Source organism: Gouania willdenowi, chromosome 5, assembly GCF_900634775.1.
Source record: "Gouania willdenowi chromosome 5, fGouWil2.1, whole genome shotgun sequence".
In the NCBI taxonomy this organism is placed as follows: Eukaryota; Metazoa; Chordata; class Actinopteri; order Blenniiformes; family Gobiesocidae; genus Gouania; species Gouania willdenowi.
Genome location: NC_041048.1, coordinates 37742433 through 38319148, shown reverse-complemented (window position 1 = coordinate 38319148; position 576716 = coordinate 37742433). Strand labels below are relative to the sequence as shown.

The 576716-nt window shown below is 37.4% G+C and overlaps 4 protein-coding genes and 1 pseudogene across 7 annotated transcripts; 3 read left to right on the top strand and 2 right to left on the bottom strand.

Annotated features, from left to right (window-relative positions):
- The first annotated feature begins 102299 nt into the window (after positions 1 to 102299).
- On the top strand, positions 102300 to 485831 carry cdh4 (cadherin 4, type 1, R-cadherin (retinal)). Of its 3 annotated transcripts, none has more exons than XM_028447500.1 (17): positions 102300 to 102452; positions 106354 to 106465; positions 256414 to 256437; positions 348820 to 349046; positions 365079 to 365261; positions 413344 to 413499; positions 421795 to 421939; positions 440260 to 440432; positions 456723 to 456860; positions 465738 to 465923; positions 466628 to 466881; positions 474027 to 474169; positions 477635 to 477871; positions 479818 to 480051; positions 480128 to 480267; positions 483414 to 483578; positions 485625 to 485831. In XM_028447500.1, the coding sequence occupies exons 1-17, from the start codon at positions 102399 to 102401 to the stop codon at positions 485829 to 485831; spliced, it is 2778 nt and encodes a 925-aa protein (XP_028303301.1). In that variant the 5' UTR covers positions 102300 to 102398. The 3 variants fall into 3 exon arrangements, with proteins under 3 accessions (XP_028303301.1, XP_028303300.1, XP_028303302.1); XM_028447499.1 differs by having other exon boundaries at positions 474027 to 474178; XM_028447501.1 differs by lacking the exons at positions 102300 to 102452; positions 106354 to 106465; positions 256414 to 256437; positions 348820 to 349046 and adding an exon at positions 364241 to 364279 and having other exon boundaries at positions 474027 to 474178.
- LOC114464156 (uncharacterized) lies at positions 425847 to 425963 on the top strand (annotated as a pseudogene).
- Positions 485832 to 521928: 36097 nt separating the features above from the next.
- On the bottom strand, positions 521929 to 544471 carry taf4a (TAF4A RNA polymerase II, TATA box binding protein (TBP)-associated factor). Its single transcript, XM_028446774.1, has 15 exons — positions 543324 to 544471; positions 541302 to 541435; positions 540537 to 540647; positions 539824 to 539904; positions 539525 to 539647; positions 537097 to 537186; positions 534669 to 534875; positions 531705 to 531846; positions 531523 to 531613; positions 528683 to 528852; positions 528473 to 528603; positions 527384 to 527509; positions 526452 to 526508; positions 526229 to 526351; positions 521929 to 522136 (listed from the first exon to the last, which is right to left on the bottom strand). The coding sequence occupies exons 1-15, from the start codon at positions 543991 to 543993 to the stop codon at positions 521972 to 521974; spliced, it is 2421 nt and encodes an 806-aa protein (XP_028302575.1). The 5' UTR covers positions 543994 to 544471; the 3' UTR covers positions 521929 to 521971.
- A 3904-nt stretch (positions 544472 to 548375) lies between these two features.
- lsm14b (LSM family member 14B) lies at positions 548376 to 552576 on the top strand. The gene is made up of 8 exons (XM_028446775.1): positions 548376 to 548549; positions 549360 to 549523; positions 549601 to 549730; positions 550701 to 550889; positions 550957 to 551034; positions 551199 to 551339; positions 551925 to 552051; positions 552138 to 552576. Exons 1-8 carry the CDS (start codon positions 548423 to 548425, stop codon positions 552283 to 552285), a joined length of 1104 nt encoding a protein of 367 aa, XP_028302576.1. The 5' UTR covers positions 548376 to 548422; the 3' UTR covers positions 552286 to 552576.
- A 139-nt stretch (positions 552577 to 552715) lies between these two features.
- On the bottom strand, positions 552716 to 575647 carry cdh27 (cadherin 27). 2 transcript variants are annotated; one of them, XM_028446771.1, is made up of 19 exons: positions 575433 to 575647; positions 566155 to 566277; positions 565850 to 565999; positions 563982 to 564123; positions 563724 to 563887; positions 562479 to 562610; positions 561369 to 561551; positions 558701 to 558999; positions 557790 to 557932; positions 557488 to 557712; positions 557190 to 557411; positions 556292 to 556413; positions 555147 to 555224; positions 554849 to 554905; positions 554689 to 554763; positions 553540 to 553572; positions 553427 to 553468; positions 553274 to 553348; positions 552716 to 553183 (listed from the first exon to the last, which is right to left on the bottom strand). In XM_028446771.1, the coding sequence occupies exons 1-19, from the start codon at positions 575538 to 575540 to the stop codon at positions 553067 to 553069; spliced, it is 2490 nt and encodes an 829-aa protein (XP_028302572.1). In that variant the 5' UTR covers positions 575541 to 575647; the 3' UTR covers positions 552716 to 553066. The 2 variants fall into 2 exon arrangements, with proteins under 2 accessions (XP_028302572.1, XP_028302574.1); XM_028446773.1 differs by lacking the exon at positions 575433 to 575647 and adding an exon at positions 571982 to 572018.
- Between the last annotated feature and the right edge of the window lie 1069 nt (positions 575648 to 576716).

Below are 576716 nucleotides of genomic sequence, written 5' to 3'. Positions count from 1 at the left end.
GATGCTAACAACAGGGGATGTAATTATTACAATTACTCTGATCTATTCATCAAGGGAGGGCACGGAGCCCCAGAACAGGCAGTAAAAGCTCTCATTTCACCACATCTCCCATAATCAGAGCTCCACACTCAGTTCTCTGATCACTACTGTGTCAGGATGACCCCCCTCCTCAAAGTGAGGTGGGGGTGGGGGGGGGGTCTGCTTTGTTCTCTTTCCTCCAGAGGTGTAAAGAGTACTGATATATTCTACTTAAAAGCTCACTTTAATAGTACTCAAAGTAAAAGATACTAGATAGTTCCACCCCCACCAGGGTTATAATTGTTATTGAGTAATTGATAATTGATTACAACTATGACACAATTGTAATCGTAATTGTAATTGAAAAAATCTGTTGCTGTTGGAATTGTAATTGAATTGTAAATGAGTTCAGATAGTGACTTTGTAATTGTAATTGTAAAAAATGTAAATTTAGAAATTACCGGGCGTACACATCCATAGATTATGCCTACCAAATTTCAGCGCGATCCGTTCACGAATAACAGAGGAGTAGTGATTTTAACTAGTGTACACAACAAGAAGAAGAGCAAGAATAAAGTGAGTGGCGTTTTGAGTCTGGTAACCCTCACAGAAGCTAACAAGCTAACGTTAGTCCGACAGCAACATCACAGTAATATAACATGCTCTGTTAAAAGCACATTACTGCAGCGCTTCTCTCTCTCTATGTGCTCAAACCTCAGCAGCAGCAACAACACAGTGTCACTTACAGCAGCTCACATGAAGGCTGCTACGCGCACATGAACAACACATGCACTACAGAGTTCTAGTGTAACAATTACAAATCAAACCTTTCAAGCAGAAAAATCACTAATTCCATCTTTAACTCCTCCAGACCCTACACTGTAAAAAAGACGGTGCTCTAGCTCTGGGAAAGGGGTGGGGCCTGTTAGCAACAGCTGTCAGACAGTCCATCAAACACAATCCTGGCTCTGATTGGTTCTTTTTGCTCGGTCATGGTGCATTCTGGCAATCTGCCAAAGGCTGCAGGAGCAGCAGGGGGCGGGGCTCAATGAGCCTGTTTTTTTTTTTCTTTTTTCACACAAACTACTAGTTTGATGTAAACCTGTCCTTACATAGTGACAACTTTAGCAAATATGACAAAAAGTTACTTTTATAAGAGTTGCAGACTGTACCTTTTAATGATAGATCATATTCTTTAGTGTAGTTTACAGCTGATTTAAGACATTGGGTCAAACTGACGTGCTATCTTTAGAGATGCTAACAGAAAGCTAACACAAGAGGAAAGATGGATTGATTTATCAAAGGGGTTTTGCGGGTTATTTTTAGAACGTAACCCCCGCGATAAACAAGGGACTACTGTATTGCCTGTATTTTGCAAAAAATGTAATGAAAACACAGCTACTGATCATGTAGAGAGTTCCTCATGTATCACATATCATATATTTGGCATCATAGTGTTTTATGTACAAGTAAAATGACTGATTGAGAAATATATATAAAGTACCCATAAAAGCAACTTAATTATAGTAACGTGAGTACTTGTAATCAATTACTTTCACCTCGGCTTTCCTCAGTGCGTCTCTGTGCCGTGAAGATAAACTTGTATCTCATTAACAGAAGCACAGTCGGCTTCGCTGCTCATCCACTCAGTGCTAAAAATCCAAGGGGAGTTACTTTATTTATTTGTTTTTGCAAATGCTCAAATACACATTAAAGCCTAATGTAGAATTAGCTTTTTCTAATGAGTTTGGGTGACCTTCAGCTTTTACATTCTTCAAACAAACTTTGCAGCTCAGGCAGATCTTGAGTTTCAGATGTTATTGCTGCACTTAGAATGTCTACTTTTAAGCACCAATTATCTAAGTTTAGAGGAAATGGTTGGCGCAGACGTGTTTTCAAAGCCGCAGTTAATTCTATTGTCACTACGGCGATGCAATCTGATTTAAAATAATCTGTCCACTTGGCTCCCCTGATGGAGTCTTATCCCTTCATAGAAGCAATTTGCTCAGTGTCTGGGCTTCCCATTTCCCCAACATTAACTGCATGATTAAAAACTCATTTCAGTCGTAATTCTACAGTTAAGCACCTTTTTCCCGTTCCCAAGTTGGGTTCTCATAATCCTTCACGTGACGTATGGCAGTGCTTTTCATCAGCTTTTACAACCTGCCACTGTGCCAAATGTTTCAATTAAAGCAAAATAAAGAAGGTGAGTGAGCAATAAGACATCTTGCGCTGATGTGGAGAGATGGATATTTTCATAATCACAGACAGTTTCATGAAGTGAATTCAGTAAGACCTAAGATTGAAGCTTGCGTTACATCAGCAGCGGAGGAGTTAACAGCGTTATAAGGACATTAAATTATGTGCTGTTCTTCTGCACTCCAGCACTGACTCATCAATTATTCATAGGAATCCGTCTGCCACTCGTGGACTTTTAAAACACTTTCTTCAAGGATATCTTTTCACCTCTTTTCTCAGTTCATAATTTAGTTTGAGTGTTGGGTGATGCTCTTCTTCGCGGCCTCTGTAGCTGTTGACATGAAAAAATACTGGCGTTTACTTTGGGTTTAAAAGCACATGGTGTGCTGAGTGGAATATAAAGTGGGTCGGCCCCATAGGATACCTACCATCAGATACACCACAAAAGTCCACCATCAACCATTTAATACTGGTATTGATATTTCCTACTCAATTAGAAGTACTGTTACTTGATTGAAATTTTACTCAAGTACATCATACATAAAATACTCAAATACAAGTAAAAAGTAGCTTAATTAAATAGTACTCAAAGTAAAGTTACTAGTTACTTTCACCTCTCACGTTTATTGTTGGTAATACATTTTGCCACGGTTCCCTTGCATACAGTAAACATCTCATGTATAAACTTAAAAAGGAAGAGACCAATTGTTGCACAATTGTAGCTGGATTTATTTTCCACAACGGCATCTGTATAAAATAAAATGAAAGGTTTCTCAAAATGTAAAGTTATTATTCCCAAACTTGCATGTTTTCCAGAGTTTTAGCGTCTGAAAAGTGACTTTCCGAGCAGGTCTAAAAACGGGCTGTTTTGGAGCCTACTGTACTTATGCATATTCATGAGTAGGCGTGCCTGTAGACGCTGACTTCATGCCTCGCTCTAGTGAGGGAGATCAGTGATAACTAGGGATGTAACGATTCACTCAACTCCCGATACGATTCGATTCACGGTACTGGGTTCACGATATGATTCTCTCACGATTTATTTTACAAAATGGGACTGTAGACAAATAATGATTGAAAAATATTTCTTTATTTTTTTGGGGGAAAAAAAAACTAGAAAATACTGTAATATTTTATTTTTATTTTTCATTGTCAAAAGAATCCCTTGATAAACTCTTCAGAACAATGCAATTTAACTAAAAATAAATCTTGAATGAAATAAATAAAGGAATAATACCAAATGTAAATAAATATAGTAAACAATGCAAAACAGCATAATAGTTCTTTTTCTTTTTAAAAGTGCAACTGAAAATGTATTTTGTGCCTTAACAATTGGACTTACCCAGTCCGCATTGTATTTACGTCAGATATTTGTTTGTACCAGCAGAGGGTGTTGGTAACCCAGTGGTTGGTTGGCATGCAGGTAATCTGTGCAGTGAAGAAGAGATGCTATGCTAGCAGACAGAGCTAATAGAAAAACGTGACTTTTACAGATATTCACGTAATATTAGATATTCTCTTGGTGCTAAAGGGGTAAGGAATTATTTATGAACATGTTTAAGAGTATAAGGCGGCCAGAAAAAAAGTAGTAGCAGATTCCGCCTTCCGCCTACACTCTGCTGTTTAAAAAAAGTACTGCGATTCAATTTTCAGAAAATTTATATCAACTGTGATACCTATGAATCGATTTTTAGCTGCTTTACGATTAATCGTTACATCCCTAGTGATCACCAAAGAGATTTTTTTTTCTATCCACACACTTGTTATTGTTTTCATCCCAAAAACTGCAATTACAGTAAAACACATGGTTATTTAAGCGGCTATTGTGATTGTGAGTCTGTATCAGCGCTTCAGGCTTCAGGTTTATCACAGTAGCTGCAACAGCAGCAGCGGAGAATAAATCAGCTGCTTCAAACACCGGAGTGTTAAGCTGCTAAGTCACTTTCTTCACCTCCTTATCTCTATTAGCTACAGGAATAGAGCATATAAGGTGATAATCATTTGTTTTGTCCAACCGCTGCATCACATTGTGTCACAAACACGTCAGATCAAGTCAAAGGCGATACGAGGCGATATAACGGATACTAAAAATAGAACTGCTCGCTTGGTTCTACACCGTTGCTGTCCACTGTCTCGTTTTCTTATCCACACGTAAAAACTTTCCATTGGGTTTTTGCAATAAATTTCAATATCAAAACTTCTGAAAAACCTCCTCATGAAAGCGTAAAAACATTTTAGCGATATCTGATATCTGTTTTTTTACAATTTTTATTGCCCTACTTGGATTTAGCACATTTCCAAAGGCAAAGGAAACACAGCCATTGTTTAATTTGGCACCAAATCAATAAAGTTGAATTGAGCTTCTTCCACAGCCTGAGATGTTGTTCATTGTCAGGTCTGAAGCATTGCTGCAGCGTCTGCACTTTACACTTTGTTTGCTCTCAGAGTGTGAAGTGTATCTCATCATCACAGCAGCCTGAGGAACCGCAGCGGTGACCTTGGGTATGCACTGGATCTTATTTCTCTGAATGTGTCAAAGTAAGTGGGTGTGATGGGAGGAGGGGGGGTCGTGTGTGGGGGGGTGATCATGGTGGTGTCGGGTTGGTGGGACTGAGCTTCCTCTGCTGCTACGAGACGTCTCAGAGATTTATTCTTTAAATCCAAGCTCCATGAGCTGCGATATTGATTCCTCGGAAACACGTGGCCACGCGACGCGGCCATCATACATCATGGCTTTGAAAAGAAGAACGATGACCATCTCTCACGTCACAGCGGCCGGGTCAGAGTAGAGAACGAACTGCACAATGAGTGATGGGTGTCACACAATGCACAGCGAGGTCAGAGGGAGCCACGGGGAAAATGTGTCACAGATCTTCAGCTCCGTGTGTCCTCGTTCAAAAGTCAATGGCTACGTTGACATCAGAGCTTTAATTTCCCTTTAAAAAGATTAAAATTGCTTTCAAAGATTGCTTTGATATATATTGATGTATCCCTATGAGTTCTTTCACAAGAAAAGCATCTTCTGATCAGAACAGGGTCGCCAGATGCCTTCAAGAAACTAACAATATTTTTCTGTACAATTGGAGCCATCTTTTTTATATTTTTATTTTTACCCTTTTTCCAAACTTGCCATATTTTAACCTATTTTCATCACTTTTTCTTGCCATATTTTTGCTTCTTTTAATGTATTTTTGCTACATTACTCCCATTTCTGCCACTTCATTCAATTTCGAGATCTTGTCTGCACATTTTTTCCACTTTCAAAACATTTTTGGCACTTATAAACCCTTTCCACCATTTTTCCCCCTTTTTTTTGTTTTACTTTGTCTGCACATGCTGTCGAAGGTCAACATTAGTGCAATCTTTTTTAAGACAGCAATGCATGTTTTGTTATTGCAATTAAATGAATGAATTTATTTTATTGCATAATTGTGACCATCACCAGCCCTCCCTAAGGAAGGGTAAAAAACATTTTACATATAAAGGGAGGATATCGGAGGATATAAAAACAGAGGGCAGTGTTACACTTAGGTGAGGGGGAGGGGAACAGGGAAGAGGGAGTCAGGGTAGGAAATGAAAGGGGTGGGGAAGAGTAGACTGTTTTAAAGTGAAAGTGAGATGTGATGTTATAGTTGTGCATATTGTGTTGTGTAATCAGTTCAGCCAGTCTGGTGACAAGTGTGAAGAAACTGAAGTGGGTGACACAGCATCCAGCTTAAGTATAATGGTGGTGGCTGTGGACAGAGGGAAGGAGTGAGTGGTTATACCTCAAACTGGTATTTGGGATCATCGTGTCTAAGGTTAAGCCCAGTACGAGTTTATTCCACAGCCCAAGGCCAGTGCATCCACGACCAATGTTTGTGCAAGAACAGCTTCTGCTAACCCAAGCGCCACCCCGGGCCCGAAGATGCTGCCAGGCTAGCAGAAACAACGGGAGCCAAGTAGCCCCAGGCCACCCCCCCATGACCGAGCAGCTACTATTTGGCTACTCTAATTGGCTACTTTTAACCAATTTATGTGGTTTTTAAAATCCCATTTCACCACCTTTTCCAACATTTTTGGTCACTTTTGGCCAGTTTATTTTCGAGTAAAACAAGGATTTACATCTTTAAGATGACTATATGTGCAAATAATACTAAACTTCCTATATAACAGTAGATATTATTCAGATGAATTAATAAATGTGGTTATCACAGATTCATAGAACAATGGACCATCATTGTGCTGACTTTATGGATGGACCCCAAAAATCTTCAATGTTCATTAACCACCTTCAGGTCCAGTGGGGGTCCCCGGTCTCTGGAACCTTTATTTTGGGGGTCACAGACTGAAAAGGTTGAGAACCACTGCTTTTTGTTACTTTTAAGCCAATATTGACACTTTGAACACTTTTTTTTTTTTTTTTTTTACCACTTTGTCAGTCCGTTTTTGGTCACTCTAATTTGCAAGTTTTAACCAATTTCTGTGGTTTTTAAAATCCCATTTCACCACCTTTTCCACAAATTGTTGTCACTTTTAACCAATTTGATTTCCGATTAAAACAAGGAATTACATCTTTAAAATGACTATGATATAGTAGGATTATATTATAATATAATTATAAATAATTCCAAATATCTTAATCCCTTTCATCTGTAAAACTGAAAGGCAATTTTTTTTTGTCTAAAGATAAATGGGGATGAAATTGAATAATTGCTGATCGTGAAGCTCCGTCTGCGATGACGGAGTCAGCAGCATCAGCATCATCAGTGTGACTGTATCAATTTAACTGGTCATGCAGACATATTGATCTCCAGCAAGAGTTCAGCGACAGTGACCTTCACCATCAGAGGAATTCAATTAAATATGCATTATTACAGACCTTTCCCATGGTGCTTATGGATGCAGAAACATTTGGGAAATGTCAGGTACTCTCTGCTCTATATCACAAATAAAGACATCGGCACATGTAATAGACCTGAATAACTCCACTAAATGCATTTTTGGTTATTATTCCGATTCATGCTGATGCCTGAAATAATGTCATCATCTTTTCTTTTTTTCTAGGAGATAGAGGTTTGTTTTTGATTAGAGCGCAGTGTGAGCTGTTTGGTTTGATGACTGGGAAATCCAATTTGACTTTATTAGAAATCCTAAGAGCATTTTAATCATCCCGACACCTTTACAAAACATCTTCATGTGAAGAAAGAAAAGAGAAAAGGTTGTTATTGCATGCAGCTGTTATTGCATGCAGCTGTCATAGCGGAGCGACTGCAGGGGGAACAACACAACAGCTATAAAGAAATGTGAAAGATCAAGTGGTCACTGCAGGGGAAGGGAGAGAGGTTTTGAAAGAGCAGACAGCTTCTCACACTATCTCTCATTGGATTGGAACCGCTTTTCTCTCTCCAGCTTCAAACATTCCAACATCTCAGTGCAGCTAACGGAAACAGCTTTGCTTTTCGCTGTTTTGAAAAAATAAAATAAAAAAAAAAATTCCACCAAAAAAGTAAACATTTCTTCTCTCCCACGGTGCACAACCTTTTATCAGCCAGGATGTGCTCGAGTCTGAGGAACCACACTGAAGAAGCAAACGCACAACATACCAAACACCCAACCTAATTTCAACATGTTTTTTTGTCCATCTTAGCCTCAATAAAGCCCAAAAATAGTCGTTGAAAAAGGGGTTTTGTTTGGACTGTCAAAAGTGATCCAACTTTACTACCAATGCACCAATTTGACCATCCAACGTGGTCCAATTTTAGCTCTTATTTAGTAGATGAAATGGGGTTTTTGTTAACCGTCAAGAAACTAAGAATATTTTCTGCACAATTTGAGCCCATTTTTCCTTTTTTTTACCCTTTTTCTCCAACTATACCAAACCTATTTTCATCACTTTGTCTTACCATATTTTTCCTTTTTTAATGCATTTTTGCTACATTACCCCCATTTCTGCCAGTTCTCCATTACATTTCAAGGCCTTTTCTGCACATTTTTTCCACTTTCAAGACACTTTCGGCTCTTATAAACCCTTTCTACCACTTTTCCACCTAATGTCACATATGTTGACCCATTAATGTCACTTTTAACCTCTTTTAACCATATTTCATGCTTATTTTTTTTTTTTGCCAATTAAAGCACATTCACGATTTGTCATGCCTTTTATTTGTCAGTTTAAACTTATTGTTTCTACTGCATTTCTGCCACTTTTAAGCCAATATTGACACTTTGAACCCTTTTACCACTTTTTCTGTCAGTTTTTGGCCATGCACTCTAATTTCCAACTTTTAACCATTTTCTGTGGTTTTCAAAATACAATTTCACCACCTTTTCCACCATAAGGTTATTATTGGACCATCCAATGTAGTCCAATTTTAGCCTTTATTTAGTGAATGAAAATGGGGGTTTTTAACCGTCAAGAAACTAAGAATATTTTCTGAACAATTTGAGCCCATTTTTTTTCTTATTTAAACCCTTTTTCTGCAACTACACCAAACTTGCCATATTTTTGCTACATTACTCCCATGTCTGGCACTTCTCCATAAAATTTCAAGGCCTTTTCTGCACATTTTTTCAACTTTCAAGACATTTGGGTTTTTTTAACTATCAAAATTGGTCCAAATTTAGCCCCAATACAGTCATTGAAATTTAGTTGTTCTTTGATCTTCCAACTTCTTCCAGAATTAGCACATTTGGTCCAAGTGTGGCCCAGAAACATTGGAAATAGGACTTTTTTGGGGTAAGTAGCTGAACAGTTTGAACCATTTTATTTGGGCTAATTTGGACCAAATTAGCAAAAGGAAAATCAATAAGAAAAGGTATTGTAAGAATTTCAAACATAACAGCTCACAAACATAAACCAAAAATACAAATCTGATCCTGATACAAGTTGACTATAAAGGTTCCCACAATTGGGTATCACATTTTGAGAAGGTGAGATGTAATACTTTCAATTAATTAATTCTCAAAAGTCTAACAAAATTCATCGAGTGCATAGGACTATGACTGGAAAAAGACGGCTTTTCACCTTTCACTTTTCTACCAAATTTTCATGTTGTTTAGATGTATTGCAAAGACATCTTTTCAATAACTTTTCAACCATATTTTGCTGGGTGGGAAACAAGATCAGAATCTCCATCTGATTCCTGCTTCTCTTAATTTCCTGTGTTGTTAGATTGAAAAATGTCATCACTAATCGCAGAAATCCAATCAAACAGGGCACAAACATTATAAAGTATTGATGAATGTCAGCCACTGTGACACGGCAATGTCGTGTGTTGCTCCGACGTTGTATTGATGAACCAGGCTGAGTGCAAATTGCTCCATTTATTCATAAAAGGCCCTGCATGGTTTGATTAATAATTGATTAGATGTGACACGTGCATGACTGAAGCCTCAACGACAGGTTTGTAGATTTTACAGATTATCTATAATTATATGCATGTATTATGGAGAAACACATGCAGCAGACAACATGTACACATGTCTATTGATTTTGCTGTGTGAGCAGATGGATTCATTCAAGCCAAATGGCCACAGGATTAATATAGTCTAAAAAATTGAGCTAATCTAATTACACATTAAACATTTTTTCAACTTTAAGACACTTTCAGAATTGTGGCCTCATCTTTTTCTTTGCATTATTGTTCTCAGTTTTACAGGAAATCTTTATCATTTCTGAATTCTCATTGCAAATATTGACAATAAAAGGTCACGAGCCACTTAGTTGGTTGAATAAAGTTCATCTCGTCAGCTGCCCTTTACCTTTCCAGGGTAAGCTGCTGATTTTTGGCCGATAGCTAATCCTCCGTTGTTCAAATGCTGCTGTGCAAACTCAATAATCACAGCATCACAAAAACAATAACTTTAACTTTATCAGCAGCCACATCACCAATAACCAGAGGATCCTATTCCTACCCGGCTTTGGTCTTTCCTCTGAGGGACAAACAGAATAGGATAGAAGGATAGTCCATCCAAGTGTCCCAGACTAGTTGTGCCGTGAGCCATTGATCAGGAACCGCTTACTCCAGCATCAAGACACCTGAAACAGAAAAGAGAGTGGAGGGCGAGGAGAAGGCACAGACTGCAGGCAAAAAAAAAAAAAAAAAAAAAAATAGATATATATAGACACATACAAGTGCCGCTCAACAAATAAACTGCAAAAAAACAAGCATAACAGTTTTTTAAAACATCAAACTAGAATAGTCTACACAGCCAACATTTGCGATATGCAACAATATTTGTGTGTTTACATTTTATAGCAACAACTGAGACCATCAATCGTGAACTTTGACATCTTTGGACATTGACTTTAAAACCTTTGGACATTGACTTTGAGATCATTAGAAATGAACTGTAAGACCTTTTGACATGGACTGTGAGACCTTTGGGTATCACAATACTACTCATACCATCGATAAAAACTCTTGTGACATTTTAGTATTGGGATATATTGTCCCATCTTTTGTAGTTACCTCTGTTTTGGACAAATCCAAGTCGTCACTGTCACACCGTGGAGCCTGTAGGCAAGCTAAACTCTTTGGTAACTTCTGGGTTTCTTCTAACATAAACTCTGCAGTTACCGGCCTATCTTTGCCACGTTTTAAGCAACACAGACACTAAGTCTCTTGTTGTTGACTTGCTTTCTGTTTTCCATCATTAAGAAAACATGGCAAAAGTCCCCTAAAAGGCAGAATCATCTCTTTTTGAAGCCACAAACCCACCCGTGCCTTATTGAATTGACAAGAGAGACACTGTTCCATATTTGGCAAAAAAAATCAATATGGACTAAAAGTTTGTTTAATAATAAAAATGTTTTTTTTAATTCTAAGGACATGTCCAGGTTTCCCACCAGACAAATTGCTGCACATTTTAAATTAACATAGCTCCATCAATATTTTTCCTAGCGTAGAAAATGTAATGTACAGCATCAGAGACAGAGCAGAGAAAAACACAGCAGGGGGAATTGATTAACAATTGTCAGCAGACAAAACTTAGTTTTCCAACCTTACAGAGGATAGCAGCGCACCTTTGGATAAGAGATCACCTGTGATGAGCAGAGCTCAGAGGGAGAGGAAAGGAGTTTACTAGACATAAAATGCCGCTACGAGAGTTGATGCTGAAGTTCCCACCAGCTCACAGCAGCGCATATGCGACCAGAGCATGTGTGGAACCTAAGTGGACTGTTGAGAGTGTGGCGATGGTGAGAGAAAATGATCAAAAAACAAGGCAAGTGGTGAAGGAGGAAGTTACGTGTGTGGAGAATGACGGGGGAGAGACTTGGAGGACGGCCAAATTACAGAAAGAAATCCATTCAACTCTGACAAAAATAGCAAAATAATAATTCTGCCATCAAAAGCCCGGTCTTAGTGTTGTTTTTGTAGTTTTATAGAAGGAAACTAATGCTGAGGTGTCACGAAAGCAAAAAAATGCTTCAAAGTCACTCAGTTTTTTTTCAGAAAAAGCCGTTTTTCTCAGCTTTTTGTCACAAACTGGCCATTTGTGTGAAACTTGCCTCTATTCAACTGCTGATTATGGTCATTTCTGATGAAATTAGAGATTTGAATCTTTCAGAATCTGGTTTCAGAATTCAGATTGTCATTGTACTAAATATTATGTGGGTCTTTAGAAATCAGTCAAAATGCTCTAAAACGGCTGGCACTGAGGGGGTAGAAATTCTGAAAATGGCTGGCACTGAATGAGTTTCATTTTGAATTTGGAGATAAAAGCTGCAGTTTTTCTTTAGTTTAATTTGTTATTTTTATGAATTGTTTAATGGTTGTTTAATAGTGTAACTATTTTGTTTCTGCTGCCCTGCTGTGATATTCTGCATCTGTATCTCATCTAAAAACTAGGGATGTAACGATTAATCGTAAGGCAGTTAAAAATCGATTCAGAGGTATCACGATTGACATCAATACTTTGAAAATTGAATGGCGGTTCTTTTTTTTAAACAGCAAAGGGCACTATATATTTATCCCTTCTCTTGTCCAGCAGCGTACGCGGCGGGCGGAGTCTGCTAATACTTTCTTTCTGGCCGCCTTCTACTCTTAGACATGTGAATAAATGATTCCTTACCCCTTTAGCACCGAAAGAATATCTGTAATATTACGTGAATATCTGTGAAAGTCACGTTTTTCTATTAGCTCTGTCTGCTAGCATAGCATCTCTTCTTCACTTCCAGAATTTCTGCATGCCAATCGACCTCTGGGCTACCAGCGCCCTCTGCTGGTCCAAACAAATATCTGCCGTAAATCAGTGAAATTACTTTTTTTTTTTTTTTTTAAGTCCAATCGTTGCACTTTTAAAAAGAAAAATAACTATTATGCAGTTTTGCATTGTTTACTATAGAACCAGAATTTAAATTAATAGGCTTCTTCTTCATTTGTATTATTCCTTTATTTATTTCATTCAAGATTTATTTTTAGTTAAATTGCATTGTTTTGAATAGTTTATCAAGAGATTCTTTTGACAATGAAAAATAAAACAAAAAGAGTACAGTATTTTCCCGAAAAAATAAAGTAATATTTTTCAGTCATTATTTGCCTACAGTCCCATTTTGTAAAATAAATCGTGAGAGAATCGTATCGTGAACCCAGTATTGTATCGGGAGTTGAGTGAATCGTTACATCCCTACTAAAAACTGCTCTATTTTTTGGAATAATTGGTATTGAGGTTGAGATTAGTTATGTGTGTCATTACTTGAGGCTGATGTTAGTTGAGAATCACTGTATTGTGAGGTATATTTAAGTAAATGTCAAATACTTTTTAAGTCGACAGAGGTCTGTATCTTACAATTGTTATTGTGCTAAATGTGCATTAGTACAGGAGTTTTCAATATTTTTTTATGATTTTTGTTTTGCCAATTCAATAATGCACTTTGCAAATTACTGGCTGTGGTACGTCTGAGCATTTTTAATGCACCTAAAACAGATACACCAGATCTGTAAAAAAGTTAGTTAAGGCTACCTTGTTATCCCTGTTCATTTATAGATTCACAAAAACCAATTACAGCGGAGGCGTCTTGTGTTGAGAACAAACTGTCTGCAGTGTAAAAGAAAAACTAACTTGTGAAAAGTTCAGCCTTAGGTTCCTGAATTAGGTCAAGCAAGGAAAAAAGGAAGTTCACTACTTTGATTTCAATCGTGCTCTGAGGTTTCTATCCTCTCTAGAGGTTTCTAAATTCACAGTTTACTGAGAAAACGATGAAAATGCTATGCTTGTACATTGCATTTTTGATATTTAGAAAACAATATTTGATAATGTGCCAGGGAGAGTCTTTTATCTTTTGATAATATGCATGTATATATCACCACTTTTGTAGAAAGCAGACATTAATTATGAAAGCTTAAGTCTTCGGATGTGGGTAGAAGTCGTGATGCTGCAGAAATGCTGAGCCACAGTGATGGATCCTGGTAATTACTTCTTGTGATCTCATTTAACCCAACGCATGCGCACGTCTGGAATTGACTTTGAAGAACACAAACCCAGTAATTCTGGGGAGAGAGAGCACAGAACGAAATATGTGTGGTGGGATGCAGGACTCCTATCACTGCAAACATTAGGCTACATAAATGTGTTATTAAACACCACAACTATGATGCCTTTATGTCTGGAAAAAGCTTTAAATTAGAAGAGTTCCATGTAAAGAATGGATGAAAGAGGCTGTTATGGCGGGTTGGATGAATGAGTGGAGATGGAGTCGAGCTTTAGGGTCGTTTGGTCAGATGTGGACACATGGTTTATTCGTCAAAGGTTGCAATAGACAGACCGGTCTGAGACTCTGAGGTTAATTAGATGGACTGGTGAAGTGGTTTTAAAATTCCACTTTACCTCCCACTCATTGTTTTGAAATTGTAGATTAAGCCTTAGGGAACCAATGTTTGAGACACATTTAGGGGTTTAGGAGATCCCACTGTGCTTAGTTATGATATGACAAGGGGGTACACTGGACAAAGAAGATTAGGAACCACTGGACTAATGTGTCCCTGTGAATCTGCTGCTTTTTGGTGCTCTCTCTGTTTATGAGTTGGTGATAGCGTTAGTCAAAACACGGAAGAGACTTTGTGCAAAAACCTTGGTGTACATTATTATCAGTGTGCTGTAGCTGACCTGCTTAAGGCAGTCTGACCAGAACTGACCATGAGAAAGAGTTCTGTAATTTACCAGATAGATTGATTATTAAACTTGCAATAAGCCACACCCACTTTCTTAAGTTTTGTAAGAAAGTGGCTTTAAAACCGTAAGTTTGCATCGTACTACACGTCATTTTCCTCTGCCGGCTCCGTTTAGGGAAAAAAATATACGCTTGTCGCGCTATTGAAGGCACGTCTGCACGTGTTTGTCCCGCCCCCCAGAACTCTAACTCCTGGTGAGCGCTTCCACACTAATCGCCTGTATTAAACATTGAATAATACAAGGATATTAGGATGGATTCAAGTCTGCCCCCCTGTGTGTGCTGTGAACAACTTCACAGCAGAGATCCTGGAGCGACACACGGATATGACGTTTATATCGGCCTCAGTCTACTACTTTAGGCAATAAATATTACATTAAAAGAAATTAACAAGCGCAGCTCTGAACGTCTTCTCCGAGGCGGGCGCCATGTTTGTTTTGACACTGCTTGGCGCAGGAGATATGACATTATTTATGTATGGCTCTGATTGGCTCGGTTTCTTAGGAGCCGAGGAAGTGAGCAGAAACACCACTTTCTTACAAAAAGTAAGAGCTTTTTTTCTTTTTTGAACTCAGTGGGCAGGGCTTCTGAAACAGGCGGGCGGGGTCTATTAATGACGATTGAACTCAGCCGCCGCATTTATCAACACGTTTATGGTTTTGTTTCTTCTGTATCTTTTTTTTGTTCCAGAAATATCTGACCTTCTCTTTTAATCTTCAGCATGAACAAATGTTGGCATTTTAAACTCTTTGTTGAGTAAATGAATGGCTTGAATAATGATCAGGTTATTTTCTAGTGAGTTAAATGAGGATAGTTTTTTTTTTTTTAACATTGTGCCTCTGCGGCTGCAGCTCAGCCTAAAATGATCATACATGTGCATGGTGTAGAGCCATTCATTAGTCATTATATCAACCTGACAGATTGTAAGCAGTTCAGTCGATTTAAATCGTGAGTGAAAGCTTTGACACCACATTAGCAGAACGAGTAAATATGTGAGACATGATGTTTGCTCTGGGAGGTGGATTTGCAGATTCTAGATTCAGAGGATGAGCAGAGAAACTAGTTAGATTTAATCAGGGGCTTCACTAATGTTATAATAGATAGGTGCCATTTATCTTTCTATCCATTCACGTTTACTTTAATTAATGTTCATAAATAAAAATAATCAAATAATGCAATTTAATTTCCAAGGCACTTTACATTAAAACAAATACTCAAACACGAGCAAGCAGCAAAAGTACTGAAAAGACAGCAAAATACACGAAATGCCAGACAAATCCACAAAAAGGACAACAAAAATACACACAAGATGGCTATAAATAATTAAAAAAAAGAATACAAATCAACAACAAAAATATAAAAATGACTTACGAAACAACAGAAATATACATACGACAGAAAAATAAACACTACAAAAAAAAAAAAAAAAATACACAAAATGACCAAAAACACACAAAACAACCAAATGAGAGACACACCCGTTGTTTCTTCTATCAATGCTCAGATTGATCATTATTCTAAATGCTGACGTTCATTTTGATAATGTGGCCCTTGGATCAGATACTATAATTTCTGTGGCCCCCACGGTGATAAAAGTCACACATCTCTGCTCTTAGACTATATTGTTCAATTTTATCCACATATTTACTCTTCCTGATGTATTTTTACTACGACTACTATTTAATTTCATTCATTTGTTTGTTTCGAGCAGAGACACAAAAATGACTATGACAAATGTAGTATAATTGCTATAAGTGCTTCTGTAGATATAATTAATGGTACATTTTTCTTTTGTCTGATATCAAACATAGCAGAGGCTAATTAATAACCATATTAAAGGTTGTCAACTTATCTACGAAGTAGTGGCTAAAGATACACAGCGTACAATTTAAACTGTTGTAATATTTACTGTTTTGAAGCTTCACATTATCTTCTGTTCGTGAGTCAATGACAGGTAAGAATTTTCACTGCATGATATTTAACACAATGGGAACCATTGGAAAGGTTAGCATGAATATTATGATGGAAGGAAATAGAAATACTTTAGAATTATATACAAGACTATAAAGCACTTGGGAAAACATGACAAATAGTTTTGACACGACAGAATAAATTACAGATAAGTATTTTATTGTGAAAATTCAAAGTGAGTGCATATATAGGAGAACGACTACATGAAAGAAATGCAGTTTGACAGAAATTTTAATTGTCCAATTTTGACCCACCTGCTTATATTATTCACAGTTAAAACGTGCAGGGCCTGTATTCACAATCACTCAGCATCCTAAGGCTAAAACAAGCTCTTAGTGACATCATTCTTAGAAAAGTCATAGAATTCTTTGAATTTTAAGATTTTTCTTAGAATTTTCCCTTAGTAGTGCACTTTTTTCGCAGTTCTGACTCTTCCCGGGAGATTTACACATATTCGGACTCGGGCGGAGCAGACCTTTCCGCTGACACCTCGTTCGGCCTGATCTAAGCACTTTTGGAAAACCAATGAGAGAAGTACTATCGACGCTGGAGCCGCTTTCACACTGCTCTCTCCCATAGATACAGTACACAGAGGCGGCGCCCTTCCCGTCCCAGCATTTCAGAGCAGAGAGTGTTTGTTTTTTCATGATTGTGAGTAGAGTTTAGATTCTTGGCCCAAGCCCGAGCCCCACCTGGGTTCGGGCCGGGCTCGGGCCTCATTTTCCCGCTCAGCTGTCGGGTCGGGCTGGGCTCGGGCTACATTTTTAACTTTTTTTTTCTCTATTACATTAATGTTATTTTTAAATAAACACAAAAACACTTCTATATTGTTGTGGTATCATTTCTAAAGTGATTTCTGCTAGTAGTTGGACAGGATATTGACAGCATTGTGTTGCGTTTTGTTGTTCATTTTGCTCATTCCTCACTTGCTGCTGGAGCGCAGGGAACAAATATGAATGCTTGCTTCAGTCAGGTCTGTGTTCCACGCATGGGCCGCCCGGTCTGGTCTGCATTTTGTAACGGACTGGGTTTATTGTTCTGGTTATGTTCCACTTGTGTGTATTTAGTGGTTAACTGACACTGAGATTACCCATGGCCGAGAAGGAATTATGGTTACGTATAGCTTTCTCTGCCAATGTTTGTCTTTGTTTACATGTGTTCTGAATGTTGATTGGCTGGGAGGCTGGGGAAAGGACGGACGTAAGCGGGGAAAAGAGGGAACAAATCTGTTCCCAAGGTAATGTGAGTGTATGACGGTGTAAGACGGTTCTTTGTGTGTTTGTTTATTTTTGGCGTTACTACAACCTCCAATAAAGCCTGTAAAACTGTGATAACGGCTCGAGTCACGCAATTACAATACCTTTTGGGCTGCGGTGCGTGTGTGTGCACGCCCCCCCTCTCTCCCCGAGGCACCGCAATACTAATCTACCGGCTGTCACGTTTGCTTCTGGCTCGGGCCTACAATTTAAGTTAATGGGTCGGGCTCGGGTCGGGTCAGGTTTTATGACCACGGGCTCGGGTCGGGCTGGATTTTTTGGGCCCGATCCAAACTCTAATTGTGAGACATAATTTTTAAGGATGCACCAATCGATCGGTGACGATTACACTGATTTTGGGGGATCGGCCGATACTTGCATATGAAACCGATCTTTTCTACCTCCGCAAAGGTCTTAAAGTCCGTCATAAAGTCAGCCACTGTCCCCTTCTGCTGTGAGTTGACTGTCAGACTCGCTTACTGGCTCATATGTGCATGTGTGTGCTGAGCATGCCTCTGCTACACAGGATAACAACAACAACACCTGGAGCACGGTTAGCTTAGCATGTCCGCAGTTCGGCAGTAGTACACAAAGAAAGAGAGCAAAGGATCGCAATTTGTAATTCCTGTAACGCAGCAATAAGCCTTGGTGGAGCTGCAAACAAAGCGCTACCTCATTCACCAATTAAAAAAAATCACCACGCCGCTCAGTATGCAGAATTTGAAGCTAGTAATCAAGCTAATGCTAAAGCTACAGCTAGCGATAAACAGAACCAGGGGTCTGCTGAGAGCGCTTATCAGTGAAAAGAGCAAAACTACTACGAGGAAAATGATGAGTTCATAGCTTTAGATATGAATAAAAACCTTCCACTAATGTATAAGTGACTGTAATAAGTGTGAGAACAACTAACCTGTTTCATGTTCATTCTGTTATTACTCTTTGACCTTTCAAAATGTTCCACGTGATGCACTTTATTATTTCTGTAAAATTTTTGACTTTTAGCTTTTGTTCTGTCAGCTGTTGCAAGTTGTTTTTAGAATAATCTTTTTACATTTAAATATCCACAAAGCTGCTCCATTTGGATATTTTTTATGTTTGCTCTACAAGGAAACTCAAAACTCAGGACACTTAATTGGTGGTTTAAGATGTTTTGATAGTTTGTCCTGTAGATTTTTATTTTATCACCTACGCCAACCCTGTGATTACTGAAATACTGCTGTGCACTTTATTTTAGTCAAAAAGCTTCAAACAGCTCTGCAGTGGAACCTGTTGGACATGTTTATTTAGTTTTTAAAATGTGAATAATTAAAGACTAAAGGAACTAATATAATTTTGTATTTTGGACAGCAACGTTCTAAACTTTAAATTTATATTTGAAATAACTACATCATGTACAGTTAAAACAACACATTTGTATTGTTTCACAGGTATTGTTCAATGTTTTACAATAAAATGAGATTGGAACATTCAAAATGTATGATGTCAGTTATGAAAAAAAATTGGTATCTGCCGGTCAGGCTTTTTAAAAAATCAGTGATTGGTGATTGACCAGAAAATAGCAATCTGTGCACCCCTACTCATTTTATATACTTAGCGATTTTTTAAATCTTTCCAATTTGGCTCAGCGGTCAATGACACGTGTTTCTGTGGTGTGACAAACTCATAACACACGTGTTTCTGCTCTACACTGACTTTAAAGCAGCTCATGGGCTCACCCTGTTGGTAGAAAGATCTCTGATTGGGTCATTTACAGAGCCAGGAGAAGGAGAAGAGATTCACTGTTCACTCAGAGCACTTTGGATTACAATATGCAAGACAATGTAATAAGATGATTATGGATTTTTGATGAAATAAAACCCCCAAAAAAACTTACATATTGCAGCTTTAATGCAGTCCAAGTATGATCCATTGATTTGACTCTCCATTCATTACTAGGAGCACTTCTTTTTTTTCTAACAACCAATCTCAGCTCTTAGCAGATGGCATCATAATTAGCAACGGGGTCAACTTGCTCAGAGTTGCTCTCAGAAACTTCCTGAATCACTTTTAAGCTAAGATTCCTTGCTAGGAATGTTTAGGCTAAGTTAGAGCTCTGTGACTCTGAGAAGCTTCATCATTAAAGGCACTGGAGTTTATTCATCCTCACTCATGGTGGAAGATGTTAAACCCTGGACCTGCTTCCAAAGATGATCACTTTATTATCATATCACTGCTGCCCTGCCTGGATAAAGTCTGACTGATTTCTAACAGTGATTATCTCTCCACTACGCTCTACGTCTCATATCTGTTTGTGCATCTGTTAAAACCCAACCAATGCAATAGGCTGATAATGTCCTTGGTTTCTAATGATGACTGAGAAACAGAGAAACAAAGTTAGAACACAATTATTTCGGACTTGATGACTGATACCATGCAGTGAAATTGGACCACTGCAACAAACGCACATTGGTGAGTTGGCTTGTGGTTAAAGAACCTCCTTTTTTTCCGAGGTAAAAATATCCCCTCGGTGGGCCTTGCTGTTGGTTTCAGCACATTTCCACTTACTGGACAACAGAGAGCTCTTTTATGTAACACAATCCACTAAGCTTTACGATAGCCGCTCAAACAGAAAATGTAATAGCACAACGGGGATTCCATTGTGCATGACTACCTAACTCACTTCTATTTTCACACCAGAAAGGCCACGCAGGAAAGAAAAATCCCTGAAAGAATGAAAGAAGGAATAACAAATGGCCTGAGGACAAACAAGTTACTGTTAGATATGAAAATGATGTGTGTGTGACCCCCCACCCCACCCCCCTTATAATAGTGCTGTGTAGTTTTCACTGGAGCTCTGAGGTTTGGTATGTTAAATCACAACTGCTGAGGTCAAACCATTGATATGCAGTACTTAGTATGCACAGTAACCACTGATAATATCTATCAGGTAATTGACATTCAAATATCAAGTTTGTGGTGGGAAAGGATGAACCTGAACACATCTGCATACTCAGAGTAGCACAGGCATTAGGTTAGCTACCATAGGGATATTTTATGGTTTATCCTCCCTAGTTTGGTCCCAAGAATTACCATTTAATTACTAATTTATTGTCATTTCACCACATTTCCAAGACATCCCACATACTTTGGAATGAAAACATTATGAAACCAATTGTTCCATAATAATTCAATAGGCACACTGTAATTTTTTTGTTTGATCGGATTAATACTTTTTGAGATATGGCCAATTTAGTGAGGTGGGTATGTGTCGATTTTCTTGCGTCCTTATTTTTCTTCCATTTCTAGCTTCCAATATCTCAGGAACTGCATCACATGAGAAACTGACATTTGCTATAGTAATACAGCTCCACCTACACCCTCAGAATATACAAAAAGATGTGCTATACATCCTATCTGGTAGACATACCAGCCCCTCAAAATTAGACCGAAGTGCGTGGGCCATTTGTGAAATGACATGGAATGACCCAGTATGCTTGTTTAGTTGGTAAGTTGTTAAAGGCTTGAGGGTGTTTTCCTGCATATTAATATATGTAGCTTAGGCCTATGCTAAAGAGTATTATTATTTATCAATTCACTGATGGTCATTACATCCCCCTCACAGCCATTAGAGTCCACAGTGGCTTTACAATGTTGTTCTACTTCACGTTGTAACGGGATGTCATAAAGAAAAGGGTGCCAGTCAGCGTCAGGTCTGACAAATAATAATAAATTCAACTCAAAACAAAATGGTAAATGGACTTGATTTTATATAGCGCTTTATCACCACACTGAAGCAGTCTCAAAGCGCTTTATATATCAGCTCATTCATCCAATCACTCTCACATTCACACACCAATGGGACAGGACTGCCATGCAAGGCACTCGTCGACCACTGGGAGCAACTTAGGGTTCAGTGTCTTGCCCAAGGACACTTTGACACATAGTCAGGTACTGGGATCGAACCCCCAACCTCTCGATCAGAAGACGACCCACTACCACCTCAGCCACGGTCGCCCAATGACTATAACCCATACAAAACAGAAATAGTATAATGAACATCAATACACATTTCCACAAAATACACCAGAAATCAAGTTCAATTCAGTTTGTGTATTTCACAGGTAGTTTACATGATCAGTCCATTCCATGAAAATCCAGTTCGTATTTTACGCTATCATCGGTTTCGTGAATCCGTTCCCTTATTGCTCACACTCGAATGAAAAGGAAACTCCACTCCGGGTTTTACCACGGATCCCACCCTATAAACAACCCGGAAGACACAATAAGAAAAAAAAAACACAAGACAACTCTTCACTAACTAAAGTTTCAGTCACTGTACCTCCCGTCAGTAGAGTCTGGGTTCAGTTGGGGAATGCCACGGTAGTCACGGCTTGGTACTCTGCGGAATTATAAAATCATAAGTTCGTCGCAGGGCAACAGAGAACGCTGGCATGCTACCGGTGCTAACATTGTTGGCTCTTACCAAGGCGACGATCGAAGGATAACTAGCAGTTCAGCAGCAGGTAAAAGATCCACGCTGTTGCTGGCATGTCTGTCTCTCAGCAGTTATCCAACGTGGATGCTTGTGGGTGTTTTTAATAGCGCTCCACGGGTTGGCAGTGTGTGATCATTGGATGAACGGTGACAAGTGGGCGTGAACGGCTGGACCCGTGAAATGGAAAATAACCTCAAACAGCTGGAACGCTACACTCTTCCCCCCCGTCGCAAAAGCCAACCAAAGGGAACAAACAAACAATCAACAAACACAAGGAGATAAACATTTTGGTTGGAGCTTTTGGTAAAGGGTCCCATCAAATCCACTCCCAGCATTTCCCAGGGATGGTGAGTTTGGGTTTGTTGTAGTTTTCTGTTCTCTGGCTTGTAACGTTGACATGTGTAACAGTTTTTTACATGTTCTCTGACATCCCAGCTCATTTTTGGCCAGTAGACAAGGTGTTGTAGCCTTCAATAGGTTTTGTGCCTTCCAAAATGTCCAGAGAGGGGATCTTGGTGGAAGTAGTCCAGTAACTGTGAGCGGAAGCCGGGAGGTATGTAGAGTTGGTAGATGGTTTTGTATGGGAGAGTGACGAGATGGTAGAGGAGATCATCCATGATTGTATATGAAGGGTCGGATTTAATGACTTGTCCAGTTTTTACTACTTTTTGATACAGAACCTGACATTCTGGATCTTCCTGTTGTGCCTTCCACAGGGCCTCAATTGAGACAGGAAGATCTGTTGCTGGTTTTGGATGAGCAGATGTGATGGTAGCACACACAGGTATGGTTGTATGGATGATTTCTGTAGGAGCTCGGGAAAGGGCATCCGGTACGGTGTTGTACTTTCCCTTTCTGTATTGGACAGTGAATGTGAATTCTTGAAGCCGGAGAGCCCACCTGATAAGTCGTGTGCTGGGTTTGGTGGTTTTGAAGACCCAAAGAAGAGAAGCATGATCTGTAACGACTGTGAACAGTCTACCTTCCAGGTAAGTTCTCCACTGCCCACACTACTGCCAAACATGGCAGCATAGTTTTTCTCTGCAGGGATTAGACTGCGGCTGGCAAAAGCAAGTACTTCTTCTGTTCCATAGTTAGATATCTGGACAAGCACAGCCCCAAGTCCAATCTCACTGGCGTCGGTGTATACCACAAAGGGATCGTTGAAATTTGGATGGCCAAGGACAGGTGGTTTAACCAAGTGATGTTTTAGGGTATTAAATGCTGTTTGGTGACCAGCTGAATCGTGCACCTTTTTTCTTTAGCTGATTGAGTGGTTCAGCAATATGTTAAAAGTTGGGGACAAATCGGTGATACCACCCAGCCATGCCCAGGAACCTTTGTAGGGCTTTGAGATTGGTGGGTGCAGGGAAATTCTGCACAGCCTCAATCTTTTCTGGGTCAACATGGACTCCTGTAGCAGAGACAATATGGCCCAGGAATTTCAAAGAGTTTCTGAACAGTTTACTTTTTTTCATGTTCACAGAGAGGCCTGCAATTCGGAGTTTGTCTAGGACAGTTTGGACATCATAGTAATGCTGTTCCCAGGACGACGAGAAGATGATATTATCATCTAAGTAGACGAAACAGATCATTCCCTTCAGCTCTCCCAGGGCTCTCTCCATGAGTCTCTGGAAGGTGGCAGGGGCGTTCTTTAGTCCAAATGGCATAACCTTAAATTGGAACAGTCCATGAGGGCATATAAAGGCTGTGATTTCCCTCACCTCTGGATCCATCTCCACTTGCTAGTAGCCACTATTTACTGTAGGTCTAGTGAAGAGAAAACAGCAGCACCCGAGAGGCTATCCAATATCTCCTGGATTGTGGGAATGGGATAAGCATCCGTGACTGTGTTGTCATTCATTTTTCTGTAATCGACACAAAACCTGGGTTTCCCTACTTTTTTGGGAATCAGGACCACAGGCGAGGCCCATGCGGAGCAAGAAGGTTCAATGACATCATCTTTCAGCATGTCCTCGATGAGTTCCTTCATCACCTTTTGTTTTGGGGGGAGACTCGATAGGGTTTCTGTCGAATTGGTACAGGACTGGTGAGAAAGAGCTGATGCTTCAGTATCCCAGTACGTCCTACTTTGGTTGTACACATCTTTATTGTTACGTAACAGGTTGTGTAATTGAGGTTTTACATGCTCCTCCAGGTGAGACTCCTCAACTGCCTTTAGCATCAAGTCTGAGTCTTCCAAAGGCCTGTGTGTAGGCAACAGTACAGTGGCTGATGGAGCTACCACAGAAAAGAAGGAAATGGAGGCGCCAGTCTCCCACTCCCCAGAAAAAGACCCTACACAAAAGTAGAATTTCTTTTCCACATTATCTCGGAACCAGTACATACCACCTGCAACGTCAATTTGCATACCAGTAAAAAACAAGAAATCCAAACCAAGCAGGGCAGGAAAAGCCAGAGTTCTGGTGTCTAGGACCACCACAGCTATAAACCAGGTCTTATCCTGCAGGCTCACCTCCAGCTCTACCCACCCCAGGGGTTTCCTGGGTTGACCATCAGCAATGTAAAGAGGGTCACCAATCCATGGGGCAAGCTTATCATCTGTAGTTTTGACATTGTTCCAGACATGTTCATTTAGTAGTGTATATGTGGAACCTGTATCAACAACCGCTTTTCCTGTCCAGTTCTTTACAGTCAAGGGCACTTTCAGCTGTCGTGGAAGGGCTGTATCCATGCTTCCTCCGGAGATGTTGAGTTTTTTTGGGCCCTGCACAAAGAGAGGTGAGGTGACGCATGACGGTGATTGTTCTGAATGGGTCACAGTGTTCACTGAAGAATGGTTCTCGTGATCTGAGGAGTGAAATGGCTGTGGGTAGGTTTGATTACAGTGGTTTTGACGATGGTGGGGTCGCTGAGACTGGGGTGGCTGAGGGTGCTGTTGCTGCGAATGAAATTGTTGAGGATTGGATGGTTGCGGTTGGGGTTGTTGAGCGTGGGCTTGTTGATGGTGGGCTTGTTGATGGTATGATTGTCAGGGGGGCTTTGATTTCTTGTACTGATTATAATTTGGGCATGAATATGGAGCATTACCGACTTTATATCTCCAACAGTAAACCAAAGGGGGAATGTTGTCTTTCTGCAAGGGTTGGTCATTAGCAGTATCCACTTTTTCTTTCTCTTTTTGTCTTACAATTAGTTTCTTCCATTGTTCATAGTGAGTCTGACTCGCCCTGTCCTTTTCCAGTTGTTGTCCGAGCCTCACCAGTTCATCCACTGTAGTTACTCTGCCTCGGAGCTGGCTTGCCATATGGGGGCTGATGTTCCGGAAAATCAGCTTTAAGACGGCATCTTCCTGCATTTCAGGCTTCCACCTCTGACACAAAGAGCGGTACCTGAACGCAAAATCTCTTATGCTTTCACCTTCGCCTTGAACTCTTGTCCTCACTCTCTCTGCCAGTTCATCTTCATAATCTTCTGACAAAAAGGCAGCACGGAACTTGTTTTGAAAATCTGACCATGTATGTGTGTTTAAACGTACCACATCCCACCAGTCTCTCGCTGTTCCTTGGAGAACATTTCTCAAAGTCGCCATCAACTCTTCATCCGTCAGCGGATTTAAAGCAAGAAAATCATTACATTTTTCCAAGTACAAAAGTGGATCTGATTCATCTTCCATCTTCCCAAATGACGGAAACTGCAATTTCACAGGACACTTTCCTGTTATCCGTGCCCTGGCCTCAGACAACACAGGAGAACCCCGAGGAGACTGAAGCACACCTGTGTTCTCAGTCAGTACGGTGGATTGGAGGCGCTGGGGTTGAGCCTCCTCCAGCCGAACCTTTTTCGGTTCTGCTTGAACAGGGACTGTTGTAAGTGCAGATACACTCAGTGTTTCTTTCATAGACCCCAATTCTTGGGTCACGTAATCCATAGTTTGGGACAATTTCCCCATATCATCCTGCAAGTGAACAACTGAATGTGCGACTGGGGTCATGAACTCTTTGATGTCCTTTAACGTCTCTGTATGATGGTGTGTTAAGCGCCAGTTAAGGTTTGCTGCAAACACAAGAAAACTCTTCACTAACTAAAGTTTCAGTCACTGTACCTCCCGTCAGTAGAGTCTGGGTTCAGTTGGGGAATGCCACGGTAGTCACGGCTTGGTACTCTGCGGAATTATAAAATCATAAGTTCGTCGCAGGGCAACAGAGAACGCTGGCATGCTACCGGTGCTAACATTGTTGGCTCTTACCAAGGCGACGATCGAAGGATAACTAGCAGTTCAGCAGCAGGTAAGAGATCCACGCTGTTGCTGGCATGTCTGTCTCTCAGCAGTTATCCAACGTGGATGCTTGTGGGTGTTTTTAATAGCGCTCCACGGGTTGGCAGCGTGTGATCATTGGATGAACGGTGACAAGTGGGCGTGAACGGCTGGACCCGTGAAATGGAAAATAACCTCAAACAGCTGGAACGCTACAACGTACATCAGACAAGCAGGCTAGCATGTGTTTATTAGATATTATAATTTGTATTACAAAAATATATTGAAATACTCTATTAACAAGAGTGGTCAGAGAGGGTAAACCTCCATCAAGCGCCAAATATCCTTTTTTCCAGATATTGTCAGTTCTCTGGATCAATGATCCTGATCATGGTACAATTATCATTCACACATGACCAAATGTAGGGGCACGTTCATTTTTACAAATTTTACGATGAAATGCACAATCTGGATCTGGTCTGGATGAAACTCGGTGGAAAAATTGAGTAACCAACCTGACATAACCAAGATTCCGTCACGTGTGTGTAAAATTATCGTAATGACATGACACTGGCTTTAAATAGCAACTCCTTAGCTTTTAGAAACTGGTGGAATTTCTGTTATAATGCTAATTTTGGGGCGTCTTTCTGTGAGAAACTAGTTTAAACACCAAATCCTACAACTGAGCTGAGTCTTCTTCGTCTTCCTCATGGTTTTACTCCTTCTCTTCTCTTTTCTTAAGTGGATTGAATGGATTTAATCCCAATGAGCAGCTGTAACTGCATCTCATGCTAGCTGTGTGGTCTGCATTCAAAGATGCACACTGAAACTCATGTAAATCTCTGCATTTTCCACTTATTCAGACTGAGTCCTCTGGAGACTGTCATACTGGGATATGCACCAATATTTAACAAATCATATTTTCCCATAAAATAAATGCCAGTGCTTTTGAAAAACAATCCCCAAATGGTATTTGGTGGAGTTTTTTTTAACGTTTTAATAAATCTGTCTCCTGGCAAAGTGAATGATTAATGTTTCTCGCTGATGGCTTGGAAGGTTTCCGTCACGTAACGGGCTTTACAGCATCGCCACAAATGCTGAGCTATGAATTTGAGTCAACGCTATAGCTCCCAACATGCACACACGTATAGAGAGAATCCTGCATATGGCAGATAACCATCAGAAGCAATTAAGAAGAGGCAGGAAGTGGATTGCAGGCTTCTCTGGCAGCAAGTGAATGAATGTGTTTAAGCTGTGAAGAGTAATTCACTTCAGGGTCACCCTGGCCTCATGGAAGACAAATATGTGCTTAGCTCTGGTTAGCGTTAGCAGGAGGAGCACCTATGGGAAGGACCAACTCTATTTGTTTAATATAGTCAATGCAGAGGGAAGCTGCCAAGCTTAGAATAGCAGCACATTAATATTCATATTTGTTCTTTTTCACACTGTCAAAAAATATATTCAGTTTGCTTAAATGTGTTCTCGGCAAAGGTGTAAAGAGTACTGATATATCCTCAAGTAGAAGTACTGTTACTTGAGAGAAATTGTACTCAAATACAGTACAAGTAAAAAGTAGCTCAATTAAATAGTACTCAAAGTAAAAGTTACTAGTTACCATGGTTATTTTTGGTAATACATCTTGACACATGGTTCTCCTGCATACAGTGAACATCTCATCACACAACTTAAAATGTACTTTTTTTTTTTTTAAATAAAATAACTCCAATGAATTAAAATTCAAAATAAAAAAAATAAAAATTCTTAGACTGAGTATAACAACCGGTACATTTATGAACTCTAAAACTGAGAAAATAACCTCCATTCAATGCTGTTTTGGTGCGACTCTGATGTGATGCATTTGATTGTTGTCTGGACATTTCATTTTTTGATCATTTTAAAACAAAAAATAATAATTTACTCAGTAACGATTGGGTGTAGAAATGTAACTAATTACTTTACTTGTTTTTAAAACATACATAAGTACAAGTAAAATTCCTGATTTAGTAATATACTCAAAAAAGTGAAAAAACAAAAGAAGTACCCACAAAAGCAACTCAATTACAGTAAGGTGCAGGTGCGTCTCACCCATGGGGGATGTGAAACCCACACTTTCATAAAAACAAAAACTTATCCCCTTCACTTTACATTGTTGAAAACACACTGGTCCAGTTAGATTGATTGAATGGTGATCAAGCCAATCACAGCCAGCCATTTGACAAAGCCGCCGTTCTTAGAAGGTAAACAAAGTGTTAACAGCGATGATTAAAGTGTAAGTAAAGTGACAAAAAAAATAAAATGGTGAAAAGTGACTGAAATAAGCCAGAAGCAGTCCAGGGTGGTCAAAAAATTTACAAAAAAGAGGAAACAGGTGGTATGTAATGGCAAAATTTGGCAAACAATAGTGAAAAACTGTTTTTTATTGAGCAAAATGGAGCTTATTTGGATGAATAGTGGCAAAAAGAAGTTGCAAAAATGGACAAAAATTTGGAAAAATTTATATTTATTGGCAAAATCAAGCTAAAATCTGAAAAACAGGGCAAAAATGGCCAAAGTAAATAGTTAAAAAGGGGTTAAAAAGTTACCCTTTTAAGGTTTTCTGGGGAATAATAATTAAAATTAAGATATAAAGAGCCATATGTTGGGTATCACTGACTTAATAACATCATTATCATGGTTTTAGTAAATTAATTCAATAAACTACATTGGGAGTGGACGGTTGCCCTACCATTAGAACACCCTCGCTTTTCAGAATGCTGCTCCACCGCTGGTCACATGAGTACTTGTAATCTGTTACTTTCACTTCTTCTCAATGCAGAGAGAATCTCTCAAGCTTAGAATAGCAGCACATTATTATTCATATTTATTCTTTTTCAAACTGTCAACTAATGTATTCATTTTGCATGATTGTAATGTAGGCGATAATGATGAGATTCATCATTGCTTATACACACTGTCATACAGGACATTCAACAATCCCTCTGGTTTCTTTTTCACATTTTCACATTTTGGTTCATAAAGATTAAAAAAAAAAAAAAAAAACAATCTGAATTCCCAGTGAGACTTTAGATTAGTGCGCAGTGGAGCATTGTTATCAATTGAGTCCAGAGAGAAAGGCTAAAGCGAGCTAACAATGTTTTTAAGCAGCCGGTCACCACAACCCCAGTGCAGGTGAAGGTAGAGAAGTGGTGAGTAGTTGTCAGAAAGAACTGTAATTGGTGCCCATTGGACCATTAGTCCTGCCCATTAAGCCTGTTATGATCGCTGTCTGTCTCCGCTACACTCCTGCACTCACTGTTTGCGTTTGACCCAGAGCACTCTCCCCTTCATGGTGACAGAGCTGATACCTAATGACCTGTCACGTGTCCACCTGTGACTCTCCAGGCTCACCATTCGTTGTGACACATTTCTCCTGTATGCTGTCTGATCTGTAATTGTCTCCATCCATACAAGGAATTGGAGTGTTCACCTGAGGCAAAAAGGAGCGGAAAAAGAGAAAAATTGACCGATGTGGTCTTTTATTTCTACATGAGCCTTAGCAGGTGGAAGCTAAAGGAAAAGCGATTGTAGGACCTGTGCATGACATCCAGAGAAAGACTCAAGGGAGGTACACACCAGGGTCAATTAGAATTGAAATCACATAATTGAATTGTAATTGAGTTCAGATAATTGACTATTATTGAAATTATATTGATATTCTATGTCAATGACAATATTAAACGCGAAGTTGGGGAACCATTATTTTACAATTCTATGGTTTAAACATACCTAGTTACCAACCATTAAAATATTAAAACACTTTAATGGAAGTTTTGTACATATGGCTACCATTTCGCTGTCATTATCCATCATTAGCATGAATAAGCTGTCATTAAGCTGTCATTAAAGGCACTGCAGACTTTTTGACCTAAAGAGTGGACCCATATGAGTTATTTTGAATGATTCCTCAGGACAATATACAGTGCGAGACAGTTTCAATGTTCCGAGTGGGGCTTCCCTGTTGAAATACCAACCATGTAAGTTTGGAGAGATGGACCGTCTTTGGACAGGTCATGTGACCTGGAGAATGCCTGGAGAACGTATTACTTTACGGCAGTCACGTGACCACAGGCTCGGATATACTCATTGTGCTAAAAGGCTTTTGCTACTTTTTTATTCGCTGGCCGAGGCAAGCAAAAAGTTTAAAACTGCTTCTGAGGAGGCTAAAAAGACGCCGCCGAGACCCGGCCCCCTCCGCCGACCTGCCTTCCGCTCGGCACCGGACACCGGTGGGTTGCCCGTGACCCGTCTGCCCAAACCCCGGCCGCCGCGCTGACATCCAGCGAATGGGGCCGACGACGGCGACGAGGCCAGGAAGTAGCGGGGAGTGCCACCGACGCGGTGAGGAGGGCCGAGCGCCAGGCCTCCGGTGGTGGGGAGAGGAGGGAGGCGGCGCTTCACACCCCAGCCCTTAGAGCCAATCCTTATCCCGAAGTTACAGGTCAACTACTGTCTGCATACACAATCAAAAGACAAGGGAGGCTGGCCCGACAACAGTGCTGCGCTGCTTGTGGCCACTAGGGGCGCTTGACGTGAAAGTTTCTGGTCTAGCGCCCCTAGTGGCCAAAAGTTACACAGTGTAACTTTAAGTGTCGTTCACTAAATGATGACATCTTTTGCTAAATTATGACACCTTTGGAGCTATGTTGGCATTTTTTGGGTTAGGTGGAGGGATCTAGTGGGGTTTGGTAGGGTTAGGGCTATTTAGAGAGAGAGTTGCGACAATGGAAGTTCGAAATACTTGACCATCACGTGGTTCATGTAGACTCAAATAGTTCCCGGAAGTTATTGGCGGGCAATAACTTTGTCATCAATAACTGCATTGATTTACAACATGTATACAGTACACCTTCATATGTACTGTATGTGTATACAATATAATAATAACAATAATAATAATAATAATAATAATAATAATAATAATAATAATACCCCTGCGTAGGGTTAGTTATGGAGAAGTTTGATATCAAGTGAGCCACAGATTTTATGTGGGAATATGAGTAATCTAATCATTATTGTGTACTAGTTTGCACTTCTATGTATACTGTACATAATATACAAAATATGTAAGAAACTGACAATATCAAAGCAGTCAATGACAGATGTCAAGAGGATCTTCACTTTCAATTTGATAGATTTGTGACCAATTTCTACTTAATTAAGAAAAAAGTTATGTAATAATTTAAGGAAAATGAAAAGATTTTGTAAGAATTTAAATTACACGATGATTCAAGTTTTCTCTGTCATCTTTACCTTTCCCCTGCGGCTGAAATGGGTGCTCCAAGGGCCGGATTTGGCCCCCAGGCCTCAGGTTTAACAAGTGTTATAAGACATACAATAATCTGCAAGAGTTTGCCATTGTTGGTCAGGAAGAGGGAACATCTTGTTCAGTCCAAATAAATTACCATCACTCAAACACTGTCAACTGCTTTGTATTTCAAATAAAATAGAGGAAAATGATCCACTAGTTCAGATAGTGAAATAACAAGCTTCCCAACTTCACAGTTTTCCTGATTATCTTTCATTCTGTCAACATAATAACACAATCACAAGCCTGGCACCTGGAATCTGAATTAGTATTATGCTAAATTCTGTTTGTGCTTTTTATTCTTATCCTCACACAGCTGAAGTATGTTTGCTCTGACAAACATGTTTTTAAAAAGTCAGTGGTGCCTACATGACTTTTCCCATGTTTGTGTTAACTCCAGGGTTATTGTGGAATTGCAGGGCACATTGAGCAGAGAGAAATGTGAGATCACTATTGTGGAACATTTTAATGTAGGCTTTTAATACCTCTGGGAGGGAACGCACTGTTACTTTCTACATGAGCAAATGGAGTCAGACTGGTAGTTACAGTATGTTGGCAGAACTCACAGTCCCTGAAAACCATTTCATTTTGTGTGTGAAAAGAATACAGATTATTATAGGTTACTACCATGTTCTCTTTTGAAGAGGAAAAAACATCCTCAGACATCAAAGGAAAATCTCTGATGATAAAAGGACATGTTTATGTGCAATATTGCACAATATTCCAGGCAATTTACAGACTAACTCAATCATGTAAAGGGAGATGATTATTTTTTACCAGATGAAGGCAATGCTGGACTTTTAGATCAATTAATAAATTATTTGCTTGAAAAATAAGCTTTTTCACACTCTCAGAAATCTCGCTTTGGTGAGTTCAATGGAGATAAACTCCCCATGGCCGACAACGAGTTTGACAGAGATTTAGACTGTTTACCATTAGAGCACTGATTCCTTGAAAGATTTTTTGCGGACACATGGTATCGATCTCCATGGCAGAAATGCTGAATCAGCTGCTAAAGCTAATGCTGCACACAAGCTGAAAATTCAGGTTTTTCCAGGTTTTTAAACAGTGACCAATCAGCTGATCAGTGCAGTTTTACTTATCAGCCTGTTTCGTGTCCATCTTGTGCACTTCCTTCAAATTTACAGTAAAACACAGGGCTATTTAAGTGGCTATTGTGATTGTGAGTCAGACAAAAACACTGTTCCACAGTGTGTTTATCACATCAGCAGTGGGTCAGTCAGCTGAGTCAGCTGTTTTAAAGACTCACCGGAACTGCTAAGTCATTTTCTTGTCCTCCTCATCTCTTTTAACCACAGTAATAGTCCATTTCAGATGATAGTCTATTGTTTTGTCCAACCGCTGCATCACATTGGGTCACATACATGTCAGATCCTATGGTGATATAACGGCTACTAAAAGTGAAACTGATTGTGAGAGCTCGGTTTATCTATATACTTGAAAAAAGGGACTAGTGGTTAAGGGAACAGGCTCACTGGTTCTAATCTCCCTGGTCCATCAGTCTCTTATTTTAACCTCCCACTGCTCCTCAGGGAACGGTTGAATGCAGAGAACACATTTTGCGTATGTAGCTTTACATATATGACAACAAAGTATAATGTATATTCTAAATCGAAGATCAGTGAAGATGCCCTACCTTCGCCTTGTTTGTTTTACCTGTGAGGTAGCTTGAGAGGGAGGAGCTCACATTCTTATAGGGTAGGAGTAGCCAGGATTGTCAGGAGGAGGAGTTTCCGCCCCGTGAGTCATAACTCCCCCGTTTAGAGCTGAGTTTTTACAAAATGTGGAATAACAAGAGAGGGAGGAAACATAACTTTTTTCAACTTTGGCCATGTGAATGAGGTTAAAGGGATGTATAAATCACTGTAGCAAAACCATTATAAAGTGATTTTTTCACCTTCCAGAGTCAGAAGGAAAAGATGTCCACGGGAGAATAAAATGTGTAGGGCCAGATTTGACAGGTTTCTGAATATGAGAATCTGTGTCCATATGTGTAACAAAAACACACTTAACTGCAAACAGGAGAATGAAGCCCTGTGAGAATATTTTGGTAAAACAATTCAACACCCACACAGACTCTGTCTGTTAACGTACTTTCCACTTCTTAAAGTTGCTCCACCAAATTTAAAGTCTCAAACATCCTCCAACGCAGAAAGTGAGCACTTCTTTCAGTAAATTCTGTAATAAAAAAATCATTCACCAAAGTGGATTAATGACACGAGCATGAACTCTACAGCTGTTGATGTCATGTGTAGAGTGTGTGGTGACTTTAGAATCACTGGTTCTCAAACTCTTTAGGCTCAAGTACCCACGTTCTCTTCTTTTGAATGCAAGTACTCCCTCATGTCGGACAACTACATTTCGCTCAGAGTTCTGTGAAAAACAACCATACATTATAATGATGGAATGAATGAGTGATAATACACATTTTAACAAATCTATTTTTTTAAATAAATGGAATTAAACAGTTATTAGTTCCTCCTCAAGAGATTTAATTCTATAGTTTTTAGAATTACGGTCATCGTTCTCTTGATGTGGGACAAAGTCTGTTCCTCGTATTATCAGTTCATGTTCTCATCAAGATCATTTCTGTCATAATTTGTGTTTTTGGTGTCATTTTGTGTATTTTGTTTGTTTGTCTGTTCCTTATAGTATTCAGTATATTTTTTCTCTTATTGTTTTTTTTTTGTGACGTTTTTGTGTGTTGTTGGTATTATTTAAATTATTCTCTCTTTTGGTGTCGTTTGGTTTTTTCTTCTGTCGTTTTGTTTGTTTCTCTGTTTTGTGAGTTGCTGGCAATATTCAGTGTGATTATTTTTTTTAAATAAACATTAATTTTCTTCTTCTCTCTCTCTCTCTCTCTCTCTCTCTCTCTCTCTCTCTCTCTCTCTACCCCCTGTAGTGCCATTGTGTACCAGAATTTGAGCAACACTGGTTTAGATCATAGAGCGCCTCAAGGACGGATCTTCCAAATCCTAAACTCTGTAGTAATAGTTGTTTTTATGACAGGCAGAGAGGGAAAAGGAAAAGGGTCCTTGACATCCTCTCAGCCTGAGTGTTCCCGATGGCATGGGCAGCCGTCACATGTCCGACTGATGGCCTGGAATAGCTGCTGTCATGTCTGCTCCGGTGAGGATTCACAGCTCTGATGGTTTGTCTGGGTTATCACCTGAGGCCCTAATTAAGCACTCATTGCTTCAAACACACGCACACACACTGGGCTTAATGTTGTGTGCTCCCCATGAGAACAGACAAAAAAACCACAGACATTATTAATGGGATGATGGACATGGATTGGACAGGTACTGAGACCATTGTTACTTCTGGACCCAAACGATTCCTCTGTCCCATCATCAAGACGCTCATTAAGGGAATTATTAAAATATTGCTGCAAGGCTTTTTCACTCCAGATGAGATTGAATTTCCATCAATCCAAAACAATCCTTAAAGTTCCAGTGTTATGCTATTTTTCACCCATCTCTATTTGTTCTAAGACCCCCAACAACATAGTATTTGAGGATCATTTTCCCAAATTTGCCTGTTTTCTGGAGTTTTAGCCCATAAAAGTCACTTTCAGAGCGCTCCTAAAAACGGGCTGTTTTTTGGGCCTTCATGCATATGCATGAGTGGGCGCCATAGCAGCGTGTGTGTTTATCACAGCAGCAGCAGCAGTAAATCATTACCAGTCTTTCTTCTCCTCCTCACCTCGTCTGACCACATTTAACACGATAGTCCATTATTTTGTCCGATTGCTGAGCCCATAAAGGTGGTGTAACAGCTACTAAAAGTGAAAACTGATTGTGAGCGCTCTTTGGATTATTTATTGGGTCGTCTTCTGATCAAGAGGTTGAGGGTTTGATCCATGGCTGTTGAAGTGTCCTTGGGCAAAACACTGAACCCTAAGCTTCTCCCAGTGGTTGACTATCGCCTTGCATGGCAGCTCAGTCCCATTAGTGTGTGAATGTGTGAATGAGCTGATATTGTAAAGCACTTTGAGATGACTTACGTGTAGCGATAAAGCACTATATAAATCTAGTCCATTTACTATATCTATATACTGAAAGAAAATATATGAACTGTGATATTATCGATAATATCAACCTGTCCTTGTTATGTTTGTTTTATCTGTGAGGTAGTTTGAGAGGGAGGAGATCACATTCTTATGTTGAGTAGGAGGAGCCAGGATTGTCAGGAGGAGAAGTTTCCTTATTATATTATGTAATATAATGGCGTAATACTGGGGCAAAAAATAGAACTGGACCGTTTGGAGCTGAATTTTTACAATATGAGGAATAACAGGGGAGGGAGGAAACATAAGTTTTTCAACTTTTTTCCTCTAAATGAGGCTAAATGGATGTATATCACTGTAGAAAAATCATTATAAAGTGATTTTTTTCATAATACTGCCCCTTTATAAGGATCCTCCACTGTTTTTGTAAATGTGACCTAGAATACCTAAAATTCAGATGTGAAAGTAAGGGATTACAAATACTTGGGTTACTGTAATCGATTTGCTTATATGGGTACTTGTACTTTTTTGAGTGTATTTCAAAATCAGTCATTTTAATTGTACTTAAGTACTTTTTGAAAGAAGTTAAGTAATTTGTCACATACAGTATCTACACCCAACCGTTACTGAGTAATTTATGATTGACAACAATCAAATGCAACACATCATAGCAGACCAATCAGATTAAACGTAATGCATTGAATGCCTGTTATTTTATAAACTTAGCTATACTTGGAGCCTGAGAATTTTTGTTTATTTTGAAATTAATGCATTGGCGTTATTTTATAAAGAATTGTAAATTTTGACAAACCTTTTATTTTATACAGATGCCTTTGTGGACATGCCTTTGGATACATAAACATAAGATGTTTACTGTATGCAAGGGAACCATGACAAGATTTATTACCAAAAATAAATGTGGGGGGTGAAAGTAACTAGTAACTTTTACTTTGAGAACTGTTCAATTAGCTATTTTTTACTTGTACTTGAGTGTTTTATGTATGACTTACTTCTACTTGAGTACAATTTAAATCAAGTAACAGTACTTCTACTTGAGTAGAATATATCAGTACTCTTTACACCCCTGCTAAAACCTTTATTACTAACGAAACGCATTATTATGCACCATTTTAATTTAATTGCCTTTAAAAAGAGGACTACTTTACAGTTTAAAAGCCTCTGTTCCGCCATCTTGAAATCACGTGATTGATGATGTCACGCGGCCCCACTGCCTGTAAACACCCTGTTATTCTTTATTGGAGTGAAGCATTCAGCCTGTTTTTTTTTAGATAATTTAGCAGCGTTTTAAATAATTTTGCAGCTTTTTCAGTCAAAATGACAACTTGTGCTGTTTTTGTTTTGCTCTAAATAACCAGGAAACGTTAAAAACCTCTGTTTGTTTTTCTGAAAGAAGATTAAAAAAAAACACTTCTGACCGCAGGGGGGGCGACGGTTGCAACTCTGCGGTTTGGTGGTAGACAATGAAGCAGAGAAGAAGAGCTCTCCTACGGGACCTTTACTCGCCCTTAAACAGTACACGGCTGATGCTCTGATGGCTGAAGTTAGTGACAAAATCACGGACTGTTTAGGATGCACAAACCCTGAGAATAGAAGTATTTTTTGGTGGGAGTCCTTCGCCCCCTGCGGTCACAGATCTGTTCGAGTCACAACTGCTTTTATCGTCTTTCTGTAAACAAAGGTTTACATTGACAACTTTAACTTTTCCTGATTATCTAGAGCAACTAAAAGCTACACAAGTTGTCATTTTGACTGAAAAAGCTGTTAATTGATCTAAAAAGCTGCTAAATGATCAAAAAATCAGGCTGAATGTTTCACTCCAATAGAAAACAATGGGATGTTTACAGGCAGTGGGGTTGTGCGACATCATCAATCATGCGATTTCAAGATGGAGGAACACAGGCTCTAAAACTGTAAAGTATTCCCATATTTAAAAGTTGATAAAACAAATATGGTGCAAAATATTGTGTTTTGTTCAGCATAGATCTACTAATAAGTAAATTTCAAAGGTTTTATGCCACATTTTTAAAAACAGTGGAGGATCCTTTTAAGACCAGGACGCCTTTCAGTTTTTTAGAGGCACATAATAAACGCATTATTAGAATAATCGTACCAAGCAAAGAACAATGTGAATCCTTACTGCAGGTCATGGCAATACTGCAGTGCAGCGTTGCACAGCACTAGCAAAGCAGCTAGACCCAAAGAATGAATATAAATGTACGTTAACAGGAGGAAAAACACATTTAAAGTCAAATAAATAAATAAATAAAATATATTTTTGCTGTTGTGCAATGCTTAATTTTGACAGAGCAGCTTTGTCAAACAGTTTGAAGTAAAAGGCAGTGTCAGAAAGCATCATGGCTGCTGCTTTGATGAATAATTTAATATCAGCCTTGCCTCAGCTGCTCGGTGATGTGTTCATTCTCCAAATGCCACAAGGAATTAAGCCTCCGCTCTGCAGTTGTGCACTTTTACATTGATTTGGATTTTACACTTTGCGTTTTATCAGTGCACATCCTGAACTCTCTTAACAAATCATAACAAGTTGTGTTCAAATGCCAGGTTGAAGGAAAAAAATATTCTTATTGCCACTCCTTCAAAGTCAGACTAAGCTTAGTGTAACAAAAAGAAAAGCACATTTTTGGGAGAATTATTTGAAGCTGCTGGAGCCGCAAATGTATTCATCAGATTAAGATAAAGTGTAAACCTCATAGATCATTTACTCAAAAAAAACTGAAACTGAAATGCCACTCTACTGTAAATACTCCCGTATATTGACATTGTTTGAAAAAGTTTGGTGCATTGCATTGTGGGATGTAGAGTCCCGATAACGGATGCATAGAAGTGTAACTGAAATGTTTTGTGTTTGCTCACAAAACTAGTCATAGTGACTTGCAAGACATTTCTGGTGTTTTTACTGAATGTTGGCGCAAAACAATGTCGGATGTCTATTTTGGGGTTTACACGAAAAGATTCGAATGTGCCCGTAATTAAATGTCTCGTGGAGTGAAGAGATATAACGGGGAATACTGGGAACAAAGTAGAACAAAAATGGAGTCAAACAAATCACTGTTCTCCTTGTTTGGCAAAGAAACACAAAACATCAGAGAAGAATGAAGTAAAAATACTTCTTTGCATCCGTCTACGGGACTCCACATCCCACAATGCAATGTGCAAATTTGTAATGGGTCCTGAGAAAACCAGGAACTTGTCGGCCATAGGGCGTTTTGAGTTATACAGGTTTTATTCTAAGCTTTCCAATGGTGTACCACACCAAGAAATTAGAGAATATTTGAAGATGTTTTGGACATTTAAATGTTGAGAGTCTCAAGAGTAAAAGTCAGAGAAAATCCTTCTTAACAAAAGCTGTATATTTGCAATAAGCTAACCCTCCAGTAATGGTTGTTGAACCATTTTAATGAGATTTATCCACAATTAATATCGTTCCTTTGAGTAAATAGGAGAACACAGGCAGCAGTTTCACTTTTCTGAGAAATTATACAATAATTTTGTTAAACATCAAAAAGGTTTATAGCAAAACCTCATATGCTGATAAATTTTTGGTATTAAAAAAAAAAAAAAATAGACATATCAGAGGTAGAACTGAGGGTGACTCAGTCAGTGCGATTTGATTTTCAAAGGGATGCAGATATCAGCACTTTTAAATCGCTTGACCAAGCCTGGCCTTTCCACGCCGCTACCTTTCATGTGAAGAGCTCGCCCCGCAGGAAAGAAATGATGGAAGGCTGCTCCATATTCAAATACATCCAGGTCTGACAACTCCGCACTTTCATTCAGATTAGGTGTGAATATTGAAAACCTAGCTTTAAGTTCTGGTGTGAAGATGCCTGAGCGGGCAATTACTAAAGCTCCTGTTGTTATCTGTTGGCCATCTGATGAAGGGTGATGAGGCCTCTTCATCAAACATGAATAGATCAATAGACATGGATTCATCTCCATGAAAACCAGGCAGTTTTACACTTGTTTCTTTAATTAGGCTCATCTTTTTAATATTTTTTCTTTTTTCTTTGTAAAGTGATCAACATGACAAGTGCATGTTTGAAGGAACCGCTCATATATAAGCACTTTTTATCTTTTATCTGACCCTGATTCAGCTCAAGTGCATAATTAAGTATCAGTTCATAGACACGAATCCCTAATGGGGAGGTTTGTAAATATTTTGTTAAACACTGTAACAGACCTTATCTATCATCACTGTTCCTATTTTCAAAGAAACCTGCAATTTTTTGTAATATTCTTTTTAATTATATGTGTTTATGTATATTCTGTTTCTCAAAACCAGATCACTTAAATGGTACATTTACTTGATTTATAAAGCACATTATGAGTTACGAGGTAGCCCCAAAGTGCCTTACAATATCAGAACATTCACTCATTCACACTCACATTCAAGCACCAATGGGACAGAGCTGCCATGCAAGGTGCTGCTTAGGGTTCAGTGTTTTGACACATAGACAGGTATAGACTGGGATCAAATCCCCAACCTCTGGATCAGAAGACGACCCCTCTACCACCTGAGTCACAGTTGCCCCCTGGTTTAGACCTGGACTCGGTCTGAATGGGCAGAGGACAGTTGAAAATTCCATCACCTTGGTTGGGCTACGTTTGCGTTCAGATCACAACTTCTGATCTGCTCCAAACAGCTTCTGGTGGAGCTCCACGAGCTAACCAGTTAAAGGCAACGTTACTGGAGTAGAGACTTCTATCGGCAGAAAAAATGAGACCTGAAGAAGAGTTTCCGACTACCAAACCCCTTTGTTAAGGCACGGTCCATAAATGACTTGATAAACTCAATCACTTGTATATGTGACTACCACTGTGTTGGCAGTGGTGGGCGTGACCAAACAAGGCATTGCTGATTTCACAATAGGAGGATATAATATCATGCATTTTGAACATCTGACAGGCCACTCACACTGTTTTCGTCCAGTCTCGTCATGCCAACCAAAACTCATGCGTGAGTCGTAAAAGAGCCATGTTTAGCTTGTCATCGTCCCGTTACTGTCATAAAAAAAGGGGCGTCAACAAAATTATTATGTCTTCATCATCGTTCACAAAATCAACCCTGTTCTGACCACCCACAATTCCATGTGCTCCACGTTTTTACTCTAAGACGGGATCCGTTGCATTCACAGCGCACCTAATCGCTCTAGACTTTGATTGAAAAGGCTCCTAGACCGATGGAAACAATAGCGCTATTTCACCTGTTTGATCCGCTCTAGACTTTGTATGCATGGTCACTGATGATGTTACCTTCCTCCCACCCTCCTGATTAGGTCTAAATTAATGCTGAGTCTTGTTACCCAGCCTTGACTCATCAGATTAATTCTGGTTAATGTAGAATAACTTCATTGTGGACATGACCAGAAAAACTACAATTCCCTACGGACGGTCATTTCATCTCATATCTTTTCTTACAATTATTTGTCCTCTCACACAAACTGGTTATACTGACTTCAGTTTGTAACCAAGGACTTAGTCAAGTGTCTGCTATTCTCAGGGTACATCAGATGTACGAAGGAGGCTATGGTTGACGCAGTGGAAGGAAAGATGAACAAAGAAATTCATGTCACGCTTGTGTTTGTCAAAGGAAATCAAACATTCATTTGAATTTTTTGACGTGTATATTTGTCAGTGTTTGAGATTATGTGATGCCAAAATCCGTAAAAATAGATCAATCCGAATTGTCCTTAAAAAGCTGAACACCTAGAAGGTAATCATTTGATGATGACGTAACACAACATTTGAGTCACACACAACTCAAGTAGTCGTTGGATTTGTTTTACAACCTTTCAGTTTCAGATATAGAGGTACGACTCTCACTTTATTTCTCATGGTTTTTCTTTGACGCAGTAAAGAAGTAAAGGGCTGAATGACTTCAAACTGGATTGTATTTGTTGCACCTGATTTAGTCTGTCAAGTTGATTTAAAGTCAAGCAGTGCTTCTGTTTTCATTCTGTGAATTTGATCTGATTCTTTCAAGTTGGATATAGCTTGGTGTGTTGTACTCAATTACATTTTTGTAAAATTACTCCATCAACATGTTTATTTTGTTATACAAGACAGCTTACATCTAGTGATTTAACCTTGTAAACATGCAAACCTGCTGCTAATGATTTTTTGTCATGTCTTCATATTAATACTTGGTATTGAAAGTTCTCAAGTAATAGTGCTTAATGATGAATTAAAAAAGTTAATGTTTCATCCTTCATGTAAACGTCAATCAGTATGCGCTCGTACTGAGCACTAATCGGCCCTAAACACTTCGTAGGAGCAGTAATGTGTGCCAAATGTGAAAATTCAGTGTTGATTAATTTTATCTTTCAGCAGATTATTACCTCTGCTAAGGAGGTAATATTTTTAACAGCATTTTTTTTTTTTGTTTGGGTGCGTTTAAAACGCTCTAGGATTTGTTTGCTCTTATAGTCCTCCTCGTTTGGGCGGTGTTAGTGTAGAATGGATCAAACAGGCACATTGTTGAGCGGTTATTTTTGTGGGTCTTGGGAGCGTTTCAGATTAAAGTCGAGAGTGATTAGGCTTGCTGTGAACGCAATGCGCGCTCGGTGCGGGGTAAAACAGGAAGTCAAGGAGATTGCACGGTATAGGTTGATTGTCACATTGCTGCATCATGAGAGCGCGAGATTCAGATGGAGGGCAGGAAGCTTGAGAATCTGCCATCTGAAATAATCAAAATGCCCATGTTTTGTGTAGTTTACAGCTGCTCCAATCGTTCTAACCGAGAAAAGGAAAAGAGATTTTAAAGAGTATCGAAAATTGTTGTTTACAAAGGTGAGAAATGTGAAAAGCTCACAGAACAACAACGAAAAGTTGATTTTAAACCTACGTCTGCGGTCGGGAGGAGCAGAGTCTGCTGATGCCTGTGTCTGTAGCGACCACTTCGTCAGAAGTATGTTAGCGAGCTAACTTTGTTTTTGTGGTTGTGTTTATATAACATTAGGTTGTTGTTAAATGCTCATTTACTAAGTAATGATTATTATGTTACCGGTAATCTAATATGGACATCAATGGGACTTTTTAGGCTTCCCTGCCCCCTGCTCCTTCTTTCTTTCACCCCTGCTGCACATTGTGCACTGTAAAATCTGAACACCCAAATGCTATTTCACTACATGTTATAAAGTACTATTCAGTAGTCGTAGTATGTATGTGACAAACAAACCTTTTGTATCTTTGACCATCAGGCTAACATTGTCATTAAGATGTTTTGCAAGTTTGTTTACATTATAGCCTTTACTGCTAGCTGCTATCATCTTAACATATAAAATAATATAAGAACAAACACTCACCCTGGCGAAGACCAAACTAAAATCATAGTGGGGCCGTCTAGTACCGAGGTTGTGGACCCACCCGCTCACAAAAAAGTTATTTGCCTCCATACTTTTATAGGCTTTTATCTGCTGTTTGGTGTAGTAGGATGTTTGAAGGACCAGATATTTTGTGATATCAACAGCCTCAATGGAAGATAAATAGATGGATAGATGGATAGATAGATAGATAGATAGATAGATAGATAGATAGATAGATAGATACTGTAGATAGATTCTTTATTGTATATTTAGAGTGTTTAGAAGTACAGAAAAATTCAAATTAATCTCTGCAGGTGCTCCGTTGATATCTTTATATTCTGTTTTGGTCATATTTTTCAATCTGTTTCGATTTTTCGATTCTCTATTACGTTTTTTGAACAATAACGTCACAGTATTTGCAGCGGAACTGCCAAATTAGGACATCGACTCCAGGCCCAACACTCGAGCAATCCGCCATTTTTATTTCTTGCTTTTATTTTGTAGTCCAAGCTCAAGGATGCCGAAGTTACGAGAGGATAAGTCAAAATGTTTGGTTGTTGGATGTAGTAACCCACACGCTTCATTACACCGTCTCCCAGCATTAGAACCTTTTCGAAGTGCCTTGTTGAGTTTTATTTTACACAGAAATGTACCCACATCTGTAGGTAAGGTCATTTTTGTGTGCGCGAAGCACTTCAAGGATGACTGCTTCAGCAACTTCCGCCAGTATAAAGAAGGATTTACAAAAAGACTTTGTGTGATTGAGGGTTCAATTCCTTCTATCTTTGGAGACGACGAACAGAGCACTTACGCTATAAAGTGTGATAATAAGACGTCCCTGTCATTGTTTTGTTAGCATTAGCAGTTGCACCGTCTTCATATGTTAGCCCTGTGTGCTCGTTTTAGATCCTTGATGATATGGCCTACGTGATTTAATTTAAGTCTAAAGTTTTCATTAGTCATTTCATTTTGCCATTTTTGTCTCAGAAAAGACTATTAACATAGTTTGGCACCAGGTGTTTCCATGCGGGCAGACATGCTAATACTATCATGTTTTTCTGCAGTCTGTGCCTTCTCCTTCACGGCTCACTAGTCTGGGACCCTCTGATGTTCTGTCTCTCTATCCTGTTCTGTTTGTCCTTCTGTCCACTAACCCCAACCAGTCGAGGCAGATGGCTGCCACCTCTGACTCTGGTTCTGCTGGAAATGTCTTCCTGTTAGAAGGGGGTTTTCCTTCCCACTGTGACTGATGCCTGTTCATGTGGATTTGTTGGGTTTTTCCTTTTTATTACAAATTTCATGTTTTGATAATGCTTTGAGATGACTTTTTTTTGTATTTAGCGCTATATAAATAAAGATGAATTAAATTGAATTGAAAGCAGGGCATTAAAACTTGTTGCTGATCTATTGTTGAATGTTGTGAAAGAACAAATGGAGAAGGAAGAAGTTTCTGTGCACTCTTATAATACGTTCACACCGAACGAATGAGGTAACATCAAGTGATCTCCCTTTAAGCAGCGCAACTCGCACAATTCAAGTGACTCAATCGCACGATCTAAGTTGCTGGTTGTTGCTCAAAGTTGAAAATGTTTAACTTTTCAAGTGACTTCGAGTGACTCTGTCTTGCAACATCCAATCAGCAATGAGTGTCTCCCCTCATCAATCCCCACAGGCATCAAGTCACTTGGGTAGATGAAGCGAGAAAAAGCGCCACTATGTTAAGCCACTCATCATGGGCAATTTAAGCAACTACTGTATAGTTGCTGAAGTTGCATTTGTTGTGAACGCACCTTTAAAAGCTTGCATTGACCCATTGTTGAGAGCCTCTTCTTCAGGTTTCTGCTTCTCATTTTTCAAGAGAAAAAAGGTCAACACTACAAGAAGTGCAATCTTTTTTAGACAGCAATGCATTTTATTTATTTTTTTTGTTATTGCAATTAAATAAATTGCATTATTTTATTGCATAATTGTGACCATCACCAGCCCTCCCTAAGAAAGGGTAAGAAAAACTTTATTTAAGGGAGAATATAAAAAGAGAGGGCAGTGTTACACTTAGGTGAGGGGGTGGGGGGGGAGTTGGAGGGGGAAGAGAGCAGGAAGGAGCGATTCAAGGTAGAGAAATGGAAGGGTGGGGAGGAGTTGATTACTGTAAAGTGAGAGTGAGATGTGAAGTTGTAGGCGTGAGGCTTAACTATAATGGTGGTGGCTGTGGGCAGAGGGAAGGAGTGAGTGGTAATACCTGAAACAGGTATTTGGGATCAATGTGTCTAAAGTTAAGCCCACTACAAGTTTTATCCCACAGTCCAAGGCATGCTAGTGCATCGTAGACCGATGTATGTGCAAGATACTGCCACTGTAAACCCAAGCGCTGCCCCGGACTCGAGGACGCAGCCAGAATAGCAGAAAGAGCGGGGGCCAGGGAGCCCAGGCAACCCCCCCCGGCCGAGCAGCCCCCCAGATGCCCCCAAGACACCAAGCCGAGAGTTTGCCACTGCCCCCCACATACACACCGGAGACAGCACCTAGAAGCCGAGGAGCCGGCGCACTCCGCCATTGGAGGGATTGGTTGGGTGATTTGAGGTGGGAATGCAGCCCCCGCGGCACTACTCAGTAGCACAGGCGGCGGCACCCTCCACCCTCAGCCCCACCATCCAGCCCCCCAAGGGTTGGGTATGGGTGTGTGGTACACCAAGTGAGTGAGCCAGACCAGCTGGGAGTGAAGTGAGGTGTTCATTTTAGGAGGCCTGTCTGGTGCGAGCCCGGCCCGTCCACATGGCGGGCCACCAGAGAGGGTAGATGGCGCAGACGGGCACGCGGCACAGCGGACCCCAGGGATGCAGAGACCCACCCCGCGGCACCCCCCAGTACCCCGGGCCGACAGGCGCCCCCCAACGCCCAACCCAGCTGGAGAGCAGGCGCCAGAGCAAAGGAAAAGGAGGAGGGGAGAACAGGACAGGGGGACAGAGAGCAAGGAGAAAGAGCGGCAGAAAAACACGCAGGCCCCCAGCCCCACGGGCCTCCCAGACGTGTACGGAGGAGGCAGGAGAGCAAAATCAAACAGCCCAGGGTCCGTAGGACATCCAGAAGGAACGCACGCCCGCAAAGAGGCACCCAGATACCCAGGCAACCCACCCAAGCCACCCAGGCCACCCCACAAGCCCAGGGAGCTCCAGGTCTACAGTTTGATTAGTGTGTTAGTAAAGAGCGGTGCTGGCAGTTCGCTTGCAGGCTAGATCATTCGGCTAAGAAATCGAGATTAAATGCAGTTAAAAAAGGAGTCCAGCGCTCCTCAAAGCAGGTTATTTTATTTGTTCTGAGAGCTGACATCTTTTCCATGGAAATATTTTCTATGAGGAGATTTTGCCATTGGTTTATGTTTAAGAATTTTTTATCTTTCCAATTCACTAATATTATTTTTTTTGCTATGGTGAGTGTCGCAAGGATGGATTGTGATTGGTTTACTGGAAGATCAAGCTTCGTCAGGTCTCCTATTAGACATAGATCTGGAGAGAGTTTCTGTTTCTCTGCCTTGAGAAGTATCTGCTCCAGTAAAGGCACCCTCCAGTGGTTAGCTCACGTAACTGCACCAGAGGCTGTTTGAAGTTGCGCTCTGAACGCAAACAGAGCAAAACCAAGGTGATGAATTCATCAGCTGTCCTTCACTCATTTGGACCAAGTCCAGGACTAAACCGGTGTGAAAGCACCTTTAGACTGTTAACGCCATTACGTCAAAAGTGCTTCACATTTTAACCAAAGGTAGACCTAACGCAATGGATGAATCCACTTGAAAGGGATCTGGCGGTTGGTGGAGGTTTGCGCTCTCTGAATGCTCTTGCTTTCAATAATTTTCTCACTTAGTTCACATAAGACAAAAAATTATTTAAAACAACATGTTATGTTTTCATCAGCAATGTCTATGAATAAAAAATACATGTTAAATCCATAAGTTAAATCTAAATCTTGATGTTAAATCTAAATATTAGCTAGAAAATCCTTCCCAAAGGAATAGATCTGTAATGCTCATTTGAACGTTTGCACAATTTGCCTGAGTTTGTAGTTTGTACTAAGTTGAAGAACTTAAAGAAGAGGAGTACAACATGTTTTCAGAAATAGTTGAGAATGTGTAGAGCCATATCTATAAACGAATGAGTGAATAGTGAATGAGATGACACTGAAATATAGCGGATTCTTTGTTTTTACTATCTTATTGTGTTGCTGACTGCTCAATAGTTTTCAGCAGTGTTTTAGTAGAAAGGCCATCTGTGAGGAGGTGAACAGCACAAGGCTACAGCAGCTCTGTTTACCTGCATGAATTAGGGCTACCTCAGAGACAGAGCTAAGTAATCATTTGAATCCAGCACATGTTGTTAACAAACGACCTTACATTCCTTGTTGTTGCTTGGATTTCATTTAGACGTATAATGGCCAACATTAATATCACTACATACACTATTGATTTCTCCTCTCGGCCTGTTTTAAAGGAGCAGACTTTTCAGAGATCACAGGGGCCGATCGAATTTAATTTGTTGGGTTTTATGTCAGTCTAGATATTTCGAAATTCAGACTTGTCTGAAACCTGGTTCATTATCCTGGCTTGACCCCGTCCTTTAGTTCGTTTTTCTTTGGGTCGGCTATGTGACTGAGAGGGAACAAAAGAAGCTCTCACGTCTCTCTCTCTCACCATTTTCCCGCTTTTATCATAGTCACCTAATTTCCAGTTATTAGTATTAGATTAAAGGCTTTAAAGTGTAAATACCCCCAGGTTTTTGCTAACCTGCCATGTGGTGGGAAATTCACAAAAATGCTCCTAGAGTAGTTAAGACACGCCCACTCACAGCAGCCCCACCCCCCACAGCGCTGCGCAGTTCTGCATGGAGCTGTCAATCAATGCTCATGAGAAAACTCTTCTTCCTCTTCTTCATTTTCTTCTTCTTCTTCTTCTTCTTCTTCTTCTTCTTCTTTTTTTCTTTTTCTTCTTCTTCTTGGCAACCAAGGCAAGGAGCATTACTGCCTATTGGGGATCACAGTGTAAAACTACATACATGCACCAAAAAACAAACAAACATGGAGGACCAACAAAGGCGTTGAAATACTAATCCATTCGTTTCATTCTGATCCTAGTCAGATGACGTGTGACGACCTGGGTAGGTCTGGTTCAGAAAACAAACTTGCAGGTGGCGTAGGGGAAAGAGGAAGTGGGGAGGGATACGGAGCGTCATATCTACACAAACATCTTGGTGAGTCAGAGACAGCCTTGGGTGGCTGGCTGTGGGAGGTCAATGATGATAAGCAATTTGTTTTTGATTCAGGCTAGCACAATTTGGTAGCCTTGAGTAGTGGTCCCCAGCAGTATCCAATAAAGTGGCCTTAAATTGGAGCAAGCATTTAATGTCTCCAACTTCGTTTCAGAGCTGCCAATGTAATACAGAATTGTGATTGGTCAGAAAGCTGCCAGCTCCAATCAGCGCATGCCTGCTACTATAATTCCAGTCATGTAGATGTCTTCCACGTCCCTCAACAGGGAAAGAATGTACAGACACAGACCCTCCGCAGGAGTCAAGCGCGTATTAAAATGTTCCGTCCGGACCGGCGGGCTACCCTTGCCCGTTCATTTTGTCGAAAAAAAGTAATCAATTGCATTGAGAGACTAACTGATCAATTCATGATTTCGGTTTTTGGATAGAGCTGTCTCTGAGGAAGACTGACAGTCGACAGTCGAAACATGTCAGTAGATCAAATTTCATGAAAAGAAGTTGTCTGACTAAATTAAAGCTTAACAACACTGATACCCCGCCCCCAACCATATCTATCTATCTGTCTGTCTGTCTGTCTGTCTGTCTGTCTATCTATCGCTGTTCTCATACTTTACTGAAGCCAATGTGCCAAAGTAACAGATCTGGTGTTTTCACTGATTGAAAGTTATGCCAAAACAATGGTGGATGTTAATTCTGGGGCTTACATGGAATGATCTGGATCTGGCCCAAAATTGAATGTCTTGCAGAGCGAGGTGATATCACAGGGAATACCAGAAATAAACTAGAACAAAAATGGTCCTAAGCCAATCTCTGTCCTTCTTGACTGGCAAAGAAACACAAGAAATCACAGTAAGAATGAAGCAAAAAACACTTCTATGCATCCGTTCCACATGAACATTTTCCAAAAATGTCACTGAGTGTTCATAGTCAGTTTTCATCAAATGATCTTTGGATTATTGATCTGTCTTTATCTGATTAAAATCTAATGTATCTATCAACCTTAAGGAATAAATAACACACTACAGAAAATTATTTTTGCACGTGTCATATTCATCAAAGAACAAATGTGTATTTTGTAAATGGAGAACAATTACAATGATTGAATGCACTTTACAAATAATACTAAATAGATGTTAAAGCAACCCGAGTTAATAGTGAGGGAAACCTTTAATTATGAGCCACTGCAGGGAACAAAGATGCACGTCTAATCTGGACCAATTGACAGCAGATTGAATTGATTACCTGATTATAAGGATGCTGACTTATTATTGCCATAACTCACTGCTGATTAGCAATCTTTGACAGAGAATAAACATTATCAAGATCTAATCACATGACTGGCCTTTATTCATCTTGTATACGTGATTGGGTCAGATGTACGGAGAGGAAGGGAGTGGGTATCAGTTTCACAATAAGAAAACATTTCCATAGACACCCGTGGGTGACAACAGGCAGCAACCCAACAATCTGATTGGATTCCATTAATCATGAGGCAATAGTGGATCATTGCAGTGCAGCCACTGCTCAATATTTATGCACAAACAAACCCTGAAGCCCCGTAATCAACAGGAAGGGACTTCCTGCTTTGTTTCTTCAAAGCTTTTCTGTCCAAGAGTGAAAAAAATTTTTTCTTCATTGTTTCATTGTATGGGATCAGAAGTTACATGTAAGGAAATAATGGCTTGATTTAAACCAGGGATGGACAACTTTTATCACAGCGGGGCCACAAAATATTGATTGTCTGATCCGGGAGTCAAATTATCAACATTCAAGTCAGCATTTAAATAACAACCAATCTGATCATTAAAGCTGCGGTTTGTAGAATCCTCTCTCTGCTCCGTTTTGAAACTGAAATGGAAACTGAACCTCCCATACCGGTATTTTTTGTGAACGCTCTTAGCAACTTTTTTCTCAGTAGACAATAGTGACAAGTGTAAATATTTTATCTTATGTTATTGGAGATTGGAGATTTTTCTGGTGTTTTAGAGACATGAATGTAAGTATCACTCTGAAACTTCTCTTAAGGGTACTTTCACGCATATAGTCCGGTGGACTTGGTGCAATTCAGGCGGTAAATCTTCAACATTATTCCATTTTAATATGCGGTCCGCTTTCATACATTCTATTTGCCAAGCGCATCGAACTTTCTGAACTACATCACGCAGGCTAAATGGTCGGTCTACGATTGGACAGAATTCTTCCGCCTCCAATGCCGTGACGATGTGACGCTGCCCTGTCACTACTGTCAGTTGCGTAGTCACATCCTGTATTGGGTCTCTCGTCCTAATGTTTCCAAAGGAAATCCGAAAACAATCCCAGCAGAAAAGCCTTATGATCATTCAAAATAACCCATAATCACACAAGCCACAACCTGCGTTAATGCTCTACATAACACAGCTGATGCTGCTCAATCTCCGTCTGTCAGCGTTCAGAGCTGTCATAATCGCCGGTAACTTTATCGGTAAGGATGTGTAATATATGAAGATATGAAAATGTATACGCAGATAAAACAGAGGAATGGATGGATATGTGTGTATTACTGCTGGAGCACTGGGTTGTGAATGTGTGCTTGTGTCTGTTACTGTGAAGGGAGGCACGCAGCTCACTGATGGAGTTGCTCCGTTACAATTGTACTTCAATGTAAAGTCCTATGTTTGGTCCTGGTTGCTTTCTCACATGGGTAAAGACCGCGCCATGCTTCGCTTGAGCTGAACCGAGACCTTGCTTGTTTGCTCCGCACCAGAGTTTCAGTGACCTTTCATATATCAAAAAGACCAGAGTATCCGAGGAAGCGAAGCATGGTGCGGAGCAAAGAGACATGTGTGAAAGCATCATAAGTTTACACGTGATTTATCCCAACTGTTCTCACTCTCCCGCTGACACCAGTGTGTGTGTGTGGGGCAAACCCTCCGCAGTCACTGGGATCCATGAGGACACAAAGCGGTCGGTATGTTTGTCACTTTAAACTGCTGCGTCTCCACCTTGGTCTGCCTTTTTCCACTTGATTTGCCGTGTAACGCCGCAATGTGTACTTTTGCTGCTGGAACGTCCGTCATTACACTTTTATTACTTGTAGGAACTCTACCCCGAGATGACCCAGGCAGTAAAAACATTTCCTGCACAATTTGATTATAATTACACTTTTATGACTTCATCAGACACTGGAAAAAGGACCAGGAATTTCAAGTCATCATTCTGCAGCAGACTGCAGGACCCCTCCCCACAATCACACATTCCTGCAGAGACAAGAAGGGATGTAACCTCAAACCCCAGACCCAGAGAACCATCTTCAGCCAACATGAGAAAAATCCAGAATAAAACGCCATCTGACCTCCTGCAACAACCATGCCTATGACATTGGAGATGCCACAATATGGGACCCATGATTTGAATCATCTGTTTTTCCCTACCAGGAAGACGTTTTGAAACTATTCATATTCCTCGTAATTTAAGTGTTTCTGATTTTATGTCTTTTGGGTTAAAGTGCATAAGTTAGTAATGATTCAAAGTAACATTTAAAGCTGATATCCGGAGTTCTTTTGAAATGCGAAAAAATACCTAACTAGTCTTTTACTATGGTCTACTGCGGGTGGTCATTCATGTACATTAATGTATATAAGTCCCTCCTTTGTCCTATAGACCCCTATACAAATGGAAACAATCTCCGAGTGTGCCCAGCCAATAGGCTTTGGCTTTCTGTGTTTGAGACTGTCAATCAAAGTGAATGAGGAACTGTGCATGGAAACAAGACCAAGCATCACAACAGCAAACAGGTAAATATGATTTTGGTTCTTACCTGACCCATAGACCTATATCAATGCGATCCGAGTCTCTGGAACCGCCTTCCGCTGAACGTCAAATTGGCCCAGTCCATTCATGTTTTCAAGTCATTGTTGAAAACCCATCTTTTTGCTTTGGCCTTCAACACAAGCTGAGCAGATCCCATTCATTTTATTATTATTATTGTTTTATGTTGGATATTTTGTCAGTTTTTACATTGTACTTTATAATGTTTGGTTTGTACAGCACTTTGGGCAGTTGTAGCTGTTTTTAAATGTGCTAAATAATAAAGTTGACATTGACCCCTTGACACCCCCTATAAAATGCCTAGACCCACTCCCCTCTCTGTCTCTAGCCTTGTTTTTTCAACACTCAGCAGCAGCAGCTCCGGCTTCCTTCAGTTTGAATTATGCAGAATTTAAAAAAAATTATTTAACCTCTTTTTCCGGTCAAGAAGTGGCCAGGCCAGGCCAACTTTATTTTATCTCTATTTTTTTAGCACGTGAAAAGCCCTGAACCTGCGAAAAAGCCCCAGATGGTATCTCATATGGGTCGAGCCAACTCGGATGGAAAGAACTACTCCTCCTGGTGAAGTCGGACCTGCTTCCTCCTTTTTCACCAACCACATGACGTAGAACAGTTGGAATTCAAGGCTGGCACACAGGAGGGTAAAACACACACCCAACACTGATGACCGGTGGCTTAAAACCAAACAAAATCTTGAGATCAAATCCTAGATTCATAGTGCAAAATTGTACTTTTCATTGAAGTTTTTAGTAATTTCATTCCTTTAACTTTCTATTTTTCTCTCTCCCTCCTGCTTCGAGCTAGGAAACCCCTAAGGAACATCTTCACAAATACCAGATTAGATGCCATTTCCTAATGTGTACATACCAAAATCTTTGTACAAATGTACATATTGTGGATACCAATGAGTCAAAATAATCTGTAAATTATTGTGACATTGACAGTCTTTATCATCATGCTATGTTAATAGTAGGTAAAATAAAAATGTACATATTGTAAACGCTGCGTTTTTATTGACATTCAAACATTTATTAAGCCGCACCTCACCTCACAGCCACACCTCACAGGGAACTGTAACCATGAAATAAGTGATTTCAAGTGAAGTGATTTGAAACACTTTAACTCAATTCAAATGGCATCCCTGGCACATGAACATTAATAATTAATAATTTGGAATATGAATTACCCTTTATTCCCCTACATACTGATGGTACATGAACGCACCTGACTTCAGTCGAGCAGCCAATAGTAACGCCAAAAACAGCTCATGGAGCACACGTGTTTGTCGAAAGATCTCTGATTGGCTGACAACCAGATTCCAAGAGCGTGACGCACGATTTCTAAATTTCATTTACAGAGCCAGGAGAAGGAGAAGTGATTCACTGTCTACTCAGAACACTTTGGATTACAATACGCTCGAAGATGATGATGGATTTTTGACCAAATGATCCCAAAAAAAAGTTACAAACTGCAACTTTAACACAGGAAAGAACAAAGGGTTTGTGTGTATTTGGAGTCATTAAGTGAGTTTCTTTCAGTCACTTTTCTATTTCTTTGTTGTTTTATTCTTCTTTCTTTTTTTTGTCATTTTGTGTGTTTTTGGAGTAATTTTTGTATATTTCTGTTCTCGTTTGTGTGTGTGTGTGTTTTTTTAATTTTGTTTTTTTCTTGTCTTTTTGTGTGTTATTAGAGTTATTTTATGCAATTTCCTTGACATTTTGGGTTTGTGGAGTCTTTTTTGTATATATTTATATTAATTTAGGTTGCTGCACAAACTTTAACCGAGGGCCCCTGAGCTTCCAGACTTAAACGCCGCTCGCTAAAATACTTTAATTGAGACGTTCCTCCCTTTGTTCTCTGCTCATGGCTGAACGTCAGTGGCTGAGTGTTAGAGGCTTTTCCTCTGACAACTAGCTCCCTTTCCTTTGCATCTCCCCCAAGCCTTCCACCACATCACCTCCCTAACCACCTCGCCAACCTTCCATTTCACACCACAGAGGTCAGGGAGTGTGCGTGTGTGTGCGTGCGTGCGTGTGCGTGTGTGTGTAACACAGGAAAAGGGGAGATGAAGCGTGCATTGGGAGAAGCTGTCTCCTCTCTCTTCTCTTGTCAGCTCTTTGGTGTGAAAGTCCCACAGTTTGTCCCCTAAGTCACCTTGGTGCAAACACAAGTAAATATCAGTTTTTTAAAGCACAGATCCTGTTTATGGCCTAGTCAGGATTATTAAAGGACTATTGGTTGATGGATAAATGACTTTATTTCATAACTATTTCCACATAGACCTTTGTTTTTTACTGGGAAACAAAAAACTCTCATTCTTTTTTACTCTGTATCCAGCGTCGTCAAATTCTTTTTAATGAAAATCTTTGTTGTCAAAGTCAAACATTAGACGTCCACTAGAGGTCACCTTATGCATTCTCTGTGGTACAGAATAAAATATACAAATGTGACCTTATTTTTCAAGCAACAAAAACTTCAGTTATATGTTAAGGTTTCATTTATTCAGACAACTGTTTCCCAAAGAAGAAGACATTGTTTCAAAATGAATACAGAATTCATCTTGCAGGAACTATTTTGCAAAAAACTTCAGTTGACAAACATTTCATGGCAAAACATTTACTGGTTGGTGATTGTTGAGTTGATGCATCAATTTATAATAAACCTAATGTCATGTAATGTATTGACTGAGTTTGATTGTGGGCGTTTAAAGGGATCTTCCACTGTTTTTACAAATGTGTCCTAAAACCTTTGAAATGTACTTATTAGAGAATTTATGCCTAACAAAACACATTATTATGCACCATATTCATTTTATTAACTTTTAAAAATGCCACTACTTTATAGTTTTAGAGCCTGTGTTCCTCCATCTTGAAATCACGTGATTGATGATGTCACACGGCCCCACTGCCTGTAAAACATCCCTTGTTTTCTATTGGAATGAAGCTTTCCAGCCTGATTTTTAGATCATTTATCAGCTTTTTCAGTCAAAATGCAAACTTCAGCTGCTTTTGGTTGCTCTAAATAATCAGGAACAGTTAAATATGCCCATGTAACATTCTTTGTTTTACCAAAAGAGAATGAAAACAAATTTTGACTCAGTGCCCCATCCTTTCAGATTATTTCCAAGGCATGTGCAAGACTACAAATCCTTCCTTCACTCGCAATCTCTATGACAGAGCTATATATTTGAATGTAAACTGACCATACAATGTTTGTTAAAATATTTTTAATGGTACCTAGTAAGTAATTGGCTATTTTTGGTGTGTCAATTGATAATTAAGAAAAAAAAAGACAAAAAAGAAAAACCACCAAGACAATATATACAGAAACGGATCAAAACACAATACACAACAATGACAATCAAAAACCAACAAAAAATAAAACAAAAACCAAAATAATAACAAAATAATAATAATTTCCAATAATTTGTGAAATCTTGGCAGCAGGTTTAAAATTTACAAATCAATTCTTGTTAAATAGCAGGGTTTTAAACCATTTAAATAGTACGCGGACTGCCGTAAAATAGGCCGACCGTATGTAGACGTGTTTCATGCATGCGTTGAAAGGATCTGAAAGGATCAGGCACTGACAGTGACCCAAAAATAAATCTGTGACCGCAGTGGGCAACAGTTCCAACTCTGCAGTTTGGTAGTATACAATGAAGCAGAGAAGAAGAGCTCTCCTAAGGGACATTCACTTTCCCTTAAACAGTCCTTGGCTGACACTCTGATGGCTGAAGTTAGGCAAATACAGTAATCATGGACTATTGAAGACACTTTTGGGTAAATGGGGCCATGTGACATCATCAATCACGTGATTTCAAGATAGAGGAAAACACAGGCTCTAAAACTGTAAAATAGTTCCATTTTTAAAAGTTAATAAAATGATATGGTGCATAAAAAGGCATTTTGTTAAACATAGATCTTCTAATAAGTACATTTCAAAGGTTTTAGGCCACATTTGTAAAAACAATGGGGGATCCCGTTAATAAAAAAGCTGATTACAGTTGTCGTGGATGACACAAAAAAAAATGCAACAGAACGTCTCTGGTTGATTTCTTCTTTGTTGAGTTTTTCTATTATTCCTGTGCTTCATCTCTTGGGTTCATAATGTTAAGCTGCTGTTTCACCTACTCTGACACCAGTGATGACACAACTGCATTCCTAAGGAAGAAATAGCACAACCGTTCTTCACATACAATAAAGAATGGTGTGATTGTCAACTACTCAGAGTGGGTATATATGTTTTTTATCTATAGTGACAGTACAGACACAAACTACAGGTCTGTTTCTATTTTTCTGCTGCTCTCACATCTCAGGGAAAGTCTGGGACACCACCTACTGCTGTAGTCGTCAGAAAGTGAGAGCGTCCTCTGAAGTCCCAGTGATAGCTTCCTTAAAGGCAGATGAGTACAGCCCGGTTCACCTGTCCGCCCCCCCTCCCCCGTACACCCCAACCCCACCAGGCCTGTCCCAACACAGACTGGAACCTGACAGGCAGCAAACCGGCTCTGACAGGCGGCCGAGACCAGCCAGTGTCACAGGCTCACCACAGAGAGCTGCGCCTGTCTCCACTCATTTGCTCTTTTCTGCTTCCCTGAACTAAACCCCCTGTGCTCCAGAAACGTCTGACTGCTCTACCCACCTTACTGCTGGGAAATAAAAAACAAAAAACACATTTTAAACTGATCTACAGCTTTACTAAATGATTCAGCTTTTAGATGGAGGTTGGTTATTGTGGAAGTGCCTTAGAGAATAAGTCACAAAGGAAGGAAAGGTCTTCAGGTTCAAAGAAAAAAGGTTGAAAATGTATAAGCAGCGTTTTGTGCTGAGCACCACAGATCAGCCATGACATAATAACAAGGTGGACATATTCTGATTTCCAAAAAAAAGAGGACACTTGGGCCGACCTCTTCATACTCAAAGTTCTCGACGTTTTCTTGAATCTAGACGGACGCTCCAAACCTCCTTATAAAACTCTGCATTCCTTTGTTGTGTAGGGAACTAAACCCCCAAGTTGACCTGACTTAGAACACCGGCTTCACCAGTCCGTGGAGTCAGAGAGTCTACCTCTTGCTGTGAAATGCAAACGTGCCCCAAGGGGGGCCTTCCCCCCTTCCTGCCGAACAAAAAGATAGAAGGATCCCAGACCAGTTGTCTCCTGTTATCACCTCCCTGCTACATTACGATCAAAAGAAGAACATCCCTCTCCTTCCCCTGTTCACAACAGATACCTCTGGGATGCTGTAAGATCAAAGAACTGTCCCAATGCCCTCTGACCCCCTGTGGTGAGAGGTCACAGAAGAACACTGTCCAGGCACCTATCTGAGGTGTTTCCCAGTAAGGAAGGGAGAACAAAGAAATTGTACTATGTTTAAAAAGTTACAAATGAAAACATTTTTGGAATGATTTCTACAGAAATTGAAATTGCAAATATTGTCTGTTCGATCACACTCGTTTCATGTAATGCAATAACCAACAGAATGCTATTTTAAAGTGTTTATCATTTAAAAGTGCTTAAAAATACCAGAAAACATCACAAACGTTAGTTTGAGGTATCTACGGAAACCATATAGTTAAGAGGAGGCATAACATGATTTTTGACATTTATGTTATGAGTAATTACAGGTAAAATGCATTAATTAGTTCCTAAAGTGATTCGAGGCTATTTCCTAGTCGTGTTTGGTATCAAACTCTTTCGTAATACATGATATTTCAGGATATGATGTTGAAAAGATGTTTTGAAATATGTGGAATTAATTATTAGGCATTCTTTTATGTTTAGAATCATCCCTTGTTGTCTGTCTCTGTCTTACACTTACACACACCCAAGACACACCCACAAGCTGAAAGCAGAGACATTGACCAATCACCGACATGATCACAGAATAATCAACGAAGACGCCTCCTCCAAAAGGCGTCGCCAAACGCCCTTTAAAAAAAGACGCGCGACCAGAAACAACAGTTTTGGACGCGGGCGTTCATGCTCACCCGTCTTCCCTCATGTTTCCAGTCTTTCATTTCATTTTTATTTTTAGTTGAAACAATTAGATTTTGTAATCAACAGCTGCTTGGTTCGGACGAATTCCGCACCCAGTGACGTGCGTAACAGCCGTAAGGAAGCCCGGCCCGCGACCCTTGGGGTTAGCCAAGAGCCATTATCTAAGCCAGCTGCGAAGGCCTAACCGCCCGGATCGGCTGAAGGGGCTAAATTCTGTGGAACCGAAACAGAACCAACGGTGGCACGTCCTGCTACATTGCTTCAACAGCACCTCCAGGTCCAGCCTGACATCACCTCCAAGGTACAAGAATGAACTTTCATCAGCAACTTCATCCACAATAGATCACATACATATTTCCATAACTACAAACTTACACGCATTAACAACATGCTACACACACAGTACATCTCATTCATGTTTGTTCGTCTCCCCCTTGTCCGTCCTCCTCTCTTTGTTATGAGCTCTCTTTATTTTATTCTTTGATTTTATGATTTTATTATTGAATATGTATCCTGCATTTTTATTCAATATTTAGTAGATTAGCATCCTCCTAGATTAGTGATTTCACTTTATTACATATAATCCTCACTTTTATTAGCCTAGAAATGCATTTTATCATGATTTAATTATCCCATTTCAATTGATATTTTGACTGTGTTAATTGTTTACTTTTGAATAAAAGGTTAAACATAATATTTGATTCCTCTGATTCATTAAAGCTGTGATGATGGTGTAGATGTCTGGTAGAATTCACTTTTCCCTGGTTTCACATTGATGAGTTTAGTCTAAAAACTTAAGACATATTTCTCCTGTTAAAAGGAGTGGCACCCCGCAAATTTGAAGTAATATTAATAATCATAATTAATATTCTCAGTTATATAACCCATTAATAATAACTCATCTCATCTTCCTACAGTTGTTTCACGTCTAATGTGGCACTAATAATTTTTAAATATAATTCTAAGTAATGTTTCTGTCTCCTCTTCTGTCCACTCGTACAGTGCCATGTTTTCTCAGAGAGAAGTGGTCATGTGACCAGGTAAATCATGTCATTCTATTGCGCTTTTGTCTGTTATGATGTTTAAAACTTGAGAAGCTGGAAACACTGACATGCCTTGAGTCGGGTGAATCAAAAATTGTTAATAATTTGAATGTTAAAAACAATTTATCTACTATATTGTTTCTTCTTGTGGCCATACCAGCCTGTTATTGCCTGATCTGGTTAGATCTATGAAGCTACAGTAAGCAGTTCTGGGCCTGCTTAGTAGAAAACCACTGAGAATTCCAGGTGCCACAGCCTCACCTCTGATTGTCTGCCCCAGGGCTGTGGCTACAATAGTAGCTTACCACCACTACGTGTGGAGTGGAAGAATAATGCCTTCGTTCTATAAAGTGCTTTGAGTGTCTATGATAAAGCACTATATAAAATGTAAGCTCAGTCATTCGGGAGGGGCTCAAAGTAGAGTCGCTGCTCCTCCGCATGGAGAAGAGCCAGATGAGGTGGCTCGGGCACCTAATTAGGATGCCCCCTGAACGCCTCCCTAGTGAGGCGTTCAGGGGGCATCCCTCCGGAAGGAGGCCCCCGGGGAAGACCCAGGACACGCTGGAGAGACTATGTCTCTCGGCTGGCCTGGGAACGTCTCGGGGTCCCCCCGGAAGAGCTGGAGGAAGTGGCCGGGGAGAGGAAAGTCTGGGCCTCCCTACTGAGGATGCTGCCCCCGCGACCCGGAAACGGCTTAGCGGGAGAAGATGGATGGATGGATGGATAAAATGTAATGCATTATTATTATTATTATTATTATTATTATTATTATTATTATTATTATTATTATTGTTATTGTTATTGTTATTGTTATTATTATTATTAAGCCGAGATCTGTGAAAAGGCTTTACATTTTAGTATGAATAAATAATGAGTTAGTATGCAGATGATAGTAGGATGTTAAACTCAATTGCGAGTTTATTGAAAATAATAAATCATTTCTACTGCATGATTCTCATGATTGCATGAAAACCTTACTTTCTGAGGACAGTGGGCTCAATCATCATATTTTGCTTTCTGTAAATCACTAGAATCCAATTAATTTAAATTTGTTAAATATAGCAGTAGTAATGGTGTTTATAGCACAATCATTACTTTTGGTTGACACCATGTCCACCACACTGGACATTGTACAAGCTAAGCTAAGCTAACATTACGTTCACACACCCATCCATCTACAGCCAACAAGTGACACCATCTTTTCATATTGTCCATATTTTTGGAGTGAGGGAGGAAATATTGATCTTCTTTCTCTGAGGACTCAGGAACGTGACACAGAAACTGACTCATGTCCAAATGTTGAGTCCATAGTCAGTGTAAAAAACTAACGTGCATTATTTTGGATGGTCGGTCATGTGATTTGAACAAATTTCCAGGACATCTTACATTCCCATATACAGTTATTGGCCAATTCAAATAGTAAAAAAGTATTTTTTCAGAATATAAGAGACTGATGCCAAAGAACCAATGCATACAGTATATATGATTAATCATTAGTGATGTAAACAGTCTATGTTCATATCTCAAAGCTGATCAATTTACAGGGAGCTGACATATATGCTAAGTTGTTTACTGAAGACCCAAACATGTTCCAGACCCAAACCCTGACACACTTTTTGAGGAGCTGGCATGTCCACCAGATTGAATGTATATCAGATATGTTTATATATTCTGAGAGAGTATGTGGAGCTGTTTAACTATACATAACATCAGTTTCCTATGTGGTGTAGTTCCTGAGATATTGGAAGCTGAAAATGGAAGGAAAATAACAAAGCACGAAAATCAACAAATACCCCCTCATTGAATTGGCCATACCTCAAAAAGTATTAATCTGATCAAACTAAAAATTTACAGTGTGCCTATTGAATAGTCATGTAACAATTGGTAAAAAAAATTCTAATTTTTTTAGACCAAAGTGGGTGGGTCATTTGTTGAATGAGGTGGAATGACCCTGTCACTGTTTTTACACACAAACTGATTAAATCACACAGTTACACTGTAAACCCGAACAATCAAAGTAATTAAAAAGAATAAATAGTTTATACTCAAAGTTATAGAAAAAGTTACACTAACATAATGATGTCAAGTTGTTTGTTTATATGTAAGCACAACTTAAGTACAACTTAATTAGGTAATTGCATGTTAAGAATGATAAAGTCCTGTTTATTCTGTTGTTTCAAAAAGGGATTGTTTGAGGGAAAAAAAATAATTCATATAGCACTTTAATTCTGTTATCAAAATTATTATTATTTTTTAGTTCTGGTAACTTATTTGGGTTTACAGTGTACTGACAGTGGTGTTATTCAGCCAGTCAGAGGCAGTGTGAATGCTGCTGAAGACACTGGTGTGCCATCCACTCTTCATAATTTGACTTTTCCATCAACACTCCCAGAGTGAAAAAGTCCTGATATGTAGAAGCCTGTTTAGTGCTCTTCTTCTGCCCACGCCCTGAAAGGATGCACTTACGTGTCAGCTGTGATACATGCGCCCTGCATCACGTGCACAGTGAGACACTTCTTCACCCTCAGCTGTAATGGTTGCTCATGTAAATAGAGAATGGTACACACAACCCTGCCTTTGCACTGTAACACAGGGACGATCAGCCTGTTGCTATGGAAAAGTCTCTAATGAGAAGTGAAACGACATAATGCATTGCTGTCAAGGTGTCGGCAAATTGTTCTCATGCAGGTGAGGAATAAAAAAGAAAGACTGTCTGGTTCTTTTGGTGTCCATGGAGGCAGTTTAATGGCTTTAAATCAGCCTTAATTTGATGTTTGATATTCCTCGCCCATGAAGTGTAATGGCCTTCACTGTGTGATCCTGTCAGCTCGGAGCGGCTTGGAAGTATCTCGACGTTTTTTTGTCTGCACAAAGGTGTGCTGTTAGCAGGGACATTCATGTCAGCGCACAAGATGGATTTTATACCACGTGCAGCAGCTCGGAGCAGAAAAGAAAGAAAGGATTCATTCTGCTCTTCCCAAAGCTCTTTTCAGCTACATTTGTTTTCAAAGCATCTCGTCTCAATGTGGCAATATTTAAGAAACATGAAATAACACTCCCTAAAGCAGAGGTTCTCAACCTTCTCAGCCCGCAACCCGCCAAAATAAAGGTCCCACTGTAGCTGAAGGTGGTTGAACACAGACATGGACATTGAAGAACTGTCATGTGGAGACAGGACCATCTATAAGGGGGAATAAAGGGGAGAGATTTTTGGGGTCCATCCATAAAGTCAGTAAAATGATGGTCCATTGTTCTATTAATCTGTGATAACCACATTTATTTATTCATCTGAATAATATCCACTGTTATCCAGGACGTTTATTATTAATATTTGAGCCATAGTAAATAGTCATATTAAAGATGTTAATCTTTGTATTAATCAGAAATAAAATGGGTTAAAAGTGACCAAAAATTGTGTAAAAGGTGGTGGAATGGGATTTTAAAAACCACAAAAATTGGTTAAAAGTGGGAAATTTCACTGTAAACCCGAATAAGTTTTAAGTTGATTAACTTAAATGGCAAAATTTTCCAGAACCTAAAAGGATTGATAACAGTTAAATTTAAGTGATATATGAAATATTTTTTACCCCTGTTTGAAACAACAGAAATAACAGGACTTTATCATTCTTAACATGTAATTACTTAATTCTATTAAGTTGTACTTAAGTTGTGTTTTTAATTCATTCTTAATAAAAACAAATATAGTTCCATTTACAGTACTCAAAAAATATTAGTTTAAGTAACTGGAAAAAAAATAATGTTACACCAACTTGACATAATTAAGTGAGTAGAACTTTGAATATAAACTACTTATCCTACATAATTACTTTGAATGTTCGGTATTACAGGGAGAAGTGAGCAAAAACTAACAGAAAAAGTAGTAAAAATGGTTCAAACTGTCAATATTGGATTAAAAGTTCCAGGAACAAAGTAGGGACAATTAGTTTAAACTGACAAATAATCAGCATGAAAAATTGTGAACGTGGTTAAATTGGCAAAAAGAAGTATGAAATATAGTGAAAAGAGGTTAAAAGTGACAATAATGTGTCAACATATGCAACATTAGGTGGAACAAGTGGTGGAAAGGGTTTATAAGCAGAAAAGGTCTTGAAAGTGGAAAGAAAATTGCAGAAAAGGCATTGAATTTTGAGAAGTGGCAGAAATGGGAGTAATGTAACAAAAATGCATTAAAAGGAGCAAAAAATATGCCAAGAAAACGTGATGAAAATAGGTTAAAATATGGTAAGTTTGGTGTAGTTGCAGAAAAAGGGAAAAAATAACCAAAAATGGGCTCAAATTGTTGAAAAAATGTTTTTAGTTTCTTGAAGGCATCTGGGGACCCCATGGGGTCCAGACCCCATGATTGTGAACCCTCTCTTGCAGGCATTATGACAGAATAAAGACAAACGTCAGTTAGTTCTGGCTTTTTTCCTTTCCTGGACCTCAGAGGAAGTGTGTGACCCTGCTAATGGAAAGGCTCATCAATATGTAGAAGGTTAATTATCAGGATTAGCCATTGCTTTTATCTGTCAGGTGACCTTGTGTGCAGAGGTGAGTGTAATTACTGACATCCAGCAGGTCAGTACCTGCTGGCCCTGTTAGCATTAGCAACGTGTCAGAACCTTTAGCATCCTGGCTAGCGTCCTGACCTCCATGACCGCTTTGATGGATGAATTAACGGCTCCTTTAATGGATTCACTTATCTGTCTCAGTGATAAGCGTGACAACTAAACTAATGTGCATACGCACAACCACGCAAACACACAATCCTCCTTCAGTGGCATTTTCATTGTGTTCTTTTTTTTTATGCCTCAACAAGCACAAACAAGTGTGATGCTTTAAAAAAGAAATTAAAAAAATCAAATCTGCTTCATCTTTCAGTCAACTTCATTACTTATTTAAAACAAAACAATTGGCCCAATGGCCAAATGTTTCCCTCGCTCTAATTTAGTGCTGCTCCCAAAGAAAACACACAAAACAACAATAATAAAACACATTATACAAAATGACAACAAAACAAAAGCAAACAAAAAAACAACATGTTTATACCTTGCATCATAAAAACACACAAAATAATAAAAAAAAATACACGAAACCACAAAATACCACAAAGTGAGACTTAAAATTACAGAGGAATAAACAAAACAACAAAAATACACATAATTGACCCCATAAACACAAAATGACAACATATTTACACAGTGCAACATAAAAATGTACAAAATGAGAGAAAAAATACACAAAACAACCTCAACGTAATAAAAAAATTAGACAAAAATATAAAAAATGACAGAGAAAATTACAAAACGACAACAAAAATCACACAAAACAACCTCAAACATACACTAAATTACACCAAAAACACAAAATGAAGACATACACAGTACAACAGAAAATGCACAGAATGAGAGAAAAATAAACAAAACAACAGCAGAATAACACAAAATGAGACAAAAATATACAAAATGACAGAGAAATTTACAAAACGACAACAAAAACACAGAAAATGACCACAAACATACGCATAAATGTCTCCAAGAACACAAACATTACTCCAAAAACAAAAAAATGACAACATACTTACATCACAAAAACACACAAAAAAACCACAAAATGAGACAAAAATATACCAAACGACAGAGAAATTTACTACACGACAACAAAGACCATAAAAAATGACCGCAAACATAAACAATAATTAACATATCTACACAGTGCAACAGAAAATGCACAACATGAGAGAAAAAAATATACAAAATGACAGAGAAATAAAATTAAAAAAACATCAACAAAAACACGCAAAACAACATCATAACAGGCTATACACAAAAATCACAACAAATATACTCAGGACAACAACTAAAATACACAAAATTAGTGAAAAATACACAAAACAACCACAAATGAAAACAAAATGACACCTAAAACAGACAAAAAAACTGTGATCTGTTCTGTATTAATGCTCAGATGGGTCATTATTCCAAATGCTGACATAGATGTTGATAATGTGGCCCTCGAATCAGATAATGACATCTTTATGGCCCCCACCGTTGCCCCCCAGCAGTTTTCAACCGTTTTCATCCATTCTGACTTCCAGGCACCTTTTTCATAACTTCTCTCCAGGAGAGTGTTTAACCTTGGCCAGGGTTGGGGAGCAGATGGTGCGGCCACTGTGTGTGTCCAGCATCATCTGCAGCTAATGAAGTCATGTTTCTCTAAACACTTGACGGGGGGACAAACCTGCTTGGACCCCTGAGCAGGGAAACATTCCCACTTCCTTATTGCAGCCACGTTATTGTGCCAGTACATGAACCGATGGTTGGAAACCAGGGCAGCTCTGCAGTGCCCACGGCTGCACCTGCAGCCACACACACATAAGTACTAACAAGCAGCAACACGTGTGGGAGGGCGGGTGGGCGGGTAAGGGGTGCAGAGGATTCCTAATAAACTACTTAGACATGTCCAACAAATGAGCAGCGGACACGTCTAATTACTTCCACTAACGCGCATATATATATATATATATATATATATATATATATATATATATATACACATACATTCTGCTCTATATATGATTTTGTTACTGAAGCTGCAGAAGTGTCTATTGCCAACTGTTTAAGACTCATTTCTATATCAGACACAACTGCACAAACAGCAAAGGTGTCACCGTCGCCATGACAACAGTGACAATGAGTCATCAACTTTTCTTGTGATGATGAGTTTGGCAGAATTTACCTCACAAGTCGAGGCTTTACAATTTGGGTTTGATTCTAAGGCTGTCTGTGCTCGGACTAGAGCACACGTAATGAAACTCATGGCCCGGGGGCCAAATCCGGCCCTTTAGAGCAGTGGCTCAAGTACCCCCTTTCTCTTACTTTTCAATGCCTCCCGAATAGATTCTGAAACTTGTGTTTTCAGTTCATGTTCTAATCAAGATATATTCTATCATCATTTTTGTGTGTTTTCTGTGTCATTTTGTGTATTTTGTTGTTTGTTTTTTTTATTATTCAGTATATTTTTCTCTTATTTTGTGTGTTTTTGTTGTAGTTTTTCTGTGTTGTTGGTATCATTTAAATTATTCTGTGTGTGTGTGTGTTTTTGGTGTCGTTTGTTTGTTTCTCTGTTATTTTTGTGGGTTTTTTAGTGATCTTGTGTATTTTTTCTCTAATTTAGTGTCTTTGTTGTTGTTTTGTGTGTTGCTGGTAGTGGTAAGTATTTTACTCTCTTAGTGTGTGTGTTTTTGGTGTCATTTTGTGTAATTTGTTGTTGTTTGTCTGTTCTTTTTATCATAATTTTTCTCATGCTGGTAATAAGTGTGACTATCATTTTTAACTAAAAATATTTTTATTGCTTTCATTTGTTAATTTTCCTCTCTCTCTCTTTCTCTCTCTCTCTCTCTCTTTATCTCTCTCTCTCTCTCTCTCTCTCTCTCTCTCTCTCTCTCTCTCTCTCTCAAATACCCCCTGTAGTGCCATCATGTACCTTAGGGGTACATGATGGCCCCCATTTTAGAAACCCTGCTTTCGAGCATCCAATTTGGCCCACCGCAGAAAGCAACAAAGGTCAGAGAATCCATGAATCATTGTGCCATGATGGCAGTAAATTTTTATCTCAAATTATTAAAATAACTCTAAATTTTTCCCAAATCCGGCCCCTTTCTTCACATTATTCTACAGAATTTAACCAAATTACATAAAAATGGGTCACAAAATTAAATAAATTCAAAGTAAAGATCCTGCAGTGACCGATAAATGTCACTTAATGCTTTGACATTAACAGTGTCATATACATGTTTTATAATTTATGTATATATGGAAGCACAAACTACAGCAAAAATAATGATTAAATTACTAATTTTTCCACCTGAAATCTGCCGCCCACTCAAGATGAACCAGGTTCATATTTGGGTTAAGTTTAACTCCCGTGGGCTAGAGCCTGAACCACCAGGAGCTCCTTGTGCTCCTGGTGCTAGATTAGCTCTGTCCCATTGCTGTTTGAATATGCTGATATTATAAAGCGCTATGGGACTACTTTAGAAGTAATTAAAGTGCTATATTTTAGTGTTGTGTTCAAGACCACACTATCCGAGACCAAGACTTGCCCAAGACCAGAATGCACCGAGACCAAGACAAGACCAAGACCGAGACAAGCCGAGACCGAGACCAAGACCAAGACCATAAACATTTTTTTTTTTTCAATTTAAGAAAATCTATAAATAAATAAAATTATGACAAGGTTCAACAGTTAAATAACATCTCTCTTTAATTTTAGATTATTTTAAATATATATATTTGACGGACAAAAAAGGTGCCTGCAAAAAATGTACTAAAATATTAAAACTACTACTGCTACTGATAAATTCACAATTATTCTACATATTTGAAAACAATATTTTTATGTCAGCTGAATGTACAGCAAGTGTTTAAAAGCATTTCTGTCAAAAAATAATGATTCTTGATTCTGATTCTTTGAGTTGTGCAGGTCAACAGGTCACAGATTTCACAAGATCATTTTTTAGTTTGAAAAAGCTTTTACACAGGTTATTTTTATTAATTCACTTAGTTGATATAGTTTAATTTGGTTGCTGTAATATAACTAGGATATTCAATTAACAAAGGTTTCCAACTGTAACTGTAAAAGTTAAACTTTCTGAAATAAAACTACAAACAAGTTGTCATCAGTGTAAAAAACATAGAGCTACAGGTAGATGTGAAACTAAATAAAACAAACTCAAACCCTGGAACAGTCATGTGACAAATCAATCAATAGTTCTTGTTGAGAATTATTATTATTATGGATACATTGGAAACAGAAATTATAAAAAATAATTATATTGTGAACCTGTTTATATTGTGGGGAACATATTATATACATACATGTATTTGGAGATTTGACTCATTCTATCCTCGTGCAACTCTGCGGCGATGATGCGCTGGTGACGACATAAACCAAGATGGCGGCGGCCCGGACTACAGCTGACACTATGTAATAAAGCCTTAAAAGACATGGATATAATGAAAAGAGTGGATGGACAGATGCATAAACATGCAGACTTTCACACGGACACACACGGACTTATTAAACACACACATTGACTTATTAAACACACACATTGACTTATTAAACACGGTAAACGGAACAGGCTTCACCGCTCAGCTGGCACTAGGACCCAGAAGCAGAGTAAGTGCGTCCCCTATCCATCCTTCACAGGCTGTAATATCATCAGTTTATCATTTTACCAGTTGTTAGAGCTACTGTCTTTACCAGAGGTAATATTTATTACTGGTGATTGTTTTCTGGAGTTTTACCGGTGATTAGTTCATATCTCCCTTGAGCTCCGTGGTCCAAACTGACATCGTAGCCACACACACACACACACACACATACACACACACACACATCACTCAGTCACATTAAGGAAGGTTGTGGTCATTATAACAGGGTGGATTAAATAATGAATAAAATATTGTTTTATCCCGTTCTTCTCCGTGTTATTATGACATTATAAAAAAGTGTAAAAATAGCAGGAATTAGTGCTGGTCTCGAACGGTCTTGACGGAAAATCCCGAGTCCGAGACAAGACCGAGTCAAAATGCTTCAGAGTCCGAGACGAGACCAAGACCTTTAAAATTGACTCACTTATATTTTTTAGACCGGTCTTGACCACCACCACACTACTATATATATATATATATATATATATATATATATATATATATATATATATATATATATATATATATATATATATATATATCAAGTCCATTTATCATGAACAGTCCAATTTTCTCCCACAGTAAAAAAAGAAAATGCACTGAAGGTGAGTTTTAATAAAACTGTTTCACATAGTGATGATAGCTTTGTGCGTCTGATGATAGGAATTATGATGGACTAGTGAAAGACTCAAGTGTCCCATCACATAATATTAAAACTGGTGGATAAATAGGCCATTTATCTTCTGAATATGATAATATAGTTCATATAAAATACTAAATGTAGTTTATGGGTCAAAAGGGGAATGGGAATTTAATTGCTAAACTGATACAATCCAATGCAGCTGGTGGAAGAATCACTTTGTCACCACTTTTCCAGAAATTGGTCGTTATCTATATCATGGTCTCATGATCATTGACACTTTTATTCACATTTTTCAAACTATTCCAGAATTTCTAAAACAATACCAAAGAAATAAATGCCGTTGAAAATATAACCTATTTTGGGGCAGGTAAAAACTGAAAACAACACTAAAAATGCATAAAACAACACAAAAACAGCAAAAACACACAAGATGACTCCAAAAAGCAAACAAAATGATGGAAAAATACACAAAAGATCACCAAAAATGCAAAAAAAATGACTTCAAAAATCACAGTAAAATGCTCAAAATGACAACAAAAATACACAAAATGGCACAAACTACAACAAACACACATTCACTCCACAAACAAATGGTATCATACTGTATATAACTGTCAAGTTTTGGATTTAAAAATATGGGACTTTTTCCGGCGCCTTGTTCACCACTTACTAAATACAATTATGTGATTAGAATCTGGTAGGTCTACCTTTGATGACGCTGAAATGCTGTGAACGTTCCTACTAAGGCTAAAACTCATGTCTCAATATTTTTTCTTAAAATGGCGATATACTGTATAAATAACGATCAGACCAAAGATGCAAAATCCTCCATCTAACTGATTTTTACATGTTGTTCTGAGAAGTAAAAGCCATGTCTCCTAAAATAAGTATTTTGATACAAAATACAATATAAAAAAAATATATATTTTTATTGATATTTACTCCTAATTTCACTTTGCTTGTCTTAAAATTAGACATTTATATTTTCTTACTTTTTTTAGTTTCTCATGCTCACTCGTGTGGTTCTCTGGTATTCACTAATGACTTATTAGACACATTTATTACAGACTTTACATCTTTTAACACTTTTTGAAAGCAGTGTATATTTGTGGTGCTTGTGATTGGCTGATTTACATTGTTTCTTCCCCCGTGGTAAATGTTAAAATCTCAGTTATTAATCTAACAGAACGTATAACTGTGTCCCATCCTGCTGCTCTTTATGAAGGTAAACTCTCTGTCACATTTTACAACGTATTTATTTACACAAGTTCTTTGTATTTATTCACCTGAACGTCATCCAGCTGTTTCCGGGTTTGTTATCGCTGTCGGCAGAAGTTTAATCTAATCTAATCTAATCTAATCTTGCAAAAAGTGCCACCCAGGCCACGACAGATGACAGTTCTCGCGAGGCTCGTGACAGCGTTCAGTTTAGAGAGGAAGAGGAATGTTTTTATTTATTTATCTTTTAAATATTACTACATTTGAATACGGGATATTTACGGGAAAATACTAATACAGGAAGATGGCGGGAAACAGGGGTAAAATAAAGCAAACTAATCTAATCTAATCTGAAATGGGAGACTTGACAGATATGAATCTGTCAAACTGCCTGTGAGCTCCTCCCCCCTCCTACTAGGCAGGGGGAGTGGCCAGGTGGAAGCCCCTCCCACTAGTGAGTGTGCACACCTGATTCTTTTAATGACTCTAACCAGTCACTGTGGGTGAACTGGGAGCAATGGCAGTGTTTGTTTAGCAGCTACAGAGGAAAGATGAAAAAGACTTTTTTCATCTGGTGAGAAACTGAAAATATAAACTTCTGTTGCTTCCACAATTCATTTAAAAGTCAAACTTAAACATTGTTTAGTGTGGACACTTAAGTTGAATGCATGTCATGTGCATTTATTTGTAAAGTTTGTCAAATTGTTTAATAGGTAGGTTCAGGGATGTTTGAGTTTAATGTATGTGATGTTTGTTTTATTAAGTTTATTTTAGGTAACATGCTGTGTAATTAAATCTAGATTTGGTTAATAAGAAATGCAAATATGTTAAGATAAAAGTAGTTGTTTAAATAGATCTACATTGCTTAAAAATGCTGTGGTTTAAAACTGTAAAAAAACACAACTGGGTTAAAGACAAGTATTTTAAGTTAACTTGATTAAGTTAATATGATTTTGTTAAAAACTTGTGATTAAAAATAATGATTATAAATATTTGATTTGTTCTTTAAGACTTTACAAATAAGTAAATACTATACACACATGTGAAATACTGTTAAAATGTGGTTGTTAAAATGCAAGTGAAATACCAATAATTTAATATAATCCATTAAGATTTGAAGTGAAAAACGTTGTTTAGAAAAATGGTTTAATGCATCAACCAAACCCCTGTTTGGACAATTGTGTCAATGGTGAGCGATAAAGATTTTTTAAACTAAATTATTATTTTTTTTTTTGTCAAAATCTATTGATAACTTTATATGCAATCCTGCTAACAGACAAACAAACAAATAAACAAAAACAAGTAAATAAATGCTGTTGAAAATATAATCTTTTTGAAGTAGGTAAAAATGGAAAAATATGCAAAACTACACCACAAATACACAAAACGACACCACAAATACACAAAACGACACCAAAAACAAACAAAACGACACCACAAATACACAAATCTACACTAAAAATTCACAAAACGACACCAAAAACAAACAAAACGACACCAAAAACAAACAAAACGACACCACAAATACACAAATCTACACTAAAAATACACAAAACGACACCAAAAACAAACAAAATGACACCACAAATACACAAATCTACACTAAAAATACACAAAACGACACCAAAAACAAACAAATCTACACCACAAATACACAAATCTACACCACAAATGCACAAAATGACACCGCAAACACACAAACCGACTTCAAAAAGCAAACAAAATAAAGGAAAAATACACAAACATTACCAAAAATGCAAAATATGACTCAAAAAATGCCCAAATTGACAACAGATTACAGAAAATGACACATACCACACAAAAACAACAAGAAGCACACACACAACAGCAATAAAAGCCGACTAAACCATTTATTATTTCCTGTATTATTGCTCAGATTGGTGATTATTTTAAATTCCGACAAATGTTGATAATGTGAACTTTGGATCAGATGTAATCACATTTATTTGGCTCCTGCTGTAATACAAGTTGGCTATCTTTGCTTAATATATAATAAATATACATATATATGTATATATTGATAAGGTGTTCTATTTGAGTAGATCCATTGCTGACTTGTGCTCAGTCTATGATGATATTGATGTTTTTTTCTTAAATGTTAATTGACTGAATTATTTGTTTTAACCAAACTAGTTCTTGGATGTGATGAGTTGCATTGAGCTCCCAGTAACATATTAAAATATGGATTATATGAAAATACTACATGATACTACATTTATAAAGCTTTGAGTTTGAATCAGCTGTGGTTACATTTCTCCTCTCTGTGTACGACAGCCAACCTTCACCTGTAATTCTGCTCAAATGTAGTCGAACATTTATTAGAACGGTTTCATGAAAAAAGGCGGAGCACAAAACGCTGTTCTGAAAATAGTTACAGTGAATGTAGAGACTTACATTGTCTCTACAGGTTAAAGGACTGAAGTTGATGGAAAAGAGGAATGTGTCTGTCAGCCCTGAACATTTCAAAGTGTAATAAAAGCTGATATTTGTACTTAAAAGAGATAAACGCAGGAGTTCAAGTATTCTGTTGAACGCAAAGAATAAGAGACATTGAGGATGAATATTTTATTTCAGATATACATAAAAAAAACTGTGACCAGCTACAGTTTTAGAGAGTACTAAATACACATCAGCATCGTTTTTGGACTCTGTGCGTGAGATTTTCAGATTTTTTTCTTCTGTTCCTCCTAATGTACTATTCATTTGACGTCAAAATGAGCATGTAGTGCGTTCGCATTAGATAGTATGAAAAGATTGCAAGAAATACCCAGATGTGCATGATGGGCACACAAGTCATACTCAACTGTCCCGTGATGCATTGTGAGCAGAAACCAATCTGACATAACAGAGTAAAATTTCATAAAAAAAATAGGTCAAATGCAAACTAAGAAATTAGTTTTTGAAAAAAAGAAAACTGAAAACTTTACAAAACAACAGCAAAAACACACAAAACGACACAAAATATACGCAAAACAGAAAAACACGCGAAATGACTCCAAAAAAACACACAAAATGATGAAAAAAAATACACACAATGTAAGCAAAAATGCACAAAATGACAACAAAAATAAACAAAATGACTCCAAAAACACACAAAACCGTAACAAAACATGAATTCTACTACACCAATTTATTCTCTCCTGTGTTATTGCTCAGATTGGTCATTGTTTTAAATTTTTGTTTCAAAATAAAAGCATCTCTTCTCTTGTAATGCTTTTGTAAACAGGGCTCTTATTTTGAAGTTAACTGGAAGTTTCACCAGTAGCACAATGGAGGGGGCATGGAATGAGCACGTGTGATGTTCTACTTGCTCACTTTCTCACTTAAAATGTGTTCAGGACAGAGATATTTAGCCTCAGTGTGCTTCAGGTTTTTGTCGTTCTAGGTTCCAAATGCATCTTGGGAAACTTGGAAGTAAACTTCAGTGGGAACGCTCATCATCCTAATGCTTAATGTACGGTTTTATTGGTGAAAAGTGTCACTCAAGCTCGGACATCGGATTGCTGTTTTTTAACAGTTGTATTTCCATGCAACGCTAACTATTATTAGCATAGTAACCGTGTTGTTTGCCAGCCAGATAATCAACTGAAACGACATAAAACAAACACACCCACAACAATAACAACACAGACATAATATCGACTGTATAAACTGCACACATGAACATTTAAGGGAGTTATCACAGGTTTAACATCTACACATTAACTCACTGGCTCAGCTTCACCAGTCAAAACAGCGACATCCGTACAAATGAGATCCGGCAGGTAAACACATACGCGGGTAACACACATCACGCCCTATATTTTGATAGATTAAACCGCCGCAAATAAATTACAAAAAAATGCAGTAATTCCTCAACATAAATACAAGGGGTTTGGTTGGTGATAAATCAAAACCAATATAAAATATACACCAACATAAAACAAATAGAACTCCACACACTTATTATTGGTATATAGTTGACAGTATGTACTCATTGAGTTTGTAGAGTATAGTACTTTAGTGGGACATTTCCAACACAGCCTCTGTCTGCAGTTTTCTGGTTTTCTTAGTGTGTGTGTGTGCTGTGAGTGATTAGGCTGCCTCCTGTTTCCACCCAGGTGTGCCTCATTCCACTGAGCTGAGTGTTGGACACAGAATGGATGGTTGTCTCTGTGATGTGTCCCCTCTCCCCGTCGGTCACTGAAAAGGTTTGTTGTTTCTTTAATCATCTTTATTTTGTCCTTTGTTAATTTGGTGTTTTTGATCATGACACTGACTTTCATGGTGATGTCACCACTCCATTTTTAACTTGTGGGTTAAATTAGCATTGGTTCACAGAGGAGCATCTCTGTTAGTGTTGCTGATGATTCCCAATCATAAGAATCTTAGTGTAAACCAATATTTTAGGATTATTATTACTTTATGAGTAGAACAGCTATTTCATTGCTTTGGCAGCTTGATGACAACCCAGTCTGACACAAACCTTCTTTTTAGAGTAATTTGGGTGTGATTATGAACATATATTTAATGTTGGTATGATAATGATGATGATTATTGAAAAAGAGTGTGAGAACAGAGCACTCGCCCTAAAGTGACAACAACTAGAAAATGTCAAAGCTTGAGAACCATCCATCCATCCATTTTCTTCCGCTTTATCCGGGGCCAAGTCGCGGCGGCAGCAGTCTCAGCAGAGATGCCCAGACCTCCCGATCCACACACACCACCTCCAGACGTTCTGGGAGAACCCCGAGGCGACACCAGGCCAGCTCAGAGACATAGTCCCTCCAGCGTGTCCTGGGCCTTCCACAACGCCTCTTCCCAATAGGACATGCCTGAAACACCTCCCGAGGGAGGCGACCAGGAGGCATCTGAAACAGATGCCCGAGCCATCTCAGCTGGCTCCTTTCGACGTGAAGCAGCAGCGACTCTACTCAGAGCTCCTCGAAGGGTGCGCCCAGCCACCCTGCGAAGGAAACTGATTTCGACCGCCTGTATCCTCGATCTAGTCCTTTCGGGCATTACCCAAATCTCATGACCATACATGAGGGTAGGAACGCAGATCGATTGGTAATTGAGAGCTTTGCCCCCCAACTCAGCTCCCTCTTCACCACAACTGTCAGATACAGCAACCACATCACTGCTGACGCCGCACCGATCCGTCTATCGATCTCACGCTTCATCCATCCCTCACTCGCGAACAAGACCCCGAGATACTTGAACTCCGGAGAGGAGAAGCTAACTTTTCGCGGTGGAGAACCATGGCCTCAGATTTGGAGGTGCTGATCCTCATCCCGGCCGCTTCACACTTTGATGAAGCCAACAGAACAACATCATCTGCAAACAGCAGAGATGAGATCATGAGGTTCCCAAATCGGACTCACTCCGGTCCCTGGCTGCGCCTAGAAATTTTGTCCATAAAAGTAACGAACAGAACAGGTGACAAAGGGCAGCCCTGGCGGAGACCAACATGCACTGAACCGAAAGTCGTTCAAATGCTAGAACCAGACAAACAGTTTGTTGGTCTATGAAAGACGTGAGCTTGGTCTAATTGTGTGTGGCCTCCAAATTACACGCACAAAATGACAGAAAAAGGTATAAAAAAGTAACTAAACTCTAAACCGACTTTTTTCTGCTGAATATATGTGTATTTGGGTATTAAGTAGTGCTGTTTATTAATTCTAGTCCTACTCTTCACATCTTTGTAAAAATGTTTTAATTTTGCGTATATTGAGTTGTCAAATGTCAGTTACTGACTATTGGCTGAAACAGATTCTTTAGATTCCCCTGCATCATCAACTTTCACTGTTGACCCCGCCCCTCCTATAAAAGCAGGGAGGAGGGTTTCCTCCAATCACAGCCCTCAGTGAACATTGATTGACAGCCTCAATGAGGAAGTCCACTGTGTTCCGTGTGAAACAGCCACTGTATCGGTGATGTTTTCGTCTCTGTGCTTCTATAAAGAGTTGATTCTGGTCTAATCAGAGGGTTCATCAAGCTATGTGTGTATTTACAAACACATCTATGCTATGTGTGCATTCCCGTCTGTCTCTGTGTGTGCGCGGACGTGTGTACGTGTTATTGCTATGTGCGTGAGGTGGTGGGAGAGCAGGGCTGTGTGTAAGCTTAATGTTGTGATTGTGTGTGCCTGTGGTAGTAGTGACACATTTCAGCTGTGAACTCACTATGTGTGTGTGTGTGTGTGTATACAGACACATATTTTGTGTATTACCGCCTGTCTCTACTACGTCACAAAATCAATTAAAAATGTACAGAATAATTTCGTAAAAACACAATAAATGACAACAAAAACACACATGATGCCAAAAAAAATTACAAAATGACTTCATAATCACTGTAAAATTTTACAGAATGGTTCTGTAAATACAAAAAATGACTCTAAAAACACATACAGTGATAACAAAAATATAGTGCACACAAAGTGACAGAAAAAAGGTAAATCCACAAAAATGACTTCAAAATCACACAAGATGAGACAAAAATACACTTAAGGACAACAAAAATGACACCTAAAACACAAATAACAGAATTTACAAAATGACTCATGACAGAAATGTCAACACACACAATTCCAGAAACATTTACAAAATGACTCAAAAATCACACAAAATGAATTATTAATGTACACAATGATTCCATAAATACACAAAATGACTATCAAATCATAAAATGAATAAATTGTGGCAGAATTACATAAAATGACAGCAAAAACTGACAAAATGAAATTAAAAAACATAGAATGATTCCATAAATACAAAAATTTACTAAAAACACATAAAATTATAACAAAAAGCCAGAAATAAATTACAAAACGACTTCAGAATCACACAAAATGAAGTGGAAATGTACAGAATGATTCCATAAATACACAAAATGACTTTAACAACACATAAAATGCAGAAAATGTGGCTAACATGTACAAAATGACAAAAAAAAAATCCCAAAATGGCTCCCAAAACGACACAATAATAGCAAAAACCACACAATGTGAGAAAAATACACAAAACAACCCACAAAATGACTCTAAAAAGACATTAAAGCCCATTGGTCATTATTGTAAAGGCTGACATTAATGTTAAGGTGTCCCTTAGTCATCAGACAATCACATTGTTCGTGACCGTGTGGATGCTGGCTCAGCGTTTTCACTGCAGAGATCATCACATCCTAATGAATAAAGCTCAGACGTTCTCTCCCAGTAAATCCAGTTAGAGCCGCAGCGCCGCCATCACTGTTTCCCTCCTGTGCTTCAGACTTTCAGTAAATGTATCTACAGCAGGACGACTATTTGTCACTCAGTAGCACAGACTGGGACTGGGGTGTATAATTACCACTTACTGCACAATCACACCCTCTGTGCCACAACTCTTTAGATTTCCCGTCAAAGTGCTCCAGCATTTACATTTTCTGAAGACATCATTTAAGAACAAAAAAAATCCATTTCTCTACTTTTGTTCCATGTTTTTTTCTTTTCTAATAACGAACAACTTAATTAGTTTCCTATTTATCAGCTTTTTCTTTAATTGCTTCTTTTTCCTCATGCGTGTTCCCTCCTACATGCCCTCGCCTTCGCTGCCTCGCTCGCTCATACTCTGCTGTGCCAGCACTTTAATAGCTGAGTAGTTGCTGGGGTGTTAGTTAAATGGGGGGTGGGGGGCCCTCAGGCTTTGATGAGACCAGTCAATATTTCATATCTCTGCCCAGAAGGAGACACAGAGGGCAACGTAAATTCAAATAGGTAAGATGTATGAAGCTCTTCTACACATAGAACCATTGTAGAGATGGGATGTGATGCACACACGCAGCTGTCGGCTCGTGACACATGGAATCCATTAATTTCTGCATTTGCAAAAAAAGATGGCGACGTCTGCACTATGGAAACCTGGAAACTGAAAGCATGTTTGCATTAGCATGAGTAAAATGACGGGCTAACTTTAGCATCTGCTGATGAATTGTGCACATAAAGTAGAATCCAAATACCCACAAAATGACAACGGAAATACACAAAAATGACTCCAAAAACACAAAATGATATAAGAAATACACGTAGGGACATTGAAAATACACAAAAATTACTCTAATATATTACAACAAAGAAAATATACGAAATGACATAAAACACACAAATGACAGGAGAATAAACAAAAGTAAAAGAAAATAGATTAAATTACTCCAAAAACACACAAAATACAAAAATTGTTGCAAAAATGCACAAGATTATCCCAAAAACCATCAAAATGACTAAGAAATATGCACAAACTGACTCTAACAAGATACAAAATTATAGCAAAAATGCACAAATTGTGGCAGAAATAAATAAAATGACCCCAAAAACACACAAAATGCCAGAAAAATTTACAAAGTGATTCCAAAAATACACTAAGTGACCCTAAAAACATGTAAAATGACAACAAAAACACACAAAATATGTAAAAAATATATATACATGAAGACAATAATTTGCAAAACAACAAAAATACAATAACAAAAACCAACAAAATTACTAACATAAAATGCACAAATTGTTGCAGAAATGTACAAAATGACTCAAAAAAAAAAAAAAAGAAATAGACAAAATAAAATAAAAATTTACAAAATGATTTCATAAATACATAAAAGGACCCTAAAAACAACAATACACCGAATATGAGAAAACGTATAAAAATGACAGTATGGAAACCTGAAAAGTGAATGCAGTGAAAGCACGTTTGCATTAGCATGAATAAAATGACGGGCTAACTTTTGCGTCTGCGGATGAATTGTGCACATAAAGTAGACTCCCAAAATCAACAAAATAACTAAAAATATACCCGGTGACATAAAATGAAAACATTGTGGCAGAAATGCATAAAATGACTCCAAAAACACACAAAATGTCAGACAAATGTACAAAAAGATTACATAAATACACAAAATGACCCTAAAAACACAAAGTGAAAACAAAAATACAGCAAATATAAGAAAATATATACAAATGATGACGGAAATATGCAAAACAAAACAAAAAAATAACAAACAAACACACAAAATGCCAGAAAAATACACAAAATGACTCCAAAAACAGACAAAATTTTATAAAAATTTACAAAATGATTACATAAATACAAAAAAAAAGACCCAAAAAACACATAAAATGACAATTAAAAAACACTAGAAAATATATACAAATGAGACTATATGGAAACCTGGGAAGTGAATGCAGTGAAAGCACGTTTGCATTAGTATGAATAATATGATGGACTAACTTTTACATTGTGCACATAAAGTAACCACAGCGGAAAGTTTCACATTTCACCAGATGTGATTAGACCCCCTCCCCCTCCCCTTTAGGTGTGATGATGTTTTTAAAGGTTCCATTCTTCCACCTGAACTCAATCATCCATTCATAGCTTCCTGTTGGTGGTTTCTAGAGAATGAATCCACAATCAGGCCACATTCTTCCCCACGTCGTTCTTATGTTACAACGCAACTATTTCAGGTTCCTGCAGACGCGCACAAATGAACCTCAGCAGAGATGGACAACTTTTATCACAGCGAGGGCCATAAAAATGTGACAATCTAAGGCAGACATGGGCAACTGGCGGCCCACCTTTATCTAATTGTAAGAAGTTGGAAGGAATATGAAGCCCAATATAATACACAAAAAACTCCCAAAACACACACATTGACAGCAAAAGACACAAAAACATACAATAAATTCCACAGATACACTAAATGATGACAAAGACAACAACTGCTTAAACAAGCAAAATGACTATGAAACACAAACAATATTACAGAAAAGCTTCAAAGACACAAACTGTCTACAAAATTACACAAAATGACAGAAAAATACAGAAAGTGACCCCAAAAACGCACAAATCGACAACATAAATGCAGTAAATGACAGAAAAATATACAAAATGACAACAAAAACACATAACACCACCACAGACAAAGACATAATGTTGATAATGTGGCCCTCTGATCAGATACCATCACATGTTTGTGGTTCATGCTGTGATAGTTGACCATCACTGGTGTAAGGGCCACATTATCCACATTTATGTGATCATAGAATAATATAATAACTAATCTGAGCATGAACACAAGGAAGAACAAAGGGTTTGTGTGTTTTTATTGCTGTTTTGTGTGTTTTTAGAGACATTTTGTGAGTAAATTTTTTTTTGTGTATTTTCATTGTTGGTGTATGTTTTTGTTATCATTTTGTGTATTTTTGTTGCTATTTTGTGTGTTTTTGGAGACATTTTGTGATTTATTTATTACAGACCAATTTTTACGCCACAGTGCAGTTATTATTTATGCGCCTTTTGAAACATTTTCTCACAACAAATAAATAAAACTGCACAACTTTTTGTTCCTGCAGCAGAAAAACAAGCGTAGACTCCAGCGAGTCGTCATCCATCTAATGTGAACACTTTCACTGGAACCGAGCGGCACCTTGATAATAACTCAGAATTTTATGCTCAGTTTCAGAGCGAAATTGAATCTCTCACACGTTGAATTGATGAGAACAGGAGTAAACAATGCAGCGATCTAATCATGTGGGAAAATCACATGGAGTCTAATGTACCTGTGTTCTCCTTCTACTCCTGTAAACACTGCTTCTGTCTGTGTGTGTGTGTGTGTGCGCTCTGCACAAAATGCCACGTCTGGCTCCTTTTTGCGGCCTTGCCACTCGCTTCATTTTAAATGTGCCTGTGTTTGCTTAACGCAGAGTTCTGCTTTCACGCAGACATAATTAAATCAAGACTAATCCACTATTCATGCATTCTGAATTATTCACACAATGATTTTATTCTGTTATTGCACTTTTTTTTTGGAGCTGGTGTTAACTTGTTATTGAAAATCCCTGAAGATCACTTCTTTTATTAATTAAGCCCCCCCCCCCTCCGGCCCATGATTTAATACAAAATGTGGTCGTGTAGGTGCTGTGCTTGCTTTTTTTTTGCTCTAGTGAGTACAAGTTTGCTTAATGCATCTTTACAGTGTGTAATATGAGTAATTAGAGCCTTTGGGGAGGGGGTCATCTTTCTAAGAATCATCTATTACACAATAAAACAGGCATGGGCAACCGGTGGCCCACATGGGGCAATTTTACACTAACTTCTTAAAAAAACATAAAAAAAAGCACAGAAAAACAACAAAAATGAAAAAAATTACCAAAAAAACAGAGAAGGCGACTACAAATATACACAAATATAGCAGAAAAATGCACAAGGTGACACCAAAAATACAAACATGACCCGAAAAGCACAAATGATTCGTATAACAACCAAAAACAAATCCCAAAACACACAAAATTAGAAAAAAATATACAAAAATTACACCAAAAAAACATAAATTACTCCAATAGCTCAAAATGACCACAATACACAAAAGGAATAATATAACAAATAAAACGAAGCCCAAAACCAACAAAATTAGACAAACAGGTACAAAATGACACAAAGTAAATACAAAAATAACACCAAAAGCACCAAATAATAAGAAAAATACACAAAATCACTCATGACTAACAAAACAAACCCAAAAACACGCAAAATTAGGGACAATTATCCAAAATTACACCAAAAAATAAATAAAAAAACATACCAAAAGCACAAAATGACTTTTCTTGTTAATTAAGCCCACCCCCACCAGTCCATGATTTAATACACAATGTAGTCGTGTTAGGCGCTGTGATTGCTTTTTTGCTTTAGTGAGTAGAAGTTTTCTTAATGAAAATTTACAGTGTAATAAGAGTAATTATAGCCTTTGGGGAGGGGGGTCATCTTTCTAAGAATCATCTATTACATTAACAGACATGGGCAACCGGTGGCCGCATGCGGCCCTATGTCTAATTTTATGTGACCCTCAAAGAAAACATAGAAAGACGGAGAAATACACAAAACAAAGGTAAGAACACAAAAAATAGCACAAAACAACAAAATAAAGAAATGTACCCTAAAATCATGTAAGGCAGCTACAAATATACACAAAAATAGCAAAAATTGCACAAGACAACACAAAAAATGACTCTAAAAGCACAGAACAACAAAAAACACACACAAACCCCAAAAAGCACAAAATTAGAGAAAAATATACAAAATGAGATAATTCATAAAATGAATCGAAAAGCACAAAATGACAAAAAAAAAAAAACACACACACACAAACAAACCCAGAAACAGACCAAAAAACACAACACCACATAACATAATTCAAGAAAAAGATACCAAATGGTACCAAGAGCACAAAATGACACCATAAATACACAGCATGACACACAAGGAAACATCTCTTTAATAAATCAAAGAAGGTGTGCGTGCGTGTGTGTAATTAATATCTCCCTGACGGGGCGTCTGATGGAGCTGAAACTATTTTATTTTAACAGATTCCACATACCCCGAGTGTGTGCATCCACTATTTTGGACTTTTGAACGCCGATTAGCCGGAACCAGAAATGAGACCTACTAAAATACTAAAAACCACACAAACAAGTCAAACCCCAAAACACAGGAAATTTGAAAGATATAAAGTGAAAAAATTGAAAAAAATGATGCATGTAACAAACAAAACAAACCCCAAAACACATCACTTTGTTAAAAAATGTACAAAATGACATAAGAAAATACAAAAAGTGACACAAAAATACACATCAAACTGAAAAACACACTAAATGAGAGAAAAAATGTGCAAAACGACAACATTAACTGATTTAATTCAATCTCGTTCTCTGCATTAATGCTTAGATTGATCAATATTGTTTACAGGAACGTTGATAATATGACTACAGATCAGAAATCACATTTTTGTGATCCTCGCTGTGATAACAGTTGATCAACCAATCATTCTTTAACATATGGGTCAACCAAGACCAGATAAAACATCTACAATTATAGTATTTTATAGTCCTCACACATCAAAACACACTTACACACACTTACACACACTCAAAGAAAAACAAAGCTGTATTTGCCCTCTGAGGGCGCTAACCATAAGTTGAAGGCGTTGCTTTGGAAACACACTTATTTGTGCTGCAGATGCATGTATTTACACTTAGAGTGAATTTCAATCACTTAAAGGGCATCAAGCATCATTTAGGCAGCAACATTCACATAGGGGAATAAAATAAATGCATTCAAACAACACAAACACACAATTTTCCTTCTATTATAGCACAAAAAGTCTTCAAGTTCAATAAAAGTTGGTCACAAAATGAAGGAAATTTCAGTACATATCTTTTAGAGATGGATTTCTGTCACTTATTGCTTCGATATTGTGGGTGTCTTACATTCTTTAGATAACATTTGTATGTGAAAGTTGTCAATTTAACATTTCTCAACAGTAAAAATACAAAGAAATGACAAAATGACAAATGTAGCAAACAAAACAAACCCCAAAACGACTCCAAAAAGACATGAGAAAATGACACCAAAAGCACAAAAATACACAAAATAATTCATCAATTCATTCAACAAAACAAACTCCAAAACCCACACAATTAGAGAAAAATATCCCAAAAAGTTCAAAAAAGTCCTGAAATTGGATAAAAGTTGGTCACAAAATGAAGGAAATTGATTTCTGTCACGTTTTGCTTGGATATTGTGGGTTCTTTACATTCTCTATATAACATTTCTTTATGGAAGTAGTAACAACAATACACAAAATGACGCATATAACAAAGCAAACCCCAAAACACACAAAATTAGAGAAAAATATGCAAAATGAAACCAGAGAAATATGAGAACATGACACCAAAAACACAAAATGACACATACAACAAACAAAACAAACCCCAAAATACACAAAATTAGAGAGAAATGTATAAAATGAAAGCAAAAAATATTAAAAAATGACACCAAAAGCAAAATACACAATCACTCAACTGACGAACAAAACAAACCAAAAAACACAGAAATATACAAACTAAAAACTATAAGAAAATGACCACAAAATTACAACAAAAATTCACAATCACTCCATCTGACAAACAAAACCAACCCCAAAACACACATTTGTGAAAAATAATTTGTGACCAAAACGTTGGTCACAAAATAAAAGAAGTTAAAGTGAAGATCGTAGAGTAATGGATTTGTGTTGCTTAATGTTGAATGTTATGGTTGCCTTAAATTCTTTAGATAATATTTGTATGTAGAAGTTGTCAATTTGACATTTCTGAACAAGAAAAATACAAAAAACGACTCCAAAAGCTCAGAATGACACGCATAACAAACAAAACAAACCCCAAAACACACAAAATTGGAGAAACATTTGCAAAATGACACAAAAGAATATTTAAAAAGCACAAAAATTCACACAATCACTCATCTGACGAACAAAACAAAGTTAGAGAAAATTATACAGAATTACATAAAAAAAATAACAAAATTAGCACAAAAAAACACAAAAAAAGTTTATCTGACAAAAACAAAACCCATATTACAAAATTTGTGAAAAATATACTAAAACAAGTGCTGAAAAATCCTCAAATTCAATAAAAATTGGTCACAAGATAAAATAATGTAAGTGAAGATCCTCGAGTAATGGATTTGTGTCGCTTAATGTTTAGATACAATGGGTGCCTTAAATGTTTTAGATAATATTTGTATGTGGAAGTAGTCAATTTGACATTTCTGAACAAGAAAAATACAAAAAACGACTCCAAAAGCTCAAATTTACACACAAAACAAACAAAACAAACCCCAAAACACACAAAATTGGAGAAACATTTGCAAAATTACACTAAAATATTTAAAAAGCACAAAAATACACACAATCACAAGATAAAATAATGTAAGTGAAGATCCTAGAGTGATTGATTCCTGTCGCTTAATGTTTGAATATCGTGGTGTGCCTCACATTCTTTAGATATGGATCCAAACTGTACAGAGAAGAACTCGAAAGGCTAAAATATGGGATTAATACGTTAATAATTCATCATTGATAATACCTTTTTTTTTTTTTTTACAAAGCAATGCAACTTTGCATTCACCATCACAGTGTCCTGATGTTTTTAGAATGAAACAACAAATGATTTTCAGAAAATGGTCTCATGGTGTAACTCAATAGCCTTGATCTGAATTTTCTAAAAATCTAAAGTAAATACTATCAAACAGATGTCGACAAACAGAACACATTGTGAAGCTTTATTTTCCCCCTGACAAAAGGAAATCTGCCAAGTGGAAACAGACACAGAGGTTAATTCAGCAAAGTCGATTTTAATGCTCTGGTTGAAGTGAAAATCAAATGACATCCACTGTCATCCATCATCATCCAACCACTCCAGTCCACACGCACCTCTTCACTTCTCACGCTGCATCATTAAACAGCTGCAGCACAAACAAACATCTGCAGGCCCTCACATGGCTGGAAGAAATGATGAAATGCATAGTTGGGAAACATGCGGCCCGGGGGCCACATGTGGTCCTCGGTTTAATTTTGCGCAGTCTAACGCTAACCCCAAAGTAAAGACGCATAACGATATTTAAAGCGCACAAAATAACAGAAAAATGCACAGAAATAATGGCTCCATAAAGGCAAAACGACAACAAAAATAGACAAAATTGACTTCAAAAATGCACAGAATGACCAAAAAATACACAAAAATGAACACAAAAAGGCAAAACAACCAAAATGGACAAAACTGACTCCACGTAAAATGACAAGACAAAATTAAAACCAAAATTACAAAAGTAACTAAAAAAAACATGCAAGAATGACCAAAAAAATACACAAAAGGCCAACAGAAACACAAAAATTACTCCAAATAGCCAAAATGGCAACAACATTTACAACAAAATACACACATTTAAAGAAAAGACAGGAATACAACCAAAAATACAAAAGTTACTCAAAAAACATGCCAAATGACTCCAAAAACACACAGAATGACAGAAAAAATGATTTTAGAAAGCCAAAATCACAACAAAAATATACAAAATAACTCCAAAATACACAAAAGGACAATAGAAATACACAAAAATGACACCAAATAGCCAAAATGACACTAACACAATAACAAAAAAATACAAATTTGACTCCAAATACTCAAACCCTTTGTTTTTTTTTCTGTATTAATGCTCAGATCAGTCATTATTCTAAATGTTTACATGAATATTGTGTCCATCTACAGCCCAAACGTAAGTGATGGCGTTCAAAGGAACAATCGACATGATTGGCTGATGAGTAAAACGACTTTTTGTTGACCTTGCATGTATTTGTACATGATTTCTTTGATTGACTGATTGCTTGTTTCCAGCTATAATCATGTGCTTTTGTTCATTCATTCATGAAGCGAAAATAAAAACCAAGGTTTGTTTCCTCTGGGACGACGCGAGCTGAGCAGCATTCCTGTTCCACTTTAATGGAGCTTGTCCGTCTTTGCATTTTGCTGCGCTTCAATTTGATATCCATACTCTGCAAACTGCATCAGGCTGAGTCCAGAGGGAGAAAACACTCATGAATTATTGTTGAAGGATTCTGCTCACTGTATGATGGATGTTTGTGGATAACATCACACCGAGAAGGAGCTTAAAGTGACTAGCAATGCTTAACGCACTGTATGGGATACCGTACTATTCAGGTGTGTTGGATGCATGCAACTATTAACCCTCCTGTTATCCTTGGGGTCAATTTGACCCCATTCAATGTTTATCATTCAAAAAATAATAATTGACTTTCTTTTTTTTGTTTTATATTTCAAGACGTTTCCTGATTTGATGGGTGCAATTGATTAAGCATTAAATTATTATAATTATATTTTTTCAATGTACTGAACACATATTGCATGCATTGGTGTTCCAACTGTTTTAGCTGTGTAAAGCATGTCTATGTGTGACCCATGTTTGATCATACATCTCCACACCTGCAGGTGCAGAGTTGATACTTTTGAGTTGATGCATGAAATGGGGACAACAGAAACACACAAAAATGATTCCTAAAAGGCAAAACGACAGCAAATATGAGGGGAAAAAAAACACAGATAAAGGACAAAATTACAACAGAAAATACTAAAATGACTCAAACACACAAAATGACAAACAATTATGTAACTTTATGATGATATTATAGTGAATAACCCCAAATATGCAAAAAAAAAAAAAAAAAAAAGAGGAAAGGGTGCCAACAACATACATTCTGTGAGTCATGAACGTATGCCTCACATTAGAAAAGATTTGGATGAAAGATTTTCCAGATACACCAAATTTGCAGTAAAGCTCATATCACCACAACCAACAGGATTCATACTGTTGTCATTAAAGTTTTCAGTAAATCTGAGATTTGGTTTAAAACTATTCAAGATAAATTAATTCTTATTTAAAAGTTTGGCCTGATGGTGGCACTAGAGAAGGTCAATGGTCAACAATTTTCTGAAAATCATTTTCTGGAGGCAAATATAGTAATAATAATAATAATAATAACTAGAACTGCAAGCAGTTATGAAAGGGGGCCAAGCCTTCCCGCGCGACTCGGCCCCCGGGTTTTGCGGAGCCCGTGGAAGAACGTCATGAAGGATGAGGGGCTCGTGGCGAGCGTCAGGACACAGGCCAACGTGCCATTTGCTGTGAACAGGTGGATATGAAGTTTTGGAAGATGTGATTTAAAGTGTGAAAGTTACAGGCTAAAATGCATTTGCACCTATTATAGCACCACCTAGTGGTGCACTTTTTGGTATGGGTGATCTGTGTGCTCTTCTATGGTTACCCTGTAAATTTCACAGCCCTCATCATATTACTTCAGCTGAAATAAAGGTTTGTTTATTTATATGTTATGTAGTAATAAGCCACGCCCACTTTGACCAATCGCAATTAACTTCGAGATACCGTCCCAGGAGTGACCCAAGATTATACCCACCAAATTTGGTAAAAATCGGTTGTGCCATTTAGGAGATATAATTTTCTCATAATTGCAGTGCCCCCTAGAGGCCTAAGTTATTCAAATTTGGCTCTTACCCTCACAGTCTCATGGCAACCAAGGATCTCAGAATTGGTGGTGTTAGCAAATATTTTGACCAAGATATGCAACAGCTTGCGATTTAATAGCTAGCTAGAAAAGTTTACTCGTTAATATTTTGCGCATATTTTGCCCGAACAAAATTTTTTGCTGATCTGTAGAACAGGTCCAAGTGAAGACTCTACGTGCCAAGTTTCATGCTGATTAGACAAAACCCCAAGGAGTAATTTGAAAAAGTAGGTTTTTGATATGTAGTGACTTACAAAGAGCAATGTGCTGTGGGTGTGGGCGTGGCCTATGTCAGAAGATGCAACTTTATGTCGGGGACATGTGGATATGAAGTTTTTAAAGATGTGAATTAAATCGTGAAATTTAAAGGCCAAAATGTTTTTGCAATTATAGCGCTACCTAGTGGCGCAATTTTTGGTATGGTTGGTCTGTGTGGTCTTCTATATCTACCCTGTAAATTTCACTGCCCTCAACATAAAAATTCAGCAGAAATAAATGTTTGTTTATTTATGTGTTATGATGCAATAAGCCACGCCCACTTTGACCAATCGCGAATAACTTTGAGATATGGCCTCAGGAGGGACCCAAGATCATACCCTCCAAATTTGGTAAAAATTGGTCCTGCCATTGAAGAGATATAAATATTCATTATTTGTAGCGCCCCCTAGTGGTCTACATCATTCAAAATTGGCACATTTCCTCAGTCACATGCCAACTGTGGATCTAAGATTTGGTGTTGTTAGCATTTATTTTGACCGAGATATGCGCCAGTTTGCATTTTTATAGCTTGCTAGAAAACTTTACTCATTAATAATTTGCGCATAATTTACCCGAACAAACTCATATGGTTAACTGGAGATTACGTCCAACTGAAGACTCTACGTGCCAAGTTTCACGCTGATTGGACAAAACCCCAAGGAGGAGTTTGAAAAAGTAGGTTTTCAAGTTTTTGCAATTTTGCTCCAAGAAAAGTTTAGGCGGAAATGGGCGTGGCCTAGCCCAGGTGATTCAGTGCCATTCAAGGAATCTGTGGATATGAAGGTTTTAAATTTGCAACAAACGGTGTGGGAGATATTGGCCAAAACGTGTTGACCTTTGTTATAGCGCCACCTGCTGGTGGACATATGTGAATTTTTGCGTCCAAGGTACACGGGGTGGTCTGGACCCTACCCCCAAAGGGGCATCGCCCTACCTTGCACGGTTTAGCCTGCAGCACTACTTTTACTGGGGGAAACATAAATATAATAATAAAAAATATCCTTACAATTACAATAGGGTTCCTAGCACCGCTGGTCCTAGGAACCGTTCCCCTTGCCCCGCGGGCTTGGCCCCCTAATAATAATAATAATAATACATATCCCTGGGATATTCCATGCATATTTAATACATTCATACCAATGGTGTGGGAAAGTTATCATGAGAATATTGTCCCCTACACAAATGTATGCAATATGTGTTCAGCACATTTAATACAAGTTTGCAGCTGTCATTTTATTTGTGTAAATATCAATCTACACATATGGGAATATTTGTATGATTCAGATCATGCATGTATACAGAATTGCTTTGGGTTTAAATTTTAACTCTACAGGTTCAAATGTTTTGCCATCATTTGTGACACGACATTTATTTCACATGTACATTTTTTTATACACAAGCTCTCACATCACATTCTTTAAGCGCTCCCATTTTATAACATACTGTATGTACCTTCATAACTGTACCCTGTGTGCTCCTGAAGCACTAAAGAGAACAGCAGCAACTAAGCAGATAGTATCAGGTTAGAAATTAGCTGTATTTGACCTTTGGTTTATTAAAATTATTGAGTTGGAAAAAGTGAAAAAAGCTTCATTTTAAGTTGGACTGATGAAAAACATTGATTTGAGAACAATTAAAAATATTATGTCTGTCAAGTTAATAAGTTAGATTTACGCAATTGATTTAATTAGTTTAAAAGTAATTTAGGTGTTGCTATTAAATGAAGTTGGTTCAACTTTCTTTTTTCAGTGTAAAAACTGAGCTGAAAATAAACAGGTAGTCATGCAACTCATACGCCTTCAAAATAAAAGCACATTGAAGACTTTGTGATGTAAATGTATGAGTTTACGTCCCACATTTATGGTCCTAACATTAGACTGTGATGTCACAGCCTGAGGTGAGTCAGTACCAGCGCTACACAAACACACACACACACACACGCGCACACACACACACACACTCCTGCAGTGATCCCTGTTCCCTGAGGCTTGTTCTCAGACTCGTCTCCTCCAAACTCAAGTTTCAAGTAACTTTCCACGGTTGAAAGCCAACATCTTTTCAAAGTTGGAGCAATCTTCTTCAAACTAATATCACAACATTCTGAGATGAAGAACGACAGCTCAATTTAAGTCTGATAATAAACGGTAGAAAATATCACAACCTTTTGATAAAAGCTATAATTTTAAGATATTGATTCAGCAAATGTGTTTAATGCTCCACCATTTTGTCTTTAAAGTTTCGAAAAACTTTTTTCTTCTTTTTTTTTGGTCGGTGCGCCTGGGGGCCGGCGGGGCGGCTTGCAGCGTCCCCTTGGTGCCCTCAGCGGCTATGGGCATGTTTGTCATCCCTGGGGGGGCTGCTCCCGTTGCTGCTTCTGTTCCGGGTCCTTTCGGCCTGGGGTCCGGTCCCTGCTGGCTCTGGGCTACTGCCCGTTCGACGCGGCTCTGGCCGTCTGCTGGGAGTGGGCCTTGGCTCCTCTGCTGGGGTCTCGGGCGGGGGGCTCTCTGGGCCCTCCCCTCATGGGGGGTGGGTGCGGGGTGTAGGTGGGTGGGGGTTGCGGGATGCTGGTGGAGGGCCTTGGGGTTGGGGTCGGTGGTGGGATGCGCTGGGTGCTCGGCTCCTTGGGGCTTTCTCGGGTGTGTGTGTGGAGGGCGGTGGCTGCTTCTCGGCCTGGGGTCTCGTTAAACTTAAAGAGGAAGAGATGAAAACTTGCAAAATTGGAACTTAATTTATTTTCCACAAAGGCATTTGTATGAAATAAAAGGTTTGTCAAAATGTACAATTCTTTTTTAAAATAAATTAAAAACAATGAATTCAATTAAAACAAATAAAAAATAAAAACCGAGGGAAAAAAACCTGCATTTAATGCTGTTTTGGTGCCATGCATTACGTTTAATCTGATTGGTCAGATATGATGTGATGCATTTGATTGTTGTCTGGTTATTCCATAAAGAAAAAAATAATACTCGTAAAAATAGATTTATTTGTACGAAATTATTTGTCTTTTATCAGATTCGACCTTAACTGCAGCATTGATACAAACTTTATCAATTTATCATGAGCTTGTCCCAATGAAACCAGGGAAATCACACACGCTATTTTACTTTGCACCCACAAATAAACCCCTTTATAACACTACAGAGTACAGAGTATGTGCACATATACTTATTTGGCCATAACTGACAACTCTACTTAAGCTCCTCCCACTATATGAATACATACTTCCAACAGACACTGTACTAGTTGTGTTAAAACCATGAATGTGTCCTTAAAGTCTGCAGTATTCATCCCATCTAAACAAAATAAGTACACTTAGTGAGTCTTCATGCAGGTTTTCATTGCGTAAATATTTATCCGATTTCCTCCCCCCAGTAGACGACTGGCAGACAGTTACACAGTGCGACACAATCTTTGTGTTTTCTGCAGATCTGCACAGTGTTTTTCTGAAGCTTGTCAGCTCGAATCAAGCTTTTTTTTTCAAGCAGAAAACAAAGTTGATCAAACCCAGAGAACTCCATCGCACACACTGGAGGAGATAATTATCTAGTGTCATATATCTGCGTCACGTCGTCTCATGGATATACACGCAGAGACAGAATCCATACGTGCTTTAAAGCGTGAGGTGTGAGAAGCCACGCAGAGTTCAGCACCTCGGTGCTCACAGCAAAAACCAGTGATGATGCAACCGGTGCAATGTTGTCGTCTGTGTGAGGCAGCAGTCGAGGTGAAGTCGTGTCCCCGGTGACCAAAGAGAAAAGTTTGCAGCTATTCTCGCAAAAGTTAAAGAGACGAGCAGGAGAAATAAACACAAATCTTCCAGTAAATTAGATGTTTTGCAAAGTGGAGCGTCAACAATGGGTCTTAGAGTGAGACTTTCTCAGGGATAGTTAGGGACATTATTTGTGCACACTTAGCATCACAAAGTCTTTCTACACAACACATTGGTTACTGACAACAGGTTACGTCTGGCGGGCTGGGGTGGTTCGGACGAGGAGGAGCGAAGGACACAAAACCAAGGAGAAGTGAGGGCTCGCTCTCTTTGGCTTCCGGAACCCACAGGCCAGCGCTGTGTAGTCTCTACTCACTTATAAAACCTGTTTGTATTAAATGGTGTCAACTCTATTCTTTGACTTCAGCTTCATTATAAGTGTATGATTATACGTGTGTCCTCCTCTAGCATTAAAGAACTGGGCGGGTTTTCAGCTCCGGTCGGCAGTGGGAACCCTTCCGTACCAGAGACACGTGTAAGACAAAACCCAACACTCCTAATATCCTCAAATATTACTAACACGTTTTACCCTTGGAGTCAATCTGACCCCAGGGATATTTGCCTCCAGATAATGATTTTCTGAAAATTGTTGACCAAGTTTTCGTGTCAGACATATAAAGGCATTATCTTTAACTTTCCTATAATCACTGGAGTCAATATGACCCTATTCAATGTTTAATACGTGTAATGAAAAACACTTTTTATAGTGACATTAAAGCTGATATGCGGAGTTTCTGAGAAACGTCTCGATGTCCCGCCCTCAACAGCCTCACTTCCTCCCCCTGCCTCTGCCAATCTACCAGAAGCCACGCCTCCACTTTTCTGCATGCGCATCGCGGAATATAACAAGGTTGCATTGATATAGGTCTATGGGTCAGGTAAGAGCTAAAATCATATTTACCTGTTTGCTGTTGTGACACGCGGCCTTGTTTCCTTGCACAGTTCCGCCTTCACTTTGATTGACAGTCTCAAAAACAGGAAGTCGAAGCCTATTGGCTGGGCGATCGTTTCCATTTGTATAGGGGTCTATAGGACGAAGGAGGGACTTATATACATTAATGTATATGAATGACCACTGGCAGTAGACCATAGTAAAAGACTTTTCACATTTGAAAAGAATCATACATAAACATAGATTTCTCAGAAACTCTGGATATCAGTTTTAAAATGAAAGTATGGTTTGCTTCATGACTAAAATTACAATTTTAAGTTGGCAGAACATTTTAAAAAACCAAACTAAATCAAATTTGTTTTTTGTTTAGAGATTTTTCTCAGAGAAATTCTAGAAAAGGTTGAGATGTCGTGACGTCGGGCGGACAGAATGATGCAGGTTCACTCAGAATGAGAATATCTAACCCAGTCTCACTATGAAGCATAGAATGACTAAGTTTGTCCACTGCGCAATGTGTAGACATCCTACGCAAACGCCTCTCAAAGCGTACAAAGCCTACGCATTATTTGCCCAGTGTTTTCTATGGTCAGGTCACGTGACCACCTGTTAGCCCTGTTTGACAAAGATTGAGAAAAAAACTTTATTTACAGCTTTGCATCATTACAATGTTTCAAACAGTCTTAAATTATACTTTAGCCTTGAGGTGTGCAAATTTATTCAAATGTAAATTCATATAAATATTAACAATAATGATAAATCATAACCATGAAAAAGATGGTTTAAATACTAAACACGCTCTGTTCTGAGCATCCTTAGCAACATCATAGCAACAGGATAAAGCAGGAAGAATTTACGTTGAAACCAACAAACTATGGATCGTATACATAAACAAAATGGATACTATGAACAGTAAGGGTACATTTGACATGTAGCAAATGTCCGCCATGTTTTCCTTTTCTCAGACGAGATGAAAAAGTGGTCATGTGACCTGAGGTATGCCCCATAGAAAGCACTGGACAGATGATGTGTAGTCTTTCTACGCTTTCAGAGGCATTTGCGTAGGATTTCTAGACCAGGTATTCTCAGCCTTGGGGTCACGAGACACTGGGATAATATTTTCTGAACAATTTGAACCCATTTTTCTTTTTCAACTCCACCAAACTTGTCATATTTCAACATGTTTTCAACACTTTTTCTTCCCATATTTTTCTGCTTTTAATGCATTTTTGCTACATTACCCCCATTTCTGCCACTTTTCAATCAAATTTCAATCAAAATTCAAACCTTTTCTGCGCAAATTTTCCACTTTCAAGGCATTTTCGACACTTATAAACATTTTTGGCAATTTTAACCTCTTCATCATATTTCATGTTTATTTTTGCCAATTTAACCACATTCACGATTTGTCAAGCCCATTATTTGCTAATTTAAATGGATTTTTCATAATTTTTGTTCTGCCAATATTGACATTTTGAACCCCTTTTGCCACTTTTTCTGTCCTTTTTTGCAACTTTTAACCAATTTCTAAGGGTTTCCAGGTTTCTAGCACTTTTAATTTGGGAGTCGCGGACTGAAAATGTGCAGAATCACTGTTCTAACGCATTGCGCAGTGGAAATGCGTAGTCATCATTATACGCTTTGTAGAATGAAACTCACTTAGAACTCTGACTTAGTACAACAACTGCTTTAATGATATTTTTAGAGTGGTCCTGGCTGTATTTCTGTAATCCTGAACAATGTTTTTTTATTTTCTCGCAAAATTCTGACCAGTTTCTTAGACTCTAATAATCAGTATTGATCCTGATCCACTCATTAGTGTGTTAGTTTTCCTTTGCTTTGTAACAAAGCTCACTCAGTCTTGTTGCTCTGTTACAAAAATGCCTATTTATTTACAGCATTTTACTACTTTTGTCTCTTGAATGACAGTAAAATGGGGTGACCTGGACAACTGAGTTGTGTCCTGATCCACTCGTGCACTCCCTGTGCATCCAGCCTTAAGCTGGTGAAATAGCAATACTCAGACGGTCACAGATCGGGTAGATTCACTGAGGGCAGGTGGCACAGCAGATTCTCTCACATCAAGCCAATAATCCCTCCTTGAACATGACAAAGAACAAGGATTATTGATCCCACTTTGAGCAGCAGAAGGACTGAACTGGATGGAGCAAACCCTGAAAAACATCTATAAAACACCCATGAAATAACTTGCACAAAAGTTAAAATGATCAGGAACACTTCTCAAACTTATATTCAACTGCCAGATTTCCATTCTTAAACTCAAGATATAAAGTTAAAAAAAATTATATTATTTCTGTTCATAAGTGAGCTTTTTTTATACAATCACATTTATCTTGACTAGTGCAGCCAATGTTTTTTTTTTTTAACAAATACTTTGGTTAATAATTTATGGCCATTTTTTTTTTTTTTTTAAATTGATTAGGTGTTTCCTCAAAACTATACATTTTATACTGAGACTTCCAGAGCAGCACAGATAACTGGACCAATTTGTAATTGCCCCCCTAGTGGAGCAGATGACATTGAAATTCAGAGGAATGGCAGCCATATGCAGTATCAAAATTGTATGTTTTGCAATAAATATGCACAGACTTGGCCAATATGGATGATTCTGACATCAATACCTGACATGGAACCAAAGGCTGATGCAATCATAATTGATGGTTCAGCACTGGCGAACACCCTGCCACCACGAACCTCAATGACTTTTGAAGATTATGCATGTTAGATGTGCTCCCCAAAGTACAAGAGAAGAGACACCCCTTTTAAAAACGTTTTGTGAGATGTATTTTATGCTGCAATTTAACTAACAATATCCCAGTTCAGTCCCATTTCATTTGTACATTCAAACAAGGATCATATAAAATGTTTAGAAGCCTAGTTTTCATCATCTTTTGCTAGAAATGGTCAAAAGAAGATCCTTAGAGTGACAGCGGGAGTTACCCGTTAGACAGTGGGAGTCACCCCATAAGACAACAGCTGATATTACCCCGTATGACACCAATAGTTACCCCTTAAGACAGCGATAGTTACCTCGTAAGACAACAGCTGGTATTACCCCGTAAGACGGCGAGAGTTACCCCGTAAGACGGCGGGAGTTACCCCGTAAGACGGCGAGAGTTACCCCGTAAGACGGCGGGAGTTACCCCGTAAGACGGCGGGAGTTACCCCGTAAGACGGCGGGAGTTACCCCGTAAGACAGCGGGAGTTACCCCGTAAGACGGCAATAGATATCCCGTAAGAAAGCGAGAGTTACCACGTAAGACAGCGAGAGTTACTCCGTAAGACGGGGTAAGACAGTGGGAGTTTCCCCGTAAGTCGAGAGCGAGAGTCACCCCATAAAACAGCGAGAGTCAATGCGTAACATGGCGGGAGTTACCCCATAAGACAGCGGGAGTTACCCCATAAGACAGCGGGAGTTAGCCCGTAAGATGGCAATAGTTATCCCGTAAGAAAGCGAGAGTTACCATGTTAGACGGCGAGAGTTACCCCGTAAGATGGCAATAGTTATCCCGTAAGACAGCGAGAGTTACCCCGTAAGATGGCAATAGTTATCCCGTAAGACAGCGAGAGTTACCCCGTAAGATGGCAATAGTTATCCCGTAAGACAGCGAGAGTTACCCCGTAAGATGGCAATAGTTATCCCGTAAGACAGCGAGAGTTACCCCGTAAGACGGGGTAAGACAGCGGGAGTTACCACATAAGTCGACTGCGAAAGTTACCCCGTAAGTTGACAGCGGGAGCCATCCCGTAAGACAGCGGGAGCCATCCCGTAAGACAGCGAGAGTCACCCCGTAAGACAAGGGCTGTTTTATAAAGTGCTACTGATTATTTTCTTTCTTTCCGCTGGTTCATTAAATGCTTCGTACACAACTGTGTGACTTTGCAGGATAACTGTTAACTGAGCGTAAATACAATAAATGAAAATGCATTTGTTGTGTTAAACAATAGTGACAGTAGTGACTTTAAAAATGATGTATTGTTTTTAAAATAAGCACCAGTTTGCTATAGCTCTCCCTGCTTCCTAAAGGTGTAGATTTATCCCCAAACTGCTGGAAAAGTCTCTCCCCTCTGGAGAACGTGATGTTTTCAGCACACTCCGTTTCTTTCAGTAACCATTCTTCCTGACAGCAGCTGCTCCCATGCCAGCCAAAGACAGTGACTGATATCGAGATGCCATATTATTTATTAAGCCAGTTGTTTATTGTACGTAGGAGTTCAAAAATCTACATATCGTTGAACCTCAGCCAAGTTTCTTTTTGTGTTGAAAAGAAAGAAGCATCAGCACAGAATCTCCTCAGAGAGATGAGACGAGTGTAGTTCTCACATCTCTGACCTTAAGAAAATATTGCCCTGTGGACTAAAACTCCCACTGAACTGTAGTCAAAAAGATGAGGAGTACTTCATAATTACCTGCTGCAAGCACTTTATTTAGAGGACTTTTTACTTTTTAAGGCTTCCTCACACAGACTGTTTCTGTTTAATATTACAGTGATATTTAAATAAAGCAGTGTAATAACAATAAGTGACAGTGGCACTGCAATACTGTCTCATTACCAGGGTTAGGGTCAAATATAATTGTAATCGCAAAATTATGCCCTAACTATAATTGTAATTGTAATTTTGAAAATCTGTTGCTGTTTAAATAATAATTAAATTGTAATTGGCCTGAAAATTGGAAATGTATATATATATATATATATATATATATATATATATATATTTAAGAATAATAAAACGTATTTAATAATAATACTACCTTATTTAACAATTTAATGGCCATATTATATATTTTTGTCTTATTTATCAAAATGGTATTTATTTCAAAATGTTTTTATTTATTAATTATGACTCTTTTGGGCTTCCATAGAAAATTCTATAAAATCTGCCAATTATAATTTCATGATTCATGATAAGTGTATTTTTCATTTTTTTTAAATGACATGGTTCGTACTGACCTGTTTTTATAAGAGATGCTAACAGAAAGCTAACACAAAACTTTTATGGGGTAATTTATTTCCGACTCAGTAATTGTGATCAATTGTAATTGAACATTAGTACTTGAGAACGTGTTGTAATTGACTTTCAGGGGAAAAAATAGTAATCAGAATTGAATTGTAATTGGGAAATATGCCTGTCACTGTAATCGTAACTTAATTGTAATTGAACATGGATAATTGAAAATGCAATAGTAATGGAAAAATGTAATTGACCCCAACCCTGCTCATTACTGTATTGTAGACAGGAAATAGAGACGCAATGCACGGAAATGTCAACACAATCAAACAGTAGCGGCAGAAGCTGAAAGCATAGCAAATAAAAGTATAATTAACAATGATTTATAACTGTTTTACAGGGTCTAATCTACAGGGGAAACCCTGGACAGAAAGCCAGTTTGTTACAGAAGTGACACAAACAAAACAATCGAAATTAAACAAAACTTTCTTACAGTCGTTTTTAGAGATTTATTATGGAGTTAAAATAATGCCCAAACCTCAGAAAAAAAAGAAAAAAAACACTAATAAACTCAGTGTGGTTTGCAAATACAAAACATCATGAAAAAACTACTCAAGTCGACTGTATTTATTTATATAAAACTTTTCATACATAGGACATGTAGCCCAAAGTGCTTTACAAGAACACAGAAAAGATCAATAAAAAGACAAAATGAGGAAATAAAGACAATTCAGTGAAGAGTCAATAAAATATAGAACAATGGATAAAAAAATAATACTAAGTTAAGAACATAATCATAATAATAAAATAACTCATGCACTTTATTTCGTAAATAAGAAATGTACCAATCAAACAAATACAATATATTTTACACATACAAAAAAATAAACATGTCTTCAGTAATAAAAAAAAATCATTCAAATTTAAAACAGGACATTTATATGTGAATCTGAAAGGTAGAAATATAGTACCAAAAGGTCATGTGACAGTTTTTTGTTGTTGTTGTAAACTTTTTTTTTGTACTTAAAAACTGACTTTTTTCCCTTTTTTGTTTTAAAAGAATGGAGACATTTTTCTTTGTATGTGTTAAAACTACTGGGCCCAATAACATTTGTTTACAACACAGATAAAGACATAGTGTATTCCTGATAGATCAATAAATCAAAGTAGGGATGCACCAAAATGAAAATGTGCGGCCGAAGCTGAATAAAATATAAACGTTTGGCCGAATACCAATATCGAATGCGGTTGATAAGTTTTTCACTATTAGTGCATAAATAGCCTAGAATACATCTTTAGACATGTTTTTTTTTTAAGAAAGTAAAAGTTTATTGAATATTCTGACATTTTTTAAATATTCCAGTAGCCTTTGCTTTTCATAAAAAGCACAACAAAGTTTTTCATTTATATTAACCCTTCAAATAAAACAAAACATGTATTCCAAAAAAAGCTAAAGCGCATTAAAGGGGCGGTATGATGAAAGAAAAAGTTGAAAAAGTTCTGTTTCCTCCCTCTGTTATTATTCCACATTTTGTAAAAAGTCAGCTCCAAACGGCGAGTTGGATTTTGCCCACATTGGCAGGTGATGTCACCTAACACGCCTCCTAGAATGTGAGCTCCTCCCTCTCCAACTATCTTACAGCTAAAACAACACTGTGGTTTAATATAGAATATATATTATACTTTGTCATATATGTAAATGCAAACTGCACTACTTTTTCTGCTGCCGATCATGTTGGGAGTCACTGCTTGGAGCCACGGACTCATTGTTTACACACATCAGCTGTTAGCACTCCATGCTAATGCTACACCAGCCTGTGCAGCGAGACCCGGTGTAGTGTAAGGAGGAAACAATGGGGATGTTTATGGATTTGTGGCTCACAGCACTAACCACAAACTCGGTTGCGGAATTGGACGGTTTACGCTGTGACGGACGACGGAGAGCGTTAAGGAGAGAGTCTGGCTGTGTTTGCGTGTGGAAAGGAGGAGCTGCTGCTGCTGCTCTGGTTCTGCAGCTACGCACACACACTTTTCCGACTCAAAATCACTGCACGTTGTTTGATTGCATCATTGCGTCACACGCTGCTATTCGGCCTTGCTTTTAACTCACTAAACCGAAGGCCGAATGTTGCTTTTTTTTGCAATATTTGGCCGAATATATTCCGGTGGCCAAATATTCGGTGCATCCCTAAATCAAAGGTATAATACTTTTTCCGCAAAACGGGAGAATTAGATCATATAACATCAGCAACAGTGAGTATATGAACAAAACTGAGCCATTTATTATTAACTCATGGGTTACATATTCTTTAACTTTAAACATGAAAATATTCTAAATTTAAATAAAAATATCTCAATAATTTCAATAAAAATTATATGTATATTTTTGTTGTTGTTTATCGAACCAATTTCTGATATCAATATTGGATCGGGACACCCTATCCTAGCGCTTTTTGATTTTACAAATGTGTCATTTATGCCCACCATTCCCTACTATAGGTATTATTTATAAGTACCATAAATAAATAAAATAAAATATCTAATTAGCTCCTACTACTATATCATTCTGTACTAATTTCTATAGAGTGAAGTTATGTTGGACTGATTTTATCCACAGATAATCTCTCCCAGTCTTATCTCGCTGAGGTGTGCAATAGCAGACGTATTAAAAGTTAATAACCCAGTGGCTCTGGCTTTACTCACACCATGGCGTGCATGGGTTGGAGCAGAGCGGGTAACTGGACTGTGAAATAGACTCCAGTATAAGCTGATGGACACATGAACGGACTCGGATGGTTGAACGTCACTCACACAGACACACGAACGCTACACCCGGAGCCCAAAATATCAATTTAATGGAAGCCTGTTTCTGCCACAAAAAAATAAAAAATCAAGTCATTATGAGTTAGTGAATTCATAATTCTGAGAAATATATTCATAATTTTGAGATAGAAAGTTTTAATTATGAGAAAGAAAGTCAAAAAGTATGAAAAAGTCATCATTATGAGAATCATTTTTTAATATCAAGTTGCTATGAAACCAACAAAAATGTAACAATCATTTTACCACATTTATGTACTTACACTATTTTCTACATTATTAGCCACGTGTTGAATTCTAAAAACTGAATAAACAGCCAAAATATGTGTTTTGAATGAATAATTTAAAGTGTTGTTAAGAATGGTAACAGTCAATGTCGATAGACTGCAGCAAATGCTCAATTTGTATCTCATAATCATGACTTTACTATCTCATAATTATGACTTACTGTAGTGATTTTTTTAATTTTTTTAGTGGCGAAGATGGGCTTCACCTGCCAGTTAAACAAAACACAAAAAATTAGAAAAGTAAAATAATGAAAAATTATCAAATATTTTTTTGATTTTACATCTTAAAATAATTATTTTTTTGTTTTTTACAAGTAATTATTTTTAACTATTTCATGACTTTAATCTAAGTCATCATGAGATACTATCTCATAATTACGAGATACTAATAATTGTGAGACTTAGTGTCTCGTAGTTATGACTTACATTTTTATTTTATTTAATAACTTAAAATAATTATTCTTAAGTATTTTTATTATTTACAATGATTTATTTTTAACCATTATTTTATGACTTAAATCTAAGTCATATTTTTAAGTTACAATCTGATAATTATAAGATAACACTTCATATTTATGACATATTTTTATATTTTTTAAGGATTTTTATTATTTAGAAGTATTTTTCTTTAACTATTTCATGACTTAAACCTAAGTCATAATTACGAGATACTAATTGTGACTTAGTTTCTCATAATTATGACTTGGATTTTTATTTTATTGAACAACTTCCAATAATTATTCTTAAGCATTTTCTATTATTCACAATTATTTATTTTTTACCAATTTTATCACTTAAATCTAAGTCATAACTGAGATACTATCTCATAATTATGACTTAGATTATTTATTTATTTATTATTTTACTTTTTCTAGTTTTTTTTTTTTTTTTATCTACTGGCGGGAATGTGCCTCCACATCCATAGAAAAATAGAATCTAAATAAAGTGGGAAAAGCTTTGAAACCTCTGCTAGGTCATTGGTCATTGGTCATTGGTGGGGCGCACAGACTCACAGACTGACTGCGCTGCTCCGTTGATGCGCGGTGGGCGGGGCTATAGTGACGCTGCCAGCCAATGGGCTTCAGCCTCCTCCAGGACCAGCTCAGCATCTCCGTCTCAGCGGCACTTTTGCGCCAGACAAGTATACGGACGGTGTTTAGTGTGTCAGTGACTGAGCACCAGCACCAGGACCAGGACCCCGGGAATTACTCCTCCTCCTGTCGTTGGTTTTACACTTGTGTGAAGATGATCGCTTTCTGCGTCATTTTGGCGTGCACCTTACTTACGGGCGCATCCTCGGTAAGATGAGTTGATTTCTCCACATTGCGGTGATGCTGCTGCACTGCCGCGGATGGAAAGTGTCTGTGAGGCTCGTTTTATTTGGCATCGCACTGATGCGCTATAAAGGGACCAGAACAGGAACCGGGAACCGGTGCTTTAAAGGCTCCAGATGATGCTGGTCAGATGGTCTGGTCCTGCTGTGGTTGGAGCAGAAAGTGAAAGGAAAAACTCGTGGTTCAGATGAGGTGCAGCAGTGGATGATCAGAGGACGCTCAGGGTTCCTCAGGCTGTGGCTGCGTTCATTCAACTTCCTTTACGCACGTTTACGCGCTGACATTTCGGGCTTTAATCAGCTTCATCTATTAGTCAGTCATGTTGTGTTTCTCACAGAAAGCATCATTTAGGGGCAGGGAGGATTTTCTAATCGATTCTGAATCCGATTTAGAAAGTAACAGCCCTGAAATCTCGCTCTTTTCCTTTTGTGTAAACCCAAAAAATCAGGAGTTGTTCGTGAAGTCCAATAAGTATTTCCCAGTGGTTCCCAAGCAGGGGTACGTGTACCACTGGGGACACAGGAGCACATTGCAAGGGGTTCTCGGAAAGATTTAATCAATTAAAAAAAAATAAAAAAATGGGGGTGCACGGTGGCTTAGTGGCCAGCAGGAAGAAGGTCCTGGGTTCAACCCCTGGGGTGGACACTTTTTGCATGTTCTCCCCGTGCTGCGTGGGTTTCCTCCAGGTACTCCGGCTTCCTCCCACAATCCAGAAAAAAACCTGACTGTGTGGTTGATTGGAGTCTCTAGATTGCTCGTAGGAGTGAGTGTGAGTGATTTAGGGCTGGGCAATATATTAAGATTCAAGATGAGTTTTCTATTTTGGCGATGTAGAAAATTACAATATTGTCTATATATATATGTATATATATATGTATATATATATATATATATGTATGTGTATATATATATTATTCTATTCTAGGAGTCGGTGCATTAATTCCTTCTCAGAACAACACTAAAAAGCACAGTTTCACTCACACGTGCTGTCCTTTGTAGGAGCCAAAAGTGACACACATTGTGCAGCTGTTTGATAATAAATGTGTCTGTCATGTTTTTGCATCAGCAAATTTAACCCATAATTCTGGTCAGACTTCATTTAAATAAAAAATATTGAGATTTATATCGTATATCGCCATTTTGAGAAGCACTGTTGAGATATGAGTTTTGGTTCATATCGCCCAGCCCTGGAGTGGTTGTCTGTCTGTTGCCCTGTGATGGACTGGTGCCCTGTCCAGGGTGTAACCCCACCTAGGCACCAGCAGACCCCCACAACCCTGAAAAACAGGAACAAGCTGGTCAGAAAATAAATGGATGGATGTTCCTCGTTCCTTTTTAGGCTCTTTTTCTTTGGGGGCAAATTCACAACAAACTAACAGTACTGCTCAGTAAAATAGGTTATTTTTTGTCATTTATTGAAGCAGGATTATTTTATGCTTGTGACAATAGGAGACAATAATTAGCTATATGTTTTACAAAGGAGACTGTATTTACCTACTACTGAAGTAATGACTGAAATGTAACGTAAATTCCACTCATTTTTTTAAAATGTTCTTTAGGCCAGTTATTCTCAACTGGTGGGTCGGGACCCAAAAGTGGGTCGCAGACCTGTACTGGGTGGGTCGCAAACAGCTGGTCCAAAATAAACAAATGCTTAATGTCTCTCATGATGGACTTGTCTTGTATTTTGACAAGCATGCTGTAAAATGCAGGAAACGTATAGAGATTTATGTTTTAAATATATAGTATATATGTGTATGTTTTCAACAGATATTTTTGGAAAAACTACCGGTAAATTTAGTTGGTTGAATTCTAAAAAAAAAAAAAAGTCTTGATTTAATGACCATGAAAAAATGTGGGTCCCAGGGTGAGAACAGTTGGGAACCCCTGCTTTAGGGAACCAATGTTTGACACACATTTAGGGGGTTTAGGAGAGCCTGCTGTTCCACAAATGATAAAGCATATGAAGTTATGGAGAGGATATATGATATGAAAAGGGGGTACACGTGATTTGACAGAAATACAAAGAGGGTACAAGAGACAAAAAGTTTGGAAACCACTGCCTTAGAGAAATCCAGATGGATGTAATGCATGTGTCAAACTCAACTCAGGTCTGGCCCTTTACACCATGGTTCCATGTCACGGTCATTAAATCGCAACCTGGATGTAATGCATGTGTCAAACTCAACTCAGGTCTGGCCCTTTACACCATGGTTCCATGTCACGGTCATTAAATCGCAACCTTCTTTTTTTTAATTCAACCAACCAAATTTAGCTTTTCAAAAATAGCTGTTGAAAACACATGTAACCTTTTTAAAAACATAAGTCTATTTATGTTCCTGTGTGACATGCATTTCACAGCATGCCTGACAAAAGAAACATTTCTTTTAAAATAAAAACAAGTCCATCATGAGAGACATTAAGTATATATTTATTTTTGACCAGCTTTCCGCGACCCACCCAGTACATGTCTGCGAACCACTTTTGGGTCCTGACCCACCATTTGAAAATTGCTGCTTTAGACCATCTAATTCAGCCCAGAGGAGACATAAAAAAATGGAATTATTGTGTAAATTACCCAATAATTAAGTTGTAGATACATCTCAGCCCTTCTATATACACTAATTTAATGAAACTGCACAATATTTGGAGGATCGCAATTTCCCCCACACTTTTATCACATGACTGTATTCATTTTAAATCTGAAATTGTCCAAAGGACTCAATTTTCCTGAAATTGTTTCTCAGATTTTTGCAAAATTCAAAGTCAGTTTGCCCCAAAATCACAAAATCAATGGAATTTAAAAGAGAAAATCCTGCATGTACTGATATCTGTCACTTACTGCTTGGATATTGTCGGCGCTTCTACAAACTTTGTGTATCATTTATACGTCAAAGTGCAAACTTGGGGAAATTATTGTTGAAATTGCACTTTTTCCCGCCCAAAATCTGCAGCCAACTTAAGATCAAACTACTATACATTTGGCCCCTCAACTAAAATGAGCTTGACATAGGGCTGGGCGATATATCAATATTCAAGAAATATCGAGTTTTTTTCTTTTGGCAATAAAGAAAATTCCAATACTGCATATATCTATTTATATATTTATACTATAAAGCTTATTTTGCATCACAATACTTGTTTTTCAGCATGTAAAGCACAGTTAGGTGGATTTCTGTGTACTACTGCTAACACAAACCTTCCCCTAAACGAGCCACACTACAGAACTCACTCACACGTGCTGTCCCTTATTGGGGAAAAAGCCAAAAGTGGCACATATTGTGCAGCTGTTTGTTAATAAATGTGCGTGTGTCACATTTTGCATCAGCAAATTTAACCCAGAATTCTTCTTCTGGTCAGACTTTATTTGAAATAAAATGATCAAGATTTCTATGGTATATCCCCATTTTAAAATATTGACATGAGTTTTGGTCCATATCGCCCAGCCCTAGTTTGACAAAACTGAGACAGAATCCTGCAGTCATTGTCACAAGTATGTGTATTGTACAAGTCTTTTTAACATCATTGCATGAAATGTGAGTTTATTCACCATCATATTTGATTTCTTGTTTGATGGTTTGTGCAGTAATGATGCTCACATTATGGTAGTGATAACTGGGATGGGAATAGGTCCTTATGAAGCTGATTATTCCCATTAGGTTGTTCCTCAGGAGACCTCATGTTTCACACACACATTCTGAGCAGGTGTTTTTAGCTCCAGCTGTTGTTTTCCTCACTGCACTGCAACATGTATTTAAAGGGAAATCACTCACTGTGGCAAAGATGAGAGGGTGAAGAAGAAGAAGATAAGACCCCACAGTTTCCCCCAATTCTGAACAGGCCATGCGTGTTGTTGTGCTCCTCAGGGGAGTAAGGCGGGCCAGCCAATCAGAGCGCTGTGCAGACCAGGCTTCTCACACAACTTCTACACAGTGATTGTCTCCAGAGATCTTCTGCACGGGCAAAGCATCCTCAAAGGTAAGAGATTTACCCTCCGCTGGGTGTCATTTATCCACTCACGAGCTTTTGTTTCATGTGTGGACATCAATGGAAAGGTGCTCAGTTTGTTTTCTGGCTTTGTATATATGAGCGTTTGGATATTAAATATGGCAGAGATGGGCAACTCCATCACAGCGGGGGCCACAAACATGTGATTGTATCTGATCCAAGGGCCACATGATCAATATTCATGTCAGCATTTAGAATAATGACCAATCAGAGCATTAACACAGGAAATAAAGGGTTTTGTCTTTGTGGTTCTGATGTTTTGACAGTTTTTAGTCATTTTGTGTGTTTTTGGTGTCATTGTGTGTGTGTGCTTTTGTTATTTTTGGTGTTCTTGGTGTAATTATGTGTTTTTTGCTGTCATTTTGTGCATTTTTTGTCAATTTCTGGATCTTTGGGGTCACTTTATGTATTTTTGTTATTTTCTGTATTTTTCCTGTCATTTTGTTAACATTTTGTGTGTCTTTTGAGCTATTTTGTGTGTTTTTGTAGTCATTTTGTGTGTTTAAGTGGTTGTTGTGTCTTTGTTGTCATTTTATGTTTTGTTTTTTTTGTGTTTTTTGGAATTATTTTGTGTATTATGTTGGGCTTCATATCTTCCAACTTCTTGAATAACAAATTTTGAGGATTTGCTTTGGGGACCGCATTTTCTGCATTTTTGTCGTCGATTTGTGCGTCTTTGTGGTCACTTTTTGTCTTTTTGTTGTTTTCTGTATTTTCCAGTCATTTAGTGTCATCCTTTTTAACAGTTTGTGTGTTGGAGCTTTTCTGTAGCATTTTTTTTTGTGTTTTCGTAGTCATTTTATTTGTATAAGTGGTTGTTGTGTCCGTCATTGCTGTCATTTTATGTTTTATGAGTCATTTTCTTGGCCTTTTTGGGAATGTTTGTGTGTTTTTATGTACTTTTATGTATCACTCTCTGAATTGTTATTGGTTTCTATATTTTCCTGTCATTTTCTCATTTTTTAAACAGTTTGTGTGTCTTTGGAGCTATTTTGTAATGTGTTGTCATGTTATACTTTATGAATCATTTTGTGTAGTTTTGGACTTTTTTTGTGTGTTTGTGTTAAGTTCATGCATTTGTGTACTTTGTGCATCATGTTGGGTTTCATATTTCTCCCAACGTCTTGAAAAACAATTTTTGGGGAATTTGCTTTGGGGTCCACAAAAAAGTGTCACATGTGGTCCCTGCCTATGTCTGCTCTGTGGTGTGACAGCAGGAGCGCTGCCATCAGGTGTGAATGTGACGTTCATCAACAACTGAACAAAATCACACCGTCTGCTGTGAAGCCAATACATTCCTGTCTTTTTCTTCTTCAGTTTTTTTTTGAGTGACTACACACACGGTAATTTAAATTACTCATCCCCTGCTCGCTGTGTTGCAGCTGGGAGCCAACAAAAAAACCCCTTTATTTTATTACCACTGCTGCAATACATTTTCCGTCCCCTTTTATTTCTTTTAATGCTTTAGAGGAATTCAATTCAGTTTTCTGGTTCGCTCCATTTGTCCTCCGCGCGGGGCTGTCGTCGTCTGAGTTCATCTGCTGCCACGTGAGATTATGCTGCAGTTTGTTTTCTGACTCACTCTCTCTTTCCTCTGGAATCTTTGCCATAATAGAAATAAATCCTCCAGCCACATTCTTGTATACTGCACTTTGCATAATTGACAAATAAACAACACCTTTGACATTTCGTGAGTGTGCTGCTATAACAGACACAGACACGTTTTATTTAGAGTCTTAATAAACTTCTGGATGATAAAATGACCTCCTAAATTAGACAGAAGAGGATTTGCCAAACCAGCATTTGGGGGCTTAAGGGACTTTTCTTTTTCTGGTGAACACATAGCCAAGGTAACGTGACGTTCTCTATCATCTTGAGACTATCTCTCCAACCAGATACATATTTCATATTTCATATGTGTCCAACTGGAGAGATAGTCTCTTCACTCAGAGAACCACGGTTACACGTAACCATACGGTTTTTTTTTTAATCAGAATGAACTATTCCAAATTAAGTAGTTCTGAATTAAAGTGTTCTGCTGCGTGTACATATAAAACAGGTTTAATCGCCTTAATTCAATTCCACTTTTAATTCTGGGGGTTGGGAGGGGTTCTGATTGGACAGGGGGCGAATGTGTCGTATTCATGTTTATTTAGCAAAAAACACACAACAAACAGTAACACTTCACTTGAAGTTTTACAGTATATACATAAAGCTGACATTACGCTGTCATTAGCATGAATAAGGTGTCACGGAGGCTGTCATTAAGTGTCGTTCCCTAAATTATGACACCTTTGGAGCTATGTTGGCATTTTTTGGGTTAGGTGGAGGGAGTGGGGTTAGGGTAACAAAGGACAATTAATGACAGCCTCCAAGACACTTTATTCATGCTAATGACAGGTATCATGTCATAATAATTACAGCGTAATGTCAGCCTTATGTATAAAACTTTCTTTTCTTTTCAGCTACAACATAAAAGACCACATAATAAGAACTATTTTTACTTTTATTTTGATTGTAGTTTTGAAGCAGCTGCTGGACAATAACATACGGTTTCATTTTTTTTATCAGCTGAGGAGGAGATAGCGTAGCAGAGAAGGGAGGCAGAAGACCGTACTTTGGTCAATCAAGGCCAACACTTAATGCAGTGGATGCTCTACCTCTGTCTACAGGATTTTGAGTCAAAGAAGAACTTTATAATGACCCACGTGTCATTAGTGAAGCTCTGTGTTCTGGTGCAGGGCTTCATGTGCCCGATGACGCCCGTTTTTTTTGCTGATAGCCGCGTGTACGTGTCAATGTCAGCATGTTTATGTTTCCGTCCATCCACTCTTTTCATTGTATCTGTATCTTTTAATAGCCTGGAATCCATCTTTATCTCCTTGTGTTATTTGATACAAGTAATCAGTCTGGAAGTGCTCACTACGCGTTTGAGTCCTCAGGGGCTGAGGGGGCGGGACAAACATGCGCAGAGTAACCAATCAAACGATGAACAGATGTGATGGTAATAGTGCAACAAGCGTAGATCTTTTTCCCTAAATAGAGCCGGCAGTGGAGATCAGCGTGTGGTACGACACAGACTTGTTGTGGTTTTAACGATATATCCAGGTCCTTTAAAACAGAACAGGCGGGCGCCATGTTTGCTTTGATACTGCTTGGTGCAGGAGATATGACCTTCTTTCTGGCTCGTTTTTTTCTAACCTATGGACTGAGCAGAAACGGCCGCATCACCATACCTTCTGTCTTACAAAGAGTAAAGAAGTGGGTGTGGCTTATCTTTAGGCTAGTATTCTAAGGCTCTTAGTAAATAGTCTCGGCTCGAGTCCAACGCTTGCTTCAGGCGGCCATCTTGGATTATGTTGTCACCAGCGCGTCATCGGGACAGGATGAGCATGCGCAGGACGACCGGAATAAACTTAAAGCGGAATCAGACGTTTACAAGATCAAAGATTGATGCCATTCGTAATAAAAATTTGAATTAACTAGCCACTTACTTTGGATTTAAGCTTGATTCAGAATGGCCATTTTCATTAGGAATTAGGTGTTTACAAGGTGAGTTTAAAGAGGATGTAACTTTTGTTCTGAATTAAAGGGGAATTAAAGCTCTCATGTAAACGTGGTCATTGATTATTTGGTTGTTTTTAACCCTTATCCCTCCCACACACACCCTCCCCCCCACGCACACACTTTTCAACTTGTTTCATTTCCTTGGAAGCAGCTCAACACCAACGTGCAATAAGTTCTGCCCTCCCCTGATACTTAGCAGTTAGAGCAAAAAAAACATTTGTGTGTTACATGAAATGTAATTTGCCAATAGAAAATGGCACGCTCCTCGCTGCAGCTGTTTGAGAATTTTCCAACTGCAGGCAAAACAATTGAATTATTTTGGAGGTGATTGTGTTATTTAGGAAGCTGACAAGGACAGTGCGGGCGGTCAGCGGGGAGCTAGGGCTAGCCTCCAGGCTTTCTGCCTGTTTGGAGGTGGTGAGGCGTCTCTACTGACCCAAACAATGTTAACTGAGGGTGATGTATCCAGGCAGATGAGGTATGTCAGCTCCTGCTCCCTCCCTCAGGGGACCACACACACACACACGACCTCGCCCAGTGTTAGCATCAGCAGCTAACGCTTTAATTCCAAATATTGTCACAGCAAAGTTAAGCCCCATCAATTTGATTTAGTCCACGTATTACATGAGCTCCTGCTTTGATCCTGCATTACCGCTGCCTCCTCCCAGACTGTTTTTCATTTTGTCTGCGCTAGTGTTTGTTCTTTGTGAAAATCAATGGGAGAGCAATGTTGTCCTCCCAACTGGCTGTTCAGAAGGATACGAAGGATACGGTCTGCAGCGGACTTACAGCCTCATCCAATGATTAATGTTTAATGGCTATCCCTCCTGAGGACCTGCTTTCGATACAGTGGGACACAAATTGGGAGGAAGTTCTTTATACCCCGCGCTGCACTATGTATAACCTGAAACTGTCATTTTACAAGAAAATAGATGGCCTACGTATAGGCCCCCTCATAGAAAACGGACGTAAAGTGCAGAATTCACGCGATAAAAGCAATTAAACCAGTTTATTTTCTTAGGAATTTAAAGTTGGGCCCCAATGAGACAAGGGAATACCTCACATGCATGTTGTGTGTTCATATCATGCATATGCATGCTTTTTACCCCAGAAAACAGGTGACTGAAAGCCTAGTAAATGTAGCAAACAGACAAAAGTCACATTTTTGCTTGTAATCTCCAGACTGCGCGGGATTTCAGGTAAAACTTGAGATAGATTTACCAATCGGTGTTATTTCATTGAAAATGCAATGGAAAATGCTCTGATATGGACTAAATCCTCATTCACATGTTTTGGGACCATATCAAGAATTACAATGGTATTTTTAGTGTAAAATGGGTGGATAAGTGTAGTAAACAGACACAAACATTTTTCTAAAGACGTAATTGTGTGATTTAAAAATAACCCCCCTGGAAATCTGGCCCTTTAAAGCTCCCATTTCGGCCCAAATGGATGAAGTTAAAATGACAGTGAAAACTTATTGTGTAAATCACCAACTAATTCACTTGTGGACATCTTAGTGTCTCCAAATACACAAATTCAATGAAACTGCACATTTTTCCCCCAAGGCGCACAGTTTACTACATGCCTATAACACATGATGGCAGTCATTTTTCATCTCAAATTGTTGTAAGTACTCTCATTCCTTCCAAAGTCCTACAATTTCCCTCAAATTATTCCACAAAATGTCCCCAAATAAAAAAAAAAGTGGTTAAAAAAAATCAGATCCTGCAGGGATTGATATCTGTCACCTATTGTTATATTGTTGGTGCCTTACATACTTTAGATACTATTATACTTGGAAGTACAAACTAGGGCACAAGAATGATAAAATAGCGTGTTTGCCCACCTATAATCTGTGGCCCACTTGAGATTAAACTGGTCCATATTTGGCCCCTGAACTACAATGTGGTCATACCAGCCTGTCATTGGCCGATCCTGTTAGATCTCTGAAGCTAAGCAGGTCTGGGCCTGGTTAGTAGTTGGATGGAGACCACTGAGAATTCCAGGTGCCACAGTGGGGGACAGTCACCCCAGTGGTATCTGACATTGTGTCCCTGGGCAAAGCACTTCACCTACATTGCCTCGTATGAATGTAGTGTGTGAGTGGTGGTGCTACGGCAGCCCCAGGGCAGCTGTGGCTACAATAGTAGCTTACCACCACTAATTGTGGAGTGAAAGAATAAAGCCTTAATTCTGTAGAGCAAATTTCATAATTAAAATGAACACCCCGATATAAAGCATATAAATGAAAAACAATTAATAACAGTAGTTGATTTGTTTGATATGATTTCGGGAAGTTAAATTGCTAACAAATTCATCAACATCTCTTTCAAAGTATCTTCATGATGAGCCAACAGAAGGTTCGGGAGTTAGATTTCTGAGGCTGCTACTTCCTCTTTTGTGGGTTCAACTTCCTGGTGGTTATAAAAACAGGCTTGTAACCAGAGGGTTGCTGGTTCGAATCCACTGTGGGGCCTTGAACTAATCCCTTAAACCTAGAATGCTTATAGGACTCTCATGAAAAAGAGATTCCTAATCCTAATGAGACTTTTCTAGTTAAATAAATGTTGAAAAAACAAACAAAACTACACAAAAACACTGGCTATAAAAGACTACCAGTACTGCTGTCTATTGAATTTGTTATAGAAATATAAAGAACTTTAAACTATTAAAAAACAAACACTATAAACTTGATCATAAATCTAAATGATTATATTTTCAAAAAAAGATCACCACTATTGATTCTCCTCTGGGTCACGGTTCTCTCTCTCTGTTATACAGGAAGTGGTGCTCATAATTACATACATTACTCTACACTGTAAAGTACGCATTAACCAACATAGAAAAGGAATAATGCCTTCTTTTAAACACGCTATCTTGAAGAAATACCATAGGAACATAATACATTAGCTTGGTCTTTTATCCGTTTTCCCGATCCCTTTGTTCTCCTGATAGCTAAAGTGAAATGTCTGTTCAAGTGCTAAAAGGTCACTTTGTACTGTAATACATCATTCAGTGCCAGCGTTTGGCTTCGGAGGTTAAAAGGGCTATTATAGCTTGGTGATCTCCATAGAAGATCTTTGTTTAACTAAATCATTGATCGTCGCCTGAAAATGGCATAACAAGGTGTAGCGGAGAGTCAGAAATATTTCTATTTCACGCGAAATAGAAATCTCGATATATAGCTCAGGCCTATACTGCAAAGTCATGCTGAATAAATCATCTTATGAGACAGTGACAATGTTTGTGTGAGACTGGTGGTGAGTGAGGAGGACTGTCAGACTCCTGCTATGAGCAGATAAACCATTCAAAGCAATATTACAGTTAGTGCTCAAAACTGTGCAAACCATCAACATCTTCATTAAATTGAAGCCTTGATTAAGTTCATCCTTTGACCCTTCCTGGCCCCTCAACAACAATTCTACTTGCTTTGATTTGGGCGCCTGTCCGACCACATTTTGTGGGATCGCCTATTAAACGTGTGCTAGTGTGTGCACGAGCCCAGTTTTCCTCGTGCACAGCAGTGTTTAAAAGATGGTGTCGGCATCGCTCATACAAGCTTACCTTCCAAAAGAAGATTTGCACTTTTCCCACTATGTCAGACTCGCCACCAGTAAGTGAGAAGTGCGCAACCGCAGCAAGCCAGAACTAGCTAGGGGCGAGCACGTACGATGGCCTAGCGTAAACATATCACCAGAATGATTGACAATTAGGAGGACCAATAGTCTTGATGATCCACCTGAAATTTGAAGCCAAAATAACATCCTCCACTCTATCTTTAAGTATGATTAGGATGCTGAGTGTTTCCATTGAAGTAAACTACAAAGTTTCCCAAGATGCATTTGGAACCGACAAGGACAAAAACCTGAGTCACACTGAGGCTAAATATCTCTGTTGATTCTCCACCTTTGAAAGTTCTGAAAACATTTTAAGTGAGAAAGTGACCAAGTATAATATCAACATGTGCTCATTTGATCCATCAAACTCACGTACAGTATACACATTTGATTCCAACATTTTCGTGATTCCATATCGTCTACCATTTACTACGAGCCAAACTTCCAGCCCTATTTACAAAAGTGTTCAACTAATGGAAGACAAGAAGAGATGCTTTTAATTTGAATGGCCAATGTTTGATTTTTAGTTTGAAGCCAGTCCAAGGACCATTTTACGTTCCGCTCACAAATCATCATGGGATGGATGAATATGACGAGTGTGCCCACCGTGCATACTAAAGAAATTTCCACATATAGTATACATTTGGGTATTTTTTGCATACTCAATCTTTTCAGACTATCTAATGTGTCTCATGTGTTTTAATTGTATGTTAAGTTTGACTGACCACTGCCAGTCTTCATCAGAGGCGTCTGCCGATCGCTTGGATGTTTTTTTTTAGGTTTCCTTGATTGACGAAGACTAGAAGTTGTCAGTCAAAACATGTCATGACATCAAAATGGATTTGCAAAGGAACTGTTGTCTGAATAAATATTATTCATAAAGAAGACAAAAATATAATTTCTGGAATCATTTTCAGTTGATTGACCTCTTCTGCTACAGTCGTATTAATAATCTTTTAACTATAAGAGAATCCTGCACTATTCCAGAAGTCAACCTATTCACGCCTTGCCTTCCTTCCTAGAGTTTGTCATCTAGATTGAGGTTCTCCGGTGGATACAGGGATAACAATCCAACTCTTTAAGCCGCAGTGATGATTACTCGTCCATTCAAACTCTGTTCACATGCAACATGACATGCAACATGACCCCAATTAGAAGACAACATGAAAACCTGGCAAGGAAGCATATTTAAAAGTGGCAGTACTGTGGAGAACTGGTTACTCCTAACCTGCGTTTGGAAGTGACAGGCCTTACTTAAGTACGCCCACACCCAAGAACCAGGGAAAAGGGTAAGGGGTGAGATTATGTTACCAGGCGTTTGATAAGCGGCGTGCCGTTTCCCTTAAGACTCAGGAGCATCTCTCTTGTCCTCTAGAGAGACTTTCATCTCTACAGCCAGTTCCTGCAATCTGTCGCTAACCGATAGAATACAGACACGAGACGAGGCACGTAATTTCTATTTATCTCCCAATGCCTTTACAACCACAACAAGCTGTGCTTTTATATCCCTCAAACTTCTGACAACATAACACACACGCTGAGCCAATTCCATTAAGCGAGCCACCCAAGATGTAGTCCGTACATCCCACAGCACCATGCTTTTCATCCTACTTTCTAGTTGTTTCCTCGGTGGAGGAAACCTGCTGCTACCAGACTTGATGGATGGGTACTCTGCTGTCAGCAGAAATATTATCATCAGGGCCGCCATGTGGATTGTATTAGTTCTAGTGCACTGATTCACCCCTCAGCAATCATCTGATGGTCTGTAGCTGGGTGATGGCAAGCCTTCAACTGCAGTTTTATTTCTTTATTACACTTTAATTTCTTCATCTTTTGCTTTATCCGTAATACATAAAGTGTTTGCATGATTGCACATAAGGTCTTTGTGCGAGAATAGTGATGAGAACCCTGGTTAAAGACTCATTCAAAGTGCACCTTGGCCTTTTCTTTCTTTAGCACTTTACCCGCTAAGGTTAAACAGCAAATCTGCTTTTTCAGACCAAATAGATTTGAGCTAATTGTGTGCTGAGCCCTGACCTTCAAACAGAGACAACCACGATATAATCAGGCCTGAGATTACGTCTGCAAGAGCGGACAGCTGTGGCTCATATCAGAGAGCTGCTCTTAAGAAGGAAGGGGAAGTGCACGTTAGCCAGGAACAAGTCCCTGACAATGGATTAACGGATAGCTGGGAGAACAATGTTAAAAGGATCCTCCACTGTATTTACAAACATGGTTTTTACTTAATAGAAGATCTATGCTTCACAAAAAGCATTATTTTTCACCGTATTTGTTTTATTACCTTTTAAAAATGGGACTACTTTACAGTTTTAAAGTCTGTGTTCACCAACTTGAAATCATGTGATTGATGATGTCACACAGGCCCCACTGCCTGTAAACATCCCATTGTTTTCTTTTGGAATGAAACATTCAGCCTGATTTTTAGATCATTTATCAGCCTTTTTGGTCAATATGCAAACTTGTGCTGGTTGCTCTCAATCAGTGTTTCTCAAATTGGGGTACGTGTACCCCTAGGGGTACGTGGTGACACTACAGGAGGTACTTGAGAGAGAGTTTTGAATTTTCTTTTATCACTATGTTTTTTTTAAATTAAAACACACACAACTGTATTTCATCATTTCACTTGGTGAATATTGTTAAATTAAAATGCAGTTAAAAAAAAATAAATAACATAATCAAAAATGAATTCTAGAAAACAATGTCTTTGGAGGTGCGAGAAAATCTTGATATGAAAATGGGGTCAAGATCCGAAAAAAGGGTTGGTAACCACTGCACTAAATACTGTTTTTCCCACTTGTTTAAAATTTGAGATTCTTTAAAATGTTCATTCATTCCATTCTATAGTTGTTTTTAAATAGTTTTCTAAGCAAAATGGGGGTACTTGGATTCAGGAATAAGAGAAAGGGGGGACTCGGGCCAAAAAAGTTTGAGAACCACTTTCTAAAGAAATAGTAAATGTTAAAGATGCAATTTTGACCAGAGAAGATTTGTGACCAGAGGGGACGACAGTTCCAACTCTGTGGTTTTGTAGTAGACAATGAAGCAGAGAAGAAGAGCTCGCATAAGGGGCCTGTCAGTGCCTAATCTTTTTTAATCCTTTCAATGCATGCATCACTTCTTTCATTCACATTATTTACAACAGAGCTCCTGGGACGTGATATTTTAATGTAAACCGACCATACAAAGTTTGTTAAATGTTTTAATCGTACATATATTAGATTTGTGACAGTTTTTGTGATGTTTTTAATTGTTAATTAAAAAACAACAAAAAGGAAAAACCACTGCAAGTCGATATATATACATAAACAGATCAAAACACAATACACAAACAGAAAAATAATAAATAAATAAAAAATAAATAGTAATTCACTCAAAACATAAGCTTCCAAGAATTTGGGAAATCTTGGCAGCACATTTAGAATGTTATTTATAAATAGCGGGGTTTTAAACCTTTTAAATATTACACGAACTGCCGTAAAATAGACCGACTGATTGTAGACGCATTTTGTTCCTGCGTTGAGAAGATCAGACACTGACGGGGCCTTTATTCTCCCTTTAACAGTGTGCTGACGTGCTCTGGTGGCTGAAGTTAGCGAGTAATCAGACAGTTGAAGAGCTCCCACCCAAAAGGATTTCTATCCTAAGGGTTTGTGCTTTTTCAACAGTCCGTGATTACTCGCTAACTTCAGCCAAGTTGAAGGATTCTCACCCAAATGTCACAACTGTTTTCATCCTCTTTCAGTAAAGGTTACATCTGCATCTTTAACATCTACTGATTATTTGTATCAACCTAAAGCAGCACAAGTTGTAATTTTTCCTGAAAAAGCTGCTAATTGATCTAAAAAGCAGGCTGAATGTTTCACTCCAATATAAAACAATGGGATGATTACAGGCAGTGGGGCCGTGTGACATCATCAATCATGTGATTTCAAAATGGAGGAACACAGGCTCTGAAATTGTAAAGTAGTTTATAAAAGTTAATAAAACAAATATGGTGCAAATTGATGCATTTTGTTAGGTGTAGATCTTCTAATGAGTACATTTCAGAGGTTTTAGGCCAGTATTGTAAAAACTGTAGGATCCCTTTAAGACGTAAGGGGAAGTGCTTGTTAGCCAGAAAGAAGTCCCTGACAAGGGATTAACGGATAACTGGGAGAACAATGTTAAATGTGAAACTGGAGGTGAAACAATGAGAAAACAGTGTTAGTTTGCAGCACTACTGTCCATTGTGTCTTAGTCAAAGACAGAAAGACTTCCCAACAATCCCATCCCACTGGTGACCTTGTATTCTGTGAATACCATTTGCATGTGTTATTGAAATCCTGATTTAATTGACCACCTTCTCTCTCAATCAATGCGTATTAGCACTTTGCATCTCTGTGCACTTTAACGATCCGCAGCCTTGATTAAGACTCTATCGGCTCTTTTGGAGTTGCAGAGCAGAAAGGTTCCCTTTCCCCCACCCGGAGACCTCAGCCTCACCTTTGAGCTACTAGTGTAGCTCACAATGCAGCAGTTCATTACAAAGGTTCCCCCAGCGTTCACACGTCAGGATTTACATGCAACTGAATACAAATCAGGTGGTGTCAGTGCCGAGCATTAGAGAAGGCTTTCTTCAGCTCATTTCCTTTTCTTTAGCATGTTATCACGTCTGCTCGTGCAGTCATCATTACACATGCACGCTTCATTGGATTATAGGATTAGGGATGGGTACCAGATTTGCTACTTTTTTAGGTACCAGCCGAATTCCTTCGGTACCACCTGTTACCGATTCACGTAAAATCAAAAGTTACCATGTTTAGGCGGCTAAAAACATCAGCTGCTTTGCTTTAGCTGCATTATGAATAATTACAAATTAATTCTTGCTGCTCAGAAATACGTTTTCACCTTTGTGCACAAATGCAAGTGAAATACTCGCAATATAGAGCCCTGTCACATAGAGATGTTTTTCATGTTATTTGTGCATTATTAACAAAAAACAAAAAACTGCGTAGCTGTAGTTGAGGGTTTTCATGATGAAGAAATTTGTGAAACAAATATTGCCACCATACAAACAGTTGGATGCTGGTTTAATATATTTGTTAAAGTTTATTATTATTATTATTATTATTATGAAAAATAAATATGGTAAATTGGAACATTTCAAGATTTAATTATTTACTATTGTTATTGTTATTAGCACACAAAAGAACTTGAAATTAGTATCGTTGAGTACCGATACGGATTCACAGGTACCGAATATTGGTTTAAATGTGAAAAATACCCATCCCTATATAGCAGTGTTTCTCAAATGGGGGTACATGTGCCCCTAGGGGTACATGATGGCACTACAGTGGTACTTGAGAGTGAGTGGAAAATTAACAAATGAAATCATAGAAAATATGGGCTTTGTAATGTTTGTTTAGTTAGAAATTATAATCATAATAATGACATAACCGTTATCAAAACATGAACTAAAAACACAAGGGACAGTCGTGGCCCCGCCCCACACCAGGTGGGAGATCATTGTAAATTATGAAAACTGTAGAAATAAAAATCAGGAAGCACTAAATATTGTTTCTTTCCACTTATTTACAAAATAAGATTCTTTAAAATGTGTGTTATCACTCATTTATTCCCTCATTATGCTCAATAGTTGTTTTTTCACAGTATTCTGAGCAAAATGTTGTGGTTGGACAAAGAGGGAACTTGAATTCAGAAATAAAAAAGGGGGTAATTTAGCTAAAAACGTTTAAGAACCACCGCTATATAGGATAGATTACAATTGTGGAACCTATTAGTGAGAATGAAATCTTTTTCTAGAAAAAAAAATCAGGTTCAGTTTATTTATTTATCAAATTATCAAGCATAAATCACAATTTAAAAATACGTAACAAAATATATATATATATGATTTGTTATATATAACAAATCACAGAGTGACATATTAGTTTGAGCCTTAAGTCTGTGAATCACAGTTAGGACCAAATCTTTTGTTCGTCTGAAATAGTTCCTTTTCAAATGTTGCGAAATGGCTTCGTGACACGTCAAGCTTTTCACTTCCAAAGCAGTGAAATGCACTGGGAGCGAAACCACATCCCTTTTAGAGTGCTGCTATTTTGATGCTGACCTCCATCACACCGTGTCTGAATGTTTGGAGACTTTCTGCCACTGTGGTGCTTGTGCTGGTCTAATTATCCCAAAGTGGATCTCCCTCAGACTAGTGGTGCTTTTTTTTTATGTGCAAAACTTCACATCCATTCAGCCATTCATCTGGACTCTGAGATCGCAAATGGAAAAGTGGAATTAAAAAAAATTGCTAATTGAATCTCCTTGTTCCTCTATTTTTTCTGAGTGCCTCATCCTTTAAACCATCTTTTCCTGCGCTTTAAGAAGCTCTCGCAGCTTTTCAAACTCATTTCGTGGATGTTTGACGATGACGCAGGCTTTACCTCTCCATGTACACGTGCTGTGCGCTGAGGGTGTAAGAAACAAATAGTTTTCTTTATTAGGAGCCACTTAACATCTTAAAATGTTCCTTTTCTTTTCAAATCTATTTTTTAAATCATGTTTGTTTAACAAAAAAACCCAAACATTTAATTGCGCGAACATGTCCATAGCATGTAAACGCTGTGTGTCAGTGATTCATAAACTACCTCACTCCTCTGGAAGTTTATTGCACTTTATTTTCAAAAAACTTACTTGGCACTTTTAAATATTTGTGTTTTAAGAATTTAAGAACCTAAAGAGAAACGAATCCCCTGCTTTTTGCTATTTTTAAACGTTTTCTTTTTAATGTGATATTAAGGAGAATAATTGGATGACACGACAGATATTGTGCATTATTCATGCATTAAACCACACCGTGTAATGTCTACAGTCTTCCTAACGAGGAGGGAGGGAGAGAGAGATTTAACTGTTGAATCTTTTCATGTTTTTTATGATCTTGGTCTCGTTCTCGGCTTGTCTCAGCTTGTCTTGGTCTCGGTGCATTCTGGTCTCGGGCATGAAATTGTAATTGATATTGCGATGTATATTGTATTGTTTAGTATCAGGATATATGGTATTGTAACATGGAAATCGTGTATTGTATCGTCAGATCCATGACAATGTCACGTCGTTTCCACCTACTGTACTCTTCTCTTCTCCCTCCCTCTCGGTCAGTGTCTCACTAACGTGCAGCGTCTCACGTTATTGATGAATTACGGCCAAGCGCTTTGACCTTGTGCTGCCACTTGACCTCACATGTTCTCCAACGCTCACATCCTCAGCGCGAGGCTTCGCAGGAGATGGAAAAACACGAGTTAATCCAAATGATTTACGTGGGGCTCGACTCAACGCATAGATCCTTCTAAGCTGCCTCTAACTGCATCTCCTGAGCACTAAACCCATACTGGAGGTTTTCCTGCAGAAGCCACGGGGCTTTTCTTATTCTGAGCCCTTGATTAAAAGATTGCTCGTTCATATTCAACTCTAATATTGATAAGGTCCCTCTTCTGTGATTGGCTATTCCTTTAAAGTCAGCTGATACGTACTCTTGTTCATGAATGTGTTATATTATAATTTTTTTAATTCAACCTATTCAGTCATACTGTTGGAGGTTTGCTACATCAGGACATTTGATTTTACATTTCAAAATATCCTAAATTTTGTTTCAGGGTTTATCCATTTCTGCGTCACTTTAGGCCAGTGATGTTGAACTAATTTTCATTCAGGGGCCAAATATGGACTAGTTTGATCTCAAGTGAGCCGTAGATTAGAGCTGGGTGACATATCGAGATTCAAGATGTCTTTTTTGGGGATATAAAACATATATCATATTTTATGTTATTTTGTTTTAAAATACTCGTTTTAAGAGTCACTGCTTTTACTACTACTCAGAATAGCATGAAAAGTACAGTTAGATGGATTTCTGAGTGCGTTCTAACCCAGACCTTCCCCTCAACAAGCCACACTACAGAACTCACTCACACGTGCTGTCCCTTAGAGACGAAAAAGACTAAAGTGGTGCATATTGTGCAGTTGTTTAATAAATGTGCCTGTGTAGCAATTGGATCATCAAATTTGACCCAGAATTGTCTTTCTGGTCAGATATATAAATCAAGATTTATCTCGTATATCACTATTTTGAAAAAAAAAAAAAATAATTGAGTTATGAGTTTTGAACCATATCACCTCGCCCTACCGCATATTTTAGGTGGGAAAAAGAACAATTTCAACATCATTTGTAGCCAAGTTTTTAATATCAGTCAATGCTAGAAATTCCCTTAAAAAAATCTCGATTTTGTGACCAATAGTTTGTGTAATTTAGAAATTTTAAGAAATTGCAAGATTTGTGGAGTCATTTAGTTATATCCAGAATTTGCAATTAAAAATGACTGCATTCATGTGATATGAATAAAGAAAAACTGCCTCAACCCTAAAAATATTGCAGAAATTTGTTAAATTGGTAAATTTGAGATATCTACAATTTAATAGTAATAGCATATTAATCTGAACCACTTGTTAGGCCTGGGCTATGTATGGAGATTCAAGATATATTGACATTTCTATTTTGGCATAATGGAAAATTACAATATAGCCTATAACGCACAATGTGTTTTTTATTTTATAGCTTATTTTGTGTTAAAACACTTGTTTTAGGAATCACTATTTTCACTACTTCTCAGAATAGCATGATCAGCACATTTGGATGGATTACTGTGTGTCCTAACCCTGACCTTCCACTAAACAAGCCACACTACAGAACTCACTCACACGTGCTGTCCCTTAGAGGAGAAAAGGCCTAAAGTGGCACATATTGTGCAGCTGTTTGTTAATAAATGTGTCAAATTTAACCAAGAATTGTCTTTCTGGTCAGACACTATAGAGCTGAAATTATCTAGATTTATATCATATCTCCAGAAAAAAATATAGAGATTAAGTTTTGAAGTTCTGCATTCATTTACAGAATGACATGCTCACTATACAAACCATTACTTCTTGTGCAAATAGAACATATTTGTCTGTTTGTCTCACTTTCTAGACATTGTCATCAGTTTTTTGGTGAAGAACATCATTTGAATACATAATGTTGTCCCAAACATGCATGTGAGGCATTTCTGTGTCTGGTTTTAAATAAATAAATAAAAAAAAAAGGCTCATATTGATTCCGTTTTTTCCCTCCAATCTCTAGTAATCGTGAAAAACGTAAGGGAAAAACAAGTTACATCTTTAGCCTTCCCACAGTCCAACAGAACCCTTTCGCTCCGCCCAACATCACCAATTATATTCACATTTTCACTAAACAATGCAGCTCCGACTATCGGACGACCTCCTGGGATTTTACTCCCATTCAAACACACTTTTAATCATTTCATTCAGACTGTTTCTAGTGTGTATTTCCTTTTTTATGTTTCCCTTGTAGTCCATGATTCATACTGTAGTTTTTCTTGTTTGTGTTTCCAGCGCGCGATTACCTTTAAAAGAAGAAATTAAATCATTACAAAACCAGCACAGTAATCCAGCTGTCAATCTCACAGCTCATTAGGAAGCAAAGTAGAGAAACGATGAGCTGAGAGAGAGAGACTAGCAGTGCTGAATATAGTCCTGTCAATCAAACACATACAAACTAATCAAATAGGTGGTTGAACACTGAAGAACAGTCATGTGGAGACAGGACCATCTATAAGGGGAGAGATTTTTTGGGGTCCATCCATAAAGTCATCAAAATGATGGTCCATTGTTCTATGAATCTGTGATAACCACATTTATTTATTCATCTGAATAACATCCACTGTTCTCCAGGAACGTTTAGTATTTGTGGCATAGTATATAGTCATATTAAAGATGTAAATCCTTGTTTTAATCAGAAATAAAATGGGTTAAAAGTGAACAAAAATGGTGGAGAAGGAGGTGAAATGGGATTTTCGAAACCACAGAAATTGCTTAAAAGTTGGAAACTACAGTGAACAAAAGATGGACAGAAAAAATGGTGAAAAGGGTTCAAAGTGTCAATATTTGTTTAAAAGTGGCAGGGGGGGGGGGAGGCGCGGCGTGAGTGGGTTGGGTAGTGTGGATGTGGTTAAATTGGCAAAAATAAGCATGAAAAATGGTGAAAAGAGATTAAACGTGACAGTAATAGGTCAACATATGCAACATTAGGTTGGAAAAGTGGCAAAATGAGTTCAAAGTGTCACTCTTGGCTTAAAAGTGGCAGAATAAAGGGGGAACAATTAGGTTAAACTGGCAAATATTGAGCATGACAAATCGTGAATGTGGTTAAATTGGCAAAAATAAGCATGAAATATGGTGTAAAGAGGTTAAAAGTGACAATCATTGGTCAATATATGTGGGAAAAGTGGTGGAAACGTTTTTATAAGTGCAGAAAATATCTTGAAAGTGGAAACAATGTGCAGAAAAGGCAGAAATAGGAGTAATGTAGCAAAAATGCATTAAAAGCAGCAAAAATATGGCAAGAAAAAGTGATGAAAATAGGTTAAAATATGGAAAGTTTGGTGGAGTTACAGAAAAATGGTGTCTGGACCCCAAGGTTGAGAACCCCTGTATTAAACCCTTTATAGAGCGATTGAACTGTACTATTTAATTTGCTACCAGTATTAAAAAAAAATAAAAAAAACTCAGAATTTTATAAAATAAGGTTTTTTTAACATTGATTTTTGAGCCACAACAATGATGTGGTTTATACATTTCCCTTAATAATTAAAAACAAAATGTCAAAATAATAATGAAACAAGTATCTGCTAAAAAGAAAAGATCCTAATTGCTCTCTCTTTGTATGAAACTTAGCTTCATACAAACATTAGATTTTGATATACTCCTCGTTTTTATTTTATGTTGTGTATTTAACAGGAAACGAGTAGAAGTAACTGCCGTGACTCTGCAACATATAAATGTGTGTTTATATGCGTGTGGAAGCTGTTGATTAGCCCGTGTGTGATACATCACGTCTTTACTACGTCTCCTCAGCACGTAAAAGAAAAGTAGTGGGAAACAATAGCACCATAAAAGAAAATAGAAACACAAATTGTGACACCATGATGGCGAGAGGAGGAAATTGCTTTTCCTACGGTGGCGAACGCTCTTTGGATTTGATGGTATCAATTTGCTGTCTGTTTTGGTCTGAGAAGCAGCTTTTGTGCACGGCTTATGTGCTCCTTACTTGTGGATTTCCCACAGCTTCAAACTATTTCCTGTGCAGCTCCACTCGTTTAATTTTAAACTCCACATCTTCTCTTTTTATTTGGGTTTTTTCTTTCTTTGTGAAATTTTTTTATTTATTTATTTTTTTTTTATTTACCCGTTCAGGTGCCTCGGTATGAACCAGAATTCATTTTGCGACGTTAAACTTTCCACTCTTTACTTGCTCTGATTGTGTTTTTGTGCTGCGAGCAGAGCACTACCTGCTGTTGTGTTTGGAGCCGTTTGCTGTTGTTATCTGAGCACAGGTTTTAAAAGAGGATTCTTACAGCTAAGTCAGAAATCACAGTATGGAACTGCTTCATCCTTTTGTGATCCACACTTGTTTGTGGGTGCAGGCTGAGAAAACCAGAGAATATGCTTCGCTGACCACGTTGAACCAAAAGTGTTTTTGCTGTTTTGTTTTTTTTTGGGTCGTTTTCTGTGTTAAGCTTTAAGTTCAGTGAGAAAGAAACAATCTCTAAGTTTGAGTTCTTATTCCTGTTTTTGTGAAGACCTGATCACAGCTGTTGATCTCTTTGAATTATTTTATTTTTTTTTAAGAGAAGCACAGATAAATCCAAAATGACCAGTGTATGAATTCAGAATTTAATTTTGGTGTTGGACAGTAAACCTTTATCACAGCGAGGGCCACAAAAATGTGATTTTCTGATCAACAATTATTAACAATCATTTAGAATAATTAGTAATCTGAGCATTATTAAGGATGTGTCTGTTTTTGTCATTTTTGGTGATGTTTTCCCATTCTTGAAAGTATTTTTGTATTTTTCATATTTTCTTCTGTTTTCTGTGTTTTTTTGGAGTCAATTTGTGTGTTTTTGTTGTAATTCTGGGTTCTGTAATTTTTGTGTATTTGTCACTCATTTTGTGTATTTTTGTCATGTTTTTTTTTATATTTATCTCCCATTTTGAGTGTTTTTGCCATCATATTGTGTTTTTTTTATTTTGTTTTAGGAGTCATTTTTATCTATTCTGTATGTGTATTTTGTCATATTATTTTCTCCTTTCTTTGTCATTTTTGTGTGTTCTTATTGTTTTTTGTTTTTGTATTTTTGAGTTATTTTGTGTATTTTTGAGTCATTTTTGTAAATTTTTGTTTTCTTGTATTTTCTTTCTGTTTTGTGTGTTTTTGTGTTTTGGAGTTATCTGTCATTTTTCTATATTTTTTTCTGTTATGTGTATTTTTGTTGTGGTTTTGTATATTTATCGCCCCTTTTCTGGGTTTTTGTGGTCATATTGTTTTTTTTTTGTGATTTTGTTACTTTTTGCATATTTTCTTGGTTTTTCTTATATCGTGTATCCATATTAACCTCCGCCCACCAGTGTTTATTTATTTTATTGTTGGTCTGTTAGTAGGATTACTTCACAGGTACTTAATGGAATTTGACACAATTTTAACCAAAGATGGACTTTTTTTGTATTTTTGTAAATTTTTGTTCTTTTTTTGGCTCTTTAGAGTCATTTTTGTGTGTTCTTATTGTTTTTTTTTTGGAGTATTTTTCAGTTATTTTGCATATTTTTGGTAGTTTTTGTATACTTTTGTTGTGGTTTTGTATTTTTGTTGTCTTATATTTTCTTCTGTATTGTATGTGTATTTGAACTCATTGTGTTTTCTTTCTTGTGATTTTGTGTTTTAGGAGTCATTTTTATGTATTCTTATCACTTTTTGCACAATTTTCTTAGTTTTTGTCAAATCGTGTTATATCCATTTATACCTCCGCCCACGGAGCTCTTATTGGTCTGTTATCGTAGGATTATGTCTTTTTGGCTTTTTAGAGTCATTTTTGTGAGTTGTTATTGTTCTTTTTTGTGTTGTTCTGTCATTTTTTAACTCCTTTTTGTAAATATTTGTTGTATTTTTAGATTTTTAGAGTCATTTTTGTGTTTTCATTTCATGTTTTGTATTTTTCTGTCATTTTGTGTATTTTTGGAGTCATTTTGTGTTTTTATTTTGGGCTCCTCATGAAATTAGACCTGCGGCTGGTAACCAGTTGCCCATGTCAGCTCCCTGTGGCATTCCAGCGTTGCAAACAGATCCATGCACATCTTTGGGTGCTAAATGCCACTAAATACTGGGAACAAAGTTAACAATAAGGTTTCTTTGGTTATTATGGTCTTTCTAACGTATCAGCCCAGTAAAGACTGGAAACCAGTTTAGGCTGTGTGCCAGCATCCGTATAAAATAGTTGTAAGCTTGTTATAACACAACACATGTATTCTTCCTATGTTTGACAATAATAATCAATGTTTTTCAGTTCAAATCCAGTATGTTTGGTGTCTCAGACCGGAGGTAATTTGACGGTTGATGGTGGAGGTCAAACATGGGAGCTGTAGTTTCAGACCTCTGGTACAGAAGGATCGCTAACACACGCTAACACATGCAGAGGTTAATCCACAGTAGCCTTGGCCTCTGTATTTATCTAGAAATGCTAAGTGTGCTATTATGTTTCAGTGGTGGATCTGTAACCTTAACAACTCTGCACTGCAATCATCCGTCTCCACTGCCTCCAGTTGGATTGTGGTGCATGAGCGCATTGCTGATTTTCCTGAGAAATAAATATTTATTTTAAGTGGAGCCGTGAATTTGTTCACATTTAAACACATCAAACGGTTTATTACGTCGATAGAAGCAATTTCAAGTACTCGTGAGAGTGAAAACCGTGAGATCCAGGGGGAACATTATCATTCTAAAGACGTCTCAGACTCAAACACAAAATCATGCACATTGGGCCTTTTTTCTGTTGAAGGCACAATGTTTTTTTATTATTTTTTTTATTTTATTTGCTAAACGTGTTTTAAAAATGTTATTTGTTTGTTAGTTTCATTTTTACATTTGCTCACCTGCTGATTTGTAACTGTGTGGACTGTAAATATGGTGTTATGAACCAGATTCTTTCATGGAAAACTGGGAACAAATCAATAAGTTTCTCATTTTTTTTGCATTAAAGACGCTGCCTGATGGCATCGATCACTGCTTCCCTCGTTTCTGAGCCTCCTGTTCTCCACAGCAATCACAGAAACTGAGAATTTTGAGCATTAGCTGAAAATAGTCAACACCAATATAGACGATGTTCTATGTCAGTGGTTCTCAAACTTCTTTGGCTCAAGTACCTATTGCTCTTACTATATGCCCTTATGTCCGAATACAACATTTTGCTCAGAATACTATGAAAAAATAACTATAGATCATAATTATGCAATGAATGAGTGATAAAACACATTTTAAATAAGTTAAATTTATAAATAAGTGAATGAAACAATATTTATTGCCTCCTGAATAGATTTATTTCTAAAGTTTTTATCATTTCCGTTTGTCTCCCTCCTTTTTTTTTTTTTTTTTTTTTATAAATACTAAATACTGGGAACAAAGAGTTAACAATAAGGTTTCTTTGGTTATTATGGTCTTTCTAACGTAGAGGGGATGCACATATTCTGACCCTGGCAGACCAGCCCTTTCCGCTGACACCTTGTTTGGCCCGATCCAAGCATTTTTTTGGTTATATAATATCCATTGAATAGCAATGGCGGCCATCTTGAAAAACGGCCGGCATATTGACTTTTTGGGTGGCCATCGTCTTTTTTCAAAAATATTGGCCCTTAGAGAGTATATGTGCTTTTATACCAAAGTGAATGATTTTATTTTTCTACTAATCTGCTGCACTACGGTTCTATTCAGTATCTTTTGTGTTGATGTTGTAGTTTTGTGAGTTTCTGGTAATATCTAGTATTAATATTATTTACTAAAAATTTAAATGATAAAACCCCATATTTTTAATGCTTTCCTTTGTTAATGTTCCCCTTTCTCTCTCTCTCTCTCTCTCTCTCTCTCTCTCTCTAGTAGCCCCTGTAGTGGCATTGCCTACCCCTAGGGGTACACATACCCCGATTGAGAAACACTGCTCTGTCACTGATCTAACTGGCAAGTGGAAATGTCACATGTAGCTTCACAAATGAGCTAAACCAGTCAGCTGTGTGCAAGACAGCAGCTGTTAGCGTTTAAAGCAGACATGGGCAACTGCCGGCCCTCCGTCTAATTTTGTGCTGCCCCCCAAAGTTAATGAGCACGATTGCTTCAAAAACACATAAAATGACAAAAAGAAATACCAGTAATGGCAATAATACACACGATGACTCCACAAAGCATTAACCAATGGCAGAATAATACACAGACAACAAAATAAAAACTAATTCATGAAAAATATACAAAACAACGGAATTGTATGAAAATGACTCAAACACACAAAACAACAACTATAATACAACAAACGGCAAGAAAAATTAACAAAAATGACAGAAAAAGAACAAATAATAACAGCAATAATAGCAACAATAACAAAACAGCAAAATATATATATATATATAAATAAATATAACCACAAAAAATGATGGAAATGCACACAAAATGACTACAAAAACCTTTTGTGTTCTGTATTAGTGCTCAGATTAGTCCTCTTTCTAAACAATGACACATCAAAGGACACATCAAAGCGATCAGCAGACACCCCTGAGGAAGACTGACAGTTGACAGTCGAAACTTGTCAGGAGATCAAAGTACATTTCCTGGAAAAAGTTTGTCTGAATAAATCAAATCTTAACATTTTATTCAAAAACAAGACAAAATGAACTTTCTGGAATCAGATTTAGTTTTAGTCATCGTCTTTTGACTAAAATGCAACTTAGTTTTAGTCAAAATTTAGTCATCAGGACAATTTCAGTTACAGTGTAGTTATAGTCAAATAAATGACAATGGTAAGATTTTAATCGACTAAATCTGTTACAGATATAGTCGACTAAATAATAAAGCAGAATAGTTTATACATTTTTATTAAAAGATTCAACTACCATTGATTTACCTGATAATGGATGATATTAATGTTTGTAAACACACACATTGTGTTGATCACATCAGTTCTGATTGGATTTCGTCACATGTGACAAATTTAGTTTAGTTTTTATTCGTTGATGAAAAAATCAATATATTTGATTAAAAAAAAAATGTAGTAGAGGGAAACGATGACGTAAAGTTTTATTGGATAAAATGAAGCCAGGCTGATGCTGTGCTCCACAAACCCAGAGAAAGGCAATAAGAGGGAGACAGACTAACTGTGGCCCCTGGGAACACTGCTCGTCTCCTAGCCTTAAAGAATCATTTAGTCTGGCTGAGAAAAATGTCTAGATTACAGTGTCATGGTGATTCCATCCACACAGGCTGTGAGTGATGGCTGCTCTGCTTTGGCTTCTGACGTCTGAAAAGCAGTGTAACATCACGGCTAATCTGAATGATGCTACAAATAAACACGTGTTATCACCTCCACTTCTGCTCAGTGCGCATAGGTCAGTGGTTACTCTGAATTCAAATAGGGTCGCCTGAAGTGTCGAGGAAAAAAAATCTGATTAAAATCCTATTTTAAGATTATTATTCTTTTTCAAATTAAAGCACTCCACGCAATCTCAAACAACCGTATTCTTTCACTTCCTCAAATATAAATCTAGTTAAAGAAAATACAGTATAAAAAAATTATAATGAAATAGTTAAACTAAATAAATATTAAATTACAAAACAATCTAAGTCATAATGAGATACTACTTTTGTTAATATTTTATTTTCACTTTTCCTATTTTTTTATTTTTATTTTTTTTTTAAACTGGCAGGAATGGGCTTCCATAGAATACAATTGTTTGAGATTGTGTGTGGTGTTTTATTTTGAAAGAATAATAACATTGAGCTTTCTGTCTCTTCCTGCACTGTATATCTATTTCTGAGATATATATTGTTTTTTTTTTTAATAGTGCAAAATAGATAAATAAAAATAAACAGATACAATTTCAAAATATGTTTTTTTAAAGAATTAAAAAAATATAATTTTAATCAGTTTTTTTTTATATTATTGTTATTGTTATTGTTATTGTTATTATTAGACATTTCAGGCGACCCCATTTTTTCCCCCCAGGTGACCCCAAGGTTAAAAATCCCTGGCCTATACCCTCCTGCTTAGTGTTTTTTTTTTAATATATTTTTTATCCACAGAAGTTGCTCTTTTGGTTGGATTTGCTCACAATAAGTCATGTCTGCTCATACATGCAGGCCTTTGATTTGGCGCCCACAGGTGACTTGAGTCTGGATTCTAACCCGAGGACACATGGAGCGTTTGAACGTCTCTGTAAAAGTATCTTTCTGATGCTGAGAGTTAAACGTCCAGGTTGAGGGAGCGCCGCCGCCTTGCAGGGGCTTCAGCCTTATTATTATTCACCTGTCATGAATAAACATCCAGCATTCAGAAGTTTCTGCTGGGTTCCCTGATTTCAGCGGGTGATTCACCCTCACATTTGCATATCCGTTATGCCTTTCCAGCGTTGTGTGAAGCAGCAGCTACCAGGCGATGATTCCACCACATCGATGGTCCTTCCCTGTTATTTTTAACAGATATCCTTCCATGCTCGGGTCAGGTTCAGAGCCTGTAGAGCTCATTATCGTAGCGCTTTGGAGGATGTTGGCAGCTCATCCACCTTCAGGCCCTGCAGCATGTCGGATGAAGCAAACAGAAGAGTTAGTCTTCATCACTAAAATAAACAAACTTCTCTTCTTTATTTTAACGTAACATGGTGGTTATAAAGTGTCCTGGTAAAGTGAGTGAAAGGCTTGTTTTTTTTAATGGAGTGCGAATTTCACTTCGTCATGTGATGTTATGACAGTGTGTGTGTGTCGTACTCTATACTGTTGAACGCCTCTCAGCTCACTCACTTTTACCATTAAAATGTGCATATGTAATGAAGCGGTCCCACGAGCCACCTGCATGTTTCATCACTTTAACACCAAGTGGATGTTTGCTTTCTAATAAATACACATCCATGTTTTATGCTTTAAGTGACAGAAAGGGTCAAAAGTGCTTCACATAATCACTTGTAGCTTTTAGAAAATCATGTTTCTTTCAATGTTGTGATTTAGTTGCCACATTAAAGCATGCAGGCTAATTAAAAGCTGTGACAAGCTACAAAAGTAATCAGCAGTGTGAATATTTCAGTGATTATTTATCAAAAACATTGTTTCTACTAATGGCCTTGTTTGCTCTATATTAGAGATTTTTATCAAAATGTGATTTTTTTTTTTAATCCATTGGTCAGTTTATCAACATTTACAGTATGTCAGTATTCAGAATAATGACCAATCTGAGCGTAAATACAGGTGTTTTTGGAATCATGTTGTCCTTCTGTGCATTTTTCTGTCATCTTGTGTGTTTTTGGAAGCCTTTTTCTGATCCTTTTGTGTATTTTTCTGTTTGTGTATTTTCAGAATATTTTTTTTGCATTTTTGTTGTCCTTTTGTTATTTTTTCTGTTTTTGTGGGTTTTTAGAAGCATTTTGTTGTCATTTTGTGCATTTTTCTATTATTCTGTGTGTTTTTGGAATCAGTTTTGTGCATTTTTGTTGTCCTTTTTTATTTTTTATTAGTCAAAACACATTGAGTTTGAAAGTCGTGTTGCGCTGCATGATAAAAAAAAATCCAGAAATCATGGCAGGCACAAAATGTGAAACTACAGTTTTCATTGTCACGTTTCTCTGTGAGATTTTATAAAAAAAACAATATTTTCATAGAATGACCCAGTTGTAAGCTACCGCTAAGCTACAAGAGTTATTACAGGGAACACATGTTGTAGTCTAACAAATCAAAAACAGTCTAATTGTTGATTAAACTACTTTTTATGCTAATGTGATTATAATCCCGTTCTACATTATCATTTTTGAATCCCCTAAAACAAAAACAAAAAACAATTTTTTGGCATTGTAAGCTTTCATGATGCTATTGCTAATGCTACCTTACTAATGTAGCTACAAAAAGTGCCAACAAATAAGATGTTTTTACTGGCTTCTTTAACATCACTTTCCATTCTCAAGTCACTGTCGTTGGCCTTTCATTCAGAATTAAAATTAAATCCTTTTTAAAAAGATTAAAAATGACCTTGTAAACACCTAATTCTGAATGAAAATGGCCATTCAAATTAAACTTAAATCCAAAGTAAGAGGCTGGTTTATTCTAACTTTAATTCTGAATTCCACTTTAAATAAATTCTGGTCGTGCTGCACATGCTCGTCCTGTAGTAATGACGTGTTGGTGAGCATGTAATCCAGGATGGACTCCCAAAACAGTATTTTTTTTACGGTAGACGTGAATGTGTCACGTTCACCCTGTCCAATCAGAGCCCTTCCCAACCTCCAGACCTAAGAATGGAATTAAATACAGGTGATTAAATGTGTTGTCTATGTAAACCTCAAATCGGAATTACTATTTCCATGTAAACATGAAGCAGAACACTTTAAGTATGAATTATTTAATTCTGAATAATTAATTCAGAATTAAAAAAAACCTTATGTAACCATGGCCACAAGTTAGCCGTCTTAACTCCTTTTATTAAAGGGGGGGGGTATCAGCTTTATACCATGGTAGTGTGTCATTCCCTCCTGAAAAACATATCTCCGGTGTTGCTCCGAGTGATTCACCTATTTTTGAGTAATCTTTGAATTTCCTGCCAGCTGCCATTTTCCTGTTGTTTTCTCGATAGGACAAGGCTCCGCCTGGGGACGAGGCCCCTCCCCCTCCTATGTTCTCTTCCTCAGTTCAGCCCACAGCACCCGCGTCTGCAGATTTAGCTTTTAATTGACTTATTTTAAATACTGTTGTAAGAAACCCCTGGCTTGTGTTGTCTGTAGTCATTTATGTACGCATTAAAAAAAAAAAGAAAAACAGAAACAAAACTCGCTGCCCTCCCACCACTTCCAGGACGTATCTCCGTCAAAACCAGTCTTTCCAACTTGGCAACTTTCTCGCTAAATCTGGCAACTTTTCAGATCTTCTTGGCGACTGTTTGTGTTATTTGAGACTTTTCTGATTTTTTTTTTTCCAGACTCTGACGTGACGTAAAAGCACGTATCGCTCTGCAGTTACTGTCCTCAATGAGCAGTGGGTGCTGCGTCACGCAGCACTCCCAGCTGCAGTCAGAGCGTAGGAGACCCTGACCCACACCAAATGTACCTTCACAATACATCTATGTAGCTTCAACGCATAGAAAAACGCAAGCAAACAGCATCAGTGCGTGTTGGGATGACGTGCTGAAGGGGGAGTGTTCATGGGCGTGTCAGACACGCAAAGAGTTTCTTAAAGGGATAGAGTCGAAATTGAAGCGTCATGAACAGTGTTGCTACAGAGGAACATTTATATTTGCTGCATTTTCCGAACTATTTTGGGTAGCATAGTTATTTGAGTATGCTATAGAATGGTACTATGTGCCTGAAAAAAACATGATACCCCCATTTAACAGTCTTATAGCAATTAGCTATAGGACTTAAACCAGCTAGCAATTTGAATATGTGACCACAGAGTCTAACCATACTATAGGCAAAGAGAAGAGTGGATCATTTTATTTGTTGTAGTAATTCTGTCAAGCAAACAATCATTGATCACATAGTGGTTCACCTCCCTGGATCACTAGCCCTGAGCCTCCCTTCATCTCCTCTTTCCTTCTCTCTGTTTCCTTTTCCTCCATGGAACACTTTTAAATCCAATTTGCACTGGGCTTGCCATGTCCTCTTGTTAATGTTTTCAAGCAGCCTGAAGCTCTATGTGAACTTGTCTTCACACTTTGTAGATCATATCTGCCATTTCAGGAGAAATGGAAAGCAAGGTGGACACAGTGTAAACAGGAAGTGTCCCCTATCCCTTCTTTTTTTTTTTTTTTTTTTATTAAAGCATAACATTGGATAGACGCTGTTGGTCGGAATGTGTGTGCTTACATGTTTGATCCCACTGGCCAACTCATTTTCAATAATCTCACTACACACACGCCACCACAGTTCAGAGGAAAAGGCCCTCGCAGACTGAATTCTAAATACATTCAAGGCTAGAGGCAAAGCAACATGAATTTCAATGAATTATTAAACAGGATTATTTATTTACTTCCTCCGCACACACCGTCACCTAACTGGCTAATCTACATAGCATTTTTTCCCCACCAAACCTGTGGCATATTTCTATGTATAATTTACTCACAAAGCTGAATATTTTCTGCAGGATGTTCATGGTTTAGTTGATTCTGCAATCCTTTGGGAATGTGGTGGAATTTAAATTGTGCTATACTAGAACTCTAATGGACTTGGATTATGACTTTGTGCAGCACTTATTTTCATGATCAGATCGGTTTGGAGTGTAAATGGTTTTTGAGGTCAGCAAGTTTTGGTTTGGTTTAGATAGAAGAGATTGAGGGAATCAAGTAGTTTTGTGTGGTGAATGAGTTTGTGCCAAATGTGTGTGTGTGTGTGTGTGTCTATGTTTATCTCAGACTGTGTTGGCTGTCACAGAAAGAAATGAATAGGCTTGCAGAAGACTGGAGCTCTGCCAGCCAATGAGTGTGGGACGGTGCAGATGAGCCAAAGCTCCATCCATTCACACACACCACACACACACACACACACACACACACACACACACACACACTAGTGACGGCATCCTCCCAACATCACCCATGTGTAATGGCACCAACAATAGATATTTGCCAATTTACAGAAAACCAGGTGAAGAACTTACTCTATATTTAAAAACTTAAAGCTGCAGGATGTTGTTTCATGAGACTTGTATAGAAATAACCACTCTTCCCTCCATGTTTAAAAACCTATCATCCCTTACTGGTATCCTCATGAAAGCTCACAATTGTGGAGCTCCTAGTGAATTTTGTTCTCAATAGAGACTTGTGACAAATATAGGGAATTTAACTTGTGTTATTGGATAGTTTTCTGCAGGGATGTCCAGAAGAATGATGCCTTACTCCTTTAGTATCAAAAGAATATCTGTAATATTACGTGAATATCTGTAAAAGTCACGTTTTTCTATTAGCTCTTGTCTGCTAGCGCATAGCATCTCTTCTTCACTGCGCAGAATAGCTGCATCCCAACAGAACACTTGGTTACCAGCGCCCTCTGCTGGATTAAAAACAAATATCTGGCGGCTGCAACTGAAGGAAAACAATAATTCTCTCTAAACATTTCCCCAATTATATAATAAATATTAACATTCACAACATTACTGAATTCAGCTAAATTAAAGAAACATTCAGAATAATTCACAGACCAAATTTGAAAAAAAGTAGATTTTGAAGGGGATTTTAATTATTTTCTATGGAACTGAATATGTATTTTTTTTTTAAACATTCATGATCAGTATCATGAGTCATAAATTAAAAGTCCTGCATCCAGGGTACTGAGTTATGAAAATTACAAATGTCATATATATTGATGTGCTTGTGTTGGATATATTATGAATATTAATGTGCATTGATACAACTAAATATTAACTGTATATTAATATTAAATATTAATATATCACCAAAACCAACTACAAGCAAAACACACAATATATGTTAATCATGCAGATATGTTACAGTGCCAGACAGCATTCTACACAGAGACCAATCGTCCATACACTACTGGTATACTATAAGTTTTTCAACTGGAAACTGATGATGATTATCATGGATACCAGATTTCTACTTGTAATTGCATCATGCAAACAAAAACTAGGCGAGAAAATATATCATGCTAAGAAAAGTGCTACAAAATAGACAGAAGAAAAGCCACAATTACGCTAATATAATGCACCAAAAGCCATCATATAGCATAATTTTTGCCAATTCTTACGGGGGGTACATGCCCCCCGACCCCCGTAAGTGTTGCGCGTCATTGGCGGCAACTTGCCACGAGTCCTAGCCTTCTGTCTCCTACTTTTTTTCCCTGGACATCTCTGTACTATATATTCTGAAGGGCTACCAGTTGGAAAAGCTTAAATACTATGATTTCACAGTTTCACTTTAATTAGAGCTTAAGGTAATAGGGAAGGGTGAGGTTTCAACACAAAACACTTTATTTTTCCTAATATATGCAATTGTTTCATTTTAATTCAATTCTATAGGAAACCACCTTGTGTTTTTAAAAATATATCCATACAGCAGATCAGCAACACTTCAAAACGTTTGTCCATTCCTCCAGAGTTTGTTTGGGAATTTTCCTTTTTCTGCTTGCTTTGCCGTGTAACCGTTGTGCCCAGCGTCGCGATAGGAACTCTACTACACAGGACATGAACGCGCAGCCAATAGTAGCGCCCCAAAATAGCTCGGAGCTCCGTTTGTAAAAAGATCTTTGATTGGCTGAAAAGTTGTCACGCTCCTGGATTTCAAAACTTCAGATACAGAGCCAAGAAAAGGTGCAAAATTCAACCTTCCTCTCAGAACATTCTGAATTACAATATGCTCAAAGTTGATTATGAATTATGAACCAAAAAAAAACCTACATACTGCAGCTTTAAGTGAGAATATCCTGCTCAATTTAAAAAAAAAAAATGAAAATAATAAAAACATTTTGCAATATACAAGACAACCATGAAGACAATAACACAGTACAATATTGGTTTTTAGTGTATTTTACAGCTGATTTAGAACCCCTTTTCATGAGAGATGCTAACAGAAAGCTAACACAAGAGGAAGGTTTGCTTTTATTTGGTTATTTATTTCAGGCTCAGTAATTGTGATTAATTGTAATTTAACTTTGAAACATAATTGTAACTGAAAAGATTAATTGACCCCAACCTTGCAAGGGAACCGTGGCAACATTTAATAACAAAAATAAACTTGGAGGTTGAAAGTAACAAGTAACTTTTACTTTGAGTACTATTTAATTGAGCTAGAGTATTTTATATATGACTTACTTGTACTTGTATACAATTTCAATGACGTAACAGTACTTCTGCTTGAGTAGGATATATCAGTAGTCTTTCCACCTCTGGTAATAAGGATGCAGTGAAGTGTATTTAAGGTGATTTTTGCTCAGAGTCGTGTTCTATAGCAGGAACTCAGCCATCTAACACCATTACTGCCAGGAGCTCAGCGTGCACCTGATAACACTGATAGAGATGTGAGAGTATCTGGACCAGAGAAGGTAAATGAATAGACCCGTCAGTGATAATAAATGCACATCAGCCTCGGCGTGTTCTCTGTTTCACTGCATTCAGTTAGACAGCACTGACACATCACAGCTCCCACCATTAATGATCTCTCACTGGAACTGTTGTCAGGTATACGACAGGAGTGTTATCGAAACAGCCCACCCGCACGCACACACACACATTTAATATGATGGAATCTGCACAGAAGCCTTTGATCTGTCAAGGTACTAATGAGTAAGTTCTGATGCACATGAATTACAGTTTGAAATGAAATGTAAGCATGCACACACAAAGGTTTTCTTTCCTTTCAATGCAGATTGAAAAAAGCTCTGCTATGCTTTGCAGGGAAACAAAAAAAAAACAGCACAAAAGTCAAGCACAGAGGTCTTTTTATTGGATACGAACCTAGAAATCAGGATTCAGAGGGAGCAAAAAGGCAATAAGAGTCAAAGATGCACTCCTACACACATGAAAAGAGAACATACGCAGCAGCTGATAGTCCATGATACAGTACTTTAATCCCACGGTGACCAGAAAACAAAGCTATAGTTTTATAAAAAATAATAAACAAACGCCACAAAAAACTCATCAACTCATTTAATGCAAGGGAATGTTGACGTTTTCTATAATTAGCAGAAAAATGCTGTGACATTTTATCACAAAGAAGAAGAAATACTAAGAAAAGTCTGTTTTATACAATTACCCCCAATGACCAGAATAGCACATTTTGTGAAGGCTCATATTTCATTATAATGACAACGTAACAATGCTGAAAATTACAATGCACCTCTTCAGATAATTGACTGGAAATTCAATTATTTCTGGCCACAATTAGTTTACAGAAAGGTTGCGGGATGAAGGACAATGTTATGAATGTACCGTAGAGAACAAAAAAAAAAAAACCTCATTTTGCCTCAGTTATTTAAATCCTCGGCTAAAAAATGAGCACAGCTTTATTGTTTCTGCTGTTTTCAGGAAATCTACATTATATCATGAGTTCAGAGAGCTACATCAACAACTCTTTAATCAGATACGTTAGTGTTTGTCGTGATCTAAGAATTTCATTTTGATTAGTTTATGTATTCATTTACTGTTTCAGTTCACCAGTACACCAGTCATGTGACTTTATGCTTTACTCCTATTGGTCAGCGAGCTATTCTACAACATGAATCAGTCCTGAGTGAACCTACACCACTGCAATCCGTCCTGAAATATCAATATTTTTAATTGTCCATACATTAGTGACAAAAAACGGCAAAATGAGTCAAAAAACACACAAATCAACTACAAAACGTCATTAAAAGAATTGAAAAACAGCAAAAACTCACAGAATGTTTTGGAAAATACACAAAATGACTATAAATATTATATCATTTTAGGCTGGCATGAATTGTCATGCTTTTTCACGTTCTTTTTGCTGAGTGGTACAGAAAATAATTTTAAAAACAGTCAGCCAATTAGTGTCTCTCGTATTGGGAACAGTTAGCGTCCCACCCCTAATCTCATCTCTTGTGTTCTTTCCTTTTATAATGAAACCACTGCTTAATTAACATGACGGTGAATCATTCACTTTGATAACCATCTTAAACTCTGCGCACAGCGTACAGAGCAGAGTTTTACGGTGTTGATGCAGGGCGACCTTTGACCTCTGACCTCTGCCTTTAACCTGGGGGGCCATCACAGTCAATGCCATCATTTCCATCCTATAACCAGAATTGTGGAGTGGAATGGAACCATATGCAGCAGGATGACGAGCAAACACGATGCTGGATGTGACTGTTCTGAGCGTGGGTTCTATAGGGTCTGCTAGCGGTGTGCTAGCGTCCTCCCATTGGGGGCGGGGCTTTGTCTCTGAGCTTCCTGCTTCTGTTCACCTCTTTAAAATGATAAAGAAGGTTAAGTGCTGATAGCGGTGCATAATGGCTTCCTCAGGTTATGTTATGAAGGTAAAGAGCTGTGATGTGATGTTTCTGAATCAGGTCCTGTTGAGCTAAACTGAGCCCAGTGGCTCCAGGTTACACTAGAAATATTACTAGTTTAGATCAGGTATGTTCAGGCTGGTTCAGCATTAATACACACTGACATTAAACCATGACTGTTTATATTAACACCTTGTTGACCACAACACACCTTCTTTTCCCGTGATCTATGCGGACATGGCTGCAACTTTATATGGCCTCTAACGTAAACACACAAAATGTATGTATTTAGAAAGTGACTCGCGTAAACATACAAAATGACAGTAAAAAAAAATAGGCAAAATGACTCCAAACACAGACACAAATTACTCCAAAAAAAAACTACAAAAACAACAAAACAACATAAAAGTGACTGAAAAGTTTACAAAAAAAGAAAAAAAAAACACTAATTGTTTTCAGGAACACCCTAAATAACAGCATAAATACACAAAATAACAAGGAAAAACATACAAAATGACAAAAAATACACATAAGGAAAATTAAAATACACAAAACAATGACAAAAATATGCTAAAAACTTTTCAGATTGACTCCAAAACAACATGGAAATAAAATCTTACAAAAAAATACACAAAATGATAACAAAGAGAGAAAAATATACAAAACAAATTTAAAAATATGTTAAAGAAAAGTAGAAAAACTGCAATAATACACAGATTGACTCATAAAACATACAAAAACACCCAAAATAGCAATAAAACACACAAAACAACAACAAAAATGCACAAACTGTGAGGCCACAGTGATAAATGTTACCTGTTCCTGATCTCCTGTATCTTTTATTCTCTCCCTCTGTGAACGTTCTTTGGTGTGGTCGCTTGTCTTTGTTTTGCCTCTCCTTTCTTGATTTGCTTTTTGAAATCAAGGCCACAGCAGTGAGCGTTGACAGGCCTCTCCATCACTGCCGTCGCTCGCCCAGCCATTGATCTCACATCTGCAAAACACACAAACTAATGGTGCGCTCACAAACGTACAGACGCAGCCAAAGCCCAGTGACAAATAATGTCAAACTGAAAGCTGAACGGCCAGAGTAAAAAGTAATTGAATATATATACCGTATATATATCTATATCTATATATATATAGATATATATATATATCCTTGCCTGTGTTGATTAGAATGAAGCATTTTACAGCACGTTCATTAATTTTAAATGTGAGCTCCCACAGTAAAAGCTATTTTTGTTCACACTTAGATTTATATGTGGTTCCATCAGGCCATTAGGATGGATGCTGTCACTTCCTGGCTTTGGCTTTGCCTCTGACATCCAACACAATAATTAATGCTGCTGAATCTGTGTATCATTCATTCATTTGTGTTTCATTATGTAACAAAAACATGAAAAACAAAAAAAAAAAACACTCATTTGTTTCCAAAACCAAAATGAAAAAACGGAAAACGCCTTGTTTTTCAAATTCAAGCTCTTTTGCTTCAGTACAGAAAACCAAAAACGGAAAGCGAACACCTTTATTCGTTTTCTCCATTACGGATTTGCCAAAGTACGTGACCCGGAAGTGAAGTGTTGCACATTCCGAGATATCTTTAGCTCTGCAACACTTAGGAGTTTCTAAATCCTCCGAAATGTCCGTGTGGAGGTTCTGTGCCCAACACCAGCTAAAGCAAAAAGGACATGTTTCGGATGCACAGTTGGAAGCATGCGATCTTGTCATGTCGAACTGCCGTTAGTATAGCCGTTAGCGTCGAATGAGAGTACACTTCTGGGTCACGTACTTTGGCTTCTGTACTGAAGCAAAAGAGCTTGAATTTGAAAAACAAGGCGTTTTCCATTTTTTTCATTTTGGTTTTGGAAACAAATATCAAATAATGAGTGTTTTCTTTGTTTTTCATGTTTTAGTTGCATAATAAAAAAACAAATGAACGAATGATACACGGATTCTGCTGGTGTCAGTGTTGGTGTCCATGTCTGAAACATGGGCTCAGGGCGCTGCAAAACCTGCCTCTGCAACATTTCTGTACGTTAGTGTTAAGTGTAAATCCCACTTAACGGATTGTGTTTCCAGCGTTCTGCAGCTCTACCAAACAGGTGATGTAGATTTATTAACACTTGCACAGAGCTGTTTTAGTTTTAACTCAGTCTGACTGATACCTGTATGTGAACTGCTTCCTTTTATGAATATCAGAGCAGTGACACCACAAAAAGCTGTCAAAGACAGAACCATATCGATGGTTGTGCACTGCAGGAGCTACAGTCACATCCATCCATCATCCATCCATCCACCTCCAACAGGGGTTTAAAGTTTTGTTTTAGCGAAGATTCAATTCAAATCACGATTCGATTAAAGGACAATATTGGTTCATTTAGAACGATTCAACCAGTGTAATTGATATAAATCTCTGAATACTGGACAGTACAGGTGAGGTTTCATAGATTTCTGATGTTTCTTGTAACGGAATCGTCTATGAAATAATAATGGACATAAAAAAACAAGTAAACAACATTTAATGGCAGATGTATTCACATTTTATTTCAATAAAGTCCAACCAACACTTCAGTTTAAATTAACAGGATGTTCACTTTTCAATACTCAATAAAATTACATATTAGGTTTATTGGACACTTCCACTTGTTTTTTATACATAATAAAAACAATTTTAGATCGATTATTGTCATCCGGAAGGCCAACTTCTCGAGCACAGATCAATGCATTGGATGGTAGGAATATAAATCAATTCATCGATCTAATGGATGTATCGTTTATTCATTTATTTTATTTAGGTACACCTGGTTTAGCATTTCAGCTAATTTCCATCCCTACATCTGTCAGATTTGCTCAGATTTGTAAGATAAAGGTGGACAATTTTGGACTTCATCCCTCATTGGAAATGTTTGTTTATTTATTAATTTGAGCAACTTAAAAAAGACATTTTATGCACAATTCACAACACGTATTCAAAGGGGAAAAGTGCTCAAAAGGAGTAGGCAGAAGTTCAAGGATCTTATCAGCGTCTACCCCTCCTTCACAAAATAACATTTAAACATATATACATATTGTCTTTATCATTGTTTGTTTGAAACAAAATGTAATGGAAAAAATAAACCACAATATTTACTTTTTTATCATTTATGTTTGTTACAAAATAAATGAGAAAAAAATTAACTAGAATATATTGTATTTTATCGTTTGTTAATTTCTAATAAAAAGTAATGGAAAAAGATAAACCAGAATATTTTCTTTTTTATCATTTATGTTTGTAACAAAAGTAATGTAAAAATAAATGTAATTAGTCGATGAAAACTAACACCAAGCTTACTGGTCATCAAGCAAACTTTAGCTTTCTTTTTGTTAGCATGGTGTTAAACAGCACAACAGCTCCATGTGCTTTGGTGTGAAATATTTAAAAAAATAAAGCTATGTACAGTAGTTTAGTTTTATTCTTCTTTAAGAAAAAACAAACACACAAAAAACCCAAGATAACTTAAATATTGATTCAAGGTTTGGTAACGGGCACACATTCTGTGTGTTTTTAGCTAGTACATTTGTAGCTAGCTTGTGTGTCTAACTTATGAGTCAGCAAAATTACACCATCTGTAATTCAATTATAAGTAATTACATTTTTATTTTTTATATCCAATATTACTATTTCCCCCAACTTATCAGACAATATGATATTATATTGATTATTTGGAAAATACGATATTTGCCAATATTAAAAAGTCTACCACAGTGTTTATTTTGACAGTCTTAGTGTTTACTTAGTTTCAGTCAGAATTCATCATCAGGACTATTTAGTTCACTTCTAACCTAGTTTTACTGAACTAAACAATTGGATTCTGGCCTAAATCTGTTACAGATGGATCAGCATCGACTACTGTTATTAATTTTGTATTTTATATTGTTCAGATGACTTACAGAAGTAACATACTTCAGATAAGTCTGCATTCATTTTCAGTCACATGATAACATGATCGCGAGGATAATGGGCAGAATTGGACGTATGTGTCCTTTTTTCACACTTTCTACACATGTAATCACCCGTTTTCTGGTTAAAAAAAATAAAAAAATGTGTATTTAAAAATGATATTGTCCCAAAACATGCATTTGAGGCAATTCCGTGTCATTTTGGGGCCGGAGTGCGTTTTCCGTTTCAAAATGTGAATTCTGTGAAAACGAAAACTATATAAATGTGTTTTGTCTTCATCATAAAAAGCACAAGTTATTTCTTTAATCCCAATTATTGGCTCGTCCTGTCTTTCATAACTTAATCTCTCTCTCTCTCTCTCTCTCTTGCTCTCTCTCTCTCTCTCCATTGTGTTCTGATGCCCCTCGACCTTTTGGCCTATATCCTGCATACACACATTCCATTACTAGCGCGCTACTTCATGCAGATAATTCACAGGCAGCCCGTTAAGGTCAACTGTGTTGAACCTGGATTACACTTGTTTGGTTTTTTTTTTTTTGCTGAATTTCATGCAAATGTGCCTTGAAAAGGGTTCTTAAAGCCTTCTGATATGAATTCCCCACCGTTTTCTCATTATGGTTGCTCACTGAAATGCCACCAAATGTGACATTTAGACCATCTGAAGCACGGTTTCAGTGAAAAATTTTACCTTTAATTAAATTGGAGAAGAACTATTGTTCCTGTTTGAATGTGAGAACAACAAAATCACTCTTCATCAATGCCATCGTGTTAGCGAGCGAGTGAGAGAAAGATAATGAAATTCCCACGACTCGTCTATCCCCAGCTCGACACATTAATGAATTAGCGAAACGTGGCCATCACTCTGGGATTGGAGCAAATAGACAAAAATAACAACATCATCATCAGCCTAGAGGTCGACCAATATGAGATTTTTAAAGGCTAATGCAGATACTGATTTAAAAAAAAAAAAATCAGCCGATGAAGTCCATATATTGTCCCAATATCTCGTCCAGCCAATATATGGGTCTACCTCTACATCAGCCCCTCACTAATGTGATGATGGTGCAGGAGAACTTCAGTTTATCTTTCACTGGGCGTGGCTTTCTGTAGAACAGAGAGGGACGACTTTTATCACAGCGAGGGCCACAAAAATGATCAGCATGCATGTCAACATTTAGAATAATCACCAAAAACGAGGATTAATACTGGAAAGAACAAAGGGTTTTGTATTTTTACGTGATTTTGGAGTCGTTTTGTATATTTGTCATTTATTTTTAAGTTTTTGTTGTAATTTTTATATTTTTCTGTAATTTTTGTCTATTTTGGGAGTTGTTTTATTTATAGTTTTGTCATTTTGTTGATTTTTTTAATTTTAGTTTTTTTTTTTTTGTGGGTTTTTTGTATTATTGTTTTGGTTTTTGGAGTCATTTTGTCTCTCATTTTAGGAGTTTTTGTTTTTTTGTATATTTTTCTGTCATTTCTATTTATTTTGGTAATTGTTTTGAGTACTTTTCTGTGATTTTGTATGTTATTTGTAGTCATTTTGTGTATTTCTGTTGTTTAGTATATTTTTATTATTCTTTTGTGGGTTTTTTGTATTTTGTGTGGGTTCAGAGTCATTGTCTACATTTTTATTGAATTTTGTGTGTTTTTTAGAGTCATTTTGTGTTTTTTTGTTTTCTTTGTTGGTTTTTGTTATTTTAAGAGTTGTTTTTTTTTGGAGTCACTTTATTTTTTGTGATTTTGTGTATTTTACTCTAATTTCTTCAGTGGTTTTTGAAGTTATTTTGGGGTATGTTCTTTTCATATTTTTTGTTGTCAATTTGCATATTTTAAAGAATTATTTTTTTAATTTTTCTATAATTTTTTGTAATGTAAATTCCTATCTTCTCCGTCTCTCCTTGCGTCACTCCACAAAACAGATTCTTTCCTAGAGATGTTTTACTGCTGCTCTGAAGCATCTCAGCTACTCGTGTATCAACTCTGGGAATCACAAACTGAAGACGAGTCGCACGCTTCCTGTTTTGAAGTTTTTTCCTCTGAAACGTTCTTGTTCTCTGTGCATGCAATCTGCTGGCAGTTCATAATGGATGAGCTCTTTGGAAACACTGCAGCCTCTGTTTTCTATACCGTTAGCAGAAATAGCACATCAACAATGGGCTTCTTGGCGCCCTGCTACAGTGCTAGTACTACAGTGCTACAGTGCATGCTTTGAAGACTCTGTTTGCCCTTTTTCCACTCTCTGAGAAAGCCTGCATTCACAGCCAGAGGATGCCTGGAGACAATAGAGAACATTAAAAATGGAGACCACAGGGGGCCATTCAGCGGCTCATGGGCTGGTCTTGAAGGACGTGTGTATCTCAGCAGGCTGTAGTGTTGCAGGAACGACATTAACACGTGTTGGCTTCATTTTGACTTCTTCTCTCTTGAGGGACAGCATCTGTCAGTAAAATCTATAGCATAGCCTTTAGTTCATGGCAGGTCTGGGTTCCCGTTTGCAGTTCTTAAGGTGATGATGATCACTGTGAGTCCGTAATAGTTACAGGAGAGAATAAAATGCAGTATTTCCACCCACGTTGTTGTTAGCGACGGTACACACATAAAGATAATCAGGCTGTTTTTTTGTCCCGACTTCCCTCTTCATGACCAAGGAAACAGCTAACATCAGATTATTTTATGTTTTATTTTATGCTTCATTCTATCAGATTCTCCTGTGCTCTGAGGTGTTTTAAGAGTGAATTTGTCGTGATAAACGGTTCTGAAATGGGTCGGAGCCAAAAATCGTAAATATTAAACTTGTTCAATATTCACGACCAAAACTCCCAACGACGCCCAACTCATGAGCCCATGACTTGTGACGTGGAGAGGAATGTAGCCAATCAAGAAGCAAGTTTACTGAGAGAGACGTAATACTGCGTTCAATGCAACTCGGAACTCGTAAATGCCGAGTTCAGAGTAGGAATTCTGACTTCAGGTGGCGTTCCAAGTCACTTTCTCCAAGTAGGAGGTCAGAAAATCCCAAGTATGAGTTGCTTAAGGGTGCATTCACACCGGCAGATCCTAGAGCTTTTTAACCGCTCTTGGATTTGCTTGGATAGTCCATCTCGTTTGGGCAGTGTGAACATGCAAACAAAGTCTAGAACAGATCAAACAATAGAATCCTAGAGCGATTGTTTCTGCCGCTATCAGGGCAGGAGAGATGGAGATGAGCTTAGAGGAGCTACAAAAATACCGACACCTTTAAAACACGTCCCAGGAGTAAAACAACTACAGAGAAGCGCTAAGAATTGTGGGAAATGTAAGCTCTGTGCGGAGTCAGTTGTGCTCCATGTTTCATTATTTAGGGAACAACATTTAATGACAGCATAATGTCAGCCTTATGTATAAAGCTTTAAGTAAAGTGTTTGTCTGTAGCTGCTTCTAGAACATCTATATGTGAAGAAGTTCCATAAGGAGCTGACGTCGTGTTGCTCGTGCACGGTTTGGGGGTGTGGGGGTTGTTACAAAGCAGAGTTTGTGTGAGAGGTCGATGTGGTGATTGTAGTCATTAAATGGATTGTAATGAGAGCACCGTGGACCATAGTTGGTGTTGTGGTCAACGGTGGAAATTAGAGGGTTGGTCTCTATTAATGCATTCACTGTCAGTAGCAGATTCATGTTGTTACTCCCACTCCTGGGCTTTTTATTTGGGGATAATAAGAATACGGCGCGAAGATTGGAAGATTCTTTATTGCAAACATCAAGTACAACAATACCCGCCGTGGCATTTAATACAGAGGCTTTCTCTCATTGATCAGGGCTTTCTCTTTACTTGACAGCCTTACAATGTTGGAGAAAAGTGTACGTCCTGCCTGTCTTTGTACATACAATGTTTATCTTATAAAAGATGAATTCTGAGTAGCGAAGGCTCTCTTCTCTCCACCATAATCCCGTTTACTGCCCGTTTTGTTTGCCTCATAATCAGCCTTAACTCTACGGCTCGGCTTGGCTTGAGCTCGCAGTTTTTCACATCAAAGATCGCAGAGATAACACGAGGACAGAGACAGAAAGATGAAGACGTGGAGAAAGAGATTGTGATGTTACGAGGCGTTCTCGCCGACTGAGACAAACCACGCACAACCTCAGCCTTTCCAACACTGCTGCTGCTCTTCTTTCAGCCTGAGCGGCTTAACATTTCATTTCACCAACATTTATTTATCTACCGTTGGTGTGAGAACACATGCCAACAGATAAAAGCACACAGTGAATGCAGATCTGTGCACGATGGTGCAGATTACAGACAAAACGTGGAAGGGATTTGACGGTGAATGAATTATCAGCCTCTCCATCTGTTTCAGACGCCATCATTATCTGAGGTGATTCACGAAGGATGGAAGGTTACTGGGATTAGAGTGAGATGGTCACGGCCAACTTTCTGTTTGCAGGGCAAACTTTGTAGTTACAAAACTGTCAATCAAAGTGTAAAAACAAATAAATACATACAGTACATTAATGAATAAATCTTATTTATTTTGTGTATTTTCATTGTCGTTTGGTATATTTTTCTTATTTTTCTGTTTTTCAAATTTTTGTCTCGGTTTTTGTAGTAATTTTGTTTTTTGTGTATTTTTCTGTAACTTTTATTCATTTTGGAAGTCGTTTTAAGTGCATATCTCTGACTTTCTGATTTTTTGGAGTCATTTTGTGTATTTTTGTTGTCGTTTTGTATATATTTTTTGTTATTCTTTTGTTTAGTTTTTTAGTTTATGTTTTTTTGGAGTCACTGTGTGTGTATTTTTTTGAAATTTTGTTTTTCTTTATTTTGTATGAGGATGGTTTTTTTGGAATCCTTCATGTGTTTTTTTTTGTGTGTGTATTTTTTGTATCATTTTGTATGTTCTTTGGAGTCATTTTGTGTATTTTCGCTGTTTGGTATGTTTTTGTGGGGGTTTTTTTGTATTTTTGTGTGGGGTTTTAGGAGACATTGTGTGTACTTTTTTAAATGAAATTTTGCATGCTTTTTGCAGTTCTTTTGTGAATTTTTGTTATTTGTATGAGTTACTGTATGTTTTTTGGGGTCATTTATTATGTGGCTATTTTTTTGTGAATTTGTGTTTTTTCTATTATTATAATTTTTTCTATAAAAATACTTCTTTGGTGTCATTTTGGAGTGTATTTTCACATTTTGGAGTCATTTTGTGTATTTAAAAAAAAAAAAAAATGTTTTTGGAGTTATTTTGTGTATTTTTGTTGTCAAAATTTTGTTGTTTTTTTAATCATCTTATGTTTTTTTTTGTCAATTTGTCTATTTTTCTATAATTTATTTCATGTTTTTTGGAGTCATTTTCGAGTATATACATTTTATGTATTTATGCTATTTTTTGTGCCTTTTTCTGTCATTTGTGAGTTATTTGAGTCATTTATGTATTTTCTTCAATCATGTTTTTGGAGTACTTCCTGTGTATTTAAGTTATTTTTCTTTTTTTAATTGTTCTGTTTTGTTGTTTCTTGTCTTTTTGAATAACTTAATCCCCTCAGCTGAACCCACCGTGGCATGTTGCATTGTGGGTCTGTTTGTGTAGTCCAGGTGAAAGAGTGCGTCGTCTGTCGATGCGTCATCCATGTGACTGAGCCGAGCCGAAAGGCGTGCTACGCTAGCTCTGAGGCGCTAAACCCACTTCCCCTTTTCTTTTGTACGCTTGTACACAAGCGCAGACGCACGGCGGGCGTACGTTGCCATTTGCGTCAGGTTCACATTCATTAACAGCTCATAGGAGAGAGCATAATTAAAAGCTTGCTGCGTTTGTAATTACCCTGTAGCACCTGCTCAGTGCTCGCCCACTGCATCCCAGCGTTCCACTCACTATCACAGTCTCTTTGAGGTGATGTGAGGGCTCAGGGCCTCGTGCACTTCTGTCTCTCTCACACTTTGTTCTTTAAAGTTTGAACTGGAGATTTGACTGAGATTTTCCACAAGAACAGGTGTCGATGTTCATTTTTCAGCACGTTTTCAGTTCATCATTTCTAGGCTTTGTTAAATATTATTTTACATTCGCATGCTTTTTTCTAGATTTATAAAGTAACAAATGAATAAATATCATGACAATCTAGTGAAGTAAAATGACTTGTTTACATTTCTTGGCTAGTTAAATGACATTTTGTCAGCACATTTAGCATCACGTCTCCTTCATGTACACTATGTTGCAGATACTAAGATATATTAGATTAATGGGCGATATGCTGCTTTTTTACAACTTTTTTGGCTGTTACCAATACGCCCCCAAAATACCTAATTGCAGAGATCATCTAGTATCTGTAGTAACATTTACATTTACTGTAGAATTATTTTGCGTATTCATATTGGGCCACTGAAAATCTGAAAATGATGTAAATCAGTAATCATTCCTCGTGCAAAATAAGAAAAACTATTTTAACTTAAGTTATTAGAACATGTAATTTATTCATAACAATCATTTTTAAACCAAACTATGAAGATACTTGCAGCCTATTCTACCTAAAACACTTCCTATCTACCTAACGGGATTTCTTCTTGTTAAAAGCCAGTTTTCTTTTTTCCTCCCCACCATCGTTGATGCTTGTTCAAGTGTAATTGTTGGGTTTGTAGGTCGGGGAATCGGACTCACAATCCCACTCACTCTGTTGTTCTTCTTCTTGTTGTGTACACTAGTTAAAATCACTACTCCGCTGTTATTTGTGAACGAATCGGGCTGAGTAATGGTCGCTGTTCAAGACCACACTATCCGAGACCAAGACTTATCCGAGACCAAGACTTACCCGAGACCAGAATGCACCGGGAGCCGAGACCGAGTCAAGAACAAGACCGAGACAAGCCGACACCGAGACCAAGACCATAAACGTTTTTTTTTTCAATTTAAAAAAATGTATAAATAAATAAAATGATGACAAGGTTCAACAGTTAAATAACATTCTCTCTTTAATTTTAGTTTATTTTAAATACATTTGATGGACAAAAAAGGTGCCTGCAAAAAATTAACTAAAATATTAAAACTACTACTGCTACTGATAAATTCACAATTATTCTACATGAAAACAATATTTTTATGTCAGCTGAATGTACAGCAAGTGTTTAAAAGCATTTCTGTCAAAAAATAATGATTCTTGATTCTGATTCTTTGAGTTGTGCAGGTCAACAGGTCACAAATTTCACAAGATATTTTTTTAGTTTGAAAAAGCCTTTACACAGGCCATTTTTATTAATTAACTTATATATGATATAGTTTAATTTGGTTGCTGTAATGTAACTAGGATATTCAATTAACAAAGGTTTCCAACTGTAACTGTAAAAGTGAAACTTTCTGAAATAAAACTACAAACAAGTTGTCATCAGTCTAAAAAACATAGATCTACAGGTAGATGTGAAACTAAATAAAACAAACTCAAACCCTGGAAAAGTCATGTGACAAATCAATCAATAGTTATTTGAGTCATTCTGGGCTTGTGCGATTTGCAACGATGACGCGCTGGTGACGACATAAACCAAGATGGCGGCGGGCGGACTACAGCCGACATTATGTAATAAAAGCCTTAAAAGACATGGATATAATGGAAAGAGTGGATGGACGGAGGCATAAAATGCAGACTTTCACACTGACACACACAGACTTATTAAACACACACGGAACTCGGTAAACGGAACAGGCTTCACCGGCCGGCTGGCACTAGGACCCAGAGGCGGAGTAAATGCATCCCCGTACTGCATGCACAGGCTGTAATATCATCAGTTTATCATTTTACCAGTTGTTAGAGCTACTGTTTTTTTTACCAGGGAGATAATATTTATTACTGGTGATTGTTTTCTGGAGTTTTACTGGTGATTAGTTCTTATCAAACTGAAACCGTAGCCAGACACACAAACACAAGTGTGTCACACACGTCACTCAGTCACATTAAGGAAGGTTGTGGTCATTAAAGAATGAATAAAGGATTGTTTTATCCCGTTCTTCTACGTGTTATCACATTATTAGTGCTGGTCTCGAACGGTCTTGAGGGAAAATCCCGAGTTTGAGACGAGATCAAGTCAAAATGCTTCAGAGTCCGAGACGAGACCGAGATCTTTCAAATTTGGTCTCAAGACCAAGACCGGTCTCGACTACTACAACACTAATGGTAGCTATAATTTATGGATGTGTACGCATCAACCCTCGGAGCCCAATTTTTGATTTGGGGTCCAAAAGACAAAAACAAAAAAAAAAGTCGATTTATTTGCGAGTCAATTATTATGACGGTTAATGGTACCGAATCATTGGCACATACCAATATGTAAATGGGGCCCAATACCCCTTACGTGTCACAGGGGCACCAGGGGTCCCCGGAGGCCATGAATGGATACGATGAGATGCTCTGAGCCTTCTTTTTTCAAATTGGGCCTGGGGCCCAACCCGCCATTTCCGGTAATTTCTAAATTCATGGGGACATAGTCTTGTGATATACTCTGTCTATGCAACCGGCACAATATTTTTTGAGACTGCCTCATTTGTTTTTTGCACAACTTATGGTGTTTAGCATGAGGAATGTGGGACAGCAAAGTGGACGCAAGCTCTAAATGGATTTTTGGAGGTGTTGGTAAACAATAACAGAGAAGAACGGCAAGCAGATGAGGTCAAGAAAAGATGGCAAGATATGAGAAGAACAAAGGGAAAAAATAGCTCATGAGGAATGTTTTTATAATTTTTGATTCAATTTAATTTTAAAAAACATGTTGGTTTGAGTAGAAAAGATCCATTCTCTGTTTACTTCAAAAACAATAACGTCAGCCATCTGTGAGTAGCGAACTGCCTGATAAACGCGCAAAATTCAGTAAACGCGTAAAAACAGCAATTTTAATTCAGTTCAAAGAACTTGCAGGGAAAATGGTCCCAGTTTAATCATAGTTTTGGTCATTGTGTCTTTATTTGTATGTAGTCGTTAGTTCTCGTCTGAGAGAAAAAGGATCATGATCACTAATACGCGTTAAGATTAGCATTTACGCAACCAACGATAATGTGATTCACGACCGCAAAAGACATAAAAAAATAATGAGGTTATCAGTATGTATTCTGCATTTGTGAATGGTGATGTTACAGTTAATGGAATCCCAGTGATTCTAGATTTGTGAAAGCTGCTAATGCCAGACACACATTCCTACACACACACACACACACACACACACACACACACACACGCGCGCACACGTGGATTTATGAAAAGATAACAGAACCATCAGCTGCCCTTTAAAGGGCTCCGTGCCTTTGAAAAGCTCTGACATGCTGTGTTCGCGTCTGAATGACATTTTTATAAATACATGTTGGGGCGTGAGGAAGCTTTTTACACCACAGATGCTCTGAAGATGTCTTTGTTTATGCCTTTGAAGGAAATGTGGCATTAAATAGCAGAGGCACCTTTAAAGATAAATCATTTTTGGTCGACGTACTTGATACTTCTGGCCTGGGAGGAGAAGTTAAAAAAAGAAAGAATTGAATTAGGGGAACTTATATGAGCCAAGTCATTAGTTTCCAAGGTCACATTCTTTGTTCTGCTGAAAGCAAACAGTTTGGGAAACAAATGAAAAACACTTGAAGTTAAAAAGTGCGACACGATCTAAGGTTTCCAAGCTCCAGAGGCTCCATAATATCCATATCTTTAGTCCCTTATTAAAATACACATCAGTTTATATTAAAAAAGACTGATGTTGGAGAATTAGAAGTTTTTTGGTTATTTTTCCATTTTCTGCGGCCGTTGAAATGCCGTCATTGTTGTTCATTGCTGTAATTTCTAACAAAACCCCGACAATTTATATTCAATAGTTAGATAATATTTATACTTTATATACCAAATTATTATTATTTTTTTGATTGCAATCAGTCTCCATTAGTTTTGTTGCTTAAACTCGGTATTGTTTTGTAGCATTGTAAATGAAACGTATAAGAAGCAAACGTATTGTGCTAAACCACAAAGGTTCAGTATTTGTATTTGACTGGGTGGAAATGATCACCTGACACCATCCAACTTTTTAACCTTTGTGATGGCTAACTCCAGAGGTGTAAGAAGCACCGGGTGTTTAATCAGTTGAAGTCTCTCACTTATTCTGAGCAAATGCAAGAGAAATCACATGAAAAGATTAGTTTCCAATTAAACAGACTTTTGAAGAGTGATAGAAGCTTCGGAATTTCATAACCAATTATTTTCGATCATCTTCGGAGTCTGGTATGACGCTAACATTATCCTGCTGTGTATTTATTTGAGGACATGTGTATTCGTCATATTTATCCATTATTTATCAAGTGTCTTTGAGTAATTTCTAATCAAATAGAAGTTCTAAAATGAAAACTGTTTCTGTTTGGAAATTGTATCGTCCATCCAAATCATGTCAATCAGACAGTGACTTTTAATGGAAGCTGTGGATATATTTACTTTTCACTCTGTAACCACAGTCATTTACAGTTTGTGTGAAGTACATGTTGCTTGGAGTTGATAAAAGAGGAGTTTTTGAATGTTTGGCAAAGTTTTGGCGATAATTCAGACTTTTATCATTTCCCAAATGTATCCCTTCTGGAATTGACCTTTTTCTGTTTATTCATTAGTTTATTTGACATTGCTTAATAAAACATACAATGTAGATGCCATGCATTCATATTTTCCAATGCTTTCATGGCTTTCCCAAATGTTACACATTAGCTAACTTGTTGTACAGTAGAAGATACACACAGATATGAAAAAAACAACTTACATATTTTAATTTCAGAGGGTAAACTTTGTAATATTAATTTTGTATGAGAATTGCCTTTTCCGTCTTTCCAACAAACAAAAAATTGTCTAAATGTATGATATTGTCCCAAAATATGCACGTGAGGGGAAATTCCCTGTCATATTGTAATTCCAACTTGATTTAGTTTAAAAAAATGAAATAAATAACAATTAGAAGGTTTCATTTCCATTTTAGGAATTTCTGAATTCCACTAGTCTGGTATCACACAGTTGATAATCCAAGCAACATTTGGATCTTTGACTAACGTTGTTGTAATGCATTGATAAGATTTGACAAGTATTATGTTTAAAGGAAGACAGAACCCATAAAAGGAATAGGAAAGATTATTATTACAAAAAAAGCTCAATAATAGAGTAAAAAATTAGTATAATGTCTCTTTTATTTCTTAGTTCAAACCAATTCTGCCTTATCGCAGAATTCTTCCAGAAACATTAAAGGTCAGAGGTGGATGAGTAATTACGTGCCGGAACAATTACTAATGGATAATGGCCTCCACCTCCTACAAACCCACCTAGTTTGATTGCTTTGGAAAGCAAAGCTCCGTAATGACACCAGTTTCGTTCAGGCCTCAGAGGGAATTTTTCAGCTGTCGTGCATGATAAGTGCCTTATATCAGACTCAAGCTTCTTTTTTACGAAGATGCAAAATGTCTTTTCAAGGTGAAAACCTTACAAAGCATATTAGAGCGTCTGGGTTTTCATGAACAAGAAAAAAATGGATGGAAAATACAGAATTATTTTCTTGAAACAGGACTTAAAATAATACCCTCACATCCAGGGGTGGACTGGGACAAAAATACCATCCTGGCATTTTCTCTACAGACCATTATCAGAAACACCATGTAGAAGTTAATAAGTCAGTGATGCTTAATGTCTGGCTGTACATTTAAACTGTAAGTATTATTCTCCCAGAAAACCTTAAAAGTGGGAAAAATTGTAACCCTTTTTTTTCTAATTCCTTTGTCCATGTTTTGCCCCTTTTCATAAAGTTTTAACACTTTTTTCAGTCTTTAGCTCCTTTTGCCAATAAATATCCCTTTCTTCCTATTTTTTGTCAATTTTTCAAGTTTTTCAAGTTCTTTTTGACACTTTTATCAAATTTGTTACATTTTTTTGGCCACTTTTCATCCAAATAAGTTAACTTGTGGCCAATAAATACCACTTTTTTCCCCTTTTCTTCCTACATTTTTCCTCGTTTTTTCAAATTTTTGACCTTTTTCACTATTGTTTGCCACATTGTGCCTATTTAAGCTACCTTTTGCTATTACATACCACCTGGTTCCTCTTTATTTGCTGATTTTTTTATTAATTTTTTTTGGCCACCCTTGACTGCTTTTTGCCCATTTTAGTCACTTTTCACTCTTTTCTTGTCATGTTATTGCCACTTTTGGACGATTTTTTGCCACCTGCTGTCAAATAAGGGACCGGAACGGCCCACTTTGGGTCGACCGCCCACTGGGACGATGCCTGGTATGCCAGTCCACCTCTGCTCACATGCATGTTTTTGGACACTATCACATATCATTTTTCCCTGTAAATGAGTGGTTGAATTTGCAACAAAGAAACAAAAACATCAAATCTGGCACAAAAAATCTATTTCCACATACTCATAATGACATCTAAATAGAGAAAGCCAATGAAACTCACATGAAATGAAACTGTAGAGATTTTAAAATGGGAAATGTGAGAATCTATTTGAGTGTATATACTGTAGGTGATAGTTTGCTATTAACCCCCCCCCCCCCCATTCTAAAAACAGACGCTGGTTTCTTTCTCCATCATTATGAGCAAAGACATAACTGTGAATATGCTCCTGTGGTGCTGTAAGTTTTGATAAAGGTGTGACATGGTTTCTTTGCAGATATAATCAGTTAGTGTGTGTGACATAGAGGCTGAGAAGTGAACATGTTACTGCGTGTCGTGAGCAGATCTGTCACAAAGTGTAGGTTGTTGTCAGCTTTATTAAAGCGTAACAACGGACAGAGTCAGATCTGACTTGTTTTAGACTCAGAGGCTCACGATGCTTCCGTCACTTTTTTAAAAAGGAAGGAGAAAGGTTTGACTGTCAGTGCATAGAGAACCTTTGTTTTTCAAGCCAACTTTTTGCAGTACATATAGGGCCTCCGATTTTCATAAATAAATTAACACAGAATGGAAATTCACTTGTTTTTTTCTCTCTTTTTGTTTAAAATCTCTCCAATATGACACAAAAACAGTGGCGGCTGGCCAATAGAGGGCACTAGGGCGCCGCCTCACCACTCACCGTGTTCGTTTGAGTAAAAATTGATAATACTACGAAACAAATATATATCCCTTAACCCCTAACTGCTCCCTGGACGCCACACCGTGGCTCCCCACTGCTACACTTCGGGTGAAATGTAATAAATGCAGAGAAAAAATTTCACTACGGTGATTAATAAAGGATTAGTTAGTTAGTTAGTTATTTTATTTATATTTTTATTATGTATTACTAACTGAAAAAAATGTATATACTACATCTGTTTTTGCTTGTTTATGGTTAGTTTTAAAGCAGTTCTGTAACTGCAATTTTACTTATTTATTCAAAGCTACGCAAACCCTGTTTTTGGCGTATGTCTATTTTGGAGTTGTTGCCCCCCCCCTGGAGAAAAATGCACCAGCCGCCACTGCACGGAAATACCGCCATTGCAAGTTTTGGGATAATAGCACACGTTTGCACTGTTTTTACCAGAAAACAAATGACTGAATGTCTAGCAAGTGCAGAAAATGGACTGATGTGTTCAATTTTACTCATAATCCCGTTCAAAATGTACGCGACGCGTTACGGTTGGACTCGTGATCATGTTATCCTGTGAATAAACATAAATAAAATACATACAGAGCTTTATCTTTAGTGTTTTCAATGTGTTGTGATGAACAAGCAGTTCAGATTATTATGACTACATTCAAATTTGAGAACGCACTGGTACAAAATAAGGTTTAGCTGATGGTGTATTACTTTAACTGGTGATCATTTTAATTGGTGACACTGCACCTCCAATCACACAGGTATGTGGAATTTTAAAAACCTGAGGGTGTTTTCCCATTTCTTTGTAATTAAAGGTTTAAAAAATAAAAGTTTTGGGATCATATCATGCATTTCCATGTACTGTATACATTTTCATATTTATTTATTAAAGGTGTAAGAAAAACTGGATTCACTGATATTATATATTTCACCGCATGATTATCGTATCGATCCAAAAAATGTCCAAATCTATTTTTAAATCATGTTGGGTTTTTTTTTGGTTTTGTTAAAAAAAACCAAGCAAAACATTTAATTGCGCTAACATCTGCATAGCACGTAAACATCTGTTCACTAGGTGTCAGTGAACCACATCAGACCTAGCTTAGCTTTTAAAGAATTTCATAACTGAACAGAATCAGAATCTGTTGTCAAAGCAAAAGTTAAAATTCTTTGATAAACATTTTACTTGTTTTTGATATATTTACATAATTTACAGTTAGTTAACATTTAAATGTTCTCGCAAGTTTAAAAAAATGAAATAAATTGTACTTTATACCATTTTGTACTTGTAAAGATGAAAATTTGGATTATTAATATTGCCATATTCATCGTATTTGGACATATGATATTGTGACATCCAAACTGTATCGTATCATCAAATTCATGGCAATGCACACCTCTAATATTTACATGAACAAAAGTTTATGTAAGTCCTGAACATGACATAACCATAACCCTCTGGTTTCTGAAAGTCATCTGAAGCACATAATTATAAAATAAATAACAGTGGTCGACTCTAATAACCCTGTTTAGCATGTTTGGCATTATTTTGGGGAGTTTAATAGTGATAAAGTTATCTAACTCGGTAAAGACGGAAATTAAACAGAAAAGTGTGAATAAAACTGCCGAGGAGTGGAAACGGACAATCGGAACATCCAATCTTGTTTACTTTACCAACAGAGGTGTAAAAAGTACGGATATATCCTACTTAAGTAGAATTACAAGTAAGTCATACATAAAATACTGCAAGTACAAGTAAAAAGTAGTTCAATTAAATAGTACTCAAAGTAAAAGTTACTAGTTATTAAATGTTTATTTATGGTAATAAATCTTGCCTTGGTTCCCTTGCATACAGTAAATATCTCATGTATAAACTTAAAAAGGACAATATAAAAATTTATTTATTTTCCACAAAGGCATCTGTATAAAATAAAAGGTTTGTCAAAATGTGCATTTAAAAAAAAAAAAAAAAAAAAATAACACTAATGAATTAAATTCAAAATAATAATAAAAAAAAACATTCTCACGCTCTAAGTATAGCTACATTTAAAACTGAGAAAATAACTGGCATTCACTTTAATCTGATTGGTCGACTATAATGTCATTTCTTATTTTATAGTTTCACAATATTCGTTGATAATTAAAAAAAAAAGAAAAAAAAAACTTAATTTACTCATTAAGGGTTGGGTGTAGAAATGTATTGAATTAATTTACTTATTTTTTTTATAAATACAGTATACTCAAAAAGTACAAGTACTTATAAAAACACTTAAATTACAGTAACGTAAACCTTTGTTTACCAAGTACCATAAGTGACAAAGTGGCCAATTAGCAATGTGTGAATCTTCATACCTTCAATGTTTTATTGAGTAACTCTTGGAAACAGACTCTCTCTTTGTCTAAAATGGAAGCAGCTTTATGGGCGACTGTGGGGGAGGGGCCGTAATCTCATACTTGAGATGAATAGAACATTTGATAAGAGCAACAAGTGTGACCCCACTTCCATCCAGGGTGCCCATTACTGTAGTGGTGCAGCAGGTGTGCAGAGGTGGCCTTAGAGGACATACGTAAGAGATAAATAGTGGGGGAACGTTTACAAAGGCTGACATTAATTTAGTTAACCACTTGTCCCAGGAGAAAGAGCCTCTTCTAGACTTAGTGACGCCAACAGAGCTAAGCTATTCAACTATCTGAATAACAAGTGGAATGGAGAGGTGAAGAAAACGAGTGCCCAATTAAGACTGAAAAAACCCAACAAAGTAAAAGGAGTTTTATTTAAATTAACTGGAGACCATAACTAACATAGTTTTATTGTTTTAGTTGTTCTCATCCACTATTGATGCCAGTGTGACCCCAAAACCTGTGCCATAGTGACATTTCTGCTGTTTTCACCAATTGAAAGTTGGGCCAAAAACAATGGTGGACTTTAATATTTTGACTTCCACGGAAACACCTGAATACAGCCAAGTTTCAGTGTCTCGTGGAGTGACTTCATAGCTCGGAAAACACTTTAAAGTTTAAACAAATCAGAACAAAAATGGTGTCAATTGACAAAACGGAAGAATTTACAGTGAGAATAAGGTAAAAACATTTTCGTTTCGGTGCCGCCTTTGCATTCCTCTCAGGTAGTGGTTCCTAAACGTTTTGCAGACCTTTAACCTGAAGCCATGTACCCCCTACTCCTGCACACTCAAAAACATGATAATGTAATGTCATATCCGACGTAGCTGGTGTTGTGCCAAAATCTGTGACCTGAAAAAATCTGTGACCGCAGGTGGCGACAGTTCAAACCCCTGCGGACATTTACTCCCCCTTAAACATATTTGTAATTCTTCTCCAGTCTGCATTTGCTTCACCCACCAGAGCGTCACGTCTAAGGGGGAGTAAATAGCTCCTTTATAGCTACAAAGAGGTTTACGCAGAAGCCTCAGCGGTCACAGATTTTGGCACAACACTGGCTTCGGAAGGAAGCCGAAGCTACCGTAAAAACAGCCCAAACAAAGTCTAAACACCTGGCTCTGAGGCAGCCTCGGGGCTTAACGTTACCTTAGACTCACGGTCGGCAAAGCAGCAGTGTTCCTTGGTTTACTTTGCTTTTATAGCATGTCCCGTGTTCCAAGGGCTGGTGGTGTTGTGCCAAAGTCTGTGACCCGAAAAAATCTGTGACCGCTGCTGCTTATCAACGATTTTCACCAGTCACTAACGGGTGTAAATAAATCAATTAGATTTACGTAAGTATGTGAGAACAGGGCGCCTGTTCATGTAATGAATTAGCTCACCACAAGAGGACAGTCTTACAAAGTTCAAAAGCATGGAGGCTCCTAACTGCTGATCTATTTATATTCTAGTTTCCAATGTTGTGACACTGTTTTCGATTTTTTATCCACATCCCCCCTGTGCAGTGACGTGCCGTGACCACTAGGGTTGGGTAGGCACGTTGCAAATCGAGACCACCAATGACAATTTCAAATGTTTCTGCTGTCAAGTGTTAATTCAATTCAAATCAACTTTATTTGTATAAAGCAATTTCCAACAAAGTAATCTCTTATCAAAAAATGAAATTCATAATAAGAAAGAAAAAACCCAACAAGATCCACATGAACAAGTATTTAGTCATCTAACAAAATCAACATCATAAACACCATTAAAGAAACATAAACAATTATTTAATAAAGCCTCCATACTCTCCCAACAAGATATATCTCATGACACGGCAGTGCATCCGTTGTTTATGTTAGAAACACAGAAACGGAGAAAATGACAACAACAACTCAGAACAGCCTCAGTGAGGAGCATCCACAAAGTCAATCCTTCCTTTTGTACCATTCACTGTATAAAATACGAAACATTTTCTGACCTTACCTTTGCTGAAGGTCTGGTAACTCAGGTGTTGGTCTCCCATCTTTTAAAATCTTTTGTTTTTCCTCAAAACAAAGTTTCTCTATTGTCTCTCGCGCTGTCATCCTGACTGTAGTGTTATCCCGCCCATTAGCTAGAGAACGTAGCAGCAGCTGTGACATGGCATCAATTCACTAATGTACTGTGAACTTACGTATAGCATTTAGCATAGCGCTGTTACGTGCAAAGGCAGCTCTCTACACTGCCTTTACGTGTAAATGGATGTCATCTTGGGGACCTGACTGCGCATGCGCAAACACGTAAAAACACGCAATGGGAACGGAGGCAGAAGAGCAACGTGCCTTTGGGAGGGGGCGTGGCTTCCCTCTGCCTTACAGCCGCATGAAAAAAAAAAAAAAACTGTGCAGCTGTTCCAGGAAATAGCGCCGTTTAGTAATTTGGGCTATGAAACGCACAAAATGCAGACACTTGCAAACTTAAAGGTACTGTAGGTTATTGGAAATGGAAAAATTAATAATTTATAATTATATTATAATTAAAACAAATAATCAAAATATCAATTCACCCTTGGGTAGGCACTGCCTACCTTGCCTACCCTGACGGCACGTCACTGCCCCGTTGACAATTTGCGTACCCCACTTTGGGAAACTAGGCTTTACGGGATTACCAAACCAAACTTTTCTGTTGTTTAAGTCACGTGACCATTTGTTAACAGTTGTTTTTGTAAACGAGACAAACAATCTTGCGAGTGGCAATTTCTACCTTCAAAATGTTTTTCCCCCCTTAAATTTTCCCATTTTTCAGGTGAAATGCCCCCAACGTATTTACTTATTTATTTCAAGAAATTAAATACAGTTCATACACGTTTCCATTTGCAGCCTACCTGGCAAATGACATGTATTAACATACATTTTGTAGTTAACATAAATAACTACACTGCATCTATTGATCTATGAGGCAGACTCTGACTAATACCCACTTAAAAATGTACATTATCGTTAGCTTAATCTTTAACTTACAAATGAAGGGGACACATTGTAAACGCTTGTTCTTCTTTTAGCTAACTTAACAACTGTTTGGTGGTTTTTATAGTTTCATCTTTCATAAGCTCTTACTTTTTATTGTTTTCATGTACTTGTCTTCTGTGCTATTTATTTGTTTTAAGAACATCTTACTATTATTTTGACACTGTAAACTTGTTTTATGTTACTGTTGCCAGGATACACACTTGTAAAAGAGACTATTAATCTCAATGTGCTTGTCCTGACTAAATAAAGGCTAATGAAAATGAAAGAAAAAGCGTATCATCAGTAGCATAAAACTAACGTGTCTCACAATAGTTCTCTACGTATAACAAATAGTGTAATCCTCATAGATCAATAAATCAAATGAATTTACTACTAAATGTTGAAGGTGGGATTTGCCGCTTGCAAGATGTTTTTCACTCCATCGCAAACAATGGGTTTTTTTTTTGACGACTCATCGTGTCACTTGAATGTTTGAGCAGTTTTGTGCATTGCATTGTGGGATTTGGAGTTCCATAGAAGAATGCAAAGATAGTGCCAAAACAAAAACATTTCATAACAGATTTGGCAAGAAAAAACGAGGACGGTTCAAAGTGGCAAAATCCTTTTTCTTGGTTTTGCCGCAACTTTATGAAATGTCTCAAGTTATCACACAAAATTTACATTTAGAGGTTCCATTTTAGAACAGGTTTTAGAATATTTATGATATTTAAGAAGTGTTTTTACTTCATTCTTACTGTGATTTCTTGAGTTATTTTGTCAAACAATGACAACATTGAGTCACTTGATGCCATGTTTATTGTGGTTGGTTTATTGTACAAAAATGTCAAACTCAAGGTCCGGGGCCCATATCCGGCCCTTTAAACCATCCACAAAGTTAAAAAGACCAAAAACACAGAGTATTGTTTAAATTACCAAAAAAATGCAGTTGTAATAATGTTGTAATAATGTAACAACTTAAAAATCTAAATCAGTCTCAAAATCAATGCAATTTTAAAGGCAGAATCCTGCAGGGACTGATATCTGTCATGTATTACCTGGATATTGTCGGCACCTTACATAATGTTATGTATCATTTATACATCGTGTCAAGTACAAACTTAGGGACATTCATGTTGAAATTGCTTGTTTTCCCGCCTAAAACCTGTGGCCCACTTGAGATCAAGCTTCTTCGTATTTTGCCCCCGAACTAAAATGAGTTTGACGCCCCTGCTTTAGATCATCTAATTCGGCCAGCAGAAGAAAGTAAAAATGATAGAGAAAACGTGAATTATTGTGTAAATTACCAAATAATTTCAATTTCACAAATTTAATGAAACTCTACAACATTTTTATGTATTTTTCCCTTGTTTATATCCCATGAATGTTGTCATTTTTAATTGCAAATTGTGGAAATAACTTTACATTTTCCACAAATCCTGCAATTTCTCACAAACAATTGCACACAATTCCAATAAATTGCACAAATATTGAGAACAAATTCAAACATTTTAAGTAAATTGAACTAATATTGAAAACTACAGCACAATGATATTAAAATTGATATTTTTTCCCACCTAAAATCTGCAGCCGACTTGAGATCAAACTGGTCCGTATTTGGAGTTTGACCCCCTAGTTTATGGTGTTCCCCATGATATGACGTCCCTCTGCGGGTCATTAAATGTCGGCCAGACATCGCCAGGTAAAGGTCTAATGTGGACTTGTTGTTTAAATCAGTTTATTTTCCTCTGGATTGATTGAATATTGCTTTAGTCAGCGTTCTCCTTCCTTCACTGTAGAAGATCCTGTTGATTTTGCACATTGTTTATCTCGCTAGTCTTTCTAAGCTTCTTCACTTCTTTGTCTTCCTTATAGAATCCTTTTTGCTTTGAGCAGTTCACTTGTACTTGTGCTTTGAAAGTTCAATAGCGCAGCACTTTCAAACATTATGTTTTTAGTCCCTCGTGGTCTCATCATTAGTGAAAAATCCAGTTTTGCTGATGCAAAGCATTTCTTTGAAAATGAATCGCTCCGAGTGTTTGAGCGGGAGCAGTTTTCTCACGGATTGGGAGACCAGGTGAAGTCATTTTCCAACGTTAAAAGGCATATTTTGGTCTTTTACTTGTGTTCGTTTGTTTTAGTATTGCAACAGCAACGCGGTGTAACCTTTCTCTGCTCTCTGAGAACACATTGATACCTCCTGCTGCTGCTGCTGCTGTGGCTGTATGAGTCAAGCAGACTGAGGCCAGAACCAGGGGGGCCGTGCACTTACACAGCCTCCTCCTGCAGCCCCCTGCCTCAGAGCCTGTTAGTACACTCGCAGGAAACGAGCGCTTTAGCCCACCTAAGAGCAGGTGATCCTTCACAGATGGAAGAGGTTGCACCCGGGGGAATTCACGCTCTATCGTTTGCATCTTTGGCTCATAAATCTTTTATAAAGGATGTCAGTTTTGCTTACACAGAGGGGAGACAAACGCCAAACGCCTCTCAGGACCAGGATGAAATACAGGTATAAAAGCCCTGTTGTGTGAGGCTTAGCTGCTTATTTTTGTGTGGGAAAAAACTCACTTTCTTTGTGTTCCACTTTGTGAAACTAGTCGGGATCTGAATTTGGACCGTGTTCCTATTCAATTGTGCTTATTATGTGTTACAACATATTTACCATATTAATAGTTGTGACTATTCAGATGCAAATGAGCCAACGCTGTTTGGAAGGAGTCCAAATTCCCCTCGCATTACACCAAATTCCTGAATCACTTAGCATGAATGTATTCTACTATTAGCATTATACTCCGCTGGAGTCGTTTTCTGCTTGGAAAAAAAAAAAAAAAAAGAAAAAGAAAAGCACATTGGAGCACATATCTTATACGACATATTTTTATACACAAGCATTTAGTCAAAGACAAACAGAAGGACGGAACATTGTTCCCAGATGCTTGGCTGTGGTGTTCCTTTGTCCTTGGACGCATTGTGTTGCCCATTCTGTAAGGACGTGAATGCTGCTGTATTGCTGCTCTAACTACATGCGACACCGCCACTGTTCGCTTTGATCCAACCGTCTCTGGCAAGTGTTTTCTTGTTTTTTTGTTTCTTTGAGTCGCAGCATTGAAGTCTCACGCTTTCAAACAGGAAGCCGGCGCGCCACTGCCAGGTAGCGACTCCGATGCACCAACACGATCAAGCGGCTCGCGCTCATCTCTTCTGACAAGCGCCGACCCCCGCTGACCTTTGGGGTGGTTTTGGTTTGTCGTTAGCTGTAAGTGTAATGTGAATATTTTACCTCTGCACAGGCTAAAAGTAGAACAAAGCCTGTGAGAGGATAGCACTAAAAACAAAGAAATAAAAAGCAGTCAGGCATATAGGGTTGTAAAAGTGGCTGAACATTTCCAGTAAATTTCCACTGGAACTAAAGATTTGGAAATTTGTGAATATTCAAAAATGTAATTATTTATAGCAATTAACCACAAATTGGGTGTAATCGGAAATAACTGATGCAGATCTTTTAGATCAAGTTGAAATTTAGTTCTTTAATGGTATTATTTAGAATGGGGGCTAATATTTATCTTAAATATACTGAGAATCAATATATATGAGTTTTCTATTTTGGCGATATATAGAAAATTACAATATTGCGATATATATATATATGTATATATATGTGTATGTATATATTTTATTTCATATTAAAATACTTGTTTTAGAAGTCGCTGATTTCACTAATTCTAAGAACAGTATGAAAAACACAGTTAGATGTATTTGTGAGTACTTCCTAACCCAGACCTTCCCCTAAACAAACCACACTACAGAACTCACTCACACGTGCTGTCCTTTATCGGAGAAAAAGCCAAAAGTTGCACATATTGCGCAGTTATTTGTTAATAAATGTGTCTGTGTGGCATTTTGCATCAGCAAATTTAACCCATAATAATCTGACTTTATTTGAATTAAAAATATCAAGATTTATATCGTATATTGCCATTTTGTGAAAAAATATTGAGATATGAGATTCTGGTCCATATGGCCCAGCCCTACTACTAATGCACCAAAAATTCAAGACACTTTTTTAACCTAAACAACCTTGCCGAAACAGGATGTTGTGATGACGTACCAACACAGACCTTTACCCTGTGACCTGACATGCACAGCACGCCTTAAATAAATCCAAACTGTGTGTCGGAAGCATACATTTGGCTTTGGAGTCTATCAGCATAAGATTTTCCGAGGACTTTTCAGATCTGCACTTCATCGCAACTTGATTCAAGGAATCAATCATTTTTAATTGTCATTATGTCCATAACATGAAAGAACATCCCCAAGTTCCCCGTTAAGCCCTTAAAAACAATAGAGTAATGAACATAGTATAAAAGAACAACATATAGAAAAACAAAGCAAATAGAAAAGCCAGTAAATAAAATATATACAAAGCAGAAAAGCAGCTCTTCATCAAGAACTTCAATGCACTTTGTATTTTCATTAGAACAGTGTTTCCCAAACTTTATTGCTTCATGTACCCCTCAGCCTTTATTTCTTATTACATGTACCCCTTAGCTCATGTTATACATTATTTATTTGTGTCTGCAGGCTTTTCTACTAAACTCTTTCCTGTGTCTCGTCCAGCATCAACCTTGAATTTAGGCCTTTTTATTCATTTATTTCTTCTTTAGAATTCAAACTTAACCTTTTGGTTTATTTTAAAGAGTTTTGCCACAAATTATTATTGATGGATGAGAAAAAGTCTCTGTGCAAAAATCTACAATGTTAAAAAATAAACTGACAAATATTTCTGTGTACCTCCTGAGAGGTGTTCAAGTACCCCCAGGGGTACACATACCCCAGTTTGGGAACCCCTGCATTAGGGAACACATTTAATTGAACTATTTTTTCACAGTCCAGTAAGTTTTAGGCTTGTACGTTATTATTTAATGTACTCATTAGTGGAGTCTATAGTTAAACATTTTCTTTTATATTGTGCATTATTTTAATTGATTTATTATTTGAAGCATTTATATAAATTTATTTAATTGCAGTCTTTTGATTTTAGTGAGATTAATACAAAGTCACAGCCATAAATACAATGCCACTGATAAATGGCATAAATGTAGCTTTATTTGTGTCAGTTTTCAGCATTAGCTTCCTTATTTTTGGTTTTCCACCAATAATTTTCATTTTGTTGCATCTTTAAAAATACTTTTTCTGGTTAATTTAGAAAATTTATTCCAATGAAAAGTTTATGTTTCTGAATGAACCCAAATTTACCGAGCTTAAGTTCCTTAATTTCCCTAAAATGTTCGGCCCCTTTGCAACTCTGTGCATGAGTTTGGTAGTTTTAAAACTTCATAAATCTTCCCATACATGAATAATGCTCGTGGATCACTTTGATAAACCACACCATGTGGGAGTAATTGCAGTGCTGTAATTATAGTTGTACAGCTCACCTTTCTGCAGCTTGTATTATTTAATTTATTCCACCTCTAATAAGCATTTTAATAAGTGTTCAGGCTACTAAGCCTCAGACATGGGGAGGAAACATCTCAGTGTTTTTTTAATTTTATTCTAACTAACGTTATTACTGCTTTTGTGCTGCATGAGTGGCTGTAATGATCGGGAACTAATCACATCCTCCAGACTTGTTTTACATTCTGCCTCATCCTTTGCTGGACACACTAAGTTATACACACACTGCTGTTCCAATGGAAAACGACCTAATGGTCAGGAATGTATGGAGCGGCGATTGTAAAGTTGCACATGTTAAAATAAACAGCAACTTAAACATTTAGCAGCAAACCACATTTTTAAAAAAAACATGTGATTTTTTTTACGTTAAATCTAAATGTTATATCTAAATATTACAGTATTACATTACATGAAATGTAGATGTTAAATATAAATCTTAAATGTTAAACATAAATGTTAAATCCATCTATCCATTTTCAGACCCGCTTGTTGCTGTTTTTCAGGGTCATGGGATGTTAAATCTCAATGTTAAATGTAAATCTTAATGTAAATGTTAAATGTTAAATCTAAATATTAAATTTAAATGCTAAATTGTAAATCTTAGTGTTAAATGTAAGTCTTAGTGTTAAATGTAAATGTTAAATGTTAAATGTAAGTCTTAGTGTTAAATGTAAATGTTAAATGTTAAATGTAGAATCTAAATGTTAAATATTAAATCTAAATGTTATATCTAAATGTAATGTCTAAATCTAAATGTCAAATATAATGTTAAATCTAAATGTCACGAGTAAAACTAAATATTTTTTCTAATATGCAAATTCACCGGAAGAGCCATTTTGTAGTTTTTCGAAAAAAAATATGATCACAAGTTTCATATATATCGCTGTAAATCTGGTCAAAAGTAACATAAAAATATTCACATGCATTTTGCAAACGTAGTTTAATGCTAAATTTACATATATTTTACGATCGTCGCCTCATAGGAATAGAGTGAGGTAGTGAAAACAACAGGGTTTGTTCTTCATCTGCAGCTCTGATCAGGTTGTGCAAAGCAAACATTCTAGATTTTTCACCCTTCGCTTTTAGATTTATTATATTACCTTTGCACTGTGTGTCAATAGATTTATTTTAGTGCATATTCATGATTTACAATAATACATCACTAATGCATCTCTCTGTGTGTTGAGTTGAAAGGCAGGTGAGAGTAAATGACTATTGATTGTGCAGACACAGGGTTCGGGGGTTACGTGGCCTTCTCACTGCTAATCTGTCTGAGTGGCTATTATTAGCATTGCTCCACATGCTGTGCACGACCCAGGTAAGTGGCCGTCCATCCCTGACAAATGCTGTCCGCCCGCCCAGTCCATTATCCGTGGAAGCAGGATGACCAGTGGCACTCGATGCTAATTTGCGAGGAGATGCTTATCAGTTAAAATTAAAGATGGAGTCGTCCCTGAAATCCAAGGGATGTAATCGTTTTTGACAAGTAGTGGCCCAGCCGCCCTGAACCTCCAGAGGGAGGAAGTAGATGCAACACCTAATGGTGGGGGGGGGGGGGAATGTGGGCTCGTGTAAGACGGCTTTGCCCTGGATACTGGGCAAATTGTTTAAGTTTCCATCTGAATACTACATTGTTTTTCTCTTGGAATATCTCAAGTTTTTATGACATTTGTAAATACAGGATGTGTTGGAAATGTCATACGAATAGGTAGCCTGCATGGACCATGTGAGTGGGCCTCAGCTCCATCTACTATAAAGTCGGATTTACTTTCCAGGATTCAAACTCAACTGAGAGATGTAGTTAGTTTTAGTATCAAATGAACCATCTTTAAATGTTTATTTTCACTGAAACATTGTGACAAATGTTTTGCAATCTCAACATTTCCTACCTTTTCAAGTCCTTATGATCTTACCCTCTAATTAAAGTGAAACCGTGATAATGCAGTATGTAAGAAGCGCTTTTCTAACTAGAACCCCATTGGACGATACAGTACCTATGAAATAGCTCAGTTTCAGAAAGCTTGGTGACCTCGGCATTAGATAGTATGGAAAGACTGAGTACGCAAGAAATACCCAGATATATACTTGTTCTGCCCTCGGTGCTTCCCCGTGCGTTCCTAGGCAGGCAGTTAACCAGTGTAATGACCACGCTGGCTGTTTCTTTGATGCATTTTATTCTTCAGAAGAGCAGCATGACTCGTGTGTGTGAGTGGTAAAACTGCAACACAACCACATAACAATTATTTTAAAATGATATAAAACAATATATAATGGAAATTAGGCACCTCATATTACAGGTCTCAGTTGTACAAGCTAACGTGCTGATGCTAACGTTAGCATATGGTGTTAACACGATAGAACGCCAAAACTTGCTTCATCTCCCTCAAAACATGAAATACAACAACATGCAAGGGCACAGACAAGTGTAGACATGTTAACTAAATTATTCTAATCAACGTACAGGCTGTGATGACTTAGGACACAGTGCAGCAGTCTGAACAATATTTCTCCGGACTATTCAGCAAACAGGAAGTAGTATGGCCGCCACTTCCGGTTTTACCAAAATAAAACGTAAGTGTAAACAAACTCTTTAACATAATGTAGGAAGCCATATAAATACATTCACAGCATAAAATAGACTCTGGATGGCTCATAAGGAGCCAAAACAATACTATATCGGGACATTTAGTATGCACGGTGGGCACACGAGTCATACTCAACCCTTCCCATGATGCATTGCGAGCGGAATTTTAAAATGGTCCTGGGACCGGCTTCAAGCTAAAAATAAAGAAATCAGAAAATATTTTATTTGCCAGGTACAGCTTAAAAACAGCACAAGGAATTTAACTTGGTAGTTAAAACAAAAACACAGTCACAAGAGAGACAAACAAAACAGCAGCAGCAGCATGGACAGATATGGGTGGGAAAAGAGGGAGCAAAGAAAAACATTCAGCCTTTGGTGGAGTGAGTTAAAAATGATGCAATCAAACAACGTGAAGTGATTTTCAGTCAGAATAGTGTGTGTGCGTTGCTGCAGAACCAAAGCAGCAGCTCCTCCTTTCCGCACACAAACACAGCCAGTTCCTCTCCTTTCCACTTACCGCTCTCCGTCGTCCATCACCACGTAAAGTTGGAAGCCGTTTGTTTTAGCTGTTAGATAGTTGGAGAGGGAGGAGCTCACATTCTAGGAGGTGTGTTAGGTGATGTCATCTGCCAACGTGGGCAAAATCCAACTTCACCCGTTTAAAACTTGTCCTTCTGAATGAGACTAAAGGAATGTACAGTATATCACTGTAGCAAAACCATTATAAAGTGATTTTTTCATCATACCTCCCCTTTAATGCACTTTAGTTTGTTTTTTTTGTTTTTTTTGTGGAATGCATGTTTTGTTTTATTTGAAGGGCTAATATACATGAAAAACTTTGTTGTGCTTTTTTTTAAAAAAGCAAAGGCTACTGGAATATTTAAAAAAATGTCAGAATATTCAATAAAGATTTACTAAATCTTTATTTAGTAAAACATTACTAAACATTACTAAAAATGTATACTATGCACTATTAAAAAACTTAATAACCGTATTCGATATTATTTGGTATTCGGCCAAGTGTTGATATTTTATTCGGCTTCGGCCACAAATTTTCATTTCGGTACATCCCTATTCCAAATGCATCTTGGGAAACTTAGAAGTATACTTCAGTGGGAACGGTCACCATACTGATCATAGTATATAGTAGACAGTATGTACTCAATGAGTTTGTAGTGTATAATAGTTAGTGTGACATCTACAACAGCCATAGTCCTCTTATTTCTGAAGGCACTGACACTTTCATGAGTAATGCATGTGTCAAGAAAATTAACGGTTAAATGAAAGTTCCCACAGGTCAACGAGGTTTTAAAAGCTTTATTTTATATTTATGAACTTAAAACTTTTTGTGGGGACTCTCCGTCTCCTTAACTTATGTTGATAATTATACAATAAGGACCTCCATTTTCTCCACATCTTCTTGCACTAGACATAAGCTGTTTCACTATATATTTGAGCAAACTGTGAAAACATCAACATCCTTTCATGGCTAGACATGTTTGTTTCCCCTTTAATGTGTTTTTGCTTTCTGGTTTAATTTTTCTAACTCTAAAGTGCCGTTTATCTGCAGCCCTTCCTGTCTCCTCTGCTTAAGCTTTTCCTCTCAAAGGTGTGTCTTCTATGTAAGTAATTTACATTTCAGTGAGGTTTTTCCCCTTTAAAAGACTGTGTATACAGACAGTGCGATTATATAAAAAATCAAATATGTTCTAACCTTTTATATTAAAACATACATTCAACATCAGCATTAGCTCTTCTCTCTAATGTTACAAAGTGCTGAGCAAGATGTGTTTGATGGGCATGAATAGCTCTTATAGTCACTCCCTCAGGGGAATAGCTTTACTAATTGTTTGTTTTTACTGGCTGTTGTACACTCCATTTGCGAGTATTTATGGCACCGAAAGACAACGAGGTAAATACAATCGCTACTCCCGGAGATGCAATAAGAGCTGTCTTGGAAGATTGCACATAAGTACGATTTCAGACGTTAGCACATAATCACAACGCTGAAGAACAGCAGGGATTCTTATTGGGAGGCAGAAAGTGAGGAGTTGTTGACGCATGAGTGACGAGTGCAGAATAATATACACAACGTAATGTATTGAACTCAAAGCATTTAGTTTGAGAATAATTTAGATTTTATTAATGCTGAAAATTTACCATGTACTCAATAGCGTTTACCTTTGATGTTTTAATGGTAAAATAAACTATTTATTTATTTATTATGGTGCTTTTTTAAATGCACCATCTGGTTGGGCTCTGTTGCGCAGCTGCTCTGCTTTATATAAATATAAATAACTTTGGTACCAAAAACAATTAAGGCAGAACAGGCGAGAGCAAAGCCTTTTTAAAGTTTCAACAGCTCCAAATTAATCCTGGATTTTTTTATTTATTTGTAGAAATCAATGGATTTTAGCTATTTAAAGGATGGTGTGTTACTAAAACGTGTGTATGCTACTAATTACTTTTAAATAATAGGTTTGTTTCTAGAAATACTGAAAACTGGCTCTGATTGAAAACAGCTGATTGGGATTGAAACTGGTCGCTTTAATTTTTCCTTGACTCCAGCATAGGATTTCAGGAAGTTCTTTTTGTCTTCTTTCTGAATAATATGTTAAAGTTTAGTTTATTCACACAACATCTTTTCAGGAAATTTACTTTGATCTCCTGACATGTTTTGACAACTGCCAGTCTTCTTCAGAGGCGTCTGCTGATCGCTATGATGTTTCCTTGACCTCGGCGTATTAATTCCAGCAAGATCTTTGTCTTCTTTTTGAAAATTATGCTAAAGTTTAATATATTCAGACAACTGTTAAAAGAAGATCATTACGAGCAGACACCTCTGAAGAAGTCTGGCAGTCGCTTTGATGTTTCCTTGACTTCCACGTAGTAATTCCAGCATTGTCTGAATAAATGAAACCTTAACATATTATTCAAAACAAGCCAATTGTTGGTATCCTACGCTCAGTGATGGTGAGGCTTTATTGCTTACATGAAAAAGCTGATCAACTGTTGTGTTTGGTTAGCATTAGCCTACTAGCATTAATGGTAATTACAGTCAGGGGAAGTCATGCAATGGTTAAACCATGTATAAAACCTCAGGATTGTTAAGGAAACACACAAAAATACACGTACAGTACACCCAATCCCTAACAATCAAGCTCTACCGCTGAGATCTGATTGCAATTTAATACCTGTCATGTCCCGCATAAAATATCTTAGCATTAATTACACTTTATAAAAAGCCTGTCATGTTTGATAATCCCAAAGGCAGCAACAATTCAAACTCAATCAGCCACTTAGCAGAGAAGAGCACACTGTCAATGAGTAATTGGATGCTAGTCAGCAAGTAGACCATCTACATCTGGACATATTTAGCTTCTATCTATAGCTCTATTCTTATCCTATGTTTGACCTTGAACATTTGGCAGCGCATTCTTCCCCCTGGTAGGCAGAGGTGAAAGTAACTCATTTACGTGAGTGACTGTAACCCATTTACAGTCTCTCACGTGACTGTAAATTAGTTACTTTTATGGGTACTTCAGTAGTTTTACTTGTCCTTAAGTACCCTTTAAAAGAAGTCAAGTAATTTTTTACATTTCTGCACCCAACTGTTAATGAGTAAAATATTATTATTTTTAGTTTTAAAATAATCAACAGACATTGTGAAACTACAAAAAAATGAAATGACCAGTCAACAATCAAATGCATCACATCATAGCCGACCAATCAGATTAAGCATAATGCACGGTGCCAAAACAACATTGAATGCTGGTTATTTTCTAAGTTTCATAGTTCATTAATGTACCTATACTCTGAGCCTTTTTTTTTTTTTTACTTTGAATTGAATTCATTGGCGTTATTTTATATAAAAAAATATATGTACATTTTGACAAACCTTTTATTTTATACAGATAAATAATTTTTGGTTTTTGCAAGATTTGGTCTCTTCCTTTTTCAGTTCACATGAGATGTTTACTGTATGCAAAGGGACTGTGGCAAGATTTCTTAAAAAATAAACATGAGGGGTGAAAGTAACTTTTACTTTAAATATTATTTAATTGAACTACTTTTTACATGTACTTCAGTATTTTATGTTAATGTTAGATGTTAAGATGTATGACTGCTTCGGTGTGTTGATGCACACTGTTTTGTCTTGTTTCCATAAAGAAAATATTACCTGTATTTATATATCCTTTGTCTTTTATATTTATTGTATTTGGCAATTGAAATTTTATCTGACGCGACCTTGAGCTTGACCTTTAAAATTTTGGCTCCAAAAAAGGTCGACTGCACATCATATTTATTGTACAAGTTTGATGCTTACATTTATGAAAAGCTCATCTCAATTGGAGTATTTTATTGAATTGGACTGAAACTGTGCAACCCACCAGTAAAAAGATGGTAGGGGTCAAATAACTTTTTTTCCCGATAACGTGGACACAAATTAAGATACAGTGCTCAGACTGGTACCATTGAACAACACTTCCTTTCAATGTGACCTACCAGTAAAAAGATTGATAGGGGTCAAAGTTAAAAAAAAAAAAAAACTCTATAACTTGGCCACAAATTGAGATACAGTGCTCAAACTGCTACCATTGAACAACATTTCCTTTTAATGTGTGTTCTTGACTTAAATATGACCTCAAGGTCATATTTAAGGTCAAGGTCAGTCTTCTGTTTTTCCTGCATTATATACTGTAACTTGTCAACAAATCCAGATACAGGTTGACATTTTTACCAATTTCCAATGGCCAAATACGTATTTGCCTTGTGAATACAGGCCTTGCCGAGTTATTGCTATTATTATTATTATTATTATTATTATTATTATTATAGGGTTTTTGATTTGTTTGTTTTTTGTTCTTCGCACCATCCACCAAGCTGAATTCCTTGTATTGTTTTTAAACTGTACTTGGCAAATAAAACTGATTCTGATGTATGACATACTTGTACTTGTGTACAATTTCAGTCAAGTAACAGTACTTCTAATTGAGTATAGGATATATCAGTACTGTTTACACCTCTGCTGGTAGGCTAATCTAAAGTAGGTGGTGATCAGGCCAACACGCCAGAGCATGCAATGTGTCCAGTTAGCATTCAGAGCACGTTATCCTGCCTTTGGCAGGGAGGCTGCTGAGTATCAGACGAGCTGGAGCATCATTGACCTAATTGTTTCCCCAACTTCATCTGCTGGTTCTGCATCAGGGTCTCCACTATTCTCTGGAAACCAATGCAGCAATTCTTAGCAATGAAAAAGGGGACACGGATCCAGGAAACTGTGTTGCAATCTGTTAGCTCACCAAGCTAACGGCGAATACAGTCAAGATCTATAACATCTTATAGAATTATTTTTAAATGTAGTTTTTCAAAAATAGCTGTAGAAAAGACACATCTAATAAATCTATGTATTTTCCTGTGCAACATGCATTTCACAGCATGCCTGTCAAAAGAAAAGTTTCTTGAGACATTACGTATTTGTCTATTTTTGACCAGCTGTCCGCGACCCACCAGTTGAGAATCGCTGCAATAAAATAAACAAAACTTTAATAGAAATTGAATGCTGCAGGTAGCAACTATTTCTCAGGACTCAAAAGTCAACTTATTTCATAGCTATAGATATGCTCAGTTGCTGATGTCATGTTTGGCATTTTAAATATCTAGTGTAATTACAACACAAACTATTATTCTGTCTTTTATTATCCTGTCTTATTCCAATCCAACCTGATGCCATTGTAAAGCTCAATCTTAAGCTAGATGGATGGAAGGTCGCTACATACAAAAGTTCACACAGGCAGAAACAGTAAAGAGGAGCAGGTCGGCCAGCAGGACGTGTCACCTGGGTTTGACCTGCTTGTAGCTTCCCTGGCGGAGGCAGAATAGGGTCTAGCATAGGTGAAGTGGCTGTCATGTCGATGTGGATGTGTGTGCTGGAGTGAGAGGATGGAAAGGACACGTTATGATGAACCAGATAACCTGAAAACTGAGCCTGACAGGAAGGAAAATGTCACGCACGGTTGTTACAATTAGCTTTTCCCTTTACCTGTTATACCCACCCACACAAAAGCGCCTGTTTTACAAATATATGACACAGACATATTCAGTGAAACCTTTTTTTTTATTTTGAGTGTCTTTTATATCAGTCATTTTTATCATTTGCTTTTATTTAATAAAGAGAAAACACGAATAGTCTTGCTTTCAATCACTCTAATGTAAACACAGATGTGCAAAAAGGAAATTATATTAGTCTGGAATTAAGGGTTTGTATTTACTTTGTGCATGTCTGTGAGAAAAATACAATTATGTTAAAGCAATAGTTATTCCACATAAAAAAATAAAAATAAAAAAAATAAACTGAACGTTTTAGTGAGAAAAACATATAAAAGGAAGAAATGCTAAATCCCTGTGCTGCTTCACTCACACTGAGGACATTGTGCATCCATTAATAATAAATAAAATGCGGAATTGAAATGACATTCATGCAAGAACGAGCAATAGAGAACTTTTTACCAAAGGGCATGGCTTATTGCCTCACAGCTCCTCTATAGGTCTCAAGTAAAATCCAACCTCAGACGAAAAAGTAAAAGTCAAAGTTCACTTTATTTGATTGTCTTCCATGGGAGAAATTTGACAGTGAGGTAAATAATTCAGTAAATAATCAATAAATGAGGAGAGACAACATATGTCTATGTTACAAAGCTGGATTAATATATCTGGGATATGTCTCTGTTAACGGGCTCCACTTAATCAAACAATCCCAATCCCAGAGCAGCTGTACTACGAAGCTGGATATCACCTTAACTTAAGCCAGGTGTTCCCAATCTGGATCAGTGCACGCTCACATAAAAGGGGCGGAGTTTGCAGCGTTTGACCAATAGTCACCATTGAGGAACAATTTTTTAAAAATACAAAGAATTAAAATCCATAATCCAGGCCACAAGTAACACTGTCACTGCAGCAAAAGCAGGAAGGAAGTAATACAGACAGGAAAATGGATATTAATACGTAAATTAATTAGAATGTACAACATTAATTAATCTGCCAATAAGCGGACACACTAATCACTTCACTTTCACTCTGTTACAGCACAGACATTTTTATATTTACATATCCGCCTCATTTCAGGTGCAATCTGTGGCTCTGACGACTCTAGTGAACCCTGTAAAAGGCACAGACCATTCTGTAAACAGATTATAAAAAAAAACTCTTCCCTTAGAATCTCAGCGTAGTGCGAATAAAAAATTAAACATGCCTGTAGAGTCCAAAAAAACTGTGTTGAAAAAAAAAAAAAAATACATTTATAAATTAAAAAAAAAAAAAAAAAAGAAATCTCGAATTTGCAAAATAAAAATAGTTTTTATCTACAAATTCGATTAATCGATGAAATACATTTTTTGCCGAGCCCTACCTTGTTATAGACTGGGGTTCATTCTATGGTTTTCTATCAGACACTAAGAGTCTGGGACTGAACGTATTCTTCTTCATTCCATGAGCTACATTTTTGTGCTTCAGAAAGTCAATATATTTTTGTTTTTTCCCCCCAGCAAATCTACTGAGATTGATTTAGTATGAAGAGATAAAGTCCAAATTGAGATCTAATTTTAAGTTAGTGTGGTGTGCGATGGCTATCAGGCTTAAGAGTCCACCTGTGTCATGAATAGAAGTGGGTAATAAATCCCTCACGGTAGATCGTCAAGTGTTTACAATGCAGTGTGATGGGCTGATTGGTGCATTAACAAGTGTAACAAAACCCTATTTAAAAGCTCTTAAGTCTGTCAGCGTTTAGAGATGTTTAGTAGTATTAATCTGGATAAGTAACTGGCTCACTGCCGTGATTATGGGATGTTTAAAAGTGGCTCTGCCAACTGATCTAATGCTGTGACCCCATAACATTCCAATCTAAGAAGCAATCTAAAACAGTCGATTTCCTGCTGAGTCGCCAATTATGTGTAGATTCAATAAAGGAGGGAAAAGAAGAGGCAAGATACACTCACACAAACACACACACAGTAGACACACACAACCGTTTAATTCTGTCTGCAACATGAAAACAAAAAGAACAAGATCTGATTGAACTTGTAATAACTTCTCTCCAACAGAAACAGTCATGGAGATGTGGCAGGAATCTATTGTAACACAGTAGCTCCAGAAACAGTTGGGGTTCGAACACAATTGTCTTATATGCAGTGTTGTGCTAGTTACTGAATAAAAGTAACTAGTCAGTTAATATTTTGATTACTTACACCAAAAAATAATGCGTTACTGGAAAAAGTAACTTTTGAGTTACTTAGAATTAAATAATGTATTTTTTGGGGGGTTATTTGTGTCCAAACAGCTTCATATCAGTGCGGTAATAATATAATAATCCACTGTTGATCAACTGTGCCCCCGTATTAACATTGTTTTGGATAAAAGCCTCTGATAAATGAAATGTTATTGTATCCAACCCTACAGTATATAATCATTTACATTCACATAACTCAGTAATAATCTTTACAAACACCAATATGACTGAAACCTTAAGTATTTATTCAATGCCAGTTTATTTAACTGAGACCAGCAGAAACTGAAAATGTGAAGGATTTGTGAAATAAATAAAACACAAAACAACCTGACTATTATTCAAAATCAAAGATTGAAAATTCAAGTGGCTTCAGCATCATGAAATGGTTGTGTTAAGCCTTAGAATGTTCCCTTACAGCTTTAGTACAAAAACTAGCAATAATGTTCAACATAAACACAAAAAACCTGAAGAAGAAGAACTCAATGAGTATATACTGTCTACTACATACTATAAGTATGGTTAGTAATGCATTAAATGAGTAGTAATTAAACAAATGAATTTATTTTATTGCATAATTGTGATCACCAGCCCTCCCTAAGGAAGTGTAAGAAATAATTTATTAAAGGGAGAATTTAAAAAGAGAGGACAGTGTTACACCTCGGTGAGGGGGTTGGAGGGGATCAGGGAGGAGAGACTTGAGGTGGTAAATGGAAAGGGTGGGGAAGAGTTGATTATTTTAACGTGAATGAGATGTGAAGTTGTAGTTGTGTTTATTGTGTTATGTACTCGAGCCAGTCTGGTAACCAGTGCTTAGGTATAATGGTGGAGGCTGTGGACAGAGGGAAGGAGTGAGTGGTAATACCTAAAACAGGCATTTGGGATCAACGTGTTTGAGGTTAAGCCCAGTACAAGTTTTAGCTGAATTGTAGAATACTGTAGCTATTATGTTGAAAGTTAAAATGTATGTAACCAATAGGTTAATAATAAATGTGTCAGTTTTTCTCATCCATACTGTTAAATGGACTTGATTTTGGACTTGATTTTATATAGCGTTTTATCCCCACACTGAAGCAGTCTCAAAGCGCTTTACATATCAGCTCATTCACCCAATCACTCTCACATTCACACACCAGTGGGACAGGACTGCCATGCAAGGCGCTAGTCGACCACTGGGAGCAACTTAGGGTTCAGTGTCTTGCCCAAGGACACTTCGACACATAGTCAGGTACTGGGATCGAACCCCCAACCTCTCGATCAGAAGACGACCCACTACCACCTGAGCCACGGTCGCTGTTGCTGACTATTGTTCTCTGTTTGTGTAACATCACTTGATCAAGCCTTTTCTAACATTCCACACTACAAAATAAGTAATAAAAGTACGTATGATTCGTGCTGATATCGCATTGGATTGATGTCGGTATCGGCCAATACCCAAGGCTGCAATATTGGTATTGTATCGGAAGTGAAAAAGTTGTATCGAGACATCCTTCATGGTTAGTATGTTTAGGATGGTGAGCGTTTCCACTGAGGTATACTTCCAAGTTTCCCAGGATGCATTAGGAACCTACAACGACCAAAACCTGAATCACACTGAGGCTAAATGTCTCTGTTGATTCTCCACCTTTGAAAGTTCTGAAAACATTTTAAGTGAGAAAGTGACCAAGTAGAATACAATACCAATATTGCAGCCTTGCGTATTGGCCGATACCGACATCAATCCGATGCGATATCAGCACGAATCATACGTACTTTTATGACTTATTTTGTAGTGTGGAATGTTAGAAAAGGCTTGATCAAGTGATGTTACACAAACAGAGAACAATAGTCAGCAACAGTAGGTATGAGAAAAACTGGTCAGGTTTATGTTGTTGTAGATTCCAAATGCATCTTGGGATTCTTGGAAGTATACCTCAGTGGAAACGGTCATCATCCTAATCATACTTATAGTATATAGTAGACACTAGTATACTCATTGAGTTTGTAGGGTGTAGTACGTAAAGTTAGTGTGACATTTCCAACACAGTAACTGTGAGTGGGAAGGCAGCACCGTGACAGAAACGCTGATGCATATTAAACAGAGACGGTACCATAACACCACCAAGCTGGATTTTAATGAGACATTTTACACTACACATAGACATCTATGATTACAACAAAAGTGTGCTGTATAAATTACACAAAATCTGTCTCTACAAGAGCCTCTGACACTTCTTAGCTTTCTAAGATCCTCGTTCTGTGCTTTTTCTGAGGTCAAGAACGCCATTATAAATATATTTGATACCTTTTGGCTACAGTATTAAGTCCTGTGTGGGTCTCTGTCCTTGAATCTTCTCATCCAATCTGCATTAAAGGATCAGTGCTGTGGTTATGGTTTGCTTATTAATGTAACAAAGCACATGTTTATCTCCTGGAGAAAGAAAAAACAACACAACTGCTTTATTTCTTTCACTATTTATCTTTGTTTTGTTAATTCTTATCATTAATCCATTTCTTATTACAGTAAATAAGAAGCTAGCACTTAGCATGTAAGAGCAGCTATGAAGGCATTCATGCATTTAGCAGATTAGGAAAACACATTCATGCATTTGCTTTGGGTGAATAAAACACAAAACCATTTTTTGTGATAAGTGCAAGACCTTTACTCCCATTTGCTATTTCAAGAGATGAGGTTGCACACTTTATACTGGAGGTCAATAAGAGCAAAGGGTAAAAATGTCATGTTCTTCTTCACAACATATATTGTTGGAATTATGTAGCATACTGTATGTATGATGTGAATACAAGAAGTGGGACGAGATCTGGGAATATTAAGATTTCTCGTTGAGGGTTTCAGTTCTGTGTACAGAGATGGACTCCTTTCTATCGTGTTAATGGTTATTACATTTGTTTATGACTAATTATATAAACCCATTTTGAAATTCAGCGAAATGTTTATTTAAATATGAATGTTAAATTTGTAATCTGGTTCATTCCACAGTTGAAAGGCATGTATGTGATCCAATAATTTAGTTTGAAATATATTGATATGTGATAATAACGGAGAAGGACAATTTTAATCACAGAAATGTGACTGTCTGATCTGAGGGCCACATTATCAACATTCATGTACAGGGAAGAACAAAGACTTTGTGCTTTTTTGTTGATGTTTTGTATATATATATTTATTTATTTATTTTTGGTATTTTTTTGTTGTTGAGTTATTTTGTTTTAATCTTTGTGTATTTTTGTATTTTCATTTGCTTTTGGAGTCAACTTTGGGTGTTTTTGTTGAAGTTCTGGATATTTTTAGTAGAGTTTTGTTTTTGTGTGTATACATGTTGTCATTTGGTGTATTTTTCTTGATGTGTTCTATATTTACAGTTTTTTCTTTATTACTTTGTGTATTTTTCTGTCATTTTGTGCGTACTTCAAGGCCGCACAATAGGTGACCGAGGGCAGCATTTTTCCTGTCAGTTGCTCATGTCTGATCTAGAAAATCAGAACTATTGTGTTCCAATGTTTACAGTATTTATATGTTTTGTGTGATCACCAGTTCAAAAATGATTTGCATTTTTCAGAGAGCTCAGGTAGAGACATTTTCTGACTAACAATAACAAATAGGCATCATTACAATTATTCTGCTGACCTGCATGTCCCAGGTTGTATATGTTATTTAGCTCCTCAGCCCACAGAATAATTCAAATCATTGATTTGCAAAGGTGAAAGTCATGGATTACAAGTACTCACGTAACTGTAATTGAGTTGCTTTTATAGGTACTTGTACTTTTTTGAGTATATTTCTAAATCAGTAATTTTACTTGTACTTAAGTACGTTTTAAATGAAGTAAAGTAATTTGTTACATTTCTACACCCAACCGTTACTGAGTAAATTATATATATTTTTTGTTTTAAAATTATCAACGTACATTGTTAAACTACACAAACTTAAATAACCAGACAGCAATCAAATGCATCACATCATTATTATCATTATCATCTATTTTCGTCCTCCACTGCTTCAGCAGGTTGGGTGCCAAGGATTCGCTCCACTAGAGGCAGGAACCTTATCTTGCATTTCCTGTTGCAGTTGAATAGCAGAAAGGCCCGCAAGTTTATCATAGTTTTTCCATATGTCACGGGTATACGGTTTATTATTAGAGCGAAACAGAATTCGTTTTTGCACAGCTGAGTTATGAAGTCTAGTTATGAGTAATGTACTTAAAGCTGATATCTGGAGTTTCTGAGAAATCTATGTTTATGTATCATGTATCTTTTGAAATGCGAAAAAATACGGATCGAGTCTATTACTATGGTTTACTGCCAGTGGTCATTCATATACATTAATGTATATAGGTCCCCCCTTTGTCATATAGACTCCTATACAAATGCAAGAAAGCGCCAACTTTGCACAGCCAATAGTCTTCGACTTCCTGGAGCGGGCCACTGTCAATCAAAGTGAATGCGCGTGCACTGTCACAACAGTAACCTGGTATCACTGAGCAGCATCGCATCATGGAGAAGTGCTCTGGATCTCCAGTTACCCAGTTAAAAAGGAAAATAAAAGTCTGAGTTCAAAGCTTGTGGATAAACGTCTTTGTGATCGCAACAGAATTTTTCTCAGAGCTGCTTTTTAAAGGTGGAGGGACTTGCTGCTTTTAAAAGGATTCTGAACGGAGCAGTATTTGGCGACATTTCTCATGGTAATAAACATGTTTTAATGAAAACTTATGGCACTCTAACAATAAATGTGTAATTTTTGTAGTTATGCAACTTTGTCATGTTTTGCAATGCCCGTGCACAAACGTAGAGGCGTAGCTTCTGGTAGATTTGCTGAGACAAGGGAGGAAGTGGATCTGTTGCGGGACTTCGAGATGTTATCTCAGAAACTCCGGATAGCATGCTTTAAGGTTTACTTTACCCAGGTGGACAGCTTTATCTGACGATCCGTGAGCATGTTTTTTTTTTTCATTCCGCTTCTTATGAGCTGAAGCAATACACTGGACAGTAAATGCAGAACAACTTTCTAAATTTGATATGACATGGCCAAGGTATGTGAAGCTGGTAACATTCTCAACATGTCTCCGTTATCTTAATAATGGACCTCAGATCTTTTTCCTCTTGTGTAACATTGAAACATATAGTCTTTGTTTTCGCTATGGAAATTGTTAGCCCAAACCGAGTAAACTCTTCATCAAATATCCTCAGCATGTTTTCTAGTTTAGTCGTGCACTTATAAAACACCACAATGTCATCTGCATAGCTGACTTGGACAAGGCGTGTATCTCCATTACAAGGCTGATCCCTTTGTTGGCTTCTAATAGTGTAGGTAATGGGGATTGCATACTTTGAGGACAACTCAATTGAATTCATTGGTGTTATTTTATTTAAAAAAAAATAAAAATAAAGAATTGTACATTTTATCTAGGCCTTTTTGTGGAAAATAACTGAAGTTCCAATTGTGCAACATTTGGTTCCTTCTTTTTCAAGTTTATACATGTGATGTTTACTGTGTGCAAGGGAACCGTGGCAAGATTTATTACCCAAAAAAACAAACCGTGGGGGTGAAAGTATCTAGTAACTTTTACTTTGAATACTATTTAATTGAGCTACTTTTTACTAGTACTTGAGTATTTTAAGTATGGCTTACTTGTACTTGTACCTTAGTACAATTTCAATCAAGTAATAGCACTTCTACTAGAGTAGGATATATCAGTACTCTTTACACCTCTGTTGGTTTGAACTTCAACACCATGGTTCTCCAAACTCTTGAATGAGCCCTTCAGCAGCCCCACCTCCAGCATTTCCCTCCCTTCTAGTTATTCTCCTTCACTCACAGGTGAAATCAAGGATGTTGAGCTGTGTGGACGGATACCTGCTCATGTTAAACCCAGTTTGACAGCCTTTAATGTCCTGCTCAGCACTCTAAATGAGGTACTGGGAGATAGTGAAAGCTTCCACTGCTACAACTCCCCCTGGCCTTGGCCTATCTTCAGTTATACGATGAGTTCAGGGTACACTCCATGACAGAAATAGGATCCATGCCAGAGCTCCACTGCACATCTGGTGATATAGGAACTCCGTTTATAAGAATATAAATCATTTCCCTTCTGAAAGCTGCTGCAAAACCAATCGGAGATCAATAAAACACACTTCCAGTGGCTAAATGTGTCAATGTGCTTATTGGCTTTGGTTTGAAGGCAGATTTTTATTCAAGAATCGATTGATCAGGATGGATTTTTTGGGATGAATGAAATGAAAAGAATAGCACAGATCATTTACACAATCAACAGATAGACTCTGCAGTCTGTTTGAATGTGAGAAATGTCTCCTATCGATAAAGGATTCTTTAAAAGAGGTGCTTTCAGAGAATGGTTCTCCATCTCTGGTCTAACAGTTCTTCTCTTACCTCCAAGCACTCAAGGTTTTTACAATGGAGCACAACAGTAGCATAGTTAGTGCCTCTGACATGAACAATGGCTGCACCGCCTCAGTCTTGCTGCTGGAAGAAGCACCTCAACAATTCACACTGATTGCTCTCCAATTGCCCGACTGAGAGAATCCCCTCTTTGGCTTGATGCTTTAAAGTGCCCATGATTCCACCGGGACTAGTATCTCCACCTTCAACACATTTTTTCACTCCCTATCCCGCCATTTTGGGATTTTTAGTGTGAAAATGTATCTAGCAGTTTCCAGGATATTGGCGGCTCAATTTAGGAATAACAACAGAGAGAAAAGACTAATCTTCTCCTCCTGAGATAACATCAACCACACCCTACTGGAGTCATCTTGCCTAAAAACGACAGGTTTAGTATCTCTCACATTTATAGAAGCGGATTAGGGCCAATTTTGATGGTGAAATTTTGGGCAAATCAAGAATAAAGTCAAAATATGGCATCAATGGAGAAATTAAAGTCGAAATGTCATGAATAAAGATGAAATATAATGTAGAGAATAAAGTAGAAAAGACAAGAATAAAGTCAAAATTGTGAAAATGAACTCAAAATACAGTATCATGATTGGTTTGCTAATAGTCAAATCTACGGAAGCTGACTAGGGCCAATTCACCATATGACAACAAACTGCAGATCATGGTCGACTACAAAATGCTGTGTAGCGATGAATGCGTTAAAATATACTTCAAAGTTGGGTTTAATTAAGAGATTCTTTCTATTTTAGCTCATAAACACAACATCTCTTGAAGGACTTTGAAGAGATATTGCTAAAAACTTAATGTATTCAGAAGAAAAAAAAAACAGTCAAGTTTGGAAGAGGTGGAGCATTAGTCCCGTCTCTGAATTGGCCCTAGTCAGCTTCCGTAGATTTGATTTTATTAGCAAACCTTCAACTTTTATTATTTATTTTCTTATTTTTAGTTTACTTTTGAAATTTCAACTTTATTCTTAACTTGTCCATTATTATTTTCCTACTCCACTTCTGTACACATTGGAGCTAATTATCAGATGATCCCCTAAAACACAGCTATCAACACTGGATTAGAAGCTGCTTTTCTAACTTACGTTGAGCTTTAGATCGTTTGTCTGCCAGCCCAAAAATTACTTTATGTAATTTTTTGTGCATGGCAACACGATTTCCTCATATTTTTCATACTGCAGAGAACAGATTATTGTTGTGTTGCATGGCACAAATTTGTGACAACAAATTGCAAACCGATGTATATGAATGAGATTTATCACATTAACTATAACTTGAACCTGGAAATGTTCTAATTAAATGTAATTGCACGAAATAACTTCCAATAAAAATACAAACGTTTGAAAGTCGTGTCCACAGCAGGCCAGGGTTAATGCTAGGCTTCTTTAGACTAATGCATTTTAAGGAATCAAACGAAAAGCTCTCAAAAAAGGACTTTCAACTTGAGACCCTCTTGAGATGATGCAACTTGATGCTGCCTTTCACATTCCAACATTTATTTTACATTTACTGGTTCCCATATGACTATATATGAGCCCTGCATTGGACTAGTAACGTGTCTGAGGAGTGCCATCTCCCCTCCTTTTTTAAAGACTCAACAACATAAACACCTAAAATGACTCCAAAAGTGCTCGTAACCACAACAAAAACGCAGAAAATGAGAAAAATATATACAAAAATACACAAAACCCTCGAAAAACACATATAACAACAAAAAACATAGAAAATGAGAGAAAAACATGTACAAAAATACACAAAAAACTTGAAAAACACAAAACAACAAAGGCACACAGTACATTAACAAACATTACAAGAACATTGATTGGTTGTTATTTTAAATGTTGACATGAATGTTAATAATGTGTCCCTCAGATCAGACAATCACATTTTGTGGCTCTATTGTGATAAAAGTTGTCCTTCTCTGTGGTGGGTGGGTGGATGGATGGATGGGTGGGTGGATGGATGGATGGGTGGATGGATGGATGGATGTTCAAAGCAACACCTTAAGTTCAGAGAATAACTTTTCTTTGTTTACGACGCAGTCGATGTATCAAATTGTGGTTAAAACATCTGGTGTGCTGTGAATCTTTGACTCTTTCCTTAGTGTTAATTGTCTATGTTGTTATTTTTAAACACACACAAAAAAAATACTTTTGTTGTTTTTAGACAAACAAATCAAATCACAGGGAAACCAACATCTGTCAGCAACAGAGAGCTACAGTCCCCAGATGTTTATTGGTAATTGTACAACACCAATAAAAGAGATTTCACGTATCCCAGAATATTACGGTTTATGGGGCTCACGCACAGCTTATCTCACAGACTTCCTCTGACACTCACTCTGTGATGGGTGGAAACAAGGTGTTGATGAATGTGTTTGATCATCAAAGCTCAGAGTGATATATTCTTAATATCGCACAAGAAAAAGATAGAGAGACAAACTAAAGTGAGCATCTACCAACCAGGCAACCCACAGGCAGGGTTGGGGTCAATTACATTTTTTAAATTACAATTACTTCTTCAGTTATTCATTTTCAATTACAACTCAATTATGATCATGGTGACCATATTTTTTTTTCAATTACTATTAAAATTACAATTATTATTTTCCCCCTGAAAGTCAATTACAATTACGTTCTCAGTTACCAAGGTTAAATTACAATTGATCACAATTACTAAGCCTTTAATAAATAACCAAAAAAACCTAGCCTTTCTCTTGTGTTAGCTTTCTGTTAGCGTCTCTTATTCTAACGGGCCAGTTTGGCCCATGTCTTAAATCAGCTGTAAAATCCACTAAAACATAGAATCAATCATCTAATTTGTTTCTCATCTCTTGGTTAGGTTTCCTAATCAATGAAAATATAGTTTTTTATATTTTTGGTGTGGGCGTCTAAGTATTTTTTCTGTCACTATATCCAAAGATTTTATATTTTTATTTAAATAATAGTGTGAAACCTTGATATGAAACATAATTTTAAAATTATTAACTCGTACTTATGTGTACGCATAGAACTGCATGATTCTCCAGTTTTCTGTTTAATTTAATTGTAATTGACAGTTTTTAATTTCTGAAATTCCATGCCAATTACAATTACAAAGGCAATTACCTGAACAACAATTTAATTATTATTAAAACAGCAATGGCGTTACAACTACAATTACATCATAATTGTAATTAATTGTCAGGTTTATTTAATCATGGCAAATGAAATTGCGATCACGATTAAATTTAATTGTGCAACCATAGTGTAGCTCTGTATTTTCTTGCCATATCTTCTCACCTTTATTCATTTTCTGACTTCAGAAAGCCAAAATTCTGCCACACCGATTGTTTAAACGGAGTATCAATGCACTGTGTTGTATCCATTTTAACCCTCTTATTTTCATCGATTTTTAGCCGATTTAGGATTTATCCTTACATCCCTCCTCAAAACTCATGGTAACGGGCATTGTTGTTGATTTTTATCTGATATAAACTCATTTGTCTTGCGTTAAAAATAATTTGCTTTAGTGTGGAAAACTGATTTTTGCTGCTGTGTGCAACAGTAAGAGATAAAGTCTTAAACAAGAGGAATACATTATGAGAAGGATTAAAAACAGAGTGTCAGCAGCAGTGTTACTTAAAGCTACCTGGATGAGCAGCTTTTTTTATGATGGCCGCTTACAGCTGCACTTATTTCTTTTAAATGGAGCAGACAGTTTAATGGGCCGGATGTCCATGGCAGCGTCTCATCCACTTATAGATTATTAAACATCAGCACATCTCTACAAAACAATACGACTGAGTGTCACATCAGGGTTTTATTTTAGTTGAAGCAGGTAAAAGCTGTTTGTTTATCGAGTCACGGATCACAGTCGTATTTAGATATATTTAGATACTGTACATTTTTTGTTTGAATGGAAGAATACTTTTTGAGATATGGCCAATTTAGTGAGGGGGGTATGTCTCAATTTTTGTGCATTTTTCTATTTTCAGTTCCCAACATCTCATGAACTACATCACATAGGAAACTGATATTTGGTAAAGTAATACGGCTCCACCTACTCTTTGTAGGAGTTTTTTTTTCTCCCTAATCCCACACTGTGCCCCTCACTAAAAGGGCATAGTTTAGAACCTTCTTTTTCCCTCTTGTTTTCCACTTCTCATCTACGACATGTGTGGCGCTGCCTTGTGGAATGTGACCCACAGTACTCCCATGTGACCCACAGTACGCCCTCTCCTATACTCCCATGTTATACAGTGGATATAAAAAGTCTACATCCCCCTGTTCAAATGCCAGGTTTTTGTGATGTAAAAAAATCCCACCAAGATAAATAACTTCACAACTTTTTCCAACTTTAATGTCACCTATAACCTGTACAATGCAATTAAAAAACAAAAATAATAATAAAAAACTTGGAGAATGAGGTTGCAAAAGTGTGCACACCCTCTTATAACTGGGGCGGGGCTGTGTTTAACCAATCACATTCAAACTCATGTTAAAGTGGAGTCAGCACACACCTGTCACCATTTAAAGTGCCTCTGATTAACCCCAAATAAAGTTCAGCTGTTCTAGTAGCGTTTCCAGCACAAGTCATGGTCCACAGAGAGCTTCCACAGCATCATAGGGATCTCATTATTCAAAGATATCAGTCAGGTGAAGAGTACAAAAGAGTTTCCAAGGAATTAAATATAACATGGAACACAGTGAAGACAGTCATCATCAAGTGGAGAAAATATGGCACAACAGTGACTTCACCAAGAACAGGACGTCCGTCCAAAATTGATGACAAGACAAGAAGAAAACTGGTCAGGGAGGCCGCCAAGAGACCGACAGCAACGTTGAAGGAGCTGCAGGAATTTCTGGCAAGTACTGGCTGTGTAGTACATGTGACAACAATCTCTCATCTTCTTCATATGTCTGGGCTATAGAGTAGGGTGGCAAGACGGAAGCCTTATCTTACCAAGAAAAACATCCAAGCCTGGCTTCATTTTGCAAAAACACACTTGAAATTTCTCAAACGCATGTGTTAAAATGTGTTATGGTCCAATGAAACCAAGGTTGAACTTTTGGGTCATAATTCCAAAAGGTATATTTGGTGCAAAAACAACACTGCTCATCACCAAAAGAACACCATACCTACAGTGAAGCATGGTGGTGGCAGCATCATGCTTTGGGGCTGTTTTTCTTCAGCTGGATCTGGGGCCTTAGTCAGGGTGGAGGGAATTATGAACAGTTGTTCATAATTATGAACAGTTCCAAATACCAGGCAGTGTTGGCACAAAACCTTCAGGCTTCTGTTAGAAAGCTGAAGATGAAGAGGAACTTTATCTTTAAACACAACAATGACCCTAAGCACAGCCACATCAACTAAAGAATGGCTTCACCAGAATCAGATTGAGGTTTTGGAATGGCCCAGCCAGAGTCTAGACCTGAATCTGATTGAACATCTGTGGGGTGATCTGAAGAGGGCTGTGCACAGGAGATGCCCTCGCAATCTGTCAGATTTGGAACAGTTTTGTAAAGAAGAGTGGGTAAATATTACCTCATCAAGATGTGCCACACTGATAAACTCTGACCCCAAAACACTGAGTGCTGGAATAAAAGCCAAAGGTGCTGCAACAAAGTATTAGTTTAATGGTGTGCATGTTTATGTGGAAAAAGTTGTGAAATTATTTATCTGGTGTAATTTTTTACATCACAAAAACCTAGCATTTGAACAGGGTTGTGTAGACTTTTTATATCCACTGTATGTGATTCTCTTCATGTTTTTTTGGACGGGATGTAACTGAAACTGAATTTCCCTTCGGGGATCAATAAAGTATTCTGAATCTCTCTCAGAATATAAAAAAACGTCTGCTATACATCCTATCTGGTGGACATACCAGCTCCTCAAAATTGGAAAAAAGTTTGTTGGGGGCTGGAACATGTTTGGGCCTTCAGTAAACAATTGTACATTTATTTATCGTACTACAGTACAGGAAAAGGTTAAGTCACTGGTTTTGTGCTTAATAGTGGAAACGTGTGAATGCTTCCCACACGTTTACGTCTCTGCAGTCGCTCACGGTATGTGCCGTGTTTGTCACAGTGATTAGCGCTGCATCTTTGCACTTGTGCCTCTTCTGTTTGACCTTTGGCCCACCATTCAATCCATTATCTCTGACAACATAGCAACACAGTAGCTCCTGGTGGAACGTGCTTATTACCTGCCACTCCTGGCCTGTCCCCTCGCCTCACATCTAGGCCCAGATCAGCCAACCACAGTGATCTGGACGACCCCTTCCTCCCAGAACCGTTTGGAGACCTTTGCAAGGTTGTCTCCGAGCTAATCCTGATACCTCACCGTGCATCGACTGCCCGCGTTTATCAGCCGGCACAGGGAAGACTCTGCATGGGGATGACATAAATAGACAGAGAAAATCAATAGATGCTGCATCAATGGGCCCTCACGCTTTCAGAACGACGTTTGTTTGGAGGAATATGGCTCCAGTTTTAGCTCAGTCATTATTTAGGTGATAATGTGTAGAGTTGAAGCAGTGGTTCTCAAACTCTTATTTTGCTAATGTTCCCCCTTTCCCTTACTTTTGAATGCAAGTACCCCTTTATGTCCGACAACATTTTACTCAGAATACTGTGGAAAAAACAACTATCGAGCTGAATGATGGAATGAATGAGTGATAACTCACATTTTAAAGAATCTCATTTTGTAAATGAAACAGTGTTTAGTGCTTCCTGAATAGATTTGTCTCTGTAGTTTTTATCATTTCCTGTAATCTCCTTCCTGAAGACTGCCCTTTGTATTTTCACTTCATGTTTAAGATCAATTCTATCATAATTTTGTTGTGCTTTTGGTGTCATTTTGTGTATTTTGTCATTTTTTTTGTTTTTTTTTTCTTTTTTATTAGTAAATATAATTTTATTTTATTTTGTGTGTTTGTTGTCATTTTTGTGTGTCGTTTGTATTATTTCCATTATTCTCTCAGTGTGTGTGTTCTTGGTGGTAGTTTCTTATGTTGCTTTGTATGTTTCTCTGTTATTTTTGTGTATTTTGTCGTGATCTTGTGTATTTTTCTCTCATTTATTGTGTCTTTGTTGTCGTTTTGTGTGTTTCTGGTAACATTAGGTCTGTTTCTCTCTTAGTGCGTGTGTTTTTGGTGTCATTTTGTGTATTTTGTTGTTATTCTGTTCTTTTTATTATTCAGTATATTTTTTTCTTGTTTTGTGTCTGTTGTCCTTTTGTGAGTTGCTGGTAATATTTAGTATGATTGTCATTTTTAACTAAAAAAAATAAACATTATAAAACCCCTTATTTTTTGAGAAACACTGAGTTAAAGATTTGATTTGCGCAGTTTTCATTATTTGTACAGTTTTCTACAAGTTAAAGGTGTATTCTAGTGTTAGCCAAAGATTATATTTTGATTCTATGCTAGCCCTGCTGTGACTCTGCATGCTACTGTGATATAACTCTTTTGTATTTGCTGAAAAGGCAGAAATGGACTCCGTTGGCGCGGTCAGCGATGCAAAGCTGTCAGTGTTTATATAATGGCCGCTTTGCTGAGACATGCCACACTGTGACTGAACATGATGAGCAATCAGATATATTATGCTATTGGATTTCCTTTGGCAGTAAAAGACTCACAATTACAGCAGCAAAATACTCAGGTGTCTTTTTTCAATCTATTGGTCAATATTTCTCCAAGCGAGCAGGAGAATACGATGAGAAATCACACCGAAATTAGCCATAATAACACTGTGCTTATCAGGTTATTGGATTTCTTACAGATATAATCTATACTCACAACTCAATTCAAGGCTGTGATTATTTAGTTTAGAAAAAGGCCTGTAATGAGGGCAGGACACTATGTTGTTTAGAAGGACACAGTAGTTACAACACTAGCTAGTTTACCGTTAGCATGTTTTGTAAATAAACCAGCTAGGAGGACCAAAATTAATGAGTTATATCGACCAAAGCGAAGGTTGCCCAGATGTTGCATAATGGAACCGAAAATTGCCTCCATGCTTTAAAAACTAGTAGTTATCATAGTGATGGAGAGTTTATACATAATAATATAATATAATATATATTAGTATGTAGCGAAGAAGACAATACCGAACAGTATCGTACATCAAGCTCACCTTGCTATCACATTCTATCAGAACAATTTCTGCGAAACAATACTTTTTTTTAAACAAATCTAGCCATAAAGTCTTTTTTTGACTTCAGTTTTTTGAAAATCTGGACAAAGTTTTGCCAAGTAGTTGTACCGTACAGTTTATGTCCTGATTAGAAAGGATCATCCAAGACGTATCGAAGAACGTACAAAGATCTACAAAGATAATATAAAATTTAACATTCAGGATTATTGTTTACGCTCGACTACTGCCCAAATCTAAACATGCATCCAAGACAACAGCATTACCTGGTGAATAAAGTGGCATTTTTACAAAAATAAAGGGAAACACTTTACCTGAAGTTTTCTACTTAAGGCTGACATTACGTTGGCATTATCTGTCATTAGCATGACTAAGGTGTCATGAAGGCTGTCAGTAAGTGTTGCTCGCTAAATTATGACGCCTTTGGAGCTATGTTGGCATTTTTGAGGTTAGTGGATGGATCTAGTAGGGTTAGGGTAATAAAGGGTTAGAGTTCATGAGACCTTAATCATGCTAATGATAGATAATGACAGCGTAATGTCAGCCTTTACGTAGAAAACTTCAAGTAAAGTGTTACCAAATAAAGTTAAGTCAGGAACCAAAAAACTAAAAGACAGTAAGCTAATTAAAAGAAGACTCACACATACAACCAGTCTAGGAATATCCCGATGGATCTTTTTCAATTCGGAGAAGATGCTGATATTGCATCTTTAAGGATTGGTCGATTGACACCATTATCAGCGCAAATCATACATACTTTTAACAGAGAACAACAGAGAAAAAGCAGTCCGCAGCATTAGGTATGCAAAACACAGATTGATTCATTAGAAGTGTTGGAGTAGAGTCTGGAATAGAGTGATTATATGAAATCCAATACTCATTTTTTTATTTTTATTTTTTCACAATATCGGACTAATATCAGCATTGGATTGGGACACCCCTTCATACAACCAAACCAAGTCAAAGCCAGCCCATGGAATGTTTAACTCAGAGATAAAAATAAAACAATAAAACTACCAAACCAACTCCCACAACTCGTCTACATCTGCATGATTTGATTATTTTATACAGTATACTAATGACGATTAATCAGATAAAGGTGCTGCTACAGTATATATGGAATTTAAATTGAGATATCATTGACAGAGTATTTCCAAATCTTTCTGTGTACGTTGGCTGTAGTGCATGATTCCATCCATTTTTCAGATCCTGTTAAAACCTACAACTGAGAAGAAGCTAAAAAGAATCACTGTGTTACAAGGATTCGTCAAGAGGCATGACTTCCTGTCTTACTGCATGGTCAGCCATCTTTAAGTACCTCCCGTGGCATATAAACCAGCCAATTAATATAGCCAATCAAAAATGAGTCTGAAGTCAGCTGATAATGGAATATTTAAGCTTCTGTACACTCAGTAACACAGACGATCATTCTGCAGGATTGGCTTATTATTATAATCTCTCTGCTACTGAGGAGAAACATTGGTAATGAGCTTGTTTCCATCGTCATCTACTGTATTATACGTCATAACATGTAAACTACTCATTGTGATTCAAACCTCTCATTCAAAGACATGAATGATGTTTATGTGTAGAGCCAATCCAAATTCAGCAATAAATGTCTTTCAGTTTAATTCTAGTGTGCTGCATTTTAAATCCGTATTGATTTGTTCTTGTTATGTATTGCATGGAGGGATATAAAAGGCAAATCTAAACAGATGACCCTAATGAAAGGCTCTGACCTGGCTTTCTTTTCTTTTTCCTCTAGCCGTTCCTTTGCGCTGAATAAAAAGCTGGGTTATTTTCTCAGTGTGAGGCTCTAATAAGCCCAGGGACCCAGTCAAGGCTCAAAAGCAAGGCTCAATTTCAACCAATCGAGGGGAGCAGGGAGCATGATTTACGATGCAGGACTGACTGCAGTGCCTTCTCCACTGCAGACTCTCCTTCCCTGACCAATCACAGCCCAAAACACTCCACACTTCCTGCCAAAGCGTATGCAGGACTGCTGCCTGTGCTGATGTCACAGCTTCCAATCGCTGTGATTGATTAGCAGCCTAATCGTTACAATATCCCTCACTTTTTTTTGCTCTCTGGTGGTTGTGTTATGAGCGTCGAAGCATTAAATACTCGTACAGTCGCTGGTAACCATTTTCTGTGTTGTGCAATGTTTCATTGTCTTTATTCATGGCTGATATCGTGCTATACATCACAATGTTATGATTACCTTTAAAGGTCAGAGTTTGACAAGCCATGAGTGAGATTTGTCGCTGTCACACAATGATGAATATTGCAGCTAAGGGTGATACATCACTCTCTTTGCCATTCAAGCTCACGTTGCATGCAATGAAGTAATGGAGCTGTCCTTGTATGAAACACGCTCGGCGCCTTCCCTCAGGGGGATTTTCATATCTATCAATAGAGTGCAGATTACAGAGGGAAAAAAGGGGTGGGAGACAAATTTTTCTCCATCGACGCCCACACTGCGCCGCTCACAGTGGGCATCCCTGGTGGTGATGTCGGCGTTAATCTGCAGTGCAGGACAAAGCCCAGCGGAAGGAGGCCCGACCCCTGACCCCCGGGCTGCACAGACACCCGTCTAGCTGTCGGTTCCCTGCGGAGAAAAATCTGTGTTGACACAAAGTGACTTCGTCATCCTGGCAGCGAGAGAGGAGCGAGCGAGGAGGCGTATTATCAGACCAACTCACCCATTCGTTTGACAGCCAACACACAATAGACGAGGGGTCTCATCCACAGCTTCCAATTTTCCTCTTTCTCTGCCTCTCGTTTTATATTTATTCAAAAAAAAAAAAAAAAGAACGGTTTAGAGAGCCTGAGCATCTGTTTGGTCTGATTTTGGAGTAAAATCTGACTAGACAGATGATGTAAGAGGGTCTATTTATGCTGAATTTTTCTATACCTTTAGTTCACAACGTTCTGCACAGTTGACAAATGAAAAGGAAAACAACAAAATTTCTATGGAAACGGTCAATGCAACAATTGGTTAATATGTAGCAAAGCTTCTTTTTAATGCAACAAGTATTTGAATGACTAAGTCAATGAGACAAAATGACGACAATGAATTAAATGAAAAATAATAATAGTAATACGTAAGGTATTGTGAAAAAATAAAAGATGGCTCTTCAGCTGTTTGCTGTACACCTGCTGTCCTCTAGGGGTCAAAATGACCCCATCTGGCTTGACTGTATTTGAAAGCATTTATCATAAGCTTAGTAAATCAATTCTGTGTTACACCTTTAGTTTGACTTCAGTGCAACTCATTACGACAATTTTCTTTTTTTTTTCCAAAACTTTGTAGGGCTAGTAGTAGATCTTGTACACATAAGTGTTTACTCTTAACAATGTCATTTATTATTTTGACTTCATATCATTTTGCTTAGAGTGGCATAGATCTATGTCTTCGTACAGGTTTAGTGAGGATGCTGTTTTGGAGTAATTAAATCAAATTACTCGATTTTCATACAAAAATGCAATTAAAATTGCTTTACTAGGTTAAAAATGGCTGCTTGCTTCTGGGTTCATTTTGACCCAATCTGGTTTGACAGCCAACACACAATAGGTGAGGTGTCCCCACATCATTTTACATTAACTGTAATGACCTTCCGATTGCTATACATCTGCTGTCCTCTGGGGTCAAAATGACCCTGTCTGGTTTGACTGTTTTTAGTTACTTTATTGTGTTACACCTTTAATTTGAGGTCAGTTCCATCATACATCAATTTTTTTTTTTTTTTTTCTCTTTTCTCCAAAACCTTTTAGGGCTAGTAGTAGGTCTTGGTTACTTTATAATTCCCTGTTATTAACTGCATTTCCATTACCCTTGAAAATGCGCAAAATTTAAATGGGGCAATAAAAACTGATAATGGAAACACCGAAATTTCGCAAAAACACTCAAATATCGCTAAAAGGTTTTGACGCGTTCATGAGGAGGTTTTTCCAGACGTCTCGATATTGAAATGTGTCGCAAAAGCTCAAAGTAAGCACTTTTTTCGCAATTACACGTCACGTACCTAGTCACGTGACCACTTCTCTCTGAGAAAACATGGCGCGGTATGTCTAAACATAAGAACGGGATAATTTCTTAGCATTATACTTTAAGATTATTACTGCCACATTAGACGTGAAACCACAAAGGAATACGGAGTGTTATAAGGAGGTTTGGAGCATCCATCTTGCTCTGGCGAACTCAAGCGGGATGAGATTTCACGCGAGTTACGAGGCTTCTGCCCAAAACAACCTTCAATGGAAACACGTTTAAAGCGCAATTATACTTTGTCGACATTTAGGAAAATCGCTTTTATTTTGCGAAAATTTGTAATAGAAACCCTGTTATTGATAATCAAATGTCATTTCAGCCAAAGATGATTTGTGCTGTTTTATCCTCCTGACTTTCCTGTCAGGCAGCAGTCGGCCACCTCCCAATCTGAAACAGTAGTAAGGCACTCAAACATGAAAGCCAAATTAAAAAAAAAAAAAAAATGTAACTAAGGCACTCAGCGTCTGATGTCTTAAGCGGATTGAAAGAAAATCCATCTGCCTTTATGTCAGCCCGACTGGCAATGGAGCGAGCTGTGGAGCTTTGAGGATGTGATGGGAGTGAGGAGTGAGGAGTGGACTGGAGAGGAAGTGGACTGGAGAGGAAGTGGACTGGAGAGGAAGTGGACTGGAGAGGAGGATTTGAATGTCGATAAGTGAAGTAAGTGCTGATTCAGAATCCCAGGTATACGACTCAGCCACACAAAGAGTACAATCTTCAGTCCTGAAGCAGCCATTCATTTAAAATCAACAGCCGCTCATAGCAGCGCTGCCAAAACTTTTAAAGGCATGACGCGCTCCCCTCTCTGTTACACATGAGTCATTAGTGTGCTCCACAGTGCACGCTTATTCAATCCTGAAGCCTCCCGACGCGTGTGTGAGGACTCGTCTTAATCCCATATTAACACCATGAGTGTGTCGAACGTGATTTGGCAGCAGCAGCTAATGCATGCTCCAAATACTCCAGTGGACCTGATGTGATTTGCAAACACGATCCCTCTGTCTACACTCCAAGAAACGGCTGTACGTGTTTGGATAGTGGATTCCTTTGACAAACACAGAGGAGTGATGAACAGCCTTTTCTTTGCTGTTGCCTTTATTAGTTTGGAAGTTAATGTGAAAAACCAATATTTGTCATGGGAAATGCATTTTTCAATTTTCCCCTCATTGATTACGCCTAACGCGACCGACAAAGTGCTAATTGCATTAAATGAGGCCAATTTAAAACAGACAGTGTTATCCTACGACCAATGGAATTTATTTTGAAGTGCATTCCTTTAACATCGTCCACTGTCACATGGAGAAAATGTGGCCTGTAGAACCATTGCCTGTGTGTGTGTTTGTGTGAATTTCATGTGAGCCTAAGCCTTCTATTACCCTTAGGGTCAGTTTGACCCCTTTTAATGTTTACCCTTCAAAATTGAATGTTTTTTTTGTTTTTTTTTCTCCTTTGTATTTAATGACTCTTCCTAATTTGATGGGTACAATTCAAGGTTGGGGTCAATTATGATCTTAATTGCATAATTAGTAATTAATTATACTGATGATGTAATCATAATTGAAATTGTAATTGAAAAAATCTGTGGCTGTTATAATCATAATTGAATTGTAATTTGGTTCAGATAATTGTCTGTAATTGAAATTGTCATGAACTTTTTATTAAAAAAAATTGTCAATTACAATTTAATTAAACGCAAAATTGGGGAACCGTGTTAGAGTTCTATGGCTCACACATATGCAGTTAATAATTATTAAAATGTGTTTTATTTCCTGTCAGTTCTTTTGAGAATCATTTTATCAGAGTTGAAGACACATGGCACATACGGGGTGATGGGTCCCAGTCATATATTGGTATGTGTCAATGATTCGGTACCACCAACTGTCGCAATATTTGACTCACAAGATTGTCACAAACTGACTTTAATGGGAATTGCCAAAAAAGGAGGGTGGGCCTCCTCGGGCCCCTCATCAAATTGTGTGAGGCATAATCGTAATCTTTGTTGAATTACCTTTGACACGATATATCACCAAAAATTTGGAAGTTACAGGAAATGGGGGGTGTGGCTCAGAGTGTCTCATCATTTGCATTCATAGAGTATTCATATCAAACTGCATTCTGATCTAACAAGAACTAACGGAGGAGGCGTCATTTGAAAAATGGGGCCCCCGTGACATGTACGTGGTAATTGGCCCCATTTATATAATGGTATGTGCCAATGATTCGGTACCACCAACCGTCGTAATATTTGACTCGCAAATAAATGAGAAATCGACTTTCGTTTTTCTTTTCTTTTGGGGCCCCTGGGGGGAAAATCAGGCTCCGAGTGTGGATGCGTACACATCCAAAGATTATACCTACCATTTTTCAGCCCCATCTGTTCACGAATAACAGAGGAATAGTGATTTTAACTAGTGTACACAACAAAAAGAAGAACAACAAAGTGAGTGGCGTTTTGAGTCCGATGGCCCGGCCTAAAAACCTTTCTCTGGAGGCAAATGTCCCTGGGGTCAGATTGACCCCAAGGGTTAAATGTGTAATTAATATGTGAGGATAATAAAAGGGTTAAATGTACGTGGCCATCACACACTAGTAGCTACAGTAATATGTGTGAATCTCATGTATTGTTTTTTTTACATATGGATGAGGTACAGATGTGTATTTGCTAAATCAGCAGCTTTATGATGACTTGGAGCTTGACTCAAACTCTGCAGCTCAGGTGATTAGGAATTTAAATCAGCAGTAGAAGGAAGAGCAAGAATGCTAACAGCGTGTGATTGGTGTCATGCTGTAAATCTGGCCTAGCGTATAATGTGTGTTAATGTTAGCTGGACCTCCTGGGCTGATGTAGCGCTGGGCTGGATTTTTTCTCTCGGGTATCGCTGACTTATTTCTGCCGTCCTTTGCACAAATCCTTCTTATGCTGATGCGTTGTTTTTTTTTTTCCCTTTATCTATTACTGCCTTTTTTATCATCTCTTCCTCTGTCACGCCACCCACAGTTCTGGACAATGTCTAACAGGGCATGGTGATTAAAAGAAATGTCAGTGCATTCATTAATAATCCCACTGAGTACTGTTATGCTTACAGTGCTTATTCAGTCCAATCGGGCGTTTTTGAATTGGTTCACGTGTTGTTTCACCACATGTCCTGTGTTAGTGTAATGAGTATACAGTGAGGACAAGACTCCTGTAAATCCCTTCTTGTTGTTTTTTAAGTATATTTCTAAATAAATAATTTCACATGTACTTAAGTAAATTTAAAAAAAAAAGGTACAGTAATTTGTTACATTTCTACACCCAACCGTTACTGAGTAAATTATATATATATATATATATATATATATATATATATATATATATATATATATATATATATATATATATATTGTTTTTAAAGGATCAACAGACATTGTGAAACTACAAAAAATGAAACAACCAGACATCATTGCATCACATCGTAGCCGACCAACCAGATTAAATATTATGCACCGCACCAAAATAGACGCAAAGCATAAAAATTTGACCCCCAAATAAATGTGAAATCAACTTTCTTTTTTTAATCTTTTGGGGCCCCAGATCAAAAATCGGGCTCAGAGCGTCAATGCGTACACATTCATAGATTATACTTACCAAAATTCAGCTCGATCCGTTCATGAATAACAGAGAAGTAGGGATTTTAACTAGTGTACACAAGAAGAAGAACAACAACAAAGTGAGGGTGTTTTGAGTCCGGTAGCCTGGCCTAATAAAGTTAAGTGAAGAACCAAAAAAAGTAAAAGTCATTAACCAAATCAAAAAATAAACATATGGACCAAATAAACTGCACATATACAATCAGTCTAGAAATATCCCGATACATCTATTTCACTTCCAATACAATACCGATATTGCACCTTTAAGGATCGGGCGGTGTCGTGTGGAATGTTAGAATGTTGTTTCACCACATGCACTGTTAGTGTATAGTGTATTCTATGTATTCCTTGTTGTTTATTTATTCATGTATAATATTTCCTCACAGTCGGTCACTTCTTGTTCTCTCCTATTCTTTTTTTTTTTACCCTTCACTTCTCATCGACTTTTATTTTGTGCATGAGGTGATGGTCACAGCTGGCCAGACTTCACGAGAGGGTTTATGCCTGAGGAAACCACACGCAGTGAGATGTGGGCTTTAAATGAGTACTCAGTCAGACGAACAACACACTCATCTGGACACGTCTTGTATGTTTGTATTAAAGAACTCGTAGTAGCAAACCCCTCCGATGTAATGTTTGCTTTAAGCTAGATCATTTTATGTTGGTAAATTTGTGTTGTTTGAATCCAAAGTGCTATTAGCGCTAGCTTCCCCATTAAACACATTGAATTTGTTTCTTTTCTTTTCAAACAACTTTTACCCCCAAGGCTTTTAGTCCAAAGGATCTTCTGTTATTTAGTTATCAAACACATCAGGTAATGGATAAACCAATAGCTAGCTGATTCAAGCTAACCGTTTTAGCCTTAGCTTACCTGCTCCTGTGTATGGATTTTCACTTAACTCAAGAACAATATTAACTACAACCCTGTGGAGCTAATTAACCCACTAATCAATGATGATTTTCATCATTCCAATGGCTTTGAAATGCTACTATCAATTTTTAAATCTATGCACAAATCAAACATCATTCTCCAGCCATTATTCCTTAATTCCTTCATGATGCAACAGCTTTTGATGTAACATGTTTCTATGGAAACGGTCAATGCAACAATTGGTTAAAATGTAGGAAAGCAATGATGTAATACAACATAAATTAGAAAGACAGAGTCAATGAGACAAAATGACAACAATGATATAAAAGAAGTGATGCAGCCCAACCTACATTGATCTAAATTGAAGGATGTTTCCTTCCAGTGTGCCTTTGTGTTTGTGTCAATCAAAGAATGCATTGATTTTTTTTTTCTTCCCTTGCTGAACATTAAAGATGCAGTATGTATAATTGTGAGACTTGTATAGAAACAACCACGCTGAAGAATTTTGCCGCATATTTCATAAAATGGGCGTCACCAGGCAAGGTTAGCATAGATATTATGATGTAAATAAATATGGAAATACTTATTCTTATACAGATCTATAATATAAATAAAATAGGGCAGCAAATGCATTTGATTAGATTTAGAGTCATCCAAAAGAGTTTTTCAAATACAGCAGAGGCACCACATGATATTTTGACACTTGGATTAACAGAATAAATTACAGAAGTAATTTTGTATCTCCCATTTAAAAGATAATAAAGTGAGTGTGGGAGTACTAAGTTACTACATATTTTGTGTTTTTTTATACATATAAACCTTTTTAACTAAAATAAATGCAGTTGGACAGAATATATTAATTGGCACATCATTGACTTTTATAGATGATGTTTAGTATCTCTCTGAGTCTTGGTAGCTTTCAACATAAGCAGGTCATTATTGATCTTTATATTGCCGGTAAAATGTGTTAAATGCACATCTTCAATTTTTTTTTTACTCAAGACTGTCATATAAAAGTTACCCTATTCCAATTATTTATGTAACATTTTATAACCATTTGTCTTCTTGATAAAATATCTGTCATTTGTTAAAGCAATTTTTATGACCTGAACAATTCAATTCAATTCAGCTCTATTTATATAGAGCAAATTACAACAAAGTCATCTCAGTGCACTTAACAAAATAAAAAGTAAGAAAAAACAACCCAACAAGTGTTATTATTTTTTGAAGTCACCTACAGTGATTTTTGTTGTTACCATGGCAGCACCTCTCGCCTCCTTTTGTCCTCTTGTTGTTATATTACTACAATAATAAAGAGCAGTGATTTCAGCCTAATGACCAACAAAGTGGTTAGGTTGGACTGTGTTATTCACTTCTTCATTCATTGACAAATCAAAACAGCAGGTGAGTGAGTACTTCAAATCCCCTGTAATTATGTTCTCTAAAAACACGTTTAATTACCATAACACATTACCAGTGGTTAACAAAAGGTGCATCCCAAGGCAGAAGGCTGGTATTTGAACCTTTTATCTTGTCTTGCAGAAATGTCAGGTGCAGACTCTCCTATTTGTAGGTGAAATGTCAAAGAACCAAAAACGCCAAAGCCAGGGATGATTAGTACATGATTAAATAGCCTTGCTCCAACACATTGGACTGCAATTTGTAGCTTATTATCATCATTTGTTGTGAACTGTAGTGGTGTAACGAAATAGTCAACTCACGATATGGAGTACTATATATATATTTATCTGTAACATAAAAGTTTTTAAATCTTTAGTTTTAAGGACTTTACTTTAGACATTCCATTCATGAGCTCTTCTTTCAGTACTGCACCAATGTGTTGTCCTGTGTGTGATTCAAATATGGCTGGTGTTTGGAGCATGTAGCTTTTTATTTCCCATCATGGTCTCAATGGTCTGGGCTGTAACTGTTGTGTAGCTTTGAGTAGCACCTGAGAGTGAACATTTCATTGTTTTCACTCCATGATCTGTCTCAATCTCTGCTTAGAAGAGGCTTTAGTGCTCAGATGTGTTGAGATTCGGCCGCTCCACAGACACTTTGGTTCGTATCTAGACAAGCGCGTGCTGAATGCGGTGTTTTCTCCTTCGCTGTTCCAGACGGGTTGTTTTCTCTGTGCATCACTACACACAACCGACCTAGGAGTTGACGGAGCATCCACGTTGTCCGCCATCTTGTAAACGCTGCAGCCTCGGAGCTGCTACAGGAAGCAAGAGGTTCAAATGTCATTGCGCCCCATGCCTTTTATGCAACTTTTTTTTACTTGATTTTATTCCGTGCACCTTTGAATTTTATATCACTTTTTTTTTGTTTTGCATTACTAGTAAACTGGATTATGGTAAAAAAAACAAAAAAACAATTGGAGATAGGTGAGGAAAGCACGGAGATGTCCAAAACATGCTAGACTGTGAAAATCAAGGACTGGGTGTACCTGCCAATGTTTTAGTGTTTATATTCTTCCAAGAACATTTTCTTGCTGAACATTAGGCAAGAAAAATATTTCTTTTTCGCACCCAAATAACTTTATTGTTACAGTTCTTAATTATGTGATTCCACATTGTTATTTTAAGTTTAAGTTTTGAAGAAGAATAGCCATAGCTTATTCTGCTTATCATCATTTTATTTTTGCCTGTTGTGTTCTTCTGGATCAGAATATTCGGCAGAATTTCTTGGCATTGGCTGATGAGCGATTCTCTCGCATTCAGACAACGTTTGCTAGCAGTTCTGAGACAGAACACTGAATTAACCCTTGTGTGGTGGTGTGCTAGAGAGTCCTCCACTGGCTGTTAGAAAACCATTGCATTTATAAGGGAAAATGACCTTCTTGCGGTGCAAAAAGCTACAATAGTCACTTTAATTTCCTACGTCTTCTGTAAATGCCAAATGGGTCATCACGTCCCCTCATGCATTTGATCTGAGCAGGTGATGGGGAATTTGCCGCCCCTGAAATCGAGCAAGAGATCAGCCGTCGGAGTCGACATCAGAGAGAGCCTTTGTTCAACGCACGTTGCCGCCGCCGTCTCTGCAGGAATTCCATTTGTTCCCTCACTAGATTGAAATGGCACTGATTGTTGGCTCAGATGTTGAGTGGATGGACAGGAAATGTAGAAATTGAATGAGAGAGGGGTTTGTGGGTATTGAGAGTTATATATAAATAAGCAAACGGACAATGAACACGACAGGCAGGTAGTTATTGGAGAGAAAACAAGATGGGCAGGTCGGAGAGAATCTGGGGAGAAGTGCTAACGGTGTCTCTGTGCGGCGACGCGACTTGAAAGACGAGAGAACAAAGAAAGACGAAAGTTTAGGATAAAAGAAAAGAAGTCAGCGTCAGTATCATGTTCACAGGTGGTGTCTTTGGCATCGTCAGATCCTCATCTGTGGGATTCCTCATTAGCATTCCTACCTCCAATTTACCAATTATCAGAGCAGAGGACAAGTGAGAGCCCTGGTTTGCAAAAGAAACTAACTGCGTCCGTATCTTTGACATTACGACTTTGAATAGATCTGAGAAGCATTCCTTGGTTTATTTTTATCTGAAGTAAAAAATTCTATTTTCCAGCTTATGGTGTGGACACATGGCAGGATACACCCTGGGCAGGTTGTTCGTCTGTAAGAATGACACACACACACACACACACACACACACACACACACACACACACACACACACACACACACACGGGCCGGGCGATATATTGAGATTCAAGATATATTGAGTTCTTTATTTTGGCGATATTGAATATTACAATATTGCCTGTATCGGTATATTTTTATTTCATATTAAAATACTTGTTTTAGGAGTTGATGCTGTTGCTACTTCTTAGAACAAGATGAAAAGCATAGATATATGGATTTCTGGGTGCGTCCTAACCCAGACCTTCCCCCTAAACAAGGCACACTACAGAACTCACTCACACGTGCTGTCCCTTATAGGAGTAAAAACCAAAAGTGGTACATATTGTGCAGCCATTTTAATAAATTTGTTAGTGTGGCATTTACCATCAGTACATTTAAACTAGAATTGTCTTGCTGGTCAGACTTTGAGTTAAAAATATTTAGATTTGTTGTTTTTTCATTCATAAACAACAACCAATATGGAGGTTTATATCGTCTGTTGCCATTTTGAGAAAAAAATATACGTTTTTGGTTCATATCGCCCAGCCTTAACACACACACACACACACACACACACACACACACACACACACACACACAATAACACGCACACACACACGCACACACACACACACACACACACACACACACACACACACACACACACACACACAGCGTTGGAGGCAGCCAGAATTCCAGAATTATAGAAAGGAAGATACATCCTTATTGTACTCATAGATAGTGTTGTACACTGATCTGTTGACCACATTTTAAAGGTCTTGGTCTTGTCTCGATGTCGGACTGCCTGGACTCTGGATTTTCCGCCTAGACCGGTCGAGACAACACCGATTTCTGCTTTTCTTCAAATGTATTAATGGGATAATAAGGAGAATAACTTGGCAAAAGATAAATATATTAAATTCACGCATTAATCCGCCGTGTGATGACTGCAACCTTCCTGATGTTGTGACTGAGTGACACACACAAAGGTTGTGAGCTTGAATTTTTACTTTGTTTTTGTAGTTTGTTTCTGAACGTGTTCAGGCTGGACATTTGATGTTATTTACAGTTGAATTGTTTTTGATTAATTCATTTTGACATTTCAATGAAAAATTTTCCCATTGGCTCACTGATTTGGAAATCTTTTTGGTTGCCTTATGTGTCAGACACCTGCAAAAACTGGAACCATCCATGTTATTTCTAATCAGAAATACCTCTGAACACTTACTGTACAAATGAACATCTTGTTTTCAGATATTAAAAGTAATTATAGACTCACCTGTGGCTTTTTGATACATACAAGAGTTTATTTTTTTGTAAACTCTTTGTAAAGAGTTGATATTTCTACATGTTCTGCTTTGAAAGAGTTCCAGACATAATTTTTTGTCTGTCAAAAATAAAATAAACTAATACTAAAGAGAAAATGTTCTTTCACGATTCAAAATTGATTTTTATGGCCTCTGTCCCGTCTCGGTCTTAGTCATCATGACTCAGTCTTGACTTCCAAAAGTGTTGGTCTTTGTCTTGGTCTTTGGGGAGGAGGGGGTGGAGCTTAGAGGAGGTTTTGCGAGTTTGAATCGTGCTAGCTTTCCAACACTGCGGTATGCACCTTTATGTAACTTTTTCTTTCGATTTTAAATTGACTTTACTACTTTATTTTCTGTCCATTTCAACTTGTACTGAACTACGTTTCCCAGAACTTTTTTTGTTTTAACAGCCAACAATGTTGGATCATTTATCATTGATAAAGCTGTAATATGCATATGTTAAAAATTAAGTTTTTTAGCTTAATGTAATTCCTGTCACTGATTTTGATGATGTTTATGGCTTATATATAGCAGTTCCATTGCAGTTTGGCATTTAAACCTGACAAATAAGTCTTTGTTGTTATGAAAACTAAAAAAACAAATACTTTTTTGTGTAAATCTAAACATTTAACTTACTTTTAAAATTTCAAAGCCAGTACTTTTGATTGTTCGGAATAGAAAATACCTGTTAACACTTTAACTTAAGTATGGGTGATAATCTCATGGGTGATTTTTATTTTTTATTCTTTTATCTTTTTCAATACAAGACTTTAACTCAACCATGGCTTTATAATATTTTTAAAAAGACTGGCTGCATTTAAATGTTAAAATATTCACCCAGAACCTAAAATTCAGTGAGTTTATGATAAATCAGGATGGATGTAAATGCGAGTTTTGCACCTTTTATAGTCCTTGAAAAAATCAAACTGAGTGATGATAAAAACTACTTTCCTGCAGGTGCCATCCGACCACTTTCAACCAATTTTTTTGTCGAGTATACGCTCCCAAAAGCTCAGAATAAGATGCATTTTTGTGCTTTTATGTAAATCTAAGAGGAAAATTTGGCTGAAGCAGTCTTTTTGTCATACATAGTGTACTGCAGAAAGCATGCAGCGGGAATTGTAGACGAGCACAAGCCTCTGTTGAGGACATCAAAGCAGAGCGGTCAAACGTCTGTGTGGGTAAAAAACACCCTTTTCCTTCTGTCTCTGTTTGCTTCTTCTTTACTCTATTCCTTCCCTCTGCCTGTCCAGACTTCATCTCAGTCCTCCTGGGAGATGTGCTTGACATGCCGCAGGCTAAAGGGAATTTGTTTCACACATCAAGTATGCATCATGTTGCTGTTTTCTTAACACAACAGCACAATGTGAAACAGATGGAATTGCAAATACACACTTTTTCACACTGGATGCAGCAGTTCTGCCTGCTGAAGTCACTGTTTGATGCAGTCATTTTGTAGACCCGATTTAGGAGTTACCTTACAAGTATTGAACAGAGCTTTTCATTGGCTGTGATAGTGTCATTACTTCTTATGTTTTTTTTTTTCTTCACATCATGATGAGCTGCACACTATGTGACATTAGTGTTGTCACCTCTTACTTCTGTTATAACACGTTACAAGTTGAGGCAAAGTGTAAAGTTTCCTTCTCTGCAGTTTTTGTTTCTAATTTAATCGTGTCGTTGTGTGAAATGGCGGCTGTCACAATATATGTTTTAATACCTAGTACTTTAATACAACCTTATTATAAGTGGCCCAGTATAAACATGGCCCTGGACTACATTCCTTATTCATTTTAGTCAATATTGACATCATTTGGCTGCACATTTAAGAATACTCTGTTGTATTTAGGTTTTAGGTTACCTGAAAGGAACTTCAGTTATTATTTTGGCTACTGGTAAATTTGAAATTATTCTCACATCATGCCCTGCAGACCACTGTGAGCCAAGAATGACCAAACACCTGTGCACAACCAATCACCTGAATTGTTGATGCAAGACGGTTGGTCTTCACCACGCACCGATTTAACTTCTAATGGCACCATTTTGACGCAAATGTCATTGTAAGGGTTTTTTTTTCTCTACGTTCTTCCGGATCTTTTAATTGATCAGCTTTGAGGAAAGATGACCAGATTAAAAAAAAATCTTTGTAGTTTATTCTAAGTTAGCCACAAGTAAAATTTTTCAGCAGGTGTGCTGTTCATGCAAACAGCTCACATGCAAGTGAGCACCAGAAGCAGGTGAGTACAGGGACTTGGGAGTCAACATTTTATCTTCTTGGGCTGGGCATACCCCGTACAATAGTTTTGTTGGTGCAAGACGTTTGGGCCAGTTATCAGTCACACCACAGGCCAGTTTGCAGTTTGACTGCCACTGTGCGCCACCCTCACTTGCTTTTGAAAACTACATATGCCACAGCGCCCATTCCATGCCTTCTCCTATCTTTCATTTTGGTCGCATGGACAGCATCCTGAGCAGGGAAGCCCAGACCTTCCTCTCCAGCAGAGACACAGTCTCTCCAGCCCACCCCGATATACAATAACACATTTCCCATTTTGATATGTAGAAAACAGTCTTCAAAGCTGATTTAAAGTCTATCCATACATCAACACACAAAATAAACCCATTCAATAATCATAAATGTAGCTTTTCCACCATCCTATGCATCGCCCACCATGTGTTGCCATAACAGCACTTTGAGAGCCTGATTTGAGGGCCGAGGGCATATGACAACAGGAGTCAAAGTTGTAATAATCGTCATACATGCATAACATTTTAGCGGTGGACATGAAGAATGCATCAGAGCCAAGTGGCCAGAGTACAATATGAATTTTGAATGCTGTGATTGAAATGAGAAGAACTGTGGAATAAGATACAAGAACAAAAATGTTAACTCGAGCTAGAAAGACCCGTCCTCTCTAAGATCTAAGATGTTTTAAGTATGCCTCCTCTTCTTAAAAAAAAAAAAAAAAAACTGCAGCCATCTGTGGGTAAAACTGTGACAGTTAAAAGACCTGAATGTTAAAACGGCACCACAATCAGTTTCAGGTTTGGTAAATCACATTGCATATGCTAAATTGACCTATTTGCACCCTTTCTTCCTAATATTTTGCATGTTATAGGAGAAATGGCCAGATTGCATATCCATAAGTGGCTAACTCACTAAAATATAAGATAACGTTATTTTGCGTGTTTTACAGACACATTCTTTATTGCTTGGTTAGCAGATAAACTACAAGGCTTACATATGTTGTACCGCTCAAAAACCTTGAGGAAATCAGGCCCTAAGAGTTCTGATTTCCATATAATTGTGGTTGTTTGTATTCTCTGTGTGTGTGTGTGTGTGTGTGTGTGTGTGTGTGTGTGTGTGTGTGTGTGTGTGTGTGTGTGTGTGTGTGTGTGTGTGTGTGTGTGTGTGTGTGTGTGTGTGTGTGTGTGTGTGGTTGTTTGCCTAGCTAGAAACGTCTTTGTGTGAGGATATAAATAACAGTTAACTCCCATTATTATGTCGTTATGATCAGTTCTCTGTAAGAAATACAAAATGACAACGAGCTCCAAATGACACTGAGAGAAAAGTAGAAAAGTAGAAATGTGCTAACGTGATGGCTCCACTGTGTACGAACAAGAACCATTTCTAGTCGTTAGACTAGTGCCCCACACTGCAGGGGGATTAATGATAAACTGTGCATTCATAATTCTGCTGACTCAGTGAAATACAATATGACTGCAGCACGGGGCAACATCAGCACTTTCTGCTAATTTATTTATTTCCCTGTTTTGAAAAGGCTGCGGGAGCATAGATGGTGGGAACAAAAGGAATAATAAGAAGATAAATAAATAAATGAGGTGCAGGGCAGCAGGGTTATAGCAAGGTCAATTCCATTAAGAATGCCTCAGGATGAATGTATGGCCCAGAGCTGCTGGGCATGTCGAGGCGCGCCCTTCATCAATCACCGGCTCTTATACTTTGGCCATGACACAGGAAGCAGCAGCAAACTGATTTGATTATTGCTATATTTCTAGGAGGTGTCACAGACTGACATCAGAGCAGAGCGAAGAAGCGGAAAAAGCTTAATATAATTTAAAACACATCAAACGGCAACACATTTTATGATATATCTCGAAATCATATATATAATTTATATAATGCAATCTATATGCTTTCATTGAAAATTAACAATTTTCAACAATTTCAACCTCAGCACCATTTACAAAAAAAGGTTTACTTTTACTAAAATCAAAGACCAACTCAAAGGTTTTTGAGGTGTTCAGAGTCAAATTATTTTGCTTACTCCAGGACATTACAGTATGTTTTATAATAATAAAGTGCAATCAACTTCCAAACTAAAAGTCAATGAGTAGTGAGGTAGTTTATCAAGGTCTGGTGTGGTTTACTGACACCTAGTGACTGAGTGTTTACGTGCTATGTATATGTTAGGGCAAATAATTGTTTTTTCTTTGTTAAAAAACATGATTAAAAAAATTGATCTGGACATTTTTTGGATTGATACGATAATCACGATATATAGTCTAACTCTTTTAGAAAAAATAACGGTATGTGTTGCATATCAGGAAATAATTCCGTAACTGTGCTCGTTTACAGTTAGTTTTTTTGGGGGGCGGGGCTACCTGTGCTTCCCATTCCTGGACTTGTGCCACTATTCCTTTCAGTTTTGCTAACAAGTTTCAAAGCCTTTTTTTATTGACCCAACTCCATCAGCAGCATCTTCTCTGCACTCGACCGGCCACTGGAACCGGCGAGACCCCTGGGGAAAAGAGCAGCTCTCCAACGGCCAATTACACCATTAATTACTTATCAGATCTAATTTGGGATTGCAGTAAATGAAGCAAAGTGTTCTCTGCTCTGCTGTGTTTGTGTGTGATGTGTGTGTGTGTGTGTGTGTGTGAGATGGGGGGGCACACACTTTGTTCCCCCGTCATCCCCAATCAGTAGAATTGAGACATCTAATTGCAGAGTTTCCACTCATTTGCTTTCCCCAAACATTCCTTTGTTTGCCTAATCACACACACACACACACACACACACACACACACACACACACACACACACACACACACACACACACACACACACACACACACACACACACACACACACACACAGAGCTGGATGCTGTGATGTTCCAGTGCTTTTCTTCTGATTCTCTTGCACGCTGCGCACACATCATTGAATATCGCTGGTTCTCTCCTGCAGATCAAATTGAAAACATCCTTAAAGTCGAGGGAAAAACTCTCCTCGCAGCACTTGGGAGGAGGATTCACTGATAAGAAGCATTTTGTTTTATAGCTGCTGTCACCAGGGAATATGCTGACACAAGCTTTATTTGATAATGGACATTAGTGAGCAGCCCACCTCACAACTTCACTTCTACTTTCACTTCTACTGTCTCTTGTCTATCAATAAAAGGTATTAAGATCATTTTGATGACAATGTAACTTAATAATTTTTTTTTTGTATCTAATTTCCACTGGCTGCATAACTGCTGCGTTTAGTCACATCTGTTTTTCCCTGATCGTAGAGAATGGACGGAAAACGTGAAATTCCTGTTCTAAAAGTGATAAAGCAATCCATTTTACTGTTTCTATATTTAAAATCAATCACGGGTAATTTAAGCCACCTTAGTTAGTGAAGTGGGGTTCAGTGTGAACGCACATTTAGAACAGGCTCATATTCCTCAAATGCCGGCTTATTTCACCTATCAGGGTGAATAAATCACTCTCATCCGGGTGGTTGCCATGGCAGCACGAGTAATCTCTGATCCATTGATGATATTCGTATAAGGGGCAAGAATGTTTAAAAAAAAAAAGTAAAAGTTACACGCAAGCCTTTGACACTAGTATTAAGCAATAAAATAAATATATATATATATATATATATATATATATATATATATATATATATATGACACGCAAATACCTCCCATGCACGATTTGGGACAATTTCAAGCATTTAGATGATATTTTTTGGAAAATAAACAGAAATAGCTATATGACACAGACTAACACTGGATTTTCACTGGATGCATAACTTCTCCACTGCTTGGTCAATCCCCATCGCCTCCATCCGTGATGCGTAACTGCTGCGACGAGGACTCTGGAGATCTCGCTAATTCACGCATAATCATGTGATATAGCGAGTTGTAGTGACTACAAAGAGAAGCATAAAGCCATACAAGGAGAAGATCAGAAGGAAAGCCACTCGGTCCTGCCCTGTAGATCTTCAGCTTTTGTGGAGATTATTGTGATTCAAGTTAAACCAATAATAATGTCAATATATATAGGTGAAATGCGATCTAATCCCGCCCCCTGTCCAGGGTGTAGCCCCACCTAGCACCTGAAGAAAGCTGAAGATAGGCACCAGCAGACCCCCACCACCATGAAAAGGAGCAAGAGGGTTGGAAAATGGACTGAAATATGATCCGCCTTGAAAATTATGAGTATTTCATTTATTTCATTTCAAGTGTTTCAAGTATTTCATTTAAAAAATAAACCGGATGTTTTATTCTATGCCTGTGCACTACTTCCTGTCTTACACCAGCTTATCTTTACTGAATGTATGCATCGTTACTGCCATGTGCGGAAAAATAGAGGGTCTGCGTATCTGTTGCGGAAGGGCTCTGGACTGACGAACTCGTTACGCAGCAGTGATGGATCGCATACGCTGGCGGTGGAAGTTGACACGATCACCCTCATTTATCAACCTTGCGTGAAAAAGGGTGCAAATCTGAGTGCACATTGTGTTGTACTTCAGGACCAACATGGGATCAGGTGTTGTTCAATGCAGTGGCTGAATTCTATCGTCATTAACATGTTACGCCCTCAAATCTTCCTTGTTTGGAGGCCCCGCCCACTAAGGTCAAACAAACATTTGCAAGGAAATACAGTTGTCCCTCACTATAACGCGGTTCACGTTATGCGGCCTCGGTGTTTCACAGATCTTTTTTACAGTGCAGTATTGCATGCATTTTTTTACAGCGTATGAACTCGTATTGTGTTCTGCGCCCTGATTTGCTAATGTTGCGTTCACACCCAATGCGTCTTCGGCGACACCGGACACATCTGCCGCACAAAACGTTCCGCATATGTCGCAGGATCAAAAAATGTCCCCATTCGCTTCATATGTGCGTTTGAAGCGAAGCCCCGCCCACCAGTGACACATCTAACTCAGTGAGTTTCACTGCCTGCTGAAGCGAGGAGCTGCGCATCCTTTTTCTCCTCTCATAAACATAAACCACCAGTGAAAAAAGCCGGTGTGATTAGCGGCTAATGCTATGCTAGCTTAGTGCTACAGAGAGAAGTTTTAGCTGCTACTACCACCTTCTCGCTGATTCTCCCCCACGTCAAATCCTTCCTAGTCCGGTCCCGGTTATAAAGGACGTGTCATTCAGCTCCAGGTGGTCACACACAGCTTCTACTCCATGGTTGAATGGGTGAACAGACCGGTGTCCGTGTTGACGTCAACATCAGACTCATCAACAAAGACTCTGAATGCATTCAGCATCAATGTCTGATCGCTAGCAGTGTGACTCTGAAGTGCTGTATGTTTGAAAACAGGTTTATGTTTTAAAATGTTAATATTAAAAAATTTATTTTTAGAACGTACATAACCCCTGTGATAAACGAGGAACTATTGTAAATGTTTCTGAGATTAAAATCATCGTCCTCACAGCTGAGGTGAAGAAAAACGAAACGTGTTTTTTAGTAATGTGAAAACTGGAATTTAAGGAGCTCATTTAAACGCTCCGTGGCAGTGAACAGCGCTTTGGTATTGGAACAGACTCAGACTGATGTTCAGATTAAATACTCAATAACGGCAAATGATGGTTTAAATGAAATGTTTGTCACCCACAGCGTAAATCTCTGCTATTTGATCAAGACAATTCTTTACATTTAGACTAGACAGGCTTATAAGCCTGCTTCGTTCTGTTACCGTGATGTAGGAGATACTACGGAAGCGAGGGCCATTTTTGATGGAGAAAATAATTTTGGACAAATCAAGAATTGAAAGTCAAAATGTTGAGATTAAATGTTGAAATTTTGAGTAAACATTTCAAAAATAAACTCAAAATACAATATTGTGATTAAAGTCGCAGGTTTTCTAATAAAGTTAAATCTTTGGAAACTGACGAGGGCCAATTCACAAAATGTCAACAAACAGCAGACTGTGACCATCTACAAAATGGCATATGTATCGATGAATTAAAATATACTTCAAAGTTGAGTTTAATAACAAGGAGATTATTTCCTTTTTAGCTCATAAACACAACGTTGTAATGTCTATAAGGACTTTGAAGGCTGTTGTTTTGGCTCTGGTACCAACATCTGCTACTAGTGTCAGTCTGTCTGTTGCTATTGAGGAGCTACGGAAACAGATTAGGGCCAGTTTTGATGGAGACTGTATAGTGAATTGGCCATAGTCAGCTTTCGTGGATTTGACTTTATTAGCAAAACTTCGACTTATTTTATCTTGACATTATATTTCAACTTCATTCTCAACATTTCAACTTTATTCTTGATTTGCCATAAATTATTTTCTCTTATCAAAGTTGGCCCTAATCCGCTTCAGTGGGATATGCAGCAGTTACACATGCAGTGATATACAGCTCTGAAGAAGGCTGCAATGACAACCCAAACTGTTCGCAATTACAAGGTAATGTCATCATAATGTCAACGTTAATGTCATTTCTAATTTTAGTTTCTCGTGTAGAAATATAACAAATGCTATAACTTTGTGTTAACAAAGACACCAGGATGTCTCCCCAAACTGCTCTTAGGTGCTCTTTAAAACTTTCAACTTATTTTTGGAGTTTATTGGCTCCAATTTCACTGTTGGTTGAGTCGCGGTGCTCCCTCTGACCTCGCTTCAAGCTGCAACTGGATGAAAAGAAGCTCTGATGGGTCTCTGGTGTTCTACCATCTACCAGCAAATGATGGAGATGATGTGAAACGCTGACCTCGCTGCTGCAGAAAACAGACTTGGACATCAGGCTGAAATGGAACTAATGTTGCTCTATGTTTTTGCAATGTTAAAATAGTGGAAAATAACCCAAGCTCCTTGTCATGGTTGAAGCAGTTTATTCAAGGTTCAGCAGGTAGGAGTCACGAGCAACAAAAACAGTAGTTTATATCGGTGGTGTGAATGCCTTTAATACAGTTTTTGACAAATGTAAAAGTGTGACTGTGTGCGATTGTGTCAGAGTTTACAAAAGGCTTTTGTTTGTCTATTGTAGTGGGAAAAAAACAGTTTATAGATTATTTTATGTCTGTGACACGTCTGTAGACCAGGTTAGGGTTTGAAGTAGTGGTGTACATTGCTATTAATCTAATGATACGATGCAATAAACAATTTGCAGGTCACGATACAATATATCCTGATGAGTAACAATAAGATATACATTGTGATATCAAAAATTACATTTTTTTTTTCCGTGTGTGAACAAGTAAATGGTAACTGAGTGTAATTCAAGTACAACTATCAGAGACAAGTGGTATGTTTATTAAAGTGTCAAATTACATGTTTCAAAAATGTTTAACTTCTACAGCAGATTCTGATTCAGTTAAAGAAGCATAGGGCAGGATTTGTTTAAAAAGAAACATTTTAAAATTTTAAGCCTTTTAATGCTAATGTGTGATTAAGCGCTCTAAGCCAAAGAGAATTTGGTTTCTACCTATTGTGTGATACATTTTGTACTGCTGTTCCGCGCAGTTCTGCAAACGTGGCGTCAAATGACGCTAGTGCGTGTTCTCGACAACTTGAATCCCGGAAATAAAAAAGAATGAGAGGACGACGGCTTGGAGACTGAAGGAAGACTAGCACAGTGGACTAAACTACTGTTTGGTTCCACAGATGTACGCAGAGGCATATGCACAGGTCTTGCAGTAAACAGTCACATGAACGGCGAGTAAATAAATAACCTTGTCACAGTTGGATTGTGGATCAGGACGTATTTTCTTGTCCGAGTCCGACCCAACAGTGAGAAACTCATTTTTTTCTTAAAGAAATGACATATTTACGTTTGTTTTGGTGGTAAACACTGATTTTATTAACAATTGTTGATGTCAACATCAGATCAGCACACTGGTAACAAGCGAATGTCAAAAACAAACAGGGGCTCAGTGCACGCAAGAGACCCATCTAATCTATTTACATAATCCATGTATCAAAGATAAGGATAATCCATGTTATTGTGCAGAAAAAGGAAAGTTTCAACGTTGTATTCCTTCATTATTGTCGTCCTCTGCTCCATCCTCCCCGCTCCATGAATCCTGCTAAAATTAAAGCTGCATTCTTCAGGGATACAGCAGCTGCAGCAGAAAAGGAAGAATGCTGCGTGCAAACAACACTATGTGACCCAACACGACCACCAGTTATAAATATCGGTCTGAACCCGTCCGGTGCCGTCGAGTCCCATCGGGCTTTGGTCGGGTATCCATCCTCAAGTATCAGCTGTGCTCCGAACCTAAACAGTTGATGCGTGCTCCCGCGGCGACTTGGCTGATGGCTGCATTTACACTAAACACCGTGGTGTCAATGTGGAGTCTGATTTATACATCCTGCCCTATGCTCCTTTAATGAAATGACCTGTAAACATGAAAGCAAACCAGAAATACTCAATGGTAGAGCTGTATAGGGTCATGTTGAGGCTAGCAGCATAGGGATGATGAGTGGTTTTGTAGTTACTGATGATTTTCTTAGATTCATTAAACATGTTTGAGTGAACGATATCTGCAGTGTGAATGCTCATTTAATGACAGCTTTTTGTGTAAAAGTTGGGTAATTAGAATCTACAAGCTGCTTTGTATGCACTGTGTACTTTTACTTACTTTGAAGGGGAGAGTTTGTAATAATTACAGTGATTCAGGTGTGTGTGTGCGTGTGCGCGTGTCCTGTGCAAGCTACACACTGAACTAAAAGTGTGTATGTGCTTTATGGCAGGGGTTGTCAACTTTGGGGTCGAGAGACACTGGGAGGGGGTCGCCAGATGCCTTCAAGAAACGTAATGTTTTTAAAATTTGAGCACATTTTTGCTCATTTTTTGTCCTTTTTCTACAGGTATTTTCATCATATTTTTGCTCTTTTTAATACATTTTTGCTACGTTACTCACATTTCTGCCACTTCTCCATCAAATTTCTTTTCCACTTTCAAGATATTTTCAGCACTTATAAACACTTTCCACCACTTTTGCACCTAATGTCGCACATGTTGACCCATTATTGTCACTTTTAACCTCTTTTCACCATATATAATGCTTACTTTGCCAATTTAACCACATTCTCGATATGTCATGTCCATTATTTGCCAGTTTAAACTAATTGTACCTACTTTTTAACTTGCGTTACCTCAACCAGATTGTACTTTAGGTCAGTTTTATCATATGGTGCGACCAGAAGTTGTAGTTTTCAAAGTAAGAGTGCATATGATGATGATGCTGTGTTTACTGCAAGACTGTTGAAATATGACTTGTACCTGTATCTGCAGACACTCTTTTATTATTTTGAAAAACAACGTTCTTGATCCATGTCCATCAACTTCTGTTACACATAACCGCAGAAATTATTTCTCTCTTTTACACAGCACCATCCTTTAACACTCCTATTTTGAAAAAGGAAACTGGAAAGAAAAAAACAAGCTTTTTTTTTATAGTGAGTTTCATTTGTTGTTTTTAGAAACCCAAAATGAAAATCAAGCGGTTTTTAACGTTTTTCTAATGCCTTTTCAGAAACATTTCTTGAACATCAATCTTAATTTTTAAATTTTGAAATTAAACTTGAATTATCACAAGTTTTTTAACTGTTTTTTAGTGCCCTATAGTTTCCTTGTTAACGGAATCGCGGACGGAATCATGTAATTGAAAACCTAATCAATACACCTGCTCAAATACAGTAAACCATTAATGCTGCTCTCATACATGTTTACATGACATTAGAAATAATTAAAAAGAAGCAGTCAGAATTATCCATGTCAGCACAACTTATATCTAATTGGAGCTTACACATGGTTTCAAATTAGATTTTTATTTTTTATATTGCTATTCATTTTGTTTCCTCACAGGAGTTGAAAACAAATATTTTCGGGGGGAAAAATGATTTCTTAAAAAACGTAATTTCAAAAAAATGTATGTGGAAAACATGAAATTGGGAAAAAGGAAAATGGAATTTGGGAAAAACCTAAAGGAATTTTATAGATCCATATATTTTCTAAATTGAAACTCCAATAACCAAAACATACACTGACCTCTTTTCTACTTTTTCGTTGTCTAACCAGTGACCAACCATTCACATGCTATAAGCTCAGACTGGAGCTTTTTTTATTTTTATTTTTTTATCTTTTAAACCTGTTAAATTTGAAATCACCTGGTGTCCCTTACTTACAATCTCACATCTAAACCCAGTGCAAACACATCTGCCTTTTTTGGGAGTTTAATTTCAGCAGTGAAAACCATGTGAAAGACAGGAAACCCTGATGTGTAAACGTGAATAGATGAATGACGCTGGATGCAGACACACATGTCATTGCTTTGATGTTGCTGTGATGTCTGTGAACAAAGCCTCGGTTCTCTGCCACACACTGGCCTCCGCGCGCTAACATTTTGCTCAGCGCTCCTTGTAAAGTCTACATTCACTCTCGCTCTGGGTTTTTCACCCCAGGGGTTGATTTAGATGAAATGTCACTTTTAATGGAAAATGTGATGGAAGCAAAACAACGACTTTGAATATTGTGTGTGTGTAAGTAGCAGGAAAGGAATGGAGTGCCAGGGCGAGTGTTTCTCCCTCCACTGTATACGTTAGAGAAATGCATCGTTTGCCTCCGTGTTATTAGTGTTGTACCAAGTGCAGCCCGTAGGCATGCAAGGACCCACCATGTCAGGAGGAAATAGGTTTTTAGCCCCGCCCTAGGGGTGCACCGATTGCAATTTTCTGGCCAATCGCCAATCTTTAAAAATCCTGACCTGCCGATTTTGGCTGATCCCAATTTGCAATCCTTCGTTCTCTTTTTTTATGTCATACTGCCGAACTGTTAACATTATAGGTTGACCGTGCTCTGGGTGTTGTTGTCAACCCACAAAGCATACACAACTGGTGGGCGGAGCCTGTCAGTCATCTCACAGCAGAAAAAGGTGGAGGTGGAAAGGTCGGTTTCATATGCAAAGATCGGCCGATCGCAGATCCTTCAAAATGAAGGAAATCGGCGGCCGATTGATCGGTGCATCCTTACGTATTGTGTGGGCTTCTATGTGGTTGCCGAAAAGTAAAGATTTGTTTTTTTTGTTTTTTTTTTTCGATAGACGTGAAAATGTCACGTCCAATCAGAACTCTTCCCAATCCCCAGACCTAAAGCGGAATTGAATAAAGGCAAATAAACATGTTTCCATGTAAACCTCAATTTGGAGTTAGTATTTCCATGTAAACACGAAGGTTGTAAACAGACTTACGTTCCCAGCAAAATCGCATTCGATTCAATGGAGATACTTGCTTCTAAAATATCATATATAGTAGGTTATTTTGCATCAAATGTGCTATGGTCATGTGCTCCAACGAGTCAACAATGCACTGCTTCTCTTGATAGTTTGAAAACAACTTTGAGGTGTTTATGTAGCCCGTTTGCCGGTCAGATCGCAGCTTTTCTCTGAGTGACCTCTCCGTTGAGGAGAGCAAAGAGCAACAAGCTGGAGGATATTAAAGTGTGGAAACACAATATTCCATATACTGTATATATATATATATATATATATATATATATATATATATATATATATATATAGTTTTATTAGAGGTGGGTAGGGTAGAGTATAAAGATATATACTTAAGAGTAACGTTACTACAAAAAAATAGCAAAGGTTAATCACTTGAAAATAATAGTGGGAAAGTATTAAATGAAAAGTGTGTGTCTGAATGTTACATCTGTTTTACAATTTGAAGTTCATGCAATTGCAAATCTGGTCTTGCACTGTGATACCACAAAAGTAAGAAAAACTTAATCATTTTGGAAGCAGTGTAAGAAACAGAAGTTTTTTTTTTTTTTTTTATATTGTCAAAATAAACCTTAACGCAATCGTTGACAGTTAGAAAATAGGCAGAGTTCGTTTTCATAATTTGAACAAACCAAAGCCTTGTCAAACGACTTGTTTAAAGTCGATATCAGCACCAGACGAGGTTTGTTGAGAGGAGCACCGTAGTCCAACCATCTCTCTTTAAATTCAATGCCTTCAGCGTAGCGCGCCTATTCTCGTCCTTGGTAGGGGGTTGATGCAAAATAAACCATGGCCCACAACAGTCACACCTCTTCTTTTGATGTTCTAAACAATGCTTAGACAGGGTGAGGTTCCTTTTTCTCCAGCTGTTACGACAACCACGGTCAGCACAATGAACACTGGCCATCTCTGATAGCTTTAAACTGGAACCCAATCAAACAGACTGGTAACGCAAGTAAGCAGACGGAGCTAAACCGGAAGTGAGATTACGCGCATGGCGGCACCCACGCAAACTTCCGGAATAAGGTGAAGAGTTTCCATAGTAACTGCAATGGTTGAGAATTCCCATTAGGTGGTTCAGTAATGAATTTATTACAATTGATCTGGATGGCTGGTATCCCCCTGCGTTTGAGTGGGGTGGCTTAAAGCTGAGTTGTTGATTGAATGCACAGTCACTCTTCAGATGCATCACAAATCAGCTTCCCTTCAGGCAGAGGCGGGGCCTGAGCGGGATTATGTCCCTTCATGCTGCTGCGCTAATGATTTATTTTGTCATCCTCAGCTCTTAAATATTCCACCTCTGCTGCTGCTGCTGCTGTGCCTTTAAAAAGATTTTCCTTACACTCACATTTAAATGGTTCATTTGGACTTTAGGGATAGCAACATGTGGTTTATTGATCTAAAGCAGGGATGGGCAACTTTTATCACAAACAGCGTTATCAACATTCATGTCAGCATTTAGGAGAAAGACCAATATGAGCATTATTACACTAATGTTTAGTGTTTTTTAAGTAATTTATTGGTGTTTCTTGTGTGGTTTTGTAAATTTACAGAAAATGTTATGTTTGCTTTTCATGTGTATTTGTGTGTTCTTAGTGTGCATTTATAAATGTTTGTGGTCCTTTTGTGTTTTTATCTGATATTGTATGTTTGTTGTATTCATTTTGTGTATTTTTGCTGTTGTAGTTGTGTTTTTGGTCTCATTTATGGGTATTTTTGCATTATTTTGTACATTTCCTTTCTCTTATATTGTATGGTTTTTTTTAAGATTCATTTAGTGTATTTTGGCATTAGTTTTGTGTTTTTGACATTATTTGCATATGTTTGGTATCTTTTTGTCTATTTTTTCAGCATTTTTTGTATATATTTGTAATAATTGTTGTTTTTAGTGTAAATTTGTCCATTTTTGTTGTTCTTTAGTGTATCTTTCTGTGATATTGTATGTTTTTGGATTTATTTAGTGTATTTTTGCTGTTTTGTGTTTTTAATAACTTATGGCGTTTTTTTTGGTTTTTTTTGCTTGGTATTGTATATTTTCAGTTAATTTGTGTATGTTTGTAGTCGTCTTGTGTGTTTTTAGTGAACATTTTTACATTTTTGTCATCCTTTTGTGTATTTTTCTGACATTGAATGTTTTTCTTGTTATTCATTTGGTGTATTTTTGCTGTTTTGTGTTTTTGCAATCATTTATGGGTATTTTTGCATAATTTTGTAAATTTTCAGTTATACTTTTGTATGTTAGTTGTCTTGTGTGTTTTTAGTGTAAAATTGTACATTTTTGTTGCTGTTTTTGTAAATTTATTTGTGATAATGTATGTTTTTTTTTGGATTTATTTTGTGTACTTGAGCGTATTTTTGCTGTTTTGTGTAAAGTCGATACTTTTGCGCTGCACTGATCTACAAAATCAGGACGTGGATACGCAGCAAACCTCTTTATAAAGTTTTAAACGCTTTGTGTTGCATGTACAATCATTATATTTATTATTTAATGACTGTGCCTCAGTCCCTTAATTTCCCTTGGGAATTCTGCTTGTGATCATTCCACTGGTATTTAGCATTTAAGCAGCAAAGTGAACATTTTCTCCTCATATTTCTAATGTGACGATGCAAAGCTGAACAAAACGTGCAGATTTGATTCTTCCATCTGTGCTGAGAGGCAAACTGAGAGGTCCAGATAACACGTCCTCCTCCATAGTCAATGATGCAGCGCAGGAAATAAAAGCTCTCCAGTTTATATCTGTACCAGATAACCTTCTGTTTCAGCTATTAAAGGATTTATGGGGCTAATTATGGAGCTAATAGGCAATCATTCATTTATCCACTCATGTCTCTGTTTCTCTGCAGCATCGCTGGTACCCGTCTTTTATTTATTTATTTATTATTAAAGAAAAATAAAGAAATTGGCAAAATATATATTTCCATTGCCAATCCGTGCTGGATTGTTTTAGTTTAGAAGTTTAGAAGAGAAGTGTCAGCATGCTTTAGGTTCAGATTTTTATAATAAGCTGTTCCTGCCAGCTCTCGGCACAAGCTGACATTTGCTCAAAGAAAGGCAATAAGGGAAGGGGAGGAAAAATAACTACATATTTGCCGAAGGATCCTCTAACTTTCCTTCTGAACACATCCTCCCCCCTCCCCACACACATACACGCACACACACACACACTTCAAACACATGCACATAGACACAAATACCATCTTTTTTTTTACATTTTTCTCACTTTTTACCTTCTAAATGTGTCTGAATGGTTTTTTTTTTAGAAAACTATTATATAGGTAAGCAGCCTCAATTAAACCTAGTGACACAACCTTTTGAAAATGCAAATGTGTGTTTAATAAATCACAGTGAAATACAAATAGTTTTTCTTGCAGCTATTTTTCACACTGGTCTTGAGTTACAGAAACATGATTTTTGCAGTCAGCTGGAGTTTAATTGCCGTAGATTTCAAATTTCAAACCCTAACCCTGGGTTGAAACAAAATAAATTGAAAATAAATTACAATTATGCTGTAATTATAATTGTAATTGGAAAGAAACTGTTGCTGTTATAATCATGATTGCATTGTACTTTAGTTCAGATAATTTACTTTGTAATTGTAATTGTCATGAAAAAAATAAAAAAAACTATAATTTACAAATTAATTAAATGCAAACCTGTGGAACTATGATACAGTTCTATGGCTTACACATACGTAGTTAACAATGTTTAAAATGTTTCATGTTGAACTTTTCCTTTTCCTGTCACTTTTCTTAAGGATCATTTTACATTTTATTAAAAATTTAATTCGAGGGGTATACTGACGCCCACATCAAAAATTTTAAAACCAAAATTTTTATGGATAAGGAAGTCTAACAAGGTAACCATGACATGATCAACAAATTGCATGATATATAATATATATATAATTGGGAAAAGTTGATGTAATGCTGCGTTCACACTGAATGCGTCTTCAGCGGCACCGGATGCGTCTGCTGCACGAAACGTTGCGCAGGATCAAAAAATTTCCCCATTCACTTCATATTTGAAGCGAAGCCCCGCCCACCAGTGACACATCCAACTCAGTGAGTTTCACTGCCTGCTGAAGCGAGGAGCTGTGCTCCTTTTTCTTCTCTCATAAACATAAACCACCAGTGAAAAAAGCCGGTGTGATTAGTGGCTAATACTATTCTAGCTCAGTGCTACAGAGAGAACTTTTACCTGCTACTACCACCTCCTCGCTGATTCTCCTCCACACCTAATCCTTCCGTGTCCGGTCCCGGTTATAAAGGGCGTGTCATACAGCTCCAGGTGGTCACGCACAGCTTCTACTCCATGGTTGAATGGGTGAACAGACGAGTGTCCGTGTTGACGGACTGACGTCATTGACAACAAACGCTCTGAATGGCTTTTGTAATGCGAAACAGTCGCAGGAGTTCAATATTTTCAACTCTTGCGAATGTGCGGATATAACAAAAAATCGGGAGCGCGCTTGCACGGTCAGCGCTCTTGACGTGCGGATGAGACCACACCACCGCACAGGAATGATTTCACCTCTGGGCCGCGTCTATTCATTGACTTTGTTTGTAATCTGGATGCACGAACATTTCGTAACACATCCGGTGTGAATGCAGAATTAGACATAGAACTCTAACATGGTTCTCCAGGTTAGCATTTAATCATTTACAATTAAAATTACAATTAGCTGAACTCAATTACAATTAAAATATTATTACAACATATTTTCAATTACCATTACAACTATACATACGTTATAATTTGAAATGAAAAAGTGAGGTGAGGAGTGATGGGACAGTGCAGAGAGGCAGAGAATGAAAACATGGACCAAAGTAAAGAAACTCACCTTATGTCAGCATTCCTGACAACGATGGAGTTTGAGAGAAGACTGTTGTCATGGAAACTGATTTTTGTGTGCTGCTGATTGGCAGGTGGTCTGTCTTTCTTTCTTTTTTTTATTACTGTATTTATTTATTTTATTCCAGCGGGTTGCAAAGCTGGCTGATGGAGATGTCTCTCTCTCTCTCTTTTTTTTTTTTTTCTTCTCTAGATAAAATAGTTGTTGGCTGTCAATAGACTTAAGTGCTGACTTTGCTTTAGCTTGAGTACTATTGTCCAGGGTGTGAAACGCTGCTCACTATGTTTGACAACTGCACACTGCAGGGTTTCAAACAGCAAGAAAGATGATCACTATGGAACTATGCAATGTAAAAAAAAAAAAGAAAATGGGGGGGAAAAGTTTCCCTTTAAGTAAGAAAAGATGGGTACAGCTACAAATATACACAAAATATACTGAAAAATATACAAAATGATAATAAAAACAGACAAAAAGATGTGAAATGTACACGTGAATGAGTCCAGAAACATAAAACGGCAAAAATTTACAAAATAAATCCAAAAAACATTTAATATCACAAAGAAATACACAAAAAGGCAACAAAACAAAGAAAACAAAATATACAAAACAATGAAAATAGACAAAATACTGAGAAATATACAAATTGACAATAGAAATAAACAAAAAGTCACCAAACACACACGTAAATGAGTCCAGAAACACAAAACAGCAAAAATGTACAAAATGAATCCAAAAAAACATGCAATATCAAAAAGAAATACACAAAAGGACAACAAAAATGAACAAATTGACACTAAAAACCCACAAGACGACAAAAAATATACACAAAAAATACTGAGAAATATACAAAATGACAATGAAAATAGACAAAAAGTCACCAAACGTACACTCGAATGAGTCCAGAAAACACAAAACGGCCAAGATTTACAAAATGAATCCAAAAAAACATAAATCACAAAGAAATATACAAAAGGACAACAATTTACAAATTTACAATAAAAACACACAAGACAATTATAATTATACACAAAAAATACAGAAAAATATACAAAACGACAATGGTGTCTTTTTGTCTATTTTCATACGTACAGTCAAATGAGTCTAGAAAAACAAAACGGCCAAGATTTACAACATTAACTCACAAAACATGGAATATCACAAATAAATACACAAAAAGACGAAAGTTTAGACTAAAAACACAAGATGACTAGAAATATACACAAAAAATATTGAGAAACATACAAAATGACCATGACAATAGACAAAAAGTCACCAAACGTATGAAAACAGATCAGTCTAATTGTACTGTGTGCTGTGTTGAGATTATTGGAGCACACACACACACACACACACACACAAACAGAGCCATTCTGTGCAGATTAATCGCTAACTGATGTCTTAACATTTCTGCTGAGTGCAGATTTTGTCGCTCTCTGCTGTGTTTTCTACATTCTGAGCTACTTTTCAATCAGCAGTAATGGTTCCAAAATGACAACACAGGGAGAAGTGTCCTAGAGTTGATTACACTTACATTCTGCCTTGTTTGTGTCGGCGTGTTTACTGTTTGACATTTGAACAACTTTATTTTTGCATTTAGTTTTTATATTTTCATTGTATGTCAGTAATGCAGTTTGAGCAAGTTTGTCATTTCATGGTAAATGATAAATGGACTTCATTTATTTAGCGATTTTATGCCTACGCTGAAGTAGTCCAAAAGTGCTTTACAATATCACCTAATTTCATATTTATAGTAGTCGTAGTATTTTAATTATTGGTCTTGAATCATATTTTAGATATTATAAGAATTTGTGTTCATGTGCAGTATACTGTATATCCTTGTGTACATCAATGTTCTTATTTCATATATCGACTACCAAACACTATTGGTTATTGGGTTTTTGAAACCACCAATATCTGTATTTGCCCGACTAACTGCCCTAATAATCTCATATTGGTAGTCCTAGCAATGTAATGCTGTGGAGCAACTGGAACCTCAGGATTTTCCAAATTCCTACTTTAAAAAGCGACTTGGAACGCCACCTGAAGTCGGAGCTCCTGCTTCAGATCGGAATTTTCACCTCAGAGTTCTGAGTGTTTTTATATTGATAATATTATTAAGAATAAAATCAATGTTTGCTGTCAGTGCCATTTATACCTTGTCCTTTAGGGAATTCTTATCAAAGTATCTACTCTTCTATAGCAACACAATATTGATGCATGAACCACAGACAAATAGTTAAGTTTAAACATTTATTAATCAAACAAGTTACTATTTACACAACACAAAAGAGCGCTATGCTCACTAAGCTAAAGGCTCAAGTACATAAAATAAGAAGAGAAAGATTAATGGAATAAAGAACGATAGAGAAAGAGTTAGATTAAAAAGCCCTCCTCTCTAAAGTGAGATATATTGTGGTATCTGTTAACTCATTCACTGCCGGCCCTTTTCAGAGCAGCCAACCCCATATTGCCAGGCGTTTTAGATTATTTTCACTGATTTTTAAAGACCCGCAGAATATTTTGTACTATGACAATCTGAAATATTAGACTCTAGTTTCATCAGAAAAAATAATTTTGTTTCCAGCTTGTTTTGTTTTTCCGTAATCAGCAGTTGAATAGATTCACACAAATCGCCTGTTTGTGAAGCAGTTTTTTTTTTTTTTTTTTTTTTGTTTTAGTGACACCTCAACATTGGTTTCCTACTATAAAACTACAAAAACAACACTGAGACCAGGCTTTTGATGGCAGCATTATTATTATTTTGTCATCTAGGTCAGAGTTCAATGGATTTCTTACTGTATTTTGGCGTTTCTCCAAGTCTCTCTCCCCCCCGTCATTCTCCACACACGCAAATTTCTCCTCCTCCCGGATATGCCGAGTCTCACCGCTTGCCCTGTTTTTTGATTGTTTTCTCTCACCGTCACAACACTCTCAATAGTCTACTTAGTTCCACACATGCTCTGGTCGAGTGTGCGCTGCTGGGAACTTCAGCATCAACTCCCGTAGTGCCATTTTTTGTCTTGTAAACTCCTTTCCTCTGAGCTCTGCCCATCACGGGTGATTGCTCATCCAAAGGTGCGCTGCTGCCACCTACATGTCACTAGTTGGTCACTACATCATGGTACAAGGTCGATATTCACAGGTGAGCTTTGTCACACTGTCTCCTAGCAACCCCAGCCAGAAAACACAATTAACGTCTGTAGACGTCTTTGGCAGTCACTGATTTAACAGGTCACAGACTGTATCCACTACAGCAGCATTGCGTGTTTTTTTGTCAGCTCCCTTTTTGATTGGCTACAATCCATTTCACGTCACAAATCACAGGGTCACGAGTCGGGGTTGTCAGCTTTTCACACACACAACAGCCCGACCCCTTTCAGAGCACATTTTTGAGACAAATTCACTCTTCACACCTCAGACCACAGGATCATCTCAGAAGACATAAAATAATCTGTTTTTTGTTTTCTTTTGTCCAAAAACAGTCTGTTTATCTTTAAGTGTGCACTTTGCTTTAGGTAAGAATTCAATTCTTGAGAAATAAACTCTCATAAAAGAATAATTGTTGATCAGGATTAAAGGAGGATATCACAGCTTTTGTCTCCATGTTCATTAAACACCACAAATCTATTGCATCATGAGTCACATTCTGTCCTGAAAATTCCACGCTGGAGGCTAAAGTCCTGTTTATCATGTCCAGGGTGTTATGCACAAAGCCTGTGGTTTTAATTAAAAATAACATCCTCTCACTTTCCAACATTGGTAGGTGTAATAACTGGCTGTCACTTTGACTCAACACAACAATGTTTATTTTTGGTCCCGCATTCATAAAACGGGGCTTGTCAAAACAGAAGAAAATCAAAGGAGGCAAAGGTAGTATCAGCGTTTCCATTACCCTCGGAAATGGACAAAATCTAAATAGTGTAATATGGAAACACTAATATATAGCTAAAGGTTTTTCACACTTTAATGAGCAGGTTTTTCAGATGTTTATTGATTGGAATGTATCCTAAAAGTGCAATCGAAACACTTTTTCCACAAATACACGTCACAGGACGTCACATGACCACTTATCTCTGAGAAAACATGGCTTAGTACGTTTGGTCAGAAGAGCAGACGATGGCTGTGTTGTAAACGTATCATAAGTTTGACGTCAAAATGAGTATGTAGTGCGTTCACATTAGATAGTATGAAAGGATTGAGTACACGAGAAATACCCAGATGTATACTATATGAGGACGTTTTTTTAAGTATGCACTGTTGGCACACTAGTCATACTCAACCGCCCCATGATGCATTGCGAGCGGAATTTTAAATGGTCCTTGGACTGGCTTCAAGCTAAAAATCAAACATCAAAATAAAAGCATCTCCTCGTCTTCCATTAGTTTTTTAACGATTGGTAAATAGGGCTCTTGTTTAGAAGTTAATCAGAAATGTCGTTATTAGCACAATGGAGGCTCTTCAAAATGTCATAATTAAATGTGTCTATGTGAGTTTTATTGATGAAATGAGCACATGTTGATATTCTACTTGGTCACTTTTTCACATAAAACGTTTTCAGAACTTTCAAAGATGGAGAATCAACAGCGATATTTAGCCTCAGTGTGATTCAGGTTTATGTCCTTGTAGGTTCCAAATGCATCTTGGGAAACTTGGAAGTATACTTCAGTGGGAATGCTCATCATCCTAATCATACTTATAGTATATAGTAGACAATATTTACAGTGGATGTAAAAAATCTACACAACCCTGTTCAAATGCCAGGTTTTTATGATGTAAAAAAAAATGACACCAAGATAAATCATTTCACAACTTTTTCTACCTTTAATGTGACCTGTAACCTGTACAATGCAATTTGAAAAACAAACTGAAACCTTTAAAGAGGAAAAATAAAAGATAACCTGGTTGCATAAACATTGCATAAACATGCACACCATTAAACTAATACTTAGTTATAGCACATTTGGCTTTTATTCAGGCACTCAGTGTTTTGGGGTCAGAGTCTATCAGTGTGGCACATCTTGATGAGGTAATATTTACCCACTCTTCTTTACAAAACTGCTCCAAATCTGACAGATTGCGAGGGCATCTCCTGTGCCCAGCCCTCTTCAGATCACCCCACAGATGTTCAATCAGATTCAGGTCTAGACTCTGGCTGGGCCATTCCAAAACCTCAATCTGATTCTGGTGAAGCCATTCTTTAGTTGATGTGGCTGTGCTTAGGGTCATTGTTGTGTTTAAAGATAAAGTTCCTCTTCATCTTCAGCTTTCTAACAGAAGCCTGAAGGTTTTGTGCCAACACTGCCTGGTATTTGGAACTGTTCATAATTATGAAAAACTGTTCATAATTCCCTCCACCCGGACAAAGGCCCCAGCTGGAACAGCTGAAGAAAAGCAGCCCCAAAGCATGATGCTGCCACCACCATGCTTCACTGTAGGTATGGTGTTCTTTTGGTGATGAGCAGTGTTGTTTTTGCACCAAATATACCTTTTGGAATTATGACCCAAAAGTTCAACCTTGGTTTCATTGGACCATAACACATTTTAACACATGCGTTTGAGAAATTTCAAGTGTGTTTTTGCAAAATGAAGCCAGGCTTGGATGTTTTTCTTGGTAAGATAAGGCTTCCGTCTTGCCACCCTACCCTATAGCCCAGACATATGAAGAAGATGAGAGATTGTTGTCACATGTACTACACAGCCAGTACTTGCCAGAAATTCCTGCAGCTCCTTCAACGTTGCTGTCGGCCTCTTGGCGGCCTCCCTGACCAGTTTTCTTCTTGTCTTGTCATCAATTTTGGACGGACGTCCTGTTCTTGGTAAAGTCACTGTTGTGCCATATTTTCTCCACTTGATGATGACTGTCTTCACTGTGTTCCATGTTATATTTAATTCCTTGGAAACTCTTTTGTACTCTTCACCTGACTGATATCTTTGAATAATGAGATCCCTATGATGCTGTGGAAGCTCTCTGTGGACCATGACTTGTGCTGGAAACGCTACAAGAACAGCTGAACTTTATTTGGGGTTAATCAGAGGCACTTTAAATGGTGACAGGTTTGTGCTGACTCCACTTTAACATGAGTTTGAATGTGATTGGTTAAATCTGAACACAGCCCCGCCCCCAGTTATAAGAGGGTGTGCACACTTTTGCAACCTCATTCTCTAAGTTTTTTTATTTTTACTTCTGGTTTCCATTGTTTTTGAATTGCATTGTACAGGTTATTGGTCACATTAAAGGTGGAAAAAGTTGTGAAATTATTTATCTCGCTGTGATTTTTTTACATCACAAAAACCTGGCCGCTCTAATTTGCTACTTTTTACCAAAATCCCATTTCACCACCTTTTCCACCATTTTTGGTCACTTTTAACACAATTTATATTTGATTAAAACAAGGATTTACATTTTCTTGCAATATTTTTGCTCCTTTTAATGCATTTTTGCTACATTACTCCCATTTCTGCCACTTCTCCATCAGATTTCAATGTCTTTTGTGCGTATTTATTTCACTTTCAATACATGTTGCACCGCTTTTCCACCTAATGTCATATGTTTACCCATTATTGTCACTTTTAACCACTGTTCACCATTTTTCATGCTTATTTTGGCCAATTTAACCTCTTTCACGATTTGCCAGTTTAAACAATTATTTACCACTTTTTAAATCACATTACCCCTACCCCCAATTTCTGCCACTTTTATGCCAATATTGACACTTTGATTAATTTTTACCACTTTTTCTGTCCGTTTTCGGCCGCACTAATTTGCTACTTTTAACCAAAATCCCATTTCACCACCTTTTCCACCATTTTTGGTCACTTTTAACACATTTTATATTTGATTAAAACAAAGATTTACATCTTTAAGATGACTATATTCTATGGCACAAATAATCATACACTTATGAGGCATTTTTTTTCATAAATATGTAGTGAGTCTTTCTCAGCTATATGGCTCTTCTGAAGTCTGACTGTTTTAATATATATTTTTTCCTGCTGTGTGGAGTTTGCATGTGTGCGTGCAGAACATGTGTTGAATTCATAGGAGTCTCATAAATATGATAATATGAATATCGTTTTTCACTGTTGCAGCCTCCAGCACCCAATGTAACCCCATGTAAAATAAAATTACCTTTGGCTGCATGTGTGTAATAATAAATAAGAATGGTTATACATTTTTTAAGATTATTAAAATATTTAACACTACAAGAATTTGCCCTGAGATATTTTGACCACCGAGTCAGTATACTGTATGTAGGCAAGGCTAATTTACATGCAACAGAAAACATTAAACAGTTAATAAAATTTATTAAAAAAATATATTTTTTAACAATAATCAACACGAAAAACATTAAAATATTTAAAAAAAAATGCTACCCCACAGTTTATAGAAACTAACATTAACTTATTGAGCATAGTTGACTGAATCAGCTTCATTGTTGGAAAATATGGAAATTATTGCGTGGGCATTATATGCATCATTGATCACTGGCTGAACTGAACCACATTGTTGGTGTTGCCTGGGAATATATATATACAGTATATATATATATAAATGCTGATCAACAGAAACACCTCCACGTGTTGGCCCTCATTGAACTGAATAAATTGCTTTTCATCTTATTATAGCTATAAAGTACCATTGAACAAATACTGTACATATAAACTCATGTTTAAACATAGAGGCTGGCTGTAAAAAAAAATTAAAAATAAAAAACCTAATAGTTGATTTCTTTCCACTTAATTATTTTACAGATGAACTGTTTGACCTTCTCAGTGTGCACAGCTAAATGTTGGGGCTTTGGGGAAAATGGATAGAAAAAAACATAATTCACCTCCTGAAATTGAATTACAGTTATACATTTTAAATTATTTTAATAAAAAATTAAAAAAAAGCTTTACGACGGAATATACCCTCACATGCATGTTTTGGGACAATATGATAGATTTACATGTAATTTTTCACCGTAAATGAGTCATAAATGTCAATTCTCGCGCAAAAAGTGATTTAATATGACAGTATCAAAAATTTCACCTCCTAAAATGTAAATAACTACTGTATATGACACGGACCATATTTTGTCACACATTTGCACATAATTTTCTGCCGTAAAATAACTTAATGTGTAGCAAACTCAAAATCTTGTGTGTATTTGGCAAAAATGCTGCAGAGAAATATAAAATAAATGACAATATCTAACCTTATTTGGCACGTTTGGCACAATATCGGGAAGTTTAAAAGTCAATAATGACATCTGATTAGGAAAAGAAAATAGAAATGTGTAACCTGAGGCTGAAATGGCAAAACTCTGAAACAGAATTGTGAAAAAGTTCAAATGTATCATCGAAGCCTCTAAAAATGAGCAACTTTTATGTGTTTACAAATTGACAACAATGTTAAACAGTTAGATTTAGACAAACAATTTCCTTAAAGAGCCAGGGTGTCAAAAAAAAGAATTTAAAAATCCATGTATACAAAGCAAGATAGAACATTGTTTTAATCCCGTTAAGATCAAAATAAAAAGAAACAAAAAAATATTTGACATTTTGGAAGTATTGAGTCGTTGTAAAGCAATGCAATTACTGTGAAACTTTCACTTTCAGGCATGCTAAACATAGTTTATGTATTTTTTTGTATAAACTATATTTTCATGCGATATAATTACTTTATTTATTAACATCAAATTATGTATTTATTTTTGGATGTGTGTAGGTTTAGGAATATTTGATATGTGATTGCACAAAATGTATTAAATGTCACATGCCTGAAAAAATAAATGAAATAAATGAAATAAATGAAATAAATGAAATAAATGAAATAAATAAAATAAATAAAACTTCTTTATTAGTTTAGTCGGTACTCTGATTTTCAGTGATCGTGGAAAATGGACGGAAAACGTAAAATTCCTGTTCTAAAACAGAAAAAAACAATCCATTTTTCTTTTTCTGTATTTAAAATCAGGCTCCAATATGACACGCAAATACCTCCCATGCATGATTTGGGACAATATGATGGATTTAAATGATTTTTTTACCCAGTAAATAAGTGACTAAATGTCTAGCAAGTGTAGCAAACAGACGAAAATTTGAAATTTTGTTCATAATCTGTTCAAAATTTTTGTGAATTTTGTGCAAAATAACATGGGAATAGACATGGACTAATGAAATGTTTTGAGACCATGTCATGTATTTTCACATTATTTCATTGTATGTTATTTTTAGTGTCTAGGAGTGTAGCTAACAAACATTTTTGCGACATAATCTTGCGTGATTTAATCGTAACCCTTCCGTAAATCATTTGAATCATATAAATATTAAATTAATAACAGCAGTTGAATCTATTAACCCTATTTGTCATTTGGGGCCACAAGACACTGGGAAAGGATCACCAGATACCGTTAATATACCGTTTTTTTTAACAATTTGAGCCCATTTTTGCAATGTTTTACCCTTTTTCTGCAACTACACCAAATTTTTCATATTTTTACCTATTTTCATCACTTTTTCTTGCCACATTTTTGCTTCTTTCAATGCATTTTGCTACATTACTCCCATTTCTGCCACTTATCTATCAAATTTCATTGCCTTTTTTGCACTTTTTTTTTTTTTTTACATTTTCAAGACATTTCCAGCACTTATAAACCCTTTCCACCATTGTACCACCTAATGTCACATATGTTGACCCATTATTGTCACTTTTAACCTCTTTTAACCATATGTCCTGCTTATTTTTGCCAATTTAATCACATTCACCATTTATAATGCCCATTATTTTCCAGTTTAAACTAATTGTTCTAATATTGACACTGAACCCTATTTTTGCAACTTTTAACCAATTTTTTTAACCATTTCACCACCTTTTCCACCATTTTTGGTCACTTTTAACCCAATTTCTTTCTGAATAAAACAATGATTTCTATCTGTAAGATGACTATATTATGTCCCAAATAATAAAAACTTCCTGGATAACAGTGGATATTATTCAGATAAATAAATAAATGTGGTTATCACAGATTCTGCTGAAAAGGTTGAGAAGCACTGGTTTAGATGATGTCTTGTGTTTTTAACCAAACAGCAGCAGCAGCGGTAGTCTCTTATTTCTCTTATTTAGACGTGGGAACCAGGAAAAGGAAAGACATTGGATGCCATTAAATCAACTTTAAGCTCCTTCACAGAGTTCCCAGAGGGATACATTTGCTAAAGGCACGTGTCCTTGCTGCGAGGAACTCCCACACTTTGTTCATTTGTGTCAAGATCAAAGCCTCTCACCATCCATTAGGTGGCTTTGAGTCCAGCTAATCCTGCCAAGCCCCCCCCCCCCCAACCGCCCCCTTTGACTGCACATTCCAGCGCTTCATGTTTAGTAAAGAATACACATTTGTGCTCAGTCAAAGCTAAACAAACTGGCTTTTAAACCCCAGTGCACAGATTGAGATGAAGCAGTGTCTGAATGTATCACCGCACCGCGCCGCACCGCACCATGCTTCACCAGCAGACACATATTAAAGCTCCAAGACACCCAGGGGACGTTGTTAAAATAGTGCTGCAGGTTAGCTAAGACTAGCGGTGAACTATTCCCATGTGGTGATCATCAAACTGACACCTAAGGGATTGATAGCAGCCTTTAGCCGTCTCCTAATAGTCACACATTGGACAGATCTGTCTCTGAGGACGAGTCCCAGGTGCAACGGCAATGGTTCACGGTTCCCAGTCACGGCTGGTTGTCAATAACAGTCGGAGGATATGAGAGGTGGGCCAGTTGCTCTTTGTCGGTGTAATGGGTGAATGGGAGAAGAGGGAAGGGAGGTGAAGAACTGACAAAGCAGCTAATAACCACTTTGCTCATGAAAAGATGCTTTTTATATCTCTCATTGCTCATTTGATAAGAGTTTAGCTGCTAGTTTAGCCTCGATTAGCCTGTTTCTGGGGCTGCATTGTAAATGTCACACTAACATACTATACACTACACACTCAATGAATATATACTGTCTACGATATACCAGAGTTAGGGTCAATTATGATTATAATTGTGTAATTGATTATTATTACATTCATGGCAAAAGTATAATTGTAATTTTTAAAATCTATTGCTGTGGTATTCATAATGAAATTGTAAAGAAGTTTAGATAATTGACTTTGTAATTGTAATTGTCGTGAAAATTCTATAAAAATTGTTAATTATAATTTAATGCAAAAGTTATATGTACAGTTCTACACATATGTAGTTACATTTATTAAAACATGTTTCATAACAAGCTTTACCATTAAAAAAAATGAATTTGAGGTGTTTAGTGACACAAAATAGGTTCAGAATCCCACGCCAAAAATATTAAAACATACATTTGCATTGATTAGGAAGCCTATAGAAAACCAATAGATAGGAAAGAAATGAGATGATACATATTTGTCTTTTGTGTATTTTAAAGCTGATTTAGGACCTGAGATGCTAACAGAAAAGTTCACTTTTATTAGGTTATTTATTTTAGGTTCAGTAATATTAATTCATTGTAATTTATTTTCTAGAACAGGATAAAAGAAAATATTGTAATTCAGTTATAATTGGGAAAAAAATGATGGTAACTGTGATCGCAATTCATTTGTATTTGAACATGAGTAATTAAAAAAGTAATTTTAATTGAAAAATGTAATTGACCCCAACCCTGCTATATACTGTATGAGCAGGATGATGATCGTTCCCACTGAAATATACTTCCAAAGTCCCAAGATGCATTTGGAACCTACGACAAAAACCTTGTTTACACTGAGGCTAAATATCTCTGATGATTCTCCACCTTTGAAAGTTCTGAAAACATTTGAAGTGAGAAAGTGACCAAGTCAGGAGCCGGACTTCGGGGGGGCTGGGAGGGCGTGGCCCGGATAGGAGGTAGGACTTAAGGGAGCCGGGCCTTTACCATGGCTCAGGGGAGCTGGAGAAGGCGGACCCTCCATGACTTGTGCCCAGAGTAAAGGCAGTCACCCATCAAGCAGATTTATACAGGGGTTATATCGACCCGATTTGTATGACGTATGCATACTAAATTATGTGCATGCTCGGTGCAAAACAACCCGAGGACTGCTGAGGCGATGGTGCACGGGAGTGGACAGAGCGCTCTCAGTCTGGATCCAGTAAAAAGTGACCATAAAAAGCTGTAAATGGACTGATATGCAGATGTTGGACAGTGAGGTGGAGACTTAATGTAAAGATGGAAACTAATCCATTGAAACTGATCAGAATACGCAGAAATACACGGCAGTACAGCAGCCGTCCTACCTGCCCGTTCATAACAGTTACAGTATAAGCAAGAGACTTGATGCTTTTAGGTTTTTTTCCGTATATACATTAAGTTTTTTCTATCAGATATGTATAAATACCTGGCCATTGAATATCGGGCCCGGAGAGCACATCAGATGACCACTTGTCATCAGGAATGCTGCAATCGTTCACCTGTACTTAAAGTGAGTTTCCTTAAATAAACGGCCACGTCTTCAGGTGACAAGTTTTCTACATACTTCCAACTATTTACAAGCCTTAACAGCGATTCATTCATTGCCATTTTTCAAGCGTCACATATGTAAAAAACATGGTTTCTGCAGAGAGTATGCGCGCTGACGTCAGTCACGTGTCCCGCTCATTCTCCAAGTTAAAACTTATTAAAACCCAGTTGAGGAGCACAGTGGGACAGGAGAGACTGAGTGGACTTAACATGTTGTCCATAGAGAATGAGAGAGCAAAGAAAATGAACATACAGAGCATCGTGGGCGAGTTCACGTATGCCCTTCAAATAGTGGTGAGTAGGTCTGTACTTCATATTAAATAGTGTTTGTGAACATGTGGGCTGCTGTGCCAGTTTTACTAAACTTTATAGCTGCTGTTACAGGCTCTGAGTTGAAATGGTTAAAGTGAGTGTTAAAATAAAGCGGTTGCTATCCGTGGTGCTGAGATGCTTTGAATGTGTGTTAGTGACCATCCAAATGTTTTTGTTGTTCTCTGGTTTTGTTGTACTCCATGTCCGTTTGATGGACTTCAAAATGACAGTCGCTCTCTGTCGTACAAAGGTGGTAATGTGTATGTTGTAAATGATGTTATCATGAGCTTTATTATTTTTGGTTTAAAGGGCCCGGTCATTTGCCCCGCCCCCGGCCCGGCTCGGCTGTGATTTGTTCCGCTACTGGACCAAGTAGAATATCGACATGTGCTCATTTGATCATAAAACTCACGTATACACATTTCATTCAGACATTCCGGAGACCCTCCATTGTGCTACTGACAAAACTTCCGGTTAACTTCGAAACAAGAGCCCTATTTACAAAAGAGTTTTAAAAGAAATAACTAATGGGAGACTGTAGTGTATGTGCATATAAAATCTCAGTACGATGTGAACTCAGAACGTGACACCGGTCCAAGGAGGATTTTACTTTTCGCTCACAATGCATCATGGGACGGTTGAGTATGACTAGTGCGTCCACCGTAATAAATGTCCCCATATAGTATACATCCAGGTGTTTCTCACATACTCATTTTAACGTCAGACTTAGCATGAGTAGTATGTTAGTATGACATTTACAACACAGCCCGTGTTTACCCTTTTTCCCACATATTTCCGTTATGTTTCAGTTTTGTTTCATCATCTTTCCCTATATATATTACTTTACTGGCTATTAAACATCTCAAAATGATACCAAACATACTAAATAGGGTTAATAGAGTCTACAGTTTATACGCTCAAAATTCTTTTTGATAATGGGAGGTTTACGCTGAGATTACGAGATTAGGTTGTAGAACCTTAAAATATTAGCCACACTGCTAACCCTCAGCTACCAGTTTGACTGGAATAATACAATGGAAATGTGTGATATGGTCCCTAAACCTTATTTATGAAACTTTTAATTACCGCTAACCGGTGAATCATCCTCATGTTTTTCACAAAACAAAAATATCAGGTCACACACAGACAGTTTTACACAGTTAAAACATTTAAAACTGCTTGGGGTCAAATAGATCCCAGAGGAACACCAATGCTACACAATGTGTTGCTCATTGAAATAATGTCATATCAGGATCATTTTATGCTCAATCAGCTGTACCCATTAAATAAGGAGTAGTCATGAAATAAGAATTAAAGAAAATAAAGTCAACTATTATTTTTTTAATAATAAGCCATGAATGGGATCAAATTGACCCCAATGCTAATAGGTGAGTAAATGGAAAATAATGACAAATAACTAGGAGACGCAAATAAAACCAGTCTATGACCCATTTTGCGTTGGGAAACACAAAGCGGAGACACCCCAAAATGGCAAAGTCTAAACTTGTGATGTTGACGTTTCCGACTAAAGGTTCTGTAGATCTACAGAGTGTAACTAAGCACCTTCTGTCCTCCTTCATCTCCTCAAATCCTGATCACCTCTCACCACCCTCCACTGCCTCTAATGACAAACATCTATTTAATTCGGCTTCGAAATGCAATTATTTTAGATTGAGAAGGATGAGGGCGTGACAGCGAGTGGATCTGGAGAGAAAGAGATGGAGAAATACCGTAGTGCAGAGGTGGGCAACCTCCACACAGCGGGGGCTATGAAAATGTGTGTTTGATCAAAGGACCACATTATCAGCATTCATGTCAGCATTTAGAATCTGAGCATTAACACAAGAAATAACAGCGTTTTTATAGTCATTTTGTGTGCTTTTTTGTGTATTTTTGTTGTCCTTTTGTGTATTTTTTTTTTTGATATGTTTTTTTGGAGTCATTATGTATTTATGTTTTCATTTAGCTTTTTTTTTGAGTAATTTTTGTGTACAGTATTCCTGTTTTGCTTGTTTGTTAGAACTGTCGATCATTTTTTTGTGTTTTTCATGTCTTTTTGTCTATTTTTGTTTTAAATTTCTGTAATGTTGTATTGTATGTGTTATTTTGTGTATTTTTGTTGTTGGTTTGTGCTCTTTGGGATAATTTTGTGTATTACTGCTCTTGTTTTGTTCGTTTTTGGAATAGTTTTCTGTGTTTTTGGAGTATTTTCTGTGTTTTTCTTGTCTTCTATTGTATTTTCCTGCAATGCTGTACATTTTTTGGTTTTCTTGCTCATGTTTTGTGTATTTTTCAGTCATTTTGTACGTTTACTTTTGGGCCACATAAAATTAGGCCGAGGGCCATGGCTGCCAGTTGCGTGTGTGCGTGCATGTCCATTTATGCCTCCCTGGCTTCAAGTGCAGGTTATTTTCCAACACGTTTTATCGAAGGGCAACATTATCAACATTCATGTCAGCATTTAGAATAATGAGCAATTTGAGTGTTACCACAGGAAACAAAAGAGTTTTCATAGTAATTTTGTTTGTTTTTTGTGTATATTTGTTGTCCTTTTGTATATTTTTCCTGTTAAATATATGTATTTTGGAGTCACATTGTGTATTTGTGTAGTCATTTTCTGTAATTGTGTATATTATGAGTCATTTTGTGTTTTTTTGTTGTTGTTTTGTGATGTTTGCAATAATTTTGTGTATTACTGTTGTCATTTTGTTCATTTTGGTCGTAGTTTTTGGAGACTGTATTTTCCTGCAATGTTGTTTTTTATGTATTCTTGCTCATGTTTTGTGTATTTTTCTTTTATTTTGTATGTTTACTTTGGGGGCCACATACACTTAGACCGAGGGCCGCGTGCGTGCGTGCGTGCGTGCGTGTGTGTGTGTGTGCGTGTAGCCCATTGTCTGCCAAGTGCTGGTTTTTTTCCAACATATTTGATGCCATTACAGTCGATTGCTTGTCGTTCTGTGTGTGGCTCCATTATGGCGTTCTTTCTCCAGCCTCTGCCTCAATGACGAGCATGACAGAGATGATGTTGATGAAGATAATGACGATGATGTTGACGATGATGACAGTCACTGCCTGTAAAGTAATAGCTACACAATGTGGCTGCTTTGCTTTTACAATGTTGCATCCATCAGTGGGAATAAAGCACTCTCCTGGAGCGCTGAGTCAGCAGTGTGTGTGTGTGTGTGTGTGTGTGTGTGTGTGTGTGTGTGTGTGTGTGTGTGTGTGTGTGTGTGTGTGTGTGTGTGTGTGTGTGTGTGTGTGTGTGTGTGTGTGTGTGTGTGTGTGTGTGTGTGTGTGTGTGTGTGTGTGTGTGTGTGTGTGTGCAGACACACACGTGGGTTTTCATGTCTCCTTGTTGTGTGTGTGTTGTCTGCAGCTCTGACACCATGCAGAGAGACCAGCAGCAGCAGTTCACATTGGAGTAGACACACACTGTAATGATGCGTGTGTGTGTGTGTGTGTGTGTGTGTGTGTGTGTGTGTGTGTGTGTGTGTGTGTGTGTGTGTGTGTGTGTGTGTGTGTGTGTGTGTGTGTGTGTGTGTGTGTGTGTGTGTGTGTGTGTGTGAATAAAGCTGCTGTTTGTCTTCACTCTTCCTTTTTTGAATGATTATACTGACATAAACGTATGTGAATTCACATGCTCAAAAAAATGGAAATGACGGTACACATTAGATATTGGCGACTAAAGTGGCCCATCCATCCGATTAAGTTTAGCTCTCAAAGTAAGTGCAGTAAATAAATCCAAAAAAACACAAAATGATTCCAAAAGAGCATAAAATTACAATAGATACACACAAAAAAGTACACTACAGAAAAATACACAAAATTACAGCAAAAACATGTAAAATTAATCCAAAAACTTATTGATAGGCACCAAACATTCACAAAATCACTCCAAAAACACACGAAACTAGAGAAAAATGCACACAAAAACAATAAAAAATGATTTAAAAAGCTCCAATAACACACAAAACTACAATAGATGACACCAAAAACTCCTTAACATTACAGAAAAATAAACAAAATAAGAACAAAAATGCACAAAATAACAATACAAATGCACAAAATGATTTAAAAGCTCCAGTAACACACAAAACTACAATAGAATACACCAAAAACTCCTTAAAATTACAGAAAAATAAACAAAAAAAAACCACAAAATGACTCCAACAACACACACAACTACAACAAAAACACACAAAAAAGTACAATATAGCAATAATAATGCACAAAATGACATTATTAAAATCCAGTGTCACACAGAACTACTGTAGAATACATCAAAAACCTTCTTTAAACCTTTACACAAACTGACTGCAAAAACACAGGAAACAACACTAAAATCCACCAAATAAACAGTGTGCAAAAAACACACAAAATTACAGTAAAAACAAACAAAATGACTCCAAAAACACAAAAATTACAAAAAAGTAACACACATAACTACATTAAAAATGCACAAAATGACTCCTAGAATGCAAACATATCAATAAAAATGCACAAATTGACTTATAAAACTCCAGTAACACACAAAACAACAATAAAACACACAGATATACAGTACCTCCTAGAAACATGTTACAGAAAAATACACAAAATACCTCCAAAAACATTCATAGCAAGAAACAGACTAAACCCCTCTTTGTTCTTTAGTGTATTCATGTTCAGATTGGTCATTATTCTAAAGCAGACATAGGCAAATGGCGGCCCAGGGGCCAGATTTGGCCCTCCGTCTAATTTTATGTGGCCCCCAAAGTAAATGTACAAAATGACAGAAAAGTACACAAAACAAGAGAAAGAATTACAACATTGCAAGAAAATACAGGAAAAGACCAGAGTAGAACACAGAATATACTTCACAAATAAACAAAACGACAACAGTAATACACAAAATTACTCAGAAAAATATACAAAATTACAACAAAAGTACACCATAAAACTGAAAAAAACACAAAAAATGACTCTGCAAACCCACAATACTAACAACCAAGCAAAACAACAACAGAAATACACAAAAGTTACTCCAGAAAATACACAATATGACTCCAGAAAACATATATTTTACAGGAAAAATACACAAAATGCCTCACAACTAGTAAGACAACAACAAACATGCACAGAATGAGAGAAAAACACACAAAATTACTATAAAAACTTTAGTTTTTTCCTGTATTAAAGCTCAGATCACTCATTATACTAAATGCTGACATGAATGTTGATCATGTGACCCTCCGATCAAACAAACACATTTTTGTGGCCCTGCTGTGATAAAAGTTGCCTACCTCTGATCTAAAGGCTGACATGTATGTTGATCATGTGACCCTTAGATCAGATACACCACATTTTCTGCAAAAGTTGTTAAGTAGAGTAGAACTGGTTTTGAAACATTGCATTTGAACCAATCATCAGACCGTGTGCAGCTCCCATCATAACAGCAGGACCTCCCAGTCCACCCAGTACTAACGCACAGGGACCATTACACAGTCTGTTACATGTTCTCTGAGGGTTTATTACTCAGCTTTACAAATCCATTTCCATACTCCACATTAAGGCTTTTCCTTTTTTTTTTATTCTTCGGGGGTAGACAGAGTCAAATTATTTGGCCCCCAAATGTCCTCACTCATGAGATATTTACATCCTGAAAATAAACCTCCCGCAGCGCGACAACATTTAATCGGCTGCTACCTACAGTGCATTAACATTAAGGTTGAGTCACCCCATTAAATGCGTTTATCCTCCAGGGTAAAGTACTTTATTACCAGAATAGCTGCACAGGCCAGACTGTGTGATATTTAGAAGCTAACAGCATGTAGCCGACCACACACACACAACACCAATGATATGGATCATAAAGATATTAAAGACAAATGTTGTATTCTGATGTGACTTGAGAGAGAAAACAAAAAAAAGAACGTTTTTTTCCCCAAATGTTAAAATATTAAACATTGACTAGCCAGATGAATGGTGAAAGGTTAGCGTCAGGAAAATGTAAGTTATACTCACCTTAGGATTACTTCTGAATGCACTTTAATTTTTACACTTCTGTGTTAAACTTGAGGCTCAGGGGCCAAATCCGGCCATTTAGAGCATCAAATTTGTCCCAAAGAATACAAAAAAATTGATAAAGCATGAATTATTGTGTAAATGACCAAATAATTCAGTTGTAGATATCTCACATTCAAAACATGAATAAAAGTCCACAATAGATGTTTTCACATGCTTATATCACATGAATGCAGTTATTTGTTTATTTATTTTATCACAAATTATGGAAAGAATTCTCAATTTTTCAAAACATCTGGCAATTTCTTGCAAATAACGCCACAAAATTCTCCTAAATTACACAAAAAATGTTCAGCTGAAACAAATCATAACAATGTTAAATGTAGTAGATTGTGAGTTGTGTTATTATATAAGTTTAATCTACCTGCTGTGTCTTATGAACAGAATAGGCTTTGTAGAACAGGATTTGTCCATTTATATTTGATAATTTAGGCTTAGATGACAGAATTAAATTAAAGGGAAAGTCTTTATGTATTTTATGTGTTTTATGAAGCATGCTTTTAATTTAAAACAGCCTGCACTAACTTTAATTATAGTCTATAGAGCCTGTGATTTTTTTTTTTGTTAAAAATGTGTCAGTCAGTTTACCATTATCACGTCCTTACACACTATTAAACCTCGTGAAATGCTTAATACATTTAATGGAGTTAAATATAGGTATTCATTTTATATTTATACACAGCAGAAAGGTGTTGAAATAAGCTTTACGCTGAGATTTGACCTGCAGCTGTTTGCTACACTTGCTAAAGCTAACATTGGACTACTGGTTTTACAGCGTAAAATATGGTAGAAATGTGTGATGTTTTTACTCAACATGTTAGTATGGATTTAGTCGGACGTAGAGTAGGGTGATTCAGATTCAGACAACGTTATTTATCCCCGAGGGGCAAATCAGTTTCAGATACATCCCAGACCAAGAAACATGAAAGACAATCACATACTGTATCACATGGGGGGACAGGTACGGGAGTACTGGGGAGCAGCCACAGTAGAACAACACTCTGTTTTTTAGATGAGAAATATGAAACAATGGGTTGGAAGAGGAGGTAAAAAAAAAAAGGCCAAAACCAAACTCGGCCCTTGCAGAGAGGGGCGGAGTTTGGGTTCATGAAAAAACTCTTCAGCAACGTTGGCACAGGGAATGGGATGGGTAGTTCACATGTCGGCCACAGGATGGCGCTGCCCTTACGGCTCGCTTTCTGCTGCCTCTGCGGGGAGGGGGCCAGAGGAGACAGTGAAAAAACAGGTTGTGTATGTAAATATGGGAGTGAAGTATTCAGTGTTGTTTGAGATAAGCCTGTTTACTAAGACTGCTATAGTCTCTAATAGTTCTCCAGCCAATGACTTGGGACGGCGTTGACGTAGAGATGACCTCGAGAGTTTGTTAGCCGAGCGAGATCGCAGGTGTTCATGGAAAGTAAGGGAAAGATCAGAGCGTTGAATCAACATCCATCCATGAAGACTGTTAACAAAAATGAGGGGCCCCTCTGAGAGGGGGCCATATGAGGTAAGAGAAGATGTTTTCAGACAGGCAAGCCACAACATGACTGCCAGCCCTATTGTTCCTGGTCATTCAATCGATAATTCAATAATGTGGCCGTTTCCTTGAGATGAACTCTCCACTCCTCTTAAAGTTCACCACAGTGGAATCCATCAGTGAGTTCTGAGAGTTCGGCCCCTTCCATCGATTACAAGCGACTTTAAATATTGCTGCCAACGTAATTTAAATTTTGCGATAAATCAGGAAAATGCCAGATCCAATCAGCAGAAGACCCGTTATCATAATTCCAATCTGGTGGTGGACGTCTTCCACGTCCTCAGGACTTACGGACTCCCCCAAAGCCTGTACTCCCAGTTGAGAAATTTGACCAATGGAGGGTCTCCAGTCACGATTTGCCCGGGACGGTCCCAGTCTTCAGAATTATGTCCTGTTTCAATTTCCCCCAAATCATTGATTTCTCCCAGTTTTTCACAAGTTCAGTCCTGTTTGTCTCAATTATTAAGAAATGAACATCAGACAGAAAAGACCCTGAAAGCATCAGCGCATTTCGCTGAAAAACGTGATCACTGTGGACTGTGAGCTGTCAATCACAACCGTTGCCATAGTAGCACTTACAATGTAAGCCAATTAAAAATCTGAAAAGTCTTCCATGCATTTGCAACTTGATTTGAATTTTAAAAATCTGGTCATGCTATCATTGAAACATGTTCACATCAAAAAGTAAATTCTGTCATATTACGTCAGACAAATTGCTGTGAATATGTGATATTTTCCTAAAACATGCATGCAAGGGTTTTCTGCTTGATTTTGTTTAAAAACAATAAATCAAATTAATAGTAATAACAATGCAGTAGTCCCTCATTTATCGCGGGGGTTACGTTCTAAAAAATAACCCGCAATAGGCGAAATCTGCGAAGTAGTCAGCTTTATTTTTTACTGTTGTTATACATGTTTTAAGGCTGTAAAACCCCTCACCACACACTTTATACACTTTTCTCAGACAGGAATTAACATTTTCTCACATTTCTTAAACATTTTCAAAGTTCAAACTTTTGTAGATTTGAAAACATAAACCTGTTATCAAACATACAGCACTTCAGAGTCACACTGCTAGCGATCAGACACACGGAGCAGTGTACACGGCTGCACGCACACGGAGCAGTATGAGCGCGTGCCGGCATGCGCATGGAGCAGCACATGCACCCAGCATAACAGCCTGGTTTATGCTTGACGGGCGCGGGATGTCGTGAGGTGCGCGCGCCAAAAATGAGGTCACCGCGCACCCCACGCTTGGAGCACTCGGGCAGATTGCCACAACAGTGTGGTTGTCACAAAATCTCACGACACACCTGGACTTCCCTCACGGAACACCAGTGTTCCGCGGCACACTGTTTGAGAAACACTGGTTTAAAGCATACAAGCATACATACTCATTATTTTCACCTGTAGCACACTTTGGCACTTTCACTACATCTGGAAAACTGAAAGAAAGAAAGAAAGAAAGAGAGAAATAGAGAGAGAGTCTGCCCTCTTTCCTCTTTCATCATGAATCATTCCATACTGTGCTACAGAGCTGGTCCAGTTATTGCCAGGCGGCCAAACATCAGGAGAGTAAAACACACGGCGGTGGTCACCACGGCTTTAAATACACGTCCCAGTTTGGATCCCAAACAATAGCTTCTCCACATGCTCTTAATTCATGTGTTTAAACTCTCAACATGTGGTTTAGGGCTGACTCGGAGAAACTCATGGCTCTGGAGCAGCTTGCACAATAAATCATGTAACTTTTTTCTTTTTAATTCCTACTTTTGTTCTAGGATGTGGTGCTTTAGCAATACTCCACTCAGCTTGGTTCCAGTATTGCTCTTAAGTGCTGATTAAGTAGCTACAGGAAGAGATTTCTACCTAACAGAGACAGTGTAAGGTCAATGCTCTCAATTTTAACAAGAATCAGAATTGTTTTGACCAATTGCAGCACAGAAACTCAACACAAACTAAGAGTTTTCTAACTATGTGGATTGTCAAAACCACTTTTTTAGCAGCTTGTTTAACCTGAGTTTAGCTAAGTTCTGCTAACACCCACTAAAGTAGAGATTGGCAACTTTTATCACAGTGAGGGCCACAAAAATGTGATTGTCCAAACAATCAAATAATCAATCCAAACATGAGCAGAGAATACAACCAACATTTCTGTGCATTTGTTTTTGTTTTGTTATGATTGTGTGAGTTATTTAGTGTATTTTAGAGTCATTTTGTGTGCTTTTGTTATAATTTTATGTATTTTTTTGTCATCTAGTGTAGTATTCGGACTTTATATGTGATTTTCGGAGCCATTGTGTCTGTTTTCCTAATTGTTCTGTGTATTTTTCTATCACTGTGTGTATTTTGTTGACATTCTGTGTATTTGTGTTTCCGCTTTGTGTATTTTTTGGAACACACACACACACACAAAATGAAAATGTTATACGGCATTACTATATTCCTTTGATTGAGTAAAAAGTTTGTTTTATTGCTGTTATTTGAAAGACACAAACCATACACTATTGAAGGTTGATGCATTTCATGGTGAAAACAGATTCATATAATAAGTGAAAATGTGTTGAAATGAATATCCTGCACTTATGCATAGTTTATTGAACATTTATGGCAATGTGAGTTATTCATAATTTATCAAAGACAGTAGTAGTGCTGACGGGTGTGATAACAGCTTTGCAAGGCCTTGCTGTTCTCACTAAATAGAATAAGGTGATGGAGACCAAATGGAATAATGGAATTTCTGAAACGTATTAATTTCTAACTAATACCATGTAGACAATGGTCTTTATTTTTAATCTTTTAAAGGAAGTATATTGGACTGAATTATTTCTCACCTCTCGTTACAAATAAAGAAACCTTGAACCTTGAACAGTTAAAAAATTTAATGCAGTGAACAGGTGACGTTTCAGAGTTGAACCATATTTTTAATGTCTTTCCCTGTTTAAATGGCTTTTTTCACTAATCTTACTCAACGCCCCATGATGCATTGCGAGCGTAATGTAAAATGGTCCTGGGACCAGTTTCAAGCTAAAAATCAAACATCACCTTTACTAAACAAAAGCCTCACTTCTTGTCTTCCGTTAGTTTTTTTTAACTATTTTGTAAATAGGGCTCTTGTTTTTAAGTTAACCAGAAGTTTTGTCAGTTGCACAATGGCAGGTCTCCAAAAATCTCCAAAATGTCAGCATGAAATGTGTTTACGTGAGTTTTATGGATCAAATGAGCACATGTTGATATTCTACTTGGTCACTTTCTCACTTAAATTGTTTTCAGAACTTTCAAAGGTGGAGAATCAACAGAGACATTTAGCCTCAGTGTGATTCAGGATTTTAATGTTGTACGTTCGAAATGCATCTTGGGAAACTTGGAAGAATGCTTCAGTGGGAACACTCATCATCCTAATCATACTTATAGTATATAGTAGACCAGTGGTTTCCAAATGGTGTGCCATGAGGCAAGTCCGGTTGTGCCATGGAATTTATATAATATTATTGCAATATACAACTACACAAAAATAATATATATATATATATATATTTTTTTTTTTTTTTTTTTTTTTAATTTAGTGCTTTGTATGCACTCGTTTCATAAAACTGAGACAAACTATACCTACATTTTTTTTATATATATATTTTGTTAATAAATATTTCATGAGTAATATAGTTGTCTTTGTCACATTTTATTTGGCATTAGTAAATAATTATACACATTTACAGATACTGTACATGATATGAGTGATAACACGTGTTATAAAGGCTGTTTTGCACAATATATTTTGACTTGTCCTTTGGTATACCTTGGGCACAAAAAGTTTGGGAACCACTGTAGTAGACAGTATACTCATTGAATTTATAGTGTATAGTACAGAGCGTGCTATTTCAAACACAGCCTAAGCGTGTCTTAACTGCTCCAGAAGCCACGCCCATAATCAAGGCATTGTTTTTAAATTTCCCCCTAGTGGCAGGTCAGCAAAAACCTGGGGTTTAGTTAGCCTTTAAGTGTCTGATGGTTTTAAAGTAAGATAGTAGACTCATCAGATAGAGTAATGTGTGGATGTGTTAATGCACTCAGTTTAGGATTCTGCAGGTAAAATCCATGTGATTCCAGCACTTGTTGTATCAGAGACTGATTTATACGTGTTTTGAAGGATGTTTTGTTGTATTCTATCATGTTAAGCCTTCTGACCATTCGTCTTTGATTTCTCTTGTCAACACAGTATTTTGGCCCCGAGAACTGCAGCTATCCTTGTGTTTTTGTCTTTCTCTCTCTGTGCAAACTGCTGCTAGCTAGGTGTATTTTCTCACTCTCTGACCATTCCTTGTAAACCCTAGAGATTTCTGTTTTTTTTTTTTTTTTGTGTGAAAATCCCGGTGGATCAGGAGTTTGGTGACGCATCCAGAGTAGCCTGTCAGGCTGAACAACAATGACACGTTAAAGGGATTGTAATTCACACATTTTTCCCATTTTAATGGCCATGTCTCCATGTTTGGATAGACTGAGCTCCTGCCAAATGTTTGCTTCTACGTTAACAAGCACTTAGATATGTATATTTCTCTCTCTCTCTCTCTCTCTCCAGTCTGTGTGCATCCATCCACTATCTGTTAGTTACCAATAAAGCCTCTTTAGCCACTGGCCATAGACAGCACTCACCTCAAGGGGCTCATTACCTCCAAAAGGTGATGCTCTATGTTGTCATTCAGTCACTTTAGTACAACAGTTATTTAAATAAACATACAGCCCTTCATAATAAGGCTTTTACTTCCAGAGGTAATCAGACAACTCATTATAAAGTAATGAGACATCTCTGTCCGCTGGTGGTTTAGAGGGAACACACTTCAGTGCAGAGGGAGGTGTGACTCATGCACACACACACACACACACACACACACTCCCTTGCTCCTGTAGTCCCACTCCAATTATGGCGGTAGCATCTCACCCAGGAAGAGCCCACTTACCCAGCATTGACCGTTGACTTTATGAATAATTGATTGTTTGTGCTAGTGTTGTTTTGCAAATACATGTTTGCTCTTTGATTAATAGTTCTCTAGACAAACTCATTTGTTTTGTTTGATTAGACTCTTAAATCTTAAACATGTTATTTATTCACTGGAAATGTTCTCTGGTTATTACTCATGACGGGAAACGAGAGGATGGGCCATATACGGACACGTCGGACACGTCTGTTTGCAATCAGTTCACAATTGTGTGCGTATTTATCTCAATTGTGTGTTTTTATTTTTCAACCTTTATTTAACCAGAAAATTCTCATTGAGATTAAGGGTGCATTCACACCGAGGGATCCTAGAGCAGTTAAAACGCTCTAGGGTTCTTTTTGCTGTAAAAGTCCAACTTGTTTGGTTGGTGTGAACACGCAAACAAGTCTAGAGCATATCAAACAGGAAAATTCTAGAGCGATTGTTTCTGTTAGTCTCGGACCGTTTCCAATCAAAGTCTAGAGCTGAACACAACCACTCTTGGAGCAAATCAAACATAGCAAGTATCTGCAATGATGTACAGTGCACGGTATTGTGGGTGGTTGGTAAGAGCCGGCGATGGCGCAAAACAGGACTTTAAAACCACCAAAAGCACATCAACTTGTTGCTGCTCCATTGTTGAATGTGAAAGAACAAACGAAGAAGAAATACGTTTCTGTGCGCTCTCTAAGCTCTCACTTTGACCCATAGATGAGAGCATCTTCTTCAGGTTTCTGTTTCTCTGTCTAGAGAAGCTCATGGAACTATACTAGACGCTGTTGGGTGCGGATCAGAAGTTGCGATCTGTAGCCAAAACCACGGTGATGAAATTATCTCCTGTCCTCTGTCATTCAGACCAAATCCGGGACTAAACCAGTGTGAAAGAACCCTAAGAATCTTTTTTTCAAGTAATTCATTGTTTATATATGAATAAACTGAACTTGCTCTACAAAATGACACTAGCTGTGGTACATTATGTACTCATGACTTGTTAAGACTTGACTTGGACTTCACTGTCTTGACTCAGGACTTCAATTCAATTCAACTTTACTTGTATAGCGCAAATTATAACAAAGTCATCTCAATGCGCTAATCAAAATATGAAATTCATAATAAGGAAGAAAAAAACCAACAAGATCCACATGAACAAGCATTTAGCGATAGTGGGAAGAAACAACTCCTTTTTAACAGGTAGAACTCTCCGTTAGAACCAGGTTCAGAGGTGGCAGCCATCTGCGTGGACTGGTTGGGGTTAGTGGGCAGAAGGACCAACAGAACAGGATAGAGAGATAGAACATCAGAGTGTCTCAGACTAGTTGAGCTGTGAACCACAATTCAGTGGTTTAGTGACTTGAGACTTACTTGACACTTGAGAAGCAGTGACTTGTTTCCACCTCTGAAGATAATAAGGAAGACTAGCAGTAACTTAAAAAAATAGAACATGTTCAGGTTTAAACATGAAACCCTTTCTTTTCATTACATTTTATAAAAATACATCTTATATATATCACATACCAGATCTGCAACACTTAAAAACATTTGTTTCAGTGAAAATAAACATTTAAACATAGTGCATTTATTACTAAAACTTTATCAGCAGTATTGAACATTAATAAGTACTAACAACATTTCTCATATTTATTAATCTTTGTGAGTTTGGATCATGTAAAGTAATTCAGATTTAATGTTGAGCTCATTGGTGACATTGGGGAGCTCCTGAGGGCACCTCACATGCTCCATGTGGGCTAGCTGGTGCCCGTGGGCACCATGTTGGTAACCCCCGAGATAAAGTATGTTGGAAATTAGGGTTGAATAATGTCAACAAAAGGCTGAAAATCCTGTGGTGCACAACGTTCCAATTCGGGAAACTGCAAAAGAGAGATCAGAGTTTGTGTGAGAATGAAAGGCTGTTGAAGTTCTGACTGTGACCCAGTTTGTACAGTTTATGTAGTTTTATTGCTGCAAAAGTCTAAAAACTTCTAGCAAAGGTTGTGGGGAAATGCACAGCAATGCAATGTGCTCTCAGCGGGCAGGGAGTTTCATATAGTGTGTGTGTGTGTGCGTGTGTGTGTGTGTGTGTGTGTGTGTGTGTGTGTGTGTGTGTGTGTTCCCAGAGAACACTGCAGGCCAAGTGAAGAAGGAAAGAAACACAGTACAGCTCCACACCATATGCCAAATAAGAGGCTGCCTGCCAATTTGTTGGGGATACTGGCAAGTGCTAGCAAGGCTGAATTCTTGACAGAGGGAGATGAATTATTGAAAATGTGCAAAGCAAGGTTCTGTGGGGTTCGTGGGGCGGCGCTATTCAGGGAGAAGTGGAAAGAAAACATAAAATAATGCAAAACAATCACTTTAAATATGTTTTTAACTGAAATATTTTAAGTTTGACTAACATCTTAATAGATTTATGAGTAAAAAACAAGCGTAGTAAACACTTGTGTGTTTGGAAGAGAAGTGAAGACAAAGACATTAAGTTCACAGAACATTTATGTTCACATTTTTATAATTTAATGAATGTTGCATTTGAAGCGGCCTAATATAAATGCAACTGTAACAGAATGCTATTGGACACCTAGCACCAGTAAGAGTAACTGGTTTGATCACCTTTCCTACCATTGTATCCTGAGGAACTGCTCTATACCACGTAGGTCTTGTTTTTAATCAAACAAACTAAATAGCTATTAGAAAATATGTTTCATCAATCAGAAAAAAAAATGTCTTGTCTTCCCAGTTTATTCTTTCACAAAGTGGGTCAAAGTTCTGTGCGTTTATTTATTGGTGCACTTCACAAACACACAATGAAACTACGGGTTTCCAGGAAGTGTATTATTAAAAGTGTATTATTATTTGATCCCTAGTACTGTATACGTATAATCATCTGAACGGAGCATAGAGCACGATGTATAAATCAGGCTTCATAGTGACACCATGGCGGTTAGTATTCAGCCAAGCCACCGCGGGAACACGCATCAAATGTTGTAGATAGAGGATGGACGCCCAACTGAACCCTGACGGGACCCGACCGCACCGGACGGGTCAGGTTCAGACAGATATTTAGAACTGGTGGTCGGGTTCGGTTTAGTAGTGTCGTTTGCGCGCAGACTGAAGTAGTGATAGACCGATGCATTGGCCGACCGATATTATCGGACGATTTTTGCGTTTTTTTACGTGCATCGGCCGATGTGGGCTGCTGTGTTTGCAGATCTGCATTATTTACAGAGAGCAGAAATATTTTTTTTGTTCTACATCACCTGTTTTTAATATTTGTTCATTATTTTTTACTTATTGTCGTTCTACTGCACCTTTTGTTAAATTCAATACATTTTCCTTTTGAAAAAATTGAGACTCGTACCATTTGTTTTCATCATTGTGTAATTTTCATGATGTAAAGAGTGAGCAAAAGTAGCATCAGCTCCAAATATCGGCTCAAAAAAATCGGCAGTCCGTTTCGGTCATCGGATAAGGCCAATGGAAAAAGAATCGGTATCGGCATCTGCCCTAAAAAAGCCAGATCGGTCGAGTCTGAAGTGTGTGCAGTCGCAGCCATGATGTAGCCTGAAGAACACACAGTGAGAGCTGTGATCCACGGTGGATGTAGAATGGAGCAGAGAACTTTTTCTGCACAATAACATGGATTATCTTATCTTTGATAAATGGATTATGTAAATACTGTAGATCCCATGGTTCTATTGCTTGTCTCTTGTTTGTGTTTCACTTTCGCTTGTTGCCCGTGTGCTGATCTGATGTTGACATTAACAGTTGTTTGTTAATCAAATCAGTGTTTACCACTAAAACAAACATAAATATGTCATTTCTTTGAGAAAAAAAACGAGGTTTTCACTGTTGGGTCCGACTCAGACGAGAAAATGCGTCCTGATCCACACTCCAACTGTGACACGGTTACTCATTTACGTTCGTTTCAAAGCAATAGGTAGAAATATGTGTTGACTCATTCTCTTTTGTTTAGAGTTTAGAGTTTAGAGTTTCTCAAATCCTGCCTTATGCTCCTTTAAAGATGTAAATTATTGTTTTAAACAGAAATGGAATGGGCTAAAAGTGACAAAATATGGTGGAAAATATGGTGAAATTGGATTTTAAAGTTACAAATTAAACGGACAGAAAAAGTGGTAAAAAAGGGTTTGAAGTGTCAATATTGGATCAATTAGTTTAAACTGGCAAATAATGGACATGACAAATCATGAATGTGGTTAAATTGGCAAAAGTAGGCATGAAATATGGTGAAAAGAGGTTAAAAGAGACAACAATTGGTCAACATATGTGACATTAGGTGGGAAAAGTGGTGCAAATGATTTATAAGTGCAAACAATGTCTTGAAAGTGGAAAAAAAATGTGCAGAAAATGCATTGAATTGTGATAAGTGGCAGAAATAAAAGTAATGTAGCAAAAATGCATTAAAAAGAACAACAAAATGGCAAGAAAAAGTGATGAAAATATGCCAAGGTTGATGTAGTTGCAGGAAAAGGGTAAAGGGGCTCAAATTGTTAAAAAATAATATTTTGACCCCAAGGTTGAGAACCCCTGCACTAGAGGATGTAGGAAAGACAGGAAACCAAGGAAAAACACCAAAGCCAAGGCCTCAGAGAACACTGGTCATCTACATCAGATTGTGTGTGTTTGTGCACGTGCGTAATATCTCGATTCCCCTTTGTCTCACTGAATGAACGACACAGATATCAACAAGCATTTGAGGATAATGCTGAATCCCGTGGCTCGAGGCAATGATAAGAGCGAGTGGAGAAAACAAAGTGCACTGTGGGTAAACGCTGCTGCTTGGATAATAGATGGAGACACATGTGAGCCTCTGTGCAGCTGTGACAGCACTTTTTCTCCAATAGCGTTTGTTTGTTTTGTTTATGTCAGTCTACGTGTTACATGTGACTTTCTATTAATCTTGCAAAATTGTTTTGTTGTGTTGAATCTTCTTCAGGTGACTTTAGTGTTGCAACGGCACGTTTACTGAAAGCTGTTATGCTAATTAGAGCAGAGTTTGAGATTCTTCACGGGGGGGGGGGGGGGGGGGGGGGGGGGGGCAATAGAAAAAACTTGAGATTCGCACCAACCACTATGTGTAACATACAATATACAATAATGCAAAAATGATTCCCGTAGTAACATAATTGATCATTTTGACGACAAATATTGTTCAATGTAAATTAATGATAAAATCAGGCCAGTGGTTACTCTCTGCTTTATTTTTGCTACAGTACCATATGTCAGTGGTTTTCAAACTTTTTTGGGCTCAAGTACCCCCTTTCTCTTATTTCTAAATCCAAAACCCCACATTTTAAAGAATCTCATTTTGTAAAGAAGTGGAAAAGAATCAGTATTTAGTTCAGTGGTTTCCAACCTATTTTTGGATCATGACCTCATTTTGAAATCTTAAATTTCTGGCGACCTCAAATAATTTTTTTTTTCTTCTACATATAGTTTTTGATTATGTTTAAGCTCAGATTTTCTTTCTTTCTTTTTTTTTTTTTTTAAACTTAATTTTAGTTGAACTACATTTATATTTTACAAAGTGAAAGTATGGAAATACAGTTGTTTATGATTGTGGATTGTTTTATTTTTTAAAAAAGAAGAATTAAAATATGTAATCGTAAATCATAAATTTCAGGCGACCCCATTTAAACTCCAGGTGACCCCACATGGGATCCTGACCCCAAGGTTGAAAAGCACTGATTTAGTGCCTCTTGAATAGATTTATTTTTATAGTTTGTATCAATTCTGGTCATCTCACGCCTGGGGTGGGACCAAGACTCCCACTTTATGTGTTAATTTTCCTCTCGCTCTCTCAAGTACCCCCTGTAGTGCCATTGCGTACCCCTAGGATTACACGTACCTCCATCTGCGAGGCGCAGTGTCACTTCACCATTGACATTGTGAAGAAGAATTGCTCAGAAGAAGAACCAACCTAAAGTCTCAAAAGTTTGGGACCATTTCACTTAAAGCTCACACTACGACAAATACGTTACACATTAATTCATGTATATATATATATATATATATATATGTATATATATTGTACAGTCTATGTTTTTTGGAATTTAAAATATTTGTATATTGTGTAGATTATATGAAGAATAGTATTTTTTTGAATGAATTTGGGAAAACTGTAATGAAAACATTTGACCACTGGGGTTCTAATCATCATCCTATCTTTCTCCCTCCTTCTCCTCCCTCCCTCACAGATACCACCCTGTCCAGTGAACGTGGTGAGTACCGCTGCTTTTCTTGATCTTGAACCATCTGCTAGTGGCTGCTCTGCACTGATGTGGAAGCAGCCCTATACTCAGACACTAGACTCTGTGGGGGGGGGGCACCAAGCCACAAACATTATTTGCATCACTAGGGTGTTATTTTCCTCTCCATCACATCCACTGCTGCCAGAAATGAAGAGAGAAACATCAACCAAAGGCAATTAGGAAAGCAGCAGCCAGGGGCCCATGTGGCCACTCAGAGGAAGAAGTTTTGCTGATCTTCGCTGCGTGTGTTTGCCAGAGCCTACTTAGTCAATTTACCCCGTTTTGACTCCCTTACCCCATGAATAGCAACAAACAAGGATTTAGTCGCGTTACAGTAAAGCAGCTGTGTCACTGTTACACGTGGTTGGATTTCTCCTTCACTGATGCACCAGGGAAAAGGAGCAAAAATATGGCAAGAAAAAGTGATGAAAATAGGTTAAATATGGCAAGTTTGGTGAAGCTGCAGAAAAAGGGTAAAAACTTTACTTACATTTCTCTCATTTTGGGAATTTGTGGAAATTCTGTGGAAGAGTTTGATGAAAATTTGCCAAATTTTGAGTTTTTTCAACAATTTGAGGTTAAAAATAACTGCTGTTGTGTGATATAAGAACTGGAAAACTTTGCTCTGCGAATATTGTGGATTTTAATTCAACTTCTGTGTTTGGAGGGGCTGAGATATCTACAACTGAATTTGTAGCGATTTCCAAAATTTTAAATGTTTTTTCTATCATTTTTACTTTTGCAAGCTGGCTGAATTTGATGCTCTAAATGGCCAGATTTGGCCCCCGGGCCTTGAGTTTGATACAGTTTGACTTTAGACTGTTGCTCAGTTATTAACAGGTTCTTCTGCTTTGGAATAACTCCTCAATCTTCTACCTGAATTACTGGCTTTGAATGTTATTCATTCTGCGTGTGCATGCATGCAGTTCTTGTTTTTTTTGACTGAAGGAAAAGAAATGTTTGGTCTAATAATTGTTTTAGAAGCAGGAACAATGGACGAGCGTTTTTTAAGCTCATTTTTACAAGAGCCAAACTGTGATCTCTTGCTTTGTATTCACATCTCTGAATAATGCATCACAAGATGCTGAATTATTTGAGTTTTTGTTGTAAAAATAAGACATTGAGTAAAGGTAAAAAAGTGCTTTTTTTGTCAAGTTTTTTGGGAATAATCAATGTAATGTTGTACTGATGATCATAGTGTTGTTGCTTTTCTAGATTGAAAAAAAAGGAGCGGTCACTGGTCAATACTTCCGATTTATTCATTTATAAACCATTGATATCAAATGTAAGGATGCTTTGATTAAACAATTTTGATGAACGAACAACATGTCGATCAGAGCTGGTTGATTAATGCACAATCAATGCTAGTAAAGAGTGAAATGTTTGTGCTGAATCAGGACTCATAAATCTGAAAGTACAAAAAAACACAAAGTCAAGGAAATCTAGCCAAGACGAGGCAAATTGATTTGTATAGAGCATTTCATGCACAAGGCAATTCACTGTGCTTTACATAATTAAAAAGATGCAAACAGAAAACATTTAACAGTTTAAAATCAATAAGAACATTCAAATCAGCAGCAAAACATTAAATCAACAATTATATGACTAAAACTCCCTCTCAGTCATACAGTATAGAAAAAGAAAAGCCTTTAACTTGGATTTAAAAATGTTCCCATGTGATGCAGTTTGTTCCACTTCTTTGCAGCATAACAACTAAAAGCAGCATCACCATGTTTACTGTGAGCTCTGGGCTCCACTATCTGTCCTGTGTCCATAGATCTCAGAGACCTACTGGGTTCATACCTGACTAACATCTCACTGATGTATTGTGGACCAAACCCATTCACACATTTATAACCAGCAGCAGAACTTTAAAGTCTATTCTGAGGCTGACTGGGAGCCAGTGTAAGACTTTAAAACTGGATTCATGACCTCTGACCTCTTTGTTCTGAACCAGCTGTAGATGTTTGATGAAGACCATTACAATAGTCCAGTCTGCTGGAGATAAAAGCATGGACCAGTTTCTCCTGATCTTTCTGAGTCATTAACTGTCTGAGTTTGCAACAATTACCCTGTTAATTAAATAAAAGATGATGAGGATTTTTGTACCAACTGTCTCCTAATCCCTAAGGAAATGTAATTTAATTTAATTTTAATTCGATATTTGTCTTTATTTTTTAATGTGTCAAGACACAAGGAAAATGCATCCAAAAATCAGAACTTTAATGTAATAGTTGTCTTATTTAAATTCATAATAAATAGATGAAATAAGTTGAATTCCTCCTGTGTTCTGTATACATCTGACGAGGCTCTCTGTGCACCTGGAGGACCATGTAGACGTTGGTTCCCAGGGTTGAGCACATAATGGGAAAGTTATGGGAGGGTTATGGGAGCAGCACCTGTTGAGAATGATCTGGATTGTTTGCATACATAACGTCAAGTGTATGTTTTGTGTTCATTCATAGAGTGAAGAATGAGGGTGGATGTTGAAGACATTTGTTTTACTACTTAGACGACATCCCACCTGCTGGGAGTACAACCAGCACGCAACTGCTTCATCCATCCATCCATCCATCCATCCATCCATCCATCAAACACTGATTTCTATCAATCCCTAAAGGAAAACAATCAGTATTATTGCTTCCGTTGTTTCTTCTTTTACATTCCATCATTGGTTTTACATCTGGGAACGATTCTTTACGCCCTTTAAAAGCCTCCAGATGAGCTGATAAAGCCTGCGCTCAAAATATTTGCATGAGTCCAAAATGATCTGCATCTCATGCCTGAAGTAAAAGTAAATATCTTTCCTGTTAAAGATGGAAGAGGTTTGATTTATTAAGTTTATTTAAAGCTAAACGTTATTTTAAAATCAGATAATTACTTAGTGTAGGTCTCATTGATCAATACAGCAAAGATGATTTGCTCAAAAAATAAGTAAAAGGTTGAAATCGACACTGGAAACTTTGTTTTAATTTCCACTGTAAACACTTTTATTGACGTTGTTGGAAACGCTTCTTGCATTGCATTGTGGGATGTGGAGTCCTGTGGATGGATGCATGGAAGTTTTTTCTAAATTTAATTCTTATCGTTATTTCTTGTGTTTCTTTTCCTAGAGAAGGATGACAGTGATTGGAGTGTTAGGAAGTTGAAGAAACAGTCTGTGATTTAAACCATGGACTCTGGAGATGTTCTTTAGATGGTAGAAGATGTTTTTGTGATTGATTTGATCTGACTTTTGAATGTAAGATCTGAGTCACTCAGAACACCAAGGTTTTTGACTTGGTCTTTAGCTTTTAAAGATGGAGACTAAAGATCCTCGCTGACAACAGTCCTCTACCCTAAACATGGTGGGTTTAGAGGATTCTTTCACTGAAACTTCACCATTAACCACCACAAACTGTGAAAACTCTCAAACCATCCAGTTATAAACCTGTAAACATGCAGCACTCGGACGTGCAGAGTTCAGGACCCAGATCACAGACTCCCAGAAGGAGCTTATTAAGGGGCAAAAATAAAAAAAATAAAAAAGTAGAAAAAGGTATATTTGAAAAAATTATACCTTGTCAAATCCAAATGATTCTAATGAACCCATTAAATTATTCAACTTTACCTAGGAGTAATAATGTAGACGTGTCAGGTTAATGTGATATATTGGGGTTATTTATACATAATTTAGATTGTTCAGGCCAACTACATTTGATTTAGCAAGGATACAGTATGTGCACCCCTGGGTGTGTGTTTTTGTATAAAACCAAAATTTATATGAAACTGTCATTCCAAGGTTTATACTTCTATAGTTCTGTTAAATCGTTCAAAAAATAGACAAAGGTTTGCAGCTATCGTGCTGTTTTTTTGTTGTTGTTGGTTTTTTACAGTATTTAGGTTCAGCTGCATTTAATTTAGAACACAAATAAAACTTGGCTTTCTTTCTGCTCTTTTAACAGTGTGGATGAGAAACGTGCCCAGTATGATTATTATTATTTGATAAACAAATATCATATGCCTAGATCATTATGGTTTGTTTGTTTTTTTTCTTCGTCTTCGATGTCATTCCAGAAACCTTTAGTGAAACAGCAGTCACAGAACAGATGAGTCATGGTTTCTATTTCCTTTTAAACAAAATTTACAATTAAGGTCTATGAGTATGCCACACCTTTGGCGTGCTTTTTTGGTTATCTTGGATTAAAGTAAGTCTGGGCCACTGTGTTAGAATGTTTGGTGTATTGCATTGTGGGATTTGGAGTCCTCTAAATGGATGCATAGAAATATTTTTACATCCTTGTTACTGTGATTAGTCTGTAAAAACACCAGAAATGTGTTGAAAAGTCACTTTGGCAGAGTTTTCAGGGCAAGAATGAAGTAAAAACAGTTTTATGTATCCATCTATGGGACTTCACATCCCACAATGCTGTGCACAAAACTTTTCTAACAATGTCAGTAAGAGAGAGTTTACAGTTGGGATCAAAACAAATATTTGAGTGGCAATTTAAACCTTTTACATCCTTTTGTCACACAAAAGGACAGAAGTCGGTTAAAGGTTATTAGAGTGGCTAAAAACAGACCGAAAAAGTGGTAAAAATGGTTCAAAGTGTCAATGTTGGAAGAATTAGTTTAAACTGGCAAATGATGGGCTTTAAAAACCGTGAATGTGGTTGAATTGGCAAAAATAGGCCTAGAATATGATGAAAAAAGGTTAAAAGTGACAATAATGGGTCAACAAATCCGACATTAGGTGGGAAAAGTGGTGGAAAGGGTTTATAAGTGCTGAAAATGTCTTGCAAGTTGAAAAAACGTGTGGAAAAGGCATTAAAATTTGAGTAATTTTGCAATAATGCATTAAAAGGAGCACAAATAATCATTGATTCATTGATCTGATTCCTACACTATAGCCATGTTGTAAATTATAGGCTATCGTACTAATCATGCTAAGTCTGATGTCAAAATGAGTATATAGTGCGTTCACATTAGACAGAATAGAAAGATTGAGTATTTGAGAAATACCTGGATGTATACTCTATGGGACATTTTTTTAAGGATGCTCGATGGGCTCTTGTTTTGAAGTTAACTGGAAGTTTAGTCAGTAGTTGCAAATAGGGCATGTGATATGGAATCTCCGAAATATCGGAATTACTTTTATGGATCAACTGAGCACATGTTGATGTTCTGCTTGTTCACTTTCTCACTTAAAATGTTTTCAGAACTTTCAAAGGTGGAGAATCAACAGATATTTAGTCTCAGTGTGATTCAGGTTTTTGTCGTTGTAGGTTCCAAATGCATCTTGGGAAACTTCAGTATACTTCAGTGGGAACGCTCATCATCCTAATCATGCTAATAGTATATTGTAGAAAGTATGTACTCATTGAGTTTGTAGTGGATACTATGGAGTATGGCATTTCAAAGTCTTTATCTCAGTGTTTCTCAAATGGGGGTACATGTACCCCTAGGGGTACGCAATGGCACTTCAGGGGGTACATGAGACAGAGAGAGAGAGGAAAATTAGTAAATAGAAGCATCAAAATTTTAATGGTAAATGGACTTGATTTTATATAGCGCTTTATCACCACACTGAAGCAGTCTCAAAGCGCTTTACATCAGCTCATTCACCCAATCACTCTCACATTCACACACCAGTGGGACAGGACTGCCATGCAAGGCGCTAGTCGACCACTGGGAGCAACTTAGGGTTCAGTGTCTTGCCCAAGGACACTTCGACACATAGTCAGGTACTAGGATCGAACCCCCAACCTCTCGATCAGAAGACGACCCACTACCACCTGAGCCACGGTCAGGTGGTAATGTTTATTTTTAGTTTAAATAGATAAACACACTGAATATTACCAGCAAAAATATAATGGATAATAAAAGAACAGACAAACAACAACAAAATATACAAAATAACACCAAAAACACAAAAATAAGAGACATACAAAACACCATAAAAAAAACAACCAAACAACACCAAAAAGACACACACTGAGATAGAATATTTGAAATAATACCAACAACACACAAAAACAACAACAAAAGTACACAAAATAATACTGAATAATAAAAAAGAACAGACGAACTACAATAAAATCCACAAATTGACACCAAAAACACACAAAATGTCACAACAAACACATAAAAAGATGATAGAAATGATCTTGGATTATGTCGTCACCAGCGCGTCATCGCCGCAGAGTTGCACTAGCCCAGAATGAGTCAAATAACTGTAAAGAGGTCTTATATTAGTCTATTATCTTTATAAAGTGGTGTTTTTTTGTGTCTTCAGACTCCATTTACATTTATGTATATAATATGTTCCCCACAATATAAACAGGTTCACGATATAATTATTTTTTATAATTTCTGTTTCCACTGTATCAGAATAATAATAATTCTCAACAAGAACTATTGATTAATTTGTCACATGACTTTTCCAGGGTTTGAGTTTGTTTTATTTAGTTTCACATCTACCTGTAGCTCTATGTTTTTTACACTGATGACAACTTGTTTGTAGTTTTATTTCAGTAAGTTTCACTTTTACAGTTACAGTTGGAAACCTTTGTTAATTTAATATCCTAGTTACATTACAGCAACCAAATTAAACTATATCAACTAAGTGAATTAATAAAAATAACCTGTGTAAAGGCTTTTTCAAACTAAAAAATGATCTTGTGAACTCTGTGACCTGTTAAACCTGAACAACTCAAAGAATCAGAATCAAGAATCATTATTTTTTGACAGAAATACTTTTAAACACTTGCTGTACATTCAGCTGACATAAAAATCTTGTTTTCAAATATGTAGAATAATTGTGAATTTATCAGTAGCAGTAGTAGTTTTAATATTTTAGTACATTTTTTGCAGGCACCTTTTTTGTCTGTCAAATGTATTTAAAATAAACTAAAATTAAAGAGAGAATGTTATTTAACTGTTGAACCTTGTCATAATTTTATTTTTTTTAATTGAAAAAAAAAAAATGTTTATGGTCTTGGTCTTGACTCGGTGCATTCTGGTCTCGGGCAAGTCTTGGTATCGGATAGTGTGGTGTTGAACACCACACTACTACGCAGTGCTTAACAAACTGTCTGTGCTCACTCAGCAGTGATGGGCTGTTTGCAGTTGGCTGATCGGCCTCTTTAACGTCCTGGGGCTGCTGGTGCGTCCTCTCACTGCCTAATTGGCTGTACCTGAGGTGGGGGGGGTCCGAGGTGCATCTGTGATAAAAAGATAAAGCAGTGCTTCGTCAGTTTTAGTACCCTTATCTATAATCTCCAGATTGAATATGGGTTTATTTTCTGCCAACTGTGCAAAGTGTTGAGTCCCATCAGCTGCACTGGAAACCACCTTCAAAGTGCTTCATCCAAACCACAGGACTTTTATGCTGGTCACTTCTTTTTTTAAAGTCACACCTGCACCAATGGGTCCGTTTGTCAAATGAAAGTCATTGGCTTTTGTTTGATACGAACCCACATGTGACTAGGGCTGGGCATTCTGGACCAAAACTTATATCTCAATATTTATTATGTGTGATACAAATGTCGATCATTTTAGTTCAAATTAGTTGCACAATATGTACCACTTTGGCTTTTTTATCCTCTAAGGGACAGCATGTGTGAGTGAGTTCTGTAGTGTGGCTTGTTTAGGGGAAGGTCTGGGTGAGGACGCACTCAGAAATCCATCTGTGTTTTTTTTATGCTGTTCTGAAAAGGAGTGAAAACAGCGACTCCTAAAACAAGTATTTTTATACAAACTAAGCTATAAAAAGACATGTATATCGATAAATACATTGTATTGTATTTTCCTGTATTGCCAAAATAGAAAACTTGATATATCGCCCAGCCCTACATGTCACTGGAACTTAATCTCTAATTGTGGTGTCAAAAGTCTTTTCACGATCAAAAATCTTACTGCAATGTTAAAACAACACAATAATTAATCAATAATTCAATTTCCTTTTAAAGGCAATTACATGTATTTACAAAGATGATTGTTAATCTGCTACAGTGAGTGTAGAGACAACATAGACAACATGCATTTAGAAAAATACACAAAAAAAACTGAAAAACAAAATTAATAAAAACAGGAAAAATACATAAAATTACTAATAAAACATAGACAAATACACAAAAAGGACAACAAAAATCAAAATGACTCAGAAAACACGCAACAAAAAATACTGTAAATAAATAGCTGGAAACAACAAAAATACTCCAAAAATGCACAACAATTTTCACAACAGACAAAAGAACATAAATATAGAGAATGATGGAGAAAATTACAAAACAACAAAAATATATAAAAACGACACGAAAATACATAATTCTTAGATTTTTCCTTATTCCATGATGCATTTCTGACATGAATGTTAATAATGAGGCCCTAAGATCACATTTCTGCTGTGATAAAGGTTGCCTTTCACTTTAATAGAGTATAAAACAAGTGCTGAAATGTTAAACACACCTATATGTTTAGGTAAAGAAGGATGCAGAGACGGATACTGTAGTGGGGCCTGCAATACCCCCACTGCTCATAAATTAGGAAAAGTAATACAGAAGTACAAAACAAGTATACGCAAATATGTGATAAAATACCTGATCAAATATAACTGTAGAAAATAAAATTGTGGACAATTTTAAACCATTTCCTCCTTTTTAGTTGAGAGATTACTTTCCATATCTATCTTTATTCTATTTATTTAACTTATGTGGATATATACAAGTCAAATGTGTTTATTTTCATTTACATTATTTAATTTAGATCAATATATACAAGTTAAGTAATATAAATAATAGATAAATAAAATAAAAAAAAATATGATATACATTATTTCAAAAAGGTAAAAAAAAATTTGACTATTCTTTAAAACTCTTTGCAATTACCTATTTCACAATAATAATAATGAAATTTTCAGTGGAAAGAAAAACACATTTTGCTATTTTTCAGCATGGCTGTTAAACTGGGGGGGCGCAAAAACCATTGCCCTACTGTATCAGATCAAATGGGTCAAGGTGTATATGTGGCAAAAAGTTGTGATGTTAGATACAGTTTGTGAGGCTTGCCGAATCAAATCTAAAATAACACAAACAGGGAAAAAAAAAAAAAAAAAAAAAAAAAACCCAGACCTGAGCAAAGGGACAGGAAGGAAGTAGAGAAAAAGCTATTCCTGGTTTCCTCTAATGTGTCAGACGGGTCATTTTGTCAGCCTAATTGTAGAGAAAGGACTTTTTGTAGCCTTGGTGGAATGTAATTGGCTGCTGTGGTTGATCGGGCTGCACTGCTGGCTGCCCTCCGTACAGTTGGAATGTAAAACACTAAAACACTGGCCGTAGCTCAACGCTGGTCTGACAGTGGTTTCAATCTCCTGCTATAGCAGAGCCGTGTTCAGAATGATGAGTTCAGGGCTCCGTTGTTTTCTATTGTAAGAACTGAGAATTTGTTCCTTCTGGTTCCTGAGAATGTCTTTATTTTACATCTCTGTATTTATGCCGATTAATATTATGAATTGGATTTTCCAAGGGCACATAGCAAAACTGTTCGACTTTGTGAGACAAACTGTGAACATTTACAACATTGATTGCAGGAATTTAACATATGCTACAATTCATGATCACTGGCTAGTATTTTCTCTAAAATGAACCGAAGCGTGCTTCTTCTTCTTCTTCTTTTTCTTCTTCTTCTCCCCCCACTCAGTACCAATTAAAGCTGTTTTTCTGCAGCAGACCTTGAGCTGATGAAGACAGCCACTAAGAGCTCTTGAAGTAAAGTCACACAGGGCCTGTACGGCAGATGGTTTGTGTAAGACTGCAAGAAAAGAAAAGAGGAGGAAGGAAAGAAACACGCATTAAAATGGCAGCTTGTCTCAAGCCACCAGCTTCCCTTTTGCTTTGCCATTTTAAACTTACCATTTTATACATTTCTAAACTTTTCCTCAAAAAAATTCTGTAAAACCTGCTGGAAATTGTAAGATCTTGCTCTGGGGAGGATTTACTCACTGCCATCTTCTCCTTTTTTTATTTATTTGTTTTTAAATGAAAAAAAACCCAACATAAACGAGTGAGATCTGCTTGATCTCAGAGCTTTGACCAGCACGCCGTGCTAAATGGTAACAAGCTTCGCTCTGGCCTTTCGCTACAAAGGCTACGAGAACAGAGAGTCGGGCCTCAGAGGACGGCGCCTAATGGCCGAGAGCCCACAACTGTCTTCAGTGAAATACATGTTTCAGAAATATCTCACTGTATCCAGAGACTCAGCGTTTGTGATGCAGATGAGAGCAGACACGAACACTAGCGAGATGCTAAAGCGGTTTGAGGCTACATGCTGCACTTCAGAGTAGAGACCGAGAGAGAGGTGGAAATAAAACATACCATGCAGCTTCAGGTTCAAATCCCATTATTCTGTAATTTATTTCACAGCTAGAATTGTGTTCATTCGTCTTCTACCTTCATGTGTTAAAGGGAACCTCTGCTGTTTTTATAAAATCAGAATCAGAAATGCTTTATTTGATCCCAGGGGGAAATTACTTCTCGAGAAATATTACCAATGAAAAGAAGAAACATGAAACAAAGAAAATAATGCATTGGATTTTATATAGCGCTTTACATTGATGTGCATTATTCTTTCACTCCACACACAGTGGTGGTAAGCTACTATTGTAGCCACAGCTGCCCTGGGGCAGACTGATAGAAGCGAGACTGCCATGGTGCGCCATCGGCCCCTCCCACCACCAACACTCATTCACACACTACATTCATACTAGGCAATGTGGGTAAAGTGCCTTGCCCAAGGACACAACGACAATGACTTGGCTAGAGCGGGATTTGAACCACCAACCATTCGGTTAATGGATTTCCCACTCTACCACAGATATAATGCAGATATTTACTGTACAACATACAACAAATGTATGTATGGAATGTATATGCCTAACAAAACACATTACTATGTGTCTTATTTGTTTTCTTAACTTTTAAAAGGACTGCCATGCAAGGCGCTAGTCAACCACTGGGAGCAACTTAGGGTTCAGTGTCTTGCCCAAGGACACTTCGACACATAGTCAGGTACTGGGATCGAACCCCCAACCGCTCGATCAGAAGACGACCCTCTACCACCTGAGCCACAGTCGCCCTATTTACCGTGATAGCAAATCACAATTATTTTTTTTTTAAATGCTGGAAAATTCAAATTATCCCATAGAATTCTGGCAAAAATCACATTGCTAATTTGAGAAAATTAATTGCTACCTCAATAATTTTTCACCAATTGCTTAGCATTCTGGATTTTCTTTGAATTTGGGCTTTTTTCCTTCACAAAAACATGGATTTTTCTAGTCCGGCCCACTTGAGGCCAAACTGGGCCGGAGGTAGCTCTTGATCTACAATGAGTTTGACACCCGTGATTTAGAGCAACCAAAAGCAGAATGAGTTGAGATTTTGGCCTAAAAAGCTGCTAATTGATCTAAAAAGCTGCTAAATGATCTAAAAAAACATGCTAAATGTTTCCCTCCAATAGAAAACAATGGGATGTTTACAGGCAGTGGGGCCTTGTGACATCATCGATCACGTGATTTCAAGATGGTGGAACACAGACTCTAAAACTATAAAGTAGTCCCATTTTTAAAAGTTAAAGTAACAAATATGGTGCAGTATAATGTTTTGTGAGGCATAGATCTACTAATCAGTCAATTTTAAAGGTTTTAATGCTACATTTGTAAAAGCAGTGGACGATCCCTTTAAGTCCTCATTCATTGTTGTGTATAAATGAAAAGCTTATTGGAGTAATATCCGTCACTGCAGCTGTTTACATCTTCCCATCGCACTTTCATTAATGTCGGCCACCGAGTCTACTTGACCAATTAGAAAACACTTAATTGTAAGACCCAGACGGAAGCTAATGAAGTCATATTTTCTGAAGTAAATTATACTCGCATAATGCTACGAGGAAGAGGAAATATCAAAGAGCACTCTATAAGTCTAGCTTTCATCTCCTTCACACTAGATGTGTTAAGAACATGTGAGACGAGGCTGGTCCCAGAGTGTAGAGACTGTTATTAGGACCAATTGCTCCTGCCTCCAACCAACAGTTAAATTACAATGTCTCCTGAACAAAAGGGCGTGGCGTTTTATTGCCCCCTGTTCCCTCTGCTGGCAGAGAGGGTTATTGAAGCGTGGGGAGGGGATTGTGTCATTCTGTGAGCACACAATGGGATCATCCACTACACAGTAGCACTTGGCCTTAAATAGGTTGGCCTTTCATAATAAGCTAGGGCTGGGCAATATATAGTGATTCAAGATATATTGAGTTTTCTATTTTGGCCATATAGAAAATTACAGTGTCATCTATATCAGGGTTGGTGTCTGGTGTGCTGTGGGAAATTATTAATTTCCACCTAATTGTTCTAAAAACCGATTTTTGAAAACTTATGAATTGTTGTCTGTAAAATGTCAAAATGTGCTGCTGTGAGCCCCTCCCCATCCCAAAGCGCACGAACAGATACTAATTATAACATATTTATATACAGTATTATAGATTATACAAAAATACTATAAAATGATATAATGTAAAAAACATCATATAAAACAAAACAATATTAAACATAATAAAGTGCAATTGTATTTTTAATCATATTTAATGTTTTTTTGGTTTTTTTTTTCAACTTACATTTATTCTTCGCATGACATGTATTAAATATTAAATGATGAAAGATGATAAAACATATATATTTCTTTTGTTTTACATTTGATTCCTATTAAAAACACTTATAATAATGGCTGTAGATTGTTAATTGCACTTCTTTTTAATTAAAAAAGAAATATGAATGCCTTTATCTATATATATATATATATATATATATATAATCAAAGATTTAGATGCTTATAGAAGAAAAATCTTAAAGTGTCACATTGTACAGCTGTTTAATAAATGTGTCTGTGTGGGATTGTGTTTCAGCTAATTTAACCCAGAATCATTTTTCTGGTCTGACTTTGAATTAATTTGAATTAAAATATAGAAATGTATATCGCACTGTATATCACCATTTTGAGAAAAAATATTGAGATATGTGTTTTTTTTTTTTTTTGTCCATATCGTCCAGACATATGATAAACCTGGTGTTTAATTAAGGAATCTCACCTCAAACACTCATTGTCTCAAAGGCAAACCATACAGTATATTTTCATTTGTTTTCATATGGATGGATTTAAACTCCTGCGTTTGCTGCCAAACATGTCTACGGTGATGATTGTGCTGTCGATCATCGTTATCTCTCCGTACGTCTTAAAGATTACAGTAATACTTTGGCAGCATGCTGTCTGTTAATGCAAAGACGTGTGCATGCTGCTTGTTGAAGTGTGCACATCCCAGAGACTCTGTACTAGAAGTGCTATATATCTTTTCATTGAAAATGCCGCTGACGCCGTCTCCGTGCGATGCTCATCAAAGTCGCGGCTGACACAAGCTGCGTCTGTGTCGTTTGTCAGTTCTACTTGAATCGACTCTATAGACAACACATAACTATCAACTAAAGCAGGGTTACCCTTTAGTCCCACTATTGCTGTGATCTACCGATCAATCAGGATCAACATAATGAGCATCACTAATCTAAAGTGATTCTGACTCATTTTGACCAAGTGTGTGATTTTTATTTTATTATATTTTATATTTTCCCATTCAGTGGTAGATTTATTATGCAGAGTGCATCAGGTCTCACTGGACCATTTCCATTAACGACCCAACGCTGTTGTGTAATTATTGCTCATCTGCACTTAAAGGTTGGTTGGTACCATTACATGCCCAGAATATCATCACTAATGCTACTTAAGTTGATAAAGTGTGATGCTAAAATGAGTGTTTTAGAAATAGTTTAACCTCCCATGTTTGCTCTCTTATCACGTGTACGTAGAGTGGCCTCCAAAGAGTGCTAAAAACATGTTCTTTTTTTTTTTTTTTGTTTTGTTTTTTTTCTAAATGTTTGAAATAAGTTAATAAAGCAGTTGTAGCACTCTAGGAAATGTGTCAAACTCAAGGCCCGGGGGCCAAATCTTGCCCTTTAGAGCATCTAATCTGGCCTGCAGGAAAAAGCAAAATAACAGAGAAAACATACATTTTCCATGTTTATATCACATGATGGCAGCCAATTTAATTTAAAATTGTTGAAATAACTAAATGTTTCTATAATATGCAATTTTCCTTTAGCTTTTTCACAAAATGTATCCTAATTAAATAAGAATTGTTTTTCCCCCTTATTATCTGCGTCCCACTAGACATTAAACTGGTTGTATTCGGCCCTGAACAAAAATAAGTTTGATACCTCTGCTCTAGGGTTTGTTTACCCAGTTAGTCCACCTTGTTTGTCTCGGTGTGAACATTCATACAATGTCTAGAGCGGATTAGGCAGGTGAATTCTAGAGCATTTGTTTTTGCCAAACTCAGAGCGTTTCCAATGTAAGTCCATTCCAAATATCGGCCACAAAAGAAAACATCAAAATCACCAACAGCACAACACTTTGTTGCTGCTCCATTGTTGAATGATGTAGAATCAGGCAGAGAACTATGTGTGTTCTTACGCACTGGCTTTGACCAATGATTGCTTGTTAACATTGTGATGTATTTTGTTGGGTGGGGCTTAGCCTGCAGGCAAACCATCATATATATATATTACCTCAACTGATTTTTGACGCGCTCTACGGTAGCTATAGTTAAGGGTATTTAAACAAAAATATCCTTAACTTGATGAAATATTGACGGATTTACAAACGGTTTGCCTTATTACAAACCTTATTGTACGTAGGTATGACATAGAACGTTTATGCAAGTTGAAACTGCTGCTTGAGCAAGTTAGTCTGAGGTAAGATGGCCACCGTTGAGCTACGCTGGCAAATCCCGCTTGCGTAATCCAGTGTTTACTCTATATATCAATGCTTTAGCCAGCAGGGTTTCCTGTTTTTGCCTCCATTAAGGGGTCTATAGAACAGGCCTCTTCATTTCTGTTTGTCTGCCTAGAGAAGTCTCTACTCCAGTAACGGCGCCCCCAAGAGACTAACTTATGTGTGTCATGACCAGAAACCAAAAGAAATCAAGATGATAAAATGACCAGCCTTACTGACATTGTCGGAAAGGTTTTGCGTATTGCATTGTGGGATGTGGAGTCATGTAGACAGATGCATAGAAGTGTTTTTATTATTTCTTACTTATTACCGTGATTTCTTGGGTTCTTGTTTATTGCCGGTATTCGCCACAACAATTCTGGCTGGATTCAGGTCTTTTTGCGTAAGCCCCAAAATAAACAGGTTTTGCTACAACGTTCAGTGAAAACACCAGGAATGTGTTCGGAGTCACTCTGGCAGGGTTTTGGGGGGCAAACAGGAAATCCCAGTAAGAAAAAGGGCTTTTATGCGTCCTTCTCTGGGACTCTACCCACAATGCAATGTGGAAAACTTTTCTGACACATTAACAAAGTGTTTACACTGGAGATGAAAACAGAATTCCAAGCTGCATTTTCAATCTTCTACATTTGTTTGTGAGTAAATTACCTTCGATTTATTGATCTGAGTCCTACACTAAAAATATCATCTCAATCAGCTTTAAGCAAAATTTTGCCACATTTTTGTCCGTCCAGGAGACTTTTGGGTGGAGTTTTTTTATCTTATTTCTGTCAACAAAAGAGTTTTACATTGACATCTTGAACCTTTCCTGATTATTTAAAGATCTTCTAATAAGTAAACTTTTCCGACACATTAACAGTGTTTACAGTGGATATGAAAACAGACTTTCAAGCGGCAATTTCAACCTTCTACATTTGCATGTGAGTAAATGATCTCAGATTTATTGATCGATGAAACCTACTCTAAAAATATCGTCTTCAGCAGCTTTAAGCAATATTTTGCCACAAAAAACAGAAAGATCCCAGGCCTTCCTGGCTGTCTGTCCAGGGGACTTTTGGATGGAGTTTCCATCTGTAGTTGTGAATCTCTTACTTGATAACCTTTGGCATTTGAAGATAATCCATCCTGTTGGTTGGATTCCTTGCAAAACAAATATCTGAGCGACCCACAATGCCCCTTTCTTGGTCCTCAATCAACCTTTTCATCGCATTACATCAATTCCTATGGTTTTTTATGTAGAATTTATTGAACCGCTGCCATCTCGTAGGAATTTTCGTCTTCGGGCTGGAGGACGTACTGCATATTGCTAGCTTAACCTTTACAAACCGCACCTGTGCAAACAGTTTTTCTTCACACCCCTTCTGCAGCGTCATCACTCTCACCAACACTAAAGATTATCTCCACACTGGGCTCTGTGGAAAAATGGGGCCAGCCAGAATCAAACATTAATCAGCTGCTGTTTTATAAGACAAGGGGATCGTCTCCACTCCATAGGTCCCCATCTCTCTCGCCCCTAGACGTCCCCAGCGCCGTATGTAAATGTGAGTGCCATTACTCATTTATGAGCTACTCACTGCCCACGGCCTGGTGTTTGGGCTTTGGCCGTTAGTGTGGACTATAGCTGGTGGACCAATGACCACAGTCTGTTCTAAAAGTGCATGTTACAGCATTAGAAGCCTGTGCTTTAGACCAGTGGTTCTCAACCTTTTCATCCCGCGACCCCTAAAATACCCCCACTGTACCTGAAGGTGGTTGCACACAGATACGAACAGTGAAGAACAGTCATGTGGAAACAAGGTCCATTATTCTATGAATCTGTGATAACCACTTTTATTATTATTTTTGCCACAGTATATAGTCATCTTAAAGATGTAAATCTTTGTTTTAATCAGAAATAAAATGGGTTAAAAGTGACCAAAAATGGTGGTGAAATGGGATTTTAAAAAAGCACAGAAATTGGTTAAAAGTGGCATAAATGGGGGGAGGGTGGGTTGGGATAATTGGCAAATAATGGGCATGACAAATTGTGAATGTGGTTAAATTGGCAAAAATATGCATTAAATATGGTTAAAACAATAATGACAATAATGGGTTAACATGAGACATTTGGTTAGAGAAGTGGTGAAAATCTCTTAAAGTAAAAGAAATGTGCAGAAAAGGCATTGGAATTTGAAGTCAGCAAAATGATGGTCCATTGCTCTATGAATGTATATATTTATCTGAATATTATCCACTGTTATCCAGGAAATGTATTAGTATTTGCTCCCTAATACCTAGTCATCATAAAGATGTAAATCATTGTTTTAATCAGGATTAAAATGGGTTAAAAGTGATCAAAAATGGTGGAAAAGGTGGTGAAATGGGATTTTAAAAACCACAGAAATTGGTTAAAAGTTGCAAATTGTTGGAATTTATTAAAAAAATGTGGGGAAAATTAGTTTGAACTGGCAAATATTGGTTATTACGAAATCGTAATTGTGGTTAAATTGGCAAAAAATTACTTAAAATGTGGTAAAAAGGGGTTAAAAGTGACAATAATAGGTCGACATATGCAACATCAGGTGGGAAAAGTGTTTGAAAGGGTTTATAAGTGCCAAAAATGTCTTGAAAATGAAAGAAATGTGCAGAAAATGCATTTAAATTTGATAGAGAAGTGGCAGAAATGGGAGTAATGTAGCAAAAATGCAATAAAAAGAGCAAAAATATGGCAAAAAAAAGTGATGAAAATAGATTAAAATATGGAAATTTTGGTGTAGTTGCAGAAAAAGGGTAAAAATAAGCAAAAAAAATGGGCTCAAGATGTTTAAAAAATATTCTTAGTTTCTTCAAGGCATCTGACGATCCACTCCCAGTGTCCCAACCCCTGCTTCATACGACTTTAAATGTACACTCTCGTTACAGTGGTTTTATGGTTTAAATGGGTGATAAATAAAGTAAGAAAACACAGTTAGAAAAACAGCACTGTCAACCAAATTTACAGGATCGCTTACTCACATAAGGCCAGCATATAAGCTGTCCAATCTTTATACAGCTAATGGCCGATAGGATGTGATGTATTCACAGTTTGACTGCTGTAATTGATCATAAATCTTGCCAAATTGCCTTGGTGGTGAGACAAAGTGTCTCCGTGTGTGCAGACAGGCAGGTTGAGCAGCTTGTGCTGAAGTGGTATCCAGGACAGAGAGCACAGCAGGAGTCATTCCTTTTTTTTCCTTTTTCTGAGTTCACCGACTCCAAGACAAAAACATAAAAACTAGAAGGCTCAGAGGGAGACAGTTTTAAGCCTTTGTTTGCTGACGGTGTGAAAAGAACTGCTTTAAGGTCAGGGTGAGAGGCGTAAAAATAATGAAGAAAGGAAGGGAGATAAAACAGGGGAAGTCTATGCTTCCATGGCAACCATCGGATGCCTTCAACATCATTAAACCAGCTGGAATTATGTGAATGAAGAATGTACTCGGTCCTCAATAATATTTTCCTAAATCACCTCTCATTCTTAGGGGAAAGTTTTGATAGAATAGTCCTCCAGTTAAGCTGTCTTTGTCATCTTGGTTGATTAATTATCCCTTTAAATGAAACTAATTTTAGTTCAAGGGCCAAATATGGACTAGTTAGATCTCAAATTTTAAACGGGAAAACCACTAATTTCAACATTATTTGCCTTTGTTTTCACTTCCATGTTTAAATTATATATAATGTATGTAAATCATTGACAATATTAGGCCAGGGGTCACCAACCTTTCTGAAACTATGAGCTACTTTATAGATATTGTATAGTTTGAAGGGCTACCAGTGAGAAAAGCACTTCTTAAATCCTACATTTTCATGGTTTCACTTTAATTAGAGGCTAAGATAATAAGGAAGGCTATAGCAGTAACTTAAAAAGATAGCAAATGTTGAGGTTTCAAGTACTTTTTTTTCCTAATTTATTCAATTGTTTCATTTCCATTAAATTTGATAGAAAATACACCTTGCATTTTTTAAAATGTATCTTATCTTATATGCAACCAGTGACATGCAGTCAGGGTAGGCAAGGTAGGCAGTGCCTACCCAATGGTCAATTGATATTTTTATTATTTGTTTTAATTACAATATAATTATAAATTATTTATTTTTCAATTTCTGACAGTACCTATAAGTTTGAATGTGTCAGCATTTTGTGCGTTTCATAGCCCAAAATACCAAACAGCACTATTTCCTAGTACGGCAGAGACACTGCACAGTCTCACTCCGCTGTAAGGCATCTGCAACACTTAAAAACATTTAAAAATGGTTAATTTCATACTAAAACTTTACCAGCAGTATTAATTACTAACTACATCTATCATATGTATTTATCTTTGTGAGTTAGAATCCTGGAAAGTAAATCAAATTTTAGTAGACTAGAGCTCCTGAGGGCACTTCACATGGTTGATGCGGGCTACCTGGTGCCCGCGGACACCGTGTTGGTGACCCCTGATCCAAGCAATAAGTAACAGATATCAGTCTCTGCAGAATCATCACTTTGAATTTATTTGGTTTTTGTGTTCATTTTTTAAAATGTAGTTTGAGGACATTTTGTTTAATAATTTGAGGAAAATTGCAAAACAACTTGAGATTTAAATGACTGCTATCATGTGATAAATATGGATAAAACTAATATTGTGGAATTGTTTTGAATTTGTGTATTTGGTGAGACTGAGATATCTACAACTGTATCCATTTCACCTTTGAGTTTAAATTGTCATGGTTTTTTAGTGACTCCAATGAATGACCATAATATAAGAAGAGTGAAACGTACCGTGCTTCGTATACTACTACTACTACTAGTTAGGGTTAGTGCAGTGCGGATCCTAAAGAGGGCTGCTCATTCTCCCAGGTAGCTGCCGAGGGGTGCTGCTGCTCCGGTCCCAGCCCCAACGACCATCTTGTCTGGGCCGCCTAAGTTTGGGTTGTTGGCTGAGGGCTTCCAGCTGCATCCACAGCCTGCCCCAGCAGGCCCATCGCCGCAGGACTTGGAATGAAAAGCACACACAATGAGACGTGCGCGATAAAGATTTAAGTGGATGGAGGGTGCGGTGGCCTTGATCCACTAACTTGGTCACCCACGAAGTGATCCGGTGGCATGGGGCGGTCCACCACAACCGGCTTTGAGAGCAACTGCAGCGTCCTGCCGGCAACTCCGTTTGCTGAGGGCCGCCTATCGCTGGGCGCAACACGGGTTTTCTGTCAGGGTTACACCTTCCCTTAACCTTTGGTTAAATAACCTCGCCGCAAGGCAGCGGAAAGATATCCGTTACCCAGGACAGGGGCCCATAGCAGGTACTGTCAGCCGGAGCCAGCTAAGCCCAAGACTCGTGTCAGGCAGGGTCGTCACGCCCTGAGGTAGTTGCCAAGTCCACTTGGCAACAACCCACTACCCGTTATTTTGTAGTGGGTGGTGGCCATATTGCTACGTGTGGGCACTGCTCTTTAATAACACTATGGTTTCTTTTCATTTGAGTTAATATTGTACAAGTAGAAGTACTGTTACTTGATTGAAATTATACTCAAGTAGATGTAAGTTATACATAAAATACTCAAGTAGAAGTAAAAAGTATTTCAATTGAATACTACTCAATGTAAAAGATACTAGTTACTTTCAATAAATCTTGCCATGATTCCCTTGCATACAGTAAACATAATATGTATAAAATTGGAACTTAATTTATCTTCAACAAAGGTATCTCTATAAAATAAAAGTTTTGTCAAAATGTGCAATTCTTAAATAACACCAATTAATTCAATTAATTAAAAAAAAAAATAAAATAAAAATGATCATGCCCTAAATAAAGCTACATTTATGAACTCTAAAATAACCATCATTTAATGCTGTTTTGGCATCGTGCATTACGTTTAATCTGGTTGGTCGGCTATGATGTGATGCATGTGATTGTTGTCTGGTCATTTCATATTTTGTAGTTTCACAGTTTGATCATTTAATGAAATAATAATAATAATTTACTCAGTAATGGTTGGGTGTAGAAATGCAATAAATTACTTCTTTTAAAACGTAGTTAAGTACAAGTAAAATGACTGATTTAGAAATAAAAGTACCCATAAAAGCAACTCAATTACAGTAACGTAAGTACGTCTGATTTCTAAAACAATGGACAGAATTTCTAGGCGCAGTCAGGGCATTGAGGGGGTCCGGTTCGGGGGCCTCAGTATTGCATCACTGCTTTTTGCAGATGATGTGGTCCTGTTGGCTCCAACATACCGTGACCTTCAACTCTCACTGAATCGGTTCGCAGCCGAGTGTGAAGCGGCCGGAATGAGAATCAGCACCTCCAAATCCGAGTCCATGGTTCTCGACTGAAAAAAGGTGGAGTGCCTTCTCCAGGTTGGAGATGAGGTTCTGCCCCAGGTGGAGGAGTTCAAGTACCTCGGGGTCTTGTTCACGAGTGAGGGAAGGATGGAGCGAGAGATCGACAGGCGGATTGGTGCGGCGTCTGCAGTGATGCGGAGTCTGCACCAGTCCGTCATTGTTAAAAGGGAGCTGAGCCAAAAAGCGAAGCTCTCGATTTACAGGTCGGTCTACGTTCCAACCCTCACCTATGGTCATGAGCTTTGGGTCATGACCGAAAGAACAAGATCACGGGTACAAGCGGCCGAAATGAGTTTCCTCCGCAGGGTGGCTGGGCTCTCCCTTAGAGATAGGGTGAGAAGCTCAGTCATTCGGGAGGGGCTCAAAGTAGAGTCGCTGCTCCTCCGCATCAAGAAGAGCCAGATGAGGTGGCTCGGGCACCTAATTAGGATGCCCCCTGAACGCCTCCCTAGTGAGGCGTTCAGGGAACGTCCCTCCGGAAGGAGGCCCCGGGGAAGACCCAGGACACGCTGGAGAGACTATGTCACAGATATTTCCTTCCTTCAAATGTGTTACTGGTGTAAAGTGGTATAATCCAGGATTCCACACCGGGTCACCCTACCATTCCTGATTCCCAGATGATTCCGTTCCTTTGACTCACCTTTCCTTTCCATCCACGACACCATTGCATCAGTAGCAGTAGAGTGGCTGCATTCACAGAAGCTGTTTTCATACATGTTTAATGGCTCTACCAGAACAACTACTCTGCACTACATGTCAGCAGTTTTCCACTGTTACTCTGTGCTCAGCATCAAACAAATGGCTCCCTTGTGAACAGCATTAAAGTGTTTTTACATGCTGAATATTTCACACAGAATCAACCTGGAGTGGCGTGGCTTGGCCGTGCTCTGCTCACCATGACTGCACAACGGTTAAAAAATAGGAGGAAAAAAAACACTGCCTCACATTTATTTGAGGAAAAATTGCCCAAGGATGATGTTCTCCTTCATCCCTCTCTTGCCTCGTGTATTTGTAGCCTCGGGGGATTTCTCAGCATGCAGCAGAAGCAGGAAGTGTGCAGCCTGTAGCTAAAAGGTAGCTACTTCTACAGTCTAGGCGTATGCTTCTTTCCTCTGGGAGTGCTAATCCCCAGGAGGTAAAAGGAGGTTACCACTGCTCTCTGATCCCGGTGTCCTGCTGTGGCGCTTCATTTACTGCCTGCGTGGTAGTGGGAGACTGACTCAGTAGTGGGAGACTGGTTCAGGTAATGGCCCTACACACCACGTCCTTGACGTGACTCAAGTCGATCCCACATGCTGATCTTTGTGAGGAATCAATGCCCTTTTTTTTCCGCTTGTTTCCATCTTCATGGAGGGTTGTAGAGAAAGGAAAAGGCCAGGCAGAAGTAGACAGCGGTGTAAAGGAGTGTGTGTGTGTGTGCGTGTGTGCGTGTGTGCGTGTGTGTGTGTGTGTGTGTGTGTGCTGAGTAAAGCCTGATCACGCCTTCCTGATTCTTGGGGTTTTCTCATGGGAAACCAGGTCTTAATTCTAGATTAATTACCCCACTTCATTACAGGAAACAGAGTCCTCTGCTCAACCTTGATGCTTTGATGTGGTGGAAAAGTTCACTCAGAGTCTTTCATTCCAGCATTGTGTTTGTAGTAATGAGCTACTATCTCACACATTTCTGCAGCGTGAGTTGTGTATTCTTACTAAGATCTGTCAAAAGTGGTCTTAGAGGTGGGTTACGAAGTTGTTATCTCAGTGTCTGATAACTGATAAGCTGACTGACGGCCTGTGTTGGGGGTTCGATCCCAGGGCTATAACTTTCCATGTGTCAAAGTGTTTTTGGGCAAGACACTGAAAACTAATGGCATGTTTCCATTGACAGTATAGGCTCTACACAGCTGTGTAATCCTCACTTTTGGGACCCAATACTGTTTTTATAGAGTGTTTCCATTGAGCACCAACCTGACACGCAAAACTGCCAGACTCCATGGATTGCACTTTTTTGCTGCCATCCTCACAAAATTACCAACGTTGGCCAAAAGCTTCCTCTCTGTGTGTGAGTTGATGACTTTATGCGGTGATGATTCTCTGAACCAATCAGTGTCTGCTTTGTGCCTACATCACATTTTCAGACCAGGGGTGCTTTAGTAGGGTTCAAGTCTCATTGGTGGCCCCCAAACTTGGCTCTGTTATGTTTATGCCCTTGCAATCTCCATGGGGGTATACACGGCCTTACACCCATCATCCACTGGGATAGATCTACTGGGATAGAACTACTGGGATAGATCCACTTTGATAGATCTACTGGGATAGATCTACTGGGATAGATCCACTACTGGGATAGATCCACTGGGACAGATCCACTGGAATAGATCTACTGCATCCCCGTAAAGTAGGGCTTTCAACTTTCCACTGTGGCTCATATGGTAAAAGGATCGTCTTCTGACCGAGTAGTTGGGAGTTCGATCCCAGGGCTATACCTGTATGTATGTGGAAGTGTCCTTGGGCAAGGCACTGAACCCTAGGTTGCTCCCAGTGGTTGACTAACGCCTTGCGTGGCAGCTCAGTCCCATTGGTGTGTGAATGTGAGAGTGAATGGGTGCGTGTGGAGCGAATGTGGAGCGCTTTGGGACTACCTCTGTGCTTATAAAGCGCTATATAAATCATATCCAAAATTCTCCAATTTTCATTTTAGGGTTTACCCATTTCTGCTTTACTTTAGACTTTCTCATTGTTCCCCTTTTCTATACTTTACTGGCTGTTGTTGAGCAAAGGCATGAGAAACCAAGGAAGACCTAGGCTTAGATTTAATGACGTGACTAAAAGAAATATGAAATGAAAGATATAGAACTGGATAAATGGAAGCAGAATGTACTGTTTGACAGGCAACTGAAGTCAAACATGAAACAGTCATAGTTGTTTTCAACTGACTGCATATGATGACTGGCTATTAATCTTTTCAAAATCATACCAAACATGCTAAATAAGGTTAATAGAGTCAACGTCTGTTATTCATTTTACATTTTATATGCTTTAGAGAATGTACATGTAGTGGTTACACTGAAATCTAAGATTACTTATGTTAGCCACACTGCTAGACCCTCAGCCACCCTTTTAATGAGAAAAATCCCATGGAAATATGTAATATGGTCCCAAAACATTAGTTGTGAAACCTTTAAGCACAACCAACTGGTGAATGACCCTCATTTTTTGCACAAAATCCCACGAACCCTAGTGATGAGAGGTGTAATGTGTTTCCTGTGACGTCACCAGGCAAAACACGCCACACATAGCGTATGATTTTTAGTATGATTATCGGTACAATTGGGCATAATTTGTCTGTTTGTCACACTTTTTAGTCATTCAATCACATGTTTAAAATTAGCGTGTAAATGTGTGATAGTGTCCCAAAACATGCATGTGAGGCATTTCCGTGTCATGTTATAAATATAAAGACAACGAATATGAAATTAGTTCATTGGTTATGACCAAAACTTCCAACTCATGGCCTGTGATTTGTGACATGGATGAGAAAGTAGCCAATTAAGAAGCAGCTGACTGAGAAACACGTATTGCTGCGTTCCAGGCAACTCGGAACTCGGTATTTCCGAGTTGAAAGTTCCGATCTCTCAAACATGGCCGAGTGCTAGAATTTTAGATTTTTTTTCTTTGACTTTACCAAGTCGAAGATCCGACTTCAAGTGGTGTTCCAAGTCATTTTTTCAAGTAGAAGGTTGAAAAAGCCCAAATTCCGAGTTGCTTGGAACGCATCATTAGATCAAATTGTTAGTTCTTGTTTGATCACGACACATTTTCTGTTTTGGAGGAAGATCGGTCATGAGACGGAATGGTTCTGTGTGTGTGTGTGTGCATGTGTGTGTGTTGAGACTATTATTGAAGCATAGTATGATTAATTCTGTTCTGAGTTAGATTTTTTTTTATCTTCATGTGTGAAATCTGTGAAAACAGACAAAATTAATTTTTTCACATTTATGAAATCCTCCTGTTTGTACCGTGCTTCATATATTTTGAAAATGTGCAGAGGAGGCAGAGATGTGGCTAAAATGAGCACAGTTGATATGTTGAGCTCTTATTTTAGGAACCTTCAGGTTCACCTCAGCGGGACATATTGTGTGATACTCTTAGCACTAAATCAGGCGACGTCTGTTCTGCCAGCTGAGTAAAACCCAGGTGAGGCCATAAATATCAATGGTGAATGTTAGGTCATTGTAGAACACATGACGGGTCACCTCTGAACAACTAGGACAGCGCTGTTCATGGAGGCACAGCTGCATCCTCCCCCGCCTGACAAAAAAACGCTGCCATCAGCAAGAATATTTAGGACGGAGCACACTGGACACTCGTCTTCCCCCAGGTTTTACTCCCTCTGTGTAGACTAGAGCCATACAAGGTGCGACAGGTGCCTTTTCAGGCCAGGACGTGATAAATGAAAGGGTTTTGTTCTCCAAAGCCAGAAATAAAACGTAGCCCAGGGAGCTACAAAGAAAAACCCTCCAAAGCTCTTCGACATCTGATTGTCTGAAACACACGCTGTTCATTACAGCCAGGATTGGATGCCACGATATGATCTTTGGAGATTTAGGGTCTCCGATTTTTCGTGATTGCGGAAAACTGACAAAAAAAAATGGAATTGACGTTCTGAAATTGAAAAATGAATCAAGCAATTGACCTGTTTTTGCTTTTTATTTAAAAATGGGCTCCAACATAACACAAAAATGGCTCACATGCATATTTTCAGCAATGTAACTCATTTACATGCTATATTTCACCGGAAAACCAGTGATTGAATGTCTTAAAAGTGAAACAAATTGACAAATATGTCTAATTCTGCCAATAAGCTCGTTCAAATGCTTGCGCTGTGTATTATAGTTCAATTAGTGATCATGGTATCCTGTGATTGAAAATGAATGCAGAGCTTCATCTGAAGTGTGTTTTTAACATGTTGTGATCATTATGACTACATTTACAGCTGAAAAAAGTCTGGTACATGTTTACATGTTTAGCTGTTGGTGTATTAGATGGACTGGTGGTCATTTTATCTAGTGACACGTTACAGCAGAGGCATATACAATCACACTCGGGATTTTGTGCAAAACTTGAGAGTGATTGGCCAGTTTGCGAAAATTAAAGGTTTCAGAAATATTTTTTTGGAACCGTATCGCACATTTAAATGGGGTTTTCCTGTTAAACAGGTAGCTGAGGGGCTAGCAATGTGGCTAACGTTGCTCTTGCGATGTAATCTTGTGATGTAATCTTGCTTAACAGAATCATAATCTGTTGTTGAAGCAAAAGTTAAACTCTTTTTGAAAAATGTAATTTGACAGTTTGGTAAACATACCACTTGTTTGTGATATTAATACTTTAATTACACTTAGTTACCATTTACTCGTTCTCGCAAGTTCAAATATATAAAATAAATTGTATTTCATACCATTTTGTACTTGTAATGGGGACATTTGTAATTATTGATATTGTAATACTGTATATATTTAGGATTGTTTAGTATCGGCAATACATTTTTTGCTAACTAAATGTGCCGATAATTTCATGTGAACTTAAACAACCATTAAACCTAAATGTTTGATAAAAGAATGACGATTCTGCGTTAAAAAGCAAGAACAAATGCCCATTACGGTGCGCATTTGTCTCTTTCTCTGAGTGACAGCTGTCAACATCTGCCATGTTTCGGCACCAAGGACAGCGTAAAATCACCAATAATTTAGCTACAAAGGACCCTAAACTTTGAGAACACAAAAACCCACAAATACAAAAATATTTTACACCAATAAGGCCATAACTCCTCTAATGCATCAGCAGCACAGCAGAAAATAAAATATGTTTTTATTTGTCAAAACAGCCCAAAAACAGCCATGGAGAACTTTGTATCCTCGCAATTTGTTTACATATTTCACAGCCGAGGCCTGTCTTGTCTTTCATAAACCTAGAGTAGCAGATCATCTGAGCTTTGAACTGAGCCTCTTTCTCAATGGCAGAACTTTCCTCGTCGTCTCTTTCTGTTCTCTCTGTCCCTGGATAGTTCTCCTCCTGTGTCCTGTCTGTTGGAGGCATGTTCTCCTGCATTAGCATCATCGCTACAGGTGCTGCTAGTCGCTACGCTAACTGCTGCTGCTGTTCTTTTCTGCGATTTCTACAGGAACAACCTTTCCCTCAGGCTTAGCTTCATTTATTGGCTTAAAAAAGCTCTTTAAATCCAACTGCCTTTTTTTTTAGCCATTTACTACTGTCTTCCAAGCTGACGGAGAAACAATTTTTGTGCAAAATCAGGTGTTAGACGTAGCGTTGGTGTGGCTTGACTTTACTCTCTCTTCCTCATTCTTGCATAGTTTTTACTTCCAGTTTTGTGTGCACCATGAAGTTTACAGGTATTTCAACTCAAAAAAAGACACAGCTGTCCAAATATAATACTTCAGAATGTAATCAAAACACCTAAAGGCAAATGAGGTGCTGGAAAATAAAAGAAATAAGTGTCGGATGTTGCTCCGGGAGGATCTCACCCAAATTAAGGTCTGAATGTGTTTTGTTGTGACAAGCAAATCGGGAATCGAATCGTATCGTCAGATTCACGGTAATGCACAGCCCTAGTCGTTTGTCCGGTTTTTGGGAAGTTTAACAGGGAAAGACAATGAAACAGAAAGGCAACGGAAAAATGTAAAGTGACGTGGAAATGCGTGAACCCTGAAACAGAATTTGGGAAACTTGGAAACTGAAAATCTGATGCACTAATGATGTGTTCTACTGTTTTCATAAGATTTCTTGATATTAATAAGCTGTTTTTTTTGCAGTGACATGTGACAATGATCACACTTTATCCTGACACGTTGTGAAGCTTCACATTTCTAATGATCTCATCACAAGGATACATGTTAGTTGACTTCCTAACGCTGTCGTGGCCATCGTTACTGTGTGGGTTAATGATGCAGTGTGAAGGAGCACAGGCTGAATAAAGAGTACCTGCATTCTCCTGAGATACTCATTAAGCACCACTACCATCACATCACATCTCAACGTCCAAACGCATCGACTGCTTATTTATAATCACCTGTATAAACATTTAATCATTTGCCTTTAAGAGCCGTGGAATGACATCTGTGGGAATATAAATTTAGCGTGAGTGTTTTTAATCCAGGTGTGTGTGACATTATGTCAGGACACGTAAAAAAAAAACCCCAGAGGAGCGACACCACAGCACTGCAGTGAAAAATAATGAGTCCTGGCAACTTGATGGCTTTAAATTGGCCTCAAAAGTCATGTTTTTCTTTGTTTTAAACTATTCTTTAGGTTATTGTTGAATTTCCCTGTAACCGTTTTCAATCTTGGGATAAAAATGTCACATGGTTAATGAGAATTTGTAGAAAAAGATGAAAAATAACCATATAATAGGAGTCAAGCACAATAATGTCCTGACCTAAGTTATTTATATAACTATTAGAGGTGTGACGAGATCTCATGCCACAAGATCTGTGTTGTCTTTCATTTTTTTTTCTTTTATTTTACTTTTTTGTGAGCTATCCAAACTCCCATTTGTGACCTGTGGGGGCAGTAATGAGCCTTTGCTACGTCTAGCCTGCCAGAACCTAAAGCAGGAGAAGGAAACGAAGAAGAAGAGGAGGAAGACGAGGCGTACATTTTAGTTCTAGTTTCATTTTGTGGAAGAAGTAGTTTATTATCAGTTAAAAGAACACGTCTGTGTGGTTGTTGTTAATGACATACTTGGTCAGGCTCTGTTTGCACTATTTGCACTCTGTATTGACAGAGTAGAACTTTGATTTGGTTTTGCACATAATATTGTTTGCACTTGAAAAACAGAAAGAAATATATAATTTTATTTGAACTCTTATACATTTTAGTTTCAATTTGTGGAAGAAGAAGTTTATTAAAAGCTCATGCTTACATCATGCATGTAAAGAGTTCAAATAAAACATTTCAAAATGAATGTTAAATAGAAGTCTGTTGGTCCAGTCGTATATTTTGTCATTGTAGTTTTTTTATTTATTTATTTATTTCTTGTCTCGTCTCATTCTCGTGAGTTGAGTATCGTCACACCCTTAATGAATATTAATATTAATTACTGAGTGCTGAACAGGACTGCGACTCTTTCTGTGCAGTTTGCATCACTCCTGGTTTCCTCATTCAAAAACATACAACATGCAATATTTGGGTGATTAACATATATTAAACACACCACTCAGTGTAAAAGAGATTATAAACAAAGAGTTTTAGCTCTCGTCTTTAAAGTCTGTGTAAAGCAAATTCAGCAACGCATTAAATAGGTCATTAAAAAAAATTCTTAAAAACGTAAAAAGCCATTCAACCATTGATAACGTAATTGTGGAGCTAGGCTTCACAAACTGTCAGAAATCATATCCGCATTACATAGGGAGCCATCATTAGCATCAACCCGACCCTGCTGCTGAAGCACCCCAAACTCCCGTGGCCTCCAGCGGGCGCAGTTCAGCCCCTAGCTGAAAAAGAACCACATGTTCGGACTCGGGGGAATAAAACGCGTCCGCTGGTGCCACGCTTTCCATGAAATTGCACCGCGATTGTGTGTTTCGCCTCTAGCAGGCGCAGTTCGGACTCTACCCGGGAGAGATGCACATATTTGGACTTGGGCGGAGCAGACCTTATCACAGACACATCGTTTGGCCTGAACACTTTTTGAAAACCAATGCAAAGTACTATCGACGCTGGAGCTGCTTTCACACTGCTCTCTCCAATAGACACAGTAAACAGAGGCGGCGACCTTCCCGCGCGTGGGCGTGGTTCCAGCAACTCTAACTGACACGCCCCCAGCATCTCAGAGCAGAGAGAAGTGCATGTTTTTCCATGATTTTTTAGACCTAATTCTATATACAGGTACTTAGAGATTTTTTCATCTTTCAAATTTGGCTCAGTGGTCAATGACACGTGTTTCTGTGATAAACTCACAACACAAATGTATTTCCTTTAAATGCAAATATCATTAGGAATATGCTTCCTTTAATTAATACAGACATGATATATGGCAGATACAGACATGACCATACCTATATCTGCATCTATGATAGAAGCAAACAAACTTTAGCACCAAAAAATGTATTAATAATTAAAACAATAATAATCTACAATGTATACATCATACAAATTATTTTGCACATGCAATTGCAACCTGAAAAAAAGTGTTTTTTCCTTAGGTCACGACCTCTGAACTACTATATACGTATATAAATGAAAATTATGAAAACAAATTCAGGTTTTGCTTCTCAGCCTCTGAACATATTTACTGCTTTGATTTCTATGGTTAATTTACTCATTTATTATTTTAGTCATTGATGTTTAGAGTTGCAAATGGTAGAACATTTTCCAGTAATTTTATGGTAATTTTCCAAGGAAACTTAAGATAGGGAATATTCAAAATTAATTTATTTAATTGGAATTAATTTTAAATAACTATCATATCTCCAAACATATAATATTTTAAAATAATATAATAAAACATGAAAATTGATTTTTACAGTTATTTAAGTTTTTGAGAAGTTGCAGAAAGTAATACAATCTTAAACACATAAAATGTGATTTTAACTCAATGCTATTATAATTGGAAAACAAACACAGCAGCACTGATACCAAGAACAATAACAGTGCAGTATTTAAAATGATTCAATTATTCTCAAATTATGTTGTTGAACAATCAATTTTTCACAACAAAAATAAACATTTATTAACGTATTAATAATATGCCTGTACATATATTCAAGAATAGGGTTAGGTATGCCAGGGGGCGTGGCATCAATCAGCAGTGTGCCATGTGCATGTGATTGAGAAATTATTAGCGATATTTGTAACTATGTTTGTATGAAATCATGTTGTTTGAGTGAAGATGATGCTAAATATTTAATTTCTGTTAAGATAGAATCTTTAATTTAGCAATTTCCCCATTTATTCTCATAATTCCTATGGAAAGTTTACAATTTTGTAAATTCCCAGAGTTTTGCAACCCTAATGATGTTACGAGACGATCACAAAGGTTTATTCCACGATTAAGAAGATTCACAAGCATCACAACTTCAGTGTGAAATCTTTTTCTGCTCACGCTCGTATCCTTTACAAAGCCCATTCTTTAGGAATGCCATATTTAAAAAGCCATTCAGACAGAAATAAGAATATACATTTTAATTGTGTTATTCCTCATTTCTTGTATGCTGTAATATCATAGCAGCATAAATGGAACTGGAGTCTGATTATCCAGAGAAAAGTATCGTAGATCAAGAAAAAAAAAATGCATTTGCAGCTTTTATGAGGATGAATGTTTGAGAGTCTGAAATGTAGTCAGATTAGTTATTGCAACTCAAATGGGGAAAGCTATTGCTAGTTCTCTCTGTTTTTTTTTTTTAAGTTTAAAAAAATACCCTATTAACATATTTTACTGAACGATTGAGCATTTTTCATTTCAGCAACAACCGATCAGTTGCTCTTCTTCTCACAGATTGCACAATACAGTGTAAACATTCTGCCCCCAAACTATAATAACAATAACCCAAAGTAACACAAAAAAACACTGTTACATAGAATTACACAAAATAACATCAAAAACACATCAAATAACAACTAAAATGCACAAAATCACAGAAAAATGCACAAAATAAAAACAAAAATAGATATAGAGACAAAAAAACACCCAAGACAACTACAAAAATAATAATAATATTTATATAAAATGTAATATATATAATAGCCTATATGCCGCTGACCTTTGGTCTGGCACTTCCGGGTTTTTTAGCCAGCCGAACTACTTCCCGCGCACAGGAAACAGTGTTGGCAACGGGATTCTTCACCTGGTCAATACAAAACAACAATTTACTATATTATCCTGCACTTTATTTTGGCAGGACATTCTGCAATAACAAACAGCTGTTCATAACTTAGTACTGCTTTATACAGGCATTTTGCACAGCAATTCAGCACTTTATTATGGGTACTCCTGCAATACAAATTAGCACCCAAACGTATAGTCTGTATTGTTATGCATTATCTTCAGTTACTTACCTAATAAATAATCTTTGCCCGAGGCAGCAAAACGGTGGATGCCGAATCGCCGCCTCAGCGTAAGGCTCTAGACCTGTTCTCATAGCTGGTGAATTTTCTCCCGGAGAGAAGCATTTTCCTCCAGCACCAAAACGACGACCGCTGGGTCTGGAGCCGACACGTAGTCGTGGTCCATTGAGGCGTCTTCCGCTACACGGTCCGGTGCGTTAGCCTTGTCCTCACTGCCTTCTCTCCCAAGCCCCCGGCCGTGGAAGTGGAAGGGAGACATTGTTCCACTCAAATAACTCTGGGACAGATCCCCTTTCCAACAGACGTCGTACAGTTTCTGATGCTGGATGTCGGATGTCTTTTAGTTTAAAATGCCAGCTACACACCCGGGTTTGTCCCTCCGGATCGCGACTATCCACTGTTGCCTTATCTCTTTATTGGCAGGAAAAGTGAAAAAGCCACGTACATTATTGTACCTGCCAGATGCGGCATACCAGACGATCGCTGATATGTAAACTTTTTCATTGCCGAGGCGACTAGCTTAGCCGCTACTTACCATAACAAACAAAACAGAAGGCCACCGGAAGCATTCGCACTGGCTGACTTTTAAGCGGAAGTACGTCACCACAACGGTTGGCATATAGCCTACTTTATACAGTATGTGGCCACGCAGACAACAGTAGTAGAGAAGAATTTCACTACGGTGTTGAATAAAGGTTACATTATTAAAAATACAGAAAAAAGGACGACAAAAACAGACTAAATCACACCAAAAACACACGACGACTACAAAAAACAGGACAAAACAAACTGAAAAATACACATAATGACAACTGGATTAAAAATAACGCTTCCAAAAACACAACAACAATATAAAATGAAAGAAAAATAAACAAAATTCCAACAAAAAAACTTAAAAAAAACACGTACAATAAAAAAACATAAAACCTCTTTGTTCTTTTCTGTATTAATGTTCAGCGTGGTCTAAATGCTGACATGAATGTCCATAATGTGGCCGTCATACAATCACGTTTTTGTGGCCCCCGCTCTAATAAAAGCTGCCCATCTCTGGTGTAAGGCATACTGTAATACACATTTCATGGTACATGCTGATGTTCAGCTATTGTGTTTTGATTTGATTTTCTGTTAAGAATGGTGCTTACAACACACGATATTGTGAGATAACGTGTGTGTGTCGTGCTTACATTAGTGTATTGTCATGTAAAGAACATGTTCCGTGTTGTGTGCAGAGGAACACATTAAACTACCGTCTATGGATTTCTTTGTGTATACATTTTAGTTTATATAACCAAGACATTTTTTCGAATCGTACATAAAAAAAAAAAATGTTCAGGCTCAGTCAATCCTCGCCACTATTCAAAAACGTTCACAATGCATCGTTTTCAGTGGAAAGCAGCAAAGACTCTCCGTCAATGGTGCATAATTACACCCAGCTTGGAAATGTGACCATTTTTCTCCTTTTTTCATGCCTGCTCTCTCCACTGTCGGCACTGATCTTCTATCGAGTTTCATTCATTTAAACATGCTGCAGAATTTCCAGCGTGCATTGATGGGCTCACAGTGGGGGCCGCGGCTGCTCGTTTAAAGCCACGCACAAAGAGCCAGAGCTGGTTAATCGTTTTTAACTTTCCATTATTTGTCAAGTCCTGTTTAGGCACTTTTTGTTAAGCTGACACGGTAAAAAAAATAAAGAAGAATCCTAAAAAAGATGCTTGCACAGGCTCATTTGGTATTTCACCACTTTGCTTCTCAAACTGCTGCATTAGTGCCTCTCTGAGTGCACGTCTCACCATGAACATCACTTACCTCCAACTTCCATTTCCATTTCAGTTAGTTTTGTGTTATTTCGTACTCTTATTGCAGGGGTCCCCAATCCTGGTCCTCAAGAGCCACTATCCAGCATGTTTTAGATGTTTCCCTCTTCCAACTCACCTGATTGAAATGACCAGGATCGTTACCTGGCTTCTACAGAGCTTGATGATGAGTTCATCATTTGAATCAGGTGTGCTGGAAGAAGGAAACATCTAAAACATGCTGGATAGTGGCCCCTGAGAACCAGGATTGGCCACCCCTGTCATTTTGAGAGTTTAAGGTGTAACTTGTTGTGCTTTATGTTGTAATTTTTGTAATTTTTATGCCGTTTTTAATTTTTCTTTTAGTTTCTTGTTTTTATGCTGTCAGGATATTGTCCCTGTGTGTCATTTTGTGCGTTTCTTGTAGTTTCATGTGATTTTGGGTGTGATTTTTTGTGTTTTTGTTGTAATGTGTGTGTTTGTTATTTTACATTAACATTCTTTTGTAGTCATTTTGTTTTGTTTTTTTGAGGTTGAGATTTTTTTTATATATATTTTTTGTTGTTGGTTTGTTTGTTTTTGAAATGATTTTGTGTATTTTCTTCTGATTTTGTTTGATTTTGGTGTCAATTTATGTATCTTTGCTTCGTTTTGAACGTTTTTTGTTGTTGCTTTGTTGGTTTTTAATGAAATTTGTTGTATTTTTGCCATCATTTCATGTTTTTTTTTATTAATGTTATGTTATTTTGTAGTCTTATTGTGTGTTTTTGTTGTTTGTATATTTTTTCTGTCATTTTGAGAGTTTAGGGTGTTTTTGTAATTATTTAGTATTTTTTATTTTGTAAATCTTTTGTTGTTGTTTTTATTTTTCTGTTATTTTCATGTTTTTATGTTGTCATCGTGTGTACAGTATATTGTATATTGTCCCTTTCATTTGGTGTGTTTCTTTTAGTTTCATGTAATTTTGGGTGTAATTTTGTGTGTTTTTGTTGTAGTTTGTGTGCTTCTTTTGTCATGATTTTAAGTTTCTCTGTTAGTTTTGTGTTTCTTTTGTTGTCGTGTTTATTTTTGAGATTGAGATTTTGTTTGTATATAATTGTTGTTGGTTTGTTTGTTTATGGAATGATTTTGTGTATTTTCCTCCAATTTCGTTTGATTTTTGGTGTCAATGTATGTATCTTGGCTTTGTTTTGAACGCTTTTGTTGTTGCTTTGTTGGTTTTTAGTGTCATTTTGTGTATTTTTGTCATCGTTTCATGTTTTTTTTTTAAATTTTATGTTATTTTTTTAGTCTGATTTTGTGTTTTTGTTATTCCTTTGTGTATGTTTCTGTCATTTTGAGTCTTTTGGGTGTCATTTTATGTGTTTTTTTTGCAATTTTTGTACTTCTGTTGGCATTGTTTTTATCTTTCTCTTAGTTTTGTGTTTTTATGCTGTCTTCCTGTGTATAATATTGTCCCTTTATGTCATTTTGTTTATTTTTGGTGTCATTATTTTGTATTTTTCTGTTAGTTTTGTGATTTGTTTAAAGCCACGCACAAAGAGCCAGAGCTGGTTAATGGTTTTTAACTTTCCATTAATTTGTCAGGTCCTGTTTAGTCCACTTTTTGTTAAGCTGACACGGTAAAAAAAAGAAAGAAGAATCCTAAAAAAAAAAATGCTTGCACAGGCTCGTTTGGTATTTCACCATTTTGCTTCTCTAACTGCTGCATTAGTGCCTCTCTGAGTGCACGTCTCACCATGAACATCACTTCCCTCCTCATCCCTTTTTTTCTGCCTATTTTTATCTGATTACACACTACCCCGTGTCCTCAAATAATTTCATGCTTTTCCCCCAGTTTCTTCCTTTTTTGGCTTGGTGTTCCTTTCATCTCCTCCTCATATCTCTTCTGCTTAATCCAGCTTGTCTGTAGATGAGACGTCCTCTTTGCTTTTCACTCTTTCCCTTTATTGTTGCTTCCAAAATGGTGTGAGTTAATAACTCTGACCTATTAACTGACACCAGCATCTCTCGGGAGGAACCACTTGTTCTTAAATTATACATGATGATCACTCTTGGTTTCTCGCCTTCTCACTTTGTTCCTTTTTTCTCACTGACACTCCAACATAAGGTCACCAGTATCCTTATTGAGCAAATGGCTGCAGTGCACATGAAGCAACGCTAAGTGCTAAGTTTAACGCTTGCAGGAATGAAACCAGCTGATATTTTACCCAGTACAGAGAGATGAGCAACTTTTATTTTTGATCTGAAGGCCACATTATCAACCAATCGTAGCATTGGTATGTTGATTTTTGTATTTTTTTGTTGTTGGTTTGTGTGTTTATGGAGTAATTTTGTGTATTTTTTTCTAATGTTATTGGTTTTTGGTGACCATTTGCATACTTTTCTCTCATTTTGAATGTTTTTTCTTGTCACTTTGTGGGTTTTTTGGTGTCATTTTGTGCTTTTCTGTTAATTTCATGTTAATTTTTAGTCTTAATGTGTGTTTTTGTTATTCATATGTGTATTACTTTGTCAATTTGAGAATTTAGGTTGTTTGTAATTTTTTTCATTATTATTTTATTTTTGTAGTTCTTTTGTGTAATTTTCTGTCATTTGGTTTATTATTGTTGTCAGTTTGTTGGTTTTAAGCAACATTTTGTACATCAGTGTTATATATATAGAAAACAGAACTTTTTCAACTTTGGACCCAACTTTGGATGAATATCACTGAGGCAAAAAAAAATTATAAAGTACATTTTTCATAATTCTGCCCATTTCAGGGATAGTATTTTATTTTATTCCTGAAGTCACATCACTACATCTGTTTTTATTCTGATGGCTGAACCTTAAGAACCTGCTTCTCTCTTTCTTGTTTTCCTATCCTTTGCATGTGGGGTTATTTATAAATGATACATGAGCACAGTAACAAATCAATCACAATTTCCTGTTTTTGACCTAATGTCTCCTCCCAGGAATGATCAACGAGTGCGTCAGTGAGACAGGTTTATACTCTGTGCTCTGGAGCTAATAGAACATGACAGAGACACTAACAGAGATGTGAAACGAACCTTATCTGTCCACAAAAGCAAATTACTTTGTTACACCTTAATGTAGATCAAACTGTACATTTAAATTGATGTTTAGATGTTAACTATACTAATATGCTGATGATCTAAATACGTACAGAAACCTTTGAAGATAAAAAGTTGAACGTGAAGCGTCTCTGGAGAATGAGATATGATCAACTACAGTCTGATGAACATAAAACACTCACTCGACATTTCATACCTTTTAGGACCTATACTGTGTATAGCCTCAAATTCCCTATATTATTTGTATTAAGTCAAATATAGTAATTAAATGATATAGAAACCTAGGACCTGAAGGACAAAAAGTGAGCCCTAGCATTTTGTGTCCAGACATTATCAGTGACACCACGTAGAAGTCGTTATTTAGTCAGTTATTCTCAACATGTGGCTTTTTATGTTTAATTTTAATTATTAATGTCCCAGAAAACTTAAAAGTGGGGAACTTTTAACCCCTTTTTACCTTTTTATTTGGTCATTTTGCAACTTCCTCTGTCCTGTTTTTACCCTTTTTTAAAAAGTTATGACACTTTTTTTTCAGATTTGAGTTCTTTTTGCCAATAAATACCCTTTTTTCCCATGTTTTGTCCATTTTGCAAGTTTAATTTGACACATTTATCAAATGTTTGTCCTTACTTGAATTTCTTGGCAGCTTTTCATCCAAATAAGCTAACTTTTGCCCAATAAACACTATTTGTTTATGTTCAGCATTGTTGCCCTTTTCACCATTGTTTGCTACAGGTTGCTCATTTAAGCTACCCTTTGTCATCCCCTTTTCATTTTATTTAGCGTTTCCCTCTGCTTGCCCCTGATTCGCTGGTGTCAAGCATCAAAGGCAGGAGCCAATCAGGAGCAAGCCTTTCCCTCTGGTAGCTGCAGAAATCATCTGCACGTTTTCATACCTTACTTGTCCAAATCTGTTGAAAACTGCGGGATGAGTTAGAGTAAGTCAGAAGAAAAATGAAGTTAAAAATAACAATAGTAAAGTTGATGGATAACACTTATAATACATGAAAAGTTGATTTTTGTAAAATCCAATATAAATAATAAATCGTTAATTGTTATTGCTTATTTTACAATTAGTTAAACATCAATTCATGCTAGAAACGTGATTATTTCTTATGAAACGTTTCAGAAGTGGCAATTTGAAAATGAAACAATTGCATAAATTAAGATAAATCATGTGTTTCATGTTGAAACTTCAATATTTCCTGCCTCTGTAAATTACTGCCTGTCATCCTTCATTATCTTTCCCCAAATTAAAGTGGAAACCATGAAATGTTACTACTTAAGAAGTGTTTATCAAACGGATTATTTATTATCTTTCAAGTAGTTTGTAGTTTTTAGAATGTTTGGTGACCCCTTTCCTAGACTGTGTAGAAATATAAAAAGGTTAATTAAACACTGTTATCTATTGAAGGAAAGGAAAATACATGCTTTTAATTTTCTATATATTGTACAAAATCCTCTCTGTCTTTAAGACTGAAGGATGCTGCAGAATAAAGAGGCCAGTGTTAGTTTTCATCACAGACGACTGGAAGATCCAAGTCAAGACAAGGAAGAGGAAGTGACTCCTCCCTATGAAAGTAATCTGACCACTGGGCCACTGGGAAATGACACAAAACATCTAGGTGGGGAGATTGTGAGCCATACTGGTCCATTAATTTCAGTAGATTCCCTTGGAGGAGCTGGAGGTCATGGAAAAGGATCAATGCACTCTTTCGTTTAGTGTAGACCAGCCAGAATCATTTTGGTGCAGCCCCCAAATTACAAATTATTGCATGCAATGACGCCAAAAACCCCCAATGAAAACAAAAAAAGACGGCAAAATAAACAAATGACAACACAAATACACAAAACCATACAAAGTGATACCGAGGTCTAACACAAATGCACATATACGCAATTTGCGGTGTTATGTGACGGCCAAACCCCACGGTTATTTGAGTTAGTCTCTGGGGTCAAGACACGATTGTCATGATTCACGATACGATATATCCTGATACTAAACAGCAGTGCCAGCCCTAGCCTCTTTGTCGGCCTAGGCGAGATTTTCTTTTGACGCCCCCTTATAAGGCGTTTTTTTTTTTTAATATAAAGTAATTGATATTTACATTATTGTTATATTATTATTATAACACTTGGATAGGGGTCTTCTCCAAACCCACAAAGATGCTTTACAGAAAGAGAAAACATTACCAAAATAAAAAAAACATTTATACAAGTTTTATTATTATTTTGATAAAAGGGTTTGACTTACACATACAAAAGAACACAAACAAGTAAAGAAAAGCCAATTTAAATCTACATCAAAGTACAGGCTCAAAATACAAAATACTAATGTTATTAGGGTAAGGCATTGCACAAAAAACAAGATAAATTAAAAGGCTTAACTCAAATAAAAACAATCAAACCAAACAATAATTAAAAAATATGTTTTTAATTGTCATGGAAACTAATTAATAATACTATCAAGTTTAGTATGCTAACAATATGAGCAGTTGCCTATACAGTATTGTAAAGGCAAATGGTATGAAATGCAATTTATTGTATTTTTTTTTATATACTTGCAAGAACAAGTATATAGTATCTAACTGTAATTCAAGTAGTAATATAAAAAACAAGTGGTGTATTTATCCAACTGTCAAATAACATTTTTCTAAAAAGTTTAACTCTACAACAGATTCTGATTCTGTTAAGTTCTTACATTTTTGAACACATACATCTATAAAAGGGCCCAGTATGTTTTATGAAAATAAAATGCAATCAACTTCCAGCTAAAATGCATTGAGGAGTTAGGTAGTTCAACAAGATCTGATGTGGTTCACGGACACCCAGTGACCGGGCATTTACATGCTATGCATATGTTAGCGTAATTAAATGGTTTTTGTTAAAAACATGATTTCAAAAATTGATTCGGGCAGTTTTTGTATCGAAACAATAGTTGTGCGGGGAAATAGTGCGATGTCGATTTTTTTTCGTACACCCTGAAGACACACACAGTAAAAATGTGCTACACAAAATATATTTACAGCTTATTAAAAAAGATGAAGTACAATAACAATGTTAAATTTAAATTTTAAACATGCATTTGTAAAAATTTAAACAAAGCAAAAACTTGGCCCATCATTTTTTCCAGTTAGGAAGAGTTTGGTGAATGCGCTGATAAAGCTTGCAGGGTTCAGTACCTTTTTTAATCACTATTTTAAAAAAAACATAGAATCACATTTAAAAGGCCAGAATATGTTTATTGGCTTTTTTTTGTCAGATGAAGAATCTTGATTAAATTACTTACAGACGAAATTTAGTTTCATTTTCTAATGAATCTCCTAACCAATCTGGCAAAGATGTTCTTTCTTGTCAAATGTCTTAATGTATACCAGATATTGTAGTTTTTGCATTGTTTTTGTTATTTTTTAATGAAAATCAAGGCTGCCCAGTAATGGCTAGCTGTCTCTCCTTCTGGCCAAGATGCTGATGTCGGCTGTTTTGATAATAGAATGATGAATTTTTAGTGAGCTTTTATTATCGTTCCGAATAGTGGAGCGTAGAAAGCGGCGGAGACGCTTGAGTCGACTTCAATATTCCCCAATCCCCGCCTCTGCCTCGTCCTCATCATATCTTCATTATCTCCACCTCCTTCAATTCTGTTTTATCTATGCATAACGGAAGGACCAGTAAATGAGGAAAGTATGGAGGAAAGATTCCTTTCACATGTGCACGCCACAGAAGGAAGTTTGATGTGATGTGCAGACAGCGAGGAGAGGAAACTCTGGCACCACAAAGGCTGTTCCTTTTTGTTTACAGCAGCCAGAGATGGACATTTTCTTCCTTTTCTGCTCTTTGTGTCTTGCCCAAGGAGAGAAAGAATGGCTAGAGTTTGAAGAGCTGACACAAAGAGTTAGAGCGAGGCGAGGAGGGTGGTAAAGGTTTAGGCGCCTGCACTGACAGCCTGACGGAGCTTTGTTGAGGATCCCGGGTTTCATCACTGTTACAGCTGCAGGGTTTCACTAACGGAGCCGCTGCTGTATAAGCACCAAGCACTGACCTCCTCACATCCACAGGACCAAAAAGAAGACCCTCGGCACACTCGCCGCAGTCTGGGTGCATAGGGTACGGGAGGAGGTACAGGTTGGAAATGGGCTGTTTACAGACGGCTGGTCCTGTCAGTAAAACATCATCATAGACTACATTTCCCTGCAGGTCGGAGCTCAGCCGTACGGTGTAGATTTTAGGACATTGTCAGGTCTCAGAGTGAGGTATCATGTATCAGGAAAGCTTCTGTAATTTATCAGACCAAACTGACTCATGTCTCAGCAAAACCTCCAACAGATGAAACCGCCTCACTTGTCAAACCAAATGCTGTCAAATGAAACGTCCTCAGGCTTCAAAATAAGTCATCAGACTCAAAGGCCTCAGGCCGTAAAACTCGACATGGCATTTGTTTTAAAGGAACCGGAAGTTCCCAACCATTAGCCGCTACATTTTTCCCACGCTTTGAACCCTGCAGATTTTTTCCGGTTTTCAAGCTTCATGCTGCCAAAAAAGTGAGCTCTGTCACATTAGACCAGGTGGACAAATGAAACACAGAGAAATGCATACATTGCAGCTTTCAAGTTGTCACACAAAGAGAAAGAGACAGCGTGGATAAAGTAAAAGGTACGTAGTTCACCGCTATGTAGACGTGGGGCAGTGAGGAGGAGACTTCATGAGAACACTTCCAACAAAGATGATGATGAACTTCTACAGCTCCATCATCCAGTCCATCCTCTGCTCCTCCATCACCATCTGGTACGCTGCAGCTACGGCCAAGGACAAGGCCAGACTACAGTGTATCATCCACTCTGCAGAGAGGATCATTGGCTGCAATCTCCCCTCCCTCCAGGACCTGCACGCCTCCAGGACTCGGCGGCGTGCAGGGAAGATTGCTGCTGACCCCTCCCACCCCGTACACAAACTGTTTCAAACTCTCCCCTCTGGAAGGAGGTTTCAGTCCATCAGGACCAGAACCTCCAGACACAAACCCCCATCACCACCTCCATAAAGACAATATTAACTGCAGCACTTGTATATATGTATATATTTATCATTTATTTAATCTTTATTTATCCCTTATTCTTTATACTGTATTTATCATTATTCTTATTATTGTTTCTGGTTTGTTTTTGTTCTTGCTGCCAAGCTAAATTCATTGTGCTCTTTTACACTGTACTTGGCAAATAAAAACCTTTCTGATTTTGATGTGATCAACTTTACTCTCATATTCGAAGCAGAACATATCAATGACGTCATGTGTATTTACGGTTTCTTCATAATAATATATTGTTGTCGTGTTTTACGACCTGAGCCGGTCTTATTTGAGGCCGTTTAGTCTGATGACTTTTATTTTGAAGCCTGAGGCCTTTTATCTTTGAGGAGGGATGGGCGGTGCTGATTGGTTCTTTAGGGGAGAGAAGATGGGACCATGGTGGGGTATCAGTCGTGTGCCAGCAAGAACAAGCTTGTTCATCTGGGCAGTTAAATCCAAGAAGGCAGGGTTAGGAGAGAAGCTGGATGAGGTAAATTTAGGTGAATTTTTGGGTGAAGCAGGTGGGTCCTGAGATGTAGGGGGTGGGTTGATTTCTTCATTTTGGCAATTTTCATTTTCATTTCTTGATGGGAGCTCATCGACGCTGTGTTCTTATTATGTTGTTTTGTTCTCTGATGGTACATGTTGTCCTTTGTCTTTATCAGGACTGATAGCAGTGTGACTGGTGTGGAAAAATAAGTTGGATGTGAAAAGTTTCACCCCAGCCTTGTTTGCTCTAAAAAGATGACGACGTTCCCAAAAAATATGAAAATGTAGTAAATTTAGTAAAAGGGCAGCACAAGCCGAAGACAAAAATGTATTCAGAGAGTAAATCCTTGAGAATTTTAGATCTCCTTTGCGGACTGGGGGTATTGGGCCACTGATGAACACTTTAGGCTGCAAACAGCTCACAGTTTTTAGCAGATGGTTGAAATCCTGCTTTAACACCTCAGACTCCTCCTTTCCTCCTTGTCTAAATCATTTTATCCAAAATAAATCACAACATTCTTCAAATGTGGGTAATCTGCCGCAATATGCAAGATTTTGTCTGCCAGGTCTAATAATGTGTCATTAAGTAAGCAGATCATGTTCACATTGCAGCTGAACATCTTCTGGGTATCTTTAACAGAAACGTGTGTGAGGTAGTTGCTTTGAGTTACCATGTAGCTTTTGTTTTCCTGAAGTGCTTTCGGTCCTCATAGTTCCAGAAGGTTGTGTGTTGCCCTCATTAGATCCTAGGTCATTACGCAGTGGAGAAAATCAATTGTCCAGTTCTACATGAAACTGGGTTTGTGATATGCCTTTAACATATGTCCACTTTTGTGTCTGGGCAGACAAGGGAGTTGAAGTCGAGGCTGTAGTCTGAGAAGGGAGTGCAGGCCAGTCCGTCTCATTACTGATATCAGGGCGCTTTGCTCGGCCCGTTAGCCTTTGAAGTGGGTATGACTTTTGCTTAGGCTTACCTCCGAGATTATTCCAGGGAGGACTCACACTGCTAGCTCTGATATCCTTTTCTGCTGTTTTGAAACAGCGGCACAGTCGTTTCATTCCCATATCCACAGTGTCCATTAATCACTATGTTTACTTGTATTCCCTACACTGTAGTCTCCAGTTCAGTAATCTTTTGGAGAAGGCTGCTGTATTCTGTTGTGGAAAAGGCCATTCTTCTGCTAGTTAGCTTGCTACTTGCAGCTAGTTAGCTTGCTACTTAGCATTCCAGGTGAGCCAGCAAAGAAACATGGAGTAGATGATTACCTCAGAGCCAGCGTCAGATGGTAAATGATAGTTTGTTGTGAAATTAAGTATTATGTCCTTTCTCAGAAGAAAAAGTAAATTTTTCTCAGCTGAGCTGTGTGCTCAGCTCTGCTATTTAGCTGCTGTCAGCTCAGCTGCCGGAAGTACTGATATCTCCTACTCAAGCAGAAGTATTGTTACTCGATTGAAATTGCACACAAGTACAAGTACGAGTAAGTCATACATATATTACTCAAGTACGAGTAAAAAGTAGCTCAATTAAATAGTACTCAAAGTAAAAGTCACTAGTTACTTTCACCCCCCCAATGTTTATTTTTGGGAATAAATTTTGACATGGTTCCCTTGCATACAGTAAACATCTCATGTATAAACTTAAAAAGAAAGACAACAAATCTTGCACAATTGGAACTTAATTTATTTTTCACAAAAGCATCTCTATAAAATAAAAGGTTTGTCAAAATGTACAATTGTTTTACAATAAATTAAATTAAAAAAAAAATAAAATGATCAGGCTGTATATGTTTGTTATAGCTACATTTATGAACTCTAAAACTGTGCCATGCCAAATGTTCCATGTGGGTAACAACATAATAGGTAGAAATTACAACTGAACCATAGAAAGTGGCTGGATGTTGATCAGAAATGGCACAAATAAGAACATATAGATTATGTTCATGTTTATGAAGGGACCATTAAATGGAAATAAAAAAAAATACATTATCACAAAAAACTATAATTTACTCATGAACGGTTGGGTGTAGAAATGTAACAAATTACTTCTTTTAAAATGTACTTAAGTGCAAGTAAAATTATTGATTTAGAAATATACTCACAAAAGTACAAGTACCCATAAAATCAACTCAATTACAGTAATGTGAGTACTTGTAATACATTACTTTCACCTCTGCCTTATATATCTGACATATTGATGCTGTAAGCCTTGTTTTTTCTTCACTCATTTTCCTTCTTTCTGCCTGAATGTTTCTCTTTCTGTCACTCCATCACGTCCATTTCTCCATTAAATGCCTCAGCCAACTGTACTTAAACAAATCAGAAAACATGACAAATGTCACACTTCCGTCTCCCCTACTTTTCCTTTCCACCTTCTGTATCCACACAGGATTAGGATCAAAAGACAAAAAAAACACATTGTGGTTCTGGTTTACCCGAGTCCCAGAGTCACTGAGTGGAGTTAATCAGTCTGACGTTTGTCTGTTGTGGAGCAGCAGATTACTGCCTCTGCTGGCAGAGATCGAATCACAGCTTTTAAAAAAAAAAAAAGAAAAAAAAAAAAACAGGATTAAAATGTCACTTATATAACAGTCGGCTTGACATTTCCCTGCAAGGTTTTTATAGGAAACGCTCAATCAGAATTTTATTTTCTCATTTACATCCAGAGGGAAATGTCATGCCAGTCTTTGCCAGTGTTTTATTCAGCAACGTCCTGAAACGTTGATGAACAATGCTCGTGTGCTTATATCAACCCAATTGATAGATTCACTTGTAAATGTCTTTTAGGTTGTATTTTTGTTGAATAGACAATGGCCTAAAAGTTCATTTGCAGCGGCTGAAGCCAAAACCCTGTCAACACTGTGTTTTTGACAACCTTGCAAGTTTGCGAGTGAGCACAAAAAAACATGCTTATACAGCCTAATCCGTTACCATGCCAACGGAGCAATTGCACCAAATGAATTTCCCGATAAAGATTTGCACGATTGTTGCTGAGCACACAAATAGTTGTGGCTTATGAATGCTTTCCTCCTATACACAGTGGAAACAGTAGATTTGCCAATATTTAAGATCCTGGTCAAAGTTTTTTTTTTTTCATTTTAATTGGCTTATTTCAGTATTTTATTGGGAAAACCGTATATTCACACTGTAATTTATAGGCTTTTAAATCTATAGGAACATTAAAGTTAGCAAAAAACAAACAAAAAACATTTAAAATAATCAGTAAAATCATTTATTATAATCAACCAACACAATACAACAATAACATCATGAGCAAAAATCTCCCTCTCAATCATACGCAGTCGAGAAAAAGAGAGTCTTTAACTTTGATTTAAAAATGTTTCCATGTGATGCTGATTTCAGCTCTGCTGGCAGTTTGTTCCACTTCTTTGCAGCATAACATCTAAAAGCAGCATCACCATGTTTACTGTGAAAGCTGGGCTCCACTATCTGACCAGCATCAGAGCCTCCCTAGTTCTTACTGCAGCCAGGGATGGCGCTGTAGTTTGTCCAATCCCGGTCGCTGCTTCGGGTCGAAGGTCTGACACTGACTCATGAAGTCAATACATTCTTGAGACAGAAAATTGTAGTTATTGTTGGTGTAATATTTGTAAGTGAAGATGAACCTCAGCATGGCCCCTATCTGCCACACCGTAGTAGGCTCTGCGTGGTACCCGGTCTTCTCTAACACTTCCGGCGGTTCGTAGCCTAAAGTACCACAAAATTCGCTGTAGGGTTGATCGAAGACAAAGCCAGCACAGCCAAAGTCAACGATCCGGATTGGAAGAGATGTTTCTTCTGGAGAAACCAAGACGTTCTCCCCCTTGATGTCCCGATGGAAGATCCCATTGTTGTGCATCAGCAGGGCTGCATCCACCACTTGTTTCAAGATGCTCTTTGCCTCGCTCTCTGAGATTTGTCCGTCCCGCTCCTTAACGAAGTCAAAGATGTCCATTGATTTCTCAGGACGCTCCATCACGATCAGGACTTCCTCCTCTAGATCGTACACATCTAGCAGGCCAATGACGCCGTGGTTTTCTTTACTGCCATTGCAGAGTAGGCCGGCCGCCTGGGCCATGAAGACCACCTCGGACACCCACACGTGGAACCTATTCTGGCAATACACCAACATGTAGCTCACTTTTTCTTTAGGGATGTGTTTTATTGCCACCTGTTTTGAGTCTGAGCGTCGTATTCCGGCATAGACGGCTCCAAAACCTCCTTCTCCGAGCACCTCACGTTCCTCATATTGGGCTTTGAACTCCTCCTTATTAAATTTGACATTGATGTAATTCTCAAACAATGGAATTATTGTTTTTGAACTAAAAGTGGAAAATGTGAAAAGGATCCTGTCCTCATCATGTAAGGGGACTGGAGGGTTGCTGGAGCTCTCCTTGGACCCAGAGCTTTGGGGCTCCACTGATTGGACTTTAGGTGAGGGGCTTTTGGCTTTGATCTTTGGCCTGTGTTTCCTCTTCTTACGGTCACCCCTGTCCAAGCAGCGTCTCTTCACAGGTCTTTCCTTCTCCACTTCTTCCCCAGCCTTCCGTTTTTTGCTGCTGGGGGTCAGAACTTCTCTATTCTCTTCCTTAACGGGAAGCAGTTTCCCCCAACTGCCTGAAACCCACTTTTTATGTGTCATCCTCTCCAATGATTAGTAAATTAGTGTAAAAAGTAGCAAAAGTGTGTAAAAGTTTGGTGGCATATGATGTTCTCTTACAGGAAGTGAAAGATCAAAGCCAAATACAATGTTATGGTTTGGCAGCAGCATCGCCATGGAAACAGAACTCATGTTCTATGATCTGTTTCTGCATCACAGTCTTTATGAATAAGGTTTTTATGCATAAAAATACGTATTGCAATAAAATGTATTAAACCTGAAATTAAAAAATGTATTATTGAAAGTACAGTCATTATTAATTTCTTTTTTGTTAATTAATGGTATTGCTGATTTTATGAAGGAGAAAAACATGTTTTGTTATATTTTTTACATACCGTACATGTGGTGTTTGTGGTGTTTGTCTAAAGTAAATATGATTTATTACTATTGAGTGAAAAGTGTTCATATTGTCGTTTTTATAGAGAAAAACACAATACAATAAGATATTAAGACAAAGTTTCTAATTTTTTTTTTTTTTTTTAATCTCATCCCACCACTAGTCTTACTATTTTTGTATCACTGTATTAGATATCTTTTTTATGAAGCACAGGGGAATATTACTTTACAGCAAACAAAGGCAACTGGCGGCCCGGGGGCCACATGCGGCCCCTATTCTTATTTTCTGTGGCCCCCCAAAACATTTGTACATGCACAAGGCAACTCAATGTGCTTTACATGATCAAAAAGTGCAACAGAAAACATTCAAAAATTTGCCCCCTTGACAAATCCACCAACAATTGTAATTCAAGAATTTAGAATTAATATGAAGCCCAACATAATACACAAGATAACTCCAAAAACACACAAAACAACAGCAAAATGCACAGAATTTCAACACAAATGTACAAAGCAACAATAACGAAAACACAAAAAGGATTCCAAAAATACACAAAAAAACAATCACAATACTCAACGCACTCAAAAGTATATTAGATGCACAAAACAACCACCTAAACTCACAAAACAACAATTACACACAATAAGATATTAAAAAACCCAAAATGACCAAATTACTCAAAAAATTAAAAAAAAGACGAATGATAATAAACAAAATGCAAATATAACACACAAGAAATAAGAAAAACACATATATTGACTCAGCAGAAATACCGAAAATGAGAGATAATTACACAAATGACTCCAAAAAGACAACCAACAAACAACAAAAACCCTTTAATCTTTTCTCTGTTAATGCTCAATTGTGTTGTTATTCTTAATACTGGCATGCATGTTGACAATGTGGCCCTTGGATCATTTTTGTGGCCCTGCTGTGAGGTTCGGTGCTGAACCTCGGCTGCGTTACTAAAGAAGGCCAAACGTTCTGAAGCGTGAGATCTAACTCTAGTGTTCTTCCTTCTCTTCTCCTTTTTTGAACGTGTGCACTTCAAGGCCTTCACTTGAAGCTTCTGGAAGGTTTTCTTTGTCTGAATTACAAAGTGAACTGAAAGTACAGAGTCTGGTCTGGATGTATTGAGACGGAGAAAAAAAAAAAAAAAAGACTAAAGCTAAAGTCTTGGGGTGGATCAGAGATTAGTGACACATGATACAAACTAGTGTACGTGTGAATCACCTTGGAAAGCAGTGTGCATAGCTCCAGTCCTGGCACAGGCACACATCCACATGAGTAAATATATATGGAGGGATTAGCAGAATTAAGTTTCCTGCAGGAGCAGTTGGCAGGCTGAGCAGGACAAACAGGTGCTTCTGTTCACTTTTAGATGCCGAAGGAAACCGCCCCCCCCCCCATCTCTGTGCTTTTCCTGACAGTAAACATTCATTTGCAGGAAGCTTAGAATGAAGACAGAAATGCTTAGTGAATAGTTAGCAGGTATTTAGCCCACTCTGTACCACCTGCCTGGCTCCAGCTACATGCACGTGTTCTGGATGTGTGTTCCCGGGGCTTTTTCTGACTGCGGTTGGGGCACTTGGAGCCCTGCTGAGCTGAACTGTGCTGACAAAACCAAACGCTTCTCGCTCTCCGAGGCTGGATTGATGTAATGCCATCTCTGTGGCCTGGGGGAGTGGCTGCCGCTATCCTTCATACTGCACTGGATGTCCTCATCTGCCTCTCTGTCACCCCTCAGCCTGCAGCACGTTGCTGGAGATGAGATTTATGCTTGGCACATGACTTAGGGTCCAGCATATGTTATAGGTTAGCCAGTTACTGCACAGAACGCTGTCAACGCTGCTGGCGTTTTCGGGGCTGCTTCGTCATTGCTCATCGATCGGATGAAATAGTATTTGCACTTTGTTCCAAACACTATTATTAGCATAATATATTCATCTTGGTGTGAGTTGGGTCGTCACCTCATCATTTTGGTAAGAAATGTGTGAATATTGTGAACAGGGTCACGTCAAGCTGTTTGGATGGAGGCGATACCAGTTGATTATAAAAGCCCAACATTATATTCTTAGAGAAACAGTAGCTGTGTTTCCATTACATTTTTTGCAAAATAAAACTAATTGCATTTTGAACGTGTTTTGGAGCCTCGTAACTCACGTGAAATCTCCTCCCGCGAGACTTCGCTGCAGGACGATGAACGCTCCAAACCAGGGGTCACAAACATGGTGCCCGCGGGCCCCAGGTAGCCCACATGGTCCATGTGAGGTGCCCTCAGAAGCTCTAGTCCTTAATGAGCTCCTAAAATCTGATTTACTTTCCAGGATTCAAACTCACAAAGATAAATACATATGACAGATGTAGTTAGTACTTATTAAAGTTAAATACATGATAAAGTTTTAGTATTAAATTAACCATCTTTAAGAGTTTATTTTCACTGAAACATTGTTTTAAAAAAGGGTTGCAGATCTGGTGTATCGTCAGTGGTATGTCACATATATTAAATTATTTAAGATATATTTTTAAAAAGCGCATGGTGGATTTTTGTAAAATATGACATAGTTGTTACATTTTACAATTGTTACATGTTATACGATTAGTAAAAAGTTTTTTTTTGTAGCTAATAAAAGAGAAAGATGAGGACTTTCTATGAAATGTAATGAAAAAAATGTTTAAGATAGGAGAAATAAAGCGTTGTATATTGAAGCTGAAACATTTCCTACTTTTTTAAGATACTGCTAGCCTTCCTTATTATCTATACTTTAAAGTGAAACCATGAATGTTTAGTATTTAAGAAGTACTTTTCTAACTGGTAGCCCTTCAGACTATATAGTACCTATGAAGTAGCTCACAGTTTCAGAAAAGATTGGTGACCCCTGGTCTAAACCTCTTTATAACATTCCTTTGTTGTTCCACGTCTAATGTGGCAGTAATAATTTTTATGTATAATGCTGAGAAATGTCTCCACTCCTCTTCTGTTTTACGTACCGTGCCATGTTTTCTCAGAGAGAAGTGGTCATGTGACCAGGTACGTCACACAACTGTAATTGCGAAAAAGAGTTTCCATTGCTGTGCTTTTGCGATACATTTTACTATCGAAATGTCTGAAAAACTTCCTTATAAATGCGTGAAAACATTTTAGTGATATTTGAGTGTTTTCTTTTTTCAGGTGTTTCCATTCCCAGTTTTTATTGCAGTGCAACAATAACAGGTTTGAGTTCTGGGGCGTGCCTCACAACAACTCAACACATGACTAACATACAATGTATCACTGTATGTTAGCCTGGTGTTAGACTAGCGTAGGATGTAAAGCAAGTTTCTTAAAATTAAGGTAATGTGTTGTGTAAGGGTGTGTAACTATTAAATGTGAGACGATACAGTATATCATGCAACAACATATCGTGATATTCAAATTATTTTATGTTCCTATTTTGAATTGAACTCTGTGACCCTGAAACAGCACAAAGCGGGTCTAAAAATTGATGGTTGGATGGATATTGAGTTGAAAAAGTCAGATCTATAGTAAATACGTCCAAATAAATAACTACTATATTTTTAGTTAAGAACTGGACATAGAATAAATGGGACTGGATTTGACTCCTTTTTAATGGAGCTTTTCTGTTTTTTTGTAACATACAGTGCCCAAGCAGAGCAATATTGTAAAGAAAACCAAAACCTCGTTCTTAAAAAACAAACAATAAATATGAAATTGATATACATTTCAGTTTTTTGTAAAAAGAGGTTTTGGTTTTCTTTTATCAAATATTGCTCAGTTTGGTCACTGTATGTTACAAAAAGATATTGTATCGTACTGCATTGGCAAGCCCATTGTTGTGTCACCCCTACTATATATATACAGTATATACTGTATATATGCTTACTTAGTTTATTGTTATTTAATTGTATTTATTTGTTTCAAAGCCAGAAACCCCCATTTACTTTTTAATACCTACTCGATTAATGCTAACATCAACAGCATATTTGCACATTTGAAAGCAAACTATTTGAAACAAAACAAATATAGATGTAATTTAGCATATTTACTGATGCTTTGTGAGCCTACTAATACTGTTTGCTGTCATTATAAACTGTATGTTCCTTTACTCCTCAGAAAGAGAAAATACAGGTTGTTCTAATGCTAATTATGACTTTAAAGTACCAAGTAGAAATGTCAAACGCTTTCAAAAGCACTGAGACTAAATCTTTTCATTCTCTGGTGGTCTCAAGAAGCAGGATAATCACTTTTTCAGAATACAATAAACTTTAAAAACAACCATGAACTGTCATCAAAAGAGCTGTCGTTCTCTGTCCTCCATTGCTATTAAACTGATAATTGAATAATCCTGAGTGAGAGACAACACCAAGGTGTGTCGTTGGGTTTTTAACACGGTTAAATCTGCGTGGGTCTTGGACCCTGAAACAAATTCTTTCCAACCTCTCAGGAGTAGCTACTAAAGTAAAATTCAAGAAGTAGCTTTTTGTTTCTGGCACAGAGCCATCAGCTCTAAGTGGCCAAATGGACACAATGGAGACTTATTTAAATATTGTGTAATTACAATGTTAATTAGTTTGTTTAATTATAATTTGCATCTTATTTATTTACTAAATATGTATGAAGCAGGTTAATTCATTGACAAGGTACATTGCATTCCTAGCATGAAACTCTTGTTGTGGAAAACTGAAACATCTGTTTTTGTAGGAATGTGGAAGCCAAAAACTGGCTTCATAACATTTCATAAATACATGAAATGTCAATAGCTGCGTATCCATTATACTTGGAAATGCGCAAAATCTTAATAGCGCTTTAAAAATTGAATTTTGAAAAAACACTAAAATATCGCGAAAAGGTCTTTACGCTTTTCTGAGGGGATTTTTCAGATGTTACGATATTGTAATGTATCACAAAAGCACAGTAGAAACACTTTTTCCTCAATTACACATCACAGAACATGACGTGCCTGGTCACATGACCACTTCTCTCTGAGAAAACATGACGCGGTACGTGGACAGAGGAAAAGACCGAGACAACAAAGGAATGCAGAGTGTTATAAGGAGGTTTGGAGCGTCCATCTTCTTGCATTAAAATCTCACGGGATGAGATTTCACGGAAGTTACGAGGCTCCAAATCAACATTCAATGAAAATGCTTTTAAAACACAATTATAGTTTTTGGAGAATTCAGAAATATCACTTTTATTTTGTGATAAAACTGTAATAGAAACAGCTATTCTTCCAAACCTCTATCCATCCATTCTCAACCGTTTCTCCGGCTCAGCATCCAAAGCAGGGAAGCCCAGACTTCCCGCTTTTCCCGAGGGGATTCTGAGGCTGGTTCTTTCTCAGCCTCGACTACTAGGACATGCCCTGAACTAGGAATGTAACGATTAATCGTAAGGCAGTTAAAAATCGATTCATAGGTATCACGGTTGATATCGATTTTCTGACAATTGAATCGCAGTACCTTTTTTAACCAGCAGTGGGCGCTATCCGGAAGTGTTGGCGGCGGGCGGAGTCTGCTAATACTTTCTTTCTGGCCACCTTCTACTCTTAAATATGTTAATAAATGATTCATTACCCCTTTAGCACCGAAAGAATATCTGTAATATTACTTGAATATCTGTAAAAGTCACGTTTTTCTATTAGCTCTGTCTGCTAGCATAGCATCTCTTCTTCACTGTAAGATATCTGCATGCCAACCGACCACTGTGTTACCAGCGCCCTCTGCTGGTCCACACAAATATGACGTAAATCAGTGCAATGACGGTTTTTTTTTCCAATTGTTAAGGCACAAAATACATTTTCAGTTCCACTTTTAAAAGAAAAAGAACTATTATGCAGTTTTGCATTGTTTATTATGGAACCAGAATTTAAATTAATAGGCTTCATTTTCATTGTATTATTCCTTTATTTATGTAATTCAAGATTTATTTTTAGTTAAATTGCATTGTTTTGAATAGTTTATCAAGGAATTATTTTGACAATGAAAAATAAAAGGAAAATAATACAGTATTTTCTAAAAAAAAAAATTTGTCTACAGTCCCATTTTGTAAATGAAAAAATCGTGGGAGAATTGTATCGTGAACCCAGTATCGTGAATCGAATCGTATCGGGAGTTGAGTGAATCGTTACATCCCTACCCTGAACACATTACCAGGGAGGCGTCCTAATCCAGTGCCCGAGCCACCTCATCTAGCTCTTAACACAGAGGAGCAGCGGCTCTACTCCAAGCCCCTCCTGGATGCCAGAGCTTCTCAGCCTATCTCTAAAGGCGCGTTTACAATGAATGCATCTTAAGCAACTCTGGCAAGTAGATTGCATTCAAAATCAATGTAAATGACGCAACGTCAAGCAACCTACCTTCAAGTGACACGATTCCAGCGACTCAATCACGCGATCTGAGTCACTGGATTGCACTCAGTTGAAAATGTTGAACTTTTCGAGTTTCTCCCCACTTTACTGAATGAAGCGATGAAACGATGAATATGCGATTTAAAGAGTAGCTAAACCCCAAACCTACTTTTTCTGCTGAATACATATCTATACTGTATATATGGGCATTAAGTAGTGCTATTGATTTAGCCAACTTTTAACATTTTAGTAAAAGTATTTTAATTTTGCATATTTAGTTGTAAAATCTCAGAGTTACTGGCCTTTAAGGGTTGAACGCTGGCTCATACAATTGAATTTTGCTATTGGTTGAGACAGATTATTTGGACCATCGTGCATCCTCAACTTTCATTGTTGGCCCCGCCCCTCCTATAAAAGTTGAGGGGAGGGTCAGTGAGCATTGATTGACAGCCTCAATGAGGAAGTCTAATACTGCATGCGTTCCTGGGGTGATGTTTTTGAATCTGTGCTTCTATAAAGAGTAGATTCTGGTCTAATCAGAGGGTTCATCAAGCTATGTGTATATGTACAGACACATAGTGTGTATCCCCGTCTGTCTCTGTGTGCGCGCTAACGTATGTACATTTCACTGCTGTGTGTGTCTGTGTGTGTGTGAGGCCGCAGTGTTCTGATGCTCATGGTGGGCGTAGAGTAGGGACTGTTTATGAGTGATATAGCATCTGTGTGTGCTGTGTGTTTATGCTTATGGGCTGTGTATTGCGTGTAGTACTTCAGCAGGCAGCAGTCTGTCACTGCCAGTACTGACCGGCTGCCTGAGTGGGCGTGTCTTACTGCGTCAGGTGTAACGCCCATAAATTAGGCTATTTTTGAATTTCCCCCCTAGCGTCAGGTCAGCAGAAAGCAGGGGTTTAGTTACTCTTTTAACAACTATAGTTGATGAAGTAGCGCTCGGTGTGAACACACCTTTAGGGAGAACCCAGCCACCCTGTACCTGTCAATCTCCTGCTCCATTCGTGAATCAGGTCCCAAAGTACTTGAACTCCTCCACTTGGGGCCGGATCTCATTCCCAACACAATCCTTTTCAAGTAGAGGACCATGGAGGTTTGTAACTGCTGATTCTATTCCCGGCCACTTCACTCTCAGTTTAACTGAGTGTGTTCCAAACGTATCAAAGATATTGTACCATCATTTCTATATGGAGTAGTAAGTCATTTCAAAGTTATAGAATTTGAAAAAAATGATTTTCCAGTCTTGAAAAGTCATGGAATATTTTAACTGTTTTGGAATTTTTTTGGAAATTTCGCCTCTTTCATTTTAATGTTTAAAATATGTTAAACCCCAAAGATGTTAAGCGTTATCTCACAAATTCACGCAAATTCACTCCCCTCCTAATTTATTAAACTATGTGTAGGTATGATCACTTCAGCTGGCATACGCTAAAAACCAAGAAATGCAAACAAAAAAATAGATCTTAACACTTCAGAACCAAGTCATGGAAATTTGGTAAAATATTTTGAAAAAGTTTTGAAAAACCATAGTGAAAAAGTGTGGGAACCCTGTAATTAATACATGTTACATGTTATTATGAGATAATGAAACTACTGGTGCCCATCAGCATGGATAGAGATGCCTGTATGGACTTATTTAGCAGCGCCCTTCAGCAATGTTTTTAGTTGTTGGAATGGAGTCACTTTGTCCACCAAAGACAACACGTGAACCCGCCCCTCTATATCGTCACTGGCAAACCGCAATCAAGCCAATTCCCATCCCTTGTGTGATAACACAATAAGCATTCTCAACTGATAACCTAAACAGCCCGATTCTTTATAGATTAATGACTTGTCCGCGCCTAATGTATTTTTATCACAAGGTCATGAGTGATGTATTATCAGTTAATGAGAAATACAGAAATGTCTGGGGTGTGAGAGGTAGGTAGGTTGTAAACACACACACATCGTTTGACCTTTCAAAAGGTTTTTTGTGGCCCGTGGTGCGTCGTCCTGCCGTGATAAGAATAATAGTTTTGGCGTAGCGTCCCGGGGAGACCAACCTCCCATTAGCTTCTCGCTGATAGTATAGCTGAGAGCTTTAGCCTCCAAAAAACTGCTTCAGACTAGTTTTGATTAACGTCCTACAAGGGATTAGTGTAGGAATGTCATGAGAAGTAACGGTTGATGACTGTAAGACATTAAGTCATCTCCATATTTATTTTGCCAGAAAATGTCTACACCCACCTGACAGAACCCTTCACAGGAGTGTGTGTCATACTTGTCATACTGAATTCCTCTGCAGGAAGAGCACAGCGGAGAGACCACTGACATCTCTCATTATCTAACTTCATTGTAGATACAAGCGTCGCTTGAAACCACGAGTATGTGCCAAAAATTTCCAGTTAAAGTTTTGCCAAACATCAATCCCTGTGATCTGTGTTTTTGGCAGTAGAGAAAGAGTATATGAGATGCACATGGATCAGTCATGTTTTGAATTAAAGTTGAGGTACAGTTGATTATGACTTTAAAGCCAATATTGTTACGGAAACAAACCTTCAAAGTGTTTTATGCTCTAAAGCAGGGGTGCCATGGTTACGGCCCGCGGGCCAGACCCGGCCCGATTGTACATCACATCTGGCCCGTGGTTGATATGGTTGATTTTTAATCTTTTATTTATTTTTATTTTAATTTTTTTTTGTGTCCACCAGCACACAAAATGTGAAATAAAACCATCCAGTCGTTTGTTTGTGGTCTGTGTAAGTCTAACACAGAGAAAATTGCCCCGTTTCACACGTGAAATCGGGAATCAGTGTTGCCAGATCAGATGGACAAGTTCCAGCCCGATCACATCTTAGAACAGCCCAAACTCAAACCACAAATCTGGCAACACCGTGTTTGTGTCACAATGTGACACAGCGGTTCGGACTGTCACTTTTCCTGTAATCTCTAAAAGAGATGATGACAATAACGCAACGTAGCAGCTCCGCTAAGTGTTTGAAGCAGCTGAAACAGCTGCTGTTGCTGCACGGCGCATACACTTCATAAAACAGTGTTTTTCTGACTCACAATCACAGTATCCACTCAAATAGCCATGTGTGTTACTGTATTGTGCAGTTCTCTGGCTGAAAACAACACGAAGTGTGTGAATAGCAAAAGAAAGTTGCTAGTGATCAACTGTTGTGTGGAGTCATAAGTGGAGTCCGCGTCTATAGACACTCCCACTCACACAGCCAGTTTTAGAATTGCTCAGAAAGTGACTTTTCAGGGGCTAAAACTCCAGAAAATAGCATAATATGTTCCCTTTATTTTGGTGGAAGCTGAAGAAGGCTCGTCTCCCCATTTATCATAATCCTGTGTGATATGGGTGGGAGGGAATAAAAGGGGTTGGGTTGACTGATGTAGGCTGTACAGTAGGCTAGTGCCATGGGTGTGTGAACATGTGGGTGGAGTTTACTGGTGATGACTGGCAAAGTTAATGTGCCATCCGTTATTAAATCAATTTTTTCAAGAACTTTTCTGTTTTACTAATTCCTACTGGATATGCAGTCACTTGGTCTGTTGTTGGATGACTTTATTCTGCCGCTTACTTTCTCTGACTCATTTAGGTCTACTTGGCCTGGCCTTCTTTTAATTGGCCCAATTATGCATTGGCATGTTTTCATGTGCAAGCCTTCAATAAATATGATAATTTACAGTTTACACTTGTGTTATTTATAGGAAATGTGTTTTGTCTATTTTGTTGCATTTCTAATTTACTAGTACAGTGCCCGTCGGAAGTATGCATTCATATAGTGGGCGCTTAAGGAGAGTTGTCAATTACGGGCAAAATAATAACATACTCTGTAGCATTATTAAGGGGTATATTTGCAGGTGCAAAGTAAAACAACGTGTGCAATTTCCCTGGTTTAATTCTATGAGACATGCGTTGTTTTTTTTTTTTACTAATTTTTATATTTTTTGTTTTAATTATTGTTTGTTGTTGCCATTGTAGTGTTATTCTGAGGTTTATTCCTTCTCTGAGTATGTTACCATGGCAACATTGTCCGTGAACTAAACCTGGTCGCTGGCAGGTTTTATCAAAGAAACCCTGGGTTTCTACCTAGCTCCGCCCACCTGAACACCGTTTCTGAACACTTTAATGAACCGTAATACTCTTCTCTGAAACACATTAGTAACATCACACACCACAGACATGCTCACATCATTAATGTTGTGTTGCTTTACGTTTTTTTTGTTTGTTTGTTTTGTGCAAACGGAAGTTTTCTTTATAACATTGTGGATACAGATCATTAAGTGAAACACACTGTGAGGTTGATCGGCATTAAAACATCTACTGACGTCTGTAGTAAAGTTCACTGAATACAAACCTGTGGATAATGTAAAGGAGGAGATGATCATTTAAATTAATACATTTTTAAGGCTCGATTGTTGTTTTATATTGTTATACAGTTAAATCTTTAACTCACGTCTCTTTGAAGGCATGATGGCACAGTGAATTGTGACGCTGCTCTTGAAAGTAACGGGTCGCGGGTTCTTTTATGACATTTTTTAGGACGTCAAGATGACTTTGGCGACAATATTACATCAAAAATCAATATAAATGATGCAATATCAAGCGGCATTTACTGTCTTTATATCCAGTACAACAGGAGGGATCTATATGCAGACATCCTATGCTGCTGCCACGTCTCCTCAGACACATTTCATTCATATTATTCACCGCTCATCACGTCACTGAAGCGATAAAGTGATGAAGCGACCAAAAAGTGTGACTAATCACGGATGATTTAAGTCACTATAGTCACTGAAGACTGAACATACCTTTAGAACAGGCTCATATTCTTCAAACACCGGCTTATTTCACCCATTACGGTGAATAAATCACTATTTTCCGGGTGGTTGTCATGGCAGCTCAAGTCATCTTTGATCCATTGATGATGGCTTTTTATCGTGCACGTCAGTAACCCAAGGTTTACATACTCAGGGTTGATTGACCCACTTCATACCAGCTGTAATGGAATCCGATACCCAGAGTTTCCCATCGCGGGGTATGTTGACCCAGAGTTTATGGATAGACTCAGAGTTTGTTAACCCTCCTTTATGGAATACCCCTCTGGAGTCATTTTGTGGGATATGAGGATGATAAATGTGTTTGTTGTTTTTTTTTTTTTTATTTACTCACTTTTATATTTTTTTTGTTTGGTGTATTTTTCTGTAATTGTATGTTTTTTGGAGTCATTATGTATTTTTGTATTTTTCTGTTGTGTTTTTGTGCATTATTTGTATAATTATTGTTTTTGTTGCCATTGTAGTGATTCTGGAATCATTTTGTGTATTTTTTGCATAAATATTGTTTAGTTATTGTTATTTTACTCATTTAGTATATTTTTATTATAAATACTGTGTGTGTGTGTGTGTGTGTGTGTGTGTGTGTGTGTGTGTGCGTGTGCGTGTGTGCGTGCGCGCGTCTACATCCATCTACTCCGTGCACTTGCATCAGCCGTGTGTGTGTTTACATTGTAGCTGCTATCATCTTTGTTAGCACATAGAATAATATATAAATTAACACTCACCGTTGCGCAGAACAAACAATAATCATAGTGGACCCATCCGCTCACAAAAACGTTACATTCCTCGGTCTGAAGAATCAGAATGTTTGTGATGTAATCGAACCGGAAGTAGCACGCTCAATACCGCGCTCTTACCGAGAGAGCTGTAATTATAAAATTAACATTTTGACCGTTTTGCTACACCAAATTACTCCGGTATAAAACTATCTTCCTCTCTCTCACGTGTGTTTACAGTCCGTGTCTGCTTGGCTGTGTGCGCAGCGATTGGCTCTGGCTGCACACGTGACTCTTGCTCGCGTGAGGAGGTGAAATAGATATAGATGGTGCGCTAGCGCCCCCCTCACACCCTGAGGTCAAAAGTTGAATAGGTTTCATTTCGGGGCCGTCCAGAAGTGAAATAAAATTAAAATAAACATTTTGAAATGACCAAATTACTCCAAAATAACAGATACACACACAGGGGTATTTGGAACCCGTCGAGCGAGTTTCAGGTCGAACTGGCACCGCGTCGGGGAGATATTTGCTCCACACACACACTCTCAAACATCCACACAGACCTCCCTTGAATTATAGTATAGATCAGGGGCCACATGTGGCTCTTTGACTCTTTTGCAATGGCTCTTTGAAGCGTTTAAAAAAATATGGTATTGATGATTAATGACAATAACTTAAAATAAAATTATGATAAAAGAATTGGTTACCCTAAAAAGGAATCACATTGTGCAATAACTTTGCCACCATCCTACTTCACCTCCTACAACATCTACAGATCATCAACTTTCCTGCACTTGTGGCTAACCTTAAGTTTTAAATCCCTGGTAAGATAACTAAACCAACAAAAACACTATTTTGGAAGAAAATAGAGATTTTAATTGTGTGGGAAAAGATTTATTTAATTGCCAACATGTCGGCTTAATATGCATAATGCATGCTTGATTTGTTGCAAGAAATTAGCTATTAGCATGTGTTGACCGACATGATCTCTCGCATGTCATCAAATTCAAGTTATTTTTGTAGCCCTTCAACTCCATTAACTCGTAAATTATTTGATATTATTTTAACTGTTTAGAAACTTTACACTGTATTGTCTTTATTGAGAATGTTTTTTTTTTTTTTTGGCTCCAGGAGGACTTTAATCTAGGCGAGATTAGGCAAAATGGCTCTTTTTAGAGTAAAGGTTGCAGACCCCTGGTATAGATAAATGTAGACTACTTGCATGGATGGAACAATGTTACGTTTTTAGAGAGTAACTTGCTTTAGGCTGATATGTAATTGTAGGTCTCATTGTGAGGCTATTGTGGTGCCAATGCAATTTCTTTTTAATGTGTAAGCCTTTATGAATCATTTCAAGCAGCATATCCATGTGTTGAGTCAGTGTTTGGTCTTTCAGGCCGAAAGTGTAATTCGGCCCCCTGAGGTCTCACTTAAAAAAATGTTGGCCCCCTGACCAATTTCACCCTGACACCCCTGCTCTAAAGTTTTCAAGGACCACAATCTAATGTCTGTCTTATCCTTTAGGCTTAATCTCTATACCAGTTAATCCCTGGATAGCGTGAGTCATTCCCAGGTCAGTAGAGATTCACTCCATCTATTATCACATAAACTCCATCCAACCTCTACCACTCGTCCTCCACTATAAGGAGAGGATTGTGTTTGAAAGTAATGTTGGCGTTCTACTATATAATTTCGGTTTTTAGTTCCTATTTTTAGGTTTAGGGCTTTGTCTCTATTGGTTACTTTTATACAATATACGTTTTCTCGAATAAGTAGGTTTTGAGTTGAGCCTTAAAGGTGTAGAGAGTAGCAGCCTCCCGTACTAAGACAAATAATAAGAAAAACAATAAGAAAATCCATGCAATTTCCTGCATTCTGGTGCATTTTAGCCTCATGAACAAGTAAAAAATCTTAATAAAAACATTGGTACAATAATCTTACTGAACCGAGTCACACTTCTGTCACAACAGTGCGTAATGAATAAACAAACCCAGTTTCTTTACTTTTTATTTCATGTTACAACAAATCACAGAATTACATGTTTGACACAGGCAGAAGCAAGCCAAGTTTAATGCTTTTTAATGCCATTTTATTTTTAATGTCCAAATCCTTAATTATAATGCCACAAATGAAGAAAAAAAATCAGCGCATATTTCATTTAAGATTTGCAAACATTTCATTAAACAGAGGAAAGATAATAGGAGGAAACGAACATTTTCAGCAAAAAATGTGTTAAAATTCATCCAAAAAATGCAACTGAATATGTCACACACACATTTATGGTATGTTCAATTAACTTATACAGTAAAAATGTCATAATTTCCCAATAAATTTGGATTGTATGCCAGTTTCAATCAGTGCACAGCTGGAAAGGGGTGTGGCATAGAAATGTTACTTATTTTGTCATTAAATGGTTGTAAATTACATCACACATTAACACAGGAAATTTTAAATTAAATGTTTTGGAATTTATGTTTGGTCAAAAATATTGGGGGGGTTAAATTAGTTAGGTTTGAAAATTGGGGGGGTTGTAACCCCCCTATCATCCCCGTATTTTGCGCCTATGGATTTATGTTTTAAAAATGATTATATGTGTGTTTTCAATAGCTATTTTTTTTTTTCAAATAAATTTGATTGGTTGAATTCTTAAAAAAAAAAAAAAAAGAAAAAGAAAGTGGGTCACGAGTTAATGACCATGGGAAAAGGTGGGTCCCAGGGTGAGACCGGTTGAGAACCCCTTGTTTAGAGGAGTGGTTCTCAAACCCTCAAGTACCCCCTTGGTCCAGCTACAACATTTTGCTCAGAATACTATAAAACAACTAACTATAGAGCATAATGATGGAATGAATGAGTGATAACAAACATTTTAAAGAACCTAACATTGTAAAATAAATAGATAAATTGAATGAAGTGAAAGTGGCCTAGATTTATAAAAAAAATAGATTTATTTCTACAGTTTTGATCATTTCTGGTCTGTGGAAGATGACCAGAAATGACCCTTGTATTTTCAGTTCATGTTCATGACTATCATGTTTTAACCAAAAATACACAGTTTAAACTCCCCATATATTTTTATACCCCCTGTAGTGTACCCGTACCCCTAGGGGTACATGTACCCTCATTTGAGAAACACTGATTTAGAGCTTTGTATGCTAACAGTAGGATTTAAAACTTTCTCCTAGATTTGACAGGAAACCAGTGAAGGGAAGCCAATACTGGAGAAATATGCTCTCTCCTGTTAGAATCTGTTCGTATTCGAGCTGCAGCATTCTGGATTAAATGGAGACTTTTTAGTGAGTTATTAGGACATCCTGACAGTAAAGAGTTACAATAATCTAGTCTAGATGTAACAAATGTATGGATTAGTTTTTCAGCATCACTCTGGGCCAAGATGTTCCTGATAAGCAGATGTTCCTGCACCAAACCTGCCCCACCCTTTGTTTCTCAGCTATGTGCTGATGTTTGGTCTATAAAGACAATATTTCTCTTTGGCCACACCAGAAATCAATTAGTTCATTAAATGCTTAATATTTGTGTTTCGTAAAGTGGATTCTACGTCCAAAACTTAGAAATGGGAGGAGGAGGAGAATATATATATATATATATCTCTTTTGCTTGTTTAGGATCGCTAACATTTGCTCTCAGTCACTCATCATTTTTATTATTTAATGGATAACAAATACTTTTGTTAAAATACAAACTAAAAGGCCAGTCTGGACCTTCCCAGGATTATCATTCCTATTGTTTGTGTTTTCCACTGTTTACTCTGTGTTCACCCCTACTGATTTTTCTGCTTTGGTTGCCTTGACAGTAAAATGTAATGTTGTTTATTCTGCCCTGAAGCGCTCACTATTGATTCTTGTTTTTGACTATAGCATGAGTGTTGTAGCATAATGTTCTATTCGTAAAAACAATTACCTTCATAATGACAACATTAGCACTCACCTCACAACACTTTGTCCAATGTGTCTGCATTCTACACGTCGGTATCAAAGCTTCCATAGAACTCCTCTGCTTCACCAACAAGTCACCAGTTTGTCTTTTGGAATCAGGTTGTACATTTCCTTCTAATTCCAACGTGATCCTATGAGGAATCTTTAAACTGTCATGTTAATTCATCGATTGTTTTGTGCGTGCCAACGTATGTCCTCATTGTTTCATGCTGCTTGGAACAAAAATATGCTTCAGTAGGAAAATGATCACAGCAGGAATCAAACCCCTGCTGTCCTTGTGAAAGTAGGAGGTCTCGACCACTGCACAAACTGATGTGACACAAAATGTTGTAGTTCTGTTAATTATAAGGCGTTAGTTCGGATTAAAGCTGGGGAGAATTATCAGGGTTAGGATTTGGGCAACAACTTCCAATTTAAATATCACAGTTTATGAAATAAAATGCATGAAAATAAAGGTAAGTATTGAAAGTAATAAAAAAATGTTCATGATTTTCTTCCTCATAATTGCAAATAAGAAAACACTGATTGACAATTTGTTCAATGTTTAAAGTACAACTGAATAACACTGTAGGGTTTCATTAACAACCATAATTTAGGCTCTCTAACCTTCTCTGTCTCTGTTTAAAAATGCTCTTGTCCTCCATCTCCAGAATATCTGTCAGTGTTTTTGATTATAGGCTATGTAACCTAAACCTTTTTTATTCATTTAACCTAATGAAAGTTTTTACTATCATTAGATAGCTACTATTAATGATATCACTATTATTACTTATTTATTTTTGCATAAAATATTTACTGTTTTGATCAACTGTTAAATGTATACTGTGTGGGTGTGGGTGTGTATGTGTGTGTGTCTATCTATATTTTGTTGTATTTATTATTTTTGAAATACTGAATTCTTGTATTGTCTGCTCTGCTGTATCCGTCATTTTATGTAAGTTGAGGACCCCCTCGAAAACGAGATGTTCCATCTCAAGGGGCATATCCTCCAATAAATAAATAAAATAAAAATAAAAAATTCAATGTTTAACAAAACCACATGAAACCAATAAAGTCACTATTAATCACAGAATGAACAAAGAGCTGTTAAATATGCTCAACATTATACAAATAATGACAATGGGGAAAAAAAATCACCAAACAACTCTATTGATATATTAAAAAAAAAATTGTTTCTTTTACTAATATTTGAGAAACCGTGAACGTATTTGACTTCAGTCGAGCAGCCAATAGTATCGTCCAAAACAGCCCATGGAGCACACGAGTTTGTAGAAACATCTCTGATTGGCTGACATCCAGCGTCACACTCCTGGGTTTATGGATTTTGTTTACAGAGCCAGGAGAAGGAGAAAAGATTCACGGTCCACTCAGAACACTTTGATCAACAATATGCTTAAAGATGATTATGGATTTTTGACCTAATGAATAAAAAAAAAACCCTACATACTGCAGCTTTAAGCTAACCAGATTTGATGTTGTTTCAAAAACGTATGTAGACCTATGCGACCATGGATGCTGAGGTGGAGGATCTTAATCTTTCTCAGGGTCAATCTTTGCCAAAGTGCTTGTCCAAACAACACTGCTATTAGACGTCACGTGACCTGCCTCTCTTTGATTGGCTCTTGCATTGACGAACATGACGTTTTAAAGGTTTGGTAGAACCGAGAAAAAGCGTATGAGGATCGACAAAAACTTTTTAAATATTAGAAGTGAAGCAATGAAAAAATTAGTTGACGGAAGAGAAGAAGTACTGCATAATGAGACTATTCATAGAAATGTAATGGAGTAAAAAGTCCAATATTTGTCTTTCAAATGTAGCAAAGTAAAAGTGAGAAGTATCCCTTAAAATGAATACTCAAGTAAAGTATAGCACTTCAGTAAATTGACTTTAGTACTGTCTACCAGTACAGAACAATGGATTCATTGAGTTACCAAACAGTTTCACAATCCCTCGTGAAACTGGGCTGCTACTTTCAGTGCTTGTTTTATTCTGAAAGGCATCTGTGAGATCAAATGGGAGGCGAGTGATCTGATTGTAAGCTGTGTTTACAAAGAGTAGAGCCTACGTACAGTGAGTAATACGCACTATGGTGCAATCATTGCTGTCTTCTTAAGTTCCCCTTGATCTCCTCAATGAGGAGCGAGGAATGGGTTCGGTCCAACACTCGTGAGATGAAGAGACTAATGGCCACTGCTGTCCCCTGGGGCCTTTGGAGGAGAAACAGGATTAAAATAGAAGGGGATGGAAGCGGTAGATAATGAAGGAGATCTGTCTTAAGTCTAATCTTTGGTATTGTAAGAAATTGTCTCGGCTGAGAAGAGGCGGCGGGGGAGACGATAAGACACATGCATCTTGTTGTGATTGCACCTTTTATCACAATTGAAAATCCAACGTAGCTCTTGTGTCTGATGTTGGGCTTTCAGTTTTATTCCCTTAAAGCAGCAACAGCCACGTTCATTGATGTACATGAAAGTGGCAAGAGTGCTACTCGTGTTTCAAGACACCTCATTATTAAGATGTAGCGATACAAGCCTTTTATCACACAAATTCACTATTACCTTTCGCTGTGGCCTGATGTCCTTTAAATTACTATGCCAGGAACTAAAAGAGATTTCTGTTCCACTCTAAAGTGTATATTTGTAATGCTAATCAGGACGTTTGTTGGATATCAAATCAAGATGCAGAACACAGCCGCTAAACAATCACCAGGGATGGATGCAAACACTTTCATGCTGATAGCACATGAAAGAGCGACGCATAAAGGAAGGTGGGGAGAAGAAATAGAAAAAGCGAGGATTTGTCTGTATTTGAGGTCGATGGAGAAAAGTAGGCAAAAGAGACGTGAAATGAGAGGGGATTAAAAAATAAGAAAGAAAGGAGGAGAAAATGAAAAGCTGATTACTGGGTAAGTGAGTCTTAGCTTGGATAGAAAGGGAGTGAGGGGCACATTAGTAAAGTGTTTTATAGTTTTATCATATTCATTCAAATGTGTGTCTGGGGTAATAAACACAATCAGCTCCTCCTCCTCCTGCACTGTCAGGGTGTACAGTAGTAGTCGGCAGTGCTTAATTTGTAAATCATCAGGTCCCGAAACACCAGCCGCGTGTTGTTCTGGCAGTAAGAGAGAGGCAAAAGTGTCACAGAATAAAACATTTTTTAAAGCGCCTTTTGCTAACTAAATGGGCCGATAACATCACGTGAACACAACCAATTAACCTAAATGATGAATAAGCGTTAAACAAGCAAGAACAATCATCTGTTAGGGAGCTCATCCGTCTCTCACTCTGAGTGACAGCTGTCAAATCTGCCATGTTTCAGCACCAAGGACAGCGTAAAATCACCGCTAATTTAGCCTCTCTCATAACAAAGGTCACTATACTTTGAGAACACAAAAACCCACAATTACAAAATATTTACAATTGTTAGCAGCCATAAGGCCATAACTCCTCTAATGAATCATCAGCACAGCAGAAAATGAAAATATAGCATGTGTGCTTACATTTTTATTTGTCCAAAATGAGTCAAAAAACAACCATGGAGAACTTTGTATCCTCACAACATTTTTTTTTACATATTTACATCCGAGGCCTGACTTGTCTTTCATAAACCTAGAGTAGCAGCTCCTCTTAGCTTTGAACTGAGCCTCTGTCTCAATGGCAGAACTTTCACCATCGTCTCCTTCTCTTCACTTTGTCCCTGAGTCCTCCTCATGTCCCCTGGACAGTTCTCCTGTGTCCTGTCTGTTGGAGGCAGGTTCTCCTGCTTTAGCATCTTTGCTACAATACTGCTTGTTGCTACGCTAACTACTGCTGTGCTGCTGCTCAGCAATTTATCACAGAAACAACCTTTACCTCAGGCTTAGCTTCACTTAAGGCTTAAAACTCTTTAAATCAAACTGCTTTTTTTTTGCGCAAAATCACACTTTAAACGTAGCGTGGGAGCGTGGCCTGACTTTTCCCTCTCTTCCTCACTCGTTTTTTACTTTCAGTATGGTGTGTACAATAACATTTCCAGTTATTTCAACTCAATAACAGACACAACTGTCCAAATAAAATACTTCAAAATGTGATCAAAACACATAAAAGCAAATGAAAAAAAAGGGTGCTGGATACAATCAAGTGTCGGTCAAAATGTGGGAGGTGCCGGATCTTGTTCCGACAGTATCCGGCCCAAATTAATCTCTGGTAGTCGGATAGGTTTAATGGAGTGAAACTGGATTTTTACTGCTTTATTCCATGATTAAACCCTGTTGAATAGTAATTAGAAACTTACAGGAAGTGTATGGTATTAAAAAAGTTTCCACATTAAGGTAACCCTGTGCAAGTGAACGATACATGTCTGTTTTTGTCTCCATCAAAACTTTCTGTATTGTTACCTGTGTACCAGATATTATTGACATGGTCTAAACCGGGGTGTCATTTTAGTTCAGGGGCCAAACATCAACTAGTTCGATCTCAAGTGGGCCACAGATTATAGATGGGAAAACCAATTCTTATTTAATTGGGATACATTTGGAGTTCCGTAGAAAAATGCAAAGAAGGCTCAGAAGTGGAAAAGATTATTTAAGGAGTGTTCTCTTTCATAACATTCGTTTTGATGTCTCACTATGGGATATACGCCTCCGCGTCATATCACAGAAACTCTTTCTCATAAAGCCAACCTGTATGGCTGATGAAATGAATTCATCCACGACTAGGTAGTCTCACCTACTGTAAGTATGAGTGGCCAGAGAATACACTGGCATTCAAAAACCTCTTCTCATCAGGAAGCTTCTCGCCTCAACTTAACTGTCCACAAATGGACCCTACTCGGATTCCGTCAACGGACGCTGCTGCTGGTATCCTTTCTTGCAGCCACCAGGTCAACCAGTGTTTTTCCATGCCCCCACACTTGGGACTACGCTGCCTCAGGGCCCTCCACAGCCGTCAAAAAGAACCGACCGCTGACACCACTGTCTTTGACTCGGCTCACCACCTGCCACTTGACGCCACCCCACGGCTATCAAGCACCAGACCCGACACCCCAATTGGCGGCTCGGTGATGACACTGCCCTTGCCACCCCACACGGTCACCAGGCGCTGGTTGTTGACCCACCACAAGTATAGTGGCTAGCAGCTACGTGTTAGTGCTAGCTAGCTTCTCCTTCCTGCCTGCACCCCAGTAGAGGGAGGGCAATGCCCCACACGCTGAAGGCTCTGGGGCTCGCCTCTGCAGGTGTGCCAAAAAGATTTTGGAGCAGGACACACATGAAGTCTGCCCTGGACACTCCCGGGCCACCGCCCGCCTGTCTATTCCGCAATGGAATGGACACCCCCATCCAAGGGTACGGCTAGACAGCTGCTCCCCATCTACTGCAGGAGCTGATTGACAAACAGAGGGCTTTCTCCTCAGTGAAAGTTTATCTGGCGGCTATCACTGCCTGTCATGTGGGTTTTGGGGATAAAATGGCGTGTCAGCATCTGCTGATTGTTTGTTTTATGAAAGGAGCATGCAGACTCCTCCCTGTATCCAGGCTGATGGTGCCGCTGTGGGATTTGGCTGAGTTACTCGAGGGTCTTAAACGCCCCCTTTTGAACCCATGGGATGTGCAAGCGTAAAGTTTGTGTCCCTGAAGATGGTGTTGCTACTTGCTTTAGCATCAGCTAAGCGTGTGAGTGACATCCATGCACTGTCAGTGCACTCATCGTGTGCTCAGTTCTTCCCTGGCGATGCGAGGATAATATTGAAGCCCAACCCGGCTTTGGTTTAGCAACTTTATGGGCCTTGTTCAGGATATTTGTGCAGCAGCGAGTTGGTCATCGCCCCTCACTTTTGTCCGGTTTTATCTTTTGGATGTTTAAGCTCCGTTCCTGGCACAGGAGGTTTTCCTGTCTTGATCGGTATGGTGCTGATTGAATGCCAATGTATTCTCGGCCCACTCTACTTATAGTAGGTGGGACTATCTGTCGCGGATGAATACATTTCACCAGCCGATCAGGTTGGCTTTATGAGAAGGCTTCTGTGATATGAGGCGTATATCCCATAGTGAGACATCTCACTCATTATACTCAGAGAACCAGGGTTATGTAAATAACCTATAGTTTTTACATCATTCTTACCGTGATGTCTTGGGTTTCTATATCTGACAAGGAAGACAGTGATTCGCTTGATGCCATTTTTTTTTTGGTTAGTTTATTTCGTTCCCCCTGATATAACTAAACCATTGTAACTACTTTCAGCCCATGAAAACAGCCAAAATGTCACTTTGGCAGAGTTTTTGGGGTCACAGTGGCATCAATAATGATGGATGAGCTAGTGTTGTAGTAGTCGAGACCGGTCTTGGTTTTAAAGGTCTCGGTCTCGGAAGCATTTTGACTCGGTCTTGTCTCGGACTCCCTCAAGACCGTTCAAGACCAGCACTAATAATGTGATAATAACAAGGAAAAGAACGGGATAAAACAATCCTTTATTCATTCTTTAATCCACCCCGTATAATGACCACAACCTTCCTTAATGTGACTGAGTGACGTGTGTGTGTTTGTGTGTGTGTGTGGCTACGGTTTCAGTTTAGACCACGGAGCGGAAGGGAGATAGAAACTAATCCCCAGTAAAACTCTAGAAAACAATCACCAGTAATAAATATTATCTCCCTGGTAAAGACAGTAGCTCTAACAACTGGTAAAATGATAAACTGATGATATTACAGCCTGTGAATGCAGTACGGGGGACGCACTTACTCCGCCTCTGGGTCCTAGTGCCTGTCGGCCGGTGAAGCCTATTCCGTTTACTGAGGTCCGTGTGTGTTTAATAAGTCCGTGTGAAAGTCAGCATGGTTATGCCTCTGTCCATCCACTCTTTTCATTATATCCATGTCTTTTAAGGCTTTATTACATAGTGTCGGCTGTAGTCTGGGCCGCCACCATCTTGGATTATGTCGTCACCAGCGCATCATCAACGCAAGTCGCGCAAGCGCAGAATGACTCAAATAACTGTAAAGAGGTCTTATATTAGTCTATTTTGGTGGTGTTTTTTGTGGCTTTAGACTCTAGACATATTTGTATATAATATCTTCCCTACAATATAAACAGGTTCATAATATAACTATTTTTTATAGTTTCTGTTTCCACTGTTTCCAGAATAATAATAATAATAATAATAATATTTCTCAACAAGAACTTTTGATTGATTTGTCACATGACTGTTCCAGGGTTTGAGTTTTTTTTATTTTAGTTCCACCATGTTCTTTCTTGGCAGAAATGCTTTTAAACACTTGCTGTACATTCAGCTGACATAAAAATCTTGTTTTCAAATATGTACAATAATTGTGAATTTATCAGTAGCAGTAGTAGTTTTAATATTTTAGTTAATTTTTTGCAGGCACCTTTTTCCCCATAAAATAAACTAAAATTAAAGTCAGAATTAATGAGAATGTTATTTAACTGTCAAACCTTGTCATAAGTTGATTTATTTATATATGTATTTTTAAGTAAAAAAATATTTATGGTCTTGGTCTTGACTCGGTCTCGATGCATTCTGGTCTCGGGCAAGTCTTGGTCTCGGATGGAGTGGTGTTGAACACAACACTAGGGTGAGCACAACTTTTGGATAAAACACAGATACAGTTTTAAAAGAAAATTAAGTTCTGTGGTTAGGCAGCTTTAATATTAAGTGCATGTTTGCATGTTTACTGGTATCTTTTCACACACCTCAAAGGAATATTTGCGTGTGTACTTGTGCACAAACTGATGTAGCTACACATAGAGCTCCAGTGCAACATCCTCAACTTGTTAAACAAAAGCCTACACACACACACACACGCACACACACACACGCACACACAAATCCACTTCCACAGCAGTGTAAAAAGCTTCTGGCTGAATGGTGGTGTATTAATCACACTGACGCTCGCCACTACAATCTATGACCTGCTCTTTTAATTGCATCCGCTCTGCTCTGCTCCTGCTCTCCCTCTTTATCTCGCCTTCTTCCTCTTTCTCATTCCTCATACCTCCTCATGCCTGCACCCATGGGAGGGGGGCTGACTAATACCAAGATAAGAGGGAGGACAGTGGATGTGCAAAGTCCAAGCACTCCATCCTATGAGACCCCCCCCCCACTCATCCTTTCCATCACATGTAGAACAGCACAGTATCATTGTAACCCATTGGACGTTCAACCTAAATATCAACAACCATGTCGTGCAATGTGATGTTAAGAGAAAACTCAAATGTCTTTAGACCAGCGTTTCCCAACCTTTTTTGGATCATGACCCAATGATTTCAATCACATCACATTTCTATGACGACTCCAAAGACTTTTTTTTCTTCCTAGAATTAGTTTTTGATTCTTATAAATACAGATTTAGTGACAAATTGTTCCATCTCAGATATTTTCACACTGCCTTTTATTTGAACTGGAATTATATTTGAGGAAGTGAAAATATAAAGTTGTGTAGGAATGTGTGTTGCTTTCATTTTTAAAATAATTTAATAAGAAAAGGAATTTAATAAGAAAAAACAATTTTAATCTGTAATATATATATATATTTTTCAATCACTTACTGGACATTTCAGGTGACCCCAAATGGTGTTAAATGTTAAAAAACACTGCTTGAGACATTTTCATAATCATTTAAAATAAAACACCTTTGAATAACAAAATATATCATAGCAGCTGTGCAGCAATGGTCGAGGAAAGGCAATTTTTGGCAAATTTAAGCAATTCTGTGGAGGAAGATGAAAAAATGTGACATTCTAAAGTGCATTTTACATCATTTGATGCTTGAAGTCACAATTTCTGGGACAAGAGACGATGCTCGATCTCACTGAGCAGGTGTAGCTTCACTTACTGACTAAGCCAGTCACCTGTGTGCAAGACAGCAGCTGTTAGCATTTAACGGCAGATTTCAAACACCATAAAGAAAAATCAGTTTTTAGGACAAATATTGCATTTTAACAATGATTTATTGTCTCTGTTTGTAAAAACAAAGTTTAAAAAAGCCATTTTTGCATTGACTCCAATTGTTTGCATGAGTGAAAGAGAAAGAAAAATGTATGTAGCAAGAGTTTAAGTGTATATTTACATTATCGTTTGCAGTCGAACATTTTGATGCACTGTAGGCTAAATTTTTGATAAATCAGATATCTGTGGATGGTTTGTGTTGGACAGTCTGAAGTTTGGTATCAGTTGAGCAAAGAATGTGGGAGAAGAATGATGGGCTTCATAATTTGCAATAGATTTTAATTTACCAAAGTTTCTTCAGAATTGGGGATACATTTTGGGGACAATTTTAAATCTGTAGCACATATGATTGATTTGTTGTGAATTTTCAAAATGTTGAACTTTTGAGGTTTGGGCTGTTTTTGCAGCTGAGGCAATACGATGGCGTATTAGGGCCACATTAAAATAAAGAAAAATCAAGCAATACTAGATTAAAGTCATAATTTTATTAAATTAAAGTCATGATATTTTGAGACTAAAGTTGTAACATTTTGAGATTAAAGTCGTAATATTTTGAGAATAGTCATCATTTTATGAGAATAAAGCCGTATATTAAAAAAAAACTATATTTGGTATAGCAAAATCATATGACTTTAAAGTTGTAAAATTACAATTTCAATAGGATACGACGTAATTCTCATAAATGTACGACTTTATTCTTGAAATATTTTGACTTTAAACTCATGAAATTACGATTTTATTAAGATAAGACTTTATTCTCATAAAATTCTGACTTTATTCTCAAAATATTGCGACTTTAATCTTGAAATAATATTACTGTGAATTCATGATTTACGATGTCATTAAGATACGACTTTATTCTCATAAATTTATGACTTTATTCTTGAAATATTATTACTTTAATCTGGAAATATTATAACTTCAAACTCATAAAATTAAGTTGTCATTAAGATACAAATTTATTCTCATAAAATGAAAACTTTATTCTCAAAATATTATGACTTTAATCTCGTAAAGCCCAGATTTTTTGTATTTTAATGTGGCCCTAATACGCCGTCGTAGGGATGGGACTGGACCCTTGTACAATACGTGGTGATTGTTCATGAATGGGAAATATAGAAGAAGAAGAAGAACATGCAGGTTAACAATAGGCTGCCTGGCTTTTAATGGCAAACCTTAACCACACATGGCCCATAAAACACTTAATTGCACGTATTTACGTAACTAACAATCCGACCTGCTTGTGTAGTGACAGCCTGGTACAGGAAGTACTGCCTTCCCTGCAAAAGGAAGGAGGCGACAGTAGAAAAACAAAAGGTGTGATCAAGCGGAGGCATGAAGGGAACCAGTGGGAGGAGGATGTCGGCCACACAGATGCAACCGTGTACTTAACAATGTGACAATGTTTGGTTCAGCCACGAATGAGCGGCGGCGCCAGATAACAAGGAGTCTGCATTTAAAAAGTGAGACATAAACACGGGCTGACAGCGCCTACTCTTCCCACACACACACACACACACACAAACACACACACACATCATTTGTGTATCCATGCACTGTAAAAAACTGTTGCTTAGATCCAACAAAAAAAACTAAGGTAACATTTTCCAGCCGCTTTTTGGTAGTTTAGTGCACTTCTTGTTTTGTTTTGTTTTATTTCAGGGAACTCAAAAATTTGTATTTTTCTGTATTCAATTATTCTAGGACAACTTTGAAGAAAAAGGGAAAAAAAAAAAGAAAACAGTCAGTTGTTATCTCTATCATACTTAATCAGATAAAGCAACATTTATATGTATATACACTCCTGATCAAAATTTGAAGACCAGTTGAAAAATTGCAATAATTTACATTTTTCCTTTTGGATTTTAAGAAGGTTCTAAGTAGAGCTTCAAAATGCAAAAAGAAGAAAGGGGAGTGAAACAAAAAAAAAGAGTAAGCATATTATTGCAAACAACAATAAAACTGAAAAAGGCTGTTAATCAGCTGATCAAAAGTTCAAGAATGCAGCATTTAAAATTCAAAATCTGTGCAAAATTTGGATTGAATGTAATTTTCTGTTGGGTATTCACACTGTGATGACCTCCTGATAGCAAAGGCTAAAAAGCGTTCTCTCTTTGAACGTGGTCGAATTGTTGAGCTGCATAAACAAGGCCTCTCGCAACGCACCATTGCTGTTGAGGTTGACAGTTAGACAGTCATTTTGAACTTCTTAAAAGATCCTGAGGTTTATAGAATAAAAAAGTTAAGTGGTAGACCCAAAAAAATCTCACCGGTCCTTAGCAAGAGGATCCGTTTGGTTGTCCATCAAGACATGGGATGATCTTTGACCCAAATGAAAACTGTTACTGATGCTGACTACAGTCCAATAACCATCAGACAGCATCTGCAAGAGGAGGGCTTTAAGAAGGAAAAGCATCTCCTAAGGCCTCGTCTCCTTCAACGCCACAAAATTGCCCATTCGGAGTTTGAATGAGAGAACCAGACATGGGACATTGAAAGGTGGAAAAAGTTTATTCTCTGATAAGAAAAAAAATAACCATGACGATCCTGGCTTCCAACGTTACTGGAATGACAAGGAGTTGCCACTTGAGTTGTTTTCTACGCCACACAATGGAGGGAGAGCCATCACAATCTGGGTGCTTTTTCCTTCAATGGTAAAATGGAACTTCAGGTTGTGCAGGGGTCTCAAAAGGCGGCTGGCTATGTGGAGATGTTGGAGGGTTCATCCCTCATGACTGAAGGCCATTGTCTGTGTGGAAATGACTGAGTTTTCAACAGGACAACACTGCAGTTCACAATCCCCGCCTGACAAAAAACTTCATCACTCTTTTGGACCATCCTGCATGTTCCCCTGATGGAAACCCAATTGAGAACATTTGGGGATGAATGGCAAGGGAAGTTGACAAAAATAGACATCAGTTCCTGACAATGGATGCCCTCCATTAAGCCTTTTTCACCACTTGGATCAATGTCCACTAGCCTTCTGGAAACACTAGCATCTAGCATTTAGAAACACATATTTTAGGAGATTAACAAGAATGGTGCAGCAACTCATTACTGAGTCCTTTTTTGAAACTTTTAGTTGTATTTTGGGATTTTTTTGTGGGTTTTTTGAGCTGTGGTCTTAAACTTTTGATCAGCTGATGAACAGCCTATTTCAGTTTTATTCTTGTTTACAAAAAATTGCTGACTCAAAATTTTCTTTGTGTCATTCCTATTTCTTCTTTTTGCATTTTGAACCTCTTCTCAGAACCTTCTTCAGATCCAAGCATGCAAAATCTAAATGTTTGCAATTTTGGTCTTAAAATTTCTATCAGGATTGAATTAAGAAATTGATTTGGACAAATTCATGCAGCCAGTCTTATTGGTTTTAAATTAAAATAAAATTAAAAATATTTTGAAAGTCTATATTACTTAAACTTAGCACTTGTGCGTAAAATGGCAGGTTCCTCCTTTGTCCAGCTCTGATTGACCAGGGCTAAAGCCCAGCCCCATAGTCTTTGATATCACCAATTTCTACATGCTCTGAGCTTTACAACGCAGTGTCATTCTGATTGGTCAAAGCATTGTTGAATAAGTGCGTAACAGCTTCAAAAAGTGGAACCAAAAATAGCATTATGCATGGAACCACAGAAACCTGAATAAAAATGGATGTGTTTATTTCAAGCCAAATTGTAACATCTAGTGGTCAAACATAAAACTAACAATGATTGGAATCAATTTGACTGTCGTGTTACAGTTACGCATTTGTTTCCAAACTTTGGCCTGAACCTTTTTGTACAAAAACGTGTATCTTTGGACTAATGTTTATTAATATCACCAAAGCTGCTGCAGTTGATACATTAGTTCAATTATTTTTGCTTTTGTAGCCTTCCCTACTGAGAATTGGCTTTATATTTGATGTAAATTTCAAGGTGTTTTTTTTTTTTTTAAGCGGACTACAGATTTCTGTATTTAAAACATGATTTATTGTCACACAGTGTCATTCATTTCCAAAATTTCACATAATCTGTAACCACAAAGGGTCCTACGTTAGTCTGAACAAAAATGAGCAATGTAGGTCATGTAGAAACTTAGAAAAACGTTACTTGTTATGAGTTTGTGATTTTTGGAGAAAAGTGCCTGTGGCTTAAGAGGTCAATCGATTTATTGGTGCAGAAGCTTCGTAAAATAAAGTAATAAAATCAGTGAATGGCTTTTTACAGTGTGATGATTATCTTAAACGCAAAGAGCTGCTGTCTCTTCTCTCTCATGACCCCTCTGTACCTGTACTTCACTGTGGCTTCTTAAGCACGCGCAGCAATAAACACTGGAGTCACAATGGTTTCCTTTTGTCAGAGACGAGCTGTCAGTGGGAGCTGTGTGGGCTTTTGTTAAAGCGGAGAACAGTGGAGACTCAGAAAAGTCATTTCCAGCTGCTGCCGAAAAAAGCTAAAAACATTTTCAGGAGAGTCACATTGTACCTGTAGTGTTTTAAAAACAGCAGCATGTGAATCAGATTAGTTTAAAGCAGCCCTGCGGGGGCACAGCGGGCTAGATTTCAAAAAAAGATTCAAGAGCTGAGAATGTATTTGATGAGACACCTCAGGATTTTTCTCCAAATTCTCATGATGATGCTGCTGCTGCTGCTTTTTGGTCGGGGCTGAATCACAGCCTCAAAAATAGATGTTTCTGCTTCACGTCAAATTAAAATGCACTAAACTTTACTCGATTTCTCCTTTAAAAAAAGATATAGACACACACGGGTCTTTGAAGCCACCATTAATTGAATGTCACTCCTCGCTTTCTTTCTTGATTATTTATGTAAAGTCTGCAATTAGCATTAGCTGCTAAAACATGCTGTCATCCCAGCTCTGTGTAAATAATGTACAATCTCTGACTCTATCATCAAGAACATGACAAGACGATGACAGCAGCAAGTTTCTAATAACTTCATCCACACATTTGATTTAACATGACGCATCTGAAGGGAACAAACTCATCTTCATGAAATATACTTTTTCAATCCAACTTTTTGTAATTTTTAACTGACAAAATGAAATAGAAAATTACATTTTTCCACAAAAACTTATTGGAAGGATAACATCATAGAACAGGTCCCTGTTGTTAGTCGTGATTAATACAGTTTATATCATCCGTACGGTGCCCCCTGCTTTTAGTCATTACTCAGAGGGGTTATACTGACTCCGAGGGGGTTAAAAATGTCATACTAACGTACTACGTTAAAATGTCTATGCAATGCGTTCACATTAGATAGTATGAAAAGGTTGAGTATGCGAGAAATACCCATATGTATATTATACTGGGACATTTTTTAAGTATGCACGGTGGGCACACTCGTCATACTCAACCACCCCATGATGCATTGCGAGTGGAATGTAAAATCGTCCTGGGACCGGCTTCAAGCTAAAAATTAAACATCCCCTTTTCAAAATAAAAGCATATCTTCTTGTTTTCCATTAGTTTTTTTTTTAACTCTTTTGTAAATAGGGCTCTTGTTTTGAAGTTAACTAGAAGTTTTGTCAGTAACACAATGGAGGGTCTCCGAAATGTCGGAATGAAATGTGTTCACGTGAGTTTTAAGATTAAATGAGCACATGTTGATATTATACTTGGTCACTTTCTCACTTAAAATGTTTTCAGGACTTTCAAAGGTGGAGAATCAACAGAGATATTTAGCCTCAGTGTGATTCAGGTTTTTGTCGTCGTAGGTTCCAAATAACTTTGCCTGCAAGATGGATTCTCCTGATGTTCACCAACACCAGAATCCATTTTGAAACCGAACCGAAATGGTTTGAACCAATCATGATGCAGTGTTGTGGTTTAGGGGCGGGATATCCGCGTGTGACGAAGGCAGAAGCGCCGAAGCAAAACTGGCGCATGCGCAGTTGCGGGGAGAGGAACTAGCTGAGCTACATCTATTAGCATAGCTCCGAATCAAAATAGAAAGATGTCAGATGAACGGAGGATGAATGTGTAGAAGTTTTAGAAGAATCCAGCATTTTCTTTTTTGAAAGAGCAACAGCGAGAGGCGCTTTGTGCATTTTTGGACGGTAAAAATGGCAAAGCGGAGTCGTTGTTGTTTTAGCAGCGTCTCTGCGACACATGCCGATGACGACATCATCACTTGTTACCGTGTGATTGGATAAAACAAATCATTGTGGACTGGCGCTTCGCCCAATCAGCTTCAAGCATTCTGTTCATGTCCCTCCCTGGTTCCGAAAGTATTAGCCAGACACAGACCCAGATCGATGTGGAGAACTTGAGTTAGAGGGAGGGGCTACACATCAATATGGCTCTTGCCAGATTAGGTTCCAAATGCATCATGGGAAACTTGGAATGCTCATCATCCTAATTCTCCTAATCATATTTATAGTATATACAGTAGTAAACAGTATATACTTATTGAGATTATAGTGCATAGTACATAGTATGCCATTTTGAACACAGCCACTGACTTTGACCTCCATACTGCTTTTTACTGCTGAAAATCAGATCCACACTCTGCGATTCAGGTAATAGTGCATCCAAAACAAGCATCTCTGCAACTGACAAGGTTTTTCTTGTCATTTTGTAAATTCAATTGTGAATGCAAACCGAGCCAAATCAAAGTGTTACAATCATCAGCTGTTTATCTAGCCCAAATTACTATCTCTATGTAATGTAGCCTAAGTCTGCATTCAAGCTGTTGGACACAAAACATTTTCTGATAAAAACATACGTAGTGAAGGCCTCATTGATTAATAAAAACAAAGATTATTTTTTCGAAAAAAGACGTGAAAGTAAAAAATTGACATTTGAATGTAAAAACTCAGATTATTGACATTTTCACGCATTGCATTGTGGGATGTGGAGTCCCATAGATGGATGAATAGAAGTGTTACTTCATTCTTACTGTAATTTATTGTGTAAATGAAGTAAAAACACTTCTGTGCATCCATCTACAGGACTCCACATCCCACAATGCAATGTGCCAAACTTTTACAACTATGTCAATAAAAGTGTTTACAGTAGAGATCAAATTAAACTTTTGAGTAGATATGTATTACTTTCTTTTTGTAGTAAATTACATTTAATTCATTGATCTATGAGGCAAAAACTATGATTTTATTTAATAAGAAGATCATAATGGGTAGCAGCTTAAAGTCCCTCTGCTTATAAATGCTCCCAGAAACAAACCGGATTTATGTATTCATAATGGTTGTATTTTGAAATGTTTAGAAATGATCAAATAAGAGTGAGATATTCTACAGTCAATGATTTTTGGCCTGATATAAATAATGTTTTGAGCTGTGCTTTCACTCATCAGTACCATCCAGTCTGCTGTCGATCACAGCCTCAGCCTGGCAAACAAACTGTTATTTGCAAACTGAGTGGGTGGTGTGGAATTTCCTGTTGGTTTGAGAAAAGCATTGCAGTTCCAGGGGGAATGTTTACTTCGCACCGTGCCTCCGCTGCGATGAACAGCACCTTTACAAAGGGACAACCATATGCTCGGTGTTTGGAGCAGTTTAGCAGCTCACTAAGTAACACTTGAATAAAGGCTGGTAAACCAGGTGTGTCCCTAATTCCTTTGGTGGCGCTGTTTCCTCACCTGCTGCGGGGAATTCACTAACATTGCGCCACCAGTAGGTGAGCATATAGACGCGGTTGAGCCCGCCCTATTTAAATGAACATTTTGCTTGTTCAACGTGGAGAGGTGAGTGCACAGCAGCACAAAATGACATTTGAAGAAGTTAAATTGAAGGCTGGTGGACTTCTCTGGCTGCTGCACATTTGATACATTTAATAATGTAGAAAACAGAATAAACAAATGAAAATGTTTTTTTTTTTTTTTTTTTTTTTAAAGCAACAACTTTAAAACCTAAGCTAAAACTTGTATTTTCCCCTCCTACTTTAATGTGGGTGCTCTGCTAAGTGCTGTAACTTTGCTCTTAAAACAGGCAGATATGGACAGAAACCGTCGCATTGATCTGTTGATGCTATTGATCTGAGTTAATGCAGCAACACAGTCTGTCAATCAGCACCAACTGAAGATGATCTACTGAGCGTATACTCTCATTTGTGAACATTGTGCCATTGTTGCATAAATTGGGCAGCTAATCAGCTGATTCTGGCCTGGCATCAACGCGACTTGAGAGTTTCACGGACAAAACATGGAGAGAAAAACACAGGAGCTCCCTGGAGCGGTGCGTCCGGCGCGACATCCATGGAGCTCCGTGCACAGCATCCTCTGTACCTCAGCCACACCAGACTCCACACGTGCCACCTTTTTCTCTCCCTCACTCACTTTACTCTGCATTTTCTTATTCAGTGGCTGTTAATATTGACTATAGTTTTATTTAAATCATTTTCTTATACTAGAAAGGTTAACTGGAACATTTCTTTTTTCATCTCCACTGTGTTTTGTGTCAACATTCAGTGCAGCGATGTCTCTGTGTGTGAGTTTGCACCTGCATGTGGGTTGTACAGTCACCGCAAACGGTTCTAGATTTAATGAATTGCATTGCGCCAACTGCATTAATTTATTTGCATTTCCTCCTCCCATTTTTTGCATATACCAGTGGTTCTCAAACTTTTTTGGCTGAAGTACCCACTTTCTCTCATTTCTGAATCCAAGTCCCCCCTTATGTCCAATTACCACATTTGGCTCAGAATACTGTGAAAAAACAACTATAGATCATAATGATGGAATGAATGAGTGATAACACATTTTAAAAAATCTCATTTGTAAATAAATGGAATTAAACAGTATTTATTTAGTGCCTCATGAATACATTTATTTCCCTCTTAATGTGGGACAAGGAGAATGATCCTTGTTTTTTCAGTTCATGTTCTAATCAAGATAATTTCTGTCATCATTTTGTGGGTTTTCTGTGTCAATGTGTGTGTTTCTGGTGTCATTTTGTGTATTTTGTTTTTGTGTGGTTGATATTATTTAAATAATTCCATGTTTCTTATGTCCTTTCTCTGTTATGTTTGTAGAAATTGTAGCAATTGTGTGTTTTTCTCTTATTTAGTGTGTCTTTGTTCTCGTTTTGTGTGTTCGTGATAATAGTAAGTATTTTTCTCTCATAATGTGTGTTTTTGGTGTAATTTTGTGTATTTCGTTGTTGGATGTCTGTTTTTTTTTTTTTATTATTCAGTATATTTTTTCTCTTATTTAGTGTTTTTGTTGTCGTTTTGCGAATTGCTGGTAATATTTAGACGTATTATCCTTTTGAACTAAAAGATGAACATTATAAAACCCCATATTTTTTAATGCTTTCATTTGTTAATTTTCCTTCCTCTCTCTCTTAAATACCCTCTGTAGTGCCATCATATGGGTACACGTACCCCAATTTGAGAAACTCTGGTATAAAGGTATATGTGTAAATGAATGTCAGGGTTATTATACCTCTTGAAGTGTAATTTGTTAAGTTTTTTTTTTATTAGTTTCACAGGTAATTAAATAAAAACGTGGGTGACGAAGGAAGTGGTAAATGAATATACATAAATTAAGACCTGAAATAACATAATTTAGGACCAAGATTAAAAAATATAGACATATTCAAGATTTGAAATCATCAAATTTAGTTTGTGCCTAGTTTGTTCATGTTTCCTTGCCTTTTTGAAAAGTGCTTTAAATGGGTCCTACCTCTCTTTATCCATGATGGGTTGGCAGGTAGGCAGGGAAAGCACATTTATTTAATTTCTCTGCGCCCACAGTCACTCCATTGACTCGTATTGAAGAGGAGTTACTCCGCATGTACAACTTTTAATGGGAGTGGACAGTAAATATTGTCACCAATCAGACTCAGATAAACCAAACAACTTTACGCATCATCATTATCTATGTAATCTGTATTCTGATTATCTAAATACAGATATACATTTGTAATGTAGTATTTTTAATTCAATATAAATTTAAATGTAAATATTTTTTGATGGTGCATTTTTCCAGAAAATCTGCCTAGTTTGTCGCATTTTAAACATGCAAACACAAACAAAGTCTAGACTCGGAGACTTCCCAATAGAAGCGATTCAGGTGCGCTGTGAACACAAATGCTCTCGGGTTTGGACCAAATACAAGAAGTGTCACAGATGATGTAGAGCGCCCGGCATTGTGGGTGGGTACAATACTGGCTACAGCGCGTAAGAAAACATAAAAGCTACCAAAAGCACAACAATTTGTTGCGGCTCCATTGGTGAATGTTGTGAAATAACTGGAAGAGAATTTTATTTACAGTCTTACGTATTCGCTTTGACCAATAGATGATGGCTTGTTCTTCTCATTTCTGTTTGTCTGCACAGAAAAGTGTCACAAAGTTGTCTGTCAACACAATCCGAGCCATATCAAGATGATAAAATGATCAGCTGTTCTCTGCCCATTCTGCCCATGTCCAGGACTAGACTGGTGTAAAAGCATCTTAGGTTTAATTTATTCAGACAAAGGTTTTTCAGGAAATGTACTTTGATCTCCTGACATGTTTCGTCTGTCAACCACCAGCCTTCTTCAGAGGCGTCTGCTGATCGCTTTGATGTTTCCTTGACTTACGCGTAACATTGTTGAATAATGTCAGGGAGATCAAAGTAAATTTCCTGAAAAAAGTTTTTCTGAATAAATGAAACCTTAACATATTTTTTTAAAAAGACAAATAGAACCTGCTGGAATAAGCACCTTAAGTGTTTTATTTTGAAAATCTCCTAACTCTGCTTTAATGGTTATTACAGGCACAACACGCACACAAAGAACCTGATTGTGGTGTGTGCAACGTAAGCAGTGAAACATTCGCACAAACACGGACACATTTACTGCTAACACACACTAACCTGCTAACAAATGTATACATTATAGGGATGGGGTGATTCACTGAGTTCATAATATGATGCAACAATTTGCTCGCGATAATGATGTGATACGGTAATTTTGGAAAGGAAAAAATACCAAAAAATTGCTGTTGGAAAAAAATAAACATGCTTACATACTCTGGGTTTCACCTTTTCAACTCGATAGAATTTTCTAAAATGTATGTTAAAAATAAAAAACTGTATGTTAAGGTTTCATTCATTCACTCAACTTTTTTCAGGAAATTTACTTTGAAATTCACTTTAATCTCCTGACAAGTGTCTTTATGAGAGCGATCAGTAGATGTTTTGATGCTTTCCTGAAGAAATTACTCAAAAGGACATATAAAGCAATCAGTAGATGCCTCTGAGGAAGACTGACAGTTGGTAGTTAAAACATGTCACTAGATTAAAGTAAATTTCAAAGTAGATTTCCTGAAAAAAGTGATATTATAGGGTTAGGGTTATTATTTCAAACTGACTGCCCTTGTGATACCATTAAAGACACATCTTGTGACATTTATATATTGCAATATCTACATTAGTGATAGACCGATTCATTGGCCGGCCGATATTATAGGCTGATTTTTGCGTTTTTTATGTGTATCCGCATCAGCTTTATTTACAGAGAGCAGAAATATTTTTTACTTGTTCTTGTTCTACATCACCTGTTTTTAATATTTGTTAAATATTTTTTTTAATTTTAATAAACATTTTACATCATTTTTATGATGTAAATTGAGGTAGCTAAATTAGTATCGGCTCCAAATATTGGCTCAAGAAAAGCGGCAGTCCGTATTGGTTATCGGCCCTAAAAAATTCTGATCGGTCTATCCCTAATCTACATATCTGAAGCGTCTTGATGAATGGAGTTTTTGGCTTTTACTTTTCTTTTGATAAATGACACAACAAGCTGAGCCATAATTATTTCAGCAAGACTCAAACCGGTTGCCCTGATTGGACAAGCATTGGAGGAGAAATAATTTTGGTCTGTGAGGAACATTGGGGGGTTATGGGCGGTCAAGGTTGAAAGGAATTTAAACGAGAGAGAAATAAGGACGAGAGCAGAGAGAGATAGCAGCACTCTGAAGCAGAGAGAGAAGAGGCTGCTGTGACAGGAGGAAGATGGGAGCCATCCATGGTTGACAGGTGAACACTGTGGAGGAGGTTGCAGAGGGATTAAGGGTCCTGCACTCCACGTGGATGCACCAGGCATGCTGAGCCATTTCAGAGTGACCTGTCAGTTACTCTGCGCACGTTACATGTTCCTCTGTGCGTGAGTGCGTGCGGGGAGGACTTAGTGGTCGCTGGTCACGGCTGCTTGGCTGCTGTGTTTTAGCTCTGCTCGGTGCTGCAGCGGATGCTCTGTTGGACACCGTGTTCTCTGCCACGCCGGTCCAGACGAGAGCAGCCAAGCAGAATGACACCAGCCTCAGCAGCCTGCCAAGCATCTCTGTGGATGGCAGCATGCACTAAAATATACAGGAAGCACGCACTCACACAGGCTCACAAAACACACACGCAGTGGCAAATACATGTGTACATTATCTCATACAGCAGGGCAACAAAGTGTGGGAAAAAAAAGAAAAACTTCAGTAAAAGTATACACGCTTTCAGCTGCTGGTTTAGTCCTAATGTTCCACTGAGAAATCAAAGTCAAACACACTTTAAAGCCCTGACAAAAAAAGCAAAGACTCAGGGGCCAGTGATGTAGGCTACTAAATGATCTTTCTTTTGTAGTTCCAACTGTGTGCTGTTTCAGAAACTGACTTTAAATCTCCACACAGAGCTGCATTTAGGCGAGAAATACTGTCATTCATTTCATAGTGATTACCTTGTAATATAATATGTATGCAGTCATGGATGAAAGTATTGGCATCCCTGACATTTTACAGAAAATACACTATTTCTCAATTTCAAATGTTTTTGGTATGCATGTGTTTATTTCCTTTATCTGCATTGAAAAAAACTCAAAAAAGCATACATTTACATAATTTTAACAAAATTTTTAAAAAAAATTCCGGGTCAAAATTGCTGGCACCCTTTTAAACCATGCATACATAACTTTATTTCAAGCAGATGTGATGATGTGATTAACTCACCTGTGGCAGTAACAGGTGTTGGCAATATAGAAATTACACCTGAAAACAAATATGAAGGAGTGTCAACAATTATGTCCGGTCCATTTTTTATTTTTTTTTAATTTTGTGTAAATTTATGTCGATTTGACTTTTTCCTTCTGCTTTTTTGTGTTTTTTCAGTGCACAAAAAGGAAATGAACACGTGTATACCAAAAATATTTGTATTTGCTACAGTTTCTGGGAGAATTTATTATTTTTTTTCTGTAAAAATTCCAATGGCGTTAATATTTTCGTTCATATATATACTGTATATAATTATATATTTCTTTATTCAGATTTTGTCGTCTACCTTTTTTTAATGACAATAACAAGACATTGACTAATTTCAAAAAAATCCATTTGATACATTAAAAGCTGATATCCGGAGTTTCTGAGAAATCTATGTTCATGTGTGATTCTTTTGAAATGTGAAAAAACACCTAACTAGTCTTTTACTATGGTCTATTGCTGGTGGTCATTCATATACATTAATGTATATAAGTCCCTCCTTCGTCCTATAGACCCCTATACAAATGGAAACAAGCGCCGTATCGCCCAGAATATCAAATCAAATCAACTTTATTTATGTAGTCCAAATTACAACAGTCATCTCAATACGTTTAACAAAAATGAGTTGCATTTTAGTCAAAAGACTACAGTTGTGTTGTTAACTCATTCAGTGCCAGCCATTATCAGATTTTCTACCCCCCTCAGTGCCTGCCATTTTTGAGCACTTTGACTGATTTTAAAGACCCACTGAATATTTTTTACTATGAATATCTGAAATCTGACACCAGATTCTGAAAGATTGAAGCCTCTACTTTCATCAAAAAAATAAGTTGTTTCTGGCTCCTTTCATTCTTTTGTAATCAGCTGTTGAATAGAGCAAGTTTTACACAAATCATCAGATTAAAAGCAAAAAGCTGAGAAAAAAGCCTTTTTCTAAAAAAAAACCCTGTCAGTGACTTTAAAGCTATTTTTTTTTTTTTGCTTTAGTGACAACTCTAACATCTGAACATTGTTTCCATATATAAAACTAAAAAACAAACACTGAGACAGGGCTTTTGATAATAAAAATTATTATTATTTTGCTATCTGGGTCAGAGTTGAATGGATTTCTCACTGTATTTTGGCGTTCCTCCAACTTTCTCTCCCGTCAGTCTGCACACACGCAACTTCCTCTTCCTCCCAGACATGCAGAGTGTCACTGCGTTCCCCGGTTTTTTATATTGTTTTATGTCACCATCACCACACTATCCATGAGTTCCACACATGCTCTGGTCATGTTTACGCTTTTGGGAACGTCAACTCTCGTACATAGCGCCATCTTCTGTCTTGTAAACGCCTTTCCTCCTCTCCCTCTGAGCTCTGCTGTGCATGGATGATCTCTCATCCAAAGGTGCGCTGCTACCTGCGACATGTCACCTATTATTTTGCTATTTAGCTCACAGTTGAATACCCCCCCCCCACCCCGTCAATCACACAGATATACACACACACCAACCAGGATGAATGAAGTGAACTCACGGGGGGAATAGAAGGGTTTGCTGTTGATAATAAAGGATTCCAGGTGAGGAGAGCAGTGCTGAAGGATCACTGTCACGTCGTTACACCAGTTGCTGTTCACATAAAAGCAGATTCCTCCACATTTCCTCTTCCCGGTGAGCTCCGCGTCTCGGCCCGCTCTGTGAAGTTGGAAGCCGGCGAACTGCAGCGCAGAGTCCGGCACCGCTCCACACAGCCACGTTTCCGTGAAGCACAGAACAGAAGATGAGTAGAAGTCTTTGTTTCTACACAACAGCAGCTGGAGTTCGTCCACTTTGTTACACAGTGAGCGCACGTTTGAGAGGAATATCCCCGGTAACGGTGTGCGTCGGCTGCACTGGCGGAGGCGCACAAGCGCACCAGCTCTTTTTTCTTTCCTCCGGCGCTTCACTGCATGAGCAAATGTGAGTGCACCTTTGAGTAAAATGTCCAGTAAATCCACAGAGGAAGCAATAAAAGTGAGAAATAAATCTTTGGGGATTGTTGCCCTGACATTCAAGAGCTCTTCTCTGGACAAGAGCACCCAGTAGCGGATTTTATGACAAAAATGTGGAGCTGTGAGGTGCTGGATACGTCACAATATCACTCCGTAGCGCCATAATCTCACTCGTTCCTGTTTCTTCCTCCTTTGCTGGGTAGCATCAGTGGCTAATCTCTCATCTAAAGGTGTACTGCTGCCATCTTCAGTGCACAGTTGATCACTACAACACCCCACAGCTTAGATATTGATGAGGGACCTCCGCCAGAATTTGCTTCCTAGTAATCCCTGTGAAAAAACGCAAATGACGAGTTATCTCGTCAATGGCACTGAGTGAGTTAATGTCACACTAACGTACTACTCATGCTAAATCTGACGTCAAAATGTCTATGTAGTGCGTTCACATTAGATAGTATGAACAGATTATGTGAGAAATACTTGGATGTATACTATATGGGGACATTTATTAAGTATACGCGGTGGGCACACTAATCATACTCAACCGCCCCATGATGCATTGCAAGTGGAACGCAAAATGGTAATGGGACCAGCTTCAAGCTAAAAATCAAACATCCCCTTTTCAAAATAAAAGCATCTCTTTTTGTCTTCCATTATTTCTTTAACACTTTTGTAATTAGGGCTCTTGTTTTGAAGTTAATCAGAAATTTTGTCATTAGAACAATGGAGGGTCTTTAAAATGTTGGAATGAAATGTGTTTACGTGAGTTTCATGGATCAAATGAGCACATGTTGATTTTCTACTTGGTCACTTTCTTACTTCAAATGTTTTCAGAACTTTCAAAGATGGAGAATCAGAGATATTTAGCATCAGTGTGATTCAGGTTTTTGTTGTTGTAGGTTCCAAATGCATCTTGGAAAACTTGGAAGTATACTTCAGTGGGAACGCTCATCATCCTAATCATACGTATAGTATATAGTAGACACTATACCATTGAGTTTGTAGTGCATAGTATGGAGTGTGACATTTCAAACACAGCCTAGACTAAAATTAAATAAAAAATAACACTAATGCTAATGCCTCACAGACGTTTGTTTCTCAGTCCAACTGGCACAAGAACACGCAATCCCTCCCCCAGCCCTGAGACCCCTGATGATGTCACTGTGGCTTTAACATCAAGATAAGTGTATGCAGCAGTGGAGGGAAAATATTCTCTGATGATCTGTGTTCTAAACACACACACACACACACACACACACACAGCCTCACAGCAGCGCTAAGCAGCGCTCGTGTCCTTAAGCTGTGTTTCTCCAGCTTTACCACAAGGGAACCGTTTAAGTGACAACAATTAGCCTGTGCCATTCAAGCTAATTGAAGTGATTTACATAATGCGTGGACTATCACTATTCATCTGTGGACTATTCCAGCAGGTCTTTGTCATATTGTCACAACTCGGTGTTCATTCACACTCCCTACCTTGATAAATGATTCCCAGAGCGAAGCAATACTTTGTGACATATCTTTTCACTCACAGGCGGAGCACTCTATTCAGGAATGTGTGCATGTAGCCCTTTATCACTACCAGCTATTGTGACTAATGAAAATATGCTCGTGCTCGTCTAGCATCAATACATGCACAAATGTTGAGAAGAGTGTTTGCCATCCGTGCAGTAACTCAGTGGCTAATGTGTGTGATGCTAAGCTGCAGGAGATCCCATGCTTTATTACTCTGTTGTTTGGATGCTGCCGTTGGCGCCAAGCTGGGCAATGAATTAGAGAGATGGTTTGATAAAATTAAAAAAATGCTTGCTGTGCAGAATTCTTTACACGGGACTTTTAAGAAATCCCACTTCCACGGCTCATCACAGATGATGTGTTCCCTGGGTGATTTATGAAATCAATTTGTCTTGTTATGGGCAGCCACTAGTGCTGGTGAGATACAATCTAAACACATACAGTGCAACTTAATGGTAGAGGAAGACATGTGTGAACATGTGTGAGTTTTGGAACGATGTATAGAAAATACCAAACAGGGAGTGTCAGCGAATCTGCACATGCACTAAATAGCATAGGCGGAGTTTAAAGGGGACATATTATGAAAAATCCACATTTGCAGTGTTTTTGAACATATGAGGTAAGTTGAGAGTCCACCGGCACACAAAATGTGAATTAAATCCATCCAGTCTTTTGTTTGTGTTCTGTGTAAGTCTTACAACACAGAGAAAATGGCTTCGTTTCAAATTTTCTGAGTTTGTGACATCACACGTTGAATTGGGCTTTGCTTCAAACTCCAGCTGCCAAAGACACAAGAAGGAAGTGGCTGGATTTCATTTTTAATGGCAATGTCTCCTCCTTAGTTGGGAAATACGTGTTAGTGTGTGCCAATCACTTCACCCTCGACTGTTTCCACAACCTCATAACTCGTTTCAGTACACCCAGCGAAACAGAGGGGTGGGAGGAGGGGGAAAATGGAGCGCTCTGAAAGAGCTGTTTTATACTGGGTCTTAAACCTTATCTTTTGCTTGATTCATGTTATCCAGCACAGATATGTCATTTAGACCGCATGGAAGTGTTTTAAATGGGTATCATATGTCCCCTTTAAGATTCTTGCCTGGGTGGGGCAAAAGAAAAAATGGAATTGATTATATTATAGACCATCTCGAGATTCACACCAAACATAATGTATGTAATGTATACAATAATGCAAAAATGACTAGGAAGATAAAGTATAATGTTAACTACAAAAATGTGCGTTGACGCATTGTTTAATGTTGTAAATTCATGACAAAATTATACATGAACTTCTATTGCACTTCAACATTTACATTGTGAAGAAGAATTGTGCAACAGAAGAAGAACCAACCTAAAGCCTCAAAAGTTTTGGACCATTTCATTGAAAACTTATTTGATGTTTCCTGTTGCACTTTTCAATCATGTAAAGCCCAGGTTCACAAAGTGGGGTACAAGTACGCAAATGTGTCGTGGGGGGTACATGAATAAAAAATTAAAATTGGAAACTAGATTATAAATGGACCAGCAGTCAAGAGTCTCCATGCATTGCCACATATAACATATTAGCTGACTACCCATGATTACAGATTATTAATATTATTTTTCATTTTACTGTATATTGTTGCTCAACAAGATAGGTAGACAAGTTTTACTGTAGGGTTGCGTTGTGTGTGACATTACATCAGTGGTTCCCAAATTTTTTGGGCCGTGATCCTATTTTAATATCACAAATTTGTGGCCTGTCCAGAGACGTTTTTTTATTCTTTCTAGAATTATCTTTTGATAATGTTTATTGTTGCCAGGGTTAGTGCACAAAGTGACAAGATTCTCCAGCTCAGACATTTTTATACTGCATTTTATTTGAACTAAATTTATAATTAAAATAGTGAAAGTATAGTAACACAGTTGTTTAAGATTGTTTTGTGTGTGGTGTTATAATTTGAAAAATAATATTAATTAAAATATTTAAAAAATTTATTTTTAATCAATATTTTTTTATTATTATAAATTATTAGACATTTCAGGGTACCCCGTTTGAATTCCAGGCGACTGTACATGGTCACGACCCCAAGGTTGAAAAACACTGCATTACGTTATTATGTGTGCAGTGGTAGTGGGTACATGGCTTCAGGTTAAATGTCTGAAGTTTGGGAAACACTAAAGCACATTAAATTGCCTTGTGTATGAAATGCACGATACAGATAAATGTGCCTTGCCATTGCCTATAAAATAGTAACTAACTATATCAAAACAGTAAGTGACTAAGATATCACTATTTCTTTGATTTTGTGACCAGGTTTTGCTTTATTTTGTGAAATTTTTGTGGAACAATCTATAAGAAATTGCAGGATTTCATCAATTTGAGATGAAAAATCATGTGTTATAAGCATGGGTAAAGTGTGAACCCTGCAATTATTGAGGCATTTCTTTGTGTGTTTGGATGGTCTGACATATCTACAACTGTATTAGTTATTAATTACCACACAATAATTCATGTTTTCTTGGACATTTTACTTACTTGTCCTAAAATTAAAATGCATTCACAGATTAATGTATATTTTCATTCCACTTTTGGTTGTACAGTAGTTTCTAACAAATGAAGAACCTTTGTCCATCAGGAGTAGTGTATTGATATGATTCGTATCCTGATACATAAGTCACGATACGATATATACCGATATTAAAGTATAAGGCGATTATTGCAATTATTTTTTTTTTAATATATGACAAGAAACAGCTAATCTGTACATTTGTACACTTTCATGAGAACGTTATGTATGAAATATATTTTATTGGCATATTTCACACTCAAAACATTGGCTTTAACATGCCATGTGCCAACAACTTAAAATTTGGCTTTTAAACCAACTTTGACTTAAGTGCAACCTAACTGAGGTATATGCCTAGAACAACAAACAAATGCAGAAAGTTGGTACTTTCTTTTTGGATTTTATTAAAAAAACACAAGCTGGTCAACATGCCCAGGTTTCAGAGCACTTCTTTGTGCAGTTACAACGTCTCCTGCAGTGGAAAAGTCTGTCCTGGTTAAATAAAGGTAAAAAAAAATAAAAATCGATTTGGATGCTTTTTGAATAAATCCGAGAATGGCGCGACGTAGTATCGTGATATATCGTTGAATCGATTTTTTTGCTGCTGTTTTTGGTTTATTTCTCTATGTTTTCCTGAGGTTTTCTCCATTTTAAATCTTTGTAGCTTTGTTTTATTTGTGAAAATTTGGGAGTAAAATCAGATGAATGCTGGTTTCTGTTCTTTCAGATAATGTTTTATTGATTTTTTTCTTAATAAATCCCAGCTTGAAATGACTTTTCTCTTAATCCATGTTTAGGATTGAAATAAGATGATGTTATTAAAGAGTGGATGAATATCAGTGTAATGTGCCTCTTTTCTCTATTGAATGTGTGTGCAGTGAAGTTTGAGGATTGCCAGCGGGGCAGAGATGTCAGCTTCATCAGCAGTGATCCAAACTTCAGCGTGAGGTCTGATGGGACCGTGTACGCCGGGCAGAACGTGGCCAATCTGTCGGAACCGGTTCAGTTCATGGTCACGGCGCGAGGACTCCATGACCAACACATCTGGGAGACGACGGTTAAATTGGCCCTGGCAGGACATCCTCATTCTCTACCGCTGTCAAAGGTAAACAAGAACCAGCCACTTTCACTCTTCATTCATAGACGGCCAAAACTAGTACTCAGCTGTACAATAGTGGAATTCAACACTACTTTTAACATAATTTATAACAGACAATCATGTTAAGCAGGTTTATTATTTTTACTAGTGCAGTGCCCGTAGGAACTATGTGTTGTTATAGAAAAGTGGGAGGTTCAGTAGCTTTTCATGGATGGCCAAATTAGGTTCTATTTGAAGGTGGGACGTCAGGGACATTTAGGTTTGTTGTGAAATGTGTAGAGTCATAACTATTGTGTTTTCATATATTTTGGCTGTTAGCAAGGACATTGTAGGGAGTTGAACCCCATCTATTCCGATTCCAGTTTGTTGTCCTTGTGGATCCGGATCTCCTCAGACCAGAACAGACTCGGTCCGGACTCGTTTAGTGTCATTAATTCACAACAGTCAGTTTAGATGCACATGGAATTTGTAAAGCATTTATGGAATAATGTATTAATTGTATCATTGCAGTACAAACAAATCCGACATTGTGCACCCTTGAAACAAGCAGCAGCCATGTTGAAACTCTCATCCTGATCTGCAGAGATATTTGAGGAACGCACACACAGACAGACAGAGAGTACTTGCTTTTATAGAGAGATTCATTTGTAGTAGTTTTTTGGTTATGTTTTTGTATATTTTTCTGTAATTCTGTGTATTTTTGTTGTTATTTTTGTGTCTTGTGAATTAATTTGTCTTGTTTATTGATATAGCTGTTATGTCTGCTATGGACCATGTATGTGTCCTAAATAAAGTTTGATAATGATGATGATGATGATGATGATGATGAAGCATTTGGGTAATTTAGCTTTTTTTTTTTTTGTGCATCATTTTTTTCTGTATGTTTGGTTTTTCTGTCATTTTATTTTTTATTTTTTTTTTACTTTGGGGGCTGCACATTTTTTAAGTTTTTTGTTAGCTGGCTGTAATGACGTAAAATTTAAAATCCAAAGAGAAAGAACTATTTCCGCTCTGTATGTTTATCTGTTGTTTCCTGTGTGTTAATGAAACGTTGTGTGAAGAAGAAATATTGTTTATATCTGAAAGTTTTTCTATAGCAAAGATCAAGCGTGTGGCCGGTAGTTTGTCACCAGGTAACACGGACACCAGCTGAGATGGAGCATGGGTCCGATTTTACTTCCTTTCTGAGAGATCATCAGTTTTCAATGTTATTCTGTTTTTTTGTGTGTATTTTTTTGCGTATTTTTGTTTTCGCTTTGTGTATTTTTTGGAGTCATTCTGTGTGTTTTTGCACTTTCCATATGTGTTTTAAGTCATTTTATGTTTTTGTTGTTGATTTGCGTATCTTTCTGTTATTCTGGGTTTTTTCCATGTATTTTTGTTTGTTCTTGTGGTTTTTGTGTGTCGTGAGTGATGTTGTGTATTTGTGGTCATTTTGTATATTTTCCTGTCACATGTGTATGTTTTTGTTTGTTTGCTGTCCTCTACAAACCTGGTCCCATAAACACATTTAAATGTTAATATTCTTTAGGTTTTATTATTATTTACACTCTTTTTCGTAGTTAGAATTAATATAAGGGAGGTCTACTACTGTGGATTAGGCTGCGTTTCAACATTTCTGTTGATCTATATTTTAGTTCAGATGCAGTGATAACCCCTGAAACTCCCACATGTTTGCCATGAAACTTAGATTGATTAACAGGTGGAAGCGACTGGAAAATATTCTGCTATTATTATTCACGCTCAACTCCCAGGTTACATTTGCTGTGCAACGCAGCCATTGTCATTTTCTCTCTCCACTTGTTAAAAGCATTGAGCGAATGTACAATTATCTTTGTAACGACAAAAAGCTGAAGACTCGTTCTGCAAAAACAATGAAACTCTTGCCCACTCCTGGCAGTGTAATCATGGAGAAATAAATGACGTTGATAGAGCTTGTGTTCCACTCTGACACAGTCTGAAAGTACCTGGTGATGAACTGTGATTTTACAGCAGGATTCTGTCCCTCACGAAGACATGTTTCATAAATGAACAAAAATGTGATGCATTTCATTTAATCACGTGTATTTCGTGTGTTTGCTGAATCCTTGGCCACAATAAATGAGCAGCTATTAAAGCAGGAGTGTTAAACTCAGACCAAATCAACATAAAAATTAGTTTTAAATATCTGAGTCTCACCAAATTCACAAAATGATAAATATACATGGGGTCTTGTTTTTTTTTTGGTTTTTTTTCAGAACTTTTTGAATTTTAATTTTTCTTAAACTCTTCTTGTTCTTGTTCTTCTTCTTTGTTCTTGTTCTTGTTCTTGTTCTTCTTCCTCTTCTTCTTGTTCTTGTTCTTCTTGTCCTTCTTCTTCTTCTTCTTCTTCTTCTTCTTCTTCTTCTTCTTCTTCTTCTTGTTCTTGTTCTTGTTCTTCTTCTTCTTGTTCCTCTACTTGTTGTTGTTATTTATAAGTATACACAAATTAATTCTGGGTGTGTTAGAACATTAGTTCTCAAACTTTTTTCTGTCGCCACAATTTTTCATTTCATTTGAATAATGAACAATTTTCAGGCCAACAAAATAAAAATAAAAAATTCACCTTTATTGAAAATTGTAAAAAGTGTGAAAATGTTTTGTTCAAAACTCATAAAAATAACATAAAATGTGCAATCACATATTTTAGAACATTAATAAAAGTATTTTTTAAGTACAAAGGAAAAAAAGCTATTTTTCATGCTCAAATTTTAGCTTGGGTCAAAAAAAATATTTATTTTTGGTGATATTTAGTCTTTGAGACATTACAAACATTTTCAAAACTGCTTTTTTGGGTTGAACAAGTTGCAGACTTTTTCGGAAAGTCAAAAAAAAACTTTGTGGTGCCTTTCAGTCACCTGTCATACTTCTAGTCAGTTTTAGTGCTACTTTATCGGTCTGGTTGACACTCATCATCGTGTAAAAACTCACGAGGGAAGCGCTTAATGAAAATGGAGCACTCAACGTTTGTAAAGCAGAAAATTGGGTCGTATAATCATTGGAGTGTGGTTTGGAAAGTGACCTGTTGCAGTGTTTAAGGAGGCTTGGCTTTTGTACATGCTCAAAGAAATGCTCGATCGAGCTGGAAAAGATGGGAAGCGAGTGCAGTAAAAGCAGCATTTTCTGTTCAACTAAATAATCTGGTGATCCTACAAGTGTCAAATGGACATAATAATGTTGGTGTGAAAGGAACCATCAGCCACATTTGCAATAACACTTTTCTGTCTTTATTTGGTCAGAAATAACACATTGGATACGGGGATGTTTTTAGGTCTATTTCATTAATTAGTCATTCCATGTCATTTCAACAAGTTTTCAGGACATCCCACGCAATTCGGTCTCCGTGATTTTTCAATAGGCACACAGTGAATTTTTAGTTTGATCGGATTAACAGTTTTTGAAATATGACCAATTTAGTGAGGGATGTTTGTTTCGATTTTCTCACATCTTTATTTTTCTTTCATTTTCAGCTTCTACTATCTCAGGAACTACATCACATAGGAAACAAAAATGTGGTATATTAATACAGCTCTACCTACTCTCTCAGAACATACAAAAGCATCTGCTATACATTCTATCTGGTGGACATAGAAGCTCCTCAAAATTGGAAAAAAGTATGTCAGGGTTTGGGACTAGAACATGTTTGTGCCTTCAGTAAACAACTTAGCATATGCCTCAGCTTAGAGCTATGTACATAGACTGTTCACATCACTATTGATTAGTAATATATATGCATTGGTTGTTGGGTGACACGCTCTTGAAATACAAAAAAAGACTTATTTATTTTTATTTTGCTATTTTCGTTGGCCCATAACTGGATGTGAGGATATAAGAAAAAAGATGATCTATGTTTTAAATATACCTACGTATATTAAGGTTTGTAATAAGGCAAACTGTTTGTAAATCTGTCATCAAGTTAAGGGTATTTTAAAGGTGCTAAATCATGCAAATCAACTTTTTTGAGCTTTTAACCTTGTTACAATGTTAATTCTTTATCAAAAACACCCACAACATGTTATTGGGTTTCCTTCCTGCATCTCTGAGAAATCCCCAAAAGTTATGCTCTCTGAGCTGCTTCTCTGCTCTCTTCTGAAAAACGAGCGCTTCAAATGCTAGTGACGTCGCTAGCATTTGATCCGTCCCCTCCAGGAAGTGCCTGCTGCTGGTGCCGCCCCTCCACAGTGAACACTGCAGTGTAGGCACCCAGGAAGTAGACATCTTACCGCCTTTGACTTGGTCTGACTGTTTGTGACCCAATGCAACACAACGGTTGAAGTGATAAACAAATGAATATCACCTTAAATTCACTATTCCTGTATTTAATAAAGATGAGGATGAACACACAGTGCAGAGACGGACTCACACAATAGCTGTTTAAATATCCATGTGTTTTTTAATGTAATGTGCAGTTTTTTGGCTGAAAACAATAACAACAGTGTGTGGATATCATGAGAAATTCACTTTAGTGATCACTGATCTGCCTCAGAGCGAGTCATGCAGGAGCCTCGCTGGCAAGTTAGTGTGTAGACACGCCCACTGATGAACAGCCCGTTGGTCAGAAAGTCACTTTTTAGAGGCTAAAACTCTGGATAACAGGTGAGTTTGGAAAAATAAACCTCAAATACTATGTTTTTGGGGTTCTTGCAATAAATGGAGATGGGTGAAAAATAGCATGACATTGGACCTGCTCATCACTCACCTTCCAACAGCTACCGTAGAGCACGTCAGTATGTCAGAACATCAGTTGTCTGAGGTAAGATGGCCGCCATTGAGCTATGGTGGCGAATCCTGCTTACGTCATCTAGTGTATATATATATATACATATATATATATATATATATATATATATATATGCTTCAGCCAGCTGTGTTTCCTGTTTTTGCCTTCAGCCATTAAGGGGTCTATAGAAGTTGCATAATAGTGTAAACCTGTAAGTTGACAACATACCGGTAAATGTATTGTGCAGAGATTAGTGCAACGGTGTAAAATCCTTGATATTCTTTGAAATATGTAATTTGACAGTTTTTACTTTCCTCAGGGTGATTGATTTGGTTTTCCAGCTCTATAAACCACACAGAGGCCAATAGCTGTTATCTGACTGCTTCTCTTTGTTCTCAGAGTCAATAGTTATTTTGGAGAAGAAGTTTTAATAATTGGCGTGCCATAACCTCAGCTTGTCTTTGTGTAATAATAATACCAAGAGCAGTAGAGAGTCTAAAGAGCCGAGGTCATCTTTTTCCCCCGTAGTGATTGAAAAACAAACGGCTTTTTGTGTGTGTTTCAGAGCCACTCTGTGATGTGAAGAGGTGCTGTTTGATAACTAATTGTGTTGTTGCTTTCTGTCTGCTTAGATGAGCTGGAGCTGGCTTCAGTGGCGTGTCCTAAGGCTATAGCGCTACGCTACTATACTTTAGCTATGCTCTTCTTGCTTTGTAAAGCAAATGTGAGAGTGCGCTGATATGCTTTTAATAACTGTCCTATTATCTCAGTGCTCAGTGATTCAGAAGCACACATTAGAATACTTGGATTGTGCTCCATGATCTCATTTTGGGGTTTATTTTCCTGTGTACACGGCAGTAATTGAAGTGTCTAGGGCTGAGTTTATGCACTGGGGCTAGCGTACAGTGACTTGTACAGGTACAGGCACAGGCACGGGTACAGGTACAGGTACAGGTACAGTCACGGGTACAGGTACAGGCACGGGTACAGGTACAGGTACAGGTACAGGTACAGGTACAGGCACAGGTACAGGCAAGGGTACGGGTACAGGTACAGGCACGGGTACAGGTACAGTCACGGGTACAGGTATAGGTACAGGTACAGGTACAGGTACGGGTACGGGTACAGGTACGGGTACAGGTACAGGTACAGGTACAGGTACGGGTACAGGTACGGGTACAGGTACAGGTACAGTCACGGGTACAGGTATAGGTATAGGTACAGGTACAGGTACAGGTACGGGTACGGGTACAGGTACGGGTACAGGTACAGGTACAGTCACGGGTACAGGTATAGGTACAGGTACAGGTACGGGTACGGGTACAGGTACGGGTACAGGTACAGGTACAGTCACGGGTACAGGTATAGGTACAGGTACAGGTACAGGCACGGGTACAGGTACAGGTACAGGTACAGGCATGGGTACGGGTACGAAACAGGCACAAACAGGGGCGTAGCACCACATTTTGGGCCCTGGGTACAAACCATCTGGTCGGGCCCTACTGTTATGTTTTAGTTTAGGAAACACCTATCAACCATTAATGAGTTGATTATTATCATGCAAATTAGTAACATATTGACTCTTAATTAGTCAATATTAAATACTTATTAATGCCTTATTCTGCATGGCCTTATTATACAACTAGTAAGCCATTAACTAAGAGATTTCCCTCAATAACCTCAGAATTATAACTTATTAGTCGTAAGTAAGGAAGTTGTTGTATATGAATTACGATCTTAACATGCTAGGATTAGGGTTAAGATTAGGATTAACGTGAACCTAATCTTAACCCTAATCCTAACCCTGTTTGGACTGCGAGACTGCCATTAAGTGTATAATAAGGCATTGATAAGAATAAGGCATTAATAAGTATTTAATAAGGTATTATTAAGTACTAATAATGGTTTATAGGTGTTCCCTAAACTAAAGTGTTACCACTTTTCTTTTTCACCCGGAATCCTTTCTTTTTTTCTTCACAATAATCTAATGACTCCATATTTATTGCTTGTATTTTATAAATCTATATTTCAGTGGTTTATTGAATATTGTGTTTGTGACATACTTTTGCTACAATTTATTGGCTGCTGGTAAAAAAAAATCAAAAATCAAAAATCAAATATTAATGTTTTTTGTTTTTTTTGTGTCGTATATTAATCATATTGCTACATTTTAATAAAAGGTGAATATTAAATGATTACAATCATGGGGCCACCTACTTCAGACTTGGTGGTGGCGGCAAAATTAGTCTTCAAAATATATTTTTTAAATCATTTTATTTCCAATTAAGATTTTTTGTGCAAATGGAATGTTCCAGCGATTAAATGGGCAAGAGTACACGTAGTTAATTTCAATCGAAATAATATATTGCCTAAAAAATATGAGACTGTTTAAAGATGATCTCTGAAGAATTGAGTGAGGAGTTGCTTTCCCTCATTTCACCTTCTCTCTCTCTCTCTCTCTCTCTCTCTTTCTTTCTCTCTCTCTCTTTCTCTCTCTCTTTCTCTCTCTTTCTCTCTCTTTCTTTCTCTCTCTCTCTCTCTCTCCTTTCTTTCCTTGCGTTTGCAGCAAAATTAATTGTTTTTAATGCAAAACTGTGCTTAACAACCAGTTTATTCTTACACTGGGCCCTTTTCATTCCAATTTAAATAATCTAAAAATGTTTAAAATAAATTTTTGTATATAAATATATAAAAAAGACTTCTGCGGGCCCCCTATTACCCCCCCTCCCATTCTGACGCACATGAGTATGGTACTGGTACAGGTACGGCTTCTCGTCCACTGCTCTTCAGCAGGTCCATGATTTCACGGCACAATGCTTTGCCCTCTCCACCAGCTCAGAGCGGAGCCCATAAGTTATGCCCCACTGCGTCTCCAGTTTACTGGTTGCCAGATCAGGTTTTTACTGCCTATTTGATTTGCACATTTTCCACATTTCCCTCTTATGGTCTCACCTGTTTAGGGCAGATTAGAGCAAAGGCAGCAGCGATGTGGAACGTCAGAGCCAATGGTTAAAATCAGCACTAGCGGCGTTGGAGAGTTTGATTTCTGTGTCCTAAACATGGAGACAACGGGCGTCTAGTTAAAGCACACCGATTAAAAAACATCACACAAAATAAATCCCTTTATCAGAGATGGGCAAATTCTATCACAGCAGGGGCCACAGAAATACACAACTTGTGTTTTCAAGTCATTGTGTGTGTTTTTGTTATTGTTTTTGGCAATTGAATACATTATCATAGGAGCTCTTAGTATTTTTCATCCTCAGCTTCTTTGTCCTAAAACTTCTTCTAGGCTGTTAATGCAGCACGAATGACACAAAAATATCAAAGTCAAGGTTGCATCAAGTGTCAGAAAACACATTTTTTCATGTCTACAAATATTTATCATACAAGTGCGACGCTTACATTTATGAAAAGCTCATCTCAAGTGGATTATTTTATTTAATTGGACGGAAGCTGTACAACCTACCAGTAAAAAGATCGGTAGGGGTCAAAGTTCATGACGTCACAAAAAAAAAACAAAGGAAAAAAACTTTTTTCCCTATAACTTAAGCACACATTGAGATACAGTGCTCAGACTGGTACCATTGGACAACATTTCCTTTCAATGTGTGACCTTAACCTTCACTCAAGGTCATATTTAAGATCAAGGTCAGTCTTCTGGTTTTTTTTTGCATTATCACTTTCAATTTAATTAGTAAAAAGAACAAACTTGTCAACAAACCAGATACAAACTGTCATTTTTGCCAATTTTTTTCAAATTGCCAAATACATACAGTATTTGCCTTTCGAATACAGGTCATGCCTAGTATTTTTTTCTGTTCTTGTCATTTTGTGCATTTTTCTGTCGCTTTGTGTAATTTTGTGTGTCCTTTTGTTTATGTTGTTGTTTTTGTAGTCATTTTGTGTGTTTTATGAATATATTCATTTTTTCTTTAATCTTTTTGTGGGTTTTTTTGTTACTTTTTGAACGTTTCTTGACATTCTGTGCCTTTTGCTGTCGTTTTCTGTTTCTGGAGTTTTGTGTTTTTATGTTGTTTTTTGTATAACTTCATGAATTCCAATTTTGTTTTGGGGGCCACACAAAATTACACCAAGGGCCTCATAAATCAGAGTTAGCATTAGCATTAGCCACTTTATTTTGCATGAACGTTTGTCTTAGTGAAAAGAAGGACTCAGATCAATTTTCATATTACAGCTAGCAAAGGCAAAGACATGAATAATGATATCAAAGTGCTTGAATCACATGTTTCCTGAGCCACACGTTGCAGCAAACGCACACACACACACACCTATTGTTTAGCTGTGCCTGTTTGTCAGCCTGATAACCTCCAGATGTCAGCTCCAGGCCTAAAGAGAACCAGCAACATGTAGGATCCCAGCGCTGCCAGCTGGCCTCGCTTGCCCATGGGCCTCAGCAGCTTCCAGCACGTCGGGGACACACTAACTTACTGCTCGTCGTGTGTTCGAGCGCACAGACCAACACGCCCACACATATGTTGATGCATTTCTTTTACACAGTTCTCTCTCCCTGTGCGCACATGCTTAAAACGAGGCCAACACACATGATTTCACATACGTGCACATGCTTGACTGGATGCACACACACACACACACACACACACACAGGCAGTATTTTTCTACTGAGACCTCTGTTTTTCTGTCTCTTTCTTTGTATTGCTGTCACAATGCCAACAGCTTGTCATCTGCCATGCTGTTTGAAAGTGACGGTCACATGCAGCCACTGCTGATAACTCCCACTAAGAAGACATACATTAAAGCCAAGGTTATCCCCCTCTCCCATGGTATAGCATACCTTTTATTTTGTTTTACTGCTTATAGAGAAATGTTTGGTTCTGCCTCAAGTTTTCCATATTATAAAAATAACATAACGCTAAATATTTGGATCATACCAACTCATTGTTCTTCAAGTCAAAGTCACTTAAATTTGCAGATTTATTTGTTTTTCCTACAATTCAAGTTGTATTTATGGCCAAGAATAAATTATTACTAGAAAACATTCAAAAGCTGAAAAGAAATCACAGGCCAAAGAAAATGTTCTCATATTTAGATTTTTGTTCTTCTTTTTTCAATAACTTTCTGCATACACAGCTGCATATCTGGACTTCAGTACCGACTGCATTTCATCAGTACTACCAGTTTGGATGAATGAGGCGGAGTTAAGTTTTAGGGTTGCTGGTCAGATGTGGACACAGTGTTTATTGTGTGAAAGGGTTTTGGGGAACCGACTGTGGGATTCAGTGGTTAACAAGCTTTTATTGTGTGTGCCTCAGTCAATCTGCTGCTGTTCTGTGCTCTCAGTGTTATGTATATTGCTGATAGCAGTAGTCATAACATAGCTGAGCCTCCTCAGGCAGAGACCTTGGTGAGTGCTTTCAGTGTACGATGGTATCTGGCCCGCTTAGGGCAGGAGAGAGTTTTGTAATTACATATCACTACCAAATACAGATCAAACGGTACCATGTTCTGTTACCTGAACGCATCCTTGTGTCTGTGAGGGAGTGGGAAAGTAGGCCACACCGGAAACAAATGCAGCATTGCACGCACAAGAGCGTGCAATGCAGCTACTGACGTCATGTCAGGAGCTGCGAGAAAGCAAATATGGTTTCGCTTTTTGAAATGCAACTCAGATCTAATGTGAGGAAGCACAAGGTTAAACAAAAGTCTGAAGCTGTTCAAGCCTCTTAGGGTGCTTTCGCACCAGTTTAGTCATGGACTCGGTCCTAATGGGCGGAGGACAGCTGATGAATGTATCACCTTGATTTGGCTTTGTTTGCGTTCAGAGAACAACTTCTGATCAGCCTCTGGTGTAGTTACATGAGCTAACCAGTTGAGGGGGCTGTTTCTGGTCAAGCCAAACCCAGTTGCGTTCACAGTGCACCTGATCACTCTAGGTTTGGAATGGAAACGCTATGAGACCGGCAGAAACAATCACTCTAGAATTCACCTGTTTGATCCGCTCTAGACTTTGTTTGTGTGTTTACGTGTGTTCCAAACGAGGAGGACTATCAGAGCAAAGAAATTCAAGAAAATTTTACGATCTGTCAGTATGAACCTAAAGCCCTATTCACATGGGATTAGTTTTATTTAGTGACCACATGTAATAAATAAATGACCCCCCAACGTCTGCTTTTTATGTGGTGCATTCGTACAGGATAACCGAAGCCTGAGATTTTGCTGAAATTTACAAACATCTGAAAACGTGAAACAGTGTGAGTTGATGTTAAAACAACTTTACAGGCTTTTGACCACAGCTCGGTGCTGTTACTACTAGCGCTAGCCAGCTGCATTAAATAGAAGGCTACAAACAGAAAAAAAGATTCTTACCGCACAATGCAAAGTAGGACACGATCTACCATTTGCTTCTGATATTGCTCCTTCTCTTTTTGTTGCCGTAGGTTACGGGCCGATAAGGTTTTGCTGGCCTGGGACCCAAAAAGTTTTCTAAACACTCCAATGCAGCCTCCATTCTTCGCTAAAAGTAAATAAACATGCGTCCCGGTGTCAGGTCTGAGTTTACCTGGTACTGAGATTGATTATGAGCAAATATGGGCATGTTTCTGGTGTCAGACCGTGACACTGGAAACAAAACATTGCGTAATCACGCATCAGATCCCGCCCATTTCTGTGTATATACCTAAAAGTATCAAAAATGGATACTAATACTGATTCCCAGGTACCTAGCATTGGGTAACGATACGATATGGGTTCATCTATCCCTGCTACAGTAGCTGGTATATATACACCTGGGAGTGGTTTGGATGAGTGAAGATGAAACGAGGGAAGTGTTATCAGTGAAAAACATCTGTTGTCCCTGGTTGGTCCCTCCATCCTAAAGCCACCCACCCAGTTTGTCCCCATCCTGCTGCGTTGAGCGTCTGCCAGGCTAAACTCTGCGTTGGCTAAACTCTGCGTTTGCTGCCAACTGACCTGCACTAAGATGACAGTCCCCACAGTGTGAGGGTGACATGTGTGAGAAGTTGAAACAAAAGATTACAAATATTCTCTGTGTTTGCTTTGGCGTAGCTTACACAGTCTCTCTGCCTCACAGGGGAAGCAGGTGTGTGTGTGTGTGTGTGTGTGCGTTTGTGTGAATGTGTGTGAATAGGCGTAAATGTCAACGCTTGCATCGCTGCAATGAGTCTTTTTTTTTTCCTATTCTTCAGGTGACTGTGGCACCACTTCTTCTGTCTCTGTGTGTGTGCGTGCGCGTGTGTGTGTGTGTGTGTGTGTGTAACAATAGGATTTATATGGATTACAGCAATCGTACGCAGGAGAACACTAGGGACATTCAGAGAAAGCGTTCAATCTTTCTCCCACACTTCAACCAAATTTTTCACCAAGCAAACAAAACAAAAACACACTGTGGTGAATATAAAATTATATCCTGTGTCTCAGCGACACTACGTAGAAGCAGTTATTAAGTTAGTGATGCACAACATGTGGCTCTTTCTGTTTTAATTGTAATTATTATAAAACCCTAAAACGGTGAAACTTTTGAACCCCTTTTTACCTTTTTCCTTTGGCCATTTTACAACTTCCTTCATCCAATTTTTGCTCCTTCTGACACTTTTTTCAGATTTTAGCTCTTTTTGCCATTTATAGCTTTTTACCTATTTTTTGTTTATTTTTCAAGTCCTTTTTGATACTTTTATAAAATTTGTGTCCTTTATTAAATTTTTTGGGCCACTTTTCTTCCAAATAAGCTAACTTTTGCCTAATAAATACCTCTTGTTTCGTTTTTTCCCTACATGTTCCCTGTTTTTGTTCCACATTTTTGCCCTATTTCACTAATATTTACCACATTTTGCCTATTTAAGCTACCCTTGCCATTACATACCACCTAGTTGCCAATAAATATCCCTTTTTCCTATTTTTCGTCCATTTTTGCAAGTTCTCTTGGACACTTTGTAAAAGAATGTGTCCTTTATTTTTTTTTTTTTTTGGGGGTAAATGTTCATCCAAAGAAACTAACTTTTGCCCAATAAATACCTCTTGTTTCCCTTTTTCCTGCATTTTCCCTGTTTTTTATACCACTTTTCTGCCCTTTTTCACCAATATTTACTACTTTTGACGATTATTTGCCACATTTTGCCTATTTAAGCCACCCTTTCCTATTATATACCACCTGGTTCCTCTTTATTTGCTATTGAGTGCTTTTGCCCCCTTTTAGTCACTTTTCACTCTTTTCCTGCCACGTTATTGCCACTTTTGGACTAGTACTGGCCACATGTTACTATGTCTGCTTCCACTCACTTGTTGAAAAAAAGAAACGTAGCGACCGGACCGGCTCACTTTTGGTTGACGGCCCACGGGGACAATGCCCGTTATGCCAGATAGCCAATCCACCCCTGCTGTGTACAGTCAAACGTCCTTCATTCATTTGAGGGTTTGATAATATAAGATGAGGTAAGAAAAGGTCCTCATTTTTTCAGTGCAGATTAAACCAAAGTGCACTGTTCTGATTGCTGCTTGATCATAGGCTTCTTCTGTCTCTCTGTTTTTATCTGAAATGTCTATCTCTCTCTGTCTGTGGATAAAGTTCAGCTTTATAGCCAGAGGGAAGTGTGCGTTTCTCTGAGGCAGGAGCAGAACAGGGCTCCAGGACTTTTGCCCAGGGGCCCCATGACACCTTATGGAGCTATAGACATCAAACTCTTTGTACTTTGGTTTGTTTATTATCTGTTGAAAAAAAAAAAAAAGATAGTTTTTTAGTGTGAGGCTACCAGTGGTAGACGGTAAGAAAGTAAATTGATTTAAAGCTGCTGGATACGGACATTTTTAATCAGATAAAGTCATAGTGTAGGCAGTGGTCCTCAAACCAAGTCCCCCCCTTTGTCCGACGACAACATATGTTGAGTGTTTAGATTTATTTCTGTCGTTTTTATCATTTATGGTAATTTCCTATATTGTGTGGAACCAAGACTGACTCTTATATTTTTAGTTCATGTTCTAATCAAAGTAATTTCTATCATCATTTTGTGTGTTTTGTTGTTTGTTTTTTTTTATTTTTGAGTGTTGTTGGTTTTCTCTCTGTGTGTGTTTTTGATGTTGTTTGGTTGTTTCTTATGTCATTTTGTACGTTTCTTTGTTATTTTTCTATGTTTTGTAGTGATAATGTGTATTTTTCTCTCATTTAGTGTCGTTTTGTGTGTTGCTAGTCATAAGTATTTTTCTCTCTTAGTCTATTTTTAGTGTCATTTTGTCTATTTTGTTGTTGTTCTTTTTATTATTGAGTATATTTTTTCTCTTATTTTGTGTGTTTTTATTGTCGTTTTGCGAGTTGGTAGTAATATTATTATTTTTAATTAAAAATAAACATTGTATAACTATATTAATTTTAATGCTTTCAGTGGTAAATTTTCCTCTCTCTCTCTCTCTCTCTCTCTCTCTCTCTCTCTCTCTCTCTCTCTCTCGCTCTCTCTCGCTCTCTCAAGTACCCCCTGTAGTGCCATTGCGTACCCCTGGAGGTACACGCACCCCTATTTGAGAAACACTGGTGTGGACCACATAGATCAATAAATCAAAGAGCATTTTTGTGCATTGCATTATGGGATGTAGAGTCTCATAAACAGACGCAAAGATATAGCGATGGGTACTTTTTAAGGGTATAAAAAAAAAAATGATTTGGCAGTATATCGCGATATTTCACCTTGCAGTTATCGTATAGATACAAAACATTTCCAAATTGTGTTTTAACAAAAAAAAAAGAAAAAGAAAAAGATTTTTTGCACTAACATCTGCATAGCACGTATCACTAGGGGGGTATGTTACGAAGTAAGATGACCTCTTATCGTGCTAACTTCCAGGATTGAATCAGTGTGTGCTGTACTATGAAGCTCGCTAGAGCTTAATCACTATGACAGTTAATGCTCAACAGCTAACCTGCTCGTGAGCAAGATTTTCTCTGGCTTGGATCTTAGTGAGTGCTCAAGCCCCGCCTCCTGACCAATCAGTTCTCTTAGAAGTTCATTATATTTGTTTAAGATCATAAGCTGTTCCTCCATTCATTGTAAAGATGAATCACATCAGACCTCAATAAACGATCTCACTCCTCAATGCATTTTAGCTGGAAGTTGATTGTACTTTATTTTCATAAAATATACTGAAGACTTTTATAGATGTACTGTATGTGGTTCAGAATCTGTTGTAGAAGCAAACGTTATATTTGTACCTGAATTACAGTTTGTTACTATTTACTTGTTTTCACAAGTTTAAAAAATATATAAAATAAATTGTATTTCATCTCTTTTTGTACGTGTAAAGGTGACATTTGTAATTATTTGTTATGGCTGGTGTCTTCTGGCCTCTCAGCCTGCCCCTCCCCCTTCTCAGCTAACACACCTGATTGACATCAGTAATCAGGTGGAGAGGGATAAAGGTCTATGAAGGGCTGAGAGGACCAGAAGGAAGAGAAACACAACATCAGACCAGCAGCAGACGTGTGTGGATAGTTCTTCAGGTTCCTATTCAACAATTTGTGAGTTTATTATTTTAGTTTGGACTGGAGATATCTGGTAGTTTATGTAATTTTAGTGTTTTGTAACTGTTTGTAGTTTAGATGGTGGGCGCTGGGTGTGACGGCCCTGTATAGAGTTGGCTTTTTTAGTGTCTTCCTGACTTTTGATTAGTTTGGTCAGGGTCTCCAGTCATTTTTGTTCAGTTGCTCATTTTTAAACACTTTGTTAATAAATACTTTGAAAATCTTAATTTCTGTGTGGCGTCTTTATGTTGTGCCCCCCCCCATCTCATATTGAGATATATCATGGTGTGACATATTGTTTGGTATGAAATTCCATGGCAACCCTGAGTATTTTTCACATTTGAACCAATATGGTTCAAATGTGACTTTCACCGTGTCAGAGTGGTCTAAGACGCTTGACTCAAGAATTCTTCCTTCTGCTGTCGTGGGTTTGAATCCCACTTTTGACATATACATTTTTTCATTTTTAACATATTTAACACAGTATATTTCACATTTACAAATACATATACAGTACAAAAATAAACATTTTAGGGTCAAGGTTAGGGCTAAAATAAAAGGGTTAGCGGGGTAGCTAAAAATAACTGACGGAACTTTAAATCACGCGGTGTACCTATCACGTGACCTAAACTGGCCAATGAGGGGCGCTGCGTATACATAAAGTGCCAGTATATGTTTAACGTATCCATTTGACAGTAATTATGTGTACTTTCAGTCATGTAATGTAGTCACAAGGTTTGTAAACAACACAATAGCAACTTGATCTGTTCTAAATTTATAAAATCTTCTTTTTCAGATGGGTTTTGAGGAAATGCTCTCCCGAGTGTGGGACTCCCAGCCCAGGGTGATCAAGTTTCCTCGTCGACACCTGAGATTCTCATCGTCCAATGGGCTGAGGCGACAGAAGAGGGACTGGGTCATCCCCCCCATCAACGTGCCGGAGAACTCCAGAGGACCCTTCCCTCACATGCTTGTCCGAGTGAGTGAATGCTGGCATTATTTCATACATGACAGAACATTTTTACCTGATCAAGAACAATTCTTTGGATAACTTCAGATAATGGATTCATAGAAAAATAAAGCCATTTATTTCCAGCCAGACACAGAAGTGTAGAATGTATAGTTAATGTAGCTTTAAATCACTGCAGCAGACTCAACATTTCTGTATTTTCTATCAAACACGCCCAGCAGGCGAGTCGCAGCGCTCTTGTCTCTGATTTAAGTCACGATGCCAGGTGATTTGTCTGCTCTGCTTCTGGGCACGGGACACACACGCACACACAGATTCTCAAATGGAAAGCACACAATGACGCACTTAATGCTCAGTGTTAGAAGAAAAGATCTAAGGAATACTCAGGAGCTTTGTGTCTCTCTGGGAATTCTTTACCTGGTAACATAGCCCATGGATTATTGTCGTATCACCGTTTAGTGCTTTGGAGAATACAATTTATTTAAATTGATAGCGTAGGCGAAAGCAGCAGTTTCCTTGGACTTATTTTGTACAGCCTCAAACACAAATGTACAAAATGTGTGTGTGTGTGTGTGGGGGGGGGGGAAACACAGAAAATATAGAAAATTACTTTCAAAACACAGAACAGGACATTATACTAAACTATAACCGAAATATAAAGAAAATATTTTTTAAGAAAAAAATACACTACATGTTTCCAAAATACATACGAAATGACAGAAACACAAAAAATGACTACTAAACTATCAAAATATACAAAACATTGAAAATATGCAAAATGTCCAAAAAACACAAAATTGCAGAAAAATAACAAAATACACAATATGCAAAATGTGAGAAAATACAACATGACAAAAAAAAGTACACCAAACAATAGAAATAGACTAAACTGTTTTTTTTTTTTTTTTCTTCTTTACAGTAAAAAAATTACGGAAAGAAACACAAAATAATTAAATATAGAAAAAATGCAAATACACAAAATGTTTAAAAAACACAACATTACAGGACAATACAGAAATCTATTACTAAAATACCAAAAAAATCTATTTTTACAAAAACATGTAAAATGAGGGAAACTTGTACACGAAACAATAGAAATGTTGTTTCCTTGAATAATGCTCAGATTTGTGTGTATTCTAAATGCTGAATTTTGATAATGTGGTTTTAGAATCCTGTCTGCTTCCAAAGGCTAAATCATGACTTCTCTATTCACGTTTGTAATTTCAGGGAAAATCAAGGTATTTCATTATGTCCTTTTACAAGAAAAATACACACATTTTGCCACAAATGTGTCCATGTTGCATAATTTCCTGTGTAAGTTGCAGCGGCTTAAAAACAACAACACTTGTGTGTTGGTGTCACATGACTACATGTATAGATGGTTAAAATGAAGCTTATTCTATAATGTTTGTGACTTGGTTGATTCATCACACAAGTGTGCATCCATAATGAAAAGTTAGGGACTCCAGGAAGAAGGTGTCATGGTTACTCACATCCTCACATGATAAGGAGAGTTTGCTCACGTTGTATTCACATGTAGGCAGGGGTGGACTGGCCATCTGGCATCGTCCCAATGGGCAGGGACGTTAACAGGCATGGTAACAGGTGGCCAAGAATGGTAGAAAAGTGGCAAAAACGTGGAAGGATCAGAGTGAAAATGTGACTGTAATGGGCCAAAAGCAGTCAAGAGTGGCCAGGTGGTATGTAATGGCAAAAGGTGGCTTAAATGGTCAAAATGTGACAAAGTGAAGGGGGGAAAGGAAACAAGTGGTACTAATTGGGCAAAAATTAGCTTCTTTGGATGAAAATAGTTTAAATAGGACAAAAATTGGATGTGTCAAAAACAACTTTTAAAAATGGACGAAAAAAAGGGATATTTATAGGCAAAAGGTAGCTAAAGTCAAAGGACATAAGTAAAAAGGGGTTCAAAAGTTTCCTCCTTTTATTAAGGTTTTCTGTTGGAATAATAATTCAAATTAAGGCTTAAAGAGCCACATGTTGATTATCACTAGCTGGGTTTTCATGACAGATTTTCACAAAAAAGCAATATTTCTAAATGTCGACAAAGTGTAATTACGATTTGAATCCGTTTCCATTGAAGGCTGTTTTGGGGAGGAGCCTTGAAATCTCATCACGCGAGACGTCGCTGCAAGAAGATGGACGTTCCAAACCTCCTTAAAACACGCCATATTCCTTTGTTGTTTCACGTCTAATGTGGCCTTAAAGTATAATGCGAAGAAATGTCCCAGTCTCCTCCTCTGTTTACACGTACTGCGTCATGTTTACTCAGAAAGAAGTGGTCATGTGACCAGGTACGTCACATCCTGTGACGTGTATTTGCGAAAAAGATGTTTCCATAGCGCTTTTGCGCCACATTTCAATATTGAAATCCTGTGAAAGCGTAAAAAATTTCTTTCCAATAATTGAGTTTTTTTTTTTGTTTTTTTGTTTTTTTTCTAAATTTGGGTGTTTTTGTTCCCAGTTTTTATTGCGCTATTTAGATTGTGCACTTTTCCACCATAAAGAATGAATGTACCCTTCGTTCTTTGGTTATTTCGTTTCAAAACCAAATAAAAAAAATAGAATAAAATGATTTTTTTGTTTTATTAATTTAAAACCAGAAACAGGAAAACAAACACCAAACAAGCAGCATTTTTCTGTTTTAAAATTAAATCTGGTTCTGTTTTGTGTGACATTTGGATATTTACGGGAAACTAGGACGAGAGCTTCATGTTTAAATCTCTAAATACAGACTTTTATTCTGCTGCTTTTGATAACGATGATCTTTTATCATGTTGTTATTATTTGTGTCAATGACGTTTTGTCAAAGATTTATTGATGCTGGAATTCTGAACCTGTGAATATCTGCCAACTTTAACAAACAATGTTACGGTCCAAATAGTATCCAGATAAACTCCCGGTTCGGACATAAAAAGAAGCAACGCATAAGTCGCATTACTGGTAAACCAAAAAATGGATGTTGCATAAAACATACACATGTGGAACCAACGGTGGTGTAATGAATCTACTGGTGCTCCTCGTTTCTTGTGATCAACTTCAGTGTGTGTTGACGGTTGCCGTTAGCGGTATTTATAACGTGCAAAATAACATTTTTACTGCCCTCAAAAAAGCTGTAATTGTTTTTGCAAAAGTGTAAAATGGTAGAAGTTCGAACATTTATCCTAACACCAGCCTCACAGTTGATAGTCAGTCATCATTGTAACACCACGAAACAAAACATAAACGTGAGCAGCAGCTTTTTTTGAGCTAAAACATCCACAGACTGAATGAAAACATGAGCTGGACCAGAAAACTGCTGAAATAAATCCTTAACAGTCCTATTATGTGAGGAGACCTGGTCCAGGACCTGGGGAGGGAAACCAGGACCCTCTAATTTCCCCCGTCACACAAGCAGAACAAGTTTTTAAAAAAAACCCCAGAAAAACCCTTTTTTTCTGTTTTGGTTTTAAATCAGTAAAACAAAATAGCCACACTGTTTATTTGTTGTTTTGATTTAGTCTTAAAACAGAATAACCAAAGTCTATACAGCTGTTATCAAACAGCTTAATTGATATTATGAATGGAGGTAATCCAGTTACTGCAATAAAATATTTAATGCACTAATCTTTAATCTCATCGACCAGTTGATGTGAACGTTCAGTTTAAACTGAATGTGTTTCAATGTGAAGTCGCTGTGAACAGAGCTTCCTCACCCCACGGTTCGTCTCTTATCACACACACACACACACACACACACGCAGCTTTTTCTTGGCATTTCGAACACACTCGCAGTTTCTCTTTGACGTACTCATACAAAGTCCCTGATGCCCATTTGTACAGCAAGGCTTAGACTCTTGGATTACAGAAATCGCCTTTTCACATACGTGTCAACAAGAGGGCAGATTGTCCACCAAGTCACTTCCCCTTCCTCACACACACACACACACACTCAGCAGCGACCATGCGGTGTCTCTGGAGGCTTGAGTGTGTACTGCTTTGCTGGAGAGGGAAGATGGCCCTTTTCAGTCCTTCCTTTTATTGTGAGTGTTGAACAGTTGGATTAAAGCTTCTACTTCACGCTGTTGGTCACTCACTGTTAAAGTCAGCTCTGTTTGTGTCATTTAAGAGTCTAAAAATAGACACTAGAAGAGCTGTTATTCTTTAAGTCTATAAATAAATAGTGTGTGTGTAGCTGAGGTAGTAGCTGATACACATAATTAGAGATTTTCAAGCTGTTTTGTTAATAAACGATATGTCAATATTGTTCAACACGTTAATCCCTTTTTTTTACACTACATGAAGTGCAATCTTTTTACATGTTGTGTTATTGCAATTAATTTATGTTATTGTATAATTGTGATCATCACCAGTCCTCCATATGGGAGGGTAAGAAACACTATTAAAGGGAGGATATACATAAAGAGTGCAGTGTTACACCTGGGTGAGGGGATAGGGAAGAGGGAGTCAGGGTAGGAAACGACTATTTTCAGTATTAATTGATATTGATATACACACTGACGCCTGCCATCATAACCTAATTTTAGATCATATTGACGCCTAAAGCATCTGATTAAACACAAAAATCACATTACTTATGTATTAATGCAGATTAATCACACTTTTTATATTGTTTTTGCACAATGGTTAGCTGGGTCAGTGTATGCTTTGGTCATTGGATTTTCCGTTAGGAAAAGTATATTAAATAACAAAGAACAAGTGTTAATTGATTTCTTTTTTTTGTTCAAATAAATTAATTTTTTAATCAAAAAATTTAATTTCTTTTAAAAAAAATTGATTAAAAATTTTTCATTTTTCTAATACAAAAAAAATTTATAGCTATTTTTTTAGGTTCGAGAAGTGAAACAATTTTTTGTTTTGTTTTTGTTTCTAAAAACTAAAACATGAAATGTTAGAAGGCAGGAACAAACAAAAGGCCTGCTTTTCTGTAGGTGGTGAGACCGAAAGTTGCCGTTTTGTTGTGTATTCTACATAAATCATCAACTGTGAAAATAAGAAAACTAAATGAACTTCAGTTGTGGAAAAAGTGACATATTTATTTTTGAACACTTTGTCTAAACAACAGCTCGTATCTGTTTTTCAGTATCTAATAATAACAAATCTACACTTAATGCTTTTACCCAGAGAATAGTGAGGTTCTGAACAACAGAGGAAAGTTTGAATGAAAAGCTGAGCTACAGAGTTGGAATAAAAAGAGTCTGAAAACAATCAATACATGGTGGGACGACTTCTGCTCAAATTGCAGTGTGTGTGTAATGAAAAGACACATTTATCCTGGTAATGTTCAAATTTAATTCTCTCGTGATGTTTATAGGGTATATTTATTGACTTTTATTTGAAATACACAATGCGACTCAATGAACAGATATATCACTCAGTGTCTGGTTTGATATGTATTGATCTATCGTACAAACACACAATACATTGACCTATCTAGTTTTAGATCACATTTTCTACTCTCAAACTTTCCCAGAAGCAGGTTTATGATATTTACAATGCTAATAAACCTTCAGAATAAACACTTTTTTGTAATGAACCAGTCCAAATAACATCCTTAAAGTGCTTTGTACTGGTTTCTATTTTGATCATCATTGATTCTTTGTCTTTATTTCCAACAATGAAAAAAATGAAATAAAAAAAAATGATGAATTACAACAGCAGAAATAGACCATTGAATTGATCCACAAACACTTAAATCTCTCAATTTATCATTTAGTTATTTATTACTTATTTAATCCTACCTCTTTATTCAATACCGATTTAATCTTTTTAAAATACTCCTAATACTACAATTAGTTACTCATGTACCATCATACAAACAACCTGCATATTCACATACAGTCCATAGCTAATTAGTATTAGTCAAAACAACAAAATTTCCTTAAAAAAAAAAAAAACATACATTACTAAAATACAAAAAAAAGCCGGAAAATACACAAATCTGACTAAAATACACAAAAATTCAAAATAACACATGGAAATACACAAAATCTACAAAAATGAAAAAGTGTAGAAAAATATTCAAAATTTACGAAGTATACACTGTATAAACAAATGAGGAAAAACATACAAAAACACACCAAACAATAGAAACTTTTTTTTTTCCTTTAAAGTGATGATTAGTAAAGCCCTTCTTCATTCATGTATCGTGTGAACATTATGTCTTTATACCAATACATTGTTTTAGCTCCACACTCATTATTTTCCAACATTTTACTCCACAAATGTACCAACAAAAACATTTCAATGTTGTTCAAACATTTACAATCTTTAAATTTCACTTTAATTTATAACCAGCTTCTCTTTCGAAGAACATGTTTTGGATGTTTTCTGGCAGTTGATTAGTTTTCGCTTTGTATAAAATCTGTTCTACAAGGAGACAGATTTTTAAAGTTTTATACTGTACGGAATTTGTGTGTTCTCAAAAACAAACATTATTATATATTCTCGCGGCTCTTTTCTGTAGAAATACTAGTGGCTGTGTTGAGCTTTTGTAAGTGTTTCTCCAAACCTCTGAACAGTGATTAAAGTACGCTAACACTAGTGAACAACAGAGAATGTGGAGTGAATAAGAATTCCTTTATTAATCCCAGGAGGAAATAGCTTTCATTACAGCCACTTAAGAAAAAATCACAAATAAAAGAACCAAACGTTTAACAAAGACGGAAGAAAGAATAAACATTAAATAAGTGTATAATTAAGTAAAATACTGTTAAAAATAAGGATCAGATAAACACACATTACAGTAGCAAAAAATAAAGTAAGATTAATAATAATACAAATGTGTCAAGTGATCCAGAATGTGTTTAATCAAAAAACTATGAATGAAAAATAATTTTATGTCCAACTAAAACATTACTTAGTTTTTCTACTTCTACTGATTTATAATAAATACAGTGTTGCTAATATAAAGGGCGACAGTTGTGCTGCTTCACAGTTTAGAATCATATTTAAAGTGTAATTGATTTCCTGCAAAGGTCAAACTAGTGCAGCTGATCACATTTCATTTTTACGTCACGTCAGCGTTAGGCTAATTTGTTAGCTTGATGACGAGTAGGCACAAGAAACGATGTTATATCAAATGATGAAAGTCCAGTGATAAATGAAAGTAGCTTCTAAAGAAATAACTAGAAATCACTCAGACTTTCACCACGCCATAGCAGTCCGTCCTTAAGTCCATTCATCCATAACGGTGGGTTTTGTTCAGATCCAGATGAAACTCAGAAGTGTGATAGAGCAGTGGTTCTCAAGCTTTTTTGGTCCAAGTTCCCCCTTTTGTCCAACTACAACATTTAACTTGGGAAACTATTTAAAATTAACTGTAGATCATAATGATGGAATAAACGAGTGATTACACACATTTTAAAGAATCTCATTTTGTAAATAAGTGGAATAAAACAGTATTTGGTGCTTCCTGAATTATTTATTTCTATAGTTTTGATCATTTCCTGTCATTTTCCCCCCTGGTGTGTGACCAAGACTTTTCAGTTCATGTTTTAATGATTATATTTTTTAATGAGAAATAAACATAACAAAAGCCCATATTTTTAATATGTATAAATATTAATGCTTTCATTTGTTAATTTTCCGCTTTCTCTCTTTCTCAAGTCTCTCCTGTATTGTGATCTACAAGGGATGCGTGCACCCCTAGTGGTAGGGGTACACGTACCCCAATTTGAGAAACACTGTGATAGAGGAACCAACTTCACACGTCTGAGTCAGATTTCATGAACATCAGGCTATTATGAACCGAGATGTTGTTTTTTTTTTAATTTTGGCAATTATGAGATATAGGGATTTTTCAATTCTTAAAACTGATCTAGATTTGGATATTGATCTGGGTCATCCCAAAATCTAACAACTTGTTCCTTGTCCAATTTTGGATATCTTAAATTAAAATGTAATCAAAATCTGTTGAGGTTTAATTTATTCAGAACACTGTTCTTGAGGAAATTTACTTTGATCTCCTGACATGTTTTGACTGTCAAATACGTCTTCTTCAAAGCCGTCTGCTGATCGCTTTGATGTTTCCTTGACTTCCGCGTAATTATTCCAGCAAGTTATTTTTTAATAATATGTTATGGTTTCATTCATTCAGACAAATGTTTTTCAGTAAATTTACTTTGATCTCCTGACATGTTTGGACTGCCGACTGCCAGTCTTCTTCAGAGGCATCTGCTGATCGCTTTGATGTTTCCTTTACTTAAGCTTAATAATTCCAGGAAATTATTTGTCTTCTTTTTTTGAATAATATGTTAAGGTTTCATGTATTCAGACAACTGTTCTTCAAGAAATGTCCTTTGATCTCCTGACATCTTTCGACTGTCAACTGTCAGTCTTCTTTAAAGGCGTCTTCTGATCGCTTTGATGTTTCCTTGACCTTTGTAAGTACAGTATTGTACTGAATAAATGAAACCTTATACTATTCAAAAAGAAGACAAAAAGACCATGCTGGAATTATTAATAAAAATCTGTCCATTAGTTTTATAGTTAGATTGTTTGTGGACAAAAAAAATAATTAACTCTGGGGAAAAAAATCAATCATTCAATCTCAAATGTAGGACAGTTATTATATTAATATTAGTGTGAGCTTTATAGGTGTTGTTCAATAATCTAATTAAAAATGTGTCCCTTCTTTTTATTTTGGTTTCAGGAAACTATTTTGTGATGATAATCATAAATGAAATAGGAAAGTCAGTAGACATTTGCCTTGATTGTTAAATCGTGAAAAAACAGAAAAGCTGGAGCTTTGTTATCACTGGTTTACCATAATGGTGCAAAGAAATACGTTAAAGCCTTTGCTGTGAAATGACAGTGGACATGACAGGTGAAAGTGGAGCAGAGCAAATGGAGCGATTGAAAAACAGTTTGAGATAAGTAGATGATACAACAGATGACGAGAGCTACTCCACTTTCTATGATACTGAATAACGGTGAGGGATGGAGATCAAAAGAGAGCTAGAGGAGGAGGGTGTGTGGGGGTGGGGGACACAAAGTCTTTGGCGAGGGCTTTAAATCTGTGAGGTGAGAGAGGCCAACATTAGTTTCAGGCCATTTGTAACATTCTCATCTGGACCGTCTCCTGTAGTACCGACACACAGCCCAATGAGCCAAAACTGATGGAAAACAGTCAGAAAGTGAAGAGAAAGCTCCTCCGTCCATTTAAACATGACTCAAGGGGCTCACTTCTCCTCTGACCCACAGTTAGGACAAGACATGTAACAGTGGACCGGAAAGAAATCAGAACATCAGTAATGAGCGCAAACTCTATCAAATCACATACAATACTATAGGTTTAGTCACTTTAGGTCATCAAGGAGACACAATCGCAACCATTTTGCAACTTAGAGGCTTGGAAGGATTAGAGAACATATGTCAAACTTAAGGCGAGAGCTGCAAAGCATCTAGTCTGGCCTACAAAAAGATTTTGTTCAAAGTAAAAATTGCAGCAAAACCAGGACTTTTTGTAAATTGACATAAGTTGTAGATAAAACACAATGAGGGTTGCAATACTACATTATTTACAGTGATATTAAATCTCAATTTTTTTAAACTTCTCAATCACACAAAATTCTTGCAAAATATATTGAAAATTGTAACAAGATTTGTTGCACAGTCAAGGAATTTTGACCAATTACTTAACATTTTGGATTTTGTTTAAATTGATTGCTTTTTTCTGGTACTTCAGGTCAAACTGGGCCGTGTGTGGCCCTTTAACTCCAATGAGTTTGACGCCCTTGATTAGAGGGTGGACACCCGACCCAAACCTGACGGGTCGGGTCTGGTTTGGAGAGATTTTTAGAACTGCTGATGGTGCTCGGTTACATAGGCTGTGTTCAAAATCACATACTGAATTACACTAAGTCTGATGTCAAAATGAGTATGTAGTGCATTCACATTAAATAGTATGGAACGATTGAGTGCGTGTGAAACACTCGGATGTTTACTGTATTGGGACATTTTGGAAGTATGCACAGTGGGCACACTAGTCATACTCAACCGTCCCATGATGCAGTGCAAGCGGAATGTAAATTGTTCTGAGACCAGCTTCAAGCTGAAAATCAAACTTTTCAAAACAAAAGCATCTCTTCTTGTCTTCCATTAGTTTTTTAACGCTTTTGTAAATAGGGCTCTTGTTTTGAAGTTAACAGGAAGTTTTGTCAGCAGCACAATGATGGGTCTTCGAAAATCCCAGATATGTCAGCATGAAATGTGTCTACGTGAGTTTTATGGATCAAATGAGCACATGCTGATATTCTACCTGGTCACTTTCTCACTTCAAATGTTTTCAGAACTTTTAAAGGTAGAAAATCAGATATTTAGCCTCAGTGTGATTCAGGTTTTTAGCATTGTAGGTTCCAAATGCATCTTGGGAAACTGTGGGGACGCTCATCATCTCTTATTATCCTAACAATACAATAGTTGATAGACACTGTGGGCCTGTTTGATGTTTGCTTGTTGGCCCGTGCGCTGATCGGTTCTGTTGACATTAACGGTTGTTTGTTAATAAAAGCGGGCTAGCTGATTTGTAATTACAGAACTCTCTCCTGGTCAGTTCTGGTCAGACTGTCCTAAGCACGCCAGGTACCATTGTACACTGATCGCGCTCACCAAGGTCTCTGCCGCTATGTATGTATTATCCCTAAACCCTTTTACAAAGAATCTGACCAGCATCCCTAAAGCTTGACTCTCTCATTCCTCCAAACCACCACAACACTTACCACTAAAACAAAGATGAATTTGTTTTTAGGAAAAAATCAAGTTTTAACTCTCGGGTTTGGGTCGGGCTTGAATAGAAATATCTTAATGCCTGTCGGGTTCGGGTCAAGCTTAAATGAAAAAATGCGGACCGATCCACACTCTAGTAGGGATGTCACGTTGTTGCATTAGCACTGACGTTAACTCTGCAACGGGTATTTCTCTAGCTGGTTTTCCCACTCGTGTTGCACAGCTTGGTCTCTGACATGTCTTGTATGTAAACAGTCTGACTGCCTGCTATGGCTGCTCCGATGCACAACAAGAGCTCACAACAACAGCTTCATAGATGCCAGAAAGAGCTCCAATGCACGTTATCGTGTTTTATATTGTAAATGAAACAGTATTAAAGATTTTTTTTTTTTTAGAAAAGAACTACAGAAACCTAACCAAAGAGGAAAATCTGAGAAATCGGGTGGACCTAATGTAAACACTGCACCAGAATCGGCCGAACACGGCTGCTTCCCATGGATTGTATTTTAAGGTGAAAAATTAGACAAAAAAGTACTTCAACTGATTTTTTTTTTTTAATGATTTGATGTATTGGAAATGCATTAAACACATTAGTGCAGGTACCCTTTGAATTTTAAACCTGCTGCACACTTGATTTCCTGCTTAATGACATCTGTTCAATCACTGTTCGATATAAAGGATGTTTTGAACACAACAGATGGCACCGAAATGATTAAAATCTACCCATTTCAACACATTCCTTTATTTATTTAGATCTAGTGGTTTAGCATGTGGTGTTTTTTATTCATGATTTAAGAATAAACAACCACTTCCTCTTAGAATCCTGGAAGATTGTATACCTCTAATTTATGGCTCTTTTGTAATGAAGAAATGTAATTTGAAACAATAATCAAGTTGAGAAAATAATGAGTTGACAATTAATAGCATGTTAATACAAAGCTATACAATTTAATGTTGCTTAGCTTGATTCTTATTTTCCATAGCAAGCTTAGAAGGAGCAGAAAGTGAAAGTCTGACCAGCAGTAGCAGTACAGAGTGAGTTTATTGCGCTTTAATGATTATTTACCCCGGCATAAACCTCAGTGTGAAATCTTTTTGATTTATCTTTATGTCTGCTTGGTGGAAGCAAGGTAGACCATAATATGTGCTCAAAGGCTGAAATGAAAACATAAGTTTATTTACAGGCTCAGTGTATTCTATTACGACTCATTATGAGTTTGTGATGTGATTTTTAGATATATTTAGCTTTATTGGATCCTTTGTGTTTTCTAATCTTGTGCCTGTGTGTGTGCACTGGTTTGCTTGTTCTTTGTGTAATAAAAACTATATTAAGTGCTTAATTAAAAAATTTACATGCATCAAAGGTTTAAAAATGCGCATTTGTGTTTTGTCTGAAATATTACAGTCTAGTGATTTAACGCGCACAGTTTTAAGTCAAAGTGAGCAATGTTTACAGGAAATACATCTTCATTTCTACTTTCAGTTCCAAATAAAAAGCACTACTAAGTCCAGGTAAAATACTTAATTATTCATTCTAAGTTACATGAGAATTTACTGTATATAATAATGATAATAATACCAACTTTGTTTTAACATGGATCTGCTTTAGTTTAGTATCCAAGTCATCATTAGTTCCATTTACTAGTGGTGAGACACTAGACAGAGTTCGCGATACAATACAATATTTAGGGATGAAAAAAAGGACAAGACATTTTTGTAGTTGGAAAAATAATAGTTTTTATTCATATTTAACTATGAGCATACTCATAGTTAAATATGTTTGAAAAGGTCATAGTTATGACCTTTTCAACTTAATAGGATTATATATTAAAAAAAATACTTAACAACATAAATAAACCAATTTTTCTTATTCAAAGTGCAAAAAAAAAAAGCGAAAACAGAGACTGCATAAGAATTAATCATGTCATGACATTCTTTAAAACATAAATCTGTTCATTAACTTTGCATAACAAGTGTTTTTAAAAACATCACACTAGAACTGACAGTTGACAGCCCAGATTTAAGATATGGACATGTTTTGTTTATATTCCAACACCATTAGCACGTCTACATTTTGGCAGCAGTTGAGATTATTGGAAATGAACTGTTTTCTGTAGTTTGGGATGTAGATATGCTTCTAACCTCCAATAATGCGATATCACCCGAGCCATCAATGATTGATCCTGTGACAATTAATATCACCATATATTGTTGCACGATATGTCGTCCCAGCTTTACCAGTGTCATGCAATTTTTGTTTTGCATATTGCAGCCACATGTTTCAATAACAGAAAAACATCAGTGGTTATTTCACAAATGGCCTACGCACTTTGGTCTCAAAAAATTGCTTAAAGACAGAGGAAAGCTACAATGGCCTCATGTAAAGGATTTTCAATATCTGTGAGTGGTGAAATAACCCAAAGTTGGGGTCCAAAATAAAAACTAAGAAATCACATAACCAAAAAATATTTTATACCCCAAGAAAAAGCCATGTTTATACTATGAATTAAAACAGAAATCAGTTTTTTTCTTACATTCCCAAATGCAGTTATGTGCCAATGAAAATAGTAATAAAAAAAGTATTTTTTTTCGGATTTCAAGAGCGTGTCACCCAAACCAATGCAAATATGTGACTAATCACTAGTGATGTGAACAGTCTATGTACATAGCTCAAAGCCGACAAACCCGACAAACATTTTTCCAATTTTGAGGAGCTGGCACATCCACCGGATAGAATGTATAGCAGATTTTTTCTGTATATTCTGAGAGTAGATGAAGCTGTGTTACTATACATAATTTAATTATCCTATGTGGTGTAGTCCCTGAGATATTGGAAGCTGAAAAATAAGGACGAATGAAAATCGACACATACACCCCTCACTAAATTATCCATATCTCAAAAAGTAATTAATCTGATTAAACTAAAAACATTTGCAGTTTGCGTCTTTAATGATTAAGGAACCATTTGTGAAAAATTCTGAATTTTTTGTGACCGAAGTGCGTGGGAATGTCCTGATAATGTGTTGAAATGACATGGAATGACCCCATTGTGAAGCAGGAACGAGTTTACTTAAAGCTCCCTGTGTGAGCAAGTTTTATTTCACCTCTTGTCACTTTTGTGGGGTTGAAAATCAATATGGATACTCTTTATTGCTCCTATAAAAGAGAAACTACATTTCCCATGAGCACTAACTGCAGTGTTTACTTTGTGGTCTACTCAGCATGTTATCATGGTTGATTATTTTTAGATCCAGCTTATTCCTGTGCTCCAGGTTTAGAACTCACTGGTGTACCCACTTCTCTTTTGAGCTAAAACCATTGTGTCAAGGTTACTTTAGAGTTTTGCAAGTGTGCATTTCGCTAAGAATAAGGTGACATTGAAAAAGTTGCTGGTTAAAATTCTAACTCTGGAGCCACAGGAGTTAGTTTGCTACTTCTACATCCTACTGATGCTCATCATCCAGTATCTGAGAGTCAAACAGTGATGTGTGGGTCGTGAATGAAGTGACTCAAAGAATCGGTTCTTTGAAGTTTACGAGAGCCAGTTCCTGAATGGGAGAGTATTTGATTTAATGTTTAAGTAAAAACAGCACGTGATTGGTCAATATAGCGGAGGGGAGGGGCTATACACGCAGCATGGTGAGCAGACGCCACAGGGAGAAGGGGTGAGAGCAGAAATGGGCTACTTTTAGTTTTAGTTTCAACATTTAGAATAATGAGTAATAAAACAGAAGAGAACAAAAGGGTTTGTGTATTTTCTTGTCATTTTGTGTCTTTATGATGACATTTTGTGTATTTTATTGTCGTTTTGTGTATTTCTGTGGTCGTTTTGTTTTTTTTTGTCATTTAGTGTTTTATTGGAGTATTCTTTCAGTGTGTTGGAGTCATTTTGTGCCTTTTTTTTCTCATTTCATCTATTTTCATTGTAGTATATTGTGTGTGTCGAGTCATTTTGTGTATAATGTTGTATATCATAAATTATGGGACGTATTTATTAATATTTACAGTATAAATTCAGCATTCTCTGTTTTTTTGGTGTGCATTTGTCGTCATCTTGTGTATATTTGGAGCCACCTGTATATATGATACAATTTATTTTACATTCCTGCTGGCTTCTTGTGTGGTCAGAAATACCTTCAAACTACTCTGATCAAGTCCTGATAAAATGCTATAATAGTAACACTCTAGTCCACGCTACCTGTTGTTAATCAGGTGAACAAAGAGACATTTTAGTTGAGAGGTGAAAGAATAGTTTGGACTAAGGAATAACTGCATATCTGCCTGTTACTGGACCAGCCTTACTCCTCCTTGAGATGGAGCAGCACAAATTACGAGACGATTAAATTCTACTGATGGATTTTTGCATAAACTAAATAGTGTTTTCTTACTTGTTACTTTTTTTAAAACATGGTGTTTTTCTGGGATTGCTTAAAACTGAGAGTATCCCCACTTCTCCAGGGACGACGTACCACTGCTCCATACGTATTGTTCACCAAAGTCAGGCTGCCAGCCATGAACTGATAAGGTGAACTAAACATATACATGGATTGGTTACTTAAAGGCCATTTGGATTGCAAGCAAACTCAGCACATATTGGGGTTTAAGCTCAATAAGGATGAATTGGCACCAGTTTGCGATTCCTCACTTTCCTACAGAGTGCTTCTTTTTGATCCCTGAGGAGTTAGTTTTGCTACATCTCACATTTTATAACTGACTCAAAGAGAGACATCTCAGCAGTAAAGGTGAGTTAAAACTCTGCTCATCAAAAATGCTCGCCTTGACATCTCAGCGTCTCAGTAAATGAAATGCTGTTTTTACCTTCAAGGGGCAAAAAGAGTCTGTTGACATCTCCCTCACTGGTTTAAATCAGGACACCCGGCGTTCTCTATTCCCCCGACACGATACTCAGAACGCGTCCCAGAATCGAAGAGCTTCTTGGTGCGGAATCCTGCTTAAAAACAGCACCGATCTCCAGGAAGAGAGTCAGCTTTAATCTTATTCCACATGCTTTGCTTCTTCAGGTTGGAAATATACAGCTTAACTCACCTTCACTGAAACAACTGCCAAAATACTTTGCCTGCCTTTGTGCTCTGTGAGAGTTCAGCTCCTATATTTACACATAGAAAGTGCACTTTTTTTAAAAAACGGTGAGAATACAGTTGGTGCCAATGCAAAGTATATCTATAGCCATTTTTGGATTTGGCTTTGCACAAGAACTGCAGTGCTAATTATTTTTCTATTGGAAAATGATGAGATTTTCTCTCCCATGTGGCAATGGAATAAAGGTAGTTTGGACAAATTGACCCAACTATTCAAACTTCATCCACATTTTGTACTAATGTGGTGTTTATCAGTACATCATACGTATTTTTTTCTTTTGTTTGACTGTTGCTTCTAGATAACTCTACTCGTTTAGACTGATTCATTTTCTTGCTAACAACATGGTTTTCCCAAACTGTGACAAGACTAAGTCTCAGTTAAGGGTCTAGGGCACACTCACAGAAGCCAGATTGCAGGATTATGTGGGTTTTTTAATTGCCCTTCAACTGTTTAGTGGAGTGTAGTTGTAGTTAGCTGCATTAGCTTCTCTTATGCAGGAGTGTCGCACAGTTTACTAGCTGCAGACCGCTCTACAGCGCTCTCTCTTCCGGCTGCTTTGTAGAAAATAAAAAAAATAGCTGTTATTAATTTTAATGTGTTACACCTGAAAGTCCCTCCCTGAGTCACCTTCCCACTGATTCTCGCCCCCCGCTAACCATAAGATAAACCAGTAGATAAAAAAACAGCTTTCAATAATTCTAACATGTTTCACATGAAATCAATCAACACAGAGTCCCTCCCTGAATCACCTCGCCCCACTATTTCTCTTTTCCCACTAACCTTGTGCCCATCACACATTAAAAGCACACCGCATAGGCAGTGGAATCTTTACGACGCGACCCAAAATCCTGGGAAGTTCACTGCAGCCCTTTTCCTTCCCCAGGTCCTGGATCAGGTCCTGGACCAGGTTACCGCACACACCGAAGAAGGGACTCTTTAGGATTTAATTCAGCTGGAATCCCACATGATTTCTATCATCAGTTTTCTGGTGCCGTCTGTGGTTGTTTCATTTTGTAAAAAGACGCTCACTTCAGTTTTGTTTTGCCGTGTTACAGTCCAAGTAGTTTCCAAATTCGCTGCTGCGAGGCAAAGAATAGATGTTAAAAAAAAAGTTGTGCGATAAGAGATATTTCCAAAAATAACTACTCAATATTTAAATGTAACAAAAACTCTGGTTCCTTTATTTTGTTTTTGTCTTAACTATGGCTGTGTTTGAAATCGCATCCTAAAGTGCTACTCATACTAAGTCTGATGAGTATGTAGTGTTCACATTAGATAGTATGAAAAGACAGAGTACGCGAGAAATACCTCGACTTATACTATATCGGGACATTTTTTAAGTATGCACAGTAGGCACACTAGTCATACTCAACTGTCCCATGATGCATTGCAAGTGGAACGTAAAATGGTCCTGCGACCGGCTTCAAGCTCTTTTCAAAATAAAAGCATCTCTTCTTGTCTTCCATTAGTTTTTAATGTTTTTTTTATAAATAGGACTCTTGTTTTGTCAGTAGCACAATGGAAGGTCTCAAAAATATCCGAAATGTTGGAATAAAATTTGTTTCCGTGAGTTTTATGGATCAAATGAGCACATGTTGATATTCTACTTGGTCACTTTCTCACTTCAAATGTTTTCAGAACTTTCAAAGGTGGAGAATCAACAGAGATATTTAGCCTCAGTGTGATTCAGGTTTTTGTCGTTGTAGGTTCCAAATGCAAAAAATGGGAAAATTGGAAGTATACGTCAGTGGGTGGGAACGCTCATCATCCTTATCGTACTTATAATATGTATAGTAGACAGTATATACTCATTGAGTGCGTAGTGGATAGTACGGAGTATGCCAGTTCAAACACAGCCTATGTATTCATAACATTTCTATTCATCAGTACGCCAGTCATGTGACTTTATGCACTGGGTGTGCTTTACCCAGATTAGTTATTTGGTGAGTTTTTCCTCCGTGTGCGCGTGTGCGCGTTCGTTCGTTCGTTCCAGTCATGAGAGCAAAAGCATGTTTGTCATTCTTTGCATCCCCAGTTGTACAATTACAAAGTGACAGTCCCATTAGAGCTGGCCCAGTCATACCATTTGTTGAGTGCTGTGTGTGAGCGACATGGAGCTCAACCACTCACTGAATAACTGTCAGCACGGCCTGAACCAACACCACCCCACCCCTCCCCCCCACCCCCAGCCACTGAGCATTCTCACCCCCGCTTTAAAGTTTGGCCTCTAACTGACTGCTAGGACTCTGCTCGCCACGAGCACGCCAAAGGGCTTTCAGCTGGCCTCAGGGTGCTGCTGATTGGCTGGGTTGTCAAGGGCCGTATACGTCTCCTGTGGGAGCACGTGGCAGCAATATGTGGTGAGGGACTTTGTGTAACGTCAGAGATAAGAGGATGGGAAAATGTGCAAGAGAAGCATTAGGCTTGGTACTCCCATCCATCTATAGCAGACATAGGCAGCCGCATGTGGCCCTCAGTCTAATTTTGTGTGGCCCCCAGAAAGTGACCCCAAAATCCCACAAATGACAACACAAATGCAGAAAATGAATGATAACAAAAATTCACAAAACGACTGTAAATGATCAGAAAAATAGACAAAATGACAATTAAAAAATCACAATGCCTCCAAAATAAACACATTTCAAAATAAAATGAACAAAAATAACATATACAGTATACGAAGGGCCTATGCTACAAATCTAGATTGGATTAATCTCTGTTAGCTGGCTTCAACTAACCAATTATTCCCTGTCGGACAGGAGCTGTACTACGAACGTCGATCACCTATGGTCACAACACGCTAATTGATTACAGCCTCACTACGTGCGTGTGCACATAAAAGGGGTGGAGATTGAAGAGTCTGACCAATCAATGGAGAGAACCTGACAGACTAAGCGTCTTTACAATGAATGGAGGAACAGATTATGATCTTAAATAAATATAATGAATTAAAATCCATGATGACAGGGAAGAGTAACACTGTTGGTGCAGTGCACAGCAGGAGGCGGAGCTTTTATACTCCCTCAGATCTGATCCACTTCATTATTGGTCCCGACCAGATTGCTGAAGTTTGAAATGATGAATAATTAAAATCCATAATTCAGACCAAAACAACACTGTTACAGAAAAGGCAGGAATGAGAGAACCCAGGCAGGAAGCTGCTGATACTGTTAATGCGCAATAGCAAAGGATTTGTCATATTAATCCATTGGGTGAAAAAAGCACAGCGCTCTGCAGTTAAACTTTATTACAGCACACACGAGTTTCTTTTCAAGTAGACCTCTATCACACACACTGGGATGAGAACACATTGTGTATGTTCCTGCTGATAATGTCAGCTCCAGCGTATGAATGAATGAATGGATTAATTAATTAATTAATTATTGACTTCACCCGTTCGCACACGGATCGACACCCAGACTTCATCAGCTGACTGTAGATCAGTTCATCAGATATATATCTATATATTTCCTAAATGATGTCATCGATAAATGAAAGGATTGCATATATAATTAATAATCTCCTTTCCTAAACTCAGCTGCACCAACCAGGATCTTCTATCAATGGGCAGGTCATTTTCTAAGATATCTGATTGGTCAGGAGGCGGGGCTTTAGGACTCGCTAACATCCAAGCCAGAACCAAACCTGGTCAGGACCAGGTTAGTCGTTCAGCATTAATTGCCATAGTGAATAAGCTTCAGCGAGGTTTGTAGTCCAGCACACACTGATTAAGAGGTCATCTAGATTCGTAGCTTACCCACAAAAACATAACCAAAAACACCAGGATACAAAAAAAAAAAACTGTAAAACTGTCAGAAAAAAAGACAAGATAACAATAGTATAACACAATGCTTCCAAAAAATACACACAATTACAACAAGAACCCCCCCCCAAGTATACTCAAATCAATCATTATTCTAAATGTAGAGACAATCACATGTTTGTGGCCCTCGCTGTGATAGCTGCCTATCCCTGATCTATAGAATCTCCTCATATAGACTTCAGTGCTCTGTTCTTTGCCTTGAGTCAACCTAGCTGCCAAATCAAAATTTACATGCAATTATCCAGAGATATTCGTCTGTTGTCAAACAGCGAGCTGTAACTTTTACCTCCCCAACTTAGTTTAAAGGAGTCTTTTTATGAGAAGTTGTTTAATGAGTGTAATCTCCCCAGGGATGTGCGACGACGACACGTCTGGATTAGAAGGACGAACACATCGGCCTCAGAGTCATAGGGAATATGGCTTTCTTTATCGGGGAAATAGAATGGCTATATTTTGCTCTATTCTTCTCTTTCTCTGAGATCTGGGAAATGAATGCCATTGTTAACGCCCAGAGACCGCTGCTACATTTCAACCAGATTCTGTCGTCTTGCAGAGCTCATCTAAATTGCCTGGCTAATGCTGTAATTGGGTTTCTGCGTCTCTGCTTAACTTTCATTAATATTTGTTCTCCAACTAATTGCCTTTTTTTTTTTTTTACAATCTTACATTTCGTTTCTCCATCTCACTAATGGTCAGAAGTGGTGAATGTGAGGTTCGTGCGTGCGTAGAAAGAGGAATCTGAGCTATTTTTTCTGAGTAAAGTCTCCCAAAGCTGCAGGAAGTGATGACAGGCAGTTTAAATCACCAACCAAATTCAAAGTAATACCAACAGATCTGTGATGTGTGTGCAGTAGAAGAAACAAGATTCACTTTAGTGCTTTTTCTTTAAAGAAAAAGCAATAATCTGTTTTTTGTTTAAAGGTTATTTTAATGGAAATTCTTCCTGCAACATCATCACTCTCTGCAAAGGCCATGTTACGTCACACTGTCAATTTTCTTCTGAAGCAACTCTTTTTTTTCTCACCTTTTAAATGAAAATGTCAGTTTTTGTAATGCATTACATTAAATACACATTACGTTCTAAATGCGTTTCGCTAACATTGCTCAGATCTCAGTTGTGAACAGACAGTTTTTCAGATGAAAACAATTAAAGGTGGGAATATATATCGTGTGTGTGTGTGTGTGTGTGTGTGTGTGTGTGTGTGTGTGTGTGTGTGTGTGTGTGTGTGTGTGTGTGTGTGTGTGTGTGTGTGTGTGTGTGTGTGTGTGTGTGTGTGTGTGTGTGTGTGTGTGTGTGTGTGTGTGTGTGTGTGTGTGTGTGTGTGTGTGTAAAATGGTAAATGGACTTGATTTATATAGCGCTTTATCCCCACACTGAAGCAGTCCCAAAGCGCTTCACATATCAGCTCATTCACCCAATCACTCTCACATTCACACACCAATGGAACAGGACTGCCATGCAAGGCGTTAGTCGACAACTGGGAGCAACTTAGGGTTCAGTGTCTTGCCCAAGGACACTTCGACACACAGTCAGGTACTGGATCGAACCCCCAACCTCGCGATCAGAAGACGACCCTCTACCACCTGAGCCACGGTCGCCCTTGTATGTGTGTGTATGGGGGTAACATACCTTTTCATCTCTGCTACATCTGTCCTAAGCCAGGTGGCGTTCCAACTGCAGGAGACATAGTCAATGACTAATATTGTTGAAAACGAAAGTCTTAAATCTGGGCTGTGGAGACTATTCTAGTTTTATGGGTTTAAAAAATAATCTCATGCAAAAAAATGTGAACGCATTCATTCCCAGTCAAGATCATTTATTTTACATAAAAGTTTGTCGGGGGTCCATATTCTATAGGGCATTGCTATTCAACTACACTTTGCTGTGGGCCATAATGTCGAAAGGCTATGGTTTGTGGGCCGGACATTTCAGTATTTTTAATTAATTCTTTAAACTATATAAACAGAACCAGTTTGCATTTTTGTGCAAGTAATAAAAAAATACAGTGAGCTTCAAGTTTTATTAAATAATAATCACAGCACCTGCTGGTTAAAAAGTGCAAGAAATAGATAAAGAATTTCTGGTTTCAATAAATAACAGTAACAGCACCTTCTGACTTTTTGTGCAAGAACAACAACATAACTAGCTTCAGGTTTAACTTAAAAAAAAATTAATAATTAGTCACAAAGGCATATGGCTTTTTTGTGCAAGACATTTTAAAAAAACATAACTAGCTACAGCTTTAATTCTTTTTAAAAAAGGCACAGTCACAGCATCACATAGCTGCTAGCGTTGTATGCGAGAAATAATAAATAAACTGAAAAACATGACCAGCTTCTGCTTTAAATAACAATCACAGCACCAGTTTGCTTTTTGTACAAGTAATAAACACAAACAGCTTCAAGTTAATTTAATTAATCAGAGCACCTGCTGGTTAAAAAGTGCAAGAAATATGTAAAACATCCACCCTTCTCGCAGTTGTCGTATGTGACAGAGGAAGTCCTTTAATAAAAGATATGACCTGTTGTTTCACTTTGTCTGTTACCACCTCATCGACAGCGGCAATTATTAATTCTTTCACCGTTTCTTCATCGGTAAATGACTGTTTTTCTTTTTCGTGAGTATCCATGCTACTCAGAGAGAAGCTATGGTTGCCTTCTGCTGCAGCGTGCAAGTGTGGGAGAAGATTGCAGAGCTTCGTTGGTCGTTTAAAGCAAGAGTTTTCACTTTTGTCTGCTGAGCATCTAAACACAGTGGATAGTGGTTGGCGTGGTTCGTCTTGAAGTTTTTATCAGTCCAGTCTTTATTGAACTGTCTATTTTCAGTGTCAACTTTCCTTTTGAATGTGCCATGCCTGCTGTTTATCTGAAGCACCTTTCCATATGTAAGCAGCAGTGCCGGAAAACATCACAAACAGTCACAAAGTGCCGTGAAGTGTCTCAAAGCAGGGTGTGGAGTGAGTTTTTAGCAGACAATAAACAATTTATTCACTAACTATGGATAGATGGGCCACAGAGCAGGTTGATTTTAAGGTATGGGCCAGTTTTGGCCCGCGGGCCGCCAGTAGAATAGCATTGCTATAGGACATAAGATATGGACCCCCTATATAAACTGTATATTGTTTTATCTAGATCTATTTCCTATGATATAGAAACTACACCTTGTGTTACATGTGTATCTAATGTGTATAAAAGTGCAAAAAAGGCATGGTTCATATTCCAAAATAGACCTGGAGGGGGTCGATGTTCTATAGACAGGGTCCAAATTCCGCAGCGGAATGCGGACCCCGGGTCCATTAACAATATTACACTGGCTCCTTTTTCACCGCTTTAGTCTGGCAGGTTTATCTTACTGAGCTACGGCACTAAATAATGAAGAACTTTGGGGAAGATAAAGTCCCAGTACACTGTGGGGTGAAGTCTAAAAGTGTGGGTACTGTTGCATTCTGACAAACTTAAAGCACTAATTGTATTGTTATTATGAGCCTTTTATCGTCTATTGTATTATATAATGACGTCTATCATCGAATCCCTAAAACATAACGTGCCCGCACTTGAAAAGCCTCTGCCTGACATTTGAAAAATCCTGAAAATATTAACTGTCACTAAAAATAATTTACATTGATTTATTCTGACCAAGCTAAGCACTTCAGTGAATTTATAGTTGGAAATGGTTCATCTATGACATTTATAATACCGGGAAGGGAATAAAACATCATTAAATATGATTACTTGCCCGTTTATACATAGAATTTTATTACGTAGTAGTTTCTGTAACAAACACAAAGATAAAAATGTTTGCCGCTAATCTAAAGCTGAGTGAATGTCACCTTACAGCAAGGTATCAATGGTCCATGTGAGCACTAGGGTTGGGTAGGCAGGGCATTCCAAATCGAGACAACCAATGTCAACACCAATGACAATTTCATGTTTCTGCTGGCAAGTGTTAATTTAATTCAACTTTATTTGTATAAAGCAATTTACAACAAAGACATCTCCATGTGCTTAACCAAATATAAAATTCATAATTAGAAAGAAAAAAACCCAACAAGATCCACACGAACACGCATTTAGTCATCTAACAAAATCAACGTCATAAACACCATAAAAGAAACATAAACAATTATTTTATATAGCCTCCATACTCTCTCAACAAGATATATCTCATGACACAGCAGCGCATCCATTGTTTGTGTTGGGAACACAGAAACACAGAGAAAATAACAACAACAACAACTCAGAACAGCCTCAGTGAGGAGCATCCACAAAGTCAATCCTTCCTTTTGTACCATTCACTGTGAAAAGTATGAAACATGTTCTGACCTTACCTTTGCTGAAGGTCTGGTAGCTCAGGTGTTGGTCTCCCACATTTTAAAAGCTGTCATTTTTCTTCAAAAAGTTACTTTATTGTCTCTAGCGCTGTCATCCAGACTGTAGTGTTATCTCGCCCATTAGCTAGAGAACGTAGCAGCAGCATTCACGTGATATTAATTCACTAATGCACTGTGAACTTAGGTATAGCATTTACAGTAGCATAGTGCAGTTACGTCCAAAGGCAGCGTAGAGAGCTGACTTTGGACGTAAATGGTTGTCATCTTGGGGAACTGACTGCGCATGTGCAAACGCATAAAAACACGCTATAGGAACAGAGGCAGAGCAGCAACGTGCCTTTGGGAGGGGGTGTGGCCTCCTCCTGTCTTACAGCGGTTAGGAAATAACGATGTTTAGTCATTTAGGCTATGAAAAGCACAAAATGCTGACAGTTTCAAACTTATAAGTAGTGTAGGCTATTGTAAATTGAAAAATAAATAATTTATAATTATATTATAATCAAAATATCAGTTCAACCTTGGGTAGGCACTGCCTACCTTGCCTACCCTGACTGCATGTCACTGGTGGTCCACCTCCTTTCCTTCTTTGAAATCACTTCATGACAATGTTTTTTTTTTTTTTTTCAAAATCCTCAAAAATGCTGTTTTCATCAAAATTTGTCCGATTGGAAAAATGTCTTCATTACCTAGAATCCCCATGTTTTGATGCATGAATTATTGCTGAGTTATGAATTCAGATTCACACCTACAGTAAATATCAGAGTCCAAAAATAACTAACTTTTTTTTTTTTTCAAATGCAATTTTTTCACCAAAATTTTTTAAATCGGAATCATTTTAGCACTAATCTAAAGCTCTGAGGGAGTCACCTTACGGCAAGGTATCAATGGTCCACCTCCTTTCCTTCTTTAAAATCAGTCCATGACAAAGTTTTTTTTCAAAATCCTCAAAAATGCTGTTTTTTCACCAAAATTCTACCGACAGGAATTTTTAATCTGGAATCCCCCATTAATACCAATGTTTTGGTGTGAGAATGGTTGGTGGGTATTGAGTTAGAAGACCTACACCACTCTACACAGACAGACAGACAGACAGACAGACAGACAAAAAACTGATGACAATACCCTTCGGCCAAGGCCGAGGGTAAAAACGATACAATTCATTAATTGTCGAGTAATTGTGTTAATCAACTGTCCTCAGGTGGGGTCCTCCTTGGTTTTCATGGGACTGTCATCACTCCTAAAAAGAGACAGCTCTAGAATGTGTGCTCTGAGTTCATTAACCATTCCGTTTCCTCTCCATCATAGACTCTATGCCTAGTGTCTCCTCTACGCCTATCAGGGATAACTATGTGTGATGGCAGCTGTCTCCAGCTTTTCTTGAGAGATATTAAACCTGAGCTCTCTGCAGCTTCTTTCTCATCCACTTCATGTTGACTATTTTTAAACCCACCTGCAACGCTCCTCCTCATGACACCAAACCCTCCATCATCATCACATTCCTGCCTGGATAATTGTTGTGATTCTTTGCAAGGGAAGAAAATTGAAAGCCCCGAACACGAAACCTGAGGTCCAATGTTTTTCTTAATTGGAAATCTTGTTTCGATTGTGCTAAACTGTTTCTCCATCGCTTTCATCCTCATGCGTTTCCATTTCCCTCCGTGTCATTTAGTTGGATGTTTGCACGAATGGTTGATCAGACTTGATTTAGATTCCTTTTCCCCATCAAAGGCAGGGCACATCCTCTTTGAAGAGTGACAAGCACGCAGCAGGAGGGATCAAAGTGATGCAAAGCTGAAATTTAAGAGGAAGTTAAAAAGTGTGTAGTTAAGCCTTTTCCCTAATGTTACACAAGGAGAAAACAGATCCTGAATCACCAGCAGGAAAAGATGATGCACTATCAAACGACCACTTCCTGTCAGTCTGTGTTTATCACTGATAATAACTCTGCTTAACTTAAACTCAATGGAGCTTTAGTTTGTTAGCAAAGCTGCTTTAAAGTGTGAGGATTGTGGATTCATGCAATAGACTCCAGGGGCCTGTACTATGACGCTGGATTTCCTCTTAACTTCTCTGATGTATTCAGTGTGTGCTGAACTTCTTATGGGGGGGAAATAACCATGGTAACTTATGCTGTAGGGCTGACCTGGTAAGAACCAGGTTAGCCTATTCTAACTGCAGGAGTATGAAAGTCCCGCCTCCTGACCAATCAGTTCTCTTAGAAAATGATCTGCCCAATTAAAAGTGGATCATTCTGCGAACACGTCGCTGCGTGGATCTGATGTGACAGCTGACAGTGTGACCCCCAAAGTTAATGCACAAAATGGCATACAAATTTTACAGCAAAATACACAAAAAGCACAACAAAAATATACAAAATGACAAAGAAAATAAATATCCGAATTGACTAAAAAGAATACATGAATAACAGAAAATATATAAAAGAACAACAAAAATGTGCAAAATGACAACAAAAGCACACATGAACAAAAATAAATGAAGATTAATTCAAATACACTCAAATGACTAACACAAAATGACAATATATCACAATATTGCTCACAACAGAGAAAAACAGCAAAAATACACAAAATGTCTCAAAAATAGACAACAAAAACACACAAAACAGATGAATGTACAACGACTACCTGAATAGAAACTGATCAAAGCGCTGTCTGTTTATCATCCTATGGATCAATATTATATAATATCACGCTTTTACGCATTAACAGTGTCAGCAGCTTCCTGCCTGTGTTCTTTTCTTCCTACTTTTTCTATAGCAACACTGTTGTTTTTGGTCTGATTTATTTTATTTTAATTCTTCATATTTTTAAAGAATTATTCCTCAATTGTGACATGCATTGTTCTACACAGTTTCTGCATGTTTTTGATTGCTATAACGCTGCAGTCTCCACCCCTGTTACTGGAACGTGTACGTAAAGGGCTGAAATCACCTGTGTTAAGTGAACATGTTTATATCTTACTTCATAGTACAGCTGCTCTGTGATGGAGAATGTTTGGTTAGGTGAAGCTAACCGAGAGATATCAGGATAAACTGATCCAGCTTCATAGTACAGGACCAAAAGTTTTATATCATCACTAGTTTCACGAACCAGTTCTTCATACATAATGTATACCTATTGTGTAGTGGCTATCTCTGTATGGTATGTATGATTAATGATCCAACCCCTCGTCATCAACGCCTCAATTATTCTGCACCCCAAAACAAACTGTGACTTCTGCATGGTGCGACATATTTTTATTTATCAAACAGATGGTTTCTGCAATAAATATATTCCAATAAGAACAGGATGAAATCCAAGCTGCTGCCCTTTTCGTTCTGTTTAAATAATTATTCATCCTGGCCGAACATTTTCTTTACTTTGTTTTTGTGACAGAAGCCTGTTTTCAATTTTTCAATAATATTTCCCCAATGAATTTTCGCTGCTCATTGTGTATAATGAATATTTGGAATCTCAATTGAAATCCCTAAAATAATCCATAAGTGGACGGTGACAGGACCATTTCCAAACAGTAGCATGTAAAATAAAGAAACATTATAGAGCGAGCATTTTATTAAAATAAAGCTTAATGTTTACCCTTATGGTTAAGAGTTAAAGTTAGGACTAACATGGGCATACTGTACTACAATTTAAAGCAAAATACACAAAAGAACAAATACAAAATTAAAAATAAAATTTCAAAATATATAAAAAATACAGACTCCAAAAAATTTACAAATTTCACAGTAAAATACACAAAAGAACAATGAAGATATACAGAAAAACAACAAAGATTTACAAAATGACAAAAAATACACAAATTGAGTAAATAAAATACTTAAATAACAGAAAATATACCAAAGTGCAGTAAAACATTTACAAAATTACCACAAAATTAATAAAAAATACTAAAACACTAATACAAAATGACAACAATATAATTCAAAATTATTCATGAAACACAAAAAACAGCAAAAGTACACAGAATGTACACAATGTACACATATACAATAACATAAAATACACAAATGAACAATAAAAACAGAACAGATTTTTGTTATTTCCTGTGTTAATGCTACGATTGGTCGTTATTCTTAATGCTGACATGAATGTTGATAATGTGACCCTCATTTCAGACAATCATTTCTGTGGTCTAGGGTTAGGATTATAATTCAATTTTTCTAATACAGTATAAGGTTTGGATTTTGTCAGAAGTGAGTTATTTTAAGTCTTTGTGAGCTCTGCAGTCACTTAGTGATCTAAAACCTATAACTTTCATTATGCAAGCGTTTCTGAGAGAAAAAGCTTCTTTTCAGATTTTTACAGCCATGCAACCACTTTAGTCCAACAAAATGTAGCCACACATTTGTGCATAGCTGATGTTTGTTTCAATAAATGGCTTAGAGTGGAGCCAGATCTCCTCTGAGTCTGTCCGAGGATGATGCCAAAAAGAGGAAAGTTGGAATAAAACTGTTGAGTTGCTTGCCAACATTCCCCCAACGTGACAGACAGCAGCGAGAAAATGAGCAATAAAACAAACAGAAATTAGACACACGAGCTCGGATGTGAAATGATTGGTTATTCATAGAACTAGAGAAGAAATGTGAGTCGTTTGAGTCATGCTAAAACGGAAAGTTTTCAAGAACAAATCAGATGTGATGAGTCGGACGTTTGACAGTGTGTCAGTGTTCTGTTGTACATGAAGAAATTTTTTGCTACATCGCACTCTTCTCGCCGGTAAAAACCTAATAAAGACGAGCAACTGATGGCCCCCCGATTAATGTTGTGCCAACCCTAACATAATCACACAGAACCACTCCAAAATACTGAAATGTACAACAAAAATTTACAAAATTACAACTTAAATATACAAGAAATAACTAACATACAAATTGGTAATAAAATACACACAAATAACAGAAAAATTATACAAAATTACAACAAAAATCCACAAATAAACTCCCAAAACACGCAAGACGACTACAAAAATGGCCAAAATGAACTGAAAATTTGTCATTTGACGTAATAATGACAAAAATACACAAAATGACTACAAAAATACACATACATATCAGAAAATATACAAAATGACAACAAAAACACACACAATGATTACAAAAATATACAAAATGACTAAAATTACACAAGTTAACTACAAACATATAATAGTACAACAAAATATAGACCAAAAATACAGAACATGCCAAAAAGTACACGAAATGACTCCAAAAATACACATAAATAACAGAAAATATACAAAATCACAACATTACTATACAACTAAAGTCCAAAAACACACAATATGATTACAAAAATGCCCCAAAATAACTGGAAAATGTCATTTGACATAACAAATATACAAAATAACAACAAAAATACACACATATTAGAAAACATACAAAATGACAACAGGAATACACAAAATGATTATGAAAATCTACAAAATGACTAAAAATATACCAAAGTACAACAAAATATACAAAAAACAAAATAACGCAAAATGGCAAACAATAAATACAACATAAATAGACAAATACACAAAACACACAATATGACTACAAAAATTAGTGGTAAATATGTGAATAAATATAATGACAGAAAAAAAAGGAAAACCAACAAAAAAATACACAAAATAACAACAAAAAACTAATTAACAGAAAATATGACTTAAAAACAATTATGACAAAATGTCAGTTATGACTAAATTAAAAACATACCAAATTACAGCAAAACTAGCGAAGAACTCACCATAAATACACAAAATACACATGAATAACAGAAAATATACAAAATGACAACTAAAAATGAAAAAGCACAGGACGACTACAGAATGAACAGAAAAAAACTCACAAAATGATCATATGAATAAACAAAATGACTTAGCACACACACAACATGACAGAAAAATACACAAAACAACAACAAATCTCAAATCCCTTTGATCCTTTGATCCTTCCTGTAATGAATGTGATAAAAGTTGCCCATCTCTGATCTAGAATATTCATATTATGAACCATATTTTGAGTGTGTGTGTGTGTGCTGGGGGGTCTAATGCTAAATCTATTGGCTCACCAGTGTGTTGGGCACCTCACCAACTGGGATTGTACCACAGGCTCCCACAGATTTGGCAGATGCCAGTTGAATTATTGATGATAGTTTAGTCTTAACATGGCCGTGCCCTGAATCAGTGGCATATTTTACCCATAATGCCTCTCAGCATTAGAAGATCATTAGTTGGCAAATATTGAAACGTTTCTTTCCATGAGCTGTAATAAGCTCTCAGTCGCTGGTGCATGGGGAACATGTAATTGTTTACATTTTCTGACATTTACAAATGATATTAATAGATGCGAATATGCCTCCCTGTTCGTTGGGTGATACATGTTTACCACAGAAGTTTATTTCAAATGACAAGCCCAGAAAAAGTTTTGTTATTGAAAACTGATGAAAAGTTTTTGTGCCAGAGCCGGAAGTCAAACCATAGAGGAGAACCAGTTATAAATGAAGCATATTTTACATAGATTAGTTTACATAATTTAAATGTAATACTGGTGAAACTATGAAATAAAATAAGGTTTATTTATTTATTCTCAATTCATATTATTGTATTACAGTATGTTTGAGCATATATTGTATTGTATAGTAACTTAAGCAAATTGTCAAACATGTGGACACCATGACTTTATTTTTTTCTTTTTTTATAACAAACAAAATACACAAAATTACTACAACTATCAGAAAATAGACAAAATGACAACAAAATAGACAAAATTACTCTAAAAATATAACAAAATGACCAAAAAAGGCAGAAAAATTACAGCAATAAAAAGTCAAAAATAAAAATAAAAAACCAAGTTGTTTCAAAAACACCAAATTACAGCTATATATATATATATATATGAACAGAAATACACAAAATGACTACAAAAAACAAAATGAGTTATTCTCAATTGTTTTATTACAGTATGTATGAGCATATATTGTATTGTTTTATACACAAAATGACTACAAATATCAGAAAATGGACAAAATTATGACAAATCTACAAAATTACATATAAAATGTAACTTATACAACAAAAATACACAAAATGGCCAAAAAAGGCAGAAAAATTACAGCAAAAAACTACACATATATATAAATACACAAAATGACTACAAAAACAAAATTATTTATTCTCAATTGTTTTATTACAGTATGCATGAGCATATATTGTATAGTAACTGAAGCAATATGTCAAACAAGAAAAATGCACATACATGTCAGAAAATTTACAAAATGATAAAAATAGAGAAAATGATTAAATGACTAAAAACATAACAAATTACACAAAAAAACTACAAACATATAGAACATATACGGTATGTATATGCAAACAATGTAATTCAATTCAAGATTTAACTAAGTGTTGAATAGAAGCACAAATGTATGTGCTTGGCTTTATTAAGTGCGCTGGAAACATAACTACACATTATTAAAGACTAATTACTAATTTACAAAGAAAAATACTGATTTGTTAACATGCATGTCTGTTTGTACTTTTAAAGCTACTGGAAACAACTGAGTTTTATCAGATAAAGGCAAAGTACAGGCCTCATAGATCAATAAATCAAAGACCATTTGCTTGAAAAACAAACATGTAAAAGGTTGAAATTGCCGTTTGAAAGTTTGTTTTGATCTTAATTGTAAACACTTGGTTTCTTTACATTGTCACAAAAGTTTTGTGCACTGCATTGTGGGATTTGGAGTCCCGTAGATCTGTGGTTCTCAACCTTCTCAGCCTGCAACCCCCAAAATAAAGGTGCCAGAGACTGGGGACCCTTACTTAATGTAATTTAAAAAGTAATTGGCAAAAATAAACATGAAATAAGGTTAAAAGAGGTCAAAAGTGACAATAACAGGTCAACATATGCAACATTAGGTGGGAAAAGTGGTGGAAACGGTTGAAATGTGATGGAGAAGTGGCAGGAATGGGAGAAATGTAGCAAAAGTGCATTTAAAGGAGCAAAAATATGGCAAAAAAATAGGTTAAAATATGGCAAGTTTGGGCTCAAATTGTTAAAAATAATATTTTTAGTTTCTTAAAGGTATCTGGCCGGACCCTCCCAGTGTCTCGCGACACCGCGAAAATGCGGTCCTGACCCCAAGGTTGAGAACGCCTGCCTTAGACAGATGCATAGAAGTGTTTTTGCTTCATTCATAATGTGATTTCTAACATTTGTTTGTCACACAAGGAGGACAGTTATTGGTTCTACTCCATTTTTGTTCTAGTTTGTTCCCAGTAATCTCATGTCAGGTCTCATGTTACCAAACATTCAGTTTTGGTCGTATTTGGATCTTTCCGTGTAAACCCAAAATAAACATCGGCCATTGTTTTGTTAAAGCTTTCAGTGAAAACACCAGAAATGTGTTGAGAAGTCACTTTGGCAGAGTTTTTGCATTTACACGGAACAATCCAAATCCACTGTAAACCATGTGTTTACAGTGGATTTCAACTTTTTTCTAATTTCAACTTTCTACATATTTTTTTGAGCATCTTTTTTCATGGACTGCGCTGTGACGGAGCCTAATTTTTATGGACACGCCTGCAACGGCGCAGGCAGAAAGAGGTCGGGCCAAAAACATGACCCAATGTGTATGTTTACCACAATAAAAAGCATGTGGTGCAGTGCACGAGAGCTCTGCCTCTCAGTCTGGTTAAAAGCAGTATCTGTTGTGCACAGGGTTGCCTTATGCTTCATGATGTCTCACACACAGCGTGAGTTCACGGAACCAGCTGGCAAGTGGAAACAATATCTGATTTAACAGTGTTTTATTACATTTTGTGTTTTCTTAAAACACGGTTAAAACTTTAGTTACTCCAATGCCTTTAGACAACAACAACCTCAACCATAGAGAACACAAACCAGTTATGTTGATCATTTTATCATTATCATTCACACTTTAAAGGCTTGGAACAAATATGTATCCCCCCATTAATAACCATACGGTAGGTATGGACACTAAGGGTGTAAGAAAAAATGGATTTGGCGATATGTTGCGTTATTTCACCACTACACCTTTATCGTATCGATCCAAAAAATGTCCAAATCAATTTTTTTAATCATGTCTTTTAACGAAAAAACCATTTAGTTGTGCTAACATACACTATGCATAGCACGTAAACGCCCGGTCGCTAGGTGTCAGTGAACGCACCATCAGACCTTGTTAAACTACTTAATTCCTCAGTGCATTGTAGTTTAAAGTTGACCATACTTTATATTCATAAAACAGACTGGGCAGTTTAATAGATGTATGTGGTTACTTTTTTTATTTTTTAAAGAATTTAAGAACTTAACAGAACCAGAATCTGTTGTAGAAGCTAAAGTTAAACTTTTTTGAAAAATATAATTTGACAGTGTGATAAACCTTGAATTACAGCTGTACTGTATTTCATACCATTTTGTACTTGTAAAGGTGAAAATTGTAATTATTTATATTGTGATATACCGTCAGATTCATGGCAATGGACACCCCCACTTTTTTTTTTGATAAAATGCGCAATTCAGATCTGTCTGGATGAAACTTAGTGGAATAATCGAGGAACCAATACGACTTAACTGAGTAAAATTTCAATTCGATTGATCAGTGATAAAACGAGATATGAATTTATGAAATTTTGCCAATGATGAGTTTTGGGATTTTTCAATTCTTAAAATTGATCCAGAACCCAAACTTTTATGAAATAATCCATGGCATATGGTTTAACTTTGGTTAAATAACAGAAAATATACAAAATGACAACATAAACAGACAAACTCCAAAAACACACAATATGACCACAGAAATGCACAAATATAACTGGAAAATAAACAATTTGACATAATAATGACAAAAAATATGCACAACAACAACAAAAAATAAAGAAAATTAAAGCAAAAATACACAAAATGACTACAAAAAATTCTTAATTAACAGAAAATCTGCAAAATGATTAATAAAAATAAAATTTAAAAAACATACCAAATGCACAAAATGAGAAAACACAGGGCGACTACAGAATTAACAGAAAAGCTCACAAATTAAAATGTGAATTTCTGAAATTTTACCAGTAATGAGTTTTGGATTTTTTCGATTTTTGAAACTGATTCGCAATCAAAATATTGATCCTTATCCCCTCCAAACTTTTATGAAATATTCCATGGCGTGAGGTCTATCTTTGGTTAAGATTTTGTCAAAATTCCTTAAAGTCTGTGTAAAGCGAATTCAATTTCTTCTAAACACATGAAATAGGTCATAAACGTAAACACATGCTAGAAGCCATTCAACCATTTATAATTTAAATGTGGAGCTAGGTTTTTTATTTATTTATTTATTCAGTTTATTTTCGACATGGTTGCATTCACAGAAGTTTTGTTTTTCTTTTTTTTTTTGTACATGCTGAAAAAGGAGACGAGAGAAGCATTTGCTTATCCAAGTCCCGTCCCCTGTTTTGAACACAGAAACTTTACATCAGAGCTCGTCTCTCTGGTCAAACATTCTTTGGTTCTGAACACAGTGTCATTGTGTATCCAATTTCTGTGTTCAGGATTTAATGGGCGGGTCAGGAATCATGGCGGAGCCATCATTAGCATTAATCCGACCCTGCTGCTGAAGCACACCAAACTTCCGTGGGCGCTATTTGGCCCTGAGCCAAAAACCAACCACATATTCAGACTAAATAGAATAAAACGCGTCCGCTGGTGCCACATTTTCCATGAAATTAGCAACTTTATACACCGTAATTTAGTTTTTTTTGACTCTACTCGGGAGGGATGCACATATTCAGACGCTGACACCTCGTTTGGTCCAATCCGAGCACTTTTGAAAGCACTATCAACGCTGGAACCACTTTCACGTTGCTCTCTCCCATAGACACACGGCTTCTTTCCCGCGCCTCTAACTGACACGCCCCCAGCATCTCAGAGCAGAGAGACGTGCTCGTTTTTCCATGATTTTGAGACATAATTTTATTTACTTCAAATTTGGCTCAGTGGTCAGAGACTCAGGGTTCTGTGGTGCGACAAACTCATTTCTGCTTTACACTGACTTTAAGTTGTTTTGACATAATCCTGCTAACAGACCAACAAACAAATAAAGAAAGAAAATAATAATCAAAAAATCGAATGACAACTTAATCAAACATTGATGTTCAATTATCATTTTTAAATGCAATTTTGTATACTGTATAATATTGCCTATTGTAATAAAAAAAAAAAAAACTAACAAAAAAAACCCCAATAGTATAGCATTAGTTTGGGAGGTAAATTATGAACCTCATTGCCTCACGTGTATTAGGTGAGCAGTCGTTTAATCTGTTAATTCCATTCAGATTTAAATCAAAGTAGATCATAGTGGCACACACACACACACACACACACACACACACACACACACACACACACACACACACACACACACACACACACACACACACACACACACACACACACACACACACACACAGGCTCAGGAGCTGCTTCAACTGTCCATTTGTACTCACCATAAACATAAAGCGGTTAACAGCTATTTCACAGCATTCGATTTATTCTTCAAGTGGAACAATGATCATTATGTTACATCATTGAAAAAGTGATTGTGTGTTGTCCTCTGGATAACAGTGTGGGTGAGTGTTTTTCAGCCAGTCAAAACTACAGGGGGCGTCTGAGGAACCCTAAAGGTAAAGTGAGGTGACTGACCATGGCATAGAAGGGGGTGGGGTGGGGGGGGGTGAGCTAAAGGACTGCAGCACAGGCCTGAGACATCGAGCATGGGTGACGCATCAAAGAGTGTAAAGCACAGATTCCCATTAGCGTGTGACACCATAGCACACAGTAACTCCTAATGATCCCATGGGTGCTCACAGCACACCCTCCTTTAATGACTTCCTCAGACACTTTGCTGGTTCCTCATAGCCAAACGCTGGCTGTGAAACAAGTATAGACTCACATACACTAAAATAGTCAAGTTACTCTGTAGTTGTTCAAACCTTAGTTTTTGTTGTCGTTTTTCTATGCATTTTATCCACCAGTCGTTATCTTGATCCTCCTCCTCCCTTTGCATAGAGCGTAGCATACTAACGTACTACTCACACTAAAGGTGCGTTGACACCAAACGCAACATCAACAACTCTGGCGACTAGATTACATTCAAAATCAATGTTAATGACGCAATTCTGGAAATGTCGTCAAAAATGTTTTTTAATGGTCCCATGTCATGCTTTTTTTCACCCATCTAAAAATCAAACATTCCCTTTTCAAAAGCGTCTCAGCTTGTCTTCCATTAGTTTTTTTTTTTTTTAACCCTTTTGTAAATACATCTCTTGTTTTGAAATTATCCGGAAGTTTTGTCGGTAGCGCAATGGTGGGTCTCTATACATTCTTATATAGGATAGGAGGAGGAGTTTTTTTTGTTGTGATGTCACAACGCAAGAAAAATCCAACTCTCCTGTTTGGAGCTGAATGTGTAATAACAAGGGAACGTATATCACTGTTATGAAGTGATTTTTTTCATAATACTGCACTTTTAAAGAAACAGAGCCCACAGTGCGCTATCCTTTAATGACTTCCTTCTAACCAAACGCTGGCTGTGAAACCAAGTATAGCCTCACATACACACACTAGCACCTTGCATTGAGTGTGTATTTTCCTCTATGATATGCAAACGGTCATCTAATAAGCAGATAATGAATCCCCGCATACGCAGGCATCAAAAAAGCACTGTGTCCGACAGGATGATCACACGTGGAGAACTGGATAGTGTGAGCTATCACAATGAGCTCATTAGGCCAACAGCATCCATACGAAGACATTCATTTCTTTATTTTCCCTCTGTGCGTTTGTGTACCTCGTTTCACCCAGAGGAGTTTTAACACAACACTAATTCTTCATCTCATTTCCCCCTGAATCCCCCGTTGCCTTCATTTGCCTTTGTCTCCCTGCCTTCATCCTCTCTCCATCTTTCTTCTCGTGCTGATAGCTGGTCCCAGAGGACCCCAGCAGTTGTCAGTAATCAAGGAACGCTCTCTCAAATAGGTCACTTATCTGATGTCTGGTCTGTTCTGACAGTGACAGACAGTCAGTACTTTTCACGGGGATTAGCAGCGGTTCTATTTGTCACTGAGGTAGAACTAAGCATCGCAATTACCGGACAAAAGAAAAGATTGAGCCAAAGCATTGGCAGCAGAAATCACAGCTTTCATCATTAGCATTCTGTTCAAACGACTCAATTGAAAAGTTGCCACTCATGTGATTCCCAGGACTCCTCGCAGCCATGACTCTTCATTTATTCAATTTATTGATGCAAAGACTCTTCATTAAGAGACAGCAGTGAATGTGACATCTGCCCTCAGGTGCCCCCCCCCCCGTGGAATTTTAAGCAGGCGTAAAGCCAAGAGGCAACGTAACATGTGAGAGATACTGTGTGTTGCTTTAGGGCGTTTATACTGATGCTCCAACCATGAGGAGAAAGGTAACACACACACACACACACACAGGAATTTAGCACATTTCATACACAAGGCAATTCAATGTGCTTTACATGATCAAAAAGTGCAACATCTTAAAATCAACAAGAACATTAAAATCAGCAACAAACACATTACATCAAAACAACATGACCAAAAATCTCCTTCTCAATCATACGCAGTAGAGACAAAGAGTGTCTTTAACTTTGATTTAAAAATGTTCGACTTCTTTGCAGCATAACAACTAAAAGCAGCATCACCATGTTTACTGTGAGCTCTGGGCTCCACTATCTGACCTGTGTCCATGGATCTCAGAGACCTGCTGGGTTCATACCTGACTAACATTTCACTGATGTATTGTGGACCAAACTCATTCACACATTTAAAACCAGCAGCAGAACTTTAAAGTCTATTCTGAGGCTGACTGGGAGCCAGTGGAAAGACTTTAAAACTGGAGTGATGACCTCTGACCTCTTTGTTCTGGTTCAGATCTGAGCTGCAGCGTTCTGAACCAGCTGTAGATGTTTGATGAAGACCATTACAATAGTCCAGTCTGCTGGAGATAAAAACATGGACCAGCTTCTCATGATCTTTCTGAGTCATTAAACCTTTGACTCTGGAGATGTTTTTTAGGTGGTAGAAGATGTTTTTATGATAAATTTGATCTGACTGTTGAATGTATGATCTGAGTCAATCAGAAACACCAACGTTTTTGACTTTAGCTTTTAAAGATGGAGACTCAAGGTACTCTCTGATAGTGGTCCTTTTTTCACTGTTACCAAAGACAATAACCTTCATCTTTTCATGATTTAGTTGAAGGAAGTTTCACTTTTTCTAAGCAGTCACACAATCATAGACCTGAAGAAGGTAGAATGTGTGTTTCCCACATGACGGCCTTTGAATTATTGAACTGAGCTGGTCTTTTTGATCCAAGTTAGGTATGCGCGCGTGTGCGCGCGCACACACACACACACACACAGAATGAGAGGAAGTCCAATCCTGTCAAATATTTCACTTAACACACATGTATGGGTCATTTTCATTTAAGAAAAACTTGACGTGCAACTTTTATCACAGTTTGATCAAAGGGCCCCGTAGTCAATATTCATGTCAGCATTTAAAATTATGACCAATCTGAGTGTTAATACAGGGTTAATATAAAGGGTTTCTGTGTTTTTGTTGTTTTTTCTTTTATTTTGTGTATTTAAGTGAGTACAGTATTTTGCATATTTTTGTGTTTTTGAAATCATTAGGTTTTTAGTTTTTTTATTGTTTTATTTATTGTTTTTATTCTTCTGTCATTTTTGCATGTTTTTGGAGTGACTATTTGTAATTTTGTGTATTTTGTTAAGTCAATACATTTCTTGTATTTTGTTATTAATAATTATCATTTTTCTGTTATTATTATTATTGTATTTATGTATTTTTGTGTTATTTTGAAATCCTTGTGGTTTTTATTATTTTTTTTATTTTGTATTTTTATGTTCCTGTGTTATGTTGTTTTTTATTGTCATTATTAATATTTCTTTGTCATTGTGTGTATTTTTGTTGTCGGAATGTTGTCTTTGAAGTGAGCTTTTTGTCATTTTGTGTATTTTTTTTTAAATTTTATGTACTTTTGTGTGTTTTTGAAGTCATTGTTTTTTTATTTAGTGTTTTTATTTTTTGGTCAATGTGTCTATTTTTTTGTTTGTTTTTGAAATCATTGTGATTTTTAAATTTTTATTTTATTCAGTATTTTTTAATTTTTCTGTTTTGTGTATTTTTGCGGTTGTTTTGTATATCAATTTATATACAAAAACGTGTGTGTTAGATCATTATGATTTGTGTATTTGTATTATTTAATTAGCTTTTTTTCATAATTGAGTGTGTTTTTGGAGTCATTGTTCTGTGTTGATCTTGGTGTAGATAATTAGACTGAGGGCCACATGTGGCCCCTGGGTTGCCAGTTTCCCGTGTTTGATGTGCATCATCGTTTTTTTCCCTCCATTTAAATGTTATTCCTTTGTTATTAAGTGACCCCGTGGCTTGATCAGACGTGACTCCATCTTTTCTTGCGCGTCCTCATCTTGTTTTTCTCCTGCAGAGATATAAGACAAAGCATTTCTCAAGCACGTTCTCATTACTGAAATCTATAATCTTCCTGCTCTGCTCCACATTATCTCTTTGTTATCCAAACAGATGACACTGATGACGAGGGCGAATCATCGAATGATGTTATTTAGGGGCTGTAATTTCACCCTGTGCTGATTGACGGCTGGTGGAAGCGATGAATAATAGGCGTAATTAGTCTTAGTGTCATGCTGCAGTCATCAATATATGTGCTGAGTAAGACGGATTGAGAGAAGATTCACAATATTGAACTCCTGATCCTGAATGGTCCCCAAATGGATTGAGTTGAGCTTAGAAAATGAGAATAATGGTGTTGAAAAGTGGAGCTAAATGCTGCCCAGCACATTTAGAGAGGCACCCGTGGGGGATGCGACACACGCACTTTGATTAAAAACAAAAACTCATCGCCCTCACTTTTTACATTGTTGGAAACGTATTGGTCCAGTTAGATTGATTGAATGGTGATCAAGCCAATCATAGCCAGACTTTTGAAGAAGCCACCGTTCCGAGAAGGTAAACAAAGAGTGAACGGCAATGAGTAAAGTGTAAGTAACATGACAAATAATGAGTAACAGGTGGCAAAAGATGGTCCAAAAGTGGCAAAACTGTGGCGAGTGAAAAGTGACTAAAATGGGCCAAAAGAGGAAACAGGTGGTATGTAATGGCTAAAGGTAGCTTAAATGAAGAAAATATGGCAAACAATAGTGAAAAAGGGCAAAAATGTGGAACAAAAATAGGCAAAATGTATGGGAAAAAAATGAAACAAGTAGCTTATTTGGATAAAAAGTGTCAAAAATTGTTAAAGAATTGACAAAAAATGCAAAAATAGACAACTTGCAAAAATAGACAAAACTAGGAAAAAACAGATATTTATTGACAAAAGGAAGCTAAAGTCTACAAAACAAAAAATGGCCATTTTGCCAAAAAAAAATGAGCAATAAAAAATGAGTGACAGGTGGCAAAAAATGGTCCAAAAGTGACAAGAAAATTGAAAATAGGCTAAAGGTAGCTTAAATGAAGAAAATGTGGCCAAAAATAGTGAAAAAGGGCAAAGATGTGGACCAAAAACAGGTAAAATGTAGAGAAAAATGAAACAAGTGTTATTTATTGTGAAAAAGGAAGATGAAAAGTGTCAAAAAATGGTTAAAGAATTGAGTGTCAAAAAGAACTTGCAAAAATTGACAAAAATTGAGAAAAGGGATTTTTTTATTGGCAAAAGGTGGCTAAAGTCTGAAAAAAACTAAAAACTGTAAAAAGATGAATTATGAAAGGGGTAAAAATGGGACAAGGTAAAAAGGGTTAAAATGTTTCCCACTTTTAAGGTTTTCTGGTTGAATAATAATTAAAATTAGGAGAAAAAGAGCCACATGTTGAGAATCACTGACTTATCATGGTTTTAGTGAATTATTTAATAAACTAAATTGGGAGTCGACGTTGCCCTAGCCTTAGAACACCCCCACCTTTAAAATTGCTGCTCCACCCCTGGATTGAGCTGAGGAAAGGAGAATAATGGTGTTGAAAGACGGAGCTAAACGCTGCCCAGCACATTTAGAAAGAGAAGAGAATATCATGTTAAAACAGAGAAATGTTTTATGCAGCAGCAGCAGCAGCTTCCGTCACTGCTGAACGGATGAAGTAATTTCATTTTCATGCCTGATCTGCATGAAAATTGTATCGGCGGGTAAGAGAAAGATAGAGGAAAAAGTCAAGCCTTCCCATTTTCTCCATTTGACTGTGATTATTTCCTCTGACTGGTAACCATAGAGATGGTTCACGCCCTAAAAAGAAGTAAAGAGAAGAAGAAAGGCAATGATGTGCTGAGAGTACAGCTGAACATAAAGCTGTTAGAATGTCTTCATTCAGCCTTAAAACATCACCCAGGGCCAGTTGTGATATTTGTTTGACATTTTATTTCCACACTTCTGCTGTTTACTTTGAAGACCAAATCAGGGAGTTTTTTGTCTCTGCTGAGGGAATAGATCAGAGATGAGCAACTTATATCACAGCGGGAGCATCAACATTCATGTCAGAAATATAGAATAATCTGAGCATGAACACAGCTGGAACTACAAAAAGGTATTGTGTTGTTTTTTGGTTTAATTTTGTGTATTTTTGTTGTCGTTTTGTTTGTTTTTAGTCATTCTGTGTGTTTTTGCAGTTTTTGTGCTATGAGTCATTTGGTGTGTTTTTGTTGTATGTGTGTGTTATGAGTAATTTTGTGTTATTTTGTTCTCATTTTGTACATTGATCTGTTTTAGTTAATTGTTATTTTGCTATTTCTTATCTTTCACTCTCACTCACCCTGATTCTTGTGTATTTTTGGGTTGTTTTTAATTATTTTTTTCTATTATTTTTGTGTATTTCTGTTGTAATTTTGTGCATTTTTCTGTAATTTTGTGCATTTTTCTGTAATTTTGTATATTTTCATAGAGGAAATTTGTGCGTTTACTTTGGGGGCCCCACAAAAATAATCCGAGGGCCACATAAGGTCCCTGAGCCATCAGTTGCCCATACCTGTTATAGGTTAACGCTACATGGGGTGCAATCTTTGCATGAAAATTATTTTGCATAATTGTGACCAACCTTCCTAAATAAAGGTTAGGAAAATTAGGTTTTATTACCGGGAAAGATGTAAAAACAGAATACAGTGTTATAACTAAATGCAGGGGGGGAATACAGGGGTAAAGGAGTTAGGGAGGACAGTAAAAAGAAGGATGAGAGCTAACAAGTGTGAACAGGCGGAGTCAATGTATGGGCTGAGATTTGTACCACTAGAAACTGAAATTTGAATAGTTGGTATTGAATTTGAAAGTAACAACTTGAAATTGTATTGAAACTGAATTAGTAACTTGAAATTGTATTTTTTCATGGCTATATACAGTAGATATATCTATAATAGCAAGAAAGTTCTGCGTGTGTTTCTGTCTGTTTGACCTGAAACTTTAAAGTGATTTAATAAATGCCTTTACTGTATGATATCTGTGGTCACACCCTCAACAGCCGGACCAGGAGTGTGTCTCTGTGTAGTGAAACTGAATTGTGTGCAGTGAATCTGAATTTTGAATAATGAATTTTTGGAATGTATTAGATGATTTTTTTTCAACAGGAAATTATTCATTCAGTTTCAAAACAGTAAATTAAATTTCAAATTGTTACTTTCAAAGTCAATACCAATGATTTCAATTCAGTTTCTAGTGGCACAAATCTCAGCCCATACCAATGTGTGCTCTCAATTGTGACAGAGCTATTTGTTGAAAGAAATAAGGTATTTCTATAAAGTATAAAGGTGTTGACTGCCTGCACATTATAAAGTTTTAAAGGTGCAGTCTGCGACTCTCAGATCCCTCCCCGCTGCTCTTTTACCCTGCATCCAAACTTTCCAAAGTCCTTCCCGCAGAGAAGCTAACAAGCTAATGTTAGCCAGACAGCAACATCACAGTAATATAACATGCTCTGTTTAAAGCATATTACTGCAGCGCTTCTCTCTCTCTATGTGCACACATCTCAGCAGCAGCAGCAACAACACAGTGTCACTCAAAGCAGCTCACACGGAGGCTGCTGCGCGTACATGAGCAACACGTGCACCACAGAGTTCTAGTGTAACAATTACAAATCAAACATAATGTAAATCAAGCAGCAGTAATTACCTTTCAAGCAGAAAAGTTGCTAATTCCATCTTTAACTCCTCCAGACCATACACTGTAAAAAAGACGGCGCTACAGCCCCGGGAAAGGGGCGGGTCCTGTGAGCAACAGCTGTCAGACAGCCCATCAAACACAATCCTGGCTCTGATTGGTTCTTTTTGCTCAGTCGAGGTGCATTGTGGCAATCTGCCAAAGGTAGCAGGAGCAGCAAGGGGCGGGGCTCAATGAGCCTGTTTTTTTTTTTTTTTTTTTAACACAAACTACTAGTTTGACTTAAAGCTGTCATTACATATTGACAGCTTTAGCAAATATGACAAAAAGTCAATTTTATAAGAGTTGCAGACTGCACCTTTAACGTGTTTTTGTTATTTTATTCACATGCCATAATAATGACGAGCAGACATGATCTTTTGTTCAAGGACTAGGAAAAGATTAAATAAATATTCTTCCAGGTTAAATCACACCCGAACAAAGATGCTGAGCGTTCCATTACAGGTCAACATGAATTCCCAGTTAATCTGATTGTTTTTGAGTATTGCAGTATAACAGGGCTCCATGTAATTAATGGCTAAATTAATTCTGAGGCACTATGCAGTAATTGGATGTTGCTCTGCGATCATTTATCTTGGTAAGTGAGCGTCAGGGTGTCGTCTCCATGATGAAAATAGTATCGTTCAATTGATCACATGATCACATGAGTTTGTTTTGTCACAACCACGTCAAGAAAATGTGTGTAACTACATTGTTTTACAGCCAAACCCTTTTTTAACACTTTAACAAATGTATTTAACCAAACATGAAGTAGACCTATATGTAATATGAACAGTAAAAGGCTGGGAAAAATCTGCCTTTTTTAAATTTCTCCTTGCTCAAGGGTAGATTAGCATTTTTGTACCACCAACTTTTTACCTTATGCAAGTTGCAAATCAATTAAAGACAGCTGTGCAATCTGTGGACTTTTCTAATCAACTTCAACAGACGATTCAATTAAAATGTCTAATTAAAGTTTATCTTGATGCAGAAAGCTGTTTTATAAATGGAACATTTCTGTTTTACTGCGACTGTTGTTTTACTTTCCTCCTCAAGCCTTTGTTCGTAACTTTTGGATGAAGTTGATATTTCCTGTATTTTTAACCAGTGAATAACCGAGTATTGTCGTAGATATTACAAAGCAGGTTTGTACTGATTCTGACTCTGACAATGATGAATCTAATGGAACCGCTCCATGTTTCCACATGTTTCTGTCCATCACTGGTGGTTGTGTTGGAGGGGAGAAGGACAGGAAAGGTCAGTTTTTGTGCAAATAAGATAGTATGTGACATTAAGATGAATAAAGATTTAGTTTGATGGTTTGGATGTCATTTATGGAGTGGATTGCTCTGTAAGTGTAGTGTTCAAAATGTCATACTAGCGTCTTATTGATACAAAGTCTGACGTCAAAATGAGTATGTAGTGCGTTGACGTTCAATAGTATGGGTATTTCTCGCATACTCAATCTTTTCAGATACATACTATATGGGGGCATTTTTTCAAGGTAGGGTAGGCGATTTTCAAAAGCTAGCATGATTTTGAATGTAGCCTCCCTGATGGCTCCGCCTTTACCCCCCTCGCCCCTCCCCTCTGTGCTCCGTCTCACTTGCTTGCATGCACACAACTGCTGTAAAAGAGGAGCTCAGCTCATCGCTTGTATTGTGTAGAAACTTTGTTGTCTTTTGTCTCATTCAGCAGTAAGTGAACAATAAATTTTACCATCTTAAAAAATGAGACCAAAAACTCTGTTTTTAACTCTGTCAGCAGTGACGCGCTTTATGTGAGCTCGTGCATGTGAGGGGTCGAGAACGAGCAGAGAGACAGGGAGACGTGATTGGTTAAAAAAGCGGTTTGTTTTTTTCCATTGGTTGGAGTTATTACAGGTTTACAACTGCTACAGTTGATGGATTTTTCAGAACACATAAGATCTTCATTTCTGTCAGGACATAAAGACAATTTCAACCAAAAACTTAAAAAGTGTATCTGGAGGAAATGGCCTACCCTAGCTTTAAGTACAGTGAGCACAAAGGTCATAGGCTGTGTTTGAAGTGGCACACTGCGTACTATACACAATTCATTCAGTATATACCAGTGTTTTTCAACCTTATAACCGGGGTCACCTGGACTGTCTAGTAATTGATAAAAGTAGTTTCTGATTAAAAATATATTTTTACATTTTTAAATGTATTGTTTTTCAAATTAAAACAACACATAATCCTAAACAACTGCATTCTATACTTTCACTTGATCAAATATGAATCTAGTTCAAAAACTAAATACAGTATAAAGAAAAGGAATAAAAATAAAATAAATATCTGAGCTGGGGTATCTTGTCACTTTCTACACCAATCTGAGCTACTCTGTATTTGGTAAATAATAAAACAAACATGATCAAAAATTAATTCTAGAAAAAAAACTTTGGGGTCACTAGAAATTTGTGATGGGTTCATGATCCAAAAAAGCTTGGGAACCACTGGTATACACTGTCTACTATACAGTATATTATGTATAAGTATGATTAGGATGATGAGTGTTCCCACTGATGAATCACACTGAGGCTAAATATCTCTGTTGATTCTCCACCTTTGAAAGTTCTGAAAACATTTGAAATGAGAAAGTGAACAAGTAGAATATCAACATGTGCTCATTTGATCCATGAAACTCACAGAAACACATTTCATTCTGAGATTTTCAGAGACCCTCTATGGTACTACCGTGGTAGACTATACAAAAAGAATGAACGACGCACGCTCACGGGAAAGTGAAGCTTTTATTTTTAGTGCTCCCCCTGCTGACTGGCTGCAGTATAGGTCCTAAGCCCCGCCTCCTCAGTGATAACAGATGGGATATGGGTCAAACTGTAAAGTTAAAATACTCGTTATTTTTTCAAACCTAAACTTTGCTGTGATCATTAGTTATTATCACCCTACGTTGTGTTCAAGTGCTCATTTTTCTGTGAAGCTTGTTTTAAATAAGTTATTTGAGGTTGATAAACGGGATTTGATGTCATATGACAATGATTTACAGCTGATGATTGGGCAGTATGCTGAATGGGTGGGCGTGCTACTAGAGCTCCTCCCGCCGGACCCTACTGCGCAGACTCTGGCTCCAAATGACGTCAAATTTGCAAGATGGAAGCTCCCCTAAGCGCCGTTTTTTGGCTTCAAGAAAGTTGAGTGGGAACAGCTACAGTGCACGTCCACTGGGTACTAGTGACAAAACTTTTGGTGAACTTCAAAACAAGAGCCTTATTTACATAAGCATTAAAAAACTAACTTGTTCTGAAAAAGGGATGTTTGAATGTTAGCTTGAAGCCTGTCCCAGGACCATTTTACATTCCACTTGCAATGCATCATGGGGCGGTTGAGTATGACTAGTGTGCCCACCATGCATACTTTTTAAAACGCCCCCATATAGTATACAGCTGGGTATTTCTCACGCGCTCAATCTTTTCATACTATCTAATGTGAATGCACTACATACTCATTTTGACAATAGACTTAGTATGAGTAGTACGTTAGTATGACATTTACAACACAGCCATACTCAACCGCTCCATGATGCATTGCGAGCGGACATTAGGGAAATGTAAAATGGGACTGGCCTCCAGCTAAAAATCAAACATCCTCTTTTCAAAACAAAAGCATCGCTTTTTGTCTTCCATTAGGTTTTTTTTGAACACTTTTGATTTTTTATTTTAAAGTTAACCACAAGTTCTGTCAGTAGCACAATGATGGGCAATATGGAATCTCCGAAATGTCGGAATGAAATGTCAAAATCAAACATCCCCTTTTCAAAAGCGTCTCAGCGTGTCTTCCATTAGTTTTTTTTTTTTTTTAACCCTTTTGTAAATACATCTCTTGTTTTGAAATTAACCGGAAGTTTTGTCAGTAGCGCAATGGTGGGTCTCTGAAAATCTCCGTAATGTCGGCATGAAATGTGTTTGTGAGTTTTATGGATCAAATGAGCACATGTTGATATTCTACTTGGTCACTTTTTCACTTAAAATGTTTTCAGAACTTTCAAAGCTGGAGAATCAACAGATGTTTAGCCTCAGTGTGATTCAAGCTTTTGTCGTTGTAGGTTCCAGATGCATCTTGGGAAACTTGGAAGTATACTTCAGTGGAAACGGTCATCATCCTAATCATACTATATACTCATTGAGTTTGTAGTGTAAAATACTTTAGTTGAATCAGTTGAGGAGTCATTTTTGGGGCTAATTATTGAAATAAAAGGTTGAATGTAGATAGTCTAGTCTTTGAATATTGTAGATGTGCTACAGCAAAGAGATTATGTGATTATTGGCTGGAATAACTGGCCAGAATAATGGATATCAGTGTCTTCTCAGTGTAAAGTGTGGGAGTCAGATCTATTGAGCTGTTTCTGGTATAAAAGATCTGGTCATTAAAACCCACCGATGCAGCAAACAGCAATATCACCCAGACAGACAAAAAAGTCTCCACACAAGTTCAAGGTTTTTGAGAAAAAAACTGTCTTGGAAAACTCAACATGCAGGTCAAATAATCTTGCAGAAATTGTATTTATTTTACTGCAGACTTCATTCTTCTAGTTCCACCCTCAGGCTGTCTTTTCAAAGTGTGAACATAAAAGAAAAGTTTCTGTGGAAATACTGTCATCAATGTATCTGCCAAATAGTCTGTGTACACTTTCTGCTCAATCTTTTCATTTGACTTCACTGTGTTTTTGAAAGTGCATGTCACATACTAAGCTTTGAACATTTCAGACTTTTTGTGGCTCGAGAAGATTGAAAAACCCAAGACAAAAACTGACTTTTTTCTGCTCTGTTGAACTTTTGTTCTCAGATCCGCTCAGATCAGGATAAGGATGTCGGCATTCGCTACAGCATCACTGGCGCAGGCGCGGATCAGCCCCCGAGTGGAATCTACAACATAGATCCCATCAGTGGCAACATGTTTGTTACCCAGCCTCTGGACAGAGAGGAGAGAGCCTCGTTTCATGTAAGAAATGCCTCAAATCTGTATTTATCTGTTTCTGTTTCCCCTCAGGCTTCTGTTCAATCTTTCTGATCATCTTCCTATCATCCCTGTCAATGTTTGCCTCCACTTTTCTTGCCTTCATCTAATTCTAAGCCTAATGTTTACCAAAAAAAGACAATGCAGAGAACTTTACTTGCACCACACCAGCCTCACACTAAGGCCCTGTTTACACGACAAAGTTTTTAAGTGAAAATGCTAATGTTTTGTTGCGTTTTGGCTGTCCGTTGACATGGCAACAGCAGTTTGGTGCTTGAGAATGGAATTTTTTAAAAACGGGCTCCAGAGTGGAAGTTTTTGACAACGCTTCCCTCTCTAGCTGTGTTTCCATTACAGATTTTCGCAAAATAAACGCAATATTTCTAAAGGTCGACAAGGAATAATTGCGCTTTGAACGCTGTTTTGGGCAGAAGCATTGTCACTCCTGTGAAATATCATCCCACGAGACTAGGCTGCAGAAAAACGGATGCTCATTTTTATAACTATTTGAAGTACAATGCTAAGACATGTCCCAATCTCCTCTTCTGTTTACACTCAGAGAGCAGTGGTCATGTGACCATGTACATCACGTTTTATGACGTGTATTTGCAGTAAAAGTGTTTCCATAGTGCTTTTATAACACATTTCAAAATCGAAACGTCTGAAACACCTCCTCATGAAAGTGTGAAACCTTTTTAGCGATATTTAAGTGTTTTTTTTTTAAATTCAGGTATTTCCATTACCATTTTTTTTTTTTTTTTTTTGCACTATTTAGATTTTGCGCATTTCCAAGGGTAATGGATACATAGTTTCTGTCTCCGTGTAAACAGAGAAACGACACGTTCTGTGTCACGGGCATGTTCACTAAAGCTGCAGAGCAGTGGCGGCTGGTGCATTTTTTCTCCAGGGGGGGCTTTGTTCATGTTTCTTAGCCTTTTCTGAAAGGGCTTTAAATGGGTCATGCATGTCTTTATGTATGTTGGGTCTGATCCTGACGTTTGTAAAAGAAGGCAGGGAAAGCTGAATTATTTAATTTTATTCACGTTCAGGCCGTATTCTGTCAACCTCAGGTCAAGGCCTAACTTTGTAGGTCCAATTTAAGCTCTACTGTTACTTGTGTTTGTCAGAAGTATCGCTGCGCATGCACCTATTTTGGTTTATTGCAAAATCATACTGTCATCTATTGGCCTGGCATGTATACTACATCGTTTTTTATGCTTCCCTCGGTCTCATGTAAACAGAGATCATTTTGAAAACATTGCCACGTGAATGTGGAACTTTTGGAAACCAAAACAGAAACAGATGTTACGGCAAATTTGCGGTTGACCTCATTTGGAGACATGATTTATTGCTCTGGTTGAATGATGGAGTCCAGGCGAGGCATTGATGATTTTATAAAAAAGATTTATTATAAAATAAAATAAAAAGGAGTAAAAAAGAAGCTTCCATCCTGAAAGAATGAAAGGCAAAAGGCTTGTGGCAGAGCAAAAAGGTAAGACCCACTCTAACTAACAGTTTCACAGCTTAAGCTTTTATACAGATAACAGAAAAGTTCCACCCTGAGGTGAGGAGAAGGAGGGAGTCAGATGCCCAACAGTGGAAACATTTGAGGATGATGAAGACATGTATATTATGAGGAAGATTGGGCGCCACTCTTATCTGTCCTTGATAGTGTGTGCGTTCGTGTATATCTGCATGTGAGTTTGAGTTTTGGCCTTCAGCAGAGACTCTGTGTTGCACTGAGTACAATACGATCTGTACTGTTTAATCTAACATGATTCAGCTGTTCAAAAGTGCAAAGAGTAATGGAGTCATCATGTATTAAAACATGACAAATTGTACACATGAACATACATTTGACGATATGATGATGAATATAAAAATTGCCATAACACAGAAGCAAAACGTTTGTAAACAGTGCCACGGTTACGTTGTAGCTAAAGACAAGAAAAATGCCTTATCAAATCAAAGTGTTACAGTTTAAACTTTGCATTGAAACAAAAGACTGAACGATCAGAATCTGAGAACCAAGACAAACTGATGCCTTTGTTTCCCTCATCAGAGCTGATGAGCAGGTGCGGCTTCGTCACAGTGTTTGTGCATCTGAAGTGTTGTGTGCAAACAGTAGCTCCCTGTGTAGCGTCGCTTGATTGATAAATGATCAGTTAATGTCACCAGAGAGTTTTTTTCTGCAGTCTCCTCACACACTGCAGCTTCTTCAGCTTTCTCTTTGTGCACAGCAGGAGCCCAAATTGTTGCACACTTACCTCGTGCACTTTGAGCAGCTGTGGAGGAAACACACACAGCTGTACATTTAGCATCGCTCCCCAACACACACTCAAACACACACACACACAAATGCAAAAACACACACGGGAGGCTGAAGGAATGCTGAGTTCACAACAGGTCTCTATGGAACCTTGGGTTAAACTGTTTTGCAGATGTGTGAATTAAATATGCAGATCACTTGAGATTCAAGGTACTGCAAGGCCATCAGTTTACAGTCACACACACATGCACACACACACTTTATCTGCTTGACTTTCTATCATAAAGGACCAGCATCTCCTCATGTGGTGAGCGCCACTGATGTTGGACACATAATGGCGTCATGCCTGTCACTATGATGGACGAGTGCTGCTGATGGAGCTCATTTTAAAGCATTGCTCCAGTCTTTGACACACATGCTTACTCACAAGAATACAAACACAAATACACACACGTACATTCAAAGTAAACCAATGCACTTATTTTCCAAAGATGGTTACACATCGTCAGGCTAGTTTGTTCCTTAGCCTACCTTTGTATGCCTTTATAAGCATACCTACCTACCAGGGTTTGGGTCAATTACATTTTTCAATTACTATTGTGTTTTCAATTATCCATGTTCAATTACAATTCAAGTACGATTACAGTGACCAGAATTTTTCCAGTTACGAATAAGTCAAATTACAACTAGAAAATTTGCATTTCCTGAAGAAAATACAAGTGAGGACGCAGGTGCTGGCCCGCGTCACATTGCATTAGCTTAGCATTAGCCTAGCAATAGCATTAACCTATTTATAGCATTAACTAAGCATTAACCTGGCATTAACATCAGCCCAGAGTTAGCATTAACCTAGCAATAGCTTCGCAATAGGATTAGCCTTGAATTATCCCTAACCTAGTATTAATCTTGCATTAGCATCAGCCTAGCAATAACATTTGCCTAGCATTGGTATTAGTTGAGCATTGACCTAGCATTAGCACTAACCTAGCATTAGCCTAGCAATAGCATTAGCCTAACATTAACACTAACCTAGCATTAGCTTAGAATTTGCATCAGCCTAGCAATAACATAGGCTAGCATTAGCATGAGACAAGCAATAGCAATAACCTAGCATTAGCATAGCAATAGTATTAGCCTAGCATTAACACTGCTTTGATGTATCCCCTACGAGTTATTTCATAAAGAAAGCATCAAAGCATCGACTGATCGCTTTCATGTGTCCTTATTTCTGGGTGTGGCCAACATCAAACATCATAGCAATCACTAGATGCCTCTGAGGAAGACTGACGGTTAGGAGTTGAAGAACATGTCAGGAGATCAAATTTCCTCAAAAAATGTTGTCTTTTATGTTAAATTGCAGTTGACAATTTTTTAAATATTTCCAAATACAATTACAAAATCAATTATCTGAACTCAGTTACAATTCAATTGCGATGGCAATATATATTTTTTCAATTACAATTATAACACTATCATTGTAATTATCTATCAATTACACGATTACTTTTATAATTGACCCCAACCCTGATACCTATCAGTGATCAATATGGCAGCCAGGTCGTACTGTCGGTCCCTGAGAAAGACATTTAATACAGCAGCATGTTTTTAGGTTGAATGAAGCTCCAAGTCAGACTTTGTGGGGCTGCTAGTGGTGTGAATGTTTGATTTTGTGCTACAAAAGCTAACCCCTGTTTGATGCAGGGGGAATTTAGTCGATGCGCTCACTTCTTTGAAGCAGACGAGCAGCTCCCTGCGCTGTTCTGCACTCCAAGGCCAAACTTTGCTTGTTAGTTTTGGAGTTTGTGAGAAAAGCGTCAGAGGCATCGGTGGAAAGGCGATGCGTGAGGTGAGCGGGTGTTTGCCTGAGATTCACTGATGTCCAATGAGCAACAGGAGAGCTTAGCAAATACAGCACTGGAGGGAAACTCTGTATTTGTATTTTGAATCTTAGAATAAAAGTTGTTGTCTTTACAGATGTAAAAAGAATATTGTGAGGAAGTTTATTGATTCCCTGAACCCTGAGGAAAGGACACAAATAGACTTAAAGTCTCAACTTTTTTGGCTCGAGTACCCCCTTTCAGGTTAATTATTGGGGTGGACATAAGATAGTAAAATTTTAGAGAGCGATTGCTAGAAGGGATATGCAATTAAAGGCTGTACTTTTTGAAATCGGAATATATGTTAAACTAAAACAAAAAAATACACAATGCTTTACACAAATAATAAAGTTCAAATGAATGTGAATGTGCATCTGAGTCCATAGCACTATGAACTACAGCAGTGATTCTCAACCGGTGGGTCAGGACCCAAAAGTGTGTCACGGACCTGTACTGGGCGGGTCGCGGACAACTGATAAAGAATAAGAATTCAATGTGTGTCTCATGTTGGACTTGTCTTTTATTTTGAAAAAAACTTATTTTGACAGGCATGCTGTTAAATACATGTTGCACAGGAAAACATAAATCTATGAGTGCCGATCCGATCCACTACATTTTTTTTTTTTTTTTTAAGGAGATAGTGGAAGCAGACATAGTAAAAGGTGGCCAAAAATGGTCCGAAAGTGGCATGAAAAGAATGTAAAATGATGAAAATGGGCCAAAATCAGTCAAGAGTGGCCAAAAAATAAAAAGGAAACAGTTGGTATGTAATGGCTAATGGTAGCTTAAATGGGCAAAATGTGGCAAACAGTAGTGAAAAATGGCCAAAATGTTTTACAAAAAGAGGCAAAATATAGGGAAAAAGGAAACAAGTGGTATTCATTGGGTTAAAAGTTAGTTTATTAGGATGAAAGGACAAAGAAATGACAAAATCTGGATAAAGGTGTCAAAAAGAACTTGTGAAAATGGACAAAAATATAGGAAAATGGGAAATGTATTGACAAGTGTCAGAACTTTTTGAAAAGGGGCTAAAATGGGACAAAGGAAATAGGTAAAAAGGTGTTAAAACGTTTCCCCATTTTAAGGTTTTCTCCGGAAATAATAATTAAAATTAAAACATAAAGAGCCACATGTTGTTTAACATCTACATAGTGTGCGCTGATAATGTGTGTCCCAGACCACCCGTGGGTGAGGCGCTGACTGCACGTCACTGGTCATATAATGCAAAAGTTTCGAGTGCTTTGCAGGACTAGCATATACTGAGAGTCAATGAGGCGTGCAGAAGTTGTTTGTGTTTGTTTCATCAGGCAAAATCCTGATGCTGCCAAATGCACATGTACAGCACACACTCAGCTCACGTTCATATTTCTGCGCCAAGCAACAAAAGCACCAACGCACATAAACTTATCTTTTTTCTTCTTTCTGTGAACACATGGATTGAAATGGGAATGTGCAGCAGATGCATAAGGCTGTGAAGATGTAAACAAGTATGTACAGAGTGTGTTTCATCCAATCCACGGACAGAGGACAAAAACCACCCACAGTTAAACAACTAGAACAAAGCACACACACACACACGTTGATGCTCTGAAGCAGTCATGCACATCCCAATCACACATCCACAGCACGCCGTATTCACAGCTGAGGAAACAGATTGTGCTTGTTTGTCTGATGGTCTTCTCTGCTTGTTTGTTTACTGTGGCTCAGCCAATGAAAACCCAGCACGCTGGGGATCATTAAGTGGCTAAAGAGAGCTCTCCTGATTGGTGGGTGTGCCTATCTGGGTCAATGTCCTTGTTAATAAGCGTTTCAACATCTTTCCCTGCTTGTTTGACTTTGGGTTCTTGGGTTAATCTATGTGTTTTTGTTCAGGTTCTGTCGTTTATACACCTGTCCTCACCTGCTCTAATCACGCTGACAGACGGAGCCATTATATTTGGCAGACAATGTGACAGTTAAGGCCAAAACTAGAGCTTTTTTTCCTTCACGAGCCGAACTGGGACTGAAATACATTTCTGTAGCGCAGTGTTTCTCAAATGGGAGTACGCAATGGTACTACTGGGAGTACTTAGAGAGAGAGAGAGAGAGAGAGAGAGGAAAATAAACGATATTTTATAATGTTCTTTGTTAGTTAAAAATAAATAAATATTATCAACTCACAAACGACAACAAAGAACCACTAAATGAGAGAAACATGTACTACAATATACACAAAACATACAAAATGACATAAGAAACAACCAAACGACACCAAAATCGCACGCACTGAGGGAGACAAATTTAAATAATACCAACAACACACAAAACCAACAACAAAAACACACAAAATAAAAGGACAAATATATTGAATAATAAAAAGAACAGACAAACAACAAAACTACACAAAAAACACACACAATGATGATAGAAATGATCTTGATTAGTACATGAAGTGAAAATACAAGGGTTAGTCTCGTTCTAAATACTGTTTCATTCTTTCATTCACCCCAATTCTGAGCAAAATGTTGTTGTTGGACTAAGGGGTACTTGAGCCAGGAAAGTATGAGAAGCGCTACTGTAGAAAATATGATTTTTTTTTGTCCAATTTAATGAGAATAATGTAATGTAAGTGATAGTGAACAGTGGTCGGCTTGGTTTCAGAGCTGCTAAAAGTCTTTGCGTTGTTAGATGTCATTAGTGGGGATTGTTGTAACAAATGAAATCATCCCATTGATAATGATTCCTTTTGTCAGTCATCTTTCCTAAAGACCCCTCCCCCCCCCACCACCACCCTCAAACAGCCTCTTTGTATTTCCTGCTCTCATATACTTTGACAAGACTCACTGACACTCTGCATCTCCTTAGTGCCTCACTCACATTTCAAACACCCCATTTTCCCTTCCTTTCTTTCTTTCTTATATTTTTTAAAGTGCCTTTTGCTAACTAAATGGGCCAATATCACCTGAACACAAACAACCGCTTAACCCAAATGTTTAATAAAATAATGATGATCCAGCCTTAAATAAGCACGGACAATCGTCATGTTTCAGCACCATGGACAGCGTAAAATCACTGCTAATTTAACCACACAAAAGTACACCCACAAGGCCATAACTCTTCTAATGAATCAGCAGCACAGCAGAAAATGAAAATAAAATGTGCTTACCTTTTATTTGTCAAAACAGCCGAAAAAAACCCAAAAACAGCCATGGAACTTTTTTACATATTTCACAGCCGAGGCCTGACTTGTCTTTCATAAACCTAGAGTAGCAGATCATCTTAGCTTTGAGCTGAGCCTCTTTCTCAACATCCATATCAACACTTTCCTTCTCTTCTCTCTGTCCCTGAGTCCTCCTGTGTCCTGTCTGTTGGAGACAGCTTCTCCTGCTTTAGCATCTTCACTACAGGTGCTGCTAGTCGCTATGCTAACTACTGCTGCTTTTCTCCTCAATTTCCACAGAAACACCCTTAGACTTCTTTACCTCAGGCTCAGCTTCACTTATTGGCTTAAAAAGCTCTTTAAATCCAACTGCCTTTTATTTAAGCCATTTTATTCTGTCTTTCAATCTGACAAATCACTCTTTAGACGTGGCGTGGGCGTGGCCTGATTTTTTAAATTTTTTTTCCCCATTCTTCCTCACTCGCGCTCAGTTTTCACTTTCATTTTTGTGTGTACAATGAAATTTCCGGTGATTTCAACTCAATAAAAGACACAGCTGTCCAAATATAAAACCTAAAAATGTAATCAAAACACCTAAAAGCAAATGAGGTGCTGGAAAATAATAATACAAATAAATGAGGTGCTGGTTTTAATCAAGATCTTGCTCCGACAGGATCCGGCCCAAATTTAGCTCTGGAGATGTCCATTTAAAATGTCCGGCTTTGTCATACCAATCCTGGACAACGTTCTTCCTAAGGAACAAAAAGCTACTTGCAATGTTTGTGTAATGTAATGTTGTTGTTGTTTTTGTGTCCAGTACATTTCATAGGTTGAGGCTGTTTGTTTTGTAGCTGACAACAGTCACACACACACACTGAGCTCTGGATCATATCCATCCTCCCACGGAGCAGCGGTCGTCAAAGACACTTGAGCTGCATTAGACTGTTTATTCAAGCATGTGTGAGGCGTTATTAACGGTACTGTTTCTGTCACAGCTTCGTGCCCACGCTGTGGACATGAATGGAAACCAGGTGGAGAATCCCATCGACCTGTACATCTACGTGATCGACATGAACGACAACAGACCAGAGTTTCACAACCAGGTCTACAATGGATCTGTGGCTGAAGGGTCCAAACCAGGTGAAGGACTGTCCGTCCATCCATCCATCTATCCATCTATCCATCCATCCATCTATCCATCCATCCATCCATCCATCTATCCATATTCATATGAAGTTTGGAGTTTGTGTATTCTATCTTTCATGTTTGGTTCTTTATTTGACTGCTCTTTGTTTGTTGGTAAAATGTGTACACAATGGTTATTAGGGATGTAATTATTAATCATAAGGCAGTTAAAAATCGATTCATAGGTATCACGGTTCATATCGATACTCTGAAAATTGAGTCGCAGTACTTTTTTTAAACAGCAGAGGGCACTATCTATTTATCCTTCTCTTGTCCAGAAGCGGAGGTGGTGGGCGGAATCTGCTACTACTCTCTTTCTGGCCGCCTTCTACTCTTAAACATGTTCATAAATGATTCCTTACCCCTTTAGCACCGAAAGAATCTGTAATATTACGTGAATATCTGTAAAGGTCATGTTTTTCTATTAACTCTGTCCGCTAGCATAGCATCTCTTATTCACTGCAATAATATCTGCATGCTAACCGACCACTGGGTTACCAGCGCCCTCTGCTGGTCCAAACAAATATCTGATGTAAATACAGTGAAATGACTGGGTTTTTTTTAAGTCCAATTGTTAAGGCACAAAATACATTTTCAGTTGCACTTTTAGAAAGAAAAATAACTATTATGCAGTTTTGCATTGTTTACTGTAGAACCAGAATTTAAATTAATAGACTTCTTCTTCATTTGCATTATTCCTTTATTTATTTCATTCAAGATTTATTTTTAGTTAAATTGCATTGTTTTGAATGTTATTTATTTTAATGAGATAGCCAGTGAAGGTAGTTTATTTAGCTGAATATTAAACACCAAAACTATTTTTTTATTCTGTTGAAAACAAATGTATTAAGTTAATAAGTTATGTTGTTGATTGATCTTAGTCCAACTCTCAACATTTTAGTCTAAGTATTTCAGTTTGGTGTAAAATGTAAGAGTGACTGCCCTCTATGGGTTAAAACCCGGTTATTAATATTGAATTTTGCTATTGGCTGAGAACGTGATTCTGTGACAACCTCCTATAAGAACTAGCACCTGTTGACTCTGCAATCTGTGACGAGTAAGTTTGATTGAGATAATTGTGAATACAGAGCTATATTAAGTAATGAGTAGTTTATTAGTATAGTATAGATTGTTCTTTTATAGTTTTGACTGGGCGTGTCTTACTCTTTAAAGCAGGTAAGGTGAAAGACCAGATTTCTGTGCTTTCTCCAACTTTATGAGTGATACGCAGTTATGTTAAATGCTAAATTTTTACCTCAGCCAACGAGGTAATGTTTTCAATAATGTTTGTCTGTCCATCTGTCTGTCCGTCTGTTAATGTGAATGTTTGTTAGCAAGATATCTCCAAAAATGAAATTGGGCGATCTGATAAACAATGACAAGAGGAAGAAGAAGTTTGATTTTGGAGATGGTCCATATGTTACTGTAGATACAGTACAACATGTTTTGGTGACTTTGCCCCTCTGAACTTGGCGGAGGTTTGCACTCTGAGTGTTTTTCTATTCAGATATGTTTAACGTGATTAATGAGCGTTCATGGAGCATATATAATAATTAATTTATTGTTTTTGTTCTTTTTTTTCATTTGAGACAAAGTAAGTAAGAATTAAAATAAATTAAAGAATGTGTATTTCTGAACATGGACTAAAAGTGTTAAACAGTGTTTGATAAACAGTAAACACCACACATTAGAACCTAAATTGATTTTAACTCAACATTTACAGCTGTGATCAAGTTGGAGATTGCGCAAGATGTGCAGTATTTTGGCTTAAAAAAAACTGAGTGGGAACAATGGTTGACGTCACGTCCATTCTTTTTACTGTCTATGAGAATGCCTGCTAGCAGTACGAGAAATTGTGAGTACATAAAGGAATCAACAATCTAAATTCTGACCACAGGCCTGGGCTTCTACAGTTTAACTCACTTTGAATTATTTCAGACATCTGTACTTTAGGATGTGAGCTTTCTGAGTTTCCTAAAGTTTTTTTTTTTTCAATTTCTGACTAATTTGTGTTTGCATCACAACCCAGTGCATCATTATCAGATTCGCTGGAGCGTGGAAAGATGTAGACGTTCCATCTGAATTAGGAAAGTTGTGGTCAGCACGAAGGCCGACATCAGATCAGAATGTGCAAGTAGTCGTCATGTCTGGATTGGAAAAACTCTTGTTGTAATAATCAGACCCAGAGGGCTTGTGTTTGCCTTCACAGCGATCAGATCTTCTTTTGCTACAAATTTTAATCTTAAGAGACTTCTTTAAAAATATAGTATCATTTGCGTGTGTGCGTGCGTGCGTGCGTGCGTGCGTGCGTGCGCGTGCGTACTCCAGTTGCCCATCACTGCTGCGTGTCGGTATATACAGAGCTCCTAATTATGAAGGGCAAGCAGACATCCTTTGTTTTCCTCTCTGTGCGTTGTTTAAAATGAGAGTTCGCAATGTCGGAAGTGTTGGAGTTTAATTATGTATTGCACTGAAAAGAAGCCAATTGATGCTAATTAATAAGGAACACATTACGCTATGTGCAATTTAATTGTTGCTCTGCCCTTCATTAAGCACTCAGTGCCGGTGCCGTTTGTTTGTGGTAAACACGTCAGGTCTCAGAGTGAGGTGACAAAACAATGCAGAATATGTTGAGTGCTGCAATTTGTGTCTTCCTGTACTCTGTCATCGTTCACTGCATTTTAACTACGGAAATAGAGCGCATGCTTGTCTTATCGTCTCCATAGTCGGAAGAAAAGGAAGCATTTGAGTTTGGTTTAGTTGGAGAGCAAAGGGGAAAAACTTTCATAAATGCTTCGATCTGTTTAGGGTTTAAAATATCTTTCATGAGTTAAATCTTGTTTTTAGATGTTGTGGCAAGTGGTGCACAATTATTTTTTTTGAAGTTGTTTGATGCTGTAGTTAGAAATGTCAAATAAACTAGTGGCGGATCATTAATTTCTGCTCCGGATTTTGACTCTTCTAACCAGTTTTGTGCTAGTTAGTGCTAATAAATAGCAATTACTGAGTGTTGTTACCTCACTGAAAAAGTAGCTCAAGCTGTGTTTCCATTACCGTTGGAAATGCGCAAAATCTAAATAGCGCAATAAAAACTGGCAATGGAAACACCTGGATTTAAAAAAAAAAACAAAAAAACTCATGTATCGCTAAAATGTTTTTACACTTTCATGGAGAAGTTTTTCAGATGTTTTGATAATGAAATGTATCACAAAAGTTTAATGGAAACAGTTTTTCTGCAATTACACGTCACATGACGTGACATTACTGGTCACATCACCACTTCTCCAGAGGTGTAAAGAGTACTGACATATTCTACTCAAGTAGAAATACTGCTACTTGATTCAAAGTAACAAGGACAAGTACATGTAAGTCGTACATAAAATACAAAGTAAAAAGTAGCTCAATTGAATAGTTCTCAAAGTAAAAGTTACTAGTTACTTTCACCCACAACGTTTATTTTTGGTAATAAATCTTGCCACGGTTCCCTTACATACAGTAAACATCTCATATGTAAATCTAAAAAGGAAGAGACACAATCTTGCACAGTTGAAACTTCATTTGTTTTCCACAAATGCGTCTGTATAAAATAAAAGGTTGGTCAAAATGAAAAAATATTTTTCAAATAAAATAACATCAAATAATTCAGTTTAAATTAAAAAAAAAAAAAAAAATTCCCAGGCTACATTTATGAAACTGAGAAAATAACCTCCATTTAATGCTGTTTTTGAGCCGTGCATTACGTTTAATCTGATTGGTCGGCTATGATGTGATACATTTGATTGTTTTCTGGTCATTTCATTTTTTCTACTTTCACAATGTCCGTTGATCATTTTAAAACAAAAAATAATAATTTATTCAGCAACGGTCTGGCCATACCAGCCTGTCATTGCCCGATCCCGTTAGATCTCGGAAGCTAAGCACGTCTGGGCCTGGTTAGTATTTGGATGGAGACCACTGAGAATTCCAGGTGCCACAGTGGGGTGGCAGTCACCCAGTGGTATCTGTCATTGTGCCCTTGGGCAAGGCACTTCACCTACATTGCCTAGTATGAATGTAGTGTGTGAGTGAGTATTGGTGGTGGTTGGAGGGGCCGATGGCGCACTATGGCAGCCTCGCTTCTGTCAGTCTGCCCCAGGGCAGCTGTGGCTACAATAGTAGTTTACCACCACTAATTGTGGAGTGAAAGAATAATGCCTTAATTCTGTAAAGCGACTTTGAGTGTCTATGATAAAGCGCTATATAAAACTGATGCATTATTATTATTATTATTATTAAATGTAACAAATTAGGTAAAAGGATTGATTTATTATCCATAAAAGCAACTAAATTACAGTAACATAAGTACTTGGAATCCGTTATTTTCACTTCTACACTTTTCTCAGAGAAAAGCTTGTACTGTACGTGTGAACAAAAGAGGAGACCCAGACATTTCTTAGCATCGTACTTAAAAACTATTACTGCCACATAAGACAGCAAACAACAAAGCTATCTTAGAGTGTTATAAGGAGGTTAGGAGTGTCCTTCTTCCTGCAAAGAAGTATTGTGGAACAGCCAGACAGTCAAAATGCAACAAAACTTTTGAAATTTTCATTTGAAATTCTTGTTGTGTAAACGGAGCTGGAGTTTGATGATTGCCAACATTCAAATGCTTTAACGTCTTCAAATATTCTTTTTTTTGTGTGTGTGTGATATCATTGGAAAGCTTTGAATCCACACACTCAAAATGCCCCCCTGGCCGACTTGTTTTTGTTTTTTGTTATTTTTTCAAACGACGTGTCACATGCAATATGGACCAAAACTCATATCTCGATATTTTTTCTCAAAATGGCGATATGTGATATAAATTGGTATTTTTGATTCAAATTAAGTCTGACTAGAAAGAAAATTTAGGGTTAAATTTGCCACACAGGCCCATTTATTAACAAGCACAATATGTGCCACTTTTTTCTTTTTTCCTTTAAGGGACAGCATGTATGAGTGAGTTCTATAGTGTGGCTCTTTTAGGGGAAGGTCTGGGTTAGGACTAGAGTTGGGCACCGAGAGCCGGTCCGGAACTGTTACAAAGATGTTTGAATGTCCATGAGTTTTTTCGGTTCCTAAATTTCTGCACTAGTTTGTTTCCGTGGCTTGTATTACTCCGCCCTGCTTTCTCTGTTTGTTTACGTGGGAACGTTCACACCGAACTCGACTGCAGTCACTTCAATATAGTAGCACTTTTTTGGCCATATCATAGACAGCACCGCTTCTACGGTTTAACTTATCAACTTAAGGAGTTACTAAAGGATGAGTTCACCCAGAATGTAGGCGTATTCAAGAAGTTAACAGCTTGAAATGTTGCCCCAGTAAATTACAGAAGTGTAGGACAGTCCTCTGCTGCTGCCGTCTTAGTGGGAGGGAGGGGCTGCAGCCTCGGCTTTACAGACAGTGATGGCCGAGGGAGTTGTTGCTTGAAGTCGCTTTGAGAAGTTCACACTTTTCAACTTTGAGCGATTAGGTCGCGTAGGACTTAGTTGCCAGAATAATAATAATCTTCACCAACAAGAACTGTTGATTATTTGTCATGACTGCTCCAGGTTTTGAGTTTGTTTTATTTAGTTTCACATCTTCCTGGGCTGTAGCTCTTTGTTTTTTAGACTGCTGCCAACTATGTTTGTAGTGTTATTTTAGCAAGTTTCAGTTTTACAGTTACTTTTGTAATTAAATATCCTAGTTATAGTACAGCAACCAAATTAAAGTGTATCAACTCAGTGAATTTATAAAAAATAGCCTGTGTAAAGGCTTTTTCAAATGAAAAAAATATCCTTTGAAATCTGTGATATGTTTACCTGCACAACTCAAAAACTCAGAATCGAGAATTGTTTTGAACAAGAATCAAAATTGTGAATCGGAATCAGAATCGTTAAAATCCAAACGATGCCCAACCCTAGTTAATACGCACTCAGTAATCTATCTAGCTGTGTTTTTCATGCTGTTCTGAGAAGTAGCAAAAGCAGCGACTTCTAGAACGAGTATTTTTATACAAAATTAGCTATAAAATAAAAATATATCAATATAGGCGATATTGTAATTTTCTATATTGCCAAGATAGAAAACTCTTTTGAATATCAATATGTTGCCCAGCCCTACGTTTCTTAAATCATTAGCTTAACGCTAGTTACCCCTTGATTAACAATACAATGTGGGCAGGGGTGGAAAGAGTACAGAAAAAAATCTACTTGAGTAAAAGTTATGTTACTATGATTTAATTTTACTTAAAGAAGAAGTAAATTTACTGGTGTAAAAATCTACTAAAGTAAAAGTAAAAAGTAGATCACCTAAAATGTACTCTGAGTAAAAAGTTAGTTTCTTTTTTTTTTTTTTTGGGTGGGGGGTGGGGCATCTCTCCCATGCAATAAAACAGACGTGTATAAAAATGTATGAGGTAAGTGCTTGTGTCAATACATCCCGTGTGTCAGAGCATCCATTAAAAAAATTTCCAGTGAGAGAACACTTCCTATCTAAGAATCTCTGAAAAACTATAAACACTCCGTTCTGAGTCGCACACAACCCCCCCACCCCCCACCCACCAATAATGTGCATATCTTAACGACGACGTTAGGCTCACAGCCAAGGATACATGAGGTTTGTTTGTCACATACATACATATTTACTACAACTGACTAGTACTTTATGACATGTAGTGAAATAGCATTAGGGTGTTCAGCTTTATGTGCGCTATATAAACACAACCATAAAATCAAAGTTAGCTCGCTAACATACCTCTGACCAAGTGGTCGTTACAGACACGGGCATCAGCAGACTCTGCTCCTCCCGACCACAGACGTAGGTTTAAAATCCACTTCTTATGGCGTTTTCTGTGAGCTTTTTACATTTCTCACCTTTGTGAACGACAACCTTCAGTACTCTAGAAAATATCTTTTCCTTTTCTCGGTTAGAATGACTGGAGCAGCCGAAAACTACACAAAACATGAGCAGTTTGATGATTTCAGACGGCAGATTCTCAGGCTTCCTGCTCTCCATCTGAATCCAACGCTCTAGCTTTGTCGCGATGCAGCAATGTGAGTGACGTCATGTGAATCAACAGAGCAGGTCATAGACATATACACATTCTATTGGCTGATCCTAACAACAGCTCTAGGGTACGTTCACGAGCACAAATGGTAAACAATGACACCACAGTATATTATATCTATGGCGCAGACTCCCGTCCGTGCGGGATTTATTTTACTCAGTACTTTGTTACATTTGAAATAGATTCTGTTACAGTTACATTTGAAATAGATTCTGTAAAAGTAAAATTACAGATTTTAAAAAGTACTCAAAAGTAGAAGTACACAAAAAAAAGCTACTCGATTACAGTAACGAGAGTAAATGTAATTAGTTACTTTCGACCCCTGAATGTGAAGAAACTACATTATGGTTAGAACTTGTGTTATTAAGTCATTTCCACTGTATCTATGGTTAAATATAATCCTGCCACTAAATGCCATAAACTGGTGTTTGTCTTGCCACAAACTTTTGGCAAGACTGTGAGCGTCTTTGCACCTTGGTATCAAAGGTTCTCTGAGGCATTACAACATCTTCACATCTAGTACTGTGTGAAAGCCATCAAAGAGGAGCACCTACAGGGAACAACTCTTATCACCATCAGCAGATGCCGTGCGGAGAGAGATTCGATCAAGCTGTCAGACAAGGACCAGATTGAACTTGCTACATTTGTCTGCTTTCTGCTACCGGGTCCCCGCTCAGTGACAAAGAAAACTGCCACTAATACAAACCAATTTATGCTGAAAATCCAAAGCTATTCATCACAGAGTTGGATTCAGTGAGGAAGATTAGGAGTATTTGAATAAAACTCATCAACCTTTATTTTAATTGGTGTTAAAGAAGATTGTCTGTGTAAAGGCAGAGGTGTGTAAAGAGCACTGATATATTCTACTCAAGTAAAAGTACTTTTACTTGATTGAAATTGTACTCAAGTACAAGTAAGTCATACAATAAATACTAATGTACAAGTAAAAAGTAGCTCAATTGAATAGTACTCAGATGTAGAACAAGAGCCCAATCTATGCATGTTTGTAATGTGTGACGGAAAAAATATAAATCTGTCATTGTGATTCCAACAATCAGCTCTGTGACACTTGTAAACACACACTCACTCCCTCTGTTCACTTTTGTCTTAGCAGTTATTTTGGCAGCAAACTTTGATTTACTTTTAGTCATTGAGTTTTGACTAAAATGTCAACATTTAGTCATCAGAACTATATCAGTTATAGTTTAGTTTATGTCGACTAAATATGTTACAGATACTCAACTAAAATATAAATCATTAGTTTATGCATTTTTGAAATATTCAGTTAACAATAATCAAAGGTGTAAAGAGTACTGATATATTCTACTTAAGTAGAAGTACTGGTAATTGATTGAAAGTGTACTCAAGTACAAGTAAAAAGTAGCTCAATGAAATAGTACTAGTTATTTTCACCCCCCACATTTATTTTTGGTCATAAATCTTGCCATAGTTCCCTTGCATACAGTAAACATCTCATGTATGAACTTAAAAAGAAAAAAGATGAAATATTTCCCAATTGGAACTTATTTTATTTTCCACAAAGGCATCTGTATAATGTAAAATGTTTGTCAAAATGTACAATTTATTTTGTTTATTTATTTTTTAATAAAATAAATGATCATGCTCTAATTACAGTAACATTTATGAACTCTAAAACAGTTCCAGGCCATATGTTAAACCACAACCTGAACCAAAGAAAGTGGCTTAGTTTTGATTGGAAATAGCACGACTAATAACGCCAATTAATTCAATTCACTGTTTTTTGTTGTTTTGTTTTTTTCTATGGTTCTGTGTTTTCTATTTGTAATTTTTGTCTTGCGATACAATAAATAAATAAATAATATAAAATAAATTACACCAATTAATTCAAATAATTTTAATTAATTTAATTAATCAAATTTTTTATTGATTTTCAGTCCAAGTATAGCTACATTTATGAACTTTAAAACTGAGAAAATAATCAGTATTTAATGCTGTTTTGGTGCCGTACATTATCTGATTGGTCAAAAACTCATAATGTTCGTTGATCATTTTAAAACCAAAAAAAATAACGTTGTCAGTAATGGTTGGTTGTAGAAAAGTAACAAATTACTTTACTTTTTTTTAAAAAAAAACATACTGAACTACAAATAAAATTACTGATTTTCAAATATGCTTTAAAAAGTACAAGTATCCATAAAAGCAACTCAATTACAGTAACGGGAGTACTTGTAATCTGTTACTTTCACTTCTGGGTAAAGGTACTCGGACGCTCAAAGACTCACAAACTAAAAATATACACACACCAGTTTCATGTCACGTAACGGATGATCTGACAGTTTTTTAAAAAATCCTCCAGACTTTGACATGAAACGGTTCCATCACGGCTTTAAAAGGCCTCAGATTAAGATTTGTCAGGATAGCGTGACTCCTTTAGAGAAGCTTGTGAGTTCTGAGTGGACTCACATCTGCCCTATGACGCTTTGACTTCCACCCCCCCACACACCCCCCCTTTCTTCTTTCTCACTCTGACAGCAAGTTGTTGCCTTTTACGCTCCGTCTTTCTCAAAAAGACCTTCTGAAATGACAGTGCAGGATCAAAACCAGCAGCTGAGTACCTCGTCTCACAGTCGATTTACTCTCCCATGGGGCGACGGGGTGGGGTGGGGGTGGTGGGGTGACTGCACTACACTTCTCTCCCTTTTTCTAACATCGGCAGATAGATGGATGAAGGTGTTAGAAGAAGAGGTGAATGCAAAGGGATCCATTTCAGTGTAGTGGCTTGGATTGGTAATCAATATGCAAACACATCATGGTCATAACACTGTCAGAATGGGGGGGGTCACTATCAGCACTGCACATTAATCAGTAAGTGAGTAAAGATTTTGAGCTTTTGGCTGTTTTTTCGTTGGAATGACATAAGATATTTTTGATTACTGTGCACTTTTGTTTACAATCTTCCCTGATTTATTGTAAATCAGAGATCTGCAACTTTTATCACAGCTTGGGCCACAAAAATAATGATTATCTAAACCATAGGCCACATTACACATTAGCGATAATAATATAAGCATTTAGAAAAATGACCGATCTATGCATTGATACAGGAAAAAACATTGGATGTTTGTTCTTGTTTTGTGTATTTGTTGTCATTTGTAAATTTTCCTGTTATTTTTGTGTATTTTGGTTGTGGTTTTATGTTTTCAATTGTTTTTGTAGTCATCTTGTCTGTTTTTGGAGTAATTTTGTGAATTTTTGTTGCCCTTTTGTGTATGTATCTTTATTTTTGTAATTTTGTGTGTATTTGTTGTTGTTCTATTAATTTTCCTGTAATTTGTCTATCTTTACTGTCGTTTTATTACTATTTTTTTCAACTTTTTTTGTCGCCATCTTGTGCATTTTTAGAATCATTTTGTGAATTTGTGTTGGCCTTTTCATGTATTTATCTTTAGTATTGTAATTTTTTGTGTATTTGTTGTCATTTATATATTTTCCTATTTTTGTATATTTTCCTGCTGTCATTTTGTATTTTAAAATTATTTTTTGTCATCTGTGTTTTTGGAGTAATTTTGTGAGTTTGTGTTGCCCTTTTCATGTATTTATCTTTCATGTGGCTCATCTTTGTTTTCAGTGCTTTTTAAAAATTCTCTGAGGCTCTGCTGTCACTTTTCAGCACACACACACACACACACACACACACACACACACACACACGGTTATTTGTTCAATTTAAACCAATGCATGTTGTCCTCTGCTCTTTTCTCCTGAGTCTAATGTGACAATGTCTCTTTATAATGACAATATAAGAGCCAAGGCAAAATAAATGCTGCTGCATGAAGCGTTGAGAGCATCTTGCCAAAAGAAATTGGCTTAAAGAAGAAGGCATTGATGGTAAAGAATTACAAAAACAAAATCTGCTCCTTAAATGTGCAATGTGTTGGTGATAATCAGTCCCAGTGGTGTGTTTTATTTATGTATTTGTCCTGTTGTTAACTAAATGTGTTCAGAGTTCATATTTATCATTAGCTTCTGGTAAAAAACACATTTTGCACAACTGCGTAAATTGCAGAAATATAGTGTAACTTGCTCTTGCGTCAAAGATAAAGTATCCATCATCCATTTTCTGACCAGCTTGCTCTGTTTTCAGGATCGCGGGGGTCTGCTGGTTCCTCTATCCAGCTTTTAGTGGGCGCTCGGTGGGGGTACACCCTGAACATAGCACCAGTCCATCACAGGGCAACACACACACACATTTACTCCCACTTTCACCTTGTTATTCAGTTTACCTTACAACCTCCTTATTTTCTGCATGTGTGTATAATTATTATTATTAGAGCTGTTTTTATTTATTCATTATATGCCGCTCTTTGCCTTTCTAATTACTCCTCAGGGATAAGTAAAGTGTTTTTCTGATTCTGATTTTATTAATGGAAAGAGAAATATCCTAAAAGCTTTGTTAGAGCCCGATATTTAACAAGACCAGAAATGTTGTGAAGAAAAACAGTAATAAAAGGCGAAATATAATAATATAACTGGCCAATAATGTAACAAAGGTGCTGAGCCCAAAATGTAAAAACATTTTGCCTTTTTTTTTGTGTATATATATATATAACTATTTTTCTCTTTATATTTATATACATATCTAACTCACTCTATGATGTAATAAATTGTTACTCTAGGGCAAAAAAGAGGAATTGTACACAAATGATTTGTCGCATATATATTTTACTTAGATATTTTCAACTACTTCAGACCTATCCATAGATATTAAATGTATTCTAATTTTCAAGTTTGTATGGACTCTTTACCATGAGAACCTCAATTTTTTTTTCAGCAGGAAAAACACAAAATATGCAGTATTTTAAGAAATGACGGCCAAAGTGAAATATTTTTGTTAAAAGTGCCTGAGATTGACCCCGGCAGACCCCCGCAACCCTGAAATAGGGACAAAGCGGGTCTAAAAATGAATGGATGTTACAGCCTTGACCGTGTCATTAATTGAGCGAAATTTAATTTATTGCATTATTTGTGGCACCAGGACATTTTTAAAGAAAAACATTACACGTGTACACCTTGTATATAATTAACCTAATAATACCTAATGCAAATGTCTCTCGTTGATAGTCATTACACCTAAAACATATTTTCCCTTTATTTTGAAAAAACATTATCATAAGTCATGATTACACTATATGAAAAGTATGTGGTTACAATGGGAGACAATGGGGCAAATTTGGGCACAAGGTAACTGTCAGGATGATGCATGTCTTCTTTTCTATACACTTCTAATACGCAGGACTTTAGAATCAAGGAAATAAAAAAAAAAATACAACTTTCATACAACTAGCTGTAAAAATGATACAGATAAAAACATCCAAAATGTCATTTTTGGTCACAAAGATGCTCCGAGGGTTTACAAGCCTTTAAAGTGTTAATATCATGGTACCATGATCAGGATCACTGATACAGATAACTGCCAATATCTGTAAAAGACCATGTTTGGGCACCTGGCAGAGGTTTGTGTTCTCCTGCATCTCCAGTTGGATTAACCATGACATCATCAACTCACTATTACATTCTTTCATGAATGCAAATATAATTCAATACAAATGCATTTGTCTCACTAGAATTAATGGTAACTGTAAAGCCTTGTTGTTGGGAATGAATCATTTTTAACGGTGAGGGAAACACTTTGATTGCTATTCATTTTAAGATACAGGCTGATTCCAAAGCATTATGGCATCAACGACCAACTGCTGATTGTAGTACAGATGGATGAAAGCTCCATAATAAATATGCAGTGTAGCACTGAGAAAGGCTAATGAGGAGAATAACATATAATACAGATTTTTATGATGCGTAACGATGGGATTAAATATGTAAACATACAGGAAGTCCTTGACCCTGATGTTGCTCAGGCCGCAGGTGTCATTTCTTCATCTCGCACCCATGACGATGAGCAAACGTTCCATGTAGCTTTAACAAGGGGGGATGTGAGAACTCAAAATCTTCAGTTTACGTGATTTTTATTGAATTAAGTCGCTAGGATTAGGAATTATTGGACATAAGCATCCTCGGAGCGTAATCATTTAAGGCTGTTTGGAAAATAATCCACACATCATCCATTAAATAAAGCCTACGCAGTGACACAGAGTAGAACCAACACACAACCGTCTCTCTGCATCCTACAGCATGACTCAGGTTGATCATAAAGTGACGCTGCATTAACTATTTTTCTCTTTCTTCTTTTCCTTTGGAATATTGTCTTTTCCAAGCTGGTAAAAGTCACGAATCCTGTTTTCAAAGCTCATGAAGTTTAGTTTCGTTTTATTTCAAGCACACAGTGAAAAAGTGTACAGTACGTACAACATACGACAATAATCCACAGAAAACAGAAAAATTCCCTGCAGCTCAAAAAGGAGTGGGATGCAGTTTAACACTTAATAATTCCCACTCCCTCTTCCAAAGTCTTAATACAATAGCTTACTTCCTTTGGTTTTATCCACTTTCTTACGTAACACAAACACATACAGTATACAGTCTCTTCATACATTTAAACAATATGTTAACAACAAAAATTCCAGTTAAACCAACTCATTTTCCTTCATTTTTTTAACATTCAAAAAAATTTCTTTAAATCTTTTTCTAAATTGTTTTAAATTTGAACGTTCCTTGAGCTGCTCATTTAAGCTGTTCCACAGTTTCACCATGTTTACGGAAACACAAAAATCTTTCTTCCTACTGTGTACCATCGGTATTATGAAATAATAATTCCTCGTAACATACATTATACCCTCCTTCCCTCTGAGTAAATAACTTTTGTACATTTTGAGGTAAATCATTGCACTTTTTGTGTGTGTGTGTGTGTGCGCGCGTGCGCGTGTGTAGACGCATCATTGTGTGTATTACTGTCTGTCTCTGTGAACAGCGGTGTGGGATGACGGAGTGGGCGTGTCTTACTGCTACAGCAGTAACGCCCATAATCAGAGAATTTTTTGAATTTTCCTCCTCGTGACAGGTCAGCAGAAAGCAGGGGTTTAGTTGCTCTTTAAGAACAAGTACAATCACTGATTTTGAAATATACTTAAAAAAAAATAGAAATACCCATAAAAGCAACTCAGTAACGTGAGTACTCCATGAGTAATCCATGACTTTCACCTTAGCTACGATGAGCTTCTACAGCCGCTCAGTAGCTGCCGTCTAGACTTTTAATACGAGACATGAAAGAAAACCACGTCGTCTGTAGCGCCGTTTCAAACTATACGTGCTATGCTGATTTAAGTGTGGAAATGTTGTAATAATTGAACAGATCTACTTTAGAGACTTACATCTACTAAGGTAAACAGAGCAGTTCTGCTTCCTCCAACTTCCATAAAAAAGAAACCTGACAGTTTTTTTTTTTAAACTTTAAAATGGAGTTTGCATTTAAGTCACAATTTAGTGCGGTTCCTTCCCTCATTTTCTTTTTGAGCATCACCTCCAATGTCCTTGTCGTCTTTCTTTAGATATTTTTCTCTTCGTCTCCAGTCTTCACATTCAAACGTGTTTGTGCCTCTCTCTGCCGTCCTCTCTCTGTGAGCTGACAGTCCTTTTTTTTTTTTTTTTTTTTTACACTCTGCAGTAGCAACAGCATCTGATGGAAAGTGACATTTTCACAGAATCCTGGGAGAGAGGGAGTGAGTGGAGGTGATCTCTCCTCCTTCCTCAACAAAGTGCTCCTAATTGCCCACTTGCATTTGTGAGCCCAGACGCCAAACTCATGCAAATCAATAACTGCTAACGGATAAAGCTGAGACTCGGGATCCTGACCCGCACCCCCCCCCCAACCCCCAGACATGTGCATGCATACAAATGTCTGCACGTAAATGCAGATCTATGAACTTATATTCACATTTGTCAGTGCCCAATCCTTTTGCAGGCCTGATCGTTTTGGATCCTTTCAACGCAGGCGCGAAACACATGTTTGTGTATTATTTTAAAGGTTGAAAATGTATGTTTTGAGTAAATTCCAATTCAATTTGGTTTTTATTTTATTTTCTGTTTGGTTTTTGATTGTCAATTTTGTGTATTGTGTACATGTAGTATGCATGGTACAGTGTACAGGGTGTCGTATACATGGTATAGTATGCATCCATAGGTTTTTTTTTTTTTTTTGTTTTTAATTAGCAATTGAAAACACCACGAAACAGGAGCATTGCCCCGCATTGCGGTGTTCAAAAATTTTCGTTACAGTTTTACCAAATTCATTCGAAAAAATGCAATTTTTAATAAAAATGTACATAAGTATGGAGGTAGATTTGTATGGAAGTAAATTTGTGCCATCAGAGTTTTAATTCATGTTTTTAAAGCTGAATTTTTTTTTCAGACTTTGAATTTCAAAACCATCAAAAGTTTTAGCATGTTTTATTTAATTTTTTTTTCGTGACACTTCATTATTTTTTTTTTTAATTTTGAAAAAATAAATATTGCTTCTATTGTTCAATCAAAAAAAAAACTTTTTAAACAAAAATAGTGTTGAAATGCAATTATTAGGGTCTCAAAAATGTTTTGCATTTTAACACTTTTTTCTTTGATTTTTGATTGGAGTAAACGTTTTTGATCGAAGAGGTTGTTTGGTTTGAAGGGTTTTTTTTTTCTTTTTTTGATTGTTCTTTTCATTGAATAATAGACACAATTAAATCTACCTCCATACATAATATTCACATATTTTAAGTGCCAAAAGTCAGTGACTGTTCAAAATATATATTTGTTTTTTTTAAAAATACAAGGTATTTTTTTTTATGTGACTTGGTTCTTCTGTTGCGCAATTCTTTTTCACAATGTAAATGGTGAAGCGACACTGCTCCCAGCAGTTCATGTATGATACTGCAGCAAAAATGAAGCAGAAAGCGACCGCCGCCCTAATTTTATCATGACCTTACAACATTAAACTAAAAATTTGGATTTTTTTTAGATTTCTTTTTCACAGTCAGCTTCACAGAGCTAAAAAAAAAGTAAGAAGAACTCAGGCGAAGCTGCTTTCGTCTTGTAAATAACACTATATAAATATATTAGGGACGTAACGATTAATTGTAAGGCAGTTAAAAATTGATTCATAGGTATCACGGTTCACATCTATATTCTAAAAATTGAATTGCAGTACTTTTTATATATTTATCCCTCTCTTGTTTAACAGTGTAGGCTGCGGGCGAAATCTGCTACTACTTTCTTTCTGGCCACCTTCTACTCTTAAAGATGTTCATATTCCTTACCCCTTTAGCACCGAAAGAATATCTGTAATATTACGTAAATATCTGTAAAGGTCATGTTTTTCTATTAGCTCTGTCTGCTAGCATAGCATCTCTTCTTCACTGCTAGAATAACTACATGCCAACCGACCACTGGGTTACCAGTGCCCTCCACTGGTCCAAACAAATATCTGACGTAAATACAATGCATTGACTGTTTTGTTTTTTTTTTTAAAGTCCAATTGTTAAGGCACAAAAAAACATTTTTAGTTGCGCTTTTAAAAAGAAAAAAAAACTATTATGCCGTTTTGCATTGTTTACTATAGAACCAGAATTTAAATTAATAGGCTTATTTTTCATTTGTATTATTCCTTTATTTATTTTATTCAAGATTTATTTTTAGTTAAATTTCATTGTTTTGAATAGTTTATCAAAGGATTCTTTTGACAATGAAAAATGGAAGGAAGATAGTACAGTATTTTCTATTTTTTTTTCCCAAAAAAAAATAAAGGAGTATTTTTCAGTCATCATTTGACTACAGTCCCATTTTGTAAAATAAATCGAGAGACAATCGTATTGTGAATCGAATCGTATCGGGCGTTGAGTGAATCGTTACATCACTTATAGAGATATATATATATATTTTTTATTTTTTTTTACAATAGTTTTACTGTGTTTTGGACTAAATGCTGGAATTCATTGGATCTTTGAATGTCTTGGGAAGATTTTTAGACCACTGTTGGTGGAATATATGGATTCAATAAGACATGGCATTGTTTTATAGGTGAGGAGTGCTGGCTTGTTTATGTCGCTACTTTTTTTTTTTTCAAAGTTTGACAAAATAATTGACTGTGTTTGCTGTGATGGTTGTGTCTTAGAAGGGTTAAAAACGGATGATTCTAAGCTTTCAAACGGCATATGATACTTGTGATATGCTGCTGTATTTGAGAAGCATTTAATCTCACTATTTCTGTGCTGTGGCTTAAATGATGTGTAATACAAGGACAAATGGAGAGAACATTGAGGCATCAAGGCAGCCGTGGCGCAGCTAAAGGCTGAAATAATAATGGCTGCTGGAAATGGCAGAAGCTCTAGTTCTGCTCCTAAATGGACCTCGCAGAGCTGGAGCTTTAAACGCACAGAGGAAGAAACGGGCCAGCGTCGACTAGAGGCTTATTGAACTGATTGTGTTTGTGTTTCTGTAATGGCTCTCCCTTTAAAGCTGTTTGCCATGGAACAGTAAATGTCAATGCAATTTAGAAAAGTCTGATTGACTTGTTTCAAGTTCTTAACGGAGTTTGTTCCCTTCTGGCTCCTCTCAAGTCCTCCTCCTCATCCCTTTGATATGTTTTTGTGAATTCATTAGCAGTAATAGGCTTACATAGAACCATGGGTTGGCTGTAGGTGCTTTTATATCATGTGTGTAAAAAGACCTTGAGAAGCATTTCTTTGTATTTTAATGAATGTCACTTGTTTATTTTTCTCCTATTTTTTGTTTTTTTTCTCCTTGGTTTGACTTCCTCTAACATCACTTCATTTTCAGAGGATTTTACTGACTGAAATTGAGTAATTTCAACATTATTGTGCCATAGTTTGCACCTCTACGTATACATAAAATACAACAAATGTAAGAAACCGACCATATCTAAGCAATAAGTGAGAGATATCAGTCCCATCATCATTATACCTTTAAATTTCCTAGATTTTGTGACCAATTTCTATTTAATTAAGGGAAATAATTTGAGGAAAATTCAAGAATTTTGAGTTTTTTCAACTGTTTAACATCTAAAATGACTGCAATCATTTCAATATAAGCACCAGGAAAACTGTGAGCCCATGCAAATATTGTTGAGTTTCATTTACACAATGATTTATGTTTTCTCTGTCATTTTACTTTCTGCTATGGGCCGAAGTGGATGCTCCAAAGGGCCGGATTTGGGCCCCAGGCCATGAGTTTGACACGTGTGTCCTAACCTGCTGTGTCTATCTCACCACAGGCTCGTCTGTGATGCAGGTGACGGCCACAGACTCAGACGACTCCACCACAGCCAATGGGATGGTGCGTTACCGCATCCTGTCCCAGACGCCCCACAGTCCCATCCCCAACATGTTCACCATCAACAGTGAGACTGGAGACATCGTAACAGTGGCCGCCGGCCTGGACAGAGAGGTCAGTGTGAGCCGTGTCATTGGCTATCAACACAGCAACTAACAGCCCTCGCTTTCATTTTCTTTACCCTGAAGTAAATGCAAAATAAGACTCCAAAAACACACAAAATTACAGAAAAATGTGTGAAAAGATAATAAAAATAAACAAAAATGCAACTAAAACACACAAAATGACAATAAAAATGATAAATGACTGCAAACACACGTTACGACAACAAATACACATATATAACTACAAAAACACAATATGACAAGAAAGATGTGCAAGACAATGGCAAAAAAACTATAAATGCACAAAATGGCAGAAAATACACAAAAATGCAACAAAAATAAATGAACTAACCATAAAAATACATACAATTACTCCAAAAACACACATTATAATAAAAAAAATACACAAATATGACCACAAAAACACATGACAAAAATTACACAAAATTACTTGACACAAAAAGAAGACGACTCCAGAAATACACAAACATTACTCCAAAACTACAATACATAAAGATAATTCACAAAACTACAATTGGAAAACCACATATAATATGACAGAAAATACATTAAAAAGCACCAAAAAGGCATTAAATTATGATAACTATAACTTAAATGTACTGCAAATACACAAATATGACTATAAAAACACAGTATGACAAAATAATTACTTAAAAAACACACAAGAGGATAACAAAATGACTCTAAAACTACAATATGAAAAAAAAGAATGCACAAAAAAGCACACATAACTACAGAAATTGACACAAAAAGAAGACTACTACAAACATTACTACAAAATTACAATTGGAAAACCACATAACTACAAAAATGGAAAAATGACTTTAGAAATTTACAAAAACAACAACAAAAATACACAAAATGACAAAAATTCAATTGAAGGCAAAAAATACACTAAAGGACAGAAAAACCCAATATGATGAGAAAAAAGTATGAAATTACTTGGAAAAACTCAGAAAATGACAACAAAAACACAATATGACGAGAAAAATGCACAAAATAACTTGAAAAGCACATACAACGATGACAAAAATACACAAAAATGACTCCAAAACTACAATATGAAAATGGAATGAAAAAAAATTACATAGAAAACACACAAAACAACTCTTTTGACAAAAAATATATATATATACTCAAAATGACAATAATTAACAAAACAATTATAGTAGACCAAATGACATCATGAATACTTAAATTACTTCAAAAACACAATATGACAACAAAAATTCACACAATTACTTGGAAAAACACAAAAATCACTCAAAAACTAGAATATGAAAACAAAATGAACAAAATTACTTGAAAAACACAAAACAACAACAAAAACAGACTAAATGACTCCAAAAGTTATTGGATAAACTCACAAAGTGACTACAAAAATCACAAGCAACAAAAATACACAAAAGTACTTCAAAAACACACAATTACTCCAAAAATACACATAAAAAAGACATTTCCCATTATTGTGTGACCGTATGCAGAAGCCAGGTCACACTCGTCCTTCCAACGGTCGAGCTTTGCAGCGAGAGCCTCAGGAAAAGTTTAAAATGCTGATTTAAATCATTTGAGTACTGTGTGAAATTCAATGGCTGTTTTTTGAAACCGATTGAATATTTCCTTCCACCATTACTGTGTCCAAATATTTTCATTTGACTAAGAAAAGCTTAATACACACTGAAGGTCAGTTCACAAAGCTAACTAACATAGCTTTACATGTGTTTTAACCACGGTTGAGAACAATAATGCCTGTTTATGGAAACCACTTAAATGTACAAAAAAAAACAAAGTCTGGTCATCCTGAAGCTGTTAGGCTGCAGCTGATGTGTTTGTTTATGGGATGCAGTGAAGAGATGATTAGCATGAAGGACATGGGTTTGAATCCCTGTGCAGTTTATAATCAAAGACTGGTCCGTTTGGTTTTTTTCGCTGTAAAGTGAAACTTCCTCGTGTTTACCTCAGTGCGGAGGGCAGGATAGATTTGTTGTGACCACATGAAATCAGCAGCTTACTGCTGAAAAGGTCAGGGCAGCGTTCGCTCTCTTTTTTTTGTCTTCTTTTGTCCAACACACGGCTGGACTTTTATGATTCGGTGCTACTTTTACGACCCACACACGCCCAACAGCAAAGCATACATCCATTTCATTTGATCATTTTCTTTTTTTTTTTTTCTTGTAACATTTCTTCAAACAAAAATAGGGGAAAACCGCTACTACTTGGATTTGGATTTGTTTATTAACATTTAAAAAAAAAAACTAGCTTTTTCACAAAGAACAAAAGAAATCTGACATTTGAACAAATTCATGTGTACATATATATATAAATACACAACAAAATACACACAAATATAAACAAAACAAGCATTCATAGGCGTACATAACATCAACTTGTCCATCTGTCTATAAGACTCTAGTCTTTGTACTGATCTATGGTAATAAACTTATTTTGTAAAATCTATTTATGTATGTTGTTACTACTTTTAAGTTTAATATTAAGACTGTTCCAAAGGGATTAAATCCCCACAAACTGAGATGCACATGATTATCAAAGTTGTCCGGAATGTTCTCTTTTTAAAACTTAATTCCCCCCTGCAAATCATATTCCCCTTGTCTATTTGAAAAAAATCATAATTTTTTTCCATTGTTTCAAAAAGCCAAACTGGAGTTTGCCAAAACATACCTGAGGAGGCCAAAATCCTTCTGGGAGCATGTCCTGTGGAGAGATGAGACCAAAGTAAAGCACATCATTGTACTGTTTACAAAGAAAATAACACGGTCCCTATGGTCAAACATGGTGGAGGTTCACTGATGTTTTGAGGGTTGCTTCAAGGTTGCTTCTGGCACCAGATGCTTTGACTGTGTGCATGGCATCATGAAATCTGAAGACGACCAAAGGCTTTTGGGGCACAATGTAGAGTCCAGTGTCAGAAAGCTGGGTCTCTGTCAGAGGTCATGGGTCCTCCAGCAGGACAATGACCCAAAGCACCCAGAAATGGCTTAAGGGGGCCCGTGTTATGCCAAATTGACTTTTCTGTGCTTTAAACATGATAAAGTGTTATTAGGGCTTCATACACATGCCCAACGTGTTTTTTTCATTGATTCCATCAATCATTAGTTAGAGGGTGATTTGCTCCTTTCTTACTGCAGGGTGAGCACAAACACCTCGCTCCAATTTGATGACACGTTCCGACTTTGATGACAAATTTGACGCGGCACTGAGCTGGAGAAGCCACGCCTCCAGGAAGCTCTCTGCTGTAATTGACATGTAAACAGACACGCCCACGAAGGTGAACATTTTGGCGTCCTTGGTGCAGTGCTATGTATGTATTTTTTACAGTCTATTTATCTATCGGTGAACGCCCCGCCCCCACGTCTCGTGTTTATAAAGCAGCATGAGCTCGGCTATAGAGTGGGTGGGAGGAGGGCGGGCCGTCCTCTGGCCCTACGTCACCGTGCGGGGAGGAGGAAGTCAGTGTCCCGTCTATAGACACGCCCACTTATGAATATGCATAAGTAGGAAGCAGATCAGCCTGTTTGTGTAGAGTTGGTCTGAAAGTGACTTTTCAGAGACTACAATTCTGGACAACAGGCGAGTTTGGGAAAATAAACCTCAAATTCTATGTTTTTGGGGTTCTTAGAACAAATGGAGATGGGAGAAAAATATCATGACATGGGACCTTTAAGACAAAGCGCTGGAGAGTTCTGAAATGGCCAGCAATGAGTCCAGACCTAAATTCCATGGAACACCTGTGGAGAGATCTCAAAACAGCAATTGGGAGAAGGCACCCTTCAAATCTAAGGGACCTGGAGCAGTTGGCAAAAGAAGGGTGGTCTAAAATTCCAGTAGAGCGGTGTAAGAAACTCACTGATGTTTACAGAAAGCGATTGATTTCAGTTATTTCTTCCAAAGAAACACTGAACCCCAAGTTGCTCCCAGTGGTTGACTAGCACCTTCCATGGCAGCTGTGTCCAATTGGTGTGTGAATGTGAATGAGCTGTTATGTAAAGCACTTTGTGACCTCTGTCTGTGAAATGTGTTATATACTGTAAATAAACATGACTTACTTTATACAGTAGACAATGAGCATTCTGCCTTAAGATTCCATTCACAGTATATAAACAGATACAGCACTGGCAAAAGGATCACCTCAACAAACATTCAAATGCAATATTTACACTATTTACAATTGCAATTACAATTATTAACAGTTTTTAAAAATGTAACTTCTTACATCCTGCAGCTTTCACAGAGAAGGAATTCTGTTCAAAGGTAGAGGACCTAAAGTTCACGTAGTCTCCTCTGGAGGAGGCTTGCCTTGGTCTAAGTCCCGCCTCTACACAAGATTTCACAAACTCTCTCAGGGGCCGTGGGGCCAAATCATGAAGAATTGTATCCAGACTGAAATTTTCAATTTCAAATAATTTATATTTCTTCACAATGTTACAGTAGTGGTATGAAATAAACAGGTTGAAACGTGCTCTATAAACAAAATTTGATTTGATTATGATTAGAAATAAAAAAAAAATGAATACTAAGTGTTACAAAAACAGTTTGTTTTGCATTCATATTCCTGAATATTCATATTCCTTTATATATATATATATGTCACTTTAGTTTAGGGAACACCTATTAACCACTAATTAGCTGCTTATTAGCATGCAAATTAGTAACATATTGACTCTTAATTAGTCATTATTAAATACGTATTAATGCCTTATTAAGAGTTTTCCCTCAATAACTTCCGAATTCTAACTTGTTAGTAGTAAGTAGGGATGTAACGATTAATCGTAACGCAGTTAAAAATCGATCCATAGGTATCACGGTTGATACTATCCACAAGTGTAGCCGGCGGGCGGAGTTTGCTAATACGTTCTTTCTGGCCGCCGTCTACTCTTATATATGTTAATAAATGATTCATTACCCCTTTAGCACCGAAAGAATATCTGTAATATTACTTGAACATGTCACGGTCCGGTGTGGGTGTGGACCCAAATGCAAGGAGAGATGGAGGCAGGATAGAGGCATACCGTTCTTGGAACCAGTCCATGTTTATTTCTCAAAAGCAAATTCCAAAATCCAAACTCAAATCCAAAACAGGGGAGCAGGAACAGGGAGCAAGACCAGACACAACTGCACACGAAGAGGGAGACAACGAACCTGACAACATCAACGAACCAGCAACCACACTGTGACCAAGCACTCAGTTAAATAGTGGAGGAGGCCTGATTAGGAATGGACCACACCTGGGTGAAAACATGAGGGAGCTAATCAATCACCAAGCACACAGACATCACTGAGGGGTGGAGCCACAAACAGGAATCCCTGAAACACAGACAAGAGTTAAGCACAAACCAAATAAACAAAGACAGAATAACTAAACTAACCAACAGAACATGACAGAATATCTGTAAAAGTCAGGTTTTCTATTAGCTCTGTCTGCTAGCATAACTTCTCTTCTTCACTGCAAGATATCTGCAAACCATCCGACCACTGTGTTACCAGCGCCCTCTGCTGGTCCAAACAAATATGACGTAAATCAGTGCAATCACGGTTTGTTTTTTTTAAGTCCAATTGTTAAGGCACAAAATACATTTTGAGTTGCACTTTTAAAAGAAAAAGAACTATTATGCAGTTTTGCATTGTTTATTATAGAACCAGAATTTAAATTAATAGGCTTCATTTTCATTTGTATTATTCCTTTATTTCATTCAAGATTTATTTTTAGTTAAATTGCATTGTTTTGAATAGTTTATCAAGGAATTCTTTTGACAATGAAAAATAAAAGGAAAATAGTACCGTATTTTCAAGTTTTTTTCCCAAAAAAAAAATTTGTCTACAGTCCCATTTTGTAAAATACATCGTTAGAGAATCGTATCGTGAACCCAGTATCGTGAATCGAATCGGGAGTTGTGAATCGTTACATCCCTAGTAGTAAGTATGGAAGTTGTTGTACATGAATTACGATCTCAACATGCTAGGGTTAGGGTTAGGATTAGGGTTAATGTTAACCCTAATCCTAACCCTAATCCTAACCCTAATCCTAACCCTTTTTGGACTGCAAGACTGCCATTAAATGTATAATAAGGCATTAATAAGACTAGGGCATTAATCAGTACTTAATGATGACTTGTTAAGAACCAATATGTTGCTAATGCTAATAAGCTACTAATTATTGGTTAATAGGTGTTCCCTAAACTAAAGTGTTACCATATATGTATATATATATATATATATATTTACTGTTTTTACTATGAAAAACGTGATGAAGTGCATCTCCTAATGTTTCTATTCTGAGACGTCCCACTGGTACTCTTGGCACTGGTGCTGGTTTGGCAGCTCTTAGGACGTAGAAACTTGATTCTGCCAACAGTAAAGTGAACATATTTAGAAAACAATTGTGGACAAACACAACGGAAGAGATTAAGTTGCTGACATTAGAATAAACCAATCATCTCCTCCCAGTTTCCCAGTGATCTGACACAGGACGACACAAATGAGGCTAATGAATGCAGGCCAGTCCGTGTCCCTGGTCCCCATAGTGAGTCTGCAGCAGGAGCAGCTGATGTGAAAAGAGGAAAAGCTCATTAATCTGGACACCGTCCCACCTGCCTCTGATCCTCCCACTAAAACTGGGACACACCTGGAAATTCACCCACCTCTCATCGCCAAATTAAGGTCACCAACAACAACAAAAATATGTGCACATATGCAAATGTTAATCTAAGGAGCAGCAAAGATGATGTGTAGATGCTAAAGCATGCACGTGACTCCATTTTTAGCATGTTAGCTTATCTGCATCCATCACGCTGCCGTCCAATAGGAATATTCGTGTGCTAATTAAAGGGGGATGCAGGTTCTACCATGGTGGGGTGTGCAGGAGCTCCATGGAGGTTAGCCTGTTATTACATAGCTCTGACACCACTGATTAGCAATTATGTTTCGTCACTACCAACCCATAACCGTCACAATTTCCTCCCCCGCACGCTAACAAGCTCTGACACCGACGTTTGTGTTATTTACACAGGTTTTAACGAGTACACCTTCGTGGTGCAATTGTATTTGTTATTGTTTTGTTTGGTAGACTTTGGAAAACTTTATTTAGATTTGTACGGTAAGTTACAGGAGCTTTTTTTTTTTTTTTTTTATCCTCGTATTTAAGCTAATCTAATACTAAAGAACCATATTCAATCCAGTCATCATAACTGAATGCAAAAAGCACTTGGACATAGTTTGTGTTATGTATCTCGTTTATTGTGATAAACTTGGAAACTACTACTACTGCCCTCATTAAAACTGTGTAGGCCTATTTTTTTTTTTTTTTTTTTGGTAAAAGTCTGTATCATACATTTACTGTGATCTATTGTCTATTGTAGTGGTGTCATACTCATTTTAGCTCAGGGGCCAAATACTGAGCGGGTTGATCTTAAGGGGGCCACAGATTTTATGCAGGAAAATGAGTAATTGCAACATTATTGTGCCATATTTTGCACTTCTACGTCTACATAAAATACAGAAACCAATCATATCTAAGCAATGAGTGACAGATATTAGTCCCAACCGGATCTTCACTTTATCTGATTAAAAGTTGTACTTACTTCCACCTGAGTCTTTCCTTCATCCTGTCACAATATCATGTTATAATTTGAGAAAATGTAAGTATTTTGTAATAATTTTGAGTTTTTTCAACAGTTTAACATTAAAAATGACTACAGACTACAGTGATATACAGTAAGTAGCGGGAAGAGTCCCCACAAATATTGTTGAGATTCATTTACACAATGCTTTCTCTGTCATTATTACTTTCTCTTGCGGGCTGAATTGGATGCTCCAAAGGGCCGAATTTGGCCCTCAGGCCATGAGTTTCACACATGTGGTCTATTGCCTCGCACCAGCAACACAGTCGACAGTCAGTCACCAGGTTACCTGCATACTACTTGGTTCGTAACACGGCAAAACGATTCTGAAGTGAGCAGCATTTTATGAGATCAAACAACCACAGACAACAAATTCAAATGGGAACGATGGGAGAAAACTGCAGGTAGAAGTCATGTGTGCTGAAATACATCCTAAACAGTCCTATCCTCTGTGTGTGGCAGCCTGATCCAGAACATGCTTTATTCACTGTCTATTTAAGTTGCTTCAAAGGATATGTTTATGTAAAAATGAAATCCTAAAGTTTTGAAAGTTGAAAAGTCTTTAAGAAAAATGATAAGATGCAGGACTCAAAACAACAAACGCGCTGTTTCCAGTGACTCCTTCAGGAAAAAACCAACAACAACAACAACAAAAAACCCAATCCTTAGAAATAAAGAGCTTTGTAATTACTGCATCATTGTCACTGCAGTGATTCTCAACTTGTGGGTCGCGACCCAAAGCTGGGTCGCGGACCTGTAGTGAGTGGGTCGTGGACAGCTTGTGAAAAATAAATGAATACTCAACATCTCTCATGTTAGACAGGCATGCTGTGAAATGCATGTTGCACAAGAAAATATATATATTCATGTATTAAAAAAATATTCTATATTCGTGTTCTCAACAGCTATTTTTGAGAAACAAAAATTTTTTGGTTGAATTCTAAAAAAAAAGTGTTTGATTTAATGACTGTGTGGTCCAGTTGAGAACCCCTGGTGTAATGGATAAATATTCCTGCTAGGGTTGTCACGTTACAATTTGTTTCACCTCTGATACGATATCGATATTGCATCCGTGGATATTGGCCAAAACCGATAACGATTCGATCTTCTATCAGAGTAAATCATACAAACTCATTACTTATTTTGTTGTGTGGAATGTTAGAAAAGCCTTAATCATTAGCTTAAATGCTGAACTTACAACTGAGCAAAAGAATACAAGTATTACTAATTCTTTTTTTTTTTTTCAAGACCAAAACATGAATAGATATTCCAAAAAAATTGTACTTCTCATAGTGTTTGTGATTGACATTGTGGAAAAAAAAAAAGAGAAGAGGTTTGATAAAGTGATTTTATGTAAACAGAGAACAACAGTCAGCAACAGAAACCGTCCCATTTATTTTTAATCAATGGGTAACATAAAAATGTTTAATCTTAAATATAACAATGCTGTACAATTAAATAAATAAAAAAGAACACGCTGAAAAATAACCTTAAAGTGTAGCTAAACCCCTGGTTTTTGCTGACCTGCAACTTGAAGGGGGGGAATAAAAAAAATATCTTGATTATGGGCGGGGCTCCTGGAACAGATAAGACACGCCCAGTCCAATTGATGCTATGTTAACTAGCTACTCAATACTCAATATACCCCTCTATTCACAATTCTCTAAGTTCAACCTGCTCCCACAGATTACAGAGTCCACAGGTGATAGTTTTTATAAAAGGGGCGGAGCTAACAGTGACGCACAATGGTCCAATGACATCACAGAATCTTGTTCTCAGCCAATAGCGAAATTCCATTTTAAAAGCCTGGTTTCAAACCATAGATCGCAGTCACTGTTACATTTTACAACTAAATACGACAAATTTAAATAAGTTGACTAAAATGTTGAGAGTTGAATCAGAATCAATCAACAGTACTACTTCATACAAATACATATGTATTCAGCAGAAAAAAAGTGGTTTTGGGGTTTAGTTACTCTTTAATAATCCATTAAATAAATGTATGTATTATATCGGAGATCTTAGACGTGGGCCGCGATATAATTAGATACTGGGTTTGTTTGTTTGATTGGTTGTTTTTTGCTGACATTGGACCAATATCAGTTACTGCATCAGGTCTGCTTTTATTAGTTCCTAACGCTCTCGGGGCGACTACAACTCTTTAGCTGAATAAGCTTTGTCGTCTCATGTTCTGCTGTGGAACCGAAAGCTTTTGCTTTCAAACATGTTGGTGCCAGAAAGCTTTGGGCATGAGCACATTCATCACGCTCAGGTTTGTTTAATCACGTCCTGTGTTCTGGATTGTAAATCTCAGTTGGACAATTAATTAAACCCTTTGGTGAAAATCCCAATGTTAGCTGATTTTATTCAAATGTGACGCACAACTTTCATTCTCCATTGTGTGTTGCTGAGCGGTTTGTGTAACTGTGGAGGCGTATCTAATCAAGTGGTTTCTGAGGTTATTTCTGATTTACTTCCTATCTGAGTCAGTGTGCAGAGGGATTCATCAAGCTTTTAGTGTGGAGTGGGCAGCTGACGATGAGTCCTGTGTTCACTTTACTGACCTTCTACCTCCAATTCAGCTCATTTTATCTTCCTACTCAAGCAATAGATACTACTCCAGCTTCGTAAATGTAGCGCTCGGCTTTTAACTGACAGATGCTGACAGTCGGTTGAAAGAAATGCTGCTTTACAGACAGAAAGCTTGGAGTTATGGCTTTATGTCATCCCGTAGAAGTGGGTTTACTCTCAATTGTTGCTCTTTTTTAAACTGTCACAGCTCTAAAGGTGCGTTCACCCCAAAAGCGACTAGATTAAGTTCAAAATCAATGTCAATGGTGTGATTCGCGTAGTTCCAGTGACTCAATTTAGGGTGAGTCACTGGAAGTCGCTCAAAATTGTAAATTTTTTACTTTTCAACCGACTGCGAGTGACGTTGTGTCGAGACATCAAATCGGCAATGAGTTTCTCTTTACGTCACTTCCCTGGTCATCACGACACTGGAGAAACGTTGGGTTTTTCCACCGAGAATCTCATGAACCCAGAGACGACGGCATTTTTTGGATTTTGAAACGGGCTTTGAAGTTGGCGGGGTAAATGAAGCAATGACGCAAGCAAAAATGTTCAAGCAACGCATCACAGGCAATTTAAGCACTATAGTCTGTGTGAACCTTAAAGCTGCAGGATGTAGAATCGTGAGACTTGTATAGAAACAACCCTCCCCCTCCCTTCCCTGTACCTTACCGGTACTCTCGTGAACGCGCACAACTGTTGAGCTCTTAGCGACTTTTTTCTTAATACAGTGTAGTGACAATAATAGAGACTTTATCTTGTGTTATTAGAGAGTTTTCTGATGTTTTTGAGACCCTGACATGAAAGCACGTATCACTCTGTAGTTACTGCCCTCAGCAGCGGTTCTCTTAAGTTTACATGGGATTTATCCCACCGGTTCTCGCGCTTGCTCCGAAGCCCGTACTTAGGTTGTGTCACGGTCCTGGATTTCTAAAGCTCAAACAGAGAGCCAAGAGAAGCTGCAACATTTTATTGTCCACTCAGAGCGCTTTGGATTACAATATGCTCAAAGGGGATTATGGATTTTTGACCAAATTAAGCCAAAAAAAACTTACATACTGCAGCTTTAATGAGATTAGTTGTTACTGAATAACAATGTATCAAAAAATAAAGCAAGTAAATGTTATACAAACATCAGAGCAAAACTAGTAAATCATATCACTAATGCCCAATGCATGTGACTCAGAAAAAGAGTTGGAATTGAAAGAGAAAGAAAGGAGTTGGTCATGAATGGTCTTAGTATTTCTCCCGAACCATTTGAGGCAGATTGTAAGTGACAGGCTAATGACTGTGCATTAGTCAGGAGGCCAGAAAGTCCACCACAATCCAAAAGAGAGACCTGATCTCGAGACAAGTTCCCCACTCATCTGTTCCCCCACCTTTCACCCTGTTGGAGAAGTGTTTTTCACGGCACAGCGAGTAAAAACGCACGCTCAGCTCAGCTACAATCCAATCATTTCTGTGCGTGCTTTTACTGCAAAAACACTTTTGTCTGCTTGTTTGCATCACCTTTTGTTCAATTCCTCCACTTTGTTCTTGGTTACAAAGTCCCACAGGTGCTTAACTTCTTTTGGTTGCCAAGAGCAGCCAGTTTCTGAAAGGTGCTTGCCTTGACATGTTGGGAAACAAACACTGATGGAACAGATCTGCTGGTAACTTGTTCATTTTCTTCATCTCTGATAGGGTAAAATACCTACATTAGTCCCGGGGCATAAAAAAAGGGTTTTGTTTAGAAAGGCCGATATTGTCCTACACTCAATTTCCAATTTCCAATACCAATTTATACCTAGAACCCCCTCCCCCAACCTAATTACATATCATCTCCATTAAAATATCAGGTTGAGCCTACTTTAAAGTGGTCCCACAATGGATGTTTTCCACAAAACACAATCTGTGTAAAGTGAGAATATTTATTCAGCTTCAGTAAAAGTAATAGTGCCCTATTGATTTTTAATATGTTGTCCAGACAAATGTTCAAAAGATTTGAACAGTTTTAAGAACACGGAGCCTATGATGATGTTTACTGTGAAATGTAATAAAATAAGCTGTGAATATTGAGCAACAAACACATCACATGCTGTGTGGAATTTATGATATAGTTTGTAGTACATTAGGTGCAGATTGGTTATGATCGTTAGTTAGCGTTAGCATAGCCTGTTATTCTGTGAGATAATTTAACAGGTAGGAAACAGGGAACAACGATGTGAATTGCTGCCTAAAATGACCTAAATCATCATAAACACTATCTACCAAGTGAAAATGCTTACAGACAATGTTTAAACACACAGAATGGAGGTTAATGATACATTCCTAGAGGGAACGACCAGCTTACGTTCCGGTACTTCCGGTTCTGACAGGAAATGACCCCATATTTAAAGGTCAAGTGGAGAAATCCAAACAATATTCTTTTCCACCGCTGGATAAGACTGTTAAACTATCAACAAAGTACATATATTAAAGTTTCATTTATTGAGACAACTTTCTTTCAGTCAACTGTCAGTCTTCCTCAGAAGTGTCCGCTGATCGCTTTGATGTCTTTATTAGTTATTTGTGGGCATGGCCAACTTTTAAATAAACATATTCATTTTAAGACAAAATGAACTTAGGTGAAAGTAATGGATTACAAGTACTAACGTTACTGTAATTGAGTTGCTGTTATGAGTACTTGTACTTTTTTGAGTATATTTATAAATCAGTAATTTTACTTATACTTACTTAGGTTTTAAAAGAAGTAAAGAAATTTGTTACATTTCTGACCCAACAGTTACTGAGTAAATTTTGTGAAACTACAAAAAATGAAATTACCAGACAACAAATACCAAAATCGAATGTGGGTGAAAGTAACTAGTAACTTTTACTTTGAGTACTATTTATTTAAGTAAGTAAATATTTTATGTATGACTTACTTTTACTTGTACTTGAGTATTTTATGCACAGTATGACTTACTTTAACTTGTACTTGAGTACTATTTCAATCAAGTAACAGTACTTCTACTTGAGGATACATCAGTACTATTTACGCATCTGCTTGCTGGAATTAAAAACAAAGTAAATGCATGCTCGAGGCAGAACAGCAAATATGGAAAAAATTCATATTACATTTTATGTCAAGTATCAGCCAATAATATCACCCATCTCTAGTGTCATTGTGCAGATATTCGTGCAGGTATTTTGAGGTTATCATGTGACGACTTTCAGCTCCGACAGATCAGGTGTTGGTGGTGTTTGTTGGAGAGGATTTCTGCCGTGTTGCTGTTGGTTGCGATACAAGAAGCTGCATTTCCTGCCAACTCTGTAAATGTAACAGAGATTTTCTGCTCAGGCCTTTCCATAGGACTCATTAGAGAGCCTTTTATTGGAGGATTTGGGCAGACACTTCTGGATAGCAGCCTTTTTGGCTCAGTGTGTGTGTGTGTGTTAGCTCTGCTTACATATAGACTCTGTGTGTGTTTGCGCGCGTGTGTGTGTGTGTGTGTGTGTGCTTTCCAGCTGTTCACACTCACTGGGGCATTAGCAAGTGTGTACGAGCGTGTGCATATGTGTGTATGCAGAAGAAGGATCATAAGCCCACAGCTACTCTCAGATGAGGAATATAACCCGACTAGAAGATGCTAATCATGATCCAGATCCAAACTGTGTGAGAGCTCCCCCTGCTGGCTCAGCCCTAGTCGCTGCTCTTCACCTGAGCTAAAGGAAAAGGAAAAAGGCTCAGGCGTCCATCAAAGCTCCAGCCTATTAGCTTCCTACAGCCATCTGGAGCTATTTGTAGATTGATGTATGCGACCGGATCTAAATGAATCTACAATGAGACACATTCATCGCAGGCTCTATTTACTGAAGCACTCCACCAGGGAAGATGGTATTGATATTTCATTATGAGTCTAATAAAGGGCAGCCAGTATTGAGTTTTCATTAATAGGGTTGGTTTGGTGCAGATTAACATGTTTGTGCACTTCATAATGACTTGGAGAGATGCTAAATGACTCTAGCTGGGTATTACAACAGGGCCTGGATGCTTTGAGTGATTTAACAGTCTGTTGCATTTTTCATGACTAAACAAAGAGTGGGAGGGAGAGATTATAAGAGGAGATAGAGAGAGATAAGAACAGTGATGACTAAAGGACAAAAAACATATTCAGTGACCTTTGTCTGCTGTAGCATCCATTACCAACAACTGCTACGTGGTCTAGAAACATTGCATGATGTTAGCATGTCATAGTTGTCACAGGTGCAGCTTATTAAATCATTATAAAATGTGTATTTGTATATTTTCTTTATTTTGTGTGTTTTTGGAGTCATTTTGTGTATTTTTTTTGTTATTTTGTGTGTTTTTGGAATCATTTTGTGTATTTATTTTGTTATTTTGTGTGTTTTTGAAGACATTTTGTTATTTATTTATTTTTTTGGTTTGTATTTTTTTTCTGTCTTTTTGTTTTTTGTTTTGTCATTATGAGTATTTTTGCTCTTGTACAGTGGTACAGTGATAACTAAATGGTAAAGAACATATTCAGTGACCTTTGTCTGCTGTTGGCATCCATCAGCATCCAATAGCAACAACCGCTACCTGGTCTAGAAACATTACATGACATTAGCATGATGTCAAAGTCATGGTCGTCACAGGTTGAGCTCATTAAATCATTATAAGATGTGAACAACACTTTTATCACTGTGGCCGACACAGAAATGTAATTATCTGATATGAAAGCCATGCACATTTTCAACTTTAATGTCAGCATTTAAAGTAATAACCAATCTGAACATTAATGCAGGAAAGAACAAAGGTTTTTGTGTCGTTTGTTGTTGTTTTGTTTTTGGATTGGTGTGTTTTCTTGTCATTTTTGTATTTTTGTTGTCATCCTGTGTGTTTGTGGAGTCATTTTGTGCATTTTGTTGTCGTTTTGCACAGTTTTCTGTCATTTTGTCGATTAATGTTGTCATTTTGTATATTTTTGCTCTTGTTGTATTTATTCTTTTTGGTCATTTTGTGTATTTTTGTCGTATTGCTTTTTATGGAGTAATTAACTCGAACAAGTAGGTAATATTGTCAATGTTTTATCTTTTCTGGCTTTATGAAAGATTACGTCAAAAGTACTGCTTCCGGGTTTAAGTTTCAAAAATCAAAAAATCCTTATCTCTTATCATTTCTTAAATTTAAAAAATTCATATTTCTGTTTGTAATTGACCGGTATTTATTAAATTTGACTCCTTAATGTTGTGTTGCTTCTTCATTTACCCCAAGGAGTTTACTCTGGATTGAATTCTGATTGATTCTACCTTTCATTTTCTATAATCTATTTAAATTGTCTTAACAGAAACCAGATTTGACTGACCCCTTTAATTAAATGACTCATTAATTTTTTTTCTAAATTTATTTTAACACAGAGACATGATATTATCATATTTAAAACAAGTTTCAAAGCAGCAAAAAAGAGAGAGAGAAGGAAAAAAAACACCATAAAGTGAGTGACTTTACTCTCAGTGGTGACTCTGGCTTTGCTGAACTTTCAGAAACATGGACAGCGCTACTGCCTCTTTAACTGTGATTTGTATTGACTTCCATCCTTAATAAAAATGACACATTTGCAGCTTTTCATCACTGGAGCATGTGAGTAATGTGTGACCTGGACTGCACTCACTCCCATTGTAACTGATCTAAATGAGACTCTTTCACTTCCTGGTATTACATGAAGCACTGTGGCGCATCTTAAAGTGACAGTACTTCCATTAAAATGAGTGATGATTCCAGTGTGTTCCCTCAGCAGAAAGCCAAGACTTTTAGGCAGTAATGGATGAGCCTTTTTATCAACACTCTGCACCTTCTCTGCACCTTTTTTTTTTATAGCATGCTATGTTGGCTATTCAGTGTTCCACAGAGACTAAGGTGTTTCACTGATGGAAGGGAATTCATGGTTTTGGGGGAAAAGAGGCTACCATTCACTGCTTCATCCAATATTTCAATATCTATATCAAAGATTGTCAATTTTGATCACACTTGGATGTCAGTCATTTTGTGCATTTACGTTCTAATGTTTATTTGAAGTAAGATCTAAATATGATTTTTTTTCTGTTTGCAGAAAGTGTCACAGTACACCATCATTGTCCAGGCCACTGACATGGAGGGGAACCTAAATTTTGGGCTCTCCAACACAGCGACAGCTTTAATCTCAATTACTGACATCAACGACAACCCACCAGAGCTGACCGTCAGAACAGTGAGTTTTGTCTCGTACTCCTAATTCACCAAATTATGACAAAACCTGTACCGCAGATATAAATGCATTTATTTTCATACGATAAAAATGGAAAATGTGAGTTTTCTTGTGGAGAAAAACATGTACCTGCTCTCGATGGTTGGTAATATTTGTTAACCTAAATAATAGTTTTCTTCATAAAAGAACTTCTTCAAGATATTTTGTTTTCCATTCTTGGTTTGTGTACAATGTGTAGAACTAGTACAGTGCCCGTCTGAGGTATGTATTCATATTGACATTAACAGGAGTTCCACAGTGTGGACTGGAAAATGATTGGGATATATGTTTATTCTTTTGAATAAATATATATATATATATATATATATTTATTTTCTTTTGGTAACCAGAACATCACCAACATTTATTCAGCTGTTCCTTGACCCATTATCAATCAGTTTGAACATCCTTGGAACACCGATGACATCACTGATTACATCAGTGTTCTAAAACTATGTTTTACAGGAGTTCCACAGTGTGGATTGGTCATTTCAAATTAGTTTTAAATTGGTTTTGAAATGACCAAATTACTCTAAAGTTATGGATGCACACACTCAAGCTGTTCAAAAAGTTTAATTTTGATCAGACACTGCATCTGGGAGATATGCGCTCCACATGCACACAGACATTCCTTGCATTATAGATAGATAATTTTTCTCATCTTAGCATCAATATTAGCATTAATCATGTTTTTGCTTTAGCTCTCGTCACTGTATAACTCTTGAGCAACATGAGACTGCTGGTCTAAATATGCATATTTAGTAAGGGACCGTAGCTACTACCTTTATTCAAATAAAATATTTATGTTTCCACATCTGTGCTTACGAGTACATTACATGTACATTAAATGTATTTTATACACATTTTATGGTATATACAAGACTAGCACATGGTCGTCTTTGAGTTAATTTTTACTACAATTATATTAAATATTTAAACATTCAGTAATAGGTCATTCTTATGGTATTTAAGGACACAAATGGCAATGAACTGAGTTTGATTGATGTGAGGATTATGACTGGGGTCATTGGGTTGGAGTTGAAAGTTTGGAACTCGTGCTATAGAGCAGTGTATTTGGTCTGCCGTAGACAGTAAAAATAATGAATCATTGTGTGAACCAACAAATTCAGTCGTAGGTTTCTCAGTCCCTCCAAATACATAAAATCAATTAATTTCCCCAACATTTGCAGGGCTCACAGTTTTCCATGCTCATTTTTTTATTTCAAATTGTTCAAAGAACTCTTAATTTTTCCAAAATTCTTCAATTTTCCTCAAATGATTCCACTAAATATCCCCAAATTAGATAACAAATGGCCACAAAATCAAGGAAATTTAAGTGAAGATCCCGCAGGGATTGATATGTGACTTATTGCTTGGATATTCTCTGTGTCTTACATACTTTACACATCATTAATATGTGGAAGTACAAACTAGAGCACAATAATGGTAAAATTACTAGTTTTCCAGCCTGAAATCTGCGGCCCACTTGAGTTCAAACGGGTTCTGTTTTTGGCCCTTGAACTAAAATGAGTTTGACACTCCTACTCAAGTTTTGATATCATAAGTGGCATTTCTTTGCCAGGAATTGGCAAAATACTAAGAAAAAGAAACGCAGGATAGGGATGTTAAACAGTTGCCAGTGACCTGAAAATGAATTAACATTTTTTCTTCTTGCATTTTCACCCGATCTGCCACTCCTGCAGACCCTTACTTTACCTCTACTCTGCATTAAAAATCTTTAAATAATATCCAAGCATATTAGCTGAATTTGAAATATATATCTCTGTGGTTGGAATGTATTAATGAGTAAACATTTTTGAAAAAGCAGGGGTTTTTTTCCCGATCCTTTTCCGAGCCTCAAACAGTCGATCACACGCATGCTAACATCCACGGTTGCAGAATTATTTTCTCACCCAGTTGCTGATGCTTCTGCTTTGTCAATTTCTACCACTTATTTTTGCCTCCCACACTAGCAACAAGACTTGGAGCAGTTCAGTAATTATTTGTGTATGACAGATGCGAGTAGAATTCATTGCTCTTTGCGGGAGGCGTCGAGAAAACATAAGCACGTTAATTAAGTTAAATTGCTTGTGGGGGAGTAAACCAACCTGATATATTGCATCTAATTTGAAAAAAAAAAAAAAAGCCAAATGTTTTATTCATTTCAACCAAACAAACCTGAATGGGCTTGGATATGTTAGTCGTTATCAAAGTATTTAATCAAGTGTATCATCCTCCCTTCAGGGCACAGAGTTACCGAGTCAACACTGTAAAGTTTAACTCCAAGATAACTTTTCCAGATGTTCACCTCATTTTTAAATCGGTCATTTAAAAACTAGGTTTAGTCAACAGAGGTCAGGGTTGGGGTCAATTGCATTTTTCAGTTACAGTTATGTTTTCAATTACCCATGTTCAATTACGATTACAGTGACCAGCATTTTTTTCAATTGCAATTATTCCAAGAATAATTTTTTTTTTCCTCAGAAAGTCAATTACAATTATGTTCTCAATTACTAAAGTTCAATTACAATTAATCACAATTACTGAGCCTGAAATACAGTAAATAACCTAATAAAAGTTAACCTTCCTCTTGTGTTAGCTTTCTGTTAGCATCTCTAATGCTAACGGGTCCTAAATCAGCTGTAAAATACACTTAAAGCTAATATGTATCATTTAATTTCTTTCCGATACATTGGTTACCTTGTTACGCTTCATAATCAATGAAATTATAGGTTTTTATATTTTTGGTGTGGGATTCTGAGCTTTTTTTTGTGTCAGTATACCCCTCGATTTCATTTATTATTTTTTTTTTAATTCTTAAAATGTGGGAAAGCTTGATATGAAACACATTTTAATAATTGATGACTACATATTTGCAGAACTGTACATATAGAAGTGTAACATTATTCCACAGTTTTGTGTTAAATTATAACTGACAATTTTTATAGAATTATATATATAATATAGAATTTTGTCAATTACATTTACAAAGTCAATTTCCTGAACTCAGTTACAATTTAATTATGATTACGACAGCAACAGATTTTTAAAATTACAATTGCAATTATATTAACGCCAAAATTGTCGTTAATGATCAATTACACGATTACATTATAATTGACCCCGAGAGGTGTAAATCGTACTGATATATCCTATTCAAGTAGAAGTACTGTTACTTGATTGAAGTTTTACTCAAATACACGTACATGTAAATCCTACGTAAAATACTCAAGTACAAGTAAAAAGTAGCTCATTTAAATAATTCTCAAAGTAAAAGTTACGAGTTACTTTCACCCCCACGTTTATTTTTGGAAAAAAGGAAGAGACCAAAACGTGCTCAACTGGAACTTAATTTAATTTCCACAAAAGCATCTGTATAAAATAAAAGGTTTGTCAAAATGTATATTTCTTTTTTTTTTTTTTAAATAACATAACACCAATGGATTCAATTCCAAATTTTAAAAAGTCTGATCATTTTAAAACAAAAACTTATAATTTACTCATTAACGGTTAGTTCCAGAACTGTAATGAATTGCTTTTCTTCTTTAAGGAAATAATTAAGTACAAGTAAAATTACTACCCATGAAAGCAACGCAACTACTTTCACCGCTGGTAAAGAGCACTGATATATTCTACTCCAGTAAAAGTATTGTTACTTGATTGGAATTGTACTCAAGTACAGGTAAAAAGTATCTCAATTAAATAATACTCAATGTAAAAGTTACTAGTTACTTTCATGCCCCACGTGTACTTGTGGTAATAAATCTTGGTTCCCTTGCATACAGTAAACATCTCATGTATAAACGTAAAAAGGAAGAGAACAAATCTGTATAAAATAAAAGGTTTGTCAAAATGTACAATTCTTTTTTAGAAATAAAATAACACCATTCAATTCAAAATAGAAATAATTATCAGGCTCTAAGGATGGCTACATTTATGAACTTTAAGACAGTGCCAGGTAGAAACCACAACCTGAACCATAGAAAGTAGCTGGTTGTTAATCAGAAATGGCACGACTAAGAACTTATGGATTATGTTCAGTGCTCAATAGAAACCATGAAAAGGAAATGAAAAATAATCACAAAAAGTAATGGTTGGGGGTAAAAAATGTAACAAATTACTTCTTTTAAAACATACTTAAGTAGAAGTAAAATTACTGACTTAGAAATATACTCAAAAAAGTACAAGTACTAATGAAATCAAATCAATTACAGTAACGTGAGTACTTGTAATCCATTACTTTCACCTCTACTCTTCAGAAATGGTCCAGTGTTAGTTTGAGATTCATGCAAATGTGATTAAATGTTTTAACATTAATATCTTCCAACAGCGGGAGCTTAATATATCCACTGTTAACCTGCTCCTTGTTAGCCAGCAATGCTAACGTTTCATCTATTAAAGAAGGAACGATGACATCTGGCCACACATATTTAGGGGTCAGGCTTCCCATTACTATTTTTATTATTATTACTGTAACACTTATTAAACCTATATCCACCCACAATTTTTGTTTAATTAACACCAAACTTGCTATAGCTCATCTTCAGACTGTCCTACACAAACCATCCAAAAATATTTTTTGATTGATCAAAAATGCAGCCTACATTGCATCAAAATGTTTGACCATAAACAGTAAACATACTTGCACATTTTTGCTAAATGCATTCTTTTAGTGTAAAAAAAAACAAATTGTTGGAGTCATGGTAAATAATTCTATCCAATAACTGCATTTTTTTACAGCATTTTTAATTTTGCTTTCATGCTAACAATTGTAGTCAAAGCAGAAATGTCATTTTTTTTAAACAGCAGTTTTTCACTTATGGAGCCACTAAATCATTGTAACTAATTAACAACATAGTTTGGAATATGCCTTTAAATGCTAACAGCTGCTATCATGTTTTGCCTAAAATGGCCTGGCCCCGACCATTGCTGCGCAGTAGCTATCATTGACGTTGTGTTCCTATCAAAGACCCCCACATTCACAGACATATTAATATTTATTATTCTGTTACATCTACTACATTCAGCTATTTCATCTAGCAGAGTTGTCTAACTGCATTAAAAATAGGAGACTAGAACCAGTCTTTGTCCTTACTGGTCTCTGACAAACAAAATGCCCTTAAATCTGAGTTTGGAGACACAGAGGAGTCGGCTACAGAGGAGGAAAAATAATTATTACAGATGGAGAATAGGAGAGAAACAACTAGAAAAAGAACTGCACTGAGAGACTGTTCATCGTAAAATGCACATTAACTGAAGATGAAAATAAACAAAACCAGGGCAAAAACCCATAACCTTAAATACATTCCTTTGATTAGATTGCAGCTTGCAGAATTTTCTGGGTGAAATCCGGCTCCCCACATCTTCTCTGTTTGTCTCACAATTCAATAATCTTCTCTGGGGTAACTCCAAAATGTTCCTTGATGTGAACATTGTTGTGGTTCATTCCCTCATGACATGTTAGACAGCATGTTGGCTGGACTAATATTTGTACAAAGTGTTGCTAACTTTGGTCCAGTACTCATGTTGGGAACCAAGTGCTTTGCCCCTAAGGGGGATGAGGCTGTTCTTCCAGTCATCATTCAAGTACTTCAGTAGTGTTGTACTCAAGCTTGCTCGAGACCAAGAAAAGACTCTGGCCTTTTTGGAGTCAAGACCAAGACCAAATCCAAGTCAATGCCAAGTCAAGACCAAGACAAGCTGAGACCATGACAAGACCGAGACTTTTGGGAGTCAAGACCAAGACCGAATCAAAACCAATGCGAAGTCAAGACCAAGTCCAAGACGAGACCCAGGGGTTTAGGGGTCAAAACAAAAGCTGAGTCAAGACCAAGACCACGAAAATCCATTTTACACACCAAGGTTGAACACTTAAAGATAATTCTCGCTTTGCTTTTAGTTTTTTTAAAATACATTTACCAGACAAAAATAAGATATCTGCAACTCTTTCAAAGCACAACTTGTAAGAATCTCAAACCTTGACAAATTCAGTCAAATAAACATTTGTATTTAAAAGCCAATGATAAATCCAGAATCATTTTAATATCTGAAAATAAGTTGTTTGTGAGGTGAATGAGGCTTTAAGTGATTGTTTACAGATATTTCAGACTATAAATCAGATGGACTAATGTCCGAGTTCATCCAAGTGTCTGACACATAAGACTCTGGAAATATTTCCAAGGAGGCAGAACAATCAGTGAGCTAACACTAAACGTTTGTGTTCCAAGTGCTTCTCCTTTTTGTCACATTAATGAAGTTGAAGAATAGCAGATCAGGGCTGGTCTCCTCTGGTTATGATGGAAAATCCTGAGTCCAGCCAGTTTGAGACCAAAACAAGACCAAGAACCTCAAACTGTGATCTCGAGACCAAGACAGGTCTAGGGTACTACATCACTAGCATTCAACAACTGTTAACAATCCTCTACAGATCAACATAGTTCTTTATTTATATATGTCTCGCTATCTGAAATGTGGTCCAAAAAACTATGGGTAAAAGCATTTTTACACAACCAGGTGAAGTCACAAAGTTGTGGATTAACACATCACATTATCCACATGTTCAACTACTAACCAACAGGTTATTGTCAAGAAGCTGTTGTTATGATCAACATGAGTTCATGCTTTGTACTATGGAAAGCATATATTTATTATCATCTATTAATTAGCTCTACTAGTGCTCAATGTTGGTTTAATGGTGCATGAGTAGACTTTACTAGTGAAGCAAAAGGTGTCAATAATTATCATCATATGCTAATAAGGGGGTGGCAAAAGCAAATTTTGGCTTGCCATTGGCTTTCAAAAGTATTTCAGCCAATCAGGGAAGTGAATTTGTTATAATCCCTCCTACTTATTTTGCATTAGGTCTACTAGTACTACTAGTGAGTCTTTTTGCTTTACTAGTAGAATGAAAACAGATGTATTAAGTGTACTAGTAGTACTAGTAAACCAAAAATGTTTTACTAGTACGTATTGTCTACTAGTAGACAATTTCATCTTACTAGTCGTACTAGTAGACATAAAATACATTACTTGTAAAAAAAAAATAGTACTGCTAGTAACACAAAGCACTAGTAAAGCTTAACAAGGGTTGATATCCATAATGTATCTCATTGTAAAAGCTGTTTTTATATCACAGTGCTTAACAATGTCCAAATCATTTATTGATTGAACTTTACAAATTGGCACTGCTTAAGCGAGTTCAATGTTTTTATATGAAAGAAAAGAATAAAGTCGGGTCTGTGTTAGTGCCATGGATGTGGCGGCAAAACTTTAATCACTTAGCTTTGAAAATCAGTTTTAAATATCTATTTAGTGCTTGTTCGCCTCTAGATGTTCTTTCAGAATAAAATATCCTGAAGTAGAAGCATTATTTACCTAATCGTGAGATATTCTAGCCTTGAACTTTGTCCTTACAACTACTTTTCATCTCAAGGCATATTTTAGCAAGTGGAGCATTTTTATATATAACATGCAATCAAAAATAATGGCGTGAGATGATTTCTGCGAGACTTTAAGCTTGTTTACACCTTGTACTTGTGAGAAGAATTCATTATTTCTAAATGGAATAAACCAGATAAAGTTGTCTATGGCTGAATCTCTTGAAAATTATTTAAACTAAATCTTAAAACTTCCTTCCTTTTAGGTACTAAAATCCCCAAAAAAATACCTCTTGAGTGTGTGTCTCTGGTGGCTAATCAACTGCTTCACATTGCTTTGTAGAGACGGGGGCTTTTTCATCGGTTAACACCAACGTGCACGCCTCTCAGGGAGCGCACTACATCTGACGGCGTCTGACAGCGCGGCCAAATAAGCTTGGAAGATTTGCAGAGATGTTTATGCTAAAGCTTGAGGTGAAAATGAAATGGAGGAGCACATACACCAGGGACTGAGGGTGCATATTTAAGATGTTGTGTGTACTTATCAGCCCGACAGGGGCAAAAGGAAACAGTGAAGGAGAAGAAGAAGAAGAAGAAGAAGAAGATGAAGAAGTAGACAACTGGCGGTTAGGATGTTGCTTCAATCCCATGATGATGAGGCCATTAAAGGGAACAGCATCTGGCACACACACGCCATAAACAAGTTAGCGGTTCACAAGAGAAAACATGGATTATTATGTGACAATGAGCGTTTTCTACACCTCTCTCTCTGTGTGTGTGTGTGCACGTGTGTTTTTTTCTTTGGCCCTTCGGAGGAGGGTCATAATAATATCCTATTGCACTGTAAGTTTTATTTTTCAAGCTCTGCAGCTGTCACCAACTTTCCTCCAGAGTGAGTTCAGAGGGGACTTTTTTTTTTTTTCCAGCTTGCAGGATAATGAAGATCATTAGCCAAAGATTATTCCTACCGCTGCCTTAATTACAGTACTTATCTAATTGCTTATTAAGACCTAGATTTGGTACATGCACATGATTTAAATGAAATGGGTAAACACTTAACTGAACAAAAACCATTAACTCCAACTGGCGCAGCACAGGCATGGCGTGGAAGAATGCATTAGCATAATGGAACATATGATTCTGTATTCTGCACATTTACACACATTTTTTTTTTCTTTTGTTCTCCATTGTGTTGATTTTGCCACCATTTTAAATTCAGCTTTTGTTGTAATGAGCATCATCGGCATGAGGCTAAAAGCAGTTTTTTTTATATAAAAACCAATTATGGTAAACACTTATAGATGGATGATGGGGTGAGCTAACGTTTGAGGATTCAATAAATTTTATTAACACGCTGTAATTGCATAACGATAATGTCGTCTTGTCCCATCCTCCCTTTGTTATTACCTCCACTCCTGTTTGATTTCCCCCCACCCCCCCTTCCCCTTCTCCTCCTGCTCTGTAGTTTTCTGGCGAGGTGCCGGAGAACAAGGTGAATGTGGTGGTGACCAACCTGACGGTGGTGGACCGAGATCAGCCGCACAGCCCCAACTGGAACGCCGTCTATCGCATCGTCAGTGGAGATCCAACGGGACACTTCACCATCCGCACCAACCCCATAACCAACGAGGGCATGCTGACCGTGGTCAAGGTGAACCTGAATGTGTTGATTGATTGACTGAATTACAAACACCTATTTCAATCATATGGTAAAAATTTAATAATTAGGATGAAATAAAAATTTTGTTTATTAAATAAATGACTACTTTATGGAAATCCTTGTGTACAATCAAAGAAAATAAATGAATTCATAAGACAGCACGATAAAGATAATCAATAACAACCCATTGTGCTTCAATAACTAACTTATTTATGTAAGAAATACACAAAGTGTTTAGTTAAATACTGAAGGTGGGACGATATATTGCGATATCAAACATCACAAGATTGATTGTCAATAGTTCGAGTGCAATATTAATGTTTTGAAAAGTGCTATATGAAAAAAGTGTATTTATATTATTATAAATATCCTATTGTCCCACCCCTATTGCATACACATTTATATTTCATTTGCAGTCCGTATAGAGTTTCCAAAGCAGTTTTATGAGCAAATAAAGCATGCACTTGTGTTTGCATTAATATTCAGAACTGTGGTTTGCATGTTTGAACCTGCTGTGAAGTGCCAGGCTTTAATGACTGACTTCTTTGGTCCCACGTAGGGTTTAGTGAATTATGTGTCATTTCTCAAACAGAAGCACAGTTCAAATCAATTCTGCCATCAGACATGCTCGTTTTCCCATCACTCTCTCCTCTGGTTCTCCCTCTTTACTCCGCCCTCCCGGGTGCTTCTCCCAGCCGGTGGACTTTGAGATGAATCGTGCCTTCATGCTGACCGTGGTGGTGTCAAACCAGGCCCACCTGGCCAGCGGCATCCAGTCCTCGCTCCAGTCCACTGCGGGGGTCACCATCTCTGTTCAGGACGTCAACGAACCACCCGTCTTCCCCGTCAACCCTAAAGTCATCCGTTTTGAGGAGGGCGTGCCAGCAGGGACCACTCTCACTGTGTTTGCTGCCCAGGATCCAGACCACTTCATCCATCAGATTGTCAGGTACTGAACATCACAGGGTTTCAAACAAACCAGTGTTTTTAACACATGACACGTCTGCACTGTTTGGGTTCAACACGGGTCGTTTATTTCTACAGTGGGTACGTTAAGTATCTCTGCACAGCCAACAGTAAAAGACTGTGATACAGTGTTACATTCTAAAGAAGCCTATAGGACAGAGAGGGGCCACTTTGAGCAGGGGCCACAAAAATGTCTGATTGTGTGATCCGAGGGCCACATTCATGTCAGCATGTAGAATAATGACCAATCCCAACATTAATGCAGAAGAACAAAGGGACATTTTTATCTTTTAGTTGTTGTTCTGTGCTTGTTTTGAGTTTTTGTTGTTGTTTTCTGTGCTTTTGGAGTTATTTTTGTGTATTCTTGTTGTCTTAGTGTGTATTTTTCCATCATTTTTTTTGTTTTTGTTGCCCTTGTGTGTATTTTAAGGTCTTTCTGTTTATTTTTCTTGTCCTTTTGTGTATTTTTCTGTCATTTTATTTGTTTCTGTTTTCTGTATTTCTATGGCACAAAAATAGACTCCAGTTACAGCTGAAGTTTAAATTACGACAGGTTCCAAAAATCTTCATGATTTTATCTGTTCGTCACACAAAAGATGCTGCACATATAATGCGTGAGTAGCAGCCCTGCAGCCATTAGGGAGATTTCTGTTCATCCTGTGATTGCTCACCTCTCCCTCTAGATTTTCTATCAATGCTGTTTAATCAGACTGTGTGCCACAAGCGGGGGCAACAAAAATGTGTGATTGTCTGAACCGAGGGCCACATTATTATTATTCATTTCAGCATTTAGAATAATAATGACCAGTCCCAACATTAATAAAAGCAACAAAGGGTTTTAGTGTTGTTTTTTGTATATTTTTCTGTCTGTTATTGCAGTTTCTGTTGTGTATTGTTGCAGTCCTTTATTTATTTTCTTTATTTATTTTTTTTCATTTATGCTTTTGTTGTTTGCTTTTGGAGTGATTTTTGTGTATTTTAGTTTTTTTCTGTTTTTTGTGAACATTTGTTGTCATTTTGTGTATTTTTTTTTTTTTTTCGTTTGTATTGTCCTGGGTATTTTTCTGTGATTTTGTTCATTTTGTTGTCCTTTACTGTATTGTTCTGTCATTTTGTTTATTTCTGTTGTCTTTCTGTCTATTCTGCTGTCCTTTTGTATATTTTTCTGTCATTTTGGGGGTTTTTTTGGTGTGCTTTTGTGTAACTTTCTGTTCTTTTGTTTTTTTCGGGAGTCCTTTTTGTATATTGTAAAAATATTTTGCTTTTTCCAAAGATCTTTGGAAAACATCTTTTTCCAAGGATCTTTATGATTTTATCTGTTTGTCGCACAAAAGAAGTTGCACATATCATGCGTTAGTCCCAGCCCTGCAGCCATTAGGGAGATTTCTGATTTCTGTTCATCCTGTGATTGCTCACCTCTCTCTCAGGATGTGCTATCTCCGCTGTTTAATCAGGCTGTGTGCTTTGCTCACAGTTTATCCTTCCTCTGTGACATTCTCAACTGACCGCCCACCCACATCCCCTTGTTGCCAGGCGACCGGTGTGAGGAGGTCGTTCTGTAATGAGACGGACGCTGTTTGTCTGCCCTCCTTTAGGTCCCTGTCTTTCTCCTCATTGATCCCTTTCTACGTCCTTCTCTGACTGCGATGACACGCTGCAGTTGTCGTGCCGCCCAGGCGTCAACCTCTGAGCGACAGAAACTCCCACATGACCACGAAGTCCAGCAAAAACCTTTCCGCACTCTCGCCAATGCCAACAAGAGAGATTGATTTTTCTTAATGTCAGTGAGAGGGGCCGATCCACAGAGAAATGTTACTGAATTATTAGCAGTTGGAGATGAACTTTCCTGTAACTGTACCGAGGTGTGAGCAATAGGTTTCCTGTGGCTCTGTTGCCCTTTCAAAGTTGTCGCTCTTCTTTTTACAGTCTTTTCTTTTTTTTCGTCTTCTCTATCCGTCCCTCCCTGTGGCTCCTGCTGACCCCGTCACTTTCCTTTCTGTCAGTCCATGTGTCTGTTATTGATGGGAAGCTCCGAGCCTGCCAGCAGACACTCATCTGCTGCTTCTGCATTCCCTTTAGGTGACCCGGCGTGAACCTTTTGCAGAACAGAAACACCACAAAAGGCAGAGAGAGAAGCACAAAGGCAGGCAGGCGCAGTGAAGCACATGCACACACAGCGTGGCTGAAAGAACGTGTGTGTGAGCAGTGGATGATAGGAATGGAGCCAGCATCAAGCGTGCCGTTATGGGTTTAAGATTCTAGCCTTTTTTTTTATCTCTCAAAGAGAAAAGGAAGAGAGTTTGATTCAAGACCAAGATTATTTGCTTGAAGATTGTACTCAGTGGTGTTTTAAGTGGTGGCTAAAGACTAAATTATTATTTGTGTACTTTAACATACTCCACTTGCCTTGCTTTGCCGATTTGAGTATTAGCCGTAGTGTGAGGGCATTATTGTGACGGGGGGTTGGGTTCTTGCGTTAGAGTTTAGGTTCAAGATTAAAATTGTCCCCCAGCAAAATGCAGTTGGACTTTTGTAATGTTTGGAGTCACCAGAGACACAGAAAAAGGAAGTTTAGGCAGATAAAGTTTTTTCTTCTGTGAACGTCTCCTAATGCCCTCGATGATCAGATTTCAAGGCTCTAACTTGGCGATGTTCTTCTAAGTGCACAAACTTTCTTTCTCATTGTTGAGTTTTTTATTTTTTTAGAGATGCACAGCATGGGAAAGAACGTCTTCCTACCTTTAAAAGCAAATAATCTGTCTGTCTGTGTGTGTTTCTGTGTGTGTGTGTGTGTGTTCCTCAAATATCTCTGCAAATCAGACTCGGATTGACCTGAGACTTTCAACATGGCTGCTGCTTGGTTCAAAGGGTGTGCAACGTCGGATTTGTTTTTTACTGCAATGATACGTTAATAAATTATTTTGAATCTTAGAACTGATGACATCATCAATGTGGATTGAGCCTTTGTCATGCGGCACAGTTGGCCGGGTTAGAGACAGGACACAGGAGGTGGTAGTAGCAGGTAAAAGTTCTCTCTGTAGCACTGAGCTAGGATAGCATTAGCCGCTAATCACACCAGCTTTTTTCACTGGTGGTTTATGTTTATGAGAGGAGAAAAAGGATCACAGCGCCTTGCTTCAGCAGGCAGTGAAACTCACTGAGTTGGATGTGTCGCTGGTGGGCGGGGCTTCGGTTCAGACTTGTGTGTTTTTGATCCTGCGACAGATGCGTCCGGTGACGCAGAAGACGCATTCGGTGTGAACGCAGCATGAGTGACATCACTTATCTAATCTCCGCCAATAGCAAAAGTCAACTGCAATAACCGTCGTTCAACCCACAGAGGCCAGTCACTCTGACAATTTACAACTAATAACGCTTAATTTAAATACTTAGACTAAAATGTGAAGAGTGGGACTAGGATCAATAAACTGCATTACTTCAGACCTAATCACATATGTATTAAGCAGAAAAAAGTGGTTTTAGGGTGCAAAAATAATAAATTATTAAGAGCTTAAGAGCATATCTATGATTTCCTTCTGCATGCACAGCAGGAGACGGCGTCTTCTTAACAACAGAATAAATTAACGTCTGACATGACGCACACTGAACATCCTGCACTGCAGGATTCCAGCAAGATTGTTTGTGTCTTCTTTTTGAATATGTTGAGGTTTCATTTATTCAGACAACAAAATCCACTTTGATCTCCTGACATGTTTTGACTGTCAACTGCCAGTCTTCATCAGAGGCGTCTGCTGACCTTAACATTGTACTATTTGAAAAGAAGACAAAAAATAATCTTGCCGGAATTATTATTAATAATAACAATGGCTTGGATTTACATAGTGCTTTTTTCAAGGAGACTCAAAGTGCGTTACTGAAACCATTATTCATTCACACCAGTCACTCACATCATTAATACCGGTGGTGGTAAGCTACATTGTAGCCACATTTTTCCTAGGGCAGATTGCAAGAAGCGTGGATGCCATTTTGCACCTACGGACCCTCTGAACAACACCAACATTCATGCACATTTCACACCTAGTCATATGATGCAATAAGGGTAAAGTACCTTGGCCAAGGACACAACGACAATTACTTGGATAGAGAGGGACTCAAACCCCCAACACTTCGGTTATTGGACAACCCATTCTACCACTGAGCCACACTCATCCCTACTACGCAGAAGTGAAGAAAACTTCAAAGTAAACATCAAAGTGATCAGCAGACACGTCTGATGAAGACTGGCAGTTGTCAGTCGAAACATGAAAGGAGATCAAAGATCACAGTTGTCTGAATAAATGAAACCTTAACTTTACAACGCACTGCAGGATATAACCAGAATGTTTCACTTTCACTGTGTGTGTGTGTGTGTGTGTGTGTGTGTGTGTGTGTGTGTGTGTGTGTGTGTGTGTGTGTGTGTGTGTGTGTGTGTGTGTGTGTGTGTGTGTGTGTGTGTGTGTGTGTGTGTGTGTGTGTGTGTGTGTGTGTGTGTGTGTGTGTGTGTGTGTACTTAGTTTAGTGAATGCCTGGCTGTGAGCCTCCGGCTAACCAGTGTCAGCCTCCAACGCACTCCTTTAATTAATCCTGGTCTCCTCACCATCACGCCATCACACCGTCACCGTGCTGATCCTCCTGCTGCAGACGCTCTTTAACATTCTCTTCTTTTTACAGCCCACTTCCTGTCATCAACATGACATGCTGACCAGTCACCTCTTGACAATTCCTCTCGTTTGACACTCAACCATTCCCTGTTGGATCATTCTGTGTGTGTGTGTGTGTGTGTGTGTGTGTGTGTGTGTGTGTGTGTGTGTGTGTGTGTGTGTGTGTGTGTGTGTGTGTGTGTGTGTGTGTGTGTGTGTGTGTGTGTGTGTGTGTGTGTGTGTGTGTGTGTGTGTGTGTGTGTGTGTGTGTGTTAAAAGGAACGGTTGTTGGTAATGGATTTACTGACTTTAATTGCAGCTGTCACTTTAAGCCCTGCTGTGGAGCGTTGACAGTGAGGAGAATGGCTGTGTGGGCATGGACGGCAGTGAAGTAGTTAGCGTCGTTGTCGTCGGTCTTCATGCTAATGAGCGAGTGTTTTGATAAGCTCCCTGAACATATGTTCCACTCTCCACGACACTGCCACATTTCAAGGGTGCTTGACTCCAATGCTTTTTGTGATAATGAACATTCAACCTGAAAACGGACAGTTTTTGTCCAACTGATGAAAAGAACCTGTGCTAGGTTTAAATAACAGGATGAGGAACATATAGGTGGAGTTTAACATTCTTGCCGGGGGGCAAAAGAAAAAATAGAATTGAATATTTAGAGTTGACCATCTTAAGATTCACGCCAACCAAAATGTGTGTAACATACAATAATGCAAAAATGATTTGGAACATAATTGATAATGTTGACTACAAAAATGTCCACCGTTAAAACATCCAGTTCAAAATGCATTTCTTTCATTGAAATACCACTAATAGTCAATTGTAATATAATTAATAGAGGAAATTTCACCAATTGCAGTATAGGGCTGCACAGATAATCAAATTTTAATCATGATCAGGATTTTGGATGCCATGATTAAATTAACCTGATTGTCGGCAACATTTAGATTTAAAATACAGGCTCTGCATTCTCTAATAGTGTATTTATTCAGTTAGCCTTTGGTACATTTTAAATTCTTGGGTAAATTTTTCTATTATTATTTTATTTATATTTTCTCTATTTTAAAGCTTAATTTTGCACTGTAAACTGTACACCTATTATTTATTTAAAAGTAGTGCATTAAAAACAGATATTTCCTTAGTATGATAAATAATTGTGATTACAAGCATGATTGCAATATTGATTATCAACTGTGCAGCACCACTTTTTTCCCCCACAATTAATCAAACGCACTAATGATCCAATCCATCAACAACCTCAATACATTTGTTTTCAGCAGGAAAAAAATGTTCAGTGGTTCTCAACCTTTTTTTTAATTTAATATAATTTAATAAGTAGCAACAATTTGTTTAAACTGGCAAATAATGGGCATGACAAATTGTGGATGTGGTTCAATTGGCAAAAGTAATGAATGATGCACATGTGCTTTATTATACACCTTCAACCATGGTAATAATTTGCACACCTGAACACAACTGACTAAAAGGGTGTCCCAACACTTTGAGCAATATAGTGCAAATGGTTACAATGGCTCACAATAATAAATGTTATTATCTTTTATCTCAAACACTATTAATTCTGACAAACATCAATTTCATTTGATTAGATCACAGTATATGTATTGTCACTGCAGAGTGTGAAAAGAGGGAAAAAAAATTGATGACTTCTTTCAAATAAGGCAACAACACATCCTTTTTTTTCAAATGCCAAAACTTTTATTTTACTCATGTATTAGCCTATATCCCATAATCAAAGTCTTCTCACTCTTAAAGGATTAAATGCTTCTCAAATACAGTAGCATATCACAAGTATTATATACAGTTTGAAAGATAGAATCTTCCGTTTTTAACCATATGAATCATTCTAAGACACAACCATCACAGCAAACAGTCAATTATTGAGTCGAACGTGGAAAAACCATGGCGACATAAACCTTCCTAAGGGATTCAAAAAACCAATGAATGTCAGCATTTAGTCAAAAACACATTAAAACTGCTGTGAAAAAATAAAGAAATAAAAAGTGACGTCCTATCTACGAGAAGAAAGCAGCTCCGCCCTGGTTTCTTCTTACTTTTTTAGCTCCATGAGGCTGACCGTTTGCTGCAGTTTTGCTGCAGTACCATACATGAACTGCTGGGTGCAGTGTTGCTTCAACATTTACATTGTGAAGAAGAATTGAGCAACAGAATAGGAACGACGTCACATGAATCGAACGCCAAAAAATAACTTGTATTTTTTCAAAAACAATAACAAATTAATTAACATATATATATTGTACAGTGACTGTGTTTTATGGCACCTAAAACATTTGTATATTATGTACATTATATTTATTCATTTTTTCAAATGAATTCAGGAAAACTCTAATGCAAACTCCTCGTATGATGATGAAGTCTTTTAATGCAGTGAGGTTTTTCTTATTTTTTCATCCTCTGTTTGTCTTTCTTTTCTTGTGTTTTTCTGTGTGCGTGTTCACAGGTATTCTAAATTATCCGACCCGGCTAACTGGCTGAAGATCAACAGAACCAATGGTCAGATCACCACTATGGCCCTGTTGGACAGGGAGTCCACTTATGTCAAAAACAACGTGTACGAAGCCACATTCCTGGCATTCGACAATGGTAAGTCGGGTAAGTCAGAGTGAGTGTGTGTGTGTTGTGGGAATCTGATGAACACGGCACGAAAGAGCATTTCATTTCATACACAAGGAAACTCCATGTGCTTCACATGATTTAAAATGAAATGTTCAGACAGATTATAAAATAAGAGAAAAATTATAAACATGAAGTACATTTAAAACCAGTTTAAGCAAGTTTTTTACAACAATTTTCTCTAAATTGTTGTTTTTATGTGTCTTTGCAGTCATTGTGGATTTCCGTTGTTGCTTTAGTCAAGTCTATATCTTAAATTAAAGGGTTCCTCACACTAACCTTGGGGTGATTATTGGAGAGAAACTGAACAGTTTCCAGCCAACGCATACTTTAAATGTTCATCCGACGGCTTGACAACACATTTATAAGCTGCTACCCCCAGTGATTAAAAAAAAAAGATTGATACAATCATAGTGTATGCCTCATAGATCTATGAATCCAACATTCATTATTCCAAAGGGGGACATTACTGCTTAAAAGTTTGTTTTTATCTCAACCATAAATACTTAGTATATTGACATTTTTGCACATTGCATTGTGGGATGCGGAGTCCCATAAACAGATGCATAGAAGTGCTTTTCCTTGTCTTGACTCCAGAGTTGGGGCCAGCCAGTATCAAATGGGAGGCATTAAGAAAACTGTGGGGGGCACAAGAACGCTTCGCACTGACTAGGAACCAGGAAATAACCTAAAATGTTAATATTTTTGTATATGTATTTTTAAAGGTGGAATTTGCCGTGTTAAATATGTTAAAATGAAAAAATATTTATGACAAAAGCGGGATTCGAACCCACGGCAACGGAAGGGAAAATTCTTAAGTCAGGCGCTTCACTCAGCCATCCTGGCACAGTGAAAACACACAGGCACGTTACGCTTATGTAGAAAAGGTCCGGAAATCATACGTTTCCGTGTCAATAGTCTCAGGATCTATAGACACCATTCAACATTTGAACATGATCCTACTATACCGAACAGCAGATGAACATGAACACACAGTAGGTCAGCAGAGGGGGCACGACCCGCGAATGCCCCCCATGACACCGACACTACTTGACACCATTATTGTTTTATTTTGTTCCCAATATTCGCCGTAATATCAGAATTAAGTCAAAACTAGTGGTGCGATTTAAAATAATCTAATTAATTAGAGACTTTGTAATTTATGAATTTCGATTTATATCAATTTATCTCAATCAAATAGCTTAAGACTTTGTACACAACTGGGCTTTTGTTTTCCATCCGGTGTTTTAAATTAATCGCCCACGAAACACAGCAATGACTTCTCCTCTGGTTCTCCTGTTTCTTGTGTTGTGGTCTGTGCATCAGTATTATGGGTATACCAGGAACTCGTGCAATAGGAAAGGTTTTGTTTGGAGTGCAAAAAAAAGCGATTAACTGCGTTATTTTTTTAGTACGGTATTTGTCTGTAAATAATTAATCGCAATTAATGCAATAAAGGGCCAGCACTAGTAAAAACGCTTCTTTGTACTCGTATTAGTGACTCCACTTACCACAGCGCAATTAGTGAAAACATCAACAAAAGGAGCATTTACAGTAGAGATGAAAACAAACTTATTTTGACGCTCTTTTTCCTTTTTTTTTTGGATAAATGATGCTTGATTCATTGATCTATGAGACATACGCTATAATTTTCTCTAATAAACATATAAAAATCGGGAGTAGCAGCTTTAAATGCAGCTCCTACTTTTTTAGGAATTAATTTACCTTTGAAAATGTACTGTAAACACTTTATTTACCATGTGATAATACATGTGGGTTAGATTTAAATGATTACAGGTGTGACAAGAGGACATATATCTAGGGTTACTTTAGTGATACAAATGCTATTCAATACCAATTGATCAGGGGACGTTTAGGTAAATCACAAGCTTGGACACAGATAGAAGCAGACGATCGATTCGTTGTCTCATTGTAGTGTAAATGTAACTAAACTCAGCTATGGGCAATGAGATTAAAGGTCTGTATTAACCTCAGCGCTACACAACTGTACAAACTGTACAAACTGTACACAGACGAGGAACTAAAGTAGGACCGACAAAAACTGGAGCCCAGTGAGAAATAAGCAATGGCTGCCCTGAAGCAAACACACTCACACTCACAATGTAGACGGACTATTGATTTTTAAGAGCCCAGTGTCAACAAAGCGATGTATCCTACTTTGATGGAAATTCTCTTACTTATCTTGCTGAAGTGAAGCAAACAAAGCAACAAAGCTCTTAGCCAATCATAACCAACAAGTCGGTCAATGAGGCTCCTGTCCCGAGACGACGGACCTTTACTCGCTCCATTCCCACAGTTACTGCAGCGGAACAGGAAAAAAACTTAAACCGACTCCAGGGTTAATGCATCACAAGTTGCAGTGTTCATGTTTATCAGGATTACAGATTTGGCCCTGAATATATATATTTTTTATTTGCTGCTTGAGTCCATGTATTCAAGTAAAAAAGTTGTTTCTTGCTCATCCTTCTGTAATGCTTCACACAGCTTCTATTTCTGCCATATTTTAATATTTGTCAATATTGCTTGGAAAAAGTGTGTTTTGAAACATTCATTGGCTTCATAAATATTACCTAATCTCAAACATATCTTTTGGTTTTCAATGAAAGTTGTTCATTCATATTTTTTTATGTACCAGTAGTTACTAAGTTACTCATTCATTGTAGAGTTTGTACATTATACCAAGTACAGTTATAAGAAATAGGGTAGATTTACTCAGAACTGCATTGCTTTATATTCTGGAGCCATTAAACCACCTTTAACTTGCTATTAACTCAACAAATAATCACCTTAACTCACCCATACATTCACCAATAACTCACCATTAACTCAATAAGAACTCAGCAAGTACTCGCTATTGAATCGCCTTTAACTGATCAATAAATCACCTTTAACTCATACATAACTCACCGATAATTCACCAGTAACTCAACAAGAATTCAGCAATTACTATCAAATCACCTTTAACTGATCAATAACTCACCAATAATTCACCAATAACTCTGCATTGAATCCTCAATAACTCGTCATTAAATCACCACTAACTCAACAATTACTCAGTCATTAATTCACCAATAACTCACCATTATCTCAACAAGAACCCAGCAATTACTCACTAATAAAACACCGTAAATTCACCATTAACTCACCATTAGTCCAAATCATTAACTGACCAATAACTCACCATTAAATCACTAACAACTCACCATTAAACCAGTATAAACCCACGAATAAACTCAACAAAAACTCACCAATAACTCAGCATTAAATGTAATAATATACTGGAAAATAAAGGATTTTGTTTCTAGGCCGCGTCTACCTCCACTTCCTGTTCTCTTAGCCTTCTCTCCTTCATCTCATTGCTGTATATTTTCCTCCATCATCGTCTTCTCATAGTTCTCTCTCTCCTTCCCTCAGGCTCGCCTCAGGCAAGCGGGACAGGAACGCTCCAGATCTACCTGATCGACGTCAACGACAATGCACCGGTTCTCGTACCCAAAGAAGCCCAGGTGTGCGAGCGTGCACGGCCCAACTCCAAGATCAACATCACGGCCTCAGATGCCGACGCCGACCCCAACGTGGGGCCATTCGTCTTCGAGCTGCCGACCTTTCCCGTCAGCGTTCGCCGCAACTGGACCATTTCCAGACTCAGCGGTAATTGAAGGCTTTATTGTGTGTTTATAGTTGAAGGGACCTTTGTGACGTGAGGTTTAGGAGGAATAGGACGATGAATGATGATTGTTCCACATCTTCAGCTGAATTAAGCCTTGTTGAGAGGCCAGGCTCCTCCTCAGCATGAGTGGCCTCATTAATCTGTGAGAAAAGTCTAGCTTTGACTGAACGTCTCACAAAAGCTCCGAGTGTGAGACGTAGGCGCCATCAGGTGTTGACACTCAATCTATTGCTTGTGACAAATGAGATCCATTCGTCTCTGCGTCTCCCGAGCAGCCGATGTGTCACCTAATCCACCCAGATGGATGAATCCCAGCAGCTGTTTGAGGACAAATCACATCACAATACCTGGATTTGTCTCCCACTGAGGCTGTTGTTGCTGATAGACACTGAAGGTTACACATCGTAGCTGTGTGTACTTCTGCCTCTCATACACAGAAAACACATTCTAACGTACTACTCATACTAAGTCTGACGTCACAATGAGTATGTAGTGCCGTATTTTTCACCCGTGGGGTCGCCTGAAATGTTGGGAACACTTTACTTGAAGTTTTATACATAAAGGCTGATATTACACTGTCATAATTATGACATGACACCTGTCATTAGCATGAATAAAATGTCATGAAGGCTGTCATTAACCCTTTAATACCTGTAATATTAACATCTCTGCCTGGGTTTGTCTTATTTTGTCTATAAAATGGTGAGTAAACGTCCTATGAGGAAGTGCTTTTACCCTTTTTTCCATAACACTTTCGACTTCCAATTTTTGTTTACAATTTATTACATATTCTACCAGTGTAATATCACTTAAAAATGAAGAAAAACTCAAAAAACAAAATAGATTTTTTGAGATTTAGTAGGAAATAAACAATGAAAGCTCACACAAATAACAGATTTTTTTTTCAACAAATATATAAAATGTAGAATGTACAGAACTATTTGCAATTATAAAAAAATTAATTGTGCAAAAACAGGCCGTTTTAATGGCAACTATAACAATCGCAAGCCGAATCGATTTCTTTTGCAGGTTTTCTACAAAGGACATAACATGAATCCCGTAATGTCTGTAGGTGGTCAGCAACATGTTAGCTTTCAGAAACAGTCAGAATTACGGTGATTTTAATGTGTGCATACCAGGATGTGACCCCGGCGGCTCGGTAGATGTTAATGGGTTAAGTGTTGTTTGTTACCCTAACCCTATAACTCTGAACCCTAACTGCACACAACTGCCCATGATGCATTGTGAGCATAATGTAAAACTATCCTGGGACTGGCTTCAATCTAAAAGTAAAACATCCACTTTTCAAAACAAAAGCATCTCTTCTTGTCTTCCATTAGTTTTCGTTCAAGCGCTTTTGTAAACAGGGCTCTTGTTTTGAAGTTAACAGGAAGGTTTGTCAGTAGCACAATGGCGTGTCTCCGGAAATCTCCAAAATTTCTGCAATTAATGTGTTTCTGTGAATTTTATGGATCAATTGAGCACATTTATTATTTGTTATTCTACTTGGTCACTTTCTCACTTCAAATGTTTTCAGAACTTTCAAAGGTGGAGAATCACAGATATTTATCCTCAGTGTGATTCAGGTTTTTGTTGTTGTAGATAACACATGCATCTTGCAAAAATTGGAAGCATACTTCATCATTCTAGTCATACTTATAATATGTAGCAGACAGTATATACTCATTTAGTTTGTAGTATGCCATTTCTAACACAGCCACAGTTTGCAGAATGCAGAATTTTAATATGGCTTACTAACATGATATCCTGCAGTAAATGAAACATACGCTCTCTGCTGCACCGACTAATGTCCTCCTTTTTTACTTATCCTCCCACTCACTTCCCTTCATCGTATCATGTTTTCCCATTTTGTATATTTTTTCCTCTCTCCTGCTCCTCATCTCATGGATTAACTCCCACACCGCAGGCGACTACGCTCAACTGAGGCTTCGGATTCCGTACCTGGAGGCGGACGTGTATGAGTTCCCCATCATCGTGTCGGACTCGGGGAATCCTCCTCTGTCTAATCGCTCTATGATCAGGGTCAAAGTGTGTCCTTGTGATGATAACGGCGATTGTAGCGCCACGGGGGCGGTGGCTGCCGCGGGCCTCGGCACCGGAGCCATCATTGCTATTCTCATCTGCATCATCATCCTGCTCAGTGAGTTCTCAGTGAAAACCTTCTTATCTCAGTGTGGGAGAAAGTAGAACCTGAGGGTTTATTATTGTGTGTGCAGGCATGGTGCTGCTGTTTGTGGTGTGGATGAAACGCAGGGAGAAGGAGCGCCAGGCCAAACCTCTCCTCATCGATCCTGAGGACGACGTCAGGGACAACATCCTTAAATACGATGAGGAGGGGGGAGGAGAGGAGGATCAGGTGAAGCAAACACATTTCACCCTATAACGCCGAACATATCATATTCCATACATGAGTCTTGGAACTCTCTACACCAGGTAGCCCACATGGACCATGTGAGGTGCCCTCAGGCCAGTTTTGGAGCTCTTATCGCCAATGAGCTCCATCTAAAATCAAACCCACACAGATAAATACAGATGACAGATGTAGTCAGTGCCTTGGTAGAGTTGTCTGCAGTTTTTTATTTAATTAACGTCTTTAAAGGAGCATAGGGCAGGATTTGTGAAAAAAATAAACATTAATCTTGAAAAGATTGAGTGATATATTTTGTACTGCTGTTTTGGGTACAAATTTCCCGCGCAGTTCTGCAAACGTGACGCCAAATGACGCTAGTGCGTGTTCTCGACGGCTTGAATCCCGGAAATAAAAAAGAATGAGAAGACGACGGCTTGGAGACTGAAGGAAGACTAGCACAGTGGACTAAACTACTGTTTGGTTCCACAGATGTACGCAGAGGCGTGTGCACAGGTCTTGCAGTAAACAGTCACATAAACAGCGAGTAAATAAATAACCGTGTCACAGTTGGATTGCGGATCAGGACGTATTTTCTTGTCCGAGTCCAACCCAACAGTGAAAAACTCATTTTTTTCTTAAAGAAATGACATATTTACGTTTGTTTTGGTGGTAAACACTGATTTTATTAACAATCATTTGTTAATGTCAACATCAGATCAGCACACTGGTAACAGGTCAAAGTGAAACAAACAGGGGCTCAGTGCACACAAGAGACCCATCCGATCTATTTACATAATCCATGTATCAAAGATACGGATAATCCATGTTAGTGTGCAGAAAAAGGAATGTTTCAACGTTGTATTCCTTCATTATTGTCGTCCTCTGCTCCATCCTCCCCGCTCCATGAATCCTGCTAGAATTAAAGCTGCATTCTTCAGGGCTACAGCTGCTGCAGCAAAAAAGGAAGAACGCTGCGTGCAAACAACACTATTTGTCCCAACATGACCACCAGTTATAAATATCGGTCTGAACCCGTCCCGTCCGGTGCCGTCATGTCCCGACGGGCTTCGGTCGGGTATCCATCCTCTAGTATCAGCTGTGCTCCGGTGCTAAACAGTTGATGTCCCCCCCAAAAAAAACCTAATGTATATGATTGTACACGTGCAATACAAGGATATTCCACCATGGGGCAGTAATTAGTACAGCAGAGGTCTTTCAATCGACTCTACAAGATTGTCATTATGAGGAAAGATGCACAGGCCTAGGGCTGGGCAAAATATGTCGAGATTCAAGGTATATCAAGTTTTTTTTCTTTCATTTTGGCGATATAGAAATGTACAATATTGCTTATACTGATTTTTTTTTTTTTTAAATTTTATTTCATAGCTCATTTTGTATTAAAATTCTCAGTTAAGGAGTCGCTGCTTTTGCTAGTTCTCAGAACAACATGAAAACCACAGTTAGAAAGATTGCTGAGTGCGTCGTAACCCAGACCTTCATCTAAACAAACCACACTACAGAACTCACTCACACGTGCTGTCCCTTATAGGGGAAAAAGCCAAAAGTGGCACATATTGTGCAGCTGTTTGGTCATAAATGAGCCTGTGTGGCATTTTTCATCAGAAAATTTTACCCAAAATAGTTTTTCTGGTCAAGATTTATATGGTATATCACCATTTTGAGAAAAAATATTGAGATAATGAGTTTTGGTCTATATCACCCAGCCCTACAAAGGCAGTTTTAGAGAAAGTAGCAAGAATGAGTCTGCACACCAGGTATAGCTTCAAAAGACAAAAATATAAATGTAACGTTTTGGGCTCATGTTCTTCATTAGACATTGTATGAACAATGGGTAGACTTTCTTATAAAGGCAATGTGAACAAAAACACCTGTGGTCATGTGACAAAGAAAAACAAACTGCAGAACATAATATATAATTCATATCAATACAGTCATGTAATATATATAGAACCACAAGATTACAAAAAATAATTATAAGAAATGAAATAATGTATTAATTTTAAATCCAAAAGCAACAATACTGATGTTCATTTAGTCACACACAACCATGAAAAATAAACAAAAGGAAGAAAACCCATGTCGAACAAAGCCAATTAATTAACACATAATAAAATAATATTTTAAAAAAAATATATATATATATATATATATAAATACCTCTCTCACAGAATAGAAAAAATATGGAAAAAATATTGAAAATGTTTTTTAAAAACATACTATACAATGAGAGACAGAGATCCACACATAGAAAAAACATCTAAAGTAATCAGTAAAAAAGGCCTGAGATCAGTCTTCATTAAGTCCATTACGGATACTGTGTCCAAAGTGTAAATCCAAAAAGCTTCCATTTTTAACAGCTGGAATTAACAGTTTTAGTTTTAGAGAAATAACTTTTTCAATTTTGAAAAGATTAGATTTTTTGTTTTTTACTGAAACATCAATAGGAAGAGTTACTGGGTTGATACAGTGTGATATTAGTTTTTATTTCATAATTTTTGTTTTTGTAAATCGTGTTGAAAATGGTATATCAGATTTAATACAGCAGGTCTGAGGCCAATTTTATTGCATTTCATGCATTTTACATGTCATCAAGCAACATAGTCGTATTTATTTTTCAAGTAAACTAAATAAATGTTAAAATTTCATAATTAGATAACAAACATGGGAAACAGACAGAGGTGTAAACACTGTACAGGCCACTTTGTCCATGTGTACTGTGAGAAATGCAAGGACAGTTTTCACCACTATGCAAAATAAAAAGTTTGTGAACGACAAAATTAGGATAAATAAGTGAAAAGTTACATGTTATAGACGTCACCGTGCCAGTTCCATTGTTTCATGAATATAGCACAAAAAAAATGTGTGTATGGAATTTCCAATTTGTTGAGATGTTATTTATTATACTATATGAGCATTGAGATCAAATGTATCAGATATGATACAAATTAAAACTCATGAATGGAAATTTATATTTGATTTTATATCATTTTTTTGCTTGTTCATAGGGACCAATAAAGGCTCCAGTTTCAAAATGTTCTGTCAATGGTTTGATGATTCAGCCTTTACGGGGCTTTATGGTTCTCGTGGTCAGGGTTAATTCCCGACTTTAACCCTTTCCGTTCTTCACACAGGACTACGACCTGAGCCAGCTGCAGCAGCCAGAGTCCCTGGATCACATCATCAATAAGCCCACAGGCGTGCGTAGGGTGGATGAGAGGCCAGTGGTGGCTGAGTCCCAGTACCCAGTGAGACCCAGCATTCCCCATCCTGGAGACATAGGAGACTTCATCAATGACGTACGTTCAACACTCAAACCTGGCTCACACCTTTATTTAAAGGCTCATTGTGGACTTTGTGATCTAAAAAGTTGACCCATATGAGTTATTTTAAATGATTCCTCAGGCTAATATACAGCGCTTGACAGTATCAATACTCTGAGGGGGGCTTCCCTCTTTAAATACCAACTATGTAAGATTGGAGAGACGTACCGTCTTTGGTCAGGTCATGTGACCTGAAGAATGCATGGGGAACGTTTCACTTTACGGCAGTCACGTGACCACAGGCCCTTATACAGTATATATAGTTCCCACGTGACGTCACAACATACAGGCATTTCCTGACCCAGCGCCATTGCTGTGGGCAGCTGAAATGAGTTTAACCTCTGTTTACAGCCAAAAGAGCACAATATAGGAGTTTTGTGTTGGGTTTATGGTGCACTAATCGCCGCAATAGTTCAGTTAAGCGTGGATTCTTTAGTAAGGGAAGTCGGCAAGTCAGATCCGTAACTTTGGGATAAGGATTGGCTCTCAGGGCTGGGCTCACGTTGCGGCTACAGTCTATGGGCTGGAGGATCAGCCGCCACCGCCGCACTCCTCTCCCTGCCACCGGCACTCCCTCCCTACTCGCCGTTGTCGGCCCCCTGCACCGGGGGTCGGAGGGGACGGGTGACCCATCCACAGCCGACAACTGTGGCAAGGCCAGAGAGTGAGGGAGAGAGCCACCGACGTGGGGAGGAGGGCCAAGCGCCGGGCCTCCAGCGGTGGAGAGAGGAGGGTGGCAGTGGTGGCTGATCCTCCAGCCCATAGACTGTAGCCGCGGCAGAAGCCCAGCCCAGCTTCGCACCCCAGCCCTGAGAGCCAATCCTTATCCCGAAGTTATAGGTCAACTACTGTCTGCATACGCAATCAAAGGACAAGGGAGGCTGGCCCGACTGACTGACTGTTGATTTTTGCGACAGTGCTGCGGCGCTTGTGGCCACAAGGGGCGCTTGCGTGAAAATTGCCGGTCTAGCGCCCCTAGTGGCCAAAAGTTACACAGTGTGCCTTTAAAGGGATTTGGAATTTGGAATGTACCTATTAGAAGCCTAACAAAATGAATTTTTAAACTTTTAAAAATGGGGCCACTTTACCGTTTTAGAGCCTGTGTTCCCCCCATCTTGAAATCACGTGACTGATGATGTCACACGGCCCCACTGCCTGCAAATATCCCACTGATTTCTATTGGGGCAAAGCATTCAGTTTGCTTTTTTAGAACATTTAGCACCTTTTCCAGTCAAAATGCAAACTCATGCTGGTTTTGGTTGCTCTAAATAATCAGGAAAAGTAGTTATGACCCCAAAAAAACCTTGAGGTGCAGCTAATCCATTAAGGATTTTGTAATCAGGACTGAATTTTTAGCAATGACAGGATTACATTTTAGACTGGCATGAATTGACACTGTTTTGCAGAGTGGCACTTTTTGAGTAAGAAAAAAAAATGTATTTTAAGTAAATGTTTATTTAGTTTTTTATTTTCCTATTTAGTTGAAATGTCTTATATAAGAGTAAGTATGCCCAGCTTTAAAGGGATGCTCCACTGTTTTTACAAATGTGGCCTAAAACCTTTGAAATATCCTTACAAATATGGTGCAAAATAATGCGTTTTGTTAGGCATAGTTACAGTGGAGGATCCCTTTAAAGTTAAATAAACATAAAGAATAAATGTGGTTCACTGACACCTAGTGACCGGGTGTTTACATGCTATGCATATGTTAGCGCAATTAAAAACATTCGCGCTGTGAAATATTGAGATATATTGCCAAATTGATTTTTTTTTTTTCTTACACACTCTTATTATTGTCTTACCCTAATCTAATAGTTCATTGCTTTGACCAGGACACAGATCATTGTTTTGCGCAGCAATCTGGCTAGGTACATGAAACTTTTTTTAATCAATGAGACACAGAAGTTTGTTCTCTAACCAACCACTGGTGTAAAGAGTTCAAATCCAGTTCCACCAATGACGAAGAGGACAAACCTTGGATCAGGTTGTGGAGGTAAACGTTTCTGTGCTTCATGTGTTCAGGGTCTGAGAGCAGCAGACAATGACCCCACTGCCCCACCCTACGACTCCCTGCTGGTGTTTGACTACGAGGGCAGCGGCTCCACCACCGGCTCCATCAGCTCCCTCAACTCCACCAGCTCAGGGGACCAGGACTACGACTACCTCAACGACTGGGGGCCACGCTTCAAGAAGCTGGCCGACCTCTACGGAGGAGGGGACGATGACTGAGAGTGAATGGGGGGGGTGGGGGGCGGTGGCTGGGCGGGGGTTTGCAGTAGGTGGTCAAGAGAGTCGGGATCAGTTCCCGTAAAACAGGGAGGCAGGAGAAACCCACCAGAGCTCTGAGAGACATGGACCCTAACGTGGGCTCCTCAGAGCCAACAAACCTGCGAACAAGGAGCTCCGCTGCAACGCAACTGTATTCTGGCTTTATCATTTTTTTTATTGGCAAGTTTGTAGTGTAAAGTTTATGTTGGATTTGTTCTCTCGCCGTTGCTGAACCTGGACGACTCTGAGGACGAATCGAGGCATCGGTTGGTGAGAGCGAGGTGTGGAAAGTGAAGTTTGTGCTTTGATTGTTCTAAACAAAAACCATTTCTTGCTTTAGTCCCACACTGAAGAGAATGTTTCTACGGGGAAAGACGCTCTCGGACTCTCTCTCACTTTAACTCTGTCAACTTGAATTTTTCTTAGAAGAGAAGCACTGTCATTTTATTAAGTGCCTTTTGTGGTGTGTTTTTGTATCAGACTCCTGCTATCTCAGGATCGGTTGCCATTGGTGCGGTACAGCGGAGACGCACTCTCTCATTAAACAAACACGCCCCTCCCTTCCTCCCAGCTCTGCCAGTCACTCCCCCCTACCCCCGCTTTTCACTTAGGTGCATACTTACTGATAGAATACCCAGTTACTGGAGGGAAACATGGACAGCAGGGCAAACTAATGGATATCACAACCCATGAAAGAGACCTTTTGGCGAAGGACGATATTCAATGTACAAGCACCACCTGTCAACACGGTAGCACCGCATTCAAGTGGTGTGTGATGGTTTTTCTTTTTTATTAAATACATGGGGGTTTTCTAATATTCAGTATGCCTGCCTTTCCTCTGTGGACTGAATTCAGGAAGCTTTTCAGTTGAGACACCTGCCTACCCTCGTACGGTTTTGTGTTGCTTTCTCCAAAGTGTAAAGCTTCTGTAGGCATGATCAGAGCAGTCACGGGACTGTTTGGAAGGTGGAACTTTAAATGAATCACAGCCAAATGATTGGGGGGGTTGGGGGGCAGTAACACTTAACTTGAAGTTTTATACATAAGGCTGACATTACGCTATCATTAGCATGAATAAGAGATGAGATGTGGTATCCTTTATTCGTCCCACAAGGGGAAATTAGCATTAATAAGATGTCTTGAAGGCTGTCATTAAGTGTTGTTCGTTAAATTATGACACCTTTGGAGTTCTGTTGGCGTTTTTTGGGTTAGGTGGGGGATCTAGTGGGGTTAGATAGGGTTAGGGTTGTGAAAAAAATGAGATGTATTCATGAAGATACAGACAGAGCAGAGCCCACTGCATTATTAGTGAGACTAGAAGCTGTTATTAAGTCATGTGGCTCTTTTTGTCTTAATTTGAATTATTTCCCCAGAAAACCTTAAATAAGGGAAACTTATGAACACTTTTAACCTTTAATTTTAATTAACTTTCTTTGTCCCATTTTTGCCCCTTTTCAAAAAGTTCTGACACTTCTTTCAGACTTTATCTACCTTTTGCCAATAAATATCAATTTTTCTTATTTTTTTGTCCATTTTTGGAAGTTGTTTTTGACAGCCATTTTTTGTCCTTCATTTACTACTTTTTTGGACACTTTTCATCCAAACAAGATAACTTTGGCTCAATATATACCACTTGTTTCCTTTTTTCCTTACACTTTGCCTCTTTTTGTTCCACATTTTTGCCCTTTTTCACTATTGTTTGCCAGATTTTGCTAATTTAAGCTACCCTTTGCCATTACATACCACCTGGTTCCTCTTTATTTGCCCATTTTTGACTGCTTTTGCCTCAGTTTAGTCACTTTTCTCTTTTTTCTTGCCACGTTTTTGCCACTTTTGGACCATTTTTGGCCAACTGTCCCCACTCGCTCATCAAAAAAAAAAAACATAGGGGGCCGGACCGGCCCACTTTTGCCAGATGGACAGTCCATCATTTGATACAGATAGACAGAGACGCAGACTTCTTCCTGCGGCCACCTGCGTGTGGGCTTAGTCTACTAATCTTTGCTTGTGATGAAGGAGAATAAATTACACTGAGAAATAGTTCTACTCTTGTCATCTGTTCATATAAAGGAACCGAAAAAAATCTTGCAACTACATATGCTTGTTTTGTGGTCGCTCAGAAACAATAAAGCATGGGAAGCTGTTATTTAAAGATAACCTTCAATCCAGCGCCATTTTTTTCAGATTTCAAAATATTTTTGTTACACACACAAACTTAACTTTGTTTTCTCTCTGGCAGTTAATTGATTTCATAAATTAAACACACTGTAGTTTTTTTATATACATTATAAATCTAAACAAACAAACACAAAATGCAGTTTTATTTTTTATTTTAAAAGGTTTGTGGCTCCCAATACTTTCTTTTCTGTGGGAAATGCTAACTACAGGTGTCATATTGTAATATTGACTGCGTAATGTCAGCCTTTATGTATAAACTTCAAGTAAAGTGTTTGTATTTTGTTTTTATTTTTTCTCGCCTTGAACATTCCCATATTTTTTAATAGGCCAATGAAACTTATTTAAAAAAAAAAAAGTGCATGATTTTTTTTTTTCTCTTCCAAATGTTTTACTCAAAGCACTTGTTACAATGTGGTGAGAATGTGAAACTAGTTCGCAGAAACTATATGAATATACTCTGTAAAAAAGACACTGACAAAATAAAAATACTGTAAGATACATATTTTTCAAGTATTGATGACATCAAAGTTGCTGCTCTCTCTTTCTTTGGCTCGACATTGGAGGAATTGTTGGCGTAAGTGAAGATTTGCTTTTGTTCTCTTTAAAACACAATTTCTTTCATCACAGCACTCCGTTTTAGTTTTTCTTTCTATCATCTAAAAGTGCTTTGTTCTACTCTTCTTTAAAATGTATAAACGTGCCCTTTTCTTCCACGTTAAAGCTGTTTAATCTCCGACAGAAGGCGCTCCGTGCGTCTTTCTGGCCTTTTGGCTGATAGTTGCTCTATTATTACTCTGTACGGGAATTATTTTATTCATTCATCTAGATACTGAATGTGTGCTTTAGAAAATAAAACAACACATGTTTGGAAAAAGTGCCGACCTTTCTTAGTTTTCGCTTCATGCTGGGCTTTGGCTCAGGACTTTGGTTTTTCTGGCACAGTCGGGGCTTTTTAAAAAGAACTGGTAATCACAACTTTTAACAGTTTCCTTGAATGTGCTTAGGAAATCTTTATTTGACAGAGCTATATTTTCTACGGGTGCTGTACGTTTGATCACTAATGCCATGGATTAGCTCCATCAAACAGGAGTAAACTAATCTGTCGGAGTTCATCTTTAATGTATTTAAACTGTATAATGATTAGAGGGAGGGGAGTAATCCTGGAGGAAAAGTCAATACTGAATGTGTCTGTGCACATGAATAATAAATCATCACCATAGTTGGCTTATATTATATATAACACAGATATATCAATGACATGTTTTATTTACGATCACTTTTTGATAACCTTTAACACCATTTAAAGCATTGGTTCTCAAACAGAGGTCCAAGGAACTTGAGCTGTAGCTTGGGGGTTTGTAAAATATCTTTTAAAAATACTACTGATAATATTGTGTGATTAGAAAAGTGTGGTTGTCTAAGTGTGGATGTAAAAATGTGCAAAAAAAAGTACATTTTCAATCAAATAAATGTGTTCGTATTTTATTCTTTGGTAGTGAATTAAACACATTTTATGTTAAATACGAGACTAGTACAGGTAATATTTGAGTTAATTTCTACTACGAAGATGTTGAATATTCAATTTGAAATGATCAAATGCAAAGGACAGACCAGTCTTAAATGAATGTGCTGTTTTTGTCCAGAACTGACCAGGATACAGCGTTCTGTATGATTTCCCACAATATTAGATATTAATAGATCATTACTAATTGAAACCAATTGACTCATCTGTTTGTGGCCCTGTTCGCATTAATGCAGAGTGTTAAAATTGGAGTTTTTATCTTCTCACTGGATTTAATTCAGGTTGTTACACAAAATCAAAACAGAATTGCACAAAAAATACAGAATGGTATTCAATATACAGTAAATATACACAAAATTACACAGTAAATTCACAGTAAAATACACAAAAGACAACAAGAATACGGAAATGGACAACAGATCTAAAATAACAAAACATATTCAAAGAGACAGTAAATACTGTATATACAAAATTACACCCCAAAAAAGTTATAGAAAAATGTACAAAAGGCAGAATTGAGCAAGAAAAACCCAAAAATATTCAAAAATACAGCAAATACACAAATTACTCAAAGATGTCTTTTTTTACAATGACACACAAAAGGCAACAACTTTACACAAAAGAACAACATACATACACAAAATAACAAAACAAAATATTCAAAACGACAGTAAATACGTACACATTACACCAAAAAATATTTACCGGTAAAATACAACAAATATTCACAAAATTGCTCCAAAAATTTAATTTACTGTAAAATATACAAAAGGACAACAGATATTCACTAAAATGGCAGAAAGAAATATTCAAAAAAACAGTAAATGTGCACAAAACCACGCCAAAAAAAATCGAATTCAGAAAAATATACAAAAGACAACAAAGATTTACAGAAAAAACAACAAAATCACACAAACCCTTTGTTCTTTCCTGTATTTGTGCTCAGATTGGTCACTTTTCAAAATGCTGACATCAATGTTGATAATGTGACCCTCGTATCAGACAACCATTTTTTCATGGCCCTCGCTGTGATAAAGGTTGGCCATGTTAACCTATCAATGATTTAGATGTGTGTGTTAGTGAAGTGGAAGCGACTCCCTGGGGTGCTCCTCACTCACTCTTTGTTATTTGGCTTTTTATCCCTAATAAAACTCTTTGTAAAGGATCTTTATTACTCTACAGATAAAGGACTGTTGATGGGGTCAGGAAGTATATTTGTGTCCATTCCCGTGATTTCAATTAGGGCGAGAGTCCCATGAGGGTGTTGGAGGGGTTTAATCCTCTATGGCTGTGTGTCTATCAATTAACCACACCATTAATCCCTGTGGCTTAATCTCATTAGATGGGGAGCCTTTAATGAGACACCCAGAGTGAGAACAGAAAAGCCTGCAGGAGGAAGAGGAGAGAGGGAGGAAAAATGGGCCAGTGGTGAGGTGTAGGAAGGCCCGTGTGGAGCGGTGATTAGGAGGAGGAGGAGGAGGAGGAGGAGGAGAGGGGTCGGTGGAGGACACTGGGAGCATTTAGGAAAGATGAAAGAGGGAAGCAGAGACAGCCCAGTGTGGACACTAACAGGTATTACTGTGAGGAAGCAGGTAGAGGTAGAGGTGAGCGCGCTGATGAAAAGGCTTGTCTCAGTTAATGAGAGGTGCTTGGTTTCCCAAAGTGTCCCGTAATGAGAACGTCCCATAATAAAGCTAAAGTTAACCTTTTCTGTGGTACAGTAATGCATTTTCTGACTAGGTGGGAGTTAATAAGTCTGCAGTGAGCTGATCTTCTCTGCTCTGGAATAATTAGCACGTTTGATAAAAGTCATGTGGGTCAGGGCAGGATTATCTTCAGGGACGAGCTCTTTGATTGGCTCAGCATGGAGTTCACTGAGGATGTGTTCGAAATCGCATACTAATGTACTACACACTACAAACTCAATGATTATATACTGTCTACTATATACTACAACAGCGATTCTCAACTGGTGGGTTGCTGACCTGTATTGGGTGGGTCGGAGACAGCTAGTCAAAAATAGATAAATAATTATGTCCTCATGTTGGACTTGTCTTTTATTTTTGAAAGAAACGTTTCTTTTTTCAGGTATGCTGTGAAATGCATGTTGCAGAGGAAAATATTTGGATTTATGTTTTAAAAAAGATTATATTTGTGTGTATTTTTAACAGCTATTGTTTGTTGAATTCCAAAAAAAAGTGAGTGTCGATTTAATGACCGTGGCAAAATGTGGGTCCCAAGGAGAGACCAGTTGAGAACCTCTGTACTGAAAGTATGATTAGTAGGATTAGGATGATGAGCATTTCCACTGAAATATACTTCCAAGTTTCCCAAGATGCATTTGGAACTTAAAACGACGAAAACCTGAAGCACACTGAGGCTAAACATCTCTGTTGATTCTCCACTTTTGAAAGTTCTGAAAACATTTGAAGTGAGAACGTGAATATCAACATGTGCTCATTTGATCATTCTCCGTGCAGATGGGGAAGTGCACCTCCTCAGTGGCTCCTCTGGCCTGTGGGGTACCACAAGAATCAGTCCTGTTCTCCTTTGTATGACACCTCTTGGAGCAATTTTTAGGAAATACGGTGTTCCCTTTCACTGCTTTGCTGACAATATACAGGTTTACTTGCCGTTAAAAACACCGACCACAGAATCTCTCCAGGCTGTGGTCGACTGTTTAAGGGACAACAGGGCTTGGATGGATTTTAACTTTTTATTACTGAATGAAAATAAGACTGAGGTGGTCCTATATTTGGTCGTCCTAACCAGGTGCAGGCCCTCACCTGCTCCATGGGCTCTCTAACGCCCTACGTTGGTCCCCAGGCTAGGAACCTTGTTTTTTATCATGGATGGTACTTTTAAATAAGTGAGACAGCTCAGCTCAGTGGTAAAGTCCAGCTTCTTTCAGCTAAGGCTGCTGGCAAAAGTCAAACCCTATCTGGCTCATAGGGACCTTGAAAAGGTCCCTATGACTATATTTCTCTTTATGTTGCCATCAGTCAGTCTGAGCTCAACCACCTCCAGCTCGTCCAAAACTAAACTAAAAAACTATATGTGTCTTTATTGAATGAATGTTTTGATTACCAATTTAAAACTTTTCCTGGGAAGATGTTTAAGGACCATTAATATTCCTTGTGATTGTTAAAAGTGTCCATTTCTATATCTTTTTGGGTGAAGTGTATGAAATTTAAATATCAATTTAAAACAAATTAAGGGTAAACATTGAGAAAATTACTGTCAAGGGTTAATTAGCGCAATGTAAATCCAATAATAATGTTGTAACGGTTACCGAAGCTAAAACCTTAAGAACATGGAAGAAGCAGCTCACATCTACATGGAAGCCATGCTTTCTTTGTTCGGAGCACATGGTACATAGCCACGATCCACCATCTTGTCTCCTCACAGTAAAGTTAAAATACTCGTCTAATTTGCAAACCAATCAGAACTACACCACCTAGAATTCAGATAGTAGTTTTAATCAATCAGATCACATTTCGGCCTGACTAAATTGCATTGTCTCCTTCTTTTTCAAGCTCTTGTTCCTGAACTCTCTTTCTACTTTGGTTCTTCTTGTTGCTTTGTTTTCAACGAGAGAAGTCAGACGTTTCCCAGTTTTGTAAAAAGTCAGATAAATGATTTAACCTCTTTTTCCCGGTCAAGAAGTGGCTTCAGGCCACTTCAGCTACGACCAACTATGGTTATTGTTATTCTTTTTATAACTAAGCAACCTTTTCCCTATTTTTTGGAGCCATTTTTATAGCCATAATAAGTAACTTTGAACCAAACGGTAGCGCTTTGATCAGGAAGTTCATTTTCGGACAAAAAGCCTCCTCCTAGATGTTGCAGCGAGTGAAAAAACCTGTGCCTGCGAACAAGCCCTAGAAGGTATCTCATACGGGTCGTGCCAACTCGGACGGAAAGAACCACTCCCCCTGGTGAAGCTTCCGCCTCCTCACCGACCAACGTGACGTAGAAACGTTGCAGTCCAAGGCTGGTGCACAGGAGGGTAAAACACACACTCAACACTGGCTTAAGCGTGGCTTAAAACCTCTAGATCAAAACCCTTGATTCATAGTCCATAATTTTTTTTTTGTTAAAGTTTTATTTATTTATTACTTTAACTTCTATTTTTCTTAGAGTGTTAGGAACCCCAATAGAAACCATTACACAACCATAAACACTCAGAATGTACAGTATACATACCACAGATCGGTGTATAAATAAATATATTGTAATACCAATGAGTCAAATAATCTGTGAACAATTGTGACATTGCCACTATTTATCATCATGCTAGTAATTTATGTTAACTGCCTGTAAAAAAAAAATGTACATATTATAAACGCTGTGTTTTTACTGACATTCAAACTTTTTTTAAACCTCTATTCTAACGCCAAGAACCCACCAAACAAGAGAACTACAACTATTAATAAAACATAAAGTGATCTGGCACACTTCAACTTAATTCCAGATGGCACTCCTGGCATGTGAACATTAATGATTAATAATTAATATTTTTGGAATAGTAATTACCCTCTGTTCCCCTACATCTGCACTGCACTGGCTTCCAGTAAAATACAAGATTGATTTTAAGGTTCTTTTATTGGTTTTCAAGTCCCTGAATGGGCTGGCCCCCCAGTACCTGGCTGACTTCCTTTAGTTGCATCGGCCCTGCAGAGCTCTAAGGTCAGCCAACCAGACGGTTTTAAACGTCCCTCGTTCTGTTTCTAGAATGCACTATCACTAGCTGTGTGGACCGCCCACAGCCTGTCCACTTATAAAACTCACCTCAAAACTCACTTGTTTGCCCTGGCCTTCAGCAGAGCTTAAAGAGTTTCTTAAATATTTTAATGTGTTACTAGTGGTGGTTTATTGTTGTTTAATGTCTTTTGTTTTATGGTGTTATATATTTACTCTCTTTACTGTAGAGCACTTTGTTATGCTGCTGGCTGTTTTAATATGCTACATAAATAAAGCTGACATTGACATTGGCATTGACATTGATCCATAAAACTCACGGAAACTAATTCCATGCTGACATTTCGGAGACCCTCCATTGTGTCAATGACAAAACTTCCTGTTAACTTCAAAACAAGAGTCCTATTTACAAAAGTGTTGAAAAACATGCAAACTCTGCCTATGCATCCGGGTATTCCTCACATACTATCTAATTGGAGTGCACAACATACTCATTTTGACATTAAACTTAGTATGAGTAGTACGTTAGAGCCGTTTCCCTCTTGATAAGTAACATGTACATAGTGAGAGCTTTGCTGCTGGCCACCAGCCAGCATCTTGTGCGTTGTAAATAAAGTTGTGGCTCCTTTCATTTCCTCTCAAAGAGCCGCTGAGTCCTGTGAGGCTGACGCTGGGATGTGTCCAACCTGAAAACCAGCACCGGATGTTGGTGGGGATGCCAGCTGCGTGCTGCACTCTTCACAGTTTAGTGTTGATGTTGTTATTCAGCGCAAGCACCGTCTCTGCTGGCTGATTTTTCTGCTGACACCACACACAGCGTCTCTGAGCTCTGAAACCGCATCACAGCAGAGAAATTAATTTGATGTTTTTGCTGCGAGCAGAAGAAAAAATATTCTCTGGTAAAAGAGGAGAGAATGCCAAACAATCTAATGTGTCATGACTTTCTGAGAATGAATCAAATAAATGCACTGCTTACACAAAATGCTTCAGAGGCTACTGGTGGTCCAGGGGCCACAAATGGCCCTCAGTCGAATTTGTGTGCCCCAAAAGTAAATGTAAAGATTAACTCCAAAAACACACAAAAGGACATAGAAAATAATAGAAAATTGTAGCTACTGCGCAGCAATGGTCGGGGCCAGGCAATTTTCCGCAAAACAAGACAGCAGCTGTTAGCGTTTAGAGGAAAATTTCAAACTGTGTCAAAAAGTATTATTATTAAGACAAAAATATAAAAAAAAATCTAGGACGCATGGAGATTCTCACGTTATATTTATTTTTTTAATCGTTTTGTAAAGTATACTTCTTTTCTTGTTTTGCTAATTTGTTGTTTGTGTTTTTTTCAATCTGACTCTGGGACATGCACAAGAATTGCTTTTACTTGCTTTTTTTTAACTTGTACATTTGACAATGAACTCTATTCAATTACATTACATTACATTACATTACACTACATTGTATTTTATTCTACTACATTCTATTCTATTTTATTTTGGTAATTTGCTTTTAACCATGATTTATTGGCTCCAAAAGTAAACAATTAAAGTTTAAAAGTTTTGCTTTGAGTTCAAATGTTCACAAAAGAGTGAAATTCAAAATGCTGTAAAAAATGAAATAAAAACAAGTAAAAGAATTTTGATTCTGATATTTTCAAAAATCATCATCCATGACTCTTAGAATTTAGTGTTTTTTTTTTTTTTTTGTTTTGTTTTTTAAATGGACATTAGAAATGTACTTAGTAAGAATTTAAAAGCATAAGTTAAATTAACGTACACAGTCAAACATTTTGATCCACTGTAGGCTTACTTTTTTTATTTTAAAAAAAAATCTGCATGGTGACAAAAATTACATAGCTCAAATGACACAAATATTCACAAAATTATATTGAAAAAGAACAATAGTAAACACACAAAATTAATACTGTATATATATACCAAACAAGAAAAATACAAAAACCCACAAGATTACGTCAAAAACACAAAAATAACAGTAAAATATGCAAAAATGCTGATGAAAGTATGCAAAATTACTCATAAACAGAAAACAAAACAACACAGAAAGACTAAAAAAATTACACAAAACAACATCAAAAACACACAAAGCCTTTGTTCTTTCCTATTATTGATCTAAATGCTGACGTGAAAGTTAATAATGTGACTCTCAGATCAGAAAATCACTTATTTAGTGTTCCCCACTGTGATAAAAAGACGTACTTCTGCTTTAAACTATTCAGGGAGTCAATCAATAACTAAATGTACAATATGTTACTGATGTCATCCCTTTGAAGATGCCCTGTAGGACTGATTATCAAATAAACACACACTAATTCTACATGTAGATGGAATGGCTCAGTCACTATAGCAATTATATGTGAATCGATGTCTGTGGGAACCTTTCCTTGCTTTTTTCAGACATGAGGTGCGAGACAGCGCGCACACGAGTGTTGGCTGAAAATAAACTGTCCACACAGATAAATGTGAAGAATCAAAGCCGTGCTGCTGAGAGGCAGAAGTGTTAACAACGACACAACTGTGCTGCCCATTATTTTACTCTACAGCAGAGATGGGCAACTTTTATCACAGCGGGGACCACATAACTGTCATTGTCTGCTCCGAGGACCAAAATATAGACGTTCACGTCAGCGTTTAGAATAATGACCAACCTAAGCATTAATGCAGGAATGAACAAAGGGTTTTATGTGTTTTTGTTGTTGTTTTGTGTACTTTCTGTCTTTGTCCAGTTTTTGTGTGTTATGACTCATTTTGTATATGTTTGCAGTCATTTTGTATATTTAACTGTTATTTTTGATGTATTCTTGTAGGTTTTTGAAGTCATTCTATGTATATTTGATGTTGTTTTGTGGGTAATTTTTTTTTGTCTATTTTTTCTGTTATATTTGCGTTTTTAATGTAATTTTTGTGTTTTTAAGTCATTCTGTGTATTTTAGCTTTTGTTTTGTGCTTTTGGAGTCATTTTTTTGTATTTTTTTAGTGATTATTTTGTATATTTTCTGGTTTTTGAGTGTGATTTTGTTGTCTACTTCTGCCAAAAAAGATCATGTTTTTGCCTGTATTTATGTATTTATTTATTTATTTTGTTTGTCTGTGAACAGTCTAACTCAAAACTAATTGACGGATTTTGATGAAATATCCAGGTTAAATGGGTTAAGGAATGATTCCCAATGTTCAGCTCTTTGAGGTGGTTCTACAGCACCTCCTGCTGGTGACTTTGTTTTTACTAAACAAGTACAAATACAAACAAAGCAGTGAAAGATCAATTTAAGTTGTTCTTTTATACATTTCATTGTAATTTAATATGTTTTAGAGTCACTTGATAGATTTTTTCGTTGTCATTTTGTGTATTTTGTTGAAATTTAGTTTGTTTTGAAGTTATTGTACTGATGTTTTTGTCCTTATAATTTTGTAATGTGCGACCACATTTATTTATTTTGTGATCTAAAAACCAGATGAAAATATGGAAATTGTTTTGGATTAAATAAGCATTTGTTTCTTCCTAACTACAAATATGTTGTGCAACATGTTCGGATATTTTTGTGTATATTTTGTGTGCATTTACTTTAAAGCGGGGTGTCAAGCTCATTTTAGTTCAGTTTGATCTCAAGTTGGCCACAGATTTTAAGAGTAAAAGGAGTAATTTTACCATTATTGAATCCTAGTTTATAATGTCAGTCCCTGCTGGGTCTTCACTTCAAAAGTTCTTGATTTTGTAACAAATTTTAGTGTAATCTAGAGTAATTATTTGTGAGAAATTGCAAGATTAAAAAAAACTAGATTTCTTCCCATAATTTGCGATTAAAGAAATAAAAATTTAAAAAAACTATTGAATTCATATGATAGCGTGTATAATTTTTCATGGGGAAAGTTCCAGCCCATGAAGATATTGTTGAGTTAACTTGAATTTGTGAATTTGATCTACAACTGAATTATTTGGTAATTTATACAATAATTAATGTTTTCAAATCAGATGCTCTAAAGGGCCGGATCTGGCCCCCGAGCCTTGAGTTTGACACATGTGCTTTAAAGGTTGTATAAAATTAGTCCGAGGTCTGCCAGTTACCCATGTCTACTCTACAGTAAAACTGAATTTTCTATCCATAGAGATAATGAATATCTTAAAATTATCATGCATAATAAAATGAACCATTTTAAAGCTTTCTAAAGGTGAGCCAAGTGTTCTAAAAAAGTATGGTCAGCCTAACACAATGGTGGCCTGATTGGTGCATTGTATAACCAGTTGTAAAGCTCTGTAGGTGTTACCTGCAGCTGCAGAGCATCACATCTGCATATGATCACAGGGTGGTTTACAGCTAATAAACTGGATGTGACCCTAACCCTCCTCTATAAATGTTATCCACTCAACAACTTGAGTTGTTACATTTCCCCCCGTCAGCATCACTCAACGTAGACCAGCCTTTAACATGAATAATGAATGTTTAGCACTGTCATTAGTATAAATACATAATTGATCACTGCACATATGTGATATAATCAGTCTTGTAAATGCAAATATGACATTAGAGTCCTTCAACAGGAGGCATCGCCTTCTCAGACAGTGCTCTCACGTGTTAACCCTGTGGACTTATTGAGTGGCATTTATTTGAGTGTTATTATTTATCTTATTTTTCAATTTGTTTGCCTTACTATGGCCTTACTTCCAAAAAAAAAAAAAATCAAGTTTTTATTTTATTTTGTTACTATAGCCTTACATTAAAAAAAAAAAGAAAAAAGGTAAAACCCAAAATATCTTGATTTTTAAGCCTGACCTCTGTTTCGAGATGTTTGAAAACTTTTTGCCCGTTTTTGTGTCTTACTATAGCTTTACATCCATTATGAGGCATTTTTTCAAAAATGCCAATTTCTATGCCTTGCTATAGCCTTACCTCCGTTTCGAGGCATTTAAGATTTTTTCGCCCTTTTCTTTGCCTTAACATAGCCTTACCACCGTTTTGAGACGTTTAAAAAATTTTCGCCCAAATTTCTGTCTTACTATATATAGCCTTACATCTGTTATGATGCCATGAAAAATGTTTGCCCATTTTCAGGCCTTACCTCCGTTTCAAGGCATTCAAATTTTTTTCACCCTTTTTTATGCCTTATTATAGCCTTGTTTGCATTTCAAGACATTTGAAATGTATTCGCCCGTTTTTTTTCTTTTAGTCTTACCTCTGTTTCGAAGTGTTTGAAATTTTTGCCCGTTTCATGCCTTACTATAGCCTTACTTCCGTTTCGAGGCATTTGAAATTGTTTCGCCCTTTTTCATGCCTTACTATAGTCTTACCTTCGTTTCGAGGCGTTTGAAATTTTTTTGCCCTTTTTCATGCCTTACTATAGTCTTACCTTCGTTTTGAGGTGTTTGAAAATTTTTGCCCGTTTTTATGCCTTACCTCAGTTTCAAAGCTCTTGAAAAATTCTCACCCTTTTTTATGCCTTACTAAAGCCATACCTTTGTTTCGAGGCATTTGAATTTTTTTTCAACCTTTTTCATGCCTTACTACAGCCTTACCTCCGTTTCGAAGCGTTTGAAATTTTTTCGCCCGTTTTTATGCCTTACTATAGCCTTACTTCCATTTCAAAACGCTTGAAAATTTTCAATTTATTTGATGCCTTGCTATAGCCTTACCTCCGCTTCGAGGCGTTTGAAATTTTTTTTCTCTTTTTCATGCCTTGCAATAGCCTTACATCTGTTTCAAAGCACTTGAAAATTTTTCACGCTTTTTTATGTGTTACTATAGCCTTACCTCCGTTTCAAGACGTTTGAAATTTTTTTGCCCTTTTTCATGCCTTGTTATAGCCTCACCTTTGTTTGGAGGCGTTTGAAAAATTCTCACCCTTTTTTATGCCTTACTATAGCCTTACCTTTGTTTCGAAGCGTTTGAAAAATTCTCACCCTTTTCTATGCCTTACTATAGCCTTACCTTTGCTTCGAGGTGTTTGAAAATTTTCGCCCGTTTTTTGCCTTGCTATAGCCTTGCATCCGTTTCGAGGCCTTCAAAATTTTTAGCTCGTTTTTATGCCTAACTATAGCCTTACCTTTGTTTCGAGGCGTTTTAAATTTTTTGCCCGTTTTTATGCCTTTCTATAGCCTTACCTCTGTTTCGAAGCGTTTAAAAATTTTGCACCCTTTTTTATGCCTCACTACAGTCTTACTTCCGTTTCAAAATGCTTAAAAATATTTTAATCTTTTTGATGCCTTGCTATAGCCCTACCTCCGTTTAGAGGGGTTTTAATTTTTTTTGCCCTTTTTTATGCCCTACTATAGCCTTATCTCCGCTTCGAGGCGTTTAAAAATTTTTGCCCTTTTTCATGCCTTGCTATAGCATTACCTTCGTTTCGAGGCATTTGAAATTTTTTCAACTTTTTTTTTATGCGTTACTACAGCCTTACCTCTGTTTCATAACATTTGAAATTTTTTCGCCCTTTTTTTTGCCTTACTATTGCCTTACCTCCGCTTCGAGGCGTTTGAAATTTTTTCACCCTTTTTCATGCCTTGCTATAGCCTTACCTCCGTTTTGAGGCGTTTTATTTTTTTCTGCCCTTTTTATGCCTTACTATAGCTTTACCTTCATTTCAAGGTGTTTGAAATTTTTTCGCTCTTTTTATTCCTTTCTATGGCCTTACCTTTGTTTCGAGGCGTTTGAAATTTTTTTACCCTTTTTCATGCCTTGCTAAAGCCTTACCTCCGTTTTGAGGTGTTTTAAATTTTTTTGCCCTTTTTTATGCCCTACTTTAGCCTTACCTCCGCTCTGAGACATGTAAAATATTTTGCCAATTTTTATGCCTTGTTATCGCCTTACCTTTGTTTCGAGGCATTTGAAAAAATTTTAACCTCCTTCATGCCTTACTACAGCCTTACCTCCATTTCGAAGCGTTTGAATTCTTTTCGCCCTTTTTATGCCTTACTATAGCCTTACCTCCGTTTCGAGGCGTTTGAAATATTTTTGCCCATTTTGAAACCTTGCTTTAGTCTTACCTCCGTTTCAAAACGCTTGAAAATTTTTCAATCTTTTTGATGCCCTGCTATAGCCTTATCTCTGTTTCGAGGCATTTGAGATTTTTCGCTCGTTTTATGCCTTGCTATAGCCATACATCTGTTTTGAGGCATGTGAAATTTTCTGCCCTTTTCATGTCTTACCAAAGCCTTACCCTCGTTTGAAGGTGTTTAAAATTGATTTGCCCTTTTACATGCCTTACTATAGTCTTATGTCTGTTTTGAGGCGTTTTTTTTTTTTTTTGTTTTTTTTTTTTTTTTTTTTTTTTTGTTTTTTTTTTTTTTTTTTTTTTTTTTCTCTTGTCTGCACATTCTGTCGAAGGTTAACACTACAAGAAGTGCAATCTTTTAACAGCAATGCATATTTTGTTATTGCAATTAAATAAATTTATTTATTTCATTGCATAATTGTGACCATCACCAGCCCTCCCTAGGGAAGGGTAAGAAATACTTTATTAAAGGGAGGATGTAAAAAAAGAGAGGGCAGTGTTACACCAAGGTGAGGGGTTGGAGAGGGGTGGGGAAGTTAACAGGGAAGAGGAATACAAGATAGGAAATGGAATGGGTGGGGAGTAGTCGATAGATTTCAAGTGATGCGATGTGAAATTGTGGTTGTGTATATTGTGCTTATTGTTGAGTTATCAAGCCAGTTTGGTGACCAGTGTGCGGCTTAGGAATAATGGTGGTGGCTGTGAGCAGAGGAAGAAGTGAGTGGAAATTCCATAGAACAGGTATTTGGGAACAACGTGTCTGTGGTTGAGCCCAGTATGAGTGTTATCCCACAGCCCAAGGCCAGTGCATCCATGACAAATGTATTTCCAAGAACCGCCACTGCAAAACCCACGAGCCGCCCCCGGGCCCCGGAAGCAGCCAGGCCAGCAGCAAGAGCGGGAGACCCGGGGGCCCCCGGCGACCACCACACGGCCAAGCAGCCCCCCGAACGCCCCCAAGATCCCAAACCGAGAGGCAACCATCGCCCCCCCCATACACACCCGAGAAAGCCCCAAGGAGCCAAGGACCCAGCGCACCACGCCACCAATCCAACCCCCAACCCCCAGACCCCCCACCCCATCCCCCCCCACCCCCCCCACACCCCCGCGCCCAACCCCCCGAGGGGAGGGCCCAGAGAGCTCCCCGCCCGAGACCCCAGCGGAGGAGCCAAAGCCCACGCCCAGCAGACGACCAGAGCCACGCCGAACGGGCAGCCGGCGGGCACCCGCCGCCGGGCCCAGAGCCAGCAGGGACCCGACCCCAGGCCAGAGGGACCCGGAATGAACGCAGCACCAGGAGCAGCCCGCCCAGGGAGGACGACCACACCCCAAGCCGCATAAGGCACCAGGGGGCCGCCGGGAGTCTCCCCGTCGGCCCCCAGGCACCCCAACCTAGCCCCCCATGGCGCCCCAAATCACCTATTGTTGATGTCGCCCGCGCCACGGGCTTTAGTTTTTTTATTTATTTATTTATTTTATTTTTTTAAAAGCCAGGGCCCCCTCCAAGGGCCAAGCCAGACCGCCTTGTGCATCCCCAGCACCCTGCCTCACGGGGCACTGCCCAAGCAGGGGCCGTACCATTAGGTATGCAAGGGCGCGGCACGCGGCACCCGCCCCGAAAGACCCCCGCCAGGACCGGCCCGGCCAGCCAGCCAATCACCCCGGGCCCCAGGAGCACCCCCCGGGACCAGGACCCCCCAAGGGCAAGTCCCCGGGCCAAGCCCCCCGGGACGCACCCCCCACCCCCGCCCAGGACCCGGCCACAGCCCAGCAGGACCGCACAGCCCCGGACAGCCCAAGGCCAGCAGCCCAGGGCCCGCCGCCCCCCGGGCAGCGCCAGCCACGGAGCAGCGCCACCCACCGGCCCGCGAGCAACCGGCGATCCCCACCGCGGGGACGGAGGCACCCCAAAGGCACACATCAAGTGCGGAACCGCAGCCCCGAGCCAAAGATGCCCCGGACCCACCCACCAGTCCGCAGATGGCAGGACAGACCCACCAGGCGGCCGACAGCAACCTCCACCACCGGAACAGCTAGCGCCGCCCCCCAGTAAACAGCATCGCTCCGAGGCACCTAGCAACCCCGCCCCAACCCCGGTGAGGACACCAGCACACCCCCAGCACACCCACCCCCCAAACCGGCGAGGCAGGCCGCCCCAGGCCCGCACACCGCGGGGCCCGCCCCCAAGGCCACCAGCCGACGAAACAAGCACCAAGCCTCACCCAAGGGGAGGAAGCGTCCCCGCGCTCCACCAGGCCGACACCGCCCGGAAAGACCCCGCAAGGAGAGACCCCAGCAAAGCCCCCCCGAGACCCACCGCCACGCCCGACCACACCATCCTGATGTATTTTCACTCTATGTAGTGGCCCAGCCACCAACAGAGGGGCCAGGCCCCCACCGGAGAGGCCCAAATATGTGAGCCAACCCACCACCCTGTTATGGTGCCTCTCCATTCCCCAATGGAGAGGCACTTCCCTATCCCCTGTGTGAGTGTGTGTGTTCAGTGAATGTATGGGGTGTAATTAAAAGAAGGGGGATGGAGGGGAGCGGTGCTCCCCATCCTACCTCTGTGGATATACGTGTATGTGGTGTAATAGGCCGGAGGGTGTAAGTGAGGGTACACCCTCCGGGGGGTGGCATGTTGAGGTGTGATTAAAATTGGAGGGATTAGTAGGGTAACTAGAGGTGGGAGTGCCGCCCCCACGCCACTACATAGTGACACAGGTGGCGGCCCCCTCCACCCCCAGTCCCACCATCCAGCCCCCCAAGGGTTGGGTATGGGTGTGTGGTGCATATTGTGAATGGGCCAGACCAGCTGGGAGTGAGGTGAAGTGTACATGTAGGAGGACTGTCCGGTGCGAGCCGGGCCCGTCCGCGTGGCGGGCCACGCGAGATGGTAGATGGTGCAGACGGGCAAGCGGCACTGTGGGCCCCGGAGCAGCAAAGCCGGAGACCCCCCCCACGGCACCCCCCAGACTGCGACGGCCCCGCGGAGCACAGCGGCACCCCCCACCCCCGGGCGCAGCCAGGCACCAACCCCGTCCCCCGGTGCCCCAGGGAGCGACCCCCGCCGCACGCCGGCCCAGAACGACGCCCCCCCGCCGCCAAGGAGAGCGGCCGAGCAGGGGGGAGGCCCGTGCCCGCACCAGGGCCAGCACAGGCCCACCCGGCGCCACGACACAACACCCTCCACCGGAAGGCGGCCCCGGCCCCCCCGACGAAAGAGGACACCATCCACCGCCAAGCAGGGCCACCCCGCCAGCCACGGACCGGCAAGCCCGAGTACCGAAGCACCCCCAGCCCGGTACCGCCATCCCACACCAACGGCGCCAGAAGAGCCCCCCCCCCCCCCACGGAGGGGACCCCCGACGACCCACGCACCGGCACGAGACACCCCCCCGACGCCAGCGCACCCCGGACGACAGCGGGCCCCAGGCCACCAGCCCCGCCCCACCCAAGGCTGCGCAGCGCCGCCACGAGCCGCGGCCGGTCCCCGGGCAGATGACAGGAGAGCACGCCCCCGGACACCCAGACCACGGATCCACCCCCGGGACACCCCCGCCCCGGAATGGCGCCCACGGCGCCCGGTGCGCCCAGCCAGCAGACCAGCCAATCCCGACGCGGATCCACCAGGCCAAGAGCCACGCGCCGCGCCCCCGCACACCCACCCAACACGACCCCCGGGGAGGCCCCATAGCACCCCCCACCCCACACCCCCAGCCGTACTGGCCACACCGGAGGGGGGCCCCGCCCGGCCCGTCACGCAAGCGACATCCCTGGCGAAGGCGCGCCCCAGGGAGCCAAGCCGAGGACCCGCAAGGGCCGACGGAGCAACCCACGGAGCCGACGGAGGTTTTGAGGCGTTTTAAATTTTTTTGGCCTTTTTTATGCCCTACCATAGCCTTACCGATGCTTCGAGGCATTTAAAGTTTTTTGCCCATTTTTATACCTTGCTATACACTTTCCTCTGCTTCGAGGATTTTGAAATTTTTCGCTCGTTTCATGCCTTACTATAGCCTTACCTTCATTTCGAGGGGTTTTAATTATTTATTTTTTTGCCCTTTTGTATGGCTTGCTATAGCCTTACATCTGTTTCAAAGCGCTTGAAAATTTTTCACGCTTTTTTATGTTACGATAGCCTTTTTCATGCCTTACTGTAGCCATACCCTGGTCTCAAGGTGTTTAAAATTTTTTGCCCGTTTTTATGCCTTACTATAGCCTTACGTTTGTTTCGAGGCGTTTCAACATTTTTCACTCTTTTTTTTATGCCTTTCTATAGCCTTTCCTTCGTTTCGAGGCATTTGAAAATGTTTCACCATTTTTATGCCTTACTATATCCTTACCTCGGCTTCGAGGGTTTTGAGATTTTTCGCTCGTTTTATGCCTTACTATAGCCTTACCTCCGTTTTGAGGCGTTTTTTAATTTTTTTTGCCCTTTTTTATGCCCTCCTATAGCCTTACCGATGCTTCGAGGCATTTAAAAATTTTTGCCCATTTTTATGCCTTGCTATACTCTTTCCTCCGCTTCGAGGATTTTGAAATTTTTTGCTAGTTTCATGCCTTACAATAGCCTTACCTTCATTTCGAGGCGTTTTAAATTTTTTTGCCCTTCTTTATGCCTTACTATAGCCTTACCTCCGTTTCGAGGCGTTTGAAATTTTTTGCTCGTTTTATGCCTTGCCATAGCCTTACCTATGTTTTGAGTCATGTGAAACTTTCTGCCCTTTTCATGTCTTACCAGAGCCTTACTCTCGTCTCAAGGTGTTTAAATTTTTTGCTCGTTTTTATGCCTTACTATAGCCATACCTCCGTTTCAAGGCATTTAAATTTTTTTCGCCCTTTTTCATGCCTTACTATAGTCTTACCTCCACTTCAAAGCGTTTCAAATTTTTTGCCAGTTATTATACCTTACTATAGCCTGACCTCCGTTTCGAGGCTTTTCAAATTTTTTTAAACTTTTTTTAAGCCTTACTTCAACCGTACCTTCGCTTCGAGGTGTTTGAAAAATTTCCCCCCTTTTTTGCTTTGCTATAGCCTTTCCTCCGTTTCGAGACGTTCAAAATTTTTCACACTTTTTCATGCCTTACTATAGCCCTTCCTCCGTTTCAAGGCATTTTAAATTTTTTGCCCTTTTTTATGCCTTACAATAACCTTACCCTCATCTCAAGGTGTTTAAAATTTTTTGCCCGTTTTTATGCCTTACAAATAGCCTTACCTTTGTTTCGAGGCGTTTGAACATTTTTCACTCTTTTTTATGCCTGACTATATAGCCTTACCTTCATTTTGAGGCGTTTGAAAATGTTTCACCATTTATATGCCTTACTATATCCTGACCTCGACTTCGAGGCTTTTGAGGTTTTTCACTCGTTTTATGCCTTGCTTTTGCCTTACCTCTGTTTTCAGGCATGTGAAATTTTTTGCCCTTTTCATGCCTTACCAAAGCCTTACCCTCGTTTCAAGGCATTTAAACATGTTTTGCCCTTTTATCTGCCTTACTATATTCTTACCTCCGTTTTGAGGCGTTTTTTAATTTTTTTTTGCCCTTTTTTATGCCCTACTATAGCCTTACCGATGCTTCGAGGCATTTAAAATTTTTTGCCCATTTTTAAGCCTTGCAATACGCTTTCCTCCGCTTTGAGGATTTTTAATTTTTTCGCTCGTTTCATGCTATAGCCTTACCTTCATTTCGAGGCGTTTGAATTTTTTTGCCCTTCTTTATGCCTTACTATATAGCCTTACCCTCATCTCAAGGTGTTTAAAAATGTTTCCCGTTTTAATGCCTTACTATAGCCATACCTCTGTTTCAAGGCTTTTGTAAAATTTTCGCCCTTTTTCATGCCTTACTATAACCTTACCTCCGTTTCGAGTCATTTGAAATTTTTTCGCTCTTTTTCATACCTTACTGTAGCCTTACCCTCGTCTCAAGGTGTTTAAAAGTTTTTACCCGTTTTTATGCCTTACTATAGGCTTACCTTCGTTTCGAGGCATTTGAACATTTTTCACACTTTTTTATGCCTTAATATAGCCTTACCTTCATCTCAAGGTGTTTAAAATTTTTTGCCCATTTTTATGCCTTACTATAGCCTTACATCTGTTTCAAAGCGCTTGAAAATTTTTCACTCTTTTTCACGCCTTGCTATTGCCTTACCTCCGTTTTGAGGCGTTTTAAATTTTTTTGCCCTTTTTTATGTCCTACTTTAGCCTTACCTCCGCTCTGAGGCATGGAAAATATTTTGCCCTTTTTATGCCTTGCTATAGCCTTACCTCCGTTTCAAAGCGTTTGAAATTTTTTCACCCTTTTTCATGCCTTGCTATAGCCTTACATCCGTTTCGAGGCGTTTTGTTTCATTTTTTTCTGCCGTTTTTATGCCTTACTTACGTTTCAAAATGCTAAAAAATTTTCAATCTTTTTGATGCCTTGCTATAGCCTTACCTTTGCTTCGAGGTGTTTGAAAATTTTCGCCCGTTTTTTTGCTTTTCTATAGCCTTACCTCCGTTTCGAGGCCTTCAAAATTTTTAGCTCTTTTTATGCCTTTCTATAGCCTTACCTCCGCTTCGTGGGTTTTGAAATTCTTTTGCCCTTTTACATGCCTTACTACAGCCTTACTTCCGTTTCAAAATGCTTGAAAAATTTTCAATCTTTTTGATGCCTTGCTATAGCCTTACCCTCGCTTCGAGGCGTTTGAAATTTTTTGCCATTTTTCATGCCTTGCTATAGCCTTACCTTCGTTTCGAGGCGTTTGAAATTTTTTCAACTTTTTTTATGCATTACTACAGCCTTACCTCCGTTTAAAAGCGTTTGAAATTTTTTCACCCTTTTTTTTGCCTAACTATTGCCTTTCCTCCGTTTCGAGGCGTTTGAAATGTTTTTGCCCTTTTTATGCCTTGTTATAGCTTTACCTCCGTTTCGAGGCGTTTGAAATTTTTTCACCCTTTTTCATGCCTTGCTATAGCCTTACATCCGTTTCGAGGCGTTTCATTTTTTTCTGCCCTTTTTATGCCTTACTATAGCCTTACCTTCGTTTCGAGGTGTTTAAAAATGTTTTGCCCTTTTCCATGCCTTGCTATAGCCTTACCTCCGCTTCGTGGCTTTTGAAATTTTTTTGTCCTTTTTCATGCCTTGCTATAGCCTTACCTCCGTTTTGAGGCGTTTTAAAAATTTTTGCCCTTTTTTATGTCCTACTTTAGCCTTACCTCCGCTCTGAGGCATGTAAAATATTTTGCCCTTTTTATGCCTTGCTATAGCATTACCTCCGTTTCAAAGCGTTTGAAATTTTTTCACCCTTTTTCATGCCTTGCTATTGCCTTACATCCGTTTCGAGGCGTTTCATTTTTTTTTGCCCTTTTTTATGTCCTACTATAGCCTTGCTGATGCTTCGAGGCATTTAAAATGTTTTGTCCATTTTTGTTCCTTGCTATACACTTTCCTCCGCTTCGAGGATTTTGAAATTTTTTGCTCGTTTCATGACTTACTACAGCCTTTCCTTCATTTCGAGGTGTTTGTATTTTTTCGCCCTTTTTAATGCCTTACTACAGCCTTACTTCCGTTTCAAAATGCTTAAAAAAGTTTCAATCTTTTTGATGCCTTGCTATAGCCTGATCTTCGTTTCGAGGCGTTTGAAGTTTTTTCAACTTTTTTTATGCATTACGACAGCCATACCTCCGTTTCGAAGCCTTTTTAAAAAATTTTGCCCTTTTTTATGCCCTACTATAGCCTAACCGATGCTTCGAGGCATTTAAAAAAATTTGTCCATTTTTATGCCTTGCTAAACACTTTCCTCCGCTTCGAGGATTTTGAAATTTTTTGCTCATTTCATGCCTTACGATAGCCTTACCTTCATTTCGAGGCGTTTGAATTTGTTTCACCCTTTTTTATGCCTTACTATAGCCATACCTTTGTTTCGAAGCTTTTGAAATTTTTTTAACCTTTTTCATGCCTTAATATAGCCTTACCTCCATTTCGAGGCGTTTGAAATTTTTCGTCTGTTTTATGCCTTGCTATAGCCTTACCTCCGTTTCAAAGCGCTTGAAAATTTTTTACACTTTTTTATGTGTTATTATAGCCTTACCTCCATTTCGAGGTCTTCAAATTTTTTAGCCCGTTTTTATGCCTTACTATGGCCTTTCCTCAGTTTCAAGGCGTTGGAAATTTTTTATGCCTTGCTATAGCCTTACTTCCGTTTCGAAGCGTTTTAAATTTTTTCACAATTTTTTATGTCTTGCGATAGCATTACCTCCATTTCAAGGCGTCTGAATTTTTTTGCCCTTTTTCATGCCTTGCTAGCCTTACCTTCGTTTCAAGGTGTTTGAAATATTTTTGCCTTTTTTATGCCTTACTATATTCTTACCTCCGTTTCGAAGTGTTTGAAATGTTTTCACACTTTTTTATGCCTTACTATAGCCTTACCTCCGTTTCGAGGCGTTTGAAATATTTTTGCCTTTTTTGAAGCCTTATTATAGCCTTACCTCCGTTTCAAGAGGTTTGAATTTTTTTTGCCCTTATTCATGCCTTACTATAGCTTTACCTTCGCTTTGAGGCGTTTGAATTTTTTTTTAAAAATTTCAAAATCCTCGAAGCGGAGGAAAGTGTATAGCAAGGCATAAAAATGGGCAAAAAATTTTAAATGCGTCGAAGCATCGGTAAGGCTATAGTAGGCGTTTGAAATTTTTTTGCCGTGTTTCATGCCTTGCTATAGCCTTACCTTCGTTTCGAGGCGTTTGAAATTTTTTTAACCTTTTTAATGCCTTACTATAGCCTTTCCTTCGTTTCGAGGCGTTTCAATTTTTTTTCCCTTTATTATGCCTTACAATAGCCTTACCCGTTTTTATGCCTTACTATAGTCTTACCTCCGTTTCGAAGCGTTTGAAATTTTTTGCCCGTTTCATGCCTTACTATAGCCTTACCTCCGTTTCAAGGCATTTTAAAAAAAAAAATTGCCCGTTTTACATGCCATACTATAGTCTTTTCTCCGTTTCAAAGCGTTTAAAAAATTTTCGCCCTTTTTTGTGCCTTACTATAGCCTTACCTTCATTTCGAGGCGTTTGTATTTTTTCGCCCTTTATTATGCCTTACTACAGCCTTACTTCCGTTTCAAAATGCTAAAAAAATTTCAATCTTTTTGATGCCTTGCTATAGCCTTACCTTTGCTTCGAAGTGTTTGGAATTTTTTGCCATTTTTCATGCCTTGCTATAGCCTTACCTTCGTTTCGAGGCGTTTGAAATTTTTTCAACTTTTTTTATGCATTACTACAGCCTTACCTCCGTTTAAAAGCGTTTGAAATTTTTTCACCCTTTTTTTTGCCTAACTATTGCCTTTCCTCCGTTTCGAGGCGTTTGAAATGTTTTTGCCCTTTTTATGCCTTGCTATAGCTTTACCTCCGTTTCGAGGCATTTGAAATTTTTTCACCCTTTTTCATGCCTTGCTATAGCCTTACCTCCGCTCTGAGGCATGTAAAATATTTTGCCCTTTTTATGCCTTGCTATAGCCTTACCTCCGTTTCAAAGCGTTTGAAATTTTTTCACCCTTTTTCATGCCTTGCTATTGCCTTACATCCGTTTCGAGGCGTTTCATTTTTTTTGCCCTTTTTTATGTCCTACTATAGCCTTGCTGATGCTTCGAGGCATTTAAAATGTTTTGTCCATTTTTATTCCTTGCTATACACTTTCCTCCGCTTCGAGGATTTTGAAATTTTTTGCTCGTTTCATGACTTACTACAGCCTTTCCTTCATTTCGAGGTGTTTGTATTTTTTCGCCCTTTTTAATGCCTTACTACAGCCTTACTTCCGTTTCAAAATGCTTAAAAAAGTTTCAATCTTTTTGATGCCTTGCTATAGCCTGACCTTCGTTTCGAGGCGTTTGAAGTTTTTTCAACTTTTTTTATGCATTACTACAGCCATACCTCCGTTTCGAAGCCTTTTTAAAAAAATTTGCCCTTTTTTATGCCCTACTATAGCCTAACCGATGCTTCGAGGCATTTAAAAAAATTTGTCCATTTTTATGCCTTGCTAAACACTTTCCTCCGCTTCGAGGATTTTGAAATTTTTTGCTCATTTCATGCCTTACGATAGCCTTACCTTCATTTCGAGGCGTTTGAATTTGTTTCACCCTTTTTTATGCCTTACTATAGCCATACCTTTGTTTCGAAGCTTTTGAAATTTTTTTAACCTTTTTCATGCCTTAATATAGCCTTACCTCCGTTTCAAAGCGCTTGAAAATTTTTTACACTTTTTTATGTGTTATTATAGCCTTACCTCCATTTCTAGGTCTTCAAATTTTTTAGCCCGTTTTTATGCCTTACTATGGCCTTTCCTCCGTTTCAAGGCGTTGGAAATTTTTTATGCCTTGCTATAGCCTTACTTCCATTTCGAAGCGTTTTAAATTTTTTCACAATTTTTTATGTCTTGCTATAGCATTACCTCTATTTCAAGGCGTCTGAATTTTTTTGCCCTTTTTCATGCCTCGCTAGCCTTACCTTCGTTTCAAGGTGTTTGAAATGTTTTCCCCTTTTTCTGCCTTGCTATAGCCTTATCTCCGTTTCAAAGCGCTTGAAAAATTTTCACACTTTTTAATGTGTTATTATAGCCTTACCTCCATTTCGAGGTCTTCAAAATTTTTTGCCCGTTTTTATGCCTTACTATATTCTTACCTCCGTTTCGAAGCGTTTGAAATTTTTTCTCCCTTTTTTATGCCTTACTATAGCCTTACCTCTGTTTCGAGGCGTTTGAAATGTTTTCACACTTTTTTATGCCTTACTATATTCTTACCTCCGTTTCGAAGTGTTTGAAATGTTTTCACACTTTTTTATGCCTTACTATATTCTTACCTCCGTTTCGAGGCGTTTGAAATATTTTTGCCTTTTTTGAAGCCTTACTATAGCCTTACCTCCGTTTCAAGAGGTTTGAATTTTTTTTGCCCTTATTCATGCCTTACTATAGCTTTACCTTCGCTTTGAGGCGTTTGAATTTTTTTTTAAAAATTTCAAAATCCTCGAAGTGGAGGAAAGTGTATAGCAAGGCATAAAAATGGGCAAAAAATTTTAAATGCGTCGAAGCATCGGTAAGGCTATATAGGCGTTTGAAATTTTTTTGCCGTGTTTCATGCCTTGCTATAGCCTTACCTTCGTTTCGAGGCGTTTGAAATTTTTTTAACCTTTTTAATGCCTTACTATAGCCTTTCCTTCGTTTCGAGGCGTTTCAATTTTTTTTCCCTTTATTATGCCTTACAATAGCCTTACCCGTTTTTATGCCTTACTATAGTCTTACCTCCGTTTCGAAGCGTTTGAAATTTTTTGCCCGTTTCATGCCTTACTATAGCCTTACCTCCGTTTCAAGGCATTTTTAAAAAAAAATTGCCCGTTTTACATGCCATACTATAGTCTTTTCTCCGTTTCAAAGCGTTTAAAAAATTTTCGCCCTTTTTTGTGCCTTACTATAGCCTTACCTTCATTTCGAGGCGTTCAAAATTTTTTCACACTTCTTTATGCCTTGCTATTGCCTTATTTTTGTTTTGAGGCGTTTTAAATTTTTTTAACTTTTTTGAAGCCTTACCACAGCCTTACCTTCGCTTCGAGGTGTTTGAAAATTTTCACCCGTTTTTTGCTTTGCTATAGCCTTACTTCCGTTTCGAGGCATTTAAAAAAATTTGCCCGATTTTTTACCTCCGATTCAAAGCATTTAAAAGATTTTCAACCTTGTTTATGCCTTACTATAGTCATACCTTCGTTTCGAGGTGTTTGAAATTTTTTTGCCCTTTTTCATGCCTTACTTCCATTTCAAAACGCTTAAAAAAATTTCAATCTTTTTCATGCCTTGCTATAGCCTTACCTTATTTTTGAGGCGTTTGAAATTTTTTTGCCCTTTTTTATGCCTTACTATGGCCTTACCTTTGTTTCGAGGTGTTTGAAATTTTTGTAACTTTTTTCATGCCTTACTATGACCATACTTCCGTTTCAAAACGCTTGAAAATTTTTCAATCTTTTTGATGCCTTGCTATAGCCTTACCTTTGTTTGGAGGCGTTTGAATTTTTTTTGCCCTTTTTCATGCCTTACTATAGGCTTACCTTCGTTTCGAAGCGTTTGAAAAATTCTCACCCTTTTTTTTGCCTTAATATAGCCTTACCTTCGTTTCGAGGCATGTGAAATTTTTTTAACTTTTTTTTACGCCTTACTACAACCTTACCTCCGTTTCGAAGCGTTTCAATTTTTTTCGCCCTTTTTTTAATGCCTTACCTCAGTTTAAAAGCTCTTGAAATTTTTTCACCCTTTTTCATGCCTTACTATAGCCTTACCTCCGCTTCGAAGCGTTTGAAATTTTGACGCCCTTTTTTATGCCTCACTATAACCTTACCTCCACTTCGTTTTTATGAGTTACTATAACCTTACTTTCTTTTCGAGGCGATTTAGGGTTAGAAGGTGGGGAAGTCTTCCTGTTTGTTACAATATGTGGACGTCATGTCATAAAGAGGAGTGAGAGACTACTTCCTCAGCGCCTGTGGACACTGCTGTCTCAGGGCCTCATTATTATTTTTTTTTGGTTAAGCACTTTGAGATGACTGTTGTAATTTGCGCTATATAAATAAAGTTGAATTGAATTAACTTCCTGGACGTCCTGATGAAGATGCCATCTAGAGGACGTGTCACTTTTTCACACCTACAGACAAGAGGCAGCAGCGTGAGAGTCCAACAGCCTCCTTGGATTTGCACTCGTACGTCGCTTTGAATGGATGCGTAGTATCAGACAGTGTGAAACAGCAGGGGAGGGGCCAGAGCTTCTGTCTCCCCTCCTCTTCTTCACTCTTCACATCAGAGCCGGATGTTCCTCCTGAGCTGCTGAAGTCCAAATCCACTGCAATGATCTGGGCTGTCATGATGCGTTGGTGGAGACATAAGACCCTGTGAGGGCTACAGAAATGTAAGGTTTTTCTTCCCAGATCTTTTAATTGAACAGCTTCGAGGAAAGATGACAAGAGTATTAATATTTCAATTTGGTTTATTCTCATTACAGTCACAACTAAAATACACACACAGGTGGCCAGAGGAATATCTATCTGTGTCTGTGTCTGTGTTTCTCCATGACTCGGCCCTTCTTCTTGTACCGTACACAGGACAGTCTGGTACAAACGTGATATATTCGTACAGTATGTCACATGTCACAGGACAGTCTAGCTCTGCTCTACTCACTCAGTGACCTTGAGGTCATGTGAAAAGTGCACAACTTGTGTGAACGTTACGACCAAAGCATGTAGAGTAGTGATGGGTAGATGAGGCCTCGTGAAACGTTGCAACACATTACAAACTGTATTGATACTGTATCACTGCGGCTCAACACTGACAGCTGCTGGATCATATATATATATATATATATATACTAGTACAGTGGCCCTTGGAAGTATGTATTCATGACCAATTGAGAATATGTTTGTACAAAGAGGTGTACATACTCAGTACTCTGTAGTGTTATAAAGGGGTTTATTTGCAGGTGCAAAGTAAAATAGTATGTGTAATTTCCCTGGTTTAATTTCATGGACATGCGCATGATAAATGTGTTTTTACTCATTTCTATATTTTGTTTGTTGTATTTTTCTGTAATGTATGTTTTTTGGAGTCATTATGTGTATTTTTCTATCTTTCTTTTGTGTTTTTGTGCATTTTTTTGTATAATTATTTAGTTTTGTGTATTTTGAGTCATTTTCATTTGGAGTCATTTTGTGTGTTTTTGGAGCCTTTTTGTATATTATGTGCATTTCTGTTGTCGCTTTGTGTACTTTCGGTATAAATATATATTTCAGTTGTGGTTTTGTGCATTTTTTGTATAAGTATTGTTTTGTGTTGCCACTGTAGTGTGATTGTGGAGTCATTTTGTGTATTTTTGTATCTTTTTTTGTGTAGGTTTTTGGATTTCTGTTGTCTTTTGTTTTTTTGTTTAAATATTTAGTTTTGTGTATTTTGAGTCATTTTCATATTTGTGTTGTCGTGTGTGTGTGTGTGTGTGCGCGTGTGTGTGTGTGTGTGTCGAATCCATTCTAAATTCAAGCTGCAGTAATCAGGTGCGCTTCACTATGTAGCACCGTCTACGCAACATGTAAACACTTAGATCTGACTCAGAGCCTAACACTACAGTCACTACCACCCTATGGACAATATATATTGTATATATATATATATACTGTATATATATATATATATATAGTATATATAGATATATATATATATATAGTATATATATATATATATATACAGTATATATATACATATAATAATAAGACCTGACCATATATATTTTTTTTTCATAGAACATTTTAAAAAAATACAAACTCTCGATGAGGATAATAAACTCAACTTATAACTTCTTCAAAAGCAAAGAACAGAGTTGGCCATACATGAATATATACAGTATGTATATATATATATATATATATATATATATATATATATATATATATATATGTATTTCTGTATCACACCCTCAACAGGCTGTAAAAGAGTTTTTGTAGATGTAAACAGGAGTTCCGTGAATCAGGGCTTGATTGCTAAACCTCACTGACTGTAAGTGTGTCTCCGTGTAGGGAAATTTAATTAAAGCAGAAATATATAGAATTTTTGGAATGTACTAATATAAATTTTTTTCAACTGGAAAAAATACCATTTCAAGTTACTAATTCAGTTTCAAAACATTAAATTACATTTCAAGTTGCTAGTTTCAAACTCAATACCAACTATTCAAATTCAGTTACTCACAAATCTCAGCCCAGACAGTTTTATTTTAAGGTGCACATTAAAGTTTGGTTGTGAAACCCTGTTTTTCTGTGAATTCTGACGCAGGCTGCACTGCTGACGGCGTCCTGTAAATAGAGTCAGACACATCAATTTGTTTGCTCCAGTCGTACTGTCTGTTTAAATGCATGATGCACATTAGTCTGAGTCAACAGCAGCCGTACACTTTAGGGTTATTCTGGTGCGTCTCCCACCTCAGACAGGAGATGGCTTTATAAGTGGCGATGGGAGCCGACACTGCTGGCTGATTCAGCTCCATTAAAAAGGCCAGCAGACTATTAACCCCGACATCAATACCTCACAGGTTCAGCCACGCTTTACAAAGCCATTCCAGCAGCGGTTATAAACATTGGCCTTATTATAGGATCTCCAGGCCAGGGCGGGGCACCGAGGGCGACCCTGGAACAAAAGTAGCCAAAATTCATCATTAACCTGGGAGAGAAAAGGCCAGTGGGTGTGTGAGGAGGATGGAAGGAACTAATGAACTGTTTCTACGTGTGTTATCTAACAGTTTCATTTCTCAAATTAGGCGGAAAATCATATTCTTTCATTTAAGAGTAGAAAAGGTTTGAGGGTTAGTGGATGTTTGGGATGTGTGCGTCTCACTGGGTGATGGAGGTCATCAGTTCATCCAAATCACTTCTGTGTCCAACTCATTCACACACAGAGAAGATGCCTAAAAGGATTTATTTATGAATCATATTTTATTACTGCATTATCCTCGACATTCATGTCAGCATTTACAATAATGACCAATCTGAGCGTTAACACAGGAAACAACAAAGAGTTTGTGTGATTTTGTTGTCGTTTTGCATTTTTTCTGCCACTTTGTCATTATTATTATTGTATAATTATTTTAGCCATTTTTTGTTTTCTTTTTAATGCATTATTATTATTTCCGTAGTCTTTCGAGTCATTTTCTTTTTTGCTATCATTTTGTATATTCTTCTGTTATTTATTGCATTTTCATTGTGAAATTGTGTTTTTTGAGTCATTTTTGTTAATTTGTTTTTTGTTTTTACATTTTCCAGTAATTTTGTGCATTTTTGTAGTCGTCTTGTGTGTTTTTTTAATTCATTTTGTGTAATTCTGTTGTTAATTTGTGTTTTTGAGTCACTTTTGTGTCTTTATGTAGGAATTTTGTTTTTTTGGTTTTTTTTGCTGTCGTTTTGTGTATTTTATTTTCTAAATATTTATTCTTTTTGTTGTTTTGTGGGTTTTTGGAGTACTTTTGTGCTTTTACTTTGAGGGCTGCACAAAATAAGACTGTAGGTTGCATGTGGCCCTTGGGCCACCAGTAGTTGCCTATATGTCAGCACTGGAGTTTAGTTACAAAGTAGTGTTAAAAAGAAAAGATTGCTGCTTCTTTTGTTCATTGTTATTTTATTTTTATATTTTTTTTTTCTCTTTTTTGTTGTCATTTAATATATTTTTCAGTTATTTTTGTAGTCGTATTGTGTGTTCTTGGTGTGATTTTTGTGAATTTTTAGTTGTTTTGTATATTTTTCTCTCATTTTGGGTATTCTTTCTGTCAAATTGTGTTTTTTGAGTCACTTTTGTTGTATATTTCTTTTTTTTTCAGTTATTTTGTGCATTTTTGTAGTCATCTATGTGTGTTTTTGAGTAATTTTGTGTATTTGTCTTGTCAAATAGAGTTTTTGGAGTGATCTTTGTGTATTAATGTTTTATATATTCTTCAGTTGTTTTGTAGTCTTGAGTCATTTTGTTTATTGTTGTTGTCCTTTTGTTAATTTTAACTGTTGTTTTGCGTATTATTTTTTTTACATTCGTTTTTTTACTCGTTTTGTGTGGTTTTTTGAGTCATTTTGTTAATTTTGTATCCTTTTGTTTATTTTTGCTGTTGTTTTTGTTTTTAATTTTCTATTAATTCTTCTTGTCATTGTGTGTGTTTTTAGTCATTTTGTGCACTTACTTTTGGGGGACACACAAAATTAGACTGTGGGTTGCATGTGGCACTCGGACCACCAGTTGCCCTTGTCTGCACTCGAGCGTAATTACAAAGTAATGTTAAAAAGAAGATAACCCTGTTTCTCTTGTTCATTTAGCTTCGAGAGTTGTGCCTTATTTAAGAATTTCATGTTTTATGTTGTTGTAAACAGCAGAGCAATCATGTGCGTGTGAGAGGACACCCCCACAGGGACAAAGTCCATTATTATTAAAGAGTAAAAAAACAAAGTGAGCACAGAAACACTGAAATGAATGAAGAGCAATGACAGTGCTCTTCTTCTCTTCTTACCTCTGTCAGACTCAGGTTGTTTATCCGACGCCCTCAGGAGACGTTGCCAGGCAACCGCAGCATCCCTGGTGATGCTCTGCCTCTGGCACTCAAGTGGGAGCTTATGTGGACTTAACTGTGAAAGAGCAGCAGTGTTGAAGAGTATAAGGAGGATTACAAGGAAAAATATTGGATTGGGCTGATCCAGGGGGGGTGAGGCCTTACTGGTCTTACCTGAATCACTGTCCACACTGGTGAAGACAACCAAACACCTGCTCAGTTTAATATCATATCTCAGATTTTCAGGCAGATAAAAAAAAAAAAAAACAAGAGCATATCAACATTGAAGATTCCCGTTTCATTTCAAACTCCAAATGAGCCCAAACTAATGTTCTATGGCACGTGTGTCCAACTCAATGCCCGGGGACCAAAACTTTAGAGCAGTGGTTCTCAATCTATGTTCCCCCCTTTGTCTGACTACATTTTGCTCTGTAAACTATTTAAAGAGAACTATAGAGCATAACGATGGAATGAATCAGTGATAACACACATTTTAAAGAAGCTCATTGTAAGATGCACCAGTAAAATACAAATAAACACCACAAAAAATGCACAATAGGGCAACAACAATAAATGAACAAAATCACAATGAATGCACAAAAATCACAACAAAAGTGAGTAAAAATACAAAAAAAATCTTTACCAGTAAAACTGATTATGTTAACTAGTATTACTAAATGCACAAAATAAAAAAAAAATGGAAAATGGACTTGATTTATATAGCGCTTTATCACCACACTGAAGCAGTTTCAAAGCCCTTTACATATCAGCTCATTCACCCAATCACTCTCACATTCACACACCAGTGGGACAGGACTGCCATGCAAAGCGCGAGTCAACCACTGGGAGCAACTTAGGGTTCAGTGTCTTGCCCAAGGACACTTCGACACATAGTCAGGTACTGGGATCGAACCCCCAACCTCTCGATCAGAAGACGACCCTCTACCACCTGATCCACAGTCGCCCAAAATGACAACAAAATTAAGTAAAAATACCAAAAACTGCACTAAAAAAAAAAAACGAAAACCATGTTAAAATATAAAAAACTGCACAAAAAGACAACAAAAATAAACTAAAGTACAAATAAGTGGACAAAAGAAAAACAAAAATAAACAAAATTACAAAACTAAGTAAAAATACAAAAAAAAATTTTTACCAGTACAACTAAATTCTGTTTACTAATACTACTATTAAACAGTGGTGGGTTAATGTCATAAAATGAGCCACTGTCTCCTAATGGCTCATAGACGTACTTCCATAAAAGCTAAGATGAGCTCTTAGTACAGTATTATTATTGTTGGTCTGTGCAGATATAAAAGCTGCTCCCAATCATTCCACCATCAGGCTACTACTGTCCCAGTGGCAGAATGGCCTAATTACTTCCAGCTCATGACTTTGGTAGAATGTTAGCAGCTGATATGGCAGCTGTTGCAGAAGCACCGTGTGTTTGCACATAATGGAGACGAACTCAAATGGGACATAAAAGCAGGGAGACAGAAAACAGACTGTGTGCGTCATGTAGCTGTAGGTTAAGAGCAGAGTGCAGCACCAATAGGTGCCTGTGCAGATGCAGGGGAAACAGTGTCCATTACAGATGTTAGAGCACACAGAGGCCCCCGGTTTGAAATTCAAAACAATATTAAAAAAAAGTGCAAAAAAAGACAATAGAAATAAATTAAAGTACAACTAAATGAACAAAAAGACAACACAACTAAGTAAAGATACAAAAAAGTGCACAAAGGGACATACAAACAAAAAAACAAAAGTACAAAAAAATGCAAAAATGGACAACTAAAAACACAACTGCACAAAAGGACAACAAAATTAAGTAAAAAAGCAAAAAAAAAAAAAAGTTTTTTAAACGCACATAAGGACAACAAAAACAAAACAAAATCACAAAATTAACAAAAGTACAAAAACTGCACAACAAAAATAAACAGAATTAAAATTAAATGCACATAAGGACAACAAAAACTAAATTTAAGTACAAAAAACTGTCCAAAAGGATGACAAAATAAACACAATTACAAAAAAGGCACAACAGAACAACAAAAACAAAACAAAATCACAAATAAGTGCACAAAAGGACAAAAAAACTAGGTAGAAATACAAAACAATGCACAAAAGGACAACACAAATAAAATGAGAACAAAACTGAGTAAAATCATTTAAGAAACTGCACAAATGGACAAAAAATAAACAAAAGTACAAATAAGTGCACAAAAGGATGACAAAAATAAATAAAATCACAAAAAAATTCACAAAAGGACAACAAAACTAAGTAGAAATACAACAAACTGCACAGGACAACAACACTTAAAATGACCACAAAACACAAAATGAACATAAAAATAGACAGAATGACAAACAATATACAAAGCAACAACAGAAATGCACAAAACGACTGCAAAATCAAACACAAAATTATAGAAAATCATACAAAATGACAATAAAAATACACAAAAAGACAAACAGACTAAAAACTTTCCTGTTCTCTGTATCAATCTTCTGATTGGTCATAATTCTAAATGCTGAGATGATGTGATTTTGTGGCCCTGGGATCAGACATTCACATTTTTGTGGCCCTCGTTGTGACTAAAGGTCCCTGTTCGAGGATAAAGAGAATAATGTGTAAAGGACTGGAGCGTCCTCCATCCAATGTTCTAATAATGCATCACTGCCCCCTAGTGTGACACTAAATAAACAACAATGAATCTCCAGGGCAAAACAAATGAGTTACTGTAAAATCATTATTTATTCAAACTCTTCAATAGAGAAAATGTGATTCTCTTTAGGCTGTGTGTGTAAATTCTCCATTCTATACAAAACTGAATGTAAAACTTTAGGCTTTAACATTTACAAATGTACATAAGAAACTTTCTGTTCCTTTAGCCCGAGACTCTAGAAAAGTGAAAGCTGTCCACAAATGATCAGAGGAGTCAAAATCACATTTAGATTTTGTAAAAATGGGTTAAAAGGCTCGCTACAAAAATAGACTTTCAGGTAGATGCATGTTTGGTATAGCGATACAGGCTCAATGGATCCTAAAAACTCTTTGTACGTTCAAATCAAAACGTACAAAAAAACAAAAACACCACACAAAGGAAACCTACTACACTAATGTTAAAACACATCCTGATTCTTGAGTTACACAAAAAAAAAACCGTGATGCCACATGAAATTAAATAAATAGCTAATCATTAATTTAAGCTTTGATTTTTAGTCAATAAATATGAAGAGAAAACATGATCAAGTAAAGTGAACAGACTTAATGAGTTACAGCAGGGCTAATTGCTCAGGGACAGCTGTATGGCTTATTTATAGGTACTAAGGCAACTCAGTAGGTCACACCACAGTTTGGAGCTGAAGCCACTCTGCAGAAGACTAAAACCAGAGATTAGGACAAAACGGCCTGTGTTTGCATTGCTTTTCAGATTAATGTGCATACTAATGAGAAAATAATCTGTATTACATTACAGTGCATATTTATACAATCTGTCGTGAAGTCTGCGATAAAACGTTCCTTTTTCATGTGCTATACTTATTACTGCTCCTCTACGTGTACAGGAGTCTTTGATCCAGTCTCAGTGTGGGGAGGGGGCGGGGCTTCTTCTCTTCCTCTGGATGACATCAGGCCTATTTCAGGAAGCCTTTGTAGAGGAAGTGAGAGGGACTGCTGAAGCTCTCGTTCTCCAAACAGAAGAGCAGGTCCCTGAGATTGACACGTGTGATGCGTTGCCGTGTGGGTCTGGAGCCAGACGAACCGGCCCCGCCTGACAGTGAAGAGCCTGATCCCAAAGCCTACAAAGTGATGGATTAATTATTAAAACACACATTGTTAGAGCAGTGAAGCATAGTTGGACAATAGTACGGATGATACAAACATTTAAATGTTGGAAGTCACTAACAAGTAGCTAATAAAAAAAGAAAAGACAACAAAACAATGGTTTGAACATTGGTTCCCAATCAGGAATGTTTCTAGGGCCTGGTTTTTCAACCTTGGGGACGTTACCCCATGTGGGGTCGACTGAACTATCTAGTAATTGATTGAACAAAATTTGTCACAAAACAAGATGACTACAAAAATACTCAAGTTGACACAAAAAAAAAATACATCAACAAAAAAAAAAAACACAAAATGAGAGAAGAGCTTAAAAAAATTACAAAAAATACAAAAATGACAACAGAAATAAAGAAAATAAAAGTAAAATTTACAAAATGACAACAAAAATACACATAATGTCAGAAAAATACACAAACTGTCAGAAAAATATACAAAAAGGACTCCCAAAACACAATTTGATGACAAAAAAAGAACAAAACAAGACGACTACATAAATACACAATATGACACAAAAAACTACAGTACAAAACACAAAATGAGAAGATTTAACAAGATAAAAATAAAAATACATAAAATACATAAAAATGACAATATAATACAAAAAATGACAACGTAAATATACAAAATGAAAGAAAAATGTACAAAATGACAACAAAAATAAACAATGTCAGAAAAATACACAACATTAAAGTAAAAATACACAAAATGTCAGAAAATCTACAAAATGACAACAAAAATACACAAAAAGGACTCCAAAAACATAATTTGACAACAGAAATGAAGAAAATTACTTGCAAAAGAAAAAAGACGATAAAAAAATACATCAACATAAATACGCAAAACCCTATAAAAATTCAGAAAACAAAAACACAATGACAGAAAATTAGAGGATTATTAACAATATAGCAGCAAAAATAAATAAAATGTCAGAAAAATGTTAAAATTACAATAACAATACCAAAAACACAATAGAAATATACAAAATAAAAGAAAATTGTGCAAAATGACAAAAATGCACAAAATGTCAGAAAAAACACAAAATGACAACAAAAATACACAAAATAAAATAAAAACAGAAAATTAGAATCAAAACACATATTAACACTGTTTCCTGTGATAATGCTCACACTGGTGTTTATTCTGAACGCTGACATGAATGTTGATAATGTGGCCCTCGGCTCAAATAATCATATTTTTGTGTCCTTCGCTCTAATAGAAGTTGCTGTAAATGTTCACAGTGCACGTGTGGGCTGCTCTGCTTCCTGTCTATTCGTTTTCTTGCTGTGCAGAGATGAGCGCTGGCAGGTGTGTGTGTAGTAGAGAAGCCTGTCACCTACAGCTCGTCTCCACATCAGCTTCTCCTGCCTTCCACAGTCACCAGGGCACGCAGCTGTGTGTGTGTGTGTGTGTGTGTGTGTGTGTGTGTGTGTGTGTGTGTGTGTGTGTGTGTGTGTGTGTGTGTGTGTGTGTGTGTGTGTGTGTCATCGCTAACAAGCCTTTTTAGAGGCTTTCTAACCTGACACTGTTATCTGTGACACACACAATTGAACATGAGTTGACACAGCAACGGTTTGACTCCAGCTGACTTTCCCTTCAACTGATGACAGATCAGACCTTTATGTGCAGCTTAAAGTGAGTAGCATCAGCTCAACCACACTGACTTACACACGATGATGGAACTGGATCAGATTATACCAAGGGTTAGTCTTATAAAAACAAGGCAAGGAAGTAGCGCTGCACAATTGATCGAATTTCAATAGCGATGGTTGCTACGATTAAATCAACCTGAACGTTGCCACTATTTACATTTAAAATATGGGCTCTGCACTCTGTAATAGTGTATTTATTCAGTTAGCCTTTGGTACATTTTAACCTCTTAAGTCCCAGCCACTTTTCTCAGAAAATCACATGCTCATAACAAACAATGTTTTTCTAAGCTCTGACCAACATGGCTAATTTTTGTTCTGATTGAAGAAGGACCCTTAGTGGTTACAGATGATGTGAAATTTACAAAAAGGACCCCCAAAACACAATTGGACAACAAAAATCAACCAAATTACTCGAGACGACTACAAAAATACACAACATGACACAAAATATACAATACATCAACAGAAATACACAAAAAGACCCTAAAAACACAAAACAACAAAAACACGTCTCCAAAAAAAAAAAAAACACAAAATAAGAGAAAAATTTACAAGATGAGAACAAAAATACATAACATGAGAGAAAAACTAAAAAAATACATTAAAAATACAGAAAATAAAAGAAAAAAACATAACACGAACAAAAATACACATAATGTCAAAAAAACCCACAAAATTTCAGAAAAATATACAAAATGACAACTTCGGCAGAACAAAAATTGACAAAATGACAAAAAATATACAAAAAGGAAATAACTCAAAAAACTCACCATAACAACAAAAGCACAAGGACTCACAAAAGAAAACACTAAATGAGAGAAAAAATAACAAAAAATACAGAAAAGTTTAAAAATTATGATAAAAATACCAAAAAATGACATCAGAGGTGGTTACAGATGATGTGAAATTTTGAAAATGAATGATACTGAGTGACAATAAATCATGTTTTAAATACAAAAACCTGTAGTCCGCCCAAAAACACCTAAAGATTTACATTAAACGTAAAGTCAATTCTCAGTAAGGAGGGCTATAAAAGCATCCCTACTGAGGATGCTGCCCCCGCGACCCGGAAACAGCTAAGCGGGAGAAGATGGATGGATGGATGGATAACTGAACTCATGTATGGACATCAACTGCAACAAGTTTAATAAACAACAGGCAAAAGATACACAAGTTTATATATAAAACAATTCAGGCGGAAGCCCACTTGCCACAATTGTGCCAAAGTTTTCCACAAGTTTGGGAACAAGTGTGTAACTGTAATATGTCAGTCAAATGGATTCCAATCATTTTTAGTTTTAAGTTTGATCACTAGGTGTTGCAATTTGGCTTGACACATGGGTGTTATTGAGCAATGCTTTGACCAATCACAATGATGGACACATCAGCTGAATAAAGCAGGGGCTGGCTATTTTACGCACAACCGAGACATTGCTGGATATGTGTAATGACGATATCTATCTGACGACACAATTTGGATTTATCAAAAAAATGGGGTTTATGCACATTGGAGCAACTTTTGATAAGAAACAACAAAAGTAAGACAATTTCTCACCATTGCTGACTTTCTGCGGTGTATTTTCTGATTTTGTGGCGTTGTTTTGGTCCGTAACATACCTGATCTGTATATCAGTGGATTCAGCTCGGACTGTAGTTTACTGTAGTATCATGTTATAGAGCTCTGTATTTATTTTGTGAAGCAGACGACTGAAAAAGGCTGAATTTGCAGAGTTGTTCCCTCTTTGAACGTAATGCCCTGGTGTGTGTGCTGTGGTCTTTTGTTCTGAAGGTGGGATGGCTACAGTTTTAGCTGAGCCTCTTAGGATTATGGAGAGGTATAGAATGTGTCATTTCATTCATTCTTTACAACATTTAGATCCATGAGAGTCTCGTAGGCTGGAGCTGCCCCCACGGGCGGGTCCGGTGGGGCTGAAAAGATGAAATTCTTGGACTAATTTTTTTTCATTATCTTTTTATTACAATTTCATTTTAAAGCCTAATTGTGCACTGTCAACTGTACACATAGTTTGTTTAAAAGTAGTGCAATAAAAACACAGATTTGCCCCTAATATGATAAATAATTATGATTATAATCGTGATTACAATATTGATCTTAATAATAGTGATTATCATTTTGGTCAATTGTGCAGCCCTACAAAACAGTCATTTTCATTTCCTATTTGAAGGAATTTTTTTCATATCTACAAAAGATGCATACATACATTTTGGAGAAAAAGGTCACATTTTTATATTATTTTGGTATTTTTTTTTATTCATTTATTCCCTTCCTCGTCTGCCCTCAGCTGTTTTGTTTTTCTTTTCAAACCAAATGTCATGCATCTTCCTTCCTTATTAATATGACTCTGAAAACACAAATAATCACGTGTCGTGGTACTTTACCTCAGATGAAGCAGAAAAAGACGGCAAGTCGAGGATCTTTCTCTTTTTCCTCGGTCCGATGGCTGCCAGGGCTGTGAGGTTGGCCTCTCGTTGCCTCATTTGAGCGAGTTCCTGCTGTTGCATCTGGAAAAAACACACACACACACACACACACACAAACCCCCAAGGAAATGAAGCAGAGTGAATGGACAAAAACAGGTGAACTGGTGAGCATTTGTCTTACCTCTTTTGCTTTCTGCTTCAGACGCAGCTGCTCTGGGTCCTCTTGTCGAGCTCGAGACTACGAGACCAAAAGTAGAAGAGCATTTAATAATGATGGAAGGAGAAAGAAATAAAAACACAGACTGGACGGAAATAAAAATCCCATTGTACATCAAATACAGGAAACTTTTCAATCTGCTTGTTTTGTTTTTTTTTTATTTACCATATTGTTAAGTTCCATTGCAACTTTCACCAAAATGTAGTCCCAATACCAAAGAAACGTATTACAGATTATGAAGTCTATCACTCTGTTTTTATCAAAAACTGTCAAACGTATTAAAGCTTTCTCTTGGAGTATTTTTTACTCAATTGACACCAAACTTCAGCACAGACTCTTGATTTATCAAAAATGTAGCCAACAGTGCATCAAAATGTTTGACTGTAATAAGTAATGTAAACATATACGGTACTTACAAATTCTTGCTGAATACAATTTTAATGTTAATTAAAAAATGACAACATTTTTATCACTGTAGAAGATGTTTGGAAAATGTCAGAATTTTATCTTAAAAACTTAATTTTTTTTTTACAGTATTTTGAATTTCCCTCTCAAACATTAATTTGAAATGTTATATTTGCATTTTTAAACAATTTTTTTCACTTATGGAGCCAATAAATCATTGTTGAAAACAAATTAAGAACATGCTGTCTAGATACAATATGTTTATTTTGGGATTTTTGTCTTAATATCTGAATGTTTTACAGGCATTTGAAATCTGCTTTCAGCTGCTGTCTTGCACACAGGTTTAGTCATTTAATGAAGCTACATGTGTCATTTCAATTTGCCATAATTATCTCAGCGACATACAGTAGATGTTCATTGGTTTATTTGTCTCAGCTCATGCAACATTTACATTTTTTTCCTAAATTTGACATTTGAGAGGAATGTTGTACCTTTGCTGCCTTTAAGAGGATTTCTCTCTCCTGCTCCTCCTTCTTCTGTTTCTCTAAATGGTCCATCTGCTCAAAGTACTTCAGCTGAGTACGAACATCACTGCTTTGCTCATAGTTTTCATCCTCCTGCCAAGATACAACACATGTATTATCTACAGATAGGGATTGAACACAGACATGAACATTGAAGAACAGTCATGTGGAGACGGGGTCATCTATAAGGGGGAATAAAGGGGAGAGATTTTTCTGGGGTCCATCCATAACGTCAGCAAAATGATGGTCCATTGTTCTCCAGGAAGTGTATTATTATTTGTGCCATAGTATATAGTCATCTTAAAGATGTAAATCCTTGTTTTAACCAGAAATAAAATGGGTTAAAAATGACCAAAAATGGTGTAAAACTGAAATTTTAAAAAACATAGAAATTGGTTATAAGTTGCAAATTAGAGTGGAAAAAAATGGAGAGAAAACGTGGAAAAGAGGGTACAAAGTGTCAATATGAAATAATTAGTTAAACATGGCAAATAATGGCCATGCCAAATGGTGAAAATATGGGAAAATTGGCAAAAAATAAGCATGAAATATTGTGAAAAAAATGTTAAAAGTGACTATAATGGGTCAACATATGTGACGTTAGGTGGGAAAAGCGGTGGAAAGGTTTTAATAAGTGCAGAAAATGTCTTGAAAATGTGCAGAAAATGCACTGAAATGTGATAGAGAAGTGGCAGAAATGTGAGTAATGTTGCAAAAATGCATTAAAAGAAGCAAAAATTATTGCAAGTAAAATTGATAAAAATAGGTTAAAACATGGCAAGTTTGGTGTAGTTGCAGAAAAAAGGGTAAAAATAAGCAAAAATGTGCTCAATTTGTTAGAAACGATTCTTAGTTTCTTGAAGGGATATGGCTACCCCCTCCCAGTGTCTCGTAGCCCCAAGGTTGAGAACCCCTGAAGTACTTTGGAAATACACCAGTAGAGGACAGATCACAGCAAATTTTGTGACTCGAAATGTAATTTTAATGCTAATATTCATGGCATAATAAGAAATTTTTTTTATTTTTGTGTGAAAGTGCCTCACTCACTAAACCAACCTTAAAGTTGATGTTTTTCTGCTGCGCTACCAACGAAACTTTCTCAAACAGGTTCTGAAGTCGCTGATTAGTGGCGTGCGAGACAAAATTCACCACGTCGGCACCAAGCTCCGTCACCCCGTGCCTCCTCCCTGGAGCACAAAAACACCCCCAGCAGCGTTGGAAAAAAGACGCAGTGAGAAAGGACTGACATTGATGTGAGAGTCTCACCGATCTCTAGCATCCTCCTCTGCAGCACGGCGCACGAGAGAAAGGCTTCATCCTTACAGGAATGTGTCACTGATCCAACCACGCTGGAGTTGGTGGCCAGGATGTGGGCGCTTTCTTCTGATAGGTTGACTCCAGCCATGGAGGCAACGTCGTTGATGTCATCATCATCTCTGCACGATTGGAAATTAAACTCATAAACTCATAATGAAGCTACATTACGGATGTAATGCTTAAGACACCCACATCAAGCTATAATACTAACGTGTATTTACCATACACGGTCCGTAGCAGACATACAAACACCAGACATATCAACAAATAAGACAAAATTAAAAAAATGATCATCCATTGCCATATAAACTATATATGAATAACTATAAATAATGATATTTTGCAGAGAGAAAAAAAACTAAATAAATAAAATGAAATAACTATAACTTCAGACCTATTTTTCCTATTTGACGTGCCACTCTGACAATTCATGCCAGTCTAAAATTAAAACCAAATCATATTGTAATCATAATATTTTTCAAAAAAAACAACATTTCCAAAACAACATCAAACTAGAACTGTGTACTACACAACCTAGATTTCAGATACGAACACATTCTTTTTCAACAATAATAGCATGGCTACATTTTCTGCCAGCAATAGAGACGTTTGGATATAGACTATGGTAGTGTTGGAATTGGAAAAGCCATACTCTGTACTATACATTACGAGCTCAATGAGTATATACTGTCTACTAAAGTATATACTATTAGTAAGATTAGGATGATGACCTTCCAAGTTTTCCAAGATGCATTTGGAACCTACAACGACAAAAACCTGAATCACACCGAGGCTAAATATCTCCAGCTTTGAAAGTTCTGAAAACATTTGAAGTGAGAAAGTGACCAAGTAGAATATCAACATGTGCTCATTTAATCCATAAAACTCACGAATACACGTCAAAGACGCCATTTACTACTGAAAAAAATTTCTCTTAACTTCAAAACAAGAGCCTTATTTACAAAAGTGTTAAAAAACTAATGAAAGACAGGAAGAGATGCATTTGTTTTGAAATGTGGATGTTTGATTTTTAGCTTGAAGCCAGTCCCAGGATAGTTTTACTTTCAGCTCGCAAAGAATCATGGTACAGTTGAGTATGACTAGTGTGCCAACTATGCATACTTAATAAAAGTCCCAATATGGTTTACATCCAGATATTTCTCATGTACTCAATCTTTTCAAACTAGCAAATGTGAACACACTACATTATATACTCATTTTAACGTCAAAGTTAGTATGAGTAGTACGTTATTTAGTATGCCATTTCCAACACAGCACATGTCTCCTGCAGTTGGAAAGACACGCTCGCTTGACAGATGGAAAGAGATCATTCACACACACACACACACACACTAGTATTGCGATATATTGTCCCACCTTTAAAGTGTGAAAGTCATCTTTCAGCCTCCGTCCTTTCACCTAAACGCTCCCAAATATTCACTGTGGCTATAAACTTCAACCCTCACTCCAACATAATACAGTAAATAATAGTACAAATATTTGGGGGCCGACCAAAAAACGAATTTCTATTATGTTTGTACATCCCAGTATTTAGGTCAGATATTTGTTTGGACCAGCAGAGGGCGCTGGTAACCCAGTGGTCAGTTGGCATGCAGCTAATCTACGAGTGAAGAAGAGATGCTACGCACTAGCAGACAGAGCTAATAGAAAAACGTGACTTTTACAGATATTCACCTAATATTACAGATATTCTTTCGATGCTAAAGGGGAAGGAACCATTTATGAACATGTTTAAGAGTATAAGGCGGCCAGAAAGAAAGTAGTAGCAGATTCCGCCCACTGCCAACACTTCTGGATAGCGCCCTCTGCTGTTTAAAAAAAGTACTGAGATTCAATTTTCACAGTATCGATGTGAACCGCGATACCTATGAATCGATTTTTAACTGCCATACGATTAATTGTTACATCCCTACTTTCTTCCTTGGTTTTATTGGTGGATCCTTGCATGCTTTAAACCAGTGGTTCTCAAACTTTTTTGGGTATTCTCCACTTTTTGAACGAAGGTAAACTTTCAAGCCCCCCTTGCGCCCATTGCCCCCCAAATAATCCTGACAAATAACACATTTTCAAACGTATTGAACGAATAGAACAAGTAATGTCATATTTCATAATGAATCAAAAACTAAATTAAACAAATCACCTGCATGAACAATAAGTATAAAAGTGCAGCAGTCAAAAATGCAGGAAATAGAAATGTTGCAATCTTTGACAAAAAGCTTAAGAAAACAAAAAAGGAAATTCAGTGCACGTATGAAATAAACTAACAGGGAACAAGTAACATCATGTTTTATATTTCATGAAATAATTAAAACTCAAAAACTAAAAATTAATCACCAGCATAAAAACCACATTAAACGGTGTTAGTTGATGACTAATAGTTAATTAGTCAAAAATACAAGAAATAAAGGAACATTTGTTTATCTTAAAAAAAACAAAAAGGAAATTAAATCTTTTTTGCACTTTAGTTTCCCATTACATTTTTTTTCCTGGTTGCATATCTAATGCAGTTTAATAATTTAAAGCTCTTTTAATTTCTGCTACATTTTGAGGCTTATCATTATTAATTTCTTTGTGTTTCTTTTGTTTAGTGTTAATGATCTTAGAAAGGCTTTGGACATTAAATAGAAAAGTTTGTTGAGCCACACCTGTCATACATATATTCCCCACCAGGGGGTGCAACACACACTTTGAGAAGCACTGGTTTAAACACATGCATGAGCCTATGTGAAACAAACAGATCAAGATTAGTGAACTGAACCTGAACGTACTTAAAAGTCCCACCGGCCTCTTTGAGCTTGTTCCGTTGAGTGTGGGTAAGACCCACCACAGACACAGGCCGCCCCTCCGGCCTCAAGGGAACTGGGTGAAACAAAGCACAAGGACTTTGGTCAATCATCATTTCAAGACACTTTGATGCAGATCAAAGGATTGATAGGCTGTTTGATCTCACCGGGCTGCAGCTCTTTGAGTTGGACTTGTTGCTGTCCCAGCATAATGCAACCTGGGCCCTGATTCCTGAGAGTCATCATGGGAGTCGTTGGCATGGTTACCTGAGGTCGCAGCATGGCTATTTGTTGCTGAGGCTGGAGAACCTGGGTTAAAGGTTAAAAGTTAGTGTAGGTGATTTGGAACGATTGTTTCCCTCTGTTATTAATGTTCACAATTTCTGGCCTGAAAAATCCTGAAATAATCCCAAATTAATGAATCTGATTCTGTCTAAAGCAGTGTTTTTCCAACCTTGGTGTCGGGACCCCATGTGGGGTCGCCTGGAAAAAAAATTTTTTTTAAATGTTTTAATTATTATCCTTTTAAAAACGAAAAAAACACAATCTTAAAGAACTGTATTTTTGTCAAATATAAATATAGTTAATAATAAAAATAAAACGCAGTATAAAAATATATGAGTTGGCACAACTTGTTTCCAATACATGCAAATCTGTATTTGTAACACAGTATAACAAATGTGATCAAAAACTAATTCTAGAAAAAAAAAAACGGTTTGTCAGAAATTCTTGATATCAAATTGGGGTCAAGATCCAAAAAAATGTTGGGAAACAGTGGTCTAAAGCAGGGGTTCTCAACTGTCCAACATGAAAGATATTAAGTCTATCTATTTTTGACCAGCTGTCCGTGACCCACCCAGTACAGGTCTGTGACCCAATTTTGGGTCCCGACCCACCAGTTGAGAATCACCGGGCTAAAGAGTGTCACCGACACCTACCATGCTGTTTCCACAACAAATAATACAGACAGTTTACTATTTGTATTTCATGCATCATATTAAATTTATAAATGTACAAAAATGAAAAAGTTTCAACCACTTAATTCACTTTTGTAATATTTGAAATTCAATAGTCCGTAGAGCCTTTTTTTTTTTTTTACTAAGAGTGTAAGAAAAATACTTTCAATCCAATTCATTTAATTCATAAAAAACAATTAACAACAAACAAGGTTTGACCAAAGTGCTGCACAATAAAACATAAAACCCAGATGTACAACATTGGAAAATACCAGTATTTAAAAGAAAATTTCTAGTAATAACAAGACGTCGACTCACACGGTGTTAAAAGCCACAGGAAATAGATGTGTTTTAAAAGAGATTTAACAAGGGAAACAGAACAGGCCTCTCATATATTTAAAGGTAGTTCGTTCCATAGCGATATATTGCAATATTTCACCGATCGGACTGATCCAAAAAAATGTCCAAATTGATTTTTTAATCACATTTTTAAACAAAAAAATAATTTAATTCCTCGGCTTCCTCCCAGCGAGGCCTGAACCAGGATGAGCCTCCCTGGATGGCGCTGGCCAAGAAAAAAGCCAAAGCCTGGAGCGAGATGCCCCAGATAGTTCAGTGATGGGTCAGAGTTAAAGCAGGTCTCAGACGGACCCAGAACAAGCTCTAATGGGTCGAATCTCATCACTTCTGGACTGAACACAATGTATTTGCACACACCTTATTATCCAGGCTTTAGACCTTTGCTCTCTTTATGTTGTACAGAAAGTACTTGAAGCAGATTCCATTTTTTTTTTTTTTTTTACTTCAGTCTTATGAGGAAGAAAAATGCCTATAATTATGAAAACATCTGTAGTCTCACATCCAGTACCAAAACCTTTTTTCCAGTTTTAGAGAAAGGTATCAATGGTTTGTCAATTTGTTCAGCCTACAGCGCAGAATGCACTTCTCATTCTCTCCTTTCATTTACTGCCATGTTACTGAGCACAGGGGCAAACAGGAAATCTGTTGAAACTTTTCCTTTTTTTTGGCTTGCTGTTTTCAAATGCATCTTCACTTGTGTGTTAATGCATAACAAACTAATCTCCAAATGAAATGCACACCTATAGAAATCTGATAAGCATGATCTACTCAGAGAATAATAAGTGCTATGTCTGCGCTGGCTTTTATGTTTTTAATACACTCACAATGCATTGCGTTAAATCATGATATTTTTACATGTAAAAACTAAACATCATTTAGGTTTGCTGCGGGATGGAAAGCACCACCGAAGAGTCATAGCTCATGATTTTCTGACTATAAACGAAGTCTGATATACAGTGACATATTTTATTTTGTATTGTATTTTTGAAAAATTGTTATGTACATACATGTACAGTAAAATATAATCTGCCAATTTTAGAGGTTAAAAAAAAAAAAAAAAAAAAAAAAAAAAAAATAATAATTTAATTCCGTTTACATATGCATATAAACACCCAGTCACTAGGTGTCAGTGAACGCACCACCAAACCTTGTTAAACTACCTCACTCCTCAATGCATTTTAGCTGGAAGTTGATCGCACTTAATTTTCAATAAACATAATGGGCACTTTGATAGATGTATGTGGTTAGTTTTTAAAAATAATTTATGAACTCGACAGAATCAGAATCTGTTTAAGAAGCAAAATATAAATATTTTTGAAAAATATAATTTCACAGTTTGATAAATATACCAATAATTTGTGATATTCCTTAGTTAGTTAGTTACCATTCCTCGTAAGTAAAAAAATAAACACTAATTACAGACTCAAAGCATATCCCTCAAAACTTAACAAAGCAGTGTAAACAGTAAAACCAGTTAGAAGTCCAGTTAACACAGTAGAATGTGTAAAAAACCCAGTATAAAGGGAACCCCATTTAAACTACAGGTGACCCCACATAGGGTTCCGGCCCCAAGGTTTAAAAACACTAATTTAGTGAATCAATAGATTTATTTCTATAGTTTTTATCATTTCCGGTCATCTCACACCAGTGGTGGGACCAAGACTGACACTTTATTTGTTCATTTTCCACTTTTTCTCTCTCTCAAGTACCCCCTGCAGTGCCATTGCGTACCCCTAGGGGTACATGTACCACTATTTGAGAAACACTGAGCTAGATTCGTTTTTGGAGTGTGGAGTGCTAATTTGTATCACGTACCAGTGAGGCTATTGGTCCCGATTTGTTGACGCCTGGCTGGAGCTGCGACCTGCTGACTGGGGTGGAGAGACGAGGGGCGGGGCTGCTCTGAACCACGGTGGTGGTGGTGGGTGAGGCGGAGGAGGCGGAGCCTGGCTGAGGGACTTGACTTTGCTGGATAAAAGCAGCCGAGTCGGGGGTGAGTTGCCTCAAGGCTGGGAGGCTTCTCTGAGAGGAGGAAGAAATCAATAATTATTGGAATTGTAATAGACAACTTATGATCTAAACAACGTGTCAAACTCAAGGCTCGGGGGCCAAATACGGCCAGCAGGGGGAAGTAAAAATTACTGAGAAAACATGTATTCTGTAAAGTACTAAATAATTAAATTCCAACAAGATTCTTTTTAAATAACATGTTACGGTTTAACTGTTCCTCAGGGAATCCACTTTGATCTCCTGACATGTTTTGACTGACAACTGCCAGTCTTTGTTAGAGGTATCAGCTGATTGCTTTGATGTTTCCTTTTAAGTTTCTTTGACTTCCACGTCGTAATTCCAGCAAAATTCTTTTTGTCTTTCTTTTAAATATTATGTTAAGGTTTCATTTTTTCAGAAAACTGTCCCTCGGGAAATCAACTTTGACCTCCTGAATTGTAGCTACTGACAACTTCCAGTCTTTGTCAGAGGTGTCTGCTGATGGCTCCTGAATTACTAAGACTACCTGTCAACATTGAGCTGTTCGGCAATGCTGCATTTAAGACAATTTTATGAAATAATTCATGAACGGTATCATTGCAGTCCAAACAAATCCAACGTTGCACACGCTTGAACAAAGCAGTAACCATGTTGAAAGTCTCAGGTCAATCTGAGCCTGATTCACAGAGATATTTGAGGAACAAACATACAGACAGACAGACAGACAGAGACACACACACAGACAGACAGACATTCCTTGCCTTTATAGATAGATTTAATGCAAAACTTGGGAACCATGTTACAGTTCCATGATTTACACATATGTAGTTAATTATTAAAATATGTTTCAGATCAACTTGTCCTGCAGGTGGTAAGGGTTAGAGTTATGATATTTTATTCAAATAGGGAATGGGAATGTCACTGATGTTTTGTACAAAAAAATCTAACTCTTGTCCCTAGTTGGACTTTTCGACAAAAGACAACATACACACTAAGGCTGAACGATTAACCTTAATTGCATCAATATTAAGGTTTTCTTAATTTTGTGTATTATTGTATTGTATTGTATTATGTTCACCAATCAGAAATGCAGAGAACTGCCTTCCTGGCCAATCAGAGATGGTTACAGGACACAAGCGTGTATGCGCTGCAGCGAGTCTCAGTTACCCCTCAGTTGAGTGTGCTAACATCAACTACACTAGGGCCCTATAAAATTTACGTTATCGAAATCGACCAATGAAAACGGAATCAACCGTTGAACGCGGAAATGGATAGAATCGGGTTGGAACGCCGTCACCATGAGGAAAAGGACTTTTTAATGGGGAAATGTTTCGGGGAGCGCTTATTATAGTGCATCGCCCGCCGCCATTCCATCCTGGCCACTTCAAACACAGTCAAAACTGCCAAAAAACTACGCAAATCATCACTGACTCCTAAATCAGAGCCTAACAATGCCTGCTTAACTTTAACTCTGTACGTTTCTCATGTAGCGCTGCTGTGCTACGTGAAAACATGAGACAGCTTTAATCAGCTTCACCTGCTCAGAGTGTTTAAACAACATCTCATCAGATGCCAAAGATTGTAGAGTCTGAAACATCGTAGGTCAATGATAACTTCTGATACTTTCTCCTTTTATTTTTGTTTAATCATTACAGTCTAGAATGATGTCATTAGGATCATTTAAATTTGGTTAATTTAAACTAAGTTGATCATAACTTAATCAATAAACCTGATCAGATTCAGTAAACCATTGATCCCTGAGGGGGAATTGGGTGACATTAATGCTGCTCACACATAAATCACACAATAACTAAAAAGGAGAAAAACAATCCATGTCAGTACAACTTATAAATACCTTTTAATTGTTTTTTTCAAATTATTTCAAATTACATTTTTATTTTTGACATACATTTAATTATAGTTTTCTTTTTATTAGTATATATATATATTGTTTCCTCAGTAGAACTTACAGTATATGTACCTTTTAATTGTATCTTACCCTATTTTTGACATTTATTTCACAGAACACAACGTACCTGGTCAGATGACCACTTCTCAACAAGAAAACATTCATTTTACTTTGCAATTATACTTTGTTGAGATTTAGAATATCGCTTTTATTTTAGCGAAAAGTGCAATGGAAACCCAGTTGTTTATACATGGAAATGCAAAGTAGCACTTTTGTTCAAATTTGGCCCCTGAACTAAAAATAATTCGACAACCCTGATCTAAACAAAGGAAACATTTCCGTTACCTTGAGAAAAGGCACAAGATATGGTTGTGGTGAGGAGTTGAGCTCTTTGTACAATCTGCTGGTGAATTCTTCTGCTTCTAGTTTTCCCTCCTGAGGAAACAACAGAAAAGAAGGAAGTGAAAGCAATGAAGGAAACTTTCAAAATTTTTGGAATGCAGGGGTAGACTGGCCATCTGGCATACTGGACATCGTACCAGTGGGCCATCGACCCAAAGCGGGCCAGTCCGGTCCACTACGTTGTTTTTCTGACAAGCGAGTGAAAGCAAAGATGGTAACAGGTCGCTAAAAATGGACCGAAAGTGGCAAAAACATGGCAAGAAAAGAGTGTAAAGTGACTAAAATGGGCCAAAAGCAGTCAAGAGTGGCCAAAAAATGGGCAAATAAAGAGGAATCAATTGGTATGTAATGGCAAAGGGTAGCTTAAATGAGCAAAATGTGGCAAATAATAGTGAAAAAGGGCAAAATGTGGAACAAAAAGAGGCAAAATGTTGGGGAAAAGGAAATGGAGTGGTATTGGGCAAAAGTTCGCTTATTTCTACATTTATTTTCACTATTATCTATGTTAATATTTTTGTTTCTACTGTCTGCTCTTGTATTATTATGTGGCTGCAAAAGTGAATTTCCCCTCTAGGGATCAATAGAGGAGTATTCTATTCAATTTGTTACATTTCAAATTTGCTACACCAAACCGTTACTGAGCAAATTAAAAGTAATTTTTGCTTTAAAATCAACGGACAATGTTAAACTAACAAAAAATGAAATGACCAGACAACAATCAAATGCATGACATCATATTTCACCAATCAGGTTAAATGTAATGTATGGCATCAAAACAGCATTTAATGATGGTTATTTTCTCAGTTTTAGAGTTCATAAATGTATCTATATCTAGAGCCTGACATTTTTTTTTTTTATTTTGAATTGAATTCTTTGGTGTTATTTTATTTAAAAAATAATTGTACATTTTGACAAACCTTTTATTTTATACAGACGCCTTTGTGGAAAATATTAAAATATTAAAATTTGTGGGCCTTTACTTGACATGAGACTGGTGTGTGTATATTTTTACAATGTGAGTGTTTGAGCGTCTGAGTAAGTTTACCCAGAGGTGAAGGTAATGAATTACAAGTACTCAGATTACTGCACTACAGTTGCTTTTATGGTTATTTGTACATTTTTAAGTATATTTCTAATTCGCTAATTTTACCTGTCCTTAAGTACGAGAAGTAAAGTGATTTGTTACATTTCTACACCCAACGTTACTGAGTAAATTATTATTTTTTTGTTTTAAAATGATCAACGGACATTGTGAAACTACAAAAAAATTAAATGTCCAGACAAATATAAAATACATCACATCATATTTGACCAATCAGATTAAACGTAATGCACCGCACCAAAACAGCATTAAATGCAGGTTATTTTCCCAGTTTCAGAGTTCATATACTTAGAGCCTGAGAATATTTTACATTTTGAATTGAATTCAATGGTGTTATTCAAAAACATATATATATATATATATATATATATATATATATATATATTTAATACTGATGCCTTTATGGAAAATACATACATTTCCATCTGTGCAAGATTTGGTCTCTTTCCTTTGTAAGTTCATACAAGAGATGTTTACTGTATGCAAGGGAACCGTGGCAAGATTTATTACCAAAAATAAACATGGGGTGAAGGTAACTAGTAACTTTTACTTTGAGTACTATTTAATTGAGGAACTTTTTAAATTGTACTTGAGTATTTATGCATGACTTACTTGTACATGAGAACAATTTCAATTAGAGGTAGGAACCTCTCGGTACCTCACGATACGATAAGCAATACAAAGCTCACGATAACGATTATCTCACGATATGACGATACTGCGATTGTCGATATATTGGTCAGAAATCAATCTATGATAATCTATGACATAACAAGAAAAAAAAAATATTCAGTGAAAAAATAAAAATGTTATTTTATATCTCTGAAAAACAATAAATTGAAAAAGTGTCATATGAACAGTGACACTATTTTAGTGCAACATTTCTGTAAATAAGTGTCAACATACCAATGTAAATGAATAAGTATCTCCATTAGTGCTTTCTGTAAACAAAACATAGGGTCTTTCTTACCAGTGACACCATTATAGTGCAATAGTCCAGTAAACAATATATTGGTTCCTTCAACAAACAGTGACAAAATTTCTGTGAAGATGTACCTGCACATTTTAGTGAAAAAGCAGAAAAGGTTTTGAAAAAAAATTTTTAAAAAAAATTTAAAATTAAATTAAAAAAATTAAAAAAAATTAAAATCGATACTGAGCACGAAAAAATATTGCAATATATCGCCGTATCGAGATATCGTCACACTCGTAATTTCAATCAGGTAACAGTGCTTCTACTTGAGTAGAATATATCAGTACTCTGATTACCAGCAGGTCTCTGACCAGCTCTTTAACACTGGCAGCCGTCTCCGTAGATCGCTTCCCACCAGATGCCAACTTGATCAAGGAAGACAGGAAGTTCTTGCACTTCTTCACATTTTCCATCGTCTCCTGCCAGACACAAAACACACAGATGACAATCATTAGATTCTCATTAAAAACATAAAAACAAGTTTTTATTTTCCTATCTAATTAAAAGCCTCGATAACATATAAACTAAAACATGATATGTGTGATAAATGTGCTGATTTGTGGTGCCATGGAGGAGCAGAATTGACTTTCCTCACTTTCAGTGAAGCAACTGTGGTCCCAGCTGTTTGGCTCACATGCCTGGGGGTCATTCCTGGAACTGCAGCACCAACTGAAGTCTGAAGGGAAAATAAGACAACATCAAAATAGATTATTCTGGTTGTTCTGCCACAGCAGAAGCCATATAGGAAGCCAATTAGATATTGTTTCAGTTTAAGAGCCTTTAAATCAGTCTAGAGACTCCAATCAACATGACAGTCTGTGTTTTTGGAATGTGGGAGGAGAAAACATACGCAAGCGCAGGGAGAACATGCAAAATCCACACAGAAAGGACCCAAGTGTAGACCCTCACAGCAACAGATTAAAAAACAAACCATGAACTAGTTCATTATTGGAACTAAAAACTTAGTTCAAAATTTTATATATTAAATTATTAACTGGTTAAACTAGTACATTTTAAAATTTGTGAACTGAATTTTGAAAGAGTTCATGTAGAAAATAAACTTTCCCAACACTGTCCAAATCCCACAATGCAATGCCCAGAAGTGTTTACAGTGGAGAACAAAACAAAATATTGAGTGACAATTTGAAACTTTTACATCTTTTTTCAAGCAAATAATCTTCGATTTATTAATTAATGAGGCCTACACTGTGTCTTTATCTGAAAAAAAAAATTATTGTCTCCAGCAATTTTAATAAAAATAGTAGTAAAGCTGTGCAGTACTTGCAGAAATGTGGTGACACCACTGACCTGAAGTATAGGAGGTCTGTGAAGAGTGGTGGTTGCAGGAAGCACTGGACAGCCTTGTCGGATGATGGTGCTTGGAGCCACTTGTCTACTGATGAGGCTGTTTCCAGGAGCCTGAACAGAAGCACAAAAACCAAACATCAGGACACTCTGCTTTCTATTCACTACTCACTTTACAAATAAGCATAAAATAAAAAGTGCTGAACTAGGGCTGGGCGATTTTGCCTCAAAAATAAAACGAGTTTCGATTCAATTGTCTTTTTTTCAATGCACTTAAAAATGACTACAGACATCAGATATATTGTCAAAAGTGCAACTTTATTGCTGTGATTGTCCTCAAGAGTTAAAATGCATAGAACAATCCTAAAATAAAAAGTAAATGAGGCTCTATCAATCATTTCTGATTAAGAAATCAGATAACTACATATTTTATAACATATAACATTACAATTAAAATTAGAAAATCTTCCCTTAGCGTGAATAGTGTGAATAAAAAAATAAACATGCCTGTGGCACACATATAGCCTACTCAAAGGGTAAACAAGTGTAAACAAAGACGGGGCTGTCTCACATCGCGCTACGGTAATCCACAAGGACGAAACTCAAATATGTTTCATCTACAAATTCAATTAATCAATTAAATCCATTTTTTGCCCAGCCCTATACTGAACCGACAATACATACAAAAAGAAATTAAAAAAACGAAAAAATTGGTGCTGAAATGAGAAATGTAGCTTTCCCTGGGATGATTGGGGGAGGTCACCTCACCTGGCCCGGTGACACGTTTGAAGGTGTAGCAGCGCGAGTTGCGAGGCCTCCCTGTGCCTGAGCTTGCATCTGGGCCAGAGCCTGCTGAGGAATCATTAGGAGCTGTCCAGTCTCGCTGCGTACCAGCACCATTCCTTACACACGTGGAAAAAAAAAAAAACAGGAAACTCAGCTTAGTCAGCATAAAGGAAAGCACTTTTTCTAACTCCTCCTACACCGTTTGTCAGATTTTGACAAATAAATTATCAAAAATTCAGAATGTTCCTGGAATGTCTGCTCGCGCTTTTAAACTATTTGACTTATTACATTTTTTTCTTTCACATTAATTTCTATTGGAAATTTCAGCTTTTTCAACTTTTAACCCCTTCATCCCTGGCCGCTCTTCAACTGATTTTGACCATTCTTCAACCTTTAACATGTTCAGCTACTACCTTCAACCATTTAAACCTTTTCAACTTCATAACTTTTCAATCCATTTTCAATTTATTTCAACTTTTTTCATTTTTTCCCCCAACTTTTTCAACTTATTTCAACCATATTGCTAACGTTCTGCTCATGCTAAGTTGGTGCTAATGCTAGGTTAATACTAATGCTAGGTCAGTATTAATGCTAGGCTAATGCTAAGCTAATGTTAATGCTAAGCTAACGTAGTGTGACGAGGGCCATCACCTGCAACCCCACTTGCATTTTTTCAGGAAATCCAAATAATCTAGTTGGTATTTTGTTCTTTAGTTAGAATACTTGACTAAAATTGTGATTTTGTTTACTGATTTTTTTTTTACACATATGTAAACTATCAAATGATACCTTATTTTATACATGACAAATACACAAGGAATGTAAACAAACAGGAGAACATTTTCAATTTCATGCTAATCTTCTTAAATGCCTTCCTAATTGACAAAAAAAAAATATATGACCATTTAATTAAATGCCTACACACAAAGAAAGTAAAAATGAGGAGCATGAAAATGTAGAAGAAATTAAAAGAACATTAAATTACTAGATTGCATTAGATATGCGACTGGGAACAAAAGTGGCACATATTGTGCAGCTATTTGTTAATAAATGTGCTTGTGTGGAATTTTTTGCATCAGCAAATTTAACCCAGAAACGTCTTTCTGGTAAGACTTTGACAAAAAATATCAAGATATGAATTTTGGTCCATATCATCCAGCCCTAATCGGAATTTGAATCGAATTGTGGACTCAATATCGGGATTCGAATCGTTAGTTGAGTCTATCCTTAATGATAGTAGGGCTGGGCAATATGGCCAAAACTCATATTTTGATATTTTTTCTCAAAATGACGATATACAGTATTAATCTAGATATTTTAACTCAATAGAGTCTTACCAGAAATACAATGCAAGGTCACATATGCTGATGAAAAACGCCCCACAGGAACATTTATGCACAATATGTGACACTTTTGGCTTTTTTCTTCTCTAAGGGACAGCACGTGTGAGTGAATTTGTAGTGTGGCTTTTATAGGGAAAGGTCTGGGCTAGGACGCATTCAGAAATCCATCTAACTGTGCTTTCCATGTTGTTCTGAGTAACAGCAAAAGCAGCGACTACTAAAACGAGTATTTTAATACAAAATAAGTTATAAAATACATATCTCAGAGATATGGAAACACTGCAAAAAAGGACACCATTTGACGGTACTGTATAAATAATTTTAAATAAATGTATGATGTGATTTGTACTGTGTGATTGTATAAATAAAAACAAGTTAAAAAATAATAATAATAAAAAATATATATAGGCAATATTATTTTCTATATCACCAAATTAGAAAACTCAATATATCTTGAATCTCGATATATTTCCGTTAGAATGGGTCATCTGACATGATGTACTGACCAAAAACATAAAATAATTATTTCAAGACCTAAATTGAATAAACATAATACTCGATTTAACGTTGCTTCCTAAAACAAAACAGTTTACTTTTGTTATATATATATATATATATATAAAAGGATATTGCTCTTTCATCACAATCTGTCTCCACTCACCTGGTGGCAGCTGGATGTTGTGTATACTGGGCTGCTGTCCGGTGGGTGTCTGGGGGAGCCTTGGAGCCAGGATGTGGGGGGGCATGGCTCGGACAGCAGCCCGTGGAGCGATGACAGCTCCGGGGGCGCCTGGGGGCTGCGGTGCTGCTTGGATCACGGTGGTCGGGGGCTCTGCCTTGATGATGAGCGAACCTGCGTTGACTGACGCGGAGCTCGACGGCGGTCCGTTGTTGACAGGTGGAGTCTCCACGCAGGTGCTCGCCGCGCTGGTCCCGTTCAACGTCGGCCCCGAGATGGTGCTTTGCCCGGGCGGCCTGACCAGGGTCACGGTGAGAGGGGTTGTTGTTGTCAGTTGGCTCACAACACTCCGAGAGTTCGCGAACGGAGTCTGAATGACACTGTTTGCAGCCGGGGGCAGTCCTTTGGCCATCAACGGGCCGCTGTGGACAGCTGTGACGGACATGGCAGCGGTGCTCGTCGCCCCCCCGACATAAGCAGCGCTTCCTGAATCATGACAGTTCATAGTTTGTCTCCCATTGAAAGCCTGCGCAGGGGGCGACTTGGCGTTCGCCTGGTGGTTGTGGAGAAAAGTTACGCCGCCAGTGCCGACAAGTGTTTTCCCGGGTCCGTGTCCCGCAGTGGAGTTGGTGCTGGCTGTCGGTGAGTCCATAGCTGGACCATGGGGAGCCCGTCATGCAGACACCCACCACCCCACCAGCCTGGAGCTCCAACTTGTTCAACAAGCAACACAAATAAGTCCTGAATGTGAAGAAGGGGCAACAATGGGGCTTCACTGGTTCTGCTTCTTCTGTGTCAGTGTAACTCGTAGAAACGAAGAGGAAAAACAAACATTAGCACTTACAGCAGTCCTGCTTTAGCAAAGCGTACAGACCAAGTCCCAACTGGACATTAGCTAGAGCTACTACTACCCCCTTGTCCCGGAACTATTACCATGTAATAACCAGTTTCCTGGCACCTAGCCCAGTGGTTGTTGTGACACAAGAACAACAGCTGAGACTCTACAGACCGTGCAGGATGACAGGCTACCGCTTTATTCAGCCCCGTGTGTAAAAAGAGCTCATCCAGCGGGCCACGGCCAAACGCCATCTTCACAGTCCTACGAGCTTCTGAAAAGTGAGGGACTTACCAGCTGACGTGCGCATGCGCACCTCGGAGCGGGGCACTTCTGAGCGCTCTGATTGGCTGTCGCGCTCGTAAAAAGGCGGTACCAATGGCTTCAGCTGTCAGTCCATGGGATGCCGGAGACAGAACAACATCATGTGAGAGACTGAGCGTTCACGTGAAAGTTGTCCCCTCTCCGTTGTCGTTTCGCTTTTTTTATTAATCACATCCTGTGCCGGCGGGTCCCGTGCGACCTTTGGTGGAGTAATAACGTGGTTTTCAACGCGCGAAGATGCCAAATTATGGAGTGTATTTATGCACTATCTGCTGTGCAAGATGGCTGCAGCGTTAAAGCGAGAAGTTGCAGGAGGACGCCCCGCCCTCCAGAAAAGTGGAAATAAACTGCTCTCAGCAATGGGATAGTATACAGGATACTCTTGTGTTTTTTTTTATTTTATTTTTTAAATAAACAATTCCTAAAGGAGGGAGGGATATCATTTTTCATGTCATCTTTGAGTATATAAAAAAGTGTTAATAATAAAATAATTTTAAAAAAACAGGAGTCAGACGTTTCAATCTCATGACAAAATAAATATGACTGCTAAAAGTATTGAAGTTGCTCCCTAACTTGATTAAAAGTACATGTTACTGATTGTACTTAAGTAAAAAGGTAAAACAAATGCCCCTTCAATAATAAGAAAGGGTTTCTAAACCAGCAAATTCCATATCTTTTACTTTTTTTAAGAACTTGTAGAAAACTAGTACATGGAAAAAAACAAGTTCAGTCTGTTACCTTTGAAAACACCTGGAGAATGTATCACTCATAATAAATAAGATTTGTAAATAAAATAGGTCAAAGCAAAAAAAAAAAAAAAGTGCAAATGCTCAATAAAACTCAGAGGAGCTTTGAGTTTAACATTTTTAAGAACTTGTAAAAAAAAACTGGTACATGGAAATAAATTAAATCTGTTACTTTTTATGAACACCTGGAGAATTTAGCGCTTATTATAGATACAATCTGTAAATAAAATGTAAATAAAGATTGAAGGCAGGATATTTCTTATTCCTTTGCTGTATATCGTAGACATACCCTATAATTTTTGACACAAGTTTTATATTAATAATGGTTGTTATATTTTAGAACATAAAACTGGCCTTTTACCATTGTGTTTTTTTTTTGTTTGGTTTTGTTGTTTTGTTTAAACAAAAACAAAGTAAGACACCTTGTAAAGAACAAAACTAAATTCCTTTTTAAGACATTGTGCAAAGAAAGTTTTATTATCAATGGGCAAAGACTTTTGATTTTTTTTTTTTTTTTTCATAGATTTTTTACTGCTTCAATACTTCAGGGCATCAATTTTCAAAAGTATGTCACTTTACAGTTTGTATATTGACATTTATTATTAGCAGTATGGCACCCCTTTATTGTACTGTATAATAAAAGTTGGATCACTTTTAAATCATTGTTGAAGTTGATTTAATTTACAGGACCTGCTCTCAAAAGTTATTCATAATAAAAATCCTAAAAAAAAAGTCTTACACAATGAAAGAATAAACATTTTATTTATTGTAGAATAAACAGAAATAATTCAGATGAAAGACAATTCTTTTTGTTTTTTTTTTTTTATATATATTCTCAATGCATTTCCTCACATTTGTTTTCAATGTGTTATATTATTCAAGTGACATGTGGGTAAACCACAATTATTATCCAATATGTAAAAACAAAAAAAAAACAACCTTGAATTTGCTGTCACGGCCAACAATTAAAAAAATAAATTAAAATGAATAATTTAGTATATTTTTGTCGAAGTATGTGTTATGGCCTACTGAATACACTTGAAGAAGTAACCTACAGACATTTTATTGTATTTTTACATCTGGGTGCGCAAGCAAACATTTGTAAACTTGTAAAGTTAAATAGCTTCTTCTGCACAGGTAGGTGGATGGAGGCTGTTGAGGTAGGGTGTACATCATTATTGGACGTCCAGTTGAAGACACAGCAGCTCTATTGTGGCGAATTCCGTGCGTGTTCCACAGGTGAGCAACATCTCGCAAGTTTGAATATGTTATCACAGGGTACTATAATATTATTGGATATGAATCTCTGCAAAGACAAATTGCTTAATGTACTCAGTATCATACATTTCTTAGTGTTAGTCTTTTGTAGGCATTTTTCTGTCTCAGTATTGCAACTGAACATCCCTGCATTATTAGGGCATCATTCCTAAAATTCAAACTGTCACCAGATGTAGCTTTACTTGTTTACAAGGCACCACAGTGGTGCACTGTATATTACTTTAGCCTCAGAGTCCATAGAGTCAAAATACCCTTTAATCATTCTGTGTGGATTTTTACAAAAATGTTATCATGAAACAAAACATTTAAATATAACATACCTCGATTATTTCAAGGTGTGAACTGTATCAGGCTGTTGTCGAGAAAGTCACCAGAAAATGGTGATGTATTGATCCAGAATTGAGCATGTTGCGTTCTTACAAATCCCCACCAGTGCTTTATCCGTTGGTTGTGGTTGGTTGAGCTATACAAATAGCATCTTCTGGAATATTTGTCATTATGGTCATATCTCATGAAACACTGCATCTGTTTCACATAACGGTTCTCTGTCCCTCGGTCAGATCGTATACGAGTAGCAGTGCCATCTCTTGTGGAAACCTTCTCCATAAAGTATTCTGCAATGACCTTGAGATCACTACTAGCAGAGTAAGCATGGAGCCACATAATGCATCAATCGCACAATTAATGCAGATCCCAAATGGTTTTTACTTGTCATATGAGTCTATGTGCCATAAAAAGTTTGGACTTGGATTTCTGTACCTTCTTTGGTGAAGGCGATTCCGACGCATTAGCTCTACTCCATGGGGATCAGGTATTTTCATTAAATACCACAAAGCCAGCTTAAATGCATTTCAGATGCATCATTCTATATCCATGAAGTATGCCATGCTGTCTTATCTGATCCTGAAGAAACAGTGCAATGTCCAGCAAATCAGATGGTCCCTTTCTTCTGAATAACTGCATAGCCTTGAGGTGCCTACGCAGAGTCAATAAACTAATAACATTCTCATCTAAATTGCTTAGACAAACAAGAATTTCCCAATGTCTAAATTCCAACTGTAAATAAAAGCGGATTCAACGAAGATGATTGGACATGATATCAAACAAGCAGCTGAAAGAGCATTTCGCCTGAAGCAACAACAAATGAAAAAGTATCTCATCAACTCAGAAAAACTGAAAAATATTTGCTATGAAAAACAGAAAAACAGGGCTTTTTTTTTTTTTTTTTAATTTACTTATTCAGAAAAAAATGAAACTTTTTTTTTTCCTTCTGACAGATTTAACTTGTTTCCATGTACCAGTTCTTAAAAAATTAAAGACATGGAATTTGCTGGTTTAAAACCCCTGTGTTCATATTTATTTATTAATTTATTTAGGAGGGACAGAACAGAGAGCATTGTTACATTTTTAAAAATAGCAACTGATGCCATGCCCATGGGCCATCTAGGCAAAGGCTATTGAAGGGACATTAGTTTTACTGTACATTTAGTAACATATACTTTTTGACTTTTATCAGAGTAATTTTTTTATTCAAGTATATATGCTTTTACTTGAGGAGCCTGCAGAAGACTAGTACGGGTACTTTTGCCACCTCTGATGACGTGATGTCAGTATATAAATATATATGTATATATATATATATATTTTTTTTTTTAATACATTTACAAAAAGTACAATTTGTGTGAATGCATTTTCAATATACTAGTCACAATATTAATATACCTAAAATACAATAAAGTACATGATTTTTCAGGTGTGAACGCAGGTGTGAAGGCAGAGGTCAGTGTTGATAAAGCTCACAGCTGATACTGATTGAACTTATGGCTGATTAGTTTAGTTTAACATCTCTGTCGTCTTTCTGCTGCTTTTTCACTTGGAAAACGCGTGTTAAATCCAACATGAGCGCTGGAGGAGGAACTCCGTACATCGGCAGTAAAATAAGTTTAATATCTAAGGCGCAGATCCGTTATGAAGGAATCTTGTCGTCAGTGGACACGGACAGGTCCACGGTCGCCTTGGCTAAAGGTGGGTGTATTTGTAACCAACATTCATTTAAAATAAAACACGTTTAGTCATTTTTGAATGGGGCGCCCGCATGCTAAAATAAACAGCAACGTTTTGCAACAAACCACCTTTTTAAAAACTTAAGTTAATTTTTTTAGTTTTGTTTCTTTTGACCAGATTTACAGCAATATTTTTCATATAAGTTTTTCTCATAAAATATAATGTAAATGTTAAATCTAAATGTTCAATATTGAATCTAAATATTACATTTAAATATGGCCGTTAAAACTAAATATAAATGCTAAATTAAACTAAATGTTAAATGTAAATCATGTCAAATCTAAATATTACATTTAAGCCTAAATGTTAAATCTAAATGTTATATTTAAATGTACATTTTAAAACTAAATGTAAAATGTTACATTTAAATCTGAATGTTAATACTAAATATAAATGCTAAATATAAATCTTGTTAAAATGAATTATCAAAGTTAAATCTAAAGCGCGAATTCTGTCAATGAGCTTTTATTTTGGTACTTCTGGTCAATTTGCATATCAGCTAAAAATGTTGTTTACCCCTTGACATTTAGATTTAGCATTTATATCTAACATTTAAGTTTTACATATAATATTTAGCATTTATAATTAACGTTACATTGACATATTTATGAGGGGGCAAAAAAAATCACAAATTTCACAAATATTGCTGTAAATATGGTTAATAAAAATTGATGTATATTTTTTTTAACGTGTCTTGTTGCTAAATGTTGCGAAAAGTTTGTTTATTTTAGCATTCACCCCCTATGTCTGCATCATATCTTTCGTCACCAGTTAAATCTTATGGAACCGAGGACCGCCATGCTGACAGACCAGTTCCCCCTAAAGATGAAATCTATGAGTACATCATCTTTAGAGGCAGCGACATCAAGGACATCACTGTGTCTGAGCCACCAAAACCACACCATGGACTACCCCGGGATCCAGCTATTGTTCAGGTAAGCACGTTAAATACAAATAAGAACTGTTTTCTTTGATCTTATTTTAAAATACATATGTATATTGTGTTCCAAAGTCATCCCTTGGCAGCTCCTCCTCTGGGTATCAGCCACGCTGGAGTCCATACAGGGACATGATGCCCACCTACAACCAACTGGCTGCCACTTCTCTCCTCAACCAGCAGTACAATGCAGCATTGGGATTAGGTGAACATACAAATGCACACATCCATGTTTAAAATGTAGGTCCTTTAACTTTCTGCAGAGTGTCATGGTGCCACATTGATGAGTTTCAGGTGTTTGACATTTTCTAAAACATGCAGGACAGAAGCTCTCCATGCCCCGTGGAAAACTGTTGGAGCATAAATTTGATAAACAGTAATATCAACCATGGTTAAGCAGTAACCAAACTCAAAACTACAATACAAAGTATTCAATTTTACAATGTTGTATTAGAAATCTGAGCACTACGAGGATAGTCCTAACATTTCTAGAATGAAGACTCAATTTTATGAGAATTAAGTCTCATTTTGAGAATGAAGTTGTAGTTTTTTGAGAATAAAATAGAAATCCAATGTGTTGCGGTCACTTGTACATTTAGTGAGATTGAGCTTCTCTTTGGGTTTCACACATGGCAAAATACTGAGCCTTTTGGCCCATCTTTACGCTCATAAATTTACAACTTTAATTTTGAAATATGACTTTAATTAATCTTGAAATATTATGACTTTAATTAATCTTGAAATATTATGACTTTAATCTCATAATGCTCAGATTGAAATATTTTTAATGTGACATCAATATGCTGTTAAAGAAAACACATGTATAAAGTAGTGTTTGGTTCTTGTCCAACTTTTGACATTTTGGTCGAAGTATTTCAATTTTTTTTACATTTTTTTTTTTTCTATTGGCTGATAATGGTAGTTTAGTGACTTCTTACATCACTGAAAGACACTGTTGGCCCCTCCTTTACTAGTAGTATGAGTGCCACTTTTTGTTTCTGTTTTTTTTGTGCACTAGTAAACATAAATGTTGTATGTCATTAGATTAACACTACATGTGGTGCAACAGCTATGTATGTTTTATTCTTGTCAAAAAAAGGCTCTAAAATGTCTGACTGTTAGAAACGTCAACCTGTCCAGGATGCAGCCTCAGCATATTTTGCTCCTGTTTTCAGTGTCTGGACTTCATGGCCCATTGAGACGAGCTCCAATGGTTGAGCAGGCGGTCCAAACCGTGCCTTTGGCTGTCGCTGCACAGAAAAAACCAAAGCCTCTCAGCCAAACTCAGAGCAGAGCACTCAGCCGTCCCACTCAGCGCCCGGGACAAAGCGCTACCCAGGCTCACAAGGAAAATGTCCCTGCTGGTAAGATGGGTTTACAATGATGGCTTCAAGACTCCATTGTTGGTAATAAACGCATTTATTCATTAAGGTCGAACACATTCCCAGCCAAGTTCAACCAAGGAGCAAACACCAAGCGATGACAGCCAGAAACAAAGACAAAAACAAGGTCCAATAAGCACATTTCACTTTTCTCACAAAAATCTGAAGAGTACATTTGTCAAAGTAAACAGCTTTCACAAATTTCCAAGCAATGTTTCCCAAGGCAAAATCTGAGAGAGATGTAGCTGTTTGCAATGGCTACCAAACGGGTTCTCTGTGGTTTGTTTGCAGGCAGCCGGAGGTCCAGGAACAGGAACCGAGGACAACTCCTTGTAAAGCCTTCGAGAGCTACAACTCTAGAGTTTGAGTCTGATTTTGATTTTGAAACGGCAAATGCTCAGTTTAAAGACGATCTCTCGAAGGAGGTCGTAGGTACGTGAATGCTACATTTCAGAATTATTATTTTTTGTGATTTTTTTTTCCCCCCGCCCATCGTGCACCTGCGATACTAAAACCCGGAAACATTTTAAAGACGGAGTAAATTCTGCCCCGTACTGCATGCACAGGCTGTAATATCACAGTTTATAATTGTAGCAGTAGTTAGATCTACTATCTTTACCAGGGAGCAAATGTTTTTTCCTGGTTATTTGTTTTATTTACCAGCAAATAGTAACTGACTGCTTGGAAACAAGTTGTATTTTTTATTTATTTTTTTGTTTTCATTTAAAAGGTTATCTCATTAAGATGTAGCCTGTGTATGTTCATAACAAGAACTATGCACAATAATAAAATGTATAAATTTATAAATAAAGCCATATCAAACTCTGGAAACAATAACTAGGAATAAATATTTGCTTTCTGATGAAGATAGTAGCTCTAACAACCAGTAAAATGATACACTTGGTAATATGACAGTCTGTGCATGCAGTAGGGGGTAGAATTTACTGTCTCAAATGTTTGTGGGTTTTAGCATCTCCCTTAAAAAAAAAAAAAAAAAAAACTAAAACATTGTTGCAGTTGAGAAGGTGGGTTCAGGAGAGGCCCAGGACAGTGAAGCTTTGCCAGAAGAGGAACCACTAGGAGACAAATACTACGACAAAACAAAGTGCTTCTTTGACAACATCTCCTCAGATCTTAAACCCAGGTACGACTGATGGTGGTGATGGAAATGAGTCGCAGCAAAGAGTTTGCTGCTTTTTTTTATATATATATTTTGCTCCGTGTCATCAGGAGAACCACTTGGGCGGAGGAGAAAAAGTTGAACATAGAAACGTTTGGAGTGCCGGGTCGTTTCCTGAGGGGCCGAGGGTTCAGAGGTCGCGGCCGCAGAGGGCAGAGCACGGCTGAGCAGCGACCAATCGGCAGTGGGAGAGTGTGAAAGTCTTTTGTTTTTTTCTTCCTGTTCATATTCCTGTAAATACTGTAAATTTCTACTGAAGTGCCTCTCTATTTTCTAGCTTTTGAAGCTCCTAAAACTACAGCTTTCTTTTTTCACCTCCCAAATGTGCACTAAAGAATGTTTGTATGCTTAAATAAAATAGGAGTGTCATTTATTTTCAAATGGGTAGCTTTAAACTAAAACAAAGCCAGTAGTTTGGAAGCATGCAATGGTTTAAAAAGCCTTCAGATGAGCTCAGACCGGCTTCTTCTTTTTGTTTGAATTTGCACATCAGACTGTACTAAATTATTTGACTGTCAACCATGATCAGTGCTGGTCTTGAAAGACCAATCGCCCTGATGTGGAGTAAACAGCTGTACTTTTGTTTAAATTTGTAATTAAATAACATATATAAGATTTGTCTGGCTTGTTTTTTTTTTTTTTTTTTTCTTCACAAACCATATGGAATGTTAGACAGAACTAAGTTTAAATTGAGGCAAGTTGGTGTGATTTTTTTATTTTTTATTTTTTTTTTTTTTTAAATTGGCTCCAATTTTGGCCTTTTTCCACAGTGGCCGTAAACACGAAGAGTGAGAAGTGGATCGGTCACTGACGCCAACATTAACGTCTTCACGGATATTTTTTTTATGTGCCAACTTTAAAGCCACTCTTTGTGGATTTTTACTGGACTGTTATGTTGTGGCGTTTGTCATTCTGTGTTGTGAGCTTTTATGACTACTGTACTTCAAGGTTAAATTTTTTTTTTTTTTTTTATAAATCATCAGGAAAATGAAAGTTCATCGAACTCTGACATGTTGCATGAAGATCCTTCATTTGCGTACAGGTGAGGGCTGTTGTCCATCGCAACATGCTCAGTCACTTGGAGAAGGGCAAGTTTCTGCGGTCATAAATTGAACCATATTAGAAATTCATATAACGCATAAGCACTGAGCATTAGCTGTAAATGACCAGTTTCATCTCTACCTACCTTTCCAATTAAAGCGGCCAAGGTTGCATCCACTGCTCTCTGACTCCATTCGTGACCTGAATTCTCATTTTCAAACTGCAGAAAACAATGTTCAAGTGAATATCAGGTGACATAGAATCTTTTTTGTTTTTTTATGCCAAACTCAAGTTCTACCTCATAGTTCTGGTATCTGTGTACTTCACGTTTACTGTTTTTCTGGAAAAAAAAAAAATAGTACATTGATTTTGACGTTTTCCTTTTTAATGATTTAAACCGGTTACACTTACCTGGTTAGAGGTCTTTCTGTACTGATTTATATCCTGTTAAAGAGAAAAAAACAACAGTTAAGTAAAGTCCATATGCATTCAAACACAAAAAATACACTAAGTTTTTTGGAGTCTTAATGCTGTGATTTATTTTTGTAGTCTTGTTTTTGTAGCATTTGTATGATCGTTTTGTGCGTTTGTCATGTGCAACGTTTGGTCAATATTGTTTATTACTGTTATTTCTAGTGTTTAAGTATTTCTCATCTGCTAAATTTGTTTTTTTTTACTTCTGTTCTTGTACCTCTCTCTTGACCAGTGTATCTTGATTAAAATTTAAATTATTCAAATTATTGAGGCTGGATTCACTTAAGATTTAAAGACATTCCAAGTATAAGTGTTATGCTATGGGGTGCTGATTATAAAGTTGCACATGCTAAAATAGCAACTTTTTTCAACATTCAGCAAGAAACCACGTTTAAAAAATGTATGCAATTTTAATTTTTTGTTTTTTTCCCCATTACTTTTTAGATTTACAGCAATACTTGTGAAATGTGTAATAGTTTTTTCTCATAACAAATTAAATGTAAATGTTAAATCTAAATCTGAATGTTGAATGTAAATCTTAAATGTTAAATCTAAATGTTAAAACTAATTGCTGCGGGTGAAACCAAATATTTAGCTAATATGTAAATTCACTGGAATGAGCTTTTATTTTGGTACTTCCAGCAAATTTAGATTAACATTTATATTTACCATTTAGATTCAACTTTCAATATTTAGATTTAACATTAAGATTTAGATTTAACATAGATTTTTTTAGGAGAAAAGAAATATCTCAAATTTCACAAATATTACGGTAACTCTGGTCAAAAGAAAAAAAATCTCATACGTTTTTTAGATGTGGTTTGTTGCTCGATTGAAAAAGTTCACGTTTATTTTAGCATGTGAAACTTTACAATGGGCGCCCCATAGAAGGCTCTTCCTGACATACTGTATGTTGTAGATTCTCTCACGAGGAGAAATTAATTACAAATATCAACTTAATGCAATCAAAAAAAGTTGAACTTAAACTCATGTAATGTCTATCAGGCATCTGCTGGCCTGGGGCCATATGTAGCCCTCTGTCTAATTTTGAATGGCCCCCCAATGAACAGTTCCATCTCTACCTACCGTTCCAATTAAAGCGTCCATGGTTGCGTCCACTGCTCTCTGACTCCATTCGTGACCTGACTTCTTATTTTCAAACTGCAGAAAACAATGTTCAGGTGAATATCAGGTGACTTACAATCTTTTTTTCATTAACTTTTTTAATGCCAAACTGAAGTTCTACCTCATGGTTGTAGTAGTTGTTGTTGTGTACTTCATTTTTCCAGGTTCTCTGGAAGCTCTGGAAAAAAGAATAGTACATTGATTTTGAAGTTTTCCTTTTGAATGATTTAAACCTGTTACATTTACCTGGTTAAAAGTCTTCCTGTACTGATGTTTTATATACTTAATGTTGTGGTTTATTTTTGTAGTCTTGTTTTTGGAGCATTTGTATAATCGTTTTGTGCATTTGTCGTCATGTGCAATGTTTGGTGAATTTTTTTCATCACTATTATTTCTAGTGTTTAAGTATTTCTCAGTACCTGCAATGAAACTGGTTTCCGCTGGATTTCTTGTAATGTTTGCTGCTTGGATGACACTACCATGATTTTGTCGAACACCTATGGAAGAAGAAATAATCAGTGACATTTCCATAGAGTAGTTAACGGGCAAGTGTGTAAGGGTTAGGGCAGGGTTTTTCAACCTTGGGGGCGTGACCCCATGTGGGGTTGCCCGAAATGTATTGGTAAAAAGGTGTAAAGAGTACTGATATATTCTACTCAAGTAGAAGTACTGGTACTTGACAGAAATTGTAAAAGTATGTCATTCATAAAATATTGAATTACAAGTAAAAAGTCGCTCAATTAAATAGTACTCAAAGTAAAAATTATTAGTTAATTTCACCCCCCACGTTTATTATTGGTAATAAATCTTGCCACGGTTCCCTTGTATACAGTAAACATCTCATGTAAAAACTTAAAAAGAAAGAGATGAAATCTTGTACAATTGGGACTATTTTTCCACAAAGGCATCTGTACAAAATAAATGTTTTGCCAAAATGTACAATTATTTAAAAAATAAAATAAAATAACACCAATCAGTTCAATTTAAAATTTAAAAAAAAATTCTCAGGCTCTAAGTAAAGGTAAATTTAACTCTAAAACTGACAAAATATCCGGTATCAAATGGTGTTTTGCCGAGGTGCATTACATTTAATCTGATTGCTCGGCTGTGATGTGATTTGATTGTTGTCTGGTTATTTTATTTTTTGTAGTTTCACAATGTTCGTTGATCATTTTCGAACAAAAAATATATAATTTACACAGTAACAGTTGGGTGCAGAAATGTAACAAATGACTTATTTTAAAACATACTTAAGTATAAGTAAAATTACTGATTTACAAATATACTCAAAAAAGTACAAGTACCCATGAATGCAACTCATTTACAGTAACGTGAGTACTTGTAATCCTTTACTTTCACCTCTGAGTATAAAAATATGAGGAAGCACATCTTGTCACTAATCCTAGCTACTCTGTATTTGTAACACACTATAACAAACAGGATCAAAAACTCATTCTAGAAAACAAAATGTTTCTGGGGTCGCCACAAATTTGTGATATCAAAATGGGGTCACGACCCTAAAAAAGGTTGGGAACGTCTGGGTTAGGGTTTCCCTGGCACAGACCTGGCAGTCGGTTCCTTGTGTCTCAAAGTTTGAAGCCTCGAGCGATTGACTGGAGCAGTCACTGGTTTCCAGGCTGGTAAACTCCTTTTTACGGGAAACGACCACGACTGCCAGCAACAGAACTGCCAGAGAACAAAACTTACGGGTCATGTGTGTAACAATACCAGTCAGGGGTGGGGTCAATTATAATCGTAATCGCGTAATTGATAATTAATTACAATTATGGCATAAATATAATTGTAATTTTTAAAATCTGTTGCTGTCGTAATCATAATTAAATTGTAATTGAGTTTGAGTTGATAAATGACTAATTGTAATTGCCATGAAAATTCTATAAAAAATGTAAATTATAATTTAACGCAAAACTGGGGAACCATGTTACAGTTCTATGTACAGTTCTACACACATGTAGTTTCAATTATTAAAAAATAAAATGTTTCATATAAAGCTTTCCCACATTTTAAATTTTAAACATAATAAACATATGTATATATATATATACAGTATATATATATATATATATATATATATATATAAAATTGGTTTTTAGTGTATTTTACAGCTGATTTAGGACCTGTTATCATAAGCGATGCTAACAGAAAGCTAACACATGAGGAAGGTTGACTTTTATTACATTATTTATTTCAGGCTCATTAATTGTGATTATTATATTTGAGTTTTAGTAATTGAGAATGTAATTGTAATTGACTTTCTGAGGATAAAATAAATATTGTAATTTAATTGTAACTGGGAAAAATGCTGGTCACTGTCATCATAATTGAATTGTAATTGAACATGAGTAAATACAAATGTAATTGTAACTGAAAATAGTGTTTGACCCCAACCCTGATTCCAGTCGCAGTGATCTGCAATGCTGTAAAGCTTAGAAATGACTTACCCAGCAGTAAAAGCAGAGAAGCTAAAGCTATGCCGATAGCAGCCGGGTGAGCTTTAGTTACTGTGATTCTGTGGATCCGACAGTCACGTGTCACGGAACAGTCGCACACCGTCGCATTCAGGTCGTAAACACCAAACATTCCCTGAATGTCGTAGATTTTCAGCCTGATCACATGAGGACCAGCATACACACTGGACTTCTTCAACAAGCCAGCCGTGAAACCTTCAAAAAATAAGCAAAGAATTTAGAGTTTGGCTTTTGTTATTGTGTTAATTACATAATTTATAGTTGTTTTTACCAAATGAGGGATCTAAGGCCCATTTCTCCTTATCGTCCCCCAACAGTTCAAACTTGAAAGGTCCTCCTAAAGGATTTGCGTCCGCGTCGAAGGCTGTGATGTTGGTGATGCTGGTGGTGTCAGAGAAGCAGATGCTCACATGGTCCGTGGCTAGCTGTGGCACATTGTCATTTTGATCCTTTACATGGATGTGTAGCGTAGCTGTGGCAGTCATCGATGGCTCACCTGAACCACATTAAATAGTAACAAAAGTGTGTCACAATCGAGTTTTTTATCTCAAGACTCACAACATGTTTATTGACCTTCATCAACTGCATGTAGTAAGAATGTGTAGATGCCATTTTCTACATGAGGAGACTCTCTGTCAGGTATTGTCACTGTGGTGATGTTACCGGTTTTGGGGTCCACAGTCATCCAACCAGCTGGATCGTAGCCCACTTTGTAGCTGTGGAAAAATATGAGGAGTGGAGGCAGACATGGCTACAAGAATAGTAAAAAAAATTGTGGCAAAAAAAGAGTGAAAAGTGACTAAAAGTGACCAATAGTCAATAGTAGCCAAAAAATGGGCAAATAAAGAGTAACCAGGTGGTATGTGATGAAAAAAGGTAGCTTAAATGGGCAAAATGTGGCAAACAATAGTGAAAAAGGGCAAAAATGTGGGACAAAAAGTCAATTTTTCTATGGAAAATTTTTAAAAAGTGGTATTTTTTGGGCATAAGTTAGCTTATTGGGATGAAAAGTGAACCAAAAAATTGAAGAAAGGAAAAAAAATGGATAAAAGCGTAAAAAAGAACTTGCAAAAATGAACAAAAATTTGGAAAAAAAAAAGAAGAATTAATGGCAAATGGTAGCTAAAGTCTGAAAAAAAGAGAAAAAATGGGACAAAGGAAGTTGTAAAGTGGCCAAAGGAAAAAGGTTAAAAAAAAAGGATAAAAAGTTTCCCCATTTTAAGGTTTTCTGGGGGAATAATAATTCAAATTAAGACAAAAAGTGCCTTAGCATTACTGACTTAATGACTTCTATGGTGTCCTCTGATAATGTAGAAGTCTGGACAGAAAATGACGGGTGGAAATTTGGTCACATTCAACCCCTGGTTAGATGGGTGGATGGTGGATGGATGGATGGATGGATGGATGGATGGATGGATGGATGGATGGATGGATGGATGGATGGATGGATGGATAGATAATGTGCAATGACACACAATACTCACATTATACCACTTGCTTGTTTTGAGTCTGGATCCACAGCAGTCAACTTTTCAACCCACGTCCCCACAGGTGCGTTCTCCTCCAGTACAGCCTCTTTATCGGACACACTGAACACTGGGGGGTCATTGACATCTTCAATTTCAACGATGACTTCCACAGAATGAGGCTGACCATGAGGCTGCGTGTCTACTTTCCAGAGGCCTGACGATGACTTTTCTTTCACTTTGCAGGAGAAATGTGGACTTTCATTTTCTACTGATATGGACAACGTCTTCTGGGACCCTTGTTCAAAATCTAAAGGCTGAAAAAAAAAAAACAAGTTTTATAATAATGGGTCCCAACAGTGTTTATTTCATCCACTGATGATAACAAGATTCCAAGATTACAATTAATAAGACTGAGGCTGCGTCTGAATAGTCCCTCCTAACTCCTTTACTATCCACTGTTCCTTAACCCCGTGGATGACATCACAGGGTTAAGGAAAGGTGGTAGGAGAGGAGAAAGGAAAAGGTCATCACGTTTGTTTTGACAATCAGACGCACTTCAACTAGGTGATGGCCACAAAGGTTAATGACGTCTGTCGTGGTGAAAAAAACTACACATTTCCAAAAATGGACTACTAAAAGCACATTCATAACACGCTGAAGAGGCAGGGCATTCGCTTGCAGTGACGTGCCGTCAGGGTAGGCAAGGTAGGCAGTGCCTACCCAAGGGTGAATTGATATTTTAATTATTTGTTTTAATTATAATTTTTTTTTTTTTTTTAATTATAATATAATTATAAATTATTTATTTTTCCATTTCCAATAGCCTATAGTACTTATAAGTTTGAAAGTGTCCGCATTTTGTGCGTTTCATAGCCCAAATTACTAAACAGCGCTATTTCCTGGAACAGCTGCACAGTCTTTTTTTTTCTCACTCCGCTGTAAGGCAGAGGGAGGCCACGCCCCCTCCCAAAGGCACGTTGCTCTTCTGCTTCCGTTCCCATTGTCTGTTTTTATGTGATTGCGCATGCGCAGTCAGGTCCCCAAGATGACAACCATTTACGTGCAAAGGCAGCGTAGAGAGCTAAATGCTATACGTAAGTTCACAGTACATTAGTGAATTGATATCATGTGACCGCTGCTGCTACGTTCTCTAGCTAGTGGGCAGGATAACACTACAGTCATGATGACAGCGCTAGAGATGAAAAACGACAGCTTTTAAAAGATGGGAGACCAACACCTGAGTTACCAGAGCTTCAGCAAAGGTAAGGTCAGAAAATGTTTCGTATTTTATGCAGTGAATTGTACAAAAGGAAGCATTGACTTCGTGGATGCTCCTCACTGAGGCTGTTCTGAGTTGTTGTCATTTTCTCCGTGTTTCTGTGTTTCCAACACAAACAACGGATGCACTGCCGTGTCATGAGATATATCTTGTTGGGAGAGTATGGAGGCTTTATTAAATAATTATTTATGTTTCTTTAATGGTGTTTATGATGTTGATTTTGTTAGATGGCTAAATACTTGTTCATGTGGATCTTGTTGGGTTTTTTATTTCTTATTATGAATTTTATATTTTGATAAGCGCATTGAGATGATTTTGTTGGAAATTGCTTTATACAAATAAAATGGATTTGAATTGAATTAAAAATTGACAGCAGAAACATATGAAATTGTCATTGGTGGTCTCGATTTGCAACGTGCCTACCCAACCCTAGTGGTCACGGCACGTCACTGTTCGCTTCGCCACGTAACTGGACGATTAGCTGCTCCTGGCCCAGTCAAAGACAGAGGCCAGGACGCGTACGCGTATTTTGCTGCATCACCTGTCCGATCTGGGATTCATGGTGAATAGAGCGTGTTGTCCCCTACGCTGGAAATAGTCTTCCTGGGCCTATCCCTGCACTCTGCACATTTCACTGCGTGCCTGTTGGCGGAGCAGGTGAGGTCGTTCAGGGCGTGTCTTATGCTGTTCCAACAGAACAGGTATGTTTGGTTCAGGTTGTGTCTTCAGTTACTCGGGTTGATGGCTTAGGCCATCCTTGTGATCCGGCTTGGTCGCCTGCACATGAGAGAATTCCAGCTGTGGGTGGCCTCACATGGGCTCAATCCTGTGCGTCACGGCCCCTGGCTTGCTGGCAGAGGGTGTACCTATGGGCACCGTCACGGCCAGGAAGGCGGTCTCCACAGACGCCAGTCTACCAGGCTGGGGTGGGATCCATGAGGGCAGGTCTGTGAGGGGCCGCTGGGATGCGGTCCTCCAGCGCGCTCACATAAACTACTTGGAGCTGTCAGCGGTGTTCCGCTTGCTGATCCACTTCCTCCCATCTGGCAGGGGACATCATGTCCTGGTGAGGACGGACAAAACCACGGTCGTAGCATACATCAACCGCCAGGGCGGTTTACGCTCCCGTCGGTTGCTATCACTGGCACGCAGACTGATCCACCGCGGTCAATTAGGATTGGCATAGTGAAATAGAGTGCTTCTGAGGAATGTAGGCAGAGGTCACATCCCATAGTGAGACATCTCACTCATATTACTCACAGAACCGGGGTTACAAGAGTAACTTAAAAGTTTTAGGGTGTATTTACACTTTAAGAGCAGGTTTGAGAAGAATGCAGTAAATTCCACGTGGAAGCAGGAGTGGGTGGTATAGTCATGTGAAGCATGCAGAAAAACAGCATTTACTTTTATTACAGTGAGGACTCCGTCGTTGGTACGGGGGTCAGTTTCTATCTTGAAGTGTTGGCCCTCGTCACCGTGGATGGTGTATTTGGTTCTCCATGCTGCAGTGTTGGGGGTGTCCTCATCAGTCACATGCAGTCGCAGAGGAGACGACCCAGTCTCTCCCTCCTTCACTCGGCTGCTACCCTGCAGTTTGAATAAGGCAAAGGTTTTATTCACTTAAGTTTTATTTACATTATAACCTCCACCAAGAAGGTCATATTTTCACCGGTGTTTATTTGATTGTTTGTTAGAACGATTACGTCAAAACTAGGGGTGGGACTTTAATGCGTTAAATGCGATTAATTCATTGTAAACTATGCAATCATAATATTCTGTATTCATATTGCACAATATGTTCGCACTCAGTGATGAAAATAATAAACACAATCTTTTGGTTTTGTTGTTTAAGCTCATTTATTGTTTATACAACATATATCAAAATTCATTTAAATTGGAAAAATGTTGCTTCTCATGTCAAATATTGTTATGCGATTCATTTAGATTAATCAAGATTAATTATTACAAAGTCTCTAAATACAGTAAGTAGATAATTTTTTTTAATCTAGGTAATTAGTTCATGGGTTTACAGTTTTAACCAAAAATAGATCTTATGCCATGGAAGATTCCAATGAATTCTGGAGGTTATCTGGATCAATATACTGATTCTGGATCAGAAAGTCACATCTCGGTTTGTAATTGACTGATCTTTGTGAAATCTGACTGACTGTCAGGTTGGTTTATCAATCATCATCGTGATGTTGACATTTGGACCTACTGTACTGTTATTAATGGGGAAAGAAGTTCCTACAGGCGTTTAAAGTGTGAATGATCATGAATCAGGTTCACTGATCCAGATAACTGCCAATATCTAACAAACTGGAAATTTACATTCAAATTTAGATTATTTTCTTAAACCACTTTTGCATACGTCAATGAGACAATGACGAGTGTAATCTTTGTGCGACCCCCACCCATGCATGTTTTGTTCTTGCAAATAAATGTAGTAATACATGTTATTTTTTGCTCATTTGTGACCGTCACCAGATGTTGTAAACGTGTATGACTGCCTACTGTTTTTCCGCTGACGATGGGACGGTGGAGGTTGCTGTCCTGGATGTGAATAACAACAGTGGTAGAGCTGGACAGACTCACCACCTCCCCGTGGTCTCGAGCCTCCACCAATATTGTCACTTTTTCAGCCACCTAAACACAAACAGAGGAAAATTTCATTTAAGTTTATTTATTCATAAGTTCTATAACATTTCTTTAAACTTAAGTACAAAATAATTCATCAACTTGTGCTTAAATTGCTGTTACAACTGCAGCCACATGCGGCCCTCTGTCCAATTTTGTGTGGCCCCCAGTGTAAATGCACAAAGTAAATGAAAATTACAATAAAATACACAGAAGGATACGAATATACAAAAGGAACAAATATACATAAAATGACTCCAAAAACACACAAGAAATGACTCAGAAAAAAAGACCACAAAAACACACAAAACACAAAATGACAGCAAAAACATGCAAAATGAAAGAAAAAGTACGTAAAATTAAAACAAACATAGACAAAATGAGTCCAAAAACACAACAAATGACAACAAAAATATAAAAAAAATACCCAAAACACACATACAGCAACAAAAACCCACTAAATGATGGAACAATTACAACAAAAACACACAAAATTTGAGAAAATATACAGAAAATTACAACAAAAATAGATTAACTTAATCGGAAAACACAATAAACAACAAAACTACAAAAAAATTACCCAAACACACACAGCAACAAAAACACATATAATGAGGTAAAATATACAAAAATACACAAAATGACTGCTTAATACATAAAATAACTACAAAAACACACAAAATGAGAGACAAATGATATCAAATTACAACAAAAATAGACAAAATGAATCCGAAAACACATAAAATTAGGTAAAAGTATACAAAATAGCAACAAATTACATGAAATGGCAACAAAAACACACAAAATGATAGGAAAATATATAAAATGACAACAAAAACACATAAAATGAATCCAAAAACACAACAAACAACAACAAAAATACCAAAGAATGATCCAAAACACACATACAGCAACAAAAACACACAAAAAGAGAGGGAAAATTATACAAATTTACAGCAAAAATACACAAAATGACTGTATAAATACATAAAATGACAACAAAAACACACAAAATGAGAGAAATATGTGTAAAATGACAACATAAATAGACAAAATGAATAAAAAAAAACACAACAAACGACAACAAGCATTTTAATGGCAGACAAGTATCTCATCTCCTACCTCACTATTCAAACATCCTTTAAAAGATATTGCTCCGTGCTCATTAATAAGGAATTCTGTGTCTGGAATGTTTGGAGACACAGATTTGATTTCGTAGTTGAAAGTAGAGTTTGCTGTTCCACTCTGGTCCCTGTCATAGGCGTTTACTGCTAGGAGACTAGTGCCTGTTGAAGCAAAGGAGAGACAAATAATCTTATATATAAATATAATAATGTATCTCACTTTGTTTTTCACCTTTAAAAGGAGCATTTTGTTTACCTTGAGTGGTTTCTCCCTTAACGCTGACTTCATACACATCCATCTCAAAGCGTGGTGGGTTGTCATTGATGTCCCGAATTTGAATCTCCACCCCTATTTTGGTGTCACTGGATTGGTCGATTTTTTTGGCCTCAAATTTCAGCTGCAAATTCAATTAATGATTAATAACCTTCATATAATGAAGGCATAAGCCTAAATGATAATCCAAAATGTTACGCTTAAACTCTTAGAAGTAGGAAGAGAAATGTAACAGTGACTACTCAATGCTAAATAACTCTGGTGGCCCTGGGTCTAATTTTATGCAAGTCAAAATGTAAACCCACAATTATATACATATTTTAAAAACAACAGCAAAAATACACAAAAATAACCCCATACAAAACCACCAAGTACAATAGGACAACAAAAATACACTCAAATGACTCTGAAAGCACAGAAGATAACAACAAAAATACACAAAATGAATCATAACACAGACAAGTTACATAAAATTACAGAAAAACACACAAAAGGACAGAATAAAATAGATAGATAAAATTAAACCAGAGAAATCACACGCAATTTTACTTTGCACCCGCAAATAAACCCCTTTATAACACTACAGAGTACAGAGTATGTACACCTTTTTGTACATCCAACCTTCAAACACATACTCATTTGGCCATAACTGACAACTCTACTTAAGTTCCCCCCACTATATGAATACAAACTTCCGACGGGCACTGTACTAGTTATTCTAAATAACTAGTAATGACTGTTACTAATAACGTGGCCCTCAGATCAGTCAATCAAAATTTTGTGGCCCCACTGTGATAAGAGTTGCCCATTTCTGCTTTACACCTTATTCCTGGAGATGCTACTGTTGAAATTATTCTGGGCACAACAATAAAATTACAGAAAAACGCACATAAGAACAACAAACATACACAAACTAACAGCAAATTACGCAAAATTACTCATAAAACACACAACATGCCAACACAAATACACAGAAAATACTCCAAAAACACCAAATAATAAAATATATTAATAATAACGTAATAAAAATACACAAAACGGTTCTAAAAACACACAAAACTAGAAATATAAACCCATTTACATTGTGAAGAAGAATTGCGCAACAGAAAAGGAACCAACCTAAAGTCTCAAAGGTTTGCTCCCCCTGCCCCCAAGCAAACTCTGTGTATGCTATTGGTAAAATTACAGAATTTTTTAGACCAAAGTGCATGGTATGTCCTGAAAATGTGTTGAAATTACATAAAATGACCCTGATATGTATTACCTTTCTATACAGGAAGTTGCACCCAGGGGTGGACTGGCCATCTGGCATACCGGGCATCGGTACAGTATGTGGTAAACAATAGTGAAATAGGGCAAAAATGTGGAACAAAAAGAGGCAAAATGTAAGGAAAAATTAAACAAGTGATATTTATTGGGCAAAAGTCATCTTATTGTGGCCAAAAAAATTGAAGAAAGGACAAAAATCAGATAAAAGTGTCAAAAAGAACTTGCAAAAATTGACAATAAATTGGAAACAAAATTATATTCATTGGCAAACGGTAGCTAAAGTCTGAAAAAACTTTTGAAAGAGGCAAAATCGGGTCAAAGGAAGTTTCAAAATGGCCAAAGGAAAAATATAAAAAAAAGGGGTTAAAAAGTTTCCCCCTTTTAAGATGTTCAGGGGGAATAATAATTAAAAGTAAGACATAAAGAGCTACATGTTGAGCATCACTGACTTAACAACAGCTTCTTTATGGTGTATGTAGTGGTCTGGACAGTCCAAGTCCACCCCTGGTTACACCCATATTGAGGAAGTAGCAGCAGCAGAAATAAGTTGGATATCTGAAAAGTGCTGAATGTGGTCAAACCTTAAGCAACGTCTTCTCCTCGTAGTCGACGGGCCTGTGCACGTGCAACGTGCCCGAGTTTCGATCGATACTGATCACTCCCTTTGGCTCCTCATCCACTCCTTCCCCAGAGAGCTCAAAGAAAATTGGATACTCTCGGTTCACATCTATCTAAAAAATGAAAGTATTTTCTGTTTACTTGTAAATTTACAGGATTACAAACCATCATTTATCAAACCCAATTCAACCCAAACAAGTGAAGTTGATCTATCAACACATTTCAAAGTAAAACTGATTATTTCTTTTTTTTTTTCCACAGTTCTCACCTCCCCAAGAACAAAAGGAAAAGGCCCAGGACACTCCTCTTCGATCTCAAAGGAATTAATGATCCAAGCCCGTTTGTGTCGACTCAGCACATCCGAGCCCATTGAACCCGACAGAAAATACACCTGGAACACAAAACAGGCCGTTCAACAGGAAATTCCTCCCAGTTAAAAATAAAGTGCCCGTTTGGAATGAGTCTTTAACTTGTGTAACGCTCCCTTAAGCAAAGAGTAATAATCAATAAGTCAATAAGTCAATTACATTTGTCAGTTACAAATACATTTTCAATTACAATTACAGTGACCAGGATTTTTTCCAATTACAATTCAATTACAATAATTTTTTATCCACAGAAAGTCAATAACAATTACATTCTCATTACTAAAGTATGATTATAATGAATCACAATTACTGGGCGTGAAATAAATAACCTTTTTTGAGTCAGTTTAGCCCTAGATTAATATATTTTTTTTTAAATAATAAAATGTGGGAAAGCCTGATATGAAACACATTTTAATAATTGTTAACTACATATGAGTAGAAATGTACAAGAGAACCGTAACATGGTTCCCCAGTTTTGCATTAAACTATAATTGAAAATTTTCACAGAATTTTCAATCAATTATCTAAACTCAATTGCAATTGAATTACGATTACGCCAGCAACAGATTTTTTAAATTACAATTACAATTATAATAAAGGTCGATTACAATGAATGACAGATTCTACAAAGGTTTAAAATTCCTTTAAAAAAAACTAAAACATTGCATTTGTCTCACTTGTAAAGATAAGAACTTGCAACACTTTCAGACAGAACACACTGTAAATATGTCATTTTCAAGAGTGAAAAGTTAGCCTATATGCCAGTGCCAGTGCCCCCTCATTGGGAATGGAAACATGACAGGTGGGGCGCGAGAAACAGGGAGGAAATTTCATGTCAATCTTATTAAATGCATTTCTTCATTGACAAAATAGATCGTTAACACTAAATAAAATGCTTACACACAAATAGAGTAATAACAAAAAGCCTACAAATGTAGCAGAAATTGAAAGAGCATTAAATTATAAGATATGTGACCGGGAACAAAATGTAACGTGGAACCAAAGTGCAAAAATAATAAATAATAATATAATAATAATAAAATGAATTTTTTTTTTTTTTGCAGACAATTAGTTTAATTTAATTTTTGAGTTTTGATTTATTTATGAAACAAGTTACTTGCATTATGAAACATGATGCTACTTTTTATTTCATATTCATGCACTAAATTTCCCTATTTGTTTTCTTAAGATTTTTGGCACAGATTGCTATGAAGCCCCTAAAGGGACATACAAAAAAATTATATTAATAATTAAAGGAAAATAAATCATAATAAAACTTTTGCATGCAAACCTTAATATCTGTATATTTTAACCCAATTTCAAAGTAAATTACTTTTTTTCCTTTTACTTCAGGTTTGTTTGTTGTTGTTGTCCTTTTGCGAGATTTGGCCAAAAGATAAATAAAATTATTACTTTATTTTTTTTTTACATGTCCTTTTAGGGTGTTTTAGGGTGTAATTTCAATTGCCAAATACAAGAGTTAGTCGCACACCAGGAGGGAGATGACCGGAAATGATCAAAACTATAGAAATAAATCTGTTCAGGAGGCACTAAATACTGTTTCATTCAAGTCATTTACAAAATGAGATTCTTTTAAATATGTGTTCACACTCATTCATTCCATCATTTGTTTTTTGCTTTTTTTTATGCCAGTGATCAGTTTAATCTGGTTGTTGATTTATTATGAAACATGTTGTTACTTTTTTCCTGTTAGCTCAATACATTTGAAAATGTGTTATTCGTCAGGATTATTTGAGGTTCGTTCAAAGTGGGTAGTACCCCAAAAAAGTTAAAAAACCACTGGTCTCGGTGGAAACAATTTGACCAAAAAGAATAAAACAAAATGCTTAAATAGCTCCATTACTTTGCATAGTTACTCATTTGCTGTTGTAAGTGCTCTAACAGTGAGATCATCTATAAACAGTTCTGAGGAAACAATGACAAAGACGTCTTCCAGAGAAATTTAATGAACAGGAACTAAAAAAAAAAAATACCTTTGTGTAATGAAGTCTTTGAATTTGTATTTGTTTCATTGTGAATAAAAACACGACAGGTGGGGCGCAAGAAATTTACATTGGCATGTGAAGTGAAGCAGAACAATAAACAAAATTTGAATAGCTGACTTAAAGGTGCAGTCCGCAACCCTTAGATCCCGTTCTCCCCCTCCCTCCCCGCTGCTCTCTTGGCCGGCCTCCAAACATTCCAAAGTCCCTCCCTCAGAGCACGTTGTTTGACTGCATCATTGCGTCACACGCTACTATTCGCCCTTGCTTTTAACTCACTAAACCGAAGGCCGAATGTGGCTTTTTTTTGCAATATTCAGTGCATCCCTAGTAATTTCAACATGATTGTGCCATAGTTTGCACTTGTTCCTATACATAAAATACAAAATATATATGTAAGAAACTGATAATATGTAAGCAATAAGTGACAGATATCAGTCCCAACAGGGTCTTCACTTTAAATTTCCTAGATTTGTGAACAATTTCCATTTAATTAGGGGAAATATTATGTAATAACTTCAGGAAAATTAAAGGATTTTGTAAGAATTTTGAGGTTATATTTCCAACAGTTTAACATTAAAAATGACTGCCATCATTGCGATATAAACACCCCTACAAATATTGTTGAATTTCATTTTGACAATGATTCTTGTTCTCTTTCATTTTTTAATTCTTCTGTGGGCCGAATTGGATGTTTCAAAGGGCCGGATTTGGTCCCCGGTCCTTGAGTTTGACACATGTGCTTTAGGGGCTCCGTAGATTGCAAATAATGTTTCGTTATTATCTGCATTTTTTATTTGTTTTTTATGCAGGTAATTGGTTTAATACAAATTGGTCAAAAAATAAACAAATCAAAAAGACATTTAATAATCTGTCACTTATTGCTAATATATTGTTGATTATTTCCATGCTTTATGTCTAATTTATAACTGCAAGTGCAAACTTGGGCACATTAATGTTGAAATTGTTTGTTTTCAACCTAAAACCTGTGGCCCACTTGTGATCAAACTGGACCATATTTGGCCCTTGAACTAAAATGAGTTTGACGCATGCATTACATGATCACACTTTAGTAGTTGATCCTGGTAAAAAAAAGAGTAGTGTCTATTCCAGATATATAAATATTAATTATATTATTATTCATAATTATTATTGTTAGAATTAAATAACTAATGGACAAAAAACCTAAAAAAAAATCAAGGTTATTTCTATAAATTTGAAAATGTGTTAATCGTCAGGATTATTTGGGGTTCATTCAAAGTGGGGAATACTCAAAAATAAAGGGACATACAAAAAAATTATAATAATAATTAAAGGAAAAGAAATCATAACAAAACTTTTGCATTTCAACCCAACAACCCAATTTCAAAGTAAATTACTTTTTTCCTTTTACTTCAGGTTTTAGATTTGGCCAAAAGATAAATAAAATTATTACTTTATTTTTTTTACATGTCCTTTTGGGGTGTTTTAGGGTCTAATTTCAATTGCCAAATACAAGAGTTAGTCGCACACCAGGAGGGAGATGACCGGAAATGATCAAAACTATAGAAATAAATCTGTTCAGGAGGCACTAAATACTGTTTCATTCAAGTCATTTACAAAATGAGATTCTTTTAAATATGTGTTCACACTCATTCATTCCATCATTCGTTTTTTGCTTTTTTTTCATGCCGGTGATCAGTTTAATCTGGTTGTTGATTTATTATGAAACATGTTGTTACTTGTTTCCTACTTGTTGTAAGTGCTCTAATAGTGAGATCATCTATAAACAGTTCTGAGGAAACAATAACAAAGACGTCTTCCAGAGAAATTTTATGAGCAGGAAAAAAACCTTTGTTGTTATTGTTGTTTTACATCCTCATACTTGCAGCAGGTGAACCTGACAAGAGGGCGAGTGATTTATTACAGCTTTTCTCAAATGGGGTGTGTGTACCCCTAGGGGTACGCAAAGACAGTAGTACAGGAGGTACTTCAGAGAGTGTGTAAAATTAACAAAATAAAGCATTAAAAATATGGGGTTTTGTGATGTTTCGTTCTAGTTAAAGACAATAATTATAATAATGATGATGGAAATGATCTTGATTGGAACATGAACTATAAATACAAGGGACAATCTTCTATAAAAACTATAGAAATAAATCAGTTCATGAGGCACTAAATACTGTTTTATTTCACTTATTTACAAAATGAGATTCTTTTAAATATGTGTTCACACTCATTCATTCCATCATTCGTTTTTTTGCCGGTGATCAGTTTAATCTGGTTTTTGATTTATTATGAAACATGTTGTTACTTGTTTCCTGTTAGCTCAATACATTTGAAAATGTGTTATTCGTCAGGATTATTTGAGGTTCGTTCAAAGTGGGTAGTACCCCAAAAAAGTTAAAAAAAACCACTGGTCTCGGTGGAAACAATTTGACCAAAAAGAATAAAACAAAATGCTTAAATAGCTACATTACTTTGCATATTTACTCATTTGCTGTTGTAAGTGCTCTAATAGTGAGATCATCTATAAACAGTTCTGAGGAAACAATAACAAAGACGTCTTCCAGAGAAATTTTATGAGCAGGAAAAAAAACCTTTGTTGTTATTGTTGTTTTACATCCTCATACTTGCAGCAGGTGAACCTGACAAGAGGGCGAGTGATTTATTACAGCTTTTCTCAAATGGGGTGTGTGTGTGTAAATGGACTTGATTTACATTCACACACCAGTGGGACAGGACTGCCATGCAAGGCGCTAGTCGACCACTGGGAGCAACTTAGGGTTCAGTGTCTTGCCCAAGGAAGGACACTTCGACACATAGTCAGGTACTGGGATCGAACCCCCAACCTCTCGATCAGAAGACAACCCACTACCACCTGAGCCACGGTCGCCCTCTAGGTACCCCTAGGGGTACGCAAAGACAGTAGTACAGGAGGTACTTCAGAGAGTGTGTAAAATTAACAAAATAAAGCATTAAAAACATGGGGTTTTGTGATGTTTCGTTCTAGTTAAAGACGATAATTATAATAATGATGATGGAAATGATCTTGATTGGAACATGAACTATAAATACAAGGGACAATCTTCTATAAAAACTATAGAAATAAATCAGTTCATGAGGCACTAAATACTGTTTTATTTCACTTATTTACAAAATGAGATTCTTTAAAATGTGTGTTATCACTCATTCATTCCATCATTATGCTCTATAGTTGTTTTTCATATTATTCTGGGCAAAATGTAGTGCGAAAGAAGATAAGGGGTGCTCGGGACAAAAAAGTTTGAGAACCACAGATTTAAAGCAATATTACCATATTATAAGTAGAACTTTTTTAATCATGTCTTTAAATTTTAAAAAAACACATTTAATTGGGCTAACATATGCATAGCACATAGATATAATATAAAAAAAACAATTATTATAAACCACACTGAGCACTTTTAGATGTTTGTGGTTATTTTTTTTTAAGAATTTAAAAATTTAACAGAATCAGAATCTGTTTTAGAAGCAAAACTTTTTTTTTTTTTTTTTTTTTTTTTTTTAAATTCATTTATACCAACTTTTACCTTTTAAACATTTTGCAGATTTCAGCACAGAGATCATGTCTTGGTCTTAGCGTGTCATAATTACTACTTTAGCCTAGTATGTATGTATGTATATATATATATATATATATATATATATATATACATTAACAAACTTATGGTATTTATTAAAGAAAGTGTGGAATGTCACTTACCAGCAGGAGAAAACAAAACATGATGTTTACCAGTGTGCATTCAGGATGTGTGTGTGTGTGTGCGTGTGTGAGCAGCAACAGACACACAGAGCCTCCTCCTCACATTCCACCTCCACAAATATGAACAGAAAACTACAGGTTACAGTGTGTGTTACGGTGTGTGAAGCATGCACCTCTTTGATAACATGCTAGTGACTACAACGTGCTAAAGTGTATCAGGTGCTACACCATACAGCAGCGATGGACAACTTTTATCACAGCAAAGGCCAAATTATCAAAACATTCTTGTTAATGCAGGAAACAAAGAGGTTGTGTTTATAAAACCCATCTCTTCCAATCTGCATATTCTCTGTAATTTAGTGTTTCATGTCATTCCATAATTTATCCTACATTGTTTTTTTTTCTTTTTGTATTATTGTGTTTTATTATGTACTAGTACAGGACCCGTCGGAAGTATGTATTCATATAGTGGGAGGAGCTTAAGTAAAGCTGTCAATTATGGCCAAATGAGTATGTGTTTGAAGGTTGAACAAAGAGGTGCACATACTCTGTACTCTGTAGTGTTATAAAGGGGTTTATTTGCGGGTGCAAAGTAAAATAGCGTGCGCGATTTCTCTGGTTTAATTCTATGGGACATGCACATGATAAATGTTTTTGATTTTTTTTTTTTTTTGATTTTTATATTTTTTTTTTTGTTTGGTGTATTGGTGTATTTTTGTAACTTTCTGTTGTGTTTTTGTGCATTTTTTGTATAATTATTGTTTTTTGCTGCCATTGTAGTGTGATTCTGGAGTCATTATGTATATTTTCAGTTTTGTGTATTTTGACTCATTTTCATATTTTTTGTTGTTGTTTGGTGTATTTTTCTGTAATGTATGTTTTTTGGAGTCGTGTTGTGTGTTTTTGGAGCATTTTGATATATTTTTTGTGCATTTCTGTTGTCGTTTTGTGAACTTTTTGTATAAATATTGTTTATTATATATATATATAATAAACAATATTATATATATGTTTTATTGTACTCATTTTGTAAATTTTTATTATATGCGTGGTGAAGGCGTGTTTTGGGATGTGTGTGTGTGTGTGTGTGTGTGTGTGTGAGGCTCGGACTCTCTCCATCTCTTCCGTGGGTTCTCTCTCACACATTCACGCACGCACGTGTGCACATCAGCTGCGCGGATGCCCATAATCCGTCACAGGTTGTTGAGAGAAAAAACAACAAACCCAGAAGTACCACAAAAAATAAACATTTTGCAACATCAAATAAGTCGCAACTCTGTCTCTAAACAGCTCTGTGTGCATACCGCGTAGAAAGAACAGGCCGTCACTCTCACACACGCACGGATGCACGTCAGCCGTATGAGTTTACATTATCGCTGTTAGTATCTTAACACATAGAATAATATTAGAAGAAACACTCACCCTTGCGCAGAACAAACACAGAACGTGCAGAACATGTGAATCTCCATCACTGACAACGATACGATACGTATCTCAATACACTGCCAGCGATATGTTACATTAGCGATTCATTGAATTCCCTGGCTATAAGATTCACCTCTGTTCCCAATTCGATATGATTTGATGGCGATTCAATTCTACACAAATTGATAAAATGCAATTTTGTATGATGCAATTCAACATGATGCAAAGAAATTATACCAAAAATGTAAATCGTAAATAAGTAATTCAGTATAGTACGAGAGGCGGAGGATTTGTTGTATGCCTTATAAGCAGCAAATTTGACAAAAAGTGCACATTTAGCTTCTAATCTCTACTAGAACTAAGCATCACTTAGTCCCGTATTTTACCCCTTTTTCCCGCCGTCTTCCCGTATTAGTATTTTCCCGTAAATATCCCGTATTTTAATGTAATAATAATGAAAAAATGCCTTACTAAACTGAACGTCGTCACTAGCCTCGCGAGAACTTCCACCTGAAATGGCCTGGCTTGGTGGCAGTTCTCACGAGATCAGTGCTGACAGCGGCAACAAACCAGGAAACAACTCAGAAGAAAGATGAATGAATGTAGACGTTCCGGAGAAAAAAACAAAGAACTTGTGTAAATACATTTTAAACTGTGACAAAGAGTTTATCTTCCTAAAGAGCATCAGGATGGGACACAGTTACACGTTCTGTTAGATTAATAACTGAGATTTTAACGTCTACCACAGCGGAAGGAACGACGTAAGTCACCATGAAAAATCAGCCAATCACAAGCTCCACAAATATACACTGCTTTAAAAAAGTGTTAAAGGATGTAAAGTCTGTAATAAATGTGTCTAATAAGTCATTAGTGAATACCAGAGAACCACATGAGTGAACATGAGAAATTATAAGAAAATATATGATGAAAATAAAATGTTAATGTCTAACTTAAAGACAAGCAATGTGAAATTAACAGTAAATATGCAATTTGTTGACTTGTATATAAACTGTAAGTATGTTAAATAAGCACATGTGCTTCATATACACATTTATGTTTTTATTTAGGCTGTTTTATAATTTAGGAATTAGGGCTGGGTGATATATTGAGATTCAAGATGTATCGAGTTTTCTATTGAGGCGATATAGAATATATATATATATATTATAGCTTATAATGTATCAAAATACTAGTTTTAGGAGTCGCTGCTTTTACTTCTCAGAACAACATGTAAAGCTCAGTAAGATGGATTAATTTGTGCACATATCGATCAGATGTTTGTTAATAAATGTCCTTGTGTGGTATTTTGCATCAGCAAATTTAACCCAGAATTGTCTTACTGGTCAGACTTTATTTGATAAAATTATCTAGATTCATATCGTATATCACCATTTTGAGAAAATATATTGGGATTTGAGTTTTGGTCCATATCAACCAGCCATAGTAGGAATGTTCACAACATTTCAATATTAATAAAGGTCGGCCTACCAGATTCTAATCACATTATTGTATTTAGTGGCTATTTTTGATTTCTTGTACACCTCTGGATACTGGAGCTTGGTTGGGGTGGTGGGACGGCTGGTAGTGGGCGCCAGAAAATTTCCCTTTTTTTCAAATCCAAAACTTGACAGATATGTTATGAACCTGTTTATCACACTGTCATAACTTCAACAGTGACATCATCACTCTCAATGAGTGACTTAAAGTGACACTTTCAATAATCCAATGTCCTTTTTCCTGTCTGCCACAGATACTAATATGAACTGTTCAGCAGGTATTAGGCTAATACAGTAGCATTCACATTTCTATTATGAATAATACTAATAATAACCTTTCACAACTGCTTGTCCATAACACGATGAAAACTATTATTTAACAATCACAGCTGCTGTAAACAGACCCTCACTGAGTCATATTTAATGTCCATAAGACAAAGAAAGAATAAAATAAAATAAAATACACTTTATCACAGGTAGAGGGAGCTGCCAGAGTACAACATCAAAGTTATTACATATCATTTACTCACCAGTTTTACTGGAGCTCTGATTCCAGTCTGCCTCAGGGTGGGGGTGGGGGTGGGAGTGAGCCCCTCAGTTTGTGAAGGTTTCGCAGCACGACATTCTTTACAAACCATCTGCGTCTGGTCAAGTTTACCATCTTTCTACGCCTGATTTAAAGCATTTAGATGCGTTTTAATCTCTCCTCCAGCTGCTGCGGCTCCTCCCACTGACCTGACGAGCTTCTCAGCTTCCGTGTTCCAAACAAAACAGAAGCACGTGGTGCATTCAACGTGCCTCGGAAAAACAGGACACAATGAAATACATACAGCATTAAAAAAAAAAAAAAAAAAAAAAAAAAAACAGGACACAATGAAATACATACAGCATTTAAAAAAAAAAAAAAAAAAAAAACAGGACACTGAATGGATCGATACACCCGCATCGCGCACGTATGTATCTAGATTTTCGATTCGTATCGATTAATCACCACATGCTTATTGTGGACCCATCCGCTTACAAAAAAAGTTATATTCCTCTGTCCAAAGAACCATATAGTTTGTGATACGGTCGGCTATTGGCCGTCAGCACAGCCACCGTGCACAGTCATGGAGACAGAGGAGGAACTGGACTCGTCCATACCCGTCAAGTTTTGGATTTAAAAATAAGGGAAATTTTTAAGCTCCAGTATCCCTTATATTTTAAGATAGGTGTACAAGAAATATAAAATAGCCACTTGTCAAACAATTACTAAATACAATAATGTGATTATAATCTGGTAGGCCGACCTTTATTAACATTGAAATGCTGTGAACATTCCTACTAGGGCTGGGCGATATGGACCAAAACTCATATCTCAATATATTTTCTCAAAATGGTGATATACGATATAAATCTCGATATTTTTATCAAATAAAGTCTGACCAGAAAGACAATTCTGGGTTAAATTTGCTGATGCAAAATGCCACACAGGGACATTTATTAACAAACAGCTGATCAATATGTGCACAAATTAATCCATCTTACTGAGCTTTAAATGTTGTTCTGAGAAGTAAAAAAAAAAAAAAGCAGCGACTCCTAAAACTAGTATTTTGATACATAATAAGATATAATATATATATATGAAATATTAGTTTTCTCGATATATCGCCCAGCCCTAATTTCTAAATTATAAAACAGCCTAAATAAAAACCTAAATGTGAATATGAAGCACATGTCTTTATTTAATATACTTACAGTTTATATACAAGTCAACAAGTTGCATATTTACTGTTAATTTCACAGTAAATATTCACATTAACATTTTATTTTCA

Excerpts from the sequence above, each read along its gene's own strand:
- taf4a (XM_028446774.1), bottom strand. The coding sequence starts at position 543,993 with ATGGACTCACCGACAGCCAGCACCAACTCCACTGCGGGACACGGACCC. Across the intron at positions 537,187-539,524 it reads AGCTGGTCAGAGACCTGCTG|GAGGGAAAACTAGAAGCAGA; the intron begins GTAATCAGAGTA and ends TTGTTTCCTCAG. Across the intron at positions 526,352-526,451 it reads TGAAGCAGAAAGCAAAAGAG|ATGCAACAGCAGGAACTCGC; the intron begins GTAAGACAAATG and ends TGTTTTTTCCAG.
- cdh27 (XM_028446771.1), bottom strand. The coding sequence starts at position 575,540 with ATGGTTTGTAAAGAATGTCGTGCTGCGAAACCTTCACAAACTGAGGGG. Across the intron at positions 566,000-566,154 it reads TTCCTTTTGTTCTTGGGGAG|ATAGATGTGAACCGAGAGTA; the intron begins GTGAGAACTGTG and ends TTCATTTTTTAG. Across the intron at positions 553,573-554,688 it reads TGGACGCTTTAATTGGAACG|GATATAAATCAGTACAGAAA; the intron begins GTAGGTAGAGAT and ends TCTCTTTAACAG.
- lsm14b (XM_028446775.1), top strand. The coding sequence starts at position 548,423 with ATGAGCGCTGGAGGAGGAACTCCGTACATCGGCAGTAAAATAAGTTTA. Across the intron at positions 549,524-549,600 it reads GGGATCCAGCTATTGTTCAG|TCATCCCTTGGCAGCTCCTC; the intron begins GTAAGCACGTTA and ends TGTGTTCCAAAG. Across the intron at positions 550,890-550,956 it reads CAAGGAAAATGTCCCTGCTG|GTCGAACACATTCCCAGCCA; the intron begins GTAAGATGGGTT and ends TTATTCATTAAG.
- cdh4 (XM_028447499.1), top strand. The coding sequence starts at position 102,399 with ATGATCGCTTTCTGCGTCATTTTGGCGTGCACCTTACTTACGGGCGCA. Across the intron at positions 456,861-465,737 it reads CAGAGCTGACCGTCAGAACA|TTTTCTGGCGAGGTGCCGGA; the intron begins GTGAGTTTTGTC and ends CCTGCTCTGTAG. Across the intron at positions 474,179-477,634 it reads ATTCGACAATGGTAAGTCGG|GCTCGCCTCAGGCAAGCGGG; the intron begins GTAAGTCAGAGT and ends TCCTTCCCTCAG.